General features: G+C 50.2%; 9 protein-coding genes, 2 long non-coding RNA genes, 2 other non-coding genes and 3 pseudogenes across 38 annotated transcripts; 10 read left to right on the forward strand and 6 right to left on the reverse strand.

Moving 5' to 3' along the window:
- Nucleotides 1-8755: 8755 nt before the first annotated feature.
- LOC143660416 (protein N-terminal asparagine amidohydrolase pseudogene) lies at nucleotides 8756-9726 on the reverse strand (annotated as a pseudogene).
- A 19724-nt stretch (nucleotides 9727-29450) lies between these two features.
- ACSF3 (acyl-CoA synthetase family member 3) lies at nucleotides 29451-93942 on the forward strand. 5 transcript variants are annotated; one of them, XM_077133286.1, is made up of 11 exons: nucleotides 29513-29698; nucleotides 35761-36436; nucleotides 36799-36954; nucleotides 46726-46880; nucleotides 48358-48503; nucleotides 59987-60099; nucleotides 66629-66755; nucleotides 79945-80079; nucleotides 80347-80458; nucleotides 91951-92121; nucleotides 92434-93942. In XM_077133286.1, exons 1-10 carry the CDS (start codon nucleotides 29679-29681, stop codon nucleotides 92081-92083), a joined length of 1773 nt encoding a protein of 590 aa, XP_076989401.1. In that variant the 5' UTR covers nucleotides 29513-29678; the 3' UTR covers nucleotides 92084-92121; nucleotides 92434-93942. The 5 variants fall into 5 exon arrangements, with proteins under 5 accessions (XP_076989403.1, XP_076989401.1, XP_076989402.1 ...); XM_077133287.1 differs by having other exon boundaries at nucleotides 91951-92102; XM_077133288.1 differs by lacking the exon at nucleotides 29513-29698 and adding an exon at nucleotides 29451-29497 and having other exon boundaries at nucleotides 91951-93942.
- LOC143659905 (putative monooxygenase p33MONOX pseudogene) lies at nucleotides 49694-57370 on the forward strand (annotated as a pseudogene).
- Nucleotides 93943-106859: 12917 nt separating the features above from the next.
- Nucleotides 106860-123315, forward strand: CDH15 (cadherin 15). The gene is made up of 14 exons (XM_077133291.1): nucleotides 106860-106959; nucleotides 112746-112892; nucleotides 113865-114020; nucleotides 114928-115072; nucleotides 117298-117458; nucleotides 118352-118480; nucleotides 118837-119022; nucleotides 119683-119936; nucleotides 120286-120428; nucleotides 120514-120750; nucleotides 120832-121071; nucleotides 121203-121339; nucleotides 121498-121665; nucleotides 122652-123315. Exons 1-14 carry the CDS (start codon nucleotides 106918-106920, stop codon nucleotides 122850-122852), a joined length of 2346 nt encoding a protein of 781 aa, XP_076989406.1. The 5' UTR covers nucleotides 106860-106917; the 3' UTR covers nucleotides 122853-123315.
- A 250-nt stretch (nucleotides 123316-123565) lies between these two features.
- Nucleotides 123566-129415, reverse strand: SLC22A31 (solute carrier family 22 member 31). Its single transcript, XM_077130498.1, has 10 exons — nucleotides 129248-129415; nucleotides 127931-129097; nucleotides 126200-126303; nucleotides 125946-126100; nucleotides 125598-125766; nucleotides 125256-125434; nucleotides 125057-125165; nucleotides 124744-124958; nucleotides 124277-124388; nucleotides 123566-123920 (listed from the first exon to the last, which is right to left on the reverse strand). Exons 1-10 carry the CDS (start codon nucleotides 129413-129415, stop codon nucleotides 123566-123568), a joined length of 2733 nt encoding a protein of 910 aa, XP_076986613.1.
- A 39026-nt stretch (nucleotides 129416-168441) lies between these two features.
- Nucleotides 168442-404874, reverse strand: ANKRD11 (ankyrin repeat domain containing 11). 18 transcript variants are annotated; one of them, XM_077133301.1, is made up of 16 exons: nucleotides 325669-326228; nucleotides 324366-324425; nucleotides 315361-315445; nucleotides 314795-314884; nucleotides 240932-241040; nucleotides 232480-232623; nucleotides 208471-208609; nucleotides 196830-197000; nucleotides 196528-196731; nucleotides 195471-195613; nucleotides 192693-192840; nucleotides 185754-192388; nucleotides 182881-182979; nucleotides 182655-182798; nucleotides 180864-180956; nucleotides 176915-178878 (listed from the first exon to the last, which is right to left on the reverse strand). In XM_077133301.1, exons 6-16 carry the CDS (start codon nucleotides 232564-232566, stop codon nucleotides 178693-178695), a joined length of 8049 nt encoding a protein of 2682 aa, XP_076989416.1. In that variant the 5' UTR covers nucleotides 232567-232623; nucleotides 240932-241040; nucleotides 314795-314884; nucleotides 315361-315445; nucleotides 324366-324425; nucleotides 325669-326228; the 3' UTR covers nucleotides 176915-178692. The 18 variants fall into 18 exon arrangements, with proteins under 18 accessions (XP_076989409.1, XP_076989420.1, XP_076989408.1 ...); XM_077133303.1 differs by lacking the exons at nucleotides 240932-241040; nucleotides 314795-314884 and adding an exon at nucleotides 248246-248399; XM_077133302.1 differs by lacking the exons at nucleotides 240932-241040; nucleotides 314795-314884 and adding an exon at nucleotides 291580-291649.
- On the reverse strand, nucleotides 261881-264847 carry LOC143659909 (cold shock domain-containing protein E1 pseudogene; annotated as a pseudogene).
- Nucleotides 404875-420443: 15569 nt separating the features above from the next.
- On the reverse strand, nucleotides 420444-425691 carry LOC143659911 (uncharacterized). Of its 2 annotated transcripts, none has more exons than XR_013163804.1 (3): nucleotides 425627-425691; nucleotides 423640-423806; nucleotides 420444-421555 (listed from the first exon to the last, which is right to left on the reverse strand). It is a non-coding gene; the product is annotated as an uncharacterized LOC143659911 (long non-coding RNA). The 2 variants fall into 2 exon arrangements; XR_013163803.1 differs by lacking the exon at nucleotides 425627-425691 and adding an exon at nucleotides 425246-425561.
- Nucleotides 425638-470889, forward strand: SPG7 (SPG7 matrix AAA peptidase subunit, paraplegin). The gene is made up of 17 exons (XM_077133310.1): nucleotides 425638-425835; nucleotides 427064-427166; nucleotides 428623-428712; nucleotides 441122-441363; nucleotides 445336-445475; nucleotides 446459-446561; nucleotides 447749-447874; nucleotides 448312-448474; nucleotides 448960-449133; nucleotides 463997-464121; nucleotides 464970-465072; nucleotides 465952-466062; nucleotides 467169-467284; nucleotides 468553-468709; nucleotides 469433-469599; nucleotides 469696-469773; nucleotides 470509-470889. Exons 1-17 carry the CDS (start codon nucleotides 425653-425655, stop codon nucleotides 470722-470724), a joined length of 2397 nt encoding a protein of 798 aa, XP_076989425.1. The 5' UTR covers nucleotides 425638-425652; the 3' UTR covers nucleotides 470725-470889.
- An 18350-nt stretch (nucleotides 470890-489239) lies between these two features.
- On the forward strand, nucleotides 489240-491746 carry RPL13 (ribosomal protein L13). Its single transcript, XM_077133311.1, has 6 exons — nucleotides 489240-489376; nucleotides 489549-489665; nucleotides 489963-490104; nucleotides 490289-490462; nucleotides 490909-490965; nucleotides 491551-491746. The coding sequence occupies exons 2-6, from the start codon at nucleotides 489562-489564 to the stop codon at nucleotides 491707-491709; spliced, it is 636 nt and encodes a 211-aa protein (XP_076989426.1). The 5' UTR covers nucleotides 489240-489376; nucleotides 489549-489561; the 3' UTR covers nucleotides 491710-491746.
- LOC143660465 (small nucleolar RNA MBII-202) lies at nucleotides 489706-489785 on the forward strand. The gene has a single exon (XR_013164063.1). It is a non-coding gene; the product is annotated as a small nucleolar RNA MBII-202 (small nucleolar RNA).
- Nucleotides 490151-490233, forward strand: LOC143660464 (small nucleolar RNA MBII-202). Its single transcript, XR_013164062.1, has one exon. It is a non-coding gene; the product is annotated as a small nucleolar RNA MBII-202 (small nucleolar RNA).
- A 10465-nt stretch (nucleotides 491747-502211) lies between the features above and the next one.
- On the forward strand, nucleotides 502212-508424 carry LOC143659914 (uncharacterized). The gene is made up of 3 exons (XR_013163805.1): nucleotides 502212-502365; nucleotides 503422-503601; nucleotides 507464-508424. It is a non-coding gene; the product is annotated as an uncharacterized LOC143659914 (long non-coding RNA).
- Nucleotides 508425-509684: 1260 nt separating this feature from the next.
- DPEP1 (dipeptidase 1) lies at nucleotides 509685-515948 on the forward strand. Of its 3 annotated transcripts, none has more exons than XM_077133314.1 (11): nucleotides 509685-509812; nucleotides 512441-512582; nucleotides 513847-513979; nucleotides 514098-514230; nucleotides 514307-514457; nucleotides 514543-514612; nucleotides 514715-514891; nucleotides 515090-515174; nucleotides 515258-515333; nucleotides 515503-515638; nucleotides 515717-515948. In XM_077133314.1, the coding sequence occupies exons 2-11, from the start codon at nucleotides 512479-512481 to the stop codon at nucleotides 515882-515884; spliced, it is 1233 nt and encodes a 410-aa protein (XP_076989429.1). In that variant the 5' UTR covers nucleotides 509685-509812; nucleotides 512441-512478; the 3' UTR covers nucleotides 515885-515948. The 3 variants fall into 3 exon arrangements, with proteins under 3 accessions (XP_076989429.1, XP_076989428.1, XP_076989427.1); XM_077133313.1 differs by lacking the exon at nucleotides 509685-509812 and adding an exon at nucleotides 511080-511248 and having other exon boundaries at nucleotides 515692-515948; XM_077133312.1 differs by lacking the exon at nucleotides 509685-509812 and adding an exon at nucleotides 511087-511248.
- Nucleotides 515949-517293: 1345 nt separating this feature from the next.
- Nucleotides 517294-524703, reverse strand: CHMP1A (charged multivesicular body protein 1A). The gene is made up of 7 exons (XM_077133316.1): nucleotides 524597-524703; nucleotides 522734-522753; nucleotides 520603-520680; nucleotides 519672-519818; nucleotides 519175-519303; nucleotides 518768-518955; nucleotides 517294-518606 (listed from the first exon to the last, which is right to left on the reverse strand). The coding sequence occupies exons 1-7, from the start codon at nucleotides 524601-524603 to the stop codon at nucleotides 518585-518587; spliced, it is 591 nt and encodes a 196-aa protein (XP_076989431.1). The 5' UTR covers nucleotides 524604-524703; the 3' UTR covers nucleotides 517294-518584.
- Nucleotides 524704-524886: 183 nt separating this feature from the next.
- SPATA33 (spermatogenesis associated 33) lies at nucleotides 524887-535423 on the forward strand. 2 transcript variants are annotated; one of them, XM_077133317.1, is made up of 3 exons: nucleotides 524887-525015; nucleotides 525207-525392; nucleotides 534568-535423. In XM_077133317.1, the coding sequence occupies exons 1-3, from the start codon at nucleotides 524979-524981 to the stop codon at nucleotides 534777-534779; spliced, it is 435 nt and encodes a 144-aa protein (XP_076989432.1). In that variant the 5' UTR covers nucleotides 524887-524978; the 3' UTR covers nucleotides 534780-535423. The 2 variants fall into 2 exon arrangements, with proteins under 2 accessions (XP_076989432.1, XP_076989433.1); XM_077133318.1 differs by having other exon boundaries at nucleotides 524913-525061.
- The last annotated feature ends 1372 nt before the right edge of the window (nucleotides 535424-536795 follow it).

Below are 536795 nucleotides of genomic sequence, written 5' to 3' on the forward strand. Positions count from 1 at the left end.
ACCCACCATCCACCCACCCACCATCCATCCATCCACCATCCATCCACCCACCATCCACCCATTCACCATCCATCCATCCACCCACCCTCCATCCATCCACCCACCATCCATCCATCCACCCACCATCCATCCACCCACCCTCCATCCACTCACCCACCATCCATCCACCCATTCACCATCCATCCATCCACCCACCCACCATCCATCCACCCACCATCCATCCACTATCCATCCACCCACCCACCATCCATCCATCCATCCACCATCCATCCACCCACCATCCACCCATTCACCATCCATCCATCCACCCACCATCCATCCATCCACCCACCATCCACCCATTCACCATCTATCCATCCATCCACCCACCCTCCATCCATCCATCCACCCACCACTCACCCACCATCCATCCATCCTTGCATTCCTGGGTAAAAACCCACTTGTTCAGAGTGTATAATCCTTTTAATAGACTGTTGGTTTCTGTGTGCCACTACTCTGTTGAAGATTTTTTCATCGACATTATAAGGGATACTGGTTGGCAGCTTTACTTTCCCGTACTTTTTGTGCGGCTTTTGGATCAGAATAATGCTGGCCTCTTAGAATGAGTCAGGAAGTAATCCCTTCTCTTCTTTTTTTGAGGAAAAGTTTGAGAAGGTTAGTTTGTTGGCTCCTCTTTAAATGTTTGATAGAATTCATCAGTGGAACCATCAGGTCCTGGACTTTCCTTTGTTGGTAAATTTTTAATTACTGACTCGATCTCTTTACTTATTATAAATCTGTCGAGATTTCCTATGGCCTCTTGTGCTGTATCAGGTAATCTGTATCTTTCAAGGAATTTGCCCATTTCATTCAAGTTTTCTAACTTGTTGCCATATAATTGTTCATAGAACTCTCATAATTCTTTTTATTTCTGAAAGGCTGGTAGTAATATCGCCAGTTTCAATCCTGATTTTAGTTATTTGTGTCCTCATTTCTTTTTTGTCAGTCTTGCTAAAGGGTTGATTTTATTCATCTTCTCAAAGTACCGATTTCGGTTCTGTTGATTCCCTCTATTGTTTTCTGTTCTCTATTTCATTTGTCTCTGCTCTAGTCTTTACTATTTCCTTCCTTCTACTAATTTTGGTTTAGTGTGGTCTTCTCACTCAAGTTTCCATATGTGTGAAGTTAGGTTATTGGTTTGGGGTCTTTCTTCTTTTCCTAATGTAGGCCTTTAGAGGTATAAATTTCCCTCAGAGCATCGTCTTCATTATATCCTATAAATTTAGGAATGCTGTGTTTTTGTTTTTATTCTTCTCAAGATAATTTCCCTTGTGATTTCTTCTTTGACCCATTGCTTGTTCAACAGTATTGTGCTGGTTTGAAAAGGTTTATGTGCCCTAGAAAAGCCATGTTTTAATCCTAATCAATCTCGTGGGAGCAACAGTTTCTTCTAATCCCTATTCAGTATTATAGGTTGGAAACTTGATTATGTTATCTCCACGGAGATGTGACTCAATCAATTGTGGGCATTAAACTTGATTGCATGGGGACGCGTCTCCACCCATTTGGGTGGATCTTGAGCAGTTTACTGGAATCCTATAAAAGAGGAAACATTTTGGAGAAAGCTGGAGATTCTGAAAGAGCAGAGAAGGACGACAGAATGACGAGAGCCATGAAGCAGACAGTCCTCCGACCATTGACCTTTGGATATGAAGGAGAATGCCCCTGGGGGAGCGTCATGGAACAAGAGGCCTGGAGAGGAAGCTAGCAGATGCCGTGTTCACCATGTGCCTTTCCACTTAGAGAGAAACCCTGACCTTCATCGGCCTTCTTGAACCAAGGTATCTTTCCCTGGATGCCTTAGATTGAACTTTTTTATAGACTTGCTTTAATTGGGACATTTTCATGGCCTTAGAACTGTAACTTATTAAATTCCCCTTTTTAAAAGCCATTCCATTTCAGGTATATTGCATTCCAGCAGCTAGCAGACTAGAACAGGGTGTTGTTCAATTTCCACATTTGTACATTTCCAAGTTTTCCTTTTGTTATTAATTTCTAGCTTTATTCCCTTGTGGTCCAAAAAGATACTTTGTATGATTTCAATATTTTAAAATTTATTACAGTTTTATTTGCAGCCTAAAATATAGTCTATCCTGGAAAATGTTTCATGTGCAGTTAAGAATGTGCATGTGTGGGCCGCGGTGGCTCAGCGGGCAAAGTGCTTGCCTGCTATGCCGGAGGACCTCGGTTCGATTCCCGGCCCCAGTCCATGTAACAAACAAACAAAATACAATAAAACAAGAAAATGTTTAAAGATGTTTCCCTTTCTTCCTCCCTTCCTTCCTTCCTTCTCTCTGTCTTTCCTTCCCTTCCTCCCTCTTTAAAAAAAAAAAAAAAAAAAAAGAATGTGCATGTGCTGTTGTTAGATGGAGTGAGATATAAATTCTGCTCCTGGGTATCGCTGTCCTTCCTAATTTATATGTCCATTAGGTCTAATTAGTTAATAGTGTTATTCGTGTCCTTTATTTCAATATTCTTGGGTTTTAGATATTCTATCAGTTACTGACAGTGACCTATTAAAGTCTCTAACAAGTATTGTAGAACTATTTCTCTCTTCAATCTCTCAATTTTTGCTTCATATATTCTCTTGTAAGGTGCATATATGTTCATAATTGTTATATCTTTCAGCTGGCTTGAATCTTTTATCATATATAATGCCCTGCATTGTCTCTCATAGTCTTTTTTACTTAAACTCTACATTGTCTGACAATAATTTGGCCACTCTGGCTTTCTTTTAATTGCTGTTTGTATGGAATGTTTTTTTCCACCCTTTTACTTCCGACCCCTTTGTATCTTTGTGCCTAACGTGGGTGTGTTGCAGATAGCATATAGACAGACCATGCGTTTTCACCTAATCTTCCATTCTCTTCCTTTAGGGGTGTTTAATCCATTGACATTTAAGGTAATAACTGAGAAGGAAGGATTTATTCTGCCATTCATCATTTGTTTCCTGTATATTTTGTATGTTTTTTGTTCCTCAATTACTTCACTACTTTCTCTTTTGAATTTAGTTGCATGGTAGTCAGGTTCAGGTGTCAACCTGGCCAGGTGAAGGTGCCTGGTTCTGTGGCCGTGGATTTGAATTATTAGCTTGTGAAGTTCATCTGTGGCTGATGACATCTGCGGTCTCTAAGGGGAGTGTTTCTTCGGCGAGTGAAGTTTAATTTAATTCATCGGAAGCTTAAAAGAGAGAGCTCAACGCAGCACAACCCAAGCAGCTCAGCACACCTCATCTCAGCACTTGCAGGTGATGCAGAAAGGAATGACCCCAGGGAAAGCTGTAGGAACCCAGAGGCCTGGAGAGAAGGCCAGCAGAGATCTCCCTGTGCCTTCCCGTATAAGAAAGAACCTCAGTTGAAAGTTAGCTGCCTTTCCTCTGAAGAACTATATGTTTTAAACTAAATAAATCCCCTTTTATTGAAAGCTAATCCGTCTCTGGTGTGTTGTGTTCTGGTAGCTTTGGTTGGTGAGAACAAGTTCCTTTTTGTAATATACCATTTTGATTCCCTCCTTCTTTCCTTTCTCTGGGTATCTAGCTTTTTTTTTAATGATCACCTTTGTAGTTACAATGAACATCTTGAATTAATAACCTATTTTGACTGGTACCATCCTGGTCTCAGTAATATGCAAACTCTCTGCTCCTACATATCTCTGTCTTTCCTCCTTTATATTTTTATTTTCTCAAATTACATCTTTGTATGTTGTATGCCCTTTAACATAGATTTAATTGTTATTTTACACATTTTCTCTTTAAGTTATATAGTGGAAAAAAGCGGTTACAAACGCAAAGTACAGTGATGCAGGAGTTTATATTTATCTGCATAGCTGTCTTTACCAATATTCTCCATTTCATTTTATGGCTTTAAGTTAACTGTCTAGTGTCCTTTCATTTCAGCCTGAAAGATTCTCTATAGCTTTTCTTGTAGGGCAGGTCCTCTGATAATGAACATTTTTGGCATTTGTTTTTTTGTAAATTTTTAAATTTCTCCTTCATTTTTGAAAAAATAATTTTGCCAGATATAGAATTCTTGGTTGATAACTGTTCTAGTTTGCTAGTTGCCAGAATGCAACACACCAGAGATGGATTACTTTGAATAAAAGGGGATTTATTTAGCTAAAAATGTATAGTTCTTCAGAGCAAAGGCAGCTAACTTTCAACTGAGGTTCTTTCTTCCGTGGGAAGGCACAAGGTGATCTCTGCTGGTCTTCTCTCCAGGCCTCTGGGTTCGAACAGCTTTCCCCGGGGTGATTTATTTCTGCATCTCCAAAGGCCTGAGCTGAGCTGCAAGTGCTGAGATGAGGTGTGCTGAACTGCTTGCGCTGTGCTACATTGAGCTCTCTCATTTAAGCACCAGCCAATTAAATCAAACATCATTCATTGCAGCAGGCACGCCTCCTGGCCGACTGCAGATATAATGAGCAACAGATGAGGTTCACATACCATTGGCTCATGTTCACAGCAATAGATCTAGGCACCTTCACCTGGCCCAGTTGACACCTGACCCTAACTACCATGATAACTTTTTAATGAAAAAAGGAAATTAAAAAAAAAACATGTCTTCTGGCCTCCATGGTTTCTGATGAGAAATCTGCTGTTAATCTTATTGGATTCCCTTGTGTGTAACAAGTCACTTCTTTCTTCCTGCTTTCACAATCCTCTCTTTGTCTTTGGATTTTCACAATTTTGCTATAATGTGTCTTGGTGTAATCTCGTAGAGTCTACCCTGGTTGGAGTTCATTGCACTTCCAAGATGGAATGTTTCATCAGATTTGGGAAGTTTTCACCATTTTTTCTTCAAATACTTGTTCTGTCCCCTCTCTCATTCTCCTGGGACTCCAGTGGTGTGTGCTGGTTGCTTGATGGTCTCCCACAGGTCCCTCAGGCTTTGTTGATTTCTTTTCATTATTTTTTCTTTCTCTTCCTCATAGTGGGGAATTCCTACAGAATTATCTTCGACTGTGCTGGTCCTTTCTTCTGCCTGTTCAAATCTGCTGTTAAAGTCATGGAATGAATTTTTCATTTCCATTACTGTACCTTGTAGCTCTGAAATGTCTATTTGGTTCCTTTTTTATAATTTCCATCTCTTTATTTTGTCCAGTCATATTTTCCTAATTTCCTTTAGTTTTTTGTGTATGGAATCCTTTAGCTCATTTATCATATTTAAGATGATTGATTTAAAGTCTTTAGCTAATAGTTTCAATGTATAAGCTTCTTTGAGGACGGTTTCTGGCAAATACTTTCTCTCCTGTGAACATGCTGTGTGTTCCCGTTTCTTTGTGTGTTTTGTAATTTTTCATGGAGAATTGGACATTCTGAGTTTTGTTATGACCCTGGAAATCTGGTTCTCCCACTCCCTTGAGATTACAAAGGGTTTTTGTTTGTTTGTTTGTTCAGTTTTAAATTTTGTTGTTGAGAACTGGAGCCCTTAATTTGTGAGTTTTCCAAACTATTATTGCTTCCAAATGAGGAATGGAGACTGTTAAGGCTAGAAAACAACAATAGGAGCTGCTTCTCTGGCCTCCCCTTCTGTGTTCCTCCAGGGGGTTGGAACTGGAGACACCGGCCCCCACAATCTGCAGCCGCTGCCCTGAAGCAGTGCTCGGTGACCGGCCCCCAGCCCACCTGGTACCAGGAGCCCGGCTGCAGGACCCATTGCCGCCTCCCCGTGGTGGGAGCAGAGGGGATTTCACCAATAGCTCCTGGAATTTACCAGTCTCTTCCTCCAGCTGCTGCCTGAATGCTGCACAGTGTCCTAATACACTCCAGGGTTCCTAAATGGTTGATTCAGGAAGTTCCTGCCGAAAAGCTAATACAATTGGGGCCGAGATGGTGGTTTCATGAGAGGTAGGATTTAGTTCGTCCTCTGGAGTAGCTAGTAAATAGCCAGGAACAGGACAGAACAACTACTGGGGCCACATCAGTGACCAGACACACAGCGTACCCCAGTCTGGACCAGCTGGACTGGCTGCGATCCCGCTGAGAACTGTGAGTCCCCAAGTCCAGCCACTGGTGCCCCTCCTCACAGGCTGCTTCCCAGAGGGGACAGGAAAAGGACTCTACCAGCAGCAGGGGCTGAGCAACCAAGCTCCAATTGTGGAATTCATTCACAACTTCTGACCACGGAACACAGGCTCCCGGCTCAGATAAACCTGGATAAGAGCTAAAGGTCTTGGAGTTTTAGCCCTGGCAGAGAGGGGGCAGGGCTGGCAGAAAAAACAAAACAAAACAAAAAAACCCAGAGGCTTTTTGAGTCAGACAGCACAAAGTACTTGAAAAGGCTGGACCCTAAAAAAAGTGGGCACACAGAGCCTGGAGATCTATAGAGGCACGTGCCAACTTGAGCTCTGGATTGACAAAACCGGAGGGCAGGGGTCCTGCCCTGGAGAGGAAGTTCCTGCCAGCTCAGCGGTTGTTTTGGTGATGGGGCCTATTTCCTGGCATTTCGTTCTCTGCCATTCTCCCAAATCCTCCCTTCCTCACCTTTAGTCTTAAAGGATATTTTTTGCTGAATATAGAATTCTAGGTCCATGGTTTTTAATTTTAACCCTTTAAAGAGGTCACACCATTGTCTTCTTGGCTTACATTGTTTCTTATGAAAAATCAGTAGGTTTCTTATCTGTGTTCCCTTCTACGCGATGTGTGCTTTTTTCACCAGTAGCTTTTGTCTTTAGTTTTAGTAAATTGACTATAATATTCTTGGTTATGGTTTCTTTGTGTTTGGCTTTATTGATGGGTGGGTTGGTATTTTTCATCATGCTCAGAACTTTTAGTTGCTATATCTTCAATTACTTTTTTCTGCCCAATTTCTTTTTCTCCTTCTAGGAATATTTATATGTTAGACTCTTGGATATTCTCTCACAGGTCACTGAGTTTCTTTATTTTTTTCAAACTTTTTCTTTCTGTGTTTAAATTTGGGTGTTAAAAAAATCCATCTTCAAGTTCAGTGTCATTTCTTCCATCATCCACTCCACAACTGGGCCATCCAGGAGTTTTCCTTTCAGACTGTGTTTTTTAGCTTTAGATTTTCCATTAGATTTTTTCCATTCTCTGTTAAGGTTACCGGTCTGTTTATGCGTCTTTCTTTTAAGGCCTGGTCTTCTAAATCAAGCATCTCATCCTCTTTGGGTCTGTTATGTTGACTGCTTTTTCTTCCTGGGTATGGGTCCCATGTCCCTGGTCATTTTTTATTGTATGCTGGACACTGTAACTGCTATACTGTTGAGAGTATGGCTTGTGCTGTCTTCTGTAAAGAGTGTTGATCTTTGTTCTGGCAGAGAGTTAGTTCTCTGGCAGCTCGGCGTGACCTGTAATGCTTGGTGTAAGCCTTTGTTAGGGCAGGTTCTCAAGCAAGCCTTCCCCTTGGGACGGGATAGTGCTAACCCGACGTGCCTTTCCAGGTTCCAGCTCAACCCCGGTGATTCCGGTGAGGTCTCTTTTCTCTCTCGCTGTTTGGACTCTGCCATGTATCCCAGCTCTCTGTCTCTTCTGAGGTTTCCACTAAACTCACAGCCCTGATAGCTGTGCTCCGCCAGCCTTGCGAAGTCCTTCCCTGCGCGTGCACAGCTTAGCGCGCCGACACAGGCTCAGGGACCCTGTGAACATTTCTGGCCTCCTTTCGCAGCCCCTCCCCCCTGTACCCTGCAAGTGGCAGGCACCTCAGCACCCCCAAACTTCACCTCTGTGTCTTCTACCCAGAGAGAACACTGCACCCACTGGGCTCCACTTCCCAGTGCTGTTGTCTGGCAAGTGTTTGCAGCTGGGGTTCTGGTGTAAGTGGAGAGCTCCAGGACCACAGCCTGGCAGCTGCCGTGTACATTTTATCCAGGTAAATAGCTGTTTGCAGCAGGAGGGCGCGTCTGATACCAATTTGCCTCTTTTTTTTTAACATGGGCAGGCACCAGGAATCGAACCTGGGTCCTCGGGCATGGCAGGCAAGCACTCTTACCTGCTGAGCCACCGTGGCCTGCCCCCAGTTTGCCTTTTTGACACGGCTAGACACAGAGCTCACCCTCTGTTTTGTAACCTGCTTTCCCCCCTTTTGTCATTTCCGTTCTGAGGACACCTCAGGTCGCTTCTCACTCTCAGGACCCTGCTCAGGGGCTGCGTTGGCGGTGACGCTTCCCAACCCCTCCGCAGGGGTCTCCACTCTAAGCCCTAGCACATTCCCACGGGGCCTCGGTGGCCGGCACGTCCTGTTCTTGACTGTGAAGGTCTCGGGGGTCAGGGACTCTGGACTGCACCCCAAAAATCCACTCTGGCTTCAACAGATGTGTGCTTCTCTGAGTTATTGCTGACATGCCTGCTTTCCCAGCCTCTGTGGACCACTCATAGGCTGGGCAGGCGTTTAAACACTCAGGACAGTGCCCCTGACTCTTGGAGGCCCAGACCTTTGTTTTCTGGTCAAGGAAATGGGCCCCAGGAAATTCGGTCACGTATGCTGTTATTTCATGTTTTTGACCTAAAAGTCCTGGGGTGCCTACCGTGCTCTGGGGCTGGTGATAACGAGCTCCTGGCCGCGGGCCCGGGGGAGTGAGCCTGAGCACCCACTCCAACCCACGGCGCAGGCGAGGCACCCGGGCTGGACCCCCGTCAGCAGGGGTGGGGCGTGGCCTGCCGTGCGTCCGGGAGGAGGTCCGAGGAAGGAGGCCTAAGATGCAGCTGGTACAGATTACAAAGTCATGGTCTTTTCAACCCCACCAATGGTCTCTGTCATGTCAAAAAAGTTGCTTTATTTGGTAATTCCTAGTTTTAGCTTCCTGGAGAAGAGATCTTTTCCCATAAGCCATCTTCATTTTTTTTGTAGAGTAGAGCTTTATTTCCAGGAAACAGCGTGTTAGTAGGAGATGGGTATTTTTTTAAAAACACCAAGATAGATCTGATATGTTCAACAAAATGGGAAGGCTCAGCCAGAGGGGATGTGGAAAGGTTCTCTAGTGTTTGCTTATCATCTTGCTGCAACCAGAAATCCACATGTGGAAATGGCATCCAGTAATACGGTCCTATACGAAGTTGTTCTGTCTTTGCATCATATATGCTAATCACAGGTCCTCCTGTCAGAGCTCGCGCGGCACGCAGCTCCTCCTCTGGCCCTCTATCTTGAAAGGAGGCTCTGTAAATCTCTGCAGTTTTAATGTTGACAGCAATGCCATAAATTACTGGAAAGTGTTTTTCATTTTCTTCTCGGTCATTTAATTCTGTCACACATAACGTCACCAAGTGAATATCATCTTCTTGCCTGTCAAATTCACTAAGAAGTTGATGAGTAAGTTTTTGTGACAACTGCCTATCGTCACTGAAGCCTCCCACGAGCTGTACTTCCAGCCTTCCACACTGAGTGTGGTTGGAAAAGGATTTTATGGAGTTCATGATCAAGGGGACCTCAGTTTTGGTGTCGGTTCCATCGCAGTGTGTCAAGCAGGTAGCCGCATTACCTGTGTGCCTCAGGACCACAATGTGACAAGTGGTGGCATCATCAGAACCCAGAATGGAGATGGAGCCATCCTTTGGGGAGGTCACTGCAAGCTGTCTTTGCTGAACATACAGAAGGCCCTGGGGTCCCACTTGTTGGGACCTCTGAGAGGTCCTCTGAGGACTCTGGCTCTTTCCTCCAGAGGCGGGTGGGCTCGTACGAGGTCCCAGGCGGACTGTGGCAGCCACACTCGCCGCCCCTCGACGAACAGCGGCATCGCGGACACGGCCGCCCAGGCAGGCCCAGGGAGGCGGTGGCCTCCCCAGCTCCGAGGGCTCTTTCCCCAGCACCCCGGGTGTCCACTCCCGGCCTTGGCCCTGTGCTCCCAGGAGCCATGGCCCTGGCCAGACTGAGTCACGGCCTTTCACATTTCCCTGGGCCCCCGGGGCTGCGGCTGCACCCGCGAGCTCCCCTCCCGCCTGCCCCCTCTCCCTCGCCATTCCTGCTTCCTCCCACCTTCCTGCTCTCTCGCCCTCCCATTTTGTCCTCACCTCTTTTCTCCTTTCAGATCCCCACGGCTCTCCCGAGACCTGCCTGTCCCCCTCCTCTCCTCCTGTCTGTCTTTCTCCCCCATGCCCCCCCCCTTTTCCTGCCTCTCCTCTCTCATTACCCCCTTTCTCGCTTTCCCTCGCTCTCTCTCTTCAAAGACGAGAGCTATGGAAGTCAAGATCTTCCCTTGGCGATAATTACTGAAAAGTTCAGTGCAGAGACAGGCAGGGCTGCTGGGGGGTGGGGGGTGGGGGTGGGATATTAAAATGCATGCGCACAGCTTGGCAGTGCGGCAGATGTTGGCATAATTAGAAAGGGAAAAATTATGAAATTAATTTGTGGTTCAATGTAAATTTCAGCGATGGGGGAAGGCTGGGCTCCAATCACCTCATGTGCACATGCACACACGCACACACGCACACGCACACACACCAGCTGCCAGGGAGGCGGTAATTGTCAGCGCCATCCAGAGCCGTGAGGCTGGCAGCACAGTGAGGGGCCTGTGCAGAGGCCGTTGTCTTAAAGGCACAGGTGCTGGATGGGGCAGGAAGATGGGCCCCCACGGCAGGAGGCGGGGACATCTGAGCAGGGGGTGACGGCTCTGACGACACACCCTCGGCACCCGCAGTTACCCCCGCAGACCCCCGGGAGGCCCCCCCAGCCCCCTCACTGCTGAACCCCCCACAAGGCAGGAGTACGCCTTCTTTCTGGGAGAGCCCTCTGCGCCAGTGCGGCGCACCCCCACTGGGAAAGTGGCTTGTGCCGGCTTCACGTGAGCTGAGAAAGTTCTAGAAAACCTTTCTTCCCACCTGGCTCCCGTTTTTGGCTCAGCTTTGTTCTCTGTGCCCCAGACAGGAGCAGGAGGGTCCCCAGTACCCCGTGGGGTCTGCCTGGGGGTGGCCTTGGGGATGGGGTTGTCCCTGATGGACACGATGACAGGGCTCCAGGTGAGGCCTCACTGGGGTCTCTGGGCAGCCGGGTGTCACTCAAGCTGGTTTGGGTTTAGCAGCTGTGAGTCGAAAGCCTCCGGGCCAGGCTCCCTGGACCAGGAGCCCCAAGCACCTATGTGCATTTGTGGGGGCAAAGGCTGTAGATTTGGGGGGTGAAAGCAATTCTGCCCTGGAGATGGGGCTGAACAGGGAAATCTAAAGACACTTGGTGACCTTTGAGCAGGGCTTTGGAAGTTGAGTAGGAGTTTTCTAGGGTTCAGTGGCACCGTGTTCCCAGCCCTTATCTTACAGAGCCTTGGAGTCAGCAGCAGCCAATGACTTTGTCCCTGTGAGGAGCCCCCTGACCGAGGGCTGGGAGCTGGGTGCTGCTTCCACAGTGGTGGGGGCTGGAGGGGTGCCCCAATGCTGCAGCTCCTCACTGCCCCATGGGCCCAGGGCAGCTCTTACTAATGCAGCAACCAAAGGGCAAGGGTGGCTCCAGGACAAGGCAACTTGTCCCTCAGGGGGTTGGCAGATGTGGCTGGGTCACTGGACCCTGCATGACAACGGTGCCCCTGGCGTTTGGGGAAGACACTGAGACCCCCAGAGTGTCCTAGCCGGAGGCTCGGAGAGGTCACCCCGGCCGATCCCTCTCCTCTGCAGAAGGCAGCCAGGCCTCGGGGCCCCAACCCCTCTCCCAGGCCCACATGGGAGTCTCACTGTCAAGGGAAAGTGAAGTTGGTGGGTGCCCCAAGCTCGTGGGACTGAGGGACAGGGCGCAGCCTCCCCTGGAGCTGGGCTGCTTGGTCTTAGATGCAGAAATCTTCCAGAAGGAGCCCCCGAGCCATGTCCCCGGGCAGTCCCAGGGCCTTTGGCAGGGCACACCCAGCTTGTGTCACAGGCAGCATGTCCTGGGAGAGTCCAGCGGCTTGGGGCACTTAGGGCCAAGAGGCACCCCAGGGAGGAGAGGGGGCAGTAACGGCCAAGGACAGGAAAGGGCGTTTTGTGGGTGCCCGCCCAGCACAGGGTGAACACAGCCTTAGGGGCCCTCCCAGCCTGTGCCGGGCATCCTGCCCGAGTCACTGGGGCGCTGAGGGCCGCAGAGGCTTGTCCAGGGCCGCGTGCTCCATGCTGCCCCTGCTGCCTCCCCTGGAGGGGGCAGGCCTTGCGGGAGGGGTCTCTGACCAGTGGTCACATCTCCTGCACATCCTCGCCCAGCCCAGCCCTGCCCCTGCATCCCCCGGGGCTCAGAGCTGCCCCGTGGGCCTGACGCTGTCTCCGGTGCTGACCCAAGGCCGCGCGGGGTTGCAGGGCGGGTGGGCGGGCAGCGGTAGGGCCAGGCGCCCGTGTGCCTGGGGCAGCCCCGCTTCCTCCTCTCTCCTGTGGGTGCCCCCCACCCCCAGCCCATGCTCCCCGCCGCCCCGGGCTGGCCCTGTCCTCTTGGGCCCTGCCTGTTCCCGCCTTGCCAGCTGGGTAGCAGCACACGGAGAGGTGCGGGTCTTGGCCAGGATCCGTGGTGCGTCTGTGTGTCCGTGTCCACCTGACCGTCCTTGCCAATGGCCAGGCTGAGCGTGGGGCGCCGGCCTGGGCGCAGAGGGGGAGTTTCGCAAAGCGGGTCCATGGGCTGTGCGTCCGTGGGTCTGTCCATGCCGGCGAACGGGTGGACATGTGTTCCTGGGGCTCCTCCCAGTGGGCCCCGCCCCCCCAGCTCATTAAGGCACCCCATTATTCCGACATTTGTGTGCCTCACGTAGCGGCAAGAAGTAATTTACTTAGAAGAAATTAAAAGTTCATTTTAATTGAGCACACGCTGCAGTATGCAAATGAGGCGCGGGATGCACGGTGCAGACAGAGGAGCTTGAGCGCTTAACCCTCCGCGCGCCGCACCCTCGGAGCCGCCCTCCAGCTGCACCAAGGGTGCAGGAGGTACCCAGGGATCTAGGCTCCCGCCCCAGGCCTGGGGCTGGGGGAACCCCGCTGGGTTCGCGGGCTCTTGGGGGTGCACTGTCCTCGCCCAGCCTCCTGGTGGCCCCAGCAGAATCCCCGAGGCCTGGCTGGGGGTCCACGCCGTGGTGGGGAGGGCCCCAGGCAGTGACTCCCTGGGCTGGCATCACTCTGCCACCCACCGTTTCCCTGAAGACCCTCAGCCGCCCCCAGCACCCGGCACTGCTGCATTCACAGCATGGCGGGGGTGTCAGTAGGCGGCTTGTGCGAGGCGTGAGGTGGACAGCAGTGGCGCTGACCGGGCCCCACCTGCCTCCCGGCCACTGTCCCTCGGGGCCCTGTGACCCCTGCTCCCCCAGCCTCATGGCTGCCCAGCCAGGGATCCTCCCAGAAGGGCCCCGGGGGGTGGGAGGGTCAGCTGCCCCCTCTGTCGGGGAGCAGGAGTGCCACCCACCCACAGGAAGCAGATCTGAGCCACAGCAGCCCCAGGGAGGCGACTCTGTGCCGTGTCTCCCTGTCCCGCCTGCCCCTGCCCGGCCTCATCCCTCCACCTCTCCCGTGCTCTGACCTCCGGGCCTTCTGGGCTGCAGGTCAGTTTGGCACCTGCTCAGCCTGGCCCAGAGCAATGGGGGGCAGGCAGGACCCCTGCTCCCCAAGAGGCGTCCCGGCTGAGAGCTGGGCTCCCACTGGGCTGAGGTGGGTCCTCAGTTTTTTCTGGGCTGGCGTCCCCCACCCGTCAGCCCGGGGCTCGTAATGACCGAAAAGGAGCCTGGGGTGGGTATGAGGTGGCAGCCGGTGGCACATCCAGCCAAACCCGCTCCAGGGAGCCACCCTGGCTCCTGGTGGGGACCGCGAGGCCCTTCCCAGAGCTGCCCTGGCCTCTCCGCCGTCCTGCCCTCCAGGCTCCTGGCCGTGCCTGCACCCACCCCGGCCCTCGGCTACCCCCCCGCCCTTGGCTGCCCCCCCTCCGCCCTCTGCTGCCTCCCCACTCCCCAGCAGCTCTCGGGCCTCGTGCCCGGTGGTCCTGGAGCTCCCCCCGATACGGCTGGGGCCCCCAAGAGTCAGTGTGCTGGTCTGGTCCTGAGCACCCTCGGCAGGTGCTCTGAGGTCCCAGTGCCGCACCCCGCGGACGAGCATCCCCCTACACCACAGTGGCCGCAGGAGGGCGGCCCTGTCGGCGTCCCCCTGCACGACACCGTCCTGCAGCAGGAGGACTCGGGGGAGGTGCAGGGACCTCAGCTCAGGCAGGAAGGGTCTGGGGCTGGGCTTCTCCCGCCCTTTGAGTTGCACCAGCTGCAGCAGGGTCTCGGGGGCGCGGAACCCTTTCCTCGCCCAGAGTTGGGGGCGGCCGAGTCTGTCTCTGGGGGCCCTGAGTGGGCTGTGTGCCCCTGGCCTGGTGGTTTAGCCTCTCTGTGTCTCCCCGGGGGCATCAGCGACCTCAGGACGTGGCCCCTCTGTGGCTTGAGCCTGAGTGGCATCCACAGCACGGGGGGGGGCGCTCCCTCCGTGCCCCCCCACCCTGCAGAAGGTCATTCCCAGGGAAAGCCGGGAGCTGCAGGTGGAGTTTGAGGGAGAAGGACCCACTGAAGTCACTCTAGAAGTATCGGGACTCTATGACGCTGACCGTTTGACCAAGCCCCTCTGGGGTGGCCCACGCCAGGCCCCCACCTAAAACGAGGCCACACGAAAATGCCCACTGTCGGCATGCCCTCTGGCCAAAGAAACCCCGTTTGGCCACGAAACCAAACCGCACCCGGTGGGCACTGAGCTCACACACTCAGCAACTGGCACAGGGCCTCTGTGGCACAGGGCCTCTGCATGTCCATGCCAAGTGCAGGGCCTGCCCTCACCCTCGCCTGGGGCCTCCTCGTCCCTGCAGCAGCCCCAGAGCCTGGGACACTCCTGGGACCCTGCAGCCCCGCCCCCCCCCCCCCCCCCCAGCACGAACTGCAGGGCCTGGGACGCCACTGTCTGTAAGCTTCCCTCCTCTGCGGGAGCAGGGAGCCAAAGTGGAGGCAGCAGAGCCTGTCCAGGTGGGCTCCGGGGAGCGCTGGTGTCGGCACCACTCAGGGTGTGTGTTCAATGCAGACCCAGGCCTCTCCCCAGCTCGGGAATTCTGGCAGTGTCTCCTGGGGGGCTGGGCGTCTGCCTGTAGCCTCTCCAGGTGACAACAGCCGCAATGAGGGGAAAAGGTGCTTCCCACGCGTGAGATGTGTGAGAAAGCCAGTCCTGGCCTGGGCGCCAGGCAATCCTTGGCCAGCACAGCCACCCTGCCAGTGCCACCCACGGCCCCCCTTGGCCCCCGCGAGGCCCTGCAGGAGCCCGGCCTTGGGCCCGCAGCCGCTGAGCGTGTGAGCTCAGTGCCCACCGGGTGCGGTTTGGTTTCGTGGCCAAACGGGGTTTCCTTGGCCAGGTGGTGGGGCGGGGAGGGGGGTGCCTGGCAGAGGCCCCGTGCAGGGCTGAACCGCAGCGCTGATTGCTGTGCCTCTCGGCTGGCTGGGCCGCTTGCGGGTAGGCAGGGGCCGCTGGCTCCGCCGGAGCCTCCCGGGGTCCGTGGGGTCTGCCCACATGCGACGTGTCTCTGCCGCACGGACGAGGTAGGGGGCTGCCGGCTCCCTCCTCTGCACTTGCCTCCCTGACCCGGCCGCTGCCCTCGGCCAGAGCCTCTGCACAGGATGCCCGGCCCGGGCTGGGGTCCATGTCCCGGCCTCACTCACCCAGGCTGCCTCGGCCCCGCCCGGGCCCCGACTGTCCTGTGCCCGCCATCCCCGTCCACCCCTGCCCACGTCCTGCCGGGTCTCTGTCCCGCCCGCGGCCCCCGGCACCCGGACGCCGTCCCTGCCACCACCCAGCAGTGCTTCCAGGACGGCCACCTGCTGCCTCTGTGCTGCGCCGGGCACTGACCTTGCATTCCACTGGGTCCCGAGGAGCGGGCCGAGGCGCTGTGGCCAGGTGACGGCTCTGTGCCCCAGGGCCTGTGACCCTGCCCAGACGGGGGGGTGGAGGGTGCCCGGGGCCCTCAGTGGGGGGCGGCGGGGGCCGGACGGGTGGGCATGGTGTGGGGGAGCAGGTGGGGCCTGAATGGGCGTCAGTGGGGGGTCACGTCACGGGGGCTCGTGGACGTCCACTACCCGAGCGTGCCGAGCCAGGGGGAACCTTGGCGCTCGCCTGTCTGCTGGCGCTGACCGCGGGGCAGCAGCCCCCGTCCCCCAGGCTGTGGGAGAGTGCCGTGACTGGTGCCCCCGTTGCGGGCCGGCCCTGTCCTGACACGCTCCCCGAAAAAGAGAGACCCCCCTGCTGTGGTCCCTGGGCCTGGGCCTCGGCCGGGGGTAACTCTTCTCTCTGCCATGCTGAAGAACAGTCTAGAACATGAGCCCGTTCGCACATCGCCTTCCACTGACCTGCCGCAGCCCCGGGAAGCCCTGCTGTGCCCAGGGCAGGGCCGCATCTCCCCCCCAGCCCGCCCCCCAGCCTGGCCACACAGTCCCAGGCCCCTGCCCCCAGTGGCCCCTCCCCTGCCCCAGAGTCACAGCTGTTGGCGCGTCTTGCAGGCAGAGCGCCTTGGGTCATGGCCAAGGTCTTATTCGTCTTGCCTCAGTGCCTTGTACACGGTAGGAAGTCAACAAATAATGGATGGATGGACGGACAGGTGGATGGATGGATGGGCGTGTGGATGGACAGGTGGGTGGATGGATGGACAGACAGCAGATGGCTGGCTGTCATATTGGGAGGAGGCAGAGGTGAAGGTGGCATCGAGAGAAGCGTGATGGAACACGCCAGGAGCTGGCAGGCAGCACTGCGACCCTGCCCAAGCTGACACATGGGGCTGTGATGCCCACTGACGGTGGCTGGGAGCCGTGGGTGGCCTTTCGGTGCCTCTTCTCCATCAGCTTCTCTAACAAGGGACCCCAGCCCACCCAGGGCAAGGCCCAGCTGAGAGCAGGGGTCCAGTGCCACGGGGCAGGAGGGCGGGGGTCCCGGCCATCACTGGCCTCTGGCCGTCTTACCTGGGCTTTCGCCAAGTCTGCCTTGGGTCAGGCTGGGGAGGGTGAGCAGGGGCAAGCAGAGTGGAGGGTAGAAAGCGTGGGGGGCGGCAGAGGGCTCGCACCCCCTGTTTCTGCTCCCCCATCTCTTTAGACCCCCGGGCCTGGGGCTGAGACCGAGTCACAGGCCACCCACAGGCCTTGCTGGGTCCCTGGTGCACCCCAAGCCCGTTCCCCTCTCTGGGGCTGGCTGTGTGCAGACAGGGCTGTGCATGACTGTCCTCCCCGCCCTGGACGGCTGGGCTCCAAGGCGGGGGCTGCAGCTCTCGGGCCTTGTCTCCTTCCCACGCCGGGGCTGCGGTGCCAGCTGGGCTTCTGCTGCCCTTGACCTCTGCCCTCTACAGCAGTGGGCCAGGGGCTGCCCCCGATGTCCCAGCAGCCTGCCCTGCAGACCCCTGCCCTGGGGTCCAGCAGAAGGCTCCGGAGCTTGCAGGGGTCTCGGAGGCCCCTGTAGGTCCGTTCCCACTGGGGTTCCGCAGGCCGGGGAGCGGGTGTCTGGGCAGGGGTGGGCGCTCTGGCGGGACTGCTGCTCCTGGAGGACGCCCGCAGGCTGCCCCGAGGGGCCCGGACTGTGCTCTGGGCAGGCCACACAGGTGTCCGTTGGAGGCTCTGCAAGTGGGGGCCATTGCTGTGCCTATGTGGTCCAGGATGCTTGGATGTGGCCCTTCCATTGAGTGCGGCGAGCTGGGAACATGGCAGCACCCACGGCCACCCACCTGCCTTCCCGGGGCTGGGGCCCCGGAGGACCTCTGGCCGCCAGACATACTGGCCAGCGCCCCAGCCTCTGCGGATACCCCTGCCCCAGACCTTTCTTCTCACCAGCTCCACCCTGGAAGAAACGCCCCCCCACAAAGCTGGCGGTACCCCCTCCTCCAGGCAGCCTGCCGTGGCCAGGCCAACAGAGACTCGCTCTTTCCCCTCCAAATTCAAAGGGTGCCTTGCCCTGGGTCGCCCTTCTGCCCAACCTTCCCCTGCGACGCCACCCCTCTGGGGGGCCTGGGGGGGCTGTGAGCTTCTCCCCCATGGCACCTCGTACCAGGGGCCCTGATGAAGGTGAGGGGACAGGGGACGCAGGCGTCCCCTGTCCCCCAACCACGGTAAGGGTCAGCTGGGGAAGGCGCAGGGGTCCATGAGCAGACCCCAAGGCAGCTCCGAGGTGGGCCCTGCTGGTGAGCCCCCGTGCCCCAGGGGCTGCCCTGGGAGCTAAGCCGGCGGCCCCCTGCCCCATGCTCCCCCTCGTCCTGCAACTCCAGACAACCAGAAGGAAGGAGTTAAGTCCTCTGTGAGCAATCGCGAGAAGAAAGTGGTAAACAATTTTTCTCTCCCTTGGCTAAATTAATATGCAAATTCCTAAGCCCCCTCCACTCCCGTCCCCTGCCTGGAAATTAGCGAGGTAGAATGCTCGGGCTAATTATGCATTCACATGAGCAGGCTGGGAGGAGGCCGCAAAGGATGGTGAGAAGATGAGATGGAAATTCAACCATGCCCCCCACATCTGCAGCCACTCGCGTGCGCCTTGCCAGATGTGACCAACAGTGACTGCAGCCACCCGGGGACGAGGGGCAGCCGGGGGAGGGAGCCAGAAGCAGCCTCCCACCTTCCTTTCCACCTTGGCGCATGGTCGCCTACCACAATGCAGGTCCAGGGCCTGAGACAGGGGTGGTCATTTGGGCTGGGCTGAGTCTGGGACCGGGGATTTGGACACCCACTGAGGGCTGCCGTGTGGCGTGCGGGGGGCCTTGCGGTCCACTGCCTCGGCATGCAGGAGGTGCTTATATATTGTGATTCAAGGCAAATTTCATTTCAGAGTAGAGTTTCCTGCCAAGGGGGAGTTTGAACAGGTGGGGTCTCAGCAGTGGCTGTTGGGGCAACAGGGCAAGACAGCAGTCGGCTCGAAGCGGGCAGGCTCGGGGAAGCCCAAGACAGGGTCAGCCTTACCCAGTCCCCTTTCTGAAAGGACCACGTTCTCTGTCTACAGGTGAAGTCCAGGCTCCTTGCCTGCCAGTCCCGGCCCCTCCTGGCCCACCCACCCATCCTCCCAGCCCCCGCAGGTCACGCAGGTCAGCAGCCTCAGCACTTTTCCCATCCCTGCCTTGCTTTCCTCAGCACAGGACCCTCTCCTGGCATGCCCTCCCCACAACCTTCCCACTTGACCCAACCCAGGTCTCTCTGTTCCCCACGCTCCCTGTGCCATTTCTCTTGTGATGCCTGGTGACGTCTCCTTCATTCTTGTCGAGTGGGGGCATTTAATATTCCAAAGGCTTCCCAACATGTGTCTAAGCTCCCACAGTATGTGCCATCCTCTGCAGCTCGCCTGGCACCTGGCTCTGAGCTCCGCATGTGTGAAGTCCTATCCAGTGAGCAAACAGATCAAGGAAGCAGCCCCTGCTCCCTGGACACACTATTTTGTAGCCATAGAAGAGAAGCAGGGTCCTGTCTGAGACCTTGTTCAGCAGAGAGGGAGGCCCTGAGAGGAACTGTGCACTGACCCAAGGTCCACTCACACTGGAAGTATCACCACCACCACCACCACTGCCATCACCATCACCTTCATCACTACCACAATCACCACCATCATCACCATCACCACCATCTTCATCACCACCATCATCATCACTGTCATCACCACCTTCATCACCATCACCTTCATCACCACCACCACCATCATCATCACCATCATCATCACCTTCATCACCATCACCACCATCACCACCATCATCACCACTATCACCACCATCATCACCACCATCATTACCATCATCACTATCATCACCATCACTATCATCACCATCACCATCATCACCATCACCTTCATCACCATCACCATCACCTTCATCACCACCACCATCATCATCACCATCATCATCATCATCATCATCACCTTCATCACCATCATCACCATCTTCATCATCACCCTCACCACCACCCCTTCCATTCTGAGCACTAACTCTGCAGCAGATACTAAGGTGAACACTGCATGTTGAATCCCCGCCACCCTCTGAGGTAGGTGCTATAATTTTGATCAATCTGCAGATGAAGAAGACGAGGTCTTGTGTCCCTGGATAGTAAATGGCAGGTCTGGAACTTGAACTCCTGTCTCTGTCACCAGAACACGGTTCACAGCCTTACACTCTGCCTCCTCCCCCACCGTGGCCTTCAGTGAGAGGGTGAGGACAAAAGGGGGGGAAGGGCAAGGCAGTGGCTCATCCTAGCAAGTGCAAGACCTGCTGCCCTCTGCCTCTGAGGCCAACCCAAGGAAGCCGAGGGGCTCAGATTAGAGAGAACACAAGACCCCAAATGATGTGTGCTTTTAGTTATCAGGATAAGCAAGAAGAGTCTTAGCAACTAAAGAGATGGTGGCCTCGCCCAGGAGAGTTGAGAAGCCTCGACACAGGCATGTGGACTGGGCGTCTCAGGCTCCCGAGGGCCTTTTGGTGGAGCCACTGGTACCTTCCTAGCTGCCTGGGCAGGACAGGGCCACCCAGAGGCACAGCTTCCCCCAGAGCCTGGAAGCTCTCCCAGCCCAGGCCAGAGCAGAGTGCAGCCTCCAGGCCCTCGAGAGGAAGGAGAGGTGTGACCTGGGAAGTAGGACAGAGCATACCGATTCTAGGCCCGGGCTGTGCCTTTGGCCAAGTCATTTTCTCACTTCTGACCTCAGTTTCCCCATCGGTACAATAGGACATTGGGCCTCAAGTTTCAAGGAACCTTCCTGGTCTATAGCCCTGTGAGTCTGAATTCAGGATTTGGTAAATGCATTTGTCTGTTCATTTGTCCATCCAGCCATAAATCCTAAGTCCTCATCAAGGCCCCTGGATGTCAGCACTGATCTTTGAGGGAGAAACAGGGATTTGGTTCCAGAGAAGACATTAAATTCCAAAATGGCCCCTCCCCACAGAGGGGAAGGCAAAGCAGAAGTTCTGCAGCCAAAGCAAGACAAAAACTGGGGAAAACGGGGTAGGGACAGAGCTCTGCAGGCTTTAGCGCTCAGAGCTGGCCGGCACTGCCCTTGCCCTCTGCCCTCTCAGCAGCCATGGGTCCACCCAGGGAGGGCAGCCCAGACCCCTAAGTGGGGAGTGTCAAGAGAGCAAGTGAGGGCACGGGAGCCCTGCGCGGCTGGGTGGCAATTAGGTGGTGGGAGAATGTGAGCTATTCATCCGATGCAAGAAGTCACCGGAGTCGCCACCAAGATGGAATGTGCAATTTGCAACTTTCTCCTAACACCCTGGGCAGACGCTTGTCAGCTGGACAGATGGAAGGCTTTGGAAAGCAGATGAAAGGCTTTGGAAAGCTTTGTCTCCCAGACAGGTCACCTGGGAGAAACGGCGCATCTTGGGACCACCAGCATCCCCACCTGTTACCAGGCACCATGGCTCTGAGTGGCTGGTGACTAGTGGCCGGAGAGGCGGGCAGGTTGGCTGGGCCCCAAGCGTGGAGGGCAATCTCGGCGGAAGGCCTGGAGCGTGAGCCTTGGCTGAGCGAGAGAGAGGGGGCTTGGGGCCAGGCCGCCATGGTGAGGGGCGCAAAGCCCAGGCCCAGCTCAGGCTGTAGATGCAGTGGGTGAGGTAGTGCCGGACGGACCTGGCCTGCAGTGACCCTGGGTCCCAGAGGAGGAAGGCGGGGGATGGCCAGGTAGTGGGCGCTGGCCGCTTGCGGCGGGGACCCTGGGAGGGGCCGGGGGCCAGAACTGTCGCTCACTTCCTGACTGGAGACCCCCCTCCTGGACGTGCAGTGCTCTGGAGTTGGGGTGCCGCAGCCTGCGCGGGGCTGTGTCCCCCTGCAGAGGTGCCCGGCCACGCTGACCCTCCGCGCTGGCCAGCCCCTCAGCGTCCCGCTGGCACCGACTCCCGTGGCGGGGAGCATGGCTTGCCCTGTGGAAGGCGGTTCACTCCCACGCAACGTCGCCTGCAGCAGGCGGAGAAGCAGCGGGGGCTGGGGGAGGCTGTGGGGAGCTGGGCCCCAGCAGCTGGCTCTGCCCAGGCACCAAGGCCGTGTGGGCCGAAGATCGGGACCAGTGGACTGTTCTGGGTCGCCCGGCCCTTGGCGTGGGGGTGGGGCAAGGATGCACGGCTCCTGGGAGGGCACCTAGGACACTGGCCAGCACCCCTGGGCGGCTCCAGCTCCCACACTGCCCTTGGGGAAGCCAGCTGTGCCGGCCACACCTGAGGTTAGAGCCACCCCTGTCCCCCAACCTCCTTCCCACTCAGGGGCAGGGATGCTGGGGAGTGGGGGAGGTGGGGCTGCTCTGAGGTGCACATGGTGGTCAGGGCCTCCCACGCCCCTGACGCCTCGTCTGGCTGGAGCATGAAAGGCGTCTCTGCCGGCTCTGCCCGAGCTCAGACCAAATAAGTTGTTTTGCTCAACATTTTGCAACCCTGTCTCCTCCCAGAGAACTGGTGCACAGTAGGCTTTCAACAGATAAAGGAGAATGAGTGAGTAAATAAATGAATGTGTAGGTGGAGGAGGAAGTGAGTGAACGAATTAATGACTAGTGAGTGAATGAGTGAGTAAATAAATGTGTGAATGGCTGAGTGAGTGAGAGTGAGTGGAATGAGTGAATGAGTGATGAATAAAAGTGAATGAAGGATGCTAGAATTCCTGCTGCCATGTGAGACACCCGGGTTCAATTCCCAGCCCATACACTTCCCAAAAATGAAATAAAGGAACCAACAAAAATAAACAAACAAAATGTAACAAATGATGCTGCAATAACCAGATACTCACACAGAAAAACAATGAAATATGACCCTGCCACACAGCATGCAAAAAAAGTAAATGAGTAAGGGAGAGATGAGGGGCGGGCCAGAGGGCACAGAAGAGGCCTTGCCCGTGAGCCCTGGGAGCCCCGTGTGCCCGGGAGCCCCGGGAGCCCCATGAGCCCCGTGTGCCCTGTGTGCCCCGTGTGCCCGTGAGCCCCATGTGCCCCATGAGCCCCGTGTGCCCTGTGTGCCCCGTGTGCCCGGGAGCCCCATGTGGGCAGCAGGACCAGGGCCGACTGGCCAGGGGTGAGTGCCAATGGCCGTTGGATGCCGGGACGTGATGGCCGGGCTGCCCACTCTCTGCTCCCTGGGCCTTCCCTGGTGGTGACCGCAGCCTCCTGGGCGGCTGGGCTTTGGGGCTGGGTGGGTGGCAGGGCGGCTGCGCGCTCCCGGCCCGGCACTCATGTCATCAGGGGCTGTGCGATACTGCAGGACACCGGGTGTGTCTCCAGGGAGCGCAGAGGGGCTGGGCACACATGTGGGCTCGACAGGGGTATGTCCCAGGGGCTGCCCCTTCCCCACCAGGACCCCTGCCCTGGGTGCCCCGAGGACTCTGTGCCCAGCAGAGGAACCCCAGACAGCCCCTCCCTGAGCTTCCTGCTGTGAGACCCCGCCCTGCCCCCAACGCAGCCCCTGGGCTGAGATCCCTCCTGGCTGGGGCCACAGGGGCTTGTCCTGGCCTCGTGCCCCCCCCACTGTGCAGCCCAGCACCCCACCCCAAGAGCCCCGGAAAGCAGCGGCCCCCAGGCTCTGAGGGGCCCACTGAGGTCGGTGCACCGGGCACCTCTGCAGAGCCAGCACTCCTCGCCCTGAGCATCGTGTCCAGCCGAGACCCCAAAGCGGGTACAGCCCCCACTCTCAGTGCCCTGCAAAGCTGTGACCGTGGGGGGGCCGGTGGGGGGCTCACGGGGCTAGAAGGGAGCTGCCGGTCCTGGGGCTCGGCCCATGCTGGGAGCTCACAGGGGAAGGAGGGGCCGCTGTGTGAGGACCCTCCCCCAGGGCTCCCTGAGCTGCGCCCTGCGGTGGTCTGCACCCTCTGTAAGGGCCTCTGGTCCCATCTCCCTGGCTGACTCGAGGCCCCAGGTGCTCGGCCCCTCTCCCCCCCCATTCCCGCATCACTGAGACCTCAGGGTCCCCTGCCCTGCCCGCACCCCACAAAGCTCAGTTCCCAGCATCGCCACAGCAGGGGGTGCCCAGGCTCCTGCCAGCCCCATCAGCGCTGCGAGCACCGGGTTGCTGGGCAGAAGGTTCAGGGGCCACCCAGGCACAGCTCCCATCCCAGGGGCCCCTGTCGGCCCCCCGCTGCCCCTGCGGCCCCCTGCTGCCCCCGCTCAGCGCCCCACCCCCGCGGTGACCTGGCCCCCCTGCCCATCTGCCCGCAGGCGCTGCAGGGCCAGGTCCGGCTGGAGCCTGGGGTTACAACCTGGGAGCAGGTCCCTCCAGACCCCAAGCTGCTTCTGAGCCCCAGATTCGGCTGGGAGGGGAAGCAGGTGGGGGTTCAGGAACCATACTGGGGCCTTCCCCAAGGTGGGGCAGAGCCACTCCCCCAGAGGTGAGCCGGGCGACCAGGGCCCGGCGGCCCCCGCCCGTACCCCCACCCCTCCTTGCCCCTCTGGCCAGGGTCGCCTGTACCCAGGGCAGTGCCCGAGGGAGCCAGGAGGTTGGGGGTGCTGACCTCCCCGGGCACATCCCTCCCCCGAGCCGCCTGCTGCGGGCACCCAGCCCTGCACCCCAACATGCAGCAGGAACCCCGGGCTCTGGCCGGCTGCCCGTTACCTGCTCAGGAGCCCGTCTCCAGGGCACGGGCACCTGTGCCAGCCCAGCTGCCGCCGCTCCGAGGTGGGCTGCCAGCCACGCGCTGGTTTTGTTTGTGGGTTTCCGGCCGGGCAGGCAGCCCAGCGCCCCAGGCCGCAGCACACGGCCATCCCCGCGCGCGGTGCCAGTTCTGAGGGCCGCTGGCGGGGACAGAGCCCGGCGAACCTCCCCAGCCGAGCGCAGCCGAGCTTCTGCTTTTTGGGATCTCCAACACGCCCTTGCATACGCACACGCCAAGCCCCCCCCCCCCACGCTCCCTTCTGTCAGGGAGCCTCAGCCAAGACAGCCGCAGTGCGGGGCGGGCGGCGCAGGGGGCTGTGCAGCGGGCGGCGCCCCTGCCCCCGCGTGTCCCTCCCGTCCCTCCCTCATGTCCCACCCCCCCAGGAGAAAAGGGACACTCACACCCATGCCACGCTCGGCAGCCCCCAGCCTGGGTGCCGGGACTGGGGGGCGAGGCCCTGCTCCCCTCCTGCCACGGGGGGTAGGAGCAGGGCCGGGCAGGCAGTGGGCAGGCGGACCCCATGAGGACCTGGGTCTGGGACCCTCCTCGGGACAGGCCTGCTCAGCGCCGTCCTCCTCACCCCCAAGAGTGCCCCGGTTTGGTCAGTGGCACCCCCAGGACCTGGGTGTCTGGGCTGGCAGCTCAGGGCCGTCCGTGGCCGGCTGTGACCAGCAAGAGGTGGGGACAGGCAGGGTCTCCCGACTCCGGGGACAGGCCTGAGGCTTGGGGTGCAGGGTCGGAGCCCCTCCAGCCGCCCGCCCTCTTGCCCCTGCTTGGCAGAGCCCAGGACGTGTCCTGCACCCTGCGGACAGACGGACACAGCCAGTGGGGCTGGGTGGATGGGGGTGGGGGCAGGGGTCTCCGGAATGTGCTTCTCCAAAGGCCGCCCCCCACCCATTTGCTGAAGCAGCTGTTCCCAAGCAGCATGTTGCTTTTCAAGGAATTATTCTCCCCAGTGCCTCCAGGCGCTCGTCCTGATGAGCTTTAAGCTCCTGGAGATGCCCCGAAGGACAAGCGGGGAAGCTGCGGGCCAGCCCAGGCCACACAGGGGCGGTTGGTGGCCCTCACTGCCCCCCACCCCCAAGTGGGACCCCTCCTGGGGCCTCCTTCCGCCACCAGCTTCCGGGCTCGGCTCGGGGCAGCAGCCGCTCTCTGGGGCCGTGGGCAGCCCCGTTCCTCTCCCGGCTCCTGGACCGAGCCGCTGCCCTCGGGCGCGACTGGGGACGCCCCTGCCACCAGCGCTCCAGGGACGAGGCTTCCCAGGCAGGAGAGCAGCGGGGTCGCTGGTCCACTCCCAGGGGTGACCAGCTCCTCAGCCCTGCCCTCCATACCTATGTCCACCTGGGTCTGGACTCAGAGGTGGTGGGACCTGGGGCTCCTGCCAGGGGCTGCTGCCTTCCCAGGAAGACTCTGCCAGGTGGGAGCCTCTTTCCCTCCACCCTGACCCCCAAGCCTTTGCCCACTGGGCCCCCCCTCTCCCAGGCTCCCGAGGGTTTCTTCCTCGATGAGGAAAAAATTCCAGCTGCTTCCGCTTCAGGCCACAAAACCTCTCCAGGACACAGACGCCCCGGAAGGCCTGGGCAGGGGACCCCCCCCCACCCCCCAAGACCTGATGTGCCAACTCACCGCTCCTCACAGACCTGGGAGCGGGCACAGAGCAGGCACAGAGAGGGCACAGAGTGGGCACGCCTGGGCCTGTTGCTCCCCAGCTCCTCGTGGGCTTTGTGGAGCCGTACGTGAAGGCCCCTTGTGTGGGGTGTGGGGTGTGCAGCAAGCTGTGCTCTCACTTTGGGCACATCATAGGCACCTGCCCCTCCCGGCCTCTGGGGACCCGGCAGGCCCGGGCGTCCCTTGGTTCGAGGCTACCTCGCTCCAGTCTCCACTGTCTTGTGGCTGAGTCCTCTGGGTCCGTGCGTCAGTCTCTGTGCCCAAACGTCCCACCTCCTATAAGGACACCAGGCCCTGGATTTAGGGCCCACCCACTCCAGATGCTTCGGCTCGACTGATCCCACCTGCAGAGACCCCGAGTCCACAAAGGTTCCGGAGTGGTGGCATGCTCTGGGGGGACTGCGTCGCTCCCACGCAGGCCCCTCCCGGCTCAGGTGGTGTTTGGCTCCACAGCGACAGCCACAGGCCCAGGTCATGTCCCGGCCGCTGCCCAGCCTGGTGGGGAGGCCCTGTGGGGCCTGGGGCCGCCCAAGAGCTCAGCTGTGGCCTGGGCCTGGAACATTCCAGCAGCTCCTCGTGGCCGGCCCTGCTGCGCCCTCAGCCTGGACGCTGCTCCACTCTGCCCCGTGCCCTCCTCCTTCCAGGCTCCCTCCTGTGTCCCTTCCTCAGGGCCTCTCTGACCACCCTCCTGTGCCCCTCCCCTTACTAACACCCACGGACACCAAACGTAAGCATGCAAGGTGCGCGGTCAGTGGCATCCTGGGCGTTCCCAGTGTGGCAAGCCTCCCCCAACATCTGGTTCCAGAACCTTCTCATCCCCCCAGGAATGGACCCCATCCCCGTCTGCCGCCCCCCCCGGCCCCCAGCTGCCGCCCCCACGCCTGTCTCGCGAGTTCCCTGTGCTGCTCCGCCCTCTGTCCCCGGGTCTCGGCCTGTCACCTGCTGAGCCAGGACCCCCAGTGTGGGCTGTGGTGGTCACTACTGCTCTGCGTCCAGCTGGGTGCACCTGCCTCCCCCACGACCTGGCCTCCCCTTGGCAGAGGGGCCTCTATGGAGGGTGTGGCTGCATGGGGAAGGGGTGTCACCCTGGTGCTCCCCTGTGCCCCTGTCCCCTCCACGGTGAGCACTTCTGTGGGCCTCCAAGCCCGGGTCCTGCCATGACCACACGCAAGCCTCCCAGGTCTTGGCTGTGTGTGTGTGCACAGATACCTGGGGGACTGTGTGTGTACACAGATACTGGGGGGGGCTGTGTGCGTGTGCACAGATACCTGGGGGGCTGTGTGCGTGTGTACAGATGCCTGGGGGGCTGTGTGTGTGCACAGACACCTGGGGGGTCGTGTGTGTGTGCAGATATGGGGGGGGCTGTGTGCGTGTGCCTGAGTAGGTGAGGGCTGTGTGCGTGTGCATTGATGCACGTGTGTGCATGTGGATGGATGCCCTAGTGTGTGAGCAGTGGCCTGTTCTACTCAGCCCCTCCCCCTCAACTCTTGGGCTGTGGTGGCCTGTCCAGCATTCCCAGTTGAGGTCCCCTAGAGAACAGGTTCTGGGGGCCCCTCAGGGAGAAGCCAGGTGAAACCCCGCCCCCACTGCCCCTTGCCCAAAGCACCCCCATTTTAGCCACTTCATGTGCTCCTGGCAAGTACTTTGTGGAATAAGTGACTATGGATGTCCACGTGAGTTCTTCTGGTTTCTTTTCGGAGGGGATGGTTGAGGCTCTCTCTGTGTGGTAAAGTGTTTACGCCATCCGTGTCCATCTCACCCTGCCCAGCGCCGCACACGGGCGTTCCCAGCACACCTGGCCCCTTGCCGGCTCCAGGGCGCGAGTGGGGTGGAGGGGCGTGGGGGCCCCCCTGCCTGTTGAGGCTCTTTGGGGCCCGTCCTCCAGCTTGCGGTCCGCCTTGGGGAGCCTCGTCGGTGCCTCCGCAGCTCTGTGGGTGGCCTCGGCACTGCACCCTCAGGGCCGCCCCTGACCCCCACCTGCCTGCTGCCTCCACAAAATTGAATCTGGATTAAAACATGGCTTTTCTGGGGTACATAGTACTTTCAAACCAGCACACTGCCTGATTCACAAAGCACTCAATAAAGCTATGAGATGGGAAATGTCATGGGAAAAACAAATGCATCGAGCACGTTGGCTACAGGAGTCATCCGGGACACCAAAGCTTCACTGCAGCAAAGAAAGCCAGAACAGAGGTGGGTTCGGCCTTCTAGGAACAGCAAAAGATTTTTATAGACATGGAAAGGGAAGTTGTTTGACTTTTGCTGTTTGAAACCAGGATTTGTCTATATTATACGGGGTTTAAGGCTTGTGGGCTTCATTTCGTATTGGGTCAAAGGTAACGGGCTAGGGGCTTCATCGCTTGCCTGCATCAATTGCCTTGGGGGGGGGGTTTGCTTCAAATTTCAAAAGCTAAAGAGGGAATGTAAGAGGGTGTGGGTTAGTTTTGGCTCTGAGGGCCCCAGCACTTTCTCTGCACAGTCTTCAATCCAGCATGAAGAGCTTTTCCTTCCTCACTGGTGATGCCGGGTTGTCCCTCTCCCGGTAAGCGTCGGGAGCGTGGACAAAGGGCGCCGCGTGCGGACGGCTGGGGCCCAAGGCTTTGACGCCACCCCACGGGCCCACGGGCGTCCTCGGGGCAGCCCCTCACGGAGAGGCGGGGTGAGGGCAGCTCCGACTCCAGAATCAGGCCGGTCCAGCCGCACGTCCCGGGGCTTCGGGGATGACCCTGGGCAGAGCTCAGCGTCCAGTCCAATCGCTCCCTCCCGGGAGAACCGACGCCGGCCCGCGGCATCAGCCGGGCCTGCGGCCAGCCGGGCGGCCTTCCTGTTATAGCAGCGGCCACGTCGCCGACACCGGGCCGGCTCCTCGTCCGGCCCTGGCCGTGCCCTTCTGGTGTCCAGGGCCGACGCCCCCAACCACCCCCAGCGTCCTCGAGGACAGCCGCGGACTCTGGTCTGGGGCGGGGCTCCGGCGCGAACCTTAGCAAGTCCCCTGGTGACCCCACGGGGACGCCGGTCCAGAGGCCGCCCGGCTGCTGGCCGCTACTCACGTCTAAATTCAAGTCGAATCGGACACGGAGGGTCCCGGTGGGCCGCGGGCACGGGGCCTCGCTGGTTCCCTGGTGTCCTCCCGGGCCCTCGCGGGTGGCCCAGGCCGGGGAACGCTCGCTCCCGGAACCCGTCGCCGCGGCCCGCGTGGGAAGGGGGGACACGCTTGGGCGACGGACGCGCCGCGCCGGGGGACGCACTTGGGGACGGACCGGGCTGCGCGCGCCGCCGCACTTCCGGCCCCGCCCCCAGGCCCGCGGAGCCCGCTGAGTGCCCAGACCCGCTGCAGGCCGAGGTGGAGGCCGCTGGGGTGGAGGCCGCCGGGGTGGAGGCCGCCGGGGTGGAGGCCGCCGGGGTGGAGGCCGGAAGGAGGCCGCTGGGGTCGACCCGGGAGGGTGCGTGCAGGGGCAGCCGCGGCCGGGGGTCGACGTCCCAGGAGTTCACTTTAGTCGGTCCTCGGGCATTTCACAGTTAGAATGTTTCCCCTGCGCCTCAAGTAAGTTCGTTTCCATGTTCCCCTGGCCCTGCAGAAATCCGACTTGAAGCACCCGCGCGCGCCCCGCGCACACCCCCTTTTTGTTTGGGTAACATGGGGGGCAGGTGCATGGGGTACAGATCCTTAGCCTCCGTGGGGAGGCGCATCCACAGCGGACGGTTTGCAGGCCTGAGCGCCAGGCGCTTCCAAGGCAGAGGAGAAAGCAGCTGGCCCCTAGCCCCTCCCCCGAGGGGGGTTCAGAGGGATGATGCTTGAGCGGGCCTTTGAAGGACTTCCAGGAATTTGCTGAGAGGGAAAAGGGCAAGAGCCCAGTGATGGGCAGCAGAAATTGAAGGTGTGGGGAGTCCAGGGGAAGGAGGGAAATGGCCAGGTGGGAGCTGAAGTCGAGAGGTGTTCGGGGCCGTGCATGCTGGGCCAGGAGCACAGACTTTATCGGTGGGGCCCTGGCAGGTTTTTGAGCAGATGAGTAAGCTGGTCGAGGCAGGATCTGCCACTCCGTCCAGCGGCCTTCCCCGCGCCCAGGTGAGCTGATCGTGGCAGATCCATGACTTGCCCCAGTGGCCTTCCCTGCTGTGACTTGGAAGTCGAGTCTGCCTTGCCCTTCCCCCGTTCTCCCTGCCCATCTTATCATGGGACAACAAACCAGTGGATTAAACTGTGGCTCTAAGATTACAGCAACCTTTGATCCTCCAGGTGGCACTTAAAAAAATGGTGCTCTACTTCCTAAAAGGGAAGTATGTTTAAGTGTGTTTTCCCTTTTTAAAATTTGAATGCGATACTCATGAATACATTGCGAATGTCTGTTAGTTAAAAATACAGGCTTGGAAACAACCCCCTAAAACCACAGGCAGCGTATTGAAATGAGTGTCTTCCATTGTAGGAACAGGGCAGCCCACTCCACCTGCCCCCACAACATTATCAAAGCAACAAGGCAAGAGGAAGTGCTCTTGGGAGTCCCCTCTAAATGTCAGGTTTGGGGAGGGGGGTTTGGGTGTGGTGTTGTATAGATCAGGTGCCGTTTGATTCATTTAGAAACCAGCCGCCTGCATTTGCATGCCAGTGTCTTTCTTACCAAGTAACCTTTGTCGTGTGGTTCTTCGCTGAGTCTCCATGGGGTGTGCTGAGGACAGCACTCATCACGTGCCAGGTCCTTCGTTAGCTGTGTTATCCCATCTTACCGAGCGGGAAACAGTCCTAGGAGGCAGGGAAAAAAGGGTTGAAGCCCGGTCTGGGTCGACTGTAAGGTCGGCACTCCTGACCGACCACGCGTAGTAGAAGACCACTTCCTGGTGATCTGACCTGACCTCTGGTGTCTGCCCACGTCCTGACTCAGGCTCTTCCCTCCTAGAGGCAGAGGAAAGCATCTGTGTCCAGTGTTTCCCAAACCCTAAGCACATCATGCCTTTACAGGAAAAGGCTGATGTGGCTGATGAGAGTGCAGGCTTCTTTGCTTTTGACCAGAGTTGCACCATGTGATGTGAAGTGCTGGCTGTTTTGTGTTGATCTGAAGCACTGAACGGCAGTGAGCTTAAAGCGGGGACCCCTGTGAATGAGCTGCGTGTGCGTGGTGGGCAGTCCCCCAGGTCATGCTGCTGGTCGCGGGGAGCAGCGAGATAGGAGGTGCCCAGTGGCCAAACAACGCAGTCACTTCCAGAATAGACGTGTTTACCTCCTCAGGGCAGGGCCACGCCAGCCCGTGCTGGGCAAGCTCGAGACCTGGACGGTGGTGGCCTCTGCTTGAAGGACATAGACGCCAGCTTCATGGCGCCCCTGTCCCCGTGTCGCTGGTGGGAGGGCAGATTAGTCCCTTTGGAGGGGGGTGCAGGGTTGGCCAGGATTAAAGCTGACCTGTGGTTGATATAGCAGTTGCCCCTGCCAGCCTGGCTCCTCTTGGGCCCAGAGATTGGATGTGAGGACAGCAGCCTCCCCTCTGCCAGACCTTTGCCTGGCTGCCTCTGTCAGGAGGGCCTTGTGCCTGAGCACCCAGCCGCACACCACCCACCACCCACTTTGTCCCCCGAGCTCCGGGAGCAGTGCCACAGGCAGCCCACCTCACTCTCAGCTGCTGTTCCAGGGCCACGAGGCTCCAGTCGGGCCTTGCCTGGACAAGAGAGTGTCACCCGTCGAGGGCTGTAGGAGAGAGGGAGGGCACTGCGAGGGGGCCATGCCGAGGAGGCGGCGCTGGAGAGGAGACAGTTTCAGTGCTGCAGTTTCTCCTTTTCCAGTTGGTTATCTTTTATCTGCCTTCATGTGCATCTTATGTTTTCAGATAGAAAAAGAAGACAAAACCACCTGCGTTTACTTCCTAGCCCCTGTCCACGCCAGGGCGTGATTTCTTTGCAGGGTTGGGGTGGAGTGTCCCTGAGCTGGTGCAGAACCTTCTGGTTCTCCCCCCAGCATGGACGTATGTTCAGTTACCCCGTTTCATGACCGTGTGTGAAAGTTCGCGCATCCATGCAACTTCTTTGGAATGCCACTTTATTTCTCCTTTTTTTTTCTTTTAATTATTATAGGTAATGCTATAAGGAAGTCATTGTACCTAAATTTTTGTTCATTATTTTGGAATTTCTTCATAGATTTATGAAAGTTGAATCAGAGTATGACTGTTTTAGAACCTTTGATAGTTGTGGCTAAATTGCTTCCAAGAGCATTGTATGGATTAAAAGGCAGCTGGAAGTGGCTGAGGAGGCTGCTTCGTGTCTTGGAATGTCTTGCCACCTTAGGAGTGTTATTCAGGAGCCGGCCTCTCTGGGAGCAGTTATCTGGCCTGTCCTTGTTTATCTTATTTCAAATTTATGTTTTCAAGGCTGGCTGTTCTTAAACACTGGACTAAAGGGCAAAGTTGAAGAATGATTGGGCTTTGCAGTGTATTATCTAAAACATGTAAGATGCTGTCAAAGCCAGGAACAGTTTTCTCGGGTGCAAACACTGCCTGTGCCTGGCCCCATGATCCCTTGGCCATGAGCCCTTTTCTTTCAAGGACTATAAGCTTGGAGAAAGAAAAGTGAAATGTTCTGCACACTGACTCAAAAGCCCCAAATGCATCTAGGAAGGAGAAATACTTTAGTGACGTCACTTGCTAAAATAGCTCCCACACCAGCCTTTGCCAAAATCCCTTTGCTTCTCACTCTGTTTCACTGCTGCTGTTTCCTAAAACCACCAAACTCAGACCTCCACTGAGAGGACTTTGTCCGAGCCAGATTCTCCCCTGCCCATGCTGGGAGGCAGCCGTCCGGCGACAGCCCTGCCTGGGTGCCACTGGCTCTGCTGTGCCCTGAGCCTGTGTGGGGCCTGCCCGTGCCGCCCTGCCACCACCACCGGTAACTGAGTAGCTACCCCCCGCCCCCACCCCGCCCCAGTGGTCTCTAGCCCACACCTTTCTGCAGGTGAGAAAGCAGCTCCTTGGAGGTTTAGTAGTGAGCTAGTGACCCAAGAGTTAGCAGGAGTGCCAAGAGGAGAACTCAGATGTCCTGGCACCGTGCATCTTTCCACAGCTGTGCCATCTGCTTGTGTTGTCCAGCATCAGCTCAGAGTGTCCTTGCACTTGGCCTTGTGCAGTGTCCGGTTCTTCGTTGTCTGCACAAACCTGTTAGTGCCAGCAGCTTTAGTTTTTAAAAGGGTGCTTATTTCTCTTTTTTTCTTTTGTATGGGCAGGCACCAGGAATCGAACCTGGGTCTCCAGCATGGCAGGTGAGATCTCTGCCTGCTGAGCCACTGTTGACAGCCTTCTTATTCATTTTTATTTGTGACATTTTCTGTATCGGAATATACTGGTGTCAGTGAGGGAGGCAATGACTGCACGTTGGGGAGCCTCAGAGAGTACCGTGGGGCCTACTGGCCGTTCTGGGACCACTGTGCAGTGAGGGATGGAAGCCCCAGGCAAGGGAGGAAGGGCTGGCCAGCCCCCTTGGTTTCCCGTTGCCCTGGCTGCCCCCTTCACTGCCCCACGGAAAGTGCAGGTGCTCGGAGCTGAGTGCACGCACCTCCCAGATTCCTCCCGTGAGCTGGGCTCCTCCTCAGGGCCCCTGCCCGGTGGCCTTGGGAAGGAGGCTGTGTGGAGACATTGCTTCTGCCACCCGCCCTGGGGCCCGGCGAGGAAAACGGTGGGAGGGGCAGCTGGCTCCCTGGGCATAGCCCGTCCTGTGAGCAGCCCCCACCGCCCTAGCACCATGTTCCTTAGCGCTCAGCCAGGCCCCCTTCCAGTTAATACCAACATCACCCTGTAGTGAGCAGCAAGACTGTGTGCAGCCTTGGGGCATGCCTACGAAGTGCTGCATGGAGACCCCGTTTGCAGGCCGTCGCTTCCAGTCCCCTGCCTGTGAGGGAGTGCTGGGTGAGAAGCTGCCCCGGTTGCTTTGCCCTCGTGCCACGTGTTGATGGCGTCTCATGTCCTCTAGTCCAGCCGGCTGCTTTCTCTTGATCTGTTGGTATCTTGGTAGCAGCAGAGATCTAGGGGTGGTTGTAGATGGGGGAGGGTCTGCCCTGTGCTCTCTCCAGACAGGTGCTGCTTGAGCCTGGGCAGGCCTGCTGAGGCCATGCATGGTGGAGACTAACCACTCGGGAGCGCCTGCTCAGCGCTGAGGGCACCCACACGTCACCCGGCAGCATGCCCACGGAGGTGGCGTTTCCGCCTGGGGCCTTGGTGTGGCCCTACTGGGCTCAGGACAGCCCACCTGCAGACAGCACCCATGCCGGGTTGCTGAGGCCCCAGGAAAAACGTGATTTGGTTCTCGTAATTTTATGGTTTTGGAATTGGTTTATTTGTTTTGTTAGATAATTATAAAGCGTTGTGTATAATCTGTCCTGTAAATTAGGAACAGGGAACAAAACTGTTTAGCATGTAATACAAGCAATAATGTGTTCGTTTCTGCTGTAGCAAGTTAATGAAGGGGAGAGGAAAGGGACGTTCTCTCTGCGGTAGACCACATGTACCCCAAGAAACAGACCGCCTGTGGGCCCACGGACCAGGCAGGGGCAGGGAGCTTGGGGTCGCTTTGATGGGCCAGGGTTGCAGTCCTGGCAGGACCTGGAGCTGGAGCCCCCACTGCCCGCTGTGCCCCAAAGTGCACGACCGCCCCAGCCTGGGGGCCACCGAGGGCTTCGCGTATTCGGGCTCCTGGCGTGCGGTGTTGTATGGAGCCCTCCCCAGGCGGCTCTGCCGGCCCCTGGCACTGAGAAGCACCCTGGGTGCCCAGTGCCCACCCGGCATCTGCCCCGTGGGGTGGGAGGGAACTCCAGCCCAGTTGGCAGATGCCATAGGCCACGAAACGGCCCCTGCACAAGTGCGTGTGCCAGCACTGGGGCCAGCGTCTCCATGGAGGTGCTTCTCGAGTGTGGGTCCTGGGGACTGTGTGTCCTTGGGGGGTGTGTGGTTCCTGGGGAGGTTGTAAATCCTGGGCGGAGGGGGCGGATCTTGGGGACGCGAGGGTCCTGGGCGTGGGTGGGTCTGCGGTGCCCTGGCTCCTGGGCGGATGTCTCTGAGGTAGACCAGCAGTTCCGGTGGCGGCACTTGACCGCCCTGTGGGGCATCTCCCAGCACTGCCTCCAGGCCATGCAGCCCCTGCCCCCAGCTCTCCCTGTGCATTGCTCAGTGGTTACGTTGTGGGAGGAGGAGTTGAGAGCTGGCTCTGCAGACACGTGCACGTGCTTTGTGTAAAGCCGCACTGCCTGTCCGTGAGGTGACAGCCATGTGCTGGGCGGTGGTCAGGGAGGAAGTGTGGCACCACGGGGGTCCCCAAAGCTTCGCCCCTGGAGGCCAGGCCGCAGTGGCCCTTGGCCCTTACCCTTGGATCCTAATAGTTCCCAGGCTCGGGTTTTTTTAGACCAATTTTCAGCATCAGCTTTTAGTGCAGAGTTTGATTGGGTTTTCTTTGACTCTACCTGTTTTGGAGTTTTGTCTATTTTTGAAATCCTTAAACTAATGAGATTCAGTGCAGGACTGGGGTGTAGGACCTTTAGGCTCCGAATGAGAGTGCTCGCGTTCCACATCTGGGGTGTGTCACGGTCGGGGGGGGTGTTGTGTGTGGACGGGCTGGAGGTCACATGGTCTCTCTGCTTTGCAGCGCTGCAGGTCACTGTTGCGGAATGCTTGGCGTGATGTACCCCCCTGCAAAGGCGGCCGTGCTGCACCTGCTCTGCACCCTGGGCCCCTGTGGGGGGAGACGCCCCTTGTACACGGCCACCGCCCGTGCTGCCCGGAGCACCCCAGTGTTCACCCGATCCCTGGCCTTTGGGGACAGACTGGCCCTCGTCGACCGGCATGGCCGCCACACGTACAGGGACCTTTACCTCCACAGCCTTCGCCTGTCCCGGGAGATCCTGCGGCTGCGGGGCAGTGCTGGCGGGGACCTGCAGGAGGAAAGAATCTCCTTCTTGTGCCCCAACGATGCCTCCTACGTCGTGGCCCAGTGGGCCTCCTGGATGAGCGGGGCCATCGCAGTCCCTCTGCACCGGAAGCACCCTGCCGCCGAGCTCGAGTATTTCATCCGGGACTCCCAGAGCTCCCTGGTGCTGGCGGGCGAGGAATGTGTGGAGCTCTTGGGCCCGGTTGTCCGGAAGCTGGGCGTCCCGTTGTTGCCTCTCCCCCCCAAAGTCTCAGGTGGGGGCACGGAGGAGCCGGCAGGACGAGACGCATGGGCGCAGGAGTGGGGGCACCGCGGCGCCATGCTCATCTACACCAGCGGAACCACGGGCAGGCCCAAGGGCGTCCTGAGCACACACCGCAACCTGGAGGCCATGGTGAGCTGCCAGGCGGGCACCCAGTCCCGGGGCCAGGGCTCCTTCCCAGAGCAGGTCGCCATCCTGCAGGGCCTGGAGTGCTGAGGGGGCGGCCCCCGGCGCCCCCTCAGCTCCCCAGGCCAAGGGGGGCTTCCGCGAGGGTGAGCCTCCCGCCGTACCTCCCAGGCAAGGGCCCGTTCCCGTTTGCTGACCCTGCCTAGCATGGCTCTGTTCCCTGCTGCCAAGGCCAGCAGGTGAGCCAGGGACCCTGGCCATATCGTTGTGGTCACTCCTTCATTTGCCATTGACCAGGGGACGGCTAGGCATGAGATCTCCTCGTGGCCTCAGCCGCTGTCTGCCCTGATCTTCACCTTGTCCCCCAGGTCACGGGGCTGGTCCACAAATGGGCGTGGACGAAGAACGACGCCATCCTCCACGTCCTCCCACTGCACCACGTCCACGGCGTGGTCAACAAGCTGCTCTGCCCCCTCTGGGTGGGAGCCGCCTGCGTGATGCTGGCTGAGTTCAGCGCCCAGCAGGTGAGTTGGGTGCACGGCCCCCTCACCTTGGGTGCCCAGCCTGCAGGCTGCTGGCAGGAACCCTCCACCGCTGTCAAGACAAGTGAGCTCATGCGTAGTGCCCACAGCAGCACACGCCTGTGCATCTCCCGTGGCTAAAGGGGTACACTGGGCACCCGGTAACCCAGTGTCACCCCTCTTCAGGGTCCTCACCGCAGTCCTGTCCACAGTCTCCTTGGCCATGTGAAGTATCAAATCCACAGGCCCAGGGCCTGGACAGCAAGGGCCATTCCTAGCTTGGGTGATTCCAAAGCGCAGGACCTAGCTGAGGCGTCTTCACTAGCCCCCTTGTCTCATCTCCTTAAAGCATTTCCTTCCTTCCTGGCACTTGTGTAGGGGAGTCAGGAGGCAGGAAAGGGCCTGCAGCTCTTGGCTGGCATGGGGAGCTGAGGTGGGGCGGGGATGCGGTACCTGAGCCTCCCCGGGGCAGTGCCAAGGACTCTGCCATGGGGCAGGAAAGGTTGCCCTGCCACTCTGTAGCGGCACCAGCCTCGCCTCTCAGCTCCTCAGCACTAGTTGGGGTAATGGCGGCTCGTGCAGCTACCGAGAGGTGCGATTCCCCATCTGGCTGGCTGTCGTTCGTGGACTGGAGCGTCACGGTAGGGCTGTGTGCGTGCGGGGGGGTGCTCTCCAGGCTCCAGGGCCTGTGAAGATGGGGTCCACGCAGGAATGGCCTCGCGGCATCTCTGCCTGTGAAGATGGGGTCCACGCAGGAATGGCCTCGCGGCATCTCTGCCTGTGAAGATGGGGTCCACGCAGGAATGGCCTCGCGGCATCTCTGCCTGTGAAGATGGGGTCCACGCAGGAATGGCCTCGCGGCATCTCTGCCTGTGAAGATGGGGTCCATGCAGGAATGGCCTCACGGCATTTCTGCCTGGGGAACTGGCCGCGCTTCCTGTGATGGGGTCACAAGTTGTTGATGCTTTATACTGTAACCTATTCAGGGAATACAGTTTTTTTGGGGGAGGTGCATGGTCTGGGAACCAAATGAATACAGTTTTTATTCACAGAGGAAAAAAGATCTGAATGTAGGAAGAAACCCCAAGGGTTGGGATCACACAGCAATAATTCTTGGGGTACCCGGCACCCCGGTTCTGAGGCAGAAGTGCCCTGAGGCCTGTTGTGAGCAGTGGGGGCTCCTGGCCTGTGAAGGGGGCTGCTGTTGGTGTTGGCAGAGGGCCATGCCCTCCACTGTCCCCACGGGGCGCATCCCCACCGCAGGAGGCTCCGAGTGCAGCCGTTGACAGTGTCCAAAGTCAGTGTCCAGGGTTACTCTGGTCTTTCTGGGCGTGGGAGAAAGTGCCCCACGGGGTGGCCTGCGCTTCAGTCGGGTGAGCCTCCCTGAGAAGAGCCATCCTCCACTGGGCACCCACCTTCCTCTCCGAAGGCTTCGTGGACAGGTGGCAGGAGTCTGGTTTGGCTGCTTATGAGTTGCGCCTCCAGGGCAGGCTGCCCTTCTCTCTGGTCTGCGCTGCATCCTCTGGGAAGGAGCAGCAACCCCTGGCCATCTGGCTTAGAGCCCCGACCCCTGGAAGGCACAGAATTCGATGGAGGGGACCCTCTCACTGGCTTTCACAGGAGGGAAGAGTTGAGGAGAATCCCAAATGTAGACGCCTCGCAAGCAGTCGCTGCCAGGGTATGGCTTTGGGGCTGAGAAGAGGGCTCGTCTAGAAACCCAGCGAGGGGTCAGTGTGACCCCAGAGAGGTCAGAGTCTTCCTGGAGCTGGCGGGGAGCACCTTGACCACAGAGCCCCGGGAGAGTGCCAGCTCCAAGACGTGAGCCTTTCCTGTACTCCTTCTCCAGAGCAGCTCTGCTCCACTTGATTTCAGGTGAACAGAGGGTCCTACAGCTTAAAAACGCCCTGCAGGCCAGCAGGCCACAGCCCTGTGGGCCGCCGCAGACCTGGGGCCCCTCATGTAGCCCTTCTGCCCCGAGCGCGTGGCAGCTGCACCACGCCGTTCCCCTAACTGAGGCGGCGAGCAAGCCTGGGGTGTGCCAGCGTGGGATGGCGGGCCACTGCCCCAACGCCCTCGGGGGTCTGTGCCAAGGCTGAGGGATGGGCTGGGGGCTGTGGAGAGGGCGCCAGGCTGTCAGCCAGGGCAGTGACAGCCAAGGGCCAGTGAGGACTGCTCTGGTCCCCAGGGACCCGGGTGCTGCTGCGCTTGGGGGTGCGGCTCTACCCGGGAGCTGTTTGGGAGGTGGGCTCCCGGTGGCCGGTCCCAAGAGGAGCACTACGTGGGGGCTCCAGAGAATGCCTTTGCCCCTCCCGCCCCTCCTCACCTTGGAGGGCCTCCCAGGGGACCAGGGTGCTTGGTTGGCACCCTAGACAGCGTGCGAGGGCACAAAGGGCGTAGCCAGTGCCTGTGCCGATTCAGTGCAGGCTGCTTCTCCACCCCAGCTCCTGGCAGCGGGAACCCACTTCCCCCGGGCAGCAGTGCTCCCACCGGGGTTCCCTCGGCTTCCCTGGGCTTCTCCGGGCTTCTCCAAGAACACTGCACTTGAAAGCACCGTCGGCCACGGCAGGAGGGAGATCTGAGCTCACACTGGGATGAGGGTGCGTGCTGACCCCAGGCTCCACCGGGCTCCACCGGGCTGCTGCTCAGGCCCTGCCGCCTGTGGGCAGGGGACCCCTCCTTGGCAGGAGGCCTTTTAGATTCCCACCTTCCGGGGGATTCTTGCTAGTTTCAAAGTTTGGGGTCTACCTTAGAAGATTTGAAAATGAGAGTGGGTTTTGCAAAAGTGAAGCTGTGCAAGGGAGAGAACAATGAGGCCTTCATACCCATGCCAGGGCATCTGGATTTAATCCACCCCCTGGGGTGGCCTCCCCCCAGCGCCCCGCAGCGCCCTGCAGCGCACCGGAGGCAGGAGGTCCCTGGCGTGGGGGAAGCGGCGCTGCTCAGGGAGCTGCTGCTGCTCTGGGGCGGCCAAGGCTTATTCTGCTGAGTATAATTTGAAGCTCTTTTTTGTTGCAACATGACTCAAAACTTCATTTTTTCTTAGGGCTGAATATTACATTCTGTGTATATATCACTTTTTTTTTTTAAACCATTGATTTGTTGCTGGATACTTGGGTTGTTTCCAGTTTGGGGCTGTTGTGATGATGTTGCTATAAACAAACGTTGGTGTGTAGGTATCTGTTTGCTAACCCTGTTTCTGCTCTCAGGTGTATACCAAGAAGTAGGATCGCTGGATTGGATGCTAGTTCTGTGTTTAACTTCTTGAGGAGCCCCCATACTGCACCATTTTACGTTCCCACCGGCAATGCCCTGGGATTTCAATTCCTCTGCATCCTCTCCAAAAGTTATTTTGTGTTTTTTAAATAATAGGCATCCTTGTGGGTATGAAGTCGTATCTGATTGTGGTTTTGATTTACATTTCCCTGAGAGCTGATGTTGACTATTTTTTCATGTGTTTATTGGCCATTTGTTTATCCTCTTTGGGGAAATGTCTATTCAAATCTTTTTTTTTCTTTTGTTAATTAAAAAAAATTAACTAACACAACATTTAGAAATCATTCCATTAAATCTTATTCCCATTCTTAATTGCATTAATTGTTTTTTTGTTGTTGAATTGAAAGATTTCTTCATGTGATCTAGATATTATACCTTTATTGGATAAGGAAAGGTGATGGTGGAGTTGTACAGAAAAGATAGAATTTAACAAACGAATATGATTGCCAAATCATTAAATGATAATCTCTTTTTAAAAGTCTCTAGTATTTTAGAGCAGCTAGAAGTAAAAACCTAAAATTGTGGAATTGTAACCCATGTCAAAATCTGAAATATGTTCTATAACTAATTATGGTGCTGTGCTTTGAAATTTACAGCTTTTTTGTGTGTATGTTATTTTTCACAAAAGGAAAAAAAGTCAATTGTGATAAAATATTTAAGCCTTCTAGCCTCCTATATTCTGGAGCAGCTAGAAGGAAAAATATGAGAAGATTATATGACATGGCCATGACAAACTCTGGAATCTGTCCTGTAACTGCTTGTTGAAGAGTGCTTTGAAAACTATTGCTTTTTTTATTTCTTTGCTTTGTATACATGTTATACTATACAATAAAAAAAAGATAAAAAAGAAAAAAACCTTTATTGGATATGTGTTTCCAAATAGTGTCTTCCATTGTGTAGATTGCCATTTCTCCCTCGTGGTAGAGTTCTTTGAGGCACGGAAATTTTTAATTTTGGTGAGGTCCTATTTATCTTTTTTTTTTTTTCTTTTGTTGCTTATGCTTTGGGTGTGAAGTCTGTGAACCCGCTGTCTAACCCAAGGTCCTGAAGATGCTTTTGTGTATTTTTTCTAGAAGTTTGATATTTCCGGCTCTTATATTTAGATCTTTCATCCATTTTGAGTTGATGTTTGAGGTAGGAATCCACCTTCATTCTTTTGCAAATGGAAATACAATTTTTCAGGCACCATTTTTTAGAGACCGTTCTTTCCCACTTGATTGGTCTTCACCCCCTTGTCAAGACTCAGCTGGCTGTGAGTGTGAGGTCTCAGTTGTATCCACTGGTCTGTATGTCTGTCCTTGCACCAATCTGTAAAGTCCTGTTTTGATTCCTGTGGCTTTGTAACAAGATCAGGAAGTGCTAGTTCTCCAACTTTGTTCTTTCTTTTCGATATGGCTTTGGCTATTCAGGGTTCCTTACCTTTCCATATAAATTTGATGATTGGTTTTTCCATTTCTGCAAAGAAGTTTGTCGGTATTTTTATTTGGATTGTGTCGAATATGTAAGTTGCTTTGGGTAGTGTTGATACCGTAATGATATTTTGTCTTCCAATCCATGAACATGGAATGGCCTTCTGTTTATTTAGGTCTTCTTTGATTTATTTTAGCAATGATTCACAGTTTTCTGTGTACAAGTCCTTTATATCCATGTTTAGATTTATTCCTAGATGTTTGATTCTTTTGATTGCTATTATAAGTGGAATTTGTTTCTTGATTTCTTCCGATTGACCATTATTAGGACTGGTGGTCTTGTACCCTGCCACTTTGCTGAATTTACTAGTTTGAGGAGCTTTTTTGTGGATTTTTCAGGATTTTCTGTATATAGGATCATGTTATATGCAAATAGGAAAAGTTTTACTCTTCTCTTCCAATTTGGATACCTTTCTTTCTTTCTTTCTTTCTTTCTTTCTTTCTTTCTTTCTGTCTTTCTGTCTTTCTTTCTTTCTTTCTTTCTTTCTTTCTTTCTTTCTTGTCTTTCTTTCTTTCTTTCTTTCTTTCTTTCTTTCTTTCTTTATTTCTTTCTTTCTTTATTTCTTTCTTTCTGTCTTTCTGTCTTTCTTGTCTTTCTGTCTTTCTTTCTTTCTTTCTGTCTTTCTGTCTTTCTTTCTTTCTTTCTTTCTTTCTTTCTTTTTTTGCCTAAGTGCTCTGGCTACAACTTCCAGCACAATGTTGAATAACAGGGTGACAGTGCGTCTCCTTCTCTTGTTCCTCATTTTAGGGGAAAAGCGTCCAGTCTTTTTCACCATTCAGTAGAATGTTAGCTATGAGTTTTTCGTCTATGCCCTTTAGCACATTGAGGAAGTTTCCTTCTATTTCTAGTTTTCTACATGTTTTTATCAAGAAGGGGTACTGGATTTTGTCACATGGCTTTTCTGCGTTAGTTGAGATAACAGCGTGGCACTCCTTCATTCTGGTGATGTGCTGTGTTACATGCATTGATTCATTGAACTCTTATAGTTCTTTTAATTTCATTGGATTCAGTAGTAATGACCCCCTTTTTGTTTCTGATTTTAGTTATTTGTGTCCTCACTTTTTTTGTGCATCAGTCCAGCTAAAGGTTTGTAAGTTTTATGGATCTTTTCAAAGAACCAACTTTTGATTTTATTGAGTCTGTTGCTTTTTTCATTCCCTGTTTCATTTATCTGAGTGGTAATCTTTATTTCCTTCCGTCTGCTCACTTTGGATTTAGTTTGCTCTTCTTTTTCTAGTTCTTGCAGTCTTGAGGTTAGGTCTCTGATTTGAAGTCTTTCTTCTTTTTTAATATAAGCATTTAGAGCTATAAATTTCCCTCTCAGCACTTCCTTTGCTGTATCCCATAAGTTGGACTGTTGTGTTTTCGTTTTCATTCACCTCGAGATATTTCCCTGTTTCCCTTCTGATTTCTTCTTTAACCCATTGGTTGTTTAAGAATATGTAGTTTAATTGGAGTTTATTTTTGTATATTATTTGAGGTAAGTGTCTAAAATTCATTTTTTTGCTTGTGGATATTCAGTTGTCTCAGCACCATTTGTTGAAAGGACTTTCCCTTCTCCTATTGAATTGATTGACAGCTTTGTCAAAAATCAATTGACCATGCATTTATTGGTTTATTTTTAGACTCTCAATTTTGTTCCATTGACCTATGTATCTGTCTTGATTATTGTACCTTTAGAGTAAGTTTTGGGATCAGGAAGTGTGAGTCCTTCAACCTTAGTGTTTTTTTTCCAATTTGTTTTGGCTCTTCTAGATCCTTTGCTTTTCTATATAAACATTTAGGATCAGCTTATCAGTTTCTACACAACAAAAAATCTTACTGGGACTTTCAGAGGGGCAGTATAGAAGGTATGGATCAATTTGGGCAGAATTGCCCTGTTAACTAGATTGAGTCTGCCTAGGAACATAGAATCTCTCTCTGTGCGTTTGGATCAATAGGCCTTATACTTCTTTTTTTTTAATTTATTATTTTTTATTCTATTATGATGTAACTGTTTAAGTTCAGGTTGTTTGTTGCTGATATATAGAAATGCAACTGGTTTACACTGATTTTGTATATTGTAGTCTTACAGAGTTTATTAGTTCTAGTAGTGTTTGTGTGAATTCCTTACAGTTTTCTACATACAGGATCATGTCATCTGCAAACAAAGACAGTTTTACATTTTCTTTTCCAATCTTTCCAATCCAAATGCCTTTCATTTACTTTCTTTGCAATATTGTTTTGCTAGACCCCCTAGTCCACAGTTGAATAAATGGGACAAGAGCAGGCATCCTTGCCTGTCCCCAGTCTTAGGGGGAGACATTCCGTCTCTCATCAGTAAGTATGATATTAGCTGTGGGGTTTTCATCATATATAACACATTACATATGAATCTGTTTCATGTTAGACAAACTAAAGGAGTTTCTTTCTATTCCTAGTTAGTTGAGAGTTATCATTGAGCTTCATCATTGGTCACCTTTCTTTTTGAAGGTTATTTTTGCTTGGTATAGAATTGTAGGTTGGCGGTATTTTTTTTCCTTTGCCAGCACTTTAATGATATCATTCTAATTTTTTCTGCTTTTCATCACTTTTGGTGAGAAGTCAGCTGTAATTCTTACTGTTGGTCCCCTAAATGTAATATACCCTTTGTTCCCTGTATGCTTTAAAGATTTTCTTATTCATGGTTTTCAGCAATTTGTCTGCGCTGCCCTTGGGGTTTTTGTTTGTTTTGGCATATTTGGGCTTACTGAGGGATTCATCTCACCGTAATTATAGAAAACCCTTAGCCATCACCCTTCCAATATACCGTCTGCCCCATTCTCTCTTTCCTCTTCTCCTGGGAGCTCAGGAACAACATGTTTCGTGTGTCTGGCTGATTCCTCTGTTCAGCTTCAAACAGCCCAGGACTCTCTGCTTTCTGTCCCTGTACCTGCCTCCGCCATCACTACAGGAGGAGACACAAGTGGATGGAAGTACTCGCTCTGCGTTTGGGATTTCTGCGGACCCACAGGGCTCTTAGAAGCTCTTCTCGTTTCTCCTTAAGCCTTTGGTAGGCCCAGTCTGCTCCTGCCGTGCCCCAGGGCAGAAAGCAGCCTCTGGTGTCTGCTCACCTGGGAAGTCCTCGTTTTTTCCCCTATGGAATTTAGTTCCTTTAGTCTTTCTTTGAGTACAGATTTTTGGTATCTTCAGAATATTCATAACTTTTTTAGTTTAAGAATTTTTTTTTTCCTTTTTGGTATAGCAAGAGCGATGGACATTCTAACTGAAAGCTGAAAGTCATTCATCACTTCATTTATTACTGGAATATTTCTATAGAGAAACTTCTCCTTATCAGCTGCTTGTTACATTTCACATAGTAAAGCAGAATAAAAGCTTGATTGTTTTCCTTTGTCAGTTCTCAAAATCATCAGTTGAGGTGATCAATCAGTTTTGTTTAAAATCCTTTGGAACTCATGGATTTGAGCATTAACCATCGCAGTCACATCTCTGTCGAGGGTAGGTTGTTCCTTTCTCGACCAGTGAGAATGGCTCTGGGTTGCCTCTGAGTCCTGGACCAACCCTGGGAGCCTCCAGTGACGTCCTTGGTCTGGTGTGACGAGATGTTCTGGGAGCATTTGTCTGTTTCCGTCTCAGATCTGTAGATCTTTACAGCCTGGTTCCTTCTGGGGGGGCCTTTAGAAGCCAGGCCCTGAGGGGTGCGCTCGGCTACTGGCTTCGTCGTGATCGTCTCAGCAGTCACGGGGAGCAAGGCACATATATCAAGGACACGAATATGCTGTGAGTCCGTGGTGATGCTTCCAGCGCACACTGAGGACTGCAGGGTTTTTGCTCAGCCCCTCGGTCTTTACCTGAGGACTCCATTTTCCCAGGCCCAGAGTCTCCATTCTCAATAATCACGCTCTCCAGGCAGCAGGCTCACTCCCGTGCCCCATCGCCGTTTTTTTCATGAGACTAGTCACAGTAACTAAGGTTTCTTTGAAGTTCTTTTTATCCTTAGGGCATATTCCATCCATTTTTCTCATCAAATTACTGTGTTTTCTAGTTAGTTGGGAAACTTCCTCTTTGTAGTGGACAAGCTACCAACTCAACGCATGTTTAGGTTCATTTGTGTCATTTTGCTTTTAAGTCTTAGGCATTATATGTAGGAAAAATTAATTTTGTTCAAAAATCATATAAGACTTTATTTGGGTCTATAGTCAGTTTGTAAAACAAGCCCTATTCAGACAAATGTAGTTTCCCCCATGGCCCGTCCACCCTGTTCCCTTCATCCCTCAGAGGTGACCAGCAAAATGGTTTAAATTATCCTTCCATTTTTTAAAATATATAAGCAACATATTTATATTCTCTAAACATCTCTTCATATCCTTCCTTCTTAGATAAACTGAGATCCATAAAGCCTTTCTCTGCCTTCCTTTCGTACTTCACAGGCTGTCCTGGAGATTCCAGGTCACTGCAGTAGGGCTCGTCACCTCTGCCACCTGCTTGGCCCTCCTCCCCCAGGCAAGCGTGGCACTGGCCGGAGCTGGCCCTGCCCACGGGCTGCATTTCCCCATGTTGTGAGGGGGGATTTGGCTTGGGGGATCGCTGAAGCACACCTGGGGGTTCCACCGTGGGATGTGGGGGGGGCACAGGAAGCCTCTGCAGGAGACTTGGCAAACCAGATTTCCTTAAGAGTCAGGGACTAAAACGTGAGACTTTGACTGGTGGGGAATTTTTCAAAGTAAAGCAAGAAAATACAAATGCAACTGCACCGCGCGTTTGCCATCTGTTGATGCTGTTCTGTGCGGGGCTGGGCCGCCTGTAGGACCCCAGGCCTACGGGAGGGCTCTCGGGGCGGCCCCGGGCCCATGCTCTCGGCTCGCCTTGGTAGGAGAAGTCGGAGGACTGTAGGAATGCCTGTCCCTTGGGCTGGGGACCACCTCTTGTGCCTTTAATGACTGGGTAAGGAGAGGCTGAAGCCGAGCCCAGCCCTGGAGTTAGAACACGTGCAAGCGCTTGTCTGTGCATGGGGGGTTAATTTACTACCCTACCCTTCCTTTTTTTCTTTAGGTTTGGGAAAAGCTCTTAAGTTCTGAAACTCCGCGGATTAATGTCTTTATGGCAGTGCCTACGATATACAGCAAGTTGATGGATTATTATGATAAGCATTTTACCCAGCCTCACATCCAGGATTTTATACGCTCAGTTTGTAAAGAAAAAATTAGGTAAGCCATCCAGAAAGTCTTGGCGATCAGCAAACATACTGTATTTCTAATAATCAAGTCTGCTCCATTTTAGGTAGCTGTGTTTTCTGGGCCCTTTAACGGTAGACGCATAAGTGGTGATGGGATGTGAGGGGGCCGAGAGGGTGGCGGGCTCGGCCTGCCTCTGGCCGCTTTCAGCCCTGCCCCTGCACAGCTGCTCTCCATGTTGTCCTCAGCGAGGACCCTTTTGCTGCTTCTCCCTTGGCCCACCAGGCGCCCCAGTTCCCTTGCTCGGAGCTCCTTGGTGTGCCCACACGGACCTCTGGGTGAGGGTGGGCCCTCTCCCCTGCCTGTCTGGAGGGCCGCATACTCCCAGAAGGCACACACGAGCACACAGCTCAGTGCGCGTTTACACCCGCTGCCTGGCGGGCTGTGGGGACCTGCGTGGGGGAGAGGGTGGTGGGTGGCAGGGCGCTCAGGCAGCAGGGTTGGACATGGGCCGAGTGGCCGCAGGCGCCGTGCAGCAGGCCAGCGGGACCTCTGGCTGCCGGGGCGCTCTGCGTGCCTCTCCCTGTCCTGCTGGCTGCTCCCTTCCTTGGGACCCCTCAGCCTTACGGAGAGCACAGGGGTAGGGGGGCTACTTCCCAAAGGGAGTTTTGGATTTTCCCAGATTGGATTTGTGCTTCGTTTGCCATCTGGTTGCTTCTTTTTGTCCAGACGTTTAGGGAAACTAGCACCTTGCCTTGGCCGCCTCCTGAGTCCACATTCACTGTTGGGAGTGGCTGTTGGGAGGTGCCCAGAGCCCTGGGCTGCAAGAGTTCAGTGAGAGAGGAAACGGGGTGATGTGGGGGGCAGAGGCTGTAAGACTGCCCGACTCAGCCCTCTCTAGGGGCTACATGTTTCTGGAGAGGAGACGCAGTGCATGTAACTCTGGCAGCCATACCCCAGTTCAAACTAGAAGCAAAAGCTTGTTCCCTCTGAACTTGCTGCTCTGGAGGAGCGGTCTGAGAACACAGTTTACGTGTTGCCATCTTTATCTTAAACGTGTGATGAAGCCTTCAGGTGTGAGGCAGCAGCGAGTACTCTGCCCCCTGTGGGTCTCGGCTGGGAGCACCTCTCACAGGTACACTCCTGCAAGCCCCTCCTGCTCCTCAGGCACAGCATTTTATCCGGAGATTGGATTTTATCATCATCATCAATGTTATGTTTGCTTTAGTTTAGGAGTTTGTAAATAACATCTTGATTACATGCAAATGAATGCCACCCTAAAGGCCCAAAAAATATTTTCTTTTGTCTTTATTAAGACTTTTGAAGACTCATTTACTTTCTAAACTATAACCCACAAACAGTTTTCAAAAAGTAAGGTTAAAGTTTAGCCCAAACTGGTTTTTAGCCTGACTTCAAAAGTAGCGATTGCTGGACCGGGCATATCCTGGCGCCTGCCCCTGGCGCGCTGGGAGAGTACAGGCAGCTGAGCCACGCCTGCTGCACCACGCAGGCTCATGGTCTCCGGCTCGGCCGCCCTGCCCATCCCCGTGCTGGAGAAGTGGAAGGACATCACAGGCCACACGCTGCTGGAGCGGTACGGGATGACGGAGATCGGCATGGCCCTGTCCAACCCCCTGACTGCTACGCGCCTGCCAGGTAGGAGCACCTTCATTCAGCTCCCCTGCCCCGGGCTGGCGACACCATGGGCCTGCTCAGGGTGGGCAGGTTCCCGGGCTGCCGGCCCCTCTGTGCTGCCTCCGTACCCGCCGTGCTGCCTTCTCACAGGTCGCCGGCCACGGCCCAGTGGAAAGGCCCTCCTGCTGGCACCTGCCTGAATCCCCTGGGAGAGGAGCGCACGAGGTCCTGGAGCCACGTGCTCTCAACACAGGGCACCCTGACAAGGTCACCACTGGCTATGACTTCACGTCTCATCCTCAGGTGTCCTGGACCAGAGGTGGTGGTGAGATGGGCAGATGATGGGCAGCTCTTTCCCCTCCCCTGGACAGGGGCCCTGCCCTGGGTCTGGGCTTCTCAGCCAGCATCCAGCGAGAAGTCCCGCACAGCCTTGTGTCCTGGGTCCTTGGCAGGGACTTCGCAAGCAGGAGGCTCGCCACTGAGCCAGCCCTGGGGCGCGAGTGCTGCCTGCACTATCCCGCCCTTTGCTTATCCTCCCAGGAAGCCCTGGCCGTTTGTCCACCAGCAGGGAGAGCTGAGCCTCGAGGCCAAGTAGGACGGTCCACTGTGTGCTCTTCCACAGCTCTCTCTGCCCGTCCTCTGTATGACTCTGGGGTCCGGGTCCGTGAGTTTTAAAAAGCATGTAGTCACGTAGCCACTAAATCCTCAAAGGAGCCCCCTTTTCTGTGTTCAGCACCTTCAGTACCCCAAGGCCCGGTAGCCACTTACTTGTTTCCTGTGCCTGTGACTTCGCTTTTTCTGGGTGTCACAGAAATGAATCATGAGTGTCTGAGATTCACGGCCCTAACCAGGAACCACCCCTGTTCCCGCTGGCCACTCACCCACTGTGTTGTCATGTGTGCCAGTGACCCACTCCCATTCCGGCTGGCCGGTCGCCTGTCATGTTGTCACATGTACCAGTGACCTACCCCTGTCCCCGCTGGCTGGTCACCCGCTGTGTGGCTGTACCACTGCTGGTTTCCTCATCCACCCGCTGATGGGGTTTGGGACGGCTTCCAGATTTGGGCAATCACAAGTAAAGCCATCGCGAACACAGGCACGTGGGTCAGTTAGGGTTAGAGGTTTCCTGGTCAGTTCCCTGCAGCAGTCTCTAGGCTGTGCTCCGGGGGCCAAACGGCCCTGCCCCAGCCCCCAGCCCCAGTGTGCAGGCCCACGCTCTTGCGAGCACTCTGGCAGACGTGGAGCTTGTCTTGGCGTGGTTTTTTCTGCAGCTTTCCGATGATGCTGACGCTGGGCATCTTTTCATGTGCTTATTTGCCATCTGTATATCTTCTTTGGTGATGTGTTTATTCAGGCATTTTGTCCATTTTCAATGGGAATATTTACTTTCTGAATTGTGAATTTTGAAATTTTTCAAACAGTTCTGAATAGAAGCCCATCAAATATGTGTTTTGCCTGTATGGTCACCTAGGTTGTGGCTTATCTTTCCATTTTCTTAACATGTCTTTTCAAGAGCAGAGGCTCTTAATTTTGGTCCAATTTATTAATTTGTTCCTTTATGAAATGTGCTTTTTGTGTCATCTCTGAGAAATCTTTGCCTAGGCCAAGTTTACAGAGATTTTCTACTGTGTTTTTAATTTGAGAAAGTTCATAGTTTTAGGTTTACATTTTGGTTAGTTTTTATATATAGTGCAAGGTATGGGTTAATTTTTTTTTTAATCTATCAATATCGAGTTTTTTCCAGCACTGTTGTTTGACAAGATTGTCCTTTCTTCATTGATCTGCCTTTGAGTCTTTGTCAAAAGTCAATTGAGGTCTTTAAGTGGGGTAATGCTTGCTTTGCAGGGTTGCTGTGAGGGTTGAAACACAAGATAATTTTTATGTTAAACCCTTAACTATCAGTGTCAGTGAAGAATGAATTTACTTACAGTGGCACCCAGCCTCTTGCTATGAGTCAGGTGATTTTGACCCTGAGCCTTAATTTATTTAAAAATGAAATGGGGCTAATGCCACCTTTGCAGGGTTATGGGGAATAAATGAATGTATGGAAAAGAGTTAAGCAAACCCTGAAGGACTATACAAATGCTGGTTGTTCATTGTCATTAGACCCCCTGGATGGACTCTCCCTGGGAAGCTCTGCTGATTTGCAGCAGCTGGACCGTATTCCTCATTAGTATCTGTCTGAGCATCAGGGTCTCATTGCTGCACCGTGGTGCAGGGGCTCAGCTCTGGAATTCTGTCTAGAAAAAGCATCTGGGTCCCATTCATTCTGTGGCTTCGAGACAACCAGAACTACCTGCTCTTGAGCCTCGCGGGCCTCTAGGCCCGAAGTCCCTGCCCATGAGGATGTACCGATGGGTGGTCAGCCACGATGATGCCCTCCAGGACCCACTCCCGTGACTCCTCCTCCATCGGATGTGGCAGTGTCCCCTGGAAGCCAGCGATTCCAGAGTGCAAGTGTCGGCACCTCGCCAAGGTGGAAGAAGGAGAGGCCAGTGGGTCATCCTCTGCTGTGACTGGGTCACCAGCCACTGGCAGTGTGGACAAGGTCCCAGTGGTGCAAGCCAGAGCTACCCGTGTTGTCATGAGTTCTCTGATCACACCACAGACCCAGGGGTGCATTCAATGCTTTGAGCAGCAGGCGGGGCTGAGAGGTGCTGGCTGACACCCCATGAGGGCCTTGCCACCAAGGACACCAGGTCCCTTCGAAGAGCAGAATCACTCCCCAGCCTGAAGCTACAGAGCGGGGACACTGAAAGACAGGCAGCTGTGCCAGCCCCCTCCACTCCGAGCGGTACCCCCTCTTCTCCTAAGCAGAAGCCCAGAGGGTGGCTCACTTATGGGTCTTTCATGGCTTTGCCTGGATTCCAGCGTCCTGGATTATGGAAGTGGGATAAGGACAGGAACTCATCAGAAAGATGAAGGCCTTTTGGACCAAGAGCCCTCCAGAAGTCTGACTCAGGAGGCTTTGCCACCCAGGCCTGTGGAGGAGCTGAGAAGCCCTCTCTAGTGGAACCGATTCAAGTCCAGGCCACCCGCAGGGCTGAGAGCCCAGCAGTCTTCAGGCTGCCCAAGATGGACATGCCGGCGATGGAAGGGAAGGCGCCGTCAGCACAGACCCTCAGCCTCCACGCCGTGACCTGATTGTGCTCACTCCACTGGGTGGTGGGTGCTGCTCCTCAGGGGCCCTGGGTAGAGGGCGTCCTGCTCCCCACTCCTTTTCACCTTGGCTCCGACATAGGAAAGGTGTATTTTTAAAAAAACGTTTAAGCTGAGGCTAGAGCTGGAGACATAATTGGCTTTTGAAAAACATTAGTGTGAGGCTTGTCTGTACTGTGTGGAAGATGCCATTTCATACTACTTTAGTTTGAAGTTAGGCTGAGTCCCCTCGGCAGTGATGTATGGGGGCCCTCATTTCCTATTTTTTTACCATTTACCCTGGACAAGAACCTTAGTTATTGCTTACGATGTAAATAAGTCTATGATGTTCCCAAGCCCAAGCTTCTTGATCCCTTTACCACCAGCCCCGTGAACGTTGACAAATCATGGACCAGCGGTGCTCACTGACCGCCTGCAATGACCCTGGGCCTCCTGTGCACTGGCCACGGTACTAAGGGGACCTCAGATCTCCTTGAGATCTCGGTGTAGTTAAAAGCCAGTCCTGGCAGGGACTCGTCTTCCTGCTGTTGAAGCTGGACTCTCCTGCCTTTTGGGAGACCTAATGGATCATTGTGTCCTGCAGCCAGGGCTTCATGTCACACCTCCTGGGGCTGGAGAGCTGTTTCTCTTTGACGTGCCGGGCAGCAAACACCAGGCCTTACATTTCCCTTCTTGCACTTCAAAGTGAGATTAATGTAACTCAATTTGGTGGAAAACTTCATTGTATTGAATGGATGTTTAAGCTGTTTTAAAGTCCAGAAGATGGCAAGTACAGTTAGAGTTGACTTGAGGTTTGTATGAAACTATTGTCATCTTATTTTTATTTCCTCATTTAGTCTATGACCTGAAACCATTTTTTTCTGGGGTATGGAGGAAATTAAATTTTCTATTCAAAAGCGTTTTTTCCCAAAAATGAGCCCCATGCCTTTATACACATACATACCTTATTGAGGAGAGGAAAGAGGGAAACTACATTTTTATTTCCTCCCACTGTTACACGTTCGGTCATCGTCTTGAACCCTGTCTCGAATACCTGCGGTTTCACATGTTGTGTATTATCGTGTCCACATAAGGAGCTGACCTTTCCTTACAGAGACCCTGGAGTCTCGGCTCATCAGAACAATTAATTTCTTTGTGTCTTCTGTTATGCCTGTTTTGACAATAAAGGTCCTTACTACTTTCTCAAACAAAAAAACAACAGTTGAACATTAAGAGTTTATTTCTGAACTTTCTTCTATCCCATTGATCTCTGTGTCTGTCCTTTGGCGAATTCTGTCCTCTCTTGATTACTGTAGCTTTATAGAAAGTCTTGAAATCACGTAACCATTCACCTTTGCTCTCTTTCAAAATTGTTTTGTCTATTCCATTTCCTTTGCCTTTCCATGTAAATTTTAGAATCAATTTGTCAATTTCTATAAAAAAGGTTTTTCTGGAATTATGCTGAGACTATAGATCACTTTGGGGAGAACTGATAACTTAATACTGAGTCTTCCAGTTCCTGGGTACCATGCCTCTTTCCATGTGTTTAGGTCTTTTTTATTTCTTTCATCAGTGTTTAAAATTTCCAGCATACAGATTTTACACATATTTTGTAAAATTTATACTTTAGTGTTCCACTTTTGGGGTGTTATTGTAAATGCTTTTCAAGTTTTCAGTGTCAGGTGCTGCTAGTGTGTAGAAACGCAGTTGAGTTTTGTGCGCCGGCCTGGTGGCTGGGCCCTGTTGGACTCGGTGGTTTGTGGAGCCTTCGTCCAGGTTCTCTTGGATTTTCTGGGTAGGCATCATGTCAGCTCACGTAGAGGCGGTTTTATTTCTTCCTTCCCAGTCTGTGTGCCTTGCTGCCCTGGGGGACCCCAGCCTGCTGTCCAAGAGGAGCTGTGAGGCTGCCCGTGGGCCTCGGCCCCAGCCTTGGGGGTGGACACCAGTCATGTGCCATGAAGCACGGTCAGCTGTCGCTTCCGGTGAAGGCCCTTCATCAGCTCGAGGAATTCCTCTCCTCGTCCTGGTTTGCTGAGATTCGTTGTCTTGGATATTGGATGTTGAATTTTGTCAAGTGTTAATTCTGCATTAATTTTTTTAAAATGGTGTTCTAGTTTGCTAGCTGCCGGAAAGCAATATACCAGAAACGGAATGGCTTTTAAAAAGCGGAATTTAATATGTTGCAAGTTTACAGTTCTAAGGCTCTGAAAATGTCCCAGTTAAAGCAAGTCTGTTGAAATGTCCAATCTAAGGCATCCAGGAAAAGATGCCTTGGTTCAAGAAGGTCGATGAAGTTCAGGGTTTCTCTCTCAAGTGAGAAGGCACATGGCGAACACAGTCAGGGCTTCTCTCTCATCTGGAAGGGCACATGGCGAACACGGCGTCATCTGCTAGCTTTCTCTCCTGGCTTCCTGTTCCATGAGGCTCCCTGGGAGGCGTTTTCCTTCTTCATCTCCAGAGGTCGCTGGCTGGTGGACTCTCTGCTTCTTGTGCTATGTCGTTCTGCGGTGTTCTGTCATCCTTCCTTGCTCTCTCTGAATCTCTCTTTTATAGGATTCCAATAAAATAATTAAGACCATCCAGAATGGGTGGAGACACATCTCCACCTAATCCAGTTTAACAACCACTCTAGATTGAATCACATCTCCAGGGAGATGATCTAATCACAGTTTCAAACATACAGTACTGAATAGGAATTAGAAGAAATGGCTGCCTTTACAGAATGGGGTTAGGATTAAAACATGGCTTTTCTAGGGTGCTTACATCCTTTCACACCAGCACAGATGGTGGTCACGTCGCTGGTGTTTTAATGTTGCACTATTCTTGCATTCCAGTATTAAAGCACTCTTGGTTATGACGCTTTAACACATTGTGGGATTTGATTTGTCGATATTTTTGTTAAGAATTTTTGCATCCATGTTAATGAGGAGTATTGGCCTGTAGTTTTATTCTCTCGAGATATCTCAGTCTGATTTCAATATCAGGGTAATACTCGCCTTGGAGAATGAGTTCAAAACTTTTTTTTTCTAAATTTTCTGGAGTTTATATGGACTTGGTATTATTTATTCCTTAAATCTTTACTTACTTCACTACCAGTTATTTGGGTCTGGATATTTCCTTGTGGAAAAATTCCAAACTACAAATTCAATTTTTTTAGTAGGTTTGGGTTTTTCATGTTACCTGTTTCTTTTTGAGTGAGCTGTTGTAGCTTCTGTCTTTCAAGAATTGTGTGGTTTTCACTTTAGTTGTTCGGTTTATTTGCTTGAAGCTCTCCCTCATGTTCTCTCATTGCTGTTTAACGTCTGCAGGGACTGCAGGGGCGTCTCCTCTTGCCTTAGTGCAGAGGATTTTGTTTTCTCTCGTTTCCTCACCATTTTGGCTAGCGGTTTAGCAGTTGTATTGATCTTCTCAGAAAATCACCTCTCAGGAACCCCAGTCACATGCTCTCCAGGCTGCTTGGAGCCGTCCCACAGCTCAGTGCCGCTCACCTTTTTAAATGCTTCTCTCCATTTCATTTCCGTTGATCTCGGCTGATGTGCTTTAAAACCGCTCGTCTTCTCTTCTACCCAGTGTACTAGGCTGTATTTTTCATTGCAGACATTCCAGGTTTCGTCTCTTGAGAAATGATTCTGGTTGTCTGTCTTCCTGTCTCATTAACTTGCTTGGTTAATGAGCCTGTGCTTCCAGCTTGTGTGCTCTGCGGCTGTGCTGCATGTGCTGGTGTCCGTGTCCACAGGGTCATCCCAGGGACAGTTTCTGGCTTGGCTTCAGTTGCCTGACTCCCACTCTCTCATCCTTGGTTGTGTCTTCCTGCTTCTTTGCTTCCTGGTAACGTGTGATCGGATGCCAGATATCAAAGATTTTATCCTATTGGGTGCTAGATACTTTTGTATTTTCTTAGAACATGATGAGCTTTGTTCTAGAACACAGACAAGGTATTTGGAACAGTTTGATCCATTAGGGTCCTCCTTTAACCCTGGTTGGGTGGCCAGGACAACCTGAGATCTGCCCTGATCGCTGGCCACCCTGGGCAGAGGCAGCACCCTCCGAGGTCCCTGCCCCGCCACCCAGGCTGGCGGGCACACAGTGCCCGTGCCCGTGCGCCTCAGGAGCCCTGCTACCTGTCTGCGGACACGTGCAGAGGGAAGCCTGCGCGTGTCTGTGTCTTTCTCATGCCCGCTCACGCCCTGGCCTGTGCTCTGTGGACCGTAGCTACCTTGGGCTCCACCGGGGCTCCCGCTCCCTGCCCCGAGGCCCCCAGCAGGGATCTCTGTCCTGTGTGGCCTGCCCCAAGGCCTACCGATGGTTACTGCATATATTTTGTCGGGTTTCCTTAGTTTTTAAGGTGGGAGGGCAGGTCCAGTTCCTGCTGTTCTCAGACCTGAAAGTCCCAACTCGTGAGCCTTTGGTTCATTTAGTTCCTCACTTTCTAAACCGTGTCACCTTGTGCCTACTGCCCCTCCTGTGGTCTGAAGGGTTTTTGGGGAGGCGGGTAGCAAAGAGGAAAGCGCCTTCTCTGTTCAAAGAGAAGGTTAAACTTATTTAAGATAATGGAACCTTTTCTTCGCAGCCTGTTGTAAGGTGAGGACTGAGGTGTCGCTCTCTTCCTGGGGCTGCTGACCGCCAGCCAGCCACCGGTGCTGGTCCCCACCTCGGCTCCCTGGACACAGCCCTCCAGGGTTGTGGAAGGAGTGGCCTTCACACGCCGCCCCAAAGACACTGATGCGTTTGTGCTCGTGGGGGCACCATGGGGCCCCTTCCAACCCAGACTCCCCTTCATGCCCCCCGCAGGCCCCCCAGGGTCCAGCAGAGTCTCACCACAGGACCCCAAGCAGAGGGCAGACCAGCACTGGAGCAGGCCGGGCACAGGCGCCGAGGCCCATCTGTCACAATCTCCCGAGTGCTGTGCAGGCAGTGGGGTGCTCGGCGCCGGTGCCACCTGCTCACTTCATTGTGCAGTGTCAGGCCTTCAGAGAAGAGGTGCTGTCTGCAAGGACAGACCCCTGGCCTGCCCTGTGCCCTCTGGATGGACACCGGGGCAGGGCAGCCGCTTCCTGCCTCTGGACTCGGAGGGGAGTGAGGCATGGGGCGACGGGCTCAGCCATGTGCACCCTGGAGCCACGCTGGCCGCAGTGGCCACTTGTGCACTCCTCAGTGGTGGCGCTGTCCTCTGCCTTGGCTGGCCCGACCCTGGCCTGGACCCTGGTTCCCTACCCCGGGCAGCAGTGCGCCCCTGGGCTTCCAGCCTGCAATGCCCATCTGGTGCCCTCTGCTTACCACCTCTCTGCCTCCCGGCTGAGCGCTGGGCCCATGCTCCTGGGCAGGGGTGGACGCCCCTGATGGGCAGCTGCGCACTGCGGGGCTTCAGGCCACCAGGCGTCACTGTCCTTTGCTCGTCCAGGGTCCCCGTGGAGCTCGGAGGATGGGAAAGGAGCAGGGGTTGTACCCCTGACGCTGGGTTGGTGCTGCTTAGAAGCTTGGATTTCGGCAGATGATGTGCCACCCACAGGGCACGTGCGCACGGAGCCCTTGTTCCTGGTGGGTATGATGGCCTTCGTGTCTGACCAGTCCCAGGAGGCAGTAAATCAACTCGGGGTTTTCATGGCCTCCCAGCTCCCAGGCCAGTCGCCCTCGCAGCCATGGCACCCCGTGGGGTGTGGGCAGGGCCTGTGCTGGGTGTGGCTGCCGGGCACTTCCCACCCGAGTGGGAGCCCTCCTGCTCTCCCCTCTCCCTCTGCACTGGATGCCCTGTGTCTTCCTCTGAGCTCCTGCACATGCGCGTGTTAGAGATTGTGACCCAGACTGTCACTGTGTCTTCCTCTGAGCTCCTGCACGTGCGCGTGTTAGAGATTGTGACCCAGACTGTCACTGTGTCTTCCTCTGAGCTCCTGCACGTGCGCGTGTTAGAGATTGTGACACAGACTGTCACTGTGTCTTCCTCTGAGCTCCTGCACGTGCGCGTGTTAGAGATTGTGACACAGACTGTCACTGTGTCTTCCTCTGAGCTCCTGCACGTGCACGTGTTAGAGACTGTGACACAGACTGTCACTGTGTCTTCCTCTGAGCTCCTGCACGTGCGTGTGTTAGAGACTGTGACACAGACTGTCACTGTGTCTTCCTCTGAGCTCCTGCACGTGCGCGTGTTAGAGATTGTGACCCAGACTGTCACTGTGTCTTCCTCTGAGCTCCTGCACGTGCGCGTGTTAGAGATTGTGACACAGGCTGTCACTGTGTCTTCCTCTGAGCTCCTGCACGTGCGCGTGTTAGAGATTGTGACACAGGCTGTCACTGTGTCTTCCTCTGAGCTCCTGCACGTGCGCGTGTTAGAGATTGTGACACAGACTGTCACTGTGTCTTCCTCTGAGCTCCTGCACGTGCGCGTGTTAGAGATTGTGACACAGACTGTCACTGTGTCTTCCTCTGAGCTCCTGCACGTGCGCGTGTTAGAGATTGTGACACAGCTTGTGTCTTCCTCTGAGCTCCTGCACGTGCGCGTGTTAGAGATTGTGACACAGCTTGTGTCTTCCTCTGAGCTCCTGCACACGCGCGTGTTAGAGATTGTGACACAGACTGTCACTGTGTCTTCCTCTGAGCTCCTGCACATGCACGTGTTAGAGATTGTGACACAGGCTGTCACTGGGGGGCAATAGAGGTCAGCCCACCTGAATTCTGCCCAAGAAGCACATGCCGTGGGAGAACCCCGGGGACCCTGGGAACGGGACCTGAGTGCCTTGGGAGAGCCCTGGCATCCCTGGTGCTGCCCCCAGGAGTCAGTGTCCCCACAGAGGGCCCCTCATCCGCCTGTCCCTCCCTTGTCAGGATGTGAGGTCCCAAGGCAGAAACCTGGACAGTCCAGAGGCTGGGCGTTAAGCCCAGTTGTTGAAAAGAGAAATCTCCTAGGAAATGAGGTGATTTAATCTGAAAAAGATAACCACCTTGAGGCCAGGGGAAGCTGTGCCAGCGTCTGTGTGTGGCAGCTGGCCTTCCCACCCCGAGAAACCTGTCCCTGGAGGTAGCACACGGAACAGGCTCAGGGCCCGGAGGCCGGGGACTGCATATCTGGGCCCGAACGTGCCTCCTCGGGGCTGTGCTGGAGGCCCTGCCTGCACCTTGCCCCCAGAACCCAGCATGGAAGCAGGGCGCAGCTCTCACGAGAACGCAACTGCTGGAGAGAGAAGCGGGGGAGTGTCTGAGTCCCAGGCGCCGAGTATGAGACTTGTGGGCCCACCCCTGGGAGACCCTTCTCCAGTACAGAGCTCTCAGTCTCCGTGGGGAAAAGAAGGCCTGCAACCTCAAGGGGAGTTGTCATAGAGGGTATGTGCTCCACCTCGAGCGTCCCATCTGGTGTTGGTTTCAGAGACTTGGGCTCAGTGTCAGTGCTTCTGAAATGCTTAGGCCGCCGTGGGCTCCATCTGCCCCGCAGAGGAGTGGCCCGTATTGGCCTCTGCCTGGCCCCTGGCAGCGCTGTCCCCTGGTTCCACTGTCCCATGGAGCAGGGTGGTCCTTGTGAGCCCCCCACTGTCAGCCTGACATCCCATCGGGACCTCTGCTCCTGGGGGTGGGGAGGACCCATCTGGAACCCGGTGAGCTCAGACCCCAGGAAGCAACTGGCCCAGGGCTCAGCGCTCCTCTGGGCTCTGCCTCTCCAATGCAGGCTTTGGCATGTGGTCGAGCCTGACCCATGGGGCTTGACTGTTCCGGCCGACAGGGGAACCTCATGAGCCGACCAGGGGCCCGCTGCTTGCACGAGGCTTGCAAGAGGGACAGATCCTCCCCTGCCAGGTGGTCAGAGCAGAGCGGAGCTCTGAGTGGGCGCCCTCGCTGGCAGCATCCAGCAGAGTATCCTGACTGGGGGGCACATGGCAGCATGGCTCGTTGTCCCCTCATGGTCTGTTCACCTTGTCATGTGTCTGTCCTGATGGAGTCCATACCTCCATGACGGTGGCCCACTACCCCTCCGTTGTCCCTCTGTCCTTGGGCACGTCCCTATCTCCTGTGCTTTGTTTTCTCTGCCCCGAGGGTGCTTTGGTCCCACCGCTGGCAGACCAGAGTGGGTATGAGGCTCCCCCGTCGGGGGTGGGGGATGTATGCCCCTCTCTGTGTATGCATCTGGCCCACCCACTGGCTCTGGTTCCGTGGCCTCGCTGAGGGGCTTCAAAAGCCATGTCACCAGCTTGTAGCTCAGGGCTGGCCCGAGCAGGCGCTCCACAAACACCGCTGCCCTCTCAGCCCCAGGCCCGCACCTGGGCAGGGTGGCCACTGCACACGCGTGCCCGTTGCACATGGAAGCCATTCGGAGCCCCACCCAGTGGCCGTTTTCCCCAAGCCCCTCTAACCTGCCCCGTCCCCCGTGTCTCCTCTCATAGGCTCCGTGGGGACCCCCCTGCCGGGAGTTGAGGTGCGCATCGTCTCAGAGAGCCTGCAGAAGGAGTGTGGCGCCCACACCGTCCATGCCGAGGGGGACGAGAGCAAGACCAGGGTAGGTGGGTACATCCTGAGCTGGTGGGCACCCCAGGTCACAGGAAAGGAGCCCACTGCGGGCGGCCCGGGGCTGGTCAGGTGTTTGGGCTCATCAGGCGTGTCCCCCATTGGCCGAGGATGGGTACTGGAGGAGCGAGGCTCAGAGGGGCACAGGTTCCCCAGGCCCCAGGAGCCCCCCCCCCCAACCTACCCATCCACAGTGCCCTGCTCCACGGTGCTCCCCCTCTCCATGGCCCTCCCCTTCCATGGCACCCTGGCTGCCTTGAGGCTGGGTCTCTGAGAGGAGCTTTCAGGAGTCACTCAAGCCTGGGCTAAAGAGAAGCCAAAAATAAAAGTGATAATAGTGAAAGGTCACAGCGCCCCTCACCTGGCCCGCCTGTGTGCGCACCTGTGCCCCGCGGCGCCCCTCACCTGGCCCGCCTGTGTGCGCACCTGTGCCCCGCGGCAGCCCTCACCTGGCCCGCCTGTGTGCGCACCTGTGCCCCGCGGCGCCCCTCACCTGGCCCGCCTGTGTGCGCACCTGTGCCCCGCGGCGCCCCTCACCTGGCCTGGGCCCAGCTGCTAGCCTCAGTCTGGCTCGCTCTCTCTGAGCCTCTCCCTCCTGGGCCGCAGCAGGGTCCCTGAGTCCCTGGGCTGCCGGGCAGTTGACCTGACCGAGTGCTCCTCCCCGTGTGCTGTGGCCACCTGCTCCCCACACCGTGTCCAGGGTGAAGCTCCTCGGGCTGCCGCAGCCCGCAGCGCTCCCTCCTGGACAACCGCACACTTCTGCCCTTGCCTCTTCCATGCTCATAATCGGCACTGGTGGCCACACCCCACACTGGGGACCCTGAACCCCAGGCTGCCTGGGTCAGGGTTGTACCTGTGCCGCTTTCTTGCCTGGGCTGTCCTCTTGCCTTCACCTGGGGGCACCTGTGTGCTCCACAGCATGCCCCTGCGCCAGGTCATCTGCCCAGCCCTGGCTGCCAGCGGCCCCTCAGCAGTGACCGGCTCCCCTCAGCCCACAAGCTGGCCTCCCAAACAGGGCTCGGGCCATAGCGCCAGGGACGCCGTCTCGGTGGAACCCCTCGGCGGGAGGTGCGTGGTGCCTGGAGTGTGGTTTGCTGGCTTGCCAGGTAGCTTATAGCACACCTGGCACACCCTCTCCTCTGGGCCAGCCACATTCCAGATGTCAGTCACCTGGGCACCTCCTCTGTGCATGCCTCTGCTCAGCAGAAGTGCCAGAGAGGAGGGGTGGGGCAGGCTGGGGGGGTCTCCAGTCCTGGGTAACCACCCCGCACCTGCAGTGGCAGGCTGCCTCTTCACCTGAGCTTCTGCGGCCTCCACTGCCTGCCCACGCAGCTTTGTTTCTGTCTCCCGAGAGCTCATCCCTGAAGCATGCCCAAAATAGCGAGTACCTGGCAGTCAGCGAGGCCCGCAGCACTTGCTCCTGTGAGGTGGGGGCCTATTGGCTGGGCCAGCCGAGGTGGGAAAGCAGGAGTGAGCCCCGCACAAAGTGGGTTTCGGCATGGTGCTGCATCCTCTGACACGTTCCTGATGAGGTCCCAGGGTCAGTGGGACAGTCCAGAATAGTGGCCTCGAGCATGCGGACTCTGCCCAGAGGTTTCGTCGGGGGGCAGCTAAATCCTCAGAAGTTCACGCAGAAGGACCTGCTTTTGTCTCCCGTTGGTTCTCTTAAAGGAAAAATGCCCCCCACCCCGCCCCCAGCCGTAGCAGACCTTCCCTGATCTTAAGTGCCAGGAGCCAGGACCCCCAGCCCTGAGCCAGGAGCTAGACTCTGCCTGGAGAGGGCGCAGCGTGCACACCTGTGCGAGGCGGCATTTGTTAAACTTCCTGCGTCTTTTAAGAAGGGCTTGATAGGGTGAAAAGGGAACAAAACAGCATCTGGGAGACCCCTGACCTCTTTGGAGAAAGTCAGGGCCTGCATGCAGACCACACACCCCGCCTGGCCTCTCCGTGTCTCCTGCCCTGCGCCAAGGCACTGCTCGACCCAAAGAGCTGGGAAGGAGGCTGAGCCCAGGGGAGGGCCGGGGCCAGAGGGCCGGACAGGCTTTGTTTCTGTCACTTTCTATGACGCATCACTGTGGGGACCAGGAGCCAGCACACCGCCAGCTGGACATACAGCTGCCACCACGAAGTGTCGTGCCATGACACACGCTCCAGTGATCAGGACGTGTGGACACCTGCCCCGCGTGGAGGAGCCCTGGACATGCGCTTTTTCTAACAGTTTTGAAAACACGTGAATGCTAAGCTGGAGAGAGGGTTTACCCGGAACCTTCTCCTAGCTCCCACCTGGTTTAAATTCCCACTTAGTGCAGCCCACACTAGTAAGGTCTAATGCTTCTAATGGCCAGACACCAGTACAGCTGGAGGTGATTTATATTGTTAAAAACTCGTGACTGGAAATCATTTCAAACTTACAGTAAAGTTGCAAGAAGAACAGTGCAAAGAATGCCTGTGCACCTTTGCCCAGGTGTGCCCTCCCCTACCCCCTCCCCGTTTGCTCTGTGTGTGCTGCACAGCATACGCCTCCCCACACCTGACACTCAGGGCCTCCGAGGGGACCAGACACAGCTGTGCCCGCAGCAGGACCCTGTGGTGGCTGTGCCGAGGGGCCAGGGTGGGACGGGGAGGCATGACCCACCCCCGAGAGTGCAGGCCTGCCTCACAAAGGGGGTCCTGGAGGCAGGAGCCAGAGCGGCCACTAGGGCGGAGGGCAGGGAAGGCGCGTGTGCTTGCAACAGGCCCCGAGCTGAGCGGGACAAGGGAAGCAGCAGGCGGTGCCACACATGCCTACACTGCCCAGTGGCCCTCAGAACAGGGCCCGGGCCTGGTGAGAGGGGCTGGCCCAGTCCAGAGAGCAAAGCCGCTCGGCCCAGCCCGTGCTGGTGGGCCTGCCAGCACCCACTCCTGTGCCCCACGCCCTGCAGCGGTGGGCAGGGCCTCGGAGGTGGCCGGAAGGAGGGCAGAGCCTGGGCTGAGCCCGCCGGCAGAGGGTGAAGGGGCCGAGGACAGTGCAGGGTTGGGAGTGACTGTGAGGCCTGGCTGGCCAGGTGCCGTCAGCCTCCGCCTGGCGGCTGCAACCCTTCACACCCACCCCACCCGCGTCATCTCGGGCCTCAGCTGCCCCGCATGCCCGGGAGTGCCCCTTTCGTGAGCCGCACGCCCCAGCCCGCGTGGTTCCTGTGCCCTTGGGCGCGTGTCACATGTGGACATGCCCAGCCCCGGTTGCAAGGCGATGTCCCCCGGGGCCCGTGCACATGCACCTGCTCTCCTTTCTAGTCCACCACAGACACGGCGTCATTCTGCTTGTTTTTGAAGTTTAGTAAGTTTAACTGTACCACGTGTGTTTTTTTTAATTGCTCGTTCTGTCCAGTATCCTGTTCTTAAAATTCATCCTTTTTCCTGTGGGTAATAGGTTTCCAGTTGGGGGCGTTTCATACAATGTGGTGAGGCACTTTTCTGTGCCCAGCCGCCGTGTGCCCATTTACCTGTGTGTATGACTGCCCATGTGCGTGGCTGCCCGTGTGCATCTGCATGTGTGCGTGGCTGCCTGTGTGCGTCTGCCCGTGTGCGTGGCTGCCCGTGTGCATCTGCATGTGTGCGTGGCTGCCTGTGTGCGTCTGCCCGTGTGCATGGCTGCCCATGTGCGGCTGCCCGTGTGCGTCTTCCCGTGTGCATCTGCCCGTCTGTGTGGCTGCCCGTGTGCACTTATAAGGATTTCTGCAGGGGAGCCCAGGAGTGGGGCTGCTGGGCCGTGTAGGTGCCGACCCAGCTTTCCAAGGCGGAGCCCAGTGATTTTCCTTGCGCCTATCCCAGACTGCGCTGCCTTTCCCGGAGACACTTGGTTCTGGCAGGTGCTGCGCCTCGCTTGGCCTGTGCCCACGTTGGGGTCTCCTGGCTCCGTGCAGATATCCCTGGGTGGCAAATTACTGTTCCGTCACGCATTTTTTCCTGCACATGTAAGCCATTTGGATTTCCTGTTTTTTGTGAGGTTCTTTTTGCCTGTTTCTGAGCCTTTGGGGCTGTCTTTTATTTGCCTCTTCTATCGTCCGGCTGAGCTGTACGCTCCCGGGAGCCACTTGCAGTTAGGCCTTCTCCCACCCCGCCAGCTCCATAGACCGCTGGGGCCGCCTGCCCCTGGACTGCCTGCCATGTCTGATCAGAGCCCCTGTGAGCCACACGGCTTTGCTCGGGCAGCCTCTCGTCGCCCGGAGGTGCCCCCACTCTGTCTTCCATTTCCCTTCACACATGGGCTTCAGTGGGTCTGTCAGTGCCCAGCCCCTTCAGCCATCCCAGGGACTCCCCGGCCCTCATCCCGTGCGAGGGCTGGATTGGACGCAGGGCCCTCTGGACGTCGGCCTCGCTGGGGCAGGCTGGTGTCAGGGCAGAGTGCGGCTGCGTGGCTGTTTCCCTGTGATATGAGCCACTTCGTGCTTGCCAGCCTTCTGGCACCTTCCTAGATTTGGTGGAGAATTTCAGGACTTCAGAGCTCACCAGAGGATGGGATGCTGCTGCTTTCGAACCGGTGCCTGATCTCACGACCTTTTTAGAAAGTCAGAATCTGACCACTATGGAATTGAGGGCTTGGTCTCCCACACGTATTTTTTGTTCTGCTGACCTGGTGATGAGACAGGAAATGAGCCAATCCTGAGGTCAGCATGAAGGGTCCGAGCCCTCAGGCTCTGGAATCAGCTGTCACAGTGAGGGCTGGAAGGAGAGCTTGTTTTCTGTAATGTAACTTTCCACCATCACTTACTTTAGAGTGATTCGGAGCCACCACTCCCTCCCGCCCTGACTTCTGAAGTCTTCTGGGATGGCTGCTCTGCCCTAGCTCCCCCGTCCCTCCTAGGCACCTGGTGACCCTGAGGGCAGCACCTGCCGACCCCTGAGCCTGTCACTCTGGATTACGTCTTGGTTTGTTTGACCCCCTTCTGAGAGCACTGCACCCTCCCGTCCAGCAGCACTGGACTTGGGCTGTCTTGGGGCACTTGTTGTCCTTGGCCTGAAGGCTTCTTACCACCGGTGACCTCTCTCTGGGCTCCTGGGGTCAGGAGCTGTACCTGAGTCCTTCCCAGTGGTCACACACGCCGTGAAGGGTCCATCCTTTTGGCCCCTAGAGGAGAGGGGGCTGAGCAGTTGGTCTGCGGGCTGCTGCTGTCTGGTCCTCCAGGCCGTAGACCACTCGTGGCCACCCTGCTCTCCGAGCACGTGGCCGTGTCTGGGAGCCCTGACCTCCCTGGTTTCAGCTCCTGCCAGCGTCTGCTCTGCAGCTCCGAACTGCTGGCTGGGCACCCGCCCCTCTCCCCACTGGGGTGCGTTCTCTGGTTTTAATTGGAGGTTGTTCCACCTCCGTGGTTTCCACCAGCTTTCCTGTTGTCTCCAGGCTCAGAGGGAAGCTCTGCAGCTGGCTTCCCTGCAGAGCGGGGCGGGTTAAGCCCTGCAGAATTGCTGTTTGTGTTGTTTGCTGCAATGCATATTTCATACCCTGCCGCTCCCCAGCTGGCCCCAACCTGCAAACTCGGAAATATTTTGGGGGTTGTCTATATTTATTTATTGTTTATTTCTACTGCATGCAAGCCAAGCACCAGGCAGGGGCAGTGAGGGTCTCAGAGGGTAGATGGCTGTGCCAAGTGCCACGTGGCCCCTGGGGCCTGGTGCAGGGCATTTCCTCTTGCTGATGCTGCAGCAGCAGCACCCATGGTGGACTCAGGTTCTCTTGATTTCCTCATCAAAAAAGTCAGTGATCTGGTTGTTTATCCATATGCCAGCTGTCACTCTGGACAGCAGACTGCTCCCCACGGCCGCTGCATGCGCCTGCCGTCCTCTGGCCGCTGTCTCCTCACAGGCCCCCTCGATGCTGCCATCTGTCACCTCAGCCGCCAGTGCTGCTCAGAGCCCTTGAGCAGGGGGGAGCCGACCAGGGGCCACTTTGGGGTGCTGGGGCCCACCCCTCGCAGCAATCCATTGGGGCTGTGGGCTCCTTGCCTTGGGGTGCAGCAGATTCCCCAGCTCCACCAAAAGCCAACTGGGAGGAGCTCTGACCCTGAACAGGAAATCTTCCCATGCAGAAGTGGAGCCACTCCCACCTTCCGCAGCCTGCACAGGCCCAGCCTCTTAGCACCTGGCCTTCCCGACCGCTAACTAGAGCCTGTCTTGCCAAAACATCTTTCGGGGCATCCAAGTGCAAAGGGGCACTGGAGCCTGGTGGTTTCATCTGTGCACAGAACAAGGTCCTTCAGGCCTGGCTGTCCCAGCCCGAGGGCAGCAGTGCTGAGAGGGCACCTACCCCCACTCGGGCCGTGTCAGCCACCGCAGCCTCTCGCCTGGACACACGCTTCCCTGGGGTCCACGCATCCTCTGTGAGCGCAGGACACACCCTGTCGAGGCTGCAGAGCCCTGGAGGCAGGCCAGGTGTGCAGTGGGGTGACAGTGGACATCAGCCCCATGGGGAGGCTGGTGGGCCGGCAGCACAGAGGAGGAAGGGTCCCAAGGATGTGTTTGATGTGCTCATCTCCCTCATCCTGCAGGTGACCCCAGGGTTCGAGGAGAAGGAAGGGGAGCTCCAGGTCCGGGGACCCTCTGTGTTTCGTGAGTACTGGAATAAACCAGAAGAAACCAAGAACGCATTCACCTCAGACGGCTGGTTCCGAACAGGTGGGGTCCTGCCCAGTGTTCTCTGCTGAAGGTCAGCTTGCTGGGCGGGGGCCTGGGGCACAGGACCGAGGGTGTGCAGGGCCTGAGGCACACTCGTCCCACACCCCAGCCAAGCCTGCCTGGAAGGGCCCACATCATCCCCCACTTAAACACTGCAGCCCTTATGTCACCTGCTGGACAGGCCAGGTTCATTATTTAAGGTAAAGAAGGGGTGAGCATGGGCGCTGTTGGCCCATGTCCTGGTGCAGGGCTCGTGTGGTCACGCACCGCCTGACAGAGCCAGTGCGCAGGAGAGCCCAGCCGCCGGCCAGAGGACTTGGGGCTCCTGTCTGCTCTGGGGGGTGGCACCGTCCCATCCTGCCCCCTTCCCACGCCACTGGGCCGGTCCCAGGGACACCGGACGCTGCCGCCGCTGCGTCAGAACATCAGGCTGTGCGTGTCCTTCCTGGGTGTGTATCTGTGGGTTCCCTCCCCACACTTGGCTTCTGTGTCTGGAAAGCTGGTTAGGGGATCACCGTTCTTCCTTGCCTGTCTGCGTCCTAAACATGCTGAGCGCCGTTACCTTTTAGTCACCTTAAGGTAAGCGGGGAGGGGAAGAAGCCAGGACTTGCACAGCATGCCGTGCCGGGATCAGAGCCCGGTGTGTGCGTGCCACGTCATGCTTTAGGGTGGAGCAGAGGAAGGGGGAGCTGTGTGAAACTGTCAGTGGCATTTCTGTGGCAACAGGAGTGGGTTGTGCCTTTGAACTCGGAGCTGCCCAGAACTGGGAGATTTACTGCCTTGCTGTGCCACTTGAAAGGAATGCCAGGAAAGCCAGGAAGGAAATCCCCAGAGGGTGTGCAGGAGAGCCACTTGCACGGGAATGCGTGTGTGCAGGTGTGTGCTTATGGGGGAGCGTGTGTGGTGGTGTATGTCTAGGGGTGTGTGTGTAAGGGAGTGTGCAGGGGTGTGCTTGTAGAGGAGTGTGTGTGTGGTGTCATGTAAGGGTGCGTATGCAGGGGAGTGTGTGTGCAGGGGTGTGCTTGTAGAGGAGTGTGTGTGGTGTCATGTAAGGGTGCGTATGCAGGGGAGTGTGTGTGCAGGGGTGTGGTTGTAGGGAGAGTGGTGGTGTACATGTAAGGGAGCGTGTGCAGGGGAGCATGTGTAAGGGACTGTGGTGTACAAGGGGAGGGGTGTGCGGTGGTGTGCATGTAGGTGTGTGTAGGTGTGCACGTGTGGGTGTGGGTATGCTTATCCACACATGCACACGTGCAGGCCTTCCTGTGCCGAGCATGTGCTCTGCATCTCTCTTACTCTGACCAGGAAGTGCTGTCAGCCCTCTGAGTGCTGTCCCTGGCACTGATGTGGGTCTGCCCGTGGCTGTGTCGGGGTTGGGACCGGCCTACTGAGCCTCCCTCCCACCCCAGCTTGGCCCACACTCAACTCAGGGCCACCCTTGGTGCCTTGCCCCCGCCGGCTGCCCTGCTCCTCTCCCCGCCTGCTCCGACTGCCTCGCTCGGGGACCGTGGGGAGTGGGACAGGGCCCCGGCGTGGAAAGAGGAAAGCCTGGGCGCTCCGTGCTCCTGGGCTGTGGCCTGTTGTCAGGCAGAAGCTGTGCATCATTTCTGTCACACACTCCTATGCTTCTGAAAAGTGGCGCTCTCTGTTCCGGAAACCTCCCAGGGCCAGTGAATTCTGTGCACCTCCTGCCCTGCCGCTGGGCCCCTGCCCCAGCACCCCCCTCCGTCCTCTCGTCCCTCCCTGGCCTCTCCTCCTTCCCGCCTCCCTCTTCCAGCCCTGACCAGCATCGTGACTATGTGTGGGCGCCAAGGTGGCAGAGGGCAGCGTGGGCAGGTGCCGTGTGCATCAGACGAGAGGCAGGGGGGGCTGCCAGGAAGAGACAGACCCTGACTCCGTGGCCCTGTGACCACATGGTGCTTGGACTCCTGCCCCAAAGGAGAGTCCCAAGAACTGCGGGAAGCCTTGAGGCCTCTGGTGCCAGCAGCTATGCACACACCCGCATGTGGCCCGTCAGCCCTCGGTCAGCACAGAGGCTGAGAGGGGTCTGTTGCCAGCATGCACCCCAGGCCCCAGAGTGCAGCCAGGTGGGACCCCTGCAGTCTCAGGGTGCACAGGGACCTGGCCACCCCGCCCTGTCAAGCAGTGGGCCTTGGGGGTGGAGGGGCAGGCGGGGGCTGAGGAGGGGACATGCACTTTCCCTGCAGATGGCCCACCGGTCCCTGTCCACCGTCACCCCTAGGTCAGTTGCAAGGTCCTCACTCAGCCCTCGGAAGCCCATCTCTCTGCTGCTTTTTGTTTCCGACTGCTACTGTTGGAAACTTCTAGTCTGCGTGGGCAGGGGGAGGTGATGAGACGCCGTGGGCATGTCCCGCAGGCGTCCTGGCGGAGACCCTGGGAAGTGAGGAGGGCGCAGGCCGCGTGCCCGGTGGGGCTGCCCGGTGGGCACTGTCCAGCCCCACGTGTGCCCTCCTTGTGGGGACTCCTGGGCCCTCCTGCTCCTGCAGCCTCCAGGCCCCAGGCCCAGGTGTGGGGGTCTGGCCGGCCACGCGGGTCCTCCTTCATTTTCAAATGCAGATGAAACACTTGAGGTTTTTCCAGTTAAAACCCTGTGGGTTTTGAGCCTCGCTGAGGCGGCAGCAGAATGGGGGTGGGCCAGTGGCTTGAAAGGATTTTTTAGTCATCACTCCTGATGAATATTTTAGCTGAAAAGGAATGGCGTGCATTAATTATTGTAAAGAGATGTCTTTAGGAGAAAATGATTCTGAAATTCGGTTTAATTTTATTGTAATGCACTACAAGCAGGAAGGGAGCGTGCGTGTTTAATTGGCTCTGGGGGGTGAGGCCTGGAAGCCGCCTGCCTTTGTCACAGGCCATTAGCGACACAGACTGCATAATGAGTGTGCAATCAGCACAGCTGCGCTCCTGCGGGGAGCATTCAATAGAAGTGGGGTAGATTAGACTTAACCCTTTCCCTGGCCAAAGCCTCCCTCACCCTCAGACCCTCAGACTGAGAGGAGGGGCACAGGGAGCACGTGCAGGGCGTGCCCATGGCATCGCCCACCCTCCCACTGCCCAAGGGGACTGGAAGTTTCTGATAGAACAAGAGGAAGCCACCCCCTGCCTCGCTGCACCCAAGTCTCCACGCTGGGGGCTCTGGGCTCCGCTCGGGCTCCCGTGTTTGATTCTGACAGCCAAGATGAGTTTTGGAAGCTCTCACCTCCGCCCTGACCCTGTGTAAGGCACAAACGGTCTCGGGCACCAGGCATGGGGCACAGGCGTGGCGAGTCCAAAGGCCAGCGTCCAGGGTTCCAGGCTGTGCCTGCTGGCCCTGCTTCTGCCACCACACGTGGATGGAGAGTCGCCCCTGTGGAGGGGCTGCAGGAGGTGGTTGGAGGGTCTTAGAGACCAGCCAGTGGGGACGCTGGGTCGTCTAAAGTGATTGCAGGTCCTGGGAAGCACTAGGAGCTCATGGACACAGAAGGCCAGGGTGGGTACAGGTCCTACCAACCAAAGAACCTGGACCCACCAGGGTGGACACCAGCAGCTGCTGGGCAGACAGTGGCGGTCAGGGCTAGGGCCCTGGGGAGCCTGGCTACTGTGGCCCCCGGAACTCCCAGGCGGGCCCCAGGCCTGTCCCTGCGATGGCTGGGCACAGTGTGAGGCGCCTGCACACTGCCAGGGCTCCTCCACCAGGCCGCCCTGGGAGCTCATTTCTCAGGGTGGTGGCAGAGGGTCGGTGAATCTCAGGGCCACGCTGGGCTTCATACTCCACCAGGGGCCCTTGGTCTCCCCTAGTCTCATTTGGCGTGGGGCTGTGGCCTCTGGGGCTCCAGCAGGGGCTGGCTGTCATTGTCAGGAAAGCACCAGCCGCCCCAGGAACCCGCCAGCAGCCCTGCCTCTGTCTCGGGCCTGCGCTGCGTGTCTTGTGGCCCTGCGCTGCCGCGGCACTGGGCAGGTGGAGGCTCCCACTGCTGCCTCGTGGCGGGAAGGGGTGTCCCTTGGGACTGGGGACTGGGGAGGGGCCTTTCACACTGAGTGGGACCTGGCCAGTGCTTCCCAGCTGGTCCTTAACGCCCTCAGCCGGAGCGTCCCTGTGAGTGAGAAGACGCCTTCCACGCCAGGAGCAGTGGGCCTGGTAGACACCAGCTGCCTTCTCTGGTCCCGAGGCCCTGGTGGCACCACAGGATAGGCTCGTCCCTAGAGCGTCCCCGAGCTCTTCGTCCTGGTCAGCAGGCAAACACCCAGACTTGAAGGTTCCTCAAGGAGTGACCCTGAAACCCTGACGCCACGCGCTGCCATGCCCGAGACCCGGGAGCTTTGGGGACAGGCGAGTTGCGAGCCCCCGCCACCTGCGCCCTCCTGAGCTGGCAGCTCCCGGGTTCTGTGCTGCCAGTTGGTGCCACCGTAATGCACACCTGGTCTGGGAGAGGCTTCCCGCTTCCTGGTGAGGATGGTTGTGCTGTGTCCTGAGGCTCCGTGCTTGGCCAGCCGGGCGCCATCCAGGGACCCAGGCGCCTCCCCGCAGGCACGGGCAGGGTAGCAGCAGGGCTCTCTGTCCTTCATCAGCACTGCCCTGTCCTATGTTTTTTGTGAGATTTAGCAAAAGCACTGGGTACTGTTCTTCATCAGCACTGCCCTGTCCTATGTTTTTTGTGAGATTTAGCAAAAGCACTGGGTACTGTTCTTCATCAGCACTGCCCTGTCCTATGTTTTTTGTGAGATTTAGCAAAAGTACTGGGTACTAGGCACTAAGTGCTAAGTACTGCCGCACTGCTCTGTTTGCTGGTTTTACGTTCTCTGAGAGATTACTACTGGTATGTTGGAAACTATTGATTTTTGAATGTTGATGGTAGTAAGAAATCTTGTTAAAATTCCTTTCAAGTTCTATTGGTTTTTCCACAGTCTCTTCAGCTTTTGTAGTTGAGTCTGTCCGTCCCTCGTAACAAATAGAAGTAGACGTCTGTCTGTGCATCTGCTCCTGCAAGCTCCCCTCTTGGTGCCCCTGCACTGGCCAGCACCTCCGAGCCTGCCATGGTGTCGGCGTGGCACCCGTGCCCAAGGCTTCACACTGGGATGCCCCACAGCAAGGTGAGGAGCTGAGTGACACGCACCCCAAGTTGGGGCCAAGGCTGGGGAGCCACTGCCACCCGCGGCGTCCACCGTGGGCCTTGGCTAGCCCTCAGCACAGCAGAGAGGGCCTCTCGGTCGCCTGAGAGGGGTGGGCTCGTTCCCACAAGTCAGTTTTGGGCTCTGTTGAATTATGCTCTGTCGCCGCAGCTCCAGGACTCTGCCCCCAACTCAGTCCCCTGGAGTCACGGCCCAGGACCATGGCAGGCCTTCCGGAGATGATGCCCGTGTGCTCTGTTATCATCTGTGCGTGTGCTTCCATCTGCATCATCTGCGCGTGCGTTTCTATCTGTATCGTGTGTGCACATGTGCATATTTCAGTATCATAGTGTGTATGTGTGTGTGTGTACTTGTCCACTGCATCACATGTAGTTCTAGGTGTCAATGCTGCATTCGTGACTCAGGCCCCTGCGTGCCCCAGGCGTGCCCTCTGGCCACCCTCTGTTGTTGCACCCTCCTGTTCCCTCCCCAGCCCTCCTGGCCCACCCACCACTGACCAGTCCCCACCTCTGCGTCTGTCGTCATGGGTAGTTGTGTACATGGCCTGCCTTGTATGCAGCACGTAGCCTGGGGGGCCGTGCAGGCTTGTACTCCGACAGGCCCTTCCTCCTGGGCCGAGGGACCCCTGCTGGGGATGCACCTCCACCCTGGGGTCAGCTGCTTGTCTCAATTTGGGGCTATGGCGGATTCCATTTTGTGAACGTTTGGGTGCAGGTTGTTTTATGTAACTGTAAGTCTTCACTCTCCTGGGGTGCGTTCCTGGGAGTGCCACCACTAGGAAACTGCCTAGCTCCTTCCAGGGCAGCTGCTTCCTCTCGCATCCCAGCAGCAGAGCCTGACAGACCCAGTGTTGCGTCCTTGCCAGCGTGTGGTGCTGCCAGTGCTTTCTTCCAGCCGATCTATGGGTACACAGCGGTCTTGGGCTGGTTTCGTTTGCGTTTCCCTAATGGTTGGTGATGGGGACGCTGGGCGTCTTTTCAGGTGCTCATGGCCACCTGTGGCCACACTCAGTGACCCCCCCGCCCACACACAGACTCACCCAGTGCCCGCAGGCAAGCGAGTAGCGTTTGTTCATGCACCGACTGCGGCTCCTTCGCCATGGGGAAGCCCCTCCCGCAGAGGCTCCTTTGTCGGCACAGCCTAGGGGTGCCAGCGGGCCCTTCCCTCCATGCTGGGGTTTCTCCTGCGGAGGCATCGCCAGGCCTGTGGCTTCTCCCTCTTGTGCCCATGCCCCAACCCTGCTCTCCACCCCAGGACCAGCCTGGCCAGGGCCCCGGCTGCCTCCTTCTCCCTGAGGCCCCTGTCATCCCGTGTTGCTGTCTCCTGCTGCCACTACAGGTCCACCTCGTCCACGTGGCCTCCAGGCCAGCAGGGTCCAAAGCACATGTCATCAGCTCACCCTCGAGCCTCGAGCCTCTTCCTTGTGCAAGTCCTGGCCAGTCTGCTTGTCTCATGGACCCCCATTCCCTGCCCACTCTGGCTGCAGCCCTGGTGGCTCCCAGCTGCCCTGCCCTCCCTGACAAGGGGAGACGTCCCTGCAGCCCTCCTCATTTCACATGGACCTGAGGTGTGGCCCTGGACCGTCGTCCTTGAGGGCACAGCCCCCCGGCCTCAGGGGCTCCGGAACCCGAGGGGACCTCTGGAAACCGGTGTCTGCTCCCACGGCTGGAGGCACCGAGGTCTGGGGCTCTCTACCCTGAGGCCCTGTAACAGGTGCCTACAACGTTGGTGACCCCAAACCACGCAAGTCTGAAATCAGCTTCCCTGGGCAGGTTGGGGACGGGGGGCCACCCCCTGAGGGGCCTCAGGGAGCTTCTCCAGGCCTCTTCCAGCTCCTGGCAGCTCATGGCTGCTTCCCTCCAGCCTTTGACTTCCGCACTTCTAAGTCTTCCTCTGCTCGCCGCCACAACTCCTCCTCCTCGGCCAAGGGCCTGGGCGTTTGTCCTGCCCTTTGTGGCCATCGTGACCTTGTTAAGAACCCACCCAGACAGCCCAGGTGCTCTCTACCTCAAAACCCTTAACCGCACCTCCGGAGACTTTTCCCAAACGAGTTGTCCCCAGAGGTTCCAGGGGCAGGACCTGGTGTCGTGGGAGCTGCCACTTGGTATTTGGGGCTCCCTCCACCCCATCTGGCTGCCACCACCTCAGGCCCCTCCTCGGCGGCCTCCGTGCTCAGTGGGCGCCATGTTCTCCTCCAGGCCCCCTCCTCCCTCGCTCTCACTGGGGGGCTGCTGGCCAGGACGGACGCCTGCCACATGCCATCTGGACATAAGAGCAGCTGCTGCCCGGCCAGTGCGCAGGGCAGGGGTCTGTGGATCTGCCCCTCCAGCCGGGCCTGGGCTCTCACCTTGCACTGATGGCAGTGGGCTCAGACTGGTGGAGCTCGGAGATGAAACTGGGCAGGAGCCAGAGCCCGGGGTCTTTTCCTACAACTCCCTCCAGCACTACGGATGGTCCACTCTGCCCTGGTCTTCAGCGGGTGCCCAGGGGACAAGGGCAGCAAAAGGGGCCTGGGGAGCCGCCCACTCAGGTTGACATCCCCACAGGCAGGCAGCCCTTTAAGCACCATTAAGGCCGCCCTCCCTGTGGCCCTTGGAGTCTCGTGGCCCTGGGCCCCGGCAGGGTCTCCTGGAGGCCAGTGTGTGTGGTCAGCACAGAGGCCTCCAGCGCCCTTTCCTTCGTAAGAGCCTCACAAACCAATGCACATGCTCTAAAAAATGACCGTGTGACGAATACACAACTCTGTGATGATATTGTGAGCCATTGATTGTATACCGTGTATGGAATGTTCGTATATTAAGAATGTTTGTTTTTGTGTGTTGTTTTATCAATGAAAATATTAAAAAAAAAAAAAAAAATCCTCACAAACTGCTCCTCCTGTGTTACTCACTCCCCCCGCAAGGAGATGTGCAATCCCTTCACACCTCCACCCAAAGCTTCCCCATGGGAAGTCAAGCCAGGCAGCAAGGGGTCACGGTGTCACCCTTGTCATGATGAAGCCTGGTCACTGGGAGTGGTGTCATTGGCCTCTGGCCAGGACCGAGTGGACAGGCTGACCCACCCACTGGCTCCTTGTTTGATTGGGACGTTTTCTTATTGTTTACTTTTCCTGGATTTGTCTTGGATACAAACACTTGGTCAGATATATTCTGCAAATGCTTTCTCACAGTCCATGGCTTGTCTTTCATTCGCTTAAGTATCTTTCACAAAGCATACATTTTTAATTTTAAGGAAGTTCAACTTACCTTTTTCTGCCCTAGATTGTGCTTTTGGTTTTGTATCTTGAAATGCATTGCCAAATCCAAGGTCACCTAGTTTTTCTCCTACGTTATCTTCTCAGGTTTGCATAGCTTTGCATTTGATGTTTTTATTTATAATCTATTCTGAGTTAATTTTTGTGAAAGGTGGAAAGTCTGTGCTTAAACCCATTTTTTTACGTTGGATGCCCAGTGGTCCAGCACCATTTGCTAAAAGGCCGACCTTCCTCCTTCCGCTGCTTTTGCTCCTTTGTTGTGAGTCGACTGTGTTGGGGGGTCCGTGACCAGGCCCCCACTCTGTGCTGCTGAGCCCTTTCCAAGCACCCAGCTGTCTTGGCCATGTAGCCCCGTAGGCACCCTGGAGGTGGGGGTCCTTCTTTGGCTCTCGGGGGGCTCTCATGGCCCCCAGGCCTGTCCCTCGAGACTTCAGAATCCAGCTGTCCACAGAGCAACCTCCTGGGTCACACTGGGAAGGAAGGACGGATTCTGGACCACGGGGCCTCTCCTTCCTACCCAGGGTTCCCTCCCTCCCTTCAGTGGTTTGACTTCCTTCATCAGTCTTGACGCATTCCTCATGGAAACCTTGTGCACACGGCTGGGTTTATGTGTGCTCCTTCTGAGCTGCATTTTTCTGGTGTTAGTGTCAAGTGTTACATTTTTTTAATTTCAAATTCTGGTTGTTTGTTGCTGGTGAATAGGAAAGCAGTTGACTTTGTCTGTTAATCTTGTGTCCAGCATCCTTGTTGTAACCACTTATCATTCCAGGAGTTATTTTGTTGATTCTTTGGGATTTTCTGTATAAACATTCATGTCATCTGTTTACAAAGACCATCTTATTTCTTCCTTCTCCATCTGCACACTTTTAATTTCCTCTTCTTGTCTCGCTGCCTTAGCTGGGACTTGTGGCGCAAGGCAGAGTGGAGTGGTAAGAGGACACGCTGTTGCCTTGTTTTGTATCTTATGGGAAGAGCATTTAGCGTCTCCCCACCAAGTGTGATGTTAGCGTTAAGTTTTGTAGATGTTTCCAGTTGAGGAAGTTCCCTCCACCCTAGTTCACTGAGAATTTTTATCAGGAATAGGTGTGGGGTATTTTCAGGTGCTTTTTCTGCATCTGTTGAGATGATCTAGTGGTTTTCCTTCTTTAGCTGGTGAAGTGGCGCATTGCGTGGGCTTGTCTTTGAATGCTGAGCCAGCCTTGCGTATCTGGAAAAAAATCCCGCTTGGTTGTGGTAGTAATTCTCTCATCCATCCTTGGATTCGACTTGATATTTTGTGGGGAATTAGTACATCTATGTTCGTGAGAGATTTTGGTCTGCAGTTCTCTCTTGTAATGTCTTTACCTGGTTTTGATATGAAGGTGATGCTGGCCTCATGGAATGAGGTAGGAAGTGTTCTCTCTGTTTCCATTTTTCTGGAAGGGATCGTGGAGAATTGGTATCACTTTTTCCTTAAAAGTTTGGTAAAATTCACCAGCGAGACCACCTGGGCCCCCTTTGTACACTTGGCGTTGAAATCCTCGTCTCTGCCGCATTCTCCTGCCTCCGGGGGCCCTGCCCATGCCGCACCTCCTGCCCTCTGCGGCTCTGGGCTCTCGCTACTCCCATGTCCCCTGTGGCATGTGGAGGGCGTGCGGAGCTGCCGCCACTCACAGATGGCTGCCAAGGGGCACGTGTCCCCTGGTCACTGGCGTGGGGCTGCAGCGTGTGACCCCAGTGACACAGGCCCCTGCGCGCCCTGCCCGCATCTTCAGGGAGTCTCCTAGCTTTCCTTTATGGCTTGAGGAGTTGTGCTCGCGTCTCGGTTCAGGGTGCTGGCAGGAGCGGCCCAGTCCTCTCGCCACGTGCACCCGTCCCCGCCACCAAGACTCGGGCAGAAACCGCACGGCAGACAAGGCAGCCACGTTCAACTGGAGTCATGGGCTGGGGATGTGGCGGACACCCTGAGAGCCGAGGGCAGGGAGTGACCAGTGAGGAGGGGCCCAGGTCCTTCCAGGTAGGGGCCCCATTGAGTGCCCTGGGCCATGGGTAGCTGAGGGGGACAGGGGGTACAATCCCCGAGAGGCGAGTGCACTGCCATGCGGGGCAGGTTCAGGACGGTGACCCCACCAACCCCCACCCCGCCCCCGGCGTCACGCTGCATGGGGCACTCCGAGAGCATTGCAAAGACAGAGAGCAGGTGGGGTGTCGCCCGCAGACACCTGAGCCCCAAGGGTGGGCCTGGACCTCTTCACCACAGGCACTGCATGAACACGTCAGCACGCAGCAGCACGCAATGACAGCAGCACACTTCAACACACATCAAGACATGACATGCGTCACGTGTCGACACACATCAGCCCGTAACATGCATCAGCACACACCAGGCCGGCAGCATCACTGCCCATGAGGGCGCGTGGCCCACATCTGGACACTGCCGCAGAGCCCCTTGGTGATCGGGACAGCGCTGACCCTTTCTGGGCCCCACACACCCCTGTCCTGCAGCCTTCCCCAGGCCAGCAGCTGGTGCCCTGAGTTCTGCCCCAGTGTGGTCCCCGGGCCTGCTCGTCCTCCAGCGTGCTCTGACCTGGAGGCTGGTGCCTGTTCAGGGATTCCAAACCCCACCCCCCTGGCAGGACCTGCAGCCCACGTGCTGCGGCCGTGTCCCTCTGCCATAATTGAACCGCAGCCCATCCAGGCTGACTGCGCCAGTCTTGTTTACTAGACTGGAAAGCGCCTTTCATGGAGCAGGTCCAGAAGGGTTGTGAGGCAGTGGGCTGTGCCTTCCGCACACCGGGCAGTCTGTTTGCTGATGAAGTGGTTGTGACTTCCCATTTACTCCAGCCGGTGGTCTGGCATGGAGTGGGGGCCGGCTGAGCAGGTGGGTGCTGCACTTGGGGGAAGGGGCGTTTCTCTCCTCTGCCATGCATATTCTTGCACACCTGTGTATGCGTGCTGCACACAGGCATGCACTGTGCTGGTCTGAAGCTGTTGCATCCCCCGGAAAAGCCATGTTTTTTTAATTCAGTCTTGTGGGCAGGACCTTTTGATTAGGTTGTTGCCATGGAGACGTGACCCTGCCCTGCCCAGGCAGGGTGGGTCTTGGCCCATGAGCTGGAGTCTTTTACGGGAGAGACAGTTTGGAGAGAGCATGCCCACAGAGACGTTTTGGAGAGAAGGATCAGAAGCTGTCACCCTGAGCCTTCCTGTTGACAGACGAACCCTGGACACCAGCTGCCTTTCCTCCGAGGAGGTACCCTCTTTTTGGTGCCTTAATTTGGACATTTTCATGGCTTTAAAATTATAACTTGTAACTTAATAAATCCCCTTTGTAAAAGCCACATATTTCTGGTATTTTGCATTCCCACAGCTTTAGCAAACTGAAATGCACACTCATGCACACGCACACATCACATGTGCACACACATGCACTCAGCCGCGTGCTCATATACCCACACACACACATCACATGTGCACTCACACTCATGTGAACACCATCAAGCCCAGCCTCCTGAGCCGGGAACGCAGCCATCCCTCAAATAGTCAGCTCCCCCTGCCCTTCTTGAAGGGATTTGGTGTTTTGCTGAATGTTGTATCCCAAAGCTGGTTGAGAAAGAAGCCATGTTGATTCCTAGCTTCCAGGGGCATATGTGGGCCGGACTGGGCCTGGAAGTGGCTCTGGGAGAGAAGCCTAGGCTGGACCAGCGGAAGGTCTCCCCTTTCTCCCCGTGGGGCATCCAGAGAGGTGACACGGGCAGCTGGCAGCCGTGAGGGCCAGAGCATGGCCAGGGGCTCAGCCCTGAAGGCTCAGCACTGAGGCCCTGGGTGACAGTGGAGCAGCCACCAGGGGAGCAGAGCGGCGGCTCCTCACCGGGCACAGGGTGTGCCCCCCAAGGAAGCAAGGGCGGGCACGTGGACAGGGCACCCCCATCGTAGCCCTCAGCAGCTGCATCGAAGCGGCCCAGAAGCGGGAGCAGCCCACGTGTCCATCAGCAGATGAGGGACCCACAAAGCGCAGCCTCTCTGCCGATGCAGCAATAGAGCGGAAGGGGGAGGTGCTGCCGGGGGCCGCGGCGTGGGTGGGCCCCGGAGAAGTCATACGGGGAACGGGCCAGACACAAAGGGGCAAGTGCTGTGTGATTCTGTATGAAGCGCCTAGAACAGGGAAATTCATCGAGACAGAGACAGGGCGTGGTGCCCGGGTAGGGTGAGAGGGCTCTGGGAGTTGAGTGGTGGCCGCTGCACAGGCTGTGAGTACACATAACGCCTCTGAGGTGTAACTTGAAAACGGCTAAAATGGTGAATTATGTATGCCATGTACGTTGTACCACAAAAGGAGGAACGTCTCTGCCAGAACCTTTTGTCGTCATTCCCAAATCCATCTGTGGTGAGCTGGCCTCAGGCCTGGGGCTGGGGGCGGCCAGCAGCCTGTCCCCTGGGCCCTCCCTGTTGGTCAGCAGGAACCCAGCTCTGTGGGTGTGTGCACGGCCCGGGAGCCCGGAGCGCTGGTCACGGGGAAACAGATGTTACAGTCTTGCTCGCTTCCTGGGTTGATACGTTCGTGAGGTGTGCCAGGGGCAGCCCGGTGCCCAGGGCCCCTGTCCTCCCCACCTGTCCTGGGTGGGGATACTCATGCTCCTGCTGGCCTGTGCTGAAGCAACCCGGGCCTTCCTGGGACCCCTGGGACCGCAGGAGCCCGGCTGCCCTGGGGCATGGCCTGAGGGGACCCCTGGGACCGCAGGAGCCCGGCTGCCCTGGGGCATGGCCTGAGGGGACCCCTGGGACCCGGGAGCTGTGGACTTGGCGGTACTGACGGGCCCTTGTCCTCAGGCGACACGGCTGTGTTTAAGGACGGCAGCTACTGGATCCGGGGACGGACGTCCTGGGACATCATCAAAAGCGGGGGCTACAGGCTCAGCGCCCTGGACATTGAGCGCCACTTGCTGGCCCACCCCAGCATCGCAGGTGAGGGGACCGGGGGGGGGGGGGGGGTCTGGGGAGCGGGGAACAGGGGTGATGGGTGGGGCCGTGGGGGCTGCTGCAGTGCCCCTGCTCCTGTCAGCGGGAAGCTCAGGCTGGGAGCGCTGGGTTGTCATGAGCTTTGAGCTCATGCGGGGGGCACGGGGGCGCCCCCAGAGCTCCCCTGGCCATGAGTCTGAGTGGGGTCATGCCCCTGTTCTCGGGTCCAGCCCCCTGGCCCTACCTGAGCCTCGGGCCTGCTCTCCTTCACAGATGTGGCTGTGCTCGGCCTCCCCGACGTGACATGGGGCCAGCGGGTCGCTGCGGTCGTGGCCCTCCATGACGGGCACTCACTGACCCACAGGGAACTCAAGGAGTGGGCGAGGTAGGCCCGGGTGGGGGCGGGGAGGGGGGCAGTGGTGCTCCTGGGTCCGGGGCGGTCTGCTGTGTGGGTGAGAAGGGGGAACCTGGAAAGGCCAAGTGGTCGCGGCCGTGAACCAAGGGCGCCCCGCCCGCCCCAGAGGGCCGGAAGGGACAGACCCAGAAGCCCTGCTCCCGTCCCCAGAGCTGCAGGTTAAAGGGCAAACAGACGCGTGGACGGGGTCTTGGGCAGGGATGGCTTCTCCCCATTAGAAACCTCTGGGCTTGCAGGCCCCTCTGCCAGAGAGCTTGCCCGTGAGCCCCAGCTGCCTCTGGAGCCCTCCCGACCTCCTGCCTGCCTGCCTGCCTGGGGAGTCAGGGCACCTCGGGCGCCCACAGAGACCCCTGCCGCCCCTGGAGTTTTGCCTAAAATTTTTTTAAAGTTAAGGGTTTTGGAAATTCCCACAATTGAGGGTCCAGCCTAAGTTTTTCTAGCATAAGTCTCAGCTGAGGGCAGAGAACCTGGTGGCGGGGAAGCCTGTTTGCAGTGGGACCGGAGTAGAAGTGCTCTGTCAGTGGCGTGGAAGGAGCTCCACCGACGCCACAAGCACAATCCTGCAGGGGCCGTTGGACGACCCTGTCTGTCCCGTGATGCTGGGCTGTGAGGCCAGTGGCTCCGGGTCCCCGCCGAGGGGACATGTCAGCCGCTCCCTGCCTTCTGTTCTGCCCTGCCAGCCCCCGCTGTCCCTCCCCGCCTGCCTGCCTCCTCCTCACCCACAAGCTTCCCCTGGGCCACCTCCAGCCTGCCTTGGCCCCAGCGGTTTCAGCTGTGCACACCGCACACCCTCCTGCATGGGCAGGGGCCTAGGGCTCGCCCCGCACTGACCTGGACGTGTCCCGTCAGCTGCCACAGGTCAGAGGCGAGGAGAGGCGTCCCCGGAGCAGCGGTGCCAGCACTCACGCACCCAGTCCGCTTTACTTGTGGCACATGTGGTGAGCCCACCCCAGAGGCCTCTGATTAAATCCAAGACGTTTTCTCCTTTCTACTCCCTCTGTCCCTCTACCCTCCCTCCTTCCACCCAGACTTGCCTCCTCTTCCTTAGTGCTAAAGATATTTTTGGCTCGTCCAACATGATTTCACAAACAGTAGGAACCCTTGTTTCATCAGGGCGCACAGCTGGGCAATCACAGATTCCCCTGGATCTGCAAAATCACAGCTGGAAGACAGCTAACAAAGGGGGGAGGGGCTGGTTGGCCAGGGGCGGCTCTGATTAAGCAATTACTTGGTTAAAATGGTAATAATAATAATAATAAAGTACATCCCCAGCCAAGCACTTTCTGAAAGGGTCCAGACGCCCAGGTGTGGGGCCCTGCTCTGGCACCAGCACCCAGGCACGCCTGCAGCCCTTGGCTTGGGAGCTGCTGGCTCCACATCTCCACCACGACGCCCGGGCTGGCGTTCCTGACCTTCTGCCTCTGGGCCTCCCTCCCCGCCCACAGCCGGCCAGCTCCTGTAGCTCCCCGTGCTGGCAGCAGGAGGCTGAGACGGGCTGCTGAGTGCAGGGGGTTTCCAGGGCCCCTGGGGGTGCCTGTGAGGCGGGCAGACTAGCCGAGAGGAAACTGGAAGAGACGTGGCCTGGGGCCGATGACACTGCCCAGGTCGGGGCAGGTGAGTCCTGCACCTGGAGAGGGACAGCTCAGCCCCGACGGGCACCTACTGGGCGCCACCCGCACATTCAGACCTTCCTGCCTCTAGCGAGGCCACGTCCCTCCACGCTGGCCGCTGCTGTCCTGGGAGACCTGTGGCTCGTCCCCAACCCTTGGGAGCCCCCACCGACACCCCTTGCCAGGCGAGAGGCTGGCTGTGCCCTTGCTGTGCCTTCTCTGCACTCGCCGATCTCCCACCAGACCGGACATGGTGGACTGGTCAGGAAAGAGGAGGGAAGACACCAGCGCGGCTCTCGGGGACAAGAGAGGGATACCCCAGGAGACCCCCCACCCGTGGTCATTATAGTTGCTGCAAATATGAAGAACTTTATCCAATCACATCAGCAATTAGATGAAATGGATAAAGTCCTTAAAAGGCATAATTACAAAAGCTGACACAAAACTACAAAAATTGAATCATTTTATATATCTGAAATAAATCAGATTCTCAATATAAACTTTCCCATAAGAAAGCACAGATTGAAAAGGCTTCTAGTAAATTCTCAGTAAACATCTAAGGAAGAGCTAAAACCAGGACTTTCATAAAATGGAGGAGGGGACACTGAGGTCATTGGCACCGTCTCCAAAACCAGCGTCCCGGGAAACCACAGGCCAGTATCCCTTGTGGACAGAGACACTAAAGACCCCTAACAAAACACTCACAGACTGAACCCATCAGTTCCTGACAAAGGCAGGACATCAGGGCCGAATGGTGTTTCATCAGTGTAATTCACCATGTTTACAGAATAAAGAGAAACGATATAATCATCTTAATAAAGGCAGAAAAAGCATTTGAAAAATTCAACACCCATTAACAACGAAAAAAGAAACTCAGCAAACTAGGAAAAGAAAAAAAAATTTTCTCAATCTGATAAAGAGAATCTTTCTTTTTTCATAGCGACCTGGCAGAAACCACGCTGTAGGTGAGTGACAGAGCCTACGCCCACAGCTCTCCACGCTCGCAGGCCAAGGTCCCGTCTGCGCTGGCGCGTTGGTTTGGATCCTGGGTGCCTGTGAGCATCCCATAAAAACTTCCCTCCAAGGCAAACCTCATCTGCTGTTGCATATCACAGTGAGGATGCCCATGCAAAGTAGGCCTCCATTTAAAAATAAAAGATGCGTAAGCACCAAAGTAAATTCAGTGGAGAGACTGGGCGGAAAGGGAAAGGGCCTCTCCTCTTGGCTGCTCCCCCGGAGCGGGCCGTAGGCGCCGTGGCCCCAGCCTGGCAGTGGTGCGTGGCCGCAGGGTTCAGCCCCCCTGCCCAGAAGGCCCCCGGACGCCGAGCCCTGCCCTGGAGACGCCGGCCCCAGTGAAGTTCCACCAGCCCAGGTGAGGGGCTGCACCACCAGGCGAGCCGAGGCAGCCGGGGGAGGCGGACAAGCCCACTGAGTGTCTGCAGGCCGGCATGCAGCCCCTGGGGGAGCAGCGTGCAAATTCTTCGCCTTCCCCAGGAACCCCTTCGCCCCCACGAAGGGAGACAGCTCTGCTGGAGAGCTCAGATGGGCCGCAGCAGGCGGTCCACTGATGCCCACCCTGAGTGTTCATGAGGACGAGAACGCCGGGACCGTCTTGGGAGAGGAGAACCCGAAGGTGTTTGCCAGCCCTTGAATGGCCTGCGCCAGCGCCTGGCTCTTTGGCATCTGGGCAAAGAGTGAAAGAGGCCTCAGAACAGAATGTTAAAAAGAAAAACTGAAATGCTGTTGGGTCGTATAATCAGGAAAGCAGTCACCACCCTCCCTGCCCACTCCCCCCCCCCCCCCCCCCACACACAAAAGGTAAAGGAAGTAGCCCAGAAAATAGAATAAGAAAACACAAAGATAGATAATAACAAGATTAGGTCCAGGAGACCTGCTGTTTGTCTAATACAGTTTCTAGAAAGAGAAGAGGGAAAATGGAGAAAATTACCAGAGAGCTAATGTGAGAAAAGTTCTAGAAGTAAAGGACTTAAGCCTCCAGGTCGAACATTCCTGCTCAGTGCCCACTACATGAGAAGGGGAGGCACTCAGGACAGAGTAAACGCTTCCCTAAAGAAGAAAAAAGGTATTGAGGACATTATGCTGAGTGAGACTAGCCAAAAACAAAAGGACAAATACTGTATGGTCTCACTGACATGAACTCACATTAGTGAATAAACTTGGAACATTTCGTTGGTCAAAGAGACCATCAGGAGATAGAAATAGGGTAAGATGTTGGGTAATTGGAGCTGAAGGGATGCAGACTGTGCAACAGGACTGGATACAGAAACTCAGAAATGGACAGCACAATACTACCTAACTGTAATGTAATTATGTTAAAACACTGAATGAAGCTGCATGTGAGAATGATAGAGGGAGGAGGGCTGGGGGCACAAATGAAATCAGAAAGAAAGATAGATGGTAAAGATCGAGATGGTATAATCTAGGAATGCCTATAGTGTATAATAATAGTGAAATGTACAATGTCCAAATTTTAAAAATGTTTTTGCATGAGGAAGAACAAAGGAATGTCATTATTGCAGGGTGCTGAAAATAGATGGTAATTAATATTTTACAATGTCACCTTATGTATACGACTAAAGCAAAAAATGTTTATTTTTTACAAAATTTATATTTTAACTAGTGCATTTCCTAATATAACTTATGTAGATAATTTGATTGAACACCATAAGTTCTTGGAATCTCAGGAAGGACATGAGATTTTGTTGGTTTGTCCAGAGTGATGCCCCGATGAATCCCAGAGTGATCTGATCAGTGACTGGAAAAGTATTTGCAAAGCCCCTTTCAGGGAACTGTGAGAACAGGGAGAAATGCAACTTCCCCAAGTTGAATTCTTGATATTCTCACAAGCAGTGTGGACAAACAAAGCTATAGGCTGAGCCCCCAGTCTTGGGGTTTGTTCCTATGAAACTTAACCCCGCAAAGGATAGGTCAAGTCTACTTAAAATTTAGGCCTAAGAGTCACCCCCAAGAGAGCCTCTTTCGTTGCTCAGATGTGGCTTCTCTCTCCAGCCAACACAAGAAGCAAACTCACCACCCTCCCCCTGTCTACATGGGACATGACTCCCAGGGGTGTGGACCTTCCTGGCAACGTGGGACAGAAATCCTAAAATGAGCTGAGACTCAGCATCAAGGGATTGAGAAAACCTTCTCGATAAAAGGGGGAAGAGAGAAATGAGACAAAGTGTCAATGGCTGAGAGATTCCAAACAGAGTCGAGAGGTTATCCTGGAGGTTATTCTTACACATTAAGTATCTATCACCTTGTTATCCAAGATGTAATGGAGAGGCTGGAGGGAACTGCCTGAAAATGTAGAGCTGTGTTCCAGTAGCCATGTTTCTTGATGATGATTGTATAATGATACAGCTGTCACAATGTGACTGTGAAAACCTTGTGTCTACCTTGTCAACAAACGAGTAGAACATATGGAATAAAAATAAATATTAGGGAGAACAAATGCTAAAAAAAAAAAAAGGTAGATTTGCCAATAATGAAAGGGTTCCTGGAAATTAATATGAGGACAATGAAAATTTTAGAAAATTGAAAGAGTTGGAAAATTGAAGAATTCTCTTAGAAAATATAACAAGAAACAAGACTTACAATAGGAAAAAGGAAAGGAGGAAGGAAGGTGAGAAAATTAGGACAAATCCAAAAGTTCCAGCAGCTAACCAAGAAGCGTTCCAGAAAGAGGACATAATGTTGGAAGGAAACTGACAAAAATAAACTTTCCCAAAACTGAAGGCCATTGTTTCCAGATTTAAAGACTACGAGTGAAAAAAATCCGTCTTTGGGACCCTCATAAATTTCAAACAGCAGGGACGAAGAGCAGATGCGGAGAGCACTCAGCCAGGGAGAACGTGGCCACGTACAAAGGATGGACTCCAGTGTGTCAGAATTCCCTGCGTCAACACTGCAGAAGACAGTAGAATTCCTGTAAACTTCCGAGGAAAAAGGTCCATCCTGAGATTTTACACCGAAGTATCGGCGTGTCAGAACAGAATAAAGAGATTTTTAGTGAGGCAGTCTCAAAAAGCTGTCACGTTCTTTCTTAGAGAATTTTATGGGACAATGTGCTCTTCCCAAAGAAGGAAACCAACCAGAAGACGAACACGTGGAGCCCGGGAAGGGGCAAAGAAGGGCCTGGCGCGGCCGCAGGCAGCAGGGTTCCAGCCCAGCAAGGGGCCACACAGGGCAGGCCCGGCCGGCCGCTGGTGCCTTGTGTGAGGCCCCGAGAGATGCGCCCAGGGGCTGAGAGGGGGTGAGGGTCCTCCGGGGAGGGCGCCGAGGAGCCACCGGACAGGAAGTGCAGGACGTGCTGGGCCCCGGCTGGAGCCGGCAGGGGGAGGGCCTCGGATATCTGAAGTCCAGAGGAATAAAGCGTTGGCAAGCACAGTGGAGAAGCTGACATGGTTGGAACCCGCGCCTCTGGGCAGTGGGGACTGGGGGAGAAGGAGAGCGGGCAGCAGGCTGCGACTCGCGTGCTCGACCCTGGGGGACAGGTCGCAGCGCAGGTGTGGGGGGACGCCCCGAGGGTGGGAAATCCGGAGGCGGAGCCGCCGCTGCGCGCGTCCTGTTAGGCAGCACCGGCTTCAGAGTGGGGCCTGGTCTCTGTCCTCCTTCGGAGGCGTGATGTGACTGTTTCCCAAGCGACGTGGGCCTCGGCGACACTGTCTCGGGGGCGCCCTCGGGGCTCCTGCCCCTCCCCTGCGGGAGCAGCGCCGGTGCCCCGCGTGAGCCGCCCCCAGGGCCGCGCGTGGGGACCAGGAGGCTCCCGGCCCGTGGCAGCTCGCGGAGGCGCGCAGGTACTGGGGAAGCCCCTTTGTTGGCCGAGAGACGGGCCTCCAGTGACCATCTTCACCGTCTCTATCTTCCCAGCCCCGCTCGGAGGTGACGGGGCCGGGCTGCGGGAGGAAGGGCTCGCGGAAGCTCGGGGATGCTGCACTGCCCCGGCGGTACCTCGGCCTGGGTCCCCGCGCCGCGACCTCCGCCCCCTCCTCCGTCGTGCGTTTCACTGCCGCCACCGCCGCCGCCTCCGCCTCCACCGCCCTCCTCGGCGGCCCTCCGCGGCCCCCTCCACCGGAGCCCACGTGGCGGCCGGGCTGCGGCGCCCACCGGCTGGAGTGTCGCTCGCTGTGCGCGGAGAGCCGGGGCGCACGGGCGCAGCCGCTGGCAGAGCGGGGCCGGGGAGGTCGCCTGCGCCCAGACCCCGTGACGCTGCGCGGCGGAGGCGCCGGGGCAAGCGGTGTTGGGCGGGGCCCGCAGCGCCCCTCACCAGGCGGCCTCCCCGCGCGGGCCGGAGCCGCGGGCAGGCGGGTCCCGGGCTGCGCCCGGGCCGGGGTTGCGGGAGGGGCCTCGCCAGTCCCTGACCAGGGGGCAGCTTTGGCGGGCGGCACCGTCGTTGTCGCCACGAGGGGACGGGTCCGAGTGGGAGTCGAGGCGCGGCTGGGTGGGGGCGACTGTGCGGGCCGCGGCGGGGCAGGTGTGCGCGCCCCTCCCTCCGCCTGCTCCTCGGCCTGCGTCCCGCCCCCGCCTGCCCCCCTCCTGTCCCCCCACCTGTTCCCCCAGGCACACGCAGCCGCTCCCGCCTTCCAAGGCTCCTCACCAACCTCCTCGTTCCCTTTGCCATTGAACGTCACACGGCCCGAATGTGTCTGGGCGGCCCCTCCCCTTCCCCGTCCCCAGGACACCCCCCGCCCCCCGCTCCCATCTCCAGCCCACCCTCCGCTCCCCCCGCGGGCTGCTCCCCAGGACCGGTGTCTCCTTAGGCGTTGCCCCCCTTTCATCTCCGCTCTCCCCTTGGCGCCACAAGCAGGAGCTGAGGACCCGGCGGGCAGCCCGGACACTGCTCTGGGGCCACGCCGGGGGCCAGAACCTGCCGGCACACGTGGAAGGCGGCCGTGCGCCCCCACACGAACGGGGGCCCCGAAGCCGCGTCCCGCGTGGCTCAGGCCGAGGCCCCGGGGCAGCTCCCGCACTTCCCGCCTGCGCCTTCTTCCCGCAGCCGGCTCTTCTCGGGGTGAGGGTCTTTACAAAGTACCTTCTGGCCGCCAGGCACGATTTTACAGCTGTATTGCGGTACCATCAGCGTGCAATAAATGTACACACCTAAAGTGTGCGATTTTGATAAACGTCAAAACCACCAAGACGTTGGTCGTCCCATCATCACCCCAGCGTCCTCGCGTCCCTTCGTGTCCGTCCTCCTGCCTGCCCCCCCCTCACCCCCCATGTCCCCAGGCAGGCACTGACCCGCTTTTGTCACTGCAGATTGGCTTACCTTTCCCAGGGTTTTACGTAAATCAACATGTGCTCTTTTTAAGGCTGGTTCTCTCCCTCACAGGCTGGGAGGCCGCTTGCTGTGGGTGGCACATTCGGGTCTCGTTGCTGGGCGGCTCCCATCACGGGGGCAGAGCCCCGTGTGCTGCTCGGACGCCCGCAGCTGGGCGCCTGGGCTGGTCTTGTCCAGGGCTACCACACATGATGCTCCTGTGAGCGTCTGTGGGCAAGTGTGGTGTGGACAGCTCTCTCTTTTTACTCGTGGGTGAGTACCTAATAGTGGATGGCCGGGTCACAGAGCGGATTCTAACCTCTCAAAAACTGCCAGGCTGTTTCTCAGTGTGGCCGTGCCGGTTTTCCCTGGTGCCTGCACAGCCGCCTGTCGGCTATGGTCACCTTCATGTGAGCTGTTCTGATGCAGCAGCTTCTCCTGGAAGTCTTAATTTCCATTTCTTGAGTGCAGAAAGCCTTGTCACATGCTTATTGACCTTCCTGTATCTTCTTTGGTGAAGCTTCTGTTTAAACCTGTTACCCGTTCTTGAAATTCAGCTATTTCTTTTCTTATTAATGGATTTTGATAGTTGTTTATATATTTTGGCTACACTTTCCTTACCTGATGCATGATTTGCAAGTATTTTCTCTCAGTCTGTGACTTGTCCTTTCTCTTAACAATGTCTCTCAGAGAGCAGAAGTTCTTATTTTTCCAGTATATCAGTTCTTTCTTTTATGGATTATGCTTCTGATGTCATATCTACAAAGTTTTTGCCTAACACAAGGTCTTCTAGAAATTTTGCAGATTTAGGTTTTACATGTATATATCTCTGATACATTTTAAGTGAATTTTGTGCAAGCAATGAGGTAGGATCAAAGCTCATTTCTTTGCATATGGATGTCTGTCGCTCTAGCACCATTTACTGAAAAGCCCGTTCTCTCGCCACTGCCTTTGGCCTTTCCTGTGTGGTGTGTGGGTGTGTCCCATCTGTTCTCTGCTGCTCCGTTGGCCTGCATGTGTCTTTCCTTTCCCAGGCCAGTTCCATGCTCTCCGATGGCCTTGGTCCTCCAGCTGTGTGGGTTTGCGGTTTTGTAGCCCTTTGTGTTTCCATGTGAATTTTAGAATCAGCTCATCAGTTTCTATAAAACAAAAGCCAGCCGAGTTATCTATTGGGGTTGTGTTGAATGTGTAGATTTTAGGGAGAAATGGCATGTATTGAGTTTTTGAACCATGAACAGAACATCTCTCCATTTTTTAGTTCTTTAATTTCACTCAGCAATATTTTGTAGTTTTTAGTCTTATGCATATTTTGCAGATTTATCCCTAAATTTTTAGATTTTTGATGCTATTATAAATAGCACTTTTTAAATTTTTGTTACTTGTTGCTAGTGCACAGAGGTGCAATTAAGATTTGTGCTTTGATCTTGTATCCTGCAACCTTGCTCAACTCGTTACTTCTAATGACTTTTTCTGTGTATTCCGTTAGATTTCTCCCTAGACATTTGCATCATCTGCAAACGCAGATTTTGTTCTTCCTTTCCAATCTTGCTGCCTTTTATTTCTTTTCCTTGGCTTATTGCATTGGTCACAACCTCCAGAAAAGTGTCTGAAGGAGTGGCAAGTGGGGCACCCCCGGTTCCTAGTCTCGGGGGCACCCACGCTTTCACCACCAAGGAGGAAGTTAGCTGCGGGCATTTGTAGAACCCTTTCATCAGGTCAGGTCTCGAAACTCCCTTCTACTCCTGGTTTTCTTAGTGTTCTTATTAGGGACAGGTGTTGGATGTTTTCAAGTACTTTTTCCATGTCTGTTATGATGGTTATATAAACTTTCTTTTTTATGTCGTTAGTATAGGGAATTACACTGGTGGATTGTTTAATGTCAAACTCATTTGGCCGTCTTGTGCTTTCCTTTTCCTGTGTTACTGGGCTTGATCTGGTGTAAGTTTGTTTGGAGCTGTGCATCTGTGTTTGAGGGACATTAGCCTGGAGTGCGCATCCGTGTCACGTGCCTGTGTAGCTGGCCAGAAGCGAGCTTGCAGCCCTGAGGAGTGTTTGCTGAGCTCGTTGGGTTGTGCCACTAGCCCCAGAGATGCCGCCTCCTCCCGGTTGTCCCAGGAAGGGCGACGCCTCCCACTGCTGCAGCCTTGTGCCGCGTCCGGCTGTCCGCGCAGCTCCGAGGGGCAGGGGACACCTCAGAACCGCAAGCCCGTCCTGCCCATCCTGCCCGATGTCTCCTTCGAGCAGCACAGTCGCTGAGCACCCGCCGCTTGGCGCATGCCAGCAGGAAGGGAGATACCTGCAGAAGGGGCCTGAGCATCTGCGGGGCGCAGAGCATTGTGGGACGGGAGTGCCGCTTCTCCTGGAGGCGGCTGTGACCCAGCTGGAGGTGGCGGTGAGCGCCCAGCAGTGAGGGTCAGTGCGGGGTCAAGCAGGCCGGGGCCCCAGGCAGAGCAAACAGTCCCTGCACACCCCAGGTTCCACCTGGGCACCAGGAGGTCACAGGAAGACTCGAGAAGCCTCTGCCATCGGGAAAGACTAGAGATGGCCATGCCCTATGTCCGCCTGCTGCGGGGCCGGGCAGGCTGGGCCGCCTGTGGTCCTCACTGCATTTGGAGCTGGGTGGGCAGGGGTGGCCCTGAGCCCCTCTCCTGCAAGCTGGGGGCCTGGCTACCTGGCAGCTTGGTGGGAGCATCAGTGCTCTTGTCTGTGGACGTCAGTCCTTCATCCGCTAGCCGTGGGGCCTTACAGCCCATGCGTCCTTGCCAAGGTCACCGCTGCACCACCCTCTCCTTTCTGGGCCCGGACCCCAGCTGGGGGCTGCTGTGGCACAGATGCTCCGCCCAGATGCCACGAAGGCGCTGTGTGGGGCAGCAGAGGTGAAGCCGAGGGATACGGGCGGCTGGTTGCCCGGGGGCGGGGTGTCAGGCACTGAGGTGTCCCTGTGGCACTTTCAGGGTGTCTCAGGCCCATCCTCGCGGCGGTTCCAGAACCGTGCACTGCGCCAAGCAGGCCATGTCCACCTGTCCATCCTCCACGTCTTGGGAAAGGGCTGCACCAGGCGTCCTTGGCCCCGGGCCTCTCTTTCACACCCGCACATCTTGGCCCTGGGAGAGTCTACCCTGGCCAGGTGCTTCTCCCGGTCTGAGTGAGGGAGCGGGCGGCTGGGCCCCCCCTGCCGGCTCCAGGGTGTCCTGCTGGGGGCTGGTCTCTACCTGGAGCAGGTGCAGTCGCGGGTCTGATGCTCTGCAGCCCATGGGCTCGGCCAGTGGGGTCTGAGCTGCTCTCTGGCCTCAGCCCCCGGGCAGCCTGCGGGCAGGGTCAGCCACACGAGGCCGTGGGGTGCGTCTTCCCGTGGGGGTTCCCGGTGCTGCAGCCTGCCTCATTTCTTGCTGTGATGGGAGCAGGAACGTGCTGACCCAGGGTCCCAGGCCAAGGCGCAGGCAGGCAGAGGACTGTGGGTCTGTCCCCTTGTCCCTGGGGGCTGGGTCTCCTGGTGCCGCCTGCTCGGACCCCTGGGCTCCCCCTGCCTGCCCGGGGCCTCCCGTCTCAGACCCTGCTTGTCCCCACAGAGGTGTCCTGGCCCCCTACGCCATCCCCTCGGAGCTGCTGCTGGTGGGCGAGATCCCGAGGAACCAGATGGGAAAGGTCAACAAGCGCCACCTGGCCCAGCAGTTCTTCCCGCCGGAGCAGCAGGAGCCGTGACCCCGGCGTGGGGGGTTGGGTGAGGGCCGTGCACCCAGGTGCGGCGGGAGTCTGCATACGCAGGGCGCTGCGTTTCTTCCCTTCCCTCCCGTCGCCCCACCGCCTTCTTCCCTCTGGTTTCCCTTGGGGAAGGGGGGATGGGGGGGCCCACCCCATCTTCTGGGGGCCGTCTCCCTGCACCGTGGGCAGAGAGATCACAGGACCCCTCCCGTTTTCCCGGGGAGCCACCTGTCATGTGGGTGCCGCCCTCCCTGCCTTAGAGGCCCACTCATGGCTGTGACCCCCCCAGGAAGGCACCTCTGGTCTCAGGGGCCCGCTGACCCACGGGGGGATGTCACATTTGTGTTTAGGCAACCGCAGGAAATGGGAGAGCAAAGTGCCTGGACTGTCTGCTGTGCAGCTCGGGGGCCACCCTCAGCCCCCCCACTACTTCCCCCCAGCCTGCACAGAACTCCGGGGCCTCCCCAGCGCCCCTGCCTGCGGCCCCTCAACCCACCCCCCACAGCCAGCTTCTATGAAGGCCAAAAGTCAGCACTTGGGGTGCTGCAGGCCCAGGGCCTTTAACACCTGGGGTACTACAGGCCTGTACCCTCTAATCCTGGGGTGCTGCAGCCACAAACAGCACCTGGCCAGGTGGCCCCGGCTGCAGGAAGCCCGAGCACCTCCTTCTCCTTTCTGCAGCCCATCTGCCCAGCCGCCCTTGTGTCCAGCCACAGCCCCTCCCATTAAACCATCCTCTGGACTAGTTCAGAGTCTACAGAGCGTTGGGGGGTGGGGGGGCAGACGGAGGCCCCGAGGAAGGTGCCGCAGGTAAAGGCAGACACCACTGAGATTCTCAGCGATGCGTGGGGTGCCCAGGTGTAGGGAAGGCCTGGCCAGGGCTGTGCTCAGACACCCTGCAGGAAAACGCTGAGCCCCTGGATAAGGGGCAGGAGAACAGGGGGGCCCGTGGGAAATGGCCGTCCCAGGACAGCCAGGAGTGTGGCCCTGTTCAGAACCTCGGTCCCTGGAGCACACGTCTGAGCGAGCAGCCGCAGGAGAGCGCTTGAGAGGTGGTGCTTCCGGGACAGCGAGCCAAGCCCCCCGAGGGAAGCTGGTCTCAGGCCGAAGAAGCACCGGGAGAGACGGCCCAAGCCAGGGCGAGGCCGGCCCCCTGCCCCGGTGCACCCTTCCGGCCCTGCCTGGCCTTCAGACGCCCCGAGGCTGAGGCCAGTGGCACCCCCTCTGCCTCGCTCCTCCTCCGAGGCCGGGCGCCCGGCCAGACCGTGGTGGGCATTGGAGGAGAGGACCGCAGCACCCTGGGCCGGCTGCCCGCTGTGCTCACCAAGGGGCAGGCGGGACCCAGGCCGGACGGGGGCATCGGGATTTTTGTCTCGGGTGTGTCACACACATGGGTGGGCCACGGGGGGCGCGGAACCGGGTAGGCCTGTCCCCAGAGGCAGCGTTGTGTCCTCACCACCCAGCTTCCTGCTGCCCCAACCACACCTGCTTCCCTTCGGGGGAGGTTTTAAAGCAATTCTTTTATAACCCAGCGTTACAGTGTTTTAATCATCAGCGTTTCCTTTAGTGCGAGCCCTCCAAGAACACAAGCTGAGATGGGGCGACACAAGCCGGGGAGCTGGGAGGGGCGGAGCCATGGACACTGCTCTGAGGCCCGCGGTCGGGTTCCCCTTTGGAGTGGACCCCACACCCTGTGAGGCCAGTCCCCAAGGCTGGACCCTAAGGTCCTGCAGAGCCCTCCAGCCCCCGCGGCCACAGGGCGGTGTGGGCACCAGGTGGCATCTGCTGTGCGGTGTCTCCAAAAGCTGCGCTGTGACCGGCCGGACACACCAGGGACATGTCCGTGGGTCACACGGCACCCTGGGAGCAAAGGGTCTTTATGGCCCATTTCATTCGAGCTGGGCTCCCCGTCCCTGTGCTGTCCCCTGTGCCTGCCCCGTGTGCCCGTCCCATGCCCCCGTCCCCTGTGCCTGCCCCGTGTGCCCGTCCCATGCCCCCGTCCCCTGTGCCTGCCCCGTGTGCCCGTCCCATGCCCCCGTCCCCTGTGCCTGCCCCGTGTGCCCGTCCCATGCCCCCGTCCCCTGTGCCTGCCCCGTGTGCCCGTCCCATGCCCCCGTCCCCTGTGCCTGCCCCGTGTGCCCGTCCCTATGTCCCGTCCACTCTGTCTGCAGGTTGAGAATGGCCTCCTTGTCCACTGCCAGTCCTCTATGTCCTGCAGCCTTAGTTAGTCCCACAGCGCCCTAACGGGGGGCAGCTTGGGCTGGTGGGCACTGCTGTGGCATCACCTCGGGAAGCCTCGTTCTTGTGACAGCGGGACGGCTCGGTGTGCTCAGGCGGGCATCTGGGCCCTCCGTCCCGTGGGCCGTCCTGTCCTGTGCTTGAGCTGCCCCTTTTTGGACCGAGGGGAGCCCCTTGTGTGGCCTCGGCCCGGCCCCGCTGTCCCCATCCTCCTGCCCTCTGCACACGCCGGCACACGTGGGAGCCTCTTGGTGGGCGCTCGGGGCTGCCACGGTCTCGGCAGCAAGATTTCACGTTGAAATTCGATGTTGCAGGATTTTATTTACTTCTCTTGGTTTTACACTTATCTTTTTAATTCCAAACTCTTGATTCCTAAGGCCATTTACACATCGTTTCCTCTGAGCTGCAGCATGCCAGGCACTTTGGAAGTGACGCCTGCGGGAGGCTTCTCAGGTCTCCTGTCCTGCTTCTCTGCTGCGGTCAGGCTGGCCCGGGGCTCTCCAGCCCTGTGTGGCCTCTGCCCCCGGGCCCCGCTTAGCATTCAGGTGGCGGGTTTCCTCTCACAGGGAGAGACCTCCCGCTTTCCCTCCCATGCCCGGGGCCTGCCCTCCCAGCACACCGCACTCGTCTGGCCTCGGGGGAGGCAGTGCCCGGGCCTGGGTCCGCCCACTGGGCTGGTGCCGGCCCCTCCGCCAGGCGGACCCCGCAGTGAGGGCGGGCAGCTTAGACCCACCAGCCGTTCTTTCCTCACAGAGCCTGCGAGCTCAGCCTAGGGGTCGGGGGTCTGGAGGGTCGGCAGCGCCCGCTGGGTGTGGCATGGAAGGCACCTACGTGTCAGGGTCCAGCCCAGCTTGATGCCCCAGGCTGGCCACCAAGGCGCCTGGAGACACTGGAGATGGCCGGGGTCCCGGGGGACTCAGCTGCCCCTGGAGGGACCTTTGGGCCCTGGAAGGCCTGAGAAGTCAGCAGTGACAGCCGTCCCGAGGCCATCTTGCCTGCTGCCAGCACCAGGAACAGCCCGGTGGAAAGGGGCTCCCCCTCCCACCCCAGGGCGCCCGCCCCCACCTGCTCCTGCCCAGAGCCCCTCAGCGGCCAAACCCAGCGAGCCTGGACAGACCAGCCCTCCTTCCTCCCGGCAGCAGCCAGAAGGCCACCTGCAGGGAGCGGTGACCACGCGGCCGCCGTCGTCCACGCGCCAGCCTGGGTGCCTCGCCCCGGAGAGGACGCTGTGCCAGACGGGCAGTCAGCAGGAAGCAGTGACGTCAGCGTGGGAGACACAGGTGGCAGCTCAGCGCCAGCACCTGCCCTGCCTCTCCCCGCCTGCGCCACCGCCTGGCCCAGACCAAGGCCAGCCGAGAGGAGGCCGAAGGCCAAGGGCACGGCTGTGCAGAGCACCTCGGGCTGGGCCGCAGTGACCCTCTGAGGGCTGCAGTCATGCACGCGTACACACACACACACGCACGCACGCATGCACGCACGCACTCCTGACCTCTCCCCACCCAGGGCAGTTCAGGCAGGCTGGGCAGGATGTTCCATCACGTATCAGGAACCAGGCTCTCTTTCCACCAGCCCTGCTCCCCAGTGTGCCCTCCTTGATTCCAAGCCCCTCCCCCACCCCCCTTATCTTCCCCCCGCCCACCCTCCTCCCTGGCGCTCCAGCCCCTGCGCTCAGGTGGGAGGAGCACAGCCACCCGGTCAGCGTGGCCCCTCCCGCCTGTCCCGTGCGGCCTCCTCCCTGAGCCGAGGCCCGCCCTGCCGGGGACGCCCCAGCGGCCTGCCTGGGGGAGCACTGGGGCCGACTCCCAGCCTCCTTGACCTGGCCGTGGAGCCGCCGGCACGTGGAGCGTGGTCTTCGTTCTCACACCAGCAGCGCGGTCAGTGTTTGCTCCATGTCCGGTCGACACGTCCCACAGCCGCAGCTCAGTCACGAGGGGACAGGGTGCAGCAGGACGGGCGGCAGCAAAGGGGCCTCGTGGCTCATCACCCAGACATGCCTCGGCACCCCCCACAGCCACTGGTCAGCCTCGTGGGGCGCTCCCGGCTGCATGACCGCGGGTGCCATGGCCTCTCCCGGCCCGGCTGTGTCCTCTGTACCCCGCGGGGACCGCATCCCTTTTCTCAGGTGAGGAAACGGGGGTCCCAGGACAGCAGGGCAGGCGGGCGGGCTGCAGGGAACGCCCAGCCCTGTCGGGGTCGAGGGCCCTTGGTCTGGTCACTCAGATCTTTCACCAGCTCAAGCCACGAGTGACCACAGCCAAGATGGACAATGGTGCACGGCAGCGGGGCAGTGGCCCTCATGGAAAACTCCATGAAGCTGGGGGCAGCACACCTCGCCGGGACGCTGGAAAAAGAGGCTGTTGGGCGGGGCGGCAACAGGAGCGGGAGGACGGTTCCGGGGCGCCAGGCAGCGGAGAAGCCAGCAGGGGGGCGGCCGCAGCGGATGTGGGTCCTGGCAGGGAGAAGGCACATCTTGCAGAGCTTGTCCCTAGGAGCAGGGTGGCCCGGTCCTGGCTGGGGACTCCCCCGCCTCGCCCCTGGCCAGGCAGCTACGTGGTGTTTGCTCCCCAGCAGCCGCGGACCCGCCGGGGAACGGCTGCACAGCAGGCGAGGGCCCCTGGCAATGCCCGGGCTGTGGCGGGGTCCCGGCTGCTGGTCAGTGAGCTTAGGTCAGGGAGATGATGGGTCATCAAGTCATCCGGGGGCCGGAGGGCCATGCACCGGGCAGCGGCACCTCCCCTGTGGCCCCAAAGGAACCCGGACTGCTGACCCCTCATTTCTCCAGGGACCCTGGAGCCCTGGATCCGAGAGAGTGCCCAGCAGCAGCACTGCCCGCCTCGCGGCCACCGCGGGCTCCACCTGCAGAGAAAGGCAAGAAGGGTGGCCTGGGGCTCTGGGGGCCTGGGGAATCCCTCTCCACAACTGGTGCCTGCCACAGGCATGAGCCCCGGTGCTGCCACCGCTCCAGCCTGCACTTTGCAGGATGGACCAGCATGTCCTCCCCACGCCCTCAGAGGATGCGGAGTGAGGGGGACACAGAGCGAGGGCACCGGGGAGCGAGAGCTCCGCAGGCTGAGGGCGGAGACCCCCCAGGGAGCCCGGCATGGCGTGGACCCGGGCTTGGGGGCCCAGGACCCACTGCCCTGCCCCTGCCCCCGCCACTCCCCGGGCCCACCCTGCCCGCCTGTGCTCAGCGCTCTCTGAGCATCTGCTCCAGCTGAGGTGGCCCAGCCCCCCGGGGGACTCCCCACCCCCTGCGGTTCCCGGTGCAGCTGTGGCTTCGCCTCTCGGTGTGGCCTGGGCAGAGCCGGTCCCCCACTTGTGGCCTGAGGGCTGGCCCTCAGCCTGGCAGGACGCAGTCACCCCCCTCGGGCCCCCACCCTCAATTTCCCTCCTGCTCTTGGACCCCTGCCCGTCCCCAGGCGCGAGGGCACGTGTGGGTGTGAGTGAGGTGTGTGCGGGCATGGGGGGGTCGCTGTGCATGGAGGGGCAGCAGCCATCTGCATGTGTGAGCTGCATGCACAGACGTGTGGCATGTGTGTGCATAAGCAGACTTCTGGGCACAGACCCACCTCCCCTGCCTACCTCTACAGACAGCCCCCCTTGTGTGCCCACTTGCTGCCCATGTCCCCATGCCATGCAGGGAAACCGTGACGGGCAGCCCAGCGAGTGGTGTCTCCAGTGCCTCAGCCACTCCCGTTGGGCCCTGACTTCGTGGGGAAGAGCCTGTCTTGGTTGAAACCAAGAGGACACCATCGCCAGCTGGACCAGCTGCCTGAGGCACACACACGGATGCACAGGGACACGCGTGTGCACATCTGTGAATGGCACAGGGCAGGGCTCAGTAGCCACCCCCAGGCAGCCCTAGGTGCCCAGCAGTAGGTGACGGCCAGAGCAGGGACAGGGAGCGGGGATCCTAATCGAGCGTCAGGGCCCCAGGGCACCTCTAAGCTGCTCACTCTGTGTTGCCCTCGGGTTTCTCCTCAACGCAGCACATGGTGAGAGCATCTTAAAGAAAGATTTCAAACCCAGAGGACGTTCGAGAGGAAACTTGCCCCACACAGCCTTACCACTGCCTCGTGCCCGTTTGCCCCCATCTTCCCTGGAAACGTGGCGAGGGCAGAGGTGTGTGGCGTGTGTGTGCACAAGCAGACTTCCAGGCACAGACCCGCCTCCCCTGCCCACCTCTGTCCACATCCCCACACCATGTGGGGAGGCCGTAAAGCACTGTGCGGCCCCAGGGGCCCTGCCAGGAACCCGGGGCTCTTCGTCGCCGTGGACGCCTGGGGCCTGACTGGACCACCTGGTGTCTCTTAAGGCTGGCACGAACCACGCCTCAGGCTTCACGGCGGCCTGCCCGGCTGTGCGTTGGCGCTGACCCAGGTGGCAGTCCCCACTCTCGCCACCTGCGGCCACTCTGGCTCCTGCTCGCCACGGGACCGGCTCTGCTGCTGGCTGGGTGCTTTGTTTGCATTGAAATGCAGAATGTTTTCATTTTAATGCGATCAAGCGCACTAAACTTGTCTTCTTTGTGGTTTGAGTTTTTGGTATCTTATCTAAAAAATCCTTCCCTACTGCAAGGTCTTAAATACATTTTTCCACATGTTCTCAGAGCTACACAGCTTTGCTGCCCTTGTGTAAGTCCTTGATACGTTGAGGTTTTATCTCTGCGCGGTGTGAAGCGTGACGATGGAAAGTGACCTGCCTGCGGCCTCTTCCAGACCTTCCGTCCTGCTCTGTTGAGACAGGCCCCAGCACTCCCTCCTTTCCCACAGCCTTCCCCCACGTTAACCAGTGTTAGGGGTCAGCTCAGTGCCGTTAGGTACATTCCCCATTACCACTATTTCCAGAACTTTCTGTCTCCCAAACAGGAGCTCTGCACCCACTGGGCAGTGGTCTGCGCCCCCACCCCCCGGCCCCTGGCAGCCACTCCTCTGGGTTCTGTCCTGAATGTGCCCAGTCTAGGGCTTTCCCGTGAGTGGGAACACGTGGCCTCTGCCCCTCCCTGCCTCGGCCCAGCCCCACGTCCATCCCTCTGCCCCTCTGGTGCGGTCGGCCGCAGGGAGGGTTCATCTGCTGATGGTCCCAGGGTTGTTTCCATGTACTTATTGGCCGTTTGTGTATCTCCTCTACAGAAACGTCTGTTCGGGTTTTGGCCCATCTTTTAGTTGGTGATGTGACATTTTGAAGCTGTTTCTATATCCTGGTAGTTGGCCTTTGTCGTGGGTGCGATTTGCAAGACCCCCCCCATGCTGTAGGTTTCCTTTTAGTCCCCTTCATAGAATCCTTGAATCCACAGAAGTCTTTCATTCTGGTGAAGTCTAACGTCTCTTTATTTTTTTTTACTTTGCTTTTGGAATCATATTTAATAAACCATTGCCAAATCCAGGGTCACGAAGATTTGCCTGTTTCCTCCTAAAAGGTTATAGTTTTAGCTCTGACATCGCAGTACTTGATCTGTCTGGGCCGTCTTTGTGTCTGGTGTGGGGATAAGACCCAGGTTTGTTCTTCCGTCTTCTCCGCCCGGCTGGGCTCTTAAGGGACCTTCTCCAGGACAGCCCCGGCTGCCCTTGGCTCTTCCGTTGGAATTGTAAGGAGCACCACCTAAGGTTCCTCAGGGATTCGTCTGACGAGATTTGGCATTTTTGCAAAGTTAATTCCAGACGTGAACAGGCCCACGTGCCTGTGTCCCGTCTCTTATGCCCTTGGCGGGTGTTGGAGAGTTTCAGTTGGAATCCCAAATGTGGGTTTTTTTCATTTCACTTTTTAATTGGCGATTGAAAAGCTGTTGGTTTGTAGAGGTTGGATTTCTACCCCCACAGCCTTCCTGAATCCTGCTGTGGATTTCTTGCATAGATTATCCACACCTTCCGTTAGCACAGTTAATCTACGTCAGCTCCAGGCCTCCTCCCCTGTCTCCCCCTTTCTCCTATGACTGCTGAAATCTCCAGTGAAACTGAAGGCAGAGGGAAGGGGAGTGGGCAGCGGGGCTCGTCCTGGGAAACAGGGAGCTTCTGGGGGCCTTTCTGGGTAACGGGGTGCCTCCTGGCCCACCAGAGCAGGGCCCACAAGAGAGGCTGGTTGGCCCTCGCGGAGGCCCCCTCCCGCTGCCATCCGCCCATGAGGGCCCAGGCTGCTGAAACCCTGTTTCCCCTGGAGCGCACTCCTTAACCTGCTGAGCTGGGCGGCTGGTGGCCCTGCAGCACAGCTCCCTGCTTTCCAGGGTGGACCCCATCTGGGCTGGTGGGGCGAGGGGAAGGGTACGGGGGTGGCACCGCCCCAGTCACTCCAGCTGCCCTGGGGCGGGCTCCTACCCACGCTTCAGAACCCCGCGGGTGCTGCACGATGGCGCTGCGCTGCATTTGCTTTGCTTGTCTTGAGCAGAGAGCTCTGTGCTGCATAGAGCTGGAGTGCGGGGGCGGGGGGGGGGATCACGGCCCCGCTCAGGGAGTTTGGTTAGGGGGGCCGTGCCAGGCCTGCTGGGGGGGCACAGCAGAGGGCAAACGTACCTCCCAGTCATGTGGGGAGTTCCGAGTGCCGACGAGACCCCAGCCGTGGGCCTGTGGGTGCAAGCGCCCTCTGGGTTCCTTCAGGCCACCTCCCTCTCCCGAGGCTGCATTTTCGGGTGCTATGCATCCACCCAAAGTGCTAGCGTGCATTGCACAGTGTGTCCACACCTCCCTATGATGAGCGCCTCTCCCGGCCAACGGCTGTCCCTGTACCCCCACGGCCGTGGCCCCATCCTCTGTGCCTCGGTACCCCACAGGACATGGCTCCTTGTCGTTTACTTTGGTTTTCTCCTCTGGCTTTGCTTTCTTAGTGGACGCTTCGGGTCCTTGGGGCCCCCGAGCCGCCCCGACCAGCCCCAGTGGGGGGCCCCCTGCGACATGGGGTCGCCTCTGCTTTGATTTAATCTCTAACCATGAACCACTGGGGAGGACGCTCCGGCATTTTCAAATTCGTAGTTCTCCATTTTACTGTCGCCTCCAGGGAGCACATCTGACGTGCCTCACAGGTGGCCTCCCCGCGAGCACTCCCTGTGGCAGCGCCACGTGTGCGTGGGGAGCCCCGGTGGGTAGCCTTGGGCATGCGTTGCTGCAAGCAGTGACGCCCCGGATGCGAAGGTGCTGAAGCCTCTGCCAGGACTCACTGCGGCGTCCCCTGCGCAGCTCCCGGAGCCCTGGGGCGCCTGTTGCCTCTGACGCGGCCCCGCCTTCACGGTGGGCCCCGCTGGGCTCAGGGTGCTCGCCGGGGGTGGAGCCACTGTGGGAGGTCAGCACCCGCCGGCAGGTGGGCCGGGGGATGGGCGCAGGCAGCAAAGGCTGGGACAGAGGACCCCAGGGCACCGGCACCCACAGCCACAGCGCCTTCGCCCGCGCGCGCCCCAGTGAGCCTGTGCTGCGTGTCCCCCAAGCAGCACCGCGTGGCCCCTCATTCCCACTTTTTAGGCACAGAGATGGCACGGGGCGGGCTGTGCCGGGACCCGCAGCTCCGGCTGCTCCCTCACCCGAGAATGTTCTTCAAGGAGAACCTCTTCCGGGAACCCAGCAAGGAGGGCTGGCAGCAGGGGGGCTGCTTGGGTGGGGCCCAGGGAAGGCCCTGCCCTGTGACTCAGTTTCCCCACTTCTGAGAGGCGAGTGGAGTGAGCTCATGTAGGGGCCGTCGTGCGCACTGGGGCTCAGCAGGTGAACGTCCCCCACTCTCCACTCCCCATGCTCTGCGCCCCCAGACTGAGCCCGTGAGGACCCCTCCCCATCCTCCCCAGCCCCCCCCAGGGCCTGTCAGCCTCCCCGGTCCCACCCCCTTGGGGTGCCCTAGGTGCTGACCGCCTTGCGGCCAGTGCCCCTGCCCAGGGGCCGGGGAGCCTGCACCCACCACACTGATGATAGGGTGGGCCTGGGGCCCGGGCATGGTGGGGGGCCGCTGGGGCTGGCAGGAGACCACCCTGGGCCCGTCTCACTCCCTCCCAGAGCCCTGGGCTGGAGATGTGCCCCCACCTCGGATATTCTCAGCCCTCACCTCGCAAGTAGGATGGGGGGAGGGCGTGGGAGGGGAAGCCCCCTTCCGTGGCCCCACTGAAGGGCCGCCTGCCTACCCCCAGATTTGTGATTTGCTGGGGGTGGGGCAGCATCCATTTCCCCTCCCCGTGGCGCCTGTTCACACCTGGGGAGACAGGCAGGGTGGGGGTGGGCCAGGGCACCACTGCTCGGTGGCAGGCGGCCGGGACGCCCCCCTCTGCGGTGGATCCCGGAGCCCCCGCTGCCTCGGCTCTGGGGCACAGGATGGGCTGCCCAAGAGGGACCCATGGTGCCGCCGGGAGGAGGGAGCCGGGGAACCGGGCGTGGCTGCAGGGCGCGGGTGTGGAGGGCCCGGCATGGCAGGGGGGCATTTGGGGGGACCTGGGGGGTGGCTGAGTGAGCGCCTGGGAAGCGCCTGGGGATGGCTGGCGGGTCTTCCCTGGAGCCACACCGCCCCCTGCAGGTGCCTGCGGGTTCTACCCGCAGCATAGGGCGCTGTGCTGACCTGGTCATGACAGGGGAGTTGCCACCCCGCCTGGGCCTGGCGAGGGGGACAGAGCTGTGCTGGGCGCGTGAACCCCGCAGGTACTCAGCCCTCAGACTGCCTTGGAGGGGCCCAGGGCAGCCCCCACATCCCTTCGCAGTGTCCCTGGAATCAGGACTGGGCCCAGCCCCCACCAGGAGCTCATGCCGTTTGCAGCCCTGGGGATCAGAGGGGCCCTGGGGGTCTCCACTCTCCAGCCCGGTGCCCTCCACTCATCTGCTTTCTAGGTCTATGTCTTTTCAAGGGCTTGAGTTTTTGAAACAAATACACTTTGAAAATGTATGGCTTTGGTGGGGGGCTCTGAGGGTCAGCAGGGGCTCTGGACTTCTGAACAAAAAGGAAGCCCCTAAGCCAGAGGGGCACGTCCCGAGGCAGCCAGAGCTCCCGCGCTGCAGGGCCCCACTTGGCCCCAACCCTGCGCTCCTGCCCGTGCCTGGCCTCGGGGAAGGGCTCAGGGCTCCAGGCACCGAGCTGGTGGCACCCCAGCCCTGCAAGAGTGGCCCCCACGCCCCTCATTGCCCCAGGCCCCCCATTTGGCCCCACAGTGCATCGGTGTCTGGCCTTCCCTGGAACAGCGACCCACGAGGACGCACAGCCCTGGGCAGAGTGGCCCCACGCATGGGGAAGGAGTGACGGGGTCTCCTCTCCAGGCCCTTGGACCCGGGACTGGGGCCTGAGGCCGGCCCAGCCATGGCGGGTGACACCAGGCAGCTGGGGGCCGCGGGCCGCAGGGCTCAGGCAGCTCAACCGAGGCCACGTCACCATGTGCTGCCCCCAGGAGCCCTGACCAGGCCACCTCTCCCGCGGCCCCCTCACCGGCTGCCAGCTGGGGTCACCCTTAGCCCCAGGAGGGTCCCTGCCTCACACATGCCCAGCCGCACCGCTGGGAACCCCTCACGCCTTGGACCTCCCCAGCCCCAGGCGGCGCGTTCTCTGCTCACCACGCCCCGCATCTGAGCGGAGGAGGGCCAGGCGTTGGGCGGGCGGGCGCCATGGCACCCTGAGGCCCCTTCAGCACCCGCCTCTGCCCAGAGCCCTCACTGGAGGACAGGACCCTCAGGCCCGGGAGGGTGGGGCACCTGCTGGCCATGGCCAGTGTCCCCCAGGGCCTGTCAAGGCTCTGCCCGGGTGCCTGGGATGCCCTGACCCCCAACCCCCCACTTCCTTCTCAGAGCACCCCACTCTGAGGCTGGAGGGTAGTGGCGGGGAGTGGCCCCACAGTGCTGGGGGCGTAGGACAGACCAAGAGAAGAGGAGTCACCCAGGGCGGGGTGGGGGGCACTGAACGTGGCCCTGCCCCCAAGCCCCTCCCCGCCCGCGTGAGGCCAAGGCAGCACCCCCTCTGCCTGGCGCCCCCATCGTGGGTCCATACCCCCTCCCTTCCTCCTCTGTCCTGGCCCCGCTTTGGGGATGCCGGGGCGGCCCAGGGAGAGAGGAGTGGTATGCCCTGCGCCCCACGTGAGTGTTTGCAGCCACAGGGTTGGCTGAGTGGAATATCCAAGCTCAGAGGGGGGCAAAAGGAAGGGGCAGCCGAGTTGGAGAACTGGGGTCCGAAAATGGGGCGCCCTGCGGGGGACACAGCTGCCCAGGAAGGGTTCCTCTGCAGATGGCCGTCCCTCCTGAAGAGACAAGCCAAGTGCACCTAGAGCTACACTAACCCCATTTTACAAATGAGAGTCCTGAGGCCGGAGGGGAGCGGACCCCCCACAGAGGGCTCCTGAACCCCCGCAGCCCCCGGCCTTCCCCCCCCCCATTCAGGGAGACCTCTTGACCCTTGTTGGGTGGGGACAGGCATCAAGAGTGAGGCGAGAGAGAATGCAAAGCCCGGGAGCCCCCAAGCCTGGAGAGGGGGTGGCTCCGCCACCCCCCCAGGAGCCGTGACGGTGGGGGGGCCCAGGCCCCTCCTGGGCAGCCTGGCCTCCTTCACGCAGCGTGGAGACAGGTGGTGCCTGTGCGACAAAGAACATGGGGTGCGGGGTGCCAAGCCCCCCCAGCCCCCCCCCCCAGGGGCAGCGGGCCAGCCCTGAGGTTGGACGGGAGCCACCGGGCCCCGGGCCCCTTCCACCTACCTGGGCTCTCCGCCTGGCACCTGCACTGGCACTACTTGGCCCGACACACACTCATACCTACTCACATGTGCTTACAGTCACACACTTTTCATACTTTCACACATGTTCACCACACTCACACATACTCGCACACACAGACGTGCTCGCTCTGCTCACAATCACACATTCTTACACGCTCACACAACACATGCATTCTCACACATGCTCACACAACTCACACAGATAACACTCAGTACACGTTCACAATTTCACACTCATGTACATGCTCACCACACTCATCTATGCATGCACACTCATTCACAATCATGCATGCACACAACACATTCACATACTCGTATATACTCAATCTCACACATTTACAGTCACACACAATCTCACATACATGTCACACCCTCCCACCCACTTGTTCACACACTTACACTTGCTCTCACATGCGCTTACTTGGAACCAGCTGTGGTGTGGTCTCCCCTGCCGTAGCCCCTTTCTCGCAGGCTGGGTGTGTGCAGGCCTGGCAGGGCATTGGAGCGCCTCACCTGGCACGGGGCACGGACGAGAGGGGCTGGACTGGGGGCACCGCACTTCTATGGATAGCTCCCTGGGGCTCAGGGGGCACCAAGAGAGCTCCTCATCAGTAACGAGAGGGGTGGGTGTACAGAGGGTGGGAGGGGGTGGACAGGGGACCCGGCGGAATGGCGCAAAGGTCCAGCCCTTGGAAGGCAGGGCCCCCTGGGTGGGGCTTGCCGCTGTGCCTGGCGCTGAGGCTGACCAGGACGTCTCTGGGTGTCATTCCCGGGGTGGGAACACAGACACAGGACAAGTGGGGCGTGAAGACCTGCGGGCGTGCCGAGTCCCTGTGGAGGTGTCAGTGCGTCCAGGCCAGCGGGGACTTGAGTGAGGTCGAGGGGCCTTTGGTGTCGCGATGGCACCTCACGCCCAGGGACCAGACAAGGACACTTGGGCAGAGAAGGGGAGAAGCACCCCAGCCCCAGCCCTGGAAGCCACAGCACCAGTGCGACTGAGGTTCCTGGCAGGCAGGACAGGGAAAGAGCAACACAGGTGAACTGTCTCCTCTCTGCCCGCTTGTAGCACTGATGGGGCCCGGGTGGGCTTGACAGGTCAGGTCAGACGTGCGCCAACGCCATGTCTCCAGGCCCTGCCTGAGGACCCCTGGAGAAGAGGGGTGCAGGGAGCCCCAGGCTGGCATCCAAAGCCTCCACATCTAGGCCCATTGGGCAGGCAGGGAGGACCCCGGTCCACTATCCCTCTTCCCCTGGGTGACAAGGAACAGGGGGCAGGGCCCCCAGTAGGGCCACACCCCGCAGTGCCCTGCACCCCCAGACTCGGCCTCCAAGCCTTCCGGAATCAGCAGGGAACAAAACCCCTGCCCTTGGGGCTCCCACCCGGAGGGAGACACAAGGGAAACGGCAGATGCGATCCTTGCTGGCAAGGGCAGGCGCTGGCTTTCTGTAGGGTGAGGAGGTGCGTTTCTCCCCAAAACCGAATCCAGGGGCCCAGGGAGCCAGCCCCCAGCTGAATGAGCGAGGGGCGCGCATTCCAGGCAGAGAGCCCTGCCAAGCCCCCGGCGGCCAAGGGCCCACAACCCAAGAGTGAGTGAGTGAGTCCAATCCGGTCCCTAACCCAACCCCCACCCCACTTTTTGGGCAGTCTCTGCACCCCGCCTGAGCCTCTGCCCACCGTCTGACTCCGGAAGCCCCGCACGCTGTGCTGTCACTCAGCCTCTGCCCCGCCCACCCGCCCACGGGCTGCCTCCAGGCCCCGCCCACCCGACCAAGCGCTGCCTCCAAGTCCCGCCCCTGGCGCGCTTGTGCTGTCGCTCAGGCTGCGGCCCCGCCCACCCGCCCACGCGCCCCCTCCCGGCCCCGCCCCCGCCACACTTGTGCTGTCGCTCAGGCCGCCTTTCGGGTCGCGACCAGAGGCGCCGCTGGCCACTGAGCCCGGACACTTGCCCATGGACGCTGCGCTCCTCCTCGCTCTCGGGCTGCTGGCCCAGGTAAGGCCTTGCACCCCGTGGGGAGAGCCTGCTCCCTGAGCCCTAACGTGGGGAGCCCCAGGCTTCTCCCGCCGCCTTTCGGGGGTCCTGCGAGCTGAGGGGCCCCGGGTGGGCTGCTGGGCTGCTGGGGTGGGGCGGTGCTCCCCGAGGAGGCTGCTCCGTGCCCAGGTGAATCCCAGGTGTGGGGAGGAAGGAGGTGGAGGGACTTTGATGGGATCACCCAGAACGGAGGGCCCAGCTGGAGCCCCCCAGGCTCCCACTTTAGCAGGGGCGCAGCAGGGCGTCCCTCAGCGGGGCCAGGCCTGGGAGTGTCCGAACCCTCCACACCAACCCCCCCCATGCTGGGACAGCAGGGGGCTCCCCTGAACACCCAGACACCCCCACCCCCACCTCTGCATGCCCCCACATCGTCTCGGGCCAGGACAGCTGGCCGTGCCTTTGTGTCCGCCTGGAGCCCAGCAACAGCTGCAGGGGGCAGGGTGGGGCCTGGGCCCCACAAATCTCTGCCCTCTACCCCTGGTGCTCGGCTCTCTCTGGGGTGCGGGTGGGCCTTCGGAGCCTCCAGTCTGCCCTGTGGTTGGGTCTTGGGGACCCAATGCCTTTAGAGGGCCGGGGCCGCCCGTGGTTGGAGCATCTGTGGGTTCAGAGCTGCCGACCGGACACCTCCTCCTTGGCAGCACAGTGGGTGCAGAGGGCGGGCAAGTGCCCGCGAGGCTGCGCCAGTTTGGGTCGGGCAGCACCCCCAGTGTGGGTCGGGCAGCACCCCCAGAGCTTCCCAAGGGGCCAGGCAGGCAGGCTTGGGTCTCACCCTCTGGCCACCGTCCAGGTGCCTAGCCAGCCGGCTCTGCAGAGACAGCCGCCTGCCCCTGACTGCCCACGGTTTCCACTGTGCCTGCCCTCTGCCTGGGGGCCCGCTCCTCGGCAGGGCCTGGACACCCCCACCTGCCGCCCACACACGCTGGGATCCCCTTTGGAAGGATCCGAGCCCCCAGTGCTGCCCCCCACTTGTTCTTAGGACAGCACTTCCCCATCAACCGCACCACATGCAATGTGGGGGCTGCACACTGGTGAAAGCCTCCTGTTTTGGGGTTCGGCACTGCCTTTCCATGGGACCCCAAGTGGACTTTTCTGGGAGAAGGGGAGTTAGATGCCTCTGTACTTTTCCTTCCTTCCGCCTCTCCCAGGGCTATTGCAGAATGCGCTCCCTCCCCAGACAGCTGGAGCCAGGCCCCCAGGAGTGGGGGGAGCATGTGGGGCTCTGATTAGCTCCGCTGGGAGGGGGTCTCCTGGGCCTGCCAAGTGTGTGTGACAGGACTCGGCCCCTCCCCCAACCGCTCAGCTTTCAGGCTGGTGGGCCCGAGACGGCCTGGACGTGGGGCTCCCGACCCCGCTCGGGCACCTGGGCCCTGGGCCCACCTCCCCTGGCCTGTCTGACCCTTGAGGGGGCTCCCAGCGGGTGAGCTCACCACCCTGTGCACCCGGTAGGCTGGCCCACACCCGGGACCCACAAGAAGGCGCGGGGGTAGTGGCCTCACGCTTTGTGTGGCAGCAGCGGCGTGTCCGAAGCAGGAGGGGAAAGGAAACACCAGGTCCAGTCCTGGGCCCCCAGGACACAGCACGCCCCCCAGGGCCAGCGGGAGGGACTGCCTGCTGGTTGGAGGGTCACCCAGGCAGCAGAGCAGAGCGGCCCTTGGGCCTATGCTCTGTCCAGTGTAGATCGGAGCCCTGGGAGGGGCTGGGGAGGCACAGAGCTCGCCCCCACCCGTGGGAAGCCATGTGTCTCCCAGCAAGGAGGAGGGAACTGCTGCGCCCCCACCTCTCCCTACCCCCAGCCTGCTTGGCCTCTGCCCTCTTGGCAGCCCCGAAGCCTGTGGCAGCTGGACGGGGCAGCCCCTGGGGCCAGGCCGACAGCTGGGCCTGTTCCTGGCAACCCCGCCACCTGCCGGGCTGTCCAGGAATCTGGGGGCCGGATTCCAACCCGGGGGAAGGGCTCCGCCCCAGAAGCTAGAGGGGCCCAGGCTGGGTGTCTCCTGCCCCCGCCCGGCTCAGTCTCGGCCCCACGGGGCAGTGCCTCCACCCAGGGCTTCTCAGTCGGGACCAGGCGTGAGAGTCCTTGAGCTGAACACAGGTCCCCAGGACCTCCTGAGAGCTGGCAGCAGGGCGAGGCGGAGAAGGGGCGGGACCCCAGGGCCAGTGGGTTTGGAGACCCCTGCCCGCTTCAGCGTGGCGCGGAGGGCGAACGGGTCAACCCTGGCCAGGCCCTGAGTGTGGAAGCGACGGTGCCAGGGGCCCGGAAGGCACAGGCTCGTGGCTGGAGGGTTCGCTGCCCCTGCTAGCAGTCGTCCTAGCCTCGGCCTCCTCTTCTGGGAATCGGGGTGCTTGTGAGGCACCCCTCGAGCCTGGCAGGTAGGAAGCCCTGAGGGAGGTGGGCTCAGCAGCCCCTGGGGGTTCCTTCAGCGTCCTTGGCTAGGGGCGGGGCCACAGCACGGGCTCGAGGGCAGCGGGTCTGCTGTCTGCTCCGTCCATGGATATGGCTTTGTCATGGGGGGGTGTCCTTTTCCCCCGAGGCGACTGCGGGCTGGCCTTCCACCCACTGTGGGATAGAGGGGCTGCTGAAGCTGAAAGCCGCAAGTCTGGGGGGCCTGCTGGGCGCCAGGGAGACGGCCAGCAGCTCTGCTTGGGGTGGAGGGGCCGGGTTTGGCAGCACCTGGACAGGGACAAGGGCTTGACCACGTGGGCTCTACAGAGCCAGGTCCACTCTGCTGAGCCTGGGGGTCTGGAGGGTCCTCGGTCCCCTCAGGGCTCTGGGTGACTCCTCGCGGGTCTGGCCGCCACCTTCCAGCTGTGTGGCCTTTTGCCAGTAGCCCGGCCTCTCTGAACCTTGCTGGGGAGCGGGGGAGGGGGGTGGAAAGGGTGGGGAGTAGGGGTGGGGGGGTGGGGAGGGGGGAGAGGAAGAAATGGGGGGAGGGGGGAGCATGGAAATGGTGGTGTGGGGAAGGGGGAGGGTAGGGAAAGGGAGGGAGGGGGAGTGAGGCCTGAGTGGGAAGGCGTCCCCCATGCCCCGCCACCCCAGCCCTGCCTCTTGGCTCCTGCCCGGGCTGGTGAGTCCCACTTGGCAGCAGGGCCGCCCCTGGCCTGGAGGCAGCCGGTGCCTTGGCAAGGAGCCCCTGCCCTGTCCAAGGCGGGCCCAGAGGCTACACGGCCATCTGTCACTGGGCAGGGGGCTTCCTGCGGGGGTGCGGGCCTGGGGAGCTCAGGGCCGTCACTCGTCCCATGCCTGGGGTCCTGCCAGCCAAGCGAGCACGTCAGCAGCCACAGAGGGCGGCTGCCACCGTCCCCGCATCAGCAGATGCACGAGGCCTTGCTGGGGGCCGGCCTGGGGGTGCAGCAGAGGACAATACGAACCCCTTCCCCCAGGGGGTGGGCCCCATCCTGGGACCAGGCAGTGGGGAGACGAGGGTCGCAGGTGAGGCAGAGACACGTGAGGCCACCTCTTGTCCCCCGTCGACCTGCCCCCCCCCGCCCCCAGTCCTCCAGCCCTGCCCCTCCTGGGGCACTCCTGGCTGAGAGTAAGGGGCCTGGAAGGCTGTCCCTGGACGTGGCCCCACAGGTCCGGCTCTGTCTCCTCCCGGTGCCCCCTGCACTCTGCTCCCTAGGGCCCGTGTTTCCAAGGGGGAGCCCAAGGTTCAGAGGGGTGCACTTGTCTGAGCCCAGCCTGAGCAGGGCCAGCGGGTCCCCAACTCCCGCCTGCCACCCACGGCCCCGGCCGTGCTCCGCCTGCTCGCTGCTGGGAAGGAGGGGGGTCTGATTCCTGAGTGGGTGGACACAGCTGGGCAGAAAGGCCGATGGGTTAGGGTTCAGGGTCAGGACCGTCACCCCCCCAGACTGGAGCCCCCCACCCTCGGGAACATCAGCAGGGGGCGGGGCCTGGGGCTGCCCTGCGCTCCCTGCTCCCTGCTGACCTGCATGGGTGGGGCCAAGGCTTGGGAGGGGCTGTCCCCTCTGTGGACCCCAACCCTCCTGCCTTGGGCTTGGGGTGTGGGGCAGGGACGTGGGCAAGCCTGGGGGTCCCATAGGGAGCCAGGCCCCTAGCCCCATCTCTCGTCCCCGGCCCGCTCGGCCCCCAGCCCTGACCCCCCTATCTGAGTGGCGGTTCTGCACAGGGTCCCAGCCCGGGCAGCCTCACATGCATGGGGGGCCCTGGGAAACCCCCCGCATCTCTGCGCCTCCTAAGGCAGAGGCTGAGCGGTTGCGTGGGCTGTGCGGTGCCCAGGGCGTGGGGACTCACGGGGCAGAACCAAGAAGCCGAGCCGGCGGCCCTGTGCCAGACCCACGCAGGGACCTGCCCTCTCCCCACCGCGATCGCACCTTTCACAGCCTCCGAGCTGCTGCAGGTGCTGGGCGGTGGGCGGCCCCGGGGCCCGGGGCAGTGCCGGCTGGTGAGCAGTGTGTTCTCGGGCAGCTCAAGCTGCCACGCAGGTCACCGTCCCACCCGCCAGGCTGGTGGCAGCTTGTCCCAGGGGCCCGCGGGCGCCCGCCTCGTGCTTCCCCAGGGACGCGCGTTTGGGGTTCCTGCGACTTCACAGACCGTGCGTCTGGGATGGAGGCGAGCTCAGGACGGTCCCAGGAAATCGGGGTGTTTTGGGGGGCCGGTGCCCATGCAGCCACTGCCTTGCCCGGCTGTCCCCGGGGGTCGCCATCTCCCCACGGGAGGGGGGCGTTCCGGTTCCCAGCAGAGAGCCGCGTGCGGTTGGGGAGCAGTTGGGTGGAATGCGTCGGAGAAGCCGCAGGGGCTGCCCCCCCAACCCCCGGCCCCGCTCCCAAGCCCGGGCTGCCCCCACCCCCAGGCGTCTCTCCACCTGCCCACCGCGCTCTGGGTCCCAAGTCTCCCCGGCTCTGGAACAGAACGGGGCGCAGCAGCCCCATCTCAGCCGTCCTCCTTCCGTCCCTCCGCATTGCCGGCAGGGCCCGGGGTCCAGAGAGGGAAGCAGCGCGCCCCAAGGGGCCCCATTTCCTGGAATTCAAGTGTTGGGGTGAGAATCCCACAGCCATCCACAGCTCAAAGAAAACGGCACAGGCGGGAGGGGCCCTGTGGGGAGGGGTCGTGGGGAGGGGGCCGCGGGGAGGGATCCTTGAAGAGGATGGTTGCGGGGAGAGGGCCCGTGGGGAGGGGTTCATGGGGAGAGGTGCCCGCAGGGGGGCGCGGGCCTGTACGTGCCCAGTGAAGGCCTGGGTGCTGACGGCCTCCCCCAGGTCAAGCCTCCTGCTTGCAGGACCCTGGCCGCCCCCACCTCACAGACGGCACCAGGGAAGCTGCTGGGTCCGCCCCACAGGCCCTGGGTGTGCGCAGTCCCTGCTGCTGCCCCGTCCCTCTGAAGGGCCCACGGACCCCGCCCCCCCACCATGTGGGGTGGTCCCTGGTGGGCCAGCATGCTGGGAGCTGGCAGGGGAATGTCGGGGGCCTGGCCTCTTCACCACCGTGGGCCCCCCCTCGGCAGGGTGCAGCAGTGGAACCCACTCATCTGTGACCCCCAGCCCCACTCGGCCGCCTCCATGCTGCGCAGCACCCCTGAGACTCCCTGCTGCCCCTCCCGGCCGAGCCCCACGCCCCTGGACACACAGAGCTGGAGTCGGGCGCCGAGGGTTCAGAATTCCCACCCCTGAGCCCCGGAAAGCACTGGGAGGGGCGGCTGCAGGGGCTTCCAGGGCTGTGGCAGAGGCGAGTGGAACTGGTGCCCCCCGCCCACGCCAGCCAGGTGCGACCGTGCTCTGGTTTCTCGTTGCAGGGCCTGGGCCTGTCTCGGGGAGTCCCTGGGGGTCCCAGCGCGCTGTACCCTTGGCACCGGGTGCCCGGGCGTGTGCGGAGAGCCTGGGTTATCCCCTCCATCAGCGTGTCTGAAAACTACAAGCGCATCCCGTACACCCTGGTGCAGGTGAGGGCAGGGGTGCAGGGCGGGATGTGCAGGGCCAGAGCTGAGGTGACCTCTTCGTCCCTCAAAGGTCTGCACTGAGGCTTCACCCACCCCCACCCCACCCTCACTCCTGTTCCCAAATGTCTTCTGGAAACCCTGGGCCCAGCTCCCCCCACCTCCCCCAGGGTTTTCTTGTTCTGGGCTGAAAGCAGGGCTCAGACCCTCCCCACATAGCCCTCGGGGCCACGCACCCCTGCACACCCTCTGCCCCGAGGGTGTTCCCCCGTGGGCATGCTCCTGTGGCACACTCTCCTTCCGTACACGCTCCCCTCTCCCTGTGCACATGCTCTGCCCTGTGCACACACTCCCCTGTGCAAACACTCCCCTGTGCACACACTCCCTTTCCCTGTGCACACTCTCCCCCTGTGCACACATTCCTCCTCCCCTGTGCACACCCTCCCTGTGCACATACTCCCCCTCCCCGTGCACACTCTCCCCCTGTGCACACATTCCTCCTCCCCTGTGCACACCCTCCCTGTGCACACTCTCCCCTTCCCTGTGCACACCCTCCCCTGTGCACATACTCCCCCTCCCCGTGCACACGCTCTCTGCTCCCCCCTGCACACGCTCCCCCTGTGCACACATTCCTCCTCCTCTGTGCACACCCTCCCCGTGCACACGCTGTCTGCTCCCCCATGCACACTCTCCCCCTGTGCACACATTCCTCCTCCCCTGTGCACACCCTCCCCTGTGCACATACTCCCCCTCCCCGTGCACACGCTCTCTGCTCCCCCATGCACACACTCCCCCATGGACCCACAGATTCGGGTCCACCCAGGCTGTGTCCTGGGGGAGGCTTCAGGAACCCCCATGCCACCACTACTCTGGATTGGGGGTTGAGGCTCCCTCACCCCTAGGCCTGGGGTGCCTGCATCTCCCCTGCCCTCAGCACAGAGGGGCCCCCACCCTCCCCTTGCCCGTCTCCCCGAGCAGATCAAGTCCGACAAGCAGCAGCTGGGCAGCATCATCTATAGCATCCAGGGCCCCGGCGTGGACGAGGAGCCCCGGGGCGTCTTCTCCATCGACAAGTTCTCCGGGAAGGTCTTCCTCAACGCCATGCTGGACCGCGAGAAGACGGATCGTTTCAGGGTGGGCCGCGTGGGGAGCCCGGGTCTGGTCCCAGGTCCCGCCTCATCCCTGAAGGGGCCAAGAGCTGGGACCCGCCAAGCCCTTGGCTTTTGGGAATGCTGCTCCTGTGGCATGGCCCCCGGGCCCCCTGGAGGGGAGCTCAGGCCCCAGGAGATGGTGCCCCAGGGATTCCAGGGAGTTGGGTAGAGCCACAAGCAACTGCCCTTTGATTCTCAGGGGTGGGACTGGCCCCAGGGAGGTGCTCATGAGACCTGCCCCTGGGAGCTCGGGATTCTGGGGACCAAGGTGAGCTCTAGAGGGCGGAGGCCGGGAGGGGTGCCTGCTGGGGGGCAGAACCCCCACACCGTCCTGCAGATGGCGGCCTGCCCCGGGCTGGGGAGAGGGGACTGCTCCCTGCTCTTTTCTGGGAGGCATAACGCCTTTTTATGTGCCCTGAATCTTTCTTCAGACTTTGAGAGAGCTCCTGATATTACACAGAGAACATGGGATTATTTTCTTTTTCCTGGATATTCTATCATGCCCATTCTCCAAAAGAATAGAAGGCAGTTTAATTTAAATGTTCACATATGCAGGAAAATTTAAAATAAACTTCAAGTGGAACCAAAACCATGTAGAGAAAGTGAGAGAGGCAGGACATGAGTGAATCACTTCAGTCCAGCACCAAATGAGTTTCCTGGTGGCCAAGGCAAGCAGGGAAGCAGACAGTTTCCTTGCTAAGAGAAAGCAGGCTCTTCTTCAGAGGAAGTGCCCGCATGCTGGGACACAGGCCCCCACGCAGGGTCGTTTCACACCTAAGCTGGCAGTGCCGCGCTGGGGGCAAAGCTTGCCCTTGCTGCTCTTTCACATGACCCTGATGGGGCCACCCAAACATGGGACCCTGTGCCAGCCCTTGCTTCTTGCTGACCAGCTAAGGGCCTTCGCCCTAGACCTGGGAGGATCCACTCTGGAGGACCCTACGGACCTGGAGATTGTCGTTGTGGATCAGAACGACAACCGGCCCGTCTTCCGGGAGGAGGTGTTCACCGGCCACGTGCTGGAGGGCGCCGCCCCAGGTGAGAAGGGGGAGGCACCCAGGTGAGAAGGGAGGGCCCCGACCCAGGAGGCATCCAAGTGAGAAGGGGGAAGTGCTGTCCCAGGTGAGGTTGGAGCCCTGAGGCCCCCCGCCAGGGAGAGGGTGCCCTCTGCTAAGGGGCTCTGGGTAGGTCAGAAGTTCAGGGTCTCCCTTGGGTGGGAATTTCAGAGGTTCTTCACAAAGCTAACCCTAAGTAGAGTCATCAAGACGGAGAGAATTTCCACAAGTCAGGCCACTTTCCAGGTCGAATTACATTTCAAACCTGAAATACAAGGGGAGGGTTGGTGGACGCAGTGCTCGGGCTGCTTTGTAACAGGGCATCTGGACTGCAGACAGGTCACAGCGCCCCTGGCAGAGAACCCCTAGGCCCCCCAGGGCTGCTCCTTCCCGCCTCCTGGTCCAGGCAGGGCTGCCCCCGACATGCTCCGGGCAGCGGAAGGCTGAAAATGCCCTTTGCTATTCGTGCTGATGCCATCTCATCTTTCCTTCTGCTTGTTTTTTCCAGACAAAATGGCAGTTCCTTATCTTTTCATTTAACTTTTTAAAAGAAAACAATTAGTTATTTACACATAATTTCAGAGTTATGGAAAGATTACAGGGAATTCCTAGGAGCACTTCAAAGACATTTCCTTAATGTTCCTCACGTTTGCTTTAACCATTTTTCTTGTCCCCAACTCCTTTTCCTTCCCTCCCTCCCCGTCTCTCTTTTTCCCTGAACTTCCAGTGCCGCCATGAGCTGCCTTTCTATTTCCTTCTATCCCAGCCATGCACGATGGTGAAAGTCAGGGGTTTACCATCAGCACATGCGCCTAGCCCTAACCCTAACCCTAACCCTAGCCCTAACCCCAACCCCAACACTAACCCCAACCTCAACCCTCACCCCTCACCCCTAACCCAACCCCAACCCTAAACCCTACCCTAACCTTTATACCAACCTTATACCCAACCGCAACCCTAAACCTAACCCTAACCCTAACCCCAACCACAACCCTAACCCCAACCCTAACCCCAAACCTAACCCCAACCCTAACCCTAACCCCAACACCACACCAACCCTAAACCCCACCTTAACCTTTATACCAACCTAATACCCAACCGCAACCCTAAACCAAACCCTAACCCCAACCCCAACACCAACCCTAACCCTCCCAATCTGCCACCTTCTGCAGAGCGCCCCCGCAGCCCCATGCACCTATTTTTAGCAAAAGCGGTGCTGGCTCCTCGCTGCCTGCAGTGTGCGGCCTCTTCCGCCTTCTTTAATGGGTCTGTTTTCCCAGCCCCGGCCCCCCATCCCTGTCCCCTGTCCCCGTCCTCCTGGCCGTGCCCCCCAACCCTGCGCGGGCTCTGTTGACTGGTGGGCCTCGGGCTGTTGCGATTTGGCTCTGTGTCCCTCTGTCCCCGGCTTGCTTCTCTTCAGCAGCCGCCGAGCAGTGGGACCGCGTCTGCCCGACTGGCGCGGGCCGCCAGCCCAGGTGGGGACGCCTGGCCCAGGGCCCCCTGCTGGGAGCTGTGCGGCTCGGGGGATCCCCACCCCGTGCTCCGGCTCGGCCTTCACCCCAGCAGCTCCTACTCCTGGACCCTGCTGGCAGCGCCCGTGTGCACGGGGTCCGCCTGGCTGGCGGTGGGGGGCTGCTTCTCTCGCATGTGCTCAGGGCCGGGCCCCCCCCCAACGTGCCCCCAGCACCTGCCTCATCCTGGGCAAGGAGGCTGCTGTGCTGGGAGGAGTGCCCTGCGCCCCCAGCTGCGTGCTTCCCGCGCCCCTGCTGGTTTAGTGTCTCCTCACACCTCAGGCAGGTGGGTGGGGGGTGGTGGCGGCCCTGCGCCTCAGGTGAGGACAGCTGCAGGGGGCCTGGCTGTGATCCCCTCTCCTGCGAGCTGGCCCGGAGCTGCCCGGGTCTCGGGTGGCACATGCCATACGGCTGGGGTGGGAGTTGGGGGTCTGGGGGCCTGCTCTGCTCAGCCCCTCGGCCATCTCCCAGGGGTCCCCCTTTTGAAGGACTTGGGGCCACGCAGGTGGAAGGAGCCACCAGCCTCACCCACGTGGCCAGAGCCAGGCCAAGGCCCGCGCGTCTTGGGGAGAGGTGCCCTGAGGCCACGGGTGCACCCAGCACCGGCCACTGCCAGCAGGATGGGCCCCCAGGCCCCACGACCCCCCGAACCTGGGCACGACGCCTCCCACCCCCACGCAACCCCTGCTCCTCTCAGGTACCTTCGTGACCCGGGCTGAGGCCACGGACGCCGACGACCCTGAAACGGACAACGCGGCGCTGCGGTACTCCATTGTGGCGCAGGGGGGCCCTGAGCTCTTCAGCATCGACGAGCTCACAGGCGAGATCCGCACCGTGCAAGTGGGGCTGGACCGCGAGGTGAGCCCCTGCGACCGGCCACGCAGCCCGCCTGCCCGCCTGTGGACGCGGCCCTCCAGGCGCCTCTCCCGTGTGTGCCTCTGTCCAGAGTACCCCCAGGGCCCCCGGCCCCAGTTTGGCCTCGTCTTAACTGGATGATGTCTGCAAAGACCCTCTTTCCAAACAAGGCCACCCCCACGGCACCTGGGGTGAGGACGTGGACCTGTCTTTTGGGGGGACACTGTCCACCCCACCTGCTGTTGGAGGGAGCCCCCCAAGATGCTGCGAATGCCCAGCCCAGTCAGGGTCTGACCCAGCCGTGTGCTGCCCTCAGTGGGGACAGTGACCAGGGGAAGAGCCCAAGTCCTAGGGGAGTGTGTCTTCCTGTCCGCCTGCTGAGCACATGACAGGGCCCCTCCCTCCCTGCGTGGCACGCTCCGGAGTGACTAATTTCTGTCTGCCCGTCCGTCTGTCCATTCTTTGTGCGTCTCTACCTCCTATTGAGACGCCTACTGCCCCTGCTGCCTGAAGATTCCTTTTGGGAAACCCTCCTGAGACCTGGCCCAGCCTCAGTTTACCCACAGCTGCCTGGCATGGAGCTGTCTGGTCACTTGCTGTCTGTGTAGGCCTTGTCCATTTCTTTGGCCTCTGCCACAAAATCATGGTCCCCATGGGCAGGGACCAGTGTGTCAGTGCTGGCCTGGCTCCACCCACATCCACGGTCCTACCCAGCACGGCCCCTGGGCTCCGAGCCGGCAGCTGACAGCGTGTCATTGCCCGGCCCCTGCCTGGACACAGGGCGGGGTGCTCAGACTTGGGGGCCTCAGGACGCTTGCAGGGCTGCCCTGGAGAGACTGACCCCCCCCATCCTGAAGGGCCCCCAGCGCCCTCTCACGCCACTGCCCGTCCCCCAGGTGGTCGCCGTTTACAACCTGACCCTGCAGGTGGCTGACATGTCTGGGGACGGCCTCACTGCCACGGCCTTTGCCCTCATCACCCTTGATGACATCAATGACCACGCTCCCGAGTTCACCAGGGACGAGGTGACCCCCAGGGCTGCTCCGCGGGAGGTGCAGAGTCCCAGTGCGGCGCCAAAGTGGAGAGGCTGGAGGGGCACCTGGGAGCCCGGGGGCCGGGAGCAGGGGCTGGTCTTCCCCAGGCCCCTGCTGTGGGGTTGGGTGCCCTGCTCCCCGGGAGCATCTGCGTACATAGTGGCTCATGGGGCTGCCTGGGGGCATGGAGAAGGTGAGGGAGCAGTTAGGGCGTCTTCCCCGTAGTGTGGGGGTGCAGAGGGGAACTGGGAGAAGGGGGTCTGGACCGAGGTGAGTGACCCCTGGCACCCAGGCTGTGGGAGGCCCCCGCTCCGTAATCCTGCAGGTAACCGGGGTGCCTTCCTCAGTTTTTCTTGGAGGCAGTGGAGGCTGTGAGTGGCGTGGACGTGGGCCGGCTCGAGGTGCAGGACGCGGACCTGCCAGGCTCCCCCAACTGGGTGGCCAGCTTCTCCATCCTGGAGGGTGACCCCGACGGCCACTTCTCCATCCGCACAGACCCTGGGACCAATGCGGGCATCCTGTCTGTGGCAAAGGTGGGGGCACACACACACACCCATCGTGTGTGGTGTGGAGGGCAGGGGGCAGCAGGGACCCGCATTTCTGAGTGGCTAGCACTGACCCGAGGAAAGGACTCAGGGGTGCAGACTCTGAATGTGTCCTCAGGAGGGGGGGAAAGTGCAGCCCCAGGACCTGCTCCCCACCCCCGTTCTGCGTGTGTTGCCAGGTGGAATCGACATAGGCGGGCCATGCGGTGCACCTCTGCAGGCAGGGCTCGGCCCGAGGCACAGCCAGGGGTGGCTGTGTGTGCATGTGTACACACACGCACAGACACACATGGACACATAAGTACACACACATAAAGGGATCTGCTGTGGGAAATGGGGCTGGCGATGGCGGGGGCGGGGGCAAGGCGCAGCTGGGGCGTGGGCTGGGCTCTACCTGTGAGCTGGTGACTGCTCAGAGCCACAGCCGCGTGCCCACGGAGCTGACCTCGTGGCACCCAGCAGACTTGGTTGGGGCGGTGGCTCCCTGTCCTATTATTTTACCTTTGTACACACTTTCTATTTTTCAAGGTTAGAAGGGGAAAGAGAGAGCGCAGAGCTCTCAGCACAAGTCCAGGATTTGGGCCTGCCCCAGGGTGGGGTGGGTGCCCGCCTGCCAGGCGGACGCCATCAGCCCTGCCCCTCCCATAGCCCCTGGACCACGAGAGCTGCGCGCTCCACCAGCTCCGCGTGGCAGTGCAGAACGAGGCTCCACTGCATGCAGCTGCCCCGAAACCCAGACGGGGCCAGGCCACGGTCAGTGTGCGGGTGCAGGACACCAATGAGGCTCCCGAGTTCCTGGAGAACCCGCTTCGGACCAGCCTGGCTGAGGGGGCGGCCCCAGGGACCCACGTGGCCATCTTCTCTGCCCGAGACCCCGACACCCAACAGCTGCAGAGGCTCAGGTGGGGGTACCTGCCTTCGTTGGGATGAGGCGGTAGGGGTGGCGCAGACAGCCTCACCCCGCCTTCCCGGCCAGGCCCTGGGCCCAGGTGCCTGGGCGATGGGGGGCATGTGGAGTGCCCTGGAGCCCCGGACCAGGACGGGCTCCGTCCACAGGGGCTGCCTTGGCCAGTCAGTTCCCACCAACCGGACTGTCTGAGCTGCGTGAGCACCCATCTGGGTGTCCTGGCCGCCCCCCCCACCTCCCCAGGGTGCCAGCGCTAGCTGAGGGCAGAGGGGGCCAGCCTAGGGGACTGTGGAAGACCCCTGGGGGGTGACTCAGGGCCGTCCCCGACTCTCCCCCACCCCCAGCTACTCCAAGGACTACGACCCCGAGGACTGGCTGCAGGTGGACGGAGCCACCGGCCGGATCCAGACGCGGCGCGCGCTCAGCCCCGCCTCGCCCTTCCTCAAGAGCGGCTGGTATCGGGCCATCATCCTGGCCAGCGACGACGGTGAGTGGCCGCGCGGGCGGGGCGCCGCCAGGGCACCCCCTCAGGGTGGGGGCACGCCGAGCCCAGCCGGTGCCCCCGCCCGCAGCCTCCCCGCCGCGCACGGCCACCGGCACCCTGTCCATCGAGATCCTGGAGGTGAACGACCACGCGCCCGTGCTGAACCCGCCAGCCGGCAGCCTGTGCGGCGACCCCGGCCGCGGCCCCGGCCTCCTGCTGGGGGCCACGGACGAGGACCTGCCCCCGCACGCGGCCCCCTTCCACTTCCAGCTGAGCCCCGGGGTCCCCGAGCTCGCCCGCAACTGGAGCGTCACTCAGGTTAACGGTGAGACCCGGGATCCGGGGGCCCGCCCGAGGGGGCAGCGCGGGGCGCATCGTCCGCTGACGGCGCCCCCCGCCCCTGCAGCGAGCCACGCGCGGCTACGGCCGCGGTTCCGGGTCGCCGAGGGGCTGCACCGCCTCAGCCTGCTGCTCCGGGACTCGGGACAGCCGCCTCGGCAGCGCGAGCAGCTCCTGAACGTGACCGTGTGCCGCTGCGCCCAGGACGGCGCCTGCTTGCCCGCCAACGCCGCGCGCCGGGCCGCGGGCGCCGGCCTCAGCCTCGGGGCCCTGCTCGTCGCGCTGGCCAGCGCCGCCCTGCTGCTGCGTGAGCCCCGCCCCGCCCACCCCTCCCCCCTCCCCCGGCCCCGCCCACCCCTCCAGGCCCCGCCCACCCCCTCCTCCTCCCGGCCCCGCCCCCACCCGCCGGCCCCAGCCTCCCGCCTCCTCCCCGCTCAGTGCTCCTTCTCCTGGCTGCCCTCCTTGGGAGGTTCCGCCGGCGGCCTCTGGACAAGACCCTGCTGCACGGGCCACTGGACGACCCACGGGACAACGTTCTCGACTACCACGAGCAGGGGGGCGGGGAGGAGGACCAGGTGAGGGGCGGAATGGCGTGGGTGCTGAGTCTGAGGGGCTGCCTCCAGCTGGCCAGGAGCCCCGGGCCAGTCCTTTCCTGGTCCCCATCGGGCTGCCCAGAGACTTAGCATGGGGCCCCCGCTTGTGGTCCAGGGTCTGCTCCCCTCGCTCCCCGCAGGATGCCTACGACATAAACCAGCTGCGCCACCCGATAGGGCTGAGGGCCCCAGGTGTCCCTCTGGGGCGGCCACCCCTGCGCTGTGACGCCCCGTTCAGCCACAGGCCCCCCCAGCCACCCCGGGGGCTGCCCAGCAGCCCCACTGACATCGCCGACTTCATCCGTGAGGTAGGTGCTCCTGGGAGCCGTCTGCACACTCACACAGTGCACTCAGATATCGACATGCACACTCACACATGCCTACACACTGACATATGCTCCTGAGAGTCCCCTGTGTGCCTGGCCAGGGAACAAATTCCTACACCATGTCGGTCAGAAGGGAAGGGGGGATGCAGGGGCAGGGCAGAGTGTGGCCTTGGACAGCCCCTGAGGATGTGAGGGCTCCAGAGCAGCAGCCAGCCAGACTGGCAGGGGAGAGCAGAGCAGGGCTGCCCTCTGCCGGGCACTGATGGAGGGGACGGATTGTCATAGTTGGGTGTGGCATGGGCAGCCAGACACCCAGGGCAGGCCTGGTCTGGGACCCGGTGTCAGCCCTAGCCTCCCGCCTCTACCTTGGAGGCCCGGCAAGGAGTAGATGCGCCTGGGTGGCCATGCCATCCTGGTGCTGGGTGCCACCCGAACGCCCAGGGCTGTTTTGAGGTCCTCACTCTCCGTCAGCAGGAGCCCGGCATCTGGGTGGCTCCTCTGGGCACCACGAGGCTGACTCCCTGCCCCTGGCCGGGAGATGGCCCAAACAACGTGGGAAACCAAATGCTGGGGGCAGGGGGCTGCCCACTGGCCACCTCTCCCTGCGAGGGGCAAGCAGGGGTGCAGGCCCTGGGACCAGCCAGGAGGCTGGAGAGATGCAGGGGCGGGGCGGGGGCAGGTTTTCCAGCTGGAGTGGGCATGGGGCTGAGCTCAGTCCCGTCTCACGGCGAGGCACCAAGGGGCTGGGGAGGAAGAAGAGCTGCCCGAGCGAATCTGAGTCCCGAGTGGGCACTCCTGATGGTGATGCAGTACCCCGCGATCTGGCCACCCCTTGATGCCCCATTGGGCAGCGCCCGTGCCCCTGGCTGACCTGGAGAAAGGGCCCTGCCACCTGGCCTAAGTGGCTGCAGTGTAGGAGGATGGCGCAGGGCCAGCCAGGGCCTGAGCTCTCCGGGGCCTCTCCACAGGGCCTAGAGGCTGCAGATGGTGACCCCAGCGTCCCCCCCTACGACACAGCCCTCATCTATGACTACGAAGGGGACGGCTCTGTGGCGGGGACGCTGAGCTCCATCCTGTCCAGCCTGGGTGATGAAGACCAGGGCTACGACTACCTCCGGGACTGGGGTCCCCGCTTCACTAGGCTGGCGGACATGTATGGCCATTCGTGACAGGCCAGGGGACAGACGCTGGCCACAGTCCTCCCAGGCCAGGGGAGGCAGGAGGCTGCCTCCTGTGGGCACCTGAACCCAAAGCTGAAGGCCCGGGAGCACTGTCCCCCTGAACCAGGGTCACATGTGACTGTGGGGGACCCTGGCTAGGGCTGGACCAGGTTCCAGTGTTAGAACCAGAAACGTGGGCACAGGGCAGCCAGCGTGGGATCGCAGCACCTCCAGGGCCGGGCAGCCCCACTCCCAGCTGCCCCGCTGGGGGCATGGTCCCCCACTGTCCCCTTTGCTCACAGCCCCCGTCTGCCTCTGAAAGGAAGCCGCCTTTTTGCCAAATTTGAATAAAAAACCTGGTATTCTCTATGAGGTGGACCCTGGCCTCCAGCGCCCCAATGCCCCCAAGCGGGATTTCCAGGGATCAGCCTGGAGGGGAGCTCCCAGCCTCACACCACCCCAAGGTGCCCCAACTCAGGGAACGGCGCCAAGGTCAGGTCGTGAGCCGGGGGAGTGTGGGGGGCTCAGCGCGGGGGGGGGGGGGGGCTGTGGCCACAGCGGAGGAAGGAGCAGGGAGAGCCCTTGCGGAACCACCTTTATCCCCCTCACATGAACAGCGTGGCTGGGAGAAGAGACCCCGCCCGCCCCTGCGCTGTCCCCAGCAGGCAGCCTTGCCTGCACGGACACGGGCACCCGGCGGGGGCCCCCCCAGGCCGGGACGCTCAGCCGGGCACCCCTTCCTGGTGCGGGGGCCCCGCCAAGCTGGAGTAGTGTCGCCGGGGGTCGCAGGCGGCTGCGCGGAGGCTGGGGGGCGGCAGCAGGGGCTGGTGGTCCTGGGGGCGCGGGCGGCCGGGGAAGAGCGGGCCGCGGTGGAGTTGCTCGGCGTCGGGCAGGCGCGGGGGCAGCGGGCGCCCGCGGCTCTCGGGCAGCAGCAGGACGCAGACGAGCGCGAGCAGCGCGAAGGCGGCGAACAGCACGTGGCGCAGGAAGAAGCCGCGGCGGCCGTGGACGGCGGAGAGGGGCGCGGCCGCCTGGCCCAGGAAGCCCGCGGCCAGCACCAAGCCCAGGCCCGCGCCCCTGCCGACAGACGGACAGACGGACGCCCGCCTGCGTCAACGCCCGGTGACCCGCCCAGGGCGCGGCCAGCCTTTAGAGGTCAAGGCGCCCGGATATTAGGAAGAAATGAGGAGTTTGGGCAAGAGCTGCTCCCCACCCTGGGAAGAGCTTTGCTCTGTAGGGAGGAAAATGGCGCCGACTTGCCCCTCGACTGCTACCCCCCGGGGCTTTCCCGCCCCTGCCCCCGCCTGGCCGGGGTCCTCTTTGAGCAGGTCCCCACCCCCCACCCAGGAGGAGGGCTGGGAGGAGTGCATAAGCCTGGGGGTGTCTGCCCGGCCCCTCCCCTGCCTGGGGGCTCCCCATGCCCGGGCGCTCACCGGGTCACGGTGGGCAGGAGCTCCGAAGCATAGAGGCAGCTGAGTGTGGACAGGGCCTGGGAGGCCACAAGCCCCAGCCCAGCGGGCGGCAGCAGGGCCCAGCTCGGCAGGTCTGGAGGTGGAGGACACAGGCACCCGCTCAGGCCAGGCTCCCTCCCACCCGTCGCCAGCCTTCTCCAGCATCCTGACCTTTGAAGGGCCCTGTCACACAGCAGGGCTCTCCCACCATGTCCCCCACTACACCCTGTTCTGGCCTCCCCACCGTGGGGCAACTGCAGCCCACCCCCACCTGTGGTGCCTTGTGCCCCCACCCTGTGCCGTCTGGCCGGCATCCTGATATTTATCCCTGTCAAGTAGCAGCCTTCTTTGGGCCTCAGTTTCCCCAAGCACACAACACGCTAGACAGTTAGGGTAAAAGGAGTGATGGCCACCCAGTCACCTCCCCTGGGCCGCCAGCCGGGGCTCACACTGGGTCCCTGCGAGCAGCAGCAGGGATGCTAGGCCAGTGGCCATGGTGGTCAGCAGCAGGACCGGCCGGCGTCCCCAGCGATCTGCTGACAGGAGCAGGAGCACTGTGGCCACCGCCTCCAGGCCAGCATCCAGGAAGTAGGGCAGGTAGAAGGACGGCTCTCGTGGGGCCAGAGCGCCCAGGAAGCAGGGCCTGATACCCTGGCCGATCAGCCTGGGAGGGAGGGCGGTGCTGGGGGCCCAGCAGACCCCAGAGCTCAGGGACCAAACCTTCGCCCCCAACTCCACCGCTGCCCGCTTTCCCCTCCTCACGAACAGAATCCCAGGATGAGCCCGTTCCGCCAGGTGACGCGGCTGTGCAGGAGCTCGAGGATAGAGTGGTGCTGGGGCTGGGGGCTCCCTGCAGACAGCAGGCCCAGCTCTGTAGCCACAGGGACACAAGGGGTGGGGGCAGAAGTCAGGCACCTCTCTGAGCTGGCCTGGCCCGTGCCCCTCCTGCCTCCTCAGGTACCTGGGTGCCCCTCCCCAGGGGGTAGTCCACCTGCTGCCAGGGAGCTCCCTTCCGGCGAGGCGCTGGCCTCCGGGTCCACACCGCTGGCCTCTGCAAAGTGCCACAGGATCTTCCCAGCTCGGGCCGGCTGTCCCGTGGCCAGCAGCCAGCAGGGGGACTCAGGGAACAGGGCTGGGAGCCTGCAACGGGAGTGAGGGTGGCTCACGGCCCCCAAGCTGCACCTCCCCCCACGGGGGCAGAGACCAGCCCCTCCCCGGACCCCGAGGGGCAGGACACCTAGCCAGGGCTCTCTGTGACCCATCCCTGCCGCACGGTGGCCCTGGCCCCACTCCTGACACTCACCCCCAAAAGAGCAGCAGGAGCCCAGTCCCCAGGGCACTCAGCCCCTGCAGGACGCGCCAGTCCTGGGCGAGCACTGCCAGCCCGGGCAGTAGCAGCCTGCCCACCAGGGAGAAGAGGCCCGCACCCACGGAGAAGGCCAACCGGTGCGGGGGGTCGCAGAGCTCCAGGCCTGGGGTGGACACCAACAGACTGAGCTGAGGCCCCCTCCCCAGGGGCTGCCCATGAACCCCAGGGCTTGCAGAGCAATTAGCCACCTGCCACCCCCTCCTGAGGTGGGGGACCCGAGAACCCGTTCGACTAGGCAGGGCTACTCCCAGAGGCACCCCCAGACACCCCCGCAGTACTCACGAGCCACGTAGAGTGCGAGGAAGGCGCCTGCCAGGGCAGACCCCAGCAGCAGCCGCAGGGCCAGCAGCGTGGGGAAGCTGGCAGCTAGCGCTGCGCTGGTGCCCAGGACCGTGGCCAGCACCAGGGACCCCACAAACACAGGCCGGCGGCCAAACCTGCGGAGTGGCGGGGGATACAGAGGCCGCCTCAGAGTCCAGAAGTGTTGCTTCCTCCCGCAAGGGGCCCGGGCTGGGCTGTGGGGGGCCCCATCTCACCGGTCACAGATGGCCCCCAGGAGGACACAGCCCAGAAGCCAGCCCAGGAGGTGACTCGTCTGCTCCAGCGGCCCCTTCCAGGCATCCTCACACACAAGGTCCCACTGCGGGAGGCCGCCTGTCACCTGTCGGCCAGCTCAGGCCCCTGGGACCGGGCCCCTCCCTTCCCCCTAGCTGGGACAGAGAGATGTAAGGAATCCCAGCTCGCCAGGCTGGGAGGGGCTCCAGAGGTTCTGCTCCACCCCCATCCCCGGAGAAAAGGGGAAACTGAGGCTCAGATATGGTGAGGGGCCTAGGCGAGGTCATGCAGTGAGGCCTCCTGACCGGTGGTCTAAGGCCCCCAGGTGACCTGGTTCCCAGGAAACCTGGATGTCAGCTCCAAGTCTGGCTGGAGCATCGAGGTGGGCCCTCCACCCGAAAGTTTCTGCTTTTCTCTAGCCAGAGTCTCACTCCTCCTGCTACCTGCCTCCCACTCCACCCCCACCTGCTGCTCTGACCATAATTTCTACCTGTTGTTCCCAGAGAGCAGGCCGCACAGGGCCTGGGGTTTTCTAACATGGCACACCCATCCCCCAGCCCAGGGACTTGGCTCTAAGTCAGGACTAAGAAGTGTGCCAGGGGCCCCTCCACTGTCCTGCCTGGCTGGGCCCTGTGTGTTTCAAGACGGACTCCAGGAGTGGCCCTGAGGGCGCTCAGCCTTTTCCGGCCGAGAGTCCTCAAGCTCAGCTGTGCCCCTCCCTGCCTGAGCTCCCGTCTCTGTTTTCCAATCTCAACATGCTGTTTTTGGTGGTGCTACACTAGCCTTCGTTTCAAAATCTGATCACTTGGTAAGGTTGCTGGGGCACCAACTGATCCACACAGCAAACAAACGGGAGGGTAGGTTTAGGTGGACTAGAAGGGGGAGGGGGAGGAGAGCGGCCCAGCGGGTTTCAGGGCCCCAGGCGGGCTGTAGCAAGACATGTGGCAACCCTGCTCCAGTTTTCACACTAAGGACCGATCCTCCCTGGGGAGGGGGGCTGCGGGGTAAAGGCCGCCAGAGGGAGGAGGACAGGTCTTAGCCAAAGGGCAGGCAGGGAGGCAAGCCTGGGAGTCACCACACAATGGGTTGCCCCTTGCAGCAGCCCTGCCTCCGGCCAGGCCTCCACACCTCCTCCCAGGTGCAAGGTCAACCTTTCTCAGCCTTGAAGGTCCGCCTGCTTCCCTGAACTCAAAGCCTGGGGGTGGATTCCAGACTGCTGCTGGTGCAGGCCAAAGCCCAGGCATAGAACATTCCAGACCCAGCTGCTGGCCCTGCCCTGGCGTCCACCACTTTCTGCTTTCGGATCAGCTGACCACCCCCCCCCAGCCCTCCTCCCCCCACCCCCATGGCTGCCTGTCAGTCCACCACAGGCTCTGTTTTAGGCCCTCCCCAGGACTGGGACCCTTGTCCTTCAACTAGAGAGCTGGCCTGTGGCTTACTACTGGAAAGCCAGCTGCCCCTCCAGCTCACCACAGGGCCCCAGTGTCCACGGTGAAGTCAGGAGGGGCCAGGAAGTCCCATCTGCCAGCGGCCATGCCAGGAAGGTGCTAACCCCTAAATGAAAGCCCCACTGGACCATGGTCAGACGAGCACGAAGGAGGTCGAGGGGCAGGGGTGGGGCCCAGAGATCCCCTGGCCATGCCCTCCCCGTCCCGCACGTGTCCCCCGCCTCCCAGCACCGGCCGCCTGTCTCCCACACCTTGGCCGCGCACCTGGGTGACGGGGCTGCGCAGGAGGCCGGCGGCGGGCAGCGCGTAGTCCCAGCCGCGCGTGCAGGGCCGCGTGCCGTTGGGGGCGGGCGCGCTCCGGCCGGGGCCGGGCTCCGGGTAGCTCAGCAGCAGGCAGGGGCTCCAGGCGCGCGCGGGCCCCGACCGCGGCAGGCTGGCGCGGAGCAGTGCGGGGCCGTGCAGGGCGCGCAGCGCGGGGGGCAGCAGCGCGCGGTCGGGCCGGCAGTGGTGCGCTGGCAGCGCCGTGAGCAGCGGCTCGGAGCCCAGCGCCAGCCCCAGCACCAGGCCCGGCAGCCACGAGGCGGCGGCCAACAGCCGCCGGGCTCGGCCGAAGCCTCCCGCGGCGCGCAGCGCCTCCGGCTCCATTCGCCCAGGCTGCGCAGGTGGCGTCGGGCCCGGGCTCGGGGGGCGGGGCCGAGGTCTGAGGGCGGGGCCAATAAGGAGAGCGGCGGGCCCGGGGAGCGGGCGGGGCGTGGCCAGGGCGGGGCGCGCCGGGCGAGGGGCGGGGATAAGGGGCGGGGCCGGCGAGGTCGCCGTCGGGGAGGGCGGGAGCGCTTCGGGTCCGTCCGGCGTCGAGGGCGGCGGCGCTTTGGTCCGCAGAGCTTCAGGGGTGCGGGGGCGCGGGGCAGCCCGAGCTGTTGCCGCCCGGCCCGGTACGTTCCCGCCAGGGCCCCGAGCTTCCGCCCGCCGTTGTGGGACCTGAACGCTCGCCCCCGCCCGCCCCAGCGGCCGGAGAGATTGTCCGCGTCGGTCGGCAATGGCGGCCGGTCGGCCCGCGCGGCCCCCGTGGACGCGGCCCCCTCGGGGCGACCCGGGCGCGGCCCCCGTGGACGCGGCCCCCTCGGGCGAGCGGGGCGCGGCCTGGGCGTCGGGCGGCCCCGCGCGCCTGCTGCTCCCGGCAGCGGCTCCTGCGCGCGTGCGGCTGGACCTCTGCCTTCTCTCTTCTTTCCAGAGGTTCGAGTTGGATGGTGGGATTACCCCGCAAGAGGAGCGTGCCCGCTGTGGGTCGGCCTGGCGTGGCGCCGAGTGGGAGCCCGCGCTCTCGGAGCGGCTTCTCCGGCCCGTCCGAGGACAAGGTGCGTTGCGGTCCCTCGTGCGCTCCGCGCCGGCCTCGCCGGGCCCTGCAGTGGCGCCTTCCCGACCGCCGGCTTCCTGCGCCCCTTGAACGGGCTCCGTGTCTGCCTCGCGTTGTTCCAACTGGCTTTTTTCCCCTTTTCCTTTTTTTTTTTTGGCATTTAAAAAAAGCGACTGACTTTTGTACAGTTGGTTCACTTGGGGATTTTGCGCCTAGTAGTATCATACGGTCTGCAGGTAATAACCTTTGCCTGATTGCTTTCCAAACGGGTGCTTTCGAAGGAGGTTCATTTCTTCTCGACCTGCAGTGGTCACTTCTTCCAGAGTGACGGTAACGCGCGTGGGTGGTTGGGGCACCTGTTCCTCCTCGGATGGGACTGCTTGTCCCGCCACCATCGAGCGTGGTACCCACTGCTGTTTAGTCAGGTGTGTACTCTGTCATGTTAAAGATTTTCTTCTTGGGCGGGCCGCGGTGGCTCAGCGGGCAAAGTGCTTGCCTGCTATGCCGGAGGACCTCGGTTCGATTCCCGGCCCCAGCCCATGTAACAAAAACGGAGAAACAGAATACAATAAAACAAGAAAATGTTTAAAAATGTTTCCCTTTCTTCCTTCCTTCCTTCCTTCTCTCTGTCTTTCCTTTAAAAAAAAAAAAAAAAAAAAAAAAGATTTTCTTCTTGAAGATTGCACTTAGTTGTGTTTAATTATTGCATTAGTGGATCGTATTTGATAGTATTTTATTTTTGAGGAACCAGCTCTTGATTTATCAATTATACTTTCCTTCTGTTTTCAAATTCATTAATTTCTGTTTCTTTCTTTCTTAACTCCAGCCTTGTGTTTTCTTCTGGCTTAATTTATACTTTTATAGGTTTCATTTACACTTTTAAACTTGAATTGAGTATTTAAATGCTTTCTTTTAATTTTTCTTGTTTAGTAATAAAAATACTTAGGGCTATAAATTTTCCTCTCCAGCACAGCTTTAGATGTGCCTCTTAAGTTTTAATGTATAGTTATAAATTTCCAGTTTAACCTAATAATTCTTGAGGAGGGAGTTTTAAAATTTCTAAGTGGAGAGGTTGTTCCTGGTAGATTTCTTTTTAGTTCTGTTATTTCCAATTTTCTTTCACTGTGACCAGATGCAAGTGTCTGCACTGTTTCTACATTTTGGGATCCCTGAAGTTTTTCTCTGTGGTCTGATAAACCATCCATTTTTGAAAATCCCAGGAACTTGAAAATCTTTTCTATATGGTGCATAGTTTGAGATTTAATAAATTCATTTTACTAACATTGGAGTTCCTCTGTCCATTTACCTCTGTATTTGAAACATTGTATCATATATTTGGTATGTTGCATATATTCCTTTGTAAATTATGAGACATATAAGCCACGAGCGAATGCACTATGTAGAATTATAACATACGTGTTGAGTCTCCTTTGCTCTCTTCTGCCTCAGCCCGGAGCTCTGGGATTGATCCAGGCTGATTTGTGGAGTTGCAGTTAGTTTGCACTGAATCGTGTGCTGCTTTTGTGAGAGTGTGCTACCATTTATTTTTCCATTCTTCTGACAGACATCTTTCTCACATTTCTCTTTTGGCACTCAGGCAGCTTTGTATGTTCTTGCATATGGCTTCTGCTGCTCACATACTAAAGTTGCTCTAGGAAAGTTGCTCACAACTGTTAGATCTCAAGAACCCCTTACGCTCTTAAAAATTGAGACCCTCAAAGAGCTTTTATTGATGTGGGTTGTATCTGTTGGTAATTGCTGCCTTAGAAATTGAAACGGAGAAATTTAAAATGAATATATGTATAATAATGCATTTTAAAATAATAAAGAAAGTACATATTAATATAAATAACTTTTCAAATGAATAATGGTTTTCCAAAGCAAAATCATTTAGTGAGAAAGATACCTCATTTGACATTTTTGTAAATCTCTCAGTGTCTGGTTTATAGAAGCCACTTGGATTCTCCTGTCTGCCTCTGCATTCAGTTTCCTGTGATATCACGTGTCATGTGACCCTTGGAAAGGGCCACTGTACACCGATCAATGAGAGTTAAAAAACTAAATAGACCTTAGCATAATTATGAAAATAGTTTTAATTTCGTGAACCCTCCTAAAGGGTCACAAGGACCCCCAGAGGCCATCTGACCACACACTGAGAAGTGTTGCTCCCAAGGAAGCAGCATGGAACTGCAGAGCTGTGGGTGTGACCCCCGTTCCTGGGCAGGGCGCTCCCAAACTTCTCCAAGGTGGCTGGGCACTCCAGTGCTGTGTTCCCTCCACCCACTTTTAGCCATTTCCATTTCTAAGGTTTGGATGTGAATTTTCCCTAAGTCTTCATAAAGACTATCTCTTAGAAGTCTGAAATCCAAGCAAGTCCTACAGATATCTTCTCATGTCACTGATTTCTCATTTTGATTTGGTGGTTTTATTTTGATAATCTGAAAACAATAGCGAAAGCATATTCTGAATGAGGACAGAGTAGCTGTCAGTGCCTAAGTCCCATTTGTATTCCTGAACGTGTTGGCCCCAAGGAGGAAGGCCTGGTTCAGCCGTCTCAGGTCCCTGAGGAAGAGGACCGGGTGAGCTGGCCCCTGTGTGAAGTCCAGTCCAGTGGGCCCTGGGGCCACGCCGCAGGACAAGGGCTCTGCAGTGGGTCCAGTCGAGGGGAGGAGAAGGACCACGTCTGCACAGAGCACGTGGGCATAGAAGTGTGGGACTCAGAAGGGCTGAGCGTCTGGCCCCTGCTGGAGGTGGGACAGTCAGTCTCAGCAGAGCATCCTCTGTCACGGCAAAGTGACGCTACCAACTGAAGTTTACTGATTGCAGGTGTTTTACTCATACGTTTGTTTTGATTTTACACATGCACACTAGTTATAGTATAGGACTTTACACTTACTATTATGCTGGTATATATACATATTGTAACTTTTTATTGGTATACAATAGTCACAGAGAAAAGTGCATGTATTTTTCACACACTAAACATACCCAAACAATAAGCCATCAATCAAGAAACAGAACATTAATTGCTAATGGAAAAAACTAATTTACACTGATACTTGAGGCCTTCATGAAGGTTTTTCTTTAAAGGGGCATATATTGTCTAGGGTTTCAGGTTAAGTACATTGATTTTATTTTATTTTTAGTTATTTATTTGTAATTGTAGTAAAATATACAAAACATAAAAATCATTTAAAGTGTTCATTTTAGTGGGCAGTTGTTTGACATTAAGTGCAGTGACGATACTTCGTACCTTCCACCACTGTTTCCACACTATTTTAACATCCCAAACCAAAGTACATATTCACTTAGCAGCAACTCCCCACTCTTCCCTCCCCCAACCCATGATGGCAACTGTTTTTCTTTCTGTCTCGATGGATTTGCTTACCCTAAGTGTTTCATATAGGAGTAGTCGCACATTACTTTCCCTTTGTGTCTGGCTTATTCCACTCAATATGATGTCTTCAAAATTTGTCCCTGTTGTAGCGTGTATCACTACTTCACTTCTTTTTATGGCTGAACAATACTCCATAATAGCCACATTTTATTCATCCTTTTATCTGTTGATGGACATTTGGGTTGCTTTTCCCTCTTGGCTGTTGTGTACAGTGCCGGGATGGACACTGATGAACAGGCATCTGTCCAAGTTCCTGCTTTCACGTCTTTGGACATATACTTAGGAGTGGAATGGGTGGGTCATATGGTAATTCTGTGTCACTTTCTGAGGAACCGTCAAACTGTTTCCACAACGGCTGCACCATTTTAAATTCCCACAAACACTGTACAAGATTCCTATTTATTCTTTCTTACCAACAGCTGTGATTGTCAGTTTTAATAACAGCCATCCTGTTGGGTGTGAAGTGGTATCTCATTGTAGTTTCAATTTAGACTTCTCTGCTGGCTGATGACTTTGAGCATCTTTTCATATGTGTATTGACTTTCTGAATATCTTATTTGGAGAAATGTGTATTCAAATCCTTGGCCCATTTTTTAATTGTTTGCCTTTTTGTTCTTAAATTATAGGAGTTCTTTATATATTCTGGTGGTTAAGCCCTTATCAGATACATGGTTACCAAATATTTTTTCCCTTCTAAAGGTTGTCTTTTTGTTTTCTCGATAATACTATTTGATGCACAAAGTTTTTATTTTTGATAAAATCTACTTATCCATTTTCTCTTTTGTTGCTTGTGCTTTGGGTGTGAAATCTAAAAATCTATTCCTACTACAAGGCCCTGAAGATATTCCTCTACATTGTTTTGTAAGAGTTTTATAGTGTTAGCTCTTACGGTGAGAGGTGGGGCCCATATTCACTCTTCTGCATGTGGATTTCTAGGTGTCCCAGCACCATTTGTTGAAGAGACTAGTCTTTCCCCATTGAATGGACTTGGGACTGCTGTCAGAAATCAGCTGGCTGTAGATGTGTGGATTTATCTCTGGACTCTCAATTCTATTCCATGGGCCTGTGGTTGTTCTAGTTTGCAAGCTGCCTGAATATGATATACCAGAAATGGAATGGCCTTTGAAAAGGGGAAATTTATTAAGTTGCACATTTACAGTTCTAAGGTCATGAAAATGTCCAGTATTAAAGCAAGGCTATAGAAATGTCCAGTCTAAGACGTCCAGTGGATGATACCTTGATTCATGGAGGCCAGTGACATTCAGGGTTTCTCTTTCAACTGAAAGGGCACATGTTGGACACGATGATGTTTGCTAGCTTTCTCTCCAGGTTTCTTGCTTCATGAAGCTATCCCCGGGAGTGGGGGTGGGTGGGGAGGTGTGTGGGGATTCCTTCTTCATCTCCAAAGGTCTCTGGCTACGTGGGCTCTCATGGCTCTAAAGCTTTTTCCAAAGTGGTTCCCTCTTAAAGGGCTCCAGTAAGCAACCCCACCTTGAATGGGCGGAGACCCATCTCCATGGAACCTATCTAATCAAAAGTTACCACCCACAATTGGGTGGGTCACATCTCCATGGATAATCAATAGCTTCTATCTAGCAATATTGTATGAAGATTAAAGGACATGGCTTTTCTGGGGTACACCACAGATTTAGACAGCACAATGGCTATTGTTACTCCTATACCACATTTAAAAAATTACTGTAGTTTTGCAGTATGTTTTAAAATCAAGAAGTGTGAGTCATCTAATTTTGTTCTTTCTCAAGTTTGTTTTGGCTATTTGGGGCCCCTTGCAGTTCCGTGTGATGTTGAGATCACCTCTTCCATTTCTGCAGAAAAGGTTGCTGGAATGTTGATGGGAACTGCATTAAATTAATAGATTGCTTTAGGCAGAATTGACATCTTGACAATGCTAAGTATTCCAATCCATAACACAAGATGTCTTTGGATTTATTTTGGTCGTCTTTTATTTCTTTTAGCATCATTTATAGTTTTCAGTGTAGAAGTCTTTTACTTCCTTGGTTAAGTTTATTCCTAGCTCTTTTATTCTTTTAGATGCTGTTGCAAATTAGAATTGACATCAGTTTTATTTTGATGCCTTTTTTAGTTCGTCTCTGAGAGCACTTTTTCCTAAATCTGACCCTGAATCCTCAGTGCACTGACTTCCCTCTGCTTTCCAAACAGATATTAGTTCCAATTTTGGAAAGAATATTAGGCCATCTGTATACTAATTTTTTTTCTTACTGAGGTATCATCTTAGTTCTAATTCTGCTTTTTAGAGCTATAAGAAATAACTAGAATTTCCTTCATCCTTTACAACCTTCAAATTTGAAGACAGATTCTTTGCTACCTTGGAATCTCCTCTGGGCTAAGCACTTTCAGATAAACGAGCCAGCCCTCATTTGACTGATCATATGATCTGTCACAGCCTGACTGTTCTCTGAGCTGGCCACCGGCTGCCCTGGAGGTGTGCAGCCCTGAAAGGAACATGTATGGGGTGTGACCAGCAATGGAGGGATTCTCAGAACTCTGCTGTAGATGCCATACTTTTGTTAACATAGTCGAAGAGCATGCAAATTTCATAAAATAGTTTTTTCCACGTTATTAGAAAAGTCATACATGTTGCTATAAAACATTTTTGGGGGGTGGGTGCATGGTTGTAAAACATTTTTTAAATATAGAAAAGTCAAAAGAAGAAAATGGAAATGGTTCTTACTCCTGTCCTCCGGAGATAAATCCTGAAAGTGTACACCCTTAACAGTGCTTTAAAAAAAGTATTCTAAATATTTTCTCTGTGTACTTTTTTATGTAAATAAGGCCAGTGTATCACACAGGGCCTTCCCCATAGCTCGTCTCTCTTTTTCGGTTGCATATGTTCCGCGGTATTAATGGATCATATATTTATAAGCATTTCCCTATGACGGACATTTGGGCCATTTTGCCTCTTCTAATGTTTCAGGTTGACTCCTGAGTTTATTTTCGGTCACATGGCTGTGAGAGGTTGCTGGGCCCTCCCACCCTGCTCCTCTCAGTCTCTCCTGCCTTTCCTGACTCGTTCTGGTTTCTTTCCTTCAGCGCAGTGTGTTCAGGACCAGAAGCCTCTTTCGTGGTGATTGTGTCTTAGTGGAGCACTCCTCTTCTTCCGCATCCTTAACCGCCTAATAAAGACATTCCGGCCTTCTTTTTGAATATTCGCCTATTCTTTCTTGGTCTTTTTCATTCTTTCTGTTTCATTTGTGATCAATATATAAATGGATTTTCTGAGAGTCTATTAATAAAAAAATGTTTTTATGTTGAAAATTTTCAAATACAAACATCTAGAGGGAACAGAACAAGGAACCCACATTAATTCCTTTTCATCGATTTTCCACCCGTCCTGCTGCAGCCCTCCCCACTTTTCTCCCCAGGTGACTCAGGATGCCCCAGACACCACACCACTCACAGGTGATGGGAAATCTCACCAATTTGTACTTGCAGTAACTAATATGTTTAGTCTCAATCCTAACATTTTATATTTTCTATTTGTTTTGTTTTCTTCGTTTTTTTTTTTTTTTTTACGTTTCCCTTGTTCCATTTTTACTCTAATGGTTTGAAAGTTGCATAACCTTTTTGTTTCAGTAGTTCCCCATAATATTTTAACAAAAATATTTAAACATTGTTTTCTACCGAATTCAAGAGTAGATCAGCTTTTATTCTACTGCTTCTGTCCTACCCCACAATCTATCATTTTATTGTTATTTTCCTCCCTTTCTTTGGAATCACTGAACAGTTGCTTCCAAAAACAGGGAGGAACAGTTGATTTAACTTCTACAGCTGCTGGGTTTACTTGGAGGTGACTATGTTTTTACAGAGCTCCTTCCCGATTATCATTTCTTATTTTCTGTCATTTTTTCCATGTATTTATTTCTCATTTTGCTAAAGTATTTCATCACAATAATTCATTAAGAAAGGAAATGTGGGTTGTGCATTTTCTAAGTGTTTGTGTGTCTTAAAATATCTTCATATTCTGTGCATGACTGAATGACAGAGTTTTCCACAACCATCAACCCTGAGACCTTTGAAGATGAAGATGACACATCATGCTCCTTCTATGTGCATTTTTTAAGAACAAGGAAATTCACTTATGTAACCACCTGAAATGCAGTTGTCAAGTTCAAGAAATTTAACATCGATGTAAAGTCTATGTGCCATTTAAAAAATATATCCCAATAATGTTCTTTTGACCCTTTTCTTCTCCATCATTAGATCTTGTCCAGAATCACGTATTTCTTTTAATTGTCATTGTCTCTTTAACTGCTCTTTAAAAAAAAAAATTTGTGGGACATATATACAGCATAAGTTTCCCCATCTCAACCGTCCTAAGCATACTATTCAGTGGTATCCCTCATATTTACACTGCTGTGGTACTCTAACCACCTTCCATTACTAGAACTTTCCCATCTCCCCAGAAGGAAACCCTACACCCATTTTGCCTTAACTTCCCGTTCCCCCTGTCTTCCCCCCTTGGCATCCTGTATTCTCTGTCTTAATGAGCTTGCAGAGTCCCCAGTACTTTTTGGAGTTGTCATGGGGTTTGAATTTAGTGTCCTATATTTGTAACAGTCTCATTTGCTTTGATACCAACTTCAGTAGTGCACACACACTACAGTCCTGTTCCCTTCCACCCTCCACCTTTATGTAGCACTTATCATAGGTTACGTGTTTACACATTATGAGTCCAAAATCAGTGGTTTATCATTGCATTTTATGCATTTGCCCTTTAGATCCTACAGAAAGTAAAACAGTGGAGTTGAAAACCAAAATTACTATGGCACTGGCCTTTTTATCTACTCACATCATTTCCATTACCAGAGATCTTTATTTATTTATGCTTCTTTGATCTTTTGTCTATTGTCCTTTTCAACCTACAGAACTCTCTTTAGCATTTCTTGTAGGGTTGGTTTAGGGGTAATGAACTTCATCAGTTTTTGTTTATTTTCTAATGTCTTAATCTCTCCCTCATTTTTGATAGACAGTTTTGCCAGGTACAGAATTCTTGGCTGGCAGTTTTTTGCTTCCAGCACTTTAAATATGTCATCCCACTGCCTACTTGCCTCCATGGTTTCTGATGAGAAACTGGCACTAAATCATATCGAGGCCCCCTTGTACATGACATATTGTGTGACATTCAGAATTCTCCATGGCTTCAACAGTTTGATTGTAAATGTGTTGCAGTATGTGTCTGTTTCAGTGAATCCTGTTTGGAATTCATTGAATTATATATTGTCTTTTGTTAAATTTGGGGGCTTTCAGCCATTATTTCTTTGAATATTCTCTCTGCCCCTTTCTCTTGTCTGGGACTCCCATAGTGCACGCATTGGTGTGGTTGATGGGTTGATGGTGTCCCACAGGCTCCTCAGGCTCGGTCCACATTTCCTCATTCTTTTTTTCTTTCTGCTCCTCAGACTGAATTTCAGTCATCTTATCTTCAACTTCACTAATTCTTTCTTCTGCTTGCTCCAATCTGTGACTGAAACCCTCTAGGGAATTTTTTTATATTTGATACTGCAGTTTTCAGCTTTGCTTGGTTCATTTTCATAATTTCTTTCTATTTATTTATATTCTTTTTGTGTTCATCTTTCATTTTCTTGATTTCCTTTAGTTCTTTATTCATTTTTTCCTGGAGCTCTCTGAGCATATTTAGGACCATTTTAAAGTCTTTGTCTGGCAAGTTTGAGGTCTGGTCCTCCTTGCTGATGGTTTCTAATGCTCTAATCTTCCCTTTCCTTGTGCCAGTGCTGCCTGTTTCCGTAAATGGTTCATAATCTTTTGTTGCTACCTGGACATTTGGTATTTTTAATGTTGTCTCTGGAACTTAGACTCCACAGAGTGGAGATCTAAGATGCCACACATCTGTTCCTTAAGCTTGTATCCAGTTAGTGTCATGACAGAGCTTTCCTTGAATGCCAGGAAATAACAGCAACAGAAAAAGAAAACATTTTTCCCAGCCTTTGCAGAATGGCTTGTTGGAGTGCTCTTCTTCAGAGCTTAACCATGGCGTCAGTTTAGAGAACAGTCCGAGGCAAAAGCACAGGTCCTCGCCGGTCCTTTCTGGGCATTTGTCTTGTCCTAGGCATGTGCTTGTAGCCTCAGGAATTCCCCCACTAACACGGGTCAGCATGTTCCTTCTTCCCTAGGAAACAGGTTAAACTATTAGGGTCCTGGGCATTATACTGCATATTCTGCAGCCTTCTGTACGAGAGCTCCATGCACTGCTTCTACACACAGGGCAAGTTTTGTGAGAGCGAGCCTGTGACAAGTGTCCCATTTCAGCCCTTTAGGCTGCCACAAGACAGATTAGAACAAATATACGTGTCCCAGTGTGTGCTCAGCAGTTACTTCACTCCCTAAGGGACCTGCAGTGGGAACACAGGTCAGTTCTGCACTAAGCTTGTGAGGGGGCGAGGGAAGGCCAGCGAGGGTGCCATCATCTCCTGCCCCTTTTAAGTAGCCTTTTCTGGATTCAGTGCTTCTCTGTTACTGCACTCTTCTGTTTTCAGAAAGCTGTTTCTGGGGCTGTGCTTGTTATTTTCAGGTTTTTAAAATAGCAACAATTCTAGAGGGTATAGAATTGTATTTTATGGTGGTTTTTATTTGCATTTACCTAATGCCTAATGATGTTGAGCATGTTTAACGTGCTTGCTGGCTGTTTGTGTAATTTCTCTAGATAAATGTCTGTTCAAGTCTTTTGCCCGTTATTAAATTGGGTTGTTTCTGTTTTTTTGTTGTTGCTGTTGTTGAGTTATAGGAGGTCTTTATATATTTTGGATATTAAGACCTTATTGCTGTATGATTTCCACATATTTTCTCCCATTCTGTCTGGCTTATTTCACTCAGTATTATGTCCTCAGGGTTCGTCCAATTTGTCATATGCTTCAGGACGTCATTTTATCTTACTGCTGCATAATATCCCATTGTGTGTATATGTCACAGTTTGTATATCCACTCATCTGTCGATGGGCACTGGGATTGTTTCCCTCTTTTGGCAGTTGTGAATAGAGCTGCTGTGAACATCACTGTACAATGTCTGTGCCACTACTTTCAACTCTTCTGGGTATATATCAAATAGTGGTATTGCTGGATCATAGGGTAACTGGGCATTTAATTTTCTGAGGAATGGTCAAACCATCTTCCACAGTGGCTGAACCATTATACATTCCCACCAGCAGTGAATAAGTGTTTCAGTTTCTCTACATCCTCTCCAACATTTATAGTTTCCTGTTTAATAGCAGTCATTCTTATAAGCGTGAGGTGATATCTCATGGCAGTCTTTTTTTTTTGTTGTTACATACTTCATAACTTTATTCTGTTTTAAAGCTGTATGATATTCCATCGTATGTATATGCCACAGTTTGTTTAGCCGCTCTTCTGTTGATGGACATTTTGGCTGTTTCCATCTCTTGGTAATTGTAAATAATACTGCTATAAACATTGGTGTGCTGGTTTGAAAGGAAGTATGCCCCCTAAGAAAGGCCATGTTTTAATATAAATCCCATTTCATAAAGGTAGAATAATCTATATTCAGTGCTGTATGTTTGAAACTGTAATGAGTTCATCTCCCTGGATGATGTGATTTAGTCAAGAATGGTTGTTAAACTGGATTAGGGGACGACATGTCTCCACCCATTTGGGTGGGTCTTGATTGGTTTATTGGAGTCCTATAAAAGAGGAAATATTTTGGAGAATGAGAGATTCTGAGAGAGCAGAGAATGCTGCAGCACCACGAAGCAGAGAGTCCTTTGGAGATGAAGAAGGAAAACGCCTTCCGGGGAGCTTCATGAAACCAGAAGCCAGAAGAGAAAGCTAGCATATGATGCCATATTCGCCATGTGCCCTTCCAGATGAGAGAGGATCCCTGACTGGGTCTGCCATGTGCCATTCCACTTGAGAGAGAAACCCTGAACTTCATCGGTCTTCTTCAACCAAGGTATCTTTCCCTGGATGCCTTTGATTGGACATTTCTAGAGACTTATTTTAATTGGGACATTTTCTCAGCCTTTGAACTGTACACTAGCAGTTCTAAATTCCCATTAAAGCCATTCCATCTGTGGTATATTGCATTCTGGCAGCTAGAAAACTAGAACAGTTGGTGTGCAAATGTTCATTTGTGTCCTTGCCCTCATGTCCTTTGAGTAGAGACAGCATCTCGATGGGTCCTGTTTTTTAATCCATTCTGCCAGTCTATGTCTTTTGATTGGGGAGTTTAATCCATTAACATTTAGTGTTATTACTGCATGGGTAGTACTTTATTCTACTATTTTGCCTTCTGGATTTTATATGTCATATCTAATTTTCCTTCTTTTTAAATTTACTCATAGTCTTCCTTTCTACACTCTTCTCCACACCTCTCTCTTCTGTCTTTTCGCATCTGTCTGTAATGGCTCCCTTTAATATTTCTTGCAGAGCTGGTCTCTTGGTCACAAATTCTCTCAGTGATTTTTTTTGTCTGAAAATGTTTTAATTTCTCCCTCATTTCTGAACGACCATTTTGCTGCATATAGAATTCTTGGTTGGCAGTTTTTCTCTTTTAATAATTTAAATATATCATCCCACTGTCTTCTTGCCTCCATGGTTTCTGCTGAGAGATCTGCGCATAGTCTTATTGGGTTTCCCTTGTACGTGATGGATTGCTTTTCTCTTGCTGCTTTCAAGATTCTTTCTTTCTCTTTGACCTCTGACATTCTGATTAGTAAATGTCTTGGAGAACATCTATTTGGATCTATTTTTTAGGGGGTACGCTGCACTTCTTGGATCTGTAATTTTAAGTCTTTCATAAGAGTTGGGAAATTTTCAGTGATAATTTCCTCTGTTAGTTTTTCTCCTCCTTTTCCCTTCTCTTCTCCTTCTGGGACACCCACAACACATATATATTCATGCGCTTCATGTTTTCTTGCAATTCCCTGAGTCCCGGCTCATATTTTTCCATTATTTTCCTTATATTTTCTTTTTCTTGCCGGATTTTAGGTGTTCCATTCTCCAGTTCACTAATCCTATGTTCTGTCTCTCGAAATCTACCATTGTAGTTTCCCATTGTTTTTTTCATCTCTTCTGTGCCTTTCATTCCCATAAGTTCTGTGATTTGTTTTTTCAGACTTTCAGTTTTTTTCTTTTTGTTCTTTCCTTGCCTTCTTTATATCCTCCCTCAAATCATTGATTTGGTTTTTGATGAGGTTTTCCCTGTCTGTTCGTACATTCTGAATTAATTGTTTCAGCTCCTGTATCTCATTTGAATTATTGGTTTGTTCCTTTGACTGGGCCATATCTTCAATTTTCCTAGTGTGATTTGTTATTTTTTTGCTGGCGTCTACGCATTCAATTACCTTAATTAGTTTATTCTGGAGGTTGCTTTCACTTCTTTTACCTTAGATTTTCTTGCTGGATGAATTTGTTGTCTGTCTGTTCTTTGACATTCAATTCAGTTTTATCTGGACCTCTAGCTTAGGTTTTGTTTAACAGAGGAAAATTTTTCAGTTCTTGTTTTCTTGTTTCTTGCCCTGCTTGTATGGTGCCTTCCCCCCCCCCCCCCCCCTTAGGAGGGTCTACTTAGATATTATAGACCCCAGGGGATTTTCCCAGACCAAACTGGCCTCCTATCAGGAGGAAATAGTCATCTTCATCGGTTTTCCCAGCAGGTTGAAAGACTTTCCTGTGAAGTCTCTGGACTCTGTTTTTCTTATCCTGCCCTGTGTGTGGTGCTTGTCTGACTGCAGGTCCCACCAGCATAAGATGATGCGGTACCTTTAACTTTGGCAGACTCTCCCTGCTGGGGCGTGGTGGAGACAGAGGAGAGGTTGTAGGCTGGTTTTAATGGCTTCAAATTACCAAGCCCTGGGGTCTGAATTCCTTGAGGGGGGAATTCCACCTGAGTTGGGCTTCACCCCTCCCCTGGGGAAGGCACAGGCTCGAGACAAGCCCTCAAATGTGTTTGTTTCTGCCTATGCCTGGGGCAGTTGCAGCCTGAGAAGCCCTCCCGCTGTATCCAAAGGCAGTCAAGCCTCTGTAGAAACACAGCCACAAAAACCTCTGTTTCCTTCTTTTTTTTTTTCTTTTTTCTGTCAGCCCTGTTCCCTTGGTACCGGGGCAAAAATGAGCAACCTCTGCTTTAACTAGGTTCACCTGAGCTGGGGGCCTATTTTTAGTGGTCAGAATTTGTTAATTAATTCCACAATTGGTGTTTGGTTGTGCTCAGCCCCTGCTGCTGGTAAAGTCCTTTCCTTTCCCCTCTGGGAAGCAGTCTGTTGGGGAGGGGCACCAGCAGCCGCAGCTTTGGGAACTCACAGTTCTGGGGGGGGGGGCTTGCAGCCGGTCCAGCTGGTACAGACTGGTGTATGCTGTGTGTCTGCCCACTGATGTGGCCCTAGGAGTTGTTCTTTACTGTTTCTGGTTCTTTAGTAGTTGTTCTGGAGGACGAACTAAAATGCGCACGTTGTTAAGCTGCCATCTTGGCCCAGAAGTTCAATATAAATCTCTCATGGCAGTTTTATATGCTGGTTTGAGGATGTATGTACCTCAAACATACATCCTTTTCTATGTAGGTAGAAAAGCCATGTTTTGAAGCCATTTTGTAAAGGCAGCCATTGCTTCTAATCTGTATTCAGTATTGCGTGTTTGAAACTTCAATTAGATCATTTCCCTGGAGATGTGACTCAATCAAGAGTGGATGTTAAGCTGGATTAGGTGGAGACATATCTTCACCCATTCCAGGTGGGTCTTGATTAGTTTACTGGAGTCCTATAAAAGAGGAAACATTTTGGATAAAGAGGGAGATTCAGAGAGAGCAGAATGATTGCTACCACCCTGCAAGCTTTGGAGATGAAGAAGGAAAACGCCTCCCAGGGAGCTTCTTGAAACAGAAAGCCAGGAGAGAAAGCCAGCAGATGATGCTGTGTTCACCATGTGCCTTTCCAAATGATAAAGAGACCCTGACCGTGTTTGCCATGTGCCTTTCCACTAGAGAGAGAGACCCTGAACTTCGTTGGCCTTCTTGAGCTGAGGTATCTTTCCCTGAATGCGTTAGATTGGACATTTCTATAGACTTGTTTTAATTGGGACATTTTTTCAGTCTTAGAACTGTAAACTTGCAGCTTATTAAATTCACCGTTGTAAAAGCCTTTTCATTTCTGGTACATTGCATTCCGGCAGCTAGCAATTTAGAACATCTTGATTTACAATTCCCTTATAGCTAATGAAGATGTACTTTTTAGCTATTTGTATTTGCTCTTTGAAAATATCTATTCAAATCTTTAGTCCAGGGGTACAAGGACTAAAGTGGTAGAATTCTTGCCTGCCACGTGGGACACCTGGGTTCAGTTCCCACCTGTGCCCTCCCCTCCCCTCCCAAAAAAGTTCTACAGATGGTGCTGCAGTAACAGGACAGTCACATGGAGAAAGAATGGAATGCAGCCCCACCGCACCACCGCACATCATACAAAAGAAACCTTCAGCCCACTTTACAACTGAGTTGTTTTTCATTTGTTGTTGAGTTGTATGATTTCTTTATGTATTCAGGATATCAAGCCTTTATCTGATATATGGTTTCCAACATGTTTTCTCCCATTGATTTTGTTGCCTCTTCACTTTTTGACAGAATCCTTTGCGGTGCAGAAGCACTTGATTTTGGGGTGTTCCTGTTTATCTATTTTTTTCTTTAGTTGCTTGTGCTTTGGGTGTAAAAGTTAAGCAGTCCTATTACTACATCTTTTTTTTCAAAATTTTTATTTATAACCTATTACTACATTTTGAAGATGTTTTCCTATATTTTCTTCTAGGGGTTTTCTGGTACTGGCTCTTTCATTCATTTGCTATTGATATCTGAGTTCTCCCATGCCCATTTATTGAGAAGACTATTCTATCCGAGCTCATTGGATTTGGGAGCCTTTTTGTAGGTCAGTTGACCATACATTTGGTGTCTGTCTCCATACTCTTGATGCAATTCTATTGATCAATACTCTGTCTTTGTGCCAGTACCATGCTATTTTGACCACTGTTGCTTTTTATAATTAGCCTTAAAATCGGGAAGTGTTAATCCTCACACTTAGTTCTTCTTTCTTAGGGTATTTGTAGCTATTCAAGATTTCTTTTCCTTCTAAATAAATTTGATAACTAGCTTTTCCAAGACTTCAAAGTAAGGTATTGGAATTTTAATTGGTATTTTATGGAATCTGTAGATCAATTAGGATAAAATGTACTTTTTAAGTACATTCAACTTTTTCTATCCATGAACACGGAATGTCTTTACACCTATTTAGATTTCTTTTAGCAGCGTTTTTTTTTTTCTCCCCACAATCACACAGTCACATGTGAAAGCTATATCATTATACAATCATCTTCAAGAAACATGGCTACTGGAACACAGCTCTCCATGTTCAGGCAGTCCCTCCAGCCTCTCCATTACATCTTAATTAGAAAGGTAATATCTATATGATGCTAAGAATAACCTCCAGGATAACCTCTCGGCTCTGTTTGGAATCTCTCAGCCTTTGACACTTCATTTTGTCTCATTTCACTCTTCCCCCTTTTGGTCGAGAAGTTTTTCTCAATCCCTTAATGCTGAGTCTCAGCTCATTCCAAGATTTCTGTCCCATGTTGCCAGGGAGATCTACACCCCTGGGAGTCATGTCCCACATAGAGAGGGGGTTTTAGTAATGTTTTGTAGTTTTCTGTGTACACGTCCTTCACATCCCTGGTTAAGTTTGTTCCTAGATATTTGATTCTTTTAGTTGCTGTTTTGAATGGAATTTTTTCCGTAATTGTCTTCTCAGATAGGTCATTGCTTGGGTATAAAAACATTACTGATTTTTGCACATTAATGTATCTGCTATTTTACTGAATTCATTAGCTCAAGAAGCTTTGTCATAGATTTCTTAGGATTTTCCAAGTATAGTATCATGCCATCTGCAAATAATAAAAGTTTTACTTCTTCCTTTTCAGTTTGGATGCCTTTTATTTTTTTTCCTGCGTGATTGCTCTAGCTAGAACTTCTAATACAGTATTGACTAATAGTGGTGACAGAGGGCATCCCTGAGTCTCATTTCTGATCTTTGGAGGAAGGCTTTCGGTCTCACACTGTTGAGTATGATGCTAGCTATGGGATTTTCATATATACCCTTTATCATACTGAGGTAGTTTCACTTTGGAGTGAAAAAACACTTTGGAGTGTTTTTATCAGAAAAGGATGCTGAATTTTGTCGAGTGCTTTTTCAACATCAATCGAGATGATCATGTGATCTTTCCCTTTCAGTTGGTTAATGTGCTGTATTACAGGGATTGATATTCTTGTGTTGATCCACCGTTGCATTCCTTGTATAAACCCCACTTGGTCATAGGTTATAATTGTATTGTCGGATTTGATTTGTTGCTAATTTGTTGATAATCTTTGCATCTATATTCGTTAGGGAGATTGGCCTGTAGTTTTCCTTTCTTGTAGCATCTGTAATTGGTTTTGATATTAGAGTTATGTTAGCTTTACAAAATGAGTTAGGTGGTATTCCTTTATCCTTAATTTTTTGGGAGAGTTTGAGCAGGATTGGTGTTAAATCCTTTTGAAATGTTTGATAAAATTCTCCTGTGAAGCCCTCTGGCCCTGGGCTTTTCTCTGTAGGAAGATTTTTGTTTGTTTTAAAAACTTTATTGCAATAGGCAGAGCCCCCAGTCTTGGGATTTGTTCATATGAAACTTAACCCCGCAAGGGATACGTCAAGCCTACTTAAAATTTAGGCCTAAGAATCACCCCCAAGAGAGCCTCTTTTGTTGCTCAGATGTGGCCCCTCTCTCCAGCCAACACAACGAGCAGTCTCACCACCCTACCCCTCTCTATGTGTGACATGACTCCCAGGGGTGTGGACCTTCCTGGCAACGTGGGACAGAGATCTTGGAATGAATGGAGACTCAGCATCAAGGGATTGAGAAAAACCCTAGAATGAGCTGAGAGTTAGCATCAAGGGATTGAGAAAACCTTCTCGACCAAAAGGGGGAAGAGGGAAATGAGACAAAGTGTCAATGGCTGAGAGATTCCAAACAGAGTCAAGAGGTTATCCTGGAGGTTATTCTTATGCATCAAGTAGATATCACCTTGTTATTCAAGATGTAATGGAGAGGCTGGAGGGAACTGCCTGAAAATGTAGAGCTGTGTTCCAGTAGCCATGTTTCTTGATGATGATCAAACAATGATATAGCTTTCACAGTGAGACTCTGTGAATGTGAAAACCTTGTGCCTGATGCTCCTTTTAGCTACTATATCAACAGAAGTGTAGAACATATGGAATAAAAATAAATAATAGGGGGAACAAATGTTAAAATCAATTTCATTTGAAATACTAGTGGTAAATGAAAGCGAGGGGTAAGGGGTATGGTATGTATAATCTTTTTTTTCTCTATTATCGTTTTATTTCTTTTTCTGATGTCTTTATTTCTTTTTCTAAATCGATGCAAATGTTCTAAGAAATGATGAATATGCAAATATGTGATGATATGAAGAATTACTAATTGTATATGTAGAATGGAATGATATCTTAATATTTTGTTAAATTTTTTTAATTAATAAAAAAACTTGTTGAGACTTGCTTTGTGACCCAGCATATGGTCTATCTTTGAGAATGATTCATGAGCACTTGAGAAAAAGGTGTATCCTGCTGTTGTGGGGTGTAATGTCCTATAAATGCCTGTTAAGTCTAGCTTATTTATTGTAATATTCAGATTCTCTGTTTCTTTATGGATACTCTGTCTAGATGTTCTGTCCATTGATGAGAGTGGGGAATTGAAGTCTCCAACTATTATGGTAGATGTATCTATTTCCATTTTCAGTGTTTTCCTCATGTATTTTGGAGCATTCTGGTTTGGTGCATAAATATTTATGATTGTTATGTCTTCATGCTGGATTGTTCCTTTTATTAGTACATAGTATCCTTCTTTGTCTCTTTTAACTGTTTTACATTTGAAGTATAATTTGTTGGATATTAGTATAGCTACTCCTGCTCTTTTCTGGTTGTTATTTGCATGAAATATCTTTTCCCAACCTTTCACTTTCAACCTATGTTTATCTTTGAGTCTAAGATGTGTTTCCTGTAGACAGCATATAGAAGAATCCTGTTTTTTAATCCATTCTGCCAATCTATGTCTTTTGATTGGGGAGTTCAATCCATTAACATTTAGTGTTATTACTGTACAGGTAGTACTTTTTTCTACCATTTTGCCTTTTGGATTTTATATGTCATATCTAATTTTCCTTCTTTCTACACTCTTCTCCATACCTCTCTCTTCTGTCTTTCTGTATCTGTCTCTAGTGCTCCCTTTAGCATTTCTTGCAGAGCTGGTCTCTTGGTCACAAATTCTCTCAGTGATTTTTTATCTGAAAATGTTTTAATTTCTCCCTCATTTTTGAAGGACAGTTTTGCTGGGTATAGAATTTTTGGTTGGCAGTTTTTCTCTTTTAGTAATTTAAATATAGCATCCCACTGTCTTCTTGCTTCTATGGTTTCTGCTGAGAAATCTACACATAGTCTTATTGGGTTTCCCTTGTATGTGATGGATTGCTTTTCTCTTGCTGTTTTCAAGATCCTCTTTTTCTCTTTGACCTCTGACATTCTGACTAGTAAGTGTCTTGGAGAACGTCTATTTGGATCTATTCTCTTTGGGGTGCGCTGCACTTCTTGGATCTGTAATTTTAGGTCTTTCATAAGAGTTGGGAAATTTTCAGTGATAATTTCCTCCATTAGTTTTTCTCCTTCATTTCCCTTCTCTTCTCCTTCTGGGACAACCACAACACGTATCTTTGTGCGCTTCATATTGTCTTTCAATTCCCTGAGTCCCTCCTCATATTTTTCCATTCTTTTCCCTGTTGTTTCTGTTTCTTGTTGGATTTCAGATGTTCCGTCCTCCAGTTCACTAATCCTTTCCTCTGTCTCTCGAAATCTACCATTGTAGGTTTCCATTGTTTTTTTTTTCATCTCTTCTACCGTGCCTTTCATTCCCATAAGTTCTGTGATTTGTTTTTTCAGACTTTCCGTTTCTTCTTTTTGTTCATTCCTTGCCTTCTTCATATCTTCCCTCAATTCATTGATTTGGTTTTTGATGAGGCTCTCCATGTCTGTTCGTATATTCTGAATTAATTAAGCTCTTGTATCTCTTTTGAATTATTGGTTTGTTCCTTTGACTGGGCCATATCTTCAGTTTTCCTGGTGTGATTAGTTATTTTTTGCTGGCTTCTAGACATTTAATTACCTTAATTAGTATATTCTGGAGATTGCTTTCACTTATCTTACCTAGGGTCTTCTTCCTGGATGAATTTGTTGTCTGTACGTTTTTTGACATTCTTCTGTTCAGCTTTTTCTGGACCTCTAGCTTAGGTTTTGTTTAACAGAGGATAATTTTTCCTTTCATGTTTTCTTGTTTCTTGCCCTGCTTATATGGTGCCCCCCTCCACCCTTAGGGGAGGGTCTATGTAGGTATTATAGACTCCAGCCAGGTTTTCCCAGATTAAACTGGCCTCCTATCAGGGGGAAGGAGTCACCTGCATCGGTTTTCCCTAAGGGTGAGACCCAGCAGATTGAAAGACTTTCCTGTGAAGTCTCTGGACTCTGTTTTTCCTATCCTGCCCAGTATGTGGTTCTTGTCTGCCTGCGAGTCCCACCAGCGTAAGATGATGCGGTACCTTTAACTTTGGCAGACTCTCCCTGCTGGGGCGTGGTGGAGACAGAGGAGAGGTTGTAGGCTGGTTTTAATGGCTTCAAATTACCAAGCCCTGGAGTCTGAATTCCTTGAGGGGGGAATTCCACCTGAGTTGGGCTTCAGCTCTCCCCTGGGGAAGGCACACGTGGGAGACAAGCCCTGAATGCATCCTTTTTCTGCCTATGCCTGGGGCAGTTGCAACCCGAGAAGTCCCGCCGCTGAATCCAAAGGCTGCCAAGTCTCCGTAGAAACACAGCCACAAAAACCTCCGTTTCGTCCCCTTTCCTCTTTTTCCGTGAGCCCAATAAGCGACTTCCACCTTGACCAAGTTCGCCTGAGCTGGGGGCCTATTTTTAGTGGTCAGAATTTGTTAATTAATTCCACAGTTGGCTTTTGGTTGGGCTCAACCCCTGCCACTGGTAAAGTCTCTTTCCTTTCCCCTCTGGGAAGCAGCCTGTGTGGGAGGGGCGCTGGCCACCACGGCTTGGGGAACTCACGGTTCTGAGGGGGCTTGCAGCCGGTCCAGCTATTCCAGACTGGGGTACGCTGTGTGTCTGGTCACTGATTTGGCCCCTAGGAGCTGTTCTGTACTGTTTCTGGTTATTTAGTAATTGTTCTGGAGGACGAACTAAAACGTGCACATTGCTAAGCCGCCATCTTGGCCACGCCCCCCTTGAGTTTTTTCTTTTTATTTCTTTTTCTGGAGTGATGCAAATGTTCTAAAAAATGATCTTGGTAATGAATACACAACTATGTGATGATATTGCGAGCCATTGATGGTATACCATGTATGGAATGCTTGTATGATAAGATTAATCAATAAAAATATATAAAAAAAGAATTAAGGCTACTGGAATACAGTTCAGCAATTTCAGGCACTTCCCTGTAGTCACTCCGATACGCCATAAACTAAAAAGGGATGTCTGTATATTGCAGAAGAATAACCTCCGCATATCCTTTCGACTCTGAACTCTCTCAGCCACTGAAACTTTATATTGTCTCATTTCTCTCTTCCCCCTTTTGATCAAGAAGGCGTTCTCAGTCCCATGATGCCAGGGCCAGGCTCATCCCCGAAGTCCTGCCCCACATTGCCAGAGAGATTTACACTTCTTTGAAGTCATGCCCCATGTAGTGGGGAAGAAAGTGAGTTCCCCAACTTAGAGAGAGTCATAAAAGAGGTTCTCTGGGGATGATTTCTTAGTCATAATTTTAAGTAGGCCTAGCTTTTCCTTTAGTCCTAAATCTTAAAAATGCATTTTTATATCCTTCTCCCTAACTCTCAGTACCTATTTGTTGTTGAATGACAGGGACTTAAAAAAAATAAGATTATTCACTTAAACAGCACTTCTCAAGGGTTTCAACATAATCCTTATGTCTTTAGAAATACCTTAGCAGAAGACTTTACTGGTCTCCAGCTGCCTCAAAGTACAGTCTTTCAATATATGTTAACTTTGTGAATTAACCTATTCCTAATATAAATGAACTTTTTGTTTGTTGAACTTTGAATCATTACTAACTGAATGGATATAGAAAGCTGCAGAAGGTTTAAGAAAGTGAATTTTGTAATCATTATTGACTACAAGTTCTGAATAGATATAAAAAATTATAGAGAATATAAGAAAGTAAATTTTTTAATAGTCACTGCTGATAAGTTATAGTTTTTAAAAACGGATTCTGTCCTAGTCAGTGCTACTCTCTGTTAAACTCTCAATGAAAAGTTACAAAAGTTTTTCTTAACCATCTGAGTATTCTGGCTAAAAGTTAAAATTATCATATCAGAATATCCTTATTAATGTTTATGTTAACCTTATCTTTTATTTCAGAAGACAGGTCTTCTCACTCTTAGAGAAAAACTGTTACAAAAGATTTGTCCTCTTACCTTGTAAAAGTAAAGTGCTACAGTATTTTAATGTATTACCTAAAAAAAGTGTTTAAAAAGACCTGAATATTAAAGCTAAGACCATAAAACTTTTAGAAGAACGTGTAGGGAAATATCTTATAAATCTTGTAATAGGAGGCAGTTTCCTAGACTTTACACCCAAAGCATGAGCATTGAAAAAAAATAGATTAATGGGATCTCCTCAAAATTAAATACTTTTGTGCATTAAAGAACTTTGTCAAGAAAATGAAAAGGCAGCCTGTGCTATTTGGAAACCACATATTAGATAAGGGTGTAGTATCCAGAATATATAAAGAGATTTTCTAACTAAACAACGAAAAGACTAAACCCAATTTTTAAAATGGGCGAAAGAGAGAAACAGACACATCTTAGAAGAGGAAATACAAATGGCTAAAAGGTTCATGAAGGATGTTCAGTTTCACTGCCTATTAAGGAAATGTAAATCAAAATCACAATGAGATATCATCTCACACCCACTAGAATGGCCATTATAAACAACAATAACAACAGAAAACAAGAAGTGCTGGAGAGGATGTTGGAAAAAGAGGCAACTTATCCACTGTTGGTGGAAATGTAAAATAGTACAACCGCCCTGAAAGGCTGTGCTATGTACATACGATGGAATATCACACAGCTGTAAGACCGAATAAAGCCGTGAGGCATGTAACAACATGGACAGGCCTTGAGGACATTATGCTGAGAGAAATTAGCCAGAAACAAAGGACAAATACTGTATGACCTCACTAAAATGAACTAAGATTAATAAATCAACTTTGAGAGCTGCAGTTAAGAACACAGATTATTAGGAGATAGAACAGAGAGAAACAAGTGCTAGAGAAAATGTGGAGAAATAAGTGCTGGAGAAAATAATTTACTTACTCACTGTTGGTAGGGAAAGTGAGAGGTCCAGCCCTTTGGAGGGCAGCATTGTGACCCCACAGGAGCCTAGGGGTGGGGCTGCCATATAATCCTGCCACCCATTATACTGCTCACTGTATATCTGCAGGAGCTGAGTGGGGGCACAAATGGACATTCACACACTGGCATTTATGGCGGCAGTGTTAGGGACTGGCAATGGATGGAGGTGGCCTAAGGGTATGACAACTGAGGGAAGGAAGCGTGAACTGTGGTGTATACATATAACAGACTACTGAGTGGCTGCAAGAAGGAATGAAGTTTGAGGCGTGCAACCAGGTGAATGAATGAAGCTTAAGGACTGTATGCTGAATTAAATGTCAGAAACAAAAAGACAAATATTATCATGCCTCACTCATGTGGACTAAATATAATATAAAAACTACGAGAACTGAAGTCTAGAGCATGGGTTATCAGGTAGGGCCCTATTGTAAAAGGTCCTAGATTGTAAGCTCTTACACCGGTCACATATATTCAGGAGTTGTAACTGTTATTTCTAAATTTTGAGATACTGAGCTGTTCGTATATAACCTGGTTGTTCCCAGAAACTTTGGGTACTTACTTGACCTTTGAGACTCAGAGTTTGACCTCTGAAGCTATGAAAGTCAGCAGTACCCCATATAGAAACTGCTTAAAGAGTTGGAAAGTCATCAACTTCCACTGGAGATATGAAGCTTATCTGGTTAGGGTCAAGGTAGGTTAGAATACAGGATAAAGGATTTCATCCATATTTTAAAACTTCAACTTCTGTGTGAACCCAAAGGGAGAGATGTTTAATTGGTATGAAATTTTCATTTTGGGCAGTGCATTACCTAATTTAACTTGTATGGTCAGTTTAGTTGAACACCATAAGTACATGGGATCTTGAATAGGGCATGAGATCTTGTTGGTTTGTTCAGGTTAGTTTGTTCAACTTCCCTGTTTGGAGAATTCCTGATACTCTTGCAGGCGGTGGGGACAGCCAAATCAGTAGGCTGAGACCTTGCTGTTGGGGTTCTCCCCTATGAAGCTTACTCCTCCAAAGGATAGGCTAAGCCTACTCAAAATTATGCCTGAGAGTCACCCCTAGAGAACCTCTTTTGTTGCTTAGATGTGGCCTCTAGACTCTGTAATCCAACTCTGCAGGTGAACTGACTGCCTCCCCTCCCCCCCACTATGTGAGACATATAAATCTCCCTGGCATTGTGGGGCAGAGCTCCCAGGATTCTCCGGGACCCAGCATCATGGGATTTGATAAAGCCTTTTTGACCAAAAGGGGGAAGAGAGAAATGAGACAAAATAAAGTTTCAGTGGCTGAGAGATTCCACACAGAGCCCGGAGGACATTCTGGAGGTGATTCTTCACGTTACATAGATGTCCCTTTTTAGTTCACATTACATAGATGTCCCTTTTTAGTTCACGTTACATAGATGTCCCTTTTTAGTTTACGGTATGCTGGAGTGGGTGGAGGGAAGTACCTGAAACTGTTGAAGTGTGTTCCAGAAGATTGTGTAACAGTGTAGCTTTTACAGTGTGACCATGTGATGGTGAAAACCTTGTGTCTGATGCTACTTTTATCCAGGGTATGGACGGATATGTAAATACATATATTATATATGTGTGTGTGTGTGTGTGTGTGTGTGTGTGTGTGTGTGTATGTAAATAATAGGGGAGATGAGGAGTAAAATAAATTGGGTTGATTGAAATACTAATGGTCAGTGAGAGGGAGGGGTAAGGGGCATGGGATGTGTGCACTTTTAATTTCTTTTTCTGAATTGATGCAGATGTTCTAAAAATGATCATGGTGATGAGTACACAACTGTGTGATGGTGTTGTGAGCCATTGAGTGTACACCATGTATAGAATGTATGTGTGTAAAGATTTCTCAGTAAAAATATTTAAAATGAAAAACAATGAGGGCAGGTTAAAAAAAAAAAGCAGACATCGGATTACAAAGCCCCATGAAGAAGGCAACCTCGGTTCCTGATGGGACGTTAGACCCTGGTAGGGTTCACCAGGCCCCAATACCAACCCACCACCCTTGTAATTTGGATTGAGTAGGAATCTCTGTTTGTGGCAATGGACTATTCACTGAGGCAGAGTGTGAAGTATTTCTGGGACAATTTGGGATCAGGGCAGACTCATGGTAGACTCATGGTAGCTATTATTTCAAAACACCTAACTCTCACGTAACTGTTATATGTTTAATAGTTTTGATATTATTACTAATGTAAGCAGATAAGCAGCGGGACTACTTGAATAGTCCTGGTTTTAAATTAGCAAAATAGTTCTTAAGTTTTATGAACAATTTTCATGGCAATTGTAGATGGAAGCTGTTCTAGTTTGCTAGCTGCCAGAATGTGATATACCAGAAATGGAACGGTTTTTATTTAAAAGGGGGAATTTATTAAGTTGCAGGCTTATAGTTCTATGGCTGTGAAAAATGTCCCAATTAAAGCAAGTCTATAAAAATGTCCAAATTAAGGTACCAACAAGAGGTTACCTTCACTCATGAAAGGCCAATGAAGTTCAGGGTTTCTCTCTCAACTGGAAAGGCACATGGCGAACATGGCGAAGTCTGCTGGCTTTCTCTCAGGTTTCCTGTTTCATGAAGCTCCCCCAGGGGTGTTTTCCTTCATCTCCAAAGGTCTCTGGCTGTGTGGGTTCTCATGGGTTTTTGTGGCTCTGAAGCTTTTTCCAAAATGCTTCCTTTTTTAAAGGATTCCAGTAAAGTAATTAAGACCACCTGGAATAGGGTGAGTCACATCTCCGTGGAGATAATCTAATCAAGTTTCCAACCTACGGTACCAAATAGGGATTAAAAGAAACGGCTGCCTCTGCAAGATGGGTCAGGATTAAAACAGCTTTTTTAGGGCACTGTGCTGGTTTGAAAGGAAGTGTGCCCCCTAAGAAAAGCCATGTTTTAATATAAATCTCATTTCTTAAAGGTAGAATAATCCTTATTCAATACTGTATATTTGAAACTGTAATGAGATCATCTCCCTGGTTGATGTGATTTAGTTAAGAATGGTTGTTAAACTGGATTAGGGGATGACATGTCTCCACCCATTTGAGGGGGTCTTGATTAGTTTACTGGAGTCCTATAAAAGAGGAAACATTTTGGGGAATGAGAGATTCAGAGAGAGCAGAGAATGCTGCAGCACCACGAAGCAGAGAGTCCACCAGCCAGTGACCTTTGGAGATGAAGAAGGAAAATGCCTCCCAGGGAGCTTCATGAAACCCGAAGCCAGGAGAGGAAGCTAGCAGATGACTTCATATTCACCATGTGCCCTTCCAGCCGAGAGAGAAGCCCTGACTGTGTTCGCCATGTGCCATCTCACTTGAGAGAGAGACCCTGAACTTCATCGGCCTTCTTGAACCAACGTATCTTTCTCTGGATACCTTTGATTGGACATTTCTATAGACTTGTTTTAATTGGGACATTTTCTCGGCCTTAGAACTGTAAACTTGCAACTCATTAAATTCTCCCTTTTAAAAGCCATTCCATTTCTGGTTTATTGCATTCCAGCAGCTAGCAAACTAGAACAGGCACATCATCCTTTCAGGCTAGCACAGAAGCTTACAACTCTTTATATCCTGTGTTAAGCCTTTCAACCTTAAATAACTGCCTCCTTGACTAAATAAAATAAATGGGATGGTTAATGACATAAAGGACATCAAGAAGACACTGCAAGAGCATAAAGAGGAATTTGAAGGAATAAACAAAACTAGCTGGTATCACAGAGATTAAGGATGCTGGAGACCAAATAAAAACATATTGGAGACACACAACAGCAGATCTGAAGAGGCAGAAGAAAGAACAAGCAAACTAGAGGACAGGATAACTGATTTTGAACATTCAAAATTGGGAAGTATGAGTCGTCCTCTCTTCTTTTTGAAGATTGTATTGGCTGTTTGGGTCCTTTGAAATGCCACATGAATTTTAGGATGGGTTTTTCTGTTTCCGCAAAAAACATGCTGTTGGAATTTGATAAGATTTTGAATTGCATATACACATCACTCTGGGTTGCAATTTGGGTTGTACTGCACTCTTAAAAATACAAACTTTTCTAATCCATGAACATAAGATATCTATTTATTTTGGTCCTCTTTAATTTCATTCAGAAGCATGTTGTAGTTTTCAGTGTATAAGTCTTCTGCTGCCTTGGTTAAATTTATCTTAAATATTTTATTATTTTTGATGTTACTGTAAATAAAACTGTTTTCTTAATTTCCTTTTCACCTGATATAGAGATGCAATCTATTTTTTTTAACTTTGTTATTGTATAGTGTAACATATATACAAGCAAAGAATTGAAAAAGCAATAGTTTTCAAAGCACTCTTCAACAAGTTACAGGACAGATCCCAGAATTTGTCATGGGCTACCATACCATGGTCTCAGATTTTTTCCTTCGAGCTGCTCCATAGTGTAGGGGTTAGAAGGCTTAAATACTTTTTTTATCATCACAATCGACTTTTTTTCCTTCTTTCTTTTGTGGACAGTAACATATATACAAAAATCTATAAATTGCAAAGCACAGCACCACATTTAGTTGTGGTTGCTTGCTACAGGCTAGTTCCGCGTGTGATGTTTTACATGGGTTCTCTCCTTTATTCCTCAAAACAACCTGCAAGGTAGTTATCCTTTCCTATGGCATAAATAGGAGCCTGAGACTTTTAGAAACTCAAGTCACAGAGCTATTAAGGGATGGAATTAAGATTCCATTCTGTCTGACTCTAAAACATCTTAGCCTTTGTTATATGACTTTTCAATTAGGGATTATGATTTTTAAAGTACTGCTTTAGAGGGAAGTCTAATAAAGACGGGCATGGCTACGTGTCTACAACATTTAAGAGCTAGTCCATTTCCAAGCTGGTCCCAAAATTATAAGTGTAGGCGAGGGTGAGCAGAGAGACAGCCTGACAGAGGTTCTTCTCCTGGGTGGGTCATGGACTCATTTATAGAAAGAAAGCTGTGGACTGTCCCCCCACACACAACATTTCACATACACTTCAGCTTTTTGGATGCTGGAATAGAAACTGCAGGTCAACTATTAATCGTCTCCAGTTCTTATCCTAAGGCTGGGACGATCTGGAGAGAGTCTGCTCTGGGGTATTCCTGGTGTCCACGTGCACCGTGTGACCTGTTCAGGCAGGCAGAGCTAGGATCCAAAACCATACTTCCCTGTCAGAGCAGATCTGAAGTCTCAGGGATCTTTCAAAATTCACAATCTCAGTAGATCTTTTTACAGTCAACTGATCTCTAAGGGTTAACCTACAACACAGGTGGATCCAAAAAACATCCAGTCCATTGCTTTCCCAAGATGATTTTACTAGATCGTTCTTCCCAAAGCTTTCGTTTTGCTCGCTGTCCTAAGAGATACTTAGCTTATTAGTTCTAATGATTAGGTTTTGCAGATTATACTATTCATGTTGGAATCATCAGAGGGAATGGAACAGACTGTTAAAACTTGGACAGGATCTTGGAATCATTTCACATAGAGCCTTCGGGTTAAGGTGAGGGAACCAGGTCCACGGTGGCTGGGTAACCGAGTGCAAGATCATGCAGTCCGTGGGAGAACCGGAATCAAACCCTGTCTGGCCAGCACGTTCTTCAGCATGGCCCCAGGGGCAGTGTAGGGAAGGCATTGTTTACAGTTTTGGAGTTCTGCCCCAGCCTGTCTGCGCTCCAGCCTAAGGCGCTCAGCAGGTGCTCGGACTCCATCTGCTCTGCAGAGCTCAGGCAATTCCACGCTCCCATCTGAAAACCCAGAACCCTTATCTGACTCAGCAGCCACCATGCCGAGCTGATGAGCCACTTTTTCCATTTCTGTCCCTTTGCCTCATTTTGGCCGAGAGTCTTCTGGAGCTCTCTCTGGATGGGTTTTTCCTTTCCATGTTCTACTAGGCTGGAAGTGGATTCAATCAGTACTGTTTTATCATTTCTCACCTAGGGCCAGGGTCAGTTCCACACCCGAACCCAAGGGTGCGATGGCGCTTTTAGGTTTTTAAGCACCTAAATGCTTTTTTGTTTGTTTGTTTTCTCATGGGCAGGCACTGGGAATTGAACCCAGGTCTCCGGCATAGCAGGGGAGAATTCTGCCACTGAGCCACCGTCGCACCACCCTAATTTTAGGTTTTTACTTCTAGCTGCTCTAAGATACTGGACACTAAAAGAGATATCAGTTTAATGATTCAGCATTCATATTTATTTGTTAAATCCTATCTTCACTGTATAATTCCACCATCACCTTTGATCTTTCCATCCCTCTCTTTAGAGGTGTTGGGCTATGGCCATTCTAACTTTTTCATTTTGGAAGGGTCTGTCACTAATATGGGGTAGGGAGATGGAACTATCTGATGTTCTGGAGAGGCTGGGCCCTCTAGGTTTCAGGACTTATCTGGTCCAGGGACCCATCTGGAGGTTATAGGTTTCTGGAAAGTTACTCTAGTGCCTGGAACCCTTGTGGAATCTTATAAATTGCCCCAGGTGTCCTTTAGGATTGGCTGGAATGGTCCTGGTTGGGGGTTGGCAGGTTATGATAGGTAGCAAGGTCTACCTGAAGCCTCTGTAAGAGCAACCCCCAGAGTAGCCTCTAGACTCTATTGAACTCTCTCTGCCACCGATACTTTATTAATTACACTTCTTTTCCCCCTTTTGATCAGAATGGAATTGTTGATCCCATGGTGCCAGGGCCGGATTCTCTCATGTCACCGTGGAGACTTTCATCCCTCAATGTCATGTCCCACATAGAGGGGAGGGAAATGATTTCACTTGCAGAGTTGGGCTTAGAGAGAGTAGGGCCACATCTGAGCAACAACAGAGGTCCTCCAGAAGTAACTCTTAGGCATGCCTATAGGTAGTCTAAGCTTCTCCACTACCTACAGAAGCTTCACAAGAGTAAGCCTCAGGATCGAGGGCATGGCCTGTTGATTTGGGTGTCCGTAAATTTTGACACAGTATCGGAATTCCTTGATGGTAAGGTTTAATACTTCCATATTCTTTCTCCCATCCCTCAAAGGACTTTGCCAATACTTTTTTGATTATCTGCTTAATATACTCTAGGATGTATTCAGGTATTGCAATAATCTATACAGGATTAAAGGACCTCTTTCTTATTCTGGGCTCCTTGTGTTTCAATTATTCAAATTGAAATGTGTCTGCTATAAAAGCTTACAATCTAGGCCCCTGTTTTCTTATAAGCATGGAGACCACACCATTGTTGTCCTTTTGTTTCTGGCTTATTTTGTCTCACCAAATGTCCCACATGTTCATTCACATCGTTGCATGCCTCATGATTTTGTTCCTTCTTGTAGCAACACAACCTTTGTTCATAAGTATACACCATCATTTGCCAGTCTACTTCCTCGTCAGTGCATCCTTCAGCCACCTGCATTCATCAGGCATCATGTATAATGCCCAGTGTCCACAGTCCATCAACATTCTCAATTTTAGGTAATTTCATTGTTCCCAAGAGAAAGAAAACCAATAAACATACCCTTGCCAAATAGGAAATCTAAACTTCCTATTATTAACTCTTGTCCCTCCCCCATTATTTACCTCTGCTGTGGTAGTGCTGATGTTTCCTTTTGAACATAGCCCATAGCATGCAATAGCAGTTCTCCCCCTGTACCCTGGACTTAAACACTCTTTATACACAAATCATATCTTTGAGGTAATTCTTCTAAGAACTAGTTGATATTTCTAGTGTTAATCAGTGGGACACATAGGTCTATACAACCCATCTTAATCTTGTTCATCCTCAATATGGTAATGTTGTTTATAGACCCACTGGAGAATCACCTTCACTCCTATCTATTCCCTTCTTTGGAGTTCAGACTCATTAGCTAACCATTCATCCATCTCCAGCTTTTGTGTATCTCTTAAGTCCCCTATATTCTGTATTATAAGCCTTTGATTATACCTTTATGCTGGTCATAAAAATAGAATCATACAATATCTATCTGTTTGTGTCTGGCTTATTTCACTCAGTATTATGTCCTCAGGGCTCATCCATCTTGTCATGTGCTTCAGAATGTCATTTCGTCTTATTGCTGCATAATATTCCATCATATGTATATACCACATTTTGTTGATCCACTTGTCTGTTGATGAGCATTTGGTTTGTTTCCATCTTTTGGCAATTGTGAATAATGCTGCTATGAACATCGGTGTGCAAATGTCTGTTTGTGTCACTGCTTTCAGTCTTCTGGGTATATACCAGGTAGTGCTATTGCTGGGTCATAGGGCAACTTGATATTTAGTTTCCTAAAGAACCGCCAAACAGTCTTCCATAGTGGCTGCACCATTATACATTCCCACCAGCAGTGCATAAGTATCCCAGTTTCTCCATATCCTCTCCAACATTTATAGTTTCCTATTTGTTAATAGCAGCCATTCTTATAGGTGTGAGGTGGCATTTCATTGTAGTATTGATCTGTATTTCCCTTATAATCAGTCAATGAAAATGAGCATCTCTTCATGTGCTTTTGAGCCATCTGTATTTGCTCTTCAGAAAAATGTCTATTCATATCTTTAGCCCATTTTATAATTGGATTGGTTGTTCTTTTGTTGTTGAGTTGTATGATTTCTTTGTAAATAAAAATAGGATATCAAACCTTTGTCCAATATGTGATTTCCAAATATTTTTTTCCCATTGAGTTGGCTGCCTCTTTACTTTTTTGATAAAGTCTTTTGAGGTGCAGAAACATTTGATATTGAGGAATTCCCATTTATCTATTTTTCCTTTTGTTGCTTGTGCTTTGAGTGTAGTTTAGGAAGCTACCTCCTATTACTAGGTCTTGATGTTTCCCTACAGTTTCTTCTAGAAGCTTTATGGTGCTAGTTCTTATATTTAGGTGTTTGATCCACTCTGAGTTAATTTTTGTGTAGGGTGTATTATAGGGGTCCTTTTTCATTCTCTTGGCTATTGATACCCAGTTCTTCTGTACCTAATTATTGAAAAGAGTATTTTGTCCCAGCTCAGAGAATTTGGGGGCTTTGTCAGTAATCAGTTGACCATAGACTTGGTGGCCTATTTATGCACTCTTAATTTGATGTATTGGTCAATGCTTCTGTCTTTGTGCCAGTACCGTGCTGTTTTGACCACTGTGGCTTTATAATAGGTTTTTTTTTTTTTTTTTTTTTTTAGATATATTTTTTTTTTTTTTTTTATTAACGGAAAAAAAAAAAAAGAAATTAACACAACATTTTTTAAGTCAGGGAATGTTAATCCTCACACCTCATTCTTTTTTTAGGATGCTTTTAGCTATTTGGGGTCTCTTTCCCTTCCGGATGAATTTGGTAATTAGCTTTTCCAAGTCTTCAAAGTAGGTTGTTGGGATTTTGATTGGTACCCTGTTGAATCTGTAGATCAATATGGGTAGAATTGACATCTCAACTATATTTAGCCTTCCTATCCATGAGCAGGGAAGGTCTTTCCACCTATTGAGATGTCCTTGGGTTTCTTTTAGCAATGTTATGTAGTTTTCTGTGTACAAGTCCTTTACATCCTGTGCTGGTTTGAAAGATATATGTCCCCTAGAAAAGCCATGTTTAATCTAAATCCTATTTTGTAAAGGCAGAAAAATCCCTATTCAATACTATGTTTGAAACTATAATCAGATCATCTCCCTGGAGGTGTGATTTAATCAAGAGTGATTTTTAAGCTGGATTAGGTGACGACATGTCTCCACCCATTTGGGTGAGTCTTGATAAGTTTCTGGAGTCCTATAAAAGAGGAGACATTTTGGAGAATGAAAGATATTTTGGAGAGAGCAGAGAATGCTGCAGCACCATGAAGTAGAGAGTCCATCAGCCAGCGCATTGGAGACAAAGAAGGAAAACGCCTCCCGGGGAGCTTCATGAAATAGGAAGCCAGGAGAAGACGCTAGCAGATGACGCCGTGTTTACCATGTATCCTTCCAGATGAGAGAGGAACCCTGACCGTGTTCACTGTGTGCCTTTCCAGCCAATAGAGAAACTCTGACTGTGTTCACCATGTTCCTTCTCACTTGAGAGAGAAACCCTGAACTTCATCGGCCTTCTTGAACCAAGGTGTCTTTTCCTGGATGCCTTAGATTGGACATTTCTAAAGATTCGTTTTAATTGGGACATTTTCTCGGCCTTAGAACTGTAAACTAGCAACTTATTAAATTCCCTTTTTTAACAGCCATTCTGTTTGTGGTATATTTCATTCCAGCAGCTAGCAAACTAGAACACATCCCTAGTTAAGTTCATTCCTAAGTACTTGATTCTTTTAGTTGCTATTTTGAATGGAACTTTTTCTTAACTGACTCCTCAGCTAGGTCATTGCTTGTGTATAGAAACATTACTGATTTTTGTATATTAATTTTATATCCTGCCACCTTGCTGAATTTATTAGCTCAGGTAACTTTGCTGTAGATTTCTCAGGATCTTCCAAGTATAGTATTATGTCATCTGCAAATAATGAAAATTTTATTTCTTCCTTTCTGATTTGGATGCATTTTTTTTCTTTGTCCTGCCAGATTGCTCTAGCTAGAAGTTCTAGCACAGTGTTGAATAATAGTGGTGACAGTGGGCATCCTGTCTCCCTTCCTGAACTTGAGGGGGAAAGCTTTCAGTCTCTCTCCATTGAGTATGATGCTGGCTGTTGTTTTTTCTTATATTTCCTTTATCATAGTGAGTGAAATAAAAGAAATCATAAGAGGATACTGTGAACAACTACATGCCAACAAACTACACAACTTAGATGAAATAGACAAATTCCTGGAGACACACAAACAAGCTACACTGACTCAGGAAGAGACAGAAGATCTCAACAAACCAACACAAGTAAAAAGATTCCATCAGTCATCAGCAATCCTCCTACTGGGGAACGGTGGCTCCGTGGCAGAGTTCCACAACATCCTTTTCTGATAAAACACTCCAAAAGATTCCACTCCTGTCTTTTGGAGTGTTTTATCAGAAAAGGATGTTGAATTTTGTCAAATGCTTTTTCAGCATCAATTAAGATAGTCATGTGATTTTTCCCTTTCAATTTATTAACGTGCTATATTACATTAATTGATTTTCTTGTGTTGAACTGCCCGTGCATTCCTGGTATAGACCCCACTTGGTCATGGTGTGTAATTCTTTTAATGTGTTGTTGGATTCAATTTGCTAATATTTTGTGGAGAATTTTCCATCTATGTTCATTAGGGAGATTGGCCTGTAGTTTTCCTTTCTTATAGCATCTTTATCCAGTTTTGGTATTAAATGATATTAGCTTCATAAAATGAGTTAGGTAGAGTTCCATTTTCCTCAGTTTTTTGGAAAAGTTTGAGTAGGATTGGTGTTAGTTGTTTTTGGAATGTTTGATAAAATTCCCCTCTGAAGCATCTGGCCCTGGGCTTTTCTTAGTAGGAAGATTTTTTTTTTCCACATAGGCAGGCTCTGGGGAACAAACCCAGTCTCCCGCATGGCAGGCGAGAACTCTGCCACGGAGCCACCGTTCCCCAGTAGGAGGATTGTTGATGACTGATGGAATCTTTTTACTTGTGTTGGTTTGTTGAGATCTGTCTCTTCTTGAGTCAGTGTAGCTTGTTTGTGTGTCTCCAGGAATTTGTCTGTTTCATCTAAGTTGTGTAGCTTGTTGGCATATAGTTGTTCATAGTATCCTCTTATGATTTCTTTTATTTCACGCATCCCTTCTCATTTCTGATTTTGTTTATTTGCATCCTCTCTCTTTTTTTCTTTGTCAGTCTTGATAGTGGCCTATCAATTTTACTGATTTTCTCAAAGAACCAACTTTTGGCTTTATTGATTCTTTCTGTTGTGCTTTTGTTCTCCCATTCATTTATTTCTGCAGTAACCTTTGTTATTTCTCTTCTGTTTGCTTTGGGGTTAGTTTGCTGTTCTTTCTCAAGCTCCTTCACGCAAGCTTTTAAGTCCTTGATTTTTGCTCTTTCTTGTTTTTAAATGTAGGCATATAGGGCAATAAATTTCCCTCTCAGCACAGCCTTTGCCACATCCCATAAGTTCTGATAAGTTGTATTCTCATGTTCATTCCTCTCCAAATAGCTACCGATTTCTTCTTTGACCCACTGGTTGTTTAAGAGTGTGTTATTTAATCTCCATATATTTGTGAATGTTCTCGTTCCTTGCTGGTTATTGAGATCCAGCTTCATTCCACTGTGATCAGCAAAAGTGCTCTGAATAATTTCAATGTTTTTAAATTTATAAAGACCTGTTTGTGCCCCAGCATATGATCTGTCTTGGAGAATGTTCCATGAGCACTAGAGAAGAATGTATACCCTTGTGTTTTGGGGTGCAGTAACCTATATATGTCTTTTAGGTCTAATTCATTTATCAAGTTACTTAACGTCTCTGTTTCCTTGTTGGTTTTCTGTCTGGCTGTTGTATCTATAGAGGAGAGTGGTGTATTGAAGTCTCCTACTATTATTGTTGAAACATCTATCGCTCCCTTCAGTTTTGCCAGTGTCTGTCTCATGTATTTTGGAACTCCTTGATTGGGAGCATAAACATATATTATTGTCATATATTCTTGGTGAATTGACTCTTTAATTACTATGTAGTGTCCTTCTTTGTCTCTTATGATGTCTTTACATTTAAAGTCTATTTTGTCTGATATTAGTATAGCTACTCTTGCTTTCTTTGGTTACAACTTGCATGGAACATCTTTTTCCTTCCTTTCACTTTCAATCTATTTATATACTTGTGTCTAAGATGAGTCTCTTGTAAGCAGCATATAGCTGGGTTATGTTTCTTAATCCATTCTGCCAATCTGCATCTTTTAATTGGTAAATTTAGTCCATTAGCATTCAAAGTTATTACTGAAAAGGCATTTCTTGAACCCACCATCTTATCTTTTTATTTTATTTGTCATCTATATATTCTTTTCCCTCTTTCTCTTTTTATCCTTTAAGTTGTACTGGTACTCTTCCAGACCTCCCTCTCCTGTCTTTTTTTTTTTTTTTTAAACTGGCAGAACTCCCTTTAGTATTTCTTGTAGGGCTTGTCTCTTGTTGACAGATTCTTTCAGGATTTATTTGTCTGTGAAAACTTTAATCTCTCCCTCAGTTTTGAAGGACAACTTGGCTGGGTACAGAATTCTTGGCTGGAAGTCTTTCTCTTTCAAGATCTTGAATATATCATACCACTGCCTTCTTGCCTCCAGGGTGCTAGCTGAGTAGTCTGAACTCAGTCTTATTTGGTTTCACTTGTATGTAGTAGATTGTTTTTCTTTTGCTGCTTTCATTTGACAGTCTGATTTTTGGGGAAGGCCTATTTGGATTGGAGTTTGTTGGGCTTCTTTGACTTGTATATTTATGTCCTTTATGAGGATTGGAAAATTTTCCCCCATTATATCCGCAACTACTCTTCCTAGCCCTTTACTCCTCTCCTCTCCTTCTGGGACACCAGTGATTCTCATATTTGTGTGCTTTGTTTTGTCTATCATTTCCCTGAGATCCAGTTTAAATTTTTCCATCTTTTTTGCTGTTTGCTGTTTTGAACATTCAAAGTCAGTCATCCTGTCCTGTATATCACTCACTCTTTCTTCTGTCTCTTCAAATCTGGTGTTGTGTGCCTCTAATGTGTTTTTTTATTCAGTCCACAAGTCTTTAATCTCTGTGATATCTGCTATTTTTCTATTTATTCTTTCAAATTCCTCTTTATGCTCTTCTACTGTCTTCTTGATCTCCTTTATGTCATTTACCATGCACCTTATCAAGTAGAGTTGTATGAACATCTTTGATTAGTTGTTCTAATGTCTGCGTCTCCTCCGGTGTTTAATTTGGTCATTAGGCTGGGCTGTATCTGTCTGCATTGTGCTGTGCTCAGTGACCTCCTGCTGTTTTTGTTGCATGTAGATTTCTCGATTGGTTCACTTTGGGAGTTGATTTCCTTCAGGTGTCTAGGGCCTTGTGTGTGCGGGGTGGGTGTGCCACAGGGAGCAGGGCACGGGGCGGGGCACAGCAGTGTGGTGATTCGTTTAGGGCAGGTGTGGGTGCAGGCTGGGGGGGTTACACTGGTTCTTGTGAGCGTGGGCACCCGGCATCCAGGGAGGATGTGGCTGTGCGGGTGCACCAGTCCGGGGGGCGTAACCCTGGTGTGTGCTAGGCTCTTTGTGCGCGTGCCTAGAGATGTGGCAGCAGCTCAGCACTGTGCCTTCACGTGTGGACCACAGGTGTGACCCTGCAGCGCCGGTCAGCACGTTCTCAGAGCTGGGAAGCGTGACCGAGGGTCGTGCACATGCTTGTTCTAGGACTGCCATAAAGTGACGTCCCCAGAGCTGAAGGACGTGATTGGGGGTCCACGTGCATGCGCGGGTCTAGGAGTGCCATAAAGGGACGCGCAGAGCTCGGGGCGGCGGGCTGAGACTGTGGGACAGTATAGGTGGGTGATGGGGTAGCCTCGGTATGGAGGTTAGTGCCCATAGCCTTTATGCACTGGCAACAGCCTTTAGGGAGCAGGAAGAGGGAGGCAGTGCTCAGGAGGGGTGCAGGAGAGCTGGGTTGGGCTGCACTTAGGGGGTGTGTGGGGTGGGTATGCACACTGGGGGTTGGTGGGGCAGAGCGCATGGAGCGCGGGAATGCGAGCGGGTGACAGGTTTGGGGAGCGTGGGGTGAGTGGCGGGTGGCGGGGCTGTGCTGGTGAGGATTCAAGGAACGCAGCCTGACTCACTGCCTAGTCCCTAGCTCCCCGTCCGTGCACTCCCGCGGGCTCCGCACTGCCAAGACCAGGGCCCAGCTTTCTGCTTCTCAGCTCCTCAGCCGCTGGTGCAGAGGGTCTGCTCTCTCAGGGAGTTCCTGAGTCACCATCTCAGTGGCCCTCCTATCCCTCCGCTGACTTTTCCGCGGAGCAGGGCTGAACTCAAGCTTCTCTGTTTGACCATCTTCCTGGAGGTCCCAACCTTCTGTTTTTGCGATACAATCTATTTTCATGTGTTTATTTTGTATCTGGAAACTTTCCTGAGTTGATGTTAGCCCTAACATTTATAATGTGTGTAAGTGTGGATTCTTTAGGGTTTTCTACATATAAATTCATCCCGTCTGTGATGAGAGGTCATATCCTTTCCTTTCCATTTTTAATGTGTTCCATCTCTTATTCTTGCCTAATTGCTGTGGTTAGAACTTCCAAAATCATGTTGAATACAAGTGGGCATCCTTGTCTTGTTTCTGATCTTAAGAGAAAAGCTTTCAGTTTTTCACCACTGAGTATAATGTTAGCTGTGGATTTTTCATTTATAGCTTCTATCATGTTGAGAAAGTTCCTTTCTGTTCTTAGTTTATTGTATTTATCACTAAAGTGTGTTAAACTTTTCCAAATTATTTTCCTCCATCAATTGAGATAATCTCATATCTTTTATTTTTTGTCCCTCAAACTGTTAGTGTGTAGTGGATCACATCGGTTGATGTGAAGGGTCCATGTGATAAACCTTCCTGGGATACTGTGGATGAATTGCACTTGTCATTGTCTATAATATGCTGCTAAAATTAGTAGTTTTATTATTTTTTAAATAATTGTGATAATATCCATAACATAAAGTACCATAAAAATCATCTTAACCATTTAAAAGTGTACAATTCTGGGACATTAAGTATACTAGGAATGTTATGTAATTTCCACCACAATTTCCAGAAAATTTTCATCCCCCTCACTCCAGCTCCTGGTAACCACTATTCCAGCTTCTGGTCTCTGTGAATTTGCTTATTCTATTTATCTCATATAATAGAAATCATGATATTCGTCTTTTCTTCATTTATTTTGGATGTTTGCCTCATGTATCTGGGGGTTCTCTTGTTAGGTTTGTATATGTTTACAATTGTTGTAAGTTCCTTTTTTAAAAGTGAATTTTGGAGTTTAATGAACACCAAAACAGGGATATATTAAGCAAACAAATACTTTTCTAGTCATCAAATGTGGGACTTAAAGCATCCCTATAACACTGGAGATCCAGCTGGTTCCTGAGAGGCGTTCACTATCACAAAAGGTTTTCCCTCTTTGAACTACTTATATTTTGTAGCAGAAACAAAGTTCTGCAGACACCCTTCTCCCTTCTGCCTCAGATGTATTCACAAATAGCCTCTTTTCATAGAGTTCAAAAGGAAAACAAACAGCTTTCTTGCGTAACTAGTTGGCCTGTTATTCTCACCCTGGGGTCTGATCTAGTACAAGGATTCGGGGCACCAGATTAAACCAGAAATTTCTAGGATACCAGTGGCTCCTTCACTGATTTTTCTTATGAGAGGACGGATGCCTTTTTCCTAGGGAAGGGTCTGAGATTGTCGCGCCAGTTACAGTCACAGAAAGCAGAGTGGGGAAGAGGGAGAATGAAAAAACAAAGTGGTGAGAAAAGAATGAGGCTTTCGTGATCGACCCACACCCGGAGGAGTAGTCACACGCGAGTGCTGAGGTTGGCACTCACATGTGACTGTTCTTCAGAGGCCATTCGTAAATGTCACTGGGCTGAGTTCTGTCTTGGGGCTCATCTGCCAAGTGGAGGTCACCCTGCCTCTGTGGCTTGGTATAGCCCTGCTCTGGGAGAGAAGACCACCTGGATATTTCCAAGTCCGAGAGGGCTCCGCAAGCAATCAGATGCAAGCCGAGAGGAATGGGAGAAGAGGAGAGAACAGTTGGTCACTGAAGTCTTCCTGTGATGGAGAGAGTTTAAAATGGTTTCCACAAATGTGTTAAGAAATGGGAAGATGAACTGTAATACTAAAGACACAAGATATTCCTTCCAGAGGAAGGAAGCAGACCTTGAAACAGTGTCAGAGGGTGATGTGCCCAGAGCTGCACAACTGTGACCTGTCCCTGGAGAGAAACACCCCAGGCAGAATGGAAGCAGTCCCCCTTCTGCTCACCATTTCCTTCAGTAGTTTTAAATATTCCACACCCAGAGTCCTGCAGGAATGAATCACAAGTGTGATACGAGAAGTGAGACAGAGGGCAAGGAACATGAATAATAATGCTGAACCCGTCATATTTCTTTATCTCTTCCAAAATTTCCCAGCCAGGTAGTTGTAGGTTGTAATATGATTTGATAATGGGGTGGGGGGGAAGGTGGGGGGTCTCAATAGAAATATGACCTGGGAAACCAGAATTTAACCGTTTCCTCTGTGGGCTGCTGAGTTCTGTGGAAATATGTGAAGAGCCTTCAATCTAATCTGTCTCACTGGGAAAGGGAGCAGGAACCAGGGAGAAGATATGGTCAGTGACGTGCATCTCATCACTTTGCGTCTGGAAGAAAGGAAGACGTGGCGACTGCTGGGGGAATGCTGTCCTGCCTCTTACCACTGGCCAGATCAGATGCACACGGGTCAGTGTTACTGCTTCCCTCTGACCCAGGCCGGAAGCCAGGCATCCGTCTCAACGTGAGCAACCCCCACCCCCAAGCACACGTCCTGTCATGGTCGTGCAAGGTGTTTACGTCGTCTCAGCACCCACTGGTTTTAATCCAGTGGGTACTGGGATATTTACTGTCTTGGAAACTATTACAAGTTCTTAATGGGTTGACCTTTTACCAATGTATAATGTCCTTCTTTGTCTCTTGTAACCCTTGATTTAAAGTCTCTTTTGACTGACAGTAATATAGCCACCCTGCTCTCCTTTGGCTGATAATTGCCTAAAATATCTTTTGCCAACCACTTTGTGTCTTTATGTCTAAAGTGAGTCCCTGGTACATAATATATAGGTAGATCATGTTTTTTCTTAATCCATTTTGCCCATCTCTGCCTTTTATTTAGAAAGGTTTAATTCATTAGTACTTATAATAATTACTGATAAATAATTTATGCCCCCTGTGTTGGTTTCAAAGGATTTATGTACCCTAGAAAAGCCATGTTTTAGCCCTAATCCCACTTTTAAAGACAGCTGTTTCTTCTAATCCCTAGTCAATACCGTATGTTGGAAACTTTTATTAGATTATCTCAGTGGAGATGTGACTCAATCAAGTGTGGGGATTAAGCTCGATTAGGCAGAGACGTGTCTCTACCCATTCCAGGTGGGCCTTGATTAGTTTACTGGAATCCTATAAAAAAGGAGACATTTTTTGAAGACAATGCCTTTGAGAATGACGAGAAAGCTACAGCAGAGCTGGTCAGAGCCACGAGGCTGAGAAAACCACAGTGGCCACAGCCAGAGACCTTTGGAGATTCTAGGAGAGCAAAGAAGGACGATAGAACGCTGCAGAGCCACAGAGCAGAGTCCACCAGTCAGCGACTTGTGGAGATGCAGAAAGAAACACCTCCTGGGGAGCTTCAAGAAACAAGAACCCAAAAGAGAAAGCTAGCCGACTTCACCATGTGCCCTTCCAGCTCAGAGAGAAACCCTGAATGTCACCGGCCTTCCTGAACCAAGGTATCTTTTCCCTGGATGCCTTGGATTGGACATTTCTATAGACTTGCTTTAATTGGGACATCTCCACAGCCTAAAAACTGTTAACTTGCAACTTATTAAATTCCCCTTTTTAAAAACTGTTCCATTTCTGGTATATTGCATTCCAGCAGCTAGCAAAGTGGAACACCCTCCATTTAATGATTTCCTGTGTGTGTCTTATATGCTTTTTGTTCCTTAGTTTCTCTGTTACTGTCCTCTTTGTATTTCATTGACTTTTTTTTGTAGTGTACTGTTTTGATACTCTTTGTTTTCCTTTTCAGAATATTTTTAAAGTTATTTTTTTAGTGGTTATCCAGTGGCTTATATTAACATCTTAAGCTTTTAACAACCAACAATGAAGAATATGAACTTAGTATATCAATAGTATAGAAACGCTCTGTTCTGTACATCTCTGGTCCTACCTCTTTATATTGTTCTTATTTTAACATCTTTACTCATTTTGTGCTCATTAACATAGATTTATACTTTTTTTTAATGCTTTTGCCTTTTAAGTCATCTGGGAAAAAAGAGGAATTACAAACTTAATTTTATATTTATGTATGTAGTTACTTTTACCAATGTTTTTATTTCTTCTTATGACTTTGAGTTACTGTGTAATGTCCCTTACTCATGTTTCTTTTAGGGCAGGGCCATTATAATGAATTCCTTGAGGAGTTGTTATTCTGAGATATATTAATTTCTCCTTCATTCTTGAAGGATAATTTGGCCTGATATATAATTCTCGATTGTCAGTTTTTTTCTTTGAATATTTTGTCATCCTACTGTCAGCTTGTCTCTGTATTTCCTAGTGAGAAATCCTGCTGTCACTCTCATTGAGGATGAGTTATAGATGGCAAGCCACTTCTGTTTTGCTGTTTTCAAACTTTCTCTGTCTTTGGGTATGAAAACTTGACTGCGGTGGGTCTCAGTATAGACCTCTTAATTTGATCTCAGTTTGCATTTGTGGAGCCTCTCAGATGTGCTCATTCCTACCTTTCTTCAGATTGGGGAAGTTTCAGCCATTCTTTCTCAAATAACTTTTTCTGCCCCCTTTTCTCTCTGTTCTTCTACCACTGCTATGATGCTTGTGTTTGCTTGATGTTGTTTATTTTTCTTTCTTTTTTTTTTCTGTGCTCCTGCAATGGATATTTCAGTTGCCTAATCTTCAAACTTGTTGACCGTTTCTTCTACCTGCTAAAATCTGCTGTTGAACCTCTCCAATGAATTTTTCATTTCAGCTGTTGTATTTTTCAGCTACAGAATTTTTGGGTTCCTTTTTATAATTTCTGACTCATTCTTAAAGTTCATTATTGGCTCCTACCTTGTTCTCCTGATACGCCTTAGTTTTCTGTCCATACATTGTTATTAATTTTGGGTAAAGTCAGTCACGTTTTAAAGAAATGTAAGAAAAAATCTTAATATTTACCCATATAGTTAGCATTGCTTGTGTTTTTCATTCCTTTGTGTATACCCAGATTTCCATCTTATATCATTTTCCTTCTGTCTGGAGGACTTATTTTAACCTTTTTTGGAATGTGGGTTTTCTGGCTATTAATTCTTTCCATATTACATGTGTCTATTTCACCTGTACTTTTGAAAGCTATTTTTGCCAACTAAGAATTCTAGGTTGCCAGTTTGTTTTATATCATCGCTTTATTGAAGCTGTTCCACTTTCTTTCTTGCATTATTTCTAGCAAGACTCTGCCCTCATCTTTATCTTTGTTTTGTTGTACATAGCAGGCTTTTTTTTTTCCTTCTGTTTTTATGATTTTTTCTTATCTCTGGTTTTATATTTTTCATTTCAGACATTGCAGTTTTCATCTATAGAAGTTAGATTTGGACCTTCTTTAAATCACCAATTCCTTTACTTAACTTTCTGAACATATGGACTACAAATGAACTGTTCTAACATCTTTGTATGCTAATTTTAACATCTCTGTCAGTACTGGATCAGTTTCAGTTGTTCACCTAATGATGGGTTGCCTTTTTTCTGCCTTGGTAATCTGACATTGGATTTCAGATACTTTGGATTTTACTTTGTTGGGTACTGTATAATTTTATATTCCTATAACTCTTAAGTTTTTCCCTTGGATGAAAATATTTTGTTTTTTTGAGTCTTGCTTTTACAAATTGTTAGTTGTGTCTGGAGCAGTGCTCAATTTAGGCAAGACCTTACTGAGTATTCTACGTAACAGTCCTTCAGTTATTAGCTTTTTCAGCCTTACTGGTTGGAACTGGTGCTCTTCCTGTCCCTGTATGAGCACCAGGTGCTAGTTACCTTTAATCTTTTAAAAGACTGTTTCCCTCTGGCCTTGCATAATTTCTTCATGTGTGTGAACTCCGAGCGTTTCCACAGGTATGGACTCTGGACTGGACTACCTGAGTGTCTGGGCGTACCTTCTGCAGCCCTCTGGGGTTTAGTCTCTGCACAGCTCTCTCCACTCTAGGGTTCTGTCCTGTGGACTCCAGCTGCCCTGTTCTCTCTGGACTCTCAGTCCTGTCTCCTCAAGTCAGGAAATCTGCCTGACTCTGCATCTGTTTCCCTCTGTTATTCCACAGCATGGAAATTCTCTCAAGTCAGTAAGCTAGGACAGCCACAGGCCTCTCGCTGTTTTCTTCCCTTCTCTCAGGGATCCCTGCCATTCATGCTCTGGGGTCTAATGTCTTGAAAACCATTGTTTAATTTTATTCTGTCTTGGTTCTTGTTTGTTTCTGACAGAAGGTGACTCTTGTCTTTGTAAGTCTGTCTTGACCAGAAGTGGAACTCCTCCATCTGTGCTTTTGCTTCTGTCCCATCTGTATCATATCTGAAATGCGTTTTTTGTAGAGAGCATGTAGTTAGATCACATTTTAAAAAAAAATCCATTTTCAGATTCTGCCTTTTAATTGGTGTGTTTAAATCATTTATACTTATTGTAATTATTACTTTGGATTAGGTCTACTATTTTATTGTCTTCTCTTTCCTGGGTTTTTCTTTCTTGTTTTCCTTTTACTATTTCCTTTAGGGTTAGTTAAATATTTGTTTGCATCCCATTTGAAATGACCTATTATTATTATTATATATATATTTTACTATATCTGTTTACATGGGCAGGCACTGGGAATCGGACCCGGGTCCTCGGGCATGGCAGGCAAGCACTCTTACCTGCTGAGCCACCGTGGCCTGCCCACTATATCTCTTTATGTAGTTCTTTTCAGTGGTTGATCTAGAAAGTACATAATTTGTAATTTTTCTTTTAGCTTTCCTTCATGTGAAAATGTCTTGATTTCACCTTCATTTCTGAAGGATAAGAATTCTGAGTTGGTCATTATTTTCTGTTTTCCCAGCACTTAAAATAAAGGTTGTGCCACTTCCTTTTGCCTCCACGGTTTCTCTTGAGAAATCCGCAACTATTCAGATGGTCCCCTGTATATGGTGGTTGTTTTTATTCCTGGCTCCTTTCAAGAGTTTTTCCTCAGTTTCCTGAGTCTATAGGTTTAGTTTTTTTGTCTACCTTGGAAGTTTGCCAGCTATTTAATTCTTCAAGAATTTTATGAACTCCAGTGTTGATGATTTGGAGGCTTTATGAAACACAGAAGGTCATGCTCTTCATGTGAGTCCAGTTCTATGGGTGTAGACCTGTTGTGGGTGGGACCTTTGGATTAGGTTCTTTCAGTTGAGCTGTGCTCTAGGGGGGTCTTCATTCTCTTACTGGAGTCTTTTATAAGACAATGAAATACAGAGAGAAATATGCAGATGACGGACAAAAGGACATAGAAAACCAGAAAGAAAACCACAGATGGAGCAGCCAGAAGCTGAAAGCAACTACATAAGGGAGAGAAGGACCATAGATGCCACAATGTGCCCAGCCGTGTGCCCGCGTCCATGGTCACCTGTTGATACCTGATTTGGGCCTTTTCAGGGGCTCAGAACTGTAAACTTGTAAACTAGGAAAAATCCCCACTGTTAAAAGTCAGCGCATTTCTGGTATATTGCACTTCGGCAGCTTTAGCAAACTAGCACATCCGCACTTTCTCGTCTCCTTCTGGGGTTCCAGTGGTGTGAATGATAGACCTTAGTTGCTGCCACCCAGGTTAACCAAGGGTTTGTCCACATTTTAAAATCCCTTATTTCTTTGTTGTTTGGATTGAATAATTTCTGTTGCCCTTCAAGTTCACTGAATGTCTCCTTTGTCATTTCCCTTCTGATAGTGAATATGTCCAGTGAGTTTTCTATCTTATGTTTGTTTTTTCTTTATGTCTTATTTCTCTAATGAGTTGTTCTGTTTTAACATTTGTTTACAAATGTTAGTGATCGCATCTTGGCACTGGCGTCTGTCTTTTCCTGTGGAATTTTCGTAGTTCTCTGTGTGCCGAGTAAACGTGGGTTATGTCCTTGAGGTGTGAGACTCTGGGTCTTTTCCGGTCGCCTGGAGACCGCTGGTCCTCTTGCTCTGGCAGCCAGTTTGCCTGGTTAAGCTCGCGCTGCTAGCTCTAAACCACCTCCTGCGGGCTGCGGGTCCAGTGTCACTTCTGTCTTCAGGGTTCTGGAGTACTTTGGAGGACCTGAGCACGCATCACCTGGGGTCAGCCTGGGCTCTGGGCACGGTCTGCCCTCACAGACTCAGTGCTCTTTAGGGGCAGATGCATGCATGGGTCAGCGAGGCTGAGCACTGAAATTCAAAGTCCACTTCCAAAGCCCCCTCGTGACATCCTCGTCCTTTCTTGCCCTGGACCTCATCTTTTCAGACCTCTGGGCAGAAAGTTGGGGCCTGGTTAACCTGCTCTGCCCTGCCATGGGCTTTTGTGTCTGCATGCAGTGGGAGGACAAAAAGAAACAAGCAGTGGGGGGCCCTGGTCTCCTAGGAAGTGTCTCCCCTCATAGCTGTTGCTCCTGTTGGCCTCTGTTCCTACTGGTCCGGTGCTACGGCCTGGGCCATATGAGAACAGTGGAAGAGCCACACCGAAGGGTTTCCATGCCTGCTCTGAGCTTTAGATCCCCTTCTCACGCCTGTGGCCAGAAGCAGTCGTCTCCCTTGGACCGGTCTCTGCACCGCGGCACTCACTGCTAGGTTACTGGCTGTACTTTGTGTTCAGACTGGGAAGTGCTGGAGGAAAAGAAAGTGGGGAGCACAGTCCTGATTTGGTGGTACTTTTCCCCTTTCCACCTCTTGCTACTTCCTTCTCAGTCTTCAGGTAGCTGCTTCCTGTGTTCTCTGGGTTTTCTGACTGTGTTCACTGGAGAGATGGCAAGGTGTGCTCACCTCACCTCCCTTCCCTTCTCGGTGGGCAGCGTTGCTTGCAGCTGCTGGTGCAGGTGGGATGAGCAGTGCCAGCAGCTCCCGTGGTTCGTGTCTATAGCCTGGTGTGTGGTACAGTTGGCTCGATGCAGACCAGGAGGGACGAAAGGCCTTGAAAATTTCATTGTGCTTAGTTTCCTCAGGAGAGGCCAGTGCCGCGCAGGGCCACGTGGGAAAAACACCAGGGGAGGCTGCAAGGCAGAGCGCAAGTGGGACTGAGAAAATGTCTTTGCTGTGATTTCTGTAGGAATTGTCAAAGTGGGAGGCAGAACATTACCCAGCATGGGATTGGCCGGCTCTATTTGAAAGTGCTGTCCCTGCAGCTGGGGCCACAATATTCTAGGATCATTCTAGGAGTAACACCTGTCCTGTTGGGAGCCCAGAGATGTTACACCATTAATGTAGAAAAGCCGGAAGCTGTGGTCAGCGCCCTCCTCCTCAGGCTCTGTGCCCTGCTCTTTGTAGCTCAGGGTGTTGCTATTTCCAGTAACTCCATCGACAAAACCAGTCTTTTTGTTAGAGGTCACCAATCCCCCTGCTTTCTCCCGCAATACTTCTTGTTGTTATTTAGGTGGTGGATATGTTAGCTCAAAATCTTTTTTCTATGAAATCATCTCAAAGATTGATTCCCTGCTTTCCCTTATGATTTCTTCTTTGACCCATTGGCTATCTATGAGCATGCTGTTTCATTTTCACATACCTGTGAATTTCTCTAATCTCCTTCTGTTATTGAGTATTCATTTCATTCCATTGTGGTCAAAAAACATACTTTATATCATTTCCATCTTTTAAAATGTATTCCCGTGGCTGTTCTGGAGAATGCCCCTGTGTCTGCTTCTGTGGGTGGAGAGCTCTGCAGGGCGTAGCGTACAGGGTTGGCCCATCTTTCTGCCTGACTTTCTGTTATTGAAGTCTCTAACTGGTGCTGTTGAGTCCTGTTTCTCCTTTCAAGTCTGTCATTTTATTAAGGCTGTCCCCAGCTGGGGAGGTGCTGGGGACCGCAGTAGGGAACCCCCTTCTGTCCTGTGGCCTCCAGAAAGGACTGCTGACCTTGGAATCCATCCTGACCAGGCCTGCGGTGTGCCTGCCAGCACTGCACCACGTCCCCAGCAGCCCCCACCTCCCATTGGCCCTACATCCTGGGGTGGAGTCATGCAGAACTTCTGGCTTCAGACCAGAGTCTGACCCTTTAGCCCAGCTGCTCTGCCATGAGGCCACTGCTGTGCTCAGAACTGAGTGCTTCACTCACAGACCTCATGGTCCAGGACCAGTGGTGCCCCTGGGGAGGGTGGGTGGGGAAGGAGGGCTGGCTGAGGGTGTGACACCCTGGGTGGGGGCCTGAGCAGGGAATGTACAACAGAGGCCTCCGCTTTGGGGGCTGCTTGGTGGGCCCTGGGGCCCTGGAACCTGTGCCCTGGGGTGGACAGGTGAGGTATTGCCATGGCCCTGCCAGGCCACCCCTTCCTGTGGGTCATCACCCTCAGAAGACAGACCAGGCAAGAAGCCCCATCTGCTCCGTAGAAGGGCGACCACCTTCCTAGCCCAGAAGCACAGAGGTTTGTGCCCTTAGCATCTGTTGGAGATGCTCCGTTCATGGTTCCTGCCCAGCACAGGCTTCCCAGCGCAGCTGCAGCCTCGCCTAGAAGCATCACATGGGCTAAGCCGAAGCTCTTGGGTGCACCTCACCTTTCACTACAGTCCGTGCCCACCCAGGAGCTGAGATGAGGGGGTCACCCACCCAGGAGCTGAGATGAGGGGGTCACCCACCCAGGAGCTGCGATGAGAGGGTCACCCATCCAGGAGCTGAGATGAGAGGGCCATCCATCCAAGGAAGTGACGCCCAGAGTGTCTCATGGAAAGCAGCATCTGGGTCTGCAGCCCTGTCCTGCTGGAGCAGCAGGCCCCACACAGCCTGTTTCCCTGCTCGTGCTTCTTCCTCGTCCTGGTTCTTTGCTGATGACTTCAGACCTGTGCTGGCTGCCTGGGTGGTAGAGGACAGTGGCCAAGGGCTGGCCCTCTTGACTGCCCACATAGCCCTGCAGCAGAGAGCTGAGACCTAGAGGGCGGAAGGACCCTGCTTCTCAGGAGCTAAGTGCACCCCCTCCACAGCCTTGTCTGTCTGCCTGGATCCAGGAGGAGCACAGGAGGATGACGAAGGTCTCTGATGCTGGGCCTGGTCCCCCCTGCCCTGGCCTTGCTGCCCCTCCATGAAGAGGGCTGAGTGGCTGTCCCTCTTATCATGAGGCAGACAGCTCCTCCTTAAAACCATTCAGATGTAAGCAGCTCCTTCTCTTTAAGGACATACCTAAAAATTCCACCCTTCCTGGAAGAGGCTCTGCCTGGTGGGGACATGGCACACACCAAGGTCACTTTAGTTAACTTATTTATTTCTTTACACATAACTGAAAGTGATGTTACAGTACATAAGTTATTTACAACTGTGCAGTAATGTGTTGCAAAATAAATTATCTAGAAGGCAGCAAAAGTACATTGTGAATGTATATAAAACTGTACAGCGCTTACGGGTACACTTTTTATATGATTATTGGCTCTGTAGTGTTTCAAGTTATGTTCTCAGAAAGAGAAACAAAATGCCCAAGATTAAAGGAAAAAATATACAAACCACGTGGATTTGACTCCATTAAAAACACCAGTGGGAGGGAGAGTCCTGGCTCCGCCGGAGTAGCCTCCCCGGTGGGCAGGCGTCCCTCCCTGGCCGGGGCCCAGCCGGCTGCTTCACCTCCCCAACAGGAGGCCTTTGTCTGTGAAAAGTGGATGTCTTAATTGTTTTTCCTTTAGTTGATCAGAACGGAACAAGAAATTTAAAAAACATATTCCTTTCTGCAACGTGTGAAACGTCTCTGCAGCTGGCTGGAAACAAGGGTGCGAGGGGAGCCGCCATGTCCGCGGGCCTGCGCGGCAGGGAGCGCCAAGGCCCAGCGGCGGGAAGGCCGCCTGTCCTCCCTGCGGCAGCTGGCCTGCCTCCCAGCACCGGTCTGGAGGGGGGACGTGAGCAAAGTGCAGTTTTCCTCCCCGAGCTCCTTCCCGCCCCGGTGGGTCAGATGCCCCTCCTGTGCGATGCGGGGACCCCTCAGCCAGCGCTGGGGGGGGTGCGAGCCCGGCCGCCCAGCCACCGTCACGCTGGCAGGAGCACGAAGTCATCGTTGACGTCCACCATGGGCACGTAGAAGGAGGGCACCTCGTTGACACACAGCGATTTGTGTCCTGCAGGGTCCAGCTCTTGGACCTTCAGCTGCCACTCCATCCGCTGCACCGCGTTCAGCGCCGCGGCCTCGTGCTGCTGCCGCATCAGCAGGCACGTCTGCAGGGGCAAGAGGGCAGGTGAGGGCGAGGCAGCACAAGCAGGCCAGGGCTCCCCAGGAAGGGCTGTGAGGCCACCCGCTTTGGTCACCCACGGCAGAGGGGAAGGGGTGGGCAGGTTGGGCCATGCCCATTAGGGTCAGCTAGCCTGACCACCCCAGGTCTTTAAACAGTCTTTGCCCCAAGGAACCTGACTCAGCAATACACGCTGATCACCCAGGAAGCTGGTTTATTCACCTTCTGACTCAGCCTTTCAGGCAACAAAGGATCTTCCTAAAATTTAAAGTTTTGTTTTCATTGTTTTTTGTTTTACAGTTATTTCATTTGTGGTCAATAATGTTGGTTTTATTCACATTTATATAGTAAATTGTACCTTTTTAATTTATTTAACTGGTATCCTTTTAAGGAGCATGTTTTAGGTAATTAATATTCAGTAGGTAGAAAGTAAAAGTTTCTTTAAAGCTGAAAACTGAAATAACTGAATCTGATGGTTATCCCCTCCCTAACGTGCACTAAGGACCCAGGGCCCAACTGCGTGTCCACAGCAGGCCGGGCTGCAGTTGAAGGAGAAAAAATACAAAGAAATTTTGAACTTTAATTTTACTTCTCCAATGGTAATACTGATGTTGTCATTTTGAAACTACTTTTTCTTATGTTAAAGGACAGGGAGGGGAATGCAGATGCTCGGAGTTTAAGTTTTCCAGCCTTAACCGTTAGTGGTGTGGTGGCTTCCCACAAACATGCAGATACGCAGTGTGGAGGCGAGCCCAGCACGGGTCCCGAGTCCTCGGGTACTTCCTCTAAGACCCCCAGACTCCTCCGTGGGCCGCACTGCCCTCTGCTCTGCGGATGCGGCCTGGGCCGTTCATTACTCATCAGGTGGACGGCTGATGCGTTTCTGGAATGTTTGAGTGAAAAAATCCATATATATCTTTGCACAATGTTCTTCTTTTTCTTAAATTCAGTCTGAGGTTCTAAAAATGCTGTGTACATTGACGATGTTTGCACTCACATCCAGCATTTTTATTTCCTCCTTTGTAAACTATCTCTTTGTATACCTTGCAATTTCTTCTGTTGTTTTTATTAGTTTTACACAGTAAGAAAATTAGACCTATGTGACTTATTTGCTGTATAGAAGTCTCATTTTAATGTAGTCAGATGATACTTTTTCTTCTGGAAGGACAGCTTTCCCTGCACGCTATTACTCTAGGTTTCATTTAAGGCTTACATATTTGATGATCATCTAGAATCCGCTTTGGTGGGAGGAGTGGGAGGAGTGGGAGGGCGTGGCGTCCGTGAGGCGGCAGACGCTCAGGCCCCGCCCTGCACACCTGCCTCCCCTTCTGGAACGCCACTTTGATCATTACTAAATCGGACTTCCATTCTGTCCGTGCTGCTTTCTGCCCGTTCCCAGGCCAGTGCTGTTGTGTGTGAACTATGTCAGGAGACCAGACAGACGCTCGTGGAAGCGCGGTCCCTGTCTGAGGAGTTGTTCAGTCTTGACCGGGATCCGGGGGCCTTGGGTCCATCTCTCTCCAAGAATCCCTAAGCTTGGAGGAGAGCGAGCGCGGGATGGGGAAGGATCCCTGCTTACTCTTAACCCCAGGGCAGGTTTTCCCGCTAGGCCCTGCCTCATAGATCTTCTAAGGGGATCTGTAATTGGAAGGTCATTGTTTTTAGTGATTTATGGGTGTTCCAGGTGTACAGCCCTAGCAGTGTAAAGAACATGCAGCTTCCTTGGCGCCTCTCTCTACCTCTCTGTCTCCTACATGTTCTCCGGTCTCCTTCTCAGCCCTCCCAGGGCAGGGGCAGCACAGCCACCATGCACACCTGGGCAGTGGGAGGTGCTCTGAGGCGGCAGGGCAGGGAGGGGTGCACAGGGGGACCCTGGCTGGGCTGAAAGAGTCTGAAATGGTCCACTCCACACCTGGGACCCAACAGCCTCCCGGCTCAGGTGAGGTCCTAGGAGGAAGGGCAGACACTGACCTTCATCCGGTCGTATTTATCATCCACGTCCTGTAACCAGGAAATGAACTGCCGGGCGTTGAATCGGTCGCGCACTGATTTATTTTCATCGCCCTGTAGAAGGAATCCCGTGTGTGTGGGGGGAGGTCATCAGGAAAAGAGAACACAGGTACAGCGGACTCCAGGACCTGCCTCCCCCGCGTGAAGGAGTCCTCCCCGCTCCGTCCCAGAAGGTTGCGGTGGTGCTGGCTGCGGGCCTCACCCTGGGGGCTGCAGCACTGCCTGCGTGACCCTGACGGGTCTCCACAACACGCAGGAAACATGCTCCCAGAAGGGAGACAGCAAAGGGTGCATGGCACCGTGGCTGAGAGCACTTGCTCCTATCCTTTCATCTGTGAGGTCCCAGGTCCTGCACGCTCTTCACGGTGAGCGCTGTGAGGGCGAGCACATGCTAGCCCAGCGTCTGCACCGACCATCCTCTGCCATCTCTCTGTGTGCTGCTAACCTGGCTGCAGGTTGGTGCCACGCAGAATGGTTTTACCCACAAAGGGCTGTGGTCCTCAGACAGGGAGCCTCAGTCACACTGCCTCATTATGAGGAGCGAAAACGAGTCCCTGGGTCCTGGTGAGAGTCGGCACAGCTGCCACAGTCAGCTCGGAACAGTGGCTGACATCAGAGTGTATTCTGGGAGAAACGGTGGCTGCCTAAGCCTTCCCTCTTGGTTTGGCATTCAAAAACAAACCCAGAAAAATTAAAAGGAAACCTGCTGATTTTTATTTGAGGTACAAAAAGCAAAAACTTTAGGAATTCGCAATCCCCGAATTAATCACTTGGTCTTCAAATCAAATATTTCGTTTTATAGCTGACTGATAAGTGTACATGTGAGAAATACGCATGAGGATAAATTTTAAAGCAAGACATTTAACACCTATTTAATAAAAACCGGGCTTTTAACTAACAACCACTAACCACTGTGTTGCCACACACAAACCCGGGTGTCATGCAGAGCCCAGTGGCTGCCAGTCCTTTGGGTTCACCTGGTAGGTGGGGGGAGGTGTGACTAGTTTTTTTGGGGGGTCATCTTTCAGGAGAGGCCCGGACATGCACCCCAGCCAGTCCCCAGAGAGCAGAGCCAGAGCTGGGGCTGTAGAGAGGCCAGCAGAGCAAACCACTGTGGGGTTAACTGGGAAAAAGACATATTCCAGCTTGTTCTTAAAAGATCACCCTGGGTCCTGGGCAGTGAATACATTTAGGGAGTAAGAGCCTGAGTGGAGAGCTGGGCAGCAGTGTGAGGTGGCAACAGACACAGAAGACCAAGATGCAGCAGTGCTCGGGGTAAAGCAGGGGTGAAGGTGTCGTGGAGAGGGGGAGCAGGGAAGGGGTACATGCCAGGCCCCAGTCCTAAAGCATGGTGGGAAAAGAAGGGGCTGGAAGGAGGAGGGGATGAATGTATCCGTCGGATGCAGTGAGAGGTTGAGTCAGGGTAACCACTGGCAAAGACACTGGTGTGTGTGTGCAAATCTAGAATGGAGAGGAATGGGGGTGACCAGCTGGAATGGATAATGGAGAAAGTGGGAGGCCTGAAACTGAGCCAGGAAGAGACAGCTCTGGGGCATCCTCATACAGCTCTAGGGTGTCCTCTGGGTCCTCAGACAGCTCCCTGCTCTCTGCGTGGCGGTGGCTAGGGTCTAGAGCAGAGTGCAGGGTCCCCAGCACCCGCCATGCACTCTCACTACAGGGCTCACTATGGGGGCCTGGCTAGGGGAGGATCCCAGGCAAAGAGGCAGGGGTTCCGGCAGTGGGGGGCCTGACCTGGCTCTCGAGCGGCATGTTGTAGACCTCTGAGTCCAGCAGCATGGTACAGGCGCTGAAGGGCACAGCCTGGTTCGCGATGGTTCTTGCCGCACGGCAGTGCACACGCAGGATCTCCTGCTCACAGGACACGATCAGCTTCTCCTGGGGGTGAGGGAGTGAGCTGTGCCTGTGTGCCAGCACCTGCCCGCCTGCCCCCTGACCCCCGCCTAGGGCCTGTGCTCACCCGCTCGATGCTGTGCTGCAGGCGCAGCTTCCCCCGCACGGCCTCCTGCTGCTTGAACAGCTCCTTGAGGGGCTCAGCCAGGGAGGGTGGGGGGGCGATCTGCAGAAAGAGCCAGAGGCAGAGTGAGCGGGGCAGCAGACCCTCCTGGAGCTCTCCCCACGCTCAGGCGGGACATGGCCGCACGGCCCCTCCTCTGAGCACAGAGAACATGCGTGCACACCCGGCCCCTCTCAGCAGCTCCCAGGGAACTGCCTCCCACTTGAGACGACATCAGGGCTCGCAGGCAGGGGCTGGTGATGATGCACCAGCAGAGAGCGTGGCGGCCGTGGGAAGTAAGAGGGCTCCAGGGTGTGGGGTGAAGAGAACATAGCAAAGTTCAAAAGAGGGGCTGTAGTCTGCTACCTTCGTGCAAAGAAGATGATACAGAATCACAAGGGCAGTGCTCACTGGGGAAGGTGAAACACAGCAAAGGTAAAGCAGAGGCTAAAGAGACTGGTCTGGGGGTGGACGGGAAGGAGGAGCGTGGGGAGGAGGGGCCCTCGGGGGTCTACTTTGTGTATTGATTGCTCCAAGTCTTGGAACCAGAATATGGTTTCACATACTCCCCAGCCAGGATGTGGGGGGCCCCAGTGGATACGAACTGTCACCAGGGGGCCAGGTTGCCACTCTTTGGTGGTGGGGATAGGGCTGGGGACTCAGCTGGACACTGTCAGGCTGAAGGCAGGAAGCGCCCCATGTCCTGCTGCCCTCTGATGGGGGTGAAGCCAGCAGCTCAGATGTCTCTGCATGTGCCCTGGGGATAAACATGGAGGCTCGCCTACTGTGGGCGAAAGAAGGTACAAATAAGCACAGGTGAAGGCTTCTTTCCTATCTGTGCCCGCGAGAGATGCAGAAATGAGCGTGCTGGGTGCCAACGGGCTGTGCCTCTCAGGCCGAGCAGCAACCCTGAGATCGCACACGCAGCCTGGGTCTTGTCCTAAACCCTGCTCTCAGGAAAAGGAACCCGGGCTCCTGGGAGAAGAGGGTGACACCCATGCTGGGTGGGAAGAAAGGGCAGCGGGGTGGGAACAGGCTGAGGGGGTTGTGTTGGCAGACACAGAGTTCAGTCTGGAGGGCTCCTGAAGGCCGAGGCCAAGCACCTGAGTCTACATGATAAATACCACCAGGTATCACTCACACAGTCGGTTCCAGCTGATAAAGGGGGTGGGGCAGGCTCACATCGATGGGCAGAGGTCTGGGGAGGTGCTGTGCACCTTCCCGGCACGTGCCAACGGCCAAGGGAAAAAGCCACAGACAGCACCTCGGCACCATGTGAGACCTTCCTACTCCCAACACCTGTCCAGTCTAGTTGTGGAACGGCGGACAAGCCCAGCACACCGAGAGGCGACAGAACAGCTGGTCCCGAGAGAAGGCGACAAACACTGAGCAAAGGAGGAGCCTGGAGGAGGGTCAGCCCCGGGAGAGGCTGGGTAAGCAGTGTGCAGACTGTGCTGTTTTTTAAAAAAGAGTTCAAGATTAAAAACAATACTGATAACATCTAGCTAGTTCTCTTCAGTTGGCAGCTTTGCCCATGACGCCTCCTGCTCTGCCCCCCGGCGAAGTGGGTGTGAGCCCAGGGCCGAGAAGCCGGCATGGGGCATTTAGGGTTGCAGGCCTGTGAAACTCAAAGCCAAGTTATGGGTACAGACAAGACGCCAATGTTTTAACTTTCTCTGAATTACTCCCTGAAAGAAGTTACAGCGAGGGAAACCTAGAGTGAGCGCCTGCAGAAAGCCGGCCCCCCAGGGCAACCCTCTGTGCAGAACCAGGCCTCACTCCCCGCAGTGCCGCTGAAGCCAGCTGCAGGCTCCTCCAAGGGCTCTGAGCAAGGCTCGGGGGGGTGGAGGGGGGCTGCTGCTGTCCTGGGAGCAGCAGTAGGGACAGGGCTGGCTTCCCTGGAAATGAGCCCTACACCCCGCAGCCCGCCCCTCCCTGACGCTGATCGGGCTGCTGCGGTCATCAGGAATCCCTCCTGCTGCATTCAGGGACATGAAGGGAGCTTTGCTTATAAAAAAGATAGGAGTCCCAGCAGAAAACAGAGACAAGGAAGGATGTGCAAACGGTATCAACAGTGGTTAATTCTAGGTGGTAGGATATACTGAATTTTATCTTCCTCTTTTCTCTATTTCCTAATCTTTCTACAATGATGTTACTGTTTTGTTTCAATAACTGAAATTAAAAAAGGAAAAAAAAAGTATAAAACGGTCTTCCCAAATAGAAAAGTCTGAGGGCTTATTTTCCTGAAACTAGTAACCCAACCTGTCGTCTGGCGGCAGGCACACAGAGGGGATGAGCCCAGGTCTCGGCAGCCTGCCGTGCCCAGAGATGCTCAGTGTCTGGGGTGGGGTGGGACACGTTTATGAGGAGAGGCAGCGTTCTACCCCAGCTGCTGTACTGGAAACCCTGGCCCTCACCTGCAGAGGGTGGGAACTTCGTTCTAATCTTGGAGCCCAAGTAAAGCCGACGTGGCCCCTGCAGCTCAGCAGCTTGGCGAGGGCCAGGTCCCAGGGCGATAAGAGGGGGCACTGCGGGGCCCAGGACCCTGTGTTGATGGGGCGTGGCCCCCACGGCCCTAACAGCAAATTCATCATCCTCTGCCTGCTTTGGGGGAAGAAGCCCAACAAGGCCTTCTCCCAGAGAGACCAGTGAGGGGAAGGGCCCAGGTGCTTGGGCAACCAGAGACCTGGGCTCGCCCACAGTGGAGGAGAAACTGCGCATGGGGACGTGAAGGCAGGCAGGGCCAAACCCTCCTTGTCCCCATCGGGGATGCATGCTGTGGCTGCGGTTCTGGCTGTGGCCTGCCAGGACAAGCTCTACTGAGGAGAACAACTCACCACTGGAATGTGGAGCTTGCTGAGCGGCTTGCCATCCAGGAGGTAGGAGCCGGTGTAGGTGACGTACTCAGCGTAGCACTGCGGGGCCTGGGGTGTGATGTAGCAGAGGATTTTCCGCTTCTCCTCGATCTTCTTCCTGATCTGCAGGTACTCAAAGTAGGGGTTGGACCTGTCGCTGTGGTAGGGCTCGATGTCATCCAGCTTGATGGCGTCCACAATGGCTGCCAGGGTCTGCTGGATCATCTCCCGGGTCTGCTGGGTGGACGTGTGGAGCTGCTGCTGCAGCTGCTGGCTGGAGCGCTGAAACCGGCGTTTGCGGGGGTGCTGGGCCTGGGCGTCGTCCTCCTCGGTGACACGGCCCTTGGCCCTAGCCGCAGGGGCTGCAGCTGGTGGGAGCTCCTTCTCAGGGGGGCTGAGGTTCTGCTTGCTCTGGCTGGCCAGCATCTGTGCCCGGTTCCTGGTGATGCGCTGCGGGATCTCCTCCACCTTAGGAGGCTTTGGGGCTTCGGCTGTGGGCCTCGGGACTGGTTCTGTAGCTTCTAGCTGGACGCTGTCTGGAGAGGCCTCGGCCTGGCAAGCAGCACTGGCCCCACCCTGATCCTGGGGGCTGGCCCCGCCTGCAGAGTGGGCCTGGGTTGAGGAGTCTGCAGGGGGGGTTTCGGCAGCACAGTGGGGTATGGCCAGGACCTCGGCTTCCTCATCTCTGCTCCCCAACTCAGAGGGCTCTGTGGGGGCTGGCACAGGCACTGAACTGGAGTCCAGGTCCTCCGGAGTGTTCTCTTGGGACCCATCCCTGGCGTCCAGAGTGGCCTCCGGAGGCCCTTCTCCTTCTGGCTCCTCTGAGGGCTCGGGCTCAGTGGAGAGCTGAGCAGACGTCTGAGCAGGCAGAGGCTGTGGCTGCTCCTCATTCGAAGCGGGGGGCTCCCCACTGCTCATGGTCCCGGGGGCTCCTGGAGGGGTAGTTTCTGGAGGAACCACAGGGCTCTCTTCCATCGGTTCTGTTTCAACATCGGAAACATCTTTACTTTGAAGAGGAAGTTCTGGCAGTGAAAACGGCCCTAGGTCCAGGTCGTCTTCGGAGTTTGTGAAAGGGTCGGGCCAGGCAACTGGTTCATCCTGGCTGAGGGCAGAGACGCTGTGGCTGTTTTCCAGGAAGTTACTTTCTAGGGACCCCAGAGCCTCCACCTGAGCCACGGTGGCTACACAGGTGGGCTCAGGGGGCAAGTCGGAGACCACCTCAGGGAGGGGCTTGCAGTTACTGAAGAAGGCCCCCAGCCTGGAGGGGGAGGCATAAGGCGCTGGCTCTTGTGGAACTGAGAGCTCAGCTGCAAGTGCATTGACGACCCCACCTTTGGCATCCTCGAGTCCTGGGTCAGGGACTGATAATGAGTATGAAATTGGGGAGACGGGGTAAGGGGGCTCCGTGGGGATGAATGGCGCTGGTGCAGCAGGGTGGGAGGACTCTGCAGGACAGAAGGGCCGGGGGGACTCAGCAAATCTCTGGGGAGACTTGAGCAGCAGGTCTGGCCCCATGGGCCAGCTGACAGCGCTTTCTGAGGCACCCCCGATGAGGCTGGAAGAAAGAGGCTGCTCGGAGGCCACGGGCTGAGCCCACTCCACGGGGTCCTCTTCGGTGATGACAGTGCTGAACGGACCCTCGTCCAGGGGCTCCAGGTAGTTGGGCTCAGGCGGGATGATGGCGGCAGTGGCCTGCTGGTCCTCCGTGGCGTCCAGATCAGGGGGAAGGGCCCCTTCCATGGAAGGCACCAACAGCTCATCTCTGTGGGAAGGCGACGACTTTGCTTGTAAACTTGAGAAAACACCTTCTGGTGAGCGTGTGGCATTAACATTTGCAGGGGTGCAGTGCAGAGCGTCACCTTTGGGCGAGGGGACCCCGTAATCTGGAGAGTAATACCCGGGAGATAAGCATGGGAACTTCTCTGTGGGACCTGGGGGTAAAGGGACCTTCTCTTCTATTAAGTGCTGCACTGGGGAGCCATAGTGGGCTGTGGCAGGAACACTCTGCTGCCTGAAGAGCTTGTCCCCAACGCTGAACTCTTCTTCAGGGGTCCTTCTGATGTCAACAGAGATTGAGCGGTAGAGGTTTGTGGAGAGAGTCCTTGTCGGAGTCTGGCTTGGGTTTTCGGAAAGCCCCCCTGACACAGCTGTGAACCTGTCGAAGAGGGATGGGGAGCAGGCGCTGGTGGAGGTGGTGGAGGCGGGGAGCGTGTGCTGGGGGTCGGCGCAGTCGAACATGAGGTCTGTGTAGTCGTCGGCGCTGCACGATGGGGTCCTGGGGGTGTGCATCACCTCCTCGTAGCTGGGGCACGATACCACTGACGCGGGTGTGGGGACCCCCGTGGGCCGGCCCTGGTCCGGTCTTGGAGACGCAGGCAGGGCCTCCTTCATAGGAGGCCCCGCCAACCAGTCCTTGGACTCCGCCACAGGTCCAGGGGCTGTTTTATTTTCGGTAGCTGGTGGAGTGGGAGCCAATGCAATGGATTCTTTGAGCTTTCTGTCTTTAAACTGCAAGTCGGGCCCCATGGGTTTTCTGGGGGGAACCTCCAGGCCCTTCTTCCGTGAGTCCTCTGCCGGCTTCACTCTGTCTTTGAGCTTGGGGTCCCCAGACCTGTGCCTCAGCTTCTCCATCTGCTTCATTCTCTCCTTGTGCCTTTTGTGGCGTTCTTCAATCTCTAGGTCTTTTTGGGAGAGCATTCTCTCAAAGCTTGTCATCATCAGATCGCCATCTCCCAAAAGCTTCTCTCTGGGCCTGCTACCCTCCTTCTTGGCAGAGTCCTTGGGTGGTGGCGCCTTGTCACTGCCATTGCTGATCTTGACCGATTCGCTCTTTTCTTTCTCTTGGTTTTCCTTGAATTTCTCCTTCAGCTTAGTTTCGCTGAGTTTCAGGTTTTCCTCCTTTGACTTATCTTTAAAAGAATTTGGAGGGTTGTCCTTGTCTTTAGCTCCAGGCTTCTGTTCATCCTTGTGATGTTTCAAGAACCCGTCTGTGTGCTTCTCTCTGTGTTTCTCTCTCTCATCCCTCCACTTCTCCCGGTGTTTCTCTCTCCTCTTCTTCTCTTTTAGGATGCTAATGGCACCAGACCCATAAGGCTTCAGTTCCTTTTCTATCTTCTTGGAAGGTTCTCTTTCAGAATCATTTTTGTCTTTCTTTTCAGCAGAAAACAATTCAATGGTTTTGTCTAAGTCATCATCTAAGTCGGCTTTTGTATTATAGGAAACACCATAAGCTTCGGCTTCTAGGAGCTCCTTCTCGTGCTGGCTTGACTCCTTTCGGTTGCTCACGTCCTCACTCTTTTCCTTTTTCTCGGCCTTCTCTCTCTTTGCTCTCTCCCGCTCGTGGCTTTTCTTGGATGAGGAGGAGGAATGTCTGTGCCTTTCTTTCTCCTTCAGCTTCTCCTGGAAGCAGGAATTCTCCCTGGCCTTGTCCTCCAGGGTTTCTGTGGGAGATGCGTCCAGAAGGACACTGAGGCCCGGGTCCTGCCCTCGGTCTGTGAAGCTGTCGGACGAAATCTCGCTGATTTTATCATTGGAGTCTTCTCGATATTCATGAAGGGCTTCTTCTTCCAACTTTTCCAACAAGCTTTTTTCCATCTCGGCACTTTTCAAAGACTTCCTCTCTTTGGAGTGTTCTTTATCTGACTTTTCTTTGTGCTTACTTTTAACCTTGTCTTCAGTAGAGTGCTTCTTTTCAACCTTTTCAGGGAGTTTCTTTTTCTTTTCTTGAATAGAGTCAACTGAAGTTCTGTCCTTCCTGTCCTTATATTTTTCTGTACACTCTTTATCCTTCTTCTCTTTGTGCTTTTCAAAGATTTTTTCCTTCTTGTCTTTCCCCCCTTCAGTGGCTCCTTTTTCCTTCTTCTTTTCTTTGGATTCCTTATCTTTCTGTTTCTCTGAGTGTTGCTTATCAGAGGAGTACTTTCTGTGTTTGTCCAGAGGGAAGGGCTCTTTCCCATCCTCTCTGTCCTGGATGCTGTCTGCCCGCTGCCCTTCGCCGGCCTCTCCGAGTTTGAATCCACTTGCAGCGTAATCATCTTTGTCATCTTCACTTTCATCTGTGAATATATCTGCAATATACCAGCTTTTCTCTTTACCCTTTTTCTCGTCTTTTTTTTCAGAGAAGTCCTCTGAGGTAATTCCAGGGAAAGTCTTTTCCTTTTTTTCTTTAACTTGATCAAGAGAAGTTTTTCTTTCTTTGTCTTTGCTATGCATATCTTTATGCTTTTCCTTAGTATCTTTTTTCTCCTTAAAACACTTATCAAATTCTTTGTCCTTCTGACTTTTTTCAAGGATAGATTTTTCATTTTTGTCTTTGTCACTGGACTTATCTTTATATTTTTCGGATTTTACCTTTTCTCTTTTTTCCTTATCCATTCCGTCTTTTTTATCCTTTTCTTTCACCAAATGGTGCCTCTCCCAGGACTCCAGGCTCTTCACAAAGTCCGAGTCAGACCTGTCCTTGAAGAAGCCGTCGCAGCTGTACTCCCTCGGGTCGTCCCTGTGCGCCTCGTCCGGCCTAGCGCGGGCGTCCTTCCGCTCTCGGGGACCCTCGAGGCCGTCCTTCCGGTCCCGGCACAGCTCGCCCGGGTCCCTGTCTTTCCGCTCCTTCGCGCCTTCACTGGACTCCTTCCTCTTTTTGTCCTTTTCTAACAGATAGCTAGGGACACTTTTATGTTTTTCAGTCTGGTCTTTTCTCTTTTCAGAGGTTTTATCCAAGTAATCCCTGTCCTTCTTTCTAAAGAAAGAGTCTCTGTCCCCACGTCTGTCAGTGAAGTCCCTTTTCTCCCGGTTTTTGCTGTCCCGCTTCTTGTCCTTGGCATCTTCTTTTACTGTCCCCAGGATGAGCTTGGCCACTGAGTCATTTTTAATCTCCCTGTAATCTGTCACTGCAGAATCCCAACTGTCTTCCCCTTTGAAATCAAAGGACGAGTCTGACAAGTCAGAGAACCACCGCTCTTGCTGGTCGTCAGAAAGGCTGAATTTGGTGTCCTCATTCTCCAAAAACTGGTTTTTGTTACAATATTCATCAAAAGCAGAATCTTCCCTATAAACTTTCTCTTTTCTGAGTTTTTCTTTGTCTTCTTTGAAAGCCTTCTCCTTCTCTTTTGAAATTCTGTCCTCTTTTAAATCACTCTTCTTCTCTAATTTTGAGGGCCTGTCTTTTGACTTTTTCTTCCTTTCCTCTTTGCAAAGTCTCATTTTTTCCTCTTTTGGAGACTTTTCCTTCATCAGTTTCTCCTTTTCTACTTTATTCCAGCGCTCTTTCTCCTCTCGGAAAGACCGGCCAATGTCTTTACTTAGGTCTTTGATTCTCTTTAATGATTTCTCATCTTTGGAGACCTTTATTATCTCATCTTTAAATAGCCACTCTTTTTCTTCAGACTTCAGTTTGCTAAGTCTCTCTTCTTTCTTAAAATGTTCTCGATCATGCTTTAGCACTTTTAACTTACTTTCTGTGGGAATATCGTTATCTACAAGCAGAGCCTTGTCTGGCTTCTGCTTGGCGTCCTCGTATTCGTAAGTAAAACTTTTCAGTTTAAGTTCTTGACTAACTGAGCACTGTCCTTTCTCTTTGTTTTTGTGTTTGTGTTTTGTTTTATGTTTTTTGATGATTTTCCCCTCCTTATCCAGCTTTGGGATGGCACCATCCACACCGGAGTGGAATGAATTCTTTTTCTCCGAGAGCGTGCTCTGGAGGCTGCCCCTCTTCCTGTGCTCCTGCTTCTTTCTGACGGGCTTTGGGGACTCCACGCTGGAGCCCTCGGATGGGTAGTCGGACTCGCTCGTCAGTCTCGTCCTTGTGGAGTCTGAGAGAGAGCTGACCTCTGACCAGGCGGGAGAGGAAATGGTTTTCCAGTTGTCTGCCCTCCAGGGCTTGGCATGCTGCTCACTGTGGTTCGGGTGCTGCTTCTGGGAGGCAGAGCTCCCATGAGAGGACGTGGAGGAAGCCGAGAGGGAGCTGAACAGAGAGGGGTCCTTCAGCACCAGCGGAGACCCCTTGATGCCGCCAGAGCTGCTCACCGAGCCCCCGTCATCCCCCTCGCTCTCCAGGGACTCGCTCTCAGACTCAGAGGAGCAGAACTTGTCATTCCTTTTGCCAAACCGAACCTCTTTGCCTTTTGTTTCTTTCTTTCGCTTCTTTTTCACTTTATTTTTTTCTTTCTGCTGCTTGGAACTCAAAGGGTCTCGGGTTTTATTACTGGGCAATATCGCGTGAGCCGACAGTCTGAGTTTCTCTCCTGTCCCCACAGCCACACCCACCTCCTCTTCGTCTGATGAGTCTGACAAGATGCGATGAGCAACTTTCTTTGGTGCAATTGTGTTATTTTTAGCATAACTTTTAACCTCCATTTTGGGTATAGAAATAAAACTATTTGATTTAGTTTCTTTTCTGTAGTCTTTTTTTAATAAATGTTTATCATCCACTGGAGGGACTCTGTCTTGCTCGTCGTCTTCATCAAACTCGTACTCGTCCTTCACAGGCGTGGCCATCTTCTGGGGCTCAGGGGTCTTGGCCTTGTGCTTCAGACCCTTCTCAAACTCAGAGTCTGTGTTGTTGCCGTCGATGGAGCTGGAGGGGGCAAAGGACGGGGCATCTTCTTCTTCTGAGCTCTCTGCTGGAAAAGGGGAGAGGCATTTCAGAAGGCAGCTTCAAAGCCGGCCCCAGGGCTCTGCGTTCTAAGTAGGCTAGGGCCCAACTTCCGTCTTGCTTTCATCTACTGCCGCTGAACAAACACTGAGCTCGCCTTGGTTAAACCTCAGGCCAGCCACCAGCAGGAGGAAATCAGAGAAAGGTTTGCTCAAAACTCCGAAGAGGAGGCCCTGTACGTTTCTTCTGAGAGTGAATGTGCATGAGACCCCTTCTGCAACCCTCCTGCCCCAGTGGGCTGTCCCCCCTGACGCCCTCGTGGCCGGTCTTACCCGTGGAGCTCTCCTCGCTGGACGTGTATGTGCCTTTGCCTAGCAGCAGGTTCACCATTGTGGGCGAGCTGGCAACTTTCAGTGGTGTCTCGCCTTTTCTGTTGCTTTGCTGCGGGTTCCCTCCGTACCGTAACAACAACTTCACCACCTTCAAACGAAAGAGCGATGGCTGTTAGGGAAGTCACACCTGGGTGCGGCGCACCCCAGAGCCGGGGCCTAACCTGATGGGGCAGCTGTGGCAGAGCTCCTGGCCCAGTTCCTGGGCCTAGGCTGGTGGCCTAGGCACTCCCTAGACAGTGGCAGAGGGTGCTGGGGGTAGAATAGAGGACACAAGACCAAGCCTCCTTAAGCAGGTTTATTTTATATTTTCATTTATGATGAAAACTAAGGCAGCCTCTTCCCCGTGTTTGCAGTGGCTGTTCAACCACTGATAATCAGCAGCCTGTGCTCCACATGCCTAGGATAGCCGAGGTGCTGAACTCAAGTACAAATATTAAATTTGATCTCAACTTTTGGTCTTTATTCTGGCTTGAGATTCAAGTACTGAAATAATTTTTAATAAAATTTAATTCAAACTCCCATTACTTACATAACCTGTTTCTTTCCCTCAGTATATTTACACCTTCCATCATGTTAACCAGTACAAAGTTTTCCACGTGGAACAATGCCCAGCTGCTGTGGTAACAGATGACCAGACTCAGTAGCTTCTGTCCCACGTCTGGAGCTCAGGAGCCAGCTCCGGCCTCACAGGGCTGCTTCCTTTCTGGGGACTGGGCAAGAAGCCATTCCTTGTTCCCTCAGGTGATGGTAGAGTCTGGCTCCTCACAGCGAGGGGACAGAGATCCCCTGTCCCTGCCATCAGCTGAGGGCTGGTCCCTTGGCCTCCTTGGCCTGTGGCCTCTTCCTCCATCTTCAAAGCCAGCAAGGGCAGGTCAAGTCCCTCTCACGTTTCAACTCTCTCCTCCTTCTGACCCAGCCAGGAGAGAGTCTCAGCTTTTAAGGACCACCTGGATGACCCAGTGTCCGTCATGACCCCGGACTTATCGTCACGTCCACAGGCCCCTCTGGCGCACAGGGACCACGTCCATGATTCTGAGGAGGAGGACGTGGACCTCTGCAGGCCGTCACTATCTACCACACCAGGTTCCCAGAGTCTGATATCTTCATGATGAAGAGTTTAAGGATGGAAATTACAGAGTTATCGAGATCTGAGTAACGACCCCTTTCCCATACAGTGCACCAGGCAGTGTACCCAGCCCACAGCCAGCCTTCCTTCCACAACACCTGCGCATGCCCCCAGAGCCCGGAAGTCCCATCCTTAAATGAGAATATCTCAGTGTGTGGGTCTAGAAGGGTCCTTTGTATGTTAAGAACGTATGTGCGTGTATGTCGTTGTATCAATAAAAAATTAAAAAAAAAAAAAAAGATTAAATGGGTTTGAGTAGTCTTAAAATCTTCTAACCAGAACATAACTACCCTAAGAGCAGGGATGGGTCTTCCCCATCTCTTCTCCTTGGCCCAAATAGTAGTTCTGGGCATAAATTAAGTGCTCAGGCTGGAGCTTTTCAAGAGTCACAGTGAGGGACAAGGTTCCACGTGGCTTTGTATCCCTTAGACTAAATGCTGCAATGAGCACGCTGCCATCCTGAGGGTGCAGCTGTTGACAGCGGCAGGTGGTCTGCATGCCACCAGTGCAGAGGTGACAGGAGACCCTCACAGGTGCCACGTGAGTTCAGGGGAAGAGGGTAAGACCTCCATCAACGGCCTCCCTGCCCACATCTCTCTCTTGCCTGTCAGAATCCAAGGCCACCTCTAGGCTCCAGTTTTCTGACAGGAAAGGCCGTTGGCCATGATCCCAACTTTCACCCTGAACAGTAACCGGGACGTCTCTTTCACGCCTCCTTGGGTCTCTGCAAAGCCACACATAAGCCAAAAGAACAAACTCTATAAGGGCATTATCTTATCTAAAAAATTAACTATAATTTGTTAATATCAAATATACAGTACGTGCAAATTGAAAACCTTTTATTTGGTTACAATTACATTTGAATTGAGACCCAAAAAGGTCCACAGACTGCGCCTGCTGGTGACCGGTCGTGCTCCCACAGCGTCCACAGTGCAGGCGGTGCTGGCCCGCTGGCACCCAGAGCCACACCCAGTGGAGCTGGCTGCAGGTCCCAGGCTTGTGCAGATCTGCCAGCTTGTTCTGCTGCCATCCTCAACCTCACCACACACGGTACACACCGATCTGGGCTGGGGCCCCCACGGGGTGCTGGTGGCCTCCCTGACACCCTCTCACGTTCTGCGTGCCATGCTGTCTGGGGCACGACGTGACAGACACACACAAACATTTCCTGCCTCAGACCTGGCACGGCCACTTCTCCAAAAGAACCTGAGTCCTTCCAGGGGAAACTGTACTTGGCGTTCACACTGGGCACCGACAGACTGGCCGTGAGTGCTGTTCGCCTCGATCCTGCTGGCCCTGACAGCAGCACACCTGGCCAAACCTCCTGGGCACGCCTTCCTGCGCTGTCCACCCAGCCTGGCCCTGTGGGCAGAGGAAAGGACACTGCCCCCCTCACAGTGAGGGCTGCGAATGTCCGTCCTAGAGGTAGCCGTCCATGTGCTGACTGGGACAAGAAAGCCAGGAAGGGGCATCCAATGGGATGGCAAGGCCTTCTGGGCAGGAGGAACCCATCTCGCAGTTACCCCAGAACCTGCAGGGCAGCGAGGAAGAGGCACAGAGCCGCGTGGCATGCTGGGACAGGGAGGGCCCACCTTGTAGTGGCCGTTGTTGGCGGCGTCATGCAGCGGCGTGTCGTCATCCAGGCCCTTGGTGTTGACTTCTGCGCCTGCTGCCAGCAGCTGCTTCGCCACATCGTAGTAGCCCCGATTGCAAGCCTCGTGCAGCGCCGTCCAGCCTGGAAAGACACTTGTGGCATAGGTTACTTAACCCTAGAGACCCCACTTGTGTCTTGAGGCAGTGCTTCTGGGACTCCCTAAACACCGCGAACATGCTGGTCTGAGGGACCGTCCTGCACACAGGCCGACAGCTCAGCGAGAGGTGCAGGCCACAGCCACCCCATGCCCCGCGGCACCAGGTGCTCTGTTCACTCTTCAGACAAACAGTCTGGAGGGCTCATCTGCCACGAGAAACGCCCTCGGCAGCAGCCAGCAAGCACCCAGTGTGCCGAGCCTGGGGCAAAGCACAACTCGAGACAGGTTGAGAAACCGCTCATTGGAGCTGCACAGCTGGCTCCCGCCCTGGGGCCCTGAGCCCGCTCAGTGAGGACAGCTCCGCGGGACACACAGCTTGGCCAGAACAACCCTGACTTAGGGAGATGTGCTTCTAAACCACAAAGGTGCCAAATTCTACATATGGATTGCTTCAATACGTTCTCGTTCCTCTTTTAAGAAACAAATTTAGGGTTTGCTGATAGTGTTATGCATAACGCAAGTATTTTATGCAAAAAAGGGTGCACCAAATTCCAATCCTGGGGCTCTTTAAAAAACCAGGCCAAGCCTTTACTGAGACAGGGAGATGAACGCACATTCTGACCCAAATTAAGAGAATCTGGGGCAGGTTGGATCGTTTTGTTGTTTTCCCACTTGAGTTTTGGGGGCCTGGCGAGGGGTGCTGTGGCAGGGACCAGACCCCCTCCAGGAGTCTGGAAGAGCAAATTCTTAATGCACAGAACTGGGGTTTTAAAAACTCAGCATAGCACAGTAAAATTTTCAATTTCTCAATCATCTTAAAAACGATGAAAGCCAAGAAAATGCCCTAATTGGCTTTCTCCGTGGCACAAGCGTGCGCACGGAAGGGCCCAGCTCTCACCTGCGAAGTCCTTGACGTTGACGTCCGCCCCCTCGCTGATGAGCTCCTTGATGCGCCGGGCGTCCCCCCGGATGGCGGCGCGGTGCAGGCGTGTCTCCCCGCGCTCGTTTCTCTTGTTGACTTTATCTTTGGTTTTTGAGGCAGAGTTGGGCGTCCCCTTCTGGCACATGGCAGCCTGGGAGGAATGCTTTGGTGTGGTCTCCACTGCAGCCAAGGAGGGACAGGGCAGTGTCACCGGAGGGGGCCACAGCCGGGGACTCACCTCTGCCCGCCACCCATCCCGGCCCGACCCCGCGCCTCACCCGGGCTATTGGCCGACTCTTCGGCCGTCATCTGCATGAGGAGCGCCACCTGCTGGCGCTCGGACAGCGGGTAGCCGGCGCGGATCCCTGACAGCCCCATGCCGAAGAGCAGACCAGCCTTGCGTGGGGCAGGCTCCTTCCGGATCCTCTTGCGCTCAGGGCCCTGCTTCTCTGTGTGGCAGGGGACAGGGAAAGGAGGGGGAGACTCACAACCCAGATCCCCCCTCAACACCTCAGGCGCGGCCTGTGCCTTCTGTTCCCCCTGACAGTTGGCAGAGCAAAGGAAAGGCCGTGGAGGGGGAGGGACACGGCCAGCAGCACTTAACATTCCAGCAACAACTGCGAGATGCAATTTAAATGCCCAGTGACCACCAAATATCCTGCTGAACCTCGTCCACCCCACGGCTGGCATGAGCCACTCAGGCACTCTGCAAGGCCGCCCCAAACCTCAGGCGCACACGGCACCGCGTGCAGCCTGGGATGGCTGAGCGCCATGACCTGGGCGGGGGTGGGGATGGGGGGCGGCGGTCCCCGCCTGTTGTTTCTCTCAAGCAGATGGTCTGTACATAAAGTTAACCTTCCCTTCCCGCCCCCCAACAAACAGTGCAGGTATAAAATGGCAAAGGTAGTTAAAAAAGAAAAATCAAGGCCAACGGGTCGGTACTGTACCTTTCTTCTTGCTTCTAGGAGCCTCCATTTCATGCCCTGGTGCGGGGAGGGATGCACCAGCCTTGCGGGGCCTCAACATGGACTGAACTGGAGGCATCTAAAAGCATCAACACAGAGGACTAACGAGACACGGGCAGCAGCGCCGAACGTCCACCCTCGCCTCTGCATGATAAGCAAATCCTCCACTAGCTGAACTATTACAAAATACCCTGCCAGCCTGGAGCAGAAATACATTGTGCTGTTTCATTTAAGAGAGTCGGGATGGGAAGAGCAGAGACACCCCAAGTCTCCCAGGATCTGATCGCACAGGGCGAGCAGGTTGGTTCTGAAGTTTTCTATCTCACTGAGGTGCAGAGGGCAATCAGTGGGGGCGGGGGGTGGGGTGTCTCTGCAGCAAGTCCTCTGAGGAGCTGACCCACCCTTACACGCAAGCCTGCTTTTAGCAAAGCTGCTCCTCCAGGGCTGCTGAAGAGGCTCCCTTGGCTGTGTGAAGTGACCCCAGAGGTGACTTCTATAAAGAACGGGAGGAGACAGATGGTGCGACTGCCTCGCCACTGCACAAGCTGCCATCGTGTTTGCCCCCCAGGGCCCGGGGGTAGTCGCCCCAAACCTCTCAGGCCCACGACAGGTCCTCACGTCTCCATCCTCCTAAGAAGACTTTTTGTTAGGCAACTGCTAGTCCCTTAAAAACGGTTTTAAACTGCTTTTTCAGACACTGCCCTACGCAGGCTCAGCCCGCAGCAGTGGCCTCAGCACTCGCCAGCAAAACCCTGGCTGCACGCTTGCACATGCAGCGACCACCATCTGACCCATAAAGGAGTCAATTCCAGAAAGTATCCTGTCTTTGCCCATCAGAAGGATGGGCCAGGTCATCCCATTCCACATGCAACCTGCTGAGCACAGGGGTTAGGGCTGTGGGCTGACCCCACACCCCAAGTCTGTGCACAGCAGGCGGAACAAGCAGAGACGACCCCAACCATCGTGCTGACTCAGCCCACGGCATCACAACTTGTCACAGGAGGAGTGCACTCCTCGGCACAAGGTGCATGCTGGCCACACTTAGGTCCCCCGACACTGCTGCTTGTACATCCCAGGTCTGGTTTACATGGCTACTGTGTAAACAGTGACAGAGAATGAGCAGCCTTTATACCAGAGCTGGCACAAAGGATCTAAGCGACCTTTATCTGCAACAGCATTTAAAGCAGAATCATCAGAGGGTCATTTTGTTTCAAAACTTTCAAATTCTTTCCACAGGATGGAGCTGGGGGCTGAAGGAACTCCCCCAATCAGGGGTATAGACAGTGCACACTCACTGGTGCGCCTCTAAATGTCACTCCTGCCCAGAACCACCCGATGAAGCACCACATAGCTATAAGCGATGAAAATCTGAGGATCAGGCTGAGTGCACAACCTGATGACCCAGAATGGCAGAGTTTATGACCAACACGTGAGCAAGCCCGCTTACCCCCAGCTATGGGTGCTGTGAGCTCAGGTGCAGACTGGGGGAGGCAGGGCAGGGTCTGAAGTCGCAACATAAAAGGAACCTGGTGGGCACAGCGGTCCCTTTCTCTAGAGGGCCCAGGAGCCAGGTGGCACAGAGAGGCTCAGGGTCATTGGAAGTTGGTGTACAGAGTCAGTCCAGCCTGGTGGGCACAGCCTGGGCTGGGAGGAGGAGGGAGTGGGCAGCAAAAAGCAGCCAGAGGCCTTGTGCTCAAAAGAGCTCTGCTGAGGCCATGAAGGGGCATGTCCACGAGTGGTGCAGGAAAGCCAGTGGTGGCAGCTTAAGCCGTCGCCATCTCTGTGGGCTTCAGGTCTCTCTGCCACCACGCAGAAACCTTCCAGCCCGACCGCACCAGCATGGCTGCTGCCTGTTGTGGACATGCTGGGGCAGCACAGCACAGCGTCCTCGTCCTCTGGTTGCAGCCTATAGGCCCTGGCATGGCCGGGTGGCCCCCATGTCTCCTTCCAGCGTATTCTGCGTTGAGACCCAGGTGACTACATGAGTTTCCTGGCTGCTTAAATAAATACCCTACCAGTGGGCTGGCTTAAACATTCAAAGTTCACTGGGTACAAGAAGTACATCGAAGCAAGGCTTTCTCCCAGACGATCACATCACGGCTCTGGAGGCTGGTTGCTGGTGTGCGTCGGTCCCTGCTGGTCACCCTGTGGCAATGCACGTGGCGTCTTCTCCTTTCTCTTCTGGGTTCTACTGGCTTTCAGCTTCTCCCAGGGCTCACTTCCATGTCCAACTTACTTCTGGTCACACTGGACTGAGGACCCCTCACCAGTGTGGGCACCTGAACCAGAAATGTCTCAAACGTCCAATTGACAAATGGGTTCCTGCTCCCAGGACCCAGCTTTGAAACCCATATGCGCCTTCTGGGGGTGGGATTCCACCAGCAGCTGCACACCGTGAAGCACCTTCTGTCTGCATTTGGAGTAATTCTATGATTTGAAGCACATAATTCCTTAGTCATTCGACACGGAGCTCCATTATAGCTCCAAGAGCGGGCTTTCCACTCCTACAGAGTGGAGAGAAAAGCTTGTCTCTGGACTTTGGGTGGGTCTAGAGGTTGCTGTCCTAGGGGAGTCCAGCTTAGCCACGGGCAGCCCTGAGGCTGCCCCATCTCATGAGCAGAGGGGATCTCGAGATGAGCAGGCGAGATGGAATGTTCCTCAGCACATGGAGACAGCTGTGGGGGCTCCACTCTGAGGTTCTCCATCCAGCTGGGCACTATTCAGGAAGGCAGCCTCCAACTCCTCCTCCTGGGCTCAGAGCACTTGAGGAGATCCTTTTCCCAGTATCCATTCAACAGTTTCCTGCCCTAGGACTGAGCCTCCCACTCCCTGCCTGCCCCCTCCCTCTTACCCAGTGCAGTCTGCAAGGAGCAGGCCCTGCTGGGACTGAAGAGGGCCAGAAGCTGGAGAAGCTGGCGACACACTGCCTGGTTCACGGTGGCCCTGGGCTCTGGTGCTGGGTGCAGGGGGCTCTCGGGCAGGGGCTCTCCCCAGAGTGTGCTGTGCAAGCGGGTAGGGCCTGGGGGAAGCTTCCTGGGGACTCCCAGTGGCACCCACACTCCTCAAGACACTTGCCATAGACCAAGGCCCAGGAAGAGGGAACACCGTGGCTCACTGCTTTTCCTCATCACTTACGCTGACCCATGGGGCACCTGCTCACGGACTTTGGTTGTTCTAAGTCCCGGGGAAACAGGATGACACAGTCAACCACGGGGTTCCAGCGGTGCCTGCCGGCAGCGATCACTGTAGAACCCAATGAAGACCCAGCCTCTGAGCAATGGAGGGTCCCTGCACGTGCCCCAGGTTTTAGGACCTGCGAGCTCCTGCAGTACCTGCCCAGATTCAAGTGTCCTTTCTGCCTGAGACCTAGGGCCATGCCTGATCATTTATGCTGACTCTGCTTTTGGGGGCCCAAGACACAGGCCCAACCCTGAGTGGCGAAGGTCAGTTGGTTCACGGGCAGGCCACACCTAGATGACTGGCCCCTGTAGCTCGACCTTCCCCAATGGGCCCTGCTCTGTGCTGCTGCCACACCCCTCACTGGGAGGCTGGGTGCTGCCTCTGTGATTCACCAGTCTCTCTCCTCCCCAAGTGCCTTTTTCCTAGGCTGGTTTTAATCTCTGTCTTCTCACTGCAGTAAACCATAACCGCTTTTCTTTTTAGCAGACCATCTGTATAGGTCCCTGGCTCCATGCCTCTCATCCCATTCTGGGTACTTGGAACACCACAGCCTTCCAATTTAATTCCCATTTCTCCCCCTTGGGTCAATTCTTTTTCAACTGCTCTAAGTGCTTTGACACATTTAATTTAATCTGTTTCACAAGATATTCTCCGATAATCGGAGTAAAATCTGAGCAGCCTTAAGAGGAGAGGGCTCTTGCTGAGAGTGCACACTCCCTCAAGAGGACATCTCTGCCTGGCCCTGTGTCCATGGCCAGCCTAGGAGGGAGTCAGTGTCCTGTCAGCTTGGGGCCAGCCCTGCATGGGTCAGAGACCAGTGGTCTGTGCCCAACTCTCGACACAGTGCTCAGGAGCAGAGCAGCTGTACGACGGATGAGTTGCTGCCCGGACCCACCTCACAGCATGGGAAAGCACTGAACCAGCAATCACCCAGATGAGAGTTTCTCAATTTGGTGTTTCTATTTTTTTTTCTTTTTTTTTTTTTTAATAAAACAAATGCAGAATTACTCCAAAGTACTTGACCCTGGGGTCTGTACTGTGCCATAAAGGGCCCAGGGCCCAAGCCCCACCCCAGCTCCGCCCCAAAGTTGTGACTGGACAATCCTGCCTGGACGCACAGGGCAGCACGACAGGGCACAGCGGGTTTTGTTTTAATCCAACAATATCAAAGTTCACAAACTGTGTTTTAAGGTCTTTCAAAGCAGAAACCCATAGGTTTGTGTCCCACCCTCCCCACCTACAGTGCCAGGTATGGCTGCAAAAACGCCCCCTGACTGATTCCCAGCGCATGCAGCTGCTCGAGTGCACTCGGGCACACCTGTCGATGGCAGGAGGGACGACAGGCTTTCTCTGACAGCTCAACTGTGCGTTGTTTGGATACATCTGATCAGAAACCACTGATTTCCCCACTGGCCCACAAATTAAACTAATGACATTTCTGTCTGAATTCCTGTGTCTGCCCTTCCCATGACTTCCCGCCTGCTCCAGAGGCACTGCAGCTCTTTCCAAGGGGCTGCTCGAGCACCCATTGCCCAGGACAGAGGGTGGAAGCACTCAAACCCTCCTAAATTTCAACATCCTCTCTTGATAAGATGGGGACGGTAAAAACAAATTCTAAGGCCAAGAAAATGTCCCAATTAAAACAAGTCTATAGAAATGTCCAATCTAAGCCATCCAGGGAAAAATACCTTGGTTCAAGAAGGCCAATGAAGTTCAGGGTTTCTCTGTCAAGTGAGAAGGCACATGGCGAACACAGTCAGGGCTTCTCTCTCATCTGGAAGGGCACATGGCGAACACGGCGTCATCTGCTAGCCTCTTCTCCTGGCTTCCTGTTTCATGAAGCTCCCTGGGGGGCCATTTTCCTTCTTCATCTCGAAAGGTCGCTGGCTGGTGGACTCTGCTTCTCATGGCTATGTCGTTCTGCTCTGCTCTCTCTGAATCTCTTCTCCTCTTTTATAGGACTCCAGAAACTTATCGAGACCCACCCAATCGGTGCTCCTAATCCAGCTTAACAACCACTCTTGATTAAATCGCATCTCCGGGGAGATGATCTGATTACAGTTTCAGGCATACAGTACTGAATAGGAATTAGAAGAAACGGCTGCCTTTACAAAATGGGATTAGGATTAAAACATGGCTTTTCTAGGGTACATACATCATTTCAAATCAGCACAGACACCAAAAGCATGAAGAAAAAAATACACCTATATTAGAAAAAAAAACAGATAACAGGAACTTCATCAAGACTTAAAAATTTTGTGCATCAAAGGGCACCATCAAGACAGTGAAAAGACAACCCACAGCACAGGGGAAGCATCTGCAAGTCATCGCTCAGACAGGTGGCCGTGTCCACAATACACACAGAACCCCACAGCTCAACAACAGAAAGACATAGAAGCCCATCAAAAATGGGCAAAGGGCCTGAACGGCTGGACTTTCCAAAGAAGATGCTGAATGGCCAATCAGCACATGAGCAGGTGCTCCACACTGTGGAGAGATGCAGGTGAGGCCAGCACGTGGCACCTCGCCTACAGGAGGGCCACTAACCACGGGGTGTGTGTAGGCTGCCGAGAGCGTGTGTGGACTCACCACCTGACCCCACAAGGGCCCCGCGAGAAGTATGCAGCCAGAAACCTGCTCATAGTGCCCCATTCAGAGTGGCCAGAGCCTGTCGGTGGAAAGACAGATGGACAGACACAGCCTGCCCTACCCAGGCCATGCGTTAAAAATGCGTTCCAGCTGTGAGAGGGCATGAGGCGAGGGCATGAGGCTCTGACCTGTCACGCGGCAGGAGGGTGCGTGTGGGGTGGGGTAGGGACTGCAAACATTCAGAGTTGGGTGGTGGTGGGGGCCACACATGGTGTGAACAGACTAAGACCACTGGATTGCACACTTGAGAAGGGTGAATTGTACAGTATGTACATCACAAAAGAAAAAAATCAAATTGGTCTCAGGTGAGAATTCTGAGGGGAAAATTTCCCAAAATGATATTCCTAGTGGTCGTTTACAATTGTTAGAATAACTAAACAATCTGTCAGTAAGTACATAATCCAAAGATAACATTTTATGTCAAATTCAAGAGCGTTTCTCCACATCACCAGTAAACTGATTAAAAAGCCTGGGCAGGTGGCTACCTTGGGCCCTAAAGGCTGAAAGTGCGCAGGCTTGGCAGAGACACCAGCACGGCTTGGCCCTGGCTGGAGACCCTCCTGCTCCCGGTAGGAAAGGGGCTGTAAAAATGGCCGCCCACCTGCCCTACGGCCCTTCGACTCGTACCTGCCTTGCTCTTGAGCCCCCCCAGTATCATATCCCCCCTAGCATCATGCTCCGCCGTGCATCGTGCTGCGCTTTCTGAGGACAGAGCTGTCATCAGGGCCAGGGGAGCCTTTGGGGGTGGTAGGATGTGGGGGTTCATTCCTGTACCCTCAGGGCAGAGAGCCTGTCAGGGAGCTCCCTGAGCCTGTGGGGATAGCACACCCCTGCCTACACCTCACAGAGACCCTGCCTGTCCCCCACCCTGTACCCTCTTCTGCTTCGACTTTTCATAAGCTGGAAGTACAGGCAGGATCTATTTTCTTTGCCGCCCGAACCCTCAGCCAACAGCAGCTCACAGCTGCCTCCCATGCCACTCGGGAAACGTGGGCACTACTCCCCTGCCCCTCCGAGGCTCAGCTCAGTGCCCTGGCCAGGGCTGCCTGAGAGACCCTCCGGCCCGGCAGCTCCGGAAAAGGGGCTTCTGGGCAGGGGCTGCGCTGATGCCGCAGGAAGGGCTGGCACGTCCCGGACGCTGCGCTTGTTTTTGTTTCTGCTGCCCACATGGAAGGGAGGAGAACTTCTGGGCATTCCGAGGGGTATCTACCAACTGAGAGAGATAGCAAGTAGGCAGCTCCAAGTGAGATGTCCGAGACTTTCCTTGTGCTTGGGCTGGGGGGGCAGGGCTGCTGGACAGGACCCCAAGCCCCTCTCGTGAGTGTGTGGGTGGACGGTGGCCCTGGAGAGGCACAAGGGGTCTGCAGTGAGCACAGGCAAAGGCGCTGAGGAGAACAGGGTCTTGGGAAGCAGACCAAGGAAGAGAGAGACTGCAGAGGAGAGCTCCCACACCTGCTCTGTGCCCCTCCTCAGGCCGTGCCCCCACCCCCACTGGTGACGGACAGTTCCCTGGGGGCCTGCAGCCCCCGCCCCCCACTGCAGGGCGACTCCTCTGAGAGCACACCATGCTTCTGCCTGTATGGAGCATCATCCTCTGCAAGCGTGCAGAGCGCTTTCACCCGTGCCCTCGCCGTCCTCAGGAGCCGGCAGCAGCAGTGTGACCGTCCCTTCCTCATGTGTGGCCACTCCCTGGGCTTCCTGCCCGCCCCTTGCTTGAGGACAACAGTCTAGCTGCAACATGGTCCTTTCTCGGGGCCCTGCACACATTTAGTTTCACGCCCCAGCAGCACTGACTCAGCCTTTCTGAGCCGGGCTGTGTCTGGCAGCTGGAGATGGTATTCTCACCACCCTCCCACCAAAGCCTGGGGGAATACAGCAAGTGATACAATGCCAGAGGAGGGGAGTGGGCACCTGACCTTAGCCAGATGTGCCCGGAGGACAGGCAGTGGGCACTCGCTGTAGCCCCCAGGTACTGCGCAATCCAGAGCCCATGTGGGAGCAGCCACGGGTCTCCCCCAGAGCCAGCCCTGCCCCACACCGGCTGCTTCCGCTGTGAGATGCTGCAGTGTGCGCTTGGCGACATGCTGAGTCTTGGGGCCCTCTCAGCAATTCACCAAACCCCATGGTGGTCTTAAGGACCCCACACACCATCACATTTACAGCCGGGCTGCTGTCCCTCCCTCAGCTCTCTTCCAAACAGGCCTACAGGAGACTATCCCCCACTGTGTGGGCCCCTGCTGTGCCGCCTGGGGCAATGCACTGTGGGCGGGTACAGTGCGGCCCCTTCACACCAGAGAGGAAGAATAACCGACAGTCTGGGCAAAGGTCAGTCCCTAAATTCTGAATTAGTGGCCTGTTCCAATAAACCAACACCCCTCCTGTCCCGCCACAGTCCTTTCCACAGGGGCTCTCCGGTGCAGGCCCCGCCCCTCACCGCCCTCTCTGCCCCCAGGACAGCGCTGCTAGAGCACTGCCAATCCCCCACGGCCCATTTCCCACTGTGTCACAGAAGCCAGCTTTATTCAGTCCTCTGCCCTCCTCTCTCCAGGCTCCCAGGAGGGCCCCCCACCCCCAGACTCAGCCGTGAGCAGCCAGCAAGTGTAGGACGCGGCAGGGAGGTGTTCCTGGGCCTCATCCTGGGAGAGTGAGTTGTCGAATAAAAACACCCGAGAGAGCAGAGAAGAGCCCCGTGTTCTGGGAATGAAGCCCGGAGACACAGAGGACGGGACGGAGGCTTCAGCAGAACAGGAAGCAGGAAACCTGAGCCACACTAAAATAGTTTTAAAGTTTTTACTATGGAAAAGTAAACATTTATAAAAGGTAGGCAGGATAATTTGAAGGAAACCCCAGATGTACAGTTTCATCCATAAATACCTTCAGTGACAAAGACTTTTAAAAACAGACTCTCATCAAGCTCAGCAAGGAAATGGGAGATGTGGCACGAGTAGTGCCCAGTCAGCCTGGCCTGCTGCTGAGAGTGGCCAGCCCTGCAGGCCGCTTTCCCACTGATCCAGTCAGGCCTGTGGTCTTCTGCCCCATCTCCGCCCCCACCAGACACTGGACACCTGGTCTTGCCCAGTGCTTGGGGGTCATGGAGGGAGTTGCCACAGCACAGCACATTCACCTGGACAACAGAGGGCCACCAACCAGACGCAAAGCTGGGAGGGGACCTGCTCTTGGTTACGTCCAGATACCAACAATGTCTCCAAGCTTCTGCGGCTCTTGGCAAGCAGCCCTCCCTGTGTTCCGTCTCAAAGAGACAAGTGAATGTGCCACAGGCCAGCTGTGTTCTCAGAGAGGGAAGCATGTCCATCTCCTCCAGCTCAGGGGGCCAGGCCAAGGAGAGCCTCCAGCACCCGGTGCTGTGCTTCCTCGGTCATGATGAGACCCTCCCAGAGCCCATGCCCACCCAGCAGCTTGGGCCAGCTGAACCACACTTTCCCAGGGAGGCTGAGCCCTGTGCACGACCTGCCCTCAGTCCTAGGGGTCCTCCCCCACATCACGCCCTTTGGAGCAGAGCAAGGCGCTCTCCAGGCCCACCTCCCCATGGCCCCTGGGTGTTCCTGCAGCTTAGCCTGTGCTGCTCATGTGCCCCAGACCAGAGTGAGTGAGAGCTGGTCCTGGTGAGCCTGGGACCAGCACCCAGCAAGGGGAGGGCACAGGTAAGCCAGGTGCGGGGCAGGCCAGGTGGGAGCCTTGTCTGGACAGCAGCATCTAGTGCGAGCAGTGTCCACCGCGCACCTGCCGGGGACCAAGCCTCCTTTCGTTGCAGAGCAAATGAACAAGAAAGCTGGACGTTAAAACCTGACCCCAAAGAGAGGTGAATGAAGGCAGCACAGGACAAACATTGTTATTTCTTATTTCTGAGTTTTGTATAATCCTTGACCAGGAAAACTGTATTTTCCAAAGCTTCCTTCCTTTTGCCTTCTTCCCAGTGCCTCTCGCTGACCCTCTGTGGGGCCCAGTTGAGAGCAGCTGGGGTGGGCTGAGGGCAGAGGCACGGATGGCCCCTGGGGAGGCCCCTTCCCCATGTCATGAGCAAACAGGCACCACAGAGAGCTGGGTGGGTGCCAATATGGCCCGCACCCCGACAGCTCCCCCCAGGAGCCCAGGAAGGTGCAGCCAGCGTATTCACCCCTCAAGGGAGTCTCCTCACCAGGGCCACCTGCTTCCTCCTGGCTGAGGGTCAAGAGTCAGCACGACAGCTTCTAAGACAGTGACAGGGTGGGTTGTGGCCCCATGGCCTCCTCATGGTCAGGTTGCCCCACCCCAAGGGCTGCAGAGCTGCTTGGAGGGCCCAGGCTGCTGCCCACTCCCGGGCTCAGAGCCTCCACTTCAGCGTTTCTGCTCCTCCCCGCCCTGAACACGCTGAGCTCAGACAAGCGCGGCCAGCAACTCGACACAGAGGCACGGGCCTCGACACACAGGACCCACCCAGAGAGTGGGGGCAGCCCCAAAGCATGCCCAGGAGACAATCCTCTGCCCAAGGGGGCGCGCGAGCCACAACGGCCTTCCCAGCACCCCTGGAACGGCTGCATGTCCTGAGCCAGAAGAGGAAATGCAACGACATCCTGAGACCCAACGCCAGCACACCTGGAGATGGAGCACGAGCCAGTGGGCACCCCACAGCCCTGCACTGCCAACTCGGATCCTCACGGCCCCTGCACACCTGAGCGTCCGGTGGCTTTTACCATGAACAGTGGGGTGTGAGCTACACACCTTTCACCCTGCTGTCTGACAAGCACGGAACTGGGTGGTCTCCCTGCCCTGCCTCCCCCGCGGGCCCCTGTGGCTTCCCATCAGCTCCAGGGCACCCGGGACAGCAGGGAAGGCAGTGTGTGAGGTGTGGCCCTGACAACCCCTCTCCCTCCACAGCTGGGCCCAGGAGCCCGAGGAGCCCCCAAGGGAAGGCACAGGCCGCCTTTTGGAGGAGAAGAGCCGGGGACCATCAGGGCCAAGCACGGCCCAAGGGAGGAGCAGGAGGAAGGAGGACGGGAGGGCCTGGCAGCCAGGCCACGCGCAGGGGTGGAGGCCTCTTGTCTGGAGCCCCAGGTCCCACATGCATCGCCAGACCGCCCCTGAGGCGCCACCCTCAATGGTCACAGGACACGCCGTTCCCCAATACCTGAGTCCGAGTCCTTCTGCTCCCCATTGGCTCCGACAGTGAAAGGCAGCTTCCGCTTGGGTGCGCGTTCCTTCACCTCCTTCCCTGCATCGCTTCGGTCTAGCTTTGGAGTCTTGGTCAGAGAAACTTTATCTTTATCCTAGAAAAGAAAACAAATATTTCAGATATAATTCCAAATTACATTGTGAAAACCTGCAGCAAGTTGAGCACAATTCATTTCGTGTGCATGCCAGGTGGGTCCTGAGCTTGCCCTACAAACAGGAGAGCTGACATGGGGAATCACTTTTTCCACTAAAAACTCACTGGGGAATCAGGACTGGTGGAGGCCTCAGGTGCTGCTTCCTGTTGAAACAGAGCTCAAAGGATATTAAGGAATGATGAGAAAGAGAAAGAAAGGAAGAAAAGAAAGACAGACACAGATGAGTTCTGGGGTCTGAAGCTTAACTTTACATCAGACATCAGACAACTTGATTCTTAACCAGATCCTGGTTAAGATGCATGCATGCATGCATTTCCTGAGGGAACAAAGTTCTTATCTTTCAGTGTTCTTCCTTCATACTTAACATAACCATTTGGGGTAAATATTCTCTTCCTCCCAGACTGCTCTACATAACAATCTCCACAGTTTACTGCCGCCATCCTGAGGCCAGCTGCTCCCAACAAAACCTGCAGGTCTTGTTTTAACCCTTGGCTCCTACAGTCGGGTGCCTGGATGCCCTACTGGAGTGACACGAACAGCTAAAGGAGACGGCCATCTGCCCGGCCAGAGAGGCCAGTCCCCAGCACGCTCTCTTGAGGGCATGGCTGCCACTCCCAGGGTGTGTGTCTCCCACTACTAGAGCCGGCCACCCCTTCTGGCTTTCCCCAGTTGTCCATGTGAAGCTGGCTCTAGTGTAGCTTTGCCTTCTCTGCTGTGGTCTGGATTTCTGTGCCGCAGCCACCAGCTGGGCAAGTCCAGTGCAGTTTTGCCAGTGCGCCAGGCTCAGGGAGGGTGGGAAGGAGGTGCTTTCTGTGCACAGCAGATCACAGCTGTACCCGGAGACAGCCGGGAGGCCCAAGAGTGCAAGCTGTCCCCACTGCTGAGCAGTGTCTGTGGAACGGACATGCAGCAAACAACGGTGTGGGTGCCCACGTCCCTGGGACTCGTCACCCAAGTCAGAGTTTCCATTAAAGCACAGGGGCAGGAGGCGCAAAAGGCCGCAGCATCGCGGACAGGAAGGGTCCTCGGGATGGGAAGGACGGTCCCGGCCTGGTGGGAACAGGGGCAGGGGTAGCCCAAAGATCAGGGAAGGCCAAGCTGGGGGGTGGGGTGGGGTGGGGGTGGGGGTGGGGGGCAGTCAGCACGATGGGAAGGGCAGAGGCACTCCATGGGGCATGGGGACTTCCTTCTGGGGGCCCCCGTGAGGAGGCCCAGCTGTGACAGCCTTGACCCCAGCAGTGGGGCTCCCAGCATCAAGCAGGGCCCATCAAGGTGGACAGTGCCACTTGGCCCCAGGACTGCTTTAGCCAGGGCTGGCGCTGGCCCACGACCCTCACCAAGTCCCCTCCTGGTTCACCGTGGGCAGGGACTCTCTGACTCCAGCCCCTGTGGCTCCAGCAGAGCAGGTGCACCACAGCACCTCCTGGCACAGGGAGGGCAACCACACCTGCTGTCTCCAGTGGGGAAGATGCCAGCACTGTGAGGCGGCCCCTCTCCTCACTGGTAGGTTTTCTATTCTGGAAGTTTCCCCAAGCAGGCTGCTGGCAAGCACTGCTTCGCTCACAGTCTGAGAGTACAGCAGCACCTCCACGTGCCAGGCAAGGAGAGCTGGGCAGCCGCACACAGGGCACCTAGTGTATGGGTGGCTCAAGGGAGGAGCCCTGAGTGCGGCCTCACAACCAGCTGGGCACCAGGCAAGCAGCTCCTGTTCTAGAGCTCGAGGTCCTGGCCTGGTGGTGCCCCACCTGACTGGCATATTTTGTGTGAACCACACCTGGCAGGAAAGAACTGGCCCCGACGTTCGGAGGCAGAGGCTGGCAGGACAGTGGGCAGCACCCTGCAGAGGACGGGACAGCGGCACCGCTGTGGGCCGTGGTGGTCGTGGCACCTACCAGGTGTCACCCCAGAGGGCAGCCCACATCTGGAAAGGAAAGAAAGATGTTCGCTCCAATGCTGAAAAAGAATTCACTGAGTATACACAGTATAAATCAAGTCTGTAATTCAACTCCTTCCCACCAGAGAATCCCTGGCCCAGTTAGGGAGTTGTGCCCAACCTCTAAAGAAGGAACATCACTCTTACACAAACTCTTTCAGAGAACAGAGAAACAAGGAACAGTCCCAACCCATTTCATGTGGCTTCCTTAACCCTAAATCCAGAGTCTGACAAGGGCATTCCACGAAAAGAAAATTATAAACAATACGGGCAAGAAAATCCTGAACAGATAGTAGCAAATCTGATCTACGGACATAAGAAGGCTAATACAAATAATAACAGTAACAAAGGAGAGTTTATTCAGAATGAAAGAAAAAAAACATCAGAGTAGTTCATTCACCAGATAAGAAAGCAAAGCAAAGAAAATGCCATGCCCGGTCAGCAGTGGCAGAAAAGGCTCCTGAACAGCTGTGCACTGCCCCGCCCACCTGGAGGAGGGACCTTGGGGCCCCACTGCAGCCAGAGAAAGGGACAGATGCTTCCCCTAAGATCAGTCACCACATCTACACAAAAACAATTAGATTTTAAATGAATGAAAAAGATTGGAAGAGGCATTTCGGAAAAGAAAGTGTCCAAACAGGCAACAGACATTTGCACCGAATTCCTCATTATTCCTCATCAGGAAAAACACAGAGGACACAGTGCTCATGGGGGCAGGCGCACGCTGCCTGAAGGCACACAGAAGCAGGAGGAAGTCGTGCCTGCAAGGAGCTCGTGCAGGGCCGTTTCCCCGAGACGCCTCCGGGAGGAAGTGGGCTCCCGGGCAGCAGGAACTGTGCGCAGACCTCCCCAAGCGCCCCAGGCTGAGGCTCGGTGCTGCTGCGTGCCTCCAAGCCCCAACCTGAGCAGGGGTGGGACCAAGGAGCTGGACAAGGGCCCCTGCCCGAAGTGCACGCCAGACTCGGGCGGGCGGCGCTCTCGGAAGAGAAGCTTACGGCCACTCCGCTCGGTGCTTGGCAGGCCGCTGGGCTTTGCGGGGTTCACGGGATGGGGGGAAGTCTCTCCCGCTGCGCGGTATCTCACACTCCTGGGGACCCTGCCAAGGCCTCAGAAACAGACTGTGTTTGAGAAAACGCGACGGGCACCAGGCTGCGGAAAAGGCCCAGGCTCTGCTGTCGCGGCCCAAGGCAGCGCTTGGGCCCAGACAAGCCCCCCACCACCACCACCTTGTTCCCGGCGCTTGAACCCAAGCCCGCTAGGCCTCGAGGGCCCAGGCCAGGCAGCAGGGAGCCTGCAACCCCAGAGAGACCAGGCACTCCCACATTCTGAGGGGACAGAGATTCAAATTCTGGGTCAGCCAAGGAAGAAAAAGAAACTTCTGCGATCACCCAAATAGATGCAGAAAGAGTATCTGACAGAATTTACCTATTTGTGCTAAAAACTGTCAGGAAACGAGGACTGGGAAGGACTTCCCTTAACTCAATAAAGACCATTCACCCCACCCCTGCTCCCCACAAAACTCGACTGCAAATACTGGCTATTTCCTCCAACTTTTTTCAATGAAAATTTCCAAGTGTGTGAACAAGCTGGAAGCTGGTCTGTGCTCGCCTTGCTTCACTGCAGTCTCTGTCCATCTGTGTGTCCATCACTCTAGCTTATTCGATGCATTTCCATTAAGTGACAACATCCCAGCACCTTTAACAGCTGCCTGCGCACGCCGCCAGGGAGCTCAGTGCTGGCTCACAGTCTCAAGGCCAGATGCACAAACGGCAAAACGAGCACCACAAACCCTGGTCACGAGAGGCCGGCAGTCTAACCACGGCCACCTCAGGCCCCCTTGACTGTCCAAGAGTTTGCAGAGGGTGCCAAGGTTCTGTCTGCTGCTAACAGCAGCATGAAAAATTACAACAGAGAACTTAAAACTGTATTTATTATTTCACTTGAAAATAACTATATTAAACCCATTAATAACATATGATGTAAAGGAACTTCATTTTTCCAAAGCAAACATTTTCATGGTTAGAGGCAGCACTGCTTTACCTGTGTGCAGCTCTCCTGGATGCCTGGCTTCCTGGAGCCAGGCTGCTGGCGTGTGCTGCTTTGACTGAGGTACGTGAAGACAACCCAGCCTTACACAGAGTTCATCTGTCAATTACCACGTCAAAAAAATAACACTGATCTCATCTGTAAAGTTTCTGTAATGCAAGGAAGACTTCATGCTCGATGAGGCAGATACAAGTTTTCCAAAGTTGTGATTCTCACCTGAAAGTTCAAATTTTATCATAAAATGTTGTCAGCTGTCTTAAAGTGACAGGCTCACTTCACTCATTTTTGAGAAAGCAGTGGCCAGGTACCATATTCATACAACCACTGAGTGTCTCAAAGACATTCTCTCAAGTGAAAATGACTAAACCAGCTCTTTCTGTTGTGACCCCAATAAGCACAAGCGTGCTTTTGTGCCCTTGAGAGAGCTGTCCATGCTGTCCATGGCCAGGCCACCCTGCAGTGGGTGGAAAGGATGCAGCTCTCAGGAACCTCAGGAAACCCACAGGGCCCTGTGCCTTCAGGGCTGTCGGGGCGCCTGCACGCTGACTGCGGTGGGTGCTGGGCCTGTGACCCCAGCACTGAGGGCCGCCTACCCTGGTGCAAGTGCCACACCTGAGGAAGGCGACGTCGTCCTACACTGTGATGACAGGAGCCCTGGATTCGAGGCCCCCAGCAAGGACGCAGGAGTCTCAGGACCCCACGAGCCACATTCTGAGATCCTCGGACAGAGGGCACAGCCACCAGGGACCTCCCGGCAGGCTCCTTCCTAATCACCCCCACTCCATCCCCCCAAGAGGAAACCACTGTTCTAATCACTTTCCATGTTAGCCTGGTTTCGCCTGTTCTACAGCGCCCCCAAAATGGAATCATACAGACATACTCAGGTTTCCTTGTTCACTTTCTTGTACTGCTGAACACTATTCTGTGGTCCCTTGTAACTTGCACGGTTCTGGTGAGGCTGGTGCAAGAGGCCCACAGTTCAGAAGGCAGAGCCCAGCAGAGCCACACTGCTCTGTGTTCAGAAGTTTCTGCAGGCCAGCTGCCCCAACCCACCTCTTCCCCTGGGCCTCCCCCTCGTGCCCAGGGATATGTCTGGTTCCTTGGCAAAGGGACCAGTAGCCTGTAGGACACTTGCACCATCAAAGCCGAGGCGGCGGAGGTGGACATGGGCTCCAGCCTACGTTCAGTCTCCCTCCCTAACCACTGGCCTTCTCTTCCCAACGGCTGGCCTGGATAATGCCACCTTCACACACCAAAGAGGAAAAACCAATGGCACAACAAAAACGGTGTAGCCAGTTTCCCAAACTGCAAGAAGTCAAATCCCATATTGTTCTCTGGTCAGTCACCTGCATCACACAGAGTACATGTGTTCGTCAGTCCATCCACCTTTGTGGCTTGTTGAAGGACACCTGGGCTGGTTCCAGGTTTTGCAAATAAAGCTGCTGAGTACCCTTCGACAAGCTGCCTTAAAATAGGCTTGTTTCCACTCATCTTAGGCAAATACCTACGAAAAACCGGGTCAAATAAACATCATTTGTAATGAGATCAAAACATGGCAAGAAAAAGAAATGAAGGCATAAATGGAAAGGAGGGAAGAAAACAATCATTATTCACAGATGATGTGATGATATACATGAAAAAGCCAAAAGAATATGCAGTCAAACTACGCAGTTTCCCATGACAAACTCTGGGATCTGTCCTGTAACTTCTTGTTGAGGAGTGCTTTGAAAACTGTTGCTTTTATATTTCTCTGCTTTATTTATATGTATACTATACAAAAAAAGTTAAAAGAAAAAGACAATTAGAAAAAAATGGAAAAGTGAATTAGAGAAGTTGTTGGAAAGAGAAAACACTTGATTTTTGTTATTTTTCACAATTATAAAATATTAAAACACCATTTATAGTAATATCAAAAGACAGCAAACGTACAGATAAATCTAATGAAAGATATTCAAGCCCTCTAGAGAGAAAATTATAAAGCATCACGGAGAGAAAACAAAGACCTATAAAAACACAAAAATGTCTCATATTTGTGCAAAGACTCTACCCTGTGCTGTTAATTAGGCAGTTCTTCCTAAACTGATCTTTACATTCAAGTAATTCAGTCCAAATTCCAGCAAGCGTTCTGGGGATACTGAAGGCTCTTCCTACGAAGCAGATGATAACTCAAGAGGATCAACAATGCCAAAGAAAGAAGAGCACTGCAGGTAGATGCCCCCCACCCCCCGCCAAAGCCCCAGAACCCCCCACAAACAATTACTGGACAGGCAGAAACTATGGATGGCCTCTGCTGGACACTGCACAGCACCCAGGAGGAGGGGGAGGAGGCAGTTTATAAATCCCAGCAAATATTGCTTTGCAAATAGTGGCCGCCCACCCCATCCTCACGGCAGGCAACTTGCCCTCCCAAACCCTGGGTGTGCATGCTAGCTGCTGACAGCGCTGAGGCCCCCAGCACCTCAGTCTCCTCAGGCTTGAAGGGCACCTCTGAGCGGAGATTTAGAGACATTGCCTTTAAAAAAAAAAAAAAAACAAAACTTTCCCCAGTAGGGACTAAACATTCAAGGAAATGAGAGAATCTGGAAAAGGAGGAGAACTAATTTCCACAGTTAACCACATCATTACACTTAGGACGTCCAACTCACAACAAAAAATTAGAAAACACACAAGGAAACAGGAAAACATACCCAACGGGTTGGTATTTCAACAGAAACCATCCCTGAGGCTCATCCATTAGAACTACTGGTTAAATGGATTATGCTCGATGAGCTCATGTGTCCATCAGGCTGTTCCAGGTCCAGGTATGAGAAGACTGACCATTCCCAATGGACCTACCCCTGCATCTTAGCTGAAAATCAATCAACCATGTCTGTGGTGTCTGTCTGTGAACTTTCGTTACTTAGGCCACCACCACACTGTCTTCTTATTGTAGCTTTACAGTAAATATTGAAATCAGAAAGAGATGTGAGGTTTCCCAACTTCACTCTTTCTCAAACTGCTCTGGCTATTTCATGGCCTTTGAAGTGCCATATGAATTTTAAGGTCAGCTTGTCAGTTTCTACCCCCAAAAGCCTTCAGAGAGTGTGAGCATCGCTGCGCTGCCTCTGTGCGTCGTTCTGGAGGGGAGAGACCTCCACAACACCGAGGCTTCTCTGAGCACCGAACGTGGTGCTGGAGCTCACTCAGCACCAGCCGGGCTGGCCACAGGATGCAGGTACTTGGTCAGGCAGTGGCGTGGCTGTCACCGGAGGCTGACGCTGCACTTAAGTGGCCATGTAAAGACCTGTGATCAAGGGGCATCATGTACGGTACCTCCTCTCAAATGCTTAGAAAACAGATGAGAGACAGGTAAGCAGATAGATGGGCTGGAAGAGTGATGAAGCAAATGTGGCAAAATGGTGAAACCAGCAGATCTAGGTATTCTGGAGAGTATGTTTGGAATTCTCTTATTTTTACAACTGTCAGGTAAGTTTGAAATTATTTCAAAATAAAAGCCTAAGAAAACAAAAATCTTTTATTCTTCAGAAAACAGCATTACAAAAATGAAAAAGCAGAAAATAACCTGGGAAAATATATTTGTTAAATACACATTTGAGAAAGTATTTGAACCCAGAATAAGTAAAGAAATAATACAACCCATTAGTAAGACAAATAACCAGTTTTTAAATGGGCAAAAAATTTGGACACCTCTCCAAAGAAGATATATAAACAGCCAATAAAAACTCAAAAAGATGCTTAACATGATTTGTTACAAGGAGATGGTAAGTTAAAATGAGGTGTCACTCCATGCTTCCTAGAACAGCCAACTCTGAGAGGTTTTGGTGAGGAGGAACCCTGAGACGGACACACACTTGGAAGCACAGGCGCCTGCCACTCCTGAGAGGAGAGTGCGGGCCACAGGCAGCCAGCACTGGTGGCTGCTTCATTCCTAATCGCAAAGAGGAAAGGGCAGGACTGTCTACCCACGGGTGAGGGCAACAGCGCTCAGCCACTGCACATGCAGCAGCTCACTCCACGGTCTAACCCATGTGAAATTCTAGGAATGCAAACCAATCTGTAGGGACAGAAGCAGACCCGTGGCTGTCTGGGGACTGAGGGGAGAGAAAGGGGGGCGATGAGACGGGGGGGGGGGGGGCTAGGGGTGGGGACATGCGACATGGTGCTGTGACAGTGTCACAGGTGTTTGCAGACACTGGTCCTCTCCAAACACACTTTACACACGTCTGAAAGGAACAGTGCATGCATGTGAAAGCCATACACAGGGTCATGGACAGAAAGGACATTTGCATGAATACATGCAGGAAACACAAAACTGCCTTGGAAAACGTCTAACTGTCTCTGAGGAAGCTCAGCAGGCCTCGACCATAGGACCCAGCCACTCTTAGTTTTTCAAAGTGTTCTAGTTTGCTAGCTTCCAGAATGCAATATACCAGAAATGGAATGGCTTTTAAAAGGGAAATCTAATAAATTGCTAGCTTACAGTTCTAAGGCCGAGAAAATGTCCCAATTAAAGCAAGTTTATAGAAATGTTCAATCTAAGGCATCCAGGGAAAGATACCTTGGTTCAAGAAGGCCGACATAGTTCAGGGTTTCTCTCTCAAGTGGAAGGGCACCTGGCAAACACAATCAGAGTTTCTCTCTCATCTGGAAGGGCACATGGTGAGCACAGTGTCATCTGCTGGCTTCCTCTCCTGGCTTCCTGTTTCATGAAGCTCCCCGGGAGGCGTTTTCCTTCTTCATCTCCAAAGGTTGCTGGCTGGTGGACTCTGCTTCTCATGGCTATGTCATTCTGCTCTGCTCTCTCTGAATCGCTCTCATTCTCAAAATGTTTCCTCTTTTATAGGACCCCAGAAACTTATCAAGACACACCCAAAAACATGTAGTCACCTAATCCACCTTACCAACCACTCTTGATTAATCACATCTCCAGGGAGGTTATCTGATTACAGTTTCGAACATACAATATTGAATAGGGATTATTCTATCTTTATGAAATGGGATTTAGATTAAAACATGGCTTTTCTAGGGGACACACATCCTTCTAAACCAGCGCACAAGGGAAATGGAAAATGTCCCTACAAAGTTATACAGATGAAGGCTGCAGAATCTCCCTGACTCCCTGCCCCTAACACATAAAAATTAGAAAGGCGACATGAGCTAATAAGAGACCAAATACTGCTTTGGTCTCCAGTCCATGTGCTTTGGGCCCACAGCCAGCAGCTCAGAGGGGGCTGCAGCTGCCCCACCGGCAAGGCAGGACCAGCCGTGTCCCAGAGGAGATGAGGCACGAGGGAACTGCTGGGGAAACACAGGCTGGCAGCACAGAGGGAGCCAGGCAGTGGGCGCTTCCTGGAGGCTAAGCAAGACCCAGAGGCTCACCTGAGACGGAGTGCATACAATCCCCTGTCCTTCCAGGACAGATAAGGACTGTGTAAAAGAGGCCCAAGAACGAGGAGCCCACAGGAGGGTTCAATGGGCCTTCATGTAAGTATCGTAACACCTTCCCTTTATTTTGCCACTAAGAATGCAAGAGCACCAGTGCTGCTGCTCAATTTCACAGGGTCACTGGCCGATCAAACTGGCCAACCTGACACCAGTGAGCCCTGCCGAGTGTGGACAGCCGTGTAGCCTGGCGCTGTGGCCTCTGTGCCCTGCGTCACCTGGCCTGGGCAGCACTCCCACGCCCTGGCCGCTGGGTGTCCTTTGGCAGGGCACAGGCCTGGGCCACAGCACGTGCCGGAGGCTCTAATGAAGGGCGCCTGGGTGGACGGATGGGCAGAGAGAGGAACCAAAGAGAAAGCTGGCCACACACTCAAGGGTTGCTGAATACTGGGGGTAAGTACATCTCGAGGCTAATCCTATTTGGAATTTATTTCCAAAGTAATAAGAATATTTTTCAAAAGTCTCAGCATCAGTGAGGAGCAGACATGTTCACAACAGCTCCAGAGTGGCCTGCGCAGGAGAGCGTTCAGCAGGGACAAAGCCCTCTGGGGCGGGTGGGAGCTGATGGCTGAGCGAGGCTGCGGGACTGAGGCAGCCTCTTCCCCTCACCCCACTGTCACTGTGTTCAATGGGCTCAGCCCGTGTAGCAGCAGTGATGCTGGGTCCAGGATTCTCTCTTTCCAGGCACATGTAAACGCTGGCTCTCGCCTTGTCCTCACAGCTCAGGCAATCTTTCCCTCAAAACTCCTTTCAGCTTAATGAGAGCTGAGCTTTTGTCTGCCTTCAAGGTCAGGCCAAGGAACTGAGACTTGGAAGGACCTGGGGCACCCACCCCTTGCCCCTGCTGCACCCACGAAACACCTGGCGGGGGCTGAGTAGAGCCCAGCTCAGGTTCTCAGAGCAGCCACTGCAGGGATGTGTGCCCGGAGCTGCATTCAGTCTGTGACTACACAAAAGCAATTAGCACTGCAGCCAGCCCACACCTCCCCGAGTGAAGGAAAGGAGCTGAGCGCCCAAGGCAAGATGAGCAAACAAGCCAGACGCAGGATCACACACCGGGAGCAGCCCACAATGGCCCAGTCCTGGGCAAGGGGCTTCAGGAAAAAGCTCAGAAACAAAGCCTTACAGGAAGGAAGCTGTCGGACCAGAAAGGACGAGCCGGGGCTCCTGAGGATCAGGAAGCCGCCTCGGTCGTAACCAGGGGCTGGAAGCGTGGCCAGTCACTTTTTAAAAATTCCTTTTAACGGTGCATGTATGTATTACCCCTTCTCCATACATACAAAAAGAAAACAACCCATTAAAAATGGGCAAAAAACCTGAATAGACATTTCTCCAAAGAAGCTAAACAAATTGCCAAAAAGCATATGTTCAACATCACAGCCTTTTGGGCAACGCAGATCGAATGCAGCGCCATTTCACATCCACTAGAATGGTTATTATGAAAAACAAAACAAAACAATGGAAAACTGCAAGTGCTGAAGAGGCTGTGGAGAAACAGGAGCACCCATTCAGTGCTGGAGGGAAAGTAAAGTAAAGGCAGTTCCAGGGTTCCTGGGAAAGTTAAGTAAAGAATTACCACATGACCTAGTTAGCAATCCCACTCCCAGGTAGATATGAAAAACATCTGAAAGCAGGGACCCCCACCAGCATCTGCGCATCGATGTTCACAGTGCCATTATTCACAGTGGCCAAAAGATGCAAGTCAGTCAAGTGCCCACCGACCGATGACTGGATAAAAACGCAGCCCTCCATGCGTGGAGCAGCGCTCAGTATAAAAAGGAAGGATGTCCTCACACACGCGACAACTTGGACGAACCGTGAAGGCATCGTGCTGAGTGAAAAAAAACAAGACGCAAAAGGACAAACAGTGCCTGCTCTCACCTCTCACTGATATGAAATAATCAGAACAAGCCAATTCAGAGTCAGAATGAAGCAGAGAGACCACCAGGGGATAGGGTGGGGAGAGGGAATGGGAGTTAAGACTTGAAACGTGCAGTTTCTATCTGGAACGAAGGACATGCTTAGGTGTAAAAGGATGGAGATGGCAGCATAATGCTGTGACGGCCATGAACTGCCCTGAAACACACACGAACGGGACTAGAGGGAAGTGTGAGGTTGTGTGTATGGAACCAGAACATTATTTTCAAAATCCATGGACTGTTCAACACAGCCAGTGAACTCTAAGCTAAACCATGGACTATGGTTAATAGTACAATTATAAAACTGTGCTTTCATTAACTGTAACGGCTGTATGATATTAGTAACAGGTGGTATATGGGACTCCTGTATTTCACGCAGTATTACTCTGTAAACCCATTTCTCTAAACAAATACATACACACATACACATATATACATATATGCAAGTTATTCTGAAGATATGATTCTTGGAGCTGTTATTGTAAATGGAATTTTCTTCTTGATTTCTTCTTAGGTTGTTCATTACTGAATTAACAATTCAGTATTGTTAATTACTGATTTTGGTGTTTTGATCATGTGTCCTGCCACTCTGCCGAATTCTTTCATTAACTCCGGTATCTAGGTGAGGATTATTCAGAATTTTCTGGGAATAGGATCATTTCATCTGCAAACAGGGAATGTTTCACTTCTTGTTTCCAACTTGGATGACTTTTATTTCTTCTTCTTGCTGGGGCTAAAGCCCCCAGCTCACTGCTTAGTTACAGCGTGCTGCTGGTCCATCTTTCTGGTGTCCGAGGGACTTTTGCTCTTTCACAGTGAGCAGGATGTTGATGCTGGTTTCCTGGTATATATCCTTAATCACAACGTTTTTTTGTTGTTGTTGTTTTACTCTGTTTTTATTAAGAAAGGATGCTGGATTTTGTCAAATATCTGTTTTTTAATTTAATTTATTTTGTATTATCAAATCAAAACAACATACAAACATGAACACTCTTAACATACAAACATTCTGTGTGTGGTGTACAATCAATGGCTCACGATATCATCACATGGTTGTATATTCATCACCATGATCATGTTTTGAACATTTGTGTCTACTCCAGAAAAAGAAATAAGAAGAAAAAACTTACACACACCATACCCCTTACCCCTTGGTTCTAGTTTGTTAGCTGCAGGAATGCAATATACCAGAAACGGAATGGCTTTTAAAAAGGGGAATTTAATAAGTTGCTAGTTTACAGTTCTAAAGCTGAGAAAATGTCCCAATTAAAATGAGTCTTTAGAAATGTCCAATCTAAAGCAACCAGGGAAAGATACCTTGGTTCAAGAAGGCCGATGTAGTTCAGGGTTTCTCTGTCAAGTGAGAAGGCACATGGTGAACACGGTCAGGGTTCCTCTCTCATCTGGAAGGGCACACGGTGAGCATGGTAACATCTGCTAGCTTCTTCTCCTGGCTTCCTGTTTCATGAAGCTCCCCGGGAGGCGTTTTCCTTCTTCATCTCCAAAGCACCGGCTGGTGGACTTCTGCTTCTCATGGCTATGTCGTTCTGCTCTGCTCTCTCTGAATCTCCCATTCTCCAAAATGTTTCCTCTTTTATAGGACTCCAGAAACTTATCAAGATCCACCCAAATGGGTGGAGACATGTCATCACCTAATCCAGTTTAACAACCACTCTTGACTAAATCACATTATCCAGGGAGATGATCTGATTACAGTTTCAAACATACAGTATTGAATAGGGATTATTCTACCTTTATGAAATGGGATTTTGATTAAAATATGGCTTTTCTAGGGGACATACATCCTTTCAAACCAGCACACCCCTCCCTCTCATTGACCACTAGTATCAAATTTCTTTTTTGCATCAATTGAGATGCTCATGTGTTTTTTTCCCTTCAATCTATTAATATGTTGTATTACATAAGTGATTTACTTACGTTGAACCACCCTTGCATTCCTGGGATAAAATCCACTTGAACATGATAAATAATCCTTTGAATGTGCTATGGGATTCAGTTTGCTAGCACTTTGCCTCTACATTCATAAGGTATATCAGTCTGTAATTTTCTTTTCTTGTGATTCTTTAATCCGGCATTGGTGTTAGCTTAACACTGGCCTCATAGAAGGAGTTAGGCAGTGTTTCCTCCTCTTCTAATTCTTCTTGGATTAATGGAAAACAACAAGTGTTGAAGAGGTCGTAGAGAAACGGGAGCACTGGTTCACTGGAGGTGGGAATGTAAAATGGTGCAGCCGCTGTGGAAGACAGTTGGGCAGCTCCTCAGGAAGTGCAGGAGAGAATTACCATATGGCCTGGCAATTCCACTACTAGGCTACATCCAAAAACTGAAAGCAGGGACTCAAGCAGAGATTTGCACACCAGTGTTCACAGCAGACTTACTCACAAACGCTAAATGGTGGAAGCAATCCAAGTGTCCGTCAAAAGATGAATGGATGAACAAAACGTGGCCTATGCACACGACAGAGTGTAAAAGGGAATGAAGTGCTGCCACACGCGACAGCTCGGAGCAGCCACATCGAGGGAAATAAGCCAGACAAGTACCTCACTCGTCTGACCTCATTCTCACGATGTGAACTTGAATATGCAAATTCCAGCAGAAACTAGAATACCATTTCCCAGAGGCCAGGGTGGGGCAGGGAACAGGGAGTTAAGGCTCCAAGCGCAGGCTCTGTTTGATGTGATGGGGATGGAGAAACAACGTTACAATTGCAACCAAAACCCCTGAATATGTATTTCAAAGGGGTTAAAATATTTTAAGTTCCATTTATTTCAGAATAAAATGTAAACAAATAAAGCAACCATTATATAACCTTAGACTATAATTGATAGAGTAATTATAACAACACTGCTGCACTAAGGCAGTGTTAGCGTCAGGGACGAGCCAATCCAGGGTGGGGAACAGCCTCAGAGAAAACGGTGGCCTGAGGGCTCTGGATCTGCCCTGCCTGATGGGGAGCAAGCAAGTACTTACTGACACTCGAGGACAACGAGAAAACGCAAAATGTACAAAATGAGGTCCTAGAAGGAAGCTCTTGGTGACCACACAAGCGCTTTGGCCCCTCAACAATGGCCAAAAGCAAAGTCTCTGCAATTTCTTTATTTCCCAAAGGCCAACACCTCCCCTCCAAGTGAGGGGACTGGAGAATCCCAGCTGGACGGTCTGTGGTCTGGGCCCCTGCTGCCCTGCAGAGAACCTGTGAAATCAGAACCACTACTGTTCTTTCCTTATCTCCCTGTGTGCACATATCCCTCTTTTCCCTCCTCAGCCAATTTTTTGGGGTGGGGCATGGCACAGGCATCCAGGAGAACAGGGTGGCATGGCCACAAGGACCCTGCTTGGTTTACAAACCTTGCCAAGATCTGCTCATGGAAATGTGGCTGACAACCCTGGCTGCACCGATGCAGGCCTCTGAACCCTCAGGACAGGGGTCATGTACGAAACTCCCCCAGGATGCCTTGGTGTTCGGTACCTCCCCACGCAGCCACCTTGGCAGGTGGAGCCCAGGGGAGCAGAAGGCCTGAGCCGGGTGAGCCGAGAGAAGCGAGGCCCCCAGGGGCATTTCAGACCAGATCAGGGTTTTTCTAGGTCAGTGGGTCTGGGGCGAGGCCCCTGAGGGAGGTGTATCCCTGGGGAACACACTTTGAGAGCCTCTGCTCCCATGGGGCCCAGGTGGGATTCTCAACGGAACTGACCACACGTGAGGCCCTGAGCCAGGGCTTATGGACTCCTTCTGAGTTGCTGCTTTTGGTAACATGGGGCTATATCCAGGAAAACTGGAGTCTGTGATGGGAAATCCCACAGCAGACCTGTCAGCTTTCACTTCTGAGGTTGGGCAACGTGGGTTTCCCACGCCCTAAGGACTGGGCAGTTTCCAAACAGCAGCTGCATCCAGGAATGCATGTTCCCAGGTACTGGACTCGGAAGGCTCCACCCGCACTAGAGAAAAGTGGGGCTCCCAGTTCTGACACGGAGGTGCCCCTGTGCGAGCCACAGCCTCCACCAGGCAGGCAGCACCTTCAGTGGGACCCATGCCAGCCTCGGAGACAGATGGAGGAGGCAACACCCGCCAAACCCACAGAGGGTGGCCAGCGCAGATGCCACTGGAGCACCTGTCCTGTCAGCCAGTTCAGTCTTGTCAATGTTCTTTTTCTTTTTAAGTAAAAAAGGAACCGCCTGGCCCAGCTCAAGCAGGCTGCGTATGAGAAGGCCATGGGCACTGTTTGGGGACTGGGGCAGCCAGGGCAGCCAGGGTGGCCTCAGGAGTGGAGGCCAGGAGAGCCCCCACACAGCTGCCCTACTGTCTGTTCCTCTGCCCCTCCCTGTACCGACCCCCCTCCATGCTCAACTGCTTGAGGACCAAGTTACACTCAATGCACTGCTGTTTCAAACAACGAACTCAACATCACCCTCAGTCATACCTTCTGGTCCCAGCAGAGGGAGAGCCGTGCCCTACACTTCTGTTCACTGTTGTCAGGTTGGGCAATCAGGGAAAAAGGAGGGAAACAGGTACCTCTCTCCCACAGGCACAAGGGCTGGGACTGGAGGACTCGCCAGCCCTGTCTCTTCTCCCACATGCCTCCTGTACCCTACCTGCTCTTCACTGGACCCCCATGATTCCCCCCTATTAAGTGCAGTCCGGCAGTTCACACAGGGTCACAGCAATGGGGAAGACTTCCAGAGGGCTGGGCCCCGGAACCTCTGTCTCCAGAGTACTCCCAACACAGGAAGCACAATGTGGGCATGTGATGCTGGTTGAAATCTCATACCCATATTTTTGGGTCTTGGGGCCTACACTTCCATCACAGCCGGTGCTGTCCCAGATGAGGCAGCCAGGACCACTTTGCACCACGCTCAACAGGACAAGCCGTCCAGGGTCCTTCTCCAGACAGAGACAGCCCCTACTCCAGCTTTCCAGGGAAGTGCTGACCAGACATGAATAGTGCCAAGAGCCAGCACTCAAGAGGCAGCACTGGGAGCTGCAGAGTGAAGAGAGGAGGCCTGTACCAGCCACAGGGGGAAAGCATGGTAGACAGAGCTCAGTGCAGGCACAAGGGCTGGGCAGCTCCTGGTAGGCACGGGCAGGTGGGGCTGCTGGGGCCAAGGAATCAGCTCAGGCTGCCCTGGTTCAGGTGTCAGGAGGCAAGGACACAGAGGCAGTGTTCCCCCTGAGCTGCAAGGGGCATGCCTGGAGAATAAGAAGCCACTGGGAAAAGCTGGAGAGCACACTTAACCCCTGGGTGAGCTTCCCTGAGGAAAAGAGAATGGACGGTTGTTGGAGCTTTTAGGGGCCCACAGCCTCCCAGCCGCAGCAGGGCCTGCCTCTTCTGGGGCAGCGAGTCCGAGGCTTCCAGTACCCCCTACCCACACTGTCGACACCAGGGCCAGTTGCAGAGGTGGGGTGGGGGTTTCTACCCAAAGCTGTCGCCCCTGCGGCAGAGAGAGAAGCCGTTCCGTGCTGCAAGAACCAGGCCCCTGGTATAGTTGGCTGTGTGGGAAAACAAAAATGACCGTGTCACTCTCTCTCCATTGGTAATGCCATCTTTTACTTAGTATATGGCTCAATATTCAAACGCATAAGAACAACGATAAACCTCTATTACTGGGCACATAAGGCATAAGGAGGTAATCTGTGAGGAGAACAGCGTGGTGGGAAAGGGACTCAGGCGCAGAGTGTGCAGGTGACCCAAAGTCAGAGAGCAATGGACAGAGAACATCCAGGCGACAGTCGGATAGCAATCAACAGAGAATGTACAGCACAGCCAAGTTAGACAGCAATGGATACAGCGTGCAGGCGATCGGACTCAGAGAGTTGTGGATAGAGTGCAGGCGATCGGACTCAGACAGCTGTGGACACAGAGTGCAGGCGATCGGACTCAGACAGCTGTGGACACAGAGTGCAGGTGATCGGACTCAGAGAGTTGTGGATAGAGTGCAGGCGATCGGACTCAGACAGCTGTGGACACAGAGTGCAGGCGATCGGACTCAGACAGCTATGGACACAGAGTGCAGGCGATCGGACTCAGACAGCTATGGACACAGAGTGCAGGCGATCGGACTCAGACAGCTGTGGACACAGAGTGCAGGCGATCGGACTCAGAGAGCTGTCAAGAGGCCAAGGAGGCTGTCCGTGGCAGCCTCAATGGCAGCAGCAATGCCCACAAGTGGTAAAAAACAGTAGATTTCAAGGAGCTGAGATATATGGTTTCTATTTTAGGGTGTCTGAACTACTAGGCTCTGCCGCATGGAATGAAAGCAGCTGCAAGCAGGGCCTGCTGATGAGGGCTCTGCATTTATTAAAGAATGGCTGCAGCCCTGCGGTTCAGATTAAAATGAGACGATCGAATAGATGCCAATACCCACAAACTCTTAAAGGACTTTCTGATGTACCTACTATAAAATCATTTTTCAGTTTCGACGGTTGCTCGCCACCTGTGGAGTCTGCTTTGACTGTTGCTGGAATCTACGCCCTTGCCTCCCACTTCACTTCCACTCCACTCACCGTCTTCCTGGGGGTTTGTTCTGCTTCAAGATGCCAAAGCCACGTCTGCAACGCAGCCGCCACCTCTCCCCACTCGCCCCATCTGCCCCGACGCGCAGTCAAAACCTGCCCTGTTCCGACATCCTCGACGTTATCAAGCCCACAAGTTCAGTTCAAAGCAGTATTCAATGATTTCAAGAGAAGTTTTTTCATTTTTCTCTGACACCTCAACAGGTTAGAGATATATGCACTTCAAGGGATTTTCTGCGAGGTGGAAGGAGATGATACAGCCCAAGCTCAGCCGGGTCTCTGCCTGGCAGAGACAAGTTACCCTCAAGGAGACACTCTAAGTATAAAAGCAGGTGGGAAGGGGAGTGGGTAGCCATAATTTTTCTTCTTGGAGCAATGAAAAGTGTCTAAAACTGAGAGTGCTGATGAGTGGTCTCTTTTGGAGAATAGTTATAAAAAAATTGGGGCCTAGATTGTAAGCTCTTATCGCAGTCACATTTAGTCCAGAATGGTAAATGCTATTTCTAGATTTTGAGAGGCTGTGCTATATATTTATAACCAGATATTTCCCTGGAACTTTGGGTACCTGTGTGACAATTAAGTCTCAGAGTTGGAATTCTGCAGTTCTGAAAGTGAGCATTGCCATATACAACAGCTGTTAAAGAAACTGACAGAGATAAGGCTTCAATTAGAGATACGAACATCGCCAATTAGGTCAGATTAAGATAAATCAGAATATAGGGGTAAGGAGGACACTGTATTGTAGAACGTCACCTCCTCTGTAAGACCAAAGGAAAAGAGGTTTATTTGGTCCAGAACCTAAATTTTCTGTAGTGTACAATCTAACTCAACCTGTCTGGACAGACAACCCAAACACAGGGAGCCCAGAATGGGAAAGAGGGTTTGTAACTGGGTAGAGCTTAACATAATGCCCGGGTATATCCCAGAGTATGTTGAGCAGATAATTAAAAAGTACTAGCAAAGTCCCTTGAGGGACAGGGAAAAAAACACAGAACTGTTAAGTTTTACTACCAGGAAAACTTTTGATACTGACTCAAACATTAGGACCCCCAAATCAATGGGCCACGCCCTTGATCCTGAGGCTTGCTCTTGTGACGCTCGTTCCAGTAACAGAGAAGCTAAAGCTTATCTACAGTTATGTCTAAGAATTACTTCCAGAAAACTTCTTTTGCAGCTCAGATGTGGCCTCTCTCTCTCTCTAAGTCCAACTCTGCAAGTAAAACCATTACCCTCTCTGTTACGTGGGACATGACATTCAGGCGTGAAAGTCTCCTTGGCGACATATGATAAGACTCCCAGGAATAAGTCTAACAAATATGGTAGCAGTGGCTGAGAGGGATCAAATAGAGTCAAGAGGCTATTCTGGAGGCTACTCTCGTGCAAGCTTCAGCTAGACATTGCTACTTACATGGTTTGCCAAACCCCAACCAAAACCATTCTTATTAACCCCAAAGAACACCCAGGGCTCTATCTGAGATTCACAAAGGTTCCATGCACTGTGATGACTTTCCAGAAACCTACAACTTCCAGATGGGCTGCTAGGCCAGATAAGTCCTGAAACCCAGAAAAGCCAGCCTCTCCAGCTGAAGCTGGGAAAAAGCCAAAAAGACGGTCCTGTGGAAAAACATCAATAAAACAGACACACCTGTATTTAGCTAGGCTAAGAGAAAGGACACAAACACCTAAAATCAGAAATGAAAATGCTGACATCACTACTGTACAGAAACAAAAAGAATGATAAGAGAATAACATGAACAGCTGCAAACCAACAAATTATATAGTCTAGACAAAAACGGAGAACTTCTAGAATGACCTAAACAGAAGCAAGAAGAAATAACAAATCACAAAAAACCTGTAACAAGCTGAGAGACTGGATCAATAATCAAAACTATTCCATGACGGAAAAATCCAGGACCAGATGGCGTAGCATGTGAATTCTCCCAAACCTTTAAAGAAAAATGTCATGGTCAGGTTCACGTGTCAACTTGGCCAGGCGGTGGTACCTGTTTGTCTGGCTGGGCAAGTGCTGGCCTGTCTGCTGCTATGAGGACATTTCATAGAATTAAATCATGATCACGTCAGCTGCATCTACAGCTGACTGCATTTGTAATCAGCCAAGAGGGGTGTCTTCTGCAATGCATGATGCTTAGTCTAATCACTGAAAGGCTTTTAAGAAGGATTCAGAAGAGACAAGCTCTAATCCTGCTTCGGGCAGTGAGCCTCTCCTGTGGAGTTCATCCAGACCTTCCATCGGAATCGGCTTCACAGCCTGCCCTGTGGATTGTGGACTCTAAGTTCCCACAGTTACATGAGATACTTTTACAAATTTTATATTTACGAATATTTCCTGTTCATTCTGTTTCTCTAGAGAACCCTAACTAAAACACATGCAAATCAACATTTATTTGCAAACTAGGGCAGAGCAGAAGTTTGCAAAATATGGAAAAACATAGCTTAGTTGAGTAAATGCATCATAATAAAATCTTATTTTCATTACTGTTGGAAAGAATTATTTGTATGTCTTTAGAATAGGAAAGAGCAGGAAAGTTCATGTTAGATGTTTTGAGGAAAAGAAATCAATATAATGTTGAAGTCTGGATTACAAATTGTGTATTTTACCAAAAAGTTTAATATTCGATTTCTATTCAGCAAAACCCGTATGTAAGGCCACTTTACAATTAAATATTTTAATATATTTTAAAACAATTTATCATTTACTTATATATTTTTACAAAATTAAATTTTGTAAATAATGCTTTCTCAGATTTCTACCTAGCATTATAATGCCTCTCTCACTTCTCATTAGTTTGATGACTTATGATAGTTTTTTATCCTCTGGCGTACAACATTCAGGTCACATAAAGAAAGATCCTTAAAGTGGGAATTTCATTGCTGTTTGAAATCATTTTAGCTTCAAAATAAAATTGGAAAGTTTTACCTGATAACAGATGATTAACCTTAATCAAATTCTGGCTCAGCAATTTGACATCTAATATGCTCAATTTTAATTAAGGTTATTTTGGTGTATTTTGGATTTATTTCATTTCACTAATTTTAACCATTATACATCAGTGAAAACAGTGAGAAGTTAAATTTTGCATACAAACTGTTCAAGGGAAAATGCAAAAAATTGTTATTTGCTTTAATTAATTTGTCCTTAACAATCAATTAACAAGTTCTCATACACTTAATTGTATTACTTTTAGTGAACCAAGCAGAGACTTTTCAATGGATATGGTACACCTAAGTAGGTCATTAGAAAGAGAAAATGAAAAGAATCATATTACCATATAAACAAAATTATAGACTGATCATATATTTAACATGGCATTTTCACTGACAGGCTAGGTTTCTTAAAGACTAATCTCATCACTATGGAAAACTATCCTGCAATGTAAGTTAGTTTTCTATGATTGACAAAAATACATGTGCTTTATGAACCTTTAAGATCATCAGAGTTTATATATAGAAACTTGATTCATAGTTATAAAAAATTGTGAAATAATTATCAACTTACTTTAAGTAATTCTGTAAAAAATAGGATCTATTTGTAATCACTACTACACATACCAAGTCATGCTTTGAAGAAGTTTGTAAATTTGTCATCTTTCATGCTCTGGATATTGGTTTTCTAGTCTTTGCATCTCTATGTCAGACTCTGCTCCACTGAAAATTCCTAACAACTACAATGATGGCAGTATTACATAATTGTAATGATATTATGATGCCATAAATGTTAGAAAAATCCTCAAATACTCTTTCCATAGGAAATGAAATAACAGATACCAGCTTAGTTTTAGGATTGAAGCTAATAGATTTGGCTATTTGTTCCATGAACCTAATGTTTATTTTCCATCATGATCAGTCACAAGTATTGTATTCAAATAGGGTAAGAAGAGATAGGGTTCACCAATACCAGCTTGTGCTCACTTGAAAGTAGTATGTACCTTAGAAAAGCCATGTTTTATTCCTGATCCAATCTTGTGGGAACAGTCATTTCTTTTAATCCTAATTCAATACTGTAGGTTGGAGATTTTGATTAATCTTGTGGCGCACACAACTGTGGGTATGACCTGTGATTAGATGGAGATGTGGCTCTACCTATTTCTGGTGGGTTTTGATTAGTTTACTGTGATCCTTGAAGAGGAAACATTTGGAGAGAGTCAGAAACAACAGACATGACAGAGTCAGGAAAAGCTTCAGAGCAGACTCTGACAGAAACTTCAGAGGAGACCCAGATGCCAACACTTGGACAACAGAGACATGATGTCTGCAGATGCTTGGAGCCCAGCAAATGTCGCCATGAGATGTTAAGCAAGCCAGAACCTGGGGAGAGCCAAGGGAAGCCAAGAGATGGAAGCCAGCCCCAGAGAAGCAAAGTGAGGAACCTCCACGGGAACAGAGGCTGAAAGCAATGGAACCCAGGAGCAAGGGGCCAGCAGATGCCAACCATGTGACTGCCCAGCTGACAGAGGGGTTTCTGACCCATCAGCCTTCCTTGCATTAAGGTATCCTTCCCTGGATGCCTTAGTTTGGACACTTTTACAGGCTTAAAACTGCAAACTTTAACTTACTAAATTCCCCTTTTAAAAAGATGTTCAACATTTCTGGTATGTCACATTATGGCAGCTTACTAACTAAAACAAAGAGAACCAATCCTCAAAATCTTCCTAAGAATTCACGAGCATGCAATACTTCATAATTCATTCTATAAGGTCAGCATTTACCTGCTACAAAAGCCTAATGAAGACATCACAAGAGAAAAAGCCAGACCAATTCACCTTGGGAACAGAGATGCACAAGTCCTTAAAATACCAACAAACAAAATGAAATAGTACATTACAAAGATTAGACACCATGAGGAAGTGGGATTTATACCAAGAATGCAAGGGTGGTTCAACCTAAAAAGTCAGTGTGAAAAGTCACATGACTGGAACAAAAGGGAAGCACCTGCATGATTCTCTCAATGGAGGAAGGAGTCATTTGATGAAATCCAGCATCCTTTCTTGGTTTAAAAAAAAAAAAAAAGAAAGAAAGAAAACCAGGAAGAGAAGGGAACTTATTCAACATTTTACTCAGTGAAAGACTTATTCACAAGGAGTCAAGTGTCCCATTTTTTGGTCCCTCAACAACGGAATGGATAAGCAAAACATGGCCAGACACATGACGGAACATCATCCAGCCGTAAGAAAGAATGACGTTCTTAGACATATTGCAGAGAAATACGGCACAAAAGGACAAATGTTGCATGGTGTCACCTATATAAAGGATCTAACAACAGTGAGTTCACAGAGACAAAGAGCAGATTAGAGGTTGCCAGGGGGTGGGGCTGGGGGTGGGAGTGTTGTGAGGTGGGCACAGAGTGGTTATAAACAGAAGTAAGAATGAAGGAGTGAGCGATGCCGAAGTGACTGCAGAGCCAGCAGGAGTGGAGGCCCAGGGAGAGGGCACTGGGCAGAACTGGCCCCTGCTCTGTGCCTCAGTCCCCAGGACACTGCCCACCCAAGCCCAGTGTGGACAGAGCACTGACCAAAGGTGAGCATTGCAGCTTCCAGCTCCTTCTTCTTACTCACAGTCAGAACAGACCAAACTGTGAAGTGCACTCACACGGCACTGTGTCCAGTGAGAATTATGGAATATCACTCCAGGTCGGCGGGGGCTCCCTGAAAAGCACGGCAGGAAGTCTTGGGGGGCACGAACACGTGAGCAGATCCAGACTGCCTTAGAGAGCAATTCTGTTCCATGAACCTACAGTTTAAGGCTTACCTTTGGTTCCCAATGACATGCATACCCCATGTGGAACCTCTCAGGAGGCCGGACAGGGGGGCAGCCAAGAGCAGCTGTGAGCATGCTGGCGGCGGGGCCAGGGAGGCTGCATGGCGTGGGATTCAAGTCCTCAAAACGTGACATCCTCCCACCACCATCTGGCAAAGGCCCTTACCTTTTTCCCCGTCGGTTTCTCCACCATGTCGCTGCTCAGAGCAAATTCTTCCTGCTGGGCCGCCTTAGAGCACCCCGCCCTGGGCATCGTTCTGCTCTGTCACGTGGCCTTCATCTACTCAGCTGTCGCCTCATCGTCCAACGTCTGCTTGGAGAGAGAGGACAGGGTTAAAGCGCACCGGACTGGACAGCATGCATTAAAAGCAGTAACGTGTTAATTCTCCCACAGAATGGAGTGGGAGGAGCCAGCTGTTTGCTGATCAAGGTTGTGTGACAAGAGGAAGCAGCTGCTCTGCAGTGAGAGAAGGCTCCCAAGATGTCCCCGGGCAGCCTCAGGCTCAGACGGCCACCCCCTGGGTGCGGGGACCCAGGCAGGCATTTCAGAGCCAAGGGGTCAGGACCAAGAATAGTGACGTCTACTTCCGGGAAATCCAGAGGTGCAGGGACACGTGTGAATGTGGCGGCCACAGGTGCAGACGCAAGGAGCTGGGGCACTGGGGGCTCAGGGCAGCCGGCCCTGCCCCACCGCCGGGACTGGGGGGAGGCCGCCCGCAGAGACCGGTCCCACTCTTGTTCCTCCAGGCGCACACGACCCAGGCAGCACAGCTCTGCTCCTCCCTGTGCCCCAGGAGCTAGCTGGGGCCTCTGGGCTCAGGACCCCCACACGGCCTGTGCCAGTGTTTCCAGGACAGGCACCACACGCTGACCGCAGGAGGTCCAGCCGTCCCAGCACCCCCGCCAGTCCCACGGGGAACTCGGGGGCCCGACCCGGCCTCCCGACTAGGCCTACGGCCAGCACAGGGTCAGGGGCCGGTGGTTGCGTGCCCTCCCCCACACACCCCGCCCACCTGCCTATGAGCCACGTGTCTGAGGAAGTCTCCCGCACCCATTTCGGACCTACCTGGTCCTTGTGCCATCACTTGTCACATGTCCTCAAGTTCATCTCCAAAATCAGTGGCCCAATTCACGGAATCAGACCACAGCAGCCACCACCTGCACCCTTGCCAAAGCAGTCAGAGTTCCCTAGCAGGTGAGGGTGAGCTTTGCCAGTCTCTTACAATGGATCAGTAGCAAGAGATGCTCCTTATGTTGGCCTACTGTTTGCATTTGTAATGCGTACATCCTACTGTTTATTCATATGCTCTAACCACCATTAAAATAAGAGCTGGAATTAGACTTATTTATACCTATCATTTATCATAGCTCAATTTCTTCCTATTTCAAAATGAGTTGAACTTCCTGTTACCTGCAGATCCACATATAGCTGTCAGAACTAATGGGGAGCCCCGGGGCACAGTCACCAGCTGCAGGCAACCCTCATCCGGTCACAGCCGCAACTACTGCCCACCCTGCTGCAACCACCAACCTGCTCTATGTCTCTCTACTTTCACATTTATAAAAGCCCCATCTGTACACCAGCCTGTGAGCTCTGGGGATGGGCTCTCTTCGCTCAGCACCATTCACTAGAGATGCCTCCGCAGGCGGCCACCTGTGTCCCTCCTGCTCCATCCCACCGGGGTGCCATGTCCAGGGTGTGGGCACAGTCTGGGTGTGGACGTAGTCCGGCCAGGCACAGGCTGAAAGCAGTACTCACACTCTTGTTTTCTTTGAACACGAGTTTTCATTTCTCTGGGTTTTGCCCCGAATGTGGCAGATGGGCGGGGTGGTGGTTTAGTTTTGAAGACACTGCCGAGATGTTTCACCGTGCAGATGACCACTTCCAGCCAGCTATGCAGAGGCCCGTGCTGTCGCTGTCGTCGTGGCCTGTACAGCTGTGGGACCTCTCCTGGCCGGGCCCCTGTGCCAGCCTCACGGGCTCCAGCGACATATCCCTCCTAGGCTGAGGTGTGGAAACATTTTCTCCCACTTGGAAGCTTGTCCTTTCACCCTCCTTTCCAGGTCATTTGCAGAGCAGAAGTTTTCAGTTTTGATGAAGCCCTATTTATCAATTTTTCCTTTTATAAATCACACTTCTGGTGTCAGTCTAAAACCTCTTGGCTTAGCCCTAAATACTGTTTTTCCTTAAAGTTTTCAGCCCAGGACCCATTCTGACTTAATTACATTGACATTCAAACATTGAATCAGCGTTGTAGTCTTGGAGTAAAATCCTGTTGGTCATTTTATATATTGCTGAACTGTTATCTTTTTAAAATCTTTTAAAAATACTTTTATTTAAGAAAACAAACAATACACTTAAAACCACCAAAAAATGGATATCTTAGTTAGCTTAACCATAGGTATATTTTAAATAACTCTGCCTGTGATCATGAGCAGACCCCATCGGCCACTACGCTGGAGGGTCGCAGCCCGTGAGGGAGCCGTGCTGGCCTTCCTTTGGGGCTTTGCTTTTGCTTGGCTTTGGGGTCAGGGAAACACGAGCTTCATAAAATGAGCTGGGAAGTGGGCCCGCCGTTTTTATTTCTGGAAGAACATGCCAAAACTGGTGTTAATTCTTCTATAAATGGCTAGTAGAATTCACCCATAAAACATCTGGGATAGTATGGGATAGGACGGGTCCTGGTGGCTCAGCAGGCAGAGTTCTCACCTGCCATGCCAGAGACCCAGGTTCGATCCCTGGTGCCTGCCCATGCAAAACAAACAAACAAACAAAAAAACCCCCAGCATTTGGGACAGGAGATTTCTGGGAATTTTTCTTTCTTTTTTTAAGATTAATTCAATCTCAGTGGTTTTAGGGCTGTTCAAATTACCTTTTTCACCCTGGTAAGTTGTGCAACTTTGTGGCTTTCAAGGGCGGGGTCCCTTCCCCCTAAGCTGCCCACTGTATAAGTGTAGAGTACTCCGTTCCCCCTTACTACTCCTTTGTTATCTGCAGGGTTCATGTTGATATATATCCGGTTTCACTCTTGATTTTGGTAGTTTGTGTCTTCTGTATTTGTCAGTCTTGCTGGAGGGCTTTTCACTTCATCGATATTTTCAAAGAGCAATTATCTTCATTTTGTTGTTTTTCTCTATTATTTTTCTGTTTTCAATTTCATCTCTTTAATATTTTTTTGTTTGCTCTGAGTTTACTTTGATCTCCTTTTCCCTTCTTGAGGTATGGGCTTAGAATACTGACTTAAGGCTTCCCCCTTTTCTAATGTATGCATTTGGCGCTACAAATTTCCCTCTCAGCATTGCTTTAGCTAGGTTCCATAAATTTTGAAATGCTATAAATTCATTTTATTCAGTTCAATGTATATATATTTTTTTCAGTTTCCCTGGAGAATTCCTCATTAATCCACAGATTATTTAGAACTGTGTTTTGTTCTCCCAGGTTTGGGAGATTCTCCTGTTTTCTTTCTGTGACTGATTTACAGTTTGAGTTGACTGTGGTGAGACACTCTTATTATTTCAATCCTTTTAGACTTGAGATTGAGGTTTATTTTATGACCCAAGATAGGGTCTGTCTCAGTGAATGTTTCTTGGAAGCTTGAAAAAAAAATGTGTGTTTTGCTACTGTAGGATACAGTCATTGTGCTAACGATGTCAGCTGGAGCCTGTTTGCTGACGGTATTGGTAAGTTCTCCTCTATCCTTGCTGGTTTTCTGTCTAGTTGTCACATCGGGCAAAGAGAAGGAAGGAAGCTCCAGCTATCACTGCAGACCGGTCGGTCCTCCCTGCAGTTCTGAGAGTTCTGTGTTTGGTGCATGCCCATTCTGGATGGCTGCACCTCCTTGGGGACTGACCTTCTGTCATTAAAGAGTTCCCAACTGTCTTTGGGAATTTCCTTTGCTCTGAGATTTACTTTACCTGTTACTAATAGAGCCACTGCTGCTTTCCTTTGATTAATGTTTGCCTGGTATGCCCTTCTCCTTCCTTTTGCTTTCAAAGGGCTTTTATCCCTACATCTCCAGTGAGCTTTTAGTCCACAGCACAGTCTTGGTCACACTTTTTTTTTTTTTTTTTTAAACATGGGCAGGCACTGGGAATCAAACCCGGGCCTCTGCGTGGCAGACAAGAACTCTGCCTGCTGAGACACGTGGCCCACCCTTGGTCACACTTCTAACCTAAACTGCCAATCTCTCTGATCATAAAAACTATTTTATTTAGCCAATGTCATTTGATGTAATTATTAATATGTTAGGGCTTAAATCTACCATTCATTTTTTTTGTCATCTGTACTGTATTTATTTATATGCTTTCTACTTTCTGCCCTCCCATTATTTAAATTTTTATTATTATTAGTTTTATTCTGTTTTAGTCTCCTTGTAGTGCTATCTCTTTATATAGGTTTATTTGTTGCTGTTCTAGTATTTATAACTTATTATAATCTACTGATACTGCCATTTTAACACATCAAAAGTATAGAAACTTTACCTCCCTTAATACCTTATATACATTTAGAACTATATCAGGCAGCACTATAAAGAGTGACTCAAGTATCAAACATAGTTCAGAAAACGTAAGCCTTGTGTTTACCTGTATTTTAGCCTTCCCTCTGCTCTTTTCTTCTTCTTAACGTCTCAGATTCTCCTTGTTGACCATCTGTTTCACTTCAGAGAACTTTCTTTAGCCATTCTCATATGGTAGCTTTGTTGGCAAAAAAATTCACTTAGCTTTCTTTCACCCAAGTCTATTTCTTAAGGATAACTTCACTGGGTAGAGGATTCTTGGTTGACACTTATTTTTCTTTCCGAGATTGAAAAATGCTGTATCACTTTCTTCTGGCTTCTAACGTTTCTGGTAAGAAATATACTGGGTTTCTAACTGTATTTCAACTATGATGGAGAAGACATTTTTCTCTGGTTGTTCAAAATTTGCTGCTTGTCTTTAGTTTTCAGAAGTTTAATTATGATGTTTCTTGGTGTGGGTTTCTCTAGGTTTACTCTCTTTCTTAAGGTTCATCACCTTGTCCCATCTGTCCGCTCATATCTCCAGACTAATGGTGCCCACTCAGCCACATTCTGTCTGCTGCTCCTTTGGGCCCCTGCCCGCCCCCCACCCTCTGAGACTGACAACACGAAGGTCTCACAGGTCCCTGAGCTCCATTTTTTCCTTCTATTTCCACTCTGTTGTTCAGACCGGACAACTTCTACTGTTCACCTTCCAGGTACACTGATGCTTTCTTTTGTCTTTTCCATTCTGTTGGTAAGCTCATCCACCGGGCTTTTTTTTGTTTCAGATATTGTATTGCTCAGTTCTAAAATTTGCATTTTGTCTTTCTTGATATCTTCTGCCTTTACTGACACTATTTATTTACTGAGATTTTTTTCATTCATTTTAAACATGCATGTAAATCCTCCTTGAAGCATTTTAACATGGTTGCTTTAAATTCTTCACCACATCTAATATCTCTATCATTCCGGGCAGGTGTCTGTCCTGTTTTTTCACTCGGTTTGAGATCTTTCTGATCCTTGCTATGATGAGTTATGTTTTACTGAAACCTGGCATTTTCGTCTGCTATTCTTAGACTCTGGGTCTTATTTAGACAGACGCTATTAGCTGGCTTTCTCTGCTAATGCTCTGGCAGGGGAGGGGTGTTGCTGCATACCCACCAGGGGAAGCCCAGGCTCTCGACACCCACGTGTGTGTGTGTGTATATGTGTGTGCGCACGCGCGCACGTGAGAGACAGAACTGGGGCATGGCACACAGCCCACAGCCCTGGTGGGCAGCGTGCAGCTTTTTCTGTGGCACCTGCCTTGAGTGGAATGGTTAATCCCTCAAAATTCTCTCCTGGTCCTTGGGCCAAACAGAGCAGGCGTTGGCCAGGGAACACTTGTCTGCATTTGTCTGCTCTGCTGCATCTGGGCTGTGATTTTTCCAGCTCCAGGAGACAAAAAGAAAACCCCAGGCCACCCCAAGGTCCTGTGCTGCACATCTCCACCTCCCAGTCTCGTGTTTCATGGAAAGCCCAAGGTTTCCAGTTGTACTAAGGAAGAACAGGGGAAGTATGTTTACTCTGTCTCTGGAGCCTCTGGCTCCCTTTTTATACGGCATTTTCATTGTCAGAGGTAGAAAACATATTACACAAATGAAACCACACTGTTTCTCACAGTAAAATAGCTCCTCTTCTCCAGAGATAATGTCCTATACCTCTTAAAAAACAAAACAATTTCAGGTACTTCCCTCCAGCCACTCCAATACCCCATAAACTGAAAAGGGGTATCTTATAATGCATATGTGTAACCTCCAGGATAATCTCTCAACTCTGTTTGAAATCTCTTGGCCAATGAAACTTTACTTTGACTCATTTCTCTCTTCCCCCTTTTGGTCAAGAAGGCTTTCTCAACCCTAGGATGCCAGGTGGAGTGCTGTCCTATGTTGCCAGGGTATGGACAGATAAGTAAAAAAGATACGGATAAAAAAATAACAGGGGGGATAAGGGAAAGATAAATTCGGTAGATGGAAATATTAGTGGTCAATGAGAGGGAGGGTGTCGTGGTTAGGTTCATGTGTCAACTTGGCCAAGTGGTGGTACCTGTTTGTCTGGTTGGGCAAGTGCTGGCTTGTCTGTTGCTATAAGGACATTTCATAGAATTAAATCATGATCATGTCCGCTGCATCCACAGCTGATTCCATTTGTAATCAGCCAAAGGGGAGTGTCTTCTGCAATGAGTAATGCTTAATCTGATCACTGGAAGACTTTTAAGGAGGATTCAATAGAGACAGGCTCTTCCTGTCTCGGCTGGTGAGCCTCTCCTGTGGAGTTCATCCAGACCCCCCATCGGAATCATGGGCTTCACAGCCCATCCTGCAGATTCTGGACTCTGCATTTCATGGTCACGTGAGACACTATTATAAATTTTATATTTGTGAGTGTTTCCTTTTGATTCTGTTTCTCTAGAGAATCCCAACTAATACAGAGGGTTAAAGGGTATGGGATGTATGTTTTTTTTTCTTTTTATTTCTTTTTCTGGATGCAAGTCTTCTAAAAATTGATGATGGTGATAAATACACAACTATGTGATGATGTTGTACACCACCACAGATTGCATGTGTATGAAGATGTGTCAATAAAAATACTAAAAAAACAAAATAAAAACCAGCCAGGAGTTTAACAGCTACTGTCACATACAAAGCTTGACCTTTGAAATACAAAGTTCAAAACACTGTAAAATGACATTCCCTTCCCTCCCACCCCATCTGCGCCCCGTCTGCTGGAGAACAGGCCAGGGACATTTGGCCTTAACCGGTGTCTCTCTGTGTCATCAAACGACACCGTCCTGTGCAGCATCTGGGAAAACTTTTCCACAATAACTGGTAACATTTCACAAAGTAACCTCTTGCCATTTTAACAGGCTTAAGAATACATTTAATATCTTACCCTATTTCTATCTCCTAATGGTCTCTGTTACCAGTGAAATATTCCAAGTTTATTCACTAATGTCAGTTCATATCAGTGAGATCATACAGTATTTGTCCTTTTGTTTTTGGAGTCTCCTCTGTTCTAGTCTGCTAGCTGCCAGAATGCAATATACCAGAAATGGAATGGCTTTTAAAAATGAAAATTAAATAAATTGCAAATAAACAATTTTTAGGCCATGGAAATGTCCCAATTAAAGCAAATCTACAGAAATGTCCAATCTAAGGCATCCAGGGAAAGACACCTTGGTTCAAGAAGGCCGATGAAGTTCAGGGTTTCTCAAGTGAGAAGGCACATGGCGAACACAGTCAGGGCTTCTCTCTTGGCTGGAAGGGCACATGGCCAACATGGCATCAACTGTTAGCTTTCTCTCCTGGCTTCCTTTCATGAATCTCCCTGGGAGGTGTTTTCCTTCTTCATTTCCAAAGGTCACTGGCTGATGGACTCTCTGCTTCTTATGGCTATGTCGTTCTGCTCTCACCAAATCTCCCGCTTTTTCCAAAATGCTTCCTCTTTTATAGGACTCCAGAAACTAATCAAGACCCACCCATATGGGTGGAGACAAATCTCCACCTAATCCAGCTTAACAACCACTCTTGATTAAATCACATCTCCAGGGAGATGATCTGATTACAGTTTTCAACACACAGTACTGAATAGGGACTAGAAGAAACGACTGCCTTTACAAAGTGGGATTAGGATTAAAACATGGCTCTTCTAGGGTACACACATTATTTCAAACCAATATATCCTCCATTTCCCACTACAAAACTGGACCTTTTCAGGCTGGAGAAACGGACTCTCCGAGGCAGCCAGTGGGGCCCTGTGCCCTGGGGGGCCAGTTCTGCACACAGCAGCATGCGGTGTGGACATTTAAGATTATCCTGAGGTCAGATTTTCTAAAGTTCCTGAATTCTCATGAGGGAAAACTCATGCAAAGCAATCAGGGACATTTAATTCTGGGTGTGGACAAAAGGCATGTCTGAGGATTACTGTGCCTTAAAACCCAGGCCCACCCACACTGCGGTGCCATGCTCAGCCCCCATGTCCCTCACAGGGGGGCGGGTGCTCTGCTCCCCCATGCAAGGTTCCCTCCTCCCCAGGGCTTGGGCCCAGTGGCCCTTCTAGCCCCGAGTAGGGGCCCCTCACCTGGGTAGCTCATCACACCCAGAGAAGGTGCTGCCTCTTCACAGACACAGAACAGATTCCAGGCGCAGTCCTTCAACAAGTCCTCCTGAATCCCCAAACCCTAGTGATGCTTTAGAGTAAGAGAAGCCATGGGAGCAAGGAAAACAATTATGTTAAGTGAGCTCGTCCAGGACCCTGGTGCTCGCGTGTGTGCTCACACGTGCGTGTGGGGCGGGGGAGGAGGGTACGAGCTGATGGAGGGGCCAGGCAAGGGCTCTGACGCCTGCATGGCTGGGGCAGAGGCTACTTCAAAGTCCAGGAAGAGCCGAGGCCTCCATGCCATCCCTCCGACCTGTCTGCGTGCAAGTCACCAACTGGCACATTGAGCAGGCCACCCCTCAAAAGGGGCGAAGGGGTGCAAGGATGCTGGGTGCTCTTCCCCACCCCCACCCGCCACCAGGCCCACAGGGGAGCTGCCCATGGGGCATGGAGTCCTCCCTGCGCCGCCCCACCCAGCTCCCAGAGGGGGAGGAGGGCAGCGCCCGCCCACCGGTCACGTACTGGGCACCACACCCTCGGCGCCTGCTGACGCGACCAGCAGTGCTGGGCCTGAACCCTGCAGAGCACCTCTCAGAGGAAGTGGGCAACGGCTGCACAACAGCACCCAAGTACCCTGCAGGGCCGAGACATGCAAGGTCATGGGCTCTGCCTGCGCCAGCCGGGTTCAAGTGACCTCAAGGCCTGCAACTAAGTGCGGGCTGCGCTGCTGTCTGAACCGTCTGCTGGGACGTCATGGCACTGCTGGGATCTGGCCCGACTCTGGTTTCATCCTTTTCTCAGCACAGACTGGATGGGAACAGAGTCCCAGCTCAGCAGGTCTACCTGTTGCCATCCCCCATCTGCAGCCTCATTTCACCCAACTCCAGGCCCACACCACCACAGAGCTGTCCCTGACAGCCCTCATCCATGGCTAACCCTTGGACCCCGCAAGACCCTGCCTCTCCCTCTGGCACAGAGCTGACAGGCCCCACCTCTATGGCTCAGGGCTCACCAGCAGAGAACGGCACATGGTAGGTTCCAGAACCCACCAGCAACTCTCACCAATGCCAACTGTTTTGCTCTGGACAGGGAATGTGCTCTGTTCTGGGGTGAGACTGGCTCTCTCTTCTCCCTGGGCAGGGCTGCAAGTTACCCTGGCCCGACTGAGGACCTGTGATGGAAGGATGACGATAGGAGAGGCGGGACAGCCAGAGGGACTGGCTGGACGGGCCTGTCTTGATAACGTGGCTTGCATGCCTTCTTTCCTAGATAGTTCTGAGGCTGGCACACTGGCCTGTGGTTGGTAGACCTGTACTGTGGGCTTCTGGTGACCAAGCTCTACAGCTGAGTGCAATGGGTGACCAGAGAGCCTGAGTCTCCGAAGGCAAGCTCCTCCAGGATGGTGGCCTGCCTGGTTCTACTTGGATACCGTTTTTTTTTAGGTGTCTGGTCTGGGAATGGAACCTGGGTCTCCCACATGGAAGGTGAGCATTATACCACTGAACCACACACATGCACCCTGCTTGAACACCCTGAGCACATTTCCAAGTTCTCAGAACGAGAATTATGTTAAACTCACAGTCTGTTAGCATAAGCAGCAAACACCTCGGTGCAGAGGCTTTGAGGCAACGCTGCCAGCACCCAATAGGGGGAGGGGACAGCAAGGGCAGTGGCTCGAGTACCCTCTCGGCTGCTCGACATGGCCCCCCAATGGCTGGCAGCTGCAGTACTTCACAGGTTGCTGGGGGGCAGTGGAACGGAGCAGCCCTGGAAGAGGCACCAGCACATTTCCCAAAGTGAATGGCAGGAACATGCCAGAGACCTGGCAGCCTGCATTGGGCAGACTCCAAAGTCACTGCAGCACAGGGAACTGCTGGCCCTGCGACCAGCCACGGCAGGGTCGCCCAAGGGAGGCCCCGTGGAGGTCCTGGAAGGCTCTGGTGGGGTTCCCCGCAGACAGACGCTGCCCAGCAAGGCTGGCACGCTCCTTTCTGACAAGGCTGCACAGAGGCCCAGGCCCCCATGTGCTCGACTGCAGCGCCTGTGGCCTGGAAGAAGGTCGGAGCTACCCCAGCACCAATCTGGCTAGGAGGCCACAGTCGGGCCTGCAGCCCAGGAGCTGTCCAGCTGCTGCTGCCTCTGCCAGCGAGAGGCTACAGCAAGAGCCCAGGGCCCAGGGGCCTTCTGTGTCCGGGGGACAAGGCTGGACCTCTCCATGCAGCAGCGCCCCAGGCCAGCCCCAGCATTCCCCCAAAACCCTGCTCTACACATTGAGCCCCGAGAAGGCTGTACACAAAGAACTCTTAATGGCACAGCTAATTCTTCAAACTCAGAAAGCAGAGTGAAGTTGCAGTCTACCTTGAAGGCATGGGATACGAGTCGTTTGTGATGATGCACTAGAGAGAGCCTAACAAAGCGCCTCCATGGCTGCTTGTCTCTCATCATCCCCATGAGCCCCTCGCCTACTGGCGAGGCTACCCCACAGCTTGTGCCCTACGGCTCACACCGTTACTTTCCCGTCCAAGCTCTCCACGTTGAAAGTCTAGACACACAAAACAGAACCACTTTGTGCTGATTTGAAAGGATGTATATACCCTAGAAAAGCCATGTTTTAATCTAAATCTCATTTCATAAAGGCAGAATAATCCCTATTCAATACTGTATCTTTGAAACTGTAATTAGATCATCTCCCTGGATGATGTGATTTAGTAAAGAGTGGTTGTTAAACTGGATTAAGTGACGACATGTCTCTACCCATCTGGGTGGGTCTTGAGAAGTTTCTGGAGTCCTATAAAAGAGGAAACATTTTGGAGAACGAAGAAGATTCGGAGAGAGCAGAGAACGTTGCAGTACCACAAAGCAGAGAGTCCATGAGTCAGCGCTTTGGAGATGGAGAAGGAAAATGCCTCCCAGGAAGCTTCATGAAACAAGAAGCCAGGAGAGAAAGCTAGCAGATGACGCCGTGTTCACCCTGTGCCCTTCCAGCCCAGGGAAACCCTGAACTTCATCAGCCTTCTTGAACCAAGGTATCTTTCCCTTGATGCCTTTGATTGAACATTTCTATAGAAGTGTTTTAAGCGGGACATTTTCTCAGCCTTAGAACTGTAAACTAGCAACTCATTAAATTCCCCTTTTTAAAAGCCATTCCGTTTCTGGTATACTGCCTTCTGGCAGCCAGCAAACTAGAACACACCTTGTATGAAGTCTTGGCTAGACCTGAGTCATGAAGGTCTTAACTCACAAATACTCTCAAATAAACCACTATTTCCCACACCTGAAGTCTGTTTCACACTCCAACACCGGAATAAGAATGGGGGCGGCCAGAGCCATGGGCCAGGGCAGCAGCGGCCCCCACAGAGGGGACTGTGGGGAGGTGTGAATCCTACAAACTTACTCTAGTACCTACGATGGGGGGTGGGGGCTTACCTCACCCCACCCTGTCCTCTGACCCTGCCCATGGGCCTGCAGAGTGGGGCTGCCCGGGGCTGCCACCAGGCCATACAGCCCTGTCTCAGCATCTCCCCAAGTTCAGGAGGCAAGGATGGCGTGACTGTGGCCGAGGGAAAGGAAGCACAGGGCCTGATGGTGCTTGGGCTGACAGGTGGCTTCTGAGGGCACAGCCGCCCCCGCGGTGATGAGAGCCCATGTCCAGCCTTCTCTGAGCGCAGCAGAGGCAGCCCAGGCAGAGATGCACTGGCAGTGGGTGACCCCTGGGGGTCGCAAGGAGCTGGGACGAGGCTCTTAGCACTGCTTCCACATCTGGGTGTGTGCCTGCCTCTCACACCAGCAGGGGGCATGGGGCACGGGGCTGGGCATTCTGCATCAAATAAGCTCAGCGCCACTGCATGGCCAGTGTCCAGTGGCAAGACGACGTGTGCTGTGACCTGATCCTCCGACCCTGAGGCACGCATGGCTAACCAGGATCTGGACTTGACCACTTCCCCAGGCACTGCTTCAGCATCTGCCCCACATACGGGCGCGTGGGTCAGGGCTGCACTGAGCCCTCCTGACAGCTGGGAGCTGGCCACCATCCCCCGCAATAAAAATGAAGGACCCCCAGAGGAGCAGCTCTCTAACGGGCAGAAAACCATATGAAAACAGCTGACCCTGGTGGCAGGGCCACGGCCCAGCAGGAGCCCCTGAGGAAGCCACTGGCCCAGACCTGGAAGGGAGCTAGGGAGGGAGGGAGTTGGGGGGGCGCAGGATGGGAGTTGGGGGGGCGCAGCATGTAGCTTCAAACAAACAAGACAGAACCCTGGGTGAGAGGCAGTGCCCGAGCTTGGCCTGTGTTCTCTGTGGGGTAGTGCCCCTGTCTGTCCGCCGGTCCAGGGGATGTGCCGCAGAAATGAGGGAGCGAACAGCAGCCACCAAGGGCCTCCCAACACCGTCCCTCAGAGATGTAAGGAGACGGGACCCAGAGCAGAAAAACAGCCACAAAAGGGAAGTAAAGCACTGGAAAGGATTCTTTTACCAGTCAAGTCTAGAAAACTGCCAGGAAAGAGAAATAACAGATTAAGAAATTGAAAAGAGGGAGAAAGTCTAGGTCATGGAACACCAAGGAGCACGTCCCCCCACAGAGATAAGAACCTTGCCCTCTGAGGACGAGATGCAGCAGCTGCCAGGGAACCAGGCCACCCTGAAGGACGGGGTCCTGCATCGCCACTGGAGCAGGCCAGCATCTGAGACGGTCACCTCCAGACTGAAACCGCACGCCAGTCTGGCCACAGCTACAGCCACCTCGTACCCACCTGCATTAGTGTGACAGCCTCCCCAAACCTGAAGACATTTTAACAACATCAAGTGAGATTTTTAAAATGGTATCCTTTTCATAACGTGTAACGAGATGTGTCAACACTCAGGAAACCTGCAGAGGTGAGTGAGACCATGTTCCCCAACCTCGCAGGGCCAAGGCGCCAGGCCGCTGGACGCAGTGCCCGCAGGAGCCCACGCAGTTGGTCCAGGCTGTCCGCTAAGGCCCGCGGCAGGGTTAGGGCGTGCAGACCCTCCGCCCCGCCTCCCCAGGGAGGGCACGTTTCCACATAGTTCAGACAAAGCAGCACACTGCGTGCAAAGGCAGGGAAAGCCCCTGCTGTCTGTCTCTTATATAAGCCAGAGATCAAAGATCTGCAGGAATAAAAATCAACATCACTTTTCTTACCTAGTTTTTTTTTATACTTCTTTAATAAAATAGTAGTTTCTCATTAAAGTGGTATCATTGGTCACTGTACAATGCTTGTTTTTTTAATGAATGAAGTATTCCTTAGTTTCACGAGTTATAATTTTTAATATGATAATATGTTAACTATAAACCAAATAAACAAAAATGCTTTGGGGTCCTCAATAATTTTTTTGAGTATGAAAGGATTCAGCCAAGAAAGCTGAGAGTCTCAGCTCAAGAAAGTAACAATGAGAATCAAGCAAATAACAAGGAGAATCAAGGAAGGCTTGACATCAGGGAAGGATGAGACTGACAAGCAGCAGTGTGAACTACTGAACGACGGATGAACAGAAGATCAGATGGAACTGAGAGTAAGAGGCCAGGAGAGCAGTCTTTAAAAAGTGCAATACGGACACAAGTACTGGCAGACCCAAGAAGGAGCGCCATGCCCAAGAACCGGCCCTGGATTTACTCTGCAGGGGCCAGTAAACAGATGATGACGCTGCTTCCAACTTCCTCAGAGATCAAGAAATACAAAATAACTTCAAATGAGACAGCACTAGAAAGGATACGGGGCAAAAGAAGTGGCATCACGCTCTGATAAGAATGCACACTGGCAGGACAAAGCTGGTATCTGCTCCCCCTGACCTGCACAGGCCCCACAAGCCACCATCCGGACCGAGGCGCACAGCACAGAGGAGGCACAGGCGCCAGGGACACGGGCACAGCAGGGCTTCTGACAGACCCAGCCTGGCGTGTGATGCTCCGCTGTTAACGCTATTCAACAATGAAAACAAATAAAAATAAGCAGCACGAATGAACCACACAAATACTGTTGAGCAAAATACACTTAAAGAGAAACTCCAGGCAGGGAAGCAGGGGGGACGGCAGCTAATGCAAGATGAGTGCCTGGTTTCAGCCAGGCGTGGAGGGAAATTCTAGTCACGGATGGCGGGGAGGAGAGGGGACTGGACATTGCTAGGTGAACAGCATCTCCGGACAGCGTGTTTGCGGGGGGTGGGTTTGGAACGCACAGATTTATGCTGTACCTGTGTTTCGACAAATTAGTAAAAAAGTGAAACTAAAGAGATACTGACAATGAAATGCAATACTGATACTGAATGGGATCTAAGGATGAAGGAAAAAAAACTCCAAAGGACATTATTAGGACACAAGAAAAAATAAGAATCTAGAATGTAGGCTTTATACCATTAAATCTCTGGATAACTGCACTTAAGACGAATATTCTTGTTCACAAGAGATTGCATGGGGTGCTCTGTGTTCAGGAACAGGGAGTGTGCCACCTGCTCCCATGGTCACAAAATGGATTAGATGACAGATAAATAGATGGATAAAAAGAAAGAGGAAGAAAGAGAGAAAGACAAGGCAAAGGTGGCCAAGTATTAAAACTGGTGGATCTGGATATGACATGGGGGTATGCTGGGATTCTCCATGTGGGGTTTATAATATTTTGCAACTGTCCTGAAAATTTGAAATTATTTCAAATTTTTAAAAAGCCTCATAATTTACAGATCAGATACCTATGACCTCACTGATACTATTTTTGACCACAGAACCAACTCTGGTCGCGGCGCTCTGCCTTCTTCCAGCTCTCCTAAAGTAAGCAAGTATACTTTACTATTCCTGGTATATTTAGTGCCGTGTTCTTTGTGCTCTGTTGCTCTTTGCCATTTCACCATTTGGATGGCCAAGCGGCGTGTGGCTGCCTCCGGCTGTGCTCGACCACAGGGGCAGTGCCGCATCTGTCTGCACCCAATGCAATTCACGATGAAGTCGAGGCTCAGAGGCTTTGCTTACATGCTGCTCTGCGTGTTCTGAAGGCAGAGACCCCGTCTCCAGGTGGGGATCAGTGGGGACAGCCCCCAGAAGGCCCAGGAAGCATGCACGGCCAAAGCAGAAACCCAGAGCACCAGAGACTGTCCAGAGGCTGCCCACCACTGCCACCTGCGAGTCCTGAGAACACGGAACCACGCTGCTCAGGAAGGCCTGCTCAGGGGGGCATGGCCGTTTTAAAAAGCTGAACTGGTGATTACTATAAGGTTCTGGGCAGTCATTTTTAGGGAAGGGTTTTCTGAGCAGGGGCTACACACACCTGTTTGTTTTGTGCTGTTACTGACCTGTGTGTTTCTGTTTGTGAACTTTCGGTTACATGTCTTACAGTCAATAGCTGAAAAAGCAGCACAAGCGACATCCACAACACGGCTCACGCTGAAGTCACTGGGATTTCTGGCATGCGCAGCAGATGGGCAGGGCAGAGTCCATGGGAAACAGCTATGGGGGTGGGGGGGGGGAACAGAGATGACATGCTCACCGCAACAAGAGGAGAAAGAGGGGCAGGTGTGGGCCTTAGAGCTGCCTGGCCAGGAGCAGCCAGGAGCAGCCAGGACCCTTGTCCAGGAGTATGTGTGTGGGGGGGGTGGGGGCCAGGACCCTCACCCAGGAGTGAGATGGGACCTACACTCACGCGCCAGTGAGTGGCACATGGACAGGGGCAGGAAGGGGCACCCGGGCACCAGGGTCAGCGGCCTCCATGAGTGCTCTGACAGCAAACACAGCTGGGATGTGAGGAGAGAGAAGCGCAGGCTGCTGTGGAAATGTGCTTCCTATGAACCAACGGGATGTGCGAGGCTTGCACAACATTCAGAAATCCAGGGGCGTAATCCACCCCATAGAGCAGGAAATTCATATAATCCTAACAACCGGTACAGTTAAAGCAGCTGACAAAAATTCACACTCATTCATGATAAAAACTCTCAGGAAAAGAGGAGATTTGGGGAACTGTATCAACTTGATAATGAGCATCCACAGAAAAGCTAAATCACACGTAGAGGGACAACAGCACATGCTTCTGGAGACGGGCCGGCACCCACACCCACCCCAGACATAGTCCAGTGCCACCACACTCGACGGCGCAGGGCAGCCAGGAAAGGAAATGCAGGTGCACGCCTTGTAAAGGAAGAAAGAAAACTCTGCTTGTACGTCTAGAAAACGGCAAGGAGTCCACCCAACCTACAAGAACGAACTGAGTTCAGCAAGGCTGTGGGATGCAAGCTCAACACATAAACACCCATCATTTTTCTATGTACTGCAACCAACATGTGCAAGCAGAAATAAAAACATAACACCATTTACAACAGCTATACCAAAAGTAAAATGCTTAGACAGAAATCTAACAATGCTATAAAAACAAATTTTCAGGAAAAATGGGTAAACCACACCTCATCAAAACGACAAGACATCTGCTCTGTAGAAGACCTGGGCTAGGACCCAAGTCAGCCTGCAGGCAGGGGGGCTGCAAACCACCGGCCAGACGAAGAGCTGCTGTGCAGGATGAAAAACACTCAAGACTACACAGTAACCACCAAGAAACCTGATGAGAAAATCCATTTCACAAAGAGACGGACGGTAAACACACTCGGGAGAATATGCCAACAGCGCTGGCCGCCAGGGACATGCCAACTGGATCAGCGTGTGGGGCAGTGACACCCACAGCGGCTGCAGCAAACCTGCAGCCACCAGGCACACAGGCTGACATGGAGAGCCGCTCTGCACAGCTGTCCAGAAGCGCCTGATAAATTCAACAGGCTGACCACGTGGCCCTGCCACGGTGTTCTGGGCACTGACCCGCAACTTGAGCACAACTGTCCACAGCAGTCCACTCAGCACAGGCAAAACTGCAAGTGACCCTCCAAGAGTGGCCTTCAGACCTGCTCCAGTGGCACCACGTAGAGCCCCCCGCACAGCAGGGCAGACCCTGGTGTCCCCAACCTCCACGTCGAGTCCCCCACACCGTGGGGCAGACCCTGGCGTCCCCAACCTCCAAGCGAGACGAGCACAGGCGTGAGACAGGACGTGGCGCCATCCCTGCTGGCAGTTTCCATCCAGATTAGTGATGCCTGGGTGAGCCCTGCAGCATCCTGCCCTCGGCCCAGCCTCAGCGCAGGAACTGGGGACAGCAAGCGCCAGCGGCAGAGACAAGGCGGTCTGCGTGCTGGCAACAAGAGTAAGGGAAGAAATGAAAACCCTTCGATGCAATTCATCTATCACCTCAAAATTTTGAAAAGCTAAGTCACTTTTGATGGGGTCTAGAAAACTTACTGATGTAAAAATAGTAAAAACAGTCAAACAATCACATGTAGTTCATGAGAGGGCATGACTTCATCCCAGGCTCCGGTGGACAGAGGGAGAGGGCACAGCAAGACTGGGTCCCCCATGTCGCACCCCCAGAGTTAACAAGGCTAGGGACCATCATTGATGGGGGCTGACAAAACAAAGCCACACAGCCAGACTCTCTAAGGGCCTGGCATAAGCAGCACACCCATTCATGAAGGGGTCTTCACCAAAATAAAGAGGGAAAACCAAACCTCCAGATCCCACAGGAGAGCAGTCCTGGGGGGCAGGCTCTTCCGCCAAGCCCCTTGTGGACAGGAGAGCTGCATGAGAAGTACACACAGGGCACAGGTGGGGCACACGTGGGGCTGCAGGGAAAGAACTCACTGCTGACTTCCTCGCTGATGACAAGGTGAGTGTATACTGTATATAACAGCCTAAATAAAAGATGGTATTTAGCATCGTTTGCTCCTTCACTTTTTAGTGAGGCTAGAAAATTCCAGCAACATGTGTGGCTTACGTTCCATTTCTGCTGGACTGAGAAGACAAAGGACACAGCACTCCAGAAACAGCAGAAAGGCCAAGGGAAAAAGAGAGGGAGGGAAATTTATAGGTTAAAAGACATGAAACAATCACAATGAATGGACTTTGGAATATACTTCCAACAAAGAACTTTTCCTTTTTAAAGGCCCATTTAGGACAGAATCGGGACAGTGTCCTGGAGGAATCTCAAGGCGCGCGTGGCTTGATGGGGTGCCGTGCATGCTGGTTGGGTGGAGAGGTGTCGGTAGTGCTTGTTGTAGGTGAAATGGGACAACTTCTAGAGGAGAGGTCGGGGCGAGGCGATGGGTGGCGGCCCTCACACTCTGTTAGGAGGCGCCAACACAACAACTAAAGGAAACCTCAAAGACAAACTGCCAAAAAGACATTTGCAGCATGTGTCAAAGAACTGTCTTTCTTAAATCCTCAAGAATTCATAAAAGAAATAAGTAATTCACAAATAGCTTTTAAACATAAAAAAAATAGTAAAACCAACTCCAGCTGAAAGCAGTGGGCAGGGAAGTACCAGGGACTACATCTGTTACTCAGCTGTAAGAAGGGAACTGGATTTATGACAAAAAACCTACCTTTAAGAAGACACCCATATGCAGAGGTAAAAATGCCCAATATATTAAACTACCAAAAAACCCACAAAATTTTCAACTCAGGTTCTACCACTAGGCTGTGTGAAACTGGACAAATGACCTAACCTCTCTCAGCCTGATGTTCTCCAGTGCAAAGTCCAATGACTTCTGTATTATTCTTTCACAGTCAGTTTATACCCACAGTCTGAAAGATCAGTCAACTCACTAGTTCAGAAATTACAAAAAAATACAGAATCTTTACAATCAGGAAAAACATGAAAAAGCAAAGTGATAATGTCTATCAGAAGACATGTGCAGATTCTACTCAATTTAATTAATGGTTAACTGTCCCCTAAATATATTTACAAAATGGTGCAGAAACAAAAAAGAGAAGAGTTATACAGGGATTTAGAAGGTGCTGAGAAAAGGCTTACATATTTAAGACAACTGATTCTGACCGACAGGACTTGAGGAGTCAGCAGGGCCCACAGCTGCGCAGACCAGCATCCACAGAGTCCACACCGTGGGCATCACCATCGGCAAAGCTCCTGGGAGAGGGGCAGGGACGCAAACTCATCTCTCGCCCTCACTGCACAGGAACTCGGGGACCCACACCGACCGCCACGCCCAGTGTGCCTGGGCTCCCCACCTGCACGTGCAGCCCCTGTTGTGTGTCCAGAGAGACCAAGGCCCCCTCTGTTCCCAGCAAAGGTGCCTGCACCTCTCCCACGCACTCCCCAGGCCCCGATGCCCGGCGTGTCTCTCGCGTGCAATGCCTGGGGCAGGGCAGGCCGGTGTGACCTGGAAATAACTAGACCTGGAGAAGAGATGTGTGCTCAGGCTGCACCGCAACCTTGGGAACAACATCCTGAGGACGCATCTCATCACGAGGGCTGCCCAGGGTTGGCCTGGGTGGTGACCAGGTCAGTCTCACAGAAGTGCCAGCTGCAGGGTGTGCCGTGGAGAAAGGGTGTGCCGAGGGGCGTGCACCCAGCGAGTGCAGCATGGCTGAGCCTGCTCCTTGCGCCGGAGCAGAGTGGGCAGAGGGGACAAAGGGGGAAAGGGCACAAGGGGAAAGGGGGAGAGGGACAGAGCTGCAGAGCCTGCAGCCTCTTGTGGGCGCTGGGAGCCATGGGCAGTCCCACGTGGCCCCCAGGCCTGGTCACTTCTCCACGCCACCACAAGTGCCCAAACTCCTGGAGCTGCCCTTGTCTCAGGAAACACTGCAGGTGGAATGTGGGACTCTAAAGGCTCCCGCGGGGTGAGAGTCAGACCAGAAACCACCCAGCGCCCTCCCTGCATCCTGCTTTAGCCCATCGTAAAGTCAGTCTGGCAGCCGAGGCCGTGAGCCACTCCTCTCCCCACGTTGGTCCCTGCCGGCTTCCTACAGCATTGTGGTGAGAGCTGGTCACAGAGGGTGAGCGCGGGAGCCAAGTCTGCCATTAGGAAAGCCGGGTCGGCCCCAACCCAGGGTACCACAGGGCCTAGGCTTAGGCGCGGCAGTGCCACAGCACAGGAGAGGTGCTGCTCAGGAGCCGGCATCACGCTGAGCCAAGAAGCACACAGGCTACGCACGACAGAAGATCAGCAAGGCAAAGCCGCAGCCACGAGCTGAGGAAGTCCCTACCGCAGGGACAAAGCTGCAGGGAGCCAAGCACCCCTCCAAGGAAAGCAGCACCGCTGCGCACAGCGCTTGGCCTCCGCGTGTCCCCACACGCAGCGAGGATGCACCAGGGACACTGGCCAGCGGCCATGGGGGGCTGGGAGACCCTTGCCAAGCACTGGTCTTCTCAAGGACGGCCTCAAGATGCCTAACTCCTGGGCGGACAGACGGGGAAGGCGCTGAACACAAGGGTAACATCTTAAATACACAACTTTCTGTTAGAAAACACCTGCAAGACCACGTGCCCAAACCAAACAGGCTAACCAGCAAGGGTGCTCTGGAAAGCAACTGAATCACAGCCTGGACAGCAGATCCTCGCTGAGGTGTGTCTGTACTCACTCTTGACTCCATCATTGTTTTCGCTGACACTGTATGAGCTGAGCTGACATTACCAGCCACTCAAACAGATGCCCGTGTTCACCAGATGCCCATGCACGGGGTAGCATGCCCTGCCCTGGCCATTCACACTCACCCTCTCTGAAGCGCAGCAGCAGCCCCTGGCAGGAACCCGCCTACAATGCCCTGCCAGTGCCTAGGCCCCCTAGCTGGGAGAATCCCCTGCTCCTGTGCCCAGCTCTGCAGACATGTTTTCATAGCCAGCTGTCCACACTGGCAAGAGTCACCTCCATGAGGCTTGAGGGGGTCCCTACTCCCAGCTCCTCCCGACAAGGAGCCAGGTTCTCCCACCTGGCTTATGCCTGTCCATCCCTCGCCCTGGGAGCCCCATGCCTGGTGGGGGTCAGTTCCGGCCTGGACGTGCCCTCCCTGGTACCCCGTTCTGTGCCATCGGCCCACAGAGGACGCCTGGCCAGCAGCACCACGTCCAGCGGGAAGCCCAGCGGACCCTTAACAGCCAGGGCTTCCCACTGCCTAGTGCCTGTCCCTGCGAGGCCCCCGCCCCCGCCACTGCCTGGAGGGCGCTGCGCAGTGCTCCTGGGCTGCAGAACAGCAGCATCCCTTGGGGAGAGCTCTGTCTGCCTAGAAGCACACTGCTCACTTGTCCTCTCAAACAGCAGACCTTCTGCAGAAAATGCCTACTAAGGAAAAAAAGAGAATCACCTACCATCTCTGATTTCCTTACATTTAGATGATCAATAATTCCCTCACTTAACTACAAGGTTCTCCAAGTGGCTGCTTAGAGCAAAACAAGCCTAATCAGCAACAACTAAATCATCCAGGAATAAACCTATAATGCACCAGACACCAGACACCTCATTTCCCAGTCACCTCCAACTAGTCCTCACTGGGCTTGGGCGTGGAGGCCGGGGGTGGGTGGCGGGGCAGCGGGGGCCCCGCGGAGAGGCTGTCCATCCCAGGGTTGACCTCTGAGCCGGGGCGAGGAGTTGGGTCAGTGCTCGGAGGCAGGACTTGTGCCATCTGAAAACTGACAACTGCAGATTCTCACAAACGTCACAGAGGCTCACCCCGCGGGAGGCCGCAGACCAGGGCAGCCCGCTGGTCCCACCTGCTCTCCCCTGCTTGCGGACACACGAGCACAATCACCACCACGGTGATCCTGTGTCCACTGCTGCCGAGGCCACCAGCGGGTTCTGCGGTTACAGCCCAACAGCCTCTGGACAAAGCTCCAGCCACTCAGAGGCGACGCCAAGAGCCGGCAAGGGGCCACGGCCTAGTACAGCAAGTACGGAATGTAATGCACACCTGAAACAGCAGCCCAGGAGCCCTTCACCTGGTGACGAGGCACGGGAATGCAGCTTCTGGAACCCCAAGCCTCTGCTTCCCCGCTCTTCCCCGCATGGGCGGCCTGGGTCCTGGCGCCCCGGGTCACTCTGCCCACGGGCTGGGACCCAGCCTCACGCAGGCCGAGTAGGAGAGAAGCTGGGCCTCGGGCTCGGGCAGCGCTCAGCCATGGGAGGGCTGCAGGGTGGCTGCTCCTTCCCAGAGCGCACTCCAGCAGCCGGAAGGAGCCCGACTGAGATGGGCTCGGACGTTTTATGATTTCCTCCCAAGAAACATTTTTGAGCTAACCATGTAAGAATCCAACAGCAACTAATGTGTCCTTAGAAGCGTTTGAGGCATGCGGAGCGGCGGAGGGGCCGGTCCTCCCAGCACCCCCAAGGCCCGCACCTGCCACGTTGTCTAATCCTAAACTACATGTGACCTGTCAACACAAGATGCATTTTTACAGGTGTTCACACAATATACAAACCTCAACAAATTGCATGAATCCTCCAGCAACCTTCTATCACCCTCAAGATTTTCTGAGATGCAGCCACGATGATACACGTAGTTCTATTCACTGATTGTAGTACAATACTCGCCTAAACATTTCCATTCTACTTAAATTTTCCACAACTCTTTGCTATCACAAACAATGCTACAATGAACATCTGACTACACATTTCTTTACACGTGTGCAAGAGTTTCTAATAACGTTTTTAAGTAGAAATGGGACTGTAAGGAAGTTAAATGCTTTTAAAAACCTGATGAACTGTAAAATCGTGTAGTCATTCACCAACATGCCTTCCGTCACTTCTGATCACAGCACATGCCTTCTGCTGTGAGATTATTAGGACATCTTGGTCAGATATGGATAAACTGCTACCTTGTATAAAACAAGACTTGTGGAACAAGATATGGCACTACAAAAAGTCAGTAATTAACAATTTTCATTTTAATAAAAATTGTAACTCAAGGGATAATCTGAGGCTCTCTGTGGACAAAGCACTAAGATGGCTGCACCGCAGCTCAGATGAAGGAACCAGGACCCAGAGAGCTCTGAAACCAGAAAACCATCTGAAATGACAAATGTACAATCCACGGCCTTTCCCTGGCCCTCCAGGGAGCCCACAGCCGACAAAGGTTTAAAGTGTGTACAATGGGGGAAGGCGACGGCTGGATGCCCCCAGGTGAAGACTTAGAGCACTCTACTTTCCAAACCCAACTTCCAAATATCCCAAAAGTTCACCAGCACAGCCATACATAATCACTAACAGGAATGACTCCAAAGTTTCTTTACTATACAGTCACAATAAACCATGAACACTAACCCAAGTCCTATGAACACTGCTCATGGCAACATCTTAAACAAGCAAACAAAAAATCAAGACTTTCACGGAGAAAAGACTAACGGCCCAAGTCCAGAGTATGTTTCTGAGGAGAATCAGACAGGTGAGACCATTGAAAGCTCCATAGTTTCACTGCATTCGTGAAATACAGAGATAAGAAAACAATTATGGAGATCTATTTCTGTCTATATTAAAACTATCAAGGGACTTTTCTTTTTTAAGAGAAGGGAGGGGGGTGCACAGGTAGCTGAGTGGTTAGAATGCCCGCCTTCCATGCGGAAGACCCGGGTTCAATTCCCGGACCACGCACTGCACCCCACCCCTACCGAAAAGAAAAGGAGGTAGGTGAAGTAATCCGATAAATAAAAATGGAGCAAACAATGTAAGTTAGAGCTGGGCACTTGTCTGCCAGTCCCCGAGTCTTCCCACAGGATGTGGGTGCCGAGGCGGAAGCCGGGCCTAAGCAATGGCTCTACACAAGCAAGTGTGCAGCGGCATCAGCTCACCTCTGAAAGCTGATGTAAAAGCAAGGGCCATCCACTGCCTCCCTATCTGTCCCACCCATTCTTAAATCACACGGCTAAAATGCTGAGTGCAATTCAGGACATGTGCGCATGTGCTCCTGACACCTGTGTGAGGACACGCCCAGGGAGAGCAAACCACACAGCACAATTCTCTCTGCAGAAACGTGCGTGCAGGCGAGAAAAGGCCCGGGGACAGAAGAATCGGTGGCACAGGACAGCTACCCAGGGCCTTCTGGAACCTTCTAGGCTGACTCACCAACTGGACTTCGAAGCCCAAGACCAGTCCCTACTGAGAGGGAGCCAGCCTGGAAAGAGAGGGCTGCAGGGCTGCTGCCTGGGAGAGTCAGCCCCTGGAAACTGGTTCCAGGTGATCACCTGGGAAGTGGATGCAGCATCCATCCAGGCAGCTTTCCTTCGGAACCTATTTTTATTTTTCTCTGAGGGACATAGTTCGTGTGACCTTGGAGAAGAGAAAATATCAAATTTCCTATTGATTTTTGAGACCTTGGAAAAAAGTAAGTCTAGGAGAAATCACAGAATCAGTCAAGGGTGCCAGGCTTACCGAGATAACCAAGCATGGGCTACAAAAGGAGCAGCAAGGGCAGTCTTCAAAAGAAAAACAAAATAGCACAACTTCCTAAATTCTAGCATTATCTTCATTAAGATTGTAAACATCTATCTTATCATGTTTTCTCTTTTTCCTTCATGCAACATGGTCAAGAATGCTTTTCCTTGTAGTTCAACCACATCTTCTCAGCATTATAAAGAAAACGAGGCAAATAAATCCCAAGTGTGAGCTGACATCCTTAAGACCAACAACAAACTTGATATTTCATGATGCAAAAAATCTATTTATTGGTTCGAAAGATATCCTGTAGTCTGATCATTAAAATTAAATGCTAAATATCAGAAAACAACACAACTGCATGTTAAAACATGAGATGCAGTTTTCACTCCACTTTATAACCCAAGGGTTGTTTTTTTTTAACCTATGAACAACAGTTCTAAGTTAGAATGTCTCCATCATTTTTGCGATAACATCCAATGTGGACCCCAACTGAATTTCCACGTTACAGTCACTAGGGTTACCTTAGAAATTGTGTTTTCAAACTGTAATCCACAGACATCTGGAAGTTTCTTAGGTAGAGGGGGTAAGGAAGGCAAGCAGCCGGTCTCTGCGTCCCTCATCATATCACTGTTAAGTCTAATGAACAGAAACCATATCCCAGGCACTGCGTGAAGAACTCTGATCGACTGATTTAGCAATGATACCATAAGGCACCAAAATTACTCCTTCCATCCAAAGATGAAGAAACTAGGCTTAAGAACCCTGACTAATTTGGCCAGTGTCCCAGCGCTCCAGGCCATCTGGCCCTAACCCTAACTCTCTTAGCCACTACAACAGATTCTCTAATCCACATTTCAAAAGATCATCTCGTCTTCTATTTTATATACTCAAGTTCCCGATATGACATTTAAAAAAATGATTTTAAGATGTGGAAAATTTCAAACATACAGAAGTAGAAAAAACAGCTTAATAAATTCTCATGTACCCATTTCTCAGCTTCAACAATTGTCTACTCAGGATCAATCCTGTTTCATCTATACCTCTACGAAGTAGCTGCTCACCCAGGTATCCTGATTTTGTCCACAAATATTTTATTGCATACCTCTAAAATCTTTAAGGCAACCACAAATCATTCTAACATAATTTTAAAAATATAATCATAGTATTAACACATCTAAAAAGATTTATAACAATGTCTCCATATCATCAAATATCTAGTGTTCAAATTTCTTTGTCTCATACTCTTTTCCTCAGTATTTATTTATTGGAATCAAGTTCCCAGTGACAGCCACACTCTGCAGTCAATGAAATGCACACCGAGTTTGTTTTCACCTACATTTGTCTGTCCTCTACTTTTTTCCTTGCAATTTATTTGTTGGAGAATCAAGTCACTGTTGTGCAAAGCACCCTACAGCTTGGATTTCACTGTCTGCACCATCGTGCTGTCATTTAATGTGGGAATCTGTGTTGCTACTTCCCTGGACAGTGGTCAATATGGAGACTTTCTGCCTTTCCCATCTATATGCTTTTTACATCTTTTTTTTTTCCCTCCTTATTACCCTGAGTGGAATCTCCAGTCCACTGCTTAAAAGAAGTGGTAAGAGCTGCCATCCCTGATTTGTTTTTACTTTTTTGGGGGAAGTCTTTACTTTTTTTTCCCCCGTAAGCACAGGGTTAGATATAGGTTTTATCAATTTAAGGAAGTTTCCTTCCATTCCTAATTTGCTTAGAGTTTTTATGCAAATGAGTACTGAATTTTGTCAAATGCCAGATGATGTACATATGAATCTACTGAGATGATCACATATTTTGCCTTTATTCTGTTAATATGCTGAACTGCATGATTTTGGATGTTGAACATTTCATTTCTGAATTAAACCTTATTTGATCATGATATAGCTGCTGAATTTGATTTATTTATATAATGTAAGTATTTCTGCATATGTATTCATGAGGACACATTCTGTAATTCTCTTTTTTTGTAAGGGCTTTTTCAGGAGGGTACTAGGGTTATAGTGATCTTAAAGCACAAGCTTGCAACTTTCCTACTGTTTCATATTCTGAAAGAGTTCATGTCAGAGTGGTTTTATTCTACCAACAATGAGGAAGCTACTACCTTCAGGTAGATTCAAAGTTTTTACCCTCCTAATAAATCCAAATCTACTGTTGACAATTCCCAACACTTATTATTTCTACGCCTCGGAGCAATACAGGTCTCTTCCTTCAATGAGATACTTTCAAACATGAGAATGCAGCTTTTAGAGTTGCTTCTGGTGTTCTTCTCCCTGCGGCTCTCGGGGTCTCTGGTCACGCACTACCTGCATGGCCTGGTGGACACAAGGCCCGGCCAGCAGCTGCCTCCTTCTTGACTTCTCTGCCCTGATCTTCCAAAGACACCTATAATCTCCAACTGCTGTAACTGCTTCTGGTCATTTCAACACTTCCAAATTTGGCAGTTACAATAATTGCTTGCCATTCAATATAATTAGTGACTGTAAAATGTCCAGAAAATGTTGCATCTGGTTTTGAGGCTGGAAGTGCAAAACCTTTTCTTTCTCCCTGAGAGTGCGCACTGTGGGGCTGGCTGGTGGCTGCCTAGCCGCGGTCCTTGGTGTGCCGTGGCTTTCCTGTCACGTGGCTATGTCCCCTGTACTCAGAGGGCCTTTCTGCAGTTCTCTCCCCCGACTAGCAAAGGGAGCAAAGGGGTGGGAGGAAGGAAAGTGAGGAAGAGAAGGCTTACACCACGCAAACCCAAAAAAGGGCATCTTCAAGAGGCTTTATAATTCTGAACTCATAATGCAAAACTAATAGAGATACACACATCTGCTAGCAAATCTAAAAGGGTTTTATTTGAGTGATATCTGTTCCTAAAAAGACACAAATTGCCATTTATAAAACTCTACCTTAACTGTTTTGAAGATCCAGCTATTTCAACTACATTCATGGCAAATTCTTTCGAGGTAAAAATCAACTCCGATTTGTCTTTGTACGAGTGATTTCTTAAGAGCCAGGCTCTGCAGGTATTCGTGAAACAGAACAGCTGGGGTACGAGATTGGAGGGAAGGCCCACACAAACCTGGGCGCCTGCTCCTGTCCAGGGTGCCGCTCCCTGGTGAGAAGCAGGTCACGGCGTGGCGGCACCTTCATGGAGAAAGAGAGACTGGACAGTCTGTTCACCCCAGAGGCTCACTGTGTGTGCTTTCTAGGACAGATCTGAAACACCAAGGCCAGTATGGAAGTGGAGAGTGGCTGCAGGCACGCTTGTGGCCCCAATGAGCCCACCTGCCCTAAGCCGGGCACGGGGCAGAGGAGCCGTGGTGTGGGGAGGGCTGTGGGTCCAGCACGTGGTCACCCCTGCCCTCCAGAGACGCTCTGGAGCAGGGTTCAGGAGGTTTCGCGAAGTGTACCCTCAGAGAGCAGCAAGCGCGTGCCAACAACTAGAACTAAGGGGTAACCCCCAAACCCCGTAAATCCAGGACCTGGGTTTAATAATCCACTGCAAATCACGCCCGCAGGGTGAGTCACTTTCCTGAGTGACACTACGGGGTGCTGCTAACGGAGCCAGCCTGAACGGATGGCAGTACTTCACAATTAACTATGGGAGAGCCCCAGGCTGAGACTATCCAGAGATACATCCTTGCTGCAGAGGGGCCTGGCCGGAGGGTGGGGCGGGTTGTGCGAGCAGCTGGCCCCAACATACTGCCTCAGCACAGTCTCTCTTTTGTCTGTGTCTGTCTGTCTGTCTGCACACACTCATGCAGAGTGCCCGCTCCTTGTCTGAAAGCTGCCTCATCCTTCAGGATAAGCCCGGGCACCATGGCCCGAGAATGCAGGCAAGGGTTTGCGCTGCCTCGGGAAGGCTGACTGCGGCCCTCACACTACAGGAGGCCGAGAGAAACCAATGTGAGGCGAGAGAGATGAGATTTTGTGGGCAGCATCTCAAATCAACAAGAGGTGAAAGAAGCAGATACAAGGTGGAGACTTGGGAAGCCTTGAAAATTTGATCTGATTGGATTATTAGGCTTGTTATGAAAACTGCCACTGAAAAAGAACAGTTGGCAAAGTGAAAGCATGGCTGGAAGCAGAAACAAGCTCAGCGTACCTGGAAGAGGAGCAGGGCGGGTGCTCCAAGGCCCTGAGGTCCCCTCCCTACACGACCAGGCCTAAAAACCATTCCAAGGCATAAAAAGGAAAGTAAAGAAAGTAAGAGAAAAAAGCCCACAGGGGCCCAGGCTGCTCCGAAGCCACCGTGCTGCCCGCGGGGGTCACCGAGCCAAGGCACCAGGGGAAGGCCAGCTTGCTACATGGGCACCCACTGAAACAAAGGGCAAGGCTTCCAAATTCAGAGAGAAAGAAAGATGGAGCAGAAAAAAATGTAAAAAGGTAAAAAGGAGAGAAAAAAGGCAAGCCAGAACAATAACCCCCCAAAAAAGCTCTACCACAATATGGTAGAAATAAACTGTTTATTAAATATAAAAATAAGTTGTCTTCTACTTGGAGTGCTGCTATAACAAACACCAGGGACAGGCCGGCTGGCACAGGGGAACTGGCCGCCCCAGTTGGAGCCAAGTGCCGGGCTCCTCGCCACAGGCTGCATCTCTTCCTCGCACGGAGTCCAGTCACACTGACAAAGACAATCCGTACTCAACAGTGCCAACAAACTCCCTCAGCTTTTGTTTATCTGGGAATGTCTTAATCTCTTCCTCATTTTTTTTTTTTTTTTTAATTTTAAAATGGTTTTCTTAAATTTATTTATTTCTTTAAACATAACACGAGGAAGGTGTTAAAACTGGTGTAATAGCTCAATAGAATAAGTATTCCAGATTTTGGGAGGGATGAAGATGGAGATATTCAGAACCCTTCATCAGAATCCCCCCCAACTTGATCATAGTGGATTAATGATGTGCTTTGTGGATGTGGTTAGTCAATGACACCAGCTTGACGGATCTTTCTTTCTGCACCAAATCCCATTGAGTTATCTGGTCCCCTAGGCTGACGAAGAACCATTAGGCGTGGAGCACTGGCATCATCCAGGGTGATGCTCTTCAAGCGATTGACCAACCGATCAGGTCTTGGAGCTGCAACAGCCTTCGGGCCTTCGCAGACTCGCCAAACATTACAGGCGCTGCACTTGCCAGTGCGCTGATTAAGAATCACTGAGAACTCCACCTCATCTCCTGCCTGTAGCTCAATGCCATCCTGAACTTCTTTCACATGGAAAAAGAGCTTCTTGCTATCTCCTACTTCATAGTTAATGAAGCCAAACTGATCTTTCACACACTCCACTGTGGCCCTACGCAGGGGTGTGATGTTATAGGCCATAGTCTGTGCATTTTGGCCCAGGACACACAACTGGAACTTGACACTCTCCCCTTTCTGTAGGCAATCCCCTTTGTTGGCCATCCCAACTATGCCAAATGGATAGACCTCACCTTTCATATCCCCCTCCTCCACGATCTCAATCATTCCTTGGTATTCAGTTTGTGTTGGATCAACACTCCTCAGGGGGCGAATGACTTTACCAGAGTAGATGGTGGGATCAGCTTCCTCAGTAATGCCATTCACTGAGTGTGTTTTGTTCACCTTTTCTGCACTGACTTTGTTGCCTTTGCCTTTGGACAAGCTGTACTCCACCATGTCCCCCAGTTCCAGGCTATCAACATCACCTGAGAACTCGCTGTAATGGAAAAAGATTTCCTTATCATGATTGGCTGTTTCAATAAATCCAAAATTATCCTTCAGAGTTGCCACATAACCCAAGAGCCTCTTGGAATTGGAATTACGACCTAAAAGTCGCACACAAGTTGCAATCTGCTGCCCAGGCCTCTGTTTGTCATTAATACTAAATTCAACCTTATCTCCTATTTGAGGAGAAGTAGATCCTTCCACATCCTTGGCTTGAAAAGCAATAGTCAGTTTTACCCCACAATCATCATAAGCAATTATGCCATCCTCAGCCTCCTTCTCTTTGCCTTTATTTGGGCTAGTGGTTTTGGGATTGGAAAAAGTGGCTTCTTTTTCTACAGTGCCCAAGAAACGATGATCTGAATGGGAATGGAATGAAACCGTGCCCTTCGGAAGTTTTTTAATCCTAATAGCATGATTTCTTTGGGCAGAGAGCATATCAGGAACTACAGTAAACTCTACTTCATCAGCAATATGGAGCTGGTTTCCATCAAGAATTTCACTGAAGTGGAAGAACATGCGAGCATCACGATCCACACATTTGATGAAACCAAAACCATCTCTCATGGCAGCAATCACACCCATTTCTCTAGCTTCATTTGTGAACTGAAATGTATTTGACAGAACTTCTATGTTGGTTGCTCGTTCTAGTTTGTCACGTCTGTCTGTTGAAATATTAAACCTAACATGGTCACCTTCCAGCAAGGTCACTTTGGATTTTGTATCTTTGTCTCCAAAGGGAAGTTCTTTAGGAATCACAAAGTCAACTTTGATGCGTCCTGGCAATGGGTCATTCTGATTTTTACTGGGTACTTTTGGGATCACTTTGGTTACAGTTCCTTCAAAATGTTCAATGCTGATATCTTCAAAAATGACTGTTCCTTGAGGCAATAGTCTGACATCTGTTGCAACTTCTTTACCATTTCTGTCCTTGATTGTGAACTCCACATCATCTCCAGGCTGTAAGGTTTCTAGGTCACCCTTAAATTCACTATAGTGAAAGAATATCTCTTTTACTACATCACCTCTTTCAATAAAGCCAAATGCCTCCTTCATGGCACAAACTACTCCCTGACAGCGGGCTTGTTTCTTTTTCAACAGCATAATGTTACGAGCACTTACAGCACCAGTATGTTTATTGTTATCAATTACAAAGTTTATTTTATCTCCAGTTTCCAGCTGAACGTTCCCTTCGACATCTTCAGGGGTGTAAGTCAGATAAAACACTTCTTGTCCATTAATTCGTTCTTCAGGGAGGATTTCTGGTTTTATCTTCACCAGTTTAACAGCAATGGGTTTCCCAGTCCGCCGGTCAGATGATACTTCAAATTCAACATCATCTCCTACTTTTGAGTCCTGCAGGTTGCCATTATATTGTGAACAGTGGAAGAAAAGTCTAGCTTGACGTTCTGAACACTGAATAAATCCGTAAGAGGTTAGCAGTTTTTCGATAACCCCAGTTTCACGCAGTGCTGCTGAAGTACCATTGGGGTACCCATTGTGTCCATTGTTGGGGAGAAGGTTTGGATCAAAGCTCATCTCGCAGTGATAATCAAATATTATTGCACTTTCAGTAGTATTTGCTGATTCTTCTTTTTCAGCACACGTTTGAAAGGATGAAAGTTGCTAATATTAAAAAAAAAAAAAAAAAGAGCGAGAGAAAATGATCTATCAAGCTAATAAAGAATACAACTGCTGCTGCACCGGGCAATCTCACAGTACAGCACTGAAGAAAACAAAGACTACTAGCAGCGTTGGGAAGTGCTCTTTCAAAGCTGTTGAGTAGGCACAAACTTCTTGTTTCAGATCAAGTGCTGTGTCTTCAACTTAAGTGTACTCTTCTTTGGTCTTGTTAGTTGTTACGACGTTTGTTCCTTGCCTGATCTGAACTTGAAGCAGCAGTTTCAGGTGGTAAAGTCTGTTCTGTTACACTTCATACCCAACAGCTCAGCGCCCCCTCTCCAGCGCCGCCATAAGCAGCACGGCCCGGTACGTAGGAATAAATCTCGCCTCTCTCGCGAGAGTTGCGGGCCCCGAGCGCGTGCACGAGAACCTCTTCCTCATTTTTGAAAGAAAGTCTTGCCCAATACAAATTCTTGGTTGGCAGTTGCCTTCTTTAAGCTCTTTAAATATTCCTTCCCACCGCCTTCCTGCCTCTGTGGTTTCTGGTGAGAAACTGGCACGGGGTCCTAAGGGGACCTCCTTGCACACAGCATGCTGCTCTTCTCTGGCAGCTTGCAGGACTCTCTCCTTGTCCTCGGCACGTGGCAGTCTGACTACTCTACAACTGCGCAAGGCTCTGAGTTTATCCTGTGCAGGGTTCATGGGATTCCTGGAAGTGCATATCCATGTCTTTTCTTTCTTTAAATCTGGGGACTTTTCTGCCATTATTTCTTTGAATAATTCTCTGTCCCTTTCTCTTTTTTCTCCCTCTGGGACCCCTACAGCATGCATATTTGGCACATTTGATGGGTCCCACAAGTCTCCTAGGCTCTGTTTGTTCTCTTTTTTTTTTTTTCTGCCCCTCAGCCTAAATCACTTCAATTGCCTTGTCTTACAGTTCATTGATTTCTCCTTCTGCTGGCTCCAATCTGCTGTTGATACCACTCTAGGGAATTTTTCACTTCAGTTATTGGGATCTTCCAGTATTTGTCTGGTTACTTTAAAATTTCTCTCTTTTTATTGAGATTCTCATATTGTCCATTCATTAGTTTCTTGATATCTTCTAGTTCTTTCTCTGTTTTCCTTTATCTCCTTGAGCATTCCGAAGATAATTTTTTTTAACCCTCTGTTGATGGTCTCTTGGTTTTTTCTTGTTCCTCTGGATGAGCCTCATTTCCTGCTTCCTCATTTGTCTTGTATCACTTGTCGTGCACTGTACATTTTAATATATCAATTCTGAGATTCAGTCCCTGAACTGTCTGTTCCATAAGTTTGCATCCAGCTAGTGATATGCCAGAGATGGAGTGTTGAAGGTTTTTTTGTTGTTGTTTCTTTTAAAACAAAAACAGAAATGAAACGCCTTTCACAGTCTTTGCAAAGGGGCTCTGTGCTGGCTGGCGCTCCTTCAGAGTTCCGCATCCTGGTGAGGCCCTCCCGAGGTGAATGGGAAGTGTGGGGCCCTCCCCAGCTCTGCTACGCCTGCATCTCATCCTCGGGGCATGCTTGCTCTGGGGCCGTGCTTGCTCTGGGGGCGTGCTTGCTCATGGTTTAGGGGCCCTAGTGCCCCCCACTCCCACGCTCCCCCTCAAGCCCACGAAGCAGAGGCTCTCCTCCTGGGTGCTCTACTGTGTGACTTATGGTCACTGTTTGACTTAAAGCCTGCAATCCCTTGCCCCAGAATACTCTCTTTCTTACACTGCTTTAGCTGTCTTGCAGTCCAGGGGCTGGGGAGACCAGAGAGGAGTGTCCTGGGGCAGGTCTCTAGGACATATTCACAGGCTGGCACAGACCCTCGGGCACCTTTGGGACCCACTCACAGGCTGGCACAGGCCCTCGGGCCCTGGTAGGACCCCATCTGCTCACATTGTGCTGTCCTCCTCCACTGTTGAATGGGCCCTGCCACGACTGGCTATGGGCCTGGGCGCTGCACCACGGCTGCTGGGACCAGGGCCTTTCAGAGCAGAGACCTCTCTCTACTGGTCTCGTGGTAGGGCGCAAGGTACTCCCTCCTCTGCTATGGGAGAGCTGGGTGGAAAGGACGTCATTTTTTCTTCAAATGTTTGCTAGAAATCACCTATGGGGTTTCCTTTATGGGAATAACTTCAGAAAAAAAAACTAGTTCTTTAATAGATATAGTACTGTTCAGGTTATCTGTTTCTTATTGAGTGAGCGTAGGAATTTGTAATAATACCTTTCAAGGAATTTACCCATTTCATCTAAGTTGTCAAATTTATTTATTTGCCCTTCTAGGGACTATAAGAACAGAGAACAACCCCCGTGACATGGCTTACAAAGAAATTTTTTTCCCATCAATCTTATTTATCTTTAACATTTGGCTTCACTGATTTTTTTTCTCCACCGCTTTCTTTAAAAAGCATCATTTTGGTAAGTGTCAAAATTCTACTCCCATTCATGTTAAACTAAGGACAGAAAGAGACTCCCCAACCTAAAGAAGGGAAGTCTACAAAGCACTGACCCTCTTCTCCTAAGCTGATGAAAAAGGCAAAAATGTCCACTGTCACGACTTCTATATGTCAACAAAATGGAGGTCCCGATCAGACAAAGACAACAAAAAGAAATGGCAGGGACCCAGACTGGAAAAGAGAAAGTGAAACTGCCTTTACTGACAGGTGATACGGTCACCTCTGTGGAAAATCCCATGGGATCTATGAACATAAATGGCCACTAAGGATGAATGAACGAGTTCAGCAAGGGTAAAATACACAAGCTTGCTACTTTTTTTCAAATCAATTCCATTTCTACACACTAGCAACAAACAATAGGAAACTGAAATTTGAAATCAACAATGCCTCTGAAAATAGCAACAAAAATACGAATATCTAAGGGAAAATGTGAACAACATACATGCAGGATCTCTACAGCAAAAACTAGAGAAGCCTGCTCAAGGAAGGCAAGCACGCCTGAACACACGGACGCAAGCCGCCACCTCATCTGGCGGTTTCCCAGCTCCACCCAAATTTCAGCTGACTTTTCCTAAGTAAAAATTGACAAGTAGATTTTGAAATATATTTGGAGGTCGAAAGCATCTAGTGTACCCTAAATAACAAAAACAAAGAACAAGGTGGAAAGCCAACGACAGAGATGGAGACAGAGTCCTGGGCGCAGGCTCTGTGGGCGGAGCCAGAGACAGTCTCCCAACTGCCCAGCCCACCTGTGGCAAAACAACCAAGTCATTCAACTGGGGTGGGGGGTGGGGGATACTACGTTCGACAAATAGAGCTTTGAGTAGATGGATAGCCTCATGCCAAAAAAGAACCTCTACCCTTACCTCATAGCACATTTAAAAATTGCCTCAAAATAGAACTAAATACAAGAGCTAAATCTAAGCAACTTTTAGAAGAAAGCATAGGGGAAAATCTTTGTGTCATTGGGCTAGACAACGATTTCTTAAGTATAACACAAAACACAGAAAATATCTAAAAAAATTTTTTTGGTAAGCTAGACTTCATGAAATCAAAAATTTCTGCTCGTCAAAAGATACCGTTAAAAAAAATGAGAAAACCAGCCAGAGAAGAAATATATAAACAAAATATATCTGGTTAAGTACTTATGTCTGGACTATATGAAGAAACCTGAAAATTCAGTAAGACAAATAACTCAATATTTGAAAACGAGCAAAAAAGAAAAAGCATATGTAAAGAAGCTCAATGTCTTGTGGTATGTTTGTATGCTATATGGTGGAGGTCACATTTCATTCTTTTTCCATGTGACCCACCCTTGCACCCCACCCCCAAGCAGCTCAGCCTCTTCCAACACTAGCCATGCTGAGTTAAAGCCACAATGGGAGCTCTCCACAGCGGCTGGAACAACGGCACGGGGCATGCCAAGGGTGTGGAGGAAAAACTGTACTCATCTTTGGAAAATGGTTCGGCAGTTTCCTAAAAAGTTAAGTACTTTTCAGTGGTAGAATGCTTGCCTTTCATGCGGGAGATCCGGGTTCAATTCCCAGACCATGTGCCTCCCCCGTCAAAAAGTTAAATACTTACCAACGACAGAAACCACCATCCTAGATATTTACCAAAGAGAAAATAAAACCTGCACACATGCAAAGGTTATCGAGGTGGTGTATTTCCCAAATCCGTTTTGCATGGCTGGTACCTTAAACGCTTGGTAGGGTGGGGGTCTCAGACAGTCTGATGCTGGTCAGCTATGGAGAAGCAGGAATCCCGTGGGCAGTGCAGATGACACAGGCCCCTCAAGATGCTTTCCCCTCAGGGCTGAAGGCATGTCTGGTGTCCACGTACAGACAGGCGCAGGCCAGAGTGCTGGGAGCAGATGGGGCGTCTCCAGCAGTCCCCATCAAGACCCAAGGGGAGGTGGGCAGCAGGCACTTCTGCTGACCAGCACTGGATGGAACTGGGCCACACTGCCTCCTTATCCCCTCTTGGGGACTTCTGGTCCACTCTCAAGAGAACAACAGGTTTAGGCAAGGCAAGGCAAGGCTGTGGGGGGTGGGGTGGGGGGTGGGGTGGGGCCTAGAACAGTGCTCTCTCCACCCTCCATGCACAGCACTCCCTCAGCTGCAGGCAGCCATGGGCACCTTCTCACATGGAACCTGCTCTCATAGTTTGCAAAAGCAAATCAAGTCAGCCTCCTGATTTGATAAGCAAAGTTTCAAAGTGTCTTCCAGGCTCCAGAACCTTCCATTTCTGCATTCATGGGTACCAGCAGATCGGCCAGTAAGCACCCAAAACTACCCTGGGGACAGTACCAGAGGCCCTGAACTGGGAAAGGGTTAGATCAAGTTCAACTTCCCACATATTCCCGGAATCTCACTGCATGCTCGAGCACTGTCGTGCACAACACAGACAGAAGGAATTCACCAACCCTAGGACCCCAAAGCAGTGAGTACACGAGCAAGGCTGCATGTCTGCCTACATCAGCCAGCAGAATGAGAGCCAGCAGGAGACCTGAGATGCTACACAGGTGCAGTGCTGTTGCCACGCTCTAATTTCAGCAATTTACAAGCAACACACACCACGAGAACGGCAAAACCTTAAGACGGTGTCTTAAGAATTAATCATCTTGGGGATGAGAAACAAGAGTTAAGACGAGTTTGGGAGTTCCTCTTTGGTGAGAATGTGTTAAGTGTCTAAAATGGAGACTGATGATGACATTATGAGTCATGGACTGTTTATTTTGGACATTATCCACGATGCCCAATGGACGGAGGGGACCAAAGGAAACACTGACCAAGAAGCAGAAAGGCAAACACTAGTGTATACATATGCTGGAATATTGTGCAGCTACAGAAAGGAACGAAGTTGTGAGGCAGGCAATGAGGTGAATAAACCTTGAGGACATTATGCTATGCACAATGAGCAAGAAATAGGTCAGTGGGTCCCAAGTCCTGCTGCAGGGCCGCAGGTTGAGGCCAGCCTAGTAAGTGGAGCCGGGAAGGTGGCAGTGTCCACGGGCATCACGTGAGGCAGGTCGGAGGCCGGTGACTCACACTGAGCAATGCCCCCCACTGACCTCAAAGCAGTGGTCAGCAGAAGGCAGTTCTGTTTGCAAAAGCTGAGGGACTGAGAAGCAAGAACCTGAGACGGTTTTGGACATTATCCACAATGCCCAATGGACAGAGGTGACCAAAGGAAACACTGACCCAGAAGCAGAACTTCCTAGTGCAGAAGCCCGGAGTTCTCAGGAGTGCACCGATGGGAGATGGGGACCAGAAGTGAGCCAAGACGCCTTCTTTGACTGCGCTACCCTCACCAGATCAGACCCACGACCCGCGACTCACTCCGCACACCTGAACCCCTTCACTCGCCCTGCCGCCCACGCACCCCTGTACCACTAACCTCTCGTGCGTGTGCCCGCCCCCGCCCCCACAACCACACCCAAAGGCGCACACTCCGGCCCCAACCCAACCCACCTCTCCTGCATAAACAGTCTCCACCAGCCCCTCCCACGTCCTACCTCCCCAACCCTGCCCCCTGCAGGCAGTCGCCAGCACATGCAGGCTGTTGCCAGCACATGCAGGCTGTCGCCAGCACATGCAGGCTGTGGGCACTTACCTCCATACCCAGGCCATACCCGCCACCAGCCCTTACAGTCACGCAACCCCACCCTGCCTCCCTGAGCTCTGCACACGTGTGTATGTTTACAGTCCTCCCAGCTCTGGGCATGCGCAAGGCCCACAGTCGCGCCCCTGAGCTCTGGGCAAGTGCTGATCTAAGCACCTGGGACACAACCGCTCCCAGCCCAGGCAGGCTCCCAGCCCGCGCAGGCTCCCAGCCCAGGCAGGCTCCCAGCCCACGCAGGCTCCCAGCCCACGCAGGCTCCCAGCCCACGCAGGCTCCCAGCCCACGCAGGCTCCCAGCCCACGCAGGCTCCCAGCCCAGGCAGGCTCCCAGTCCAAACAGGTGTGATGCTGACCCACTGCCCTGAGCTCTGCGCGTGTGCACAAAGGGCCCCGCGTCCTGGACCAGCGCACACCAGGGCTCCCGCCCCCCAGACCCGTGCCCCTGCACAGCCACATCCTCCCCTGCGCTGGGCGCCCACGCTCACGGCACCAGCGTAGCATCCCCAACCTGCACCTATACCTGCTCTGCAACATCACTGCACTGCCATGCCCTGCCCTGCATCCTGTTCCACATCATCCAGCAACGACAAGGCTTTAGAGGACTGAAGGAAATCAACTTCCAAAGTAAACCAATCAAGATATCGACATGCCACGAAGGCAGCAGATGGTCACTAAACATATCATGATCAGACAGATACAGCCCAGCCTAATGACCAAATTAAACACCAGAAGAGACACAGACATTGGAACAACTAATCCGAGATGTTCATACAACTCTACTAAATAAAATAAATGGGATGGCTAATGCCATAAAGGACAAGAAGACACTACAAGAGCATAAAGAGGAATTTGAAGGCATAAACAGAAAACTAGCTGATATCACAGAGATTAAGGATGCTGTAGACCAAATAAAAAACATACTAGAGAGACTAAAATTTTCGCAGACAAACAAATCCTAAAAAGATCCATCAACAAGAAACCAACCCTAGGAGAAATACTAAATGGAGTTCTGCCAGTTGAAAATAAAAGACAGGAGAGAGAGGTCTGGAGGAGGGCACAGAATTGAAGCATACCAGTAAGGATAACTAAAAGGATGAAAAGAGAAAGAGGAAAAAGAATATATAGATCTGACAAACAAAATCCAAAAGACGATGGATTCAAGAAATGTCTTTTCAGTAATAATTCTGAATGTTAACAGACTAAATTTACCAATTAAAAGATACAGATTGGCACAGTGGATTAAGGAATATAATCCAGCAAGAGACGCATTTTAGACAAGGATACAAACAGACCGAAAGTGAAAGGATAGAAAAAGATTTTCCTCACAAATTGAAACCAAAAGAAAAGCAGGAGTAACTATGCTAATATCGGACAAAATAGACTTTAAATGTAAAGGCGTCATAAGAGACCAAGAAGGACACTGTATATTAATAAAAGGGACAATTCAACAAGAAGAAATAACTATCATAAATGTTTATGCTCCGAATCAAGGAACTCCAAAGTACATGAGAAAGACACTGGCAGAACTGAAGAGAGTGATAGACGTTTCAACAGTAATAGTAGGAGACTTCAATATACCACTCTCGTCTATAAATAGAACAACCAGACAGAAGGTCAACAAGGAAAAAGAGAAGTTAAACAACTTGATAAATGAATTAGACCTAACAGACATATATAGGTCATTACACCCCAAAACACCAGAATATACATTCTTCTCTAGTGCTCATGGAACATTCTCCAGGATAGATCATAGGCTGGGAAGAAAACAGGTCTTTATATATTTAAAAACACTGAAATTATTCAAAGCACTTTCTCTGATCACAATGCAATGAAGCTGGATCTCAATCACCTGTCATGGTTAGGTTCACGTGTCAACTCGGCCAGGCGGTAGTACCCATTTGTCTGGTTGGGCAAGACTGGCTTGTCTGCTGCTATCAGGACATTTCATAGAATTAAATCATGATCACGTCGGCTGCATACACAGCTGACTGCATTTGTAATCAGTCAAGGGGGGTGTCTTCTGCAATGAGTGATGCTTAATCTAATCATTGGATGCCTTTTAAGGAGGATTCAGAAGAGACAGGCTCTCTTCCTGCTTCAGCCAGTGAGCCTCTCCTGTGGAGTTTGTACAGACCCTTCACAGGAGTCACTGGCTTCCCAGTCTGTTGTACAGATTCTGGGCTCTATATTCCCACGGTTATGTGACACACTTTTATAAATTTTTTTGGGGGGGAGTGCATGGTCCGGGAATCGAGTCCAGGTCTCCTGCATGAAAGGCAAGCATTCCACCACTGAACCACCAATGCACCCAACACTTTTATGAATTTCATATCTACGGATAGTTCCTGCTGATTGCTTTTCTAGAAAACTACAGCTAAAACACCACTGAAAAATGAGAATATTCACAAATACATGGAAATTAAATAACACACTCTTAAACATATATAACAATTTATACAATAAAAGTACCTAACTCTCAAGTGAATATAATATTAGTACTTGGGGGGGCAGAAACAAAAGAGCAAATATTAATGGTTTCTCTTAGAGAAAACTTACAAGAAAACTGGGGCTTAGATGGTGGACTCTTATAGCAGTCACATTTAGTGTGGAGCTGTTAAATGTTACTTCTACCTTTTGAGAGGTTTGCTGTATGTGTATAACGGTATTTTCCTAGAACTCTGGCTACCTGTGTGACACCTAAGACTCAGAGCTGGAGCTCTTCAGCGCTGAAAGTCAGCATTGGTCCACACAGCAACTACTAAAGGAGCCAAAAAAGAGATCAGGCTTTAGCGATAAGAAGAAAGCCGATCCGGTTGGGTCTAAGGTAAATCAGAATGCAGGGTAAAGGACGACATTGTCTATATTTTAGAACTTCACCTACTGTGTGAGGCCAAAGGGAGACAGGTTTATTTTGTGCAAAACCTAAATTTCCTGCAGCATATAATCTAATTCAACCTGCCTGGACAGCTCATTTAAACAACCCAAACACAGGGAGCCCAGAATGGGAATGAGGAATTGCAATTCTCTAAAGCTTAATCTAATACCCAGATACACCCTACATATGTTGACAGATAATTAAAAAGTATTGACAAAGTCCATTGAGGTACTGGAGAAAAAATATGGAACTATTAAACTTTACCACCTGGGAACCCCCTGATACTCTGTCAAACACTGGGGACTCAAAGTTAGTAAGTCAAGCCCTTGATCTTGAGGTTTGCTGTTGCGAAGCTCTTTCCTGTAATAGAGAAGCTAAGCCTACCTACAGTTATGCTTAAGAGTCATGCCCAGAGAGCCTCTTTTGTGGCTCAGATGCAGCTTTTCTTTCTTTCTCTAAGCCCAACACTGTAAGAAATATCATTACCCTCCCTGTTTCATGGGATATGACATCCAGGGGTGTGAGTCTCCCTGGCGACCTGCAACATGAGTCACAGGGATGAGCCTGCCTGGCACCATGGGACTGACAAAGTCTTCCGGACCAAAACGGGGGAAAGAAGTGTAACAAAATAAGGTCTCAGTGGCTGAAAGAGTTCAGATAGAGTTGAGAGGCTATTCTGGAGGCTGCTGTCCCCCCACCCCTGCTGTGGTATGATCTAGGGTTTGCCTATTCTTATCTACATGGATTATTTTGTACATGCTGTTAAGTTATTGCAAGCCTATTCCCATTCAGCTTTTTAAAATATTTTTATGAAAATATCTTCACACACATACAGTCCATCCAAAGTATTCAATCAAAGGCTTACAACACCATCACATAGTTGTGTTTTCATCACCATGATCATTTTTAGAACATTTGCATCACTCCAGAAAACAAAATTAAAAAACAAAGAGGAAAAATTCATACATCCCACACCCCTTACCCTCCCTCTCATTGACCACTAGCATTTCAATCTACCCAACAGTTCTCTACCCCTTACCCCTCCTTATTATTTATTTTTGTCCTTACTATTTTTTTTTAACTTATGTGTGCATACCCTGGATAAAAGGAAGGTCAGCCACAAGGCTTTCACAATCACACACTTTGTAAAAGCTATATAGCTATACAATTGTCTTCAAGAATCAAGGCTACTGAAACATAATTCAACAGTTTCAGATTATTTCCTCTAGCCATTCCAATACACCACAAACAAACAAGGGTTGTCTATAGAATGCAGAAGAATAACTTCCAGACCTTGAGTAGGGCATGAGATTTTGTAGGTTTGTCCAGAGGGATGCCCTGATAAATCCCAGAGTGATTTAAACAGTGAATAAAATGTATTTGCAAAGTCCCCTTGGGGGAATGGTGAGAAAGGGGGAAAATTCAACTTTCCCAAGTGGAGAATTCTTGATATTCTCACAAGCAATACAGACAACCAAAGCAATAGGCTGAGCCTCCAATCTTGGGTTTGTTCATAAGAAACTTCACCCCACAAAGCATAGGCTAGCCTACTTAAAATTAGGCCTAAGAGTCACCCCCAAGAGAACCTCTTCTGTTGTTCAGTTGTGGTCGCTCTCTCTCCAGCCAACACAACAAGCAAACTCACTGCCCCCCCTCCCCCGTCTATGTGGGACATGACTCCCAGGGGTGTGGACCTTCCTGGCAACATGGGGCAGAAATCCTAGAATGAACTGAGACTCCACATCAAGAGGTTGACAAAACCTTCTCGACCAAGAGGGGGAAGAAAGAAATGAGACAAAATAAAGTGTCAATGGCTGAGATTCCAAACAGAGCCGAGAGGGTATCCTGGAGGTTAATCTAACGCATTAAACAGATGTCACCTTTTTAGTTAAGGTGTAATGGAGAGGCTGGAGGGAACTGCCTGAAAATGTAGAGCTGTGTTCCAGTAGCCATGTTTCTTGAAGATGATTGTATAATGATAATAGCTTTCACAATGTGACTGTGTGATTGTGAAAACCTTGTGTCTGATGCTCCTTTTATCTACCTTGTCAACAGACAAGTAGAACATATGGATTAAAGAGAAATAAATAATAGGGGGAAAGTGTTAAAATAAACTAGTAGATTGAAATGCTAGTGATCAATGAAAGGGAGTGGGAAGGGGTATGGTATGTATGAGTTTTTTTCTGTTTTCTTTTTATCTCTTTCTGAACTGATGCGACTGTCCTGAGAAATGATCATGATGATGATGAATATACAACTATGTGACAATTTTGTGAGTTAGTGATCATAACAAGAATGGAATGATCATATGGTAAGAATGTTTGTGTGTGTATGTGGTTATGTTTCATTAGAAAAAAATTATTATGGTGAAGAATACACAACTATGCCACAATAGCATGAGCCACTGATTTGTATATCATGTATGGACTGTATGTTTGTGAAGATTCGTCAATAAAAATATAAATTAAAAAAAAAGAAGAAGAACCTCCAGAATAACCTTTCGACTCTGTCTGAAATCTCTCAGCCACTGAAACTTTATTTTGCTCATTTCTCTCCTCCCCTATTTGGTCAAGAAAGTTTTTTCAATCCCATGATGCCAGGTCCTGGCTCATCCCAAGCCAGGATGAGCCATGGAGGAGTCATGGGACATGACTCCCTGGCTCATCCCAAGCCTGGGAGTCATGTCCCATGTAGGAGGAGGGCAAAAGAATTCACTTGCCAAGTTGGCTTAGAGAGGCCACATCTGAGCAATTAAAAGAGGTTCTCAGGGGGGCTGCCTCTTAGGCCTAATTATAAGTAGACTTAGTTTCTCCTTTGCAAGAGTAAGTTTCATAGGGGTAAGCTCCAAGATCAAGGGCTAAGCCTACTGAGTTGGTTGTCCCCATTGCTTACAAGAATATCAGGAATTCCCCAGATGGGGGAGTTTAATATTTCCTCCTTTCTCCCCAGTTTCCCAAGGGAACTTTCCAAATATCTTTTATTAGTCTTTGCCCAAACTACTCTGATGAATCGGGGCATCACACTAACCTGGACAAACCAACACAACTGGGGGCTACTCTCGTGCAAACTTCAGCTACATATTGCCGATTGCCACGCTTTGCCAAATCCCAATCAACATCATGCCTGTTAAAAATAAAGAACACCCCAGGGCTCCATCTGAGATTCTGTGAAAATTGCATGCACTAAGTTTACTTTTCAGAAATCTAAAACCTCCAGATGGTTCCTAGGCCAAGTAAACCCTGAAACCCTGGGGTGCCAGTCTCTCCAAGAACATCAACTAGTTCCATCCCCCTATCCTTACTGCCAATACCCCTTTTCAACATGTAAAAAGTTAGAATGGGCATAGCTAAAATACCCTTAAAGACTGGGAGAAGGATCAAAGAAGGAGAAGATGTAACAGAGAAGACAGGATTGAAGAAATGAGTATGACTGCTGAATCATTATACTGATATTTCTTTCAGTTTCCAGTGTCTTGGAGCAATTAGAAGGAAAAACCTGAAATTGTGGGACTGTTACCTATACCAAACTCTAAAATCTGTTCTATAACTACTTGTTTTAAAATACTTTGAGCTGCACTGCTTTTTTGTAGATATATTTCACAATTTAAAAGATTTAAAAAAAGAACTAAGCATCACCTTAATCTTCAGAAATAAGCTAATTCATGTAATAAAACCCAGACTGCTGCTGGGTTCCAGGCAGCCCAGCATGGGCTGGGCCCAGACAGATGCCAGTTTGCCCCCCTTACTTCCCTCCACCCCTGCCAGGCACTCTGCTCTGCCATCTTTGGGCCTGTCCTCTGGTCTCTCCAGGAGCTGGGCAAAGCTGTCTCTTGCTCACAGAGAAACAGCATCTCGCAGCTTCACGCTGGCTGGTGCCTGCCTCTTTCCAGGACCATGAGAACTGTACCCGCCTTCCTCCTGACTGGAGAGCTGCACCTAGACTGACACCTGTCAGTCTGACTTACTGACTCGGCTTACTCAAAATCACGCATCTGATCACATCAAATCCGCATCCTATTCTCCTCATCCGGTCTTGCCAGGTAGGCAGACACAATTACCATCAAATTTTTAAAAATTACAAAAAACATCTATTCTTGTTGTTACCTAGGTTTTTTGTCTTTATGTTGTTGTGTTGTGGATTTTTTTTCTAAATATATTCTGTATATTACAATATCAGAAGATGTATGATTTCCAAATATTTTCTCCCATTCTATACGTTTTCTTTTCACACTCTGGTTAATGTCCTATAATATATAAAGTTTTTAATTTTGAGGAAGCCCAATTTCTCTATTTTTTGTTGTTGCGCTTGCTTTTGGTGTCATCTCCAAGAATCCACTGCAAAACCCAAAGTCATAAAGATCTCCTCTAAGGTTTAACTGTGGCACAGGAAGGCCCCTCCAATCACATGCCACGTGGGGATCTAGTTGCTCCAGCACCGTTTGCTGAAAACACTATTCTTTCCCCCAAAGAATGGTCTTGGAACCCTTGGAGAAAATCAACTGACCAGAGAGACCATGGGTTATTTTTGGACTCTCAGTCGTACTCTCTTCATCCATATGTCTGTCCTTAGGCCAATACTACACCGTTTCAATCACTGCTTTGCTCAAAACTTTGAAATCCTATTTTTTTTCCAAGACTGTTTTGGCTTTTCAGTGTTCCTTGCAATTCCATATGAATTTTAGGATCAATTTGTCCATTTCTACAAAGAAGCCACATGGCGTTCTCCAAGAGATTACACAGAACCTGTCTGAACAGGCTGGGGAGTATCAGCATCTCCAGCTCACGAACAAAGGGGGTTCCATTTATTTATCGTGGGTTCCATTTATTTATATCTTCCTCATCTCAACAAACTTTCATGATTTTTAGAGTATACATTTTGTGCTTGAGTTTATTTCTGAGTATTTTATTCTCTCCTATTGTTCTAATTTCATCTGAGGGCCCTTCACTGCCAGCGTGTAGAAAACACAATGGGTTTCTGTGACCCACAGCCTTGCTGAACTCATTAGTTCTCATACTTTTTTCAGTGTATTTGTTAATATTTTCCCAACCCATGACCATGTTTTGGTTTCAAATTTTCTATCATAGTTTCGAGGGACTACCGTAAGTCACCACAAACCCAGTGGCTGAAAACAATAGGGATTCACTCTCTCACAGCGCCGAGGGCCAGAGGTGCAAAACCAAGGCAAAGGTAGGCTGCGCCCCCTCCCCCCAGGGCTCGGGGGGGCTCCTCCTGGCATCCTCCAGCCTCTGCCCTGAGAGCCCCAACACGCCTGGGCCCGTGGGCACACCCCTGTGGCTTCTGCCTTCATGTCACACAGCCACCTCATCTTCCGTACATCTTCTCTTCAGCATGTCTGACCCACCACTCCTCTCTCTCTCGATACAGTAACATGTCTGCTGCAGATAAAAATGTTTTTTCTTCTTCCTTTCTGTATTTGTCAAGGTTCTCCAGGGAAACCAAACAGAAGGAAGATAGATAAAATGTGAATATTATGAGACTTATTTTAGGAATTGGTTCACATAGCTGGGGGTAGGGGCGGGAGGGTGAGCACACCCCAATCCTGGACGGAGGGCACAGGCTGGGGGCGCTGGTGAAGGGCTTCCACGGATGCCCAGGAAGCAGCACGTGGCTGAAGGAGCGAGATGCCCTTGGAGCTTCCTTGTGCCGTCACATGATGGATGAGCCCTCCCTCACTGCCGAAGGCACCCTCATCAGCACAGAGCAGTCAGCTGGCTGTTGCTAAGTCCACGACCTGTCCTCGCAGCTCACAGTCAGGCCAGGGCTTGCCTGAACAAATAACTGGACACCAACACCCGGCCAAGCTGACACAGGACTTCAACCATTGCATGTTCAAATCTGGGTGTGTTTTATTTCTTTTTTCTAGCCTAACTACGCAGGCTAGAGCTTCCAACACAGTGTTCAGCACAAGTGAAGGAACTGGACAGCCTTGTCTCCTATTTCCTATCTTAGGCGGGAAGGTCCAGACGTTCACCATCCAGGGTGAAGCAAGCTGCAGGTCTTTGATGGATGTCCTTTATCAGCCTGAGGAAGGTCCTTTCTAGTCCTAGTTTACTGAGTGTTTTTATCATGAAAGAGAGCTTACAATTTTATCAAGTACTTTCTCTGCATATATTGAGATGAGATGATGGTATTTGTTTTATCTTCTATTGATAGTATTAGTATTACTTGATTTTCAGATATTAAATCAACCAAACATTCCATATTTTAAATAAAAAATCCAGAATAGGCAGAGCTATAGAGACAAAGTAGATGGGACGGGGTTAAGGAACGGATTTCCTTTTGAGGTAGTGAAGCTGCCCTGAAGTAGAATGTGGCAGCGGCCACACAAATATGTCAATATGGTAGATGCCACTGAGCTTTAAACAGGCGAACTGCACAGTGTGTAGGTTACAGCTCAGTGAAGCTGTGTGTGCCTGAAACGAGGGTCCTAAGGGACGGGCGCTGGACCAATGACACCACTGGGTCACAGGCGGCTGCAGAGGCGACCCGGAGCCACGGTTCTGTGCGTCTCCATGGGAAGGCCAGGTCAAGGCCAGTCCCTGGTCCCAGCACCGGCCATCCACCGCCACAGGCCCTACAGGTGGCTGCTGGGACACTGTCGCAAATGCTGTGCCCAGAGTTGCATGCCGAGGCGCACCTGAGGCAGCGGCCCCGCAGTGCTGTTCTCAGTTCGTACTTGGAGGGGCTCGGTCCAGAGCCCTGCTTCCCTGCACCCCAGTCTCTCTGTTCCTCTCACTGCTGCTGCCCTTAAACTAAAGCTCCAGGACCCTCCCCTGCCACCTCAGCTCTGAGGCCTTTCCTGTCTGCCACCTCCACCGAGCTGGCACAGGGGGCCGGCCCACCCTGCTGCTGGATCTTTTGAGCACGTCTCCTGGAGGCTAAAGGCAGGGCCCAGCACTGAAAGGACAGGGCCAGCCAAGGCACGTCATTAACACTACCTTGTGCCGTGGACCCTGCAGCCAGCTGCAGTTTAAAAGACCCATTCTTCCCTCCTCTTTTCTCACACTGCTTCTCCCATTCAGTGGGATCTTCAAGCAGAGGGAACCATTAGAACAAATTTATTTTAAAACAATCAGGCGTTTGAGAAAAGGACAAAGAAAAGATTAAATATTTAAATAGCAAATATAAGGGTATATATATTTACTTCATTCTTCTATAAAATTACAACAAAACAAAAAGTTATCAGGAAAGCATCCACCTACATTGACAGATAATCTCAAAAAGAAAGGCAGAAGCGGCAGCATGAGGCAATCACAACGAAACCAACCCGAGCAAGAGAAAGGAAGCCGCCATGCACTCAACACGCCTCAGGGTCCCCACAAGCAGCCTGTGCAGGCGGCGCCTACGGGCCCCACTGCACTCCGTCTGCGAGCACCGGACGGCTGGGCAGTTGGGCAGAGAAGAGTGAGTGAGTGGGCGCTCAGGCTGGGCCGGAGGACCTGAGACCCCCAACGCTGCGCAACCCGCCCCGTTTCCCGTTGGCAATGTCACTTCACTGCTGTTAGACGGCGGAAGAAACACCGTCACCCATTCACATCTGCCCAGGCACGCAGCTTCACAAACTGATTTACACAGGATAAGCTAAAATGTGATTAAGCAAAGTAATTATTCTTGTTGATGTTTCTCACTCTAGAATTGTAGTATCTCCTTTTCCTCCTCACCCTGAATTTAAAGGGAACTCTAAGAAATGATTTTCCAAAGACTGGACAAGTCTCTCAACTGCAAAGCACTGAACATGAAACACAGATCAGCGCCAGCGAGTCCGGCCTCATCCACTGCAGAGAGACACCCGCACTGGCCCAAGAGGTCAGGAGACAAAGTGCACACAGGCTGTCGTGGCCTGGACCCTGGATGAGCTCTGGAGAGCCTGTGATCCATGCCCCTTTCCAGAAAAGGTTCTGAGGATTCTGGTGCTTAAAAAAGGAAAATCCCTGAGGCGGGCAGGGCCGACTGCCTGGTCCCGGGGGTTCACAGGGAGGGCGCCCAGGCCGTGGGTACTACACACACGCGGCCTTCGGGAAGGCCAGGAAACAGATGCTGCTGATGCCCAAGGAGCAGCCACCCGCCACCCCGCACCCAGGCCCCCTAACAGCTCCCAGCAAGAAAACCAAGGTGCAGAAACGTTATGCTATTGCCCAAGAGATACCAAGAAGGGAAACCTGGAGGGAAACGGAGGGAGCTGCACCTTTCATTCCACCTGCATCCCACCAAACCCGGGGAAGGGGCCGGGAACGGGCTCACGCTGGCCAAGACACGGTGCCTTCCACGCAAGTGAGGGAGCATATTTGGCGCCTGTAGTTAGCTTCTCAAGAACATAAGAAAACCTCACATTTTGCAGATAACAAGTAAGAGACTGTGAACACGCTGCTGCTTTTCACTAACAAAACACAAGTTATTTTTTCTCAAATTTCGGATTCATCTTTGATGAACAGCATTATTACACAAAGTCATTAACTTAGCCTTTCCAGAGTGAACTATTCCTTCAAAAAATCACATTAGCATTTAAAAAGGGGCCCTGCACATGCTGGACAGTGTCCGAGCCCCCTGGGCGCTCTGCTGCGCGGGGCGGGATGCAGCCATGGGGGTCGGCTCTGGTGGAGAACGCTAAGAGTGTGCGAGATCCAGGGCAAAGGACGGAGAGCAGAGAACTGACGGCCAATGCTGGGAGTCAGCTTGCCCTGAATGAAGGAGGCAAGGTTGAGACAGTCTCACCAGCACCGAGACCTGGTCTCTGGCTTCCTAGAGACGCCTCGGGAAGGGGCCTCCTGCCCGTGCAGACTGGGGTCCACCAGTGCAAGGGGGCCCTGGCCCCACCGAGGAGGGCCTCCAGCTCCTGCCCCAACAGCCGGGGAGGAAGTTTACACAGTGAACACTTCTGCTAAAGGACTGCTCAGAAATCGAACTAAATTCCTAAGGGAATTCATGGAGACTTGCCTGCCCCAACCCTGAAGTAGGGCAACTTCCGCACGGCCACCAGCTGGGCCCCTGTGTGTGTCCTGCCGCCAGCCACCTGCGCACTCCAGCCCCCAGAGCCGGGTCCACCCATGGTGACCCCCACAGTAGCCCCCGCGGGCGACTGCTCCACTCACGGCCGCTTGGGAAGGAGGGTCAGAGGAGGCTAGTGCCACCCATACTTGAAGCACAGCAGTAACATAGCGGCACCGGTTATTTTTAATCAACCAAACCTCACTGCGCCTGACCCTGCTGAAGTTAATTTAAAGCTACAGAGCATCCTAAAGCCGGCCCACTAGCAGCCCTCTCAAGAGTGAATCCACACCAGTGCACAGATGATGGCTCCACCCCGTCTCTGTGCCTGCGGCATGCATGTGACAGACCAGAAGCCCAAATTAATTCTCAGAGCGAGTCCCAACTCTACTAAAAGTCCTGGGCATCCACCCCGTCTGCCCTGACGCCTGTGTCCTGCTCTCGAGGGGTGCACAGAGCAGCTGTGCTCTGGCTCTGCACTGAGGGGCTTGAGTCCAAGGGTTCCAGGAGGGTGGGAGGCAAGGGCCAGTCCCTGAGAGCCGCCCTGCCCCAGTCTGGCCCTTGTCCCCGGCCCAGGTCCCTGGTCTGGCTCCCATGGGGGCAGGACAGGCAGAGGGGCTCTGACCTCCGCCCCAGGGGCATGACAGCAGCCAGCTCGCAGCAGCTGGGATGACGGAGGGACGCTGCAGGCTCTCAGGGAGGGCAGCAGGACACCCCAGCACAAGCCAGACTCTTCTCGGCAGACCTAGGGTCAGCCCCTTCAGGGCTCACCTATGCAGACAGGGTCAAGAGGGCAGCATGGATCTGTACTGACCACCACCCCTAGGTGGAGTGCTGCTTCTGCTGCAGTGGGCGTCCTGTTAGTGTGAGGGAGCTGGGTCGGGAGTTCTGGGTGTGGGTAGCAAGGTGGGCAGAGACCACTGCAGCTGGCTGCCCAGCAGGCTGCTACCCGTGCACAGAGCAGGCAGGACTGGTCATCCACAAACACAAAATCACATCCTTTACTGGGAGCAATGCTTTGCACGAAGTGTACACTGCCAGGTTAGACACTTACTAATCAGGGCTTGTCTCTGCTTCCAATTATAAATTACAAAGTACCAATGCCAATGTTCTCACCCAAAAGACTGCTTCTGAAGTAACCTGGAAACAAGCTCATGGACAAGCCCAACCTGCCCCCCACACCATCCTTAAATAAAACAAAAGTCAGATTCAAATGGCCAGGAACCCTTCTTTCTGCATTCCCCACGGACGCCACTTCTATGAATTACCACAGCCTGTGCTGGGCCCAGGGGCTGAGGCCCTGTCCGCCCCTCCCGGGCAGCTCTGCGGCCTTGGCTCTCCTCTGCCCACAGCCCGGAGTGTCTGGCCAAACCAACCTCAACGGCCCCAAAGCCTCGTGGGTCAGCTCCACAGGCCAGAGGCGCCGTGGCCTCTGCACCACCTGCAGCCCGTCACCGGGCACCAGGACGGCACTCGTCTCCACGCAGGCCAGCCTCAGAAGGCAGCAAAACCGCAGTCCACACTACATCCCAGAGACGCACAAAGAGAGAGAGCCCAGCATGGAAACGACAGAATCCCGAAAACAAAAAATCCCAGACACCCAAACCAGACCACAAACTCAGTCAGGCGATAAGCAGCTGTGCATTTAGGCTGTGATGAGGGAACCCTCAGGGATCACACACCTTCGATCCCAAAGCACTGAAAACACAAGAAGACCACAGAAATGATTCTGCCTCCTGATGTGCCAACACAGACGCGTCCAGAACACGTATGTCTTCTCCCCGCGCATAATGACGTCACCACACTCCACCAGGGGCGAGGAAGCGGGCAGCCCAGAGCTGGTGAGAGGCACTTCACTCACCCCGAGGGGACGCCTGTGCAGAGAGGTGGGCAGCTGCCACACAGCAACCCTCACACTAGAGCCCCGAGAAGGACCGAAGCCATAGTAAGTGTGAGGGTCAGGCACAGCACGCATACCCTCAGGCCTCAATCCTCCACAGGTCAAAGGTCTTCTCTCACCAGGTCTCGGCCCCTGACCTCAGACCCTGGCCTTGGTCCCTGACCTCAGCCTGGCCTCAGCCCAGCTGCGGGGCTGCCGCTCTGTGGGGCAACCATGAGAGGAATTCCGACACGGCCTCCTCTGTCCCCCACCAGCGTCCCCCTGATGGTCTGAGACCCAGTGCCAGACCCTGGGAGCCGCTCTTTCTTGTCCCGAAGGCCTGCCTGGAGCATATCCTTCTCCAAGTCATCCCAAAGATGCCAGACAGGGAGAGCGCAGGTCTGCGCAGGAAGGGAGCACGGGCACCTGTATGCCTCTGAGCGCCAGCAGAGCTCAGGGACCAGCCTTCTGGGGTCGCGGGGCCATTTCCGTGGCAACACAATGATGAAATTAAGGGTCTGTGCCGATTTGTCTTGGCTGTGTTGGGGACACACCGAACACGCATGAAGGGGGGGGCTTCACACTAGTGAAACCGATACGAGAAGGGCTGGGTGCGGTCCTCCCGTACACGGCGTGGCGGCCACCATGCAGGTTTCCTATCCTCCTGCAGCAGTGATCAACGCGGGCTCAACACCCAGAAAACATCACTTCCAAATTCAGATATCCCCACTTACAAAATGAGTGTCTAAAAGATGTTAAGGCAAAGTAAAAAAGATGATTTAAGTTTGGAAAACTGATCCTAAACTGTTTAAAAAAGAAGAAAGAAAAAAGTACAACCTCCCGCTGGGCAAGTCCACGGCGGGGAACAAGCAGCTCACACCTAACACCTCACAGAAAAGAAGGGGCTGAGCCAGCAGACGTGCCCAATCAACGGAAAGGGGGAAGGGGACACCTCTCCAAATGCCCTTCATATTAGGTGCACTTAATACATCAAAAGTGTTGTCATCTGATGCCAGTTTCACTGAGAGAAAAATCAAATACTCTGGCCAATTTAAATGTGGGTTAACAGATGTGAGTTAACTAAGAATTGTAGAAACCTCTTTTGAAATGCCAAATCTCTTCCTCAACTAAAGCCATCACTAGACAAGCTGAATGTACCAGGGGCCAGGGCTCGTGGAGGCTCCTGGGCCCCAGGGACCCTATTACCCATGGCCACTGGTCTCTCCCCAGTCAGGCCTGGCCAGGCTTTGGTTCTGAGAAGCCACCTGCCTGTTTGGGTGAAGCACCAGATGCCCAGCTATCCCGACCCAGAAGACAGAAAACAAAACCAGAATTGAACTGGGAAAAACATACATGCACTAGTTTGAATCAAATACTAAATGTACACTAAATGAAATGTAATAAACACTCCAATAAATGTTAAGTCGAAAAAATACACTTATCATTACTTATTGGAAATACACAATAATCACAGACCAAAGCATTCTGGTCAGAGAAAAGTTGGCTTCTCAATTCAATTCCTCTTCTTCAGTCTAACGTGAAGCTTTCCCTAAATGCAACTTGGAATTGAGAGGGCAGTTTTCCTATTTATGCTTAGAAACCATTATTCAAAGATTAAGATTTAGTCTTGCAAAGTATTTGCAAAATCCTCTTGGGGGAATGGGGAGAAAGGAAAAAGTATTCAATTTCCTCACCTGGAGAATTTCTGATATTCTTATAAGCAGTGAGGACAACTAAATCAACAGGCTGAGCACTCAATCTTGGGGTTCACTCCTAAGAAACTTATTGCTGCAAAGGATAAGCTAAGCCTATTTAGACTTAGGTGTGAGAGGGTGGTACAATGGTGGCTCAGCAGTAGAATTCTCACCTGCCATGCTGGAGACATGGGTTCAATTCCCAGTGCCTGTGCATGTTTAAAAAAAAAAATGAAGGAAAGAGAGAGAGAGGAAAGAAAGAAAGAAGAGGGAGAGAAAGGAAGAAATTAGGCCTAAGAGTCACCCCCAAAGACCCTATTTTGTTGCTCAGTTGTGGCCTCTCTCTCTGAGCCAGCAAGGCAGGTGAACTCACTGCTCTCCCTACATGGGACCTGACTCCCAGAGATGTAATTCTCCCTAGCAACATGAAACAGAACTCCCAGGATGAGCCAGGACCCAGCATCAGGGGATTGAGAAAGCCTTCTTGACCAAAAAGGAGAAGAGAAAAATGAGACAAAATAAAGTGTCGGTGACCGAGAGATTTCAGAGTTAAGATGTTATCCTGGAGGTTATTCTTCTACATTATACAGATGTCCCTTGTTAGTTAACAGTGTATTTGGAGGTGCTGGAGGGAAGTGCCTCAACTGAAGAGCTGTGTTGCATCAGCTTTGATTCTTGAAGACGACTGTGTAATGGTACAGCTTGTCAAGGTCAGGTCCATGTGTCATGGCCAGGTGGTAGTGCCCGGTCATCTGGTCAGGCAAGCGCTGGCCTGTCTGTTGCTATGAGGACACTTCATGGACTGAAATCATGATTATGCGGCATCCACAGCTGACTGCACTTGTAACCAGCTAAGGGGAGTGCCTTCTGCGATGAGCGATGCTTACTTTAATCACCAGAAGGCTTTTAAGGAGGATTCTTAAGGAAGAGACCGTCACTCTTCCTTCTTCAGCCAGCGAGCCTCTCCTGGGGAGTTCGTCCAGACCCTTCATCAGACTCACCAACTTCACAGCCTGCCCTGTGGATTTTGGACTCTTCCATTTTCACGGCTGCCCAGCCAGCATCTCCTATGAGTTTACTGAGGAGCTTCATCGGAGCTGCCAGCTCACAGCCTGCCCTACAGACCCTGGAGACTCTACATTCCCACAGTTAGGGGAGACACTTTTATAAGTTTTATATCTACAGATATCTCCTGCTGACTTTATTTCTCTAGAGAGCCCTAGCTAATGACACAGCTTTTACAGTGTGACCGTGAGACTGTGAAAACCTGTGTTGGTGCTCCTTTACCCAAGGTATGCACTGATGAGGAAAAAGGCGTGGATAATCAATAAATTAACAATGGGGGGACAAAGGGTAAAATTAATTGAGTGGATGAAAGAAATACTAGTGGTCAATAAGAGGGGAGGTAAGGGGTGTGGGATGTGTGACTTTTTTCTTTTATCTTCTTATTTCTTTTTCTGGAGAGATGCAAATGTTCAAAAACATGATCCTGGTGATGACTGCACAACCGTGTGATGATACTGTGAGCCACTGATCTCGCACATGTATCGAATGTATATGTGTAAAGGATTTTTCAGTAAAAATATTTAAAGAAAAAAGATTTAGTCTTGCAAAGGTAGTAATCTCTAAATGAAAGAACATGGGTAGGCTAATGTATGGAAATCAATCCAAATTTTCTCACATTCTATTAACTTCAAATGTAGTCTCTGCTCCAGATCTAGCTGTGTATTTACGTACACCGGGCCCACTAGACATTTTCTTTCCCTCTGTGTCAAGGGCACCTTCAATGCATACACACAGTGAGCCCCCCGCCCAGGGCCCCCTGCCCTCCCACCTCCCCAGGACAGTCACCAACAGCGTGTTGGTAGGGAAGCCATCCTGGAGCCTGCGAAAGCTCTACACCCACCAGGGCAGCCTGTAGTGAGCGAGTGATGGGACAGGAAGGCCCAGCAGCTGTGTGAGCACCCGCACCATCATGGGCTCCCCAGACCCGGCCAGCTTCATAAGTGACCCCAGACACATCCTGCAGAAAACCACCCAGGAACATCCAGAATTGAGAAACGGGAAATTGTTATAAGCCCTTAAGTTTTAAGATGGTTTGTTATCCAGCAGTATATAACTGACACACATCCCACTAATTACAAGATCTACTGTGAAACACGGAGAATGCTTACGAGATGCTATTTAAACACACATTTAGAGCTGACCATGCTGCAGCCATTAAATCAATTTTACTACCCAATACCTAAACCTCCTCCATTTTACCCTTAAAATGGCACTAAGACTCCTCAGACCCTAAAGCATACTTGTGTTCCTTGAAAGCCAGCAGACAGAGCTGCACACCGGCCTGAGTCTCCAGCAGGAACAAGTCTCTATCAGCACTTCCCACCGGCCCTGACCTCACTACTCAAGAAGCCTGGCAAAGAGATGGCCCACAGAAGAGTGTAATTATGGAGTTACTGAGTATGAATCAAAGTGAACACATATTAATTCTCAAATTTTATCAAGGAAATCACATTCCCAGATTTCCCAACCTTTGGATGTTGTGAACCCTGTTTTAACGAAGTAACAATGCTGGCATTTAAAATGATCAAGATTTAGCAGGGTGGTTTAGAAAGCGACAGAATTCCCCTTTCTTGCTTCCCTGTCCTCCCTACAGACACTGTGTGCAGTCTCTTTCTTAAGAGGTTAATTTTATTTGGCGTACAGTCCTTTTCCTAGCTGATCTGAGAGTTTAATTCCTGACGTGGCTGAAAGACCTGGAGAGAGGGGACGCTCCAGTGCAAACCTTCAGACTCCACTTGAAAACAGACTTCCTTCAACCCCAGGGCCTCTAGCAACTCCCACTAAAACCTGGGGATGCAAAGGCATGTGGGGTCAGTGTCTGTGTGCTGCCCCCTAACACTCGCTGGGTTTTTCCATCATAACCAAGCAGGTTCCTGAAAGGCCTGTTAAGAAGTGAGTGCCGTATCAGAGTGCACAAGCCGGTGGTCACGGGAAAAGATGCACGGTTCATGGCCCACTGGGGCAGGAGAGTGGCCACTACTGCTGCGGACCCTCGGGAGCTTCCAGGAGAGGGGGACAGGCTTCACAGGGCTTGAGCAGTCACCTCGGATGCTGAGGAGATGCTCTGCCACCGGGAGGGGGACATGCCTTTCTGAGACTGGTTTTAAAAAAGTGTCCAACCCGGTCAGCCTTGTGCAGACCTCAGAGAAAGGGAAGCAAGGCTGCGCCCCAGGGGCAAAAGGGAAGCACCGACGCCCGGCCCCTCGGGGGCTGCCCTGGAGGCTGAGTCTCAGGGGAGCCCTCGAGGGGGGCGCTGCACTCATGTCTGTTCCAACCTGCCTGAACCTGAGGCCCCCTCCAGCCCAGCCCCCACCAGTGCCGAGGCATCTCCAGCTTGCAGTGTGGCCCCCAGACCAGGCCCACAAGGGCTCCAAGTACTGTCCCGGCTCCAGGACAGCCAGCCAATCGCAGGCGGCAGCAATACCTCTGGAAGGGACCAGAGAGTAAATGTTCTGGGCTCTGCAGGCCACAGGTGGGGTCTGTCACAGCCTTGCTGCTCCCCTTGTTCTAGACAAACCCTAAAAGTGTGGAAAACATTCTTAGCATCCAGCCACACAAAGCAGGCCACAGGCCACAGTATGCCAGGCCAGGACGCGGCCACCACTCGCCGGATGGGGCTCCCTCTCATCTGGAGGTGCCTCTGTGCTGCCATCCCACCTGCTCCCGCAGATGACACCCTCGGGCCTTACAGCCAGGGTTGGGCGCCCTCCTGCCTACACCCTGACACTCTCAGCTGAAACCTCTGGCCTGGCCACAACCCTCAATCGGGGCCCTTCTCTCCCCACTTACTCACTCTTCTTTCTTAGGCTCGGGTCCCACGAAGCACCACTTGCTCAGCATCTAAAGGGGCCTTTGATGGCACACTCCTGAGGGCAGGAATTCGTCCCATCTCTGGAGCCCTGGCCGGAACTCGTTGCTCAGCACCAGCAGCCCTCGGCCTGCACAGTGCTGACACGCGTGAGCTGCCGTGGGTGACAGCCAGCAAGGTGGCTGGCATCCCAGACCGCACACCAATGTGACAAACTGCACCAAGTACAGGCCTGGCTGCCAGCGCGCGTCAGTCCACCAATCGCTACGTGAATAACAGACGCGCAGCACCATCAGTGGCCGATCGCGTCACTTCTTTCAAAGCCTGTTGGTGACTGGCCCTTGCACACGTCACTCAGTCCACACACAAACAGCAAAGCGTGGGGCTGGGGACCTCCTTGTCGCCCAGAGGTGAAGCCCGCGGCACTTCATGCAGACGGGAAATTGGAAGAGGAAACTGGCCAACAGAGAACCACAAATGGCAACAGCGGAGCTGTAACTGGAGGCGGAAGAAAGACGGATGCGGGCACGGCTGCCTTCCAGGGAGCTGCCATGCCCAACGGGACCATGGAGGTCGATGATGACCCAAGTGAGGCGAAAGGAGGGGTGCAGACGGCCAGCACCCCACACCAGAAGGACCCCCACACATCGGGGGTCGTTGCGCTGCACTGCTCACCATCACCCAAAGACGGAAGCCATCCAAATGCCCATCAGCAGACGAGTGGCCTTTACAGAACGTTACGCAGCATGAAGACAAAATGGTGTCCTGAAGCACAGGGCAAGGCGATGAGCCCTGAGGACATAAGGCCGAGTGAACTAAGCCAGACACAAAAGGATAGACATGGTATGATCTGGCTTTTATGACTGTGGTAAAGGTAAACTCAGAAGCTTATAATATAGAATATAGGAGACCTAGAGACACACGAAAGCCAGAGATGGGTGAACAGTTTTCCCGGTGAGGCTGAATTTAAATGTAAAGGAACGGACAGAAGTGAAGGTGGTTCATTAGTGGATCTATAAATAATATTGCCATATTGAAGGTGACATGATTGAAAGGGGCTGTACAGAGCCATGTGTCCCACCAAATGACACTACAAGTATAAATAAGTTTTTGCATGAACTACTTCAAAGGTATGAATCTTGTACAAAGAGTGTATCTGGGTATAGGGGGAACCTGCCATTGCATCCTGTGGGCTATGTTTAACAGACATCAACAGTGCCAAACAATACTGGGGTAAATAATGCAGGGAGAGGGACAAGAGTTAGGGGAGGTTTGGATTTTCTATTTGGTGAGAATGTGTTATTAGGCATTTTTCTCATGGGGGTGATGAAACTCTAAAATTGAGAGTGCTGATGGACTGTTCACCTTGGACATCATCCACGGTGCCTAATGGGTGGAGGTGGCTGAAGGATGCACTGATTGAAAAGCACAAAGGCGAACAGTGGTGTATACATATGACTGAATATTGTGCTGCCACAGAAAGGAGCGAAGTCAGGAGGTATGCAACGTTGTGAATGGACCTGAGGGACATTATGTGATGCAAAATAAGCCAGAAACAAAAGAGCAAACATTGTATGGTCTCATTGAGAAAATACTTATAAGAAAATTGGGGTCTAGATTGTAAGCTTTTGTAGTGGTCACATTTAGTCCAGAGCTGTAATGTTATTTTTAGATTTTGAGAGTGTGTACTATATATGCGTAACTGTGGGTACCTGTGTGACACGTAAGTCTCAGGGCTGGAGTTCCACAGTTCTGAAGGGTTAGCATTGCCACATACAACAGCTGTTAAAGAAACCGAAAGAGAGATCAGGCTTCAATTACAGGTAAGAATGAAGCAGACTGTTTTAGGACTGAGGTAAATCAGAATAGAGGGGTAAGGAAGACATTTTGTATTTTAGAACTTCATCTCTCTGTGAGACCAAAGGAAGAGAGGTTTATTTGGTCCAAAACCTAATTTTTCTGTAGCACATAATCTAACTCAACTTGTTTGGATACATCATTTAAACAACCCAAACCACAGGGAGCCCAGAACAGGAAGGACAGCTTGTAATTCAGTACAGTGTAACATAATGCCCAGATACATCCCAGAGGATGTTGAGCAGATAATTAAAAAGTATTGGTAAAGCCCATTCAGGGACTGGAAAAAAAATATGGAACTATTAAGAAACTTTATCTTTGGAGAAACCCCTGATACTGCTTCAAACATTAGGGACTCCAAGTCAACAGGCCAAACGTTTGATCTTGAGTCTTGCTCTTGTGATGCTTATGGATATAGCAGAGAACTTAGTCTACCTATAGTAGTGCTGAGGACCTTTTTTGCTGCTCAGATGTGGACTCTCTCTCTCTAAGCCCAACTCTGCAAGTGAAATCACTGCCCTCCCCCCCTCAACGTGGCACATGACATCCAGGGGTGAAAGTCTCCCTGGCAACATGGGACATGCCTCCCAAGGATAAGCCTGACCCTGGCACCGTGGGATCAACAATGCCTTCCAGGGCAAAAGTGGGGAAAGAATGTTACCATTCTTTGGTATCAGTGGCTGAGAGAGATCAAATAGGATTGAGAGGCTCCTCTGGAGGTTACTGTTATGCAAGCTTCAGCTAGATGTTGCTACTTATCATGGGTTGCCAAATCCCAACCCTTAAGAACACCCAGGGTGATTAGGAACAAGACGAGGATGCCCACTGTCACCACCGTTACCCAACATTGTACTGGAAGTTCTGGCCAGAGAAATCCAGAAAGAGAAAAAAATAAAAAGCATTCAAATTGGAAAGGGAGATGTCAAATTATCCCTATTCACAGATGACATGATCTCCTATATAGAAAATCCCAAAGAATCTAAAGAAAGCTACTAGAACTAGTAAACAAATTTAGCAAAATGGAAGAATACAAGATAAACACGCAGAAGTCAACTGGGTTTCTATTTGCCAAAAATTAGCAATTTGTAAAGGAAATTAAGACAACACTTCCATTTACATTAGCTTTACTCGGAAGTTCCCCAGACAGGTCCAACAGCACACTGGAGACAGCAGAAGAAAGGACCAGTGAACTTGAAGACAGGACAACTGAAGCCACCCAGTCCGAGGAGAAAGGAGGAGGAACGAGGAAAAGTGAGCAGAGCCTGAAGAATCTGTGGGAGGTCCAGAAGAAGAAAAAGAGAGAGCAGAGAGAATATTCAGATAATAGCTGAAAATTTCCCAATTTTAACAAAAGACACAAATTACACATCTAAGATGCTCAATGAACTTCAAACAGGATAAACCCAAACAGGCGTGCATAGCAATATTATAATCAAACTGTCGACAAGAGCAAGGAGCCTGACAGCGCCAGAAAGAAGCTGCATCAGGTACAAGAGACGCAAGAAGAGTGAGTGTGGTTTCTCAGGAGAAACCATGGAGACAAGAAGGCAGGAGGATGACATCTTTCAAGTGCTGACAGCAAAAATTTGCCAACCAGGAATTCTCTATCTGGCAAAATTGTCTTTCAAAGCTGTGGGAGAAATTAAGACATTCCCAGATAAGCAAAAGTTCAGGGGAGAAGCTAAGGGAGATGCTAAACAGTGTTGCAGGCTGAAAGGAAAGGACAGCGCAAAGCAGAACAAAGCCAGATTCACAAAAAAAGGTCCCCAGTAAAAACAGCGACATGGGCAGGTACAAATGCCAATACTATAAAGCTTCTGATTCATAACTCCACTTTTTACTTCCTACAAGATCTAAAAGCAAAAGCATAAAATGTAATACAAATCAGTGATTTTGGACTCAGAACGTAGAAAGAGGTATTTGTTTTAAGAACTAAAGGTGGAAGGGGCAGAGGGTATAGGAACATAGTTTGTGACTACTATTTAAATTAAGTTGGTATCAAAGCAGACAAGACTGTTACAAATTTAAGATGCTAAATTTAAGCCCCATGGTGACAACAAAGAAAATGTGCCAATTCGCAGAGACAGAAAAGAGAGCATGGGCTCCCAGGATGGCGGCAGGTGAGATTAATGCAGGCTGGGCGCAGGGCTGTTTAGGGTGGAGGGGGTGCAGTGATGGATGGGGTGAGGCCCTGCACCCCTGAACAGCAGCATGCATGAGACTGTTGGGATGGAAAGACTTCTATTGTAGTTATGTCTCCACAGCTACAAAGGAAAGAAATGATAAAGAAGATGGGGACAATTAAATGCAATACGTGCTACTGGATGGGATCTAAGAATGTAGGAAAAAAGGTTCAAAAGGACATTAACAGAACATTAAAAAACTGAAATGCAGAATGTAAGCTCTACATATACGCTAAATTTCTTGGACTTGAAAAGTGCACTTAATTAAGTTGATTATATGAGCAAATCTCCTTCATAGGAAATACATGAGGAAGCATCACATGTTCAGGAAATATGAGGTGTGCAAGCCGCCCTCAAATGCTGAGAAGAGAGGTACATATACACATAGAAAGAACGATACAGCAAACGTGGAAAATGTAAAAACTGGCAGACCTGGATATGGGTGGGGTGGGTGGCATGGAAGATGTTGGAATTCTCTGTATTGAGTTTGTGTTATTTGTGCAACTGTTCTGTACGTTTAAAATCAGTTCAAAATAAAAAGTTAAAAATATTTCAATTGTTTTAAAAGAAGGTCCACGTATTCATCTAGGTGAGGTAATGAAAAAGATAAAAAAAAATAAGAACATCTGGGCTCAATTCCTGCCTGGTTATTTAACTACACAGCCAAAACGATAGATAAACATGTAAAGTCCAGACTCTGCTGGATCAGTGCTCAGTCCCAATGCTTGTGCTAACTGCACATCACTTCCCTGAAGCCTGCCTATTTGCACAATCTCCATATAAAATAATGAAAGTGGAGAGCCAAAAGGACAGTGAGCGGCACGCACGTGTGACTGGGCACAGATGCGGCTGGCAACGGCAGCACACAGCTCCCACAGGCTGCCCCTTCTGGAAGAGCCTGGCAAACACGGCGACCCACAGCAGGGGCAGACCTGGAAAACGCACCTGCGGGCCCTGGTGAGCCAAAGTCAGAGGCGCGGCCAGCGAGCAGCCCCTAGACCCCTTCTGCACCTCCTGCTCCACGTGCCCACGCCCCACTCCCAGGCCCGAGCCCCCAAACTGTGCTGGTTGCCCTAACGGGGTGAAGTGTCACTTCTGTGACAAGCACGAGTGGGAAAGGCCCAGAAGAGGATCCTGAAGCCAAGCACTGCCCTTCCCCTACATTGCTTGCTGGTGTGTCCAGGGTGGGGGACCAGGACGCTGGGGACTGGGAAAACCTCGATGGTACAGAGGGAGGGGCCCAGGGACACCGCCCACAGCTGCCACGCCCAGGAACCCCACCCAGGTGACACCTCATGCAGCCTGGCAGATGGGGAAGCCAGGGATCGCCTTGTTTTAAAAATGTAAGGATTCCTGCTTCTGGGTCAAGATGGCGGCTTAGCAATGTGCGCATTTTAGTTCGTCCTCCAGAACAACTACTAATTAACCAGAAACAGTACAGAACAGATCCTAGGGCCACGTGAGTGACCAGACACACAGCGTACCACAGTCTGGACCAGCTGGACCGGCTGTGAGCCCCCCAGAACTGTGAGTTCCCAAAGCTGCGGCGGCCAGAGCCCCTCCCCCACAGGCTACTTCCCAGAGGGAAAAGGAAAGAGACTTTACCAGCAGCAGGGGCTGAGCACAACCAAACACCAATCGTGGCATTAATTAACAAATTCTGACCACTAAAAATAGGCCTCCAGCTTAGGTGAACCTGGTCAAGGCGGAGGTTGCTCATTTTTGCCCCGGCGCCAAGGGGGCAGGACTGACGGAAACGGGGGGGGGGGGGGGGGGGGGGGAGGAAACAGAGGTTTTTGTGGCTGTGTATCTACAAAGCCTTGACTGCCTTTGGATACAGCGGCAGGACTTTTCAGGCTGCAGCTGCCCCAGGCATAGGCAGAAGTGAGCTCTTTTGGGGGCTTGTCTGGAACCTGTGCCTTTCCCAGGGGAGAGGTGAAGCCCAACTCAGGTGGAATCCCTCCATCACGGAATTCAGACCCCAGGGTTTGGTAATTTGAAGCCATTAAAACCTGCCTACAACCTCTCCTCTGTCTCCACCATGCCCCAGCAGGGAGAGTCTGCCAAAGTTAAAGGTACCGCATCATCTTATGCTGGTGGGACCTGCAGGCAGACAAGCACTACACACACGGCAGGATAAGAAAAACAGAGTCCAGAGACTTCACAGGAAAGACTTTCAACCTGCTGGGTCTCACCGTCAGGGAAAACCGACGCAGGTGACTCTTTCCTCCTGAAAGGAGGCCAGTTTGGTCTGGGAAAATCCCCTGGGGTCTATAATACCTAAGTAGACCCTCCTAAGGGGGGGGGGGGGGGGAGAAAAGGCACCACACAAGCAGGGCAAGAAACAAGAGAACAAGAAAGGTAAAATTATCCTCTGTTAAACAAAGCCTAAGCTAGAGGCCCAGATAAAACTGAATTGAATGCCAAAGAACAGATAGACAAAAAATCCATCCAGCAAGAAAACCCTAGGTAAAAGAAGTGAAAGCAAGCTCCAGAATAAACTAATTAAGGTAATTAAATGCCTAGATGCCAGCAAAAAATAACAAATCACACTAGGAAAATTGAAGATATGGCCCAGTCAAAGGAACAAACCAACAATTCAAATGACATACAGGAGCTGAAACAATTAATTCAGAATGTACGAACAGACATGGAAAACCTCATCAAAAACCAAATCAATGAATTGAGGAAGGATATAAAGAAGGCAAGGAAAGAACAAAAAGAAGAAACTGAAAGTCTGAAAAAACAAATCACAGAACTTACGGGAATGAAAGGCACAGAAGAGATGAAAAAAACAATGGAAACCTACAATGGTAGATTTCGAGAGACAGAACATAGGATTAGTGAACTGGAGGACGGAACATCTGAAATCCAGCAAGAAAAAGAAACTATAGGGGAAAAAATGGAAGAATATGAGCAGGGACTCAGGGAATTGAAAGACAATATGAAGCACACGAATATACGTGTTGTGGGTGTCCCAGAAGGAGAAGAGAAGGGAAAAGGAGGAGAAAAACTAATGGAAGAAATTATCACTGAAAATTTCCCAACTCTTATGAAAGACTTAAAATTACAGATCCAAGAAGTGCAGTGTACCCCAAAGAGAACAGATCCAAATAGATGTGCTCCAAGACATTTACCAATCAGAATGTCAGAGGTCAAAGAGAAAAAGAGAATCTTGAAAGCAGCAAGAGAAAAGCAATCCATCACATATAAGGGAAGCCCAATAAGACTATGCGCAGATCTCTCAGCAGAAACCATGGAGGCAAGAAGTCAGTGGGATAATACATTTAAATTATTAAAAGAGAAAAACTGCCAACCAAGAATTCTATATCCAGCAAAACTGTCCTTCAAAAATGAGGGAGAAATTAAAACATTTTCAGACAAAAAAATCACTGAGAGAATTTGTGACCAAGAGACCAGCTCTGCAAGAAACACTAAAGGGATTACTAGAGACAGATACGAAGACAGAAGAGAGAGGTGTGGAGAAGAGTGTAGAAAGGAAGACTATGAGTAAAGGTAAAAAGAAGGAAAATTAGATATGACATATAAAATCCAGAAGGCAAAATAGTAGAAGTACTACCCATGCAGTAATAACACTGAATGTTAAGGGATTAAACTCTCCAATCAAAAGACACAGTCTAGCAGAATGGATTAAAAAACAAGACCCATCTATATGCTGTCTCTACTCAAACGACATGAGGGCAAGGACACAAATGGACATTTACACACCAATGTTTATACCAGCATTATTTACAATTACCAAGAGATGGAAGCAGCCAAAATATCCATCAACAGACAGTTGGCTAAACAAACTGTCGCATTTACATAAGATGGAATATTATACATACATACTTATGTAACAACATGAATGGACCTTAAGGACATTATCTGAGTGTGATTAGCCAGAAACAAAAGGACAAATACTGTATGGTCTCACGGATATGAACTGACATTAGTGAATAAACTTGGAATATTTCGTTGGTAACAGACTATCAGGAGACAGAAATAGGGATACTGATTGTGCAACAGGACTGAATATAAAAACTCAGAAATGGACAGCACAATACTACCTAACTGTAATACAATTATGTTAAAACACTGAATGAAGCTGCATATGAGAATGATAGAGGGAGGAGGGCTGGGGCATAAATGAAATCACAAAGAAAGATAGACGATAAAGATTGAGATGGTATAATCTAGGAATGCCTAGAATGTATAATGATAGTGACTAAATGTACAAATTTTAAAAATGTTTTTGCATGAGGAAGAACAAAAGAATGTCATTACTGCAGTGTGTTGAAAATAGATGGTAATTAATATTTTAAAATTTCAACTTATGTGTGAGACTAAAGCAAAAAATGTTTATTTGGTACAAATTTATACTTTGACTAGTGCATCTCCTAATATAACTTATGTAGATAGTTGGTTGAACACCTTAAGTACATGGAAGTTTGTATAGGACATGAGATTTTGTTGGTTTGTCCAGGTGATGCCCTGATGAATCCCAGAGTGATTTGATCAGTGAGTGGAAAAGTATTTGCAAAGTCCCCTTCGGGGAATGGTGAGAACGGGGGAAAATTCAACTTCCCCAAGTTGAATTCTTGATATTCTCACAAGCAGCATGGACAACCAAAGCTATAGGCTGAGCCCCCAGTCTTGGGGGTTGTTCACATGAAACTTAACCCCACAAAAGATAGGTCAAGCCTACTTAAAATTAGGCCTAAGAATCACCCCTAAGAGAACCTCTTTTGTTGCTCAGATGTGGCCTCTCTCTGCAGCCAATACAGCAAGCAAACTCACCACCCTTCCCCTGTCTACGTGGGGTATGACTCCCAGGGGTGTGGATCTTCCTGGCAATGTGGGACAGAAATCCCAGAATGAGCTGAGATTCAGCATCAAGGGATTGAGAAAACCTTCTCGACTAAAAGGCGGAAGAGTGAAATGAGACAAAGTGTCAATGGTGGCGAAATTCCAAACAGGGTCGAGAGGTTATCCTGAGGTTATCCTGGAGGTTATTCTTACGCATTAAGTATGTATCACCTTGTAAACCAAGATGTAATGGAGAGGCTGGAGGGGACCGCCTGAAAATATAGAGCTGTGTTCCAGTAGCCATGTTTCTTGAAGATGATTGTATAATGACAGAGCTTTCACAATGTGACTGTGTGATTGTGAAAGCCTTGTGTCTGATGCTCCCTTTACCTCCCTTGTCAACAGATGAGCAGAACATATGGAATAAAAATAAATAATAGGGGGAACAAATGTTAAAATAAATTTAGTTTGAAATGCTAGTGATCAATGAAAGGGAAGGGCTAAAGGGTATGGTATGTAAAAAATTTTTTTTCTGTTTTTGTTTTATTTTTCTGTTGTCTTTTTATTTCTTTTTCTGAATTGATGCAAATGTTCTGGGAAATGATCATGATGATGAATATGCAACTATGTGATGATATTATGAATTGCTGAGTGTATTGTTGGGAATGCTCGTGTTTCTTTCTTGTAATTTTTTTTAATTAATAAAAATTTTAAAAAATAAAAAATCTAAGGATTCCTGTCACAGGCCTTCTGCCAGTGCCCACGTGGAATGAAAATTCCAGGAGATCATTTTTCAAAGCAGCTCAACCTGAATGGGGTGTCCACCACGTTTTAAGGATGGAACTGGGGCTTGGGCAGGGACTGCAGGCAGCCCTGAGGGCTAAGACTCTCCAGGTGGGCACCATTGGCAACAGCTTGCCCACCACCCTCCGCACCAGCAGCAAGGCCCACGTGCCCCACCCAAAGCCAGGACGGTGCCACAGGGGCGGGCCAGGGCGTGAGCCTTCTTAGAAGGAGAGGAGAGCCGGCATGGGGTGGAGGACAATGGAGCGCACTGGCACCAAGCACTTCGACTGTTTCACTAGGCCTTCGATAATTTCCCAACAAGCTGATCTAAAAATGTTAAAAACAGAACAACACACACTTTAGAAAGAAATAACCTGCCCCAGAAACGACCCATTTCACAGTTCTCCGATCCCTACTCCTCAGAAACATACACCTTCTTCGAGATTCACTAAATACTACAATTTTCACTTTCTCAAACAGTTCATGCTTCCATGTGCGTCCACACGTACAAGGTCACACAAAGTTCCTCGCCTCACCAAGGAAAGACACCATTGTGGCACCTCAGTTACAAAGCAATGATGTCTTCCATTTTTGTTTATCTGGGAATGTCTTTATTCCACTTTCGTTTTTGAAAGTTTTGCTGACACCATTTTAACTCATTTTCTCTTGAGGTGGTTAGAGCTCCAGGAGCCTAAGTGAGAAGCACAACCACCTTTAAGTCCCTTATCTACAGACTGCTCCAGGGTACCCCACAGCCTGTGTTGCCACCACCCGCCCAGCACCATGCAGCCAGCATCACCAGCACCAGGCAGCCAGCACCAGCACCATGCAGCCTGCACCACCAGCACAACCAGCACCACCAGCACCACCAGCACCTTGCACCCAGCACCATGCAGCCAGCACCACCAGCACCAGTTACATTGGGTTAAGCGGCAATGTACATACCTGCTGGCCAGGAGAGAAAGCTAGCAGATGACACCGTGTTCACCATGTGCCCTTCCAGATGAGACAGGAACTGTGTGTTTGCATGTGCCTTCTCAGTTGAGAGAGAAACCCTGACCTTCATCGGCATTCCTGAACCAAGGTATCTTTCCCTGGATGCCTGAGATTGGATATTTCTATAGACTTAACTGGGACATTCTCTTAGCCTTAGAACTGTAAACTAGCAACTTATTAAATTCTCATTTTTAAAGGCCGTTCTGTTTCTGGTATATTGCATTCTGGCAGCTAGCAAACTAGAACCACCACCGAAAAGGGCCAAAAGACACTGTGTGCTGGGTTAATGCTTAAAAGTGAACCATTAGTGGGGAACCAGGTGACACTGTGAAAGAGCTGAAGACCCCATCCATGGCTAGTGCCCTAAAACCAGGTTAGGAGTTGAACCTGCAGTGCCAGCACAGTGGGTCCAGGACCACTGCATGGCCTTGGGGGTCTCCTGCTGGCTGCGTGCACCCAGGCATCCCGCAAGCAGGAGAGGCCCCTCAGCCTTCAAGCCAGCCCTGTTCCACCTCTGCCCTGAGCAACTGGGCACTGCCTGTGAACCCAGCATGGACGCTGTGATCAGTGGCTCTCAAGGGCACTGCAGTGCCCATGGAGCTCAGCCTGCCCCCCAGCTGTGAGCCCCTGTCAGGGAGGTCAGGGTGGGCAGGGGCCATCAGGTTGGCACCCTGTGCAGGCCGGGTCATGGAGGGGTCAGAACGCAATGCAGAGATCGGCTCCTGGCTTTATTTTTTACTTCTCTGTCAGAGGCGACAAGAAAGACAATTACAAGTGACCTTTCCACAAGAAGAGATAAAGGACGCAGCAAGACCAGAGCCGGGTTTGGGATGCTACAAACACTGACAGGGTAGTGAGGTCACCCCAGCAGATGGCCCCCAGGCTCCCCCTGCTTCACGGACCCTGCAGGTCAGGCTGTGCATGGCCACAGCCCCACCCTCGGCCCGAGACCTACACCTGCTGTGCTGCGCACCGACAGGAACATGGGGGCAGGCACCAAGGGGACCAAGCCCACTTTTCCCAGACATTGTCATTAAAATATCAGTTTCATTATAAATGTATCCCAAGACAGCATAGCCACCAAACATCACGTGTTAAAGACTCTTAGACAATTAATGCTTTTTTAAAACAAAGAACATGGTGCTTTATCTATCAAGTGATCCTTACTTTCTAAAAAGCATATAATGTCAAAATTTTTAACTTCAATGTTTATATTTGGGTAGTGGGGTTCCATGTGATTTTTATTTTGTTCTTTCACTTGATGTTTTCTAAGCTTTGTCCCATGCGTACGAATTATTTCAATCACAGGAAAGTCTAATTTTCCTACAAGACATTGACAGCCTCTGAGAACAAACGTAAAGCTCCCACAACTCATCAAACAGAAGGAGGCGATGGCATGGGCAATTGTGTCTGGACAGTTTAAACTTTATTTTAAGCAACTCTGCAGAAAGGATGGGGCTGTCCTAGCGCTGCGAGCTGTCCTTCACCGTGACCACTCAGCCTCGGCCCCCAGCGCCTCGTGGCGCTGAACGGCAGTGCTAGCTCTCCCTACATCCTACTTCTGCCCCAGACCCTACAGGCCCTATGCCCCCAACCCACTTTCCAAGAACCGAGGAGTCATCTTTGCATTGTCTCCGTTCAACAACTCAGCTGCAATGAAGTGGGGCCGTGGTGCCAGCCAGGTCCCTGGGAGAGGTGGCTCACCCTCTGCACCCGGTGCTGCCCAGGCCCCAGCGCTCCTCGGACCAAAGAGCGGCGAGATGCGCTGGCCTTGAACAACGGTGGGGTCACCACGGCAAGCAGGCCCCTAACTCCCTGGGTGCTCAGAGGTACTTGATGGGAGACATGGGGTGCTGCACTCCTCGAACAGCACCATGGTGCCGCGAGCCTGCCGTCAGCCAGGTGCCCAGGAGGAGGGTCTGTGCCGGCCATCCCAGGAACTAAGTGGACAAGTGCCCTGACGTGACTGCAGCCCAGAAGCATCCTAAGGTCAGAGGGGACAAGGGGCAGTGAGCTCAGAGCCAGCCCAGGGCAAAGAGCCACAAGACACCCCAAGCACCCTCAAGGCAGAGCAGACCCTGCCCAGGCGCACGCCTGCAAGGAAGAAAGGTCTCTAAGGCAAGAGCCAGGGCCCCCACGCAGTGCTCCGGGGAGCTCTACTGGGACACCCCACCTCAGCCTCTCCACCCTGACAAACCCTACACCATAATCAAATGCCTCTAAGAATAACAGCGCTCGCGTAACTAAAGAAAATGCAACTACGGGAAGAAAGCCAAATTTTCGGAAGTAAAAGGCAAGGGAAAAAGTGCCTTTATAGAAAACACTAAACAGTAAATCCCGCGTCAAACTCCCACGTGCCATTAGAGGGCCAGTAGCCCCAAAGCAGGATCCGAGTGTCCTTCAGCCAACGAGGTACCCACTCAAAGGGCCTGGGGCAGGCGGAAGAGACTGGAAGCGCTGCCCCCAAAGACAGCACCGACAGACTGGTCATTATGTCCCACCCAGAGGCTGACACGGCCCCTCCCGCCCTTGGCCTGGGGTCTGCCGATCGGCTCTGTGCCATCTCCTCGGGGCCTAGCACAGGACCCCGCAGTGGCCCTGAGAGCAGAGGCGCCAGGGTGTGCAGCTCCACGGCTCCTGGTCGAGAGGCCAGGTCTGGTGACCGGCCCCACGCCGGCAGGCCCCTGCCCATGGGCGCCCCCACCCCCCAGGGCTATTCTGGGGCCCAGCAGGTGCTTCCTCCCCATGCATGGGGCAGTCAGCCTGGCAAAGGCATGGCCAGCGCAGACCGAGGCAAATGCAGCCTGCTGCTTCCAATAAAGCTGAAACCAGACTCCTAAAAAGAGGTGAAAAGTACTCTCTCCTCTTCGCACCCCACCCGAGGCCCAGGCCTTGGCCCAGCCACCCGCCAAGCCCCCAGGCTGACCTGGAGGACACTGGAAAGCACTGCTTCTCTAGGGTTACTCCTACATGAATCTCAGAGCAGTTATTACCCAGATTTGTGCTCCCAAATGCTTTTCACCCATTTACAACAGAAGCTCTACACAGGCACTAGAGAGAATCAAGCTTTCTGTGGTGTACATCTGTGAAGCCCAATGTGAGAGGGACCTCGTGGGAGGCGGCTGCAGCTGGGGCCCTGCCTATGCTCCCACACCGCTCAGGGGCACCCACCCCTCCTACCGCCCCAGCAGCACTCCTCACCCTGGCTCACCCTGCCTGGCCCAGCCCCCAACAACAGACAGGACATCGGCAGTGAACCCTGGCTGATCAGGGTCCTAAATCTAGCTATGCCTTTGTGTTGTTTCATAAGTATCAAAAAGAAAAAAAATAGCAAGCAATGAGGAAGAAATCCCGAGAGGGTTATTTCTAAGTTGAAATCCATGCACAATGTCCACCAAGACGGAGGGTCTCTGTCACCAGCCCCCACAAGAACATCCTAGGGCGCACACCCAGAGAAGCACGTGGTCCCCACCACGTGGCGCAGCTGGCCAGGAGTGCTGGGCACATGAGGAGCCGCAGCACGGGAGGGTCGCAGAAGCCTGCCCACCTGGCCGGCCGCACCTGCTCCCCTGGCTCTGTGCCGGGTCCCTGCCTGAGTGCTCGGCACACACAGGACCAAGGTGCAGCAGCAGGAAGGGCAGACTTTCCCCCGTCCTCCCACAGCCTCCCACGCCCCCCCATCCCCGGCCTGCACCCAGCTTCTTGCTGCAGGGCCTCCCCTCCTGTGCACAGCAGCGGAAAAGCAGGGGCTACCTCTGACCTTGTGTTCACAGCGCGGTCCACAGAGGACACTCAAGGAAAGCACCGGAGGGCCCAGCCGGGAACTGACAGACATCTTTGGGGTGGAGATGAACAAGGCACAAGGACTTCTCAGAGGAGGTTTCCAAGCTTCTCGTCTGTGCAATCACGCCCAACAACCCAGCACACGGCGCGAGCTCAGCTGTGGCACTACATATGAGACATGCTTGTCACCCAAGGAGGCAGCAGGAACACAGGGCCAGGACAAAGACAGGGTGAGAACGAGGGATGTGTTTGAAAAGAATCGGCGCTACAGCAGGTCACAAAAATGGCAGACCAAAAGAGGCAGACAGAGACCTGGCAGACTGAAAGAGGGGCACCTTAAATGGAGCCCTAGAAAGGTCAGCCCTAAAGGAAAGGAGCTGAGAAGAGTGAGTAGGAAAACTAGGAGTGGGTGGAAGAGTGAGGAAGTGAAAGTAAGGAAGCCAAGGACATGCTCAGTTCCTACGCCAAAGGCCCCACTCCAGATGAGATGGTCAGCGCAGACACCAAGGCCTACCCTCTGAGAGGACTCTCTCCCAGCTCCGTCCAGGCAGATCCTGCCCATTCTCAGCTTGATGTGCTGACACCATCCAAAGTGGACAGTGGGCTGCAGCATTCATTTTTTCCAAAAAACAAGCCATCCACATGGCAAAAGGTCAATAAGCTCAAATGCCGTAAAAGAAAAGTGTCAGTTTCAAAAGAACCCTCCTATCTTATTTCCCTTACTTCTCTTCCCCACTCCCCATCCCCGGGACAAAGCTAGTGGCATGCTGGCAGGCACACCACACTGCCGCGGGGGCACCTGACTGTGAGCAGATGCCCAGAGGCTGGACTAAGTCCACAGCAAGGACTCAGGACTCAGCCGCTCCTTCAGCCAAAGCAAACACGCTCCCGCCTGCCCTGCCCGCACTGCCGGCCCCAGCGACGGGGGAAGACCTGGGGAGGGGGCTGGGGCAGGTCCTGGGTCAGCTGCACCCAAGACCACCAAACAGGGCACTCCCACCCTTCTTACCTCCCCCTCCTTTCCTGGCACCAATCACTTGGTCCCAGGCAAGGTGCCCCCTCTTTTGCTCTACTTCTTTTTAAACCTTGCTATTCTCCACCCCGGCACGTGACCCCATCTCATAATCTCCACACACAGGAAAACTTGGGGGAGGGGCTGGCCAGCCTGGGCAGACCCAGTGTGCATGTGTCTCAAAGCCGACCAGCAGCAGTGGCAGCAGCTCTTCATTAACTAAGCATATCCTAACCCCCTCTCCCAGCAGGTAACAATGAATTAGGAAATCTGCTCTGAAGTAGGGCAGGAGCAACTAGAACCCTCACAAGGCCTGGGAGATGGGGGCTGGCCACGGAGACCCCACCCTAAGGCAGGAGGCTCGCCCACCTGCAAGTCCCAACCTGCCTTCCCCTCCCCTCCTCAGCCAGAGCCAAGAGGACGTGTGGAGATAAGGACATTTTTTAAATGTGCGGTTGTCCAGAGCCCTTAGTCCGCTCCTCACAGGACCCCAGAACTTAGGCACATCCCGTAAAGCACAGGCAGGCAGGAACTCCTGGTATGGAACAGGCAGTTTTGCCCAGTTTCATTAAAACTTATGGAGCATCTACTCTATGCCAGCTACGAAGAATCTCTTTCCCCTCAAATACAAAAGCATGTCTGGAGGGAAATAAAGACTCTCTTTAGCCAGCTTTGAAATCTGACGGTATCAGGGAGGTGCAAGGGTAGCTCACTGTAGAATTCTCACCTACAATGTAGGAGACCCGGGTTCGATTCCCGGACCCTGCACTTCCCCAAAAAATTAAAAATAAAAATAAGCCTCCTTTGTTAAAAATTAAAAAAGAAAAGAAAAGAAAAAACAAAAACAAAACTAATGGTATTAACAAAATCAGATAAACAATACAGAAAAAAAAAAACTACAGACCAATCTCCCTAAAGAACACAGATGCAAAAACTCTTAACAAAATAGTGGCAAATCAAATTCAACGACACATTAAAATGACCAAATGGGATTTATACCAGAAATGCAAGGGTGGTTCAACATGAGAAAATCAATCAATGTAATATAGCACATTAACAAGTTGAAATGGAAAAATCACATGATCATATTGATTGATGCTGAGAAAAGCATTCAACAAAATCCAGCATCCTTTCCAAATTTATATGGAAGGGAAAGAGACCTCAAATAGCTAAAGATATCCTAAAAAAGAAAAGTAATGTGGGAGGACTAACACTTTCTGACTTTAAAGCTTACTATGAAGCCACAGTGGTCAAAAGAGCATGGTACTGGCACAAAGGTAGAGAGAGGACTGATCATTGGAACAGAAACAGGAGTGCAGAGAGTAGACATTGACCACCCACTGAACTGGGACAGAATAGTCTTTTCTGTAAATGAGCACTGGAGAATCAGATTTCAATACGCAAAAGAATGGAAGAGGACCCCTACATTACACCCTATACAAAAACTTGTAAAAAATGGATTAAAGACCTAAATTTAAGAGCCAGGACCATAAAATGTCTAGAAGAAAATGTAGGGAAACATCCTCAAAATCTAGTAGCAAGAAGTAGCTTCCTAAACTTTACACCTTAAAAGCACGAGCAATGAAAGAAAAAACAGACAAATGGAAACGCCTTAAAAGCAAGAGCTTCAGTGTCTAAAGGACTTTGTTAAAAAGGTGAAGAGGCAGCCAACTCAATGGGAGAAAATATTTGGAGACCACATATCAGTTAAAGGCTTGATACATAAAGAAATTACACAGGTCAACAACAAAAGAACAAACAACCCAATCATAAAATGGGCAGAGGAAATGAATAGACACTTTTCTGAAAAGCAAATACAGATGGCTAGAAAGCACATGAAGAGCTGCTCATCTTCACTGGCTATAAGAGAAATACAAATTAAGACGACAATGAGATACCACCTCACATTAACAATGTAAGAATGGCTTCTATTAAACAAACAGGAAATTATAAATGTTGGAAAGGATGTGGAGAAACTGGAACACTTATTCACTGCTAGTGGGAAGGTATAATGGTTCAGCCACTGTGGAAGTCAGTCTGGCGAGTTCTCAAAAAAACTAAATATCAAGTTGCTCTATGATCTGACATCAATACCTGGTATATACCCAAAAGAGCGGAGGGCAGTGACACAGACATTTGCACACCGATGTTCACAGTGGCACTATTCACAATTGCCAAAAGATGGAAACAATCCAGGTGCCCATCAACAGATGAGTGGATAAACAAAATGTGGCACATACAACAGAATATTATACAGCTTATAGACAAAATGATGGCCCAAAACATATGGCAATGTGGATAAACCCTGAGAACATTATGCTGAGTGAAATTAGTCGTATACAAAAGGATAGATACTGCATGATTCCATTATTATGACTCAGATTAAAGCCTCCAGTGTTTTGGAGCTGCTGGAAGGAAAAACCTGAGATGACATGGTAGTTCATGGCAAACTCTGGGGCCTGTTCTGTAGCTGCTTGCTGGGATGTGCTTTGAAAATTATTGCTTTTCTTTCTTTCTCTGTGCATATATATGTATATATGTTATATCTTACAACAACAACAAAAAACAGTTAAAAAAAAACTATAGGCAATTACAGCAACATTAGATAAAATGAATTTCTGAAATCAAAAATTTGAAAATATTCAGTACCAGAGCTCACTACCATAGCAAAGCTGATATTTGTAATAACTTTTTACTTGATATTTTGAGAATGCATAAAGTTTTGATAATTAATCAAATGGTATTTAAGATAGTGTTTTAATATTTAGAATCTGAGAAACTGACATCATCTGTATCTACAGATTTTTTTCCTTCCTCACTTTAATTTTAAATTGGTTTATGAAACTTAACTGCACAAACACAGGTTTTACAATGATTATATGGACGCTTTATTTAAAGATGCCTATGGTTAAGCTAACTAAGATATTCATTTTTGGTGGTTCTAAGTGTATTGTTTGCTTTCTTAAATAAAAACATTTATTTTTTTAAAAATGATGGTATTAAAAGTCAAATAGATGCTGATCCAATGAGAATCACCATGGTTAACAATGCAAAGAAAATAAAAAGCAATGCTATAGTCCTCAAGTGAGGTACACAGAGCCCACTCTGTCCAAGAGCACCTCCCCACGCCTTCCCTCTCTTGGTGCACACCCCAGACACCAAAGCACGCCACCGAGCCAGGGGTCCCGCTGCAGCAGGGGCAGTCGCCAGCCCGAGCCCCCAACACCACCTTAGCCGGCAGGACTTTTGCGCCAGAGGCCAGGCCCAAGGGACTCCCCAACCCCCTGCTTTAGCCCAGGTAGTTTCCAGCAATTCAAATACCTTGGAATAAGGGCTCCAGTCTCTGCTAATCAACAATAGCTGTGAGTGCGTGTGTGTGTGCGTGTGTGTGTGTGTGTGTATGTGTGTGTACACATCCTCATGTATATGGGGGGTTATGGTGGAAAAACAAAAGGCATGCATTTAATTAAATCTACTTAAAATATTTTAACTATGTTTTCTAGAACTCTCCAAATGCAATAAAAACTGATAATCTTCAGAAATTCACTGATTCTACTGTCTACTTGGCAATGCATCTTTAATAAGAACAGAACACCTGGTGTGCTTTCTTATCTGTTTTAAACCCCTAACAAAGATTCTCTACACTCTAAAGAGGAACTAACTGAACTGGCACTAAGACTTTAAAGTCTCTTACAAACTTGCCAAGTGAAGGACACCTCAGCAGCTGGTAGCCCAGTGGAAAGGGTGGCAGGGGGCAGCATGCCCCAAGCACCCCTCCTGGCCTCTGGTGGCTGACCCACACCCCAGCGTGGCAAGGTCAAGAAGAAACCGTCACACCCCACCCCACAAGGAGGGGCAGAGGGACCACACGGGAAGCCAGGGGCAGCAGAGGAGACCCCACCCCGTGCTCCCCCATCCCACACTCCCCAACACGGAGCACCAGCTCTCAGGGAGGCCCTGCTCCAGGAGCCAGGGCAGGGCAAGGGGTGCACACCCCTACATCGTGCAGCCAGCTGTGGAACCAACTCTGCTCTGGACTTGTCCACATTTCATCCCGGGAAAACCAGCATACTAAACAGGGAACACTGTTCTATTTTAAACAGAAGTGCTCAGTTAAAAATAGAAAAAAATTCAGGCCTCCTTTCAAATAAACAAAGCTGCCCATCTTATCATCAGATGCACTCTGAGAACCACATGACCTTTCACAGTAAGCCCAAGTGCTCAGGCTCTGGAAACCCCACCAGTACAAGCTGCCACAGCCACACTCAACAGTCCAAAGCCACTCCACTCCCATCCCCTCTGCTCGCCACGAAGATGCCAAGTAACCCCCCACCCCACACCCCGCCCCCCGCCCAGCTACAGCTTCTGGGTTATACACGCACATATACGTTTATGCACACACACACAACTGTTTAAGGCTTCTATTCTCATGAACTTTCACTTCCAAACAGCATGGTTTCCCCCCTAGAGAAATCTTCCCTGTGACTGAAGGTTTCCCCACTACACAGGAGACTTGGCCCTGAGAACCTACACCATGGGCCCAGGTCCCACGCCAGCCTGGGGGCAAGGTCACTGCAGCTGTAGAGGCAAAATCCTGGCATAGACTGACCCAAACCCATCCAGATGGGGCACACAAATGAGTGTTCCTCTCCACCACTCCCAAAACCAGAAGAGGTCATCTGAAACCTGATTAAACTGCCGAAATTCCACCCTGAGGAGACAATGAAAACAACAGAAAACGAAGAATGACATGAATAACAATGAAGACTTACTGGAGAGCCTGCAAAACCCTACTTCCAACATCCTGCGATTACACGTAAGACAGCAAAGGCCGGGAGGAACACAGCAAGTCCTGGAAAGAGAATTAGCTCAACCCCAGGCACGCAGGCCCTGACACCCCGGCCCAGCTTCCTCTCTGGCACAGTGCACCCCAGGCCCCAACTACGCAAGTGTCCCACCAGCACACCAGAGGCCCTCCAGCCCAGCCCAGCCCACCCCCACCCCGAAGCAGCAGCCCTCACTGCCATCCTGGTCAGAACAGGTTTCTATAGAGGACCACCTTCCTCTACATTCTTGTAATTTTTTACGTTACAAACATATCCCCCCATCCCTCTCCTGCTCTCTTCAGTCCCCAGTACCCTCCAATCTGCTTTCTACCTTTGCAAATTTCCATTTCTGGCCATGTGAGTGACATAATTAAAAAATCTGTCCTTATGTGCCTTCCTTATCTCGCCGAGCATGTTTTCAAGGTTATTTCATGGTGCACCATGACTCAAAAATTCCTCTTTTCTTATGGTCAAATAATATTCCATTGCATGTGTATGTGCCACATGTTTATCCGTCCATTTGTTGCTGACACTTGGGTTGTTTCCAGCTTTTGGCAACTATGAATAATGTTGCTATAAACATTGGTATACAACTAGGTTATCTTCTAAGAGCCTTATAGTTCTAGCTCTTATATTTAGGGACTTAATGCAGTTTGAGCTGATTTTTATATATGGTATAAAGGTAAGGGTCTATGGTGGTTTGGAGCTGCTATATACCCCACTACTGTGGATTACAGGAATAATCTATGGGTTCCATAGTAATCCACTTCTGTAGGTGCAGACCTTTGCTTTTAGATCACTTCAGTTGAGATGTGTCTCAGAACACCCACGGTGCGTCTTAATCCGTTTATTGAAGTCCTTTATGAGAAGATAAGAGGGCAGAAATACTGGAGAGAAGCAGAGAGATGAATGTAAGAGGAACTCATAAAGAAAAGCACCAGAGAAGCGAAGAGAAGACGCACAGAAGCGCAGAGAAGCCCCCTGAACCAAAAGCTGAGACCAACAAAAACCCAGGAGCAACTGACCAGCAGAGGACTTTCCTGAGAGCTGCCCCTGGGTGCCAGCAGCCTTCCTCAGCGTCCAGGTATCATCCTGTTGGTGCCCTGAGTTGCACATTTTCAGGGGCTAACAACTATAAATTGTAATGTTTGTGCGCCCCATTGTAAAAATGAACCCATTTCTGGTATACTGCATTCTGGCAGCTTTAGAAAACCGAATAAAGATCTAACTTCCTTCTCCTGCATGGGGATATTTAGTTTTCCCAGTATGTATGTACTTGGAACCCTGTCAGAAAGTCAGATGGCCAGAGATGTGTGGGCCTATCTCTGAACCTTCAAAATGTGTCCCACTGATCTATCTGTCTATTGTTGTACCATTACCACACGGTTTGATTACTGCAGCTTTGTAGTACAATTTAAAACCACAAAGTATGATCTTCCAACTCTCCATTTTCTTTCCACAACTGTTTTGCTATTCAGAGTCCCCTGCAGTTCCATATGAATCTGAGAACTGGATTTTTCATTTCTGCAAAAAAACGCTGCTGTAATTTTGATAGGGATGGCACTGAATTTGCATATTAATAACAATGTTAACTCTTCTAAATCCACGAACATGAGATGTTGTTTTAGTCTGCTAAAGCTGCCAAATGCAATATACCAGAAATGGCACGGCTTTTAAAAAGGAAATTTATTAAGTTGCAAGTTCACAGTTTTAAAGCCATGAAAACGTTCAAACAACTGCATCCAGGGAAAGATGCCTTGGCTTAAGAAAGGCCAATGGTCTGGAACACCTCTGTCAGCTGGGAAAGCACATGGCTGGTGTCTGCTGGGGTCCTTCCTTGGCTTCTCATTTCAAACAGCTTCCTGGCAGCATTTTCTTTCTTTTTCTCCAAACATGTCGGGTCTCGTGTTTGCTCTAAAGCATTTTCAAAATGATTCCCTCTTAGAGGACTCCAGTAAGCAAACCCACCTTAAATGGGTGGAGACACATCACCATGAAAACAAGTTAATCAAAAGACCCCACCCAGCAGTACTGAATTAGGGTTAAAAAACATGGCTTTTCTGGGGTACAGGACAGTTTCAAACCAGTACAGATGTTGTGCCATTCATTTAGGTCTTTTAATTTCTCTCACCAGTGTTTCATAATTTTCAGTACACAAGTCTTTTGCATGCTTGGTTAATTTATTCCTGTATAATTTTATTCTTTTACATGCTACTATAAATGGAGTTTTTCTTGACTTCCTCTGCAGATTGCTCACTGCAGACTGTGCACTGCTACAATTGTTCTCTGCGTGTGGATCTTGTACCCTCCCACTCCGCTGAACGCACTAGCTCTACTAGTTTCCTTGTGGACACCCCTGAATTCTCTATATAGAAGATGTTATTTTCCTTTCCAGTTTGGGTAACTTTTATTTCTTTTCTCGCCTAATTGCGCTGGCTAGAACTTCCATTTCCAAACAGAATAGCAGCAGTAAAGCGGGCATCCTTGTTCCATTACTGATAGCAGGGGCAAAGCTCTAAGTCTTTCACCGTGAGTATAAGGTTTTTCATAAGAGGCCTTTATCATATTGGGGAAGTTTCCTTCTATTTCTACCTTTACTGAATATTTTTATCAAGAAGGGGTGCTAAACTGTCAAATGCCTTGTATGCATCTACTGCATGATCTTCTGGGGTTTTTTTCCCTTCATTCTATCAACGTGATATATAGCATTGACTGATATCGTATTTGAACTTTTATTTTTATTCACTCTGAATACTGAAGATAAAAAAAAGTATATTATCAATATTAACTGAATACATTTCACAACAGTGATAACTGGCATTAGATACCTTGGATAATTGATGTGGTACAGTCGAAAAATAGTATTTGTTAATTTACCTACTGTTCTCATTCCAAACGAAACCAGACCATGACACTTACCCAAGGCTCTGCAGGCTGTATCTTGTCTCCTCTTAACCAGGGAATATATATTCTGAATCACTAGCTACTGATGGATCATCACACCAACATGAGTGTTTTGTTTCTCCCTGCTATAAATTATGGTGAGCGTTACAGTTTTTCATCAGATCTGGTGTGTTTGTTCTCACCATAGCCCACCTCTTCTTTCCCCTGCCAAATCCTTCAGGGCTCCCAGGCATGAGCGCGCACCCCACCTCACTCAGTGATCCCAGCCCAACTCCAGGCAGCCCAGCACAACACTTGACCTGGTCCTGTATCCTGAACACCTCTGCCTCGGCCCTCCTCTGGCCTCCTGCTGTTTCTCCATCTGCTGTTTCCTTCCTGCGTTACACAGCTCAATCCCCAGCTTCTCCAAGAAGGGTCCAGATGAGACCTTCCCCTTCTATTTCTGAACTTTCAAAATGTGTCCCACTGATCTATTTGTCTATCCTTGTACCATTACCACACGGTTTGATTAGTGCAGCTTTGTAGTACAATTTAAAACCAGAAAATATGATCTTCCAACTCTCCATTTTACTTCCCTGCCCCTGCCAGCGTCCAGATAAGACCTTCCCCTTCTATTGTTTATTTTACAGTGGGTTGCTTCTTTCCATGAACTTCCCATTTGTGCTCCTTCCCAAAAAGCCCCCAAATCCTGCATTTGGGTTAAGCGGCAATGTACATACCTGCTGGAAAGGTGACTGTTCATGACTCAAGAGATCAGCCTTACGTTCACATCCTGGAAATACTCCTTGAAAGCATTTACACTATGACTCCAAGGAATGCTACAAAGACAACTTTCTCAACTTACAAAGGGGAAAATACAGGACTGCCTACCAAACTCTGACCTGATCCCCAGTACCATCCATTACCCATGGCTGCTTCTTTCTAACTCAAACCATTCTTACAGGTTAAGAAAAGGAAATTTTACTGTGGGACTGTGAAAACCTTGTGTCTGATGCTTATTTTATCTACCTTATGGACAGATAAATTTGGTAGATTAAAATAAATTTAGTAGATTGAAATGCTAGTGATTAATGAAAGGGAGAGGTAAGGAGTATGGTATGTCTGAATTTTTTTCTGTTTTCTATTTATTTCTTTTTCCAAATTGATGCAAATGTTCTAAGAAATGATCATGATGATGAACATACAACTATGTGATGGAAAAAAAATATTGTATATGGACTGGTTTTATTAATTAAAATTGTTTTAAAAAAGGCAATTCTAGCTCATTAAGAGAATCATCTAAAAGTTCTTTTCTACCAAACATCACCCCTGTTTCCAAGGTAAAACTTCAGTCAAGTAAAAGAGACAAACCATGGACATTTCAAACAAGTCTGATTCCAGGATGACAGGTTAGGAAAACTCACTAAAGTGGCAAGAGAGGATTCTTTTACATTTACTAGGAGTGACAACATAAAACAGCTTATATACGTTTAAACTGTCTGCCTTAAAACACTGAGACCTGGACAAGATAGGAAAACCTGAAATAAGCCCAGTTTTCTTTCCGAATATTATCAATATTATCAATTCCCATGTAAGAGGAAATAAGCAACCTGCCAGGCTACAATGACTCTCTGAGCAGGACACTTTGGCAACATATGCATGGTCGGCCCCAGAGCCAGAGAAGGCAGCTGCCCTCCTCTCCCTACAAGGCAGCCAAACCAAGGCCCTATGCCCTGCCCTGTGCCCCACAAAGTGGCTCCCAACCTGAAGGCATACAGACAAGCCACCCTACCACAGGCTCTGACCACATCCTCTCCAGGGCAGTCACCACAGTTCTCAGCAAATAAAAGCATTCTTCATGCAAACGGTTAATCCAACATTCCTAAAGCACAAAATAAATACAGCAACTGTAAGTTTTGATGTTCTCCAGACCATTTATTATAAGATAAAAGAAGGTGAGAAGAAGTAAATGTTCCAAAAAGGCTAGGATACCAATCTGTTTAATTTTTCAGCAAAATTCATCTGCTATTTACTGATCCCATATAGCTCACTGCTACCATTCTGAAAATACCCTAGTCTAAATGAAATCAAGGACAAAAGATTAAAATAATATATACATATTTAGTTCAAACTTCCATCAAGACCAAGAAAAGCAACTTAGAAACTTATGCACTGGGCAACTGTGGCTCAGTGGCAGAGTTCTCACCTGCCATGCCAGAGACCCGGGTTCGATTCCCGGTGCCTGCCCATGTTAAAAAAAAGAGAGAGAGAGAGAGAGAGAGAGAAGAAAAAGAAACTTAGGTATTACTTTCGTGTTCCTTTATACAAACTAGTAAAAATAACAATTTAACAATTTACCGATTCCATGGCTGAAAGGAGATATTGATGAAGACTGTATATTAAATCCAATAGAGGCGTGTCCCAAAGCAGTGCCGTGTATTCCCTGAAACAAAAGAGGAAAATTGGTTCATGTAAATATTCATTTCTACTCCCATTCTCCTTACATTTCCAGGCACTCTCCAATTAGACCACACCAGCTATGTTTATGTCACCTCCCTCTCGCTTCACCACTCCCTAACTGCCCTTCACCTGGACCAGGAGAAAAGATGGTGAGACGCTTGTTTCAGCTGCTTTGGGCTCATCCAGGGAGAGCGAAGGTCAGAGCACACCTGGAGGTGCGCTTCTGAGCAGAGAACAGACAGAACCCTCTTTCAGACAGCCCCCTCTCCTGAGAAGAGGGGCCCGGGGCCAGGCGGAGGGAAGAGCAGTCTGTTACTCTCCGCCAAGGCCGGCGTCCTCCCTGCTCAGCAGCAGCTGCCTTCCCATTCCATGCGTAAGGGAAGTGTGGCAGCCATCTCACAGCATCGATGCTAAGCCTTTACCAGAGTCATCCACTGCCCATCCTAGGGCGACTTTCTGTGACGTCAGAATAAGATCTGCACTCCTTCCTCGGCCCTCATCGCCCTCCACTCTTGCAGCCTTGTACTCACTTCGACACCTCCCTTCCCACTGCCTGCCTCTGGGGCCTCGCTTCTCTGTATCGCCCACACCCTCTTCCGTGCCCCTTGCAGCAGGACATTACTGGGCCACCCTTACCCCAACCCATTCATGCTCTACCCCCTAAGCCAACATAAAGGGTCCATCGTCAAAGGCCCAGAACCATAATTCAGACCCAATATGCTTAAGGTGATTCCAATTCAGAAAGATGAGTGAGGCAGGTCACAAACCATGAGTGTGAATTCCTCCAGCCCCACTCAGGAAAAGGAAGAAGACACTGCTGAAGGTACTGCATCCCTGAGCTTGACATGTGCTGTCAGGTGGGTCTGGCCAGAGCTCACACCAGCGGGTGTGGCTGAGGGCAGGTGCCCGGGGCAGCCCCTTCCTGTTAGCTCACCCTGGCGAACGCAGGTCCACTTCATACTGCTATCACCCAAGGGCAGGCTTCCTTATTAATTACTAAGCTACAGCCCTCAACATAGCTCCATCTCCAGAACCCTAAATAAAACACAAGGCTCAGGGGAATACAGTCAGTGTAGTCCTGTATTCCCAGAGAATATCAAACAACAGATTTACTTTTCAGGTGTATAGCAGTGCTTGAGTGAAAAGCTAAAAAATGCTAAACTATAAAGTTCAACACAATGGTCCCCATTGGTGGGGAGAGGGCAGCACTGGGAAGGGAGGGGGAGGCCCCGCAAGGAGCCCAAGGACAGGGAGACCCTCTTCCGCCTGCTGGCTGACAGGACACGGCCTTCCGGCTACGCACAGCTGGGGACTCCACTAAAGGTACAGACAACTGCACATGCCATTCACCAAACAGCCTGACATCAGAATACAGCCGTTTCAACAATCTGAAGGTAAGTTCTACTCTAATATATATATATATATATATATATATATATATAAAGAACAAATGACACTATATATCATCATTTTATTTAGAGGCCTAGCAAAATTCTGTAAGCAAGATATCCAATAAATCAAGTAACCACTGCAGTTTTGTCAGAAACAATAACATTGTCCATAAGAATAAAAAATAGTCAATTTAAAAATTAAGAGGCAAATAAGATTTAAGCTATAAAAACACTACAGGATGGCTCGGGAGAAGATGGCGGTTTAGTAAGACACGCGGGTCTTAGTTTTGACTCCAGAACAGCTACTAGGGGAGTAGAAACGATACAGAACAGCTCCTGGAACCACGACAGAGATCAAGAAGACAGCATACCCCATTCTGGAACGGCTGACTGGCTGGGAGAACCCACTCCGCTGAGATCACCGAGGGACATGGGCTTTCCCGGGCCGGGGCGGAAGGCAGCTGGAGTCCCTCCCTCCCTTCTTCCCGGGCCGGCTGGGAGAATTGGACAGGTGGTCCCCTCAAGCGGCGGCTGGCGCCCCCACCATGCGAGGTCCCCCGGACCAGCTGGGAGAATTGGATTGGAGATCCCCAGGCCGCGGAGAACGGTGACCGGGGTCCCTTCCAAACACGTGGCTTCCCTGTCCGGCTGGGAACAGTGCACTCCCCTGGGCCGCGGCGACTGGCGCCCTCCCGCCACACTTGGCGCCCCGGGCCGGCTAGGAGATTCAGACAGGCGCTCTCCCGGGTTGTGGCGGCCGGCGATCCTCCCCGCGTTCGGATCCCCGGGCCGGCTGGGAGATTCGGATTGGCACTCTTCCAAGCCACTTCGGCTGGCGAACCTCCCCCACAGCGAGAGTTTTCCAAAGTTAAAGGACCCACAGCACCTTTTACTGGTGGGACCCGCAGACAGACGAGTGCCACGAGCGCCACCTACTGGGCAGGATTAGAAAAACAGAACCCAGACACTTCACAGAAAAATCTTTCAACCTGTTGGGTCCAACACCCAGGGAAATCTGACTAAATGCCCAGATGCCACCAGAAGATAACGGATCACGCTCAGAAAATTGAAAATATGGCCCAGTCAAAGGAACAAACCAATAGTTCAAATGAGATACAGGAGCTGAGACAACTAATGCTGAATATACGAACAGAAATGGAAAACGTCTTCAAAAACGAAATCGATAAATTGAGGGAGGACATGAAGAAGACATGGGCTGAACAAAAAGAAGAAATAGAAAAACTGAAAAAAACAAATCACAGAACTTATGGAAGTGAAGGACAAAGTAGAAAAGATGGAAAAAACAATGGATACCTACAATGATAGATTGAAACAGACAGAAGATAGAATTAGTGATTTGGAGGATGGAACATCTGAATTCCAAAAAGAAACAGAAACTATCGGGAAAAGAATGGAAAAATTTGAACAGGGGATCAGGGAACTGAAGGACAATATGAAGCGCACAAATATACGTGTTGTGAGTGTCCCAGAAGGAGAAGAGAAGGGAAAAGGAGGAGAAAAACTAATGGAAGAAATTATCACTGAAAATTTCCCAACTCTTATGAAAGACCTAAAATTACAGATCCAAGAAGTGCAGCGCACCCCAAAGAGAATAGACCCAAATAGGCATTCTCCAAGACACTTACTAGTTAGAATGTCAGAGGTCAAAGAGAAAGAGAGGATCTTGAAAGCAGCGAGAGAAAAGCAATCCATCACATACAAGGGAAACCCAATAAGACTATGTGTAGATTTCTCAACAGAAACCATGGAAGCTAGAAGACAGTGGGATGATATATTTAAATTACTAAAAGAGAAAAACTGCCAACCAAGACTTCTATATCCAGCAAAATTGTCCTTCAGAAATGAGGGAGATTAATTTCTTTTCTTTTTTTCATTAATAAAAAAAAGTTAAGAAAAAAAAAAATGAGGGAGAAATTAAAACATTCTCAGACAAAAAGTCACTGAGAGAATTTGTGACCAAGAGACCAGCTCTGCAAGAAATACTAAAGGAAGCACTAGAGTCAGATACGAAAAGACAGAAGAGAGAGGTATGGAGAAGAATGTAGAAAGAAGGAAAATCAGATATGATGTACATAATACAAAAGGCAAAATGGTAGAGGAAAATATTATCCAAACAGTAATAACACTAAATGTTAATGGACTGAATTCCCCAATCAAAAGGCATAGACTGGCAGAATGGATTAAAAAACAGGATCCTTCTATATGCTGTCTACAGGAAACACATCTTAGACCCAAAGATAAACATAGGTTGAAAGTGAAAGGTTGGGAAAAGATATTTCATGCAAATAACAACCAGAAAAGAGCAGGAGTAGCTATACTAATATCCAACAAATTAGACTGAAATGTAAAACAGTTAAAAGAGACAAAGAAGGACACTATCTACTAATAAAAGGAACAATTAAACAAGAAGACATAACAATCATAAATATTTATGCACCAAACCAGAATGCCCCTAAATACGTGAGGAATACACTGCAAAAACTGAAAAGGGAAATAGACACATATACCATAATAGTTGGAGACTTCAATTCACCACTCTCATCAATGGACAGAACATCTAGACACAGGATCAATAAAGAAATAGAGAATCTGAATATTACTATAAATGAGCTAGACTTAACAGAAATTTATAGGACATTACATCCCACAACAGCAGGATATACCTTTTTCTCAAGTGCTCATGGATCATTCTCAAAGATAGACCATATACCGGGTCACAAAGCAAGTCTTAACAAATTTAAAAAGATTGAAATCATACACAACACTTTCTCGGATCATAAAGGAATGAAGTTGGAAATCAATAATAGGCAGAGCACCAGAAAATTCACAAATACGTGGAGGTTCAACAACACACTCTTAAACAACGAGTGGGTCAAAGAAGAAATTGCAAGAGAAATTAGTAAATAGCTCGAGGCAAATGAAAACGAAAACACAACATATCAAAACTTATGGGACGCAGCAAAGGCAGTGCTAAGAGGAAAATTTACTGCCCTAAATGCCTATATCAGAAAAGAAGAAAAGGCAAAAATTCAGGAATTAACTGTCCACTTGGAAGAACTGGAGAAAGAACAGCAAACTTATTCCAAAGCAAACAAAAGGAAAGAAATAACAAAGATTAGAGCAGAAATAAATGAAATTGAAAACATAAAAACAATAGAGAAAATCAATAAGACCAGAAGTTAGTTCTATGAGAAAATCAATAAGATTGATGGGCCCTTAGCAAGATTGACAAAAAGAAGAAGAGAGAGGATGCAAATAAATAAGATCAGAAATGGAAGAGGAGACATAACTACTGACCTCACAGAAATAAAGGAGGTAATAACAGGATACTATGAACAACTTTACGCTAATAAATACAACAATTTAGATGAAATGGACGGGTTCCTGGAAAGACATGAACAACCAACTTTGACTCAAGAAGACATAGATGACCTCAACAAACCAATCACAAGTAAAGAAATTGAATTAGTCATTCAAAAGCTTCCTAAAAAGAAAAGTCCAGGACCAGATGGCTTCACATGTGAATTCTACCAAACGTTCCAGAAAGAATTAGTACCAACTCTCCTCAAACTCTTCAAAAAAATCGAAGTGGAGGGAAAACTACCTAATTCATTCTATGAAGCCAACATCACCCTCATACCAAAACCAGGCAAAGATGTTACAAAAAAAGAAAACTACAGACCAATCTCTCTAATGAATATAGATGCAAAAACCCTCAACAAAATTCTAGCAAATCGTATCCAACAACACATTAAAAGAATTATACATCATGACCAAGTAGGATTCATCCCAGGTATGCAAGGATGGTTCAACATAAGAAAATCAATTAATGTAACACACCATATCAACAAATCAAAGCAGAAAAATCACATGATCAACTCAACTGATGCAGAGAAGGCATTTGACAAGATTCAACATCCTTTCCTGTTGAAAACACTTCAAAAGATAGGAATACAAGGGAACTTCCTTAAAATGATAGAGGGAATATATGAAAAACCCACAGCTAATATCATCCTCAATGGGGAAAAATTGAAAACTTTCCCCCTAAGATCAGGAACAAGACAAGGATGCCCACTATCACCACTATTATTCAACATTGTGTTGGAGGTTCTAGCCAGAACAATTAGACAAGAAAAAGAAATACAAGGCATCAAAATTGGAAAGGAAGAAGTAAAACTATCACTGTTTGCAGACGATATGATACTATACATCAAAAACCCGGAAAAATCCACAACAAAACTACTAGAGCTAATAAATGAGTACAGCAAAGTAGCAGGTGACAAGATCAACATTCAAAAATCTGTAGCATTTCTATACACTAGTAATGAACAAGCTGAGGGGGAAATCAAGAAACGAATCCCATTTACAATTGCAACTAAAAGAATAAAATACCTAGGAATAAATTTAACTAAAGAGACAAAAAACCTATATAAAGAAAACTACAAAAAACTGTTAAAAGAAATCACAGAAGACCTAAATAGATGGAAGGGCATACCGTGTTCATGGACTGGAAGACTAAATATAGTTAAGATGTCAATCCTACCTAAATTGATTTACAGATTCAATGCAATACCAATCAAAATCCCAACAACTTATTTTTCAGAAATAGAAAAACCAATAAGCAAATTTATCTGGAAGGGCAGGGTGCCCCGAATTGCTAAAAACATCTTGAGGGAAAAAAACGAAGCTGGAGGCCTTGCGCTGCCTGACTTTAAGGCATATTATGAAGCCACAGCGGTCAAAACAGCATGGTATTGGCATAAAGATAGATATATCGACCAATGGAATCGAATAGAGTGCTCAGATATAGACTCTCTCATCTATGGACATTTGATCTTTGATAAGGCAGTCAAGCCAACTCACCTGGGACAGAACAGTCTCTTCAATAAATGGTGCCTAGAGAACTGGATATCCATATGCAAAAGAATGAAAGAAGACCCATCTCTCACACCCTATACAAAAGTTAACTCAAAATGGATCAAAGATCTAAACATTAGGTCTAAGACCATAAAACAGTTAGAGGAAAATGTTGGGAGATATCTTATGAAACTTACAACTGGAGGCGGTTTTATGGACCTTAAACCTAAAGCAAGAGCACTGAAGAAGGAAACAAATAAATGGGAGCTCCTCAAAATTAAACACTTTTGTGCATCAAAGAACTTCATCAAGAAAGTAGAAAGACAGCCTACACAATGGGAGACAATATTTGGAAATGACATATCAGATAAAGGTCTAGTATCCAGAATTTTTTTTTTTTTTTTTTTTTTTTTTTTTTTAAAGGAAAGACAGAGAGAAGGAAGGAAGGATAGAAGGAAGGAAGAGAGGAAGAAAGGGAAACATCTTTTAAACATTTTCTTGTTTTATTGTATTTTGTTTCTCCGTTTTCGTTACATGGGCTGGGGCCGGGAATCGAACCGAGGTCCTCCGGCATAGCAGGCAAGCACTTTGCCCGCTGAGCCACCGCGGCCCGCCCTAGTATCCAGAATTTATAAAGAGATTGTTCAACTCAACAACAACAAAAAGACAGCTAACCCAATTACAAAATGGGAAAAAGACTTGAACAGACACCTCTCAGAAGAGGAAATACAAATGGCCAAAAGGCACACGAAGAGATGCTCAATGTCCCTGGCCATTAAAATGCAAATCAAAACCACAATGACATATCACCTCACACCCACCAGAATGGCCATTATCAACAAAACAGAAAATGACAAGTGCTGGAGAGGATGCGGAGAAAGAGGCACATTTACCCACTGTTGGTGGGAATGTCAAATGGTGCAACCACTGTGGAAGGCAGTTTGGCGGTTCCTCAAAAAGCTGAATATAGAATTGCCATACGACCCAGCAATACCATTGCTAGGTATCTACTCAAAGGACTTAAGGGAAAAGACACAAACGGACATTTGCACACCAATGTTTATAGCAGCATTATTTACAATTGCAAAGAGATGGAAACAGCCAAAATGTCCATCAACAGACAAGTGGCTAAACAAACTGTGGTATATACATACAATGGAATAATATTCATAAGAATAAACTTATGAAGCACGTAATAACATGGATGGACCTAGAGAACATTATGCTGAGTGAGTCTAGCCAAAAACTAAAGGACAAATACTGTATGGTCCCACTGATGTGAACCGACATTCGGGAATAAACTTGGAATATGTCACTGGCAACAGAGTCCAGCAGGAGTTAGAAACAGGGTAAGATAATGGGTAACTGGAGCTGAAGTGATACAGACTGTGCAACAGGACTAGATACAAAAACTCAAAAATGGACAGCACAATAATACCTAATTGTAAAGTAATCATGTTAAAACACTGAATGAAGCTGTATCTGAGCTATAGGTTTTTTTTTTTGTTTCTCTGTTTGTCTTTTTTCTTTTTTTTTACTATTATTTTTATTTTTTTCTCTATATTAACATTCTATATCTTCTTCTGTTGTTTTGCTAGTTCTTTTCCTAAATCGATGCAAATGTACTAAGAAACGATGATCATGCATCTATGTGATGATGTTAAGAATTACTGATTGCATATGTAGAATGGAATGATTTCTAAATGTTGGGTTAATTTCTTTTTTTTCTTTAATTAATAAAAAAAATTAAAAACAAAAAAAAAACGCTACAGGAGAATAATTAGGTGGTTTCCATTTCTGAGAGTTTTTAACAGAGACGACACGGTGGCACTGGGTAGAAAAGGTACTGGAAACAACTGCATGGTCTCCCTGGAGCTTCAAGATCTTCAAGAATGAAACCACCAGCATGAATAAAATACAATACACTGCATACCCCCCTTTTAGGCCAGTCTCATCCCGATGACGCCCTTTCACCCGCGGAGCCCACCTTGGAGCAGAGCACATGCTCCCACCAGGGTGCCCCATCAGGGAGGGACAGGGGGGCAGACCAGCCAGCAGAGGCCCCTGACAGCTGACCCCTGCGCTCACCTGTCCACTCTGTACTCACCTTGGTGGGTCCCCGTGCTATAATAGAGATATGGGTGTTTCTGCAAAGGACTTTTCTACCCTTCTAGTATTTAGCCTCAGGCCTAGCTGAAAAGCAACCTTGACTAAGCAGCCACTGATCACTGCATACTGGCCTTGATGAAACAGCATGTGTGCATCGGGCTGTTCAACGTCCTACACAAACAGCAAAGGACCATACAGAGCAGACGATGAGCATCTGTCTCAGGCATCTACAAAGAACACCCTGGAGACTGCGGGGCCCCTTCTCCAGGGTTTCTCACCCTCAACACTAGTAGCATTTGGGGCCACAGGTGGCAATGGTGGGGTGGCCGCCCCCTGCGCTGCAGGTCACGGGGCGGCCTCCCTGGGTGCTCTCCAGTGGCTGCCAGGGCACCTCTCCCAAGCCGCGACAAAAGAAAAAGCGCCCCCAGGGTGGGAAATGTCTTAAGATGAGAACCACAGCCATTTCACAAATAAGGAAAAGGGCCAAACAAGGTGAAGTGAACATATCGGCTCATGGGAAATTACCTGGTAGCTGATTCGACTGCTTCTATAACATTTATAATCTTTCACAGAGTAATTCCATTTCTGAGGAATGCATATGGAAGAAATAGACAGGAAAAACCTTTATGAAGCATATGTATGCTCATCAAAACCAACACAACCACGAAAAGCTACGTTTCCAAACCCTCTGAGATGATAGACACACTACTTAAAAGTGTGTTTCTAGCACGGAATTAAACATGTCAATAGAGATAGGGTGAAATTCAGTGATCGGTGAGAAAAGGATCAAAGATGCGATGAGTGGGCTGGGATCGCTGCCTGCCTGAGGCTGGGGGAGGCAGGGGTCACAAAGCACCCAGGCAAAGCTGCAGACATGCCTTAAACCTCCACGGCGGGGCCCACAGATGGCACTGAGTACTGACAACGTCCGCAGTACACAACCTACTTAAGATAAATGACACTGATTTTTGAGAAAAAATTAGAGAATATTTTTAAAATTAATGGTGGTTATCTTTGAAGCGCTGGAGTAATGCAACACTTTAAATTTTTCTTTCTACTTTTTCACATCTCACCAATTCCTTTAATGAGTTATTTAACACATTAGAGGCAGAAAAAATACTTCTTTAAAAAGTGCCAAGAAATAACATGCTATTCAAGTTGACACAATCTCACCTCATTTCTGCATAAGAATTTACAATGGAAATTGACCTTCCTTTTTCTTTATGATTCAAGGAGAGTGGTGATTTTATTTACTTCTTTCTATGAAAAAAAATCACTGACCACATGCAAATTGTCTTCTACAGGAAATCATGACCTTGAATAGATTCTATTAATTCTGGAGAAGGAAAAAACCCAAGACTACTTATTTTTCCACCACTGAGGGCTTTTTTCCTCCCCTAATGGAACCCAAGTTTCCTTAAAAGATTTTTACTTACAAAATTGTATTAATATTTAATTTATTTTCCTTTTTATTCAAAGACCTATAACTGCTAATCATAGCTTCTGACCTGCATGAGAAGCAATTTTTTTACTCATTTTGCTATCATTCCAGTCAAGCAAAGAACCGGTATTTTCACTGGCCCATGTGCCATGCCTTTAGATTAGTAACTCCCTTCAGATTTGGGAAGCACTGAAACCGCTCAGCCCTCCTTGCTGCCTTCCGCCACCCTGCGCCCTCACATGGTTAAGTGCCCAAGCACCCAGCAGGTGGGGGGCCGCAGCCCTGGGCCAAGTTAGGCGCCAAGCCCAAGAAGCTCTGTGCCCGCCGGGAGGCCCGTACACCCCCATGTGCCCTCCAGGAGGCGCTCAGCCGCCACCCCAGACTCACCTGGGCTGCGGGAAAGTGCCATCTCTGCAGGCCGACACAGCCCAGAGACTGCTCCCACACGTGCAGGGGGTCATCCCTGACCGAGGGGACAGTGGACGGTCACCAGTCCAGGGCAGGAAGAAAGCCCAGCCCAGGGGCCAGAGTGCGCGAGCCCAGGTCACAGCAGAGGGCAGGGCAACGGTTGCCGGGGCAGGCGGGCATCATAAAGGATGATGCGGGCACTGCAGGCAACTGCCCAGGTGCCCACTGTGCTGCTGGGCACACGCCCAGAAGACACCACACAACTAAGCACCCAAGGCAGACAGACAGCCAGGGACAGACAGGGCTCAGCACCCCAGGCAGACAGACAGACATGGACAGACAGGGCTCAGCACTCCAGGCAGATGGACAGACACGGACAGACAGGACTCAGCATCCCGACGGGCAGACAGACAGACACAGACAGAAAGGACTCAGCACCCCAGGCAGACACAGACAGGACTCATCACCCCAGACATGGACAGATAGGACTCAGCACCCTACAGGCAGGCGGACAGACAGGACTCAGCACCCCAGGCTAACAGACAGATACGGACAGACGGGACTCAGCACCTCACAGGCACATGGACAGACATGGACAGACAGGACTCAGCACCCCAGGCAGACACAAACAGACAGGACTCAGCACCCCACAGGCAGGCAGGCAGACAGACACGGACAGACAGGACTCAGCACCCCAGGCAGACAGAAAGATATAGACAGACGGGACTCAGCATCCCCAGCAGACGAACACAGCTCAACAGTTCCCACAGACAACGGACACCAGCAGACAGAACACAACACCTTCACAGGCAGACAGAAACAGACATATCCACAGCCCCACAGGCAGAGGGACATGGACAGACAGACATAACAGCCCCAAAGGCAGAGGGACACGAGTGGGTGGGAGGGGCTGGCCACACTGCACTCCTCACAGTGCATGTGAATCTATAACCACCTGCTTTTCTAAATGTCCAAAGCTGGCAATTTCATACAACTCCCCTAATATTAACTCATGTAACCCTCAAAACCACCCCACAGGGAAGCATCATTCTTCTTCCACGACACACCCAAGGAACCCGAGCCATGGGAGGAGAACCATGGCCGAGGTCCCCACATGGCCTGTGGTCACACAGGCCAGGCCCCCACTCTCGGCCACTGCCCCAAAACCAGGGAGGTCGGGCGGCTCTCCTGAGCTTTTAGCCTCCTTTGGATGACCATGCGGAGAGGGGACCCACCTCACCCCAGAGCGCCCTCTGTAGCGGGGCAGGCACCCCCACCTCCCGGGCAGCCCCCACCCCTGTGCTCCTGGTCAGCGCCCTCACCTCCTGGGAGTCCAGGGCCCTGCAGCACGGCCTGTCATCCCTCCTTGCAGCTACCTACCATCCTGACCTGGACCTCATTTCAGGGGGCCAAGCTTTTCTGTTTGTTTTTGGGGGAACTGCAGTTAAACTGTTTTTTTGTTTTAGGATATGGGTGGTATTTGTTGTTTTCTTTGATGAAGAAGAATGAGAAAAACTCAAGGGAATCAGGGCAGCTAAAGAAATTGGAAATGAAGTGCATGGGGGAAAGAAGCTGAACAGGAAACCAATGTTCCTTGAACAACTTCTTTAACTTGAATGACTCTTTTATTGCAAGAAAACACAAGGAAACAGAAAATTAAAGTTTTTCTCTGGCAGCCGAAGAAAATACAAAGTGAAAGTGAGGGGGAGCCCGGGGAGGCGGCCGGGCAGCCCCTGCCTTGGGCTTCGGCAGCGGGACAGGGCACGGCCAATGCACAGCAAGAGGAGGGGCCTCTACAGACCTGGAAGGGACAGCCAGAAAACACGAAGCCAAGCAGAAAGGAAGTCTCACATCCACAGACTTAAATCTCGACCTTCCATCTTTCCTTCCTTGCGAAAGTGCCCACATGTCCCTGACATGCGTATCTAATGTCCTACCTACTTGCTTTTTTTTCTGGAAAAAAAAAAAAAGCAGACTGTGCAAACAAGCACCCAACGACATAGACTCGTCAATGCAAAACAAACGCAAGACACTGACAATTCTGGACTGAGCAAAAAAAAAGGAAAAAGAAAAAACAAGAAGCTTTTTCCTGGCAGAAGTAATCCAGAACTGAATTTGAACCCGGAAGTCACGTCTCTTAAATGTGCAGGCTCTGACCCCTACTTCGCCCTTGCAAAGATAAACCACAGTATGGAACAAAGTCTGACAACCTCTTACTCAAACACACGCACCTGAAATGCTGACTAAGCTATAAAACCAACTTTTCAGGCAGCCTAAAATCACGAAACAGTTTACCATGACTCCAGCTCTTAGGAAATCCATAAAATTCCAAATCTGTTATAGAGATACATCGCATCTTCCCACATGTGGGTTCATGGCTGACCTCAGCATGGGACAGAGGAATCTTGGGCACTGGAAACACCCAAGCGCTGCCCACACGGTCAGCACCAAGGCACAGAGCAGGCGCCCAGCACTTGCACCTCACTTGTGCAAAACGAAGAATCGACATGGGACGAGCTACAGGATGCAGGTCAGCAGCCTATCTTCTGTCAGACAGGAACCCCAAAAGAACCAAAGACGGCTCCACGAAAATACTGTTCTCATTCTACACAACTATTGTCCACACGTCTCTGGGAACCAAGGAAAACAGAAAGGACTTGCAGTGACCAATCTCAACAGAGAGCCCAACAGGCAGGGGTGAGCTCCGAGAGGACACTGGGCACTACCACCCTCAGGACACAGCCCAAGGAGGCTGCCCAGCCAGAACACACAACTTAGGAAAACACATGTAAAATCCTGAGATTCCAGGCAAAAAGCCTTCCAGAGTTAATTCAGCAAAGCGGTAGGGATTATAAAAGTAAGTAACCATATACACATTTCTATATACTACCAATTTCTCAAAACGAAGTTAAAAAAAAAACAATTCTATTTACATAGAATCAAAAAGAATAAAATACATAGAAATAATCTCAACCAAAGAAGACTTACACTCTGAAAATCACAAAACATTGTTGAAAGAAATTAAAGACCAAAGAAATTGGAAGATATCCCATGCTGACAGAAGGAACACACTTACAATGGCAGTGCTTCCCAAGACCCATTAACGTTCTAACCACTTTTTATTCCCCAAGACTAGAAAAGCTGATTCTTGTCATAGGGAATTGCAAGAGACCTATAGCCAAAACCACCTTGAAAAAAGAAAAAACAAATTTGGAGGACTCAGTTCACGATTTTTTTTTTAACTTTTTTTTGTATAACATATATACAAAGCAAAGAAATAAAAAAGCAATCGTTTTCAAAACGCTTTTCAACAAGTAGTTACAGGACAGATCCCAGAGTTTGTCATGGGCTACCATACCATCATCTCAGATTTTTCCTTCTAGCTGCTCCAGAATATAGGAGGTGAGAAGGCTTAAAATATTTTATCATCACAATCGACTTTTCTTTTTTTTTTGTAAAAAACAACATATATACAAAAAAGCTATAAATTTCAAAGCACAGCACCACAATTAGTTGTAGAACATATTTCAGAGTTTGACATGGGTTACAATTCCACAATTTTAGGTTTTTACTTCTAGCTGTTCTAAAATACTGGAGACTAGAAGAGATAGAAATTTAACGATTCAGCGTTCATATTTATCTGTTAAATCCTATCTTCTCTGTATAACTCCACCATCACCTTTGATCTTTCCATCCCTCTCTTTAGGGGTGTTTGGCCTATGGCCATTCTAAATTTTTGATATTGGAAGGGTATGTCATTAATATGGGGTAGGGAGAGGGACCTATCTGATGTTTTGGCGAAGCTGAGCCCTCTAGGTTTCAGAACTTATCTAGACCAGGGACCCATCTGGAAGTTGTAGGTTTCTAGAAAGTTACTCTAGTGCCTGGAACCCTTGTGGCAGCTTATAAATTGCTCCAGGTGTTCTTTAGGATTTGCTGGAATGGTACTGGCTGGGAGTTGGCAGGTTATGATAGGTAGCAAGGTCCACCTGAAACTTGTATAAGAGTCACCTCCAGAGTAACCTCGCGACTCTATTTGAATTCTCTCTGCCACTGATACTTAAATAATAACACTTCTTTTCCCCTTTTTGGTCAGGATGGCATTGTTGTTCCCACGGTGCCAGGGCTGGATTCATCCCTAGGAGTCCTCTCCCACGTGGCCAGGGAGACTTTTACCCCTTGATGTCATGTCCCACGTAGGGGGAGAGGGGGATGATTTCACTTGCAGAGTTGGACTTAGAGTGAGGCCACATTTGAGCAACAAAAGAGGTCCTCAATCATTTCCTCCTATCTGCCCATGAAAAAAAAAAAGAGGTCCTCCAGAAGTAAATCTCAGGCGTGCCTATAGGTAGTCTAAGCTTCTCCACCACCTAAGTAAACTTCACAAGAATGCTTCACAGGATCGAGGACATGGCCTACTGATTTGGGTGTCCCTGAAGTTTGACTCAGTATCAGGGGATTCCCCAATGGTAAGGTTTAATAGTTCCACATTCTTTCTCCCCACCCCTCAAGGGAGTTTGCCAATATTTTTTGATTATCTGCTTAATATACTCTAGGATGTATCTAAACATTACAATAATCTATACAGGATTAAAGAACCTCTTTCTTACTCTGAGCTCCCGGTATTTCAATTGATCAGCTCATGATTTTAAAACTTGCTACTGTCCCCCCCTCCCCTCCAGCCTGGTGCAGCCCACCCTGTCACTGGCATCCTGTGCCGAGGAACAGCAACCGCTAAGGGACACTGACCCTTCCCCATCCTTCTGGTCCGAGAGACACATTCCCCCCGCAGAGTGAAGGGCTGGGGGAGGGGCTAATGAAGTCGGATCCACCCTGGGAGGGGCAAGTGGCAGTTCCTGCCCAGGACAGCTGATTATGGAAGCTTCCCACGAGAGCAACTCTTCAGACACGTTCAGCAGTTCAGGGAGCTCGTATCTCTCATAGTACTAACAGAAAATTTCTGAAATATCCATCTTCTGAAGATATGGGGGCCGAAAAGGAGATGGAGAAAACACTGGAGTCTCTGCTGCCACGTCTATGTCTGCGCCAAGTCCCCAGCTATGAGACAAGCACCCAAAGCACCCTGCACTGCCCCAGACGGAGCCTCACAGCTGGCTGTTCAGGCACAGGTGGAATCCAGGGACTTCACCTATGAACCACGGCAGATCCAGGCAGTCCTCAGCAAGGAGCGGCAGCAGCTCTCCAGTCCACACAGGCCTTGATGGACAGCAAACCCATGTGCCCAGCAGTCAGGAGGCTGCAGAGACCACACCAGGAGGCGCGCAGACACAGGCAGTCCCCTCCCCACCCACCGCTGCGGAAGCAATGCCGCCTGCAGACCGCACCTCCCAGACAATTCACCCAGATCGAAGAGGGAAACGAGGTTAACAAGAAACAGTTTGCCACTTATATTTAGAGGGGCTGCTCAAGAGCATCGCAGAGAAAGGAGACTATGGGAAATGCCTGGAAAATAAAAATAAAACTTTGATAGAAGAGTTAAAAACATTAAAGGATCTTTATACCCATAAAAATAATTGAGTTTTAGGAAAGAAATATTTTTGTGGACTTGCCTAAAAGTGAGCTGGATGTCTATTTTTTTTATGGCATTTTATAAATTAAAAAAGTAAAGAATGAAGCTTTTGTTCAGGCTTTTGCAACTCAGAGATAAATACCTCATGCAAGAGATGTGGTGACAGACGATAAAGTGGGAAATGACCTTGACACAACTAGAAGCATGAAAAATTAAACATACCGAAAAACAGGAAGTGACATTTCAACAATGTGCATTTTCTAAATAACAGTAGTTGTCAATAATTCAAAAATGGCAAATAAAATGAAAATTTGGTGAAACGACTTTGTTTAATATATCAGTTTACCCTATAGGATCGCATTTCTGTTTCCTGAAATTTCCTCTTCTTCAATTGTGTATGTACACATGTATATGTATTTGTATTTCTGCCAAAAGATTCTAAATAACAAAGGAAAAACATACATAACTAGATATATAAAGATACAGTGTATCTTCATATATTATAAAATTTATATTATACCCCTTCGGAGAGTGGTGAGAAAGGGGAGAAATTCAACTTCCCCAAGTTGAATTCTTGATATTCTCACAAGCAGTGTGGACAACCAAAGCTATAGGCAGAACCCCAAGTCTTGGGGTTTGTTCATATGAAACTTAACCCCACAAAGGATAGGTCAAGTCTACTTAAAATTTAAGCCTAAGAGTCGCCCCCAAGAGAGCATCTTTTGTTGCTTAGATGTGGCCTCTCTCTCCAGCCAACACAACGAGCAGTCTCACCACCCTACCCCTCTCTACGTGGGACATGACTCCCAGGGGTGTGGACCTTCCTGGCAACGTGGGACAGATATCTTGGAATGAGCAGAGACTTAGCATCAAGGGATTGAGAAAAAACCTAGAATGAGCTGAAATTTAGCATCAAGGGATTGAGAAAACCTTCTCGACTAAAAGGGGGAAGAGTAAAATGAGACAAAGTGTCAATGGCTGAGAGATTCCAATCAGAGTTGAGAGGGTATCCTGGAGGTTATTCTTCTGCATCAAGTTATCACCTTGTTATTCAAGATGTAATGGAGAGGCTGGAGGGAACTGCCTGAAAATGCAGAGCTGTGTTCCAGCAGGCATGTTTCTTGATGATGATTGTATAATGATACAGCTGTCACAATGTGACTGTGTGACTGTGAAAACCTTGTGTCTGATGCTCCTTTTGTCAACAAAGGAGTAGAACACATGGAATAAAAATAAATAATAGGAGGAACAAATGCTAAAATAAATTTAGTTTGAAATGCTAGTGATCAATGAAAGCGAGGGGTAAGGGGTATGGTAGGTATAATCTTTTTTTTTCTTTCCTGTGTTCGTTTTCTTTCTTTTTCTATTGTCTTTTTATTTCTTCTCCTGAATTAATGCAAATGTTCTAAGAAATGATGAATATGCAACTAAGTGATGATATTGTGAATTACTGATTATGCATGTTGTTTTATTTTTTAATTAATAAATTTTAAAAAGATTTTAAAAATTTATATTATATATACTTGTTCTATTAACATGTCTTTTCAATGGGATTTTAAACTTGTTTATTGGATTTAAAAGGGCTTTTGAGGATTGAAGTAATTATTTTTGAAGGTTTGTCCTAAAAAGGCACTTGTCCTAAAAAGGACATGAAAGGAATTCCATGTGGTGACTTCGTAACTAACATTTTTTCAGAATGGAAGAAAAGTACTTAAAAGTGTGACACTTAACAACACTTGCCACTTTTAAATCGTTTGTTTTTGCCTACTCTGGGAAGAGTAATTTTCTACAAATATATAAATTGTGTTTTGAGCATATGTTCTACAACCAGTTCAATGTATATGATTTATTTTGTTCTGCTTCAATAGCATGGAATGTTTACAAACCCTTAAAATGGTATTTGAGGATGTTTTTTAACCCTCTGCAGATGCTTACCAAAGTTTTTCCAAGAGGATTTTATAATCAATCTAATGTAGGGTTATCAAATTTCTAAATAGTGAGTTATTAGGGCAACTTTATGTTAGAGAGTATTTTGTAATGCAGCAAATAATACCTTTATAAGAAAAGTGCCTGCCAATATATTTTTATCATTAATCTTTATAATTTCTAAGATTCGGTTTTTAATGATTTTAAATGTCTATATATTTTGTTTAGTAAAAAAATACATATTTCGCATCTCAACGTATCATTTTTATACTATGGAAAGTAAAATTTTCAGATTAGCTAGTATTAGCTTGTGAGTTTTGTATTCAGTCTGCAGCTCAACCCCAGTATTTAAATTCTGCATTCCAATCTGTATACATTTTGAAACTGTACTGCAAGACAGTTGTGTTGTCCTTGTGCAATCATGTATCATACTGTCTTCTCTGAATTAAAGGACATTTGATTCAAAAAAAAAAACCTCATACAAGGTGCACCGGTGGTTCAAGGGTAGATTGCTCGCCTTTCATGCAGGAGACCTGGGTTCGATTCCCAGACCATACACCCAAAAAACAAACAAACAAAAAAACCTCATACAAAGCCAGAGTGACTGAGGCCACAGTTCTGGCAGGAGAACATGTGGAGGCATTGGGTGGGGGACAGGCGGGCTCGGCAGTCTCGGCTCCCTCCGATGCAATCCTGGCCTTCTGCCTAGCTGCAGCCCCGCGTCCCCAGGCCGCTGACCCAGACCCCACTCGCCAATATGACCCCATGAGAGCCCCTACGCAGTCATCTTCACACTCATGGCCTCGAAGCCAGGTCCTGCCCTCACCGTGCCCAGAGAGCATTTTAAGTTCTTAAATGGCAAAGCTCTCCCCAACCCAAAATATTTACATCACATTGGCAATTAAAGCCACATAATTTATGCCTCAAAAATCAAGGCAAATTCTTCTCTCCATGGAGACCAGGAATATAAGCGACACTTGTCAGTCACCCCTCTCAGCAGGCTTCCCTTACACCAGTATCCATTTCTCCTGCAAATTACACATGTCCATTTGCTGGGTCCTCTCCTCCACCAGCCCCGCACCTTGAGCTTTCTGGACAATGCCACATCCAGCTCTCTGGCTCTCCCTGGGCCATCTTACCCACACCTGTGGTTTTCACAACTGTTGCTGAATTCCAAGTACAGGTCCTCAGCTGAGAGCTCCCCACTGAGAGCTGGATGCAAAGGTCAACTGTTAGCAGAGACACAAAGCAGCACAGGACCCCACCTCTCTTCGCATCCACATGGCTCCCAAGGCCATCGTTTCTCTGCACTCTCTGCCTTAGCTGGGGCTCTGTGAACAACCCTCCAAGCCAGAAACACGGACCTATCAAAAACCAGTTTACAAGTTGTCAATCCCAACTTCCTTTTCCAACAGTGCTGTTTCTTAACTGTCCCAACTGCCACCGTGCTTCTGCCTAATCCAGCAGAGCCTCCATATTTCTTGGTCAACATTATCATGACTTAATTACCTTCTCCAGCCACACACCACCCCATTCATGCACTACACAGCTTAGACGTGGACTTCCAAACCCGATTCAGCTCTTACTGAAGACACTTCATTGCTGCCAGTAGGACACACTGGACTGCCAAGGAATATGTCTGTGATTCTTAAACTTTTAACCCCAACCCACAATGAGAGAATGTTTTCCAAAAAGCTGCAGCCCACAAATACATGCAAATTCACACCTGGAAGGTGTCACAAAACCAATCTCACCCTCACAGTGTATGACAGGCTCCAGCATTTCCCGCTGTGGGCTAGGCCTGGGTTGTTGCTTGTGTCCCACCAGGGAGAAGGCACAGCCCCCTCCTGTGAGAGCCCCTTGTGCCCAGGGCCATGGCTGAGGTGCCACTGGGCTATCTCCTCCACCTCCTCACACTCCACACTTCAGCAATTTCGGTCTTTTTCTCACTTCTTAAAAGCACTGTGTTTTCTTTCATTCTTGGAATACCCCTTTTCAACTTTGCTCACCTGGGGAAACTCCTACTTCCTTTAAAACCACACTCCAGTCTTTATGCCCCTCCTTAAAATTCCCAATATTTTTCCAATTTTCTTGGGTAGACATGTACTAATTTTACAACTACAAACACATCCAAACTCCAACATTACCATCATGCTCAGGAACCTCCCCTCAGAATCGCACTGGTCATCCTGCTTCACATTGTTTTGGTCACCTGCACTCACCATGCGCAACTCAGCCCCTGGCGCTAAGTGGTCCATGGCCCCCACTCTAAGGGAGCAGAGTGGACGAGCGCTGCTGGTGCTGCTGCTGCTGCAGGGCCCCTTTCACAGCTGGTGCTGCTGCTACTGCAGGGCCCCTCTCACAGAAGTACCTTCCTCATAAATCTCTGCCCTTAGCCCAGGACACCTGGCTCTTGTGATCCATTCTGCTGACAACCATTACGGAAGCAGGCTGAAGAGTCACCTCAAGTCAAGGTACTTTACACACTTTCCACAGCGGCCGCACCTGCTTGGCCTCCTGCCCTCCCAGGTAAGAGGCCTGGGCGTCTGGCAGAGCACAACAGCATTTCCTCAGAGATCTTGGGTCCTGGCCCACCTACAAATTCTTACATTTTGGTAAATAAAGTGTGTCCATTTTCTGAACCTCTTCCTGGTAGCACAGGATAAACCTCTAACCCTACGTCAAGTTGCACACTGCTTTCCCCTCTACCCTACACCCACACAGTGTCCTAAGCACCTGACTACAAAAGAGGAAGAAAGTATCACCCTCCCAGCTCTAGAAGACCTCTGCTTTCCCAGTGAAGAGCCTGCAGGAGCTGACGGTAAGAGCCACCTGCCCTACCTGGGGCATGACAGCTATCTCCTGTGATCCAAAGTCTGCTCTGGGCAACAAACTCAAACCCTTATTCACTCAAAGACAGGCAAAATCAGGCACACGATCAAACCACATACACGAAACCTTGGGATTCACATCAGATAATCCTTTCGTTCTATTAATCTCATGTTTGATAAGGATCCAGTGACTAAAATAAACCAGACGGAGGAACGCTACGAGCCCGGCACTGGCGAGCATGCCTATGCGTGCCATGGATCACTGAGCCAGCCTGGCAGGGGCAGCTCTGCCCACAGAGCAGGCGGGGCTTGCCATGTCTTCGCAAACAAACATGCTTTTTCCAAAGCCGTCATCGGTTCAGGAACAAAGCATATTTTTCTACTTTGAAGTAAAGACGCTGGCCATGCTTGTCACCTCTAAATTACCTCAAACTTCCAGAAGGACGAGCAATGCCCACTTGGTGTCCTGTGCTGCCAGCAAAGGGACACTGCCCACCAGAGCAACCCCCTCCAGCCCAGCATGAGACCCATTAAGCAAATATGTGGAGCCCCCATTTTGGAAAGCAGGGTCCAATTTCTATCAGAGCATAATAATCCAGACTGAAGAGCATAAAGGTGAACTGAGGTGTACACTATGATGGAACACTGTGTGGCTGCAGGAAGGAATGAAGTTGTAAGGGATACAACAACATGAATGAGTCTTGAGGACATTGTGTTGAGTGAAATAAGCCAGAAACAAAACGTTATACAGTCTCACTAATATGAACTAATTATAATGAGCAAACTCTGAGAGTTAAATTAGAAAGCATAATTTCCTAATATAACTTATGTGGACAGCTTAATTGAATACCATAACACATAAACCTTGAATAGGGCATGAGATTTCGTAGGTTTGTCCAGCATGATGCCCCAATAAATCCTAGAGTGAACTGAACGGTGAATAAAAAAATATTTGCAAGGTCCCCTTGAGGGAATGGTGAGAAAGGGGGAAAATGCAACTTCCCAAGTGGAGAATTCTTGATATTCTCACAAGCAGTGGAGACAACCAAAGCAATAGGCTGAGTCCCCAATCCCGGGGTTTGTTTATATGAAACTTAACCCCACAAAGGACAAGCTAAGTCTACTCAAAATTATGCCCAAGAGTCACCCCCAAGAGAACCTCTTCTGTTGCTCAGATGTGGCCTCTCTCTCTCAAACACCACAACAAGCAAACTCACCACCCTCCCCCTGTCTACGTGGGACATAACTTCCAGGGGTGTGGGACCTTCCTGGCAAAGTGAGACAGAAATCCTAGAATGAGCTAGGACTCAACATCAAGGGATTGTGAAAACCTCCTTGACCAAAGGGGGAAAGAGTGAAATGAGACAAAATAAAGTGTCAATGGCTGAGAGATTCCAGAGTTATATCACCTTTTTTAGTTAAGGTGTAATGGGGAAGCTGGAGGGAACTGCCTGAAAATGTAGAGCTGTGTTCCAGTAGCCATGTTTCTTGAAGATGATTGTATAATGTATAGCTTTCGCAATGTGACTGTGTGATTGTGAAAACCTTGTGTCTGATGCTCCTTTTATCTACCTTATCGACAGACAAGTAAAACATATGGAATAAAAATAAATAATAGGGGGAACAAATGTTAAAATAAATATAGTAGATTGAAATGCTAGTGATCAAAGAAAGGGAGAGGTAAGGGGTATGGTATGCATGAATTTTTTTTCTGTTTTCTTTTGATTTCTTTTTCTGAATTGATGCAAATGTTTTAAGAAATGGTCATGATGATGAATATGAAAAATAAATTTGAGAACAAAGGTTATCAGGAGATATAAAAAGGGCTGAGATTGGGCAATCAATGCTTAAGGAGTACAGAATGTTTAAAAAGTTTGATTGTAAATGTTCAGAAATGGATAGCGCAACATGGGTGACGGCAGCACGATATCTGTACGTGTAATTAACAAAGCAGAGCATTAGTATGTGTTATCCGACAAAGCAGAGGATTCTTTGGCCAAATATGCTCAAAGGACCAATTCCTGAGACACTGGGGTTTCAAAGAGAGAAAAAGTTTATTACTAGGCACGTAGCAGGAGAGCAGTGGGCCTATCGGCCAAAAACTCTGTCTCCCCGAACCGCAGTGATTCTGATACTTTTACAGAATTAAATGGGCAGGTTTTACGATAATGAGCACTGATGTGAGTAGAGGTGATCTGATTCCTGAGCATGGGCAGACCGATGGCACGCTTAGTCACAGAGGGCACGTAAGGACACGGCGGCCTTCATACGATGATGGGCGTGACTCTTCCTTTCGTAACGAGGTGCAGGTGACCTATAGGCTAAAGTCTAAGCTACTGCGCGCGTCGGGGGGGCCCATTTTGGTCTGAGATCCAGTCTCGGTTATCAAGGTAACTTTGGACTTGGGGTGGGTTAGCTCTGGGCTGACCCAAGACTCTTTATTAATAAACATGAGAGGCCGTCTTTAGTGATTACGAGACTCTAAAGTTGAAACACTGGTAACTGGGTACAAAGGAAGGTTAGTCACAGGTTTTTACAGTCACAGGGGCACAAAATAAAGGCTCTATAATCATTCATCAGAGGTCAAGGCAGTTGGATTACAATTTAGAGATTTCAGATATTTCCCTCTGCCTGATCCAATACAGCAGGAAGCAAAAAGGAACATCTTTGTAATGACTCAGTGATGGGCATCATCCCTTCAATCCTGAGTTCTTGGTACATATGGTTGAAAGAGGAAGGTTAGGGTTGTATGTCACCAAAAGGAAAGCTAGAGGATAAAAACCGGGACAGTATAATTTAGCAAAACCTAGAGTGGACAATGATGGTGGTTAATTGTACAAGTAAGTTCCTCCATGAAACTCAAACAAATGTACGTCACTATTAAAAGGTATTAATAATACGGCAGTATCTAGGGAAAAAATACAATTAATGCAAACTAAGGTCTATTGTTAATAGTAACAATGTAATATTATTTCATTAATTGTAGCAAAAGCACTATACCAAAATTAAATTTCAATAATATGAGAACATAACAGGTATGGGACTTTTTTTTCCAGAAGAAATGAGAATGAGAATGTTCTCATACTGACAGTGGTGGGGAATACACAACTACGGGATTACACCAAGAGCCACTGACTGTACACTTAGGATGGACTGTATGGTATGTGAATAAAAGGGTTATTAAAAAAAAAAAAGAATGGGGGGACAAAGGGTATGGGATATTTTGGATTTTTGTTTTATTATTATTATTTTATTTGTTTTCTTAGAGGAATGAAAATGCTCTAAACTTGATCATGGTGATGAATGCATGATGTAATGATACTGTGAGCCACTGATCCTATACTTTGGATGAACTATACGGTGTGTGAATATATCTCACAATGGAATTAAACTGCATTTTTAAAAAAAAAACATGGTAGCCCAATTTCTCTTCTGGTAGATAAGGCTTCGATAGGAGAAATTCAAATAGAAAAGACACTCTGCTTCTAATAAGCAAGCGTCATACAGGAACTCAATTAATGGCCACTGCCCAAGGATGACAAGGCATCGAAACAGGATGGTCACTTGGAAAGAACAAAATCAAAGCAGGGTGAAAGGGAGAGCAACGCAGACACTGGCTCATATGAGCCTGTTCTTTCATGCTGACTTCTTTCAGATCGAAAATAGAAAATAAATTTCAGTGATGACAATTCAGCACAGTATACTCTCCAAACCAAAAAACTTTTACACTTCTGCTTTAATAAAACTACCATAATTATCTTAAATAATTATGTTAAGAGAGAATTAGTAACCTAAGCAATTGTCAGTTGAGAAATGGTACTTTTTTAAAAAATCACATTTTGTTCCTAGATTTATCTACTTGCTTATTTTACCTGGATAAAATTTTGAATTTAATACACATGCATCAATCACATCTCTAAAAAAAGATGAGGAAGTGCAAAGATGTTTCGCATAAGCCAAGCATGGCCGTGGCTGTCATCAGCACATCTTGGCCCCAATCTTCTAAAACTGACAGCTGCGTGCAAAAAAGGAGAAAAACAACTGACATCTACGCATATCTAATGGGATGTTATTAAATGGGATGGATGCCAGAAAAAGACTAAGGTTCCCTGCTGTGAGGCCCGCAATTGAAAAACAGAGAACAAATCTTCCTTGCCTCTACACTGATGAAGGTGAGAAGTGATATTCATTTATTAATAGGGGTGCAAACACTTCATCCCATGAATCAAGGATGACACATATCTCATGACAGAATAAACAGAAAAGCCACACAAAGTCTCCAAACAGTACTGGGAGGACCGTGGCTCCGCCCCTCTTCTGTGCGTAGGCCGAGCTGCCCCTGCTCCAGCTCCAGCCCCCGCCCGCCTTCCCTCCTCCTTCTCTGAAGAGCAGGGGGGGGGGGGGGAGGGGGGGCAGCTGCGCGCCCTCAGGAGTGGAACCCGCCCTGCCCCGCGGCCAGCTAGGCGGCCTGGGCAAGGTCCAACAGCCTCTGCAGGCTAACTTGTCTCATCTGTAGAAATAGGTTACTGGATACAAAATGCACAGACAAAAGTCAGCTGCTTTTTCTAGATACCAGCATCAAACAGAATACACAATTTAGACAGGTGGCAGTGCACGAACACAGACCAGCTGACCAGTGGAAGCACAGAGGGCACGGGCAGTCCCAGGCAGGGCCACCATCAGAGAGCACCAAGGAAAGCAGCCACTGATGAAATGGTGCTGGGACAGCTAGGCATCACATGGAAAGAAGGGTGTACAGTCTGTTCCTTTTCTCACACTGTACAGAGAATTCAGCTCAGTACAGAAAAAAGACTTACACGTAAAAGGCAAAACTACAACATTTTCAGAAGGCACAGGAAGCTAGCTTTATGGCCTTGGAATAGGGAAGTCTTTCTTAAATGGGACATAACTGGATCACGATCACAGTCTGGGGAACACTGTCCTAGAGAATCCACCATAAGCCCTTCCAAATGAAAAGGCTCAACCCACAGTTACTGAAGATAACTGCCTTTTGCATTATCTGGAAGGTAAACTGCACAATAACAAATTATCTCAATATATGCAAAATGCAAGTACATACATATTAATAACAAGTCTTATCTTTCCCTACAGATGATACTAAAGGTCTCAATAAGTACCAGTTTTCTTGGTAAACACGAGTTTTTTTAAAAAGATGTGCAATGTTTAGGTAAAAATAGTGCTATGTATGAGTCATGAGCACAAGCATATGATCTCTGGAGACCTAAAAAAGTAAAGGCAAGCAACACTGAGCTAATAATTTTATTTCTAAGAAGATAAATCAAGGACACCCTTTTAGTGGTAAGAACTACACTAAAGGAAAACAAGCATCAAAGCTCTCCAACTAAGACTGATTCAGGGAAGTAGAAGAGCAATGCAATTCTTAAGATGAGGTTGGTTAAAATGTTAGCGTCTCAGGACCCAAGAGCTCAGCCAACCCAACCACCAGTGGAAAGCTTTCTCTCGGCCTCCACATAGCACCAGGGGTGAGATGAGCAGGGTTCTCAAACCTTAGACCACGTAAACTGTTCAGGAATTGCCACGTTCCATTCCAACACACCCTCCATGGAACCAGTTTTAAGCTAAACTCTAGTAAGAAGCCACAGCTCAGCTGGGGCCTCGGCAGACGGCTCCAGAAGGAAGCACCCATCTCCACGAGGCACTCCGACAGTGTATGTGCTCGTGTTGTTTGGGGTCGGGGCCACAGCCCACCATCTTAACTCTGTGACCCGCGACTTCCCTTCCAGGACCTGGGCAAAGGGTAAGGGATGCAAAGAGAGTCACAGCACTCGAGGACAGAGGTCTAAAACCAAAAACTGCCCTCCCTCCCATCTCCAGTTATTTCCCTCACACTGCTTTCCCTCCCTATTTTTACAGTCTACTCTTCAAGAAGGCAATGGGATAATTCATACACATACATCTTTTCCTCAGAAAAAAAGTCTATGTACTGTTATTAAACAATGAGTATCTTACAAATATAAAATTCTAAAGTTCCCATCGGGGAGTGGGGTACATGGTAACAGTAGAACTGGGAAAAACCACCAAACAGTATCAAGTACCAACTGGTTCAGCCCAAATAGCCAAATGGGAGTGTGAACCATGCGGAGGGGACAAGAATGTGGGAAACGTGGTCAGGGGGTCCTCCCAGGCCCTCCCAGAGTCTCTGCTCATATCGCACCAACAACAGGCAGGCCTGTGCTGTGGAGCCACCGTGCACACGTCTGAGTCCATGTGGGGCTGTGCATATGCTAAAGCAAATAGGAAGAGGAGTTTAGGTTTTTTTAAAATAAAGTTTCCCAAACTATTTCTACTACTCATGTGGTAAAAACCTCTGGAGCAAACTCTGCAAGTGAAATCACTGTCCTTCTCCCTACGTGGGACATGACATCCAGGGGCGAAAGTCTCCCTGGCAGCGTGGGAGAGGACTCCCAGGGATGAATCCAGACCTGGCACCAAGGGATCAACAATTCCATCCTGACCAAAAGGGTGAAAAGAAGTGTAATTAATAAGGTATCAGTGGCTGAGAGAGTTCAAATAGAGTCGAGAGGCTACTCTGGAGGCTGCTCTTACACAAGCTTCAGGTAGACCTTGCTACCTATCATAACCTGCTAACCCTCAACCAGGACCATTCCAGCCAATCCTAAAGAACATCTGGTGCAATTTATAAGATTCCACAAGGGTTCCAGGCACTAGAGTAACTCTCCAGAAACTTACAACCTCCAGAAGGGTCCCTGGTCCAGATAAGTCCCGAAACCTAGAGGGCCCAGCCTCTCCAGAACATCAGATAGTTCCTCCTCCCTACCCCACATTAGTGAAAGAACCTTCCAATATCAAAAATTTAGAATGGCCATAGGCCAAACACCCCTAAAGAGAGGGATGGAAAGATCAAAGGTGATGGTAGAGTTATACAGAGAAGATAGGATTTAACAAATAAATATGAATGCTGAATCGTTAAACTTCAATCTCTTCTAGTCTCCAGTATTTTAGAACAGCTAGAAGTAAAAACCTAAAATTGTGGAATTGTAACCCATGTCAAACTCTGAAATATGTTCTACAACTAATTGCGGTGTTGTGCTTTGAAATTTATAGGTTTTTGTATATATGTTACTGTTCACAAAAAAAGAAGGAAAAAAGTTGATTGTGATGATAAAAAAATATTTTAAGCCCTCTAGCCTCCTATACTCTGGGGCAGCTGGAAGGAAAAATCTGAGAGGATCACATGGTCACCCATGACAAACTCTGGGATCTGTCCTGTAACTACATGTTGAAGAGTGCTTTGAAAAATACTGCTTTTTTATTTCTCGCTTTGTATATAAGTTATACTATACAATAAAAATTGTTAAAAAAAAAAAAAACTCGAGCAAAGTTCTAAAATATTAAGAAGAATGTTCACTCTGGAGAGGCTAAAGAAATTCTCAAAACACTTAACACAGACTTTCTAAAAGCATAATTTTACAAATCCAATGTCAGAATATATTCATTCTGCTACCCAGAAACAAATGCAAGGCCATAAAAAACTCAATTTTTCAAAAAACAATTAATTCAAAGACATACAAACCTGATGGTAAAGCTTCAGCCTACCTCACAGGATTGAACGGTGGCCCATGGGGAAACCACCCCACACGGTAATGACACAATGGCCCGGGCGCCAACCAATTACAGGCACTCACGGAGGAACTGCTTTTCCCCATATTTCCTCTGCAAAATGCTTTCTTGAAATGGTCCAAGAGCCTCATCTGACATCATTTATTGGCAGATTTCTAAATAATCTATCTAGTTTCAGCAACTCCAAATTAAACCCAGAAATCCTTGATGGAGTAAAACAAGACCATCCATTCAAAGAAGCTGCAACCACAACCCTAAGAAACACTGTTCAACAAACCCCATGCAGGACCCCATCCGGGGAGCCGCAGCAGGAGGGCCAGAAAGAAATGGGCAGAGGACAGGAGGGGGGGCACAGCAGGACCCCCTCCTTCCAGAAGAAATGGGCAGAGGACAGGAGGGGGGGCACAGCAGGACCCCCTCCTTCCAGAAGGAAAGGTCCGGGTGCTGGCACACTGGGAGGAAAGCCAAGGAGTCTCCAAGTTTCCCACTGAGGACCTAATTTAACATTCTATACTATCCTCTAATGCTTTCACAGAACTCAAAAAGAAAAAGTAATGGAATAGATAACGTTTTAGGAACTAAATTGCAGAAAACCACCCGTTATTAACAGAAGTCTTAGCTTTCTAAACATTTTCCATGAACCTTTTTGTTCAAATCTGAACCCGAGTAAAGAAGTCTACAAATTTCCTCTATAGTAACAGCTTCTCCAAACGCACCAGGCCATACTGTTTTTTCTGTCTGTCTGCTCCCTTCCTCCAATCTTTTTTAGGCCAAACGGTGCTCTATTTTGTCAAGCTGGTTGATGCCATGCAGGAGTGGTTTTGCACTTCTAAACGCATCTCCTACACAAGGACCACAAAGGGCAGGCTGCATCCGGCCTGCCCCTCCCCTTACACGCCAGGGTGGGTCCGTGACCCTGCAGCCCCAGCTATGAGCTCAGCCCTGGTAAGGCTACGTCAGAGACCTCCTGGAACCCTCACAGGGTAGCCCGGGAAGACCAGAGTGAGGTGAGTGAGCGCCCCGCAAGCACCCTCAGACATAGCCCTTCAGGAAGGGCCTCACCCAAGGCCTCGCTCACAGCCAATGCACCCCCAAGGCACTCCCAGGCCCCCTCACTTTCCTGAAGGTTGGGGACAGCTTTCCAAGGGAAGACCAACCCTTGACCTGCTCAATGCCGGTGGTCTCCCACTGCCCCTTGGAGAAAGCTTCTGTTTCAGGTTTGTTTTTTTTTTTCTTGCATGGGCAGGCACCAGGAATTGAACCCAGGTCTCTGGGAATGGCAGGCAAGAACTCCCTGCTTCAGGTTTTAAACCCCAGGGCACCACAGGCTGACCTCTCCTTCCACACACACTCCTGCACCTCTTTTTCCGGCAGACTTCTCAGTCTAGCCGCTTACTAGCAAACCCCTAAGTTCCCTTGTCATTCTATCACATACCCCCTGCATGTCACTGAACCATCAGCTTCCAGATGTCAACCCACAGGTCTGAGCCGCTGAAGAAGCATCAGCAAGAGATGCGCTGTCACATCCACAAATTCGGGGCTCTCCTGCCCACCACAAGACCCTTTTCATGCTCGGCAGCCCCCCGAAAAGGCCCTGTGCACACCCCCTGGCCTCTGTTTCTTTCTGCTCCAACATCAGGGGTCTTTCTGCCTGAATCTCATCCTTCCCATCTCCAGGGACAGCCTCAGGGGGTATTTCTGTCAGGCTCTACTTTCTCGGCTTGCACTCCAGACAAGCTTTGTGCTTTTAAAACACCCTACGAGCAGCACAGGCTCCCGTGATTGTGCATGGCACCGAGGGTGAGAAGCCAGCAGCCCTGCACCCCGACCTCCCCACGCAAGGCACTCCTGGGGCCTCTGCCGAGAATGAAGGCCCCTTTCCTCCCTCCGGCCAACACCTGGCCCACCCCTCACCCTCCTGATGGCACCCAGGAGCTGAGGTGGCCACTCCCACCTCAGGCCAACAATGGGTTTAAGTCACTTCTGTGGTGTTTCCCCTGTTACCTGCCAGTTTTCATCTATCCCAACGCGTCATCAATTGCACCAAGAAAAAGCAGCTACCAATTCCACGGTGTAGTGACATCACGACAGTGTGTGATCACCTGAGCCTTGAACGCCCCTGTCCCAGGAAAGCTGCCACTTCCTCTCACCTTCAGGGGCAGGTCCAGGGCGCAAAGGGACCCCATGAGTTACAGGTGGACCCCCACCTCACATCATTCACAAATATGGGTGCGAAGCAGATCGACGGCCTCAACATAAGCCAGAATCATAAAACTCTTAGAAGAAAATGTGGGGCGATGCCCTCAGGACTGTGTGGCAGGTAGCAGATTCCTAGCGACAGCACCAAACGCACAAGCAGCAAAGGTGCTCTGGACTTCATCAAAGTTGAAAACTGTTGCTCATCAAATAACATTTTCAAGGAAGTGAAAAGACAATCCACAGAAAGGGAGAAAATGTTAGCAAAATCATAAACCTTCAACAGAAATAATACAATTTAACAACAAAAAAACCCCAATATTAAAATGGGCAAAGCCCTTGAGTAGACATTTCTCTGAAAACGATATACAAACAGGAGCGAGCATGTGAAAAGATGCCCATCATGAGTGTCAGGGAAACAGTCAAAACCACGCTGAGACTCCACTTTACAACCACTAGGATAACAGTTATCTGTAAAATAAGGAAGAAAAGAAAAAGAACAGAGTGTTGGCAAGGAGACAGGAAGCCTCGTGCACTGTTGCTGGGACTGTGAAAGGCACACCCAGGGAGCAGCTGTGGAAAGAGCGGAGGGTTCCTCACGCAGGTAAATACGGTTTGCTGACCACCACTCAGAACCGTGTCATTCACAGGGACCAAAAGGTGGACACACCCCAAGTGTGCATCAACAGATGAATGGGCAAAGAAAATGTGGTGGTCCACACAACGGAACACTACTCAGCCACAAAAAGAATTTGCTGCTTAGACACACTACAGCATGGAAGGGCCTTGGAGACATCCTGCTAAGGGATAAGGCACTCCAACAGGCACAACTATTGTACGATTCCTCGTAAGTGAACACCCAGAACAAGCCAATTCAGAGGCAGAATGCAGATTACAGATTAGCAGGGTATGGGGCTGGAGGGTGGAGTTATGGTTCAATGAACACAGATCTCCCACTGGAGGATCTGAAAAAGTTTTGGAAAAGGGTGGTGTGAACTGTGATGGGTTTCACCGGGCTGCATGCATGTAAGTGGTTGAAATGGGAAACGTGGTGTTTCATATACATTATCACAATGAAAAACGTAGATGCAGCAGAGCTTCTTTCACTAACCAGCATCACCCTTCCTTAGGTTTCACCCACCACCAGCTGCTGCTCTGCAAGAAGCACCCAATGCAGGGGCTCGGGGGTCCCTGGTAGGGACACACCCCATGGCTCCCACCTGCACCTGCTCACAGGAGAACTTTCTGTCTCAACACCAAACCTCAGTGTAATCTCTCTGAAACACCCCAACAGCTATCACACTTAGCACCTCTTGGTGCCAACAATGAATCTAACTCTACTGAACTGAGGAGGTCTGAACAGCCCTGCAGTAAACTGCAACTATGTTACAACTGCAGAGACCCAAAGGCAGGACCGGAAGAAGCAAACTGCACAGAAACCTCATCTGCTCCTGCCAGGCGCAGCCACTTGTGTCTCACTTCCTTACAGCCCCCGACCAGACACAGTAGGCATTCAGTAATGTCCAGATCTGGGAAACCCTCCAAGAGCATTTAGGCAAGTGGCTCTCACTTTTCTGACCACAACCCACAGTCAGCAACACAACTGACACCAGGGCCACTTACAGACCACATCCAAGCAGAACAAAATTTTACAGAAACATTAACTACATGCAATGCGCCAGCATTTTTTTACTCCATTCCTTTAAATTAAAGAAGGCTGGCAAGGTACACCATGCCATACCCCCCTGTTCAATCCAAATGTTCAGCTCCTAACGTCACGTGTTCGTGTTCAAGTTTTATATTCCTAAATTTTGCCATAACCATGCACTCATTACCTAGTATTTTCTTTAAACAGAATAACTTTCTCTACTTCTATAAATGAAAATAAGTTATTTTACAATGGCACTATGATAAATGGGAAACATTGTCACTTTCCACTCAGAAGCTTCATCCTAAAACGCGCCCTCTGCCCGAGGGTCAAACCTCTTTCTTCAGACTCTACTCCAAGGCAACTCTTCCGCAGGCCCTCCCAGCCCACCACGCCCTCCCCATCACAGAGCTCACAGCACAGTCCAGACCCCTGGGCAGCCATGCGTGCTTGGCATTCTCTTGTGCTTTACCTTGTGCTAGGACTGGAGTGGCCAATCCATGCAATTCGCCCCACACGCGGCGTGAATCTACCCACCCCAGCCCCACCAGCCAGCACACACCACCTAGAGTGCCAGCACAGCCCTGTCAGCCCAGGTCCTCCCGCCTATCTGCCTGTGGGGGGATGGCAGGGCAGGCCGTGCCCAGGGTCTAGAATTGGGCTTTTGCTCTGGGTGACCCAGCACCCATCTTCTTCCCTGACCACACTGCAGGCCCGAGACGGAAGGGAAGCCTCGGCCACACTGGCCCTGCACACCCACGGGCCACGTGTTTACTGAGAGGCAGAAGGGGTGTGCTCCCAAAGACGACTCAAAAAGGACAGTCTATTTAAGACCTTGACTACCAACTACCATATACAGTTCAATGATAAAAGCAAATGTCTCCTTTACAGTATGAGTTAGAAGTCCAGGTCAAATGCACAGTAATGGTAAGAAAATATTTCCAATCAGGATTCATATTGTGGAGTCCAAAACACATCCAAACATTACACAGGCAAACTACTAAAGCATCTGAACACGAATCTCTATTTTCTTAAAAAAAAAAAAAAAAAATTAGCCTAACTACATACTACAGAATCCCTCAAACAAAAAGCTGAAATTTACAAATGTAAGCCTTACAGATAACACCAATACAAAAATATCTTCCAAATACTCAAGCATGCCTTATTTAAGAGCAAGAGTTTAGGGGCAGGGAGGTTCACTGGTGGAATGCTCGCCTTTCATGCAGGAGACGGGGTTCCATTCCTGGACAAGGCACCCCCACCCCCACCAAAAAAAAAAGCAAGAGTTTACACCCATTCAGTGAATGTAACACTTAAAAGAGAAGCTACACTTGTCAGGAGGATTTTAAAAGTAAAAGGCTAAGCTATGCTGGTCTTCCACTGACCCTGCTGGAGACCCTGGGGGGCGAGACTGTCCAGTCAGACATTCTGGGGCTGGTTCTGAAGCCCTGCCCTGCCTCAGGCCTGCTCCGGGGAGCAGCAGCAGAGCCCGGCACCCCAGATGCAGCGTGCCATCCTTGCACCACTCACCTGCGCACCGCGCGGTGTCACTGAGCTCTTGCCAGTATCCTAAGCTACTTCCTTTCATTCTCTGCTACTTCAACACAGCAAATGAAAGAGAAAATTCAAAAGCAGACACACACGAACAGAAAGAATGCAGGGTCAAAGGGGTGGTGTCAACAAAAAGCTCTTCCAGCAGTAACTTACCAACACACGTGTGCGCCCACCCCTTCTGCAGCCTTTGGTGCGCAGGCAAAGGGGGCGAGGGCAGTGGGTCCCGGAATGGCCGGGACCCGTAAAAACTCCGGGCTGGCCTTGTCCTGAACTGAAGCCAAGAACACGGACGGATGCGAAGGCCAGGCAAGGGTGTGCTCCTTCTGTCACGGACAGCAAGAGGGAGTCACACCCTGTGTGTGACACGGCCTCACGTTTTGATGTGTGAAGTGTGACTTCAGGACAAGGAAGCATGACTGTATCTGTTAAATGTGTGGTGCTTCCCTCCCCACGTCACAGGGTAAGTAAATGGTCGACAACAGAGCAGAGCTATTCTGACTTCACCCGTTTTCCTCTCCACGGTGACAACCAACCCTGGAATGCACCATCGTCTCGGGCACGCAGGAAAAGCCACAGCAGCCTGGCCCAACACCGGGCCAGCCCACCCGACCTCAGTTTCCTTGCTGGCCCAAAAACTCCTGAAACTACCTTATACCAAACAGACACACCGTAAACTGTTTTTGATCATTTTAAATTCAAACACCTAGGGAATTCATTCATATATGTTGCTGTCACATGTCCTCCCGGAAACTCATACTATAAACAATAAGGCACAAGAGACAGGTCTCCTCATTTATCAAAACTTATTTTTTAGTGCCATGAACCACACTTCTGCACTTGTACTATTGATTCTACATATTTAGCCGAAATTCCTGGTCCAATGGTGGAGGGCCCAAAAGTGCACATCTCTAAGAAGCTCTTCGGGGACAGGCAGAAAAGCAGTGATAGACCCAGGGTGACCACTTATGCAACTTTCTACAAAAGCAGGAACCGGTAAGAGCTTGTCAGCTGCATCCCGTTTTCTTCCCAGGGCTCCCTCACATCTTAGGGACAAGCCATCACAAAGAAGAAGTTAAACTATCTGAACCTACCCAGAATAGGATTAAATTCTGTCCCAAAGAAGACACAGAAAATTCCAAAGCATGCCTGAAATCTACAGCACATAATCCACTACCCTGAAACCTGCCTGACACTGGGTTCATGCTGGCCTGAATTTCCTGAAAAAACAGGAAATTTCGGCTCTAGGCCGAGAAGTGGCAGCTTACTTTCTTACATAAGGGCCTCACTTCAATGACACTCAAAAGGGCCTTAGGGCCAAATGCCAGATTAGGGAAAAATAAATCAAGACTGAGCCAGAAAGGGAGCTTCCCAAAAATAAATGGGAATGGGAGTAGACAATCTCATCATCTCACTGGAATCCTTCGCCCACACTCAATCTTAAATGACCTCTTTAGGAACAGCTCAGTAGTGCAAGTCCACCAGAAGCAACCATCAAGGGCTCTCGGACCCAGGGCCTATGTTTCAGAAGCCCTCTGGGGAAGGACTTGGGGGGGGTTCCAGGCCCACCCACTTCCACCTCCAGCACGAGGACCCCCTGGGCAGTGGCAGCTGGGGGGCTGCTGGGGGGTGAGGAGGGACCCAGCAGCAGCCAGGGGGAGATGGCAGGCATGGGAACAGGTACACCAGCTACTCTGTGTAAGCCCCAACCTGAAAAGTCCTTCTGCTCTGAATGGCATCCTCAGATGCCAGCTGAATGCTGAGCAACGCAGGAGGTGGTGAGAAGATGGTCAAAGTATAACAGAAAACAGCTAGAAAACAGTATGTCTCGGCATCACAGCTTTCTACTTCCTAAGAAAAAAAAGGTCTATTACATGCTGATAACCCAACAAGATGTATATTCTAGGAATCCACTGCCATGCGAAAGCTGCATGTGGACACGCACACGCCCTCGCCCTGGAGAAGCCCTGAAGGGTGGGGACACCTCCCCACCCCCACCCAGAGGTGACAGCCACAAGCTGACCCCCTGCCCTTACAACTCGGTGCTGCTTACCACAGCACTTCTAAACTGGAGATAGTGTCATTTCATTTTGCAAAAGAGCAGACAGGTATCCAGAATTTATAAAGAGATTGTTCAACTCAACAACAAAAAGACAGCCAACCCAATTACAAAATGGGAAAAAGACTTGAACAGACACCTCTCAGAAGAGGAAATACGGATAACCAAGAGGCACATGAAGAGATGCTCAATGTCCCTGGCCATTAGAGAAATGCAAATCAAAACCACAATGACATATCACCTCACACCCACCAGAATGGCCATTATCAACAAAACAGAAAATGACAAGTGCTGGAGAGGATGTGGAGAAAGAGGCACACTTATCCACTGTTGGTGGGAATGTCAAATGGTGCAACCACTGTGGAAGGCAGTTTGGCGGTTCCTCAAAAAGCTGAATATAGAATTGCCATATGACCCAGCAATACCATTGCTAGGTATCTACTCAGAGGACTTAAGGGCAAAGACACAAACGGACATTTGCACACCAATGTTTATAGCAGCATTATTTACAATTGCAAAATGTCCATCAACAGACGAGTGGCTAAACAAACTGTGGTATATACATACGATGGAATATTATGCAGCTTTAAGACAGAATAAACTTATGAAGCATGTAATAACATGGATGGACCTAGAGAACATTATGCTGAGTGAGTCTAGCCAAAAACTAAAGGACAAATACTGTATGGTCCCACTGATGTGAACCGACATTAGAGAATAAACTTGGAATATGTCATTGGTAACAGAGACCATCAGGAGTTAGAAATAGGGTAAGATAATGGGTAATTGGACCTGAAGGGATACAGACTGTGCAACAGGACTGGATACAAAAACTCAAAAATGGACAGCAAAATACTACCTAATTGTAATGTAATTATGTTAAAACACTGAATGAAGCTGCATCTAAGCTATAGTTTTTTTGTTTGTTTTTATATATTTTTTGTATTTTTATTTTTTTCTCTATATTATCATTTTATTTCTTTTTCTGTTGTCTTGCTATTTCTTTTTCTAAATTGATGCAAATGTACTAAGAAATGATGATCATACATCTATGTGATGATATTAAGAATTACTGATTGCATATGTAGAATGTAATGATTTCTAAATGTTGTGTTAGTTAATTTTTTTAATTAATAAAAAAAGGAAAAAAAATTATATTAGCTGTAAATAATTTGACAATACTCAGAAGTAATGATGATACACAAATTACTTAATTAAATTGTAATCTCAGCATTTATCAGTTTTTTCATATCATGCACATAAATTTTCCTGAATGATAATCTTCCAATTGACTTTCTCATTTTGCCTATAATTTGTAACAATTTTCTTGAGTTGGGCTTTAAACTTGTACCAAACTTTATATTTTGCAAATAGTTTGAAGAAACCTGGAAATCATATTTCCATGTGCTATTCAATGTATTATAATAAATTCCTTGTTATTTCCTAAAAAAATACAAAATAAAAAAAGAGCAGACAGAAGACAAAACCAGAACTGAGCCAAGCTACTGGAGCGTTCCCGGAGCCGTCACACCCTGCCAAGGAGAGACTGGGCCATCAGAACGGAGCCACACCTAGAGGGTCAGTAAGGAGCTGATTTTTTTTCATTTAAATTTCACTGATCAGTATTTAAAAGATGAAGTTCTATTTTAAACCCTAGTCTCGCTCATTTAATACTTATTGCTGATGGGTGCTTGCTTAGGACCCTAGAAATCCACACCTTTCCCCGTGATGAGCATTCCCAAATCCATTCTAAAACTACTAATGAACAGTCATCCCTAAATTTCTAATTTCTCTCAACTGTCAGAACATTTTAAATTCTAGCTTTTTCTCTCCAGACAGGTACCCATCATACTCAATTCAGTATCAAAGAAGAAACTAAACAGCACACCTTGCACCACACTGTCAAAACGCCTGGGGACAGTGTAAGCCACCATGGGGTTGGAGACAGCCAGTTGGGCCACCACCCACCTGAGCGTGCAGAGCAGAGGGAGCCTGCCTGGGCCGGCAAAGTCACAGCGCTAAGCAACCAACGCTCCCGAGTACACAGCCACCATCCACCTGCCCTTGGCTGTTCCTGGGCTCCCAGGACAGAGCTGAGTAGCTTCAAAGGCCCCAAAGCCCAAAATATTTAGCACTGGGTACTTCCCACAAAACGCCTGCCAATCCCTGGCTCTACGAGTCCAGAGTCACTCGACCAAAGATGGAGGATTTCTGCACAGGCCACCCTGATGCTAGAGCAGGGCACAGTGGCCGCTGTCAAGGGTGGTTTATGGATTCTGATTTCAACAGTTTGTCACCTCTGAAGACAAATCACAGAGTCAGAAAGTAGACGTGTGGTTGCCTGAGACTGAGGGTGGGAACAGAGAGGGACTGAAAGTGGATGGGCAAGATTTTAGTGTGGTGACAAACGTGTTAAAACTGGATTATAATGACGGTTTCACAACTCAGTAAACAGTAAAAAAAAAAAAGAAAGAAAGAAAAAAAACACCAGGTTTACATACGATGGAATGTTATACAGCAATAAGATGAAATGAGGTGCCAGACAACATGGATGAACCTTGAGGACATAATGCTGAGTGAAATAAGTCAGACACGAAAGAACAGATCTTGTACGATTTTGCTATCATGACTCTGGTAAAGTCATCTCAGAGGTCACACTGTAGAATATAGGGGACCTCGAGGTACACAGAAGCCAGAGATGGAGGAAAGGCTACCCAAGGGGGTGGAACCTAAATGTAAGAGAATGGAAAGAACTGATAACTAATTTGTGGAGCTATAAGTGACACTGCCATATTGAATGTAACTATGACTGAAAGGGGATGCATAGTGCCATGCATGAATCCCACTGATTAAATGTACAATTATAAATTCTCGCAGAACCATTTCAAAAGTCTGATATTGGACAAAAAGTCTTTGGGATTTAAGGGGAAAACTAAAAATGCATGCTATGGCCAATAGTTAACAGGAAGACATCAAAGTACCACAGCACTACCAGAAGCAATAACTGAGGCGGGGTAGGGGGTGTGATAAGGGGTGGTTTTGATTTGATATTTGGTGATGCTGTGTTTATCAGTTCTTTGTCATTATGGACCAATGAAAACTGTCTGAAACTGAGAGCACTGCTGATTGTACAAGCAAATGAAGATAATGTAAAACACAGTTTGTCTATTTTGGACATTAATCCATGAACCCCAAGAGATGTAGGGAGTCGGAGGGTACAATGACTGAGCAGCAGAATGCAAATGGTGATAGAGTTATATAATGGACTGTGGTGTGGCTAAGAAAAGGAAGGACATTGTGCTGGTTTGAAAGGAAGTATGCCCCCTGAGAAAAGCCATGTTTTGATATAAATCCCATTTCTTTAAAGGCAGAATAATCCTTATTCAATACTGTATATTTGAAACTGTAATGAGATCATCTCCCTGGTTGATGTGACTTAGTCAAGAATGGTTGTTAAACTGGATTAGGGGATGACATGTCTCCACCGATTTGAGTGGGTTTTGTTTGGTTTACTGGAGTCCTATAAAAGAGGAAACATTTTGGAGAAAGAGACTCAGAGAGAGCAGAGAATGCTGCAGCACCATGAAGCAGAGGGTCCACCAGCCAGTGACCTTTGGAGATGAAGAAGGAAGACGCCTCCCGGGGAGTTTCATGAAACCGGAAGCCAGGAGAGAAAGCTAGCAGATGATGCTGTATTCGCCATGTGCACTTCCAGCTGGGAGAAAAGCCCTGACTGTGTTCGCCATGTGCCTTCTCACTTGAGAGAAAAACCCTGAACTTCATCGGCCTTCTTGAACCAAGGTATCTTTCCCTGGATGCCTTAAATTGGACATTTCTAAAGACTCGTTTTAATTGGGACATTTTCTCAGCCTTAGAACAGTAAACTTGCAACTCATTAAATTCTCCCTTTTAAAAGCCATTCCATTCCTGGTATATTGTATTCCAGCAGCTACCAAACCAGAACAGACGTCGAGAGGCACACAACCAATAAACCTTAGAGACAATGTGCTCTTCAAAATAAGTCAGACATACCGTGTTCATGGATTGCAAGACTAAATATAGTTAAGATGTCAATTCTACCTAAATTGATTCACAGATTCAATGCAATACCAATCAAAATCCCAACAACTTACTTTTCAGAAATAGAAAAACCAATAACCAAATTTATCTGGAAGGACAGGGTGCCCTGAACAGCTAAAAGTATCCTGAGGAAAAAAAATGAAGCCGGAGGTCTCACGATACCTGACTTTAAGACGTATTATGAAACTACAGTGGTCAAAACAGCATGGAACTGGCATAAAGATAGATATACGGACCAATGGAATAGAAGAGAGTTTCAGATATAAACCCTTTCATCTATGGACAACTGATCTTTGAGAAGGCAGTCAAGCCAACTCACCTGGGACAGAACAGTCTCTTCAATAAATGGTACCTAGAGAACTGGATATCCATATGCAAAAGAATGAAAGACGACCCATATCTCACACCCTATACAAAAGTTAACTCAAAATGGATCAAAGACCTAAACATTAGATCTAAGACCATAAAAATGTTAGAAGAAAATGTAGGGAAATACCTTATAAATCTTATACTTGGAGGCGGTTTCCTAGACCTTACATGCAAAGCAAGAGCACTGAAGAAAGAAAGAAAGAAGAAATGGGAACTCCTCAAAATTAAACACTTTTGCGCCTCAAAGAACTTCATCAAGAAAGTAAAAAGACAGCCTACACAATGGGAGACAATATCTGGAAACGACATATCAGATAAAGGTCTAGTATCCAGAATTTATAAAGAGATTGTTCAACTCAACAACAAAAAGACAGACAACCCAATTACAAAATGGGAAAAAGACTCGAACAGACACCTACCAGAAGAGGAAATACAAATGGCCAAGAGGCACATGAAGAGATGCTCAATGTCCCTGGCCATTAGAGAAATGCAAATCAAAACCACAATGAGATATCATCTCACACTCACCAGAATGGCCATTATCAATAAAACAGAAAATGAAAGTGCTGGAGAGGATGTGGAGAAAGAGGCACACTTATTCACTGTTGGCGGGAATGTCAAATGGTACAACCGCCGTGGAAGGCAGTTTGATGGGTCCTCAAAAAGCTGAATATAGAATTGCCATATGACCCAGCATACCATTGCTAGGTATCTACTCAAAGGACATAAGGGCAAGGACACAGACAGACATTTTCACACCAATGTTTATAGCAGCATTATTTACAACTGTAAAGAGATGGAAACAGCCAAGGTGTCCATCAACAGACGAGTGGCTAAACAAACTGTGGTATATACATATGATGGAATATTATGCAGCTGTTAAGACAGAACAAAGTTATGAAGCATGTAACAACATGGATGGACCTAGAGAACATTAAGCTGAGTGAGACTAGACAAAAACTAAAGGACAAATACTGTATGGTCTCACTGATATGAACCGACATTAGTAAACAAACTTGGAATATGTCATTGGTAACAGAGACCATCAGGAGATAGAAATAGGGTAAGATAGTGGGTAATTGGAGCTGAAGGGATACGGACTGTGTAACAGGACTGGATACAAAAACTCAGAAATGGACAGCACAATACTACCTAACTGTAATGTAATTATGTTAAAACACTGAATGAAGCTGCATGTGAGAATGACAGAGGGAGGAGGGATGGGGACATAATGAAATCAGAAAGAAAGATAGATGTTAAAGACCGAGATGGTATAATCCAGGAATGCCTAGAGTGTATAATAATAGTGAAATGTACAATGTTCAAATTTTAAAAATGTTTTTGCAGGAGGAAGAACAAAGGATCGTCATTATTGCAGGGTGCTGAAAATAGATGATAATTAATACTTTAAAATGTCACCTTATGTGTGAGACTAAAGCAAAAAATGTTCATTTGTTACAAAATTTAGATTTTGACTAGAGCATTTCCTAATATAACTCATGTAGACAGTTTGACTGAATCTCATAAGTACTTGGAATCTCAGGTAGCACATGAGATTTTGTTGGTTTGTCCAGAGTGATCCCCCGATGAATCCCAGAATGATTTGATCAGTGACTGGAAAAGTATTTGCAAGCCCCCTTCGGGGAATGGTGAGAGTGGGGAGAAATTCAACTTCCCCAAGTTGAATTCTTCATATTCTCACAAGCAGCGTGGACAACCAAAGCTATAGGTTGAGCCCCCAGTCTTGGGGTTTGTTCACATGAAACTTAACCCCACAAAAGATAGGTCAAGTCTACTTAAAATTTAGGCCTAAGAGTCACCCCCAAGAGAGCCTCTTTTCTTGCTCAGATGTGGCCTCTCTCTCCAGCCAACACAACGAGCAGTCTCACCACCCTCCCCCTCTCTGTGTGGGACATGACTCCCAGGGGTGTGGACCTTCCTGGCAACGTGGGACAAAGATCCTGGAATGAGATGAGACTTAGCATCAAAGGACTGAGAAAAACACTAGAATGAGCTGAGAATTAACATCAAGAGACTGAGAGAGCCTTCTCGACCAAAAGGGGGAAGAGTAAAATGAGACAGAGTGGCAATGGCTGAGAGATTCCAAACAGAGTCAAAAGGTTATCCTGGAGGTTATTCTTACGCATTAAGGAGATATCACCTTGTTGTTCAAGATGTAGTGGAGAGGCTGGAGGGAATTGCCTGAAAATGTAGAGCTGTGTTCCAGTAGCCATGTTTCTTGATGATGACTGAACAATGATTTAGCTTTCATAATGAGACTCTGTGAATGTGAAAACCTTATGTCTGATGCTCCTTTTAGCAACTATATTAACAGAAGAGTAGAACATATGGAATAAAAATAAATAATAAGGGGAACAAATGTTAAAATGAATTCAGTTTGAAATAGTGGTAAATGAAAGCGAGGGGTAAGGGGTATGGTACGTATAGTTTTTTTTTTCTCTATTATCATTTTATATCTTTTCTGTTGTCTTTTATTTCTTTTTCTAAATCGATGCAAATGTACTAAGAAATGATGAATATGCAACTATGTGATGATATTAAGAATTACTGATTATACATGTAGAATGGAATGTTTAAAAAAAATTTATATAATTAAAAAAAAAAGAAAGTAAAAACACAGCCTACACAATGGGAGACAATATTTGGAAATGACATATCAGATAAAGGTCTAGTATCCAGAATTTATAAAGAGATTGTTAACTCAACAACAAAAAGACAGACAACCCAATTACAAAATGGGCAAAAGACTCGAACAGACACTTCTCAGAAGAGGAAATACAAATGGCCAAAAGACACATGAAGAGATTCTCAACTGCCCTGGATATTAGAGAAATGCAAATCAAAACCACAATGAGATATCATCTCACATCCACCAGAATGGCCATTATCAATAAAACAGAACATGAAAGTGCTTGAGAGGATGTGGAGAAAGAGGCACACTTATTCACTGTTGGCGGGAATGTCAAATGGTGCAACCACTGTGAAAGGCAGTTTGACGGTTCCTCAAAAAGATGAATATAGAATTTCCATATGACCCGGCAATACCATTGCTAGGTATCTACTCAAAGGACATAAGGGCAAGGACACAGACAGACATTTTCACACCAATGTTTATAGCAGCATTATTTACAACTGTAAAGAGATGGAAACAGCCAAGGTGTCCATCAACAGACGAGTGGCTAAACAAACTGTGGTATATACATACAATGGAATATTATGCAGCTGTTAAGACAGAATAAAGTTATGAAGCATGTACCAACATGGATGGAACTTAAGGACATTATGCTGAGTGAGATCAGCCAAAAACAAAAGGACAAATACTGTATGATCTCACTGATATGAAATGAAATTAGTGAATAAACTTGGAGAATTTCATTGGTAACAGAGACCATCAGGAGATAGAAATAGGGTAAGACATTGGGTAATTGGAGCTGAAGAGATACAGATTGGAGCTGAAGAGATACAGATTGTGTACAGAATATAAAAACTCAGAAATGGACAGCACAATACTACCTAACTGAAATCCAATTATGTTAAAACACTTAATGAAGCTGAATGTGAGAATGAAAGAGGGAGGAGGGCTGGGGGCACAAATGAAATCAGAAAGAAAGACGATATAGACTGAGATGGTATAATCTAGGAATGCCTAGAGTGTATAATGACAGTGACTAAATGTACAAATTTTAAAAATGTTTTTGCATGTGGAAGAACAAAGGAATGTCATTACTGCAGGGTGCTGAAAATGGATGGTAATTAATATTTTAAAATTTCAACTTCTGTGTGAGACTAAAACAAAAAATGTTTATTTGGTACAAAATTTATATTTTGACTATTACATTTCCTAATATAACTTATGTACACAGCTTCATTGAACACCATGAGTACATGGAACCTTGGGTAAGACATGAGATTTTGCTGGTTTGTCCAAAGTGATGCTCCGATGAAACCCAGAGTGATTTGATCAGTGACTGGAAAAGTATTTGCAAAGTCCCCTTCGGGGAATGGTGAGAATGGGGGCAAACTCAACTTCCCCAGGTCGAATTCTTGAAATACTCACAAGTAGTGTGGACAATCAAAGCTATAGGGTGAGCTCCCAGTCTTGGGGTTTGTTCATATGAAACTTAACCCCACAAAGGACAGGTCAAGCCTACTTAAAATTAGGCCTAAGAGTCACCCCCAAGAGAACCTCTTTTGTTTCTCAGATGTGGCTGCTCTCTCCAGCCAACACAACAAGCAAAGTCACTGCCCCCCCTCCCCCATCTACGTGGGACATGACTCCCAGGGGTGTGGACCTTCCTGGCAATGTGGGACAGAAATCCAAGAATGAACTGAGAGTCAGCATCAAGGGATTGAGAAAACCTTCTCAACCAAAACAGGGAAGAGTGAAATGAGACAAAGTGTCAATGGCTGAGAGATTCCAAACAGAGTCGAGAGGTTATCATGGAGGTTATTCTTACGCATTAAATAGATAGCACCTTGTTATTTAAGATGTAATGGAGAGGCTGGAGGGAACTGCCTGAAAGTGTAGAGCTCTGTTCCAGTAGCCATGTTTCTTGATGATGACTGTATAATGATATAGTTCTCACAATGTGAGTGTGTGATTGTGAAAACCTTGTGTCTGATGCTCCTCTTCTACCTTGTCAATAGAGGAGTAGAACATATGGAATAAAAATAAATAATAGGGGGAACAAATGTTAAAATAAATTTAGATTGAAATGCTAGTGATCAATCAAAGGGAGGGATAAGGGGTATCGGTATGTATCAATTTTTTTCTGTTGTCTTTTTATTTCTTTTCCTGAACAGATGCAAAGGTTTCAAGAAACGACCATGATGATGAATATGCAACTATGTAATAATATTGTGAATTACTGATTAATGATCAAAATAGGAATGTCTGCATTTGTTATATGTTTTTTGGTATTTAAAAAATAATAATTAAAAAAATTAAAAAAAAAAAAAGCCAGAAACAAAGGAACAAATATGCTAAGGTCTCTCTCAGAGAATACTTATAAGATAATTGGAGCCTAGATTGTAAATCCTTATAGAAGATAGTCTGAAGTTGCTAATGTTATTCTGGATCATGAGACCCTGTGCTGTGTGTATCAGCTGGTATTTCCTTGGACCTTTGAGTAGCTCTGTGACACCTAAGACCCAGAAATCGAGTGCTACAGCCGTGAAAGATAGCACAGCTACAAGTAACCAATAAGCAGATCAGGCCTCAATTAGAGTTTAAAAAAAAGGACCCATCTATGTGCTGTCTACAGGAGACCCACTTTAGACCCAAGGACAAAAATAAGCTGAAAGGGAAATGCTGGAAAAAGTTATTTCATGCAAGCAACCACCATACTAATATTCGACAAACAAGAGTCAAATGTTAAACAATTAAAAGAGACAAAGAAGGACTGTGTGTTAATAAAAGGAAAATAATAAAAACTGTTCCTTTATTATATAAGTAAATATAATATAAATATTTAAATATAATATTTATTATATTTACAAGAAGACATAACAATCATAAATATTTATGCACCAAGCCAGAGTGCCCCAAAGTACAGGACGCAAACACTGACGACAGTGAAGGGAGAAGCAAACACCTCTAACACAATGGTTGGAGACTTCAATTCCTTGTTCTCATTCATGAATAGAGCATCTAGACAGAATCAATAAGAAAACAGAGAATTTGAATGATATGATAAATGAGCTAGACTTCACAGACATTTTCATTACACCCCACAACAGCAGGATACACTTTTTCCTCAAGTGCTCATGGATCATTCCCAAGGAAAGACCATATGCTGGGTCACAAAGCAAGTCAATAAATTTAAAAAGATTAAAATTATACAAAACACTTTCTCGGATAAAAATGAAATGAAGTTGGAACTCAGTAACAGGCAGAGGGCCAGAAAATGCACAAATATATGGAGGCTAAATAACTTAACACTCTTAAACAACCAGTGGGTTAAGGAAGAAGTAACAAGAGAAATCAGTAAATATCTCAAGGCAAATGAAAAACACAACATATCAAAACTTATGGGATGCAGCAGCAAAGGTGGTTCTGAAAGGGAAATTTATTGCCTTAAATGCCTACATTTAAAAAGAAAAACAAAAATCGAGGAATTAACTGTTCATGTGGAAGAATTATAGAAAGAACAGCAAACTAACCCCAAAGCAAACAAAAGAAATAATGAAGATTAGGGCAGAAATAAATTAAACCAAGAATATGAAAACAGAGAAAATTAACAAAACCACAAGTTTGTTCTTTGAGAAAATCAATAAATTTGATGGACCCTTAGTTAGGCTGACCAAAAAAAAGAGAGAGAGGATGAAAATAAATAAAACCAGAAAATGGAAGAGGGTACATAAGCAGTGATTCCGCAAAAATGAAGGAGGTAATGAGAGGATACTTTGAGCAACTATATGTTATAAACTAGACAATGTAGATGAAATGGACAACTTCCTAGAAAAGCATGAACAACCAACACTGAATCAACAAGAAACAGGTGACTTCAACAAACCAACCACAAAAGTAAAGAGACTGAATCAGTCATCAAGAAACTCCCAAAAAAGAAAAGTCCAGAACCAAGTGGCTTCATATGTGAATTCTACCAAGCATTCAAGAAAGCATGTTGATCCTGTTCAAATTCTTAACCAAAAAAAAAAAAAACTGAAAAGAACAGAAAGCTACCTAAGTCATTCTATGAAGCCAACACCATCGAAATACTAAAGCTGGACAAAGATAACACAAGAAAAGTAAATTACAGACCAATCTCTTTAATGAATATAGATGCAAAAACAACTAAACAAAAAAATACTTGCAAATCTAATCCAGCAGCATATTAAAAGAATTATACCCCATAACCAAATGGGATTTATTCCAGATATACAAGGCTGCTTCAACACAAGAAAATCAATTAATGTAATACACCATATCAATAAGTCAAAGCAGAAAAACCACGATGGTCTCAACTGATGCAGAAAAGGCATTTGACAAAATTCAACATCATTTCTTGATTAAAACACTTCAAAGGATAGGACTAGACAGGAACTTCCTCTACATGATAATGGGAATAGATGAAAAACCCACATCCAACATCATCCTCAATGCAGAAAAACTGAAAAAGCTTTCCCTCTAAGATCAGGAACAAGACAAGAATGCCCACTATAACTGTTGTTATTCAACATTGTTCTGGAAGTTCTAGCCTGAGCAATTAGGCAAGAAAAAGAAATAAAAGGCATTCAAATTAGAAAGGAAGAAGTAAAACTCTCACTGTTTGCAGATGACATGATACTGTATGTTGAAAATCCTGAAAAATCTACAGCAAAGCTACTAGAACTAATAAATGAGTATAGCAAAGTGGCAAGATACAAGATCAACACTCAAAAAGTAGTAGTGTTCCTCTATACACTAATAATGAGCAATCTGAGCAAGAAATCAAGAAAAGAATTTCATTTACAATAGCAACCAAAAGAAGCAAGTATTTAGGAATAAATTTAACTGAGGACAGAAAAGACCTATATGCAGAAAACTACAAGAAATTGCTAAAAGAAATCATGGAAAACCTAAATAAATGGAGGGCACACTATGCTCATGGCTTGGAAGACTAAATATAGTTGTCAACTGAACCCAAATTGATTTACAGACAATGCAATACCAACTAAAATCCCAATTTTCTCTGTAGAAATAGAAAAATCAATAACCAAATTTATTTGGAAGGGCAGGTGCCCCAAATAGCTAAAAATATCCTGAGAAAGAAAAACTCAAGATATTTTTCAGGGAGATCACACACTACCTGACTTTAAAGCATGTTACAAAGCTACAGTGATCAAAACAGCACTGTACCGGCATTAAGACAGATATACTGACCAATAGAATCAAATTGAATGTTCAGAAAAAGACCGTCTCATGTATAGACAACTGATTTTTGATAAGGCAGTCAAGCCAACCCAACTGAAACAGAGCACCTTCTTCAATAATTGGAGAACTGGATGTTCATAGGCAAAAGAATGAAAGAGGAGTCGTATCTCACAGTCTATACAAAAATTAATTCAAAATGGAACATTAGGTTAATGTTTAACCTAAACATTAAACTACTCATAATGAGGCCAAGGAGTTGCTTCCAGGAAACCTCTTTTGTTGCTCAGGATGTGGCCTCTCTCTAAGCCCAACTCCACAAGGAAAATCACTGCCCTCACCCCCAAGTAGAATATGACATTTGGGGTGAAAACCTCCCTGAGAACATGCGGCATGCCTCCCAGGGATGAGTCTGGCCCTGGCAGTATGGGATCCACCACAACTTCAGGACCAAAAGGAGGAAAAGAAATGTAATAAAATAAGGCATCAATGGCCAAGAGAGACCAATTGGGGTCAAGGGGCTGTTCTGGAAGCTGCTCTTATTTGAGCTTCAGTTAGATAGTGCTGATTGTCATGGTTTGCTAAGCGCCAACCAGCATCACTCCTGTTGACTCTTAAGAACACCTGAGGCTTGAACTGAAACTCTACAAAGGTTTCATGCACTAGGTCTACCTTCCTGGAACCTCTAATTCCCAGAAGCGTCCTAGGTCCGATATATCCTGAAACTCAGAGGGACCAGCCTCTGTAAGATTATCTGCTATACATCCCCCTATCCTTTAGTGTTGACTCCCCTTCTCAACATGAAAAAGTCAGAATGTGCACTGCCCAAAGATCCCTACAGACTGGGAGGTGGATTAAAGGAGAAGGAGGAAGTATTACAAAGAAGATAGGATTTAACAAATAGTATGGCTGCTGGATCACTATACTAAAATTCCTCCTAGCCCCCAGTGTTTTAGAGCTGTAAGAAGGAAAAAATCTGAGATGGTGGGAGTGGCAGCCCACGACAAACTCTGGGATTTGTTCCATAACTACTTGTTGAAGTGTACTTTGAAAATTATTGCTTTTTCTTTCCTTGCTTTGTATGTATATGCTATATTTCACAATAAAAAACATTAAAAAATTTTAATCACTGAACTATACACTTAAAGTGGGTGAATTTTATAAGTGTACCTCAATGAAGGCTACTCAAAAGCTAATTATCTGTATAACTGTTCTTTTGTAATCTAGGACCTAAATCTTAGTCAACACTTTACAAAAAATCCCTAGAAAATGTGTCATTTCAAAATGTGTCCAAACTTCAAATATTTAAATTTAACATCTGATACCTAGCGAGGCCCACGGATCCACACTCACCTTCGACAGGACAAGGAACCCACCTCCTTCCCCCAGCTGTGCGCTGTGGTGGGAGCCTCCAGGACTAACCGGGCACCATGCTCCCCGCACCAACACCCCAAGTGCCACCTTCAACCCCAAATTCTCTCTTTCATCCCCAGCAAAAAAGTACCCTGTCACCAGGATGTCCAAATTCTGGACATGATTCAAACGAAAAACGCTCTTCTCTTAGCAACTGTCAAGGTAACTAGGCTCACAGATGAGGACAATGCATTTACCTTTTTAGATCAAGAACACGCTGACAACTTCTCAAAAATTCAGAGGCCCTTTACTCTCACAACTTCTAAGTAATTTCCAAGCGAACTCCTAAAAAGAAGCTGCATGCGTCTCCTCTGCCGTGAGTGAAAAAACACTCAATATCTCAAACACATGTTATAAGACATTCTACACTACTGGTTGAAAACTATTCCTTTATAATCAAACTGTGACTGATGTTGCTGACACAGGCATTTCAAATACAGGAAATGAAAGACCATGTTCCAAGGTAAGTACTGCACATTTCTATCAAACCACCTCTGTGCCGGTTTGAAATTATTATATACCTCAGAAAAGTCATGTCCTTTAATCCTCATTCAATATTGTTGGTGGGACCTTTCTGATAATTTCCATAATTACCCAACTGCATGTGGTAACTTTTGATTAGATGGCTTCCATGAAGATGTGTCTCCACCCAATCCAGGTGGGGTTGCTTACTGGAGCCCTTTAAGAGGGTACCACTTTGGAAAAAAACACCAAAATAGACAGAACCAACAGAAAAGGCAGAGCCCCAGGGAAGCTGTTGAAGATCCCTGGAGAGAAAGCTAGCAGACATCGCCATGTGCATTTCCAGCTGAGAGAGAAACTCTGAACATCTTCAGCCTTCTTTTTCCTTGAATGCCTTAATTTGGACAGTTTCATAACCTGCCTTTACTTCAACATTTTCACAGCCTTAGAACTGTAAACCTGCAACTTCATAAATCCCCTTTTAAAAGCCATTCCATTTCAGGGATATCACATTCTAGCAGCTTGCAGACTAGAAAAAATTTCAACTTAAAACTGTAGCAGGACTCCCTTGGACAGCACCCATTTCCCTATTAAATTCTCCTCAAAAATCTAAAATGGAATCTATAGCCAAACTAAAGCACTAATTAGCACACTAAAGAGTCTCCTCTACTTTCAATGAAAGATGCCCTTACAGCCAAATGCCTTTAAAAAGACAAAACTAAAACCACAAAACAAAAAAGGTAGGAACTGCGCAGGAAGGCGTCTCCAAAGACAAAGTAGTCCTGGCCAGCTCCACGTCACATGTGCAGGCACAAGTCTGACTAACAGAGATGTGGTGGTGTTTTCACACATAAAAGCAGAAAGCACCTCTCCAGAACAAGAACATAAATGGGAACCCTGTGGAATAGCACAATGTAGTCAAAAATCCCTCACTCAGCACTGTTGGTGTGTGCTGGAAGGAGAGGTGCTAACAAAACACACCTGTCCCCTGACCCTCTGTGTGCACCTGCAGGAGGGAGGGAGCTACAGAACATGTGACCAGAGAGACAGCGCAGCCAAGTGGACAGGCGGACAGGCCCTGCAGCTGGCCTGCGCAGGTCCAATCCAAGCACTGCCACTTGGGGTCCAATTGACACTAGGTAAATCCTTCAACCTTCCTGCAGTGCACAGAAGCACTCGCAACTCAAGAGGTTAACCTCCCCAAGGCACAATGGACGGCGCCAGGAGCAGTAACGTCTCTTCCTCAATGAAAATCAATGACACACTCACTCGATTCAGCACAGAAGGACCCATAAAAGGTCCTGGAAGCCACGCTGAGGTGACGTCCCTGAAGTAAAAGCATCACAGGCATCGGGAGTGACTCGTTGAGCTCCCAGGCAGCAGGAGGGCAAGAGCGCATGACTTCTGCAAGCATCACTGTCGCCAAGTGAGGAAGAAAGAAGACAGACCAGCCACGCGTCCTAAATATATTCCTAGCATTTAGGATGTAAGATTTGATCCTTGGGTCCCAAAAGAAAATCTTACATCCTTGACCAAAAATCAACTTCTTAGAAAAACCATCCCTCACCAAAATAACAGAGCCATTCATTAATAAGCATTCCTACAAATCACAACTTACAAATCGGACCTTCTCCACCAGACTTCGATGGAAAAGGGCGCAAGCTGGCACGTGCAGTAGTGCACGGCTCTGAGCCAGCGGGGGACAAGCCCCGGGGACAGGTACAGGAGACATGGTGGGGCAGGGCCTCCAAACGCCAACGCTCCACAGAGCCACAACAGAGCTAGCCAAGCCATCGGAACCTATGGACGCTAATCAAACTTCTTCAAAAACCTAGGGCCCACTGAACATAGAAAGAAACTGTGGCATTTGGACAGGAGAGTGCTGTGGCCTCGGAATACTGATGCCTTGCCATCCCCTACCAGGTGAGCCATATAGGACCTTGTCCCCAGAGCACGGCCTGGCTGAGGGGGTTAAGACGCTGCAGCCGCTGGGTAAAGTGGCCAATGCTCCTCGGGAAGTGAGGCCCAGCAGTTCCGCTCGAGGCACACGCCTCGAATGCAGGGAATGAACAAAACCTCCTACACAAGTGCTCAGAGCACACTCGGCACCACACCTAAAGTGGAAAGAACAGTTGGAAGGACGAGTAAAACGTGGTCTTTACATATAAAGAAACGTTATTTCCTCATAAAAAGAAATTAAGGCCTGATAACGTGCTACAACATGGATGAACCTTGGCACATCATGCAAAGTTTGAAAAGCCATCTCCAAACGGCCACACGCTGTGTTCTAGTTTGCTGGCCGCCAGAATGCAACACACCAGAGACGGATTGGGTTTTAATAAAAGGGGATTTATTTTGTTGGTTCTTCAGAGGAAAGGCAGCTAACTTTCCACTGAGGTTCTTTCTTACGTGGAAGGCACAGGATGGTCTCGGCTGGTCTTCTCTCCAGGCCTCTGGGTTCCAACAACTTTCTCCGGGGTGACTTCTTTCTGCATCTCCAAAGGCCTGGGCTGAGCTGCAAGTGCTGAGATGAGGAATGCTGAGCTGCTTAGCAGTGCTACATTGCAATCTCTCATTTAAGCACCAGCCAATTAAGTCAAACATCAGTCATTGCAGCAGACACGCCTCCTAGCTGACTGCAGACGTAATTGGCAACAGATGAGGTTCACGTACCGTTGGCTTATGTCCGCAGCAACAAGACTAGGCATGCTCACCTGGCCAAGTTGACAACTGAATCTAACTAACACACGCTGCGAGATTCCATTTATACAAAACGTCCAGGAAAGGTAAATTCATGGAGGCAGAGAGCAGATGGGGGGTGAGGCTGACAGCTTGGTGGAGTCAGGATTCCAATAGCCATGTGACCTGGTGAAAGTACCAAAGGTTATAGGAGTTATAGGAGCCACAATGACTAAAGTGGTGTTTTATGTGAATTTTACCTCAATTTAAAAATTAAATCATGCTGGGGGAACAATGTCAGCACAGAACAGGGCATCCTGTATGACTTCATTTGTGTGAGAGCCTATATAAAAGAACTGTAACAGTGCAAAGAAGAGGGGATAATGGCAAAGGTTACAGGGAACCTGGGGGGCAACAGAAATGTTCTCTATCAATCTAGGGTATTGCTTACACGGGGTGCTACTATTGTCAAAATTCATTCTACTATACATATTAGAATGAGTGCTTTTATTGTTTGTAAGTTAAACCTGTACAAATTTCACTTAAAAAAAATCATGGGAACTAGCAAGCTGCAGCTAACACATGAAGTGCAAAAAGTGTGTTGGGCCACACAACAGCTCCAGTTAGGCCAAGCCAAAGGGCCCACCCAGTGCACACGGTCCCTGCAGGGACGCTGCCCTGCCTCCCACCTGCCCTCTGGGAGTGAACAGCCCAAAAGCACAGCCACCTTCCTTCACAGGCCACAACCAGCACTGGCGGCAAAGGAGGTACAGCAATGGCAGAAGTAAATCCATGCTCCAAAATGATTTCACCACTTCACTTTTTAAAATTTAATCATTTTTTCTTCTTCAAACTGTACATCCCCACTCTTTTATTACCTTAGCATAAATTTTACAAATTTAGATACGTGGATTTCATTTCACAGGGAGCATATCTGTATATTTTAAAAGCATATATTCCTAGGGGTTATTCTTATGAATTATATAGATATCCCTTTTTAGTTCATGGTGTATTGGAGTGGCTGGAGGGAAGTACCTGAAACTACTGAGCTGTGTTCCAGCAGACTTGATTCCTGAAGATGACTGAATAACTATATACTTTTACAATGTGACCGTGAGACTGTGAAAACCTTGTGGCTGACGCTCCCTTTATCCAGGATATGGACAGATGAGTAAAAAAATAAGGATAAAAATAAATAAATAGTAGGGTAGGGAACATTGGGCAAAAAAAAAAAAACTGGGTAGATTGCAATACTAATGGTCAACGAGAGAGGGGTAATGGGTATGGGATGTGTGGGTTTTATCCTTTTTTTTTTTTTCTGGAGTGATGCAAATGTTCTAAAAACGATCATGGTGATAAACATACAGCTATGTGATGATATTGTAGCCACTGATTATATACTTTGGAAGGACTGTATGGTGTGTGAAGATATCTAAATAAAAATATATTTTTTTAAAAGCATATGTTATTGCAGCATTTTATTTTCTTCTGCAGTTCCACTGGAAGGTTAAACATTACTTTGACAAGTTCAGACATATTCCACCAATCTCTCCAAAGCCACTTGCTACAGAGAAGTTACTTCATTCAACTGCTTCTCTTTAAGCAAAATCCAAACACACCTTATCCAAACCTTGACATAATTCCTCAACAAGGAACAAACCCACTGAGAACCTTCTATACCATAAAAACATCTCAAATCCATTCAATAATAATAGCTTAACTCTAGCCTTCATTCTTTTTCACCAATTAGTGCAGTTAACAATTAAATGGTCTTCCACGCTACATCTAGACATTCTCTAATCCAGCAAATCACAAACTAGAAAATGTGAAGTCAAAATTATTTTCATAATGATAGAAAGGTATCATTTGTTTTTTTCTACTAAGTAAACACTTAAATATAAATGGATTAAACTCAGCTATAAAAAGGAAGAGATAGGCAGATGATTCATCTATATGTTATGTACAAGGGATTTTAGATACAAAGACAGAGAGTATAAACATAAAAGGGCGGAAAAAAAGATTCCATTCAAACAGTACTCAAAAGACAGCAGCAGGACACTGCAGCACCCAGAAAAACTCACCCTCCTTGCAGCAACCCCACTCCACCCACCCTCTAGCCTCCTGGCAGAGGACATGCGGCCAGCAGCCCAGGCTCTTGGTGCAGCTTGCTGGTGCCAGAATGGGCTGTAAGGACAGGGTATTTCAAACTCTTTATATGGTAGCTTCCTGAGCTTTTGCTTGCAGCATGATGGGCTCTTCAACCTAAGACAGGAAATACCAAACAAAACAAAACTATTCTTAATCAATGACTGTGAATAACTTTAACAGGCTTTCTAACTAGTTACAATCCTACCAATTAAAAAACATCTCAGTTACCAGGGGCTGGGGGGGGTGGAGGGTGGGACAAGAAGAAGGAGTTACTGTCTAGTGGGTACAGAGTTTCTGTTTCAGGTTATAGAAAAGTTGCAGAAATGGGTACTGGTGACTGTAGCACAATATTATGAATGTAATTTAATAGTACTGAATTGTATACTTGAACACAATTAAAATGATAAATTGAGTTGTATATTTATAACTACAACAAAAAGTTTTAGGAAAATAAAAGAACACTGAGCTCTCACTTGGGCCGTAGTATTGACCAAGCACTACCCAGGCCCGCGGAGCGCTTGAGGACGAAGGCCCCAGCCACAGCCCCCAGGCTTTACTGGCAGGGCACTCCTGGGGGCAGGCCCACACCCCAAGCAGCCCCATCAGCTCCACCCATTGATCATCAATCCTTCGCGCTGTTTATCAGTTCACGGCAAAGTGTTCAGTTTTTACTTTTTTTTAAATTAATTCCTCAAGCTATCACCCATGCAATACTGCTGCTTGGAGGTTCAATAGTCCTTATAGGTTTCTACTTAAGCGAAAATTTAGTTTCTTCTTTTCCAGTCAAAACACTGGGAATGCTTCCTATTCAATGACAATGAAAATGCTTTCTATTCAAAATGCAATTTGATCCATTAGATCAAAATGGTAGAATCTAACTTTTTTACCTAAAATCTCTTTAAATGACAAACAGTCTGAAAAGAATAAATCCATAACTGTGCTGAAAACCAAAAGAAAGATACATCAATAGCTGTACAGAACTGAAGACCGAAATACCAAAGAATAAATGAGACAAGACTGATAAATAACGTGAGTCTACAGAAAACACAGACCCAGCTATGTGGAAGAAAGAAACAATGCCAAGGTAGTGGCAGAGCTGCGGAGACTTCAAGCATGGAAAGCCAGGAGCTCAAGCACTGCCAGAATTCATCTGATTTGTCAAGGGTCAGCAAATGGGCCTAGACTCCAAATCCAGTCCTTTGTCTGTTTTCACACAGCCCAAAATCTAAAAAGCGTTTTTAGAAGAACATTTTGTAATATGTGAAAATGTTATGTAATTCAAATTTCAGTGCCCATAAATAAAGTTTTACTGGAACACAGCCAGGCTCATTCATTTACATGCAGTCTATGGTTGCTTTCCTGCCATGTCAGAACTGAGTAGCTGCAACAGAGAACATGCGGCCCACAAAATATTTACTATCTGGCCCTTTCCAGAAAACTTCTGAGAGCTGAACTAAAAAAAAAAAAAATTCAAGTCTTCATATTGAAAGAGCTACTAAATACTAAACAATATGAAAAAGTCAAGATCCAAACACAGTGAAATTTCAGACCACCACAGATAGACTGAAAATCTCCTAAAATGTCACCTACAAAGGATCACACATCAGATTAATCAGCTTCATACATTTCGCCTCGACATCAGAAGCCACATGACAAAGGACTGCAGACAGCAAACTTTTAGTGTAAAGGGCAGGATTGTAAATATTTTCCACTTTGCTCAGCTACACTCCCACCCACGCACAACAGTAGGAAACGTGCTTTCATTTCATAGAGGAACAGCTGCTTCAGCAGGTGACTGCATGAGCAGGAAGTAAGTGATGCAGCTCTGGAGACTAACCATCAACGTGAGAAGAGGAACAGGAATGACACTCTCTACGGCATCTATATGGTCCCCACCTTAACAGACATCCAGAGTTCTATGCTACTTGTTCTCTCAGGGATGGGCTACCTCCTCCAGCACCCAACCCTAACAAAGGAAAAATCCCTCTGCTGAAGGCAGAATGAGAAAAAATATTTGGAAACTATCTGTCGGATAACGGTTTATTATCCAGAATTAAAAAGAACTCCTAATGAGTGCAAAAGTATCTGCAAAGCCCCCTTCGGGGAGTGGTGAGAACGGGGAGAAATTCAACTTCCCCAAGTTGAATTCTTGATATTCTCACAAGCAATGTGGACAACCAAAGCTATAGGCAGAGCCCCCAGTCTTGGGGGTTGTTCATATGAAACTTAACCCCGCAAAGGATAGATCAAGTCTACTTAAAATTTAAGCCTAAGAGGCACCCCCAAGAGAGCCTCTTTTGTTGCTTTTGTTGTTCAGATGTGGCCCCTCTCTCCAGCCAACACAAGGAGCAGTCTCACCACCCTACCCCTCTCTACGTGGGACATGACTCCCAGGGGTGTGGACCTTCCTGGCAACGTGGGACAGAGATCTTGGAATGAGCCTGGAGACAGCATCAAGGGACTGAGAAAAACCCTAGAACGAGCTGAGACTTGGCATCAAGGGATTGAGAAAACCTTCTGGACCAAAAGGGGGAAGAGGGAAATGAGACAAAGTGTCAATGGCTGAGAGATTCCAAACAGAGTTGAGAGGTTATCCTGGAGGTTATTCTTATGCATCAAGCAGAGATCATCTTGTTATTCAAGATGTAATGGAGAGGCTGGAGGGAACTGCCTGAAAATGTAGAGCTGTGTTCCAGTAGGCATGTTTCCTGATGATGACTGTATAATGATATAGTTTTCACAATGTGACTGTGTGATTGTGAAAACCTTGTATCTGATGCTCCTTTTATCTACCTTGTCAACAGATGAGTAGAATATATGGAATAAAAATAAATAATAGGGGGAACAAACGTTAAAATAAATTTAGTTTGAAATGCTAGTGATCAATGAAAGCGAGGGGTAAGGGGTATGGTATGTAAAATTTTTTTTTTCTGTTTTTGTTTTATTTTTCTGTTGTCTTTTTATGTCTTTTTCTGAATTGATGCAAATGTGTGGGAAATGATCATGATGATGAATATGCAACTATGTGATGATATTATGAATTGCTGAGTGTATGTGTTGGGAATGTTTGTGCTTCTTGTAATTTTTTTTTAATTACTAAAAGATTAAAAAAAAAAAAAAAAGAACTCCTAAACTCAACAAAGACAACCCAATTTTAAAATGGGGAAAAGACTTGAATAGACATTTCTCAAAAGAAAATATGCAAATGGTCGATAAACATATGAAAAGATGCTCAAAATCATTAGCCATCAGGAAAGCAAATGAAAACCAGGATGAGATACCACTTTATATTCACTAGAAAGGTTACTATTAGAAAAACAGAAAATAACAAGTGTTAGGACGCAGATAAGGAGGAACCTCATACATTGTTGATGGAAATACAAAATGAGCAGCCACTGCAGAAAACAGCTTGGCAAATGCTCAGAAAATTAAGTACAGAATTACCAAATGACCCAGCAATCCCACTTTTAGGTATATATCCTCGAAAGAATTGAAAGCAAGGACTCAAACATATATTTGCCCATCAGCGTTCATTGCGGCATTATACACAATTGCCCAAAGACGGAAGCAACCCAAGCGTCCATCAACCAAAAAATGGATAAACAAAATGCAGTATATGCACACAATGGAATATTATTCAGCTGTAAGAGGAACGAAATGCTGATATACACAGAAACACAGATTAACTTGAAGACATCATGTTAAGTGAAATAAGATAAACACAAAAGGACCAATATTATATGATCTTACTGGTTTGAAATAATTAGAATAAGCAAACCCTTAAGAGTCAGAATGTAGAATATGGGCTACCAGGGGCCAGGTAGGGTAGGAAATGGAGAATTAATATTTAAGTGGTACAGAGTTTCTGCTTTCAGGTGAGGGAAATGTTTTGGCAATGGATGATGGTGATGGAGGACAATTTTGTGAATGTAACACCACTGAACTGCATATATGAAGGTGAATAAAATGGCAAATTTTAGGTTATACATGTTTTAGAAAACAAAACTATAGAACTGTACAAAGAGTGAACCGTAATGTAAACTACAGAATACTCTTAATATTACAGTTATGACATTGTTTCATCAACTGTAACAAAAATATCACACTAATGCAAACTGCTAATAACGGAGAACTGGGTATGTAAGAAAGGGTAACATGGGCCTGTACTTTTCTGTACGATTTTTCTGTAAACCTACAGCTGCTCTAATCAAAAAAAAACTGTGCTATCAATAAAATGAAAGGATGGCCCATAAAAAGCAAGAATATATTTGCAAATCACATATCTGATAAGGGCCAACTATCTAGAAGATATAAAGAACTCTTACAACTCAACAACAAAAAGACAAACAACTCAATTAAAAAGAAGGTAAAGGGTTTGAACAGACATTTCTCCAAAGAAGATACGGCCAACAAGCGCCTACAAGGATACTCAACTTCATTAGTCATTATGGAAATACTACTCAAAACCACGAGGTACCACTTCACACCCACTAGGATGGATTCTGTCAAAACAACATCATCATCATCAAAAAAGGAAGTATGGGCAAGGATTTGGAGAAACTGGAATCCTCGTACAACAGCAGCAGGAAAGTAAAATGGTGCAGCCGCTGTGCAAAAGTTTGGTCAGTCTTCAAATAGTTAAACACAGAATTACTGTATGACTTGGCAATTTAACTCCTATACTCAAAAGAAAGAAAACAGAGACGTGAACGTTACTTGTACACTTATGTCTATATACAGCAGCACTGTGCAAAACCGCTGAGTGATGGAATCAAGTGGAGTGCACACCAACGGATGAATGGATAAACAAAGTGTGATCTACACACTCAATAGAATATTTTATTTTTGATGTTCCTGTACGTGCTACAATATGAACCTTGAAGACGTCATGCTGAATGAAGTAAGCCAGACCCAAAAGAACCAATACTGTAGGAGCTCACCGATAGGAACTACCTAGAACAAGCATTTATAGAGACAGAGAGGAGACAGCAGATGACCAGGGGTGGGGAAGATGAGGGGATGGGGAGTTGACTGCTTGCAGCATCTGTCTGGGGAATGAAAAGGTTCTGGTATTGGTACTGGATGGTGCTGACAGAGGCATGACACTGTGAATGTAATGGACATCACTGATCTGGACACATGTAAGTGGCTGAAATGGGAAATTCTTTGCTGTCTGTACGTTATAATAAATATCTTCAAAAGAAAAAAAGAAGACAGTACAGATACAACAGTGTCTGGCAAAATGTCTGGCTCCCACCATCCAGATGAGAGGTGCTCAGTTCTGGGGACTGAGAAGGGGACAGGAGAGTCTGGCCTTAGAAGTGTGGCACGTAACTGGTCCGAGACTGAGTGCTGCACCTGTGCTGCCTGACAAATCTTAAAAGCAAAACCTAAAAAAAAAAAAACTGTGTCCACATAATTTCACTGCATGCCAGAACAAAGTACATGAATATTTACAAAAGATGGATAAAAATATCCATTAAAGTAAAATTCACAATGACCAGCATATAATTTTACATTACTAGGCATGGAAAGAAGCAGGAAAATATAGCCCATAATTAAAGTGGGAAGTAACTAAGAACTAAGACAGAAAAAATTAGCAAAGACATTAAAAGTTAGTATAACTACATCCTATATGTTCATGAAGTTATAAGACATAAGATAAAGTGAATTCTTAGACCTAGAATCTTCACTATGTGGGAGATGAAAAATACACTGGACAGAATTAAAGACAGATTAGACTTTAACAGAAGGTAAGACTAGAGAACATAACAATAAGAACTAGCCAAAATGATACACAGAGAGAAAACCAATTACAAAGTTCAAACCCCAAACTGGATACTATCCAAACAGAAGTCTAACAATTCCCTAGAAAACAAGAGCTGCTTATCTGGAATACTTCAACAGGGAATGAGCTCATGCCCTTTAGGAGTTCAAAAGTGAAGATGATTAGAGCATGTCAAGTAATAACTGAATTTAGCTTCACGAGAATTAACTCACCAGTTTCTGAGAGCCCCCACAGGAGCCTGACCAGCAGCGGTCCCCTCTGGGGCACAGCCTGCGGCCCACTAAGGAAGCCTCGGTGCAAAGGGTCCCATGGCCACTTGCCACCCACACCGAGAAGATGCCCATGGCTCAGCCACCCCCCCCACAGGGAGGATGCAGAGGGTAAACTGCCAGCTATGTGCTTCCTCGGTCCTGCTTCCCTACACAAGGACCCTCAGGCCACGACACGCATGGTGGCCACCCTGGCAACAGCCATCCTCAAGTTCAGTCTCACCAGCACTACCGTGTTCATCTGTCTTGGGTTTTATTTCAGTGGCTATTTTCTCTCTCTGCCAAAAGGTCTCCAAGTCCAAAACTTAGTGTAATTACCACTGCTTCCACTAAGCAGGTATTCATTACTACTCATATTGGTAAAAAGACAAACTTCACCTGTAAAATGAGCAGTTGGTAAGACCATTTTTAAGGTTTCTTCCAAGTCTAATCCTCTAATATTTAAATGATTATATACAAAGCTACCCTAAACCAAGCAGTAGAAAAAGCACTCAAAGCAGAATCAGAAATCAAAATGGTACCACTTTCCAGGGGTCTGAATCAGAGACCAGTTTTTCTATCGTTTTTCTGAAGCTGTGGTTGCTGTAGATGCTATCATCACACCTGCCAAATGAAAATTCCCAGATTATATGAGCAACACCTAAAAAGAAGGAAACCAGAAACATGGGGCAAGGAAAGAGGACTTAAGTTTGCACTTTCTTGTTCAAAATCTAGGTATTGCCTATATTTTTTTATTTTGCATCAAACTGTAGAAAGGGTACCAATATAAGATGGATGCAATAATCAGGAGATCTGGGCATTTTTTAAAAGAAACAAAGAAACCACCTCAGATTCCCACCATAAACCCAGCAATGAAAGCAAGCAGGGTTTACCAACAGGAGAAGCTCTAATCAGAAACAAGATGGCAGGGACCCAAAGAAGGTGAAGGCAGCAACAGGAGCTAGGAAACATTGTGCATTTCTCAGTGTCAACTGCAATGGCTGTGCTGCAACATGTAAACAGTACCTAGGGAGCTGGCAGCCCTGGACGTATGGCAGGTATATGCCAAGCCTGTACCCTGGTGCCTGGAGATGTGCTGAGGGCCCATTTAGCGGAAAGAATTAATTGAAGGACAATCTTAATACAGAACAATAAATTTTTACCTGTGAAGGAAGTAGAGAGTACTGTATAACCAACTGGAGGCAAAAGTCACAAGGAAAAAAAGAAAAGAGGTAAACTGAGACACGAGGGTATTGCAGATGTTCTGGGAAAGCACAGAGACCTGAAGCAACAGGCAGTGGCCAGGCTGGAGGCCCAGGAAGGTCTGCCAAGCCATGGCAAACTGACCACCCTACACTGTACTCCTGTAAAGAACCAGTGGGGGGTGGGGAGGAAGGGGTGGGGAGAGGGGAGGGAGGGGGAGGGAGGGGTGGGAGGGAGAGGGAGGGGAGGGGAGGAGCAAGTCAAGCCCCTTAGAAGGCTCTGACTTTCGCATCCTTTAACTCCTTTGCACAGCAACCCCGGGCGGCAGGTAGAACAGGTATTCCCCTCCCTACCTGAAAGTTGAGAACATGAGGCGTGGGATAATTAAAGACTTTCCCGACAACACCAAGGCAGCAGAGCACAACATTCAAATCCAGGACATTTCAACCTGCCATTCCTCCCACCTGACCAGCAGCTCCAAACCTCAGTTGGGTCCCACGCAGCCAGGCCAAAGAGGCTGAGCAGGGCACTGAGTGTCCACTAGGCACAGGGAATAGAGCAGGAAGAGAAGCAACAACCTCCCACAAGACTGCCCTATCAGAATCCAGGAAACAAGAGTTTGAAAAAGCACCCCCATTTCAATTGTGCATTCCCATGACAGGCAGACCCTAATGTGGCCCCAATGACGCCCCATCTCCTGGGTACTTTAGGCTTCCATGCCCTGCGGGAACGCCCCACCCCCATGAGTGGGGTCAGGACCAACAGAATATGGCAAAGGGGATGGGAGAGAAGTCTCGATCATAGCAACCTGGAGCAGAACGCTGTCACCACTGGCTTAGAAAAAGCAGACTGTCTTGCTGTGGGGGGCAGCCCCTGATAGCCAGCAAGGGGGCAGTGACTTAAGTTCTCTAAGCACAAGGGGATCAGTTTGGCCCACAATTCAAGAGAGTGTGGAGGCAGATCATTCCCTTTCAAGCCTCTGCTGAGGCTGCTGTCCCACCTGACACATGGATCACACCAGGTGCTGACGCCTGCCGAGGCCCTGGCACCGATGACCTACGTATGCCATGCCCAGACTCCTACCCTACAAGAACTGCATAGTAACACAGCCCACGCTGCTGTCTGGGGTCACTTGTTATGCAGCACACAGCCCATTTGAAAGATGTCACTGCACACATCGGTGCTACCTCCTTCTAGCCACAAATAATGACTGGACCCATGCTGCTAAAAAGGGGGTTACAGACTGCAGTGGCCAGGCTCAAAAAAAGAACAGCGGCATAGCAAGTCTCACCAACAACGTAACAACACAGAACATGCCAACCCATCTGAGGCCACACTCTCTATAACAACTGACCTCAGAGCGTCAAATGATAATATTCCAAGTTTCTTACAATTTAACAGAATGCTGCATTTCAGTTTAAAATCTGCCACCAATTTTAAACTCAGGACAACGAATAATAACCTCAAGTTCACTGATACATAACCAGCAAAACAAATCTAGCCTAAATGAACTCTTCAAACACAAGCTCATGCTGCTGTTATTCCAAGGCAGCACCCGGATGACGTGTGGCTGAAATGGGTCCCGTTCCCCGTGCCCCGAGCCTCCTTCTCCTCCTACCCATACCTGGGCAGAGTTAAGGGGCTAGCAGTGGGGACAATCACAATTCAAATTTTGACAAACCTGACAAATTTTAGCATGTATTGTTCAAGCAGTAATTTTCAACAGCCCCCCCTCCCCCGACTGCTCTCTCTGGGAAGAGCTTACAGCAAGACAGGCAGACAAAGGCTGGAGAGTTCTGAGGATGCCAGTGGGAGTGGACTGACGACTAACGCCCAGGCAGAAAGAAAATCCTTGGAAGCCCACAGCACTTCCATGCTGGGGGAGAAAATCACACCATTTTAACTCTCCAGACCCTGACGCTCTGTGACTGAAAAGACAACAATTCGGTGCCGTCCCTCGTAGACACGATGTGGCTGGCGGGAGCTGGAGCTGCGTGCTCAGCCCGGCGCCACCCAATACTTGACGAGCTGCCACGGCCACAGTGGACTGTTTCCATAGCAACCAGAAAGAAAATATAAAACCACCAGTTCTACATGGAAATTGTTCTCTGTTGCAACGAAACTTTGGCAGCCATAGAAAGGGTTTTGATAAAGAACTTGATATCAGGCATCGATAACATCAATGCTGTATATATATTCCGTCACCACCCTTACAAACAATTCTTCCTTAAATTCCAAAACAATTTTATGTAAGTCACACCAGAAGTGTGAAAACTATTTTACGAACACCAAACACTACTAACAGAAAGGATATTGAATCTCTCAAAGAGTGGCAAGAGATATTACAAGAACAAGTCAACAATAAAAGGAAAAGATACAATCAAAGTAAAATTATCTTTTTGACTCTAGTATCTACATCAGGCAAGAAATACCCACAGAAGTCTGAGGGAGAACAAGCCACATAAAAGCAGCAAGACAAAAAACGGTCAAAAGGGAGGAAAGCGCAAATCATTGGACAAAAACTTTAAGCCAATGCCTTCTTAAATTAAAATGCCAAATTACAAGCCAAATTCAGGTACAGCAATCCACTTTCAAAATAAAACTGAGATCAAAACAAAAGCCTGTCTTTAACATCCCAAAAGCTTGGTTTCCAGCTGTTCCTCATCAGGATGGCCACACGTCCCCTGGAGACAAAACCCAGCTCTTAACTGGGAGAAATTAGCGTCCATGTTCATGGAACTGGAAAATGACTGCTTCGTAACAACATAATTATATTTTCCCGTGAGGAAGACATGCAGAGCTAACCCAGGCCCAGCAGGACAAGCGTCTGGCGGGGCCGGCCATGCCGACTCACTGCCCAGCGCCTCTGCCCGGGTGAGGGGTACCCGTCCCGGCACCTGCCGCCTCCACCGGCTGAAAAGGAGAGCCAAATGCCAAGGAGGGGCACAGCTGGCCTGCCTAATAGTGAAGTCCCTCACTGCTCGCACACACGACTGCGCACTGATGGGCTCTCCCAGCACCACGGCTGCCAAGACTGCCAGCACCGCCACCAGCCCGCGTACGCGCTGAGGCGAGCCTCCTCCTGACCTCAGAGCACCCCTACAGCAACCCATAGCCTGACCTCACATTTCGTGCCCAAATGAGCTAGGGCTTCTGGAAACTCCTTTAACATCTGAGAAAAGGTCACTGAAGAGATGTTTTCCCCTTCCTCCAGACACACAAACGGCCTCTGGACAGGAAAGAGCACACTTACACTGACGATCGAGGAATGCTAACTCACAGCACTGCATGCTGCTCTTAGTCCGACAGAGCTTTCACAACCAAATACATGTGCAAATGCTGGTGTGCACACTTGCAAACTAAATGTGTGACAAATTCTAATAACACTGGTTACTCAATCAGTAATTGTCTGAACCATTTCTAGAAATAGAAAACTCTCTATAATCACACACACCAAACAATACTCTGTGTATGAAACCTTCCAACCAATCCATGAAGGCTGACTAATTTACCACTTCTCTCAAAGATCAGAATTTTACCACTTTTGGCCCAAAGCACTTCAAAACTTAAAGAACACAGAAAAGATGCAAAAGGGCCTTTAAAACTATACTGCAAGTACTCCTACACCCTTGGAGAGTATGAACCAGTACAACCTTGACTGAAAGCAATTTGACAAAAGCAAAACCTTAAATATCCAAAGCCTGGGCGGGCCACGGTGGCTAAGCAGGCAAGAACGTTTGTCTGCCATGCCAGAGGACCCAGGTTCAATTCCCGGTGCTTGCCCATGTTAAAAAAAAAAAAAATATATATATATATATATCCAAAGCCTTTGGCCTAGAAATTCTAGGACTATAACCTACAGATAATAACACTTATATATGTACAAAAGTGATAAGGATATAATTTTGTCACAGTAAAACACTGGAAACAAGTAACTATCCATCAGTAAGAAACAAGTTAAGTTATGGCACATTCATATTATGACAATGGAAACACGAAGCTGCTCCAAGGGTATTAGCACAGAATGCCAAAAGTAAGCTAATAAATCGAGGTACAGAACACAGACGCGTAACCTAGAAGTTCAAGAGCTAATAAATGATTATAATTGCTGAATTATTACGTAGATGTCTTTTTACTGCATAATAGAATAACCAGAAGTAAGTACCTGGATCTATTGACTCTCACTGGTCTGCACCCAGACACCTTGCTGTATCTTTACATTATGATGGTAAAAGCCTCATGAAACTTGTCACTGGCCCCATTTGTATGCTTTTATCCCGTTTTACAACTTCACCAGACAGCCCCTTAATGTTTATTAATGAAGGAACCTGAATCAACCCAGAACTAGCCCACCCCAATTCCTAAACTACTAGACAAAGCTGGATCTACCAACATGGGCCCACCTGGCATGCAGAGTGGCTTAAACCTATTAACCCCTATGTGATCTATACCTCGTTTTAATACTAAAATTCACAGCCACTATCAAATTAAGGCCACCATTTTCTTACACACAATCTGTGACTAGGAACGTAACCAATATGTGCGTGCTTCATCTCTAAACCTGTCAAGTCAAACCATTTGTACTCCTCCTAAAACCTGCCCACCTTTTGATATTTTGAAACTCTCAGTTCCTGCAGTTCTGGGAGCAGATTTTAGGCCCAGAGACCATTGTTTTCTGGCTTCGCTCTTAAGCAATAAAATCTTACTCCCTTTGAACCCTGGTGTCTCAGAAATCAGTCATTTGTGCACACCAGACAGAGAACGCTTGTATCTGATCAGTCACACTTATCTACAACTTGTATAAAAAACTTGATAAATACAAATATGCTTCTAGGTGTAGGGCAAGTAATGCCCCTGGGAGGACAGAAGGACAATGTGATACCGCAACATGCCTGCTTCTAGGGCAGGCCCGCCTGGAAGGCTGCGGCCTGGGAGAGGAGACTTCCCACACCACCATATTCAAAAAACAGCATTTTCACCAGGAAAAAAAAGAAGTATAAGGATAAAAGCAGAACAAAGTTACACTGAGTGAGGATGCATCAATCAGCTACATTGCCAGGCAGTGTTAGCAACCGTTAAGCAGGAAACTTTTCTGTTTTGCCCCCTATTTAATTTGAAATTTCTAGCCAACCCGTCTGCTAAATCCTGTGAGTTTTACTGCTCAAGTTACTTACTGGCACACATTCTCTGTAATAAAAATGCGGCACCAGCAACAATGTGATACGCAACTTGGAGCCACAGCCCTGGTGGACATGCTCAGTAATTAACAGTCCCCACCCCCCCTGCTCCACCCCCACCCCAAAACCCTCACAGCCTTTCTCACCGCCCTCTGCTAGGCATGAGAATCGGGGTGCCAAGGAGACTAGTCTCCAACTTCAAAGAGTTTCTTTTATCCGAATGAGCAAACACAATATACACTTACATATACGCACACTGCTAGAGTGCAAGACCCGACTGGGAACTTGTAACAGGCAGAGCTTGTTAAGCTCATCAAAGGTTAAGGGAGAAAATGGGTAGAAGTCTATTCCAAGTCCATCTGCTAATAAAAATAAATAGCTTAGAACAAGGCTCCACCCTAGAAAGATGGTGGCTTGAGAAGCTAAAGAGAAAATGACAATTAAATGCAATTTATGCCACTGGACAGGATCTAAAAATGGAGGAGAAAAGGCTCAAAAGGACATTATTGGGGAGTGGGCCATGGTGGCTCAATGGAGAGTTCTCGCCTGCCATGCCAGAGACCTGGGTTCGATTTCCGGTACCTGCACATGCAAAAAAAATTAATAATAACTAAAGAAAAAAAAAGGACATTATTGGGATATAAGAAAAATGGGAATATAGACTGTAAGCTCTGCATCAACATTAAATCTCTGGAATTTGGTAACTCTACTTAAGGTGATCACAGAAGTGATTCTTCTTGTTGGAAGGAGATGCACGTGGACATGTGCACTCAGTGAGTACGATGCGTGTAACCTGCATGCACGCATGGATGTAAAGAGAAAGAGAAGGACGAAGGAAGGGAAGGATGAAAGAGCAGAGAAGAAGGCAGAGAGGAAAAACACAGCAAAGATAGCAAAACGTTAAAATTGGTGGCCCTGGGTATCTGAGAAGGTCAGGGGGGTATGCTGGTGTTCTGTGAATGGAATCTGTATTATTTTTGCAACTCTCCTGTAAGTTTTTTATCATTTCAGAATTTAAAACAAAGAAGAAGAAATAGCTTTACAAAAGTGAGAAAAGCAGTCTTGCCAATGACTTGGAACTTAGCATCACTAATGCAATATGAATTACAGAAGCATCATCTACAAAGTATCTTTCTACTATTTTTTATTCATAATATGCTCAAACAAAGAAAAGGCAGACGACTAATGTAATGAACACAGGCAGACCTTTCATGCAAATTCAAATGCCTACATACTGCTGCAACATCCACACTAGAACCACTTAGACCAGTCAATACTTCAGCACACAACTCATAAGAACACAGCGCTACAAAAAAATACAAAACCATTATCATATCGAAGTCAATTTACAATTATTCACTAAGGTATCTAATTCATATTAATTGTTCCAAGTGTTTCCAAAACATTTTTTTTAAGCTGTTTTGCTCCAACCCTCCACTCCAGAATCTAAAATCAAGGTTTCCTCACTGCAAATGATCATTAATTTATACTTGGGTTAAATACACATTAAGACTGTTGACCTAACTTCCAGCTTATGGGAAACACAGGAAAGAGAAACAAGTTAAACCACACAACGGGGGGGCAGTAGAGAATCAGCAAAATCTAGAACACTCAGTCTACAAGACAAACAATATGGTCTTGATAAAGAAAAAAGGGCAGGGATTGGACTGACATTAAAAGATACTAAGAAGACATAAAATGAAAGGCAAGTACACATTTTTAGGTCAGTTAAGATTTATGGAATTGATACTAGAAAAATCTAAGGAAGTATTGTTTTGTTACTGCCGCGTGTGGGAGACCATCAGTTTAGACAATGCTTTTTAAGGAGATGCATATATAAGGGTGAAGGGTCAAGAGTTATCCTCAAATTGTTAAGCAAATATACAGCCAAGTAGGTAAAGCAAAAGCAACAAAATGTTAACAAGCATTAAATTTGGATGGTGTGGGTACATATGGATCATCATTGTACTCTTTTTTCCTGTGTTTCTGTAATACCGAAATTTTTAATATTAAAAAATTGGAGAGGAAAAGAAACTACTAATGATTTTTGCTCAATTTTTTTTTTTAACAAATTGGTGCATACAAAATCAAGTCCTAACAGCGTTATTAGATTTTAGGGAGTTACTGTGAATTTTGTTAGGTTTGAGAGAACAATGTGATTTTAGAGATGCACAATCAAGTTTTATGAGTTGTAATGCATATTAAAATACTTAACACTTGTGGAACTCATGGCTTAAAAGGTACCCAGCTTGTTTGGGGTGACAGGAAAGTTTTAGGAATGGGTGATGGGAGAGCACAGCCTGTGAACCTGCTCAATGACACTGAATTACATATTTGGCTGTGACTAAAGGGGGAAATGTGAGGTTGTAGAGATGGTACCAGAACAGAATTTTAATTGAAAACTCCATGGAATTGCCCACATGGTGAGCCCTAAGTTAGACTATGGACTGTAGTTAATAGGACAATTGTAAAAATGAGCTTCCGTCAATTGTAACAGACGTTTCACACCAATTCAAGACGTTTCAGCGGAGTGGCAGATGGGAACCCTGTATGATGTGCACAGGTGCTCCGTAAACCCACAATTTCTGTAATAACATTAAAATGTTAAAAGAAAGAAAAGTTTCCCAGTGCCTGCCAATGCAAAAAAAAAAAAAAAAGAAGAAAGAAAGAAAAGTGACTGGAAGCCATGAAATTTAGGTAAGCAGTGAGAGCAGAATCTGCAGTGAGAGCAGAATCTAGACAGAATTCAGGAGGGTTCCACTAGCTGCTGAAACAGCAAACTCCCATCTTCTATGAGACATTATACAATTCAAGTTACTTCCTGCTCATGGCACAGGCCAGAACACATCAGACACTTTTATTCTCAGTGCCGATTTAGGGACTAAGCCTCATCCATCTTTGTTTCTTCTTTTTTTCTTGAACAGCTTTGAGGTATCATTTACGGACCAAACAATTCACCTATTTAAAGTGTACAATATAATGGCTTTTAGTATGTTCACAGAGTTGTGTGTCTAACACTACAGTCAATTTCAGAATATTTTCATCATTCCAAAAAGAAGCCCTGCCCACATACACACACACAAACTTAAAATAATAACGAAGCAAATACATAAAATGTTCATTCTTAAGTCTATGTGATACATACAGGATGTTCATTTTACCATTGTCTACTGTTCTGCACTTTTTAATAAGATGCCGAAAACCAATGCTCATCTAAAAAAAAGGTGCTGGTGGCTATGCCAGTGTCAGCCAGTCCTCCAATTCAGAGATGACCGCATACATAGCAGGGGTTTCATTAAGCTTAAGATGTGCTCCAATTAGACTCAAATATCTGTGTCCGTACCTGGAAGGCTTGCCACAGAAGCCCACCAAGGAGCTGACACAGATGAGTCGTCCCAGTGGAAAGAGTGCAGGAGACACAAAAGAGTCCAGAAGCAAGGGATGTGATCCGTACCCCACCAACCTCTCTTCATACCCCACCACACCGGCAGATGGGGGCAGGATTGGTCACAGCAGTCCAGGAGTCTAAGGACCTGAAGGAAGGCCCTGGAGAATTTGTGGGGAACACCCAGCAGTGCAAATTTTTAGGCCAGACACCAGCTCAGATTCAATCAGAAGCTCCCCCAGAGGCTAATTTTTAGCACTTCTGACTTTTCAGATATAAACAAATGCAGACAGCAGCTTCTTATTATTGTAATAAGAAGCAATAATAAGAAGCTATTGTACCTCTACAACTCTCTCCAACACAAGAGTTCTTCAAGAGGGCTCCAGCCAAAAATAAAAGGCAAAGCCCACAATGATTCAAGAACTTTCTAGAGCACTTTCCAGAAGACATGGGTACATACGCCAGTACCCCAGGCAGGAACACCGTCCTGACTGGCTTGTTTATTCTTGAATTGACAGGCCTGTCATCAAGTGTTTCCCTATTTGCAAGAAGCAGATGATAAAAATTTTCTTGGTAAAGAAGACAAGGAATGATTCTTTCAAGGCCATTACCTCTTTCTCAATACACTAATTACTTGATCCACTCGATGCTGGAATCTGGAAGAAGTTACCGCAGGTATATAACCAATCATCTTTTCTTCTACGCCTGAACTGCATGTATTTTATTTCTTCTATGAGTTTTCAGAGTGCTGGTGATCACACATCTCTAAGATTAGTCATGCTTTATAGAAACTAAAGGCACAGTAGAGAATCAACAAGAAAACAAAGAACCTAAACAATGAGATAAATGAATTAGACCTAATGGACAAATACAGATCATTACACCCTAAATCACCAGCATATACGTTTTCCAGTAGCACACACGGAATGTTCTCCAGGATAGACCATATGCTGGGACACAAACTGAGTCTTTATAATAAATTTAATAATATTGAAATTATCCAAAGCACTTTTTCTGATCACAATGAAATAAAGCTGAAAATAATCACCAAAGAACCAGAGCTTTCACAAATATACGGAGATTAAACAACACACTCTTAAATAATCAGTGAATCAAGGAAGAAATTGCTAGAGACATCGGTAAATAGCTGGAGACGAATGACAATGAGAATACAACAAATCAAAACTTACTGGATGTGGCAAAGGCAGTGCTGAAAGAAAAATTTATTGCACTACATGCCTATGTTAAAAAACAAGAACAAATAAAAATAAAGGAAAAAAAACAAGAACGAACAAAACTTGGGGAGTTTAACTGCTCACCTGGACAATGTAGAGAAAGAACAGCAAATTAATCCCAAAGTAAATAAAATAGGAGAAATAATAAAGATTAAAATGACAGAATCAACAAAATCAAAAGTTGGTTCTTTGAGAAAAATCAATAAAATTGAAGAACCCCTAGCGAGACCAATAAAGAAAAAAAAAAAGATGCAACTAATATTAGAAATGAGAAGGGGGTCGTTACAACAGATTATGAAGAAATTTTTTAAATCATAAGAGAATATTATGAACAACTATACGCCAACAAACTAGACAATTTAGATGAAATAGGCTAATTCCAGAAATATACAAATTACCTACACTGACTGGAGGTGAAACAGAAGATCTCAGCAAATCGATTACAACTAAAGAGATTCAATCAGTCCTCAAAAAACGTTCCTAAAGAAAAAGCCGAGGACCAGACAGCTTCACAGGGGATTTTATCAAACATTCCAAAAAGAACTAAATCCTGCTCTAACTCTTTAAAAAAAACTGAGGAAAAGGAACACTACCAAACTCATTTTATGAAGCTAACATAACTCCAATACCAAAACTGGATAAAGATGTTACAGGAAAAGAAAACTACAGACCAATCTCCCTAATGAACATTGATGCAAAAATTCTTAACAAAATAGTAGCAAACCAAATCCAACGACACATTAAAATGACCAAATGGGATTTATATCAGAAATGCAAGGGTGGTTCAACATAAGAAAATCAATCAACATAATACAGCACATTATCAATTAGAAAGGGAAAAATCACATGATTAACAAATTGAAAGGGAAGAAAATCACATGATTTGATGCCGAAAAAGCATTTAACAAAAGCATTCAACAAAATCCAGCACCCTTTCCTGATAAAAATACTTCAAAAGGTAGGAATCAAAGGAGACTTTCTCAGTATCATAAAGGGCATATATGAAAAACCCATAATCAGCATCATACTTGTTAGAGACTGAAAGCTTTCCCCTAAGATTGGGAACAAGACGAGGATGCCCACTGTCCCCACTATTATTCAACACTGTACTAGAAGTCCTAGCGGGCGTGCTTAGACAGGAGAAAGAAATAAAAGGCATCCAAATAGGAAAGGAAGAAATAAAACTTTCATTATTTGCAGATGGCATGATCCCATACTTTGAAAACCCTGAGAAATCTATGGCAAAGCTACCTGAACTAATAAATTCAGCAAAGCGGCAGAATACAAGATTAATGTATAAAAATCAGCAATGTTTCTCTACACAAGCAATGACCTACCTCAGGAAACAATTAAGGGAGAAGTTCCACTCAAAATAGCAACTGAAAGAATCAGGTTATCTTGGAATAAGCCTAACCAGGGACATTAAGAATTTATACATAGAAAATTATTTAAAAATTGCTAAAAGAAATATAAAATGACTTAAATACGTGAAAACATATTCCTTGACCACAAATGGGGAGGCTGAATATCATTAAGATGTCAATCCTTCCCAAACTGATCTACAGATTCAATGTAATAGCATTAAAAAATCCCAACAAACTACTTTGAAGACTTGGAAAAGCTAGTTATCAAATTTATCTGCAAGGGAAAGAGACCACAAATAGTTACAAGTGTCCTACAAAAGAAAAGCGAAGTGGGAGGACCAACATTTCCTGACTTTAAAGCTTATTATAAAGCCATAGTGGTCAAAACAGCATGGTACTGGCACAAAGATAGAAGGATCAAACAATGGAATACAATCAAGAGCGCAGAAACAGACCATCAAATTTATAAGATATTAGATCTTCAATAAGGCCCCCAAATCTATTGAACTGGGACAGAATAGTCTTTTCAATAAATGAGCATGGGAGAATTGGATACCAATAGCCTAAAGAATGAATGAGGACCCCTATTTTACACTCTACACAAAAAAATAATTCAAAATGGATTAAAAACCTAAATGTAAGAGCCAGTACCATAAGACGTCTAGACAAAAATGTAGGGAAACATCTTCAAGATTTATTAATAAGAGACCTAGACCTAAAGCACAAGCAATGGAAAGAAAAAAATAGACAAATGGGAACTCCTTAAAAACAAGGGCTTCTGTGCCACAAAAAGACCTTTGTTAAAAAGGTGAAGAGGCAGCCAACTCAATGGGAAAAAATATTTGGAGACCACATATCAGCTAAAGGCTTGATATACTGTGTACATAAAGAAATTATACAGCTCAACAACAAAAGAACAAACAACTCTATAAAATGGGCAGAGGATATGAACACTTTTCTGAAGAGCAAAATCAGACGGCTAAAAAGCACATGAAGAGATGCTCATTTTCATTAGCTATAAGGGAAATGTAAATTAAGACAATGAGATATTACATCACACGGGTAAGAATGGCCACTATTAAACAAACAGAAAACTACAAATGTTGGAGAGGATATGGGGAAACAGGAACACTTATTCACTGTTGGTGGGAATGTATAATGGTAAGCTCTTGTGGAAGACAGTTTGGTACTCCCTCAGAAAACTAAATATTGAGTTGCCCTATGACCCAGCAACACCAATACTCCGTATATACCCAGAAGAGCTGAGGGCAGTGACATGTACAGACATTTACACACTAAAGTTCATAGTGGCACTACCACAAAAAAGAGATGAAAACAATCCAAATGCCTATCAACAGACGAATGCATAAACAAAATGTGGTATATACAAACTATTTAATATTATGCAGCAATTAAGACAAAACAATGTCACGAAACATGACAACGTGGATGAGCCTTGAGGACATAATGCTGAGTGAAATAAGTCAGTCACAAAAGGACAGATACTGTATGATTCTGTTACTATGACTCTGGTAAAGGTCATCTCAGGTTACACTTTGGAATACAGCAGACCTGGAAATACACAAAAGCTTAGAGACAGAGGAAAGGCTACCCAAAGAGGTTGAATCTAAAAGCAAGGAGCAGACAGAAGTGATGAATATTAATTAGTAGGTTTATAAGTAACACTGTCATATGGAAAGTGAATATGATTGAAAGGGGATGTACAGTGCCAAGTAGGCTACAATAACTGAGGAGCACAACGCGAACAGTGATACATTTAGATAATGGAATTTGGTGCCACTACAAAAAAGGAGGGACTTTGAGAGGCACACAACACACTGAATAAACCCTGGGGACAACGCGTTGTGCAAAATAAGCCAGAAACAAAAGGACAAATATGCTAAGGTCTCTCTCAGAAAATACTTACAAGAAAATGGGAGCCTAGATTGTGGACACTTACAGCAGCCACGTTGAGTGTGAAGCTGCGGATGTATTTCTGGATTTTGAAACCCTGAGCTGCATACCAGCTGATATTCCCCTGGAACTCTGAGTAGCTCTGTGACACCCAAGACCCAGAAATAAACAATTAAAGTAATCGAGAAAGAGATCAAGCCTCGGTTAGAGTTTAAAACAAAGCCGATCTGCTGGGACTAAGGTAAATTAGAAAGTAGGGTAAAGAGGATAGTGTGTGTACTCCAGACCTTCACCTACTGTATGAGATCAGAGGCAGAGAGGTTTGTGTCCAGAACCCAAATTTTCTGTAACACACGATCTAAGTGTTAACTGTCATGGTTTGCAAAACCCTAACCAACATCACTCCTGTTGACTCTTAAGAACAACTGGGGCTTGAACTGAGACCCTACAAAGATTTCATGCACTTAGATTGCCTTACTGGAACCTATAATTCCCAGAGGATTCCTAGCTCAGATAAATCCTGAAATTCAGAGGGACCAGCCTGTCCAAGATTATCAATTAATTGCATCCCCTATCCTTCAGTATGGCACCCCTTCTCAACAGGAATTGTCCAAAGATCTCCATAGATGGGGAGGATTAAAGGAGAAGGAGCAGTTATAACAGAGAGAATGGGATCTAACAAACGAGTATGGCTGCTGAACCACTGTATTAATAGTCCTTCCAGCTGCCAGTGTTTTGGAGCAGCTAGAAGGAAAAATCTGAGATGGTGGAATGGTTGCCCAGGACAAACTTCGGGATCTGTTCTGTAACTACGTGCTGAAGAGTGTTCTGAAAATCATTGTTTTTTCCCTTCTTTGCTTTGTATATATGTTATACAATAAAAAAAGTTTCTAAAAGAAATTTAATTCCTCTTGACCCTGCAAAAAAATAAGTCACAGTAAAATAGTTTTAGAAATAGTAAATATAAATGGTAAATTTTAAATGGTAAATTTTAGATCTAATATTTGTTGCTTTCTAAGTGTTCTTTCGATTTCAATTTACTATGGCCTCAAAAAAAAAAATAAAAGAAAGAAATGGCTTAACATGGGAAATGCTTAAATAAAGTGACTTTGTGTTTTAACTTTCAATATCGTTCATTACTACCTATCTGTTAGCCGCACTACCCTGACAATGATTCGCGCCTCTGCCGGGCAGGGGGCTCCACGTCCAAGAGGAGGCAGCCATGACCCTCCCTGGGTCTGCCTGGACTGGGTGCTCCAGCCAGGGCCCGGGGCAACTGTCTCCTAGTCTTTAGCGGCCAAGAGGTCTGCAACTGTGAATATCACTACATCTAACTATAACAATGGAAAAAAGGACAGACAGAAACTGGAAGATAAATAAAAAACAAACTGCTTTTTACATGGTTTCTTCATGTAAAATCACTGAAATCTATATAATTCAAACATTCTACTCTAAATATATTGGTGAGAAAGATCAAAACATGCGAAAATCTTCTCTACTGTATTTTTAATAACTGCCCTGTGTGTGTCCTACACTCGCTTTTTGTTTAAGTAGCTCACATGGCCCACCAAGTTCTCAAAGACATAAACCCCACTGACCTCCTAGCCCCACGGTGCGACCTGGACAAGTGACCAGCATAAGACACCGAGGTGGCGTGGGAGCCCACTTCCACTGTGGCTCTTTCATGGTCGTGGAAGCAGCATGAGGCTGCCCGCAGCCCAGAGCTCAGCATCAGAGCCGCTTCCTAGGACACTTCTCGTCAGGCCTTCTCACAGAGATTCCTGACACTCAGGGGAAATCCCTTCTTTCCATACTGCTAACACCAAAGAAGGGTATCTGAATGGGACGCAGTCCCTACTATTCCATTTCTCAGGGAGGAGATATTCTGGAAAGCCAGACTGCAGAGGCCACTGAGGCCATCAGAAGCTGCAGCCGAGAGCAGGGTCCACAGCGAGCAGTCACTGTGCCCTGCCCACCCTCCTCCCCTGACCATCTCTGCAGACCGATGATGTCCTCCGAGAGACGCTATGACCAGCAGAAGAGTAGTTACTAGACAGGGTTTGCCTGCCGTGTAAAACAGACGTGGCCAGATATAAAGAATACCTCACTGCCCAGAAATAACTTCCAACAAAACTGAGGGCTATTTAAAATAGAATATACTTCTCTAGGTACATCAGCACTCAGTATTTACTTGCGTGTAAATTCAGTCTGCAGACTATATGCAAATTTTTGCCTTTTAAATTACCTTGTAAATCAAAAGGCACATGCAGATGCACCAGTGCTCCAGCAGCAGGGGTGGGGCTAGGGAATAAACTGGCAGGACTCGGGGGAAGCACTGGGCACAGGGAAGGCCTGGCCATTCCCTGGTAAAGAACAGCACTCCAGGAATAAGGAATGAGTTAGGTATTAGCTAAACCTTGTGAGCATACCAATCTTATTACAGAAAGCACCACAAAACAAGGAACAGAGAAAAACACTAATAACATGTTAACACAATATTAGTATAAATTCACGAATACCTGGAATGAACCGAAGCTCCACAATGGAACAGTAACTCACTATTTAATCAGCTCTGCTAACATTTGAGCAACAGGCCCATTAGAGGGACCCTAAAACCACAGCATGCCCTAACCCCTGGACTCAGGCTACCAGGGCCCCCAAGGTGCAGAGAGCAGAGACTCAAGAATCTATTCATCGAACTGAGAGCAGACAGCATCAACTACCTAGAGTCTAATTCTCTGAATTACACCCCAGCTTCCAAACCAAACTGAGCATTTATTTCTTTCTGAAAAAAAGAAACTGGGTGAACTGAGCTTCACTTTAGTAACAGTCTATCAACTCTAAACTTGAGATGACAAAAAGAATTGTCTTTTTCAGGAGTAAAAAAGTGGCCATCCAGCAAACTGAACCACCAGTGACACACATTTACAAGCAAAGCTGAAAAAGTTTCCGCTGCTGTTGCTCAGGAAGCGAGTTTCTGTGTCCAGCCCCTCACCCACCTAGCTGAGCACCCCTAGGCAAGTCACCCTTGGTCAGCAACAAGTGTGGGGAGGGTCCCCAAGGGCTGCTGAGGTTCTGAAAAAGCCCAGGGATCCAGGAAATCAGAATTCATTTTCACTTACTGAATATCTTTTAAACTTTTTCTACAATAATATTCTGTAATACCAAGGAGAAAAGAAGGACACACAGACATATCTTGTGTATATCTTGCATTATACATACATAAGTACATCGTGTTGTGTGATTTGATTTTTTCATTTTAAAACACTGAAAACAGAGATGGATGGAAAAACACCTGCACAACAGGCCACTGCCCAGACTAGCACCAACCTCCAGCCTCCCCTCAGAGGCCCCGCATGCAGGCAGGCCGCCACCTTAGAGGTTGCCCTGTCTAGCCCGCAGTCCCGCAGGCAGGCAGGCGGCCACCTTAGAGGTTGCCCTGTCTAGCCCGCAGGCACAGGCCGGTGGGAAGACGGGGGATGGGCTCCCACCCTGGACCCAGCTGAGGAGGAACTGATTTGAGCCCCAGCGAGAACATCTTAAACTCCTCTGCCCCTTGACCCTAACTTTATTTGACCTAACTCATGGAGGCACAGCCCTCAAAAGCATCCCTGAGTAAACCTGCAAAGGACAAGCTGGTAGAACCAGGAAGCACCCAGCCAGCGGCCGTCTGCCAGCCGAGAACCTCAAGGTAGGCCACAGGGCAAGGGCAGCCAAGGCGGGGCACAGGCGCCAGCATTAAGGAGGGAGTGGCAACAAAGGCATTCAGAAGACTCACGGGCAGTTCACACGAAAATAAACATGAAGACATGGATGTAGCACAGCCAGCTTCCCCCCGCCCCCCAAGGAGAACATGTGAGGGCCCCTCCAGCCTCAAGAGGGCTAAGGCTGCACAGCGCAAGGCCGGCTGTCTGAATCAGGACGATGTGCTCTCCGCGCATTTCTGCAACTGTGATTAAACTCAACGCAACTCCGGACCCAAGAGAAGCAGCACAAGCCCAAGCACCACCCAGTCCCAGACCCTAGTGGGTCCCTGCAGGCCCAGCGGCTGAGGACAAGGCCCACCTCCTGCTGGCACTCAGGCTTAGAGAAGTCCATGTTTCCTGCATGGTATTAGAGATTTCCTTCCAGGTATTACTCGATTCTCAGACCACAGCCCTTATAAAAATCATAACTTTTAAGACTGATCTCTCTACCAATTAACTGATTATCAAACAATCTACACTCTGAACTAGAAGGAATACAAAAAAAAAAAAAAGTTGGTTCTACCATCCATTTGGGCAGATAACAGGGTCGTTTTCCTTATTCTACACTCCCCTTTCTAGTCCCCAACATCCAGTCCCCTCAGCTGTGGACCCAAATCTGCTAACCACGGGCCCCAGCTTGTAGTCTTATGGAAATTCCTTGAAGGCCAGGGCCAGGAGTCCTTACCTGGGCACAGCAGGGTCCCCTGCACATGTTGGTACCCCGAGGCTCTCCTGGCTTTGGCCTGGGAGATGGCTGGAGCTGGACATCCTTCCATCACTGCTCAGCCACGGGTGTCTGCACCATAGGACCGCACCCCGAGGGCAGAGGCAGGCTGTGCGGCCACCCACAGCGGGGCAGGCGCCAGCACCGCACCCACTGCCCCATACCCCTAAGCCCTTTTCTCTCGTAACCCATGTGCCCTGTGCCCCCACTCAGAACCCACACAACCCCTCTTTCACGTAAGCGGGTGTCGGCCTTCATGGCATGCCCACGCAGCCACTGTCCAACCCTGTGCATGGTGAGTGCACCCTAATGACACTGGTCTGGGTGCCATTAGACACCATCTGCTCCCCAGCACTTTTCTGGGGTGGGCTATTTCTGCCATTCACTTAATTCACATATAACTTCTACTATAAACTTTAAAGCCCATCAGCCACTTCTGTCGTTTTACATTTTCCCCTAGAACCCAGCATTCCTACTTTCTGGGATTGTTTCCAGTGCTCACCCTTTTAAACCTAAAGTTCTTCCCAAAGCAGAGGATGGTGGCGAGCCCTACAAGAAGGCAAGGCCGCAGCACACCTCCTTTCACACCCAGCGACCAGGTGCAGTCTCCGCACCGTGTTCCTGAAGCCCTCTCTTCCCTGATAGCTTCCCAGGACGGTGGGGGTCCAGCTCCAGACTTTGGAGCACTGAAGCCAAGCCATCACCGGTCATTCCACCTTGGACCTGGCCCACTGTCAAACTGACACATTTCCTGCTGCAAAAAAGGCTCAAGAAGGATCTGCAGAGCCCTGCTCAGCCAGACTCCCATCCAGCTTTCAGCCTTATCAGCTACCACTTTCCTCCACGGGCTCTCTCCAAACAGGTCTAGTTGCCTCTCTCAAGTTCCACCTGCCCTTCCCAGGCTTTGTCCCCGGCCATCCCTCCTTCTAAGAGGGCCTCACCTGCACTAGCCACATAACATATCACCTCTTCTTAAAAGAACTGCTCAAGTGTATTAGAATAGCTAGAAGAAAAGACCTGAAACTGTTAAAATGTACTACAGTGCCTTGATTCTTGAAAACAACTGTTTTAACTATAGCACTTTTACAGTGTGACCATGTGGCTGATGCCCCCCTTATCCAGAGCATGGGCAAATAAGTTAAAAAATAAAGACAATAAATAAATAATGGGGGGTGGAAAAGTGGTGGAAAAAATTGGGTAGACTAAAATACTAGTGGCCACTGAGAGGGAGAGAGAATGAATATGGGACTCATGGGGTTTTTTATTTTCCTTTTATTTTTCTGGAGTGGTGCAAATGTTCTAAAAAATTATCCTGGTGATGAACACAACTATGTGATGATATTGTGAGTCACTGATTGTTTATTTGGATGGACTGCATGGAGTGTGAAGATATATAAAAATAAAAAAAAAGCACTGCTTAACCAGCACTCACCCCATTTCGAGCCAAAAGGGCTTCTCTCTTGCAAATCCACCAGCACCGTGCTGGCCCCCGTCTGACACTCAGAGCAGGCCTGCACAGGCCCCGCTCACTTCCTCCAGCATGGGCCTGCTCACCCCAGGCAGCCAGCCAGCATCTGCTGCCAGATCAGAGCACACCCGGGAGAATGCTAGGTTCATCTAGCCTTACACCCTCCCTGAAACATTAACTCATTCTGGTTGAAACACACACACAGGCGCTCCCCCACGACAGGGCAGGCACGCGTGCAACAGCAGTCAAGGACGCCAGAAGCCAGCTTTAGAGGGCTTTGCAACTGTGTTAAATGGGGAGCTGCCGCAGGCCTGCACCCCTCACAACTGCCAAGGCCAAGAAGAAAAGCGAGATGAGACTGAGAACCTGTGACCTCAAGAGATGGAGACCAGAGACGCAGTTCAACACGGGGCACTGTGCTATCTGTGACCGGGTCCCAGAACAGCGAAAGAACATCAGTTACCATATTCATATGTACGAATATATCTCAACAAAATCTGCAGATTCAAAACAAATAAACCAACAGAAAGATTCAAGCATTAGAGAACATGTAGGACAAGAGGCATACCTACTCAGTGTTGATGGGGCAGCCCCTGCGGAGGACACAAAGAGCCGAGAGCAGGGGCTCAGGTAGGCATGTGCACAGCGATGTTTCAGGCAGCACTGCTCACCACAGCAATGGATGGAGGTGGCCAAAGGGGACATCAACTGAGGAGTGGAAGGGCACCTGGTGTATACATACGATCGGATACTGAGCAGTACAGAAAGGAGTAAAGCCATGAGGCAGGCAATGAGGTGACTCAACCATGAGAACACCATGTCGAACAAAATAAGACACAAACAAAAGGACAAATATTATACGGTCTCTTTTAGAAAATATTTATAAAATTGGTGCTTAAACTGTAAGCTCTTATAACAGTCACAATTATCCCTGAGCTTTTATTCTAAATTCTGAGACGCTGTGCTATGCGGGCATAATCTTGCATTTTCCTGGAACTTAGGGTACGTGTGTGACAGACACCTAAGACTCAGAGCTGGAGCGCCACAGGTCTGAGAGTCAGCACTGCTACACTCAGCAACTGTTAAGGAAGCTGAAAAAGATATCAGGCTTCAATTAGAGATAAGAACCAAGCTGATCTGGTTGGGATTAGGGTAAATCAGAAAACAGGGTAAAGGATGATATTGCCTGTATTTTATTTTATTTTTTTATCTTTTTTTTTATATTGCCTGTATTTTAGAACTTCACCTACTGTATGAGACCAAAGGAGGAGAAGTTTTATTTTGTCCAAAACCTAAATTTTCTACAGCACACAATCTAATTCAACCTGTCTGGCCAGTTCAGTTAAACAGCCTAAACACCCGGAACCCAGAATTGGGAACGAGGTCTGGCATACTTTCATGTATTAGTTTAATGTAATACACGGAAACATTCCAGAGTATGTTGAGCAGATAATTAAAAAGAATTGACAAAGTCCCTTGAGGGACAGGAGAAAAATATAGAAGTATTAAACTTTCCCACCTGGGAAATTCCTGATCTGCTCTCAAACATTAGGAACTCCCAAGTTCATTGTCTAAGCCCTTGATCTTGAGGCTTGTTCTTATAAAACTTGTATCTGTAACAGAGACGCTAAGGCTACCTACAATTATATCTAAGAGTTACTTCTAGAAGACCTCTTTTGTTGCTCAGCTGTGGCCTCTCTCTCTCTAAGCTACATGGCGAGCGAACCCACTTTGTCGTCGTCGTGACCTGGCGTCAAGGGATTGAGAAAACCTCACCCAAAAGGGGAGAGAGAGAAATGAGACATAAAATCTTCAGTGGCTAAGTGATTTCAAATGGAATGGAGAGGTTATCTTGGAGGTTACTCTTTTGCATTATATAGATATTCCTTTTTAGTTTAAGGTGTATTGGGGTGACTGGAGAGAAGTACCTGAAACTGTTGAGCTGTGTTCCAGTAGCCTTGATTCTTGAAGACGAATGTATAATGATATAGCTTTTACAATGTGACTGTGCAATTGTGAAAACCTTGTGTCTGATGCTCCTTTTATCCAGAGTTTGGACACATGAATCAAAAAACAATGATTAAAAAATAAACAATGGAGGGAGACACAGGGTAAAAAGTGGGTAGACTGAAATACTGGTGGTCAATGAAAGGGCAGGGTAAGGAGTATGGGATGCATGCGTTTTTTTATTATTATTATTTCTTTTTCTGGAGCAACACAAATATCCTAAAAATGAGATGAATACATATAGCTATGTGGTGATAATGTCAGCCACTGATGGTACACCATGTATGGACTGTATGCGTGTGAAGATTTCTCAATAAAAATATTTTTTTTATAGTTTTTTAAAAATGTGTGCAGGAATCCAACTACCACATGTTCAGTAACCCCAACAAGCCACTCTGCACTGACTGACCATCAACACGGGCTCACGCCACACTGAATGACCACCGGCACAGGCTCACTCCGCACTGACTGACCATCAGCATGGGCTCACGCCACACTGAATGACCACCGGCACAGGCTCACTCCGCACTGACTGACCATCAGCACGGGCTCACGCCACACTGAATGACCACCGGCACAGACTCACTCCCAGAGGAAGCCTGCACAGTTGCACTGTCACTACAGTGCAGAATAACTGTCCCCCAAGGATGTCCATGCCCCAAGCCCCAGAGGCTGTGACTATTTTAAATGGCAAAGAGGAATGAGGGTCACTGGCCAACACGGAGGGAGAGCATTCCGGGTGGATCCCCTGCAATCACAAAGGTCCTTAAAGGGAACAGAGGGAGGCAGAACCCTCAGGAAGACGTGGCTAAGGAAGATCAGGCAGAGACGCCACGCTGCCGGCTCTGACCCTGGAGGAAGGGGCCACTGGCCAGGAAATGCAGGTGGCCTTTAGAAGCCAGAGGGGGCAAGGACACGCTCCTGCCCTGCAGCTTCTGAGAGGAGCCAGCCCTGCCAACACCTTGATTCCAGCTGGTGAGATCGGTGCGGGGCCTCTAACCTACAGAGCCGAAGATAATGCATCTGCATTATTTAAATTAAAACACTAACTTTGTAGTAATACAGTACAGTAGCAATAGAAAACGAATACACCTAGCGATGGCATTGAAATATAAAAACCACAAGTACTTCTCCAGAGTCTGAAAACATATTTTCCTTTCCACCTTCCACTGCCTCCCTGAACTACGCCTCCCTACCTGCCCTCCACCCATCCACCTTCTACCCCCATTCCCTCTGACCAATAATGGGCACCTGGAAAAGAACTATCAAGGAGAAGAAAAAGAACTTATAGGGTAAATTATAAGATATTGTCTCTCTAATTTTACAAAACACTAGTCCCTACATAAATATCCTTTTCCCAAAGACTGACATTACCACTTCAACGGTTGTTTTTTTGTTTGTTTTTTTAAGAAAAGTCAGACATCCAATGAGAACCCAAATTTACTAGAATCAGATCTAATCGCCTCACCAAATAGAAAGTTCACATATATATCTCATTACGGTTACATCTGATGAAAATTATTTAAACAATGAATGAAAGCATGCATCACTTTTCTAGGTTTCATACTAAGAAGACAGAGAACATATTTTTTTACAGGGAAGATTTTCCTATAAGTAAGTGTATATAGTACAGCTAATATATTAAACTCAAAACTAAATTTCAAATGGACTACTCTTGAAATAATAAAATATCTATGTAGATAATTTAAATATCCTAGGAGCAAAACGTACAACTCTAGCAAAGAAAAGATTTCACAAAGTCCAAAAATTTCTTGAAATGAAAATTCTTGATATTTTTCAGAATCTTAAAAACTGTATTTTCTTCTTTGTAAGCATCCAAAATAGCAACGGTTTGTTTTCCCACATCATTAAATTATCCAGACATTTTAGTAATTAAAAAAAAGTTTATTCTTTCAAAAGTGTAAGTTTGGATTGTTTTTTGTTTTTTTATTTTTATTTCCTGTTTTGCAGGATGTAAAACCACATTTAGAAGGGTGCTGCACATTAACAAGACCTAATTTCAAAGAGTAACAAAGTCCCTCACTGCTTCTCTCAACCTTCCCATTTTTGGTAAGTTCGAAAGGTATAAATAACCATAAGGACCACAAGTTTACATTATCACCCAGAATAAAGGGAAAGTCGCTGTGTTTGTTTTGCTAGATACAACTGGAAAAAGAGCTATCCAAACTTCAGCCGCCGCCTTGAGGACCAGGCTCTGTGCTCCTTGCAGTCCCTGCGAAGAGCCAGGTCCTCCCGGCCACAGTCTCCAAGCAGATGCCTCAGGGAGGAGAGGAGAAAGCGATACCCACTATTGATGAGGTGAGAAAAAAGATCTACTTGCTACATTTTGGATGAAAATATTTGTATATAACAAAGTTAATTTTAAGCATTTACAAATTCAATTTCAACTTCAGCCATTCTTAAAAGTCCCATTTTTTAAAAGAGTTAAACAAGCATGGGAGGGGAAGTTTTATGAATTTTACTTTTAACCATGACAACAAAAACTGTGCGCTAAGTGATTGAAAACGTTTTGTGTTGAGAAAGGGACAAAGATTTTCAAATAACGAACAGGTACACATTGGCTTCTTTCCAAGTGGAGAGGAGTGCGGACAGATTTTCAGGATAATAATTCACCATGCAGAAGCGAGGGCTGGATGGGGAGCCCAGGTCCGCCCAGAGCAGCCGGCGAGGCCACACCGCGCAGCAGCGTCTGTGTGTGCACCCAGTACTGGGATGCGGCTTCCAGCTCGGCCTTACAGAGGGCAGAGGAAATCCAAGGGCGGCCACAGGGGGTTACCTTGTCCCATCAAAAGGCTATTCAGTACTTTCAGCTCCTGAAAAATCTTAACCACAACAAATAAGATAGACTCAGAGAGATTGGGAGGAGGATCAAAGGAAAAGGTGCAGTTAGAAAAAGACAGGATTTAACGAATGAGTATGACTGCTGAATCATATTGATATTTCTTTTGGTCTCCAGTGCCTTGGAGGAGCTAGAAGGAACAACCCAAAATTGTGGAACTGTAAACCCACACCAAACTCTGAAATCTGTTTTTTAACCGTTGTGGTGTACTTTGAAATGTATTACCTTTTTGTATATATATTTTTTAAAATAAAATACATACATATTTTTAAGAAGACAGACTTCTTTTACTTTCACATTGAAAATCCACTTAACTATTCACAGAACCAGAGTTAGAACTGTGGGATTTTTTTAGACCTAGAATAGTGTCTTTAAATGTTTCCAACCCAACCAAGCAAGTCCCATCCCTCACTTTCTGCTGCCCCCCAAAAATAGCTTAAACAATAAAGCTTCACAAATCCTACCTACTATTACAAAATAAAGACAACCTTTCCATTTAATTATTTTTCTTTACCTCTTGTTCTGCCCCAATTTCAAAAGCTAGATCCCACTCCTTTACCTAAATAATAAAGGCAAACTTGTAATGAAGAAAGTGGGGAAATGGCTGAAGCTCACATAGCACAATTTCTAGTCAATCAAGTAAATGGAAGTTCATGATCCTGTTTCCCCTTTCAAAATTACTCAGACACATAATGGAAGACTTATCTAAGCACAGCAACATCCTGATCAAGTCATCTGAAGTTTACAGAGCAGGAGATTACATAACCTACAAAACGTCTTTCCTTCAACAGACATCTCTTGAGCAGTTTCTATGACCACGGCGTCCTCCCTGGGCCCTGGGCCCCGACCTAATTAAATGGACAGCCCTTTCATCATGGAGGACAGAAATTAACCCAAGCCCTGCACGGCTGACACGCTGTTAGGCCTGTGCTGATGTCACAAGGTGTGGGCCACCTTCTCTTGGGGAGGTGACTACGGCTCCCCATGAGGAAGGAGTACTTCACAAGACCCAAAGGTTATCTCGGGGCTGGGGCGACTGTGGTTGGGGGGGGGGGGCAACAGATGGCCACTCAGCACTCAACAGGACCCTGGATCGGTGCAGTCAAGGCCAGGACAGAAGGCGCCCAGCCCAGCCTATGAAACGAAAGGCCAACATTGCCAGAGGGTAAGGAGTGAAGCGGGAGAATGAACAAGGATGGGGGATGGGAGGGCAATGGGTCACACAAGGTCAACCAGCATTAGGTCCCAGTAATTATTTTGGACTTTATCATAAAAATAACATTTGTGTTTCTACCACATATATAACATACTATTTGGTCCAAAGGTGAACCACAAAGAACATGTTAAATATTAAAAGGAACAGAGTTAAGAAAGGGACATAATAACAACAGATATTTCAGAGCACTGCCAAGTCTGAATATAACTTAAAAGATGCCATGAATGAGATTCACCAAACCAAAATAAAACACTTAGTGATAGAAACATCCAGATCAGAACTAACAATGTCATCATTAAAAGGGTCACATCCTAAGCTCAGAACACTTTCTCAGCTCCATTCTCTCTCACTACCTGAATTCCAGAAGCTGAGGACTGATGGCACTTTTTACAGAGATTGAAGATAAAACTGAAAAAGTTGAATTGCACAGAAATTACATTTAAAATTCAAATTAAGAGAACACATAGAGAAATTATTTCTAGTTATTAGAGTGCATTCCATTTTTGTAAAAAAGATATTAAAGAGGCCAACTACCTCTTCAACCCCACACAGCACTGGCTAAACTGCAATAATAAACTGACACTGTGTGATCAGACAAGCAATACATAGCCATTTTCACCGATTAACTACCAAGTATCTTACTATTAAGTGGCTCATCCATTACACTTACAATTTGAGAAGGGAAAGAGACTTATACAGGATAATGGACGGATCAAAACACTTATTTTGGCAACAAATGCTGATTATTCTCAGAACCAGCATTTACTGACACTCCCTAATTAAGTTAACTGACGGCGGGCTCGATGCCCATATGCAAAGTGCTCTCCTCTAGAATCTAAGGAAACACAACCTTACTATCTCAAATCTGCCTTAAAAACCCAGGGCACACAACGCTTCTCCAGAAATAGTCACGATGCAAGCAGCACCGCCTCCTTAGCTGCATCTGTGCGGAGTTCGTGCCGGGGGTCTCGGCGCCGCGGCCAGGGCAGCGTGGTGACGGCCGGTCCCCAGCAGCCTCAGGGCCACGGGAGGAGCCGCGCTGCCCGGCACAAGCGGGCCAGCAAAAGAGACTGACAGCGGCCACCGCTGCGAGAGAGGAATGCAAACTTCAGAAAGTTTCAGGTTTGGGTCAAATTTAGCAATATTTTTTGGAGTACCTTTTCACTCCACTAATTCAACAGGCCCAAAGCACAGAAAAATGCCACAGCAGCTTGGTCTTTGTTTCCTGCCGTCCCGTGCACTCAGAAAGGCCTATCCGAGGGGATCCTGCGCCTAAGTGCCGGGCGACAGCTGAATGGAGGGGGAGGAAACACCAGCCGCACGGAGGTCCCCGCGAGGTTCCCAATCTACGTTGAGCAAGATGTTTTTCCTTCTGTTTTTAAACTACAGTTGCAAAGTAATATCAGAGTAATTGTGCAATCATTCTCGAAAGACACAAACAGAACTCGAGGTCCATCGAAGGGCCAACGTTTCTAAGAGAAATCAGAGTTCCAAAGGCACCAAATAAACAGGTCTCCCAGCTATGCCACTGACGGGGTGTGCGCGCTCCAAACCCCTCGTTGCCTCGACGGCACTTTTCCATTCGTGACCTCGTCGTACATCGTCTCATTATCCTCCAAGGAACCAAAAAGCTGCAGGTTATGCAGATGAGCAACCAGACCCACTTTCATCCCCGAGTGAGAGAGGACCGCTGGGGCGACCGCGCAAAGCACTGCAGAAAACTCTCCCCAGACCTCTGGACAAGAGAGCCGAGGCCTGACTTCACTGCACAGGGACGGGCAAGCCACCCCGCTCTCGCAAGCGGTCGGGAAACCATTCTGTGGCCACGAAGCCTAGGCCAACCGCGCTCCACAGCGGAAAGGAGGCGCTCTGGGGGCGCAGGGCCCACTCCGGCCGGCGTAACCGTTCCGAGCCTCTTCCGAAGTCCTCAGGGGTGGCCGTGGACGGCGAGCTTTCCAGAAACAGGCGGGCCGCGGGGGCCGCCGCTCGGGCCCCACGGGCGCTCGGCGAGCCGCCGCGCGAGGCCCACCACGCGCGCTCGCGCACACGGCGCCGCCCCGCCCGGCGGGCCGAACCGGGGAACGGAAATCAGCATCTCAGGCGGCGCCTCACATTGTTCCCGGAGGCCCCGGGCCGCCCCCGCCCCGCAGGCAGCCCCGGCCCCCGCCCGCCTCGAGCCCAGGCCCGGCCCGGCCCGCTCGGACGGCAACAGGGCCGCAGCCGCGGCAGCGCGGGCCGCGCGCCCTCCCGGCCCGGGGTCCCCGCCGCGCCCCGCCCCCGCCCGCGCCCCGGGCCCGCCCCGCAGGCCGCCGGCGCCGCTCCGCCCGCCCGCGAAGGCCTCGGCCGCCCGCCCCCCGCCCCGCCGGCGCGCGCCCCTTACCGGCTGCTGCTGCTGCTGCGGCTCCGGCTGGCGGGCTCAGCGGCGGGGCGCGGGTGCGGCCATGCACCCCGGGCCGCGGCTCCGGCCGTGCGGCCCGAGCGGGAAGGCGGCGGCGCGGACTCCGAGCGCCGGCCGACGCTGCGCGGCCGCGGCGGGAGGCGAGCCCGGGGGCGGCCCGGGGCGGGGGCCGGGGGCGCCGCGCTACTGCGGGGGCGTCTGGCCGCGGGCCCGGCGGCGGCGCCTCCCCGGCTGGGGCCCTTGCTCCATCGCGCACCCACTCCAGGCGGCCTCTGGCTTCAGGACCCGGCGGCGGCGGCGGCGGCGGCGGCGGCGGGCGCCCGGCGCTTGAGACGCTCCCGCCCATTGGCCCGCCGTGTCCGTCACCGCCATTGGTCCGTCCCGGCCGAGCACCCGGCGCCGCGCACGTCACGGCGTCGGGGAGGAAGTGCGCTCGCGGGGCTGAAGGGGCAAGGCGGAGATTGGCAGCTCCTGTGACCCGCCTGAGGCGGGGCTGCGCGGACGTCCCGGTAGTGATTGGTCGGGACCGTGCGTGGGGATGCCCGGGGCGAGGAAGAAGCCAGCAACTGGATTGGCTGTCTGCACGACCGAGGGGGGGGGTCTTTCCTTCTGGGCGATGACGATTGGCCTCCTCAAGTGCCGGAAGCGGAGAGGAGACTGGAAAAGAAACAAAGTCTGGTGAGGGGACCTGGAGGAGGAAGTGTCGGCGCTGCAGTCCCCACTCGCCGCCGCCCTCCTCTAAGACCTGGACTGCGTGCGGCACACGCGGCTCTCGTCAGCGCTGCCCACCCAGTGCTTGGGCGACGTCTTCGGGCGCGGGCCCAGGCCGGCGAAGGTCGCCTCGCGGGGGCAGGTCTCTCCTCTGCGCCTCTCCGGGGACAGCCTGAGGGCTCTGGCCTCGGGGCCGCCCCCAGCCGGGAGCGCTGCCCTTGGCGGCTGAGGCCCGGAAAGCCCTTGTCCGGCCCTCCCTGGCTGTCGGGACCGTCTGGGTGACTGCCTAACCCCGCCAAGCGTTGCTTTCTCCGCTGGGCAGCCCAGGACGTGGTCGGGTGGAGCGGTGCGCGTGGGCCTCGGCGTCGCCGGGCAGCGCCCCTCGAGGCTGCTGTGCTCGCGTCTGCAGCACCTCGTGGCCTTCCAGGGCGCTTCCCACGGCTAAAACCTGTCCAGGAGGCGGGCTCGTTGCTTATCAAATATAAATGAACGGAGAATCACCTTGGTGAATCAAGCCTACAATTTATGCCAGAGGGGAAACAGATGGTCTTTCATTTCACTTTTAGGAATGCAAAATGTGAAATTGTTAGATGGGGACTTGGCATTATTTATTGTGTTTTCAAACTCGAGATAAAATGATCAAGTGGGGGTGCAAGGAGTAGTTCAGTGGTAGAATTCTCCCCTGACATGCGGGAGACCCGCCCCACCCCCATGTACTCCCCCCCCCCCCCAAAAAAAAGCCAAAACCCCAAGCAAACGAAAATTCAACAAATGGTGCTGCAATAAGGGGAAATTCACGTGGAAAAAGAAGGAACTGTGACCCCACCACGCAGCATACAAAAACAAATTAAACAATCAAGTTGGTGGTACATCTGGGTTCTGTTTTAAATACATATGTATGTTTGTCCAGAAGAGCTAAATCAGAAAAGCTGGATGAGTAAAATGATCCTTTGATTTTTCCAGTTTACTGAAAACTGGCAAGCAATGTACTTATGGGGTTCAAACTATGAAATCATGGAATCACAGTTCCAGCGAGAACAGTACCCTGCGGCCCCAGTTCCCACTTAGGCAGCAGAGGAGAGTAAGTAATGTGACCTGGACAAGCGTCTGTCGGTATGCTGCCCGGGTTCAAATCCCAGCCCTGCTGCTGTCCCTGGCATTTAATGAACCAGTTACAAATTCAGTTTCTATTTTGGGGAAACTGGAGGGTCATCAGGAAAATTAAATGAGGAATATTTGAAATGTTTAGAACAGGTTATGGCAGCTGGAAGCTCTGTGGAAGTATTAGTTTTATATTTACCATCTTTCATCTGAAGCATAAATCTCATTCAACAGGTTTATTAATTTAAAAACAAAAAAGTGTTCCTAACTATAAACAACAGTCTTTTAACCTCCTGGAGGCAGCCAGATTTTGTTGTTCCTTCCCACCCAGATAACTTCATTGGATGAGGGGGTGCTGGTTCGAAGCTGTTATGTTCCCCAGAAAAGCCATGTTCTTCTAATCCTATCTTGTGGGAGTAGACCTGTTGCGGGTGGGACCTTTTGATTAGGTTGTTTCCATGGAGACATGACCCGCCCAATTCAGTTAATCCTTTAACTGGAGTCTTCTATAAAGCAAATAAAAGGCAGAAAACAGGGAACTCAGAGCCCACACAGAGCAGAGCAATGAAACCAAGTAAAGGAAGCTTGGAGACAGAAAATGCCCCTGGGTGGTGCTAAGCTGAAAAATGAAATCTGGAACCCCTAGAAGCTAAAAAAAGGACCACAGGAGCTGAGAGAGCCATCTTGGAAACCAATCCAGGAGAGAAGGGCCAGCAGACTTCACAATGTGCCTTCCCACATGACAGGGAAACCCCAGATGTGAGCGGCCTTTCTTGAGTGAAGTTATGTTCTTGTTGATGCCTTATTTTGGACGTTTTCTTAGCCTTAGAACTGTAAATTTGTAATTTAATAAATCCCCTTTCTAAAAGCCAATTCACTTCGGCATCTACACCCCTTCTCAACATCAAAAAGCCTGAATAAGCATTGCCTAAAGATCCCCATAGAATGGGAGAAGGATTAAAGAAGGAGGAGTTATAACAGAGAAAATAGGATTCAACAAATTAGTATGACTGCTGGATCACTATACTGATATTTTTTTCTGACTTCCAGCTTTTTGGAACAGCTAGAAGGAAAACCCGGAAATAGTGGAATAGTAACCCATAACAGACTCTGAAATCTCTTCCATAACTACTTGTGGAAGTGTACTTTGAAAATTATTGCTTTTTCTTTCTTTTCCTTGTATATATGTTATATTTCACAATAAAAAATGTGTTTTTTTTTCTTTTAAAGCAAATCTATTTCTTGTATATTGCATTTCAACAGCTTTAGCAAACCAAAACAAGGGGTGAGACCCTGGCAACAGCTAACCCATGGCCTGATAAGCAGCCTTGGAAAGGTAAGCCAAACCAGCGTTCCTGTGTTTACCTCATTGTGAGAATTATCTGGTAAAATTAAGAAGCCTAGACCCTACCTTGACCTACTGAGTCAGTCTTGGTGGGAGGGGACTAGGATTTGGGAAATTTTGAAAAATACTAACCTAAGCCAATCAAATATTCTCTCTAGGAAATTTGAAGTTGGAAATACAAGGAGGCAGTTTGCCTTGGAAATTGAAAATAGGAAGTTCCACAGAAGCAGAACCATTAAGTAAAAACTATATGATAGAGAAAAGAAATGCAGAGTTGAGAGAAAGAACTAAGCCGTTTAATGCATTAATTCAACAAACGTTTACTGAGCGTCCAGTAGGACCAGGCACTGTCCTGGGCACCAGGAGCCCAACAGGAAAGAGAACTGTCGAGCCTCTGCCGTCAGAGGCCGTCGGATTGCTCTCTGGCAGGGGAGACACAGTCATCGGACACCCACGGAAGGACCCTGGTTTGAAAAAGGACAGGGAGTTGGGAGCCAGGGGCCACCTGAAAAGGGTTTCCCTGAGGAACAGATATTTGAGCAGCTCAGCTGAGCAAGGACTAACTGGGTGAGGCATGGGGCCATTCTGGACCTGCGCTGTTCCAAAGGTGGCCCCCGGCCCAGGTAACTGTGGAAGACTGGAAAGGCAGCTAGTCAAAAACAGGATATGGGGCAGGCCACCGTGGCTCAGCAGGTAAGAGTGCTTGCCTGCCATGCCCGAGGACCCGGGTTCGATTCCTGGTGCCTGCCCATGTAAAAAAAAAAAAAAAAAAAAATTGGGATATGCTAAAAATATCTAAGACACGCTGTATTTCAAGGACTGAGCACGAAAAACAGCATGTAAACTGTTTGGATTTTTGCATATATTATATGTTGAAGTGATAATATTTTGGATATATTGCATTAAAAAATGTTAAAATTCACGTCATCTGTTTCTCTTTCCTTTTTAATTGTGCTACTAGAAATCCTGTGGCCGAGCCCAGCCGCCAGTGTCCTCAGCACTAGACTGCGGGCCCCAAGTCCGTGTCACAGCACCCTGCTCTGTCCTGCCGTCCAGCAGCTGTAGTTCTGTGTCACCCACAAACCTCAAAGGGGAGGAGAACCTGAGGCCTGAGGCAAGACTCCAGTGCCATCAAAACCACCCCTTTCTTTCCTTTGATCAGTACATCAAAAACCTCATGATCCCCTAGAAAGAGGGGGCGTCAAAACAGTCTTGCTGAGACTTTTTCCCCCCCGTAAGGCTGTCATCATGTTGCATAATGTGTTTTAAGTAATGAATTCCAGCCTGCAGAAGGCAGGGTCTTTCTCAGCTGGGAAGATGAACCGTTTATTCATTCAACAAGTATTTCAGAGCCTGCCATGAGCTGACGTGTACCTTCAGTGCTGTGCTCAAGCAGCGCCAAGACAGATGGAAAGACCAGGCAGGACTCGAGGCACTGCCTTGTGGTTCTGGGACTCACGTGTCATGTGCCGGGAACATTTGGGGGGCCACTTTGGGTGAGCGGCACACGACCATCTTCGTCTTCTCTCCCTGGATGCAGAGACAGGCCCTGCCCTTCTCTCTCCCTGGAAGTCAGCCCTTAGGAATATGATCGAGTGATGCTGCTCAGAGCATTATGTCAGCCTCCACAACCCTTTGTCCTGGGGATAACTGCAATGCTTATTTTCCAGATGGCCAATTCAAGACCTTTTACTAATACTGCTTTCAGTACAGATTTCAGATTCCCTTGGGCATGTTAAGGTGTCTCCGCTGGAGAGGGGTTATGAAGGTGGGCTGTGCAGTGCCTTGCTGATGGGCGTCCTAGGTCCAAGGTGTGGGGCCAGGCATCGCTGCGGCCACTCACTGGAGTGTCCCAGGAACAGACACACGCTCCCAGGGTAGACAGGGGCGAGCTGGCTGCCAGGCCCTACTCCGGGAAGGTGCTACCGAGCTCCTGATTTTGAGGATCAAGGACATCACTAGGCGAAGGAGTTGTTCCACTGAGTGGAGCTGTGGGGAACGGGGGGTGGAGAAGTGGAAGGCGCACATGGCCAGCCCCTGACCCCTGAGCTGCCCCACTGACTACCTAACCAAGGGGGCGAGAGGCAAGGACGGTTCCTGTTGGACCTTTAGTGACAGGTTTGCTGAGTGTGGGAGGAAGGAGGGCCAGGGAGACGCCCAGGCCAGGGCTTGGCTGTGGGAACTGGCAGTGGCTCAGCCCCTCACAGGGACCCGCAGCCACTCCAGCCTCCAAACCCTCCACACATCTCCCAGTCGGCAAAGGTACTCCTTGCCAGCACACATCTTTCTCAGGATATTCGTACAACACTGGGTCAGAGAAGGGACTCAGAATTATGCAAATGAATAAATTTTGGCATTGAAACCCAGTTCTATTCTGCAGCTTTAAAATGTTTCAGAAAAGAAAGGATAGCTTTCATATGAGATAAATATAGAGATACTACTGGGTTGTAGCTCTGTTTTAGTTTTCAAAGGCTAACACATCTTTAAAACAAGCCTAGCATGGTGGACACTGCGCAGTGAGGCCAGGGCTCTGCCAGGCAGGGGACAAGCATGCTCAGGCTGCCCACACTGCTGGACAACCGCTTCACATTTTCTCTGTTACCAGGACAGGCACAGCGTAAACCATCCACAGGACTTGTTTTGCTTATTCTGCTTACAAAACTGCAACCACTCATTGGGTTGTCTTAGAGTCCAAATAACAAATAAACCATCAACTAAATAAAATAGAGAACAGCAGGTCTGTGCAGCACTGTTGGCCGTGTAAGAGATGACGACTGTGGCTAATAGTACAAATATAAGAGTGTTCTTCCACGAGCTGGACAACCGTGCACCACTGACACAAGGTGTTAACAGTAGGGTGGTATGTGGGGAAAAAATACACCTAATGCAAACTATGGACCTTAGTTAACAGTCATATTTTATTCTGTCACCAATTGTAACAAAAACACCAGACCAATGTCAGAGGGTATAAGGAGTAGGGGGGTTTTCTTTGCAGAGTAATGGAAATGTTCTCAAATCAACAGTAGGGATGTATGCACAACACTGTGATTATAATGTGACCCACTGATTGTATGCTTTGGATGAACTGTATGGTGTGTGACTATATCGCAATAAAATTGCCTTTAAAAATCCCAGAAGGACATTTGGTGAGGCAAAAAAAATCCCAGCAGGGGTGGAGACAGCAAAGCCCAAAATGCATGCTCTCATTTGAGGTATATATTAAAGCAAACCGTCGTCCCGTCTCCAAATATTGGGTCTCATGACTTCTCAACCAGAGCCAGCCATGCATTCCAGAAACACAAGGTCCCTGGGGGAATCACTGAGCAGTGGGACAACCTCAGCCACTGACTGAGATCTGCGTGTGTGAATCTGTTTCCAAAGGGATGTGATGGGTCAGGGTAGAGCCTTAAAATAGGCCATGGCTCAAATTACAGGTAGAAGTGGTGACACCAGCCTCTGTCCAATTAGCTCTTTAAATTATAATGGAGGAAAGGAAGAAGTAAAACTTTCCACATTCACTGATGACATGATCCTATGTATCGAAAATACCAAAGACCCTACAAGAAAACTAACAGACTAATAAATGAATTCACAAAGTGGCAAAACACAAGATCAACATACCAGCAACAAACAATCAAAAGGAAATTAAAAAAAAATTTTTTTAATTTAAACAAAAGCATTTAAAAGAATGAAGTATCTATGAATACCTCTTTTTTTTTTTTTTTGCATGGACAGGCACCGGGGCTCAAACTGGGTCTCCAGCGTGGCCAGTGAAAGCTCTGCCTGCTCCACCATGGCCCACCCACCTATGAATACTTTTAACCAAGGGTATGAGGGTAAAGAACGTGTACACAGAGAACTAGAAAACACTAGTGAAAGAAATTAAAGAAGACCAAAATAAAGGGAAAAACATTCTCAGTTCATGGGTTAGAAGATTAAATATTGTTAAGAGGTCAATACTACCTAACAGGATTTACAGATTCAGTGCAATTCCAGTCAAAATTCCAACAGCCTTGTTTACAGAAATTGAAAAGCCAACCATCAAATTCATATGGAAGCTGTAAGAGGCCCTGAATAGTCAAAGCCCTCTTGAAAAAGAAGAACGAAGTAGGAAGACTGACACATTCTGATTTTAAAATATATTACAAAGCCACAGTAATCAAAACAGAGTGGTAATGGCACAAAGACAGATGAATGGAACAGAATTAAGAGTTTAGAAATAAACCCTTTATCTATAGCCAATTGCTTTTTTTTTAACTGAGAAAACTTCACACACATACATTCCATACATGGTTTACAATGAGTGACTCACAATATCATCACATAGTTGTGTATTCATCACCAGGATCATTTTTTCGAACATTTATATCACTCCATAAAAAGAAATAAAAAGAAAAAACTCATACATACCCTCATACCATATATCTTACCCTTTCCTCTCATTAACCACTAGTATTTCCAACTACCCAATGTATTTATCCTTTGTTCCCCCTATTCTTTATTTTTTTAATCCATATATTTTACTCATTTGTCTATACCCTGGATATAAGGAGCATTAGACACAAGATTTTCACAACCACACAGTCACACTGTAAATGTTATATCTTTATAAAATCGTCTTCAAGGATCAAGACTGGAAAGAAATAATGAAGAGTAGAGCAGAAATAAATGAAATTGAGAACATGAAAACAATTGAGAAAATCAACAAAACCAGAAGCTGGTTCTATGAGAAAATCAATAAGATTGATGGATCCTTAGCAAGATTGACAAAAAGAAGAAGAAAGAGGTTGCAAATAAATAAGATTAGAAATTGAAGAGGAGACATAACCACTGACCTCACAGAAATAAAGGAAGTAATGACAGAATACTATGAGCAACGTTATGCTAATAAACATGACAACGAAGATGAAATGGACAACTTTCTAGAAAGGCATGAACAACCAACTTTGACTAGAGAAGAAATAGACGACCTCAACAAACCAATCACAAGTAAAGAAATTAATCAGTCATTAAGAAACTCCCCCAAAAGAAAAGTCCAGAACCAGATGGCTTCACAAGTGAATTCTACCAAACATTCAAGAAAGAATTAGTACCAATCCTGCTCAAATTCTTCAAAAAAATTGAAGAGGAGGGAAAGCTACCTAACTCATTCTACAAAGCCAACATCACCCTCATACCAAAGTCAGACAAAGATATTACAAAAAAAGAAACAACAGACCAATCTCTCTAATGAATATAGATGCAAAAATCCTCAACAAAATTCTAACAAATCGAATCCAGCAACACATTAAAAGAATTATACACCATGACCAAGTAGGAGTCATCCCAGGTATGCAAGGATGGTTCAGCATAAGAAAATCAATTAATGTAACACACCATATCAACAAATCGAAGCAGAATAGTGTAACACACCATATCAACAAATCAAAGCAGAAAAACCACATGATCATCTCAATTGATGCAGAAAAGGCATTTGACAAAATTCAACATCCTTCCCTGTTGAAAACACTTCAAAGGATAGGAATAGAAGGGAACTTCCTCAATATGATAAAGGGAATATATGAAAAACCCACAGCTAACATCATCCTCAATGAGGAAAAACTGAAAACCTTCCCCCTAAGATAAGGAACAAGATAAGGATGTCCACTATCACCACTGTTATTCAACATTGTGTTGGAAGCTCTAGCCAAACCAATTAGATAAGAAAAAGATATACAAGGCATCAAAATTGGAAAGGAAGAAGTAAAATTCTCACTGTCTGCAGATGATATGATACTATATGTCGAAAAATCCACAGCAAAACCACTAGAGCTAATAAACGAGTACAGCAAAGTGGCAGGTTGCAAGATCAACACTCAAAAATCTGTAGTGTTTCTATACACTAGTAATGAACAATCAAGAGGGAAATCAAGAAAAGAATTCCAGTTACAATTGCACCCAAAAGAATAAAATATTTAGGAATAAATTTAACTACAGAGACAAAAGACCTGTACAAAGAAAACTACAAAATTGTTAAAAGAAATCAAAGAAGACCTAAAGAGATGGAAGGGCATACTGTGTTCATGGATTGGAAGACTAAATATAGTTAAGATGTCAATTCTACCTAAATTGATTTACAGATTCAATGCAATACCAACCAAAATCCCAACAACTTACTTTTCAGAAATAGAAAAACCAATAAGCAAATTTATCTGGAAGGGCAGGGTGCCCCGAACAGCTAAAAGTATCCTGAGGAAAAAAAATGAAGCCAGAGGTCTCATGATACCTGACTTTAAGACGTATTATGAAACTACAGTGGTCAAAACAGCATGGTACTGGCATAAAGATAGATATAATGACCAATGGAATAGAATAAAGTGTTCAGATATAGACTCTTTCATCTATGGACAATTGATCTTTGAGAAGGCAGTCAAGCCAACTCACCTGGGACAGAACAGTCTCTTCAATAAATGGCGCCTAGAGAACTGGATATCCATATGCAAAAGAATGAAAGAGGACCCATATCTCACACCCTATACAAAAGTTAACTCAAAATGGATCAAAGACCTAAACATTAGATCTAAGACCATAAAAATGTTAGAAGAAAATGTAGGGAAATATCTTATAAATCTTATACTTGGAGGCGGTTTCCTAGACCTTACACACAAAGCAAGAGCACTGAAGAAAGAAAGAAAGAAAGAAATGGGAACTCCGCAAAATTAAACACTTTTGCGCATCAAAGAACTTTGTCAAGAAAGTAAAAAGACAGCCTACACAATGGGAAACAATATTTGGAAACGACCTATCAGATAAAGGTCTAGTATCCAGAATTTATAAAGAGATTGTTCAATTCAACAACAAAAAGACAGACAACCCAATTACAAAATGGACAAAAGACTCAAACAGACACTTCTCAGAAGAGGAAATACAAATGGCCAAAAAACACATAAAGAGATTCTCAACTTCCCTGGCTATTAGAGAAATGCAAATCAAAACCACAATGAGATATCATCTCACACCCACCAGAATGGCCATTATCAATAAAACAGAAAATGACAAGTGCTGGAGAGGATGTGAAGGAAGAGGCACACTTATCCACTGTTGGTGGGAATGTCAAATGGTACAACCGCTGTGGAAGGCAGTCTGGCGATTCCTAAAAAAAGCTAACTAGAATTGCCATATGACCCAGCAATACCATTGCTAGGTATCTACTCAAAGGACATAAGGGCAAGGACACAAACAGACATTTGCACACCAATGTTTATAGCAGCATTATTTACAATTGCGAAGAGATGGAAACAGCCAAAATGTCCATCAACAGAGGAGTGGCTAAACAAACTGTGGTATATACATACCATGGAATATAATGCAGCTGTAAGACAGGATAAAGTTATGAAGTATGTAACATGGATGGATCTTAAGGACATTATGCTGAGTGAGATTAGCCAAAAACAAAAGGACAAATACTGTATGGTCTCACTGATGTGAACTGACATTAGTAAATAAACTTGGAGAATTTCATTGATAGCATAGACCATCAAGAAACAGAAATAGGGTAATACCCAAATATTGGGTATTTGGAGCTGAAGGGATAAAGACTGTGCAACAGGACTGAATGTAAAAACTCAGAAATGGACAGTACAATACTACCTAACTGTAATACAATTATGTTAAAACACTGAATGAAGCTGAATGTGAGAATGATAGAGGGAGGAGGGCTGGGGGCACAAGTGAAATCAGAAAGAAAGATAGATGTTAAAGATTGAGATGGTATAATCTAGGAATGCCTAGAGTGTATAATGATAGTGACTAAATGTACAAACTTAAAAAATGTTTTTGCATGAGGAGGAACAAAGGAATGTCATTACTGCAGGGTGCTGAAAATAGATGGTAATTAATATTTTAAATTTTCAACTTATGTCTGAGACTAAGGCAAAAAAATGTTGATTTGGCACAAAATTTATATTTTGACTAGTGCATTTCCTAATATAACTTATGCAAACAGCTTAGTTGAACACCATAAGTACATGGAACCTTCAGTAGGACATGAGATTTTGTGGGTTTGTCCAGAGTGATGCCCCAATAAATTCCAGAGTGATTTGAACAGTGAATAAAAAAGAATTTGCAAAGTCCCCTTCAGGTAATGGTGAGAATGGGGGAAAATTCAACTTCCCCAAGTTGAATTCTTGATATTCTTACAAGCAGTGTGGGCAACCAAAGCTATAGGGTGAGCCCCCGGTCTTGGAGTTTGTTCATATGAACTTAACCCCACAAAGGATAGGCTAGGCCTACTTAAAATTAGGCCTAAGAGTCACCCCCAAGAGAACCTCTTTTGTTGCTCAGATGTGATCTCTTTCTCCAGCCAACACAACAAGCAAACTCACCACCCTCCCCATCTATGTGGGACATGACTCCCAGGGGTGTGGACCTTCTTGGCAACGTGGGACAGAAATCCTAGAATGAGCTGGGACTCAGCATCAAGAGATTGAGAAAACCTTCTTGACCAAAAGGGGGAAGAGTGAAATGAGACAAAGTGTCAATGGCTGAGAGATTCCAAACAGAGTCGAGAGGGTATCCTGGAGGTTATTCTTATGCATTGAATAGATATCACCTTGTTAGTCAAGATGTAATGGAGAGGCTGGAGGGAACTGCCTGAAAATGTGGAGCTGTGTTCCAGAAGCCATCTCTTGAAGATGATTGTATAATGATACTTTCACAATATGACTGTGTGATTGTGAAAACCTTGTGTCTGATGCTCCATTTATCTACCTATCGACAGACAAGTAAAACATATGGAATAAAGATGAATAATAAGGGGAACAAATGTTAAAATAAATTTAGATTGAAATGCTGTTGATCAGTAGTGAGGGGGATGGGTGGGAGGTATGGTATGTATGAATTTTTTTCTGTTGCCTTTTTATTTCTTTTTCTGAATAGATGCAAATGTTCTAAGAAATGATCATGATGATGAATATGCAACTATGTGATGCTAATGTGAATTACTGATTATATATGTAGAATGGAATGATCAAAAGTTAGGATGTTTGCTGTTTTTTGGCATTTAAAAAAATTTAAAAATTATTTAAAAAAAAAAAAAGAATCAAGGTTACTGGAACACAGCTCAACAGTTTCAGGTACTTTCCTCAGCCACTACAATACACCACAAACTAAAAAGGGATATCTATATAATGTATAAGAATAACCTCCAGGATAACCTCACAACTCTGTTTGAAATCTCTCAGCCACTGAAACTTTATTTTGGGGATGGGTGGGTACATGGCTGGAAGCCAAACCCGGGGCTCCCGCATGAAAGGCAAGCACCCTACCACTGAACCACAGAAACTTTATTCTGTCTCATTTCTCTTTTCTTCCTTTTGATCAAGAAGGCTTTCTCAATCCCTTGACGCCAGGTCCTAGCTCAACCCGGGATTTCTGTCTCATGTTGCCAGGGAGATTTACACCCCTGGGAGAAATGTCCCATGTAGGAAGGAGGGCAGCGAGTTCACTGCCAAGCTGACTTAGAGAGAGGCCACATCTGAGCAATGAAAGAGGTTTTCCAGGGGTAACTCTTAGGCCTAAGTCTTAAGCAGGCTTAGCCTAGCCTTTGCAGGAATAAGTTTCATAGGGGTGAGCCCCAAGATAGAGAACTCAGCCTATTGATTTGGTGGTCCCCATTGCTTGCAAGAATATCAGAAATTCTCCAAATGGGGAAGTTGAATATTTTCTCCTTTCTCCGCATTCCCCCAAAGGAACTTTGCAAATACTTCTTTATTCACTGTCCAAATTACAACACTGGAATATATCCAGGCATCACACTAACCTGGACAAACTAAAAAAATCTCACACCCTATTCAAGATTCCATGTACTTTCGGTGTTCAACTAAATTGACCATTCAAGTTAAATTAGGAAATGCACTACCCAAAATATAAATTTTGCACCCAATAAATGTCTTTCCAGTTAGTTGTTTTTTAACAAGGGTGCCAACTCCACCCAATGGAAAAATAGTCTTTACAACTCATGGTGCAGGGAAAAGTGGATATATACATGCAAAAAAAAAAGAAAGAAAGCAGACCCCCTACCTCACACCATATAAAAAAAATTAATTCAAAGTGAATCAAAAACCTAAATCTCAGTACTAAAAGCAAAAAAACTCTTGGAAGGAAACATAAGTGAACATCTTCAAGATCTTGTATTAGGCATTGAATTCTTACATTTTATATCAAAAGTACAATCAACAAAGAAAAAAATAAACAGGACTTCATCAAAATAAAAAACTCTTGTGCATCAAAGGACATTATCAAGAAAGCAAAAAGACAACCTAAAGAATGGGAGAAAAATATTTGGAAAACCTATATAAAGGTTTAGTACCCAGAATATACAAAGGACTTCTACAACTCAACGATGACACAATCAAAAATGGGCAAAAGTGTTTCTCAGAAAGTTAAGTATGGAATTACCATAAGACCCAGCAATGCTATTTCTAGGTATAGACACGAAAGAATTGAAAGCAGGGACTTGGACAGATATTTGCACACCGTTGTTCATAAAGGCATCATTCACAATTGCCAAAAGATGGAAGCAACGCAAGTGGCTGCCGACATTCTGACGAATGGATCAACTCCCCTCCACACGAGGGAGGGTCACTCAGCTGTAAAAAGGAACAAAATGCTGACGCATTCAACAACATGATGCACTGTGAAGACATGAAGATGTCAGAGTGAACGAAATAAGGCAGACCCAAACGACAAATACTGTTTGATCTTGCGGCTATGAAATGACTAGAATTTGCAAATTCGTAGTGATTAGAAGATTACAGGGACAAGGGGCTGGATAAGGACAGGGAATGGGGAGTTAATGCTTCACGGGCCCAGGCTCTGGGGGGTGGTGAGCCGCGGCCCAGTTTAGTGGCAGTAACTAACATCGCTGAGCTGCGTACTTGAGAGTGGGTAAAATGGGAAATTTTAGGTAATATATAAGTTACAAGAAAAAAAAATAACCCTACAACTGTGCAACACAAAGAGTGAACCCTATTGTAAACTATGGGCTGTAGTTAATGGTTTAATTATAATGATAATGTTTCATCAGTTGTAACCACATTAATGCAAAACAGGAACAACAGGGAAAACTGCAGAGGTAAGGGGGTATATGGGAGCTCTGTACTTTCTGCATTTTTTCAATTATCCTACACATAACTGCTCTCATAAAAAAAAAGTTGGCATTAAAGAAAATTTGAAAATGAAACAAGACAAAATATTTTTTAAAACAGGAAAGGAGTTCTGATACATGCAACATGGTGGAACCTTGAAAACATCACATTAAGTGGAATAAGGCAGACTCAAAAAGACAAATATCATTTGTTCACACTGATGTGAAAGATCTAGAATTTGCAAATTCATAGAGACAGAAAGAAGATTTGAGGGCACAAGGGGTTGGGTAGGGATGGGGAACGGAGAGAGGTCATTCAATAAATACCAGTTCAAGGAGATTCCGTTTCAACTCTCTCTTCTCCAGTTCTTTCATTTCCTACAGCTTGATTTGGGGCCCTCTAGCTTACCAAGCCCCCCAAAATTCTTCTCGGAACCTCAGCCCACTTGCCCTTCAGTTCCTCCCTCCTGGTCTTCCTGGGACCCTTGTCACAGAGCCAGCGGGTGCCCCCCCTACACAAAGCCTTTTCATCTCTAGTCCTTTCTCCCGACTTGCTCTCTTTTCACTTACAGATCTCTGGGAACGGGCGAGCGGCTGCTGAGCACAGGGGGTGGGAAACTCTGGGCGGACAGACAAACATTCTGCCAGCAGCGAAGGCTGGGGAGTCGGGACCACCCGGGGTCCTGAGCCCCTCCCTGTCCTGCTCATGGCCCCCAAACTGCAGGGTGGCCCACGGGACCTGTACTGGGGCAGGTCCACCCAGCCCTCCTGAAATCCATCAGGCCCTCGGAGCCCTGGCAGCCAGGATAAGCCGGCCGCGCTTGGGCCCCAGGGGCAGCCCCGCGATGGGACCGCTGCTCATCTCCCAAGAGGCGGCAGGCAGAGGAGCCTGTTGCCTACATGTGTCTCCCTAGGAGGCCACCGCAGGCCACTGCATCTTCCGTGCCTCATGGCCCCCACTCGCTAGAACCCCTTGTGGCTTTCAGGAGAGGGCTGTGATGGGCACCCAGTGACGGGCACCCAGTGACGGGCACTGGCCTCCAGGCAGCTGAGGCTTCCTCACCAACCTTTCCAGCGCAGCTGAGCCGTGCTGGCCCCCAGAGGCAGTGGATATAGACAGGCAAACCCCAACTTGGACAGATAGAAACCCAATTTAAACCTCTATAATTAATAAAGGAACAGATTGGTTCACATAAGGTGGAAACTAAGGGAAGGGGCCCGCTGGGGGGGGCAGACGGCAGCCAGGAGTCTGTGTCTGTCTCCCCTCAGCCTCAGCTGGCCTGCTGCACAGGCCAGCAAGGGTGGCCAGCAGCACCCACTGCCTCCACCCTCTGCGCCCCACAAGGCCAGGTCTTTCTCTGGCTTCGTAATTCCTGCAGACATGCTGAACAGGGAGAGCTTTCCTGCACACGAGCCAGTCAGTACAGCTAGAGTGACACGACTGACGGCTTGCCCTGGGTCACGGCCACATGGCCGGAGGGACTGAGGATCTGGGGCTCTCCAGCACAGGGAACAGCAAATGCCTTCCACCATCGCCCCAGTGCTCAGCAGCCCTGAGCTGGCCTCACTGGCTCTTCATCCCTAGGGCCGTCCCCCCCACATCAAACCCACACTGGGTGGGTGACCGACAGTAAAAGGCCCAGTGACTTGGTCACAAAAGACAGCGGCTTCCACCAGGGTGCTGATCTCCTCTCCCTCTGCTTACGGGGCTTGGGGAGGCCAGCACCCGCGTCCCAGAGCGGCCTGGGACAGGACCCTGGCGGGGAGTCCAGGGCCCCGGCCTCCACCAAGTCAGCCCGGACCTGGTAGCTGCCCAAGGCGGCCACGAGAGTCCCTGAAGCCCTTCTGCGTGGCTCCCACCCTGTGAAACTGCGTGAGATGATACTTATTTCCGAAGTTTTGGATTAATTTGTTACATAGCAATGGATAGCTAATTCAACTCAAAACAAGTGGCTAAATTTAAAATTTTGGCCCATACTGTTCAAAGCTGTGGGTATTCACATTGTGTGGAGAGAACACAGCCCCTTTGAGGTCCTGCCCAAAATTCCAAAGCCAGCGGGCTTCAGAACATTGAGGAATGCATTGCTCAAATTCTTGTACAGGTTTTTCAGTAATAGACTTGTCATCCTTTTAAGAACAAAATCTGTGATTATAAAATCTTGTTGCATTTATGATAAGTCCAGTTAATGAGTGTTAGGAGGAAAAAGTGTTCCCAAAGAAAGATATTTAGTTCAAAAGCAGAATTTACCAACATTGAAACGGATAAACTACTTTATTTAAACCTTTCACAAGGTAGCATGTTTTATATAAAAGCCGTCCTACTATCACCCAAACGCGCAGCTGTGGAGCATGGCATTCCGAGCTGTGCAGCAGCGTCAGCAGGATGAGCTCACAGAGTCTGCACGTGCGGTACACTGTGCAACAATCAAAGGGCTCTGAAGGCCAGGTTCAGTGTGAAATCAACTGTGTCACAAAAAAAAAAAGGAGAAAAAATTTAGAGGTTTAGAAGTTTAGCTGTTGCTATGTTTGGGAAGAAGCAAGAAACTATTCGCTCAGATACTAGCAAGGAAGTCTAGATTGTGAAACCAAAAGGTGTCAGAAAGTCCCTTCTGTCTCCAGACTGCTACAATACCATATAAGTATCAATCCTACCTCACAGGCCAGGTGGCGGGTTCCAGCACAACCTGCCCAGGTCCCTGCCAGCATGCCACCATGGTGCAAAGGGAGACAGGATGCAAAGGTCAGGAATGGGGACAGATGTGCTCTCTGCCCCGCCTTCCCACTGCCCAGGCCCAAAGGGTGGCCCACAGGTGCCAGCTGTCCCCTGCCACGGGCCTCAGGGAAGCCCCTGAGATCTAGGACAGACAGGGCCTGTCTGTTCACCCTCACCGCCTCTCAGACATTAAAGGTGATGGTTCAGGGACACTTTGTGGAACGTCCAGAATTCAGAGAGCTGAGAAAGGGTAACAAGTACAAAGGAATAGACAGAAGTTATGAGGCAGAGAACAGATAGAGCCGGAGGGCAAAGGAAACAGCTGCAAGGAAAGCAAAGCTGATGTCCCGGTGGAGGTGGGGTCTCAGGCAAAGGAAGGCTCTGTGGGCCAGCTCTCCTGCAGCCCTGGACACCTGAGTCCCTAAATTAAATCCCCTTGCCAGAGGCCACCTGAGACACTGCTCCCCAGCTGCGTGGTGGGACTGAAGAGCCAGGCTCAGAGGCTCTGCTCACCTGTCACCTCAGTGCCTGCCATGCAGCCAGCCTTCAAGTACAGTTGGGTAAACGAATCAATAGTCTGCTGCTCCTTTCCCACGATACCCTAGTAATAACTCCTGGGATGTGGATGGCTTCCATTGCTTTCACAGGCACTTACTGAGTTTTATCTTTACAAATAAACCTGTGGGAAAGCCAAGGTTGGTATTGTCCTCACTTTACAGATAATTATTATTCCCACTTTACTGAGGAGCAAACTGAGGCCTGGGAAAGTGGCTGACTTGCTCTCACCCCAGCCAGCCTCCTAGCCCCTGCCTGCCCTGCTCCTGACAGCTGGAGTCAGAGGCTCGACTGAAATAATTTCGTTTCAGACAATACTAACAATAGGATTGCATCTTACACTGTTCCCCAGCAGTTTCAAATTTGTTGGATGATTTGAGTCACAAACCCTCCGAAGAGGAAACACAGGCACGAGGGGCCTTGGTCACGTCCTGCCACAAGCCAAGCCATGGGACACAGCCAGCCCTCCCGGAAGCTGCGGTCACAGACGAGGCGAGGGCAGGACGTGCCGCGGGTGGGAGGTGGGGCCGGCAAGGACGGGGTGGCCAAGGCCATCTGGTGTCCTTGAACTGGGCAGAGAAAGACCAGTGGAGGAGACAGGAAGGATGGGTCGGCCATGAAGCACTCTGCAGAGAGAAGACTCTGCGAGCATCGTCCACGCAGCTGCTCCAGGACCACCCGATGCCAAATGCAGGAAAGCCTTATATTCTTTGCCAAAAATATTCCTTTTTCTGTTTAAAAGCGCACAGCTGGCAGCGGGGAGAGCAGAGCCTCAGCCTCCGGGACCTGCAGCACCTGGGGCAGGCCAGACTGGCTGCTGAGACCCTGTGCCCTGGCTTCTCGGCTGGGATCTTAGGTTACGGCTCATTTTTCTAAGTCAAATCCCCTATCTGTAAAATAGGGATATTAAAAGCGTTTATTTTGTAGAGTTATGAGTACTAAATGTCTGTGAAGTGTCTGACGGGGAGCATAGCCCCACGTAGCTCAGCACTCAGGGATACCGGTTATTGCTGCAGTCCCTCATTGTGAGGAGTTGGGAGACCATAGAAAACCACAGGCACAAACATGTCCACAATCTTAACCAAGATCACACTTCTGTCTAGACTTTGTTTTCTCTGCTCACAGGCTTTTAGCTCTAGGCAATCAGCAGGCACAGAGCTAAGCAATGACCACAGAGGCCTAGCACTGCCCAAGGTGGAAGTGGAATCAGAACTAAGAAAGAGAGCGGCAGAGGGGAGGGAAGGGGCAGCGGGCAGCGGGCACTCCCTGGGGTTCTCACTCTGTAGTCCTTGCCAGCCTCACACTTTAACATATCCAGAGGTGACCCTGCCTGGGCCCAGTGGGTGACCTCGACAGCTGGAAATGACCTTCAGAAAAGAGGCCGCTGACGGTCTTCATCTAGGAGAGAGCTGGCTGGAGAAGATGGTGATCTCCAAAATTAAAGCCCTGCAGGACAAATATTCCAGACTCACTGCTGGGCCACCTTCCCAGCGAGGGGGTGTGCCTCTGTGTCTGCTCCCTGGGCCCCCGGGACAGGGAAGCCGCCTCGGCCGTCTGTGTTAACCCTTCTGCAGCGCAGGGGACACAGGCCAAGGGGCAGCATACCTGAGGCCGGCACCCAAAGCTGCCTACAGGGCTCATACGAGGCAGTCATGGCGGTATCAACAGCATGGGTTTTCCCTCAGGTATCAGTGCACACTCCACACACACACAGACACGCAGCACACACAGAGCCCACACGTACACACAGCACAGACACAGCCCACACGTATGCACTGCAGATGCAGCCCACACGTACACACATCAGACGCAGCCCTCACACAAAGCCCACACATACACACAGCAGACACAGCCCTCACACACAGCCCACACGTATGCACAGCAGATGCAGCCCACATGTATACACAGTGCACACAGATACAGCCCACAAATACACACAGCACAAACGCAGCCCACACGTATACACAATGCACACAGATGCAGCCCACACATACACACAGCACAGATGCAGGCCACATGTACACACTGTGCACAGACACAACCCACATGCATGCACAGTGCACAGACATTTAGCGCACATATACACACAGCACACATGAGCACACGGACACAGTGCACACGTGCACATGGACAGACACAGCACACGTGCACACAGACATAGCACACACGCACACACAGCACACGTACACACACAGTGCACACGTACACACACAGCGCACACAGCGCACACGCACGCACACAGTGCACACGTACGCAGACACAGCGCACACATACACACGCATACACGCACAGCGCACACGTACACACAATGCACCGTACACATACACACAGTGCACATGTACACAGACACAGCACACACGTACACACACAGACAGCGCACCCGTACACAGACACACAGACACGGTGCAAACATACATACACACCGCGTACATACACACTGTGCACACGTAGACACACAGTGCACATGTACAGACACAGCGCACACGTGCACACGCACAGCGCACCCGTACACAGACACACAGACACGGTGCAAACATACATACACACCGCGTACATACACACTGTGCACACGTATACACACAGTGCACATGTACAGACACAGCGCACACGTGCACACGCACAGCGCACCGTACACACACGCACAGCGCACATGTACACACAGACACAGCGCATCCGTACACAGACACACAGACACGGTGCAAACGTACATATACACAGCGTACACACACAGCGCACATGTAAACACACAGCGCACACGTACATAGACACAGCGCAAACGTACACACAGCGCACACGTAGACACGTACAGCGTACACACGCGCACACACACGTACACACACCGCACACCCACACCACAGCCGCACCGCTCGCACCCACGCACGCACTTGCCAAGGGACAACTAGCTCCCCTGTGACGGCCGCTCTCAGCCCCGCGGGGAGGAGGAGGGAGGCCGGCGTGGGGCCGCAGACGGCGTCCAGGCACCGCCGCGTCCGCAGGGCTCTGGCGAGCGGCCCAGAGAGCGAGCGTCCGCCACTCCCCGCCCGGCGCCCCCGCCGCTGCACTCTCGACGCCCGCACGCAGCGGGGCCTCAGGAAACGGCTAGAAGATCCAAATGCGATCGGGGGATGCCACAGGCCGCCATCACGCCCTCAGAATCCAGCCCCGCGGAACCCAACCAAGGAGGCGCAGACCGCGCAGGCGCCTAGGGGTCCGCGCCGCGCAGGCGCCTAGAGGACCGCACCGCGCAAGCGCCTAGAGGACCGCACCGCGCAGGCGCCGCTCCTGGGCCAACATGGCGGCCGCGCTGCTGCTGCTCCGCCTTCTCCGCCAGGGCCCGGGCCCGGGTCTCCGGCAGCTGCGAGGCCCCGACTCGGGCTGGAGGCCAAGCCTGTCCGCCGGGGCCGGGAGGAGGCGGCCATGCGGCTCCCAGAGGACTCTGTCGGGTCTCGCCGGGCTTGGAGGCCGGGTCTCGCAGGTAAACGCTCGGCAGGCCCCGCCCCCCGCCGTCCTTGATGGTCGCCGCGCGCCCTCGGCCCCCGCCCCCGGGCCCCGCGCCGGTCCGGTCCGCGGCCTGCCAGGGCCTTCGTCCCTCGGCCGAGCGGCCACGCGTGGCTCTTGGCCGCGCCACCTCCCTGGTCCCGAGGGGCGTGGGAGCCGCTCGACTCTGGGGGTGGCGAAACGCGAAAGATAGGCAGCTTCCGCGGAGCCTCGTCCGCTTCCTTCAGGACATTGCTTTCTCAAGCCGGGGGCTGACCAGTGGGCCCCTCGGTCGTGTGGAGTGGCAGTTCCGGTCTTGAGGTGTGGGCACGCAGCCGGGGCCAAGTCAGGGCGGGGCTACGCAGTCCTCCACGTGGGGTTTCTGGCCTCTACATTGTGTTATTTTGTCTTATTTATGCCACTCTTTCTGTCGTTTGAAAATGGAATCCAGCAAGACCTTTATCAGTTTCTAGTAGAGAATCGTTTTATACATGAGTCGTAGAGATGAGATCCCACCGGCTTCCAGGTAGTAGCCTCCTGTTGCCCACGTGGGCTGCCTTGTAGGCGCAAAGTGTCACTAGCTGCTCGTTTTTGTGCGGTGGCCTGAGGCGTTGCGTGCCTTCAGTTACCTTGCGGAGCACGTTCTACTTGAGGAAGGTATTGCTTTTCTTTATAGCAACAGCAGAGCAGGTATGAGTTAAGGGAAAAAAATTACAGAAATTAGGAAAATGACAACAGAGATAGAAGAAGTCACGTTGGACCACTGACCTTCTTAAGAACCTAAAACATGCTCGAAAGGGACAATACTCATCTTGGAAGGAGTGTCAGGAATCATAGACTGGTAAGCTTCCTAAAACATGTGGAGCTGTACTGCCAGAGTCATTCTTCCGAGGTGTCAAGGAGCCAAGAGGCTAGGAAGTACCTGCTACCCCGGAGACCTCTTGGCTCCTTGCATCCTTTTGCAGGATTTGCCTGGGGTCATAGAGTGGCAGCCTGTGCACCGCGTCCTCAGTTCAGAGTTTTGTTTGACTTCTGACCTTCTGATTTCTATGTTAAAACTTTCGATAATGCTCAGACTACTGCTTTATTTCGCTTGTGTCTTTTAGGGCATAGTAAACATAATCACGGGGCAATGTTTAAAAACTGAGCCTGTGGTGGGGAATTCACCTGCCTTGCCTGGGTGTATCGTGGTGTTGGTGTGATCTTTGGTATTGTCTTTTTTTCAGGGCCCACAGTTGCGGCTGCTAACCCCTGCCTTTCAAGGGATCAGCGTGTTGTTACTGAAACAACATCTAATTCAGAATCCAGTCAGTCTCTGGAAAATGTTAGGTGTGTATATACTGACAGAAATGACAGGGCAGAGATTTCCTTTATCTGACAGGGAGAGCTTTTGGGCATTTGTGAATAAATTAGGATCATGTTGCTAGTTCAGTAATGACGGAAGAACTAAATCACCCCATATGGACACTTGATCTTTGGCTTCTGTTAATTGTGAGTTGGGAGAGCCACAGACTTTGGATGCTCCGAAATGAAGTTTACAAAAAGGAAATTTGTCTAAGGTCTGACCAGGCCATTTTTGCTCATTTGTTTTGATTGTCCATTTTTTACTCTCTTGAATTCTGGTGTAGAACAGTAATTGGACTGCTTGAAAAAGATTCTTCGTGTTATCTGTCTGGTTCCAAAAACCATATCTACAAAGGATCTGCCAAGTGGCTCTGAATGTGTTCTATCTAGATGGTAATGACTAAAATAGCGTACAGATAATTTATTCTTATAATAGAATCATACCATGTAATGAGTCACTGATATCCTGCTGTGTCCTGAGCTCAGGTTGAACCACCTTAAGGGCTGAGACAGTGTGATTTTGCCCCCTTTATCCAAGTGTGTATTCCAGCTCCTAATTTAAACAGCCCAAATGCAATAAGGAAGAGTGCTGAGCCTGCCATTTGCCTTGTGAGTTGGCAGCTTGCATTCCTGCCATCAGTGACTCTTTTAAATGGACTCATGACCAACCAGTGTTAAGATGGAAGCACACAAAAAAGCACATGCTTCAGCCCTCTAAAATAGCCTGATACTCTTATGTAAAAGTGACAATTAGGGCAGCTTCATTTGTTGGTAATTCTATCAATTTCTCTGTAAAGAAGTTAGTCCAGGACCATGGTAGCTCAGCAGGCAGAGTTCAGTTGTCGCCTGCCATGAGGAGACCCAGGTTCGATTCCCAGTGCCTGCCCATGCAAAAAAAAAAAGATGTCTAAGAAGTAAATCCAATTATCACTGCGAGCCTTTTTTTTTTCCTTTTTAAACAGTCTGATTTGTTCAAACTGTGGACCAGACAGTCTTTTGTGTGAAGAATGTTGTGTTCATTTGTTGGGTGATAGTAGCAGCTGGCTTGCTACTGTTGCTGTATGTGCCAAAGCCACCGGGATTGTTGGTTTGTTTAAATTAATTTAAAGTAACTTCATACTGGAGGGATTGCTCTCCAATAAACTCATGGCCTATTCTCAAACTTATGCCCATGGTTAATGTTGGTTGCCTCATTTTGACTAATTTAAATAGCAAAGATATTAAGCCTCAGTTGAGATTTTTTTGTCTATAATTGTTAAATACTGTAGTGAGAATAATAGGTTGAAATATTTTACTATCTTAAATAAATGCATAAATCTTATGGACAAGGTGTTACAGATTGCTTCTGTTTTGATTTGGTCTTTTGAAGGTATACTTTTTTCCTGGGTGTCTTCTCCACAGTTGCAAACCTTGACTGTCAAATACTTTCCTATCCCTTTAGGTTTTACTTACTATTTTAATACCTCAAGGATGAAACAGAAGAACAAGAACAGTGATAAATCTAAGGGGAAGACTCCTGAAGACGATGAAGGTATATTTATCTGATATTCTTAAACAGCAGCTGTCTTGGGTTGTTTTCATGCATGGATTCTAGGCTGACAGGGAAAGCCCAGGGTCTAGGGCTTCCTTGCAGCCCTGCCCCATTTCTGTCTCGAATACAACTGCTGAGCCCTTTAAGTTAACCTTGTGAAGATGCTTCCTTCAGCACCTTTTGTGTCCTTCAGTATCTCCTTTTGTGTCCTGGAGATAAGCTGGCTTTGTGTGCCTGTGCATGGGGAGACAGGGGCCAGAACTAGCATAGCTGAGCAGGGTTGCCACTCCTCGAGCTTGTGGAGCAGCCCCAGAGGAGAGCAGCAAGGAGTGGGGTGGGGAGGAGTGTGTCGATGCGTGTCTTAAGAGACGAGAGGGATGGACTGCCTACCTCAGCAAGAGTGACTCCTGGGTGCCTGCTGAGCCCTGCACCAGCCCCCTAGCCCCCAACCCTGCTCCGAGGTGCCTAACTTGTAAATCCCAAAGATGCCCAGCACATTTTAAGTCTCATTGCTACTCTAGAATTAGGACTCACTTGATGGTGTGAAGGGAAAAAATATATATAAAGATTGGTAGACTTAGTTTGTGAGCTCTCTTAAGACAATTGCTAACCTTTATGAGTGATTGGATGCACCTGGCACTGCTCAGCAGCGGCCTTAACGTCTCTCATCTCATACTGAAGCTCAGAACAGCCCTGTGGGTGTTCCCTTTACAGATGAGGAAGTGAGGCTTATTAAGGGACTGGAGTTTCAGTAAAAGTTGAAACAAATTTCCTGAACATGAATGTCTTCTCTGGGCTGGTTGTCATGAGGGACGGTCTTTCAAGGACCCCCCCTCTTACACAGATGCTGATGTCAGGGAGAGGTGACCCAGGAGGAACAGAGCAAGGCCCCAAGGGGCCCTGAGGGGTATCATGCCCCAGGAGTGTGGGCTGTGTGAACTGCAGCCCTGGTGAACCCATGGTACCCTGAGGTCGAGGCAATGCAGAAGTACTCTGTTAACTGCCTTGCCCCTTGGCAGAGGCCAGCTTTGGCAGCCTGATGGCCCTACTCTCCAGTTCTCATCTTCCTAGAAGAATAAGGAGGAGATGGTTTCCTGACTGGGTTTTTGGTAACTGTTAAGAGGACTTTTCTCTCCATGCCACAGCTTAGAAAATTTTTTAGGACCTAGGAGTCAGGGCTTGGTGTTGAATAATCGTGTGTGTTGCTTCCCACATAAATATGGAGACCCAGCCCCAGAGTCCAGTGGTGTGGGAGTGAAGTCTTGGCTGCCGAATTCTGGATGAGATGCTCCATTTTTCTTAAGCTCCTGATCCACGTAGGGGGCACCTGGGCACTTTGAGGCTGCAAGATGCTATCACGCTCGTTTTAAAGCTCTTTAGGGACAGGTCTTAACTCCTCAGAACAACTCATGACTATTGGCTGAATTCAATTCAGGCATTTCCGGTCTCAGGCTCAACTAACTAGCCAGACCATCACGTCTCTCATAGGCTTAACTCAGCCAGTTCCACCCTTGAGTTCATGAAGCACCTCACTAGGCTTTCTAAAGGCTTCTGAATCTTCATGCATCGTTGGTTTGGACTGCTTGCAGAAGAGCTTTCTCCAGCATTCTTAAGCATCTCACTGCATGTCCTTTGGTCATTCGTATTTTTCTTTAGTTTTGCTATAGTTTCAATGGTTTTCCACTGTAGCTCACACAGTTATTTGAAAGGTTGCGTTTTTTGACTACTTAGAGAGATCCAGGTCAAGAATCCCTTGTTCCTCTGAGAAGTGTTAAAGTAAAACTCCAAATACAGCAGTCAAGATGAGTGTTTCACATTAGGAAAAGTTCATTGTAGCCATGTCGCTGACATCAGGATTTTCACCTAAAGCCCAAGCTTTTAAACATATGTCTCTTCAAGTTCCATGTTCATGTCATTTAATTATCAAATATGTCGTTCATTTTAGAAATATTCTGAATCAAAGTATTTGGGGGAGTGGAGGAATAGGATAAGAGCTTAATGCGTTAAAAAATATACAGAATTTTGGAAAACAGATATTTTGAGAGGCTCATGTTAGCAGATTTTAAAATTATTTTCTCCCAACAAATGAAAGTGCTGGTCCAGTAAAAGAGAGGATGGTTGACGGAGAAGAACGAACAAAGCACTGACTCTCATTCGTCCAAGAACTGCCACGTTGTCAGGGCAACAGTTCACACCGTGGTAGAAAGGACAGACTATGATAAATGGTTTGGAGCAGTTGCTTAGTTATTGGAAAGAGAGCAAATTAAATTCTCATCTTATTCCATATACCAAAGTAAATTCCAAATGGATTGAACCATTAAATGTAAAAATCAAAACTATTAAAAAAATAAGAGGAAAATATAGGGCAATATTTCTTGTCCTTAAATAGAAAACTGCGCATCTAATTACAAGAAGAAAGGGAAGAGTTCCTTGGAGGAAGCGCTTGATGAAGCTGAGTGGTATATGCAGTCTGCCTTGCCTAGTTGAGCCCCATTCCTGGGGAGAGGCCCAGCAACTCCTCCTCACAGCTCTGGGCATTTGTAGATACTTACACAGCTGGTTCTTGAGTAGACTCCCTGTTAAGACACTACTTAGCAGGTGGTGGGAAGTGCAGAGGGAAAACAGCCTCCCGTGGCCTCAGGCTGCCCTGTGCCATCCTGCAGCCCTGTGTTTCTGGGGTAGGGCAGTGGATGGGGTGTCTGTGACCCCCCTGTCTTCCTGTTCTTTTCTTCTGCTGACTGTGTTTTGGGCTGGATTGTAGCTGGCTTTGCGAGGATAGCATGAAGCTCACATGTATTAAATTAGCATTAGAAGATAATCATTTATTCAATAGTGGGTTTTTCTTTTTTGTGAGAACTGAGCCTAGGGTTTTCCCTGGTCCCTTTGCTATGGTGTTTTTACCAGGGGAGCTGGTTTGCATGCAAGCAATTGGGACTTCAGGCCTCACGAAATGAGCCCAGCCCCATATCTCGCCAAAAATAGCCAGGCTCTGCTACTGGTCTTAATAAGAGAGCACTCTGCCCCTCTTTATGGAAGCGCTGGAGCTGGAGGTAGCTTAGAAACCTTCCATCACTGCCAGCTGTGCTGAACAATGGCAGGTAGAGATGCTCCAAAAAGCAATTGTTTGGAATACTAGTCAGTGATGGAACAAATTCTTGATACATATAGCAACTTGGATGGATCTCAAGGGAATTATGCTGAGTACCCATCCCTCAAGGTTTCAAACTGTCTGGCTCTCATTTATATAAGATTCTTGAGATGACAAAATTTCAGAGATGGTACACAGCTTTGTGGTTTCCAGGGGTCAAGAGCAGGGGTGGGGGGCAGCACAAAGGACCCTTGCAGTGGTGTTACTGCCAGTTGCATGCCAGCTGGGACTTGCATGGGGCAAGGTGGGAGGCCTGTGCCCACGTGGAAGTCCTGGCTGGAGTCTTCTGTAGTTGTGTGGGCAGTGGCCGTGGGAACAGGGCAGAACAGCAGAGTTTTCCTCACCAGCAGAACTTCTCTCCAGTAGTGAGCAAGGAGAGCCCTTGCATTGCCTCTGCAGTCTCATGAGCTGCTCATAGGCGTCCATCCCGGTGCTCTCGCCTTCGGGAAATGGAGACAGTTGCTTTATGATGGATGTCAGAAATGAAAACATTTCCCTGAAATTCAGTAGCATCAGTAATTGGTCTTTAGATGACTGCCTGATTGAGCTGACCAACTACAGTTGGCATCTTCTTCCTGAAGAGGAATTTTGGCAACAAAAAGTGCCAGTATTCCCGTAGGAGGCTGCCATGGGCATGCCACCTGGAATTGCTTAGCACCTCTGGGACAGGACTGTACCAGCACCCAGGCAGTAGACACTGAAGTTGTGACTCAGCACTCTTTGGACTTGCAGTTTATTTTTTTATTTATTTTATTTTTTAAAATTTATTATTATTATTTTTTTGACTTGCAGTTTATTGAGGGAGCCTAAACAAACTACCAGAAGTATACAGGAATAAAAAAAATGCCTGAAATATTCTGTTCACAAATGCAAATAATCCACTACAAACTGAATGAACCCCAGAGGTGCCCTTGTGCGGCCCAGTACCAGCAGCCAGCAGCCTCCCAGCTGCCAGAGGAATTAACCTTGGAACTTGCCTCTGAGAGAAGTTCAGGACTTGATGGGAAGGACGGAGAGGGTCTTCCAGTAGAGGAAATGCTTTTTATCATCTTAGGGTGTTTAAATGTCACTTTATGTTAGAATCTCAGGGTCAGATTTTGTTTTGCTTCCCATACCTCAAAATCTTACCTTTTTCCTCAGTCCTCTAGTGTCATATATCCATCTCCTTCCTACTGTTTTCGTTTTGTCTTTCTGCTACTGGTCCTCATACTTTCCTATCTAGTCATTGCTACAGATATATATATTTTTAAAGCTGGTTTCCTTAGGTTAACGTTCAAAAGTGGGATTCAGGGTTCAAGGAAAGGAAATGCTTTCTGTGGCCCTTGACATGTGTCACCTAGTAGCTTTTAGAAGTGGCTGTTTTGGGTCCTCCTGCCCTGAGAGCATGGCTGGATAGCTGTTCGCCAGGACCAGGTGACCAGGCCTACCTCGTACACTGTATACTCAGGCAGGGGCGTGTGAATTTCTCCCGCTGTGCTTTGCTCCTGCCTGAGGGGGGTCCAGAGGCTGGGGGAGGATCTGTGGGAAACCTCAAGTTTCACTAGAGGATCATAGAAGCTTCCAGAAAATAACTGCTCTGAGTTGGAGCTGCTGTGCTTCTTATCCCCTAAGGAGCATAACACCCAGTACTGCTGGTCATAGGACAGGTCTGCTGTCGCTTTCCTGCCGTGGTGGACCCCACGCCACTGCTGCTCACCTGGCAGTCCCCTAGAGAGGGACCTGGGCTCAGGTGGCAAGGAACTTGGCCAGGGTATGAGCTGCTGGAGGTCAGGGAGAACACAGAGGAGGTGTTGATTAAAGCCTCAGTCCAAGCTTTTTTTTCTTTCTGAAATTCTTACTAAAAGTGCAAAGCTGACTTCTCTTAAACCAAATCATGTCTTTTAAAAACATAGACCTGCTTCACATGCCAAGAATGTACACTTGTGAATCCTAGAATTGGTTCACATATTTTTTTATACAGGGGCTATTAGAGAGTATTATAGGTGAAGTAGGAAGAGTGGCAGTGTTGTAGTATAGTCTGGGGTGTGTATTCATAAATACTTTCAATTTATAAAAGCCGCCTGGTCAGGGAAATGGGACTTCAGAGTTAGGGTGTCTTAAATGAATCGCTGCTGGTATTGAAAATAGATATCGTGGTCCTATAAGGCTTCTGGAAGACTAGCACCCATCCTGATTGCTAAGGGTCCCCTCATGAGTAGCTGTGTGAAAAGTGATTTCTTAAACAAGCTTATGGTTGCCAAGTTTGGTGACTGTCAACATTCTTAATTAGAAAAGAAGATAAAAAGTTGTTTGAATGGACAGTGTTTTAGTTTGCTGGGCTGCTCAAAGCAAGTACCATGAAATGCATTGGCTTAATGTCATTTTATTAGTTTACAGTTTGAGGCCAAAGATGTGTCCAAATCAGGGCATCATCAAGGCGGTGCTTCATACTGGAGATCAACCTGGGCTCCTCTGCCACATGGCCAGGCACCTGGCAGCATCTGCTGGTCTCTCCTCTTCCGCCTCACATGAAATTCTGCTTCTTGCTTCCTTGGCTTTCTCTGTTGTCTTGCTTCCCTTTATAAAGGGCTCCAGTAATAGGATGAAGACCCATCCTGAATGAGGCAGGTTACACCTTGTTCTAGTTTGCAAGCTGCCAGAATGTGATATACCAGAAACAGAACGGCTTTTAAAAAGGGGAATTTATTAAGTTGTAAGTTTATAGTTCTAAGGCCGTGAAAATGTCCAAATTAAGGCACCAGCAGGAGGTTACCTTCACTCAAGAAACGTTGATGAAGTTCAGGGTTTCCCTCAGCTGGAAGGGCACGTGGCAAAGTCTGCTAGCTTTCTCTCCCTGCTTCCTGTTTCACGAAGCTCCCCTGGGGCATTTTCCTTCTTCACCCAAAAGTCTCTGGCTGCCTGGGCTCTGTAGCTTTTTACAAAATGGTTCATTCTTTTTTTTTTTTTTTTTTTTATGATACTGAAGTTATTTATGAAATCAGTCTTTTTTACAGAGGTCAGTTATACAGAGGTATAAACATGTCACATCAAATTTAGTTATACATTTAGCAGTTGCCCTTTGACAAGAACTGGGCTGCCTCAAAACTGTATCCATTAATTCTTTTTCTTTTTTTAATTGACTAAACAAAACATCATACAAACAGGAACATTCTTAATATATGAACATTCCATACTGGGTGTATAATCAATGGCTTGCAATATCATCACATATTATATATTCATCACCATGATCATTTCTTAAAATGTTTGCATCACTCCAGAAAAAGAAATAAAAAGAAAAAGCTCATACATGCCATACTCCTTACCTCTCCCTCCCATTGACTGTTAGTGTTTCCATCTACCCAATATATTTTAACCTTTGTTCCCCCCCCCTTAGCAAAAAATGCTAAGGGGCATTTTTTTCTATGCCCCTTAGCATTCCCTTTCATTGATCACTAGTATTTTAATCTACTCAATTTAAAATGATTTACTCTTAAAGGGCTCCGGTAAGCAAGCCCACTTTGAATGGGTGGAGACACGTCTCTATGGAAATCATCTTATCAAAAGTTACCACCCAGAATAGGGTGGGTTGCATCTCAATGGAAACTGTCAAGATGCTCCCACCCAGCAATACTGAATGAGCATGAAAGAACTTGGCTTTTTGGTGTGCACAACAGATTCAAAGCGACACACCTTAATTGAAGTAGCCTCATCGAAAGGTCCTACTTAAAATAGGTTCACACCCACAGGAATGGATTTGATTTAAGAACATGTTTTTCTGGGGTACATACAGCTTCAAACCACCGCAACCCACCAGAGTTTAAATAATCAACTACTTCCCTGAAAGAATAAATTCACTTTCTAAATTAAGTGGTACCCTTTATTTAGTTTTGTGAATTTGAGCTTCAAATATTATTATAAAAAATATGTTACAACGATATATACTATCTAACCATGCCTTCATGTTGTGCCAACCCTTTTCCATTGGGCTTATGTTTTTAATCTGATCAAAAGGGTTTTTTTTAACTTTTTTTTATTGTGAAATACAATTATTATAAAGTGACACATTTCAAAGTACATTTAACAAGGAGTTTTAGAACACATTTCCAAGTATGGCGTTCTAGTTTGCTAACTGCTAGAATGCAATATGCCAGAAATGGATCAGCTTTTAAAAAGGAGGAATTTGTTAAGTAGCCAGATTACAGTCCTAATGAAAATGTCCCAATTAAAGCAAGTCTATAAAAATGTCCAAATTAAGACATCAAGAAGAGTTGCTTTCACTCAAGAAAGGCCGATGAACTTCAGAGTTTCTCTTAACTGGAAAGGCACATGGCAAACATAGTGGCATCTGCTCGCTTTCTCTCCAGGCTTCTTGTTTCATGAAGCTCCCCTGGAAATGTTTTTCAGAGGTCTCTGGCTGCCTGGACTCTCATGGTTCTTGTGGCTCTAAAAAAGGGACTCTCTCCAAAATGTTTCCTCTTTTAAAGGATTCCAGCAACTAATCAAGACTCACCTGGAATGGATGGAGTCATAACTCCATGGAAGCCATCTAATCAAAAGTTATTGTCCATAATTGGGAGGGTGTGTTAGTTAGATTCAGTTGTCAACTTGGCCAGGTGAGCATACCTAGTCTTGTTGCTGCGGACATAAGCCAACGGTACGTGAACCTCATCTGTTGCCAATTACATCTGCAGTCGTCTAGGAGGCGTGTCTGCTGCAGTGAGTGATGTTTGACTTAATTGGCTGGTGCTTAAATGGGAGATTGCAACGTAGCACTGCTAAGCAGCTCAGCATTCCTCATCTCAGCACTTGCAGCTCAGCCCAGGCCTTTGGAGATGCAGAAAGAAGTCACCCTGGGGAAAGTTGTTGGAACCCAGGGGCCTGGAGAGAAGACCAGCAGAGACCATCCTGTGCCTTCCACGTAAGAAAGAACCTCAGTGGAAAGCTAGCTGCCTTTCCTCTGAAGAACCAACAAAATAAATTCCCTTTTATTAAAAGCCAATCCGTCTCTGGTGTGTTGCGTGCTGGCAGCTAGCAAACTAGAACAGAGGGCCACATCTCCATGGGAACAATAAAAAAGCTCCCAGCCAGCAATATTGAATAAGACTTAAAGGACATGGCTTTTCTGGGGTCCACCACAGATTCAAACCAGCACATATGGTATGGATTACAGTTCTACCATTTCAAGTGTTTCCTTCCAGCTACTTTGAGATGCTGGAGAGTAAAAAGAAATATCAGTCTAGTGATTCAGCAGTCATATTCATTTGTTAAATCCTATCTTCTCTGTTACAACTCCTCTTCTCCTTTGATTCTTCTCCCACTCTTTTGGGATATTTGGGCAGTGGTCATTCTAGCTTCTTCTTTCTGAAAAGTGGTGCTGACGTTTTTGGGTAGGGGGATGCAACTGGTTGATGCTCTTGGACAGACTGAGTAGCTCTGAGTTTCTAGGTTTAACCTGGCCTAGGAACCATCTAGCGGTTGTAGGTTTCTGAAAAATAAACTTAGCGAAACTTTTATAACATCTCAGGTAGAGCCCAGGTATTCTTTAAGGTTTTCAAGAATCCTGTTGGTTGGGGCTTGGCGTACCATGGCAATTAGCGATATCTAACTGAAGCTTGCGTAAGAATAACCTCCTTGACTCTATTTGAACTCTCTTGACCATTGATACCTTATTTTGTTATATTTCCTTTCCCCCTTTTGGTCAGGAAGGCGTTGTTGATCTCACAGGGCCAGGGCCAGGCTTTTCCCTGGGAGCCCTCTCCCATGTTGCCAGGGAGACTCACACCCCTAGACGTCATCTCCCACTTAGAAAAAAAAATGTTTAATTCCCCCAAACTGGATTTGGAGGGGAGTAGCATGTGTGTAGTAGACCTGACTGGGCTATACATTGGCAGTGCTTGTTGGCACATTCCCTGCTGGGCACAGAGGAGGAGAATGGGCCAGGCATGCATCTTCTGCCCCTTCTCTGCTCTGTGCACAGACTGTCCACTTCCTGGAGATGTGAACAGGGGTCAGCCCACCCAGTAGCCTCCTGGGGCTACGAACTCTTCCTCCGAGTGGATGTGTGTTTGGGATGAGGGAGTATGTGAATTGCTAGACTGCAATTCTTAGTTCATGGGCGAAGCTCTGAGGACAGAGATGGGTATGGGCGCGTCTCGGCAGCACTGGAGAAAGCCATACATGTATTTCTCCAGAGGCATTGTGGACTACAGGAGTTTGGAAAGTCTGCTACCTGGTGATATCTGGGCATTGTAGAGAACGGTCCCCCTGAACGAGTCCAGCAGGTTCAGCTCTGGTGGGCAGGCCACGCTGCCTTCCTCCCAGCTGTATGGCCTTGGCAGCTGCTCCCCTTCCTGTGTGTGCCTGGTGGTAATACCCACCCTTCCCCGGGATGCTGGCATGCAGTATTGTATTGATGAAGTGTGTCACCTGCTGCTGCTGCTCAGAGGATTGTCTCATTAATGAGTTTGGAGGGTGTTCTAGTCTGCTGGCTGCCAGAATGCAATATACCAGAAATGGAATGGTTTTTAAAAAGGAAAATTTAGTAAGTTGCAAGTTAACGGTTTTTAGGCTGTGGAGATGTCCCAATTAAAGCAAGTCTATAGAAATGTCCAATCTAAGGCATCCAGGGAAAGATGCCTTGATTCAAGAAGGTTGATGAAGTTCAGGGTTTCTCTCTCAAGTGAGAAGGCACATGGCAAATGCAGTCAGGGTTTCTCTCTCATCTGAAAAGGCACAGGGTGAACATGGGGTCATCTGCTGGCTTTCTCTCCTGGCTTCCTGCTCCATGAAGCTCCCTGGGAGGCGTTTTCCTTTTTCATCTCCAAAGGTTGCTGGCTGGTGGACACTCTCTTGTGGCTGTGTTGTTCTTCCCTGCTCTCTCTGAATGTCCAGCTTTCTCCAAAATGTTTCCTCTTTTATAGGATTCCAGTAAACTAATCAAGACCCATGTAGAATGGGTGGAGACCCGTCTCCACGTAATCAGTTTAGCAGCCACTCTTGATTGAGTCGCATCTCCAGGGAGATGATCTAATTACAGTTTCCAACATGCAGTACTGAATAGGGACTAGAAGAAACGCTGCCTTTAAAAAATGGGATTAGAATTAAAACATGGCTTTTCTAGGGTACGTACACCCTTTCAAACTGGCACAGAGGGGAAACTCACACACCTCACTGCAGTAGGTGGATTTTCACAGCCATTTGGGCTACAGAAGTCTATGTTCTGCTCTTTGCTGTCAGCCCAGAGAGAATCGCCCTCTTTGCTGTGCTGGAGCTTCTGCCTGCCTTTGGCTGTGACGCCCACTTCAGGCCTTTGTTGGGGTTGCCAGGCCACAGCCTGTCCCTGCATGCCCTCCTCTGTTAGCCTTCACCCTGCTTGGCCGCTTTCTTCCTTCAGAGGTTTGTGCAAGCACCTCCTGAGAGTCCTGGGGACAGGGACAGAGGCCTGCCTCTCTCTTCCACTCTAAGAATGGGGTGTGGTGCTCTCTATATCCAGTAACGAGTAATGGAAATTGAGGATAATTTATCTGATGGTTCTAGTAAGAATTAGCTTCTGGGAAAATTCTCTAATTAACTGGTCTCCAGTATGCACCTATAGACTAAATATTTTTACTCTTCTTTTAGATGTGTTATTTCAAATATTGTTATGAATAAGATACATATTTACTTTTTTGTTTTTTTTAACTTTTTAAATTGTAAAATATACAAAGCAAAGAAAGAAAAGAGCAATAGTTTTCAAAGCACTCGTCAACAAAAAGTTACAGGACAGGTCCCAGAGTTAGTTTGTCATGGGCTGCCATGCCATCATCTCAGATTTTTCCTTCTAGCTGATCCTGAGGCTAGCAGGAATAAATATTATTTTATCCTCACAATTGACTTTGTTCTTTCTCTGTGTGTGAAAATAACATATATACAGAAAAAAAGCAATAAATTTCATAACACATCGCAACAATTATTTGTGAAACAGATTTCAGAGTTTGGTATAGGTTTCAATTCCACAATTTTAGATTTTTATTTCTGGCTGCTCTAAGATACTGGAGACTAAAAGAAATATCAATATAATGATTCAGCAATCATACTCATTTGTTAAACCCTACCTTTTCTGTGTAACTCCACCATCACCTTTGATCTTTCCATCCCTCTCTTTAGGAATATTTGAGCTATGCCCATTCTAACTTTCCCATGTTGGAAGGGGCTGTTACTAATATGGCGTAGGAAGAGGAAACTATCTGATGTTCTGGAGAGGTTGGGCCCTCTAAGTTTCAGGACTTATCTGGACCAGGGACCCATCTAAGGGTTGTAGGTTTCTGAAAAGTTACCGTAGTGCCTGGAACCTTTGTAGAATCTTATATACTACCCTAGGTGTTCTTTAGGATTGGCTGGAATGGTTTTGGTTGGGGTTTGGCAAGTTATGATAGGACACAAGGTCTAACTGAATCTTGCTTAAGAGTGACCTCCAGAGTAGCCTCTCAACTGTTGGAAGTCTCTCAGCCACTGTTAACTTATTTGTTACACTTCTTTTCCCCCTTTTGGTCAAGATGACATTGTTGATCCTATGGCGCCAGGGCCAGAGTCATCCCTGGGAGTCCTCTCCCATGCTGCCAGGGAGACTTTCACCTGGATGTTATGTCCCATGTACGCGGTTGTTCAAAATATACACATTTACTTTTTTGTGTGTGTGCTGTATAGCAGGGTCACATTTCATTATTTTTCCGTGTGAGTATCCCGTTATTGCAGCACCATTTAATTTTTTTTTTTTTTTTTTTTTTTTGTGGAAGTGCATTGAACTCAGTTCTCCTGCATGAAAATCAAGCATTCTACCCACATTTACTTTTAAATCTTACTCATCCTGTTAAGTAAAAAGTTCAGGATATTTGGTTGAGTGGGGAGGGGAAAGCACATGAAATCTTAGAGGGATTGGGAGGTTTTGTTTTTTTATCAGGTGGGGCACAAAGGGATTTGTTTTATTATTAGCTTGCAGGTGGGCTGTAAGTCTTGTCTTGATACTTAGATTTAATCAGCCTTGTTGATTGTACAATTGAAGCATGTGACACAGAGCTGTGGCCTGAGGCCCTGGAGGTATTCTGGCTCCTGTGCAGGTTCTGTGTGCTCTGAGCAGGTGGGGTCCACCCTTCTGCCCTGGGGGCCCAGGGCAGGAGCCGAGTAGTAGTGTCCAGGAGCTTTCTGGAACAGCCGGTATGGGGCGGGTGGTAGGGCCCAGACCACCCCAGGCGAGGGGCCCTGGCGCCTCACACCTCACTCTGTGGCTGCCTTTTGGTGCAGAGGACAGGAGGCGGAAGGAGAGGGAGGACCAGATGTATCGCGAGCGGCTGCGCACCCTGCTGGTGGTCGCAGTCGTCATGAGCCTCCTCAACGCGCTGGGCAGCAGCGGCGGCAGCATCTCCTGGAGTGACTTTGTCAACGAGATGCTGGCCAAGGGCGAGGTGCAGCGTGTCCAGGTGGTGCCCGAGAGTGACCTGGTGGAGGTCTACCTGCACCCCGGAGCCGTGGTGTTCGGGCGGCCGGTGAGTGAGGCACCCGTGGGCGAGCCCTCCCACTGGTGCTTTGTCATGCGGTGGGTTTTCTTAAAATGGGGTCTGAGTATCTTCAGATTTAAAGTGGGCTTTCCAGGCAGCTTTGTGAAGGGTGGGGAGCTTGAGGCGAGCTCGCGGCACAGTTGTCAGCAGTATTCTGGGCGTGTGCTGCCAAGTCCGCAGCCATGGCGGTGCCTGCGGAGGGGGGCCCAACCAGGGGTGGGGGGGAGCGACCTGTGCCTCAGCCCCACTCAGCTGGCCTGGGGCTGTGATGTGGTGTGGCGCTGCATCGTTGGCAGAAGGGGGCTTGGCTGCAGGCGGGCTGGGTTTGAGGTGATGGGGCCATCCCAGAGCTGGGCAGGGGAGGCAGTGACTAACAGGGCAGCGGGCATTTGCACTCTGAGGAAACGCCTCAGAGATGGAAGCCGGGGGCCCAGCCTTGGAAACAGGAGCAGGAGCCTCGGTCCTGGGGTGGTCATCATCTGCCCTTGTCTGTCCGTGTCAGCAGGAGTCCCTCAAACCACTGCCATCGTGGCAGCAGGGTTCTGAGAGCCAGAGTCGGGTACCGGGAGTGTAGGAAGGCAGAGCATGGAGACTTTATTCTGGGAAGTATGTGGGCAGGACTTTAGGGGAGTGCTCTAGAACCAGTGCTATGCAGTCCACGTAAGCAGGATGTTAGGACTGCCCTCTCAGTGTTTTTTTAACATTCTTAACTTTTGATCATTCCGTTCTACATACATAATCAGTAATTCACAATATCATCACATAGTTGCATATTCATCATCATGATCATTTCTTAGAACATTTGCATCTATTCAGAAAAAGAAATAAAAACAGAAAAAAATTCATACATACCGTACCCCCACCCCTCCCCCTCACCAATCACCAGCATTTCACTCTAGATTTATTTTAACATTTGTTCCTCCTATTATTTATTTTTATTCCATATGTTCTAGTCGTCTGTTGACAAGGTAGATAAAAGGAGCATCAGACACAAGGTTTTCACAATCACACAGTCACATTGCGAAAGCTATGTCATTATTCAGTCATCCTCAAGAAACATGGCTACTGGAACACAGTTCTACATTTTCAGCCAGTTCCCTCCAGCCTCTCCATTACATTTTGGACAACAAGGTGATATCTACTTAATGCGTAAGAATAACCTCCAGGATACCCTCTCGACTCTGTTTGGAATCTCTCAGCCTTTGACACTTTATTTTGTCTCATTTCACTCTTCCCCCTTTTGATCGAGAAGGTTTTCTCAGTCTCTTGATGCTGAATCTCAGCTTATTCTAGGATTTCTGTCCCACATTGTCAGGAAGGTCCACACCCGTGGGAGTCATGTCCCACGTAGACCCTCTCAGTAAGGATGTCACCTTAAGGTGCCTGATTTACCTGGGGCGGGTGCTTGAGAAATATCTGCCGCAGCGTTGTCAGTTCCTTGACTGGAGGAGACCAGGCTGTTGCTTTAGGAAACAACCCTCCTAGTCCCTCTTAGGTAGTGTCTTCTCTCCCCAGAAAAGATTTACTGAGAAGCTCCTACTGCCACCAGGGCAGTGTGGGGTCCACTAGCAGCCATTCGCAGGTGGAGAAGCCAGCCCACCTGTTACCCTCATAGCCATCCCCTGTGGGCACCTGGCAGGTCCAGCCATGCGGGGTTGGGGTTCAGCCCTTGCTCTTCCTGCCAGCCCTTTCCTCTGGGCACAGGCTGGTGGGGACTCGCTGGTGCTCACGTGTGCAGAGCTACTTCCCTAAACATGAAGACCCAGTGCCAGGAAGCCCCTGAGCAGGCAGGCACCCTTTCTTCATGGCTATCATTCCCTCAGGGGCTAGGCAGGGCTGCCTCTAAGCGTTACCCTACAGCACACACATGGACAAGCATAGACAGCTCTGGGGCTTATTTTGCTGGTCACTTCATCTTTTTTTTTTTTAACTTTTTTAATTAATTAAAAAAATTAACAAACAAAACATTAAGATATCATTCCATTCTACATGTACAATCAGTAATTATTAATATCATCACATAGTTGCATATTCATCATTTCTTAAAACATTTGCATCGATTTAGAAAAAGAAATAAAAAGACAACAGAAAAAGAAATAAAACGATAACAGAGAAAAAAAGATTATACATACCATACCCCTTACCCCTCGCTTTCATTTACCACTAGCATTTCAAACTAAATTTATTTTAACATCTGTTGCCCCTATTATTTATTTTTATTCCATATGTTCTACTCTTCTGTTGATATAGTAGCTAAAAGGAGCATCAGACACAAGGTTTTCACATTCACAGAGTCTCATTGTGAAAGCTATATCATTGTTCAATCATCATCAGGAAACATGGCTACTGGAACACAGTTCTACATTTTCAGACAGTTCCCTCCAGCCTCTCCACTACATCTTGAACAACAAGGTGATATCTACTTAATGCATAAGAATAACCTCCAGGATAACCTCTCAACTGTATTTGGAATCTCTCAGCCATTGACACTTAGTCTCATTTCACTCTTCCCCTTTTACTCGAGAAAGTTCTCTCAATCCCTTGATGTTAATTCTCAGCTCATTCTAGGGTTTTTCTCAGTCCCTTGATGCTGAGTCTCAGCTCATTCCAGGATCTCTGTCCCATGTTGCCAGGAGGGTCCGCACCCCTGGGAGTCATGTCCCACACAGCGAGGGGGAGGGTGGTGAGACTGCTCGTTGTGTTGGCTGGAGAGAGGCCACATCTGAGCAACAAAAGAGGCTCTCTTGGGGGTGACTCTTAGGCCTAAATTTTAAGTAGACTTGACCTATCCTTTGTGGGGTTAAGTTTCATATGAACAAACCCCAAGACTGGGGGCTCAGCCTATAGCTTTGGTTATCCACACTGCTTGTGAGAATATCAAGAATTCAACTTGGGGAAGTTGAATTTCTCCCCACTCTCACCATTCCTTGAGGGGGCTTGCAAATACTTTCCCAGTCACTGATCAAATCACTCTGGGATTCATCAGGGCATCACTCTGGACAAACCAACAAAATCTCATGTCCTACCTGAGATTCCAAATACTCATGACATTCAATCAAACTATCTACATGAGTTATATTAGGAAATGCTCTAGTCAAAATATAAATTTTGTAACAAATAAACATTTTTTGCTTTAGTCTCACACATAAGGGTCACTTCATCTTTGGGCAGCAATTTCTGTTTTGTTTGACCCTTCCTTGACAGAACCAAGGTGGAGGCTACAGGCTTGGACATCCCCAGATGGAGACTGAAGGCCCAGGCGGGCCGGCTCTTACTGCACTGAGTAGATGCCCAGTGATTCCAACCCATTGGGTTGTTTTAGCTTCTATATTAGGCCCATCTTTGGACAGTCCACCTGAAGAATCAGCTCCCTTGAAGACAAAGTGTTCAGAATTCCCTTTTAGCAGTGTAGGGTTTGTAGGAAACAGAGTGAGGTGTTGGGACAGCAGCCGTCACGCCCTGCTTCCCTCTTCTGCCTGTGCCCTCCTGGCCTTGGATGGAACACTGGGTGGTCTGCCTTTGACCCCGGCTGTGATCGTTGCAGAGGTTAAAGAAGGAGGGACTATGGTGGAGAATGAAAATGCCTGGGAGACCCACTTTGTGTGATGGTAGAGGGATTAAAATTTGGAATTTAAAATAACTCCATTTTATTGAATGTCTGATTTAGCCAGAGGTTCACTACCTTTTGTGCTATCCTGTGTCAAAGCTCCCAGAATCATCCGTTGCTGACCTTAGTGAGTAGACTCTGCTTTGTAAAGTCGCCCATGGCAGCCATACAGTGGTACTCTGTGTGGGTATCCACATGTGCCGTAGCCGTTTCCCAGCAGCTGCTGAGAGCCTCCTCTTGCAAAGCACTGCCATTGTGAGAAATGCATGGGGGCCGGCTCACTGCCACCCATGTGAGGACAGTGTGCTCTGACGCTCCTCACTCTAATGGCCATCTCTGCTTCGCTCCCCCAGCGGCTGGCCTTGATGTACCGAATGCAGGTTGCAAACATCGACAAGTTTGAGGAGAAGCTTCGTGCAGCGGAAGATGAGCTGGGTATCGCAGGCCAAGACAGGATCCCAGTTTCCTACAAGCGTACGGGGTTCTTTGGAAAGTATGTTGTCATCTCTATACTTAATCAGGCTCTGCTTTGCAAGTGTGCGTGACATACACAACCAATGAAACTCTTAAACTCTCTTGGCCCATGTTGGGTGAGAGTCCCTTGTGGGAGATTGAACAGTACGATGCTGGGAGGTCTGGAAACAGCTGAGTCTGTTGGAGATACTCCAGCTTTCTGAGACATTTCCTGATCCAGCATGTCTGGGGGTGCTGTCTTCCACCAGTTGGCACATGGAAGGATGAGCAGGAAGAGGCACACATGGCAGCAGCTATCAGGGGTAGGGGTGGCACTCAGCCATGCACCTGAGCAGCCCCTCAGCAGGACGCAACTTTACTTAGATTATTTGCCGGCCTTGCTGGAGCAGTGTTTGAAGCCAGGACCTAGAGATTGGTTTATGTTGACTCATGGACACATGATGTGACTGACATAACAAGAACTCTTAAATTCTCCAGTCCCTTGACTTCTTCAAAGCACAGAGGTCTGAGACCCTGCCCTGGGCTCTCTACAGGCTGTGATGGGTAGGCAGGGGCCAAGGCAGACCCTCCCCAGGTTTAAGTGCAAAGATTCACTTTTTTTATTTTTTTCACAGCTTTGATTAGTTTCCCTTAGTAATCAAAATTGGCATCCTATCCTGAAATAATATCTACCAAACATACACAGAACTCCTTTTACTTGGCATTGCTACGGGCTGCCAGGTACTTGGGGTTTGGAGTGTGACTTCAAGCTGCTCTGGCTTCACGCTGCATGAATACAAGTATATATATCTAACATTTCTATGCTTTATCTAAAAATTTGGGAAGACCTTATGAAAGAGGATAACGGGTGGAAATTGGGTGTGAACTCCTGTCTCCACTACCACCGCATTGTACCCCTTGGTCTCACACCTGGGTGATGTGGTCAGAGGTCGGCAGACTTCATGAAGTTTCTCTCTTGGGTGCCCAGTTTCGCTCTATAACCTCCTGTCTTCCTCACGCTAGTGCCCTTTATGCTGTGGGAATGACCGCGGTGGGTGTGGCCATCCTCTGGTATGTCTTCCGCCTGGCTGGAATGACGGGCAGGGAAGGTGGATTCAGTGCTTTCGTAAGTAATACAGATTACATCTTGCTGAGCTTGCAGTGTGAGGATATCTCTGTGCTTGTCTATATTTCCTTCCTAAAGTATGAAACAGGTAGAGGGTGAAAATTCACCTGTGGATAGATGGTAACCACCTTAACAGGGTCCCTCTCCCCGAAGTGGGGAACCTGAGCTGAGGGAGTTGAGATTCAGAAGCTCATCCTGCAGTTTTCAGTATCAGCTTTTTTTTTTGGTTTCCCCTACTAGGTGAAAAAACGGAGAGATTTTATAGGTTGTCTTTAAAGGAATAACTGTACCGTGTTGGGGAAGTGCCCCCCTGTGGTGGCATCGTTCAGTGTCCTCAAGGTCTGCAGGGTGGGTGGCCGCAGCGCTCAGGCTGGCTGAGGGTGCTGGGAGATGGGGGCCCTCTCGGAGTTCCCTTGGAGCTGATGCTGGCAGGCGCTCCTGCACCCTGAGCATAGCTCTGCATCTGTAGCCAGAGACGTGCACCCTGCCTTTTTATTTGGCATGGGCTGCACCGGGAAACGAACCTGGGTCTCTGGCATGGCAGGCAAGAACTCTGCCACTGAGCCACCATGGCCCACCCTCCCATTTAGTGGCCATGTGGGACTTGGTTGTCAGCTACAGTGGGTTTTATTTAACCATTTCTATAATTTTTGCATGTCTCTCTATGTTTATATGTTGTATTTTAAATACAAGTAATGAATTCCATGCACGTGTATATTTTGAGTGCACGTCTCATTATTTGGAGAGTTGATCTTCGCAGTGGAGCTCATTTAAGTGAATGCATCTTCCTAAGAGCTGTATCTGTCTTGCCAGATTGAGCTCCAGAAATTGACCAGTTAACGTTTTCAGCAAGGCTCCTCAATCCTGAGTATCATTCATAGTACTTGTATTTAAGAATCTAATAGTTCTTTAATCTTTTCTGTAGGAAATCTTTGCAGTATTTTTAAAGGCAAATTGTTAGACAACTTACTAATGAATTATGTAAGGAAACCGTTTTCCCTGTATGTCCAAAAAATGACCACCTAACCTCTGTTTGTGCCCCATGAATGGAGTGAGCCTGGGCTGGTGCTTCTGGGCTGGGATCTGGGGTGTCAGCATCTGAGTGGACAGTCTGGGTCTCAGATGGTGAGGTTGTGAAATTTTCCTTCCTTGTTGGGGATTGCTGACCTTTTTTCTTTTCTACACAGAATCAGCTTAAAATGGCTCGTTTCACCATTGTGGATGGGAAGACAGGGAAAGGAGTCAGCTTCAAAGATGTAGCAGGCATGCACGAAGCCAAGTTAGAGGTCAAAGAATTTGTGGATTATCTGAAGGTGAGAGCCATGCACTAAGCCCGAGGGAGACCTGGGGTCTCAGCACTCTTGTGCTTCCAGTGGGATTCCATTGATGAGATGCCATGTGCTGAGCACTGACCTCTTCCTTCAAATAAGCAGGCACCATCAGTCTGTCTTCACTCTGTAGGCACTCTGTACCCTGGGCATGGTACACCTGCCGGCCTGCCTGTGAATCCATTAACACCTGCTCAGTGCACAGGTGTTACAAGGCAGAAGGTTTTCACAGTCCACCACTCCCCTCCCATCAGCTGCCAGATAGTCTGGGCACAGGTCACAGGCGAAGCTCCAGGCCCCTTCCAGAGTCACTTGAGCCTTTTTGTGAAAATCCACATGCTGGCTCTCACGTCAGCCATTGCATAAGCGTGCTCCCAGACATCAAGCACTCAGGGTTGTGTCTGCCTTTGCTGCTGTTCCAGAGCCCGGAGCGTTTCCTTCAGCTTGGTGCCAGAGTCCCGAAGGGCGCCCTGTTGCTCGGGCCCCCTGGCTGCGGAAAGACCCTGCTGGCCAAAGCGGTGGCCACAGAGGCCCAGGTGCCCTTCTTGGCAATGGCCGGCCCAGAGTTTGTAGAGGTCATTGGAGGTAGGCGTTGACTCGGGCAGGGGTGGGCTGGAGTGCCCATCCTATCCCTCTATCTGTCCCACCCACGTGTCCTTCCACCTGTCCCTCTGTCTGCCTTGCCCACCTCCCTGACCAGGGCAGCTCTCTTTTCACCCCTCCCTCACCATCAAGCTCCTTGGCGATGAGGAGGAGAAACAGAATGGGAGACCCACACTGAGTTTGGAGTCCAGGATGGTGGTCTTCTCTGAAGCCACTGGCCTGAGGGAGTCCTGGAGGGCTGGCAGGCCCCTGGCCCTGCAGGACACTGCAAGGGCTGCCCGGGAGCACCCTGTGCTGGAGAACACAGAAGGGCTGGTTTCATTGGGCGGGAGGAAGCTTGTTTACACTTAGACGTCGACCTCCCTGGAAAAGTGTGCCTGGTCTTTGGCACAAGAACTTGATGTATGTTAAGAAGCCAGTGCCCTTTCCTGTCATGCTTCAGCATCCTGGCCCGTCTGTCCCTCCAGGCCTTGGTGCTGCCCGCGTGCGGAGCCTCTTCAAGGAGGCTCGCAGCCGGGCCCCCTGCATCGTGTACATTGACGAGATCGATGCCGTGGGCAAGCAGCGCTCCTCCACCATGTCCAGCTTCTCCAGCACCGAGGAGGAGCAGACTCTGAACCAGCTCCTGGTGGAGATGGACGGTGAGCACCCAGGCGGCCCCTCCACTGCCCCGGCAAGTGCTGAGCTGGGAACGGTTTTCTGGCCTCTTTTAGAGCAGTAGTTTTCCCGATAGATGAAGCTGTCTATGTTTCTTGCTCCAGCAGTTGTAAACTAAAGTACATGAAACATCACTTTTTTTTTTTTCCTTTCCTGCAGTCCACATACTGGTAAGTGTTGCTTTCCTGTACCCCAGGGGAGGGTGATACTGGCACGTGAAGACCTGTTCTCTCGCACTTGGTGGCTGAAAGCAAGTTAGTAGAGAACCGCCAGTGATCTTGCTGCCCCCAGAAACGGCCTGTATTAAAGAGAGTCGAGGCAGCAGTTTAAAAAATAAACTCCACGTGTAAGTTGTTGGGTAGGTACTCATGCATATTTTTCATCTTTAGTGATTTACTTTTCTACACCATGTGAGTGGAACGCAGCAGAGCCTTGTAAAATGCTGCAGTCAGCCTGGGCTGTATCAAGCTGGGTGCTGGGCTCACTGCCCTCAACAGTACCTTCTCTGTTGGCTCCTGCCGGATTTCCTTTTTCATTTTAGTGTAGGTGACCCAGTACAGGTGACGCGGAATTGTTTTTCTTTTGAGCTATTTTTGCAAGATGTATTTTACCTTTATTTTTCTTTAACCAGAATTCTAGTTAGAAGTGTCTCTGTTGATTAGGGAGACACATTGTTGTTGTTGTTGTTGTTGTTCTAAGATAGGTGTTAATTATTTATAAGTTTCCATTTAAATGTTACTTGCTGTTTGGCTAGCCTATATCGAGTTTTGATTATACTTGGCTAAGGGCCAGATATTTTAAAACTTTTTTTTCAGTCTATAAAAAGCATGTTTTATTATGGAAATTATTAAGCTTATGTGAGAGTGGGGAAAACAGTATGATGAGATCCTACATAGCTGTCACCAAGCTCAACAAGTGAACCTCTCCTTCTGCAGTGATTGCAGACGCACAGAAACCTTGCAGCAGTCTAAGGACTCCTTTATGTCCTTCATCTGAGCTGCCCTAACACAGCCCCCATCCCTGAGTGTAGACTGCACCCATGCCCCAGGGGTCCCCTCAGCCAGGATTCGACCAAGGACTCTCCACCTTTGGTCCTGTTGTCTCCGTCTCCTGCTGCCCGAGAGTGTCTCTGCCTATCCCGGGAGCTCTTTCTCAGCAGCCATGTTGGAGAGCATCCTCTTTTGGAGGTGACCTCATGTGGCCGGGCGCTGCAGGCTGAGCCTCCTTTCTGGCCTTCCCTAAGTCAGGAGGGGCAGATGGAGCAGTGCTTTGTAAGTTCTAAAATCTCTCAAGTTTAAAATCAAAGTATAGTTACTAATACCTCTGAAGAGAATTGTTGCATTCTGATGATGTCATTAAAGATAGTGTTCTAGTTTGCAAACTGCCAGAAAGCAACATCTCAAAAGTGGAACGGCTTTTAAAAAGGAGAATTAAATTGCAAGTTTACAGTTCTAAGGCCGTGAAAATATCCAAGTTAAAACAAGTCTATAGAAATGTCCAACCTAAGGCATCCAGGGAACGATACCTTGGTTCAAGAAGGCCGATGATGTTCAGGGTTTCTCTCTCAGTTGGAAACGCATGTGGCGACACCTCCTAGCTTTCTCTGCAGGCTTCTTGTTTCATGAAGCTCCCCCAGGGGCATTTTCCTTCTTCATCTCCAAAGGTCTCTGACTGCATGGGCTCTAAAGCTTTTTCCAAAATGTAGTCCTCTTAAAGGGCTCCAGTAAGCAACCCCACCTTCAATGAGTGGAGGCACATCTCCATGGAAACCATGTAATCAAAAGTTACCACCCACAACTGGGTGGGCCACATCTCCGTGGAAACAATAAAAAAGATACAGTTCATGGCATTGAGTACTTTGACAACGCTGTGCCGTCTTCCCAGATGGAAGCTGTGTCACCATTTGATGGGTGAACAGCTTTTGAAAACCATCCCACATGTGGTTGGCATCCCACACCACAGCACATCCTCCCAGGTGGAGGGTCTTCACCGCTGTCCTGGGTTCTGTGTTTGTGTGGGCCCCACAGGTGGTGTGGTCCAAGCCGTGGGCCACTTGTGCCTGTATCGGCATAGAGGTGTGGGGTTCGGGGCCCTCCTTGGGACTGCATGTGGGTCACTTCTCCAAGCCTGGGTCTACATCAAGAAGGCCGTTTCCAAAACAAAGTTGGACTACCTCGTCTCAGCCTCTGGTTCAGTGACCACCTCGTGTTAGCTGGAGGGTCAGTCCAGGCCATTTCTGCATGGCTCTCCTAAACGGAATCCACAGCATCCTGTGGAAACAGTCACATCTCTCTGCTTATAATGCTTTTAGCCGTTAAGACATAGACTGCCTTTGTGGAAGCACCCAAGCTCGCCAGGCAGTGTTTATCAGATGCCTGTGCCTCTGAGCGGCTGCTTCCGCTGAGAGCAGGCTCGTGCTCACCGCAGCAGCATGCCAGGATCTGTCCACCAAAGGCGCCTGGGTGAGCGGGGCCAGCACCGAAATAAAGCTCTTTGTGCAAAAACAGTTGTGCCTTCTTGGCCCTTCGGATGTGTCTGAGGCAAATCTTTGTTGCTCCCACTGGAAGAGAGACTCTGTTCATTGACATACGGAAGACACAGAGAATGCCAAGCCTGTGTCTCGGGCTCTCCCAACACTGTGCTGGTCGTGGGAAAAAGTCATTGGGGTAAACGGAAATCCCCAGTCTTGCCATTGAGGCCGGAGCTGAGGCAGAGTTGGCAGCCGGGGAACCATAGGCGGGTAGGAGGGGTAGGGGGGCCTCACAGTGTCGCCCAGACATCCACCTCTGCACTGTCCCATCGCACCCTGCTCCTGTGGGATCCTCTGTGCTGGGAACACATGGGAGGAAGCTGTACTGTGACTGCTTGGAGATAGTTAGTAGGTATTGACAGCAGGTGTGCAGGTTTGAAAGCATTGTATACCCCAGAAAAGCCATGTCCTTTAATCCTGATTCAGTACTGCAGGGCGGAAACCATTTCAATTAGATTATCTCTGGGGAGGTGTGGCCCTCCCAGTTGTTGTGGCCTTGTGATTAGATTATTTCCGTTTAAGCTGTGCCATGCCTTATCGTGGGTATGGCCTTTTGGTTAGATGGAGCTATGACCCCACCTGGTGAAGGTGGGTCTTGATTAGTCTACAGGAGTCCTTTAAGGGGAGACATTTTGGAGGAACCCTAGATGGAGATGCTCAGAGAACAGTTGCTTCAGGGCTGACAGAGCCGACATGAGACCAAGACGTTTGAAGATGAAGGGCCAGCAGACATCACCATGTTCCTTCCTGTGAGATGCTAAGCAAGCCAGAACCCAGAGTTGTGTCCCACAGGAGCTACGTGAAGGCCCACATATGCCAAGGGTGGAACCCCATAGGAACAGAGGCTGAGAGCAACAGAGCCCCGGACCAAGGGACCAGCAGAGGCAGCCCCAGGCCTTCCCAGCTGACAGAGGGTTTCCTGACCCACAGCCCTTTCTTGAGTGAAGGCAACCTCTTGGGTGCCTTAGTTTGGACATTTTCACAGCCTTAGAACTGTGAACTTGTAACTTATTAAAGTCCCCTTTTGAAAAGCCATTCCATTTGTGGTATATTGCATTCTGGCAGTATTAGCAAACTAATATAGCAGGGTAGTAGCTCTTGGGATTTGCTTGGTCTCTGTACAGCCTCAGAGCCCAGCATGAAGTAAACTTTGAAAATGTCATGCTGGGAGTTGTCATTTTTATATTTATTTTAAAAATAAACAGTTTGCCACAGATGTGTTTTAGGCTTGCTGTGGCTGAGGTGACCCAACAGCCCAGCAGCGTGGGCAGGGAGCCCAGCCCCTCCCACCTGTCTCTGTATCCTGGAGCATCCTCACAGCACCGCCCTACCTTGGGGCCCTCTTTTCACGTTCCGCCATGTTGACTTCCTTCAGGTCCCTGTGCTGTGGGGTCTGCACATTCCACAGAGGAAGGTGCAGAGTGTCCCCTGGGGCTGAGCTGGGATGGGAGTGCTTGTCTGTCCTTGGAGCCTGCCTTAGCCCCAGTGACTGGGGTGTGGGAGCCACAGTGCTGCCGAGGCAGTACCGGGCCAGCCGTCCCCCGCAGATGGACATGTGGACCATCGGGTGTGCTCCCTGTAGCAGCATCAGCCCCACCCAGACCTGCGGAACAGAAGCCCCAGTGGGGCCCAGCTCGGTGTGCACAGGGGCGAGGACCTGTCTGGGTGGTTAAATCAGGGGTCTCCTGGCACCCCCAACCGGGAAAGAAGAGTTGGTAACACCCCACGCCTCTGCTTCAGGCAAAGATAGTGCCTTCTGTTAGCTACCCACCGAGGATGTGTTTGGAAACGTTGGAGAGGACATTGGCCACTCTGCATCAGCACAGGGAGGCGAGCCCGGGTAGCGGGTGTGTCAGTGTGGGACAAGATGACACGCGAGTTTCCTGAGGGGCTTAGACTCTCGGTTCATCCAGTCTGGTGCAAAGTTTGCCTGGTCTACAAGAAGAGGGGGTTTTCCTGGCACTTGTTTCCACTCAGTTCACGGGACATCTTCAGTGCTCGCTTCGCAGCCCAGGAGTGAGGCTGCTGCTCCCCCACTGTGTCCTCCTGGGTGGAGGAGTGTGAAGACTTGGGGTGCAGGCCCAGGTCTGGGAAGAATGGAGAGAGGGGGCTAGCATTACCGCAGCTCTAGCTGAAGTGGCCAACAGCAGGGGAGGAAGCAGGCTCCAGTGTGTACCCGGCCGCCCTGCCCTGCAGTGGTGAAGAGGGGCTCACTGCTCCCAGTGCACCGCCTGGGCGGGAACCAAGGCGTGTCACTCACGCCTTGACTCAAAGTCAAGGTGGCAGAATTCTAACATGGATAGCAGGTGAGCAATGGTCAGGTTGGGAAGGGTGGGGAGGGGCATGGGGCGGAGGAGGGCAGCCCGAGGGAGAGCTGTGTGCCGAGGGGACCCTTCTAATCTGATGGCAGTTGTGGTTCTACAGCTCTGTGTGAGAATAGGGCAGAGAACCACACACATACAGACACATGTGAGAACACAGAAGTACACAGGCACACGGCTGAGAAAGCAGAGAAAAAACACAGATACACTTGAGAATACAAAAGTATACAGGCACACGCATAAGAAAGCAGAGAAACGCACACAGAGATGTGTGAAAAATCAGAGAACCACACACACAGTATGAGAAAGCAGAGAACCACACATGTACAGGCACATGCATGAGAAAGAATTACACAGACATGTGCATGAGAAAGAGCCACACAGGCACCTCAGAAGGCAGCAGAGAACCACAGGCTCACCCAAGGGGTGTGTCGGGCTGGCGAAGTCTCAGTGAGGCGGCGTCATGCCGGTGTCGATTTCATGGCTGGTTTTTGTGCCATAATAAATCTAACGTGTCCATGGGGAAAACTGGGAGTAGACTTCATTGTGCTATTTTTACAGCTCATGGTGTATTTGGAAATATTTCAGAATACAAATGCTTGTTTGTTTTTAATTTGAGATGTAATTATACCCCACTCCAACTATCAAGCACACAATCACTAATCACCGTATCATCGTATTGCTGAACGTACAACTCCAGGGTCAATTTAAAGTTTTGTTTTTTTTTTTAACATGGCAGGCACTGGGAATTGAACCCAGGTCCTCTGGCATGGCAGACAAGCATTCTTGCCTGCTGAGCCACCATGGCCTGCCCTCCAGGGTCAATTTTAGAACATTGTCATTACTCCAGAATAGAAATAAAAATAAACTAAATAAAACCTGAATTCTTTTCTATGCCTTATCCCTCTCTATTTCTGGTCCATAGTATTGGTTTATTACATTTGTTACTGTTGATGAAAGAAGATTAAAATATTACTGTTACCTGTAGTTCATAGTTTGCAGTAGTTATATTTTCCCATATACTTCTCTTATTTTTTTTTTACAATTGTAGTGGTTCATGGAAGAACATATTTACATACATGAATTTAAACGACCGCTGTCAACAGATTCACTTATGATATGCTGCTATTTCTTTTAATCCCAAGGATGAGCTGTCATCACCTCTGTCCACTGCCATTTAAATTCAGCCTTGTGAACAGTTCTGTGCATGTTGGGTAACTTCCCTCTTCTCTAGCTTCTGTCTCTCTAGATGTGCTATGTTCCACATTTTTCCTGTGCGTGACTTTATTGTATCACTGATCTCACCAAACACTGGATAAAGGGGTCAGTCACAAGGTTTTTGCAGTCACATGGTCATAAGATAAAAGTGATATAGTTACATGACCATTATCAAAGGTCAAGGCTCCTGGTTTGTAGCTCAGCAGTTTCAGGTGTTTCCTTCTGGCTGTTCTAATACACTGAAAACTAAAAAGACATACCTAAGTCAGCACTGACTAGAGAGGAGTCAGTACCCATCGTCGTTTGTTAAATCCTGACTTCTCTGTTACATCGCCTCCTGCTCACCTGCCCACCGTCTGCAGAGGTATTTTGGGCAATGACCACTCTAACTTCTTGCTGCAAAGGGGTGCTGGCATTATGGGTAGGGGGATGCAGCTGGTTGATGCTCTTGGAGAGATGGGGAGCTCTGGGTTTCAGGGCTTACCTGGCCTAGGAACCATCTGGAGATTGTAGGTTTCTGAAAAATAAATTTAGTGAGTGAAACTTTTATAGCATCTCAGGTAGAGCCCAGGTGTTCTTTACGGTTTTCAGGAATACTGTTGGTTGAGGCTTGGCCTACCATGGCAATTTGTAGTATCTAGCTGAAGCTTGCAGCCTCCAGAATAGATTCTAAACTCTTTATTTGAACTCTCTTGGCCACTGATACCTCATTTGTTACCATTTTCTTCCCCCTTTCGGTCAGGAAGGTGTTAAAATACACACATTTTATAAACAGTAGGAAGGCCTCAGCCCCAGGTAGTCTGTGTCCCATTGCACAGCTCCTTATTTGAAGATTGGATTCTGAGGGGCTTCAAAAACTGGACAGGCCACCCAGTCTGGCCTGGGTGAGAGGTCAGGTCAGGTCCCTAGGGGCAGGCAGTATTCGTTAGGGGGCCAGCTCTTGGGGAGCCATGCCCCGCAGTCAGGCTGCTCTGCCCTTCCTACACTGCTCCTTAGCCTTGCTTTCTCCCTCCCCACTCTCTTCCTCCACACCCTTTGTTCCTGCTGCTGTTGGGCAGGTTCTCACGTGTCTGCTGCCTTAGCGTCCCCTAGAAGGAAGGCCTTTTGGAAATGGAGGGCAGGGACCTGGCAGTCCCTCCAGGATGAGCCTGTGCACTGCTTCCTGGGAGAGGCCCATGTCCCTGTCTCCAGGGGCTGCTCCCTACAGCGCTGCTCCCTGGGCTGACTTCTCTTTCTGGGTTCATTTCAAAAGTCAATTATTTTAGGGCCTTGTGTTTGCATCAGCATAGTGGATTGTTTCCTGTACTCTCCAGTCTTGAAGCCCACCTGGCGTTTGGTCACTTGATCCCATGCTCTGACTCATGTTTTAGAACACAGCACCAAAGGAAACTGGTCTCATCTCTAAGAAGTACCTTGAAGATTCTGGAGTAATTTGTGTGGGAGTGGGGTGGGATGTAGGTGGCGTCTCCGGGAGACTCAGGGGTCTCTCGGCCCTGTGGCCTGCTGAGCTGTCGCAGGCCCCAGCCGTCCCTGCCGGCCCCCGAGCTAACAAGGCCACATGGTGGGTTCGCAGCCATCTGTGCTGTAGTGCCAGGTCTGACAGGGGCCGCGCTGGGTCCTCTAGTGTTTCTTTTTTTCTTTTTTTTTTTTTTTTATTAATTAAAAAAAGAATTAACAAAACAATTAGAAATCATTCCAATCTACATGTACAATCAGTAATTCTTAATAACATCACATAGTTGCATATTCATCATTTCTTAGTACATTTGCATCGATTTAGAAAAAAATAAAAAGACAACAGAATAAGAATTAAAACAATAATAGAAAGAAAATAAAACAAAAACAAAAAACCTATACCTCACATGCAGCTTCATTCAGTGTTTTAACATAATTGCATTACAATTGGGTAGTATTGTACTGTCCATTTCTGAGTTTTTATATCCAGTCCCGTTGTACAGTCTGTATCCCTTCAGCTCCAATTATCCCTTCTCTTTTTTTTTTTTTTTTAATTAACGGAAAAAAAGAAATTAACCCAACATTTAGAGATCATACCATTCTACATATGCAATCATTAATTCTTAACATCATCACATAGATGCATGATCATCATTTCTTAGTACATTTGCATTGGTTTAGAAGAACTAGCAACATAACCGAAAAAGATATAGAATGTTAATATAGAGAAAAAAATAAAAGTAATAATAGTAAAATCAAAACAAAACAAAACAAAACAAAAACCTATAGCTCAGATGCAGCTTCATTCAGTGTTTTAACATGATTACTTTACAATTGGGTAGTATTGTACTGTCCATTTCTGAGTTTTTATATCCAGTCCTGTTGCACAGTCTGTATCCCTTCAGCTTCAATTACCCATTGTCTTACCCTGTTTCTAACTCCTGCTGAACTCTGTTACCAATGACATATTTCAAGTTTATTCTCGAATGTCCGTTCACATCAGTGGGACCATACAGTATTTGTCCTTTAGTTTTTGGCTGGATTCACTCAGCATAATATTCTGTAGGTCCATCCATGTTATTACATGGTTCATAAGTTTATCTTGTCTTAAAGCTGCATAATATTGCATCGTATGTATATACCACAGTTTGTTTAGCCACTCTTCTGTTGATGGAGATTTTGGCTGTTTCCATCTCTTTGCAATTGTAAATAATGCTGCTATAAACATTGGTGTGCAAATGTCCGTTTGTGTCTTTGCCCTTAAGTCCTTTGAGTAGGTACCTAGCAATGGTATTGCTGGGTCGTATGGCAATTCTATATTCAGCTTTTTGAGGAAGCGCCAAACTGCCTTCCACAGTGGTTGCACCCTTTGACATTCCCACCAACAGTGGATAAGTGTGCCTCTTTCTCCGCATCCTCTCCAGCACTTGTCATTATCTGTTTTGTTGATAATGGCCATTCTGGTGGGTGTGAGATGATATCTCATTGTGGTTTTGATTTGCATTTCTCTAATGGCCAGGGACATTGAGCATCTCTTCATGTGCCTCTTGGCCATCCGTATTTCCTCTTCTGAGAGGTGTCTGTTCAAGTCTTTTTCCCATTTTGTAATTGGGTTGGCTGTCTTTTTGTTGTTGAGATGAACAATCTCTTTATAAATTCTGGATACTAGACCTTTATCTGATATATCATTTCCAAATATTGTCTCCCATTGTGAAGGCTGTCTTTCTACTTTCTTGATGAAGTTCTTTGATGCACAAAAGTGTTTAATTTTGAGGAGTTCCCATTTATTTATTTCCTTCTTCAGTGCTCTTGCTTTAGGTTTAAGGTCCATAAAACCGCCTCCAGTTGTAAGATCCATAAGATATCTCCCAACATTTTCCTCTAACTGTTTTATGGTCTTAGACCTAATGTTTAGATCTTTGATCCATTTTGAGTTAACTTTTGTATAGGGTGTGAGATATGGGTCTTCTTTCATTCTTTTGCATATGGATATCCAGTTCTCTAGGCACCATTTATTGAAGAGACTGCTCTGTCCCAGGTGAGTTGGCTTGACTGCCTTATCAAAGATCAAATGTCCATAGATGAGAGGGTCTATATCTGAGCACTCTATTCGATTCCATTGGTCGATATATCTATCTTTATGCCAATACCATGCTGTTTTGACCACTGTGGCTTCATAATATGCCTTAAAGTCAGGCAGCGCGAGACCTCCAGCTTCGTTTTTTTTCCTCAAGATGTTTTTAGCAATTCGGGGCACCCTGCCCTTCCAGATAAATTTGCTTATTGGTTTTTCTATTTCTGAAAAATAAGTTGTTGGGATTTTGATTGGTATTGCATTGAATCTGTAAATCAATTTAGGTAGGATTGACATCTTAACTATATTTAGTCTTCCAATCCATGAACACGGTATGCCCTTCCATCTATTTAGGTCTTCTGTGATTTCTTTTAGCAGTTTTTTGTAGTTTTCTTTATATAGGTTTTTTGTCTCTTTAGTTAAATTTATTCCTAGGTATTTTATTCTTTTAGTTGCAATTGTAAATGGGATTCGTTTCTTGATTTCCCCCTCCGCTTGTTCATTGCTAGTGTATAGAAATGCTACAGATTTTTGAATGTTGATCTTGTAACCTGCTACTTTGCTGTACTCATTTATTAGCTCTAGTAGTTTTGTTGTGGATTTTTCCGGGTTTTCGACATATAGTATCTTATCATCTGCAAACAGTGATAGTTTTACTTCTTCCTTTCCAATTTTGATGCCTTGTATTTCTTTTTCTTGTCTAATTGCTCTGGCTAGAACCTCCAACACAATGTTGAATAATAGTGGTGATAGTGGACATCCTTGTCTTGTTCCTGATCTTAGGGGGAAAGTTTTCAATTTTTCCCCATTGAGGATGATATTAGCTGTGGGTTTTTCATATATTCCCTCTATCATTTTAAGGAAGTTCCCTTGTATTCCTATCTTTTGAAGTGTTTTCAACAGGAAAGGATGTTGGATCTTGTCGAATGCCTTCTCTGCATCAGTTGAGATGATCATGTGATTTTTCTGCTTTGATTTGTTGATATGGTGTATTACATTAATTGATTTTCTTATGTTGAACCATCCTTGCATACCTGGGATGAATCCTACTTGGTCATGATGTATAATTCTTTTAATGTGTTGTTGGATACGATTTGCTAGAATTTTATTGAGGATTTTTGCATCTGTATTCATTAGAGAGATTGGTCTGTAGTTTTCTTTTTTTGTAATATCCTTGCCTGGTTTTGGTATGAGGGTGATGTTGGCTTCATAGAATGAATTAGGTAGTTTTCCCTCCACTTCGATTTTTTTGAAGAGTTTGAAGAGAATTGGTACTAATTCTTTCTGGAACGTTTGGTAGAATTCACATGTGAAGCCATCTGGTCCTGGACTTTTCTTTTTAGGAAGCTTTTGAATGACTAATTCAATTTCTTTACTTGTGATTGGTTTGTTGAGGTCATCTATGTCTTCTTGAGTCAAAGTTGGTTGTTCATGTCTTTCCAGGAACCCGTCCATTTCCTCTAAATTGTTGTATTTATTAGCGTAAAGTTGTTCATAGTATCCTGTTATTACCTCCTTTATTTCTGTGAGGTCAGTAGTTATGTCTCCTCTTCCATTTCTGATCTTATTTATTTGCATCCTCTCTCTTCTTCTTTTTGTCAATCTTGCTAAGGGCCCATCAATCTTATTGATTTTCTCATAGAACCAACTTCTGGTCTTATTGATTTTCTCTACTGTTTTCATATTTTCAATTTCATTTATTTCTGCTCTGATCTTTGTTATTTCTTTCCTTTTGCTTGCTTTGGGATTAGTTTGCTGTTCTTTCTCCAGTTCTTCCAATTGAACAGTTAATTCCTGCATTTTTGCCTTTTCTTCTTTACTGATATAGGCATTTAGGGCAATAAATTTCCCTCTTAGCAGTGCCTTTGCTGCATCCCATAAGTTTTGATATGTTGTGTTTTCATTTTCATTTGCCTCGAGGTATTTACTAATTTCTCTTGCAATTTCTTCCTTGACCCACTCATTGTTTAAGAGTGTGTTGTTGAGCCTCCAGGTATTTGTGAATTTTCTGGCATTCTGCCTATTATTGATTTCCAACTTCATTCCTTTATGATCCGAGAAAGTGTTGTGTATGATTTCAATCTTTTTAAATTTATTAAGACTTGCTTTGTGACCCAGCATATGGTCTATCTTTGAGAATGATCCATGAGCACTTGAGAAAAAGGTGTATCCTGCTGTTGTGGGATGTAATGTCCTATAAATGTCTGTTAAGTCTAGCTCATTTATAGTAATATTCAGATTCTCTATTTCTTTATTGATCCTCTGTCTAGATGTTCTGTCCATTGATGAGAGTGGGGAATTGAAGTCTCCAACTATTATGGTATTTGTGTCTGTTTCCCTTTTCAGTGTTTGCAGTGTATTCCTCACGTATTTTGGGGCATTCTGGTTCGGTGCGTAAATATTTATGATTGTTATGTCTTCTTGTTTAATTGTTCCTTTTATTAGTATATAGTGTCCTTCTTTGTCTCTTTTAACTGTTTTACATTTGAAGTCTAACTTGTTGGATATTAGTATAGCCACTCCTGCTATTTTCTGGTTGTTATTTGCATGAAATATCTTTTCCCAACCTTTCACTTTCAACCTATGTTTATCTTTGGGTCTAAGATGTGTTTCCTGTAGACAGCATATAGAAGGATCCTGTTTTTTAATCCATTCTGCCAATCTATGTCTTTTGATTGGGGAATTCAGTCCATTAACATTTAGTGTTATTACTGTTTGGATAATATTTTCCTCTGCCATTTTGCCTTTTGTATTATATATATATCATATCTGACTTTCCTTCTTTCTACACTCTTCTCCATACCTCTCTCTTCTGTCTTTTTGGTTCTGACTCTAGTGCTCCCTTTAGTATTTCTTGCAGAGCTGGTCTCTTGGTCACAAATTCTCTCAGTGACTTTTTGTCTGAGAATGTTTTAATTTCTCCCTCATTTTTGAAGGACAATTTTGCTGGATATAGGAGTCTTGGTTGGCAGTTTTTCTCTTTTAGTAATTTAAATATATCATCCCACTGTCTTCTAGCCTCCATGGTTTCTGCTGAGAAATCTACACATAGTCTTATTGGGTTTCCCTTGTATGTGATGGATTGTTTTTCTCTTGCTGCTCTCAAGATCCTCTCTTTCTCTTTGACCTCTGACATTCTAACTAGTAAGTGTCTTGGAGAACGCCTATTTGGGTCTAATCTCTTTGGGGTGCGCTGCACTTCTTGGATCTGTAATTTCAGGTCTTTCATAAGAGTTGGGAAATTTTCAGTGAAAATTTCTTCCATTAGTTTTTCTCCTCCTTTTCCCTTCTCTTCTCCTTCTGGGACACCCACAACACGTATATTTGTGCGGTTCATATTGTCCTTGAGTTCCCTGATACCCTGTTCAAATTTTTCCATTCTTTTCCTGATAGTTTCTGTTTCTTTTTGGAATTCAGATGTTCCATCCTCCAAATCACTAATTCTATCTTCTGTCTCTTTGAATCTATCATTGTAGGTATCCATTGTTTTTTCTATCTTTTCTACTTTGTCCTTCACTTCCATAAGTTCTGTGATTTGCTTTTTCAGTTTTTCTATTTCTTCTTTATGTTCAGCCCATATCTTCTTCATGTCCTCCCTCAATTTATCGATTTCGTTTTTGAAGAGGTTTTCCATTTCTGTTCGTATATTTAGCATTAGTTGTCTCAGCTCCTGTATCTCATTTGAACTATTGGTTTGTTCCTTTGACTGGGCCATATTTTCAATTATTTGAGCGTGATCCATTATCTTCTGTTGGCGTCTGCGCATTTAGACAGATTTCCCTGGGTATTGGATCCAAAAGTTTGGAAGATTTTTCTGTGAAATCTCTGGGTTCTGTGTTTCTTATCCTGCCCAGTAGGTGGCGCTCGTGGCACACGTTTGTCTGCGGGTCCCACCAGTAAAAGGTGCTGTGGGACCTTAAACTTTGGAAAACTCTCGCCGTCCTGGGGGTTCGCTAGCCGAAGCGGCTTGAGCTGGCCTGGGGTCCGAACACAGGGAGGGTTGCTGGTCGCCGCAGCCAGGGTAAGAGCCCGTCCGAATTTCCTAGTCGGCCCTGGGCAACAAGCGTGGCGGGAGGGCGCCAGTGGCAGCGGCCCGCCCGAGAGAGTGCACGTTCCCCGGGAGTCACGGGTTTGGAAGGGGCCTCCCCCACCCGTCACCGTTCTCCGCGGCCTGGGGGTTTCCGATCCAATTCTCTCAGTTGGTCGGGGGGCTGCGCATGGTGTGAGCGCCAGCCGCCTTGGTTTCAGGGGACCGCCTCTCCAATTCTCCCAGCCAGCCCGGGAAGGGGGAAGGGAGTAACTCCGGCCGCTTGCCACCCCGCCCGGTAAGGCCCGCGCGCCTCGGCGATCTCACCCGAGCTGCTTCTCTCAGCCAGCCAGCCGTTCCAGGATGGGGTACGCTGTCTTTTTTATCTCTGTTGTGGCTTTGGGCGCTTTCTGTATCATTTCTACTCCCCTAGTAGGTGTCCTGGAGAAGAAACTAAGATCCGCGCGTCTTACTAAGCCGCCATCTTCCAGGAAGTCCCCTCTAGTGTTTCTTTTAAATGTCACTTTTGTTAAAGGACTTAATGGGTGTTTATCTGTCAGCATCAGCTTATTAGTAATTTCTTCAGTTAACAAAAGCTGGATCATGGCATCTTTTTCTTTTTAAATTTATTGTGAAACTTACCAGAGAAAAACAGAAATGTGCAGTGAGGCCCCACACCCGGGCTTTAGTGACCCCGTCCACTCCCCACATTCTTCCTACACCCCAGTGGGTTATTCCGGGAAACCCAGGGTTTTTATGTACCCTGAAATATCTTTTTACATTTAGAGAAATACCACAGTACCACATAACACCTAAGGTAAAGGCCAGTTGTTAATAGCGTCTAATGTCCTTCCCAGTTCACATTTCCCTGACCTCTGTGTAAGTGCCTTTTGGCAGTTGCCTTAAATCAGACCCAGTGAAAGTTCTCCAGTTCATCAGTGTCTCTGGTAGTGGTTTCTGATCTTGATTTCTCAGGAGGAAACCTTGTACATAGTAAACCTCAGACTGCACTCAGGCGGGAGACCGTCACGGTCACATCCTTCTGGCCCCGGGAGGCATCGTCCATGGCCCTGGGGTCAGCAGTGCAGCCAGAGCACCCACCGAGGAATGCTGGTCGAAAGCAGCGGCTGCAGGCTCTGCGGGTCCTGGAGGCCACCCCGTTCCTGGGCCCTGCAAGGGGAGGCCCCACCCTCAGGCTGCTGCGCCTGTTCTCTGTCCCCAGGCATGGGCACCACTGACCACGTGATAGTCCTGGCGTCCACCAACCGCGCGGACATCCTGGACAGCGCGCTGATGCGGCCAGGCAGGCTGGACCGACATGTCTTTATTGACCTTCCCACCTTGCAGGTCAGCACTCTTGTCGGGGTGGTGGGGGGTCCCTTTTCCCTGGGCTTGGGTGGGTGGGAGCAACCCGCATTCCCCGGTAGCCCTGGCGGCCTGAGCGGTCACTGCCCAGTGCATCCATCCCTCAGGAGCGCCACCAGGCCGTCCCTGGCTCACTGCTTTCCTCTGCGTTCTGCAGTGGGTTTTGTTTATCACTGCTGTTTTCTCTACCCTTAAACAGGCGGGGTTGGATGTGCTGTTGTGGGTTAAGTTTAGAGAATGTTATTTGAAACCGAGTCCAAGAGGAAAGGGAGGAGAAGCTCCGCTAGCCCTCCCACAGCTTCTTTTCCAGGGTGAGGAGAGCCCCACCCGCCACTGCCTCGGGCCTTTTGGGGGTCCCCCTCCTGGTAGACTAGCCTGTGGGACAACCGCAAGGCGCCCCCAGCTGGCTGGGATAGGAACCCTGTGTAAGGAGGGTGTTTGATGGGGGTGGGCCGGGCTGTGTCGGGTGGCTACCTCCCCTCCCCAGGCTGCTCCTGGGTGGGCCAGTGAAGATGGCCGTCAGGAGGCCGCCCCAGTTGCCTTGACCTCCACTTCTGGCCGGGTCAGAGTATACATGTAAACGTGACCTGGCCCTGTCTGCTGCATTCTCTCTTCCGTTCTCCTCCAGTCCCTTGCTTTGTAGGATGCTGCTTCTGGCGCAGACTTAGTTCCACACGACAGCATAGCCCTGATCTAGATGCCCAGGGCCCTCTCCCCAAGCCCCCACGTCTCTTGTCCACAGGGCGTGGCTGTAGAAGTGCCTCTGCTGCCCGCCTGGAGTGTTGCCAGGCAGGACCCAAGCATGTTCTTTCCCTTCTCTGCTGTGGCAGGAGAGGAGAGAGATTTTTGAACAGCACCTGAAGAGTCTGAAGCTGACGCAGACAAGCAGCTTTTACTCTCAGCGCCTGGCAGAGCTGACGCCTGGATTCAGTGGTATGAAAGCTGTTTCCCTTCCAGCACATTCTCCACCTGCAGCCCCACGTTAGTGAGAGCCTCTCCTGCCCCATACACAGCCCTGGGCACAGGACACTTGCGCCATCCCAGTCCTGCGCATGGGCACCCTCTGCCTGCCCCTGGGGGTCCCGCTGTCCTCACAAGCCTGGGGGAGCAGGAGGCCGCCAAGCGCTCAGCACGGTTCTCATTCCCCGTGTGGTAGAAAACCAGGTAGTGGCTGTTCCTCCTGGGCTCGGGCTGCCGCAGACACTGGCCAGCACCCCCCGGGGCTGTGTCTGAGGCCTCCTGGCCCTGCCCTTGGCTCTGTGGGAGGGGCTCATACCCTCCAGCCCCACTGCCCCCCGCACCCCAGGCTGCCCAGCATCAGGCCATGTGTCTCGGGCTCGTTCCATTCAGGAGAAATAAACAGTGCAAGTGCGTTTCTTTTTCTCTTTGACTCTCAATTGAAAAAAAATAAAAAACCCTTTATTACTACGTAGTTTCTTTCATTTTGGTTGTTTTTTTGTTTTTAATTAAAGCCCTTAACTAGAATCTTGTGGGTACGGGAGAGCCTTAAATTTCATCAGTGTCTGTATGAACTACCAGGTGGGCGATCCATGAGATGGCACTCAGGTAGACCCAGCTCTTGGGTCTTGTCACTGTTATGAGGGGCTCAGATCTAATAGAACGCTAGTGCCCTCCCTGTCAGCGTCCCCTTCCCGCTGTCTGACACTTACCCGTTATGCTTCGCTGTCCACCTCTTGTGCACGCCCCTCCTGCCCGCCCCTTTCCTGGGGGTCCCTGTCCTTCTGTCTCTGTTCCTCCCAGCAGACCCATGGGTCCAGGCCGTGGGCCCACCTGCGTGCTGTCTGTTGACAGGTGCAGACATAGCAAACATCTGTAACGAAGCCGCTCTCCACGCTGCGCGGGAAGGGCACAAATCTGTGCACACGCTGGACTTTGAGTATGCTGTGGAGCGCGTCCTTGCAGGTAGGGGACCTCGTTCTCCCACTGCAGCCTCGGTCTGGGCATTGTCCAGAGGAAGGCTGGTCACACCAGAAGCCAACCCAGAGCTGGGTGGACAGAGCCGAGGCTAGTCTTGGACGCCAGTCGATCGGCAAGTAGCAAGGAGCCCCTGGTTTTGTTTTGAGTCAGGTCTTTACAATGTAGCCTACTTGTGTTTTGTGTGAAACGCCACAGATTTACCTAATAGTGGATATACTCTACAAATAAAAATAGAAAAACCTGTTGCAAAGCCAGATAGAAAAAGCAGATGACTGGGCACTGGCAGTAGAACTGGCCAGAGGGTTGTACGTTCACTGTCAGGGAACGTGGGTGCCTTCAGGTAGGGGAGCTGACTATGAGAGACTGGAAGTGCCACCCTCGGACGCAGGAGGGCACACCATGCTGGCCATGCCTTGCTCCAATCTGTGCTGCCTCTTGCACAGATGCCAGTATGCCCTGCTGCCCACTGTCCCACCAGCTTTCATGCCCACTCTGCTGAGTCCAGGGCTCTGGACGGTCACAGAGGCAGGGGGGTGGGCATGAGGGGATGCCAGCTGTGCTCTGCCATGCTGCTCCAAGCCGGATCCATAGACTTGCAGGTATAAGCATCTAGAAACCCATGGCCCCAGGGTGGCTGCATCCAGATGGGGGCAGTGCACACTTATAGAATTGAGTTTAGAGTCAAAACCGAAAAAAGAGCCTGGCTGTTGGCCACAGGTGGTGTGAGAAGCTGGAAGCCATGAGTAGACGTAAACCTGTGACCTGTCCCCAGAGGAAGTATCTCGTCACCTACCCCCCACACACACCCCCAGAGCCTTGCCTGTCCCTCCCACACCATTCTCTGGGCACGGTGGCAGCCCAGGCTTACCGGGCAGGTAGGGATGGTGCGGGTATGTTAGCAAAGGTCAACATTCATGGAAGTAGAGAAGAATCTCCTCCAGGCCTGTCTTCCATGAGTTCCCTTTCAAGTTGCAGTGACAGTGGAGTGTGGTGTGGGTGGCAGCTCAAGAGAAGTGCGGGTGGCAGATGCCCTGGGACCACCGTGCTTGTGTGGCCTGGCAGCAGCACCCTTGCTTCTTGTGCTCTTTTAGGGACTGCCAAAAAGAGCAAGATCCTCTCAAAGGAAGAGCAGAGAGTTGTTGCGTTCCACGAGTCAGGCCACGCGTTGGTTGGCTGGTTGCTGGAGCACACAGAGGCTGTGATGAAGGTGAGCCTCTGGGAGCGCACAACTGCCCTGACAGCTGCCTCTGATGTGGCGCAGCACGTGTGCTTCGTGGGGGCGGCAGCTCTGCGGAGGGGCTGGGGCGGAAGGGGGCTGCCAGCTGACTTCAAGGGCTCCCTGTCCTCGCTGGGTTCGCAGTTTCTGAATTAGGCATTGCCAAGTTCATTGTCACCTCTGTGTTCATGTAACGAAGGTTGGATAAAAGCAAGTTTAGAACGTCGTTTTTAGAAATACTGCTCTTGGAAACGTTTGTGACTTTAAAAAATTTCATTTGTGTCTAGTGGGCCCCCCGTCACATGGCCATCAGGACACAAGCTCCCTGGCCCAGGACAGGCCACCTGGAGTCCCTGGGTGCTTTGTGGAAAGCTGAGGCAGGGGAAGGCAGCAGCTCTGCCAATGAGAACTCAGGCAGATTGCAGTCATGCTTAGTGCCCACTAATTACAAAAGGGCTGAGAGGTGGTGGGGTGCTGCTGGGCAGCATCTACTGGCCAGGCCGCCTGTTTGCTCTCCAGCGGGTTGGAGGGCTGGTCTCAGGGGACACAGTCACCCGTGGCGAGGCGCCATCGCTGAACAAGTGTGGGCACTAGAAGACCTAGCAGTCACGTGGTTCACAAGGCCAAAAGTTAACACCAAAATTGTATGCTCTGAAAATTTTCACTCGAATTGATGGCTAAGAGCCAGAGCAGCTCCCTTCCAAGAAACTTAGCTAGAGGAAGATTGTGGTAGTGATTGTTGTGACCATCCTATAAGAGCTGTTATTTATGGCCTTTGTCATTTATTTAATTTTAGGGATTAAATTTTCTGTTCAGAATATCAGAGCAGTTTGGCACAGTCATCTTGCTGCCATAGTGCTCAGAATCAGCTGCCACTTCTTCCCAGGGCCTGTCCTTCCCCCGGAACCTTCACCCCGTGTCCAGTGTAGGGGTGCCCTGAGGCTCCTTTCTCCAGCCGGCACCGTCCAGGTGCCAGCAGCCAGCCACCCGTGGTGTGGGGCTGCAGCCAGGGAAGGGTTGGCCTCCACCCAGAGGCTGTGGACCTGTGTGCACAGCCGCATGCAGGGAGAGCAGGCCTGGAGAACTTGCACCAGGCCCAGGCTCCGGGCCCTCTCTGCTCCTCAGAGCCACCCTTTATTGCTGGAGTCCCTTTTGTTACCCAGGAGGACAGGGCACACAGTTCATGGCCCGGACAGGCTATGTCCGGTCTGCCCTGCTTCACCTCGATGCCTGCTGACCTGGCCGCCCTTGTCCCTCAGGTCTCCATAGCTCCACGGACAAACGCCGCCCTGGGCTTTGCCCAGATGCTCCCCAGGGACCAGCACCTCTTCACCCGGGAGCAGCTGTTCCAGCGGCTGTGCATGGCCCTGGGCGGCCGCGCCTCTGAGGCTCTCTCCTTTAACACAGTCACTTCTGGTGAGCCCGCGTGGACCCTGGAGACCCATGGGAGGGGGTCTGAGCAAGGATTGTGGTGGTGAAACTGACAGGCAGCTTCCGTTGGTTCAGTAGTTTTAGAAGCTTTATTGACCTATAACTCACAGACCATAATTGAGGGGGTTTAAGTTGATTCACAGACGTCTGCAGCCGGCCCTGCAGTCAGTTTCGAGCCTTTCCCTCATCTCTCAAAGAAACCACATGCTCATTAGCTGACACCCTACCCACCTGGCCCTCGGCAGTCACGACTGTGCTCTCTGCCTTTATGCATTTCCCCATTAGTTCATATTTTTTGTGGTAATGCATGCATAACATAAAATCTTCTGTTTCAACCATTTTTGAGCGTACAATTCAGTGGCTTTAACTGCTTTTACAGTGTGCCACCATTGCTACCTCCCCTTGCCACCCATTCTCGTTACCCACATGGAAACCCTGTCCCTGGAACGCACCCCTTCCCCAGCCCTTGCAGCCCTGGGTCTGCGTTCTGTACTGGACTCTGGGCAGTTTGCATAGTGGGGTCAGGCCTCTGTCCCTTGTGTCTGGCTCACTTGGCACCGTATTTTCAGGGGGTTCATCCGTGTGGCAAGGATCAGAGCACTCCTTTCTAGCAGCCGAACTGTGCTCCAGTGCAGGTGATGCACTTGTGGGCTGCTGGCCATGCTGCTGCCAGTGCTGGTGTAAGCGCCCCCTCTTGGCCCCACACAGGGGCGCAGGACGACCTGAAGAAGGCCACCCGCGTGGCCTATGCCATGGTGAGGCAGTTTGGGATGGCACCCAGCATCGGCCCCATCTCCTTCCCTGAGGCCCAGGAGAGCACCGCAGGAGTCGGGCGGCGCCCCTTCAGCCAAGGTCTGCAGCAGCTGATGGACCACGTGAGTGCACAGCCATGCCACACTGCACAGGCCCGGTTGGCACACGGGGGGCAGGGGGCGGCTGTGAACCCCCGTCTGCTCCCTTCTCGCTTGCAGGAAGCTGAGCTGCTGGTGGCCAGAGCCTACAGGCACACTGAGAAGGTGCTGCAAGACAACCTGGGCAAGCTGCAGGCGGTGAGCCTTCCGGCATGTGGTCTCTGGCCCCTCACCATTCCCTGCAGAAGTTAGAATGGAAAGGCCGAGCTCGCAATGCCACGAATGCCCCCCTCCCAGGAGGCCCCAAGATGCTGCAGTGTCCACAGGGAGCCCCGCCGGCCAGCCCAGGATCCTCCTGTTTCCTCACTTGTTTTTAGCTTTTTGAGCAGCTCATATGGAGAGATGAGTCTCTTGCAGTACATCCCCAGATAAGTCACCCCAGTTTGGGGCACAAGTGTTTTGTTGAAATGCGAGCAAGTTTTGCCTTAGCAGAACCCATAAGCTGTGGTTTGGGAGCCATGTTTGCACTCACATTTTGGTCTGCAGCAGAGAGAGTGCGGTCGACACTGTGACCACACACCTCTGTGTCCCCAGCTCTCCTCTGCAGTGCCCGTGCCCCCCAGATACCCAGGAGGAAGTTGCACCTGCTACCCTTCCCCCATGCAGACACACAGCGTGGTCAGTTAAGGGAACCCTAGCCGTCACGCCTGAGTAGAGACTTGGAAGGAAAGTAGAGAGACGAGTAGGGCTGGCAGTCACGGTTCAGACAGGGAGTGGTTCTTTGCCTGAGCTGCTTCCCCAAAGCTGCTTCCCCTCCTGCAGATGCTGCTTGCAGCGTCCTGCCCACGGGGCCCAAGAGGGGCTCGTGGTCTGTGCACGGCAGGCCGCAGCTGCTCTGTCTGGGCTTACACGTGCCATGTCCGTCCCTTCTAGCTGGCAGATGCCCTCCTGGAGAAGGAGGTGATCAATTACGAGGACATCGAGGCCCTCATTGGCCCACCACCTCACGGGCCCAAGAAGATGATCTCGCCCCAAACGTGGGTCGATGCTGAGAGGGAGAAGCAGGACGCTGGAGATGAAGAGGCCCCCCCACGCCCCGCTGGGCGTGGGGGAGAGATGGACAAGGAAGAGCCATCTTGGCCCAAATAGTGTGGGCTGCCGTGAAGATGCAGTAGGGGTCGCCCACCAGGGGTCTGTCTGCCCACCTGAGGTCTGTGCCTCCCTCAGAGCCCTGGATGGACTCTGCCAACGACATTCTGAGCTCCTGTTACTGATTTCCCTTCTGTGATCAGTAAAGTTCTTTGCAGAGATGAATGATTTAATTTCCCCTCTGTTGTTTCCCCTATGGGGAGAAATATAATTAATGCGGGTTACAAGTGCTGCCTGGCCTGGCCTACCCAGAACCCCACGCTCTCGTCTCGGTGGGTGGCCGGGCAGCACAGAAGGCTGCAGCAGGTGCCGGCCCCAGCCCTGCAGTTTCCTCCCTGTGCTGCTAAGAACCGTGTTTGGGTGCTCACTCATTGGTGAGACAGCAATCGGGGAAAGCAGGGCCGAGGCCGTTCAAGGTTGAGCACGTCACCAGCTGCTGCTCTTTAAACAGACGCAAGTCGGGAAGACTCTCAGTATTGGTTTATTTGAGCTGTCTGGGGAACCCCTAGTGGTTACTGTCCGGAGAACTGTTGTGATATTTGGCTAATAAACTCTGTGAAATGGAGACTCTGCCTTCATGCTGCCTGGCCAGCTCTAGCCCAGCAAGAGCCGTTGGCTTTGGGTGTCTGGGTCACAGGAGCTTGTGCTTGCTGTTGTCAGCTTGGGCCAAGGGCTGACATCATTGAAGAGCCCAGGACTCTAGACCCAGGCCATCCAGGAACACGGCCCAGGGGAGCCCATCACCGGTGGACAGACCAAGAGCACATGGTTCGGTGTCTGCGGGGGTGGGGGTGCCTGGGTCAGGCCTTTTGGGGCTCACGCCTGGAGCTGCTCAGCCCAGCATGCCTGCAGCCCGACTTGACACTTCCTGACCGCGATCTTCCTTTCGCTTCCCTGCCTTCCCGGGGTGGGGGGCAGGGGGACCAGTGCAGCCACACACCTGGAGGAAGGGCCTGGCAGCCCGGAGAGAACGTGGGCTCTGACATCCGACCTCGTCAGCAAGTTTCTGCTTGGAGCTGGGAGCCCATCTGGCGAGCTTGCTCTCTGGGCAGCAGAGCTCACCGTCCCCACGGCACTTTCCCTTCACACAGCTCCAGTTGCTTATCCTTTGGAAAGCTGCTGACAGAGGGTCAGGGGAAGCTCAGCCAGGAAACAGGTGTAAGTGATGGGAAGAATGGCCTTAGCACAGTACACAGCAGATAGGGAACCCTTCTGGCCGAGGAAGGATCACCCCTGTGCCTCCACAGGTGAGGAAGTCCACTTGGATTCTGCTCTACTGGATGGAAGATGAGGTCTTGGCAGCCTCTGGTCCTCTGCTCAGAGACCTGTGCCCTCGACGGCTCACAGGGAGACATCGTGCTGAGGAGCAGGCTTGCATCGGAGCTGTGCCGACCCTCTCACCCCTCCGGGCCCAGAGGCTTCCCCAGCTGCTGCACCGGGGCCCCGTGGGCAGCAGCACTGCCCAGGGCTCGCCCTGGTTGTTCCCTCCCTCCAGCCTGGTGCGCAGTGCAGGCTGGAAGCTCCTGCAGAAAGCTGCCCACCCTCCGGCTCGTCTGAGGCCACCTCCCTTACGTAAACACGTTGTCCCTCAGTTTGTTTTGCACAGCTATAGAAAGCCCCTGGAGTTTCTTAAAGAACAGTAAAAGGAAAAGCAGACCCGTAGTTCTGAAGTCATACTACTACTCATTCTCCACTATACTTGGGAGTACCCATTTGTGATGCTCATCAGTGAATTTTTGGTGGGTTTTCACTGACGCTAAGATCTGACATTTGTCAGCTGCAGGTGGAGAAGGTGGCCGGCTGGGGTGGCTGCGAGCTGGTGGCAAAGCAGTGCCTCCGTCTCCTGTGCGGGTGTGAGTTAGCACATGGCTGCTTTCCTAGTCACCTTCCCACACTCCCTGGTCAACGTTAAGATGCTAACTTTAGCAAAGTAGTACAGGGATTTTTTTTTTCTTTTTACAAAACACTGTGAAATCACTCTGTGATATTAATTTATTTTTTTAATTTTTTTATTAATTAAAAAAAATTAACAGACAAAACATTAAGATATCATTCCATTCTACATATTGTGATATTAATTTAAAACCATCATATATACCCAACTAAGATTGTATGTGTGAAAGGGTTGCAGAAACTGCAAGAATAGGAAGCTGTTATTGACTCAGAGTTTGGATTTCTTGAGAAGCACACCCAGACCCCTGGACGCACTCTTAGGAAGCAGCCCCAGCAGGGAGGGGCAGAGGCAGGGAAGGGGGCGGGATGGCAAGTTACTGCAGTGGGTCTTGGCGTGCTCAGTCCTGCCTGGGGCCCGGGAGCCTATGTAGGGCATGCCGCCACCCTCCACAGGCCTCCACCCTTGGGTTCTGTGGCCAGCCCCTCCTGGTCAGGACCCAGCTTCTGGGGTCTTCCTGAGTGCCTGGGCAGGGTGGTACCTGTGGCGTCCTGTGCTGCAGCTAATCAGCCAAGTCTTTGTATCAGAAAGACATCTATTCACTTCTCTGATTTTTGCCAGTGGGACAGTCAAGTATGTTTCCAGCAAGATTTTTAATCAGAACGTTTTTGCCCTCCCTTTTTTACGTCGTCGTTTTTTTTAAATCAAGTACAGAATAGTCAAAGAAAAAAAATTGGATTCAGTGGCGGTCTTGGTTGTACACAGAGGCAAGTTCCCTAGATTACAACTTCATCACAGCTCGCTCAGTTCTGAGCAGTGTTTCCAGTTTTGGACCTCTAGGCATCAGGACTGCAGCTTCATGAAGAGCAGATGGAGTGCAGGTGGCCTGGGTTAGGGAAGACAGGGTGGCACGAGTTTGTAGGTCTGTGTAGGAGGAGAAAAGGGCACTGGGACACTGTTTTAGGCATCTCAATCGGTCGTGAGAGCATGAAAAGGGGTCTGAGAAAGACATGGGAGGTCAGGCATGTTGATGGCTTAAATTAAGAGAAATCTGCTAATCCAAGGCAAGCATGGATCCAGCAAGCGTTTCCCCCAGACTCTGCCAGACACAGCTGGAATGGCACAGGCCTGACCCCAGGCCCCAGGTCCCACACACAGGGTGAGCTGTAAAATGAGGACGAGCCTCCCTCTCTCCCAAGAACTTCTGAGGACTGAACGAGATGTGATGAGGTGGGACATTAATCCACTCTTCTCTCCCTCCTCTGCCTCACCAGATGCCCTTCGCGCTGGCTACTCCACTGGGACCCATGGAGTGCTGACAGCCAGCATCACTGACTCACCACATGCAGGCCATGTCACAGACAGTGGACAGTGGTCAGAGAACTTGAAAATTTAAATAATTCTTCAATGTCTGGAAACTGGTACGAAGGCAGAACAAGAGCCAGGTCCCTGGACCGTGGCCCAGATTCTCACTGACTTGTGGTCACTGACTGCCCAGTTTAGTGTGTGTGTGTGTGTGTGTGAAAACGACTGGCTCAGAACCCAGTGTTGCTCTAACCTTACAGATGCATGCCACTTCGGAGGGCATCAAGTACTTTTGTTTGCTCACTGCCCCACGTGAGAGCACGGCCTCAGCTCAGGTGGGCACACACCTGTTAGATGGCAGAGCTGGGGCAGGCACTTTCTCTGCTCTGTTTACATGCCATCTTCTTGATTACAAACGTGTTCTTCATAAGTGTTCTGGTTTGCTAGCTGCCAGAATGCAACACACCAGAGACGGATTGGCTTTTAATAAAGGGGGATTTATTTCATTAGTTCTTCAGAGGAAAGGCAGCTCAGCTAACTTTCACTTGAGGTTCTTTCTTATGAGGGAAGGCACAAGGCAATCTCTGCTGGCCTTCTCTCCAGGCCTCTGGGTTCCAACAACTTTCCCCGGGGTGATTCCTTTCTGCATCTCCAAAGACCTGGGCTGAGCTGCGAGTGCTGAGATGAGGTGTGCTGAGCTGCTTGGCTGTGCTACATTTAAGCACCAACCAATTAAATGAAATGCCATTCACTGCAGCAGGCACGCCTCCTAGTCGACTGCAGGTGTAATCAGCAACCGATGAGGTTCACATGCCATTGGCTCATGTTCACAGCAACAGAATTAGGTGCCTTCACTTGGCCAAGTTGACACCTGAACCTAATTACCACAATCAGTGAGGCCCAACCTCATTTTCCTAACACCCAAGGGTATCTCAATAAAGCAGAAAACTTTAGCCGTAGCCTGCATTCAGTGCAGCACACAAGCCTCCACGTAGTTCCTTAGGTTTTACAAGGAGATGAAGGTGGAAAGAAAGGGAGGCTGGGACAGGAAGGGTAACTGTACAGTGTTGGCAGCTTCCCAGATTGTCCTGAATGGGCCACTTGGTTTACTTCCTTCGCAGTAGTCACACCCGGCTGGGCCTGCCCCGGGGCGCTTTCCCACAGATGGACTCAGGTGCTGGGTGGGCATCCCTGGACCCCGCTGGGCTCTCCTGGGCTCCCTTGGGCCTGGTGGTGGAGCCAGAGCTGCATGATCTGAGGCCATCAGGGGCACCTGTGGACCAACCCTGGAGGGCCACGGCCTGATGGTGCCACCCCAGGAGGGGCCCTGGCAGCTGCCCCGTCCCAGCCCCAGGAACTCTGTGGCCGCCAGGGAGGGGCAGGCCACCCTGGGCGAGCCCGGACGTACTGAGTGGGGAGGCCACCTGCATAGACGCCCACCCACCCAGGAAACCCCCAGCCAAGAGTCCCAGACATATCAAGGGGGCGGAGTGAGGGGCTCCAGGGCAGAAACTTAAAGCAACAAACAAGTGGCAGAGCTGTCTTTCTCAAAGCTCTGGGAATCATCGTCATAACAGGGCCAGCACTGACTAAAGAAAAAGGCACAAGATGAGATGCTCGAACTCATGAGCCACGGGGGAAATGCAAATCCACAGCACAAGGAGATGCCCCCTCACACCAACTAAAATGGCTGTGAAAAAGGAACACAGAAAACAAGTGCTGGCAGAAAGTTGAGAAATGGGAAACCTTCGTTGTTGGCAGGAATGGAGACTAATGCCATCACTGGAGAGCGGTGTGAAAGTAAACCACGGCATTGCCACCTGACCCAGCAGTTCCACTCAGGACACACCCAAACGAATTGACAGCAGGGACTTGGTCAGGTATGTGTACACCAGTGTTCATAACAGCAGCAGCATCCACAGTGGCCAGGACACAGGAACAACCCAAATGCTCACCATAGATGAATGAACAAGCACAGTGGGGTCTGTCCATGCAAGGAATGTTACTGAGCCTTAAAAACGAATGGCAATATGTTCAGGGGGCCAAGGCGGTGGCTTAGCAATGTGTGCATTTTAGTTCGTCCCCCAGAACAACTACTAAATAACAAGAAACAGTACAGAACAGCTCTCGGAGCCACGATAGTGACCAGACACACAGCGTACCCCAGTCTGGACCAGCTGGACTGGCTGCGAGTCTCCGGAACCGTGAGTTCCCCAAGCCGCGGTGGCCGGCACCCAGCGCCCCTCCCCCACAGGCAGCTTCCCAGAGGGAAACAAAAGACACTCTAATAGTAGCAGGGACTGAGTCCAACCAAACACCAATTGTGGCATTAATAAACAAATTCTGACTACTAAAAATAGGCCCCCAGCTCAGGTGAAACTGGTCAAGGTGGAGGTCACTTATTGGGCTAACCAAAAAAGAGGAAAGGGGACGAAACGGAAGTTTTTGTGGCTGTTTCTACGGAGGCTTGGCAGCCTCTGGATTCAGCAGCGGGATTACACAGGCTGCAACTGCCCCAGACATAGGCAGAAACAGGCTGCTTTCAGGGCTCTCTCCCGCCTGTTCCCCAGGGGAGGGGTGAAGCCCAACTCAGGTGGAATCCCTCTCTCAAGGAATTCAGACCCCAGGGCTTGGCAATTTGAAGCCATTAAAACCAGCCTACAACCTCTCCTCTGTCTCCACCATGCCCCAGCAGGGAGAGTCTGCCGAAGTTAAAGGTACCACATCATCTTTTGCTGGTGGGACCCTCAGGCAGACAAGCGCCACACACTGGGCAGGATAAGAAAAACAGAGCCCAAAGACTGCACAGGAAAGTCTTTCAACCTGCTGGGTCTCACCCTCAGGGAAAACTGACGCAGGTGACTCCTTCCCCCTGATAGGAGGCCAGTTTAGTCCGGGAAAACCCGGCTGGAGTCTGTAATACCTATGTAGACCCTCCTAAGGGTGGGGAGGGAAAAGGCATCTTACAAGCAGGACAAGAGACAAGAAAACAAGAACTGAAAAATTACCCTCTGTTAAACAAAACTTAAGCTAGAGGCCCAGAAAAAGCTGAACTGAAGGTCAAAGAACAGACAGACAACAAACTCATCTAGCAAGAAAACCCTAGGTAAGAGAAGTGAAAGCAATCTCCAGAATAAACTAATTAAGGTAATTAAATGTCTAGACACCAGCAAAAAATAACAAATCACACCAGGAAAATTGAAGATATGGCCCAGTCAAAGGAACAAAACAACAGTTCAAATGAGATACAGGAGCTGAAACAACTAATTCAGAATATACGAACAGACATGGAAAACCTCATCAAAAACCAAATCAATGAATTGAGGGAAGACATGAAGAAGGCAAGGAATGAACAAAACCAAGAAACGGAAAGTCTGAAAAAACAAATCACAGAACTTATGGGAATGAAAGATACAGTAGAAGAGATGAAAAAAACAATGGAAACCTACAATGGTAGATTTCAAGAGACAGAGTTTAGGATTAGTGAACTGGAGGATGGAACATCTGAAATCCAAAAAGAAACAGAAACTATAGGGAAAAGAATGGAAAAATATGAGCAGGGACTCAGGGAATTGAATGATAAGATGAAGCACACAAATATACGTGTTGTGGGTGTCCCAGAAGGAGAAGAGAAGGGAAAAGGAGGAGAAAAACTAATGGGAGAAATTATCCCTGAAAATTTCCCAACTCTTATGAAAGACCTAAAATTACAGATCCAAGAAGTGCAGCGCACCCCAACGAGAATAGATCCAAATAGACGTTCTCCAAGACACTTACTAGTCAGAATGTCAGAGGTCAAAGAAAAAGAGAGGATCTTGAAAGCAGCAAGAGAAAAGCAATCCATCACATACAAGGGAAATTCAATAAGACTATGTGTAGATTTCTCACGTAGAAACCATGGAGGCGAGAAGACAGTGGGATGATATATTTACTAAAAGAGAAAAACTGCCAACCAAGGATTCTATACCCAGCAAAATTGTCCTTCAAAAATGAGGGAGAAATTAAAACATTTTCAGACAAAAAGTCACTGAGAGAATTTGTGACCAAAAGACCAACTCTGCAAGAAATAATAAAGGGAGCACTAGAGACAGATATGAAAAGACAGAAGAGAGAGGTGTGGAGAAGAATGTAGAAAGAAGGAAAATTAGATATGACATATAAAATACGAAAGGCAAAATGGTAGAGGAAAGTATTACCCAAACAGTAATAACACTAAATGTTAATGGATTGAACTCCCCAATCAAAAGACACAGACTGGCAGAATGGATTAATAAACAGGATCCTTCTATATGCTGTCTACAGGAAACACATCTTAGACCCAAAGATAAACATAGGTTGAAAGTGAAAGGTTGGGAAAAGATATTTCATGCAAATAACAACCAGAAAAGAGCTGGAGTAGCTATACTAATATCCAACAAATTAGACTTCAAATGTAAAACAGTTAAAAGAGACAAAGAAGGACACTATGTACTAATAAAAGGAACAATTCAACAAGAAGATATAATAATCATAAATATTTATGCACCGAACCAGAATGCCCCAAAATACGTGAGGCAAACACTGAAAAGGGAAATAGACACATCTACCATAACAGTTAGAGACCTCAATTCCCCACTCTCATCAATGGACAGAACATCTAGACAGAAGATCAATAAAGAAACAGAGAATTTGAATATTACAATAAATGAGCTAGACTTAACAGACATTTATAGAACATTACACCGCACAACAGCAGGATACACCTTTTTCTCAAGTGCTCATGGATCATTCTCAAAGATAGACCATATGCTGGGTCACAAAGCAAGTCTTAACAAATTTAAAAAGATCGAAATCATACACAACACTTTCTCGGATCATAAAGGAATGAAGTTGGAAATCAATAATAGGCAGAGCACCAGAAAATTCACAAATACGTGGAGGCTCAACAACACACTCTTAAACAACTAGTGGGTCAAGGAAGAAATTACAAGAGAAATCAGTAAATATCTCGAGGTGAATGAAAATGAAAACACAACATATCAAAACTTATGGGATGCAGCAAAGGCAGTGCTAAGAGGGAAATTTATTGCCCTAAATGCCTATATCAAAAAAGAAGAAAGGGCAAAAATTCGGGAATTAACTGTCCACTTGGAAGAACTGGAGAAAGAACAGCAAACTAACCCCAAAGCCAGCAAAAGGAAAGAAATAACAAAGATTAGAGCAGAAATAAATGAAATTGAGAACATGAAAACAATTGAGAAAATCAATAAAACCAGAAGTTGGTTCTATGAGAAAATCAATAAGATTGATGGGCCCTTAGCAAGATTGACAAAAAGAAGAAGAGAGAGGATGCAAATAAATAAGATCAGAAATGGAAGAGGAGACATAACCACTGACCCTACAGAAATAAAGGAGGTAATAACAGGATACTATGAACAACTTTATGCTAATAAATACAACAATGTAGATGAAATGGACACCTTCCTAGAAAGGGATGAACAACCAACTTTGACTCATGATGAAACAGACGACCTCAACAAACCAATCACAAGCAAAGAAATTGAATCAGTCATTCAAAAGCTTCCCAAAAAGAAAAGTCCAGGACCAGACGGCTTCACATGTGAATACTACCAAACATTCCAGAAAGAATTAGTACCAACCCTGCTCAAACTCTTCAAAAAAATTGAAGTGGAGGGAAAGCTACCTAATTCATTCTATGAAGCCAACATCACCCTCATACCAGAACCAGGCAAAGATGTTACAAAAAAAGAAAACTACAGACCAATCTCTCTAATGAATATAGATGCAAAAATCCTCAACAAAATTCTAGTAAATCAAATCCAGCAACACATTAAAAGAATTATACATCATGACCAAGTAGGATTCATCCCAGGTATGCAAGGATGGTTCAACATAAGAAAATCAATTAATGTAATACACCATATCAACAAACCAAAGCAGAAAAATCACATGATCATCTCAATTGATGCAGAGAAGGCATTTGACAAGATTCAACATCCTTTCCTGTTGAAAACACTTCAAAGAATAGGAATACAAGGGAACTTCCTTAAAATGATAAAGGGAATATATGAAAAACCCATAGCTAATATCATCCTCAATAGGGAAAAACTGAAAGCTTTCCCCCTAAGATCAGGAAAAAGACAAGGATGTCCACTATCACCACTGTTATTCAACATCCTGTTGGAAGTTCTAGCCAGAGCAATTAAACAAGAAAAAGAAATACAAGGCATCAAAATTGGAAAGGAAGAAGTAAAACTATCACTGTTTGCAGATGATATGATACTATACATCGAAAACCCTGAAAAATCCACAGCAAAACTACTAGAGCTAATAAATGAGTACAGCAAAGTGGCAGGTTACAAGATCAACATTCCAAAATCTGTAGTGTTTCTATACACTAGTAATGAACAATCTGGGGGGGGGGGGAATCAAGAAAAAAATTCCATTTACAATTGCAACTAAAAGAATAAAATACTTAGGAATAAATTTAACTAAAGAGACAAAAGACCTATACAAAGAAAACTACAAGAAACTGTTAAGGGGATCCAAGATGGCGTCTTAGTAAGGTACATGCGTCTTAGTTCCTCCGACTCCAAATCAACTAATAGGTGAACAGAAACAGTACAGAACAGCTCCCGGGGCTACAGCAGGGAATGGACACACAGCGTAACCCAGTCTGGGCTGGTTAGTCTGACTGCGAAACTCGGCTGCGGTGAGTGAGATCCCCGAGCGGCGGGCGATTTCCCGAGCAGCCGCAGCTGCAGCGGTCCAAGCTAATCCCTCCCTCCTTCCCGGGCTGGCTGAGGGACGCGGAGAGACAAGCTTCCCAGCCAAGGCGGCCGGCGCCACACTTTTGCGGGCGGCTTCGAGTCTCGGCTTCGAGTCCGCAGCTACGAGTCTTGGATCAGAGGGCTATACAAAGTCTGGGCTGGCAAGTCTGACTGCGACTCTTGGCTGCGGCGAGACCCCCGAGCAGCGCGTGATTTGCCGAGCAGCCGCAGCTGCGGCGGTCCGAGCTAATCCCTCCCTCCTTCCCGGGCCGGCTGAGAGTATCGGAGAAGCAAGTTTCCCAAGCCGAGGCAGGCGGCGCCCTTCTTCTGCGGGCGGCTTCGAGTCTCGACTTTGAGTCCGCGGCTACGAATCTCAGATCAGAGGGCTATCCAAAGTCTGGGCTGGCTAGACTGGCTGCAAGACTCGGCTGCCTTGAGACCCCCGAGCGGCGCGTGATTTCCCGATCAGCGGCAGCTGCGGTGGTCCGAGCTACTCCCTCCCTCCTTTCCGGGCCGGCTGAGAGTATCGGAGAAGCAAGTTTCCCAAGCCGAGGCAGGCGGCACCCCTCTTTTGCGGGCGGCTTCGAGTCTCTGCTTCGAGTCCGCGGATACGAGTCTCGGATAGGAGGGCTATCCAAGCCGCGGTAGCCCCCCCCCACAGGAGGCTTCCTGGTCCGGTGGGGAATCCCCCAGGCCCGCTGCGGCCCGCAACCAGCCACAGGGTCCCCTCAAGCCGCGGCAGCTGACGCCCCCACCACGCGCGGCCCCTGAACCAACGGAGAGAATTGGATCCGAAATCCCCAGGCCACGGAGATCGGTGACTGGGGGAGACCCATTCCAAACACTTGAGACAAACGTGTGCCACGTGCGCCACATACTGGGCAAGATAAGAAAAACAGATCCCAGAGATTTCACAGAAAAATATTACAACCTTGCTGGGTCCAACACCAAGAGAAATCTGAATAAATGCCCAGACGCCAGCAGCAGAAGATAACTGTCCACGCTCAAAAGATTGAGAATATGGCTCAGTCAAAGGAACAAACCAATAGCTCAAATGAGACACAAGAGCTGAGACAACTAATGCTGAATATACGAACAGAAATGGAAAACCTCTTCAAAAATGAAATCGATAAATTGAGGGAGGACATGAAGAGGACATGGGCTGAACATAAAGAAGAAATAGAAAAACTGAAAAAACAAATCGCAGAACTTATGGAAGTGAAGGATAAAGTAGCAAACATAGAAAAAATAATGGATAGCTACAATGATAGATTTAAAGAGACAGAAGATAGAATTAGTGATTTGGAGGATGGAACATCTGAATTCCAAAAAGAAACAGAAACTATCTTTGATAAGGCAGTCAAGCCAACTCACCTGGGACAGAACAGTCTCTTCAATAAATGGTGCCTAGAGAACTGGATATCCATATGCAAAAGAATGAAAGAAGACCCATATCTCACACCCTACACAAAAGTTAACTCAAAATGGATCAAAGATCTAAACATTAGGTCTAAGACCATAGAACAGTTAGAGGAAAATGTTGGGAGATATCTTATGAATCTTACAATTGGAGGCGGTTTTATGGACCTTACACCTAAAGCAAGAGCACTGAAGAAGGAAATAAATAAATGGGAACTCCTCAAAATTAAACATTTTTGTGCATCAAAGAACTTCATCAAGAAAGTAGAAAGACAGCCTACACAATGGGAATCAATATTTGGAAACGACATATCAGATAAAGGTCTAGTATCCAGAATTTATAATGAGATTGTTCAACTCAACAACAAAAAGATAGCCAACCCAATTACAAAATGGGAAAAAGACTTGAATAGACACCTCTCAGAGGAGGAAATACAAATGGCCAAAAGACACATGAAGAGATGCTCAATGTCCCTGGCCATTAGAGAAATGCAAATCAAAACCACAATGAGATATCATCTCACACCCACCAGAATGGCCATTATCAACAAAACAGAAAATGACAAGTGCTGGAGAGGATGCAGTGAAAGAGGCACACTTATCCACTGTTGGTGGGAATGCCAAATGGTGCAACCACTGTGGAAAACAGTTTGGCGGTTCCTCAAAAAGCTGAATATAGAATTGCCATATGACCCAGCAATACCATTGCTGGGAATCTACTCAAAGGAATTAAGGGCAAAAACTCAAACAGACATTTGCACACCAATGTTTATAGCAGCGTTATTTACAATTGCAAAGAGATGGAAACAGCCAAAATGTCCATCAACAGACAAGTAGCTAAACAAACTGTGGTATATACATACGATGGAATATTATGCAGCTTTAAGACAGGATAAACTTATGAAGCATGTAATAACATGGATGGACCTAGAGAACATTATGCTGAGTGAGTCTAGCCAAAAACTAAAAGACAAATACTGTATAGTCCCAATGATGTGAATCGACACTCGAGAATAAACTTGGAATATGTCATTGGTAACAGAGTTCAGCAGGAGTTAGAAATAGGGTAAGATAATGGGTAATTGGAGCTGATGGAATACAGACTGTGCAATAGGACTAGATACAAAAACTCAAAAATGGACAGCACAATAATACCTAATTGTAAAGTAATCATGTTAAAATACTGAACGAAGCTGCATCCGAGCGATAGGTTCTTGTTTTGTTTTGTTTTGTTTGTTTTTTTCTTATTATTATTACTTTTATTTTTTTTTCTCTATATTAACATTCTATATTTTTTTCTGTTATACTGCTAGTTCTTCTAAACCGATGCAAATGTACTAAGAAACGATGATCATGCATCTATGTGATGATGTTAAGAATTACTGATTGCATATGTAGAATGGTATGATGTCTAAAAAAAAAAAAAAAAAAAAAAATGGTCAGCACAATACTGCCTAACTGTAATGTAATTATGTTGGAACGCTGAATGAAGCTGCATCTGATCTATAGTTTTTTTTTGTTTCTTTTTCTTTCTCTTATATATTTTTGTACTTTTTATTTTTATTTGTGTTTTCTCTGTGTTATCACTTTATTTCTTTTTCTGTTGTCGTGCTATTTCTTTCTCTAAATCAATGCATATGTACTGAGAAATGATGACCATACACCTATGTGATGATATTAAGAATTACTGATTGCATATGTAGAATGGATTGATTTCTAATGTTGTGTTAGTTAATTTTTTTTAATTAATAAAAAAAAAAAAAAAAAAGAAACTGTTAAAAGAAATCACAGAAGACCTAAATAGATGGAAGGGCATACCGTGTTCATGGATTGGAAGACTAAATATAGTTAAGATGTCAATTCTACCTAAGTTGATTTACAAATTCAACGCAATACCAATCAAAATCCCAACTTACTTTTCAGATATAGAAAAAACAATAAGCAAATTTATCTGGAAGGGCAGGGTGCCCTGAATTGCTAAAAGTATCTTGAGGAAAAAAAACAAAGCTGGAGGTCTCTCGCTGCCTGACTTTAAGGCATATTATGAAGCCACAGTGGTCAAAACAGCATGGTATTGGCATAAAGATAGATATATTGACCAATGGAATTGAATAGAGTGCTCAGATATAGACCCTCTCATCTATGGACATTTGATCTTTGATAAGGCAGTCAAGCCAACTCACCTGGGACAGAACAGTCTCTTCAATAAATGGTGCCTGAAGAACTGGATATCCATATGCAAAAGAATGAAAGAGGACCCATATCTCACACCCTATACAAAAGTTAACTCAAAATGGATCAAAGATCTAAACATTAGGTCTAAGACCATAAAACAGTTAGAGGAAAATGTAGGGATATATCTTATAAATCTTATAATTGGAGGTGGTTTTATGGACCTTACACCTAAAGCAAGAGCACTGAAGAAAGAAAGAAATAAATGGGAGCTCCTCAAAATTAAACACTTTTGTGCATCAAAGAACTTCATCAAGAAAGTAAAAAGACAGCCTACACAATGGGAGACAATATTTGGAAATGACATATCAGATAAAGGTCTAGCATCCAGAATTTTTATGATTGTTCAACTCAACAACAAAAGGACAGCCAATCCAATTACACAATGGGAAACAGACTTGAACAGACACTTCTCAGAAGAGGAAATACAAATGGCCAAAAGGCACATGAAGAGATGTTCCACGTCCCTGGCCATTAGAGAAATGCAAATCAAAACCACAATGAGATATCATCTGACACCCACCAGAATGGCCATTATCAACAAAACAGAAAATGACAAGTGCTGGAGAGGATGTGGAGAAAGAGGCACACTTATTCATTGTTGGTGGGAATGTCAAATGGTGCAACCACTGTGGAAGGCAGTTTGGCGGTTCTTCAAAAAGCTGAATATAGAATTGCCATATGACCCAGCAATACCATTGCCAGGTATCTACTCAAAGGACTTAAGGGCAAAGACACAAACGGACACTTGCACACCAATATTTATAGCAGCATTGTTTACAATTGGAAAGAGATGGAAACAGCCAAAATGTCCATCAACAGACGAGTGGCTAAACAAACTGTGGCATATACATCTGATGGAATATTATGCAGCTTTAAGACAGAATAAACTTATGAAGTATGTAACAACATGGATGGACCTAGAGAACATTATGCTGAGTGAGACTAGCCAAAAACTAAAGGACAAATACTGTATGGTCTCACTGATATGAACCGACATTAGTGAATAAACTTGGAATATGTTGTTGGTAACAGAGACCATCAGGAGATAGAAATAGGGTAAGATATTAGGTAATTGGAGCTGAAGGGAGACAGACTGTGCAACAGGACTGGATACAAAAACTCAGAAATGGACAGCACAATACTACCTAACTGTAATGTAATTATTTTAAAACACCGAATGAAGCTGCATGTGAGAATGATAGAGGGAGGAGGGCTGGGGACATAAATGAAATCAGAAAGAAAGATAGATGTTAAAGATCGAGATGGTATAATCTAGGAATGCCTAGAGTGTATAATAATAGTGAAGTGTACAATTTACAAATTTTAAAAGTGTTTTTGCATGAGGAAGAACAAAGGAATGTCATTATTGCAGGGTGCTGAAAGTAGATGATAATTAATACTTTAAAATGTCACCTTATGTGTGAGACTAAAGCAAAAAATGTTTGTTACAAAATTTATATTTTAACTGGAGCATTTCCTAATATAACTCATGTAGATAGTTTGATTGAATGTCATGAGTACTTGGAATCTCAGGCAGGACATGAGATTTCGTTGGTTTGTCCAGAGTGATGCCCCAATGAATCCAGAGTGATTTGATCAGTGACTGGAAAAGTATTTGTAAGCCCCCTTCGGGGAATGGTGAGAGCGGGGAGAAATTCAACTTCCCCAAGTTGAATTCTTGATATTCTCACAAGCAGTGTGGACAACCAAAGCTATAGGTTGAGCCCCCAGTCTTGGGGTTTGTTCATATGAAACTTAACCCCACAAGGGGTAGGTCAGGTCTACTTGGAATTTAGGCCTAAGAGTCACCCCCAAGAGAGCCTCTTTTCTTGCTCAGATGTGGCCTCTCTCTCCAGCCAACACAACAAGCAGTCTCACCACCCTCCCCCTCTCTGCGTGGGACATGACTCCCAGGGGTGTGGACCTTCCTGGCAATGTGGGACAGAAATCCTAGAATGAGCTGAGACTCAGCATCAAGGGATTGAGAAAAACTCTAGAATGAGCTGCGATTTAGCATCAAGGGATTGAGAAGACCTTCTCGATAAAAGGGGGAAGAGTGAAATGAGACAGTGTCAATGGCTGAGAGATTCCAGAGTCGAGGTTATCCTGGAGGTTATTCTTATGCATTAAGTAGATATCACCTTGTTGTTCAAGATGTAGTGGAGAGGCTGGAGGGAACTGCCTGAAAATGTAGAGCTGTGTTCCAGTAGCCATGTTTCTTGATGATGATTGAATATTGTTTTCACAGTGAGACTCTGTGAATTACAAAACCTTGGGTCTGATGCTCCTTTTAGCTACTATATCAACAAAACAGCATAACATATGGAATAAAAATAAATAATGGGGGGAACAAATGTTAAAATAAATTTAGTTTGAAATGCTAGTGGTAAATGAAAGTGAGGGGTAAGGGGTATGGTATGTATCATCTTTTTTCTCTATTATTGTTTTATTTCTTTTTCTGTGGTCTTTTATTTTTTTCTAAATCGATGCAAATGTTCTAAGAAATGATGCATATGCAACTATGTGATGATATTAAGAATTACTGATTGTACATGTAGAATGGAATGATATCTTAATGTTTTGTTTATTTTTTTTATTAATAAAAAAGTTAAAAAAAAAAAAAAAAAGAATGGCATCTGGTCCACCTTCCACATAGACGCACCCTGAAGACATCATGCTGACTGAAATAAGTCAGATACCAAAGGCAGTATTGTTTGATTCCACTTAAGTGAAATACCTAGAATATGCAAGTTCATAAGAGCCAGAGTGTGGAGTACAGGTTGACAGAGGGAGGGGGCAACGGGAAGGGGAAGTTAATGCCTAGTGGGTGCAGGGTTTCTGTCTGGGGATGTGGGAAGCACCAGTAATGATGTAGTGAGAGTAGCACACGCATTGTCATTGTGATTCACCCACTCAATTTTATGCTTCACTGAGAAGAGGGGTTGAGATGGGAAGTTTATGTTGTATATATGTTCCCATAATTAAACAAAAAGAGCAACTAAAGAGACAATGACAATTAAATGCAAGATGTGATTCTGGACAGGATCTAATAATGGAGGCGGAAAGGCTTAATGAGATTCTATTGGGACATATGAAAAAATTGAAATTTAGACAAGCTTTATATCAGTGTCACATTTCTTGACCTTGTATCTGCACTTAAGATAGTTACATGCGTGAATGTCCTTGTTCTTAGGAAATGCACATGGAATTATTATGGGTTATGTATACAGTATACAACCTACTCTCAGACTGTTAGAAAACAGATAAGTAGATGAATAGGAAGATGGATAGATGAGAGAGGTAGAGAGATAGAATGAAATGGCAAATGTGGTACAATGTTCAAATTGATGGATCTGGGTAACTGGGGAGTGGTTATGTTGGAGTTCTCTGCATAGGGTTTGTATTGTTTTGCAACTGTTCTGGAAACTAAAAAAAAACCTTCAACTGACACACCCCGTTCAATCTCCACATGGTCCCCAACTCACTCCCGAAGGCCCAGGACTTGAACCCTGGTGTTCCCTCTACCTGGACATGCTATTTTCTAGCCCCTCATCCAAACCTCTTCATATTTACACGCAGCGTGGGATCCAGATGTTGAGCACTCAGCCAAGCTGTTAGGAGCAGCGATGGGGCTTTGTGTGTGCACAAAGAGGTGCGTGTCGGTCAGACTTGGCTCCAGGAAGGAGTGAGGTTTGGGCAGAGAGCAAAGGGGGACCAGTCGCTGTGACCCAGGCAGCCAGGTGGAGGGAGAGCCTGAGAAGCAGAGTGGAAGGCAGGGGGTGGAAGCCTATTTAAGGGTCTAAAAGCAGACCAGTGGGAGTGATGTTTCAAGGATGCGCACAAACCAGGTCACATTAAAGTTTTCCATGAAGTTTAAGTTACAGGTGTCTGCACCTGGGCCGCTTGGAAGACTAGAGGTATGCTGACCCCCACTTTCCAAATCAGGAAAGAAGTAGGAAGGGCAGAAAACAATGGTGGGGCGGGTTAATTAAATATTTATACTTCGCTTTGAATACCACCCCACCCCACCCCCCCGGGAAACATAGGCAATGTAATTGTGCCAATCCTAAAGAATTTAAGGACCATTTATTTAAAATTACTGATTTACACGGATCAGTAGGGGCGGGATGGGCTGCTTCTGCAGGCAGCTCCAGCCCTGAGTCCGCCTCCCGCCCTCCCCTGCAACCCCCAGCAGCCCCTGAGGAGGGCCTCCCCGGTGCCTCCTGCCGCGTGCACCCCCCTTGTAGGCGGAACCGGCTTCGGGGACCCAAGGCTCCCAGCTGGCACATCCAGGAAAGACGCACCCTGGAAACCTCTGGGCCAGGAAAAGTTCACCGATGCTGGGGTGCCCCCTCACCCTCCTGCCCTGCGATCGGCTCAGGCCCCAGCTGCTGTGGCCGAGGCCCGGGGGAGCGGTTCGGATTGAAAAGAAATTACAGAGAAATGAAACATTTAAGACGGTATATGCACCCCCACCCCCAGTTCCACACCCAGCCCCTGCACGCGATACAAAGGCACATGCACGGGGAGCGCCGCGCTGCTGCGATGAGAGCTCCTGGAGGCCTTCGCCCGCAGCGCGCGGAGGGCGCCATTCTTTCCCGCGGCGACTGAGCACCGCAGCCGTCTCACCGCTCTTCTCTGGGCGGTCACTGCGGCCGCCTACAGTCTCACTACTGCAGACGAGGTAGGCCCCTTCCAGAGGCGGCCACCCAAGCCTCGTCCCATCCGGGCCCGCGCGTGGGGAGCCGCGGGACTCGCTTCCACCCGTCGAGGCCGGCCGAAGGAACTCCGGCTCAGCTTGGCTTCCGTTGGCGGCCAGAGGGGCGTCGCAGACACGTCACTTCCTTCCGATCTCTGATTGGTCAAGAGTCCCCGGGCCCACTCCTATCCCAGGAGGCTTTGCGGCGTCGCTTCCTTTCCTCCCGGCGGCTCCCCTGGGCGGAGGTGCGTTCGCTCGGGCTGGGCTCGTTCGCCTCCATCCGCCCCCATCCATCCTCCTTCTTCTCCGTTCGCCTCCATCCGCCTCCCCCGGGTAGGGCTGCCGCCGGTGTGTCCATGAGAAGCCCGCGGGCCCTGCGGCGCGCCCGTCTCGCGGCAGATGGCGTCTGGAGTCGGGGCCCCGGGGCGGGCGCGAGGCGGCGGGACCTGGGTGGGGGCCCGACGCGGCGGGCCGTAACGCGCCCGTCCCTCCCCCGGCCCCCAAGGCCGTAGGCAGCCATGGCTCCCAGCCGGAATGGCATGATCCTGAAGCCCCACTTCCACAAGGACTGGCAGCGGCGCGTGGCCACATGGTTCAACCAGCCTGCCCGGAAGATCCGCAGGTGAGGGGTGCCCCTCGGGCGGCGGGGGTCGCGCGGCCGCTGATGCCGCCCTTCGGAATCGCTCTGTTGCTTAGATGGAAGGCCGCTTGAGCCCTTTTCCATCTGATGACCGAGAGCTTCTCCGTAGCGTCCTGGCTCGCGTCGGGCGCGGGTTGCCCGGTGGATACGGCGGGTTTTGCTTAAATCTCGCTGGGGGGCGGGGGCGTCACTGACACAGCACGCTGCAGACTTCCCCTGGGGCTCCGCGGTGCCCGCTTCAGTGCGGAGGTAACTGTTCTCGGGCTTCTCTCTGACCAGACGCAAGGCCCGGCAAGCAAAAGCACGCCGCATTGCCCCGCGCCCAGCGTCTGGACCCATCCGGCCCATCGTGCGGTGCCCTACGGTGAGGTACCACACCAAAGTGAGAGCTGGCCGGGGCTTCAGCTTGGAGGAATTGAGGGTAAGTGTTTTCCCAAGTCGCGCAAACAGAGGAGCCGGCAGTCAGGTGATGACCTTCTCCGGAATCGCTGCATTGCTGTGATGAAGGATCATTTGAACCCTTTTCATCTGATGACTGAGCGGTTTTGTTGGGCCCAGAGGTGAGAGGCCCAGCAGAGCCTCACCTGTCGGGGTTTCTGGGGCAGGTGGCCGGCATTCACAAGAAGGTGGCCCGGACCATCGGGATCTCCGTGGACCCCAGGAGGCGGAACAAGTCCACCGAGTCTCTGCAGGCCAACGTGCAGCGCCTGAAGGAGTACCGCTCCAAACTCATCCTCTTCCCCAGGAAGCCCTCCGCTCCCAAGAAGGGAGACAGCTCCGTGAGTGCTGAGGGCGGGGCAGTAAGAAACACTGACCATGCCGTCCCACCCTCCTGGGGGTCCGGACCACTCCATTCAGTTACTAGAAAGTTTCTTGATACCAATTTGTTTAAAGAAAGCACTTTTTTTTTCTTTTGCCTGAAATGCTTTACATACATCTTAATTCTGGACCAAACCTGTAGAACAAGATTGACTGCACCATTTGTGGCCTGTAGGAGTGGGTGTTTTCTAGGAGCTGGGCTGAGTCAGTGGTTTGCAGGACCAGGTAGCACTAGCCTGTGTTTTCTGTAAACCCTGTAGTGTTCTGTCGTGGGATGTGTGTGACACCCAGGCTTGCAGGCAGGTTCCAATGCCCTGGGCAGGTGTGCTGCATGCCCTGGTGGGCTGTGAGCACAGTTTCCTTGGGAACATGGGCTGAGCCCACTGCACTCTTTTCTTTATATCAGGCTGAAGAGCTCAAACTGGCCACGCAGCTGACCGGTCCAGTAATGCCCATCCGGAATGTGAGTAGATGTGTGCCAGACATGGCCTGGGGAGCTTTAGATGAGCTGCGTGGTGGGCAGCGTTGAAGGGTAGACAAGCTGGTTTTAGGGGGCAACAGTTGGGTTGGAGGAACAAAGTGGTGGCAGCTGGAGCCTGTTACGATTTATTGGTTGCCAGTGAAAATTCCTTTAGCCCTGGGAGAACGTTCCAGAGATCTTAGCAGATGGACTCATTGAAGGTTGGCTGTGTTCTCCCTCTTGTGAAGTTTTGGGGGTCCTCTCACTTGTGACTCCTCATACCATTGGGGCCTTCTCTTCTGGCTGCTTTAAAGGCTCTCCGGCCGTATTTGCTGACTCTTGGCAGCAGCCAGACCCTGCAGGCTTCTCAAGGCGAGGCAGGGTGCTGGCTGCCAAACAGGCAACCACAGACTCGATGAGACTCGAGAATCCCTTAGTCTCTGCAGCACCTTCCACCTGTGCTGAAATCGATGTGGCCTTACCTGGTCACCTGGTTCTGCTCTTAGCTGGTCTTTGGGCCACGGGCCTGCCACAGTACCTCAGCTCACAAGCAGCGGCCTGGATTTGATCCCCTGTTCTCCCTTTCAGGTCTACAAGAAGGAGAAAGCCAGGGCCATCACAGAGGAAGAGAAGAACTTCAAGGCATTCGCCAGCCTCCGGATGGCCCGTGCCAATGCCCGGCTATTTGGCATCCGGGCAAAGAGAGCCAAGGAAGCTGCAGAACAGGATGTTGAAAAGAAAAAGTAAAATGCTTTTGGGACTTGTTAATAAATCAGTAAAGACACCTCTTCAGGTGATGTCAGTCTTTATGAAATGGGGTGGGCATGAAACACTGCACTCGTTTTGTACAGTCCTGTCCTTTGCCCCTCATTACCCAGCAGCAGTTTAGAGCTATGAGTCCGTTTTGTGCTTCATGTGTGCGTTCCCTGGACCTTTGTCAGTCTGAAGGGATGTTGTTTATAAACTCGGTAAAAAGTGGTAGGTGATGCACTTAGCTCCCTGTCCATACCTGTGGCTCCTGACTCTGCTTAGGGCATGATCAGGCACCTGTCCCCCACCCCCAAGGATTAGGCAGTCCTCAGTGCTGTATGCCCTGTCACCCGGGCCACTTGCCCATGCTCCACTCTTTAGCAGCTGGAATGAAAGGGCTTTGCTGCCCTCTGCACAGTACTGACCTGGTGTGTGGTTAAGAGGCTTTAAGGGGAAGTGTGTCCTGGGCGTTCTCTGCACTCCAGGGAGGGTCAGCTGCTCCCGGCTGGTTTTGACCCAAGATTTGTGTCCAGTGACGGGATAGCCAGCAAGAGCCAGCTACAGGGTCTGAAGCTTGCTAGCAGGACAGCTGTACTGCATTTTACAGGCGATATAGTCACAGAGCCCCAGCATGGTTCATGAACCCGGTTTGCTGCTTGACTGAAAATCCCCAGTTGCATCCCAGTGCTGAGGCGTAGGAATCACCCTTCAGAGAGGCTGGACCCATGGCGAGCTCAGTGGGTTTTTACAGTTGTACGTTAGGGCTGGCCTAGATCTGATCCTCTGAATCGGGTATAGGACTAGGCAGCAGGGCTTACCACGGTGGCTCCACCCTTCCCAGGCCGAAGGCTCCTTGAGGGCTGTATGGGGGCTGGAGGCCCTAGGAGCTTTGCCTGGAGAAGTCATAGTGTCTGACCTCACCTGGGGTATTCAGCCTGGGTGTGGGTCCGAAGGGTTCTGCACGTGATCTGTAAGTGTGGGTTCCAAGGCACCGAATGGTCGGTGCTGCATTTCTCTTGAAGCGCCTGGGGAGCATAAGGTTCCCACGGGGTGGAGTACACTCTTTGCATAATCCCCTTGAGTGTGGACAGAACCTGTCTGAAGAGAGACCTCAGAATTACGTTAAATAGTACGGGAGCAGTTTCCTGAATGGGTCTGATCTAATCAGGGGAGTCCTTTAAAGGCAGAGCAGTTTCTCCAGCTGCTTGCAGAAGATGAGCTCAATTCAGAACAGTTGGCTGGGAAGACGCTTTGCCATGTTGGGGGGTGCCAAGTTAGTAGCCCAATGGCAAAGGACGAATCTGCCAACGTGACTGAGCTTGGAGGGGACCCAGGACCCAGGTCCCACCTGAGGCTCTGGGTCCCGGCAGCCCCTGTACGTCGGCCATTTGAGCAGCGGACCCAGTCCTGCTGTGCCAGGACTCACCCCGTGGGAACAGGATAGAGGGATGTAATTTTAAGCCGCTAAATTTGCGATAGCTTGTTAGCATAGAAACTATTACAGGTACCCACGCTCATTCCTGCCAGCTGTGGGGCTACATGGCACCCAGTTCAGGTGTCCTTGTCACCACTTTCTGGAAGGATGCTTCTTCACACTTACCAGATGTCCTTAACCCATTGGCCAGAGCTCAGCTAGCACTGGGCCTGGGTGGAGGCCGAAAATCCTTCCTCAGGGCTTGTTTTGCCCGGCATTAGGAGTTTTGTTTCATTTTTCCCGAAGTTGTTTTCCCTTTGGTTTTGATTTTGTAGGGAGAAGTGTGCAGTTCTGTGAGTGTTCACACGTGGATTCACGTAACCACTATCTCTTCAAGTTGAATTTTGTTTTGAATCTGGTCATCCTGAAGTTGCATTTTAAGAAACAGACAATTGTCATTTAATTTTAATATTCAGTTTCTTAGAACTGTTGTACTTTAGAGAAAAACTACTCATTTTTGGTTATTTAGGACTTTTCCCACTCAGTATATATTCAATTCAAGCCATCAGTAGGGCAGGTGGGCTTCTCATACAGGCCCAGAGCTTGTTTTATCTACTGTTTTCACATCTTAGTATTTTCTTAATAGGTAGTTGGATTTATCAATTTTAAGTTACAGAAGATATATGTACTGTCTTTTTAAAAAGCCCAATTAATTATAAAGAAGAGTACAAAATGAAATGCAAAATCCCCTCCTTTCCCCAGCTGCATTTTGTGCCTGGTCCTGGGGACTGCCCACTGTCCCTGGGCCTTTCCGTCCTTGCCTCCGACCCTAGTGGCTGCCCTCGGGGTGGGCTAGAGATAGGGACTTGTTCCAAAAAAGGGGTGGGGTGTCCTTTCTGAGGTTAGGACAATGGCCTGCAGCCAGCACTCGCAGGGTGGGGTGGGTGGGAGCTGTCCCCTGAGGCCCCGGGGATGCAGAGCTCAAGGCCAGTGGGCGTGGGGTCAGTGCTGCCGGCAGCTGTGTGTTCTGAATAAGCATTTCTTCAGGAGTGAGCAGGAGCAAGGACGGGTTCTCAGGGTTGGGAGAAGCACCTACCTGTGAGGGTCTGAGGCTGGGGGCGCGCTGGGCCCCCCTGCACGTCTGGGTCAACTGGTTTGCAGCCAAGCAGTGCACACGTGCAGCATGCAGGGGGCCCGAGGGGAAAGGCCAGTCGTTTTCACCCCAGGCAGGGGCAGGAAGGAGCAGGGCCTCCAGACTCCAGCAGCTGTGGCCTGGGTTCGCTGCTTCTCACAGAACCAAGCCCGGCCTCCCTGGCAGGCGAGAGGCCTACCCTTTACTCCCCTCAATCCTGGACTGGCTTTTACGAAGGTGTTCCTTAGGTTACAAGTTTACAGTTCTAAGGCCACAAGAACGTCCAAATTAAGGCGTGCAGAGAAAGCTATCTTGATCCTGAAGAAAGGTCGATGGCGTCGGGTGGCCCTGTCACCTGGGAGGGCATGTGATGACATTCGCTGGCCCTTCTCTCCCTGTGTCCCTGCTGCCCTCTCTGAGCTCCCTACGATGCTCTGACTTTTACCCTCCCACGAAGGACGCACCCTAACCCGGGTGGGTTGCGTCTCCGTGGCAGCAGGCCTGCCTCTCCAAGACAGGATGAGAAGAGCATGGCTTTCCTAGGGCACATGACAGCTCCACACCGCACAACCAGTACCCCACAACCTGAAAGGCAAATCAAGAAAACAATTCCAGTTACAACAGCGTCTACGAGAATACACATCTAGGCGTAAGTTTAGGAGGTGAAAGTCTTACACACTACGAACTATCAAACACTGCTGAAAGAAATAAAAGAAGGCCTAAACAAGCAGAAAGACGTCCCGTGTTCATGGATTGGAGACTCAATATTCTTCAGATGACAAATTAAACGCAACCCCTTCAAAATCCCAGCAGTCCTTTGGTAGAGATAGAAAACAGCCTCCAGTTCATGTGGAATTGTAAGGGACTCCGAGTAGCCGAAATCGCCTTGAAAAAGAGCACAGCTGGGGGGGGGGGGGGGCGGGTCACTTGCTCACTGTAAACCCTACTGCAGAACTGCGGGCAGGAAGACCGCGTGGCCCAGCATGGGGACACATGTGGACCGCAGGGCAGACTTCCGCTAAGTCCCCTGAGTTGCCTTTCAACCATCCAGTCAGGATGCGCTGATGCGTGCCTTCAGTTGTTCACTGTTCATTCATTCCTTCCCGCACTCACTCACCTGCGGGTTGTTGTGCCTGGTTCGTACGGGGGTGGGGTGGGGGGGTGGGGTGGCAGGCCGCAGAGCTGGCACCTTCGGGGGTGCGGTGTGGTGGGGAGGCCATGGGCGGCAGGGGCGCCAGGTTTCTCTTCCTGGGCCTAGCTTTGGAGGCCCGAGAGCAGCAGGGCAGCTGGAGGACAGGGCACCGGGGCCAGGAAGGCAAGTTGACTGTGTCCGGGCCACGGGCGGAGCTACCCACGCTCATGGATATCAAAATGGGCCGCTAGGAAGCAGCCTCAGTAGCCCAGTGAGGGACCCTCAGTGCCTCCGGGCGGACCGGGTCCCTCCCCGTGGAGGTGTGTCAGGGAGGAAGCCCCTGGCAGGGCCCTGGCCAAGGCAGCCGGTGCAGCCCCCAACCCTCGAGGGGCTCAGGGCTCGGCCAGCACCTTTTTGAAGGGCCAAAGAGAAAATGCTTCAGGCTCTTCCAGCCAGGCAGTCTCTGTCACGACTCAACCCTGCCCTTGTGGCACAAAAGCAGCCAGACAAGACGTAGATGAGTGGCTGCAGCTGTGTGCCAATAAAACCATTTACAAAAACAGGCAGCTGCTGGCCTTGGCTCTGGGCCGTAGTTTACTGACCCTTTCTAGAGGCCAACATTTACGCCATGGAAGAAAAGCCATACAGTATCGCCAGTAACAAGGCAGAAGCAGGTTACAAAGCAGGAGGAGTGTGCAGTGTGGCGCCATCCAACACACGTGGACTGTGTGCCAGGCTCAGTCCTGGGCATGGCGACACGCAGCAAGACGGCCAGTCCCCCAGCGTGGCTGGCCCGCCGAGCTGGCAGGCATGGGCAAAAACACCTGCAAGTTGTGGGGAAACCAGTGGGAGGCAATGGGAGTGGGAAGCTTCTTTTTATTAGTAAAAATTAACAGTTAAATGTTAAGATAAATATCAGAATGTCAGTTGTGCTTACATCTGTTTTTTTTTTTTTTTTGCATGGGCAGGCACTGGGAATGGGACCCGGGTCTCCGGCATGGCAGGCGAGAACTCTGACACTGAGCCACCGTGGCCCACCCCACATCTGGCATTCTAACTTTTACCTGCTTATCTGCATTTTCTAACTTTCAACACTGAGCATATGCTATTTTTCCTGTAAGAACAAGAGAAGGCATGGACCACGGGTGCCTCGTTTCCTGCGCCCGCCCCAGGAGGAGCACTCCAGGAGCCGCACTGCAGGGGGTGGACAGCCCCGCTTTGTCCCGTTGCTCCCCTTTGCCCACTGCGGCTCTCCCGGGCCGGGCTGAGCAGAGAGGACAGTGCATCCGGCCACAGGGCGACGCAGACCATGGGCAGAGCCAGGCCTGGGGCTTGCCCAAGGCAGGGAGTCTGTCGCCGGACACCCAAGTGGGTTAAGATCTAGCTTCAGAGGCTGAAACTCCTGAAGTGGACGAATTTCCTTCCTCCCTTCCTCCTTGGTGGGGCCAGGGATGAGCTCACCCTGAGCCCGTGTAAACCCTGCACCCTACTTATGAGCTGGGAGATCTTGGGCAACTTCCTCAACTTTTCAGTGCCTCAGTTTCCCCATTTGTAAAATAGAGTCGTGGGGTCAGGAGGCAGCACCACAGTAGTGGGGAGAGGGTGCAAGCGGCTGTCCTGGGGTCCGCGTGGTGTTGGGGGGCCCTGGGGACTCCCCAAGGGCGGCCAATGGGGCGGGATGGGGAGACCCTGGGCCTGTAGGCTCGGCGCAGGGGAGAGGCGGGGTCTGTACCGCCAGGAGCGCGGCTGGGCCCTGTTTCGAAGGCGGCTCTGCGCCAGCAGGTCCCAGCCGGGACCCACCATTGTGCCCTGACCCACCCTCCGCCTTCAGCCGCCCCGCAGGACAGTGAGTGGTCCTGGCGTCCAGCTCACTGCACTGGACAGGAGACATTTCTGCCGTGCCCACCAAGGCCGAGGCATCCAACCTCCAGGGGGAGCTGCCCGCACGGGCTCCGCCCTCTGACCCCAGGATCTTCTTCTCCGGAGCCCTGTTTTGCCGCGGACTCTGAGCCTGGGCCACCCGAGCGCACAGGACCTGGCACGCCCGTGACTTGCTCTCTGTCCCCTTCCCACCCGCCCGTCTTCAGCTCCTCTCCCCTTGCACACCCCCCACCCACCCACCCATGTGCACGCGCGGGCCACGGCTACTGTCCAGGTCTGTGCCGTATCTTTAGGCAAAAACTGGCAAAGAGAATGGGCTAGGAGGTGGTTTCCTGTCATCGCCACCACCTCCTCTTCCCGTCGCTTGCGCTGCCACGACCGGGTGGTCCAGGGCGGGAACGACGGGCGCACAGTGAGCCACCAGCCCAGGTCTGCCGCGGGGGCGTGTGTACGTGGTGCCCCCTCCGGGTCAAACTCGGACTCAGCGCAGACAATCCCTAGGTGGTGGGGGTCTACCCCGCCCTTAGCCCCTCCCCAGCGCGGTGCCTCGCACCCTGTAGGCTCCCACTGCATGCCTGCTGATTGGGGGGGCACCACCGACCCCACGGCGCTCCGCAAGACCTTGGCGGGGGGTGGGGGGGTGGGCGGGGGTCCCTGGGGATTTGGTGCGAAGCTGGGCTTCGTGATCCAATCACGTTATTTTAAAATATTTTAAAATAATTAATTTTAGTGGTGCTAAAATGCACGTAACATAAAAATCATTTTACCACCTTAGCGGACAATTCTTTGATATTAAGGACACTGACAAGGCTGAGTCAGTCTCACCACCATCTGTTTCCAGGTCACACTGGTCACCCCGAACCAGAGCTCGTGCTCCTTGAGCAATAACCCCAATAACGGACTAGCACACTGGACACGCGAGTTTTATTTTCAAAACTAAAATGTATATTGAGAAGAAGGAGGCCGCCGTCCGTACCCCGAACCCCACCCTGCTCAATGCTGTTCTGCCTTCTGTCTCTCCAAGTTTGCTTATCCTACTTGTTTCATATAAGAGAAATCAGACAGTCCCTGTCCCGTTGTCTGGCTTGTCTGGCTCACGGGTCGTCTGTGCTGTAGCATCCTTTTTGCAGCTGAGCAATATTCCGCAGCACCAACCTCGGCTCTCTGGCTTGCCCTCGGTCTGCAGGCCGCCCGGGGCTGCGTCCACCTGCCGCTACTGTCAGTAATGCCGCCGCCAGCGCTGCCTGCAACTACCTGTTCAAGCCCCTGCTTTCAGTTCTCGGGACACATGGTATGAGTGGAATCACTGGGTCACATGGTGGTTATACATTTACCGTTCAGAGTAACCGCCTAACTCTTCCACAGACTGCACTATTATACATTCCCGTCCAACAATATATGAGATTTGTAATTTCTGCACACTTTCACACAAAAAAACCTTTATTTTTTGTATGCTGTATGGCGGGGTCACATTTCATTATTTTTCCATGTGAGTATCCTGTAATTGCAGCACCATTTGTTGAATTTTTGTTTGTTTTGCTTGTTTGTTTGTTTGTTTGTCTTGGAAACTGCATGGACCGGGAATACCAACCCAGGTCTCCTGCATGGCAGGCAAGAATTCTACCACTGAACTACGCTTGCACCCCCCCCCCAAAAAAAACTTTTTATTTTCAGTTTTTAAAATAATAGCGTTTCTAATGAACATGAGTGTGAAGTGGTATATTGTTGTGGTTTTAATTTGCCCTTCCCTAATGGCTAATGATGTCGAGCAACTTTTCACATACTCATTGGCCGTTTGAATATATTTTTTGTAGAAATGGCTATTCAAACACTTGGCCCATTCTTAAATGTTGTTATCTTTATGTTGTTGATTTGTTGGTCTGCTTTATGTATTCTAGATACTAAATTCTCATGAGATGTATGGTGAGCAGTTATTTTCTCCTGTAGTTTATCTTCTCACTTTCTAGATAATGTTCTTTGATGCATGGATGTTTTCAATTTTAATGAAATCCAGTATTTTTGTTGTTGTTGATTGTGCTTTGGTGTAAAATCTAAAAATCCATTGCCTACCACAAGGTCCTAAAGATATTTCCCTGTGTTTTCTTGTAAGAATTTTATAATTTTACCTCTTATATTTAGATCATTGATCCATTCTGAGTTAATGTTTGCATATGGCTAGAGGCAGGGTCCACATTCATTCTTTTACCTGTGGATTTCCAGCTGTCCCAGCACTACTTATTGAAGAGACTTTTCCTTGCCATTGAATTAACTTGGTGCCCTTGTCGAAGGGTTCTCCATTCTATTCCCTGGGTTTGTGTCTCCCCTTACACCAGGAGCCCACTATTGCAATCACTGCAGCGCTGTGGTGAGGTTTATGGTCAGCTGTGCCAGTCCGCTACCTTCGCCCTGTTTCAAGGTGGTTTTGGCTATGTGGGGCCCCTTGCATTCCGTGTGAATTTAAGGGTTAATGTTTCCATTTCTGACAAAAGCTTTTTTTTGAATTTTGAAAGGGTTTGCATTGAATTTGTAGATTGCCTTAACGCAGTGTTGTCATCTTAGCAATATTGAGTCTTCCAATCCATAAACATGGGATTCTTTCCCTTTATTTAGGTCTTCTGTGATTTTTTCCCAGCAAAGTTTTATAGTTTTCAGTACACGTCTTTCCCCTCCTTGATTAAGTTTGTTCCTAGGTATTTTATTGTTTTAGATGCTATTGCAAATGGAATTGTTTTCTTGATTTCCTTTTCAGATTGTGCATTATTGGTGTTTAGAAACCCAACCAACTTATGTATGTTTAGCTTGTATCCTGCAACTTTACCAAATTTGTTTATTGGTTCTGATAGCTTTCTTATGGATTATTTGAGATTTTCTATATGCAGAATCATGTCATCTGTGAATAGGGATAAGTTGACTTCTTTCTTTTCAATTTGGATGCCTTTTATTTCTTCCTCTTGCCTGATTTCTCTAGCTAGAACTTCCAGCACAATGTTGAATGACATCGTGGTAACAGCAGGCATCCTTATCTTGCTCCTAATCTTAGATGTAAGCGTTCAGTCTCTCACTGTTGAGTATATTTCTGTGGGTTTTCATAAATGCCCTTTATCATGCAGAGGTTTCTTTTGATCCCTGGTTTTCTGAGTGTTTTTATCATGAAAGGATGTTGGATTTTATCACATTCCTTTCCCGTGTCAATTGATATGATCATGTTTTGTTTTTTTCTTCTTTCATTCTATAATATTACATTGACTGATTTTCTTTTGTTCAACCATCCTGCATTCCTGGGATAAATCCTACTTGGTCATGGTGTATAATCCCTTTAATACATCAATCCTAGCACACCCCAGTGGTCAGAAGCCGGTTCCGAACCCGTGCGGGGGCATGGGGCCTGCCTCTCCGGGGAGGGGGCGGCGGGTCCCCGTTGCACAGGTGCGTGGGGGGAAGTTGGATGCGGCCCCAAACCCAAGAGCCCGTCATCAGAAGGGACAGAGGGGGGAGTGCGCCACCGATGAACCGTGGACCGCGGTGGAGGGAAATCCATAAAGAAATGCAAGGAGACGGACCGGGAGAGAGGAGGGGGAGGACGCGGGGGTCCCGGGGAGCTGGTGTTTCCTGACCCGCGCAGAAGTCATTAAACCGCACAGACAGGTTCTTGGAACAGTTTTATTGAGCTATAACTCACATACAGCATTTTACAAATGCGCCCTTGGGCGACTACAATTCAGTGTGTAGTTGTGTTGTCATCGCTGTCTGGCTTTAGAGCATCGACTGCTCGAGCCGGGCGAGGGCTGTGTGCGGGGACCCCCACCCCCTGCGGGGGCAGCCGCGGGGGCCGCCGAGTCCAACTTGGTGGTGAGCGGCGCGGGGTGAGGGCGAGTCCGCAGCCCCGGCCGTGACCGCGCGGGTCCGAGCGCCGCAGGCCTGAGCCGAGCAGCAGGAGCCGCGGGCCGCGCGCGCCACCGCGGGGAACGCACGGCCTCGGGGCGCGGGGTCGGGGCGCGCGGGCTTGGGGTGCCGGGAAATGCCAAGACGCGTTCCAGGCACCTGGGGAAGCGGCCGCCGGCCGTCCGCGCCCCCCTCCCCGCCCCCACCACGACCGGGCCCCGCCCCCGCGTGGACTCACGGACTTGCACACTGGACACGCGAGCTTTATTTTCAAAACTAAAATGTATATTGAGAAGAAGGAGGCCGCCGTCCGTACGCCCCGCGGCGGTGACCGGGCAGCCCAGGTGGCGGAGCTCCGGGGACCGAGGCGCCCCCAGGCCAGGGGGACGGAGAAAGCAGCTTCAGCCCGGGTGGGCGCGCGGTGTCTCCTCGTGAATTTCATTTAAATGCTGTGCTGGCAGCACGAACCAGTTTAAAAATTGTTTTTACTTACTCTGGGGGCGGAGGGGGCAGGGGAGGAGAGAGGGGGAGGGGAAGGGCACGTCCCTGGGCCCGCAGCCCCCGCCCCCCACAAGCCCCCCCATGCTCCCCTCTCCCCACCCCCCCTTCTCTCGTGCTCTCGCGACCTCCGTGGGGGAAATGGGGCGTTTGCACTTCCCTGGGGAGGCGGCGGCGGGGCCATGGGACGTGCTCCCGCGTGGAGGCTGTAAGGGATCAGGAGCTGGACCCCAGCCGAGTGGACAGTCCTCCCCAGGCCCATGAAGAACACCCGGTCATGGGGCCAGGATGTGGGAATCACACAAACCTGTTTTTGCAAAAGCTAATAGCCCTCTTAGCTTCTGTAAATAAGCTTGCTTGCTTACAGCTGTAAAACCAGGCTGTGGGTCTGTGAAACTAATGCCACTTCTCTGCTTCTGTGAATAAGCTTGTGGTTTCACCCTTTATAAGCCCACCCTGCAAGCCCCACGGGGCTGCTCTCTGAATCCTCCTTCTTGGGATTTCTGAGGCAGTCGCCGGCCAGCTAATGAAGACTCCAAATTGACTTGCAGTTTTGGAATTTGTGGTCTTTCTTTTGGTGCGCCCCACAACATTTGGAGGCCCCAGCGAGATTGTCCCTAACAGGACACCTGGTGACCACAGGTCCGGGGAGTCGCCCCCGCGACCAGGGTCTGGCCTAGGGGATGGCCTGGGAGAGACGTTCCTCCGCCCCAGGTAAGGACCAGGAACCAGGCCGATTCCCCAGGACTCTCCAAAACTATACAAATATTGGTGGACTCATTTGTTTCTGGAAATCTCACCAGTGAGTACAGTATTTGTTTGGCTCCATTTGGGGACCACCAGGAAGGCTGGACGCAGCGTTACTTCCGTGGTCGGGTCCTGTACCAAGATATTGCTCAGGGTCATTGTTGTCTGATTTGGTCTGTTCGTCCCGTTGTATGGTATTTTGTGTCTCCCTCTCCTCGCTACTTTCCTCCCTGTCGCTACTATGGGCCAGTCTAAGTCTTCCCCTGCACCCCTCTTAAATGTGTTCTCAAGAATTTCCAGGACTTCCAGCAGAAGGCAAAGGATTATGGAGCCTCTGTAGATGGTTTCCACCTTGAGCTTTTTTTGCTCACGGGAGTGGCTGACCTTTGGAATTGGATGGCCTCCAGAAGGCACTACAGACCTCAATTTAGTATACAAGGCTCAGAGGGTTGTCTTTGGTAACCCCGGTCACTCTGACCAAATCCCTTATATACTAATTTAAATTGAAATTTTAACAGAAAAACCCAAGTGCTTATGGTCTTGCCTGGAGTCCCAAAAAGGAAGACCCCCCAAAACCAAAACGGCCCTCGTACTGAAAAACACTCAGAAAGAAAAGACTAATAGGGTCCAGTACTGACGAGACCACCAGAGGATCCACTCTTAATGGACCCTCCCCCATATCCGATAGCCCCTCCTCCCCCTCTGAGACCAGAGGGGAGAAGCAGCCAAGAGGCGGCCATCAGCCCCTCTGAGAGCCGGGAGGTGACATTCAGTCCCCTCACAGTAGCAGTGGCTCCGCTTACCACCCCTCCTCTGGTGCACAGTCACCAGGTTCTTCTGGGGCCCCAATTTTACCCTTGAGACAGGCTGGCCCTGCCCTGGGGGACGACCGCCCACCTTTCATGGTCTATGTCCCCTGTTCCTCCAGCGATCTATATAACTGGAAAAATCAGAACCCCTCTTTATCCGAAACCCCCAAGGACTCATTGCCCTCTTGGAGACTGTCTTTTTTTTACCCACCAGCCCACCTGGGATGACGGCCAACAGCTCCTCCAGGCCCTTTTCACCTCTGAGGAACAAGACCTGGCTGAGAGGCGAGGAAATTAATTCTTGGACCTGACGGGAAGCCTACTGCCGAGCCAACCTGATTAGAAGCTGTGTTGCCTTCCACCCGTCCAAGATGGGACCCCAATACTAATAGAGGTAAGGAACCTCTCAATCGGTATCACCAGACTCTGCTCCTGGGGATACAAGTGGTGGCCAGGGAGCCGGCCAACTTATCTCAGGTAAGCGAAACCATACAGAAGCTGGATGAATCCCCGGCTGCTTTCCTTGAATGCCTCCTTGAGGCATACTGCTTGTACACCCCCACAGATCCAGAGGCGCCTGAAAACAGGCGAGCTGTATATATAGCATTTGTCACCCAGTTGGCCCCAGATAGAAGGAGAAAATTACAGAAATTAGAAGGATTTGAGGGAAGGTGCTGTCCGAATTAATTGAAATTGCCCAGAAAACCTTCAATAACAGAAATGACCCCGGGACCATGCAGTCAAAGAAAATAGCTAGAATTTTGATAGCCGCAATAGCCGAACAGGAGAATCAAAAAGGCAGACAGAAATCTGCTAGGGAAAGGAGGGGAAACCAAGAAGGAAATTGGGCCTAGGTGCAAACCAATGTTCCTACTGCAAAGAAAACGGACATTGAAAAAATGAATGTCCTAAAAGAGAACCTAAACGGCTGAAGGTGGCCCCATGTTAGTTGAAAAGGCAAATTGATGGGGCCGGGGCTCCATTCCGTTGAGCCCCCGGAAGCCCAGGGTCATCTTAAAGATTGCGGGCAAGCCTATAAAATTTCTTGTGGATACTGGGGCGACCTTCTCCATCCTCCAGCAGGCAGAAGAGCCCAGATCTAAGGAGAAAATCCCCATACAGGCAGCAACGGGGAAGACAAAGTCCTACCCATGGACTAAGACTAGGATCACTGACCTTGGGGAAGGAACTCTCACCCACTCGCTTCTTGTGTTGCAGGAGTGTCCGTACCACCTTTTGGGAAGGGAACTTCTCCAAAAATTACAGGCCATCATCTCTTTCAAAAACGATTCGGCCGAGCTCTCCTTCAATGCCAATCCCTTGGCAATCCTCCTCACTTGCCCCTTATCGGAAGAATATTTACTTACTGCGGAGGTGACACTGCCGACCCCAGGCCCGTACCTGCAGGAATTTAAAGAAAAAATACCGGGCGTATGGGCAGAAACTAACCTACCAGGATTAGCCCCCCACTGGCCCCCCATTGTTGTCCAGCTAACTAGCACCGCCACCCCAATCCGAGTCCGACAATACCTGACAGGCTTAAAGGCTAAAAGAGGCATTGCAGTCCATATCAAAAGACTCCGGGGGGCAGGCATTCTAGTCCCCTGTCATTCGGCCTGGAACACCCCCCTTCTCCCGGTCCAAAAACCCGGGACTGAGGATTACCGGCCAGTACAAGACCTCCGGGAAGTTCTGGCCTTAAAGGATGCCTTCTCACTTCCTCTGGCTGAGGCAAGTCAACCCATTTTTGATTTTGAATGGATTTACCGGGGCGGGGGGGTGGGGGGGGCGGTTCTCTGGACAATTAACCTGGACCCAGTTGCCACAGGGTTTTAAAAATTCCTCCACCCTGTTTAATGGAGACTTAAGTCAAGATTTGGCCAGCTTTAAACAAAAGCATCCAGAAATAACCCTGCTACAATACGTGGATGATCTCTTACTGGCAGCCAATAACCTGTCAGACTATAAAAAAAACAACTGAAAATTTACTGCAGGAGCTAGCCCAGTTAGGCTATCGGGTCTCAGCTAAAAAAGCCCAACTCTGCACCAATTCAGCAACATACTTAGGATATGAACTAAAGAAAGGAAGGAGGACACTATCCTCGAGTAGGGTTGAAACCATCTTGAGGATACCCCAACCAAAGACAAAGAGGCAGGTACAGGAATTCCTGGGGGCAGTTGAATATTGCCAACTCTGGATTCCCAGATTTGCAGAAATAGCCTAGCCCTTGTATATTAGTACAGGGGGAAAAGAGGAAACTCTAACCTGGACTGAAACTGTCCAAAAGGCTTTTAAAACACTGAAGCAGGCGCTTGTAACTGCTCCTGCCTTAACCTTGCCTAACCTGTCAAAACCCTTTTAGCTGCATGTTGCTGAGGCCCAGGGAATAGCAAAATGGGTCCTAACCCAAATATTAGGACCATGGAAAAGGCCGGTTGCCTACCTGTCTAAGAGGCTAGACTAGGTAGCAGCCGGATGGCCAAACTGCCTCTGGGCCATTGCCACCACCGCTATTTTGGTTAAAGAAGCATCCAAATTAACTCTGGGTCAGGACTTACACATAGTGGCCCCACATTCAGTAGAAACATTACTAAAAAGCCCACCTGAGAGATGGCTCTCAAATGCCCGGATAACCCAATATCAAGTACTGCTACTAGATCCCCCGAGAATCTGCTTCCTGAAAGCAACAGCCCTTAACCCCGTCACCTTACTCCTGGATGATGACCCGTCCGAGTCCATCCATGACTGCCTCGAGGTCCTGGAATCCCTCACAAACCTGAGGGCTGACCTCACCGACAACCCCTGGCCAAATCCTGATGAAGAAGTATATACAGACGGCAGCAGTTACGTCTCGGAGGAAATCAGGTATGCAGGGGCAGCGGTGGCAACTGCGGACTGGGTCATCTGGGCCCAGGCTCTAGGACATGGGACTTCAGCCCAAAAGGCCGAACTGATAGCTCTGACCCAGGCTCTAAGGTGGGGTATGGGGAAGGTTGTCAACATCTGCACGGACAGCAGATACACCTTTGCAACTGCACACGTCCATGGGGCACTATATCAGGAGCGGGGACTTTTGACATCGGGAAGAGAAGGAATAAAAAATATACCATAAATACTCGCCTTGCTAGAGGCTATCTGGTTGCCGAAAAGGGCAGCCATTATACATTGCAAAGGACATCAGACTGCCGAAACTCAAATTGCCAGAGGAAATGCCCTGGCTGATAAAATGGCAAAAGAAGTTGCAGGTTGCCCAAAAATCAGTGTGGATGCTGCAGATACTTCCTGTTTTACCGGGATGGGTACTGCCAAGCCCTCCAAATTATACTGGGAATAAGTTAAACTGGGTAAAACTCTGGGCATTAAAACAGATCAGGATGGTTGGGAAATTCTCCCGGATGGGAGAATCCTGGTGCCAGAGCAGCTCGGGCACAATTTTATTACCCAGGTTCACCAAAGTACACACCTGGGCAATACGAAACTAACTGAACTCTTGCAGAGGGACTATTACATTCCCCGTTTGCAGCGCCACGCCTGGCAGGTGTCATTGAGATGCCACATCTGCGCCCAGGTAAATCCCAGCTGGGGAAAGGAGATACCCCGAGCAACCAGGCTAAGAGGACAAGCCCCAGGAGAGCGGTGGGAAACAGACTTCATGGAAATAATACCTGGTCCATATGGATACAAATACTTGCTGGTTTTCATCGACACCTTCTCCGGATGGACTGAGGCATTTCCTACCAGAACTGAGACAGCACAGATAGTAGTAAAAAGCTAGTTTCCAAAATTGTCCCCTGATTTGGCCTCCCAACTGCAATGGGATCAGACAATGGGCCAGCATTCATTGCCCAAATTACCCAATTGTTAGCAAAAATATTAAATATCAAATGCAAATTACATTGTATTTATAGGCCACAGAGTTCAGGGCAAGTTGAGAGAATGAATAGAACAATAAAAGAAACTTTGAATAAACTAAAGCTCGAGACTGGTGAAAACTGGGTGAATCTCCTTCCATTTGCCCTCTGAAAGACTAGATGTACTCCCTATGTTAAGGGAATTACCCCATATGAAATCATGTTTGGGCAACTACCCCCCACTAATTCCTAAGTTGGGGGAAGAGAAAATAGCTGAATTAAATAACCATTCTCTTCTAAAATCATGACAGGCCCTGCAATCTGCCACCCAGCCCACCCAGGAACTGGTGAAGGCATCCCATCCGGGACCCACAAATCCTGTCCCTAACAAAGATCTATTTCAGGTGCAGCCCGGAGACCTGGTCTGGATTTAAAGGCTTCAGCCAGCCACCTTGGAGACCCAGTGGACGGCACCCCTGCCAGTGATCCTCACAACCCCAACGGCAGTAAAAGTTGTGGGAAAACGACACTGGATTCATCACACCCAGGTCAAGACGGCTGCCCCGGACCAGCTCCCCGGAAAATGGACCATCCAGCGAACCGAGGAGCCACTGAAGATAAGACTTTCCAGAAACCCCTCTGGGTCCTCCTGATATCCCTGGTGGGGTCATGGGGAAAAACCCCACCAAGTGATGGTCTCTCCCTCGTCCGTGGCAGGTCACGAGAGCAGGAGGAACGCTGAAAAACTGAAACCAACTGGTATAAAAATTTGTTTGGTCCCCATGGCCAGCCATGCTCTAAACCGCCATAACGGGACCCCTAATTCTCATATTATTAGGATTAATATTCGGACCCTGTATAACAAACTGTTTCACAGCATATATTAAAAAAGGAATACAAGCAATAAAATTCCTGGTCTTGCAAACCCACGATCACCACATCCCCACACAAGAACAATGATTTGATTCTTTCCTAAAAACCAGTGGGGGCTGTAAGGGATCAGGAGCTGGACCCCAGCCGAGTGGACAGTCCCCCCCAGGCCCATGAAGAACACCCGGTCATGGGGCCAGGATGTGGGAATCACACAAACCTGTTTTTGCAAAAGCTAATAGCCCTCTTAGCTTCTGTAAATAAGCTTGCTTGCTTACAGCTGTAAAACCAGGCTGTGGGTCTGTGAAACTAATGCCACTTCTCTGCTTCTGTGAATAAGCTTGTGGTTTCACCCTTTATAAGCCCACCCTGCAAGCCCCACGGGGCTGCTCTCTGAATCCTCCTTCTTGGGATTTCTGAGGCAGTCGCCGGCCAGCTAATAAAGACTCCAAATTGGCTTGCAGTTTTGGAATTTGTGGTCTTTCTTTTGGTGCGCCCCACAACAGAGGCCATGTGAGTGACCGTGCCCTGGGCGGCACCACCTGCTCCGGAGGCTTTCTGTGTCCGTGGAGCGCAAGAAACTTCTAGAAGAAAATGGGGGACAGGCCTTTGCTGTGTCCTGGCCTCATGTTCTGCCCCCTCTCCCCCTCCCCGAACCCCACCCCAGGGCCACCTCTGAGGCCGCCACTGTGGGTTCAGTTGGGCAGGGATGGGGCACCCCGCACCCAGCCCAGGTCACCGGGAGGAAAACCTGGAAGCGGGCGGTGGCCGAGACCCGAGGCCAGCGGGGCAAGAGCGGGGCGCCCAGGGCCAGGTCCAAGGCTGGCAGAGGCGGTCCCAGCTTCACTGGGAGGGACTTGGCTGAGAATGGGCCTCACCCCCAAGGCCGGGTCAGCGCAGTGGGGACCCTGCGGCCAGGGTTCCCTGGCCCTGCTGGGAGGTGGACCCCAGACACAGAAGGAAGGGAAGTGGGCACCCCAAGCCAGAAATGTACGGAGGAGTGTCCCGGTTGGGGTGAGGGGCTGGAGGGCCCCCCAAGTGAGCCCCACCCTGGGCCTGGGCGCTGCGCCCTCAGGGGCTCCCCTCACTGCCTTAGTACCTGGACAAGCTCCCCCAACCTTGCTCCCCCGCTCTGCCGAGGCCAGACCGCCCCCCCGGGGGCCCTCCCGTGGGTGGGCATCTGCTCCCTGATCCCCAGAAGCTTTGTACCCCCCGGGCCGGCTGGGGTCCCCTGTGCCCCAGGCCCTGGTCCTGCCCGCAGCTCTGGGGGTCTGCCATCCCCTGCCCCAGGCAGCAGTGCCCTGAGGCTCGGGCTCAGCCCCTGCCCGACCCTCGAGGTGCGGGGGGCGCGGGGGTGCACAGGGTGACCTCCCCCCACGCCCCACCCCGCAGCCCTGGGCTGCAGTTTGGGTGGGCAGTCCCCAGCTCCGGCCGATTTCGAAAGTCTCCGGGACACGGGCCCTGCCTCTGCCAAGGGACATTCCGTTCCACGGCTGCTCCTCGCGGGGGCTGCAAGAGGGGGCTGCGGGGGCGGCAGAGCTGGGGGCAGCCCCGAGACCCGAGACCCGCACAAGGCGGGGCAGCTGGGGGTCCCGGGCCCCTGCCCATGGCTCACTAAATCTCTGCAGCCCGATGCCACTGGCTGCTGGAAGTGGAGCCCCACATTCCTGCCCAGGGGACCCCCAGCCCCCCATGGCCCCTCCTGGCCCGCCTGCTGCCATGTGGGAGCCATTACAGCTCGGGTTTTTAATGAGTAGCACTTTTTTGTTTGTGAGGGAGGGAAAGCAGGAAAACAGGGGCACCCCAGCCTGGGAGGCAGGCGTGGCTTCCAGGGCTGGGGCTGTGAAAACAACCAGCCGGGTCCCCCAGCCCTGCTGCTCACTGTGAGTCTCGGGGTGCAGGGCTCGGGGGCTCTGGGGAGCTGGGTGGAAGGCCAGGATCCTCACGGGGTACAGAAGGCCCCCTGCTGCGTGCGCACGCCCGGAGAGTGCTCTGCCTGCCAGAGTCCCTGGGCTGGGTGGTGGCTGCCCCCGCAGGGCCCGGGGCCTGCGAGCAGGGGCGTCATGGGGCTGAAGGGCAGAGGGAAGGACCGACGGATAAAAGGGTCACTTCTGGGGTCACCTGGCGTATGGGGAGGTGAGGTGAGGGAGGGGATCAGAACCTCCTGGGTGCCGGGAAGGGAGTCCTGGGGTGCCGAGGTGGGGACAAACGGAGGGAAATGTGCCCACAGGGGACTGGCGGTCCTGGGGAGCGGGGCGCGCCAGCTGGGCGGTCCTGGGGTCTGGAGGTGGCTGGGGCTGGACGAGCTGACAGTGCTGAGGACCCTGGAGACAGAGGCTCTTGGGGGGCAGAGGGGGCGTGGCCTCACTGCTGGGCCTGGGGGTCACCACAGAGACGCCCACGAAACTGAGGGCTGGAGCCCAGGACTGGGGGCTCGGAGCCCGGCGCCCACCCAGCAGAGGAGCAGAGGGTGCCCCCCCCAGGCCTATCTGGGCATCCTGCCAATTCTGGGGGGCGATGACACGACGGCAGGAACCAGAGAGGGGGGCAACTGGAGGGGGCGGGGGCCAGAGGGGGGCACCAGAGGGGGAGCCATGTGGGTGGACACAAGTGCTGCACCTTGCTAAGCGAGGTGTGTGTGTGAGTGTGCGTGCACATGTGTGGGGTGTGGCCAAGGAGCGGTGAGGCAGGGTGAGGGTGCCCTCGCCTCCTGACCTTGGGGCGGTGCCTGAGCCTCACCTGGGCAGGTGAGGGAGGACAATGGGAGGCTGAGAGGAATGGGGCCCCCACGGCATGAAGGTCAGAGGCGGGGCAGCCCGGGAGGTGGAGGGCGCCCCAAACTGGGTCCTCTGCATCCCTGGGGCCTGCCTGGAGGAGGTGGCAACACCGGCCATGGGGAAAGGCGGCCCCCTGACCCTCCCCAGCCCTGCAGGCACAAGGGGAACTGGGGTGGCCTCCTGTCCAAGAAGGGGCCTCTGGGGCGCACAGACAAGCAGAGGGGGTCGTAGGGGGGCCGCTGCCCCGCAGCCAGACGTGGGCGCAGAGGGGAGGCCCTGTGCTCAGGATGCGTTACCAACGTGAGGGAAGGCAGCAGCCAACGAGGGGTGCTCAGGGCCTTTCTAATTATGAGGGTAGGGGTGAAAGTAACTGGAAGCCAGGGGCAGAAGCAGGAAGCAGGAGGGGAAACGGCCCCGGGGGAGCACAGGCCCGCGCATGGCTCCAGGGTCGCCAGAGGGTCAGGACCATGTGGAACCACAGGCCCCTAATGCAAGCTCTGAAACAAAAGTCACCCCAAAAAGCAAATGTTGCAAGTGGACGGGTGAGTTTGGTGTGTGGGAGTCTCGGGCTGGGCCGGGCACCCCTGTGAGGGCCACACCCCCCCACCCCACCCCCGTCCTGGGCCGGGAAACCGCCCCCCCCACACAGGCTGGGCGCTCTGGAGCCAGGCGCTGCCTTGGGGAGGAAGGTGAAGCTGCCAGGGCACCCCATACAGCCCTCTCCCGAGGGTGCGGAGAGGGGGCGAGAGGAGAGCGCGAGGCGGCTGCTGGGGGGCAGGGGGGCTGCGGACATGCGGATATCAGGGGGGCCCTGGGACCCCACTCTGGGGAGGCAGGGAACCCTGGGATGTGGACTGATACATTCTGCTCACACCCGCCCCCAGCCTTGTCCCCACCACGAGCCGGCCCCCGGGCCCCCGCCTCTGGCCTGGCACTGGCTGGGCATCAAGTCCTACAAGCCCCATGGTGGCCGACAGGGAGTGGCCAGGCGAGCTCTGAGCAGAGGACAGTGCTGGGACCTTTCCTGCCCCACTGTTCCCTCCTGGGACCTCAAGCCCCCAAGTCCAGCCTGCTCGTCTGGGTACCTGCGGCACAGAGTGGGGGTCACTGCCGCGCCAGGGTGCTGGTGGACTGGGCATAAACCCCCCGATGGGAGCAGGGTGGGGTCCGGGCTGAGCCCCTTGCCCTGGACATCCTGCTTTGTCCCCCGATATGGGACTTTAACCTTTTACAGCTGCTCCCCTGGGGACTGTGCTCGAGCCCGGGGTCCCCCCCTCCCCGGAACCCTTGTGGGGTCTGCAGGGGGTCACTCTCATCCCTTACAGAGGACACGGAGGCCATGGTGGATTTGCCTGCCCTCACCCAGCTGCTGGAGTGTCTTGGACCAGAGGGCTCTGCACCCCAACATTGAGCATGTCACGCCCCTTAGGTCAAGGCTAATGAGTGGTCCCCCCAGAAAGCTGCGCCCTGGTGCGACCCTAGACTCTGCTGGCCCTGGACCCAGCCTAGGGTGGGCACAGCCCTGGCTTTTGGCAAAGGCTCCACTGAGCTGTGTGACCGGCCCCAGGTCCTTCTGGGGTCCAGAGCTGCACCCCAATCTCGGCACCTGCAGGCAGGGCCCCCCTGCCGCACTTGCCCACAATTCAGTTGGTTACTCATTGACTCCTTGGGGAGCTGTAAACGGAGCCCCTCCCTGGCCCGCCTATGACCCTGACCAAGTCCCTCTGCCCGCAGGACAGCCTGGCTGGTGGCAGGGCAGTGCGGACGGTGCCATGCAGGCCAGCTGGAGGCTCTGGGCCCTGGTGGCCATCTGCGTGGCAGACACGTTCCGGGATGAGGCAGAGAGAATCATGCGGGACACGCCTGTGGTGGACGGGTGAGCGCCCAGGAATGGGCAGTGGGGAGAAGGCAGCTGGCGGGGCCTGGAGCTGGGTGGGTGTGGGGAAGGGGGCAGGGGCCTGACATGGTGGGACCTGGGGCCCGGGCCGGGACTGGGGCGCTCCCACCCACCTGCCAGCTCTCTGGGCCTCAGTTTCCTCCCCTGGAGCCTGCAGATGAGGACGGCCCCTCCCCCGCCTAACACCCTTGCCCTCCACCCTCCTCCCTGCTGTTCACATCACCCCAGACTCTCCCTTGCAGCCCCCGGGCATGAGGACTCTTGTCTCCTCTGTCTGCACCCTCCAAGCAGAACCCATCAGGCACAAGGCTCCCAACAGGTGCCCCTCTGTGCACCTCCCGCTTGTAACGCCCAGCCCGGCCCCAATTCTCCCTCCTCCCCAAACAAGCTCCTCGGCGCTGGGCACCTGGGCGAGGCGGCTGCACGCTCCTGCCTTCCCTGCACCGACGCCACCTGCTCCCCTGCCAGCTTGGCACAGGGCTGCACCCGCTCCGAGGGAACATCCTGCAGGGGGGCCTGGGCCGTGTGGCTGCCCCTCCCGGGCCCTCCCCCCCCAATCACCCTCCACCCCTCCCCTCTGTTGCATTCACCCACCACCTCTCTGCCCACCTCCCTCCCTCACCACCTTCGGGATTTTGCTCAAGGTCATCTCAGCAGCATGGCCTTCACCGGCCTGGATACACCATGCACACCCAGCACACATATGGGCCAGCACCGTGCAGCACCACCCACACACACACACACCTGCACACCCAGGCACGCCCCTCCCCCCTTCCTCTTTTGCTGTGGGGTCTGACACGTGACGTGGGCACCCCCCCAGCAGGGACTCTGCTCCCTGGTCCCCCTGTTCCCCCAGAACAGCCGGCACATGGGGTCAGGCACCGTGGGTGCTGGGTGAGTGCTGTGGGAGGCCACAGGGCCCTTTGGGGTGAGGACCCCAAGCTGAGGGATGAGCGTCTTGGGGTGCCCCACCTCAGGCAGTCCTGGGGCCCCAGGCAGCGTGCGCCTGAGGCCAGCTCCCGAGGAGATGGGGTGTAGGTGTCGGGAGCTTCCCCCCGGGCCCACCCACCTCCACTCCCTGAGCCCATCCCTGCCAAGGGGGCTTGTCCTTTAACTTCTTTTTGTAAAAACCATCAGGCAGGGACTGGGCAGTGGGGATCACGTCCTACTTCCCGCCAGCCCTATGCCTGGGGTGTGGGGGCGCCCAGAGCAAGCAGCCCTGACCCTCCTCGGGCCCCTCCAGGCACAACGACCTGCCCTGGCAGCTGCTGAAAAGGTTCAACAACGAGCTGCGGCGCGACGGGGCAAACCTGAGCGTCCTGCAGGGCACCCACACCAGCATTCCCAAGCTGAGGGCCGGCTTCGTGGGGGCCCAGGTGGGCGCAGACCCTTCGCCCCCCACCACGCCCCTCTTGGCCCCGCCCCCGCCCCGCGCCCACCCTCCACTAGCCCCGCCCCCGCCCACCCTTCACTGGCCCCGCCCCCGCCCCCCAGTTCTGGTCTGCGTACACGCCCTGCGACACCCAGAACAAGGACGCCGTGCGGAGGGCGCTAGAGCAGATCGACGTCATCCACCGCATGTGCCAGCTGTACCCCGAGACGTTCGCGTGCGTCACCAGCAGCGCAGGTGAGCCGCCGGCAGCACAGGTGCAGCACCCCGCTGCTTCGCGCCCCTGGGTGCCGGCTCACGTGCCGCGTTGCAGGCATCCAGGAGGCCTTCCGCCAGGGGCGCGTGGCCAGTCTAATCGGCGTGGAGGGCGGCCACGCGGTTGACAGCAGCCTGGGCGTTCTGAGGGCCTTCCACCGCCTGGGCGTGCGGTACCTCACGCTCACCCACAGCTGCAACACGCCCTGGTAGGTGCCCCCGCCGGCCCCGCTACCCGCCTGCCCCTTCCTCCCGCCTGGCCAGGCCCCGACCACCTGCCCTTTGCCTTCCCAGGGCTGACAACTGGCTGGTGGACGCAGGCAAGGACGAGGTGCAGAGCCATGGCCTGTCCGACTTCGGGAAGGTGAGTGGGGCGCGGCGGGGACGGGCTTGGGGGGAGGGTGTCATCGCAGGCCACTGGCCACCGAGCACGAAGCCTCGCGGGTGCGGGCCGGCTCTCCCGCAGCGGGTGGTGCAGGAGCTGAACCGTCTCGGCATCATGGTCGACCTGGCCCACGTGTCCATGGCCACCATGAGGGCCGCCCTGGACCACTCCCGCGCCCCAGTCATCTTCAGCCACTCCTCGGCCTATAGCCTGTGCGCCCACCGCCGCAACGTGCCTGACGACGTGCTCCACCTGGTGGTGAGGCCGAGGGTGGGGGAGGGCTCAGAGGGAGGAGGTGAGGAGGTCGGACGAGGGTTCTGGGGGGGAGGAGGGGACTAGCCGCCTCTGCTCTACCCCGGCCGGCTGGCTCTCAGAGGCCCTGCCCCTTGGCCCCTCCTGCCCCTCCCTGGCTGCCCTGATGTCCAGCTGGCACTTGCCACCCGCCCTTCCCAACAGAACAAAACGGGCAGCCTGGTGATGGTGAACTTCTACACTTCCTACATCTCCTGTGGAGAGGCGGCCACTCTGGGTCAAGTGGCAGGTCGGCTGTGGGTGGGACCTGCCTTCCCCACCCCCTGGGACCCCAGCCCCGCCCCACGACCCACACCCGCCTCCTCTGGGCAGACCACCTGGACCACATCAAGAGGGTGGCTGGGGCCGGAGCAGTTGGCTTCGGCGGGGACTTCGACGGTGTTTCAAGGTAGGGTCTGTACCCCCGTCCTGCTGGGAGCCCCCTTACCACCCCGCCCCACACATCACTGGTCAGGAGGGAACTGGGCATGTCGGGACGGCCAGGGGCTCTCTTGGAAGCCCCTCCCCAGACCCCAGGGGACACGGACGGGGTCTCCGCCCCCCACCTCCCGCCACAGCCTCCCCGTGGGCCTAGAGGACGTCTCCAAGTACCCGGACTTGGTGGCTGAGCTGCTCAGGAGGAAGTGGACGGAGGTGGAAGTCAGGGGGGCCTTGGCGGACAACCTGTTGAGGGTCTTCAGGGCTGTGGAGCAGGTGAGGGTGGGCGGGCATGGGAGGGGCAAGTGGGGGTGGGGCTCCCCACCCAGTGGTCCAACGTGTTCCTGCCCCCAGGTGAGCGATCACATGCAGATACCTGAGGAGCAGCCCATCCCCTTGAATGAGCTGGAGGGTTCCTGCAGGACCCAGTACGGCTACTCGGCGGCCCCCAGCCTGTACCGCAGCCCCAGGGCCCTCCTGGCTGCCCTCGCCCCACTCCTGCTCAGCCTGGGCCTCCGCTGAGACTTGTGGGCCGGCCACCCCTCCCAAGAGGACAGTCACCCTCAATAAAGGCAGTGATCCTTGAGTCCTGGCTGAGCCTTCACTGCGGGGCAGGTCCCAGGACACGGCTGTCCTGCGAGGCCGCTCATAGGAGCCCCCCAGAGGCTGCGAAGGGTAGAGGCCCCGGGCAGCGCCCCTAGGCCTGGAGCCCCCAGCCCGGGCTCAGCCTGGCTCCTCAGCAAGGGGGGGGGGCCTTCCCTAGGAACGGGTCCGCGGCTGGGGGGTCATCCCAGCTGCAGGGTGAGCAGGGGCAGCTACATGGCAGGTGGCCGCCCATTGGGCTCCAGGCTGTCCCCCAGGCGGCTCTGCCTCACACCACCTTCTGCTCACTGGGATCCTCCTCCTGGGAAGGAATGGCTCCTGAAGTAGCCTCACCTACACCAAAACCACACAGGGCACCCCTAGGAGGCCCAAACCTCAGCTGCCATCCGACTATAGCCGCCCCTGGGGAGGCTTTCCCAGGCCAACCTCAGCCCTCGGCCCATATCAGGGCCTATGGGGGCAGGGACCCGGGGCTTCCGCAGGCCCGACCCAATCCCCGCACTGTGCCAGGCCCTGTGGCCCCTCAGACGCGTCCCCAAGCTCCTGGGCACTGCCCTCCCTGCGTCCCGGAACCATCCATACAGCACTGGCCTGAAGCACGGGATGCTGCCACGCCCCAAAAGGAAGTGACAGGATGGAGGGGAAGGGGAAGGCTGGCCGGGCTGGGGGGTCACCAGACAGAACAGAAGCAGAAACTCATGGAGCTCAAAGGTCTGCTTTGGAGAGTGGGCACCGCCCTCAACCAGCCAGGGGCCTCTCCCGGTGCCAGGGAGCACAGCTGGTTCTCCGTGTCCAAGTGACAAGCGAGGCAAAAGGCTGGGTGGCGGGCGCTGGGGATTAAGGCATGCGCCAAGGGGTGAAGGGCAGGTGCCAACCTACAGAACCCCAAACCTGCAGCAGCCACAGGAGCTGTGGGGTACACGTGGCGGGCAGGAGCTTGGCTTGGTGCCAAGGGACACCCCCGCAGCAGGCACAGCCATGCTGGACGACAACGCCACCTCAGCCCAGGACCGGGCTCTAGCCAAAGCCGCAGGGGACATTCTGCAGAATAAGTGTCCAGGGCTCTTCAAAGGCATACAGACAGCAGCTGCCGCCCCAGTTAGGCGGGCACGGGGGCAGCGTCCTGGTGGGAGGTGGCACTAGGGAAACTGGTGAAGGCCACATGGAAACTCTGCGCTGGGCAGCTCTTGTGTCAGCTCAAAATCACTTCAGAACAAGAAGCTAAACTTTCTTCAAACACAGATTCTGACCCCAGCAGTGCAGGACCTGGGAGGCTGCATTTCCCAGCCCAGGACTGGGCCTCCTCATGCCACTTCTGCACAACTTGACAGTGTCCCAGGAGCAACTGTTTACTGACAACGTTTTAGGAAATTAACAGCATTGATTTAAAAACCAAGAAGGGCCGACAAGCCCATTCCCTGTGATGAACCAAACACAAACCCACCGTTACGCTGCCACCCTGGCAGCCTCCCTGCAGGCAGACCCTGCAGGGAGCAGTGCCCTCAGGGGGCCAGGATGCTCCCCGGAGAGGCCTCGGGCCCCGTGCCCCAGCTCACAGGCGTCTTCAGGGGAGAGTGTGCACCACCTCACACTGCACCTCTGAGAGAGTGGGCAAAACTTCCTGCAAGAGGGTCCAGGTGCCCAGTCCAGAGAGAACCAAGTGCAGCTGGCCGGGCCCAGCCTCCACATGCAGGGGCTGGAACGGCCGTCCGCAGTCCCTCGTCGTGCAGGATAGATGGACAGCAGGCGCCTTTCAGAAGGTGGGATGGAGCAGGTCCCGCTCGAGGCGGCCATGTGGCCCAAGGTCCCTGTCTGCTCTATTTTGGCAAAACAAAAACAAACCCTGGAAGCTTCAAGAAATTGAGTAAACTTCAGAGTGGGAAAAGGAGGGTGGCCTGTGATGCCTGCCCGGCCAGCCACGGGGTGTCCAAGGGGTCTATCCTTGGCCATGGCAAGAGGATTCTCAAAAGGCCCCATGCAGGCTTCCCTGGGGCGGTGGGGAAGGGCACCCGCTACTTACAATGGCGGTGGAGAAGGTTGCAGGGCGGCGGTGGGCACCTTCCAGCAAGGGGCAGCAGCAGGCCTGGGCCCCCTCCCCAGCCCCTCAGGGAAGAAGCAGCTCTGGGCAGGACAAAAGCCCAGCAGAGCTGTGTGGACGGCCCCATGACCAAGACCCCACCTGGAGCAGTGGGAGGTGTTCACGGCTCTGTAAAGGCCACCAGGGGAGGGAGCACTTGGGGACGTGTGCATTAAGGCGCGTGGGGACTGTCCGCCAGCGCCCCCAGCCCCCAGCCAGCTGAGGGAGAGCCACAGACGGCAGCAGGCCTTGGGGCCGTCCAGGAGCCCAAAAGCTCCCGGGAGTGGACCTAGTGTCCAGGTGCTTTCTTTAGGCAGGCCAGGGACACGGCACAGGGACCGGCCCAGGATGCAGGAATGACCACACACAGACCCACCACCCATGCTATGAGGAAACTGGTCATTCCAGGCCTGCTCCAGCTGGGCAGGGAGAGGGGCTGCAGCTCTGCCCTCAGCAGGAAGGCAGGACATGGGGAGGGGCGAGGGGCAGCGGGCCGTCCTTCTTGCCCCTTCCCAGTCCCCTCAGCACCCAGCAGGGCCCAGCTAGTTCCTCAAGGCTGCCAGCCTGCAAGACAAGGAGATGCCTCATGAGGGAAGGTGTGGGGCAGATGCAGCTCCCAAGAGGAATCACTGTAGCTCAGGTCAAAGCTTTCCACCCCCATGGGCTCCTCCTTGCCCACAACCACAGCCATCCATGCAGGGGCGTCCCGACCCTCGGTGGCGTACCTCCGCGACAGCTGGTCCTCCTGGCCGCGCGTGGAGCTCTCGCCCACGGCAGAGGCACCCTCGGGCAGTTGGCTGAGCTGATCTAGGACCTCCAGGCCGTTCTCCTCGGCGATCTGCATGATGAGGCTGTCCACCTGCTCCTGTGGCGTGGTCAGGGTGGTGGCCGAGCCCATGGAGTCCTCCATCACCTAAGGGGGGGGGGAGGCGCACTGTGGGAAGGGGGGAGCAGAGGGGCAGCCCTTTCTTGGGCAGGAGCCAGTTCTGGGTGGGCCCCAGCCCCAGCCCTCCCCTGCCTCACGCTGCCTCCCTCAGGGTCACCTTCACATCCAGGTGTGAGCCTGGGCAGCCCTGGGGCACACACGGCCCTCTCCCGCAGGGTGCAGGGCACGGGGTGGGCGGCCACGTACCGACGTGTGCACGTCCAGGTTCTGGACCTGCTGCTCGAACTTGTCCATCACCGCAGAGACCTTCTGCAGGTCCATGGCGCTGAGCGCCTTGTCCAGGGCCTTGGCCACCTGAGCCATGTTCTTGGTCACCTGGTGGAGAGCGGGTGAGCTCAGGAGCCCAGTAGCTCGTGGTCACCCTGACAGAGGCGCTGGTGGCCCCCGGGCCTCATAGCCACACAGTGCCCTCCCCAGCAAGCACCATTGATGCCGGCACAGCGCCACGTGGAGGCTGAGATGCAGTGGGTCTCACTGCTGGTGGCTCCTGGTGGCACCCCCTCCCGGGTGGAGGAACCCCCCAGATGCCCCTGTAGCTCGGGAGCAGAACCCCCCAATCTGGTGGCCGAGCCCGCAGCCTATGCTCTGGCTGCCCACGCACAGTGCTTGTCCACTGCCCCCCTGCAGCCTCACCCCGACACTGGGAGCTGCCTTGGAGGCCGGCGCCCAGGAGCCCCACTCACCCCCTTCATGGTCACGGCCGTCTGGACCTTGGAGGCCACTGCGTCCACACGTGACGCCATGCGGAGCCAGTTCACCCCCTCGTTCTTCTTGCGGATGGCGTTCTCTGCATACACACGCGCACATTCCACGTTCTTCTGTTGGAGGGCCTGCAATTCCGGGGGATGCGGCTGGGGACGGCGGATACCTAGGCCTGGCTGGCACACGCAGGACCCCCCCCCAGCTGGGCGCCCCCAGCAGTAGCCCGTCCTCGGCCCTCCCCAGGTTGCGCTCCACGCAGCTCTAGAGCCCAGGAAGAAGCTTGTGTGTGCCACCTCGCCACTCTGAGTGCGGCTGAGAGAGGACTGCCCCAGAAGCCTGGTCTCAAGGGCAGGGGGTGAGAGCAGGCGGCAGAGACCCCCGCGGGTCTCTGCTCAGCTCAGAACTGCAGAAAGGCAACAGAAGAAGGACATAAAAAAGGCAGAAGCACAACCGGGCAGGGGGCAGGCAGAGGACACCACATGGGAGGTCCAGCTCCGTCCTGCAGGGTGGAGAGCGGCTCCCCACAGAGGAGTGGAGACTAAAGCCAGCAGTGGGGACTGGACCAGAGGGTCAGGGTGGGCCCGAACTAGGCTTGGGGGGAAGGGGCGCTGCTGGACCCCGGGCAAGTCGCAGCCCCTGCAGGGAGAAGCCGCCACGGGGCAGCCGCCACAGAGGCCCCCCTGTGCACCCCGAGGGAAAACCCAGCACGGAGCCCCCAAAGAGAAGAACAAGGCCCGATCCCCCAGCACTGGGCCTGCGTTCCAGCCCTCCCAGCCTCGCCTGCTCACGTCCAAAAGCAAGACCCGCACTCAGCAGGCGGCAGGGAGACAGGGAGACAGGGAGACAGGCGGGCGAGGCCGGCAGCGGCTCCTCAGGCCAGGCGCGTGGGTCCGGGCCGCGGGGCAGCCTCACCTTCTTCACCTTGCCCTGCTCGGCCCTGGCGTCCTTCTCCGCCTTCTTGGCCAGCTTCTCCAGCTGCTTCGCTGTGAACTAGAAGGAAACGCCCTGGCTGGGTCTGTGGGGTACACGGTGGCCGTAGGGGCTCGGGCTGCACAGCGGGGGCTATAGAGGCTTGGCGGCCGGAGAGAAGAGGCCCCCCCGGGCCGCTGAGGTGGCTCCTAAAACGTCCGTCCCGTCAGCGAACCTCTTAACCCTAGCTCTCCTCCACTGGGAGTGGAAGGGTTTAAATACTGACTCCTGTTTCTGTTTCTGCATTTATGTGCTTTCGCCTTATGAAAAGAAGACTCGGCTGCCCCCGAGAACGAGACTTGTGGGTGGAGATGCCCTTGAGAGGCTACAGGGCCTCCCCCCAGCACCTGCAAGGTATGTCCAGGTCTCCACGGCACCCAGCGCCGGCCCCCCGTGGGTGGGCTGCCCTTCGGACACACTCTGGCCACTGCTTCTCTCCACAGAAGCCCACCTGAGGGCCATTTCTGCCACTGGGCAGCCAGGGCCTCAGACGCACATCATCGCTCCACACATTTGGACAAGGGTGGCATCAGGTCTCTGGCCCTGGCCCTGCCTGCTAGAGAGTTCTCTTTCCAAGAAGCCCAGTGGGGAGCCACCCACTCCCACCCGGGTCTGCGCCACGTGGTGGCCCTAAAGCCACAGGTGGGGCCAGCTTCCCGCCTGGGGGGCTGCCGGGTGTCCTTCCCGAAGTCCTGTGCGCCTCTCGCCCTCCAGTCTGGCATCCAGCTGCGCTGCTGGACACCCGAAGGCCTGGGGCTGGCACTGGGGCATCACAACCACCTCCTTTGGGCAACAGAGGCTGCGTTCTCCCTGCAACACAACGTCTAGACACAAAACCACCACGTTCTGGAATAGTAATAATCTTGTTAAAAGCTTGGATGAAGACAGCTTTCCCCCACAAACATCTCAAAATCCAGAAATCAGAGGAAAAGTTCTAACTAAAAAAAAAAATTATAATTATTGTACAGAAAACAGGTCCTGAAGTCAAGCAAATGAGGCACCTAGGGCTACAAAAATATCCAAAAACAGGTAAATTAGGTTGTTGCGTATGTAAGGAGGGAAGCTGATGGCACACAAGTGAAAACAGCTGATCCAGAGCAGCATAGGCAGCCATGTGTGTGTGCGTGTGTGCACGTGTGTGCACACTTTGTCTAAGTCTGACACTGTGTGACTGTGTGTGGTGGATGGGGATTTGTAAGTGCAGAGAAAGGTCTGGAAGTACAGAGAAAGACAGCTGATTATCTTAGGGAGCTGGGGGGACTTCCAGTCCCTGTTTCTATACTGCTCGGGTCTGGCTATTCCCTTCTGTGGTGCCTAAGGCCACAGGCAAACAGCCCTCCTGGGCACACCCCTCAGGCGGACAGCTCATCCATTCCTCTGGTCTAAGGGCTGCTGTGACTTGCCCGTGCCCCTGTGTCCGCCGCGTGCCCTGCCCCTGTGTCCACCGTGTGCCCATACCCCTCTACCTCTGCAGCAAGTGCTTGCTGGATGAACAGAGGTTGGCCTCACTGTGCTCCCCTCCTCTGCCTGGCAAAGCCACTACCACAGAAGATTCCAGAGCCAAATGAAGTCTCTGGGACACATCACTCCTGCCCAGCATCTCAGAGCTGGGGACAAAACTAGACGAACCAGTGAAAAAAACCTGAGAAAGCTAAACATGGACCATTTACTGGGGTGTGGGGGTAAGGAGTGTTCAAAGGGAACTTGTCCTGGATTAATCAGGAAGCTGCAAACACTCAGTTGGTCAAAAAGCTCTCCTCATTTTAAAGCCACAGTTTTAAATGCTTAGTAAAGCACCAACGGATACCCATAACACCTGAATGTTTCTCAAGACAGTGGTTCTGCTCTTTAATGGATGAGCCTAACTGAACTGCTTCATCTGCTTCTGCTCAGTTTGAGACAAAGAATTAATACTGATCCACAACAGTGGTTCAATAACCTCTTCTCCACCATCCGCAGTCCAAATGAAGCACTTGTGGGGGTGACCCAGATTTGTGTTCCAGGGTCCCTGGGCATGGCCTAGACTCGCTGTCGTTCGCTGATCACAGCACCAGGCTGGGCTGTTGGTACATACCTTCAGCTGGAACAGGGTATCTGCAAAGAAAGAGGACACAGCGTGAGGACTGAAGGCTTGTGACAAGAGCACTCTGCCACGCAGGCAAAGCCGCCAGGACACGAGGAGCTGGGGCAGAGCACGGCCATCAGCGAGGTGACTGGGGCCCAGGGCACGCGCTTGAGTCCTCATTCTGGTCCCTTACTGACCACAGGGCTCTGGGCAAACACAGGGCCTCCCTGAATCTGTTCCCTTGTCTATAACACGAGGGTGGCACAGCTTACCTCAAGGGATTATGAGGGCAAACGAGGAAATGGATGGAATACAGAGCCAAAGGTTAGGGCTCAAGATTCAGGAGTTAAAGCAATGGAGCTCTTTGCTTTCACAATGGAACCCCGGGGTTCTTACTATTTAGTAAGGCTCAGTACTTGACAGTCTATCTTCATGTATTCTTTACTCTTCCTCTCAAAGGTACACGGATAAAAATACCAGACAGTCTTAGGTTGTCAAGCAGATGGGTCATAGAGGACACGCCCTCACGGCACAAGCTGTCATTGCTGAACCATCAAACAAAGCTCAGGTGCCTCCTCAGCCAAAGTCAGGAATTAGAGACCCGAGTGTATTTCTGGATAACTTTCTCTTTTTTTCTTTTCTTTTTTTGGGATAACTTTCTTGACATCTGAATTTGTGCAACTCAACAAAACTCAAGAAAATGCATCTCAACTTATTCAGTTCCTGATTTTGGAGAATGGCGAGAGAGTGAGGATACCTGATTCCTGAAGAGGTTAAAACCACTAGCTCAGAATGAGGAAAGGAAAACTTGTAACCAGAGTAAGGGTGCTGAGTGTTTACTAATGCCGACCGAGGCTTCCAGCTGCCACCAGCGGGTTCTCAACAAGGTGCTGGTCACGGCAAAGACAGCTGTGGACACAGGGACACAACGCTGGCCGTAAGGGTGGCCAGCAGCGTGGCCCCGGTGGGGTTGGCTTGGCCCACCCACTCACTGTATGTTGCGGGCCAATCACTCTCCCTCCCAGCCTCAGTTCTCCCCTCCAAGACCTGAGCAGCTGGAATGAGCGCTGAAGAGCAGCATTTGTTAAGCAAAATCTAACCCTGAAGAAAACTGATAGGAGTCAAAGAAGTGTGCAAGACAGCGGGATGAACTATGGAACAAAACCTAACCCTGGCGGGGGAGTGGCTGGGTGAGATCTTTCATCTCTGTGCCGCAACCTGGAAAGCCGCCACCCCCCAGCCCCCGGCACATTTCCCAGATGACCACACCACGGTGGGCCTTTCCACATTTCACAAGGGCTCACACCAGCCCTTGAACATTTCGGCAAACACAGGCATCTTCCTTTCCTAATTGACTCTGTCTGTCTTTTGCCACCACTGCAAGTCTCTGGGCACAGACAGGGCAGCACGAATCCTCCCGTGGTGGACAGATTCGCACCCAGCTGCCCGGGGCTGTGTGTCCGGGCAAGGCCCCCCCCCCTGTGTTCCCACCCGTCGAAGGGACAACACGGTGAGCGCTGTCCATCCGCGCGCTTCCTGGAATTCGTGTTCCGGGGAGAGGAGGGACGGGACGCAACCGTCTCCTTCCTCGAGTGCCCGCTCACCCGACACCCCAGGGCCCCGAGTCCGGCGCGGGCTTCGCCGTCCGGACCGTGTCCGGGCTCGCGGGCGGACGGAAGAGGTGATCGCGGCTCGGGGCCGAGATCGAGGCCGGCGTCGGGAGTGGAGGATGCGGTAGAGGGTCGGGGTCTAGGTTGGGGTTCGGGCCGGCCGCCTGAGATCCCCCTGCGGCCCGAGGGTGGCGGAGGCCTGCCCGCGCCGCGCGCCGGTGGGAGAGTAGGCCTACCCCGCACGGCAGCGGCGCCCACTTACCGTCCATGGCGGATTCCGAGAGGCGGCGGCGGTGACGGGAACTTGGGCGGCGACTCGCCGCAACCCTCCGCCCTGCTTGAGCGCGGCGGGAACTTCCGGGATAGTATCCCCGCTTCCGGTCGCGCGCGTTGCTCTCGCGAGAGGACGCCGGCTTGGCCCGCACGGGGCTGTTGGCTGGGCGCCGCCAGGGGGCGCGCTCGGAGCTGGGGGGGCCGCCGTGGTGGGGGCGGGGCCGCCGTGGGTGGGCGGGGCCCGCGTTGCCGTGGAGACCTCCGGGCCGCGGCAGGCTGGGGTCCCCTTTTGTGAGTCACCCGGGCCGGGCGCGCGCGGGCAGCGCAGATGCGGGGGCCCCGGCCGGTGCGGCGGGGCTGCGGGCTTCCCTATGGGGCTGTCCAAAAGCAAACCCAAACCCCGCAAAGGTAACGGCCCGGCTCCCCGCGTGGCCTCCGCCCGCCCTGCGCCCAGGTGGGACCTCGCGCCGCGGTCAGGTGTGCCTGCGGCGAGCGCAGCCCTGTGGGGCCCCCGCCCGCCTGGCCCCTGGACGCGCGTGGGCTCAGCGCGAAGCTGGGCGCGGCGCGTGGAGCTCTGATGAGGCCCCCGCGCGTTTCAGGTGAGGAGCACGGGAAGGAGCCGCCGCGCGAGGCCGCGCACTCGGCTTCGAGGCCCAAGGCGAGGCCGATGGAGAAGCAGGCCCCGGACCCCAGGCAGCCGGACGGCGAGGCCGAGAAGCCCACGGAGGGCCGCCAGCTGGGGAGAGGGGCGGCCAGGGCGCCCGGGTCTTCCTCCTCATCGGAAGGTACGACGCGCGCGGTCCCTGCCCCTAAGGCCCCAGGTGGGGCCTGGAGCTGAAGGAGGTTCGCTCTAAGGTGACTATTTTTCTATGCGGGGAGATCAACATCCAGAATCAAGGTGGAGAACACAAGCTCAACAAAGCTAGGTACGTTCCCAAATGATAAAAGCAGACGCAGCAGAGCAGCGGGCGCACAGCTGCCCTGGGCGGCTGGTCTTCTGGCGCCACTGGGGCTCCTTCAGCACCCCACAAATTGGAATGAAACTTTTAGGGGGGTTCCTGGCTGGAGCACAGATCTGTGCAGAGGTAGGGGCACAGGGAGACCGGGTGTGCCAAGGGGATGGAACAGTTTCATGAATTTATCCTCTTGGTAACCTGGTGTCCCAGGGGACATGAGGTCACAGAAGTGGGAAGAAGTCTGTAAACCCGCAACTTATCTTAAAAAAAAAGGCAGGAAAAAGCCAGATACGAAGTGAAGTATTTTGATAGTTTAGTCACTTGGACCACAGCAGCCCTGTTGGGTCTGTGCCTGGGAGAGGTGACTCCAGTCCCCCAGGAGGGCTGGTGGATGGAGCTGCCACCGGCAGGCAGGAGCTGCGGAGGCAGAGGCTGTAAGGGGTGCGCGGGGTGGAGGCAGCAGTGAGATGAGGCGGGACCTGGGAGAAGCCCGCCCAGGAAAGGAGGGCGGTCAGCCAGAGTGCCCCGCATGGGGGTCAGGTCTGAAGTGTCAAGGGGGGCAGGAGGGTGGGAGGCTGCCGGAAGGCCCAGGACAGGTGGGCTCTGGGAGGTGCACGTGCGCCGGCCAGGATGCTTTCGGCCTCAGATTACAGAAAAGCTCGCTGAACACAGCCCCACACTGAAGGAGCTGCCGCCCTCCCAGCCGCAGTCCTCCTGCCCGGTCACAGGTGCAGCCCCGTGCAGGCCTGAGAGGGGCCTCCTTGCTGTGTGTGAGGGGAGACCCTTCCCAGGGGCTCGGCCTGCCTGCACCCCAAACTGCCACCATCTCCGTGAGGTACTCGGCTTTGCAAATCCGCCAGGGGCCAAGGAGGGCAAGGGTTTGGGACTGGCTCCTGGGGCGGCGATGGGGTGTACAGGCAGGGGCTAGCTGGGGGCCCGGGGAGGATGGGGTTTCGAAAAAGAAGATGGCCAATGTGTCTTTCCCACATGGGAACATGCCCAGTGAGAGCAGAGAGCCCTGGGCACACACCACGGCAGGGACCCCGAAACGTGGTGCCACATCAGAGGAGCCAGAAGCAAAGGGCCACACGTGACTCCACCGTTGCTCTCTCACGAGAAAGCAGGTCGGTGGGTGCCAGGCATAGGGCGCCCTCCGATGGGCACGAAGCCCCTTTTGGAGTGATCGAAATGTTCTTAAAACTGGATTGTGGCGATGGCCACACAACTCTGAAAGTTTACTAAAAATCAATGAATTGTACACTGTAAATGAATTGTACACTGTAAATGAATGAATTTCAAAGTGCATAATTATACCTCAAAAAAGCTATTAAAGTGAAATGAGGAGAACTGGTTGATAGCGTGAGGTGCTGGGAGGTGTTGCTGCACAGGCAGATGGCTGGCTCGGGGTTTTTAACCCATCAGGCTGAGAAATTTACCAGTTAGAGTTGGAGAAACTTCTGAATGTCAAAGTTTCTTTAAATTATCCTAACTCCATAAAAGGCTGTAGTATGGCATGTACAGAAATGGGAGAATTCAGTGAGTAAAAAATGCTAATGTTTTATAAAAGTATTAAAAGTAGATTTTTACTATGGTGATAGAAGTTGGAACTCGGGTGTAGGGGCACTGGCTGAAGAGGGTGAGGCCGTTGTGGGTGATGGGACCTCCAGCTTCCACAGGTGCATGCATCACCAAAACCCAGCCAGCTGTGCGCTTCAAAACGCTGCATTTTATTGTCCATGAATTCTGCCTCAGAAAGCCCTGGGATATATGCAAAAGTCCTTGTCTTTTAGAGCTACACACTGAAATAGTAGGGAAGGATGGATGGATGAGAATGGCATCTGGGACGCATTTCCTGGGACAGGAGTATGGGATAAGGCTCATGGTCTCTTCCAGAGGCAGCCCCAAGAGCACCCCAGCACACACTCCTGCACTGAGAGGGGCGGCCTGGTTCCCCTCCCCGAATCCCTGCAGCCTTGAGAGTCCCTGGAAACTCACCCAAGACTACGCAGGTGAGGCTGGGCCATCACAGGTGCTGGAGCTCAGAGGCTGCCAGGAGCAGCAAGGTGGGCAGTTCTGGGCCGACTTATCGTACTTCATTAATAATGATTGGGGGGCCACTGGTGCAGGGGCATCCAACCTCGGGGCCCACGAGCTGCACCCAACCTGAGTCACAAATCAAGATAACGGGCTACAAGTGAGGCCAGTCACGAGTTGTCTTGTTATTGTCGGGTTACAGGTGTAGTTTCAAAATGTAGCCTCAGTAGAACAAGGCACCTGGGTTACAGTTCAGTGAGTGTGATTTTTGCTATTTTAATTAGGCGATATTTTCTCCTAGGTTAGCTTTCTTTTTAACTGTGCATGTCTTGGTCTGGCGGGAATGGTTAAGAGAAAGAACTTCCCTATGGGGTGTGTTGGTGGTTGGGGGGCGTGGATTGTGTGTATATGAAAAACAGGTTCAGGTCCACTACAATTCGCCCCTTTTTGATGTTCCTTTTCTCCGTCTTGATGAAATGAGTGACCACTGCTCAAGCTGCTTCCCTCTGATCAAGGGTACAGTTGCTATGGGTCAGCGGAATGGAACTGTTATCCTTACAGTTGAAGATATTCAGTAATTCCTGCTATGCCTGGAGGGACAGGTTATCCTGAGTTTCGTGCTTAACCTGTATAGGAGGAATCGGGAGGCTTTAAGTTTCTGAGAAATAACTTAATATGCAAGTTGAAAATAAGTTCAAATAAAAGAAGTAGAAGGATCAGGATTTGCCGTGTGCTAGGTCATGCTGGGGAAATGGCTTTCCGCAGATGCCGGAGCCGGCGAGCTGGTCCAAGCAGCCACGCACTCATGGTGTCTGCCCGTCCTCAAAGCCCCCAGGCGCTGTGCCGCTTGAGGCTCAGCACTGGGGCAGTTCATGAGATCTGGTCAAGACCTGCACAAGGGTAACTTCTGGAATGGCTTCCTGACCATTCTAGACAATTTAGAAAACAAAAAGCTTAATAATCCTGCCTCTATCATTTTTTGGAAATTTCTGTATGGCTCAAAATTTCAAACATAGAAAATAAAACTATAAAAGTACCAACTGAAAGTGGGTAGATATGCTTCTAAGTTTAGAGGAGGGAATGCCTTTCACCACCTGACAAACTTCAAAAGTCATCAAGGAAAGGACTAATGACTTGTCTTTGCTGCAAAAAGCAGAAAAGTGAAGCAAACAGATTGGGGGACCTATTTGCAATGCAAAGCACAAATGGTTAATTTTATAAAAAGCTCTTATAAAAAAATGACGAAGTAGAAGCCTGGGGAAAGGATCCGACCGGCAGGGAAACCAGTGTGCCTGTGGCGGAGCCTTAGAGGGTTTCGCTAGCACACAGGTAGAGCTTTGGGAAATTGACAGGAGCCAGGGGAGGGTGTGGGGAAATGAGCAGCTGCATAGTCTCTTGGTGGAACTAGGACCTGGTGTGCTCTTTATAGAAAACAATTTGTTAATATTAACCAAACTCTGAAGCACTTCTGCGTCCTGCGCCGTCGTTGGTAGGGAGACCTCAGGGTATGAGTGTGGAGGCAAGCACGCACACTGCCGCAGCGTCTGGGAAAGGCGGGGGTTCTGGAACTGGTGGAGCCCCTGCCGTGGACTAGAGACCTCGTGGCAGGCCCTGCGTGTGCTGTCGGCACGCCCAAGCCACGTATGAACAAATGTATGACTATATGGGGAAAATGTACCTACTGCAAACTGTGGACTAGAATTAACTATACTATTTTAATATTCTTTCATCAACAGCAACAAATGTACCACACCAATACTATGGGTCAATAACCGGGCAGGGTGGGGGATAAAGGGGTGTGGGAACATTTAGGTTTTCCTCTTGCTTTCTTTTCTGGAGTAATAAAAATGTTCTAAAATTAATCATGGTGATGAATGCACAACTATGTGATGATACTGTAGGCCATTAAATGATGATTTGTATGGTTTGTATGATAGGTGAATGTATCTCAATAAACAATATGGAGCTATTAAACTTACCACTGGGGAATCCCTGGATATTGTGTCAAACTTTAGGGACACCCAAATCAGTAGGCCGAGCCTTTGATCCTGAGGCTTACACTTGTGAAGCTTATGTAGGTAGCGGAGACGCTTAGACTACCTATAGGCATACCTAAGAGTTACTTCTGGAGGACAGGTGTGCTGTTGCTCAGATGTGGCCTCAGTCTCTCTAAGCCCAACTCTGCAAGTGAAATCATTGCCCTCCTCTCCACGTGAGACATGACATCAAAGGGTGAATGTCTCCCTGGCAGCATGGGAGAGGACTCCCAGGGATGAGTCCGGTCCTGGCCCCATGGGATTGACAATTCCATCCTGACCAAAAGGGGGAAAATAAGTGTAATTAATAAGGTATCAGTGGCTGAGAGAGTTCAAATAGAGTCAAGAGGCTCCTCTGGAGGCTGCTCTTACACAAGCTTCAGTTAGAAGCTTGCTATCATAACTTGCCAAACCCCAACCAAAACCAGTCCAGCCAATCCCAAAGAACACCTAAATCACTGTATAAGATTGTACAGAGTTTCCATGCACTAGGGTAACTTTCCAAAATCTACAACCCCAAGATGGATCTCTGGACCAGATAAGTCCTGAAATGCAGAGGGGCCAGCCTCTCCAGAATCGCCTAGTTCCATCCCCCTACCCCATGTTATCAGTAGCCCCTTCCAACATGAAAAAGTTAGAATGGACATAGCCCAAACACCCCTAAAGAGTGAGAGAAAAATCAGAGGTGATGGTGAAGTTATACCAAGAAGGTTGGGTTTAATGAAGGAATATGAATGCTTAATCATACTGATATTTTAGTCTCCAATACCTTAGAGCAGCCAGAAATAAAAACCTAAAATTGTGAAATTGTAACCCATACCAAACTCTGAAATCTACCAGTAGTTGTTACAATGTATTTTGAAATTTATTGTTTTTTGTATATGTTATTTTTCACAAAAAAAAGAAAAAAGGAAGAATATAATAGAGAAGATAGGATTTAACAAATGAGTATAACTGCTGAATCAATATATTGCTATTTCTTTTGGTCTCCAGTGTCTTGGAGCAGCTAGAAGAAAAAATGAAAAATCGTGGAACTGTAATCCATACCAAACTTTAAAATCTACTTGTTAAAATGTACTTGGAAATTTATTGCTTTTTTAGTATATATACTATTTTTGCAATAAAAAAGTTTAAAAAGAAAGTCAAGGGTGGACATTAATGAAAAAAAAAGATATAATTAGATCAAATAAACCAAATGTGCTAAGTTGAAAATACTAAGTTTGTCAAGATTGACAGAGAAGAAAAGTACAAATATGCATTAAAAATGGAAAAGGAATATAGACAAATTGGGATTTTAATACTAAACAAAACCTGGCTAGATTATAATAATTAAAAACTTTAATAGTTAAAAATGTACCTCCACCAAAATGAAATTAAAATCAAACCAAACCCCAAACTAAATCCCAGATGGGAAAGTTCTACCAATAATTCCAATCTTAGGTAAAATGTTACAGAAGGTAACAAAGGCTATGAAACCCCCCCCCCCAAAGTGGTTTTGCAAGGCTTCTGGACTTTCCATGCCCAGTGGGGCAGCACAGGGCAGCTTCCAGGCCCCACCTCAGAAACGGTGAGGATGAGCCAAACATGAGGCAAAGTGTGAGCCTTTCCTCGTTCAACCATGACTAATTAGGATGTGACTCAGGCATGTAACGATGACTTAACATTAAAACCTATTAATGAAATTTATAACACAAACACATTAAAAGAGAAAAGGTATATGAAAGCCTAGGTGATGAGGGGTGGAGGGCATCTGTTCTAGTTTGCTAGCTGCCGGAATGCGACACATCAGAGATGGATTGGCTTTTAATAAAAAGGGATTTATTTTGTTGGTTCTTCAGAGGAAAGGCAGCTAACTTTCCACTGAGGTTCTTTCTTACATGGAAGGCACAGGATGGTCTCTGCTGGTCTTCTCTCCAGGCCCCTGGGTTCCAACAACTTTCCCCGGGGTGACTTCTTTCTGCATCTCTGTCATGGTTAGGGACAGGTGTCAACTTGGCCAAGTTGTGGTACCTGTTCATCTGATTGGGCAAGCGCTGGCCTGTCTGTTGCAATGAGGACATTTCATAGGATTAGGTCATGATCACGTCAGCTACGTCCACAGCTGATTCCATTTGTAATCAGCCAAAGGGGAGTGTCTTCTGCAGTTAGTGATGCTAAATCCAATCATGGGAAGCCTTTTAAGGAGGACTCAGAGGAGACAGGTTGCATTCCTGCTTTGGCTGGTGAGCCTCTCCTGTGGAGTTCATCCAGGCCATCCATTGGAGTCATCAGCTTCGCAGCCTGCCCTGTGGATTTTGGACTCTGCATTCCTACGGTCACATGAGACACTTTCATAAATTTTATATTTGCAAGTGTTCCCTGTTGGTTCTGTTTCTCTAGAGAACCCTAACTAATACAATCTCCAAAGGCCTGGGCTGAGCTGCAAGTGCTGAGATGAGGAATGCCGAGCTGCTTAGCTGTGCTACGTGCGATCTCTCATTTAAGCACCAGCCAATTAAGTCAAACGTCACTCATTGCAGCACACATGCCTCCTAGCCGACTGCAGCTGTAATTAGCAACAGATGAGGTTCAGGTACCATTGGCTTATGTCCGCAGCAACAAGACTAGGTATGCTCACCTGGCCAAGTTGACAACTGAATCTAACTAACACATGTCCACCCCTTGTCAACTTGGCAACTTCAAGCGTCACTTTAAACAGATGCAAAAACTTCTCTTCTTGCTGTGGGCCTGTGAATCTCAAAAGAAATTATCTGATGCCAGTATGCAAAGGAGGATAAACACAGGATCCATAGGGAGAAACTGGAAGGAAAACCTGCAGGCAAACACCATTGGATTTCAAAGTCTGAAAGTCATTTATCCTTCGGCTGTAGAAAGTGGCAGTCCCACCCCTTCCAAGGGCCTATGCAGTGGCCGGCCTCTTTCCAAATCAACCTCGGGGAACATCGAGGAGACCACCTCTGGGCTCCCAAGATGTATTAGTTAGGGTTTTCTAGAGAAACAGAATCAACAGGGAACACTTGCGAATATAAAATTTATAGAAGTGTCTCACATGACCGCAGAAACGCTGAGTCCAAAATCCACAGGGCAGGCTGCGAAGCCAACGCCACCGATGGATGGCCTGGATGAACTCCACAGGAGAGGCTCACCAGCCAAAGCAGGAATGGAACCTATCTCCTCTGAGTCCTCCTTAAAAGGCGTCCCATGATTAGATTTAGCATCACTAATTGCAGAAGACACGCCCCTTTGGCTGATTACAAATGGAATCAGCTGTGGATGCAGCCGATGTGCTCATGACCTAATCCTATGAAATGTCCTCATTTCAACAGACAGGCCAGCGCTTGCCCAATCAGATAAACAGGTACCACAACTTGGCCAAGTTGACACATGTCCCTAACCATGACAGCATATGATCAAATTCAGCACTCATGACACATTTTTAGAAAACCAGGAATATAAGAGAATATGCTTAGCTTGATTGAAGGATGTTAGTTAAAAAAACATACAAGAGTGCATATGTTATGATTCCTTTTTATATGAATTTCTAGAAAAGGTACAACTAATCAGCAGTGACACAAATGAGATCAGTAGTTTCTTGGGGTAGGGCGATTGGGTTGACTGAGGTCACGAGGGCGCTCCCTCAGATGATGGAAATGTTTTGTGTTTTGCCTGATTGTCAATTTGAATGTATACATTCTCAGAACTCATTAAACTGTACTCATAAGACCTGTGCATTTTATTGTGTATAAGTTACAGCTCAATAAAGTTGATTTTTAAAAAAAGCATGTGTGTGCACAGGCATAAGATGTCTGGGGAGATAAAAATCATAGGCAGTATTTTTTTTTTTTTGCATGGGCAGGCACCGGGAATTGAAACCGGGTTTCCGGCATGGCAGGCGAGAACTCTGCCTGCTGAGCCACCATGGCCTGCCCTGTATGCAATTTTTAAATCAACAAATTATTTTTAAATGAAAAAACACTCATGCCCTTTAATATACAGTCTTAATATATAAACAGCATTTATAAATCAATGTGAAAAAACGAACTCCCCAACTTAACATAAATGCAAAATACGAGGAAATGCTGTGTTTTGTTGGATATAACAATAAACAAAAAGGGAACTCTGTAGTGCAGCCTGGGACCTTGGGCTCCCGCCTCCCACAGCCACTTCCTGGCTGAGCAGCTGTGAGCAGGTGACTTCTCTGTGCCTCAGTTTCTTCATCTGTAGAGCATGAATCATTAGAGGACCTACTACAGAAACCTCTGGGTGATTCAACCAGTTGACCATGGCTAGGGCACAGGACGTTGTCGGGCCAAAGTGGGTCTCCGTGGAAGCCACGGCCGTCCCCGCACAGCACTCACCACCCTGTGCCAGGGTCATGGGGTGCTGGGGGGACAAAGCAAGTGGCAAAACTACCCGACTGGCATGGCCACACCCACGCCCCATCTGTGTCCACGGGGTGGCCTCTTTGCTGGTCAGCAGAGGCCATGGTGGGGTTGCTCCTTTGCTTCGTGCTTTGTAACTCGAGTTGCCTGCGTGGTCACGTGCCTTAAGACGCTGACGAGCACAGGTGGCAGTGAGGTGAGGAAGCCCAGTCCAGAGCACAGCAACTGATGGGCTGTCAAGAGAGGGGGGCCAGGACGGGGCCTTTGTGTGAGCTGGCCGGCACTTGGGGCAGACACGGCTTGCCCCCTGTGGTGGCGCCCAGGCCCCCTGCTTTCTTCCCTGCTTTCTTCCCCACAAGTGCGTTTGGGATTCATGGCCCTGAATTTGGGCTATCAGCCCGGCAGGCAGCACATTTGCTGCCGGTGGCTTTCGGCCCTGCCTGTCCCTTTCCTGCTAATTGTGCACTTTGTTCAGCTCCTAAACCAGGAGTTTTCTGCAGTAGGGAACAAGGTTGCCCACATATTAAATGCCTGGATTTTTTTCCCTTCTAGAGAAACCAGATGCTGTAAAACAGTCAAGCAAGAAGAAAGTCATCATCCCGCAGATCATCGTGACGCGAGCCTCCACGGAGACGCTGGACAGCCAGAGCTCCCTGGACACAGTGGAGCAGAGAACCATCCGCGAGCAGCCCGACTGGGGCCCCTACTGCCGCCACAGGAACCCCAGCACCGCAGACGCCTATGGCACTGCAGCCCAAGAGTAAAGGGGCGCCGAGCCCCCAAGGGGCCCCTCTCCGTGACTGGGCCCGGTGCCCTTCCGCCGAGTGGGCTCTGGTAACCGCCGAGCTGGCACGTACCCCCATCCCTAACCCTTCGGCAGGGGAGGCTGTGCACGCGTAAGGACCAGCAGGTGGGCACAGAGCTCTTCCAGGCCCCTGGACTCTGGAGAGGGGCTGTAAGCAGTTGAAACTTGGAAGAAAGGTTGGTTTCTGAGGCTTAGCCTGAAGGTGCCTCGCTGCAGGAGAGAAGTGCAGAGACACCCAGGGCCGAGGGGTGGGGCCCTGCTGCAGTGCACTAAAGGACCCAAAGGAGAGAGGGGTCAGTGCAGGGCCAGCTCTCCTGGCACCACCTCTCCAGGCCACCTTGGAGCAACCACCGTGGCCTGTTGTGCCAGGGCCCAGCCAGGGCCTCCACTAGCCAAAGGCACAGAGGCCCAGCCACCGGGCACGGCCCCCTAAGGTGTGGCGGGCGGGGTGGGCTGCAACTGACTCCAGGCCTCCACTTCAGTCCCCTGGCCTTGGGTCTGGGACAGACAAATGGATATACGGCCTTTTAGTGAAATGACTTTGAAAAAGAAGCTTTTTCAAAACCAAAAAAGTTTAGTGTGAAGATATGATTTAAAAAAATACTTTTCTGTGTGTGTCTTAAATTGTTCAGGGGGGTGGGGAACTGTGAGGCAGAAGCAGCCTAATTTAGTTAAATGTTGGAGATCTGTGCCTCTACGCCATGCCGTGGCAGAAGCCCCTGCACAGGGCTGGGGGAGGAGTGCTGATGCTGAGACACCCTGTGGGGAGGAGGGGGTGCTCCACTGCACCCCCACCCAGAGCCACATACCCTCCCCCGCCTCACGGAGCGGCACTGCTACGCTCCCCATGGTTGCAGGCCAGAGAGCCAGCATGGTCCCAAGGAGGTGGCTGACCAGAGACAGGGTTGGGGAGGGCAGTGCCTAGATGAGGGGGGCCACAGGAGAAGCCGGACCAGATGACCTGTGCACCCCCGTGGCTATGAGTCTCATTTGGGCCTGAGGTCACCCCACTGTTGCCTCAAGGTGCATCTTAGATGCAAGGCCCCAAGCACGCGCCTGGCACAGAAGGGACCTGAGGTCACGCTATTTCCTGTGGCTCATCAAGCACTGCGGCACCCACTAGGCATCATAAACTGAGAACCGCGGGGAGGATAATCATAAAGACAGTTCTTCTGTTAGTGGAACAAGAACAGGAATGCAATTCCCTGCCTCCTGCCGGCCTGGGCAAGCATGGCCTCCCACCCATGGGGCCGCCACCTGCTCTCTACCACCAGCCTGCTTCTCCCTTACAGCCTCCCAGAAGAGCTTCAAGTCCTGGAACTGTTTCTCATTTGCTGGGATTGCCATTTGTAATTCTGAGTATCTCCTGGAGGCGACAAGACACGAATGAAATCCAGGAAGGGGAGGGGGAGTCATTTTCTTTAATGATCAAAAACAGTCTCATCTAGGTTTGGCCGTGGCTTCACTAGCTCTCATGGCACTTCTTTTCTGTAGCCACGGTGCAGACATGCTAGCCCTGCGCCTCCACCTCATCGACTCTCCTGCAGCCACAGGGCTCCTGCCTTCAGTGAGGAAACAGACTTCAGTGGCTCTAGTTCGGTGCTGCTGAAATAGATGGCCCCTCCTCACCCAGGAGCTAAGCTCGAATGCCACCTCCCCTCTCACCATCACCAAGGACCTGGCACTGACGACGCACACAAATGCCTGGACGACCGACCACCATGGCCTCCCGGCTGGCCTCGCTGTTTCCTCCGCTGTCCCCTCCAGTGTATCCCCAGCGTGGCAGCCGGAACTCTTCCGTTAAATCACAGCCCAGAAAGCGTCCCTCTGCTGTCCTATGCGCCCCGGGTTCCACCTCACCCAGAGCCCAAGCCCTCAGCAGGCTCTCAGGGACCTGATCCCAGGCTCCCTAGACCCCACCTCCCACCCTGTCCACACATCCCGGGGTGGACGCTCTTTTCCCAGACTTGGGTGC

The sequence above is a fragment of the Tamandua tetradactyla genome, chromosome 16 (assembly GCF_023851605.1).
Source record: "Tamandua tetradactyla isolate mTamTet1 chromosome 16, mTamTet1.pri, whole genome shotgun sequence".
NCBI lineage: Eukaryota > Metazoa > Chordata > Mammalia > Pilosa > Myrmecophagidae > Tamandua > Tamandua tetradactyla.

Excerpts from the sequence above, each read along its gene's own strand:
- CHMP1A (XM_077133316.1), bottom strand. Across the intron at positions 520,681-522,733 it reads ATACCCTGTTCCAGCTGAAG|TTCACAGCGAAGCAGCTGGA; the intron begins GTATGTACCAAC and ends GTTTCCTTCTAG. Across the intron at positions 518,607-518,767 it reads GAGGACCAGCTGTCGCGGAG|GCTGGCAGCCTTGAGGAACT; the intron begins GTACGCCACCGA and ends CTTGTCTTGCAG.
- ANKRD11 (XM_077133292.1), bottom strand. The coding sequence starts at position 334,643 with ATGATAATGTTGACCAAGAAATATGGAGGCTCTGCTGGATTAGGCAGA. Across the intron at positions 208,610-315,360 it reads TCCTTTCAGCCATGGAATCG|GATAAAGATAAAGTTTCTCT; the intron begins GTAAATTGTTAA and ends TTTCTTTTCTAG. Across the intron at positions 182,799-182,880 it reads TGCAGCACAGCATCGAGCGG|GAGAAGCTGATCGTGTCCTG; the intron begins GTGAGCACAGGC and ends CCTCACCCCCAG.
- CDH15 (XM_077133291.1), top strand. The coding sequence starts at position 106,918 with ATGGACGCTGCGCTCCTCCTCGCTCTCGGGCTGCTGGCCCAG. Across the intron at positions 119,937-120,285 it reads CAACAGCTGCAGAGGCTCAG|CTACTCCAAGGACTACGACC; the intron begins GTGGGGGTACCT and ends CCCCACCCCCAG. Across the intron at positions 121,072-121,202 it reads CAGCGCCGCCCTGCTGCTGC|TGCTCCTTCTCCTGGCTGCC; the intron begins GTGAGCCCCGCC and ends CTCCCCGCTCAG.
- DPEP1 (XM_077133312.1), top strand. The coding sequence starts at position 511,143 with ATGGCTCCAGGGTCGCCAGAGGGTCAGGACCATGTGGAACCACAGGCC. Across the intron at positions 512,583-513,846 it reads GACACGCCTGTGGTGGACGG|GCACAACGACCTGCCCTGGC; the intron begins GTGAGCGCCCAG and ends GGGCCCCTCCAG. Across the intron at positions 514,458-514,542 it reads CACAGCTGCAACACGCCCTG|GGCTGACAACTGGCTGGTGG; the intron begins GTAGGTGCCCCC and ends TTGCCTTCCCAG.
- SPG7 (XM_077133310.1), top strand. The coding sequence starts at position 425,653 with ATGGCGGCCGCGCTGCTGCTGCTCCGCCTTCTCCGCCAGGGCCCGGGC. Across the intron at positions 445,476-446,458 it reads CGTACGGGGTTCTTTGGAAA|TGCCCTTTATGCTGTGGGAA; the intron begins GTATGTTGTCAT and ends TCCTCACGCTAG. Across the intron at positions 446,562-447,748 it reads AAGGTGGATTCAGTGCTTTC|AATCAGCTTAAAATGGCTCG; the intron begins GTAAGTAATACA and ends TTTTCTACACAG.
- RPL13 (XM_077133311.1), top strand. The coding sequence starts at position 489,562 with ATGGCTCCCAGCCGGAATGGCATGATCCTGAAGCCCCACTTCCACAAG. Across the intron at positions 490,105-490,288 it reads TCAGCTTGGAGGAATTGAGG|GTGGCCGGCATTCACAAGAA; the intron begins GTAAGTGTTTTC and ends TTTCTGGGGCAG. Across the intron at positions 490,463-490,908 it reads CCAAGAAGGGAGACAGCTCC|GCTGAAGAGCTCAAACTGGC; the intron begins GTGAGTGCTGAG and ends TCTTTATATCAG.
- ACSF3 (XM_077133285.1), top strand. The coding sequence starts at position 29,679 with ATGTTTCCCCTGCGCCTCAA. Across the intron at positions 29,699-35,760 it reads ATGTTTCCCCTGCGCCTCAA|CGCTGCAGGTCACTGTTGCG; the intron begins GTAAGTTCGTTT and ends TCTGCTTTGCAG. Across the intron at positions 66,756-79,944 it reads AGACGGCTGGTTCCGAACAG|GCGACACGGCTGTGTTTAAG; the intron begins GTGGGGTCCTGC and ends CCTTGTCCTCAG.
- SLC22A31 (XM_077130498.1), bottom strand. The coding sequence starts at position 129,415 with ATGGTGGCGGGACAAGCAGTCCCATCCGAGGAGGAACAGGTGCCCCAA. Across the intron at positions 126,101-126,199 it reads CTGGGGGCCATCTGTGACCG|GTTTGGCCGCCGGCCTGTGT; the intron begins GTGAGATGGGGC and ends GCCACTCCGCAG. Across the intron at positions 125,435-125,597 it reads CTCCTGCTGCTCTTTTGGGG|GCTCCCAGCCCTGTTCCCTG; the intron begins GTGAGTGTCAGG and ends CTCCCGTTGCAG.
- SPATA33 (XM_077133317.1), top strand. The coding sequence starts at position 524,979 with ATGGGGCTGTCCAAAAGCAAACCCAAACCCCGCAAAG. Across the intron at positions 525,016-525,206 it reads CAAACCCAAACCCCGCAAAG|GTGAGGAGCACGGGAAGGAG; the intron begins GTAACGGCCCGG and ends CGCGCGTTTCAG. Across the intron at positions 525,393-534,567 it reads GTCTTCCTCCTCATCGGAAG|AGAAACCAGATGCTGTAAAA; the intron begins GTACGACGCGCG and ends TTTCCCTTCTAG.